The 526976-nt window shown below is 42.1% G+C and overlaps 151 protein-coding genes and 2 non-coding genes across 153 annotated transcripts in view; 70 read left to right on the top strand and 83 right to left on the bottom strand.

The window, feature by feature from the left end:
* Nucleotides 1-586, top strand: part of BCR41DRAFT_333940 (hypothetical protein) — a 1191-nt gene extending 605 nt beyond the window's left edge. The window contains exon 1 of the mRNA XM_022021911.1: nucleotides 1-586. This exon is cut by the window's left edge and continues 605 nt beyond it. Coding sequence (XP_021883738.1) covers nucleotides 1-99 — 99 coding nt within the window. The 3' untranslated portion in view covers nucleotides 100-586.
* A 201-nt stretch (nucleotides 587-787) lies between these two features.
* Nucleotides 788-2452, top strand: BCR41DRAFT_319997 (aquaporin-like protein). Its single transcript, XM_022021374.1, has 3 exons — nucleotides 788-1230; nucleotides 1375-1539; nucleotides 1785-2452. Exons 1-3 carry the CDS (start codon nucleotides 1120-1122, stop codon nucleotides 2349-2351), a joined length of 843 nt encoding a protein of 280 aa, XP_021883737.1. The 5' UTR covers nucleotides 788-1119; the 3' UTR covers nucleotides 2352-2452.
* A 1360-nt stretch (nucleotides 2453-3812) lies between these two features.
* BCR41DRAFT_349451 (tRNA synthetases class I, catalytic domain-domain-containing protein) lies at nucleotides 3813-6896 on the top strand. The gene is made up of 6 exons (XM_022023468.1): nucleotides 3813-3880; nucleotides 4001-4115; nucleotides 4219-4312; nucleotides 4437-4742; nucleotides 5005-5573; nucleotides 5718-6896. The coding sequence occupies exons 1-6, from the start codon at nucleotides 3835-3837 to the stop codon at nucleotides 6775-6777; spliced, it is 2190 nt and encodes a 729-aa protein (XP_021883736.1). The 5' UTR covers nucleotides 3813-3834; the 3' UTR covers nucleotides 6778-6896.
* A 2855-nt stretch (nucleotides 6897-9751) lies between these two features.
* On the top strand, nucleotides 9752-10492 carry BCR41DRAFT_394237 (hypothetical protein; the record flags this gene model as incomplete). The annotated part of the gene is made up of 3 exons (XM_022028627.1): nucleotides 9752-9958; nucleotides 10043-10189; nucleotides 10325-10492. The coding sequence occupies 3 exons, from the start codon at nucleotides 9752-9754 to the stop codon at nucleotides 10490-10492; spliced, it is 522 nt and encodes a 173-aa protein (XP_021883735.1).
* Nucleotides 10493-10985: 493 nt separating this feature from the next.
* BCR41DRAFT_369019 (hypothetical protein) lies at nucleotides 10986-12401 on the bottom strand (the record flags this gene model as incomplete). Its single annotated transcript, XM_022026426.1, has 2 exons — nucleotides 10986-11182; nucleotides 11669-12401. 2 exons carry the CDS (start codon nucleotides 12399-12401, stop codon nucleotides 10986-10988), a joined length of 930 nt encoding a protein of 309 aa, XP_021883734.1.
* A 4371-nt stretch (nucleotides 12402-16772) lies between these two features.
* On the bottom strand, nucleotides 16773-18954 carry BCR41DRAFT_295137 (kinase-like domain-containing protein; the record flags this gene model as incomplete). The annotated part of the gene is made up of 4 exons (XM_022020412.1): nucleotides 16773-16855; nucleotides 16963-17103; nucleotides 17296-17784; nucleotides 18879-18954. Coding segments are annotated over 4 exons (789 nt in total), but the record flags the coding sequence as incomplete, so codon positions are not given.
* A 3071-nt stretch (nucleotides 18955-22025) lies between these two features.
* BCR41DRAFT_384983 (hypothetical protein) lies at nucleotides 22026-25180 on the top strand (the record flags this gene model as incomplete). Its single annotated transcript, XM_022027627.1, has 5 exons — nucleotides 22026-22214; nucleotides 22591-22826; nucleotides 22920-23269; nucleotides 23385-24516; nucleotides 25160-25180. Exons 1-5 carry the CDS (start codon nucleotides 22124-22126, stop codon nucleotides 25178-25180), a joined length of 1830 nt encoding a protein of 609 aa, XP_021883732.1. The 5' UTR covers nucleotides 22026-22123.
* Nucleotides 25181-30275: 5095 nt separating this feature from the next.
* BCR41DRAFT_249174 (hypothetical protein) lies at nucleotides 30276-31130 on the top strand. The gene is made up of 2 exons (XM_022020170.1): nucleotides 30276-30875; nucleotides 30986-31130. The coding sequence occupies exons 1-2, from the start codon at nucleotides 30413-30415 to the stop codon at nucleotides 31042-31044; spliced, it is 522 nt and encodes a 173-aa protein (XP_021883731.1). The 5' UTR covers nucleotides 30276-30412; the 3' UTR covers nucleotides 31045-31130.
* Nucleotides 31131-31972: 842 nt separating this feature from the next.
* Nucleotides 31973-32396, bottom strand: BCR41DRAFT_349446 (hypothetical protein). Its single transcript, XM_022023467.1, has one exon. It carries the CDS (start codon nucleotides 32340-32342, stop codon nucleotides 32160-32162), a length of 183 nt encoding a protein of 60 aa, XP_021883730.1. The 5' UTR covers nucleotides 32343-32396; the 3' UTR covers nucleotides 31973-32159.
* A 9970-nt stretch (nucleotides 32397-42366) lies between these two features.
* Nucleotides 42367-43062, bottom strand: BCR41DRAFT_296274 (hypothetical protein; the record flags this gene model as incomplete). Its single annotated transcript, XM_022020431.1, has 1 exon — nucleotides 42367-43062. A coding segment is annotated over one exon (696 nt), but the record flags the coding sequence as incomplete, so codon positions are not given.
* A 6063-nt stretch (nucleotides 43063-49125) lies between these two features.
* On the bottom strand, nucleotides 49126-49507 carry BCR41DRAFT_394227 (hypothetical protein; the record flags this gene model as incomplete). Its single annotated transcript, XM_022028626.1, has 2 exons — nucleotides 49126-49162; nucleotides 49257-49507. The coding sequence occupies 2 exons, from the start codon at nucleotides 49505-49507 to the stop codon at nucleotides 49126-49128; spliced, it is 288 nt and encodes a 95-aa protein (XP_021883728.1).
* Nucleotides 49508-55159: 5652 nt separating this feature from the next.
* Nucleotides 55160-56657, bottom strand: BCR41DRAFT_249067 (hypothetical protein). Its single transcript, XM_022020168.1, has 3 exons — nucleotides 56458-56657; nucleotides 56043-56344; nucleotides 55160-55908 (listed from the first exon to the last, which is right to left on the bottom strand). Exons 1-3 carry the CDS (start codon nucleotides 56595-56597, stop codon nucleotides 55262-55264), a joined length of 1089 nt encoding a protein of 362 aa, XP_021883727.1. The 5' UTR covers nucleotides 56598-56657; the 3' UTR covers nucleotides 55160-55261.
* A 274-nt stretch (nucleotides 56658-56931) lies between these two features.
* On the bottom strand, nucleotides 56932-58471 carry BCR41DRAFT_249077 (hypothetical protein). The gene is made up of 6 exons (XM_022020169.1): nucleotides 58317-58471; nucleotides 58011-58098; nucleotides 57869-57920; nucleotides 57722-57767; nucleotides 57398-57588; nucleotides 56932-57280 (listed from the first exon to the last, which is right to left on the bottom strand). Exons 1-6 carry the CDS (start codon nucleotides 58325-58327, stop codon nucleotides 57174-57176), a joined length of 495 nt encoding a protein of 164 aa, XP_021883726.1. The 5' UTR covers nucleotides 58328-58471; the 3' UTR covers nucleotides 56932-57173.
* Nucleotides 58472-58600: 129 nt separating this feature from the next.
* BCR41DRAFT_349420 (acyl-CoA N-acyltransferase) lies at nucleotides 58601-59640 on the bottom strand. The gene has a single exon (XM_022023466.1). It carries the CDS (start codon nucleotides 59474-59476, stop codon nucleotides 58799-58801), a length of 678 nt encoding a protein of 225 aa, XP_021883725.1. The 5' UTR covers nucleotides 59477-59640; the 3' UTR covers nucleotides 58601-58798.
* Nucleotides 59641-60044: 404 nt separating this feature from the next.
* Nucleotides 60045-61498, bottom strand: BCR41DRAFT_384979 (hypothetical protein). Its single transcript, XM_022027626.1, has 4 exons — nucleotides 61313-61498; nucleotides 60962-61065; nucleotides 60253-60677; nucleotides 60045-60153 (listed from the first exon to the last, which is right to left on the bottom strand). Exons 1-4 carry the CDS (start codon nucleotides 61440-61442, stop codon nucleotides 60099-60101), a joined length of 714 nt encoding a protein of 237 aa, XP_021883724.1. The 5' UTR covers nucleotides 61443-61498; the 3' UTR covers nucleotides 60045-60098.
* Nucleotides 61499-62138: 640 nt separating this feature from the next.
* BCR41DRAFT_420439 (hypothetical protein) lies at nucleotides 62139-63686 on the top strand. Its single transcript, XM_022029899.1, has 2 exons — nucleotides 62139-63098; nucleotides 63209-63686. Exons 1-2 carry the CDS (start codon nucleotides 62306-62308, stop codon nucleotides 63628-63630), a joined length of 1215 nt encoding a protein of 404 aa, XP_021883723.1. The 5' UTR covers nucleotides 62139-62305; the 3' UTR covers nucleotides 63631-63686.
* A 304-nt stretch (nucleotides 63687-63990) lies between these two features.
* Nucleotides 63991-65702, bottom strand: BCR41DRAFT_302195 (hypothetical protein; the record flags this gene model as incomplete). The annotated part of the gene is made up of 3 exons (XM_022020658.1): nucleotides 63991-64431; nucleotides 64580-65069; nucleotides 65173-65702. 3 exons carry the CDS (start codon nucleotides 65700-65702, stop codon nucleotides 63991-63993), a joined length of 1461 nt encoding a protein of 486 aa, XP_021883722.1.
* Nucleotides 65703-66637: 935 nt separating this feature from the next.
* On the bottom strand, nucleotides 66638-68721 carry BCR41DRAFT_349415 (cyclophilin-like domain-containing protein). The gene is made up of 8 exons (XM_022023465.1): nucleotides 68573-68721; nucleotides 68404-68471; nucleotides 68241-68304; nucleotides 68102-68133; nucleotides 67880-67972; nucleotides 67672-67755; nucleotides 66854-67566; nucleotides 66638-66738 (listed from the first exon to the last, which is right to left on the bottom strand). The coding sequence occupies exons 1-8, from the start codon at nucleotides 68626-68628 to the stop codon at nucleotides 66715-66717; spliced, it is 1134 nt and encodes a 377-aa protein (XP_021883721.1). The 5' UTR covers nucleotides 68629-68721; the 3' UTR covers nucleotides 66638-66714.
* Nucleotides 68722-68797: 76 nt separating this feature from the next.
* Nucleotides 68798-69428, top strand: BCR41DRAFT_349414 (hypothetical protein). The gene is made up of 3 exons (XM_022023464.1): nucleotides 68798-68939; nucleotides 69060-69151; nucleotides 69285-69428. The coding sequence occupies exons 1-3, from the start codon at nucleotides 68827-68829 to the stop codon at nucleotides 69413-69415; spliced, it is 336 nt and encodes a 111-aa protein (XP_021883720.1). The 5' UTR covers nucleotides 68798-68826; the 3' UTR covers nucleotides 69416-69428.
* A 6-nt stretch (nucleotides 69429-69434) lies between these two features.
* BCR41DRAFT_349413 (S-adenosyl-L-methionine-dependent methyltransferase) lies at nucleotides 69435-71738 on the bottom strand (the record flags this gene model as incomplete). Its single annotated transcript, XM_022023463.1, has 4 exons — nucleotides 71579-71738; nucleotides 70958-71473; nucleotides 70225-70848; nucleotides 69435-70112 (listed from the first exon to the last, which is right to left on the bottom strand). The coding sequence occupies exons 1-4, from the start codon at nucleotides 71705-71707 to the stop codon at nucleotides 69438-69440; spliced, it is 1944 nt and encodes a 647-aa protein (XP_021883719.1). The 5' UTR covers nucleotides 71708-71738.
* Nucleotides 71739-71901: 163 nt separating this feature from the next.
* Nucleotides 71902-73115, top strand: BCR41DRAFT_349412 (acyl-CoA N-acyltransferase). The gene is made up of 3 exons (XM_022023462.1): nucleotides 71902-72169; nucleotides 72396-72425; nucleotides 72524-73115. Exons 1-3 carry the CDS (start codon nucleotides 72031-72033, stop codon nucleotides 72991-72993), a joined length of 639 nt encoding a protein of 212 aa, XP_021883718.1. The 5' UTR covers nucleotides 71902-72030; the 3' UTR covers nucleotides 72994-73115.
* A 722-nt stretch (nucleotides 73116-73837) lies between these two features.
* Nucleotides 73838-76826, top strand: BCR41DRAFT_420433 (hypothetical protein; the record flags this gene model as incomplete). The annotated part of the gene is made up of 2 exons (XM_022029898.1): nucleotides 73838-75849; nucleotides 75947-76826. 2 exons carry the CDS (start codon nucleotides 73838-73840, stop codon nucleotides 76824-76826), a joined length of 2892 nt encoding a protein of 963 aa, XP_021883717.1.
* Nucleotides 76827-78082: 1256 nt separating this feature from the next.
* On the bottom strand, nucleotides 78083-79185 carry BCR41DRAFT_380386 (iron sulfur cluster assembly protein 1). Its single transcript, XM_022027258.1, has 3 exons — nucleotides 79006-79185; nucleotides 78590-78896; nucleotides 78083-78389 (listed from the first exon to the last, which is right to left on the bottom strand). The coding sequence occupies exons 1-3, from the start codon at nucleotides 79090-79092 to the stop codon at nucleotides 78286-78288; spliced, it is 498 nt and encodes a 165-aa protein (XP_021883716.1). The 5' UTR covers nucleotides 79093-79185; the 3' UTR covers nucleotides 78083-78285.
* A 147-nt stretch (nucleotides 79186-79332) lies between these two features.
* BCR41DRAFT_349409 (hypothetical protein) lies at nucleotides 79333-80971 on the top strand. Its single transcript, XM_022023461.1, has 4 exons — nucleotides 79333-79598; nucleotides 79746-79832; nucleotides 79991-80129; nucleotides 80654-80971. The coding sequence occupies exons 1-4, from the start codon at nucleotides 79543-79545 to the stop codon at nucleotides 80912-80914; spliced, it is 543 nt and encodes a 180-aa protein (XP_021883715.1). The 5' UTR covers nucleotides 79333-79542; the 3' UTR covers nucleotides 80915-80971.
* Nucleotides 80972-81066: 95 nt separating this feature from the next.
* Nucleotides 81067-82932, bottom strand: BCR41DRAFT_302164 (major facilitator superfamily domain-containing protein; the record flags this gene model as incomplete). The annotated part of the gene is made up of 3 exons (XM_022020656.1): nucleotides 81067-81752; nucleotides 81907-82702; nucleotides 82807-82932. 3 exons carry the CDS (start codon nucleotides 82930-82932, stop codon nucleotides 81067-81069), a joined length of 1608 nt encoding a protein of 535 aa, XP_021883714.1.
* A 1085-nt stretch (nucleotides 82933-84017) lies between these two features.
* On the bottom strand, nucleotides 84018-85242 carry BCR41DRAFT_349408 (hypothetical protein). Its single transcript, XM_022023460.1, has 2 exons — nucleotides 84846-85242; nucleotides 84018-84640 (listed from the first exon to the last, which is right to left on the bottom strand). The coding sequence occupies exons 1-2, from the start codon at nucleotides 85023-85025 to the stop codon at nucleotides 84185-84187; spliced, it is 636 nt and encodes a 211-aa protein (XP_021883713.1). The 5' UTR covers nucleotides 85026-85242; the 3' UTR covers nucleotides 84018-84184.
* Nucleotides 85243-85408: 166 nt separating this feature from the next.
* On the bottom strand, nucleotides 85409-87056 carry BCR41DRAFT_302385 (hypothetical protein; the record flags this gene model as incomplete). The annotated part of the gene is made up of 5 exons (XM_022020669.1): nucleotides 85409-85880; nucleotides 86025-86264; nucleotides 86426-86553; nucleotides 86646-86863; nucleotides 86951-87056. The coding sequence occupies 5 exons, from the start codon at nucleotides 87054-87056 to the stop codon at nucleotides 85409-85411; spliced, it is 1164 nt and encodes a 387-aa protein (XP_021883712.1).
* A 1243-nt stretch (nucleotides 87057-88299) lies between these two features.
* Nucleotides 88300-88940, bottom strand: BCR41DRAFT_349406 (histone H3). The gene has a single exon (XM_022023459.1). It carries the CDS (start codon nucleotides 88852-88854, stop codon nucleotides 88444-88446), a length of 411 nt encoding a protein of 136 aa, XP_021883711.1. The 5' UTR covers nucleotides 88855-88940; the 3' UTR covers nucleotides 88300-88443.
* A 546-nt stretch (nucleotides 88941-89486) lies between these two features.
* On the top strand, nucleotides 89487-90240 carry BCR41DRAFT_349405 (histone-fold-containing protein). Its single transcript, XM_022023458.1, has one exon. The coding sequence runs from the start codon at nucleotides 89652-89654 to the stop codon at nucleotides 89961-89963; it is 312 nt and encodes a 103-aa protein (XP_021883710.1). The 5' UTR covers nucleotides 89487-89651; the 3' UTR covers nucleotides 89964-90240.
* Nucleotides 90241-90253: 13 nt separating this feature from the next.
* Nucleotides 90254-93757, bottom strand: BCR41DRAFT_384966 (hypothetical protein). The gene is made up of 6 exons (XM_022027625.1): nucleotides 93326-93757; nucleotides 92282-93181; nucleotides 92129-92188; nucleotides 91892-92006; nucleotides 91618-91802; nucleotides 90254-91504 (listed from the first exon to the last, which is right to left on the bottom strand). The coding sequence occupies exons 1-6, from the start codon at nucleotides 93620-93622 to the stop codon at nucleotides 90302-90304; spliced, it is 2760 nt and encodes a 919-aa protein (XP_021883709.1). The 5' UTR covers nucleotides 93623-93757; the 3' UTR covers nucleotides 90254-90301.
* A 78-nt stretch (nucleotides 93758-93835) lies between these two features.
* BCR41DRAFT_349403 (histone H2B) lies at nucleotides 93836-94745 on the bottom strand. Its single transcript, XM_022023457.1, has one exon. It carries the CDS (start codon nucleotides 94552-94554, stop codon nucleotides 94144-94146), a length of 411 nt encoding a protein of 136 aa, XP_021883708.1. The 5' UTR covers nucleotides 94555-94745; the 3' UTR covers nucleotides 93836-94143.
* Nucleotides 94746-95002: 257 nt separating this feature from the next.
* BCR41DRAFT_349402 (histone-fold-containing protein) lies at nucleotides 95003-95846 on the top strand. The gene has a single exon (XM_022023456.1). It carries the CDS (start codon nucleotides 95153-95155, stop codon nucleotides 95552-95554), a length of 402 nt encoding a protein of 133 aa, XP_021883707.1. The 5' UTR covers nucleotides 95003-95152; the 3' UTR covers nucleotides 95555-95846.
* Nucleotides 95847-95990: 144 nt separating this feature from the next.
* Nucleotides 95991-98218, bottom strand: BCR41DRAFT_319953 (histidyl-tRNA synthetase). Its single transcript, XM_022021373.1, has 5 exons — nucleotides 97947-98218; nucleotides 97436-97783; nucleotides 97034-97334; nucleotides 96725-96940; nucleotides 95991-96597 (listed from the first exon to the last, which is right to left on the bottom strand). Exons 1-5 carry the CDS (start codon nucleotides 98181-98183, stop codon nucleotides 96038-96040), a joined length of 1662 nt encoding a protein of 553 aa, XP_021883706.1. The 5' UTR covers nucleotides 98184-98218; the 3' UTR covers nucleotides 95991-96037.
* Nucleotides 98219-98270: 52 nt separating this feature from the next.
* BCR41DRAFT_384962 (hypothetical protein) lies at nucleotides 98271-100045 on the bottom strand. The gene is made up of 3 exons (XM_022027624.1): nucleotides 99001-100045; nucleotides 98571-98897; nucleotides 98271-98419 (listed from the first exon to the last, which is right to left on the bottom strand). Exons 1-3 carry the CDS (start codon nucleotides 100021-100023, stop codon nucleotides 98321-98323), a joined length of 1449 nt encoding a protein of 482 aa, XP_021883705.1. The 5' UTR covers nucleotides 100024-100045; the 3' UTR covers nucleotides 98271-98320.
* A 123-nt stretch (nucleotides 100046-100168) lies between these two features.
* On the top strand, nucleotides 100169-101281 carry BCR41DRAFT_420423 (Longin-like domain-containing protein). The gene is made up of 3 exons (XM_022029897.1): nucleotides 100169-100674; nucleotides 100804-100881; nucleotides 101046-101281. The coding sequence occupies exons 1-3, from the start codon at nucleotides 100367-100369 to the stop codon at nucleotides 101191-101193; spliced, it is 534 nt and encodes a 177-aa protein (XP_021883704.1). The 5' UTR covers nucleotides 100169-100366; the 3' UTR covers nucleotides 101194-101281.
* Nucleotides 101282-101529: 248 nt separating this feature from the next.
* On the top strand, nucleotides 101530-102468 carry BCR41DRAFT_281230 (proteolipid subunit-like protein; the record flags this gene model as incomplete). Its single annotated transcript, XM_022020234.1, has 4 exons — nucleotides 101530-101681; nucleotides 101847-101924; nucleotides 102064-102179; nucleotides 102278-102468. Coding segments are annotated over 4 exons (537 nt in total), but the record flags the coding sequence as incomplete, so codon positions are not given.
* A 271-nt stretch (nucleotides 102469-102739) lies between these two features.
* BCR41DRAFT_349394 (hypothetical protein) lies at nucleotides 102740-106502 on the bottom strand. Its single transcript, XM_022023455.1, has 11 exons — nucleotides 106365-106502; nucleotides 106060-106273; nucleotides 105653-105924; nucleotides 105394-105567; nucleotides 105121-105250; nucleotides 104982-105021; nucleotides 104743-104877; nucleotides 104496-104640; nucleotides 104139-104381; nucleotides 103662-104040; nucleotides 102740-103557 (listed from the first exon to the last, which is right to left on the bottom strand). Exons 1-11 carry the CDS (start codon nucleotides 106461-106463, stop codon nucleotides 102839-102841), a joined length of 2550 nt encoding a protein of 849 aa, XP_021883702.1. The 5' UTR covers nucleotides 106464-106502; the 3' UTR covers nucleotides 102740-102838.
* A 390-nt stretch (nucleotides 106503-106892) lies between these two features.
* BCR41DRAFT_394203 (hypothetical protein) lies at nucleotides 106893-107885 on the bottom strand (the record flags this gene model as incomplete). Its single annotated transcript, XM_022028625.1, has 1 exon — nucleotides 106893-107885. One exon carries the CDS (start codon nucleotides 107883-107885, stop codon nucleotides 106893-106895), a length of 993 nt encoding a protein of 330 aa, XP_021883701.1.
* Nucleotides 107886-108834: 949 nt separating this feature from the next.
* BCR41DRAFT_319943 (hypothetical protein) lies at nucleotides 108835-109827 on the top strand. Its single transcript, XM_022021372.1, has 4 exons — nucleotides 108835-109005; nucleotides 109187-109217; nucleotides 109390-109448; nucleotides 109563-109827. The coding sequence occupies exons 1-4, from the start codon at nucleotides 108931-108933 to the stop codon at nucleotides 109806-109808; spliced, it is 411 nt and encodes a 136-aa protein (XP_021883700.1). The 5' UTR covers nucleotides 108835-108930; the 3' UTR covers nucleotides 109809-109827.
* Nucleotides 109828-109967: 140 nt separating this feature from the next.
* BCR41DRAFT_384957 (WD40-repeat-containing domain protein) lies at nucleotides 109968-112489 on the bottom strand. The gene is made up of 7 exons (XM_022027623.1): nucleotides 112282-112489; nucleotides 111931-112061; nucleotides 111632-111808; nucleotides 111422-111531; nucleotides 110289-111294; nucleotides 110111-110178; nucleotides 109968-109987 (listed from the first exon to the last, which is right to left on the bottom strand). The coding sequence occupies exons 1-7, from the start codon at nucleotides 112416-112418 to the stop codon at nucleotides 109976-109978; spliced, it is 1641 nt and encodes a 546-aa protein (XP_021883699.1). The 5' UTR covers nucleotides 112419-112489; the 3' UTR covers nucleotides 109968-109975.
* A 292-nt stretch (nucleotides 112490-112781) lies between these two features.
* Nucleotides 112782-113534, bottom strand: BCR41DRAFT_302032 (hypothetical protein; the record flags this gene model as incomplete). The annotated part of the gene is made up of 1 exon (XM_022020652.1): nucleotides 112782-113534. The coding sequence occupies one exon, from the start codon at nucleotides 113532-113534 to the stop codon at nucleotides 112782-112784; it is 753 nt and encodes a 250-aa protein (XP_021883698.1).
* A 2958-nt stretch (nucleotides 113535-116492) lies between these two features.
* On the bottom strand, nucleotides 116493-118140 carry BCR41DRAFT_416925 (peptidase S8/S53 domain-containing protein). Its single transcript, XM_022029530.1, has 5 exons — nucleotides 117970-118140; nucleotides 117725-117804; nucleotides 117436-117560; nucleotides 116857-117322; nucleotides 116493-116757 (listed from the first exon to the last, which is right to left on the bottom strand). The coding sequence occupies exons 1-5, from the start codon at nucleotides 118129-118131 to the stop codon at nucleotides 116523-116525; spliced, it is 1068 nt and encodes a 355-aa protein (XP_021883697.1). The 5' UTR covers nucleotides 118132-118140; the 3' UTR covers nucleotides 116493-116522.
* Nucleotides 118141-119287: 1147 nt separating this feature from the next.
* BCR41DRAFT_377131 (Rho GTPase activation protein) lies at nucleotides 119288-122836 on the bottom strand (the record flags this gene model as incomplete). Its single annotated transcript, XM_022027087.1, has 9 exons — nucleotides 119288-119383; nucleotides 119491-119617; nucleotides 119752-120569; nucleotides 120801-120956; nucleotides 121085-121237; nucleotides 121393-121827; nucleotides 121967-122212; nucleotides 122364-122497; nucleotides 122659-122836. The coding sequence occupies 9 exons, from the start codon at nucleotides 122834-122836 to the stop codon at nucleotides 119288-119290; spliced, it is 2343 nt and encodes a 780-aa protein (XP_021883696.1).
* Nucleotides 122837-127666: 4830 nt separating this feature from the next.
* BCR41DRAFT_319938 (Manganese/iron superoxide dismutase) lies at nucleotides 127667-129125 on the top strand. Its single transcript, XM_022021371.1, has 4 exons — nucleotides 127667-127752; nucleotides 127915-128092; nucleotides 128357-128481; nucleotides 128617-129125. Exons 1-4 carry the CDS (start codon nucleotides 127723-127725, stop codon nucleotides 129088-129090), a joined length of 807 nt encoding a protein of 268 aa, XP_021883695.1. The 5' UTR covers nucleotides 127667-127722; the 3' UTR covers nucleotides 129091-129125.
* Nucleotides 129126-129493: 368 nt separating this feature from the next.
* BCR41DRAFT_394196 (transcription elongation factor Elf1 like-domain-containing protein) lies at nucleotides 129494-130159 on the top strand (the record flags this gene model as incomplete). The annotated part of the gene is made up of 3 exons (XM_022028624.1): nucleotides 129494-129615; nucleotides 129804-129874; nucleotides 130062-130159. 3 exons carry the CDS (start codon nucleotides 129494-129496, stop codon nucleotides 130157-130159), a joined length of 291 nt encoding a protein of 96 aa, XP_021883694.1.
* Nucleotides 130160-130637: 478 nt separating this feature from the next.
* On the bottom strand, nucleotides 130638-133896 carry BCR41DRAFT_420415 (hypothetical protein). Its single transcript, XM_022029896.1, has 4 exons — nucleotides 133142-133896; nucleotides 132663-132990; nucleotides 132239-132371; nucleotides 130638-132124 (listed from the first exon to the last, which is right to left on the bottom strand). The coding sequence occupies exons 1-4, from the start codon at nucleotides 133797-133799 to the stop codon at nucleotides 130772-130774; spliced, it is 2472 nt and encodes an 823-aa protein (XP_021883693.1). The 5' UTR covers nucleotides 133800-133896; the 3' UTR covers nucleotides 130638-130771.
* A 2064-nt stretch (nucleotides 133897-135960) lies between these two features.
* On the bottom strand, nucleotides 135961-139195 carry BCR41DRAFT_319937 (ABC transporter transmembrane region 2-domain-containing protein). Its single transcript, XM_022021370.1, has 9 exons — nucleotides 138688-139195; nucleotides 138345-138487; nucleotides 137971-138213; nucleotides 137680-137825; nucleotides 137441-137595; nucleotides 137012-137312; nucleotides 136793-136849; nucleotides 136394-136690; nucleotides 135961-136265 (listed from the first exon to the last, which is right to left on the bottom strand). Exons 1-9 carry the CDS (start codon nucleotides 139162-139164, stop codon nucleotides 135967-135969), a joined length of 2118 nt encoding a protein of 705 aa, XP_021883692.1. The 5' UTR covers nucleotides 139165-139195; the 3' UTR covers nucleotides 135961-135966.
* Nucleotides 139196-139464: 269 nt separating this feature from the next.
* BCR41DRAFT_349385 (hypothetical protein) lies at nucleotides 139465-143307 on the bottom strand. The gene is made up of 7 exons (XM_022023454.1): nucleotides 142603-143307; nucleotides 142307-142420; nucleotides 142094-142196; nucleotides 141753-141977; nucleotides 141341-141632; nucleotides 140068-141210; nucleotides 139465-139953 (listed from the first exon to the last, which is right to left on the bottom strand). The coding sequence occupies exons 1-7, from the start codon at nucleotides 143045-143047 to the stop codon at nucleotides 139900-139902; spliced, it is 2376 nt and encodes a 791-aa protein (XP_021883691.1). The 5' UTR covers nucleotides 143048-143307; the 3' UTR covers nucleotides 139465-139899.
* Nucleotides 143308-145568: 2261 nt separating this feature from the next.
* On the top strand, nucleotides 145569-146566 carry BCR41DRAFT_349384 (hypothetical protein). The gene is made up of 4 exons (XM_022023453.1): nucleotides 145569-145773; nucleotides 145993-146110; nucleotides 146202-146265; nucleotides 146363-146566. Exons 1-4 carry the CDS (start codon nucleotides 145660-145662, stop codon nucleotides 146493-146495), a joined length of 429 nt encoding a protein of 142 aa, XP_021883690.1. The 5' UTR covers nucleotides 145569-145659; the 3' UTR covers nucleotides 146496-146566.
* Nucleotides 146567-146619: 53 nt separating this feature from the next.
* Nucleotides 146620-147213, top strand: BCR41DRAFT_349383 (hypothetical protein). The gene has a single exon (XM_022023452.1). The coding sequence runs from the start codon at nucleotides 146705-146707 to the stop codon at nucleotides 146915-146917; it is 213 nt and encodes a 70-aa protein (XP_021883689.1). The 5' UTR covers nucleotides 146620-146704; the 3' UTR covers nucleotides 146918-147213.
* Nucleotides 147214-156043: 8830 nt separating this feature from the next.
* Nucleotides 156044-157871, top strand: BCR41DRAFT_420410 (hypothetical protein). The gene is made up of 2 exons (XM_022029895.1): nucleotides 156044-157320; nucleotides 157408-157871. The coding sequence occupies exons 1-2, from the start codon at nucleotides 156100-156102 to the stop codon at nucleotides 157828-157830; spliced, it is 1644 nt and encodes a 547-aa protein (XP_021883688.1). The 5' UTR covers nucleotides 156044-156099; the 3' UTR covers nucleotides 157831-157871.
* A 1310-nt stretch (nucleotides 157872-159181) lies between these two features.
* Nucleotides 159182-166661, top strand: BCR41DRAFT_384948 (hypothetical protein). Its single transcript, XM_022027622.1, has 18 exons — nucleotides 159182-159509; nucleotides 159653-159787; nucleotides 159895-159924; nucleotides 160024-160088; nucleotides 160203-160456; nucleotides 160576-160627; nucleotides 160730-160856; nucleotides 160958-161210; nucleotides 161303-161706; nucleotides 161820-162036; nucleotides 162151-162218; nucleotides 162297-162366; nucleotides 162473-162591; nucleotides 162689-163105; nucleotides 163215-163413; nucleotides 163536-163702; nucleotides 163827-164107; nucleotides 164212-166661. The coding sequence occupies exons 1-18, from the start codon at nucleotides 159477-159479 to the stop codon at nucleotides 166361-166363; spliced, it is 5043 nt and encodes a 1680-aa protein (XP_021883687.1). The 5' UTR covers nucleotides 159182-159476; the 3' UTR covers nucleotides 166364-166661.
* A 169-nt stretch (nucleotides 166662-166830) lies between these two features.
* BCR41DRAFT_293440 (armadillo-type protein) lies at nucleotides 166831-168626 on the top strand (the record flags this gene model as incomplete). The annotated part of the gene is made up of 5 exons (XM_022020384.1): nucleotides 166831-166918; nucleotides 167024-167137; nucleotides 167224-167349; nucleotides 167436-168185; nucleotides 168274-168626. Coding segments are annotated over 5 exons (1431 nt in total), but the record flags the coding sequence as incomplete, so codon positions are not given.
* Nucleotides 168627-169282: 656 nt separating this feature from the next.
* Nucleotides 169283-170105, bottom strand: BCR41DRAFT_349338 (S-adenosyl-L-methionine-dependent methyltransferase). The gene is made up of 2 exons (XM_022023451.1): nucleotides 169918-170105; nucleotides 169283-169775 (listed from the first exon to the last, which is right to left on the bottom strand). The coding sequence occupies exons 1-2, from the start codon at nucleotides 170025-170027 to the stop codon at nucleotides 169322-169324; spliced, it is 564 nt and encodes a 187-aa protein (XP_021883685.1). The 5' UTR covers nucleotides 170028-170105; the 3' UTR covers nucleotides 169283-169321.
* On the top strand, nucleotides 169926-171141 carry BCR41DRAFT_248392 (hypothetical protein). Its single transcript, XM_022020167.1, has 5 exons — nucleotides 169926-170105; nucleotides 170271-170568; nucleotides 170667-170759; nucleotides 170836-170873; nucleotides 170999-171141. Exons 2-5 carry the CDS (start codon nucleotides 170316-170318, stop codon nucleotides 171035-171037), a joined length of 423 nt encoding a protein of 140 aa, XP_021883684.1. The 5' UTR covers nucleotides 169926-170105; nucleotides 170271-170315; the 3' UTR covers nucleotides 171038-171141.
* On the top strand, nucleotides 170959-172766 carry BCR41DRAFT_416918 (hypothetical protein; the record flags this gene model as incomplete). Its single annotated transcript, XM_022029529.1, has 8 exons — nucleotides 170959-171080; nucleotides 171271-171446; nucleotides 171519-171583; nucleotides 171665-171728; nucleotides 171827-171930; nucleotides 172034-172153; nucleotides 172281-172420; nucleotides 172517-172766. Exons 1-8 carry the CDS (start codon nucleotides 171040-171042, stop codon nucleotides 172764-172766), a joined length of 960 nt encoding a protein of 319 aa, XP_021883683.1. The 5' UTR covers nucleotides 170959-171039.
* A 410-nt stretch (nucleotides 172767-173176) lies between these two features.
* On the bottom strand, nucleotides 173177-174873 carry BCR41DRAFT_368975 (hypothetical protein; the record flags this gene model as incomplete). The annotated part of the gene is made up of 4 exons (XM_022026425.1): nucleotides 173177-173209; nucleotides 173377-173474; nucleotides 173571-173934; nucleotides 174679-174873. The coding sequence occupies 4 exons, from the start codon at nucleotides 174871-174873 to the stop codon at nucleotides 173177-173179; spliced, it is 690 nt and encodes a 229-aa protein (XP_021883682.1).
* Nucleotides 174874-179447: 4574 nt separating this feature from the next.
* BCR41DRAFT_349327 (hypothetical protein) lies at nucleotides 179448-179935 on the top strand. The gene has a single exon (XM_022023450.1). The coding sequence runs from the start codon at nucleotides 179480-179482 to the stop codon at nucleotides 179651-179653; it is 174 nt and encodes a 57-aa protein (XP_021883681.1). The 5' UTR covers nucleotides 179448-179479; the 3' UTR covers nucleotides 179654-179935.
* Nucleotides 179936-180411: 476 nt separating this feature from the next.
* BCR41DRAFT_349326 (hypothetical protein) lies at nucleotides 180412-183923 on the bottom strand. The gene is made up of 2 exons (XM_022023449.1): nucleotides 183229-183923; nucleotides 180412-183136 (listed from the first exon to the last, which is right to left on the bottom strand). Exons 1-2 carry the CDS (start codon nucleotides 183795-183797, stop codon nucleotides 180517-180519), a joined length of 3189 nt encoding a protein of 1062 aa, XP_021883680.1. The 5' UTR covers nucleotides 183798-183923; the 3' UTR covers nucleotides 180412-180516.
* Nucleotides 183924-185761: 1838 nt separating this feature from the next.
* On the top strand, nucleotides 185762-186875 carry BCR41DRAFT_368973 (LIM-domain binding protein-domain-containing protein; the record flags this gene model as incomplete). The annotated part of the gene is made up of 4 exons (XM_022026424.1): nucleotides 185762-185814; nucleotides 185919-186199; nucleotides 186307-186473; nucleotides 186588-186875. The coding sequence occupies 4 exons, from the start codon at nucleotides 185762-185764 to the stop codon at nucleotides 186873-186875; spliced, it is 789 nt and encodes a 262-aa protein (XP_021883679.1).
* A 4498-nt stretch (nucleotides 186876-191373) lies between these two features.
* On the top strand, nucleotides 191374-193536 carry BCR41DRAFT_368972 (hypothetical protein; the record flags this gene model as incomplete). Its single annotated transcript, XM_022026423.1, has 1 exon — nucleotides 191374-193536. One exon carries the CDS (start codon nucleotides 191374-191376, stop codon nucleotides 193534-193536), a length of 2163 nt encoding a protein of 720 aa, XP_021883678.1.
* A 956-nt stretch (nucleotides 193537-194492) lies between these two features.
* BCR41DRAFT_368971 (hypothetical protein) lies at nucleotides 194493-195392 on the bottom strand (the record flags this gene model as incomplete). The annotated part of the gene is made up of 4 exons (XM_022026422.1): nucleotides 194493-194750; nucleotides 194875-194978; nucleotides 195099-195192; nucleotides 195303-195392. 4 exons carry the CDS (start codon nucleotides 195390-195392, stop codon nucleotides 194493-194495), a joined length of 546 nt encoding a protein of 181 aa, XP_021883677.1.
* Nucleotides 195393-195519: 127 nt separating this feature from the next.
* BCR41DRAFT_349320 (centromere protein Chl4/mis15/CENP-N) lies at nucleotides 195520-197191 on the top strand. The gene is made up of 5 exons (XM_022023448.1): nucleotides 195520-195926; nucleotides 196018-196097; nucleotides 196204-196380; nucleotides 196481-196661; nucleotides 196764-197191. The coding sequence occupies exons 1-5, from the start codon at nucleotides 195536-195538 to the stop codon at nucleotides 197147-197149; spliced, it is 1215 nt and encodes a 404-aa protein (XP_021883676.1). The 5' UTR covers nucleotides 195520-195535; the 3' UTR covers nucleotides 197150-197191.
* Nucleotides 197192-197279: 88 nt separating this feature from the next.
* Nucleotides 197280-203242, top strand: BCR41DRAFT_349319 (hypothetical protein). The gene is made up of 5 exons (XM_022023447.1): nucleotides 197280-198090; nucleotides 198195-198850; nucleotides 198963-199140; nucleotides 199235-200475; nucleotides 200550-203242. The coding sequence occupies exons 1-5, from the start codon at nucleotides 197396-197398 to the stop codon at nucleotides 202868-202870; spliced, it is 5091 nt and encodes a 1696-aa protein (XP_021883675.1). The 5' UTR covers nucleotides 197280-197395; the 3' UTR covers nucleotides 202871-203242.
* On the bottom strand, nucleotides 203033-205822 carry BCR41DRAFT_349318 (hypothetical protein). The gene is made up of 4 exons (XM_022023446.1): nucleotides 204131-205822; nucleotides 203884-204013; nucleotides 203465-203763; nucleotides 203033-203251 (listed from the first exon to the last, which is right to left on the bottom strand). The coding sequence occupies exons 1-4, from the start codon at nucleotides 205762-205764 to the stop codon at nucleotides 203116-203118; spliced, it is 2199 nt and encodes a 732-aa protein (XP_021883674.1). The 5' UTR covers nucleotides 205765-205822; the 3' UTR covers nucleotides 203033-203115.
* Nucleotides 205823-205923: 101 nt separating this feature from the next.
* Nucleotides 205924-206629, top strand: BCR41DRAFT_349317 (hypothetical protein). Its single transcript, XM_022023445.1, has one exon. It carries the CDS (start codon nucleotides 205963-205965, stop codon nucleotides 206206-206208), a length of 246 nt encoding a protein of 81 aa, XP_021883673.1. The 5' UTR covers nucleotides 205924-205962; the 3' UTR covers nucleotides 206209-206629.
* On the top strand, nucleotides 206101-206729 carry BCR41DRAFT_248178 (hypothetical protein). The gene has a single exon (XM_022020166.1). The coding sequence runs from the start codon at nucleotides 206315-206317 to the stop codon at nucleotides 206660-206662; it is 348 nt and encodes a 115-aa protein (XP_021883672.1). The 5' UTR covers nucleotides 206101-206314; the 3' UTR covers nucleotides 206663-206729.
* A 67-nt stretch (nucleotides 206730-206796) lies between these two features.
* On the bottom strand, nucleotides 206797-208443 carry BCR41DRAFT_420398 (enoyl-CoA hydratase/isomerase family protein; the record flags this gene model as incomplete). Its single annotated transcript, XM_022029894.1, has 6 exons — nucleotides 206797-207091; nucleotides 207178-207402; nucleotides 207814-207901; nucleotides 207999-208022; nucleotides 208139-208166; nucleotides 208282-208443. 6 exons carry the CDS (start codon nucleotides 208441-208443, stop codon nucleotides 206797-206799), a joined length of 822 nt encoding a protein of 273 aa, XP_021883671.1.
* Nucleotides 208444-208694: 251 nt separating this feature from the next.
* Nucleotides 208695-209498, top strand: BCR41DRAFT_394173 (hypothetical protein; the record flags this gene model as incomplete). Its single annotated transcript, XM_022028623.1, has 2 exons — nucleotides 208695-209008; nucleotides 209213-209498. 2 exons carry the CDS (start codon nucleotides 208695-208697, stop codon nucleotides 209496-209498), a joined length of 600 nt encoding a protein of 199 aa, XP_021883670.1.
* A 920-nt stretch (nucleotides 209499-210418) lies between these two features.
* BCR41DRAFT_349314 (Noc2p family-domain-containing protein) lies at nucleotides 210419-213255 on the bottom strand. Its single transcript, XM_022023444.1, has 4 exons — nucleotides 212980-213255; nucleotides 212423-212837; nucleotides 211808-212323; nucleotides 210419-211661 (listed from the first exon to the last, which is right to left on the bottom strand). The coding sequence occupies exons 1-4, from the start codon at nucleotides 213225-213227 to the stop codon at nucleotides 210474-210476; spliced, it is 2367 nt and encodes a 788-aa protein (XP_021883669.1). The 5' UTR covers nucleotides 213228-213255; the 3' UTR covers nucleotides 210419-210473.
* Nucleotides 213256-213506: 251 nt separating this feature from the next.
* BCR41DRAFT_333873 (WD40-repeat-containing domain protein) lies at nucleotides 213507-215221 on the top strand. The gene is made up of 3 exons (XM_022021910.1): nucleotides 213507-213609; nucleotides 213697-214550; nucleotides 214659-215221. Exons 1-3 carry the CDS (start codon nucleotides 213607-213609, stop codon nucleotides 215143-215145), a joined length of 1344 nt encoding a protein of 447 aa, XP_021883668.1. The 5' UTR covers nucleotides 213507-213606; the 3' UTR covers nucleotides 215146-215221.
* Nucleotides 215222-215252: 31 nt separating this feature from the next.
* Nucleotides 215253-224245, bottom strand: BCR41DRAFT_384936 (hypothetical protein). Its single transcript, XM_022027621.1, has 7 exons — nucleotides 222159-224245; nucleotides 221730-222047; nucleotides 221259-221613; nucleotides 218707-221136; nucleotides 216184-218603; nucleotides 215790-216059; nucleotides 215253-215692 (listed from the first exon to the last, which is right to left on the bottom strand). The coding sequence occupies exons 1-7, from the start codon at nucleotides 223926-223928 to the stop codon at nucleotides 215300-215302; spliced, it is 7956 nt and encodes a 2651-aa protein (XP_021883667.1). The 5' UTR covers nucleotides 223929-224245; the 3' UTR covers nucleotides 215253-215299.
* Nucleotides 224246-224859: 614 nt separating this feature from the next.
* BCR41DRAFT_319917 (Aspartate/glutamate/uridylate kinase) lies at nucleotides 224860-228073 on the bottom strand. The gene is made up of 3 exons (XM_022021369.1): nucleotides 227691-228073; nucleotides 226837-227505; nucleotides 224860-226751 (listed from the first exon to the last, which is right to left on the bottom strand). The coding sequence occupies exons 1-3, from the start codon at nucleotides 227871-227873 to the stop codon at nucleotides 225003-225005; spliced, it is 2601 nt and encodes an 866-aa protein (XP_021883666.1). The 5' UTR covers nucleotides 227874-228073; the 3' UTR covers nucleotides 224860-225002.
* A 230-nt stretch (nucleotides 228074-228303) lies between these two features.
* BCR41DRAFT_377125 (HECT-domain-containing protein) lies at nucleotides 228304-229777 on the bottom strand (the record flags this gene model as incomplete). Its single annotated transcript, XM_022027086.1, has 3 exons — nucleotides 228304-228875; nucleotides 228962-229396; nucleotides 229504-229777. The coding sequence occupies 3 exons, from the start codon at nucleotides 229775-229777 to the stop codon at nucleotides 228304-228306; spliced, it is 1281 nt and encodes a 426-aa protein (XP_021883665.1).
* Nucleotides 229778-229811: 34 nt separating this feature from the next.
* Nucleotides 229812-232407, bottom strand: BCR41DRAFT_248053 (hypothetical protein). Its single transcript, XM_022020165.1, has 7 exons — nucleotides 232100-232407; nucleotides 231846-232015; nucleotides 231666-231752; nucleotides 231395-231557; nucleotides 230244-231294; nucleotides 230023-230156; nucleotides 229812-229922 (listed from the first exon to the last, which is right to left on the bottom strand). Exons 1-6 carry the CDS (start codon nucleotides 232250-232252, stop codon nucleotides 230128-230130), a joined length of 1653 nt encoding a protein of 550 aa, XP_021883664.1. The 5' UTR covers nucleotides 232253-232407; the 3' UTR covers nucleotides 229812-229922; nucleotides 230023-230127.
* A 1063-nt stretch (nucleotides 232408-233470) lies between these two features.
* Nucleotides 233471-234605, bottom strand: BCR41DRAFT_302441 (Cilia/flagella-associated protein 20/WDR90/C3orf67; the record flags this gene model as incomplete). Its single annotated transcript, XM_022020671.1, has 5 exons — nucleotides 233471-233713; nucleotides 233977-234210; nucleotides 234325-234355; nucleotides 234441-234472; nucleotides 234585-234605. The coding sequence occupies 5 exons, from the start codon at nucleotides 234603-234605 to the stop codon at nucleotides 233471-233473; spliced, it is 561 nt and encodes a 186-aa protein (XP_021883663.1).
* Nucleotides 234606-237651: 3046 nt separating this feature from the next.
* Nucleotides 237652-239193, top strand: BCR41DRAFT_349303 (hypothetical protein; the record flags this gene model as incomplete). Its single annotated transcript, XM_022023443.1, has 3 exons — nucleotides 237652-237939; nucleotides 238604-238851; nucleotides 239068-239193. Coding segments are annotated over 2 exons (267 nt in total), but the record flags the coding sequence as incomplete, so codon positions are not given.
* Nucleotides 239194-239238: 45 nt separating this feature from the next.
* BCR41DRAFT_349299 (hypothetical protein) lies at nucleotides 239239-239886 on the top strand. Its single transcript, XM_022023442.1, has 2 exons — nucleotides 239239-239626; nucleotides 239814-239886. Exons 1-2 carry the CDS (start codon nucleotides 239378-239380, stop codon nucleotides 239865-239867), a joined length of 303 nt encoding a protein of 100 aa, XP_021883661.1. The 5' UTR covers nucleotides 239239-239377; the 3' UTR covers nucleotides 239868-239886.
* A 1145-nt stretch (nucleotides 239887-241031) lies between these two features.
* Nucleotides 241032-241628, bottom strand: BCR41DRAFT_349297 (hypothetical protein). The gene is made up of 2 exons (XM_022023441.1): nucleotides 241289-241628; nucleotides 241032-241125 (listed from the first exon to the last, which is right to left on the bottom strand). The coding sequence occupies exons 1-2, from the start codon at nucleotides 241453-241455 to the stop codon at nucleotides 241053-241055; spliced, it is 240 nt and encodes a 79-aa protein (XP_021883660.1). The 5' UTR covers nucleotides 241456-241628; the 3' UTR covers nucleotides 241032-241052.
* A 261-nt stretch (nucleotides 241629-241889) lies between these two features.
* Nucleotides 241890-242402, bottom strand: BCR41DRAFT_349296 (hypothetical protein; the record flags this gene model as incomplete). Its single annotated transcript, XM_022023440.1, has 1 exon — nucleotides 241890-242402. A coding segment is annotated over exon 1 (297 nt), but the record flags the coding sequence as incomplete, so codon positions are not given.
* Nucleotides 242403-249813: 7411 nt separating this feature from the next.
* On the bottom strand, nucleotides 249814-251196 carry BCR41DRAFT_368961 (translation elongation factor; the record flags this gene model as incomplete). Its single annotated transcript, XM_022026421.1, has 1 exon — nucleotides 249814-251196. One exon carries the CDS (start codon nucleotides 251194-251196, stop codon nucleotides 249814-249816), a length of 1383 nt encoding a protein of 460 aa, XP_021883658.1.
* A 680-nt stretch (nucleotides 251197-251876) lies between these two features.
* On the bottom strand, nucleotides 251877-253285 carry BCR41DRAFT_349285 (hypothetical protein). Its single transcript, XM_022023439.1, has 7 exons — nucleotides 253124-253285; nucleotides 252877-252899; nucleotides 252720-252774; nucleotides 252569-252617; nucleotides 252442-252464; nucleotides 252279-252335; nucleotides 251877-252179 (listed from the first exon to the last, which is right to left on the bottom strand). The coding sequence occupies exons 1-7, from the start codon at nucleotides 253174-253176 to the stop codon at nucleotides 252008-252010; spliced, it is 432 nt and encodes a 143-aa protein (XP_021883657.1). The 5' UTR covers nucleotides 253177-253285; the 3' UTR covers nucleotides 251877-252007.
* A 174-nt stretch (nucleotides 253286-253459) lies between these two features.
* Nucleotides 253460-256277, bottom strand: BCR41DRAFT_420390 (hypothetical protein; the record flags this gene model as incomplete). Its single annotated transcript, XM_022029893.1, has 5 exons — nucleotides 253460-253821; nucleotides 254228-254572; nucleotides 254766-254975; nucleotides 255173-255417; nucleotides 256208-256277. The coding sequence occupies 5 exons, from the start codon at nucleotides 256275-256277 to the stop codon at nucleotides 253600-253602; spliced, it is 1092 nt and encodes a 363-aa protein (XP_021883656.1). The 3' UTR covers nucleotides 253460-253599.
* Nucleotides 256278-257291: 1014 nt separating this feature from the next.
* BCR41DRAFT_420389 (hypothetical protein) lies at nucleotides 257292-258633 on the bottom strand (the record flags this gene model as incomplete). The annotated part of the gene is made up of 5 exons (XM_022029892.1): nucleotides 257292-257570; nucleotides 257666-257722; nucleotides 257940-258305; nucleotides 258415-258474; nucleotides 258625-258633. 5 exons carry the CDS (start codon nucleotides 258631-258633, stop codon nucleotides 257349-257351), a joined length of 714 nt encoding a protein of 237 aa, XP_021883655.1. The 3' UTR covers nucleotides 257292-257348.
* A 2902-nt stretch (nucleotides 258634-261535) lies between these two features.
* Nucleotides 261536-263731, top strand: BCR41DRAFT_368960 (kinase-like domain-containing protein; the record flags this gene model as incomplete). The annotated part of the gene is made up of 5 exons (XM_022026420.1): nucleotides 261536-261627; nucleotides 261744-261956; nucleotides 262055-262753; nucleotides 262871-263196; nucleotides 263283-263731. 5 exons carry the CDS (start codon nucleotides 261536-261538, stop codon nucleotides 263729-263731), a joined length of 1779 nt encoding a protein of 592 aa, XP_021883654.1.
* Nucleotides 263732-264845: 1114 nt separating this feature from the next.
* On the top strand, nucleotides 264846-266798 carry BCR41DRAFT_380368 (stearoyl-CoA desaturase). Its single transcript, XM_022027257.1, has 2 exons — nucleotides 264846-265334; nucleotides 265536-266798. Exons 1-2 carry the CDS (start codon nucleotides 265064-265066, stop codon nucleotides 266600-266602), a joined length of 1338 nt encoding a protein of 445 aa, XP_021883653.1. The 5' UTR covers nucleotides 264846-265063; the 3' UTR covers nucleotides 266603-266798.
* Nucleotides 266799-267958: 1160 nt separating this feature from the next.
* Nucleotides 267959-269335, top strand: BCR41DRAFT_349275 (glutamine amidotransferase class-I). Its single transcript, XM_022023438.1, has 4 exons — nucleotides 267959-268387; nucleotides 268507-268673; nucleotides 268783-268845; nucleotides 268955-269335. The coding sequence occupies exons 1-4, from the start codon at nucleotides 268135-268137 to the stop codon at nucleotides 269243-269245; spliced, it is 774 nt and encodes a 257-aa protein (XP_021883652.1). The 5' UTR covers nucleotides 267959-268134; the 3' UTR covers nucleotides 269246-269335.
* A 26-nt stretch (nucleotides 269336-269361) lies between these two features.
* BCR41DRAFT_349271 (60S ribosomal protein L16) lies at nucleotides 269362-271001 on the top strand. The gene is made up of 3 exons (XM_022023437.1): nucleotides 269362-269398; nucleotides 269966-270104; nucleotides 270450-271001. Exons 1-3 carry the CDS (start codon nucleotides 269381-269383, stop codon nucleotides 270899-270901), a joined length of 609 nt encoding a protein of 202 aa, XP_021883651.1. The 5' UTR covers nucleotides 269362-269380; the 3' UTR covers nucleotides 270902-271001.
* Nucleotides 271002-271788: 787 nt separating this feature from the next.
* BCR41DRAFT_349269 (hypothetical protein) lies at nucleotides 271789-272099 on the top strand (the record flags this gene model as incomplete). Its single annotated transcript, XM_022023436.1, has 1 exon — nucleotides 271789-272099. One exon carries the CDS (start codon nucleotides 271792-271794, stop codon nucleotides 272095-272097), a length of 306 nt encoding a protein of 101 aa, XP_021883650.1.
* On the top strand, nucleotides 271934-273012 carry BCR41DRAFT_247593 (hypothetical protein). Its single transcript, XM_022020164.1, has 4 exons — nucleotides 271934-272421; nucleotides 272508-272564; nucleotides 272685-272795; nucleotides 272886-273012. The coding sequence occupies exons 1-4, from the start codon at nucleotides 272199-272201 to the stop codon at nucleotides 272912-272914; spliced, it is 420 nt and encodes a 139-aa protein (XP_021883649.1). The 5' UTR covers nucleotides 271934-272198; the 3' UTR covers nucleotides 272915-273012.
* Nucleotides 273013-273087: 75 nt separating this feature from the next.
* On the top strand, nucleotides 273088-277478 carry BCR41DRAFT_349264 (Endonuclease/exonuclease/phosphatase). The gene is made up of 11 exons (XM_022023435.1): nucleotides 273088-273289; nucleotides 273410-273514; nucleotides 273634-273742; nucleotides 273829-273945; nucleotides 274044-274276; nucleotides 274375-274593; nucleotides 274713-274863; nucleotides 274957-275233; nucleotides 275328-275899; nucleotides 276011-276839; nucleotides 276963-277478. The coding sequence occupies exons 1-11, from the start codon at nucleotides 273111-273113 to the stop codon at nucleotides 277250-277252; spliced, it is 3081 nt and encodes a 1026-aa protein (XP_021883648.1). The 5' UTR covers nucleotides 273088-273110; the 3' UTR covers nucleotides 277253-277478.
* Nucleotides 277479-277833: 355 nt separating this feature from the next.
* On the bottom strand, nucleotides 277834-279316 carry BCR41DRAFT_349261 (GTP-binding protein YchF). The gene is made up of 3 exons (XM_022023434.1): nucleotides 279194-279316; nucleotides 278326-279049; nucleotides 277834-278234 (listed from the first exon to the last, which is right to left on the bottom strand). The coding sequence occupies exons 1-3, from the start codon at nucleotides 279286-279288 to the stop codon at nucleotides 277854-277856; spliced, it is 1200 nt and encodes a 399-aa protein (XP_021883647.1). The 5' UTR covers nucleotides 279289-279316; the 3' UTR covers nucleotides 277834-277853.
* Nucleotides 279317-280133: 817 nt separating this feature from the next.
* On the bottom strand, nucleotides 280134-284223 carry BCR41DRAFT_349258 (armadillo-type protein). The gene is made up of 8 exons (XM_022023433.1): nucleotides 284112-284223; nucleotides 283854-283943; nucleotides 283489-283610; nucleotides 282027-283380; nucleotides 281354-281934; nucleotides 281186-281259; nucleotides 280670-281105; nucleotides 280134-280594 (listed from the first exon to the last, which is right to left on the bottom strand). The coding sequence occupies exons 1-8, from the start codon at nucleotides 284187-284189 to the stop codon at nucleotides 280189-280191; spliced, it is 3141 nt and encodes a 1046-aa protein (XP_021883646.1). The 5' UTR covers nucleotides 284190-284223; the 3' UTR covers nucleotides 280134-280188.
* Nucleotides 284224-284390: 167 nt separating this feature from the next.
* On the bottom strand, nucleotides 284391-285387 carry BCR41DRAFT_377117 (WLM domain-domain-containing protein; the record flags this gene model as incomplete). The annotated part of the gene is made up of 3 exons (XM_022027085.1): nucleotides 284391-284717; nucleotides 284810-285130; nucleotides 285265-285387. The coding sequence occupies 3 exons, from the start codon at nucleotides 285385-285387 to the stop codon at nucleotides 284391-284393; spliced, it is 771 nt and encodes a 256-aa protein (XP_021883645.1).
* Nucleotides 285388-287124: 1737 nt separating this feature from the next.
* Nucleotides 287125-291415, top strand: BCR41DRAFT_368954 (AAA domain-domain-containing protein; the record flags this gene model as incomplete). Its single annotated transcript, XM_022026419.1, has 12 exons — nucleotides 287125-287514; nucleotides 287607-287718; nucleotides 287867-288200; nucleotides 288293-288398; nucleotides 288502-288640; nucleotides 288741-288872; nucleotides 288970-289045; nucleotides 289461-289594; nucleotides 289683-289783; nucleotides 289874-289977; nucleotides 290073-290152; nucleotides 290265-291415. 12 exons carry the CDS (start codon nucleotides 287125-287127, stop codon nucleotides 291413-291415), a joined length of 2859 nt encoding a protein of 952 aa, XP_021883644.1.
* A 1561-nt stretch (nucleotides 291416-292976) lies between these two features.
* Nucleotides 292977-296690, top strand: BCR41DRAFT_247264 (hypothetical protein). Its single transcript, XM_022020163.1, has 3 exons — nucleotides 292977-293199; nucleotides 293322-293412; nucleotides 293545-296690. Exons 1-3 carry the CDS (start codon nucleotides 293150-293152, stop codon nucleotides 296557-296559), a joined length of 3156 nt encoding a protein of 1051 aa, XP_021883643.1. The 5' UTR covers nucleotides 292977-293149; the 3' UTR covers nucleotides 296560-296690.
* A 2866-nt stretch (nucleotides 296691-299556) lies between these two features.
* BCR41DRAFT_349252 (hypothetical protein) lies at nucleotides 299557-300771 on the bottom strand. Its single transcript, XM_022023432.1, has one exon. It carries the CDS (start codon nucleotides 300633-300635, stop codon nucleotides 299943-299945), a length of 693 nt encoding a protein of 230 aa, XP_021883642.1. The 5' UTR covers nucleotides 300636-300771; the 3' UTR covers nucleotides 299557-299942.
* A 2551-nt stretch (nucleotides 300772-303322) lies between these two features.
* BCR41DRAFT_420379 (hypothetical protein) lies at nucleotides 303323-309770 on the top strand. Its single transcript, XM_022029891.1, has 9 exons — nucleotides 303323-304121; nucleotides 304220-304840; nucleotides 304941-305123; nucleotides 305210-305443; nucleotides 305532-305819; nucleotides 305904-306282; nucleotides 306424-306530; nucleotides 306613-309127; nucleotides 309206-309770. The coding sequence occupies exons 1-9, from the start codon at nucleotides 303399-303401 to the stop codon at nucleotides 309688-309690; spliced, it is 5535 nt and encodes a 1844-aa protein (XP_021883641.1). The 5' UTR covers nucleotides 303323-303398; the 3' UTR covers nucleotides 309691-309770.
* Nucleotides 309764-313735, bottom strand: BCR41DRAFT_349250 (hypothetical protein). The gene is made up of 9 exons (XM_022023431.1): nucleotides 313565-313735; nucleotides 313427-313471; nucleotides 313094-313260; nucleotides 312955-313022; nucleotides 312708-312830; nucleotides 311754-312611; nucleotides 310274-311656; nucleotides 310056-310171; nucleotides 309764-309930 (listed from the first exon to the last, which is right to left on the bottom strand). The coding sequence occupies exons 1-9, from the start codon at nucleotides 313648-313650 to the stop codon at nucleotides 309816-309818; spliced, it is 2961 nt and encodes a 986-aa protein (XP_021883640.1). The 5' UTR covers nucleotides 313651-313735; the 3' UTR covers nucleotides 309764-309815.
* A 3090-nt stretch (nucleotides 313736-316825) lies between these two features.
* BCR41DRAFT_302358 (insulin-induced protein-domain-containing protein) lies at nucleotides 316826-317929 on the top strand (the record flags this gene model as incomplete). The annotated part of the gene is made up of 3 exons (XM_022020667.1): nucleotides 316826-317211; nucleotides 317416-317622; nucleotides 317770-317929. The coding sequence occupies 3 exons, from the start codon at nucleotides 316826-316828 to the stop codon at nucleotides 317927-317929; spliced, it is 753 nt and encodes a 250-aa protein (XP_021883639.1).
* A 569-nt stretch (nucleotides 317930-318498) lies between these two features.
* Nucleotides 318499-325803, bottom strand: BCR41DRAFT_302141 (hypothetical protein; the record flags this gene model as incomplete). The annotated part of the gene is made up of 7 exons (XM_022020655.1): nucleotides 318499-318627; nucleotides 318717-319984; nucleotides 320068-320213; nucleotides 320302-322067; nucleotides 322168-322443; nucleotides 322551-325033; nucleotides 325380-325803. 7 exons carry the CDS (start codon nucleotides 325801-325803, stop codon nucleotides 318499-318501), a joined length of 6492 nt encoding a protein of 2163 aa, XP_021883638.1.
* A 5316-nt stretch (nucleotides 325804-331119) lies between these two features.
* Nucleotides 331120-334899, top strand: BCR41DRAFT_420375 (HSF-type DNA-binding-domain-containing protein; the record flags this gene model as incomplete). Its single annotated transcript, XM_022029890.1, has 7 exons — nucleotides 331120-331227; nucleotides 331368-331387; nucleotides 331479-331689; nucleotides 331795-331857; nucleotides 331935-332154; nucleotides 332283-333424; nucleotides 333539-334899. The coding sequence occupies 7 exons, from the start codon at nucleotides 331120-331122 to the stop codon at nucleotides 334754-334756; spliced, it is 2982 nt and encodes a 993-aa protein (XP_021883637.1). The 3' UTR covers nucleotides 334757-334899.
* A 6736-nt stretch (nucleotides 334900-341635) lies between these two features.
* On the top strand, nucleotides 341636-344019 carry BCR41DRAFT_302263 (Alg9-like mannosyltransferase family-domain-containing protein; the record flags this gene model as incomplete). Its single annotated transcript, XM_022020662.1, has 7 exons — nucleotides 341636-341911; nucleotides 342233-342340; nucleotides 342422-342567; nucleotides 342598-342750; nucleotides 342862-343515; nucleotides 343642-343834; nucleotides 343936-344019. The coding sequence occupies 7 exons, from the start codon at nucleotides 341636-341638 to the stop codon at nucleotides 344017-344019; spliced, it is 1614 nt and encodes a 537-aa protein (XP_021883636.1).
* A 451-nt stretch (nucleotides 344020-344470) lies between these two features.
* BCR41DRAFT_384916 (WD40-repeat-containing domain protein) lies at nucleotides 344471-347521 on the bottom strand (the record flags this gene model as incomplete). The annotated part of the gene is made up of 8 exons (XM_022027620.1): nucleotides 347080-347521; nucleotides 346902-346980; nucleotides 346504-346746; nucleotides 346088-346379; nucleotides 345694-345953; nucleotides 345470-345604; nucleotides 345190-345383; nucleotides 344471-345090 (listed from the first exon to the last, which is right to left on the bottom strand). The coding sequence occupies exons 1-8, from the start codon at nucleotides 347509-347511 to the stop codon at nucleotides 344473-344475; spliced, it is 2253 nt and encodes a 750-aa protein (XP_021883635.1). The 5' UTR covers nucleotides 347512-347521.
* A 2116-nt stretch (nucleotides 347522-349637) lies between these two features.
* BCR41DRAFT_302296 (protein-tyrosine phosphatase) lies at nucleotides 349638-350899 on the top strand (the record flags this gene model as incomplete). The annotated part of the gene is made up of 4 exons (XM_022020664.1): nucleotides 349638-349795; nucleotides 349939-350032; nucleotides 350300-350315; nucleotides 350601-350899. The coding sequence occupies 4 exons, from the start codon at nucleotides 349638-349640 to the stop codon at nucleotides 350897-350899; spliced, it is 567 nt and encodes a 188-aa protein (XP_021883634.1).
* Nucleotides 350900-351194: 295 nt separating this feature from the next.
* Nucleotides 351195-354047, bottom strand: BCR41DRAFT_384915 (hypothetical protein). The gene is made up of 3 exons (XM_022027619.1): nucleotides 352659-354047; nucleotides 352385-352482; nucleotides 351195-352253 (listed from the first exon to the last, which is right to left on the bottom strand). Exons 1-3 carry the CDS (start codon nucleotides 354018-354020, stop codon nucleotides 351266-351268), a joined length of 2448 nt encoding a protein of 815 aa, XP_021883633.1. The 5' UTR covers nucleotides 354021-354047; the 3' UTR covers nucleotides 351195-351265.
* A 2053-nt stretch (nucleotides 354048-356100) lies between these two features.
* BCR41DRAFT_302364 (carboxyl transferase) lies at nucleotides 356101-358047 on the bottom strand (the record flags this gene model as incomplete). The annotated part of the gene is made up of 5 exons (XM_022020668.1): nucleotides 356101-357105; nucleotides 357208-357307; nucleotides 357459-357532; nucleotides 357660-357798; nucleotides 357938-358047. Coding segments are annotated over 5 exons (1428 nt in total), but the record flags the coding sequence as incomplete, so codon positions are not given.
* A 931-nt stretch (nucleotides 358048-358978) lies between these two features.
* BCR41DRAFT_349222 (ClpP/crotonase-like domain-containing protein) lies at nucleotides 358979-359943 on the top strand. Its single transcript, XM_022023430.1, has one exon. It carries the CDS (start codon nucleotides 359047-359049, stop codon nucleotides 359857-359859), a length of 813 nt encoding a protein of 270 aa, XP_021883631.1. The 5' UTR covers nucleotides 358979-359046; the 3' UTR covers nucleotides 359860-359943.
* A 456-nt stretch (nucleotides 359944-360399) lies between these two features.
* Nucleotides 360400-361262, bottom strand: BCR41DRAFT_420367 (hypothetical protein). The gene is made up of 3 exons (XM_022029889.1): nucleotides 361229-361262; nucleotides 360812-361142; nucleotides 360400-360656 (listed from the first exon to the last, which is right to left on the bottom strand). The coding sequence occupies exons 1-3, from the start codon at nucleotides 361241-361243 to the stop codon at nucleotides 360472-360474; spliced, it is 531 nt and encodes a 176-aa protein (XP_021883630.1). The 5' UTR covers nucleotides 361244-361262; the 3' UTR covers nucleotides 360400-360471.
* Nucleotides 361263-361705: 443 nt separating this feature from the next.
* BCR41DRAFT_420366 (hypothetical protein) lies at nucleotides 361706-363029 on the top strand. The gene is made up of 2 exons (XM_022029888.1): nucleotides 361706-362282; nucleotides 362392-363029. The coding sequence occupies exons 1-2, from the start codon at nucleotides 361881-361883 to the stop codon at nucleotides 362908-362910; spliced, it is 921 nt and encodes a 306-aa protein (XP_021883629.1). The 5' UTR covers nucleotides 361706-361880; the 3' UTR covers nucleotides 362911-363029.
* Nucleotides 363030-363354: 325 nt separating this feature from the next.
* Nucleotides 363355-364539, bottom strand: BCR41DRAFT_394139 (regulator of volume decrease after cellular swelling-domain-containing protein; the record flags this gene model as incomplete). Its single annotated transcript, XM_022028622.1, has 3 exons — nucleotides 363355-363917; nucleotides 364035-364297; nucleotides 364403-364539. The coding sequence occupies 3 exons, from the start codon at nucleotides 364537-364539 to the stop codon at nucleotides 363355-363357; spliced, it is 963 nt and encodes a 320-aa protein (XP_021883628.1).
* A 176-nt stretch (nucleotides 364540-364715) lies between these two features.
* On the bottom strand, nucleotides 364716-367129 carry BCR41DRAFT_384911 (transferase family-domain-containing protein). The gene is made up of 2 exons (XM_022027618.1): nucleotides 365345-367129; nucleotides 364716-365233 (listed from the first exon to the last, which is right to left on the bottom strand). The coding sequence occupies exons 1-2, from the start codon at nucleotides 367084-367086 to the stop codon at nucleotides 364723-364725; spliced, it is 2253 nt and encodes a 750-aa protein (XP_021883627.1). The 5' UTR covers nucleotides 367087-367129; the 3' UTR covers nucleotides 364716-364722.
* Nucleotides 367130-367530: 401 nt separating this feature from the next.
* BCR41DRAFT_349216 (WD40-repeat-containing domain protein) lies at nucleotides 367531-370608 on the bottom strand. The gene is made up of 9 exons (XM_022023429.1): nucleotides 369816-370608; nucleotides 369563-369654; nucleotides 369298-369421; nucleotides 369118-369180; nucleotides 368535-369031; nucleotides 368232-368448; nucleotides 368014-368123; nucleotides 367810-367923; nucleotides 367531-367713 (listed from the first exon to the last, which is right to left on the bottom strand). The coding sequence occupies exons 1-9, from the start codon at nucleotides 370507-370509 to the stop codon at nucleotides 367582-367584; spliced, it is 2043 nt and encodes a 680-aa protein (XP_021883626.1). The 5' UTR covers nucleotides 370510-370608; the 3' UTR covers nucleotides 367531-367581.
* A 142-nt stretch (nucleotides 370609-370750) lies between these two features.
* BCR41DRAFT_333802 (hypothetical protein) lies at nucleotides 370751-374613 on the bottom strand. Its single transcript, XM_022021909.1, has 6 exons — nucleotides 374005-374613; nucleotides 372069-373917; nucleotides 371857-371958; nucleotides 371602-371774; nucleotides 371378-371508; nucleotides 370751-371281 (listed from the first exon to the last, which is right to left on the bottom strand). Exons 1-6 carry the CDS (start codon nucleotides 374405-374407, stop codon nucleotides 370853-370855), a joined length of 3087 nt encoding a protein of 1028 aa, XP_021883625.1. The 5' UTR covers nucleotides 374408-374613; the 3' UTR covers nucleotides 370751-370852.
* BCR41DRAFT_246679 (hypothetical protein) lies at nucleotides 374545-376006 on the bottom strand. The gene is made up of 3 exons (XM_022020161.1): nucleotides 375971-376006; nucleotides 375449-375826; nucleotides 374545-375326 (listed from the first exon to the last, which is right to left on the bottom strand). The coding sequence occupies exons 2-3, from the start codon at nucleotides 375771-375773 to the stop codon at nucleotides 374683-374685; spliced, it is 969 nt and encodes a 322-aa protein (XP_021883624.1). The 5' UTR covers nucleotides 375774-375826; nucleotides 375971-376006; the 3' UTR covers nucleotides 374545-374682.
* A 1806-nt stretch (nucleotides 376007-377812) lies between these two features.
* On the top strand, nucleotides 377813-378796 carry BCR41DRAFT_420361 (hypothetical protein). Its single transcript, XM_022029887.1, has 2 exons — nucleotides 377813-378320; nucleotides 378408-378796. The coding sequence occupies exons 1-2, from the start codon at nucleotides 377817-377819 to the stop codon at nucleotides 378462-378464; spliced, it is 561 nt and encodes a 186-aa protein (XP_021883623.1). The 5' UTR covers nucleotides 377813-377816; the 3' UTR covers nucleotides 378465-378796.
* Nucleotides 378797-378852: 56 nt separating this feature from the next.
* Nucleotides 378853-381421, top strand: BCR41DRAFT_333798 (hypothetical protein). The gene is made up of 8 exons (XM_022021908.1): nucleotides 378853-379400; nucleotides 379500-379575; nucleotides 379669-379826; nucleotides 379914-379989; nucleotides 380088-380199; nucleotides 380323-380678; nucleotides 380784-381126; nucleotides 381230-381421. The coding sequence occupies exons 1-8, from the start codon at nucleotides 378953-378955 to the stop codon at nucleotides 381305-381307; spliced, it is 1647 nt and encodes a 548-aa protein (XP_021883622.1). The 5' UTR covers nucleotides 378853-378952; the 3' UTR covers nucleotides 381308-381421.
* A 108-nt stretch (nucleotides 381422-381529) lies between these two features.
* Nucleotides 381530-384567, bottom strand: BCR41DRAFT_394133 (hypothetical protein; the record flags this gene model as incomplete). Its single annotated transcript, XM_022028621.1, has 2 exons — nucleotides 381530-382961; nucleotides 383114-384567. The coding sequence occupies 2 exons, from the start codon at nucleotides 384565-384567 to the stop codon at nucleotides 381530-381532; spliced, it is 2886 nt and encodes a 961-aa protein (XP_021883621.1).
* An 868-nt stretch (nucleotides 384568-385435) lies between these two features.
* On the bottom strand, nucleotides 385436-387757 carry BCR41DRAFT_394132 (hypothetical protein; the record flags this gene model as incomplete). Its single annotated transcript, XM_022028620.1, has 1 exon — nucleotides 385436-387757. One exon carries the CDS (start codon nucleotides 387755-387757, stop codon nucleotides 385436-385438), a length of 2322 nt encoding a protein of 773 aa, XP_021883620.1.
* Nucleotides 387758-395698: 7941 nt separating this feature from the next.
* On the top strand, nucleotides 395699-395770 carry BCR41DRAFT_t43. Its single transcript has one exon. It is a non-coding gene; the product is annotated as a tRNA-His (tRNA).
* Nucleotides 395771-399892: 4122 nt separating this feature from the next.
* BCR41DRAFT_246636 (hypothetical protein) lies at nucleotides 399893-401576 on the top strand. The gene is made up of 2 exons (XM_022020160.1): nucleotides 399893-400099; nucleotides 400337-401576. Exon 2 carries the CDS (start codon nucleotides 400353-400355, stop codon nucleotides 401499-401501), a length of 1149 nt encoding a protein of 382 aa, XP_021883619.1. The 5' UTR covers nucleotides 399893-400099; nucleotides 400337-400352; the 3' UTR covers nucleotides 401502-401576.
* A 1406-nt stretch (nucleotides 401577-402982) lies between these two features.
* On the top strand, nucleotides 402983-407716 carry BCR41DRAFT_394128 (hypothetical protein; the record flags this gene model as incomplete). Its single annotated transcript, XM_022028619.1, has 5 exons — nucleotides 402983-403240; nucleotides 403343-405043; nucleotides 405151-405325; nucleotides 405420-406763; nucleotides 406875-407716. The coding sequence occupies 5 exons, from the start codon at nucleotides 402983-402985 to the stop codon at nucleotides 407714-407716; spliced, it is 4320 nt and encodes a 1439-aa protein (XP_021883618.1).
* Nucleotides 407717-407943: 227 nt separating this feature from the next.
* Nucleotides 407944-409631, bottom strand: BCR41DRAFT_349203 (zinc-binding ribosomal protein). Its single transcript, XM_022023428.1, has 4 exons — nucleotides 409609-409631; nucleotides 408671-408782; nucleotides 408208-408393; nucleotides 407944-408089 (listed from the first exon to the last, which is right to left on the bottom strand). The coding sequence occupies exons 1-4, from the start codon at nucleotides 409609-409611 to the stop codon at nucleotides 408070-408072; spliced, it is 321 nt and encodes a 106-aa protein (XP_021883617.1). The 5' UTR covers nucleotides 409612-409631; the 3' UTR covers nucleotides 407944-408069.
* A 435-nt stretch (nucleotides 409632-410066) lies between these two features.
* On the top strand, nucleotides 410067-412069 carry BCR41DRAFT_319839 (hypothetical protein). The gene is made up of 5 exons (XM_022021368.1): nucleotides 410067-410356; nucleotides 410453-410502; nucleotides 410606-410721; nucleotides 410817-411016; nucleotides 411202-412069. Exons 1-5 carry the CDS (start codon nucleotides 410219-410221, stop codon nucleotides 412048-412050), a joined length of 1353 nt encoding a protein of 450 aa, XP_021883616.1. The 5' UTR covers nucleotides 410067-410218; the 3' UTR covers nucleotides 412051-412069.
* A 228-nt stretch (nucleotides 412070-412297) lies between these two features.
* Nucleotides 412298-414809, bottom strand: BCR41DRAFT_394125 (Alpha/Beta hydrolase protein; the record flags this gene model as incomplete). Its single annotated transcript, XM_022028618.1, has 5 exons — nucleotides 412298-413319; nucleotides 413492-413692; nucleotides 413793-414154; nucleotides 414280-414426; nucleotides 414577-414809. The coding sequence occupies 5 exons, from the start codon at nucleotides 414807-414809 to the stop codon at nucleotides 412298-412300; spliced, it is 1965 nt and encodes a 654-aa protein (XP_021883615.1).
* A 1369-nt stretch (nucleotides 414810-416178) lies between these two features.
* On the top strand, nucleotides 416179-418081 carry BCR41DRAFT_302328 (P-loop containing nucleoside triphosphate hydrolase protein; the record flags this gene model as incomplete). Its single annotated transcript, XM_022020666.1, has 3 exons — nucleotides 416179-416391; nucleotides 416511-416582; nucleotides 416753-418081. 3 exons carry the CDS (start codon nucleotides 416179-416181, stop codon nucleotides 418079-418081), a joined length of 1614 nt encoding a protein of 537 aa, XP_021883614.1.
* Nucleotides 418082-418352: 271 nt separating this feature from the next.
* On the bottom strand, nucleotides 418353-418860 carry BCR41DRAFT_302202 (phosphatidylinositol N-acetylglucosaminyltransferase subunit Y-domain-containing protein; the record flags this gene model as incomplete). The annotated part of the gene is made up of 2 exons (XM_022020659.1): nucleotides 418353-418472; nucleotides 418615-418860. The coding sequence occupies 2 exons, from the start codon at nucleotides 418858-418860 to the stop codon at nucleotides 418353-418355; spliced, it is 366 nt and encodes a 121-aa protein (XP_021883613.1).
* A 742-nt stretch (nucleotides 418861-419602) lies between these two features.
* BCR41DRAFT_349200 (hypothetical protein) lies at nucleotides 419603-422558 on the top strand. The gene has a single exon (XM_022023427.1). The coding sequence runs from the start codon at nucleotides 419661-419663 to the stop codon at nucleotides 422523-422525; it is 2865 nt and encodes a 954-aa protein (XP_021883612.1). The 5' UTR covers nucleotides 419603-419660; the 3' UTR covers nucleotides 422526-422558.
* Nucleotides 422559-426527: 3969 nt separating this feature from the next.
* Nucleotides 426528-428873, bottom strand: BCR41DRAFT_420352 (mitochondrial carrier domain-containing protein). Its single transcript, XM_022029886.1, has 3 exons — nucleotides 428331-428873; nucleotides 427664-428197; nucleotides 426528-427561 (listed from the first exon to the last, which is right to left on the bottom strand). The coding sequence occupies exons 1-3, from the start codon at nucleotides 428652-428654 to the stop codon at nucleotides 426704-426706; spliced, it is 1716 nt and encodes a 571-aa protein (XP_021883611.1). The 5' UTR covers nucleotides 428655-428873; the 3' UTR covers nucleotides 426528-426703.
* A 515-nt stretch (nucleotides 428874-429388) lies between these two features.
* On the bottom strand, nucleotides 429389-432140 carry BCR41DRAFT_333786 (major facilitator superfamily domain-containing protein; the record flags this gene model as incomplete). Its single annotated transcript, XM_022021907.1, has 8 exons — nucleotides 429389-429861; nucleotides 430546-430761; nucleotides 430885-430891; nucleotides 431003-431103; nucleotides 431227-431412; nucleotides 431508-431563; nucleotides 431731-431735; nucleotides 432021-432140. 8 exons carry the CDS (start codon nucleotides 432138-432140, stop codon nucleotides 429389-429391), a joined length of 1164 nt encoding a protein of 387 aa, XP_021883610.1.
* A 1357-nt stretch (nucleotides 432141-433497) lies between these two features.
* BCR41DRAFT_349196 (ACT domain-domain-containing protein) lies at nucleotides 433498-435917 on the top strand. The gene is made up of 5 exons (XM_022023426.1): nucleotides 433498-433736; nucleotides 433886-434037; nucleotides 434198-434258; nucleotides 434838-435257; nucleotides 435361-435917. The coding sequence occupies exons 1-5, from the start codon at nucleotides 433507-433509 to the stop codon at nucleotides 435905-435907; spliced, it is 1410 nt and encodes a 469-aa protein (XP_021883609.1). The 5' UTR covers nucleotides 433498-433506; the 3' UTR covers nucleotides 435908-435917.
* Nucleotides 435918-437226: 1309 nt separating this feature from the next.
* On the bottom strand, nucleotides 437227-440644 carry BCR41DRAFT_246476 (hypothetical protein). Its single transcript, XM_022020159.1, has 5 exons — nucleotides 440595-440644; nucleotides 440423-440471; nucleotides 439193-439522; nucleotides 437688-439052; nucleotides 437227-437561 (listed from the first exon to the last, which is right to left on the bottom strand). Exons 2-5 carry the CDS (start codon nucleotides 440447-440449, stop codon nucleotides 437481-437483), a joined length of 1803 nt encoding a protein of 600 aa, XP_021883608.1. The 5' UTR covers nucleotides 440450-440471; nucleotides 440595-440644; the 3' UTR covers nucleotides 437227-437480.
* A 2525-nt stretch (nucleotides 440645-443169) lies between these two features.
* BCR41DRAFT_246385 (transforming acidic coiled-coil) lies at nucleotides 443170-444296 on the bottom strand. The gene is made up of 4 exons (XM_022020158.1): nucleotides 444137-444296; nucleotides 443898-444030; nucleotides 443642-443781; nucleotides 443170-443536 (listed from the first exon to the last, which is right to left on the bottom strand). The coding sequence occupies exons 1-4, from the start codon at nucleotides 444206-444208 to the stop codon at nucleotides 443249-443251; spliced, it is 633 nt and encodes a 210-aa protein (XP_021883607.1). The 5' UTR covers nucleotides 444209-444296; the 3' UTR covers nucleotides 443170-443248.
* Nucleotides 444297-447684: 3388 nt separating this feature from the next.
* Nucleotides 447685-449039, bottom strand: BCR41DRAFT_349189 (hypothetical protein). The gene has a single exon (XM_022023425.1). It carries the CDS (start codon nucleotides 449012-449014, stop codon nucleotides 447785-447787), a length of 1230 nt encoding a protein of 409 aa, XP_021883606.1. The 5' UTR covers nucleotides 449015-449039; the 3' UTR covers nucleotides 447685-447784.
* A 1028-nt stretch (nucleotides 449040-450067) lies between these two features.
* On the top strand, nucleotides 450068-450595 carry BCR41DRAFT_349188 (hypothetical protein; the record flags this gene model as incomplete). The annotated part of the gene is made up of 1 exon (XM_022023424.1): nucleotides 450068-450595. A coding segment is annotated over exon 1 (242 nt), but the record flags the coding sequence as incomplete, so codon positions are not given.
* Nucleotides 450596-451316: 721 nt separating this feature from the next.
* On the top strand, nucleotides 451317-452825 carry BCR41DRAFT_246351 (hypothetical protein). Its single transcript, XM_022020157.1, has 4 exons — nucleotides 451317-452044; nucleotides 452132-452227; nucleotides 452327-452429; nucleotides 452537-452825. Exons 1-4 carry the CDS (start codon nucleotides 451483-451485, stop codon nucleotides 452700-452702), a joined length of 927 nt encoding a protein of 308 aa, XP_021883604.1. The 5' UTR covers nucleotides 451317-451482; the 3' UTR covers nucleotides 452703-452825.
* BCR41DRAFT_420345 (hypothetical protein) lies at nucleotides 452796-453327 on the bottom strand. Its single transcript, XM_022029885.1, has 2 exons — nucleotides 453232-453327; nucleotides 452796-453125 (listed from the first exon to the last, which is right to left on the bottom strand). Exons 1-2 carry the CDS (start codon nucleotides 453283-453285, stop codon nucleotides 452895-452897), a joined length of 285 nt encoding a protein of 94 aa, XP_021883603.1. The 5' UTR covers nucleotides 453286-453327; the 3' UTR covers nucleotides 452796-452894.
* Nucleotides 453328-454089: 762 nt separating this feature from the next.
* On the bottom strand, nucleotides 454090-454630 carry BCR41DRAFT_349183 (hypothetical protein). Its single transcript, XM_022023423.1, has one exon. It carries the CDS (start codon nucleotides 454519-454521, stop codon nucleotides 454105-454107), a length of 417 nt encoding a protein of 138 aa, XP_021883602.1. The 5' UTR covers nucleotides 454522-454630; the 3' UTR covers nucleotides 454090-454104.
* A 3683-nt stretch (nucleotides 454631-458313) lies between these two features.
* On the bottom strand, nucleotides 458314-459002 carry BCR41DRAFT_333782 (hypothetical protein). The gene is made up of 2 exons (XM_022021906.1): nucleotides 458882-459002; nucleotides 458314-458611 (listed from the first exon to the last, which is right to left on the bottom strand). Exons 1-2 carry the CDS (start codon nucleotides 458994-458996, stop codon nucleotides 458355-458357), a joined length of 372 nt encoding a protein of 123 aa, XP_021883601.1. The 5' UTR covers nucleotides 458997-459002; the 3' UTR covers nucleotides 458314-458354.
* Nucleotides 458944-459469, bottom strand: BCR41DRAFT_349180 (hypothetical protein). Its single transcript, XM_022023422.1, has 2 exons — nucleotides 459320-459469; nucleotides 458944-459214 (listed from the first exon to the last, which is right to left on the bottom strand). The coding sequence occupies exons 1-2, from the start codon at nucleotides 459449-459451 to the stop codon at nucleotides 459110-459112; spliced, it is 237 nt and encodes a 78-aa protein (XP_021883600.1). The 5' UTR covers nucleotides 459452-459469; the 3' UTR covers nucleotides 458944-459109.
* Nucleotides 459470-460451: 982 nt separating this feature from the next.
* On the top strand, nucleotides 460452-461079 carry BCR41DRAFT_349177 (mitochondrial ribosomal protein L28-domain-containing protein). Its single transcript, XM_022023421.1, has one exon. It carries the CDS (start codon nucleotides 460513-460515, stop codon nucleotides 460960-460962), a length of 450 nt encoding a protein of 149 aa, XP_021883599.1. The 5' UTR covers nucleotides 460452-460512; the 3' UTR covers nucleotides 460963-461079.
* A 221-nt stretch (nucleotides 461080-461300) lies between these two features.
* Nucleotides 461301-463766, bottom strand: BCR41DRAFT_302225 (acyl transferase/acyl hydrolase/lysophospholipase; the record flags this gene model as incomplete). The annotated part of the gene is made up of 6 exons (XM_022020661.1): nucleotides 461301-461839; nucleotides 461932-462181; nucleotides 462277-462473; nucleotides 462578-463185; nucleotides 463299-463442; nucleotides 463576-463766. The coding sequence occupies 6 exons, from the start codon at nucleotides 463764-463766 to the stop codon at nucleotides 461301-461303; spliced, it is 1929 nt and encodes a 642-aa protein (XP_021883598.1).
* An 873-nt stretch (nucleotides 463767-464639) lies between these two features.
* On the top strand, nucleotides 464640-469994 carry BCR41DRAFT_349175 (hypothetical protein). Its single transcript, XM_022023420.1, has 7 exons — nucleotides 464640-465155; nucleotides 465642-465868; nucleotides 465987-466130; nucleotides 466227-466665; nucleotides 466761-467890; nucleotides 467986-469405; nucleotides 469488-469994. Exons 1-7 carry the CDS (start codon nucleotides 464762-464764, stop codon nucleotides 469985-469987), a joined length of 4254 nt encoding a protein of 1417 aa, XP_021883597.1. The 5' UTR covers nucleotides 464640-464761; the 3' UTR covers nucleotides 469988-469994.
* A 113-nt stretch (nucleotides 469995-470107) lies between these two features.
* BCR41DRAFT_349174 (hypothetical protein) lies at nucleotides 470108-471079 on the bottom strand. Its single transcript, XM_022023419.1, has one exon. The coding sequence runs from the start codon at nucleotides 470969-470971 to the stop codon at nucleotides 470165-470167; it is 807 nt and encodes a 268-aa protein (XP_021883596.1). The 5' UTR covers nucleotides 470972-471079; the 3' UTR covers nucleotides 470108-470164.
* Nucleotides 471080-474274: 3195 nt separating this feature from the next.
* Nucleotides 474275-475711, top strand: BCR41DRAFT_394105 (hypothetical protein; the record flags this gene model as incomplete). The annotated part of the gene is made up of 1 exon (XM_022028617.1): nucleotides 474275-475711. One exon carries the CDS (start codon nucleotides 474275-474277, stop codon nucleotides 475709-475711), a length of 1437 nt encoding a protein of 478 aa, XP_021883595.1.
* A 119-nt stretch (nucleotides 475712-475830) lies between these two features.
* BCR41DRAFT_420338 (actin-related protein ARPC5) lies at nucleotides 475831-477007 on the bottom strand. The gene is made up of 4 exons (XM_022029884.1): nucleotides 476743-477007; nucleotides 476529-476601; nucleotides 476203-476376; nucleotides 475831-475958 (listed from the first exon to the last, which is right to left on the bottom strand). The coding sequence occupies exons 1-4, from the start codon at nucleotides 476895-476897 to the stop codon at nucleotides 475896-475898; spliced, it is 465 nt and encodes a 154-aa protein (XP_021883594.1). The 5' UTR covers nucleotides 476898-477007; the 3' UTR covers nucleotides 475831-475895.
* A 290-nt stretch (nucleotides 477008-477297) lies between these two features.
* On the bottom strand, nucleotides 477298-479945 carry BCR41DRAFT_349172 (hypothetical protein). The gene is made up of 3 exons (XM_022023418.1): nucleotides 479636-479945; nucleotides 478053-478521; nucleotides 477298-477952 (listed from the first exon to the last, which is right to left on the bottom strand). Exons 1-3 carry the CDS (start codon nucleotides 479849-479851, stop codon nucleotides 477441-477443), a joined length of 1197 nt encoding a protein of 398 aa, XP_021883593.1. The 5' UTR covers nucleotides 479852-479945; the 3' UTR covers nucleotides 477298-477440.
* A 4552-nt stretch (nucleotides 479946-484497) lies between these two features.
* On the top strand, nucleotides 484498-486254 carry BCR41DRAFT_349171 (hypothetical protein). The gene has a single exon (XM_022023417.1). It carries the CDS (start codon nucleotides 484633-484635, stop codon nucleotides 486163-486165), a length of 1533 nt encoding a protein of 510 aa, XP_021883592.1. The 5' UTR covers nucleotides 484498-484632; the 3' UTR covers nucleotides 486166-486254.
* A 72-nt stretch (nucleotides 486255-486326) lies between these two features.
* On the bottom strand, nucleotides 486327-488144 carry BCR41DRAFT_349170 (hypothetical protein). The gene is made up of 5 exons (XM_022023416.1): nucleotides 487921-488144; nucleotides 487713-487819; nucleotides 487444-487570; nucleotides 486991-487265; nucleotides 486327-486845 (listed from the first exon to the last, which is right to left on the bottom strand). The coding sequence occupies exons 1-5, from the start codon at nucleotides 487958-487960 to the stop codon at nucleotides 486417-486419; spliced, it is 978 nt and encodes a 325-aa protein (XP_021883591.1). The 5' UTR covers nucleotides 487961-488144; the 3' UTR covers nucleotides 486327-486416.
* Nucleotides 488145-488430: 286 nt separating this feature from the next.
* BCR41DRAFT_333767 (Ribokinase-like protein) lies at nucleotides 488431-490367 on the bottom strand (the record flags this gene model as incomplete). Its single annotated transcript, XM_022021905.1, has 3 exons — nucleotides 489978-490367; nucleotides 488848-489333; nucleotides 488431-488701 (listed from the first exon to the last, which is right to left on the bottom strand). Exons 1-3 carry the CDS (start codon nucleotides 490340-490342, stop codon nucleotides 488431-488433), a joined length of 1122 nt encoding a protein of 373 aa, XP_021883590.1. The 5' UTR covers nucleotides 490343-490367.
* Nucleotides 490368-494127: 3760 nt separating this feature from the next.
* Nucleotides 494128-494805, top strand: BCR41DRAFT_349168 (hypothetical protein). The gene has a single exon (XM_022023415.1). It carries the CDS (start codon nucleotides 494160-494162, stop codon nucleotides 494757-494759), a length of 600 nt encoding a protein of 199 aa, XP_021883589.1. The 5' UTR covers nucleotides 494128-494159; the 3' UTR covers nucleotides 494760-494805.
* A 24606-nt stretch (nucleotides 494806-519411) lies between these two features.
* BCR41DRAFT_394088 (hypothetical protein) lies at nucleotides 519412-521088 on the top strand (the record flags this gene model as incomplete). The annotated part of the gene is made up of 1 exon (XM_022028616.1): nucleotides 519412-521088. The coding sequence occupies one exon, from the start codon at nucleotides 519412-519414 to the stop codon at nucleotides 521086-521088; it is 1677 nt and encodes a 558-aa protein (XP_021883588.1).
* Nucleotides 521089-526868: 5780 nt separating this feature from the next.
* Nucleotides 526869-526941, top strand: BCR41DRAFT_t44. The gene has a single exon. It is a non-coding gene; the product is annotated as a tRNA-Ile (tRNA).
* The last annotated feature ends 35 nt before the right edge of the window (nucleotides 526942-526976 follow it).

Below are 526976 nucleotides of genomic sequence, written 5' to 3'. Positions count from 1 at the left end.
CGTCATCTTATCCAAACCCTCTGTCATTCGATCCACAGATCTCGTATCCAAAACCTCCAAAAAGCACGCGGTATGTTCTTTTTGTTCACAATGATTTAATCTCAAACACAGATTACCATGATTGTCTGTGCTCAAATGTTCGTCTGTTAGTGTTGTTAGTGTTATTAGTTAATATTGTTGTGTGAGAGTGTTAGGGGAGGCGGGGAGGCTTGTTCTGGTTTCCTTTTTTGGACGGATCCAAGTGGAGTTCTTGTAACTGTGGGCTAACCAAAAAAGGAAGCAACAATATTCACATCACATTTCTGCACAAAAAAAAGTTCGCATACGTCTCCTTGCACCTGCATGGCACCGCATGCAGTTGAGGCTTCTCTTTCATCCTTGCTTTCCTATCCTTGTCTTCTTTCCATTCTTGTCTTCTTTCTCCTTTCATGATGTCCCTTTTTTCTTTTATTTTCTTTTTCTTCGCTATGTTATTTATCTTCTGTTTGCATCTAGATGATCATTCATCTAGATTACAGACAAGCATTAGTACTATTCGTTAGATCCACAGTCATTTTTTATTTTCATCCTTTCCCGCGGAATGGCTTTTTTTTTTTTTTTTTTTTTTTTTTTTTTCAACGCTATTTGCGTAAGCCAATGCAATGCCTTGTGACGATGAAAAGGAAAAAAAAAAAAAAAAAAAGAGAGCAAAATCCTAGCCTCTCCACTCAATTGCTCTCATTTTTTTTTTTTTACTTTGGTACAGTAACAATTCATGTAAAGTGTGAGATTCAAAGCCCCATTGCAACAATAGTTTATTTGATTCTTCCCGCCCTGAACGAGTTCTGAAAGCGGGTTTTTTTTTCACTTTCTTTCGGTTGTTTTTTTTTCTCTGTATGGCCCAAAGAAGAAGAACGTGCATAGATGAGAGAGATGAGATATATTCGCCACTGTTTACCATCTTACCATTGGCGATGAGAAATTCTTCATGTCCTTAACCTCTTTTTTTTTCTTTTTTGCCTCTTCTTTCTTTTCTTTTCTCTTTTCTCTTTTCTTTTCTCCTCTTCACCTTCTCCTCCATCCTCCATCCTCCCCCACAAACCACGACTCCTATTTTTTTATTTTTCATCTCCTTCAGCCATGCCTCACCACGAGACTGATCCTCTTATCGAGCGCGTTGAACGCGGCCTTGGATTGAACAGGGAACATCTATATGAACCTCGCAGCAAGTGGGCTGGCGTTCGCCACAAGGTAAAAAATAAAAAAAAATAAAAAAGACGTTACAGAAAAGCAAGTGTTTTTCGCGTTTTTATGTTTTTTTTTTTTTTTTTTTTTTTTAAATACGGTTTCCTCATTGACACTCCTCCTTTATCTCCTTTTATTAATGCTGATTAGTTCAGAAAGGCTTTTGCAGAGTTTTTCGGAACTCTTCTCTTGATTGCCTTTGGTTCCGGAGCTGTTGCTCAGTTGATCTTCTCAAACAACAGTTCGTGGTTCGCCATGTGCTTTGGATGGGGTCTTGGATTGGTTGTTGCTATTTATGTTGCTGGAGGTGTCTCGGTAAGTTTTTTTTTTTTTTTTTTTTTTTTTTTTTATTATAAAAAAAAAAATAGCAATTCTTATAAATATACATACAAAAGAAATGAGAACATTGCAAGGAGCATTGGATTGGAAAAGCAAAACTCCCGATCGCATCAGGATGAAAGAAAGAAAAAAAAAAAAAAAATATCGTACAAGCAAAATATCTTAATCCTTTTTCTCATACTTTTTTTTTTTTTTTTTATATTTATTTGTTTATTTTACAGGGCGCTCACTTGAACCCTGCTGTCACCCTTACTCAAGCTGTCTTCCGCGGATTTTCGTGGGCTGAGGTTCCTATCTACTGGGCTGCTCAATTCCTTGGTGCCTTTGTTGGTGCTCTCATTGTCTACATCGCCAACTACTCTAGCTTCAAGGGACTCGATAACGATGCAACCATTGGTATCTTCATTACTGGACCTCAAAAGTATGTCAGCACTGGAACTGCATTCTTTGTAGAGTTCGTTGGCACTGCTCTCTTGCTCATCGCTATTCTTGCCACATCGGACAAGGGCAACCTTCCTGCTGGCAACTTCCAGCCTTTGGTCCTTGGCTTGGTCTTGGTCCTGATTGGTGATTCGTTCGGTCACCAGACTGGATTCGCCCTCAACCCTGCCCGTGACTTGGCCCCTCGTCTGTTCACTGCCTTGTTTGGCTGGGGCTTTGGTGCTTTCAGCCGTCAGGGATGGTACTTCTGGGTCCCCATTGTCGCACCCTTCACTGGCGCTCTCGGTGGTGCCTTCATCTACGATCTCCTCATTTATTCCAGCGGTCCTAGCCCCTTGAACAACTAAGTGTTGGATCGTTTTTGCTCTAACAGAGGATGGTAGATGTTGTATATAAAGATGAATAATATATATATCGACGCGTTGAATAAAAAAAATAAAATGCATGTATAAAAAAAAAGTGTTTATAGTATGACTATTTACCCTTCAAGATTCCTTGATCATATTATTCATATTAATCAGTCGTTTAAATGTCTGCTATAAGATCGGCCATCAACACAGTTGGATTAGAGGGGTCTACATGGGTTCTTTGTGCTTTTTCTTTTTCTTTTTCTTTTTTATAACCATCACCAGTGGCATTTTTTGATCATAATGTGATTTTTATAATCTTCACTGGGTCTTCATGTTTATATGGCCAATCTCCGTTCGTGGTCTGTAGTTTGTGATTACTAGCCTCATCTATAAAAGGCCACTGAGGTATCAACAAAGGCATTTATTTACTTTAAAACCATAGTATACTTCCAATTATTTCCAACTATTCTAGGTACTTGATCTCTTACCACTTCTACCATTCACGAGAACATGATGACTCCTCTACGAAAGGCGATACTTTTCTCGCTCTCGATGACAGTCTTGGCTACAATCGCATGTCATGTTGCGTACTCTATTCCAGTGAGTAAAGGCATTACAGAGACTCCCGGTACACAGCTACTAGAAGGAGATCGTGGCGACTATGTAATCATGCCATATCCGTATCCACTCCCCTATCAGAAGTCATATTACAGCACACATCCTGATGTGAACTTTGTTAAGCGTGGAGATGATGACTATGATGATGACGATGACGATGACGATGACGATGATGATGGCGACGATGACGAAAACGATGATTATGATGGCCATAACGACCTTGGTTACCGCCGGTGCCACTGTCGGGTTCATGAAAAGGTCAAACTTGTTCCCATACCGAAGCCTTTTCCAGTACCGAATCCAGTTCCTGCACCTATCCCCGTGCCTGCACCTGTACCTGTGCCTGCCACAGCTCCCTTCCCTTTTGGCGGAGCTACAGGAGGAGGGGGGTTCGGGCCGTTCGCGGGGCCAATGGGTGCTGGTCCCGGCGTTGATGGGCCGATCATAGGAGGGCCGATGATGGGTATGGGTTTAGGAGGACCGTTCTAGTATCCAGACTTCATATGCTTGTATCTCCCTGTTTTGAATCAATTAAAAAAAAAATAACTCTTCTAGACTAGTAGAAGTAATAGAGTGAGGAAAAGACAAGTTGATAACTGAGTGTCAAGTGGATGATCATCCTATAATATAGATAGAGTCATGTATGATTCATACACATGTCTCCTTGTTGGATCCAACGGAGCAAGTTCTGAACTACTAAAATGAAAGGAGGCTGAATGACCCAAGTTGAGTCTTGAAAAAAAAAAGTGTCGCAGTCACTTAAAGGGTAGACTCAGCCTCCTCTTTGTTTTTACTTTTTAAGGTGTCTTTTAGATTCTTTTTTCTTCTTTTCATTGCTCACACATTCATACATTCATACAACATGGTCACTGTTGTAGTCGCTCAAAAGGCTTCTAGCTTTCCTTATGGTACCTAATCAAACAAAGCAGCTACACTTATCTCGGCAATAGTAAACACTAAATAAGGATAATGGCTATGTTTTGACTAACCAGGCGCGTTTATTGACTTTGTTTTTTCGGGGTATGTAGCACCTTTGGTGCTTGCTGCTGCTTTGAACAACCCCGCGGTTGTTAAGATCGAGTACAAGAATATCTCTACTCTTGCTGAGCATAACAACGCTGCTATTGCCTTGAGCGCCGATGGGTAAAAATAATAATAATAATAATAATAAAAGTTGTTAGTTAAAAGCGTATAAAGGATATTGAAGAGAAGACTCACGTCATGACGTCTTGTATAATCTTATTAGAGTCACATTGACTACTGTCAGCGCCATCCTCCGTTATATCGTCCGCTCACACAAGAACACTCTCTATGGCACTGATCCTGCCTCCACCAGCTTGGTACTTTAATAGAAATGAATATTACGATCAAGTGGACATTCACCTTTTCGTTGATAGCAATAATAACATCCTTTTTATTTATTTATTTATTTTTTATTTTTCATATATATATTCCTAAACACAGATTGACGACTTTATCGACAAGAGTCAGGATATTATCAACACATCCGATTTCAAGTCACTCGATGTGATCTTTCAGCAATTGAACCATCATTTGACTCTTCGCAGTTACTTTGTTGGGTACAAGGTTTCTGTGGCTGATATTGCTATTTGGGGTGCTCTGAAGGCCAACGCCATTTTCGCTCGTCAACTCAAGACAGGAAAGGATCTGGGTGTGTATCTGGCTCGTTGGTTTAACCATATCTCTGCTCAAGCCTATGTGGACGTTGCTTTGAATGAACTTGCTCATGCGAACGAGAGCACTAAAGTCGTAAGTGCTCTTGATTTTGTTGCTACTACTTCTACTACTACTATTCATTCCCCCGTCCGCAGCTTGTGTGAATCAATCGTTGGTCAAGGACTAAAGCATTTGTTGATTGCTGAAGACATGAATTCATCACTGGAAGGAAATAAAAGACAAAGGCAACAAATTTGACTCATGAAATACAACTCTTGTCTCTCTCTTCTTTTCCTCCTCGTTTTCTTTTTGATGACTGTGGTCGATGGATGGATGGATATTAAATGAATAATAGGCAAAGGCAGATCAGGGATCATTTGATATTAACCTGATCGATGCAGAGATGGGCAAAGTTGTGACCCGTTTCCCACCCGAGCCTTCTGGTTACCTTCACATTGGACATGCCAAGGCCGCTTTGTTGAACAAGTACTTTGCAGATCAATACCAGGGACGACTCATTGTTCGCTTTGACGACACAAACCCTACGAAAGAGAAGCTTGAGTACGAGCATTCTATCAAGGAAGATTTACTCTTGATTGGTATTGATTCTTCAGTGGTTTCCTACACATCCGATTACTTTGATCAAATCTACCAGTATGCTCTTCAATTGATCAAGGATGGAAAGGCTTATTGCGATGATACGAGTCAGGAGCAGATGCGTGCAGAGCGTATGGACGGTATTGCATCCAAGTGTCGTGATCTCTCTGTGGAAGAGAACTTGCGTCGGTTCGATGAGATGAAGAACGCGACTGAGTTTGGATTGTCATGCTGTCTTCGTGCAAAGATCTCGGTTGATAACCCTAACAAGGCCCTTCGTGATCCTGTCATCTACCGCTGCAATCTCACCCCTCATGCTCGTACTGGGTAAGTAGTGAGGTTGAAAATGAAATGCTTATAATAGAATATATAGCCCTGTTGTTCATCTCCCCTCATCATCCGCTTCAGCTTCTCACTTCACTAACTATGCAATCACATCTGTTTTTAAAACCTGTTTTCATCATGAAATAGTGACAAGTGGAAAATGTATCCTCTTTATGATCTTGCATGCCCTATTGTCGACTCTCTCGAGGGTGTTACACATGCTCTCCGTACAGATGAGTATCACGACCGCAACCCACAATACCAATGGTTCCTCGATAACCTCGGTCTCCGTCAGGTTCACATTTGGGAGTACAGTCGTCTCAACTTTGTCTACACACTGTTGTCGAAGCGCAAGTTGACCTGGTTTGTAGATCAAGGACGTGTCTATGGTTGGGATGATCCTCGTTTCCCTACGGTCCGAGGTATCCGTCGTCGTGGTTTGACCATGGAAGCTCTCAAGACCTACATTTTGATGCAAGGAGCCTCTACCAACTATATTACACTAGAGTGGGATAAGCTCTGGGCCGTGAATCGTAAACAGATTGACCCGATTGCTCCTCGTCACACTGCCATTGAGAGTCTGAACAAGGTTAAGGTATCAGTGGCAGGAGCGGATCCTTACAACTTTAAGGAGGTGCCTCGTCACAAGAAGAATGAGGCTTTGGGTAACAAGAGAACTGCCTATGGTCCCACCATCTGGCTGGATCAGGCGGATGCCAAGGGACTGGAGATCAATGAGGAGATCACGTTGATGGACTGGGGCAATGCTTTCATTCGAAGCGTTGAGAAGAACTCTGAGGGTGTCGTCACAGCCGTTCAACTTGAGCTTCACTTGGAGGGAGACTTTAAGAAGACCAAGAAGAAGTTGACCTGGTTGGCTGATGGTCCAGAGTTGGTCAAGGTTGAGTTGATGGATTACGATTACTTGATCACAAAGAAGAAGATTGAGGAAGAGGATAACCTGATGGATTTCCTTACACCCGTCACTGAGTTCAAGACAGAGGCCATTGCAGATGGTAATGTAGCAGAGTTGAACAAGGGAGACATTATTCAGTTTGAGCGCAAAGGCTTTTATATTGTGGACTCGGTTGCAGAGGGTGACAAGCCTGCACGTTTGATCTTGATCCCCGATGGTAAGGTCGCGTCCATGGCGTCGAAGGCCGCACCCGTCTCTCAGACAGCGAGTAAGGACTCGAAGAAGAAGTAGTTGTAGGAAGGAATAAAAATAATAACGAACCGAAGACCGTGGCTTCGTCACAGTCGGCTCTTATCTCGTCAGAGAATTTATTGCTTTGCTTCGTGAGGACAAAATAAAAAGAAATTGGGTCTGCAACAGCACACGACTACAAAACATTTATATTATTGTCCAGGGACTGGGATAATAAATACTTAAGACATGAAAGTTGATTTCAGCGTTTTTTACTACTGCGAACCAGTGCTCCTATTCGAACCATTCGCGTTATTCGAATCGATTTGTTCGAATCGATTTGTTCGAATCGAATAGGAGCACTGGATGCGAGCCCTCGGACTTGGAATCATATGTGATATGCAATATGGGAACCCCCACCCCTCCTTCCAAACTGCCGGCCATGCTTCTAAGGCACCGGATTCCGATAGAATGTGGGATGTATAAAACACAAAAGAAGAGTATACAGTGGAATCTCGATAATTGTACACTTTTGTACAATTTTCGAATTTGCTATATTTCTCGGTTATTGATTGGCTAAGAAGCCCACAATTCATGAAAAACTATTCTAAAAATCCTCTGCTGATTCCCCTACTCCAGTTGAGTGTGGGTTTTTTAGAATACTTTTTTTTAAAAGAGTAAGGCTCTTAGCCAACCAATGGCCTAGAAATATATCAAATTTGAAATTTGTACAAAAGTGTACAATTATCGAGATTCCACTGTACCATTTATAGGGAGAAGACGTAGAAGTGAAAATTTTGAGTTTGCAAATGCATCGTTTACGCTATATGAGTCTAAATAGTGCAAGCAGTTGTAGCGACATTTTGTTTAAGTTAATCATTATATTTCTATTGTATTTACGAGATTACAAGCTTAGGGCAAGCATTAATCCATCTATGGTTCCCTTAAGAGTGTTCGATTCTTGTCCGAAATAGCTTTTGATAAGATATTGGCCATATCTTGTAATATGCCGTCTGCTTCTGTGGAATTGGAGACATTTAGCTCTCCGTTTATAAAGAGTTCGGACAGCTTTGCATTGCACTCTCCAATCCGGGCTCCTCCTATGTCGGGCTCATCAATATCGGTTATCTTCAAAATTACCCCCTGTGGGTTCTTTTCTAAGGACCGAATGTAGAGCTGGTGGAAGACTTTAGTCCCGGAAATGCTCCAGTTATGCAATGTGAAAAGCGTTACTGACATCTTAGACAAGTCATCGAATCCTTCTACTGTGGCCCGTCTTGTAGTGTAGGTAACAGGATTCTCAAACGCTGTCCTGACTTGCGCCAATCCAAGAACCGTACCATCTATCAGAGACTCGTCCTGCCTCTTCGTGGATATTAGAAGGCGAGTGTGCTCTGAAACCTTGTATGCCTCACATCTGGCTGGACCAACGTTGAACCCGCTTCCACCTCTGGACACTGTTACAAGGTAGTTTCCTAACCTTGTTCCAACGACCAGATGCGGATTGTTAAACCAGTCCGGCATGGCGGTAATTTTAATCCGCAACAGATATTGAGTACTCGACTCTATCTGAGATGCTAGTGTGGAGATGCCTCAGGGATTCAGCATGCGGATGCTGTTGGTCGGCCCGGAGATAATGTACAACGCAGATAATCGTCACTGCGTTCTCACCAGTAGCGATAATGGCGCCTACAAGCCGCTCCACCCCGGCTTTCCCCTCTCGAGTCAGGACATCGATGTGGTCCTGATTCATTGCATCCTCATATTCATCTGGCACTGTTGGATGATCTGCAAGGTCACTCGACCTGCAAAGGGGGTACAGGCATATAGAGTGGCCTTCTAGCAGGGCAAAACGATGATGTATTTTGGCGTCAGTGATCAAAATCAGTGCTCCTAATCGAATCAAACATATCGAACTCGAATGGTTCAAATGCACTCGAATCGAAAACGAAACATGGTAATGGTAAGTTCGAGTGGGTTCGAATAAGTCCTTACCTGGATCGATTCGAACGACGACCTTAAGTTAGAGTACTGTGGATAGTTGGAGTCGTTCTATTACTTCGAGCATCATGAGAGGCAAGAAAGGAACTTTTTTTTTTTTTTTTTTTTTTTTTTTTGGATAACTAGGAAGAAAGGAGATGAGACATTATGAAACGAAGCATTGCCACGCGTAGCGTAAGCGCGGTCCACATGTCATTATTATACCCAATCAAAAAAAAAAAAAAAAAAAAATCATCAATGATCCTTTCGAATGGTTCGAATAGGTCTACAACATTTTCTTCATCAGTCCATCAGTCACATATCGGACTCGCTCGTATCTGCAAACTACTCCATCTTATGCCCTCTAAAACTTTTGGACGAAGGGGATTTGATCCCTACTTCAGTTTCGGCTCTTGGTCATACGGCCGGACCGATCTATCAGCTTTTGAAGATCGTCATTGATCTTTTGGCCAGGCCAAATGACTCTATGGCCTTGAGTCTCATGACATTTACGACATTCTATCGTAACCTTTTGCCCATAATTATGCATAAAAAGGAGACACGATCCGTCACAAAAATGTTCTTCACCGAGCCATCTCACCCATTGTCTCTTCACTGCTCCCCATCTCATATCCACATGTCCACATATCCGCATGTGCCAGTCTAGCCTGGGAAAGGTCATCCTGCCTCACCTGCCCAGGTCCTTGCCGCCTAAACATGCTCGATATGTGCCTTTCTACTCAAAGAATGCACGCTATTCCCTGTCGTCTCACGAGCTAGGCAAACCGCGCCTAAAAGATGTAATCCACGTCAATGAGGATACATCCTGAGGTGCCATACCGGCGTCCATGGTTATCCTACGCTGGACGATTATGGGACGTACTTGAGGCGTAGAGTGTTGTCGCTGATGGTAAGGGGTTGCATTGTTTTCATTCCTAGCCATACTTGACTAAGAGACGCGATAAATAGCGCAGACTTTATATGCCATTTAGACTGTTTTGTTGACAAGCGACGTCTTATTCTTTTCAAACCTGTAGCGAATTCATTTGATGAAATGTCATCTCCTCGGCGTGCTCGTTACGCACGTCAATCCAAACGAGAGGACCCTGACATGACCAGTTATTGGCAGGAGTGCCCCATAACTATTCTATCGGCCTATCCAATGGGCCTTAAATGTACCGTCATTGAATTGAGGCGACTCAACGATAATGATATTCAGCCTCAGTGCCCAGCCTGCAAATCAGTCTTCTCAACCAAGGCTGTCATATTCAAACACTTGAGCCCGCAATGCTCCCGCCCTACGCGCACCACGACGACTGCCACAACGCAACCCTCTATGCCTTAGCCAGAGTATGACACCACACTACTCCAAGCCAGCCAAGGCTTAGAAGGCTTGGAGCAAAGAAGGGCAGCGCTGTTGGTGCTTTTAAACCAAGGCGGTTTCCCCCCGGTCTTACTGCTTGGTGAGGACGGGAATATTATTGATGCAATGGTATCGTCTCACCAGGTTGCAGGCCAAGCCCACGGCCCATGGGATACAGTGGCGAATCTCCCGGGCCCCACCAAGCGTAAGTGGGAAGCCCATTCGCCCTGTCAGAATTGCACGCCTCTGCCGCTCTTGGAGTAGAAGATACTTGGTCTAAAACACAACACCAAGGATGCGAAGAATAAGAAGCAGAAGAGTCCTACTGCTCCTGCTGAGGATGCATGTAGGGCAGCAGCTACTCCTGATTCACCAGGCAAGGAAGCCAAGGCGGCTACTCATGCAGCTGCTCAGAAGCCTGCATCTTCTTGAACCAGCTCTGGTCCAATGTCTGATGAGATCATAGAGTTGGAGGCCAAGATTGAGGTCCAGGATATAAAGGACCGTCAGTTGAAGACGGAAAAGGCCAATGCTGACCAAGTCAAGGCAACTGTGAATGGAGTTATTGGAACTCAAGAAGCAATTGTTTATACGTATTGGGAACATTTTTTTAAAAAAAAGCCAACATAAAAAGTAGCAAAAAACTATTTTCTTTGGGAAGCATTTTTAATATACAGTTAAGTTGAACTAGAAAAAGAAAAAAAAAAAAAAAAATAAAGGAACTAGACTAGATTTTGAAACTGGAAACAAATTTAAGCGAAGCAAGTGAAAGATAATTAGAGAATCATGAATGAAGATGGTTTGAAATGATAATGATGACAAAGTAATGGTAACAGTAATGGTAATAGTGATAATAGTAAATAAGAAAAAAAAAAAAAAAAAAAAAAAGAAAGAGAGAGAATGAATTACAGTCAAAGTATTTTTTTTACTCCTCCTCTTCCTGGATGGCAGCCGGCGCAGCACCAGGACGTTTTCCCATAGCAGTGGCCATACTCTGGCGACGATTTGAGTAAGAGTCTCGTTTGACAGCTCCACCCAAAGATGCATCAAAGTCATTATTCATCCCTTGATGAGCCCCACCTCCTATGCTCATTCCATTGCTTAATGAGGACACATTATTGCCTAAAGAAACACCTCCATATTCTCGTTTCGGAAAGTGAGATCCTGCACGAGGACGTGGATTGATCTTCATGGCCGCGGTCGCTTCATATCCTGCATTAGGCTGGTAAGTATGAAATTGCTGTTGCTGCTGCTGTTGCTGCTGCTGTTGCTGGATCTTGAGCAATTGTTCACGTTGAAGTTGTTGGAAAGCCTGCTGCTGTTGCAATGACATGTTGGCCATTGAACCCGTACTGTTTCTGTAACCACGACGACGTCCTGCAAACGCGTTGGGGGGCCCTGTATTTGATGAGAAGGACGAGGATTGATAAGGAGACGGATGGGTCACAATCAAGTTATTCGATGATGATGGCAATGAAGGGGATGATGGCGTATCGTTCGCCCCACCACTCAAGGATAGATGTTGATTTTGTTGTTGTTGTTGAGAGGGCACACCTGGTTTCGAAAGTCGTTTCGCTGCAAGAGGTTGAAATCCTGTGACGATCTTACGAGGCGTAGTGCTACTATCTCTATCCCTATCTCGTTCCCTGTAATCCTTAACCTTGGCCTGGTTCGAAAAGTGTTGATCAAATGAGACTAGAGGTCGAGAGGACAAGGGAGAAGGGGGTGAAGTTCCATGGAGCTGTGAAGAACTTAATCTTCCTCCCAACAAGGAGGACGAAGAGAGTAATGTCGTTTTTGAGTCAGCCACGGCTGACTTCTTCCCTCTTTCTTCTTCCTCTTCTTCCTCTTCTTCTTCATCTTCCTCTGGAATCGATGTTCTTGAAGGACGAGGAGGTGGGTAACTGGTAGAGAGCAATGACACCTTGGGCTCCTCCAACAGGCTAGTATTAATACTAGCGCTCTTAACACTTATATGTCCTATATCCTGTGAGGGTCGACGAGTATTAATCACAATGGCAATAGGGGCTTTTGTAGCTATTGTTGTTGTTGTTGTTGTTGTCGGCGTAGACATAGATGTAGCTACCGACGTTGCTGCTGCTGGCAAAGAGCCTGATCCAGAAGCTGAGCCTGATCCAGGTCTAGATCCAGACCTTGACGATCGAATGGAGTCAGTACGGATGGGACCGGGCGATGGGGGAGGCGAAGGGATCAAACTACAGCCATCTGTAAAGTCTACTCGAGGTGAATCTGAGTTGAATGATGTATCTTCATCCTCGTGTGCCAAAGTAGACGTAGGAATGGTAGTACCAATAGAGCTTTCAGTGACAGTAGAGGTCATTGTGTTCAAAATAGATGACACATCCCCTACAGCTGTCTTATCGCTGGAACGTCTACGATCACTCTCGCCTGCGGCTTCAACTCTGCTCAAGGACGGAAACGCAGATGAAGACGGTGAAATCGCTGCGGAAGTAATGGTGCTAGGCCCTACCACGCTTTCTGTTATGCTCGACGAGTTATAGGTGGATGGCCGAATCCTACGACCACTGCCAGTGCTGCTACTATGGCGAAGTTCACTCGTCACTTTGGTCTCCTTTGTCTCTTGAGTTGCTCCTGATCCCGATCGAGAATGTTGTCGCGCCAACTGCTGCTGTTGCTGTTGTTCCTGTGTCCTATCAAACGACATAGAGTCTCTACGAGACATACCGAACTCTGCCCTGTATCGGTCTTCTAGTGTGGGAGTTGTAGTAAAGGAGGTTGATGTCCTTGGACTGGCAGTTGCAATACCTTCATCCTGGCTAGGTCGTGAATAATGCCCATACATGCTACTACGATCTGCTTCTCCACGACGAGAGGCCGGAGAGCCTGCAGGCGATTGGAAGGTTGTCTTGCTCAAGGATGTTCTCGACAGATTCAAAGATGATTTCCTAGACCCCGAGCCTGAGCCTGAGCCTGAGCCTGTTCCTGTTCCTGTTCCTGTTCCTGTTCCGGATCCAGATCCAATTCCAGTGCTGTCTAATGTCAGTCCATAGATGTTACGATCTCTCATACTACTACTGCTACTTCTTCGACTGCTCAAACTTCCAAGGCTGGTTCGCTTGGACGTCTGTTGCTGTTGAATAGGAGAGGTAGGAGTCGAATTCATGTTCGTATATGGGCTCCCGGGTTCAGAGTGGGTGCGATGGTGATCAACGCTGGATGCCACAGATTCACTCGATTGCCTCCCTAGGGACGCTGCTGTGATGCTTGTTCGACTCGTCGTACGTTTCTTGGGTCGAGCAGCTTCCTCTTGAACCACAATTCCATCGCCAAATACTCTGGATGAAGTTGGAGAAGTTGAGCTTCCTGGACCTGTGTAATCATCTATTGGTAATGGTGGTACAGGTATCGCTTCTTTTGCTCCCCTGACCTGCGAGAGTGATGAACGAGCAGCGGCAGCAGTTGCAGCAGCAGTAGTTGCAATAGTAGTAGCTGTAGTTATAGTAGTGGTAGTAGTCGTTGTGGTTGTTGTATTGGTGATGGTGGCGGTATTAGCTGAGGTAGAGGTTGGGGACTTTGCGACAGAAGATCTTGAACTACTAGAGGTACTAGAGGCGGCTGACATCATCCTAGAGAGATTTGACGGTTCATCGAATCGGCCATGGTTGTTATTGTTATTGCTGTAAATGACCGAGTTCGTGTTACTATTGCTTTGATTGCTATAACTGGTATTGCTGCTACTGCTGTTTCGGTAACTTTCCTTGGAGGACCTAATCAAACTGGATCTCTTTGAATCAGTCGATGATGGTGGAGTTGTTGTCGTTGGAGAATCATTATAACCGTTGCTAAAGAACGAGCTAGTGGATAGGACCTTAGGTGAGGAAGGGGTCGATCTAGACGGTTTGAACGATGAAAATGCAGTCATCAAAGATGGCATCGATGCCTTGGACGCCTTGATGGATGGTTTCTTTGAATTATCATCCTTTCCAGACGACGTGGATGACGACGACAATGGAGGCGAGGAAGGATCTTTGGTTGGAGTTGAGGGGCCTCCTACAAGATAAGGTGAAGGTGAAGGGATCTGCAGAGTCGAGAGCTGTTGCTGTTGCTGCTGCTGCTTTTGTTGCTTCTGCTGCTTCTGTTCTTTCTTCTTCCGGGAATGACTCTCGTTTGATGTGGATGAGGTTATTGAGCTCGTCTCAGTCATGTCAGAAACACCACTAGTCGACATCGTTGCAGTACTACCGCTACCACTGCCACTATTTTTACTGGATTTGCTGGACTTCTCTGAACTCTTGGTCTTTTTAGAGCTAGAACTGTTTAGACTCATGTTCTTCTTTCGAGACCCACTCGATTTGAGATTCGCACTCGCGGTTGCAGCTACAGCTGCCGCCACAATGTCGTTGATCTCGCTCTGGTGTTGCTGCTGCTGGCCAGTCTTTGTTTGGGCTGATGAGAGTGCCGCAAACCCAGGACCACTCGGGCCTCGAGGTGAGGAAGGCGGTGTAGGTGAGTGTGCACGTTCTGGGACAGTTGGCTGAGCCACAAGGGCCGCGGCGGCTGCGGCTGCCGCAGCAGCACGTTGTCGCTCCTCAGGCGTAATTTTTGCAGATGACGACGATGAAAACGAGGCAAGTCGTTGGCGGATGCTCATCGTTGTAGAAGCGGTGGGGGCAGAGGTCGCCAAAGACGATATGGAAGATCCTGTGGGCGGAAGTGTAGATGCAGAGGAGGATGTAGAAGGTCCATGAGCAGTGCTGCTGCTAGTACTGTTGTTGTTGCTGTTGTTGCTAGGAGACTTCCAAATAGGTTGAAAAAAGCTAGCGGGGATAGCAGGTATCTGAGGTCTAGCTTCTTCTGACGATGGCGACGTTGGCGATCTTGTAGGCGTGGTCGAAATGGGAATTGCCTCGGTTGTGGAGAAAGATCGATGGTTGATACGTTTTGGTACCTTTGCTGCACTCTGAGTGACAGGAGATTTGTTGAGTACAGTCCCTGTCGCACTCTCAGTGATCCATGCCACAAATCCTTTGCTCTTTTGAGGTGTAACTGGTACTGCATCGTGATCGTCCTGCTGATCCGCTAAAACCAATTGTTCTGTTGAGGCAGCTGCCGGTCGAGGACTCGAGGAGGAACTCGTGGTCGTTGCATGGCCGGTTTCTATGGCCAGTGAGCTTGTACTGGCAGATTTAAAGGACATAGTTTTTAGAGGCGACAATGTGGTGCTTTGGTGTTGTTGCTGTTGCTGCTGCTGCTGCTGCTGCTGTTGCAAGAACGGAGGATATGGATGTGCAGGAGGCGCAGGTAAAGGTTTAGGCGTTGTGCTCATAACAAAAGTCGTTGCAGAGGAAGCGGACGATGAGGCCGACGTTGTTGGTCCTGCAAGATGCTTGGGTGGTATGGGTGAAGGTGGATGAGGTGATTGGGCTCCAGAATGATGATGATCCAAATCACCCGTACTAAAGAACCTATCTTTTAATGAATGCAGAATTCCTTTGCTCTTCCGACGAGGTCGTACTGTTGGCACGGGCGCGGGTGTCTCTCGTTCCGTCAACTCCCATGATGAATGAGGTGTGGAAGACGTCGAAGCTGAGGCGCCACTATCCTGTACTGGACGATCTGGTTTTGAAGTAGTGGGGGTTGTTACGGCTGGAATTGGACTTTGTTGTGAAGAGATGGGTGGCAATGCCTTGGTGTCCAGAGAGTGGAGCCTATTTGCTGTTGACTCATCGGCAAGCTTTTTCTCCTTCTGTAGATGTTCTTTCTCCACCTTAAGCAGCTCTGCTTCAAGCTTGTGCTTGTCTAGCTGTAGCTTGAGGTCAACAATCTGTTGCTGAAGGGCCTCATTCTCCTGCTGCTGTTGTTGCTGTTGTTGCTGTTGTTGCTGTTGTTGCTGTTGATTCTGTTGCCCCTGTTGTTGTTTTTGCTGTTCCTGCTGCTGCAACTGGTGTTGTTGATGTAGACTTGCAAGAGGTAAAAGAAGGTTTGTTTGACTAGAAGTAGGGCTAGGATCTGACATGGGACGTGGAGACTTCTTGCCAGTTTCCGCTGTCGATAAGGGTCCATAGGGGTGATTACTAACTGAGCTAGAGCTCATGAGCGGGACTGTGTCCATGAGCGCGATGCTTTGCTCCCATTCTACTGTCGTCCCATTTTCAACAGACCGTTGTCGGACCTGATCTACCAGCAAACACCAGAGACCATATCCTGGGTCGCAAGATTGTGCAGGAATGCCCTTTGTGAAGACCTCTTGATCAAAGCCGATTCTGCCCAGTGCATGCAATAACCGTTGCTCAAATCCGTTCGCTGGAAATGCTCCTGTCGATGCAGATCTTCCTGGTATAGAGCCCTCTGCGGTCCCAAAGTCATATCGTGAAAAGCTTTTATTGACCAAGGGGGATGGGGAGGGCAACGGTGAAGACAAGGGGGATGGCATTGCAGAGCCTCCATGGAAAGAAGCTTTGAGACTGTTTTCGCCAGAGAGGTTGAAGGTAAAGGGTGACTGACCTCCCCAGGCACCCAGGGGGTATTGAGCGAGGGGTGAGGCAAGCTGTGGTGATCCTGAAGCAGAAAAGGGCTCTGGTGGTCTCTGTATTGACAACACTGGGTGAATCTCTCGTTTGGTCAATGAACCTTGACGTCCGTGGTGTGCTCCTGTAATATAAAAATCTTGATCTGCTGTATCCCCATCCTGGCCCTCTGCGCCTTCATCATCTTCTGATCGAGGTGTCCACCAACTATGATTCAAGATTTGCTCGATCGAAAGTCGTTCCTTGGGATCCTCTTTCAAAATGCCTTTGACGAGATCCTGTGCCTCTGTAGAGATGGGGATTTAAGAAGTGAAAGAAAATAGTTTGTTTGCGTTAAATATTGCCACCAAAGTAATTTTGTCCGCCATGTTTGAAAATATTTTGAATCTTTACCTTTACAAAACAGCTCTGGGGGCATTTCATAATCTAGGTCGACAATCTTGTCCTGTACAACTGCTTCATTATCATCATCAAAAGGTAAATACCCTGCCAGAAGCGTATACAAGATGACTCCTAATGACCAAATGTCGGCCTCTACGAAAATGAAGGTTTTTTTTTTTTTTTTTTTTTTTTTTTTTATGTGAAGGAGTATATATTTTTTTGCCATCATGTTAGTCATCGATAGGAAGAAAAAAAAAAAAAAAAAAAAAAAAAAAAGGCTTTTCTTAACAAAGCGGGAACAACTGAAGATTACTGATAAAAGTCAGTCAAAGGTTACAAGGTTACCTGGCCCAGAATATTTTTTTCCGACAATGATTTCGGGTGCAGTGTACGCAGCAGAACCACAGTAGGATTCGAGCAACTTTTTTGATTCACATTCCCGTGTGAAGCCAAAGTCGATGAGCTTGATATTATTTTGACTATCAAGGAGGATGTTTTCGAGCTTGAGATCTCGATGGACGATCTTGCGAGCATGACAATATTGGATCGCTAGACAGATCTGACGGAACCAACGTTTTGCCAGAGAGGGTTTACACCGCCCATCACGGATCAAAGCCTCCAATAACTCACCGTTGGCACAGTACTCTGTCACCAAATAAATCTTGGATTCGGTCGTGAGAACTTCATAGAGATGAGCAATATTGGGATGAGATAGACAACGCCAATGATAGATCTCACGGGTGATGATGGCAGCGTGGGATTTTGCAACGATCTTGACAGCGACCTGTTGACCAGTGAGTGCGTGTGTGGCCAATTTGACCTTGCCATAGGTACCTAAGAATTACATTGGATTGGTTATTGGATAAAGTTTTTTTCTATTGGTCAGTTATGATTCTTTACGCTCTTTTTTTGGCATGATTCTGCCATAAACATTGCAACAACATGCACCCATGCGCTAATGTGCTCGTCAACTGTTGTTTGGAGTCTGATAGGTCCGTTGACGGTAGCACAAACATATTGTACGCAACTCGTTAGGTTGCATGATGAGAACAAAAAAAAGAAAACCACATCGTGTGTGTGCTTTTTCGTTCTAAAATAGTATCCATCATTTAGAAGGATGAGAGGTGCAAAGTATCATCATTGAGACTTGATGTTGTTGTAATATAATGACAATAATAATAGTGACAGTAGTAAATAATAACGGTATTAACGGTTATCATAGTAACATGTGTGTTTGCATTGATATGCTCAATCAAATGACAAAGACATAAAAAAAAACAGAGAGAAAGCACCCCAGTATTTCTTCATCATTCCACAATGTTGTAAAAAAGAAAGAAAAAAAGGCGCGCTCATTTTTTTTTTCTTTCTACTGCATGAGTAAATGTGGGCTCTCTCTGATCCATGTTCTCGTCCACAAACCCATCAGACACAAAAAACAACAAAATAAAATGCAACGGGCATGTGTTTGTGTCCATGATCCGATTGACATGACATTGCAGTGTGTACAGTTGGTAAAAACGAAAGGCTCTATGAATCCGTTGTCCCTGTTCCTCTAATCCCCTAGTTCTCCCTTAATCCTTGCTCTCTGTGATGTTGTTTCTCTGTTTCTCCTCAATATTAATACACACATGCGCACGAACACACGCAACAACAATGCACATATCATTATAATATTACAATAGTAATACTATAGTGAATAAAGAATAAAGAATAAAGAATAGAAAAAAAAGACATTGCTTTGAAAGGTTTGATAGGTTTGATAGGGACTATTATGCGCGTCTTCTTTTTTTTTCTATTTCTCTTCCCATGTTTATCGATGATATCTGTATCAACCATCAATGCATGCTAGACCGAATAGACTCCAACGCGGGGGTTTTTTTTTATAGGATGCATGAAGTTCAAAGTTCATGCGTGTAAATTTGGCTTACCCTGTCCAATGACTTGTCCAAGATGATAGTTCCCTACGACCTTGACTTGATTCGACTGCAGATCTTTGAACAGATCATTCAAATCTGCAGCAAGCTATTTTAATTTTTTTTTTTTATTTTAGCATGGAAAATTAATATTAATGTTTTTTTTTAATGTTAAGATTATTTATTATACATTCATTACACATGACAAAAAAGAATAATCATGTTCACAACAACAGTAATAATAATTGTAATAATAAAAAAAGGAGACCATAGAACAAAGAAAGGCATGTAAAAAAAAAAAAAAAAAAAAAGAGCCATAGGAGGGAATTCCTGCTGCAAGTACCCGAAAGATCAAAAAGAAAAAGAAAAAGATAGATCGAGAGCATCAACTGCCAAGTAGCAGAAACAGAAACAGAAGCAGAGGCAGAAGCACAGGCAGAAGCAGCAAGGAACAGAAGCAAGGAACAGAAGTGAAAAAGAGCAACCACACAGACACACACCCATGCGTGCTCTTTCACAAAAAACTTTTACAAGATTATTATAATGATCATCAACGGGATTGGCCCCAAGAGAGAGAAAAGGAGGCACTCAATGGACACGTTCAATGTCTGACATATTCCTGGATTGAGACCAACCCTCTTCATTTGAAAGGAAAAGGGGTGGGGGGGGGAAGAAAGGGAGGCATAGACAGTTAAAGGCAACACCAGACTGGAAAAGACAAACATAGAGCCAAAAAAAAAAAAAAAAAAAAAGTGATGAGAGCGAGGAAGGGGAACCATCACGACTACTATCACTAATCACCATCATTTGAGCCATCAATTAGACCAAAAAGAGGAGTACATGAAGCATCTCCCTTCCTCAAACAAAGAAGTGAAAAAAAAAAAAAAAAAAAAAAAAAAATAGAGCTCAAGAGTTGTAAAGAAAGAGTAAAGGGATCAGCTCAAGAGAAATATGAGCGCGTCCATTATTAATTGCTAGGCTTTTTTGTGTGTGTGAAAGATGTAGAGTTGAGAATGTTGAATGTAGACTTGGAAGCAAGTTTAGGGGGCAAATGGATGTTTACAAACACGAAATTCAACATTGGAATTAAAGACAGATGGGAAACTTGGTACAAAGTTGTACACGCAATCTTCTGGAGCAATTGAAGCCAATATTTTGCCATTGACAAAGATGTATGAACTTGAATGCAATCCATATTGATCCTGATCTTAAATTCTCGTTATCACTGCTGCCTCGCTTTCTCTTTTCCTGAAAACTATCAGCACAAAGATTACAGGGGGCATTTTAGGAGATCAGCATTACCTTTGCTCTTTGGTTACGGGCCGCTGGTCGGCTGGAACTCATTCCGCTTCAAGGCGAAAAGAAGAAGAAAAGGAAAGGAAGGAAAGTGATGGAGTAAGTGTAAAGAGAATATGAAGGGATTAGAGAGATTGATGGATTGATAGAAAGATAAGAGATGATAGAGGGTGAGCGTAAGTAAGGGTGAGAAGTGAGAGTGCGAGTGAATGTTTGGGAGTGTGAGTGATTGTTCGAGAGTGAGTTGTTTGTAATGTTTGTAATGTGAATGGGTGAAGAGTGAAGGAAGTTTTGGAATGAGAGTTGAGTGTAAAAAGTTTTTTTTAATGATTCAATGAAGAATGGGGTGAGATTGGGGTGTGAGGAGAGAAGAGTGGAGGAATGTCATGAAGAATGGATACATTGACACAATCCCATAATACTCAAGCTACACACACAACACACACAATACACACAGACAGTTTTTTTTTTTTGATGTCAATGAGAAAGATTGGTGATTCTGTTAGGGGAATGATGTGTTTGTAGTTGTGTGATTAACGACAAAGAGAATCAGCAATTGACAAGGAAGGGGTCGTGACAAGATGAATAAAAAGGGGAGGGAGAGAAAGAGAAAGAGAAAGAGAAAGAGAAAGGGAAGGAGAAAGAGAGAATGGGGCTGATTATTATTTTGCTCAGATTGGTGGCTAAAGATTAGAGTTGATTAACATGATGGCAATGAGTGAATGAGAATGAGAATGAGAGTGAGAGTGAATGAGAGTCAACTCGGTCTAAACAAATTTGTACATGTGTGTATAAATGTGTATAAATGAATATTTGTGTGTGTGCATGTGTGTGCTGCATAAATGTAGGATGGTGATTGATAAAATTAGATGGAATCACCCAACTGCATTTCATTTTTATCGTTCTCACACCCACACACATTCAAAAAGGATGTTTTTTTATTCTTTCTTACCCATTTCTTTGCAAATGATGAACGGTTCAATGGTTCAATGGTCCAATGCCTCAATGCTTTGATTCATTAGAAGGACGTTTTCACCAACGAAAGGGTCTCTTTATCTACAGCATTCAGGTGTTTGCAATGCCAATCTCCCAGTATTTTTTTTACGTGTTATTTCTGTGCAACCACACGTACAAACTGCATGTACACACACCTAGCACGTCGTCCATTTAGACTTCAAACAAACGCAGCTTACAATTGCCCTGTTTGAACCTTTGTTAAAGTAAAGGGTCGCCACCATCTCGCGTTTGTCCGTTATCCATGGTGTGATCTGTCCTTGTCCCCTTGACCGTTGACGATACTTTACCATGTCTCTTTTATGCACATGTTACATCTAGCAGGAGATATTAAAGTGTTTTTGATTCAAAATAGGGCAAATAATCATAATCATAAACATCCCCTTTGAGAAAAAAAAAAAAAAAAAAAAAAAAAAGAGATAAAGTCCCTCCCCCTCCCCTACAGCCCAAAAAGAAATGGAATGTGATTGATGGTGTAATTGATGTCATGGAGTTGTTCCATTGCAACATGGAAATGAACATCCTTGGCACTGACTTTACCCTTTCTGTGTATTGCAATTGATTTTTAAGCAAATAAACAAAAAGCTTTCCTCTGCTTTGTTGCTCTGTTCCTTCATTCACATCACCCCCTCAATTGGCTTCAGCTGTCCTTCGCCTTCTGCCCACGCCTCTTCAGCTCTCTCTTTCTTTCCTTTTTCTTCTTCTTTTCTCATTCTTCCTTCCTTTTTTGCTTCTCATTGTCAACCTCTTTATTTACTTTTTTCTTCTTCTTCTTCTTCTTCTTCTTCTTCTTCTTCTTCTTCTTCTTCTTACTCATTACTTACTCTTGCTTTTTTTTTTTTTTTTTTTTTTTGATGTCATTGCATTGATTCCCCCCGATTACTGTGAAATAAAAAGAAAGAAAGAAAAAGAAACTACCTGTTGCCTTTTACTTGTTTCAACTATTCACCATGAAGAAACCAACCATTACCCTGGAGAACGATACTGACGCTGATGGAAAGCCTGTTATCCACCATTACATGCCTGGAGACACTATTTCAGGTACGAAACAGGGCAAACCCAAAAAAGATCAACAGCGCAAAAGGGCCATTCCACTTGCGGTATCCGATACAACATGAAGCACCTTTTTTTTATTTTAACCCCTAATGCTTCTTACGCCCTACCCATATTACTCTTTGCCACTCTGTCTTTTCTTTTCTTTATTTTATTTTATTTTATTTTATTTTATTTTTTTTGGTTTGTGTGATGAATTATAAAAAGAATGGCACTGCTTTATCTGTCCAATCGAACCATTGAAAACTAATGGGCTGTTCCATGAGAAAAGGCGCTAAAGAAGGATAAGGATCGCCATTAATCAACCTTGTCTGTTTAATTCTTTCTATTTTTTCCTCCTCCGCACAATTGTGCATTACACTAGGCCACCTCGGATTCAAAAACTCGAGCAACCTCAAATACACCTGCATCAAAATTCGCTTCGTAGGCCTCATCTCGACCAAGGTCGCTAAAACTTCAGAGGAAATCTACGTTCTCAATCAACAGGTCGTCATCCATGGCAATGCCAACAACACTGAAGTCTTTGTTCTTCAACAAGGCAAACATGATTGGCCATTTGAATTCTTGATTCCACTGCAGCATATTCCATCCTCCGGAAAGGTACAAAGAGAAATAAAAATTATTCAAAAAAAGCTATTCCTTCCTCTTCTCACTAGCCATAACTAACTATCAACTGTTTCTTCATCTTTTTAGTATCGACATGGCACTGTCAAGTACACTCTCACCGCCACCATCACTTCAAAGTCCTTTCTCGGAAACATGCAGGAAACCAAAACAAATTACATTGTCCATGTCAAAGACCTCATCAACTGTCTTGTAGAACCATATTCTACCCCAATATCTATTGTAGGCTCCAGCAACACCAAACCAGATACCAACCAACCTGAAAATCTGGCCATTGCCACGGTTCAGCTCTCTCGATCAGCCTTCTTAAAAGGCGAAACCCTCAGCGTTGAAATTGATCTGTCTCACCCAAAAAAATTACAACGCGATCCGGGCTGCTGGGTTCAACTCATACGCAATGAAAAATATCATGCTGGAGAGTATGTCAATCATGAGGAAACCAAAAAAAAAAAAAAAAAAAAACATACATGAATATATCTGGAATGTTTGTCGTTCTAAAAAAAAAAAAAAAAAAATTCTCTTGCTGTGCACTAGGCAAACAAAAGAATACAGCCATGTCATCGCGTCTTCGACTCACGCCATCAGCCTAGAACGCGACAAGACTGGCAAAATCTTGGCAGAGTTGATTATTCCAGACGACACCCCTCCAACAATGTCCACTTCAAAGATTATGTCCATCCAATACCTCGTCTTTATTCTGCTAGATATGCGCCCAAAGACTGGGTTCTTGGAGAGAAAGAACCGTCGCAACGCCAACAAAGCCTTGAGAACCAAACTTTTGGCTGCACCTGGTGGATTCGATCTTAAAATCCCTATTCATATTGGCACCCTTGCTGATGCACAACACATCTCGTCCAAGCAAGAGTGCTTGGAGAACCAAGTTTACAACAGTGACCTTAATGGATCCTCTCCAGATATGGATGGGCGAGTTGCTTCTCTCATGATCGCAACCTCTCGGCTTTCCTTTTCCAACACATCCAACAGTGCTGCTGCCTCGCCTGTAGTCTCCAGAGTCACCGCCATATCCAGATCTTCTTCTGATTCTCCTTTACTCAGAGAGCAAAGTGCTCCTACCTCGACAACAATACAGTATTCACAACCACCCTTCCCGCCACAGACACAGATACAGACTCAGACACAAGTACTCCCCCCTTCATTGCGTGCATCTACTTTTATACCGCAAACACAGTACAGACCAGGCCTCTCCTCTCGCTCTTCCACACCAACAATGACCGGAGCATCATCAGTTAATGATCCCCTCTCACCGTCAGGCACTCCTGCAGTCACTAACAAAGCCCTTCCAGCGGTCCCAAATCTTTTCGCACAATCCCAGCCCTCGCCTCAAATGTCCATTACAACTCCGGCATCGACTCCAATAATGAGAACCACCGCAACCACAGCAACACATGCTTCATGGAGTTCATATATCCCTCATTCACCACAGACCTTCCGATCCGACCCCGAGATCCCCTCACTTTCCTCCGGGCCGATACCTGCTTATACACCCTACTCGAGAGACTCATTCGTTGTGGCTAACCCATCGGCTGTACCATTCAGCTCTGTTCCTGTTTCTGCCTCTGTTTCTTCTACTCCAACTACGCCGTCAATCTCATCAGCACAACCCTCGGGCTCTGGTATCGGATCGTATGGATATCCGGCTGAGAAGGTCGCATTTCACCAACAGTCCGCTCCATCCTTAGACATGCCCACGCCAATGATGTCTCCAGCCAGTTGGAGGACACCAGGGACTACACAGAGGCACATTTCTGGGCCGCATATGAACGGGGGAACAGTAGATGTAGTAGAGGAGTACTTTACATATCCATTGCCTCAATCGGGGGCAGATGGACTAGATAATATGACCTCTCCTATTTCAAGCTCCATATTATACACGTCCTCACCAGCTAGTTCACCTATGATGCCCGGTTACTACCAGCCGCCACCCTTGCATCCAAACTCACCTGTATCTTTTCAGAGTCTTAATAGGACTAATATAATGCCCATGTCGATGAACACAAATCCTCACTTTCACCAGATGGGACCGTCCCCTACTGCTATTTCGAACCAGCATCAATATTACCAATATAATTATTATCCTGATCATGCTCAAGGGAATGGGACCTATACCCCTCCTCCTCATCCTCATCCTCCTCAGTCTGTTCGCCAAGTGTCAGCACCTCGAAATCCTCAGCAATGGCATGCCACAGATCCTTCAGAGTACGCTTCAATATCCAGCCATGTTCAGGCCTGAGACTTTTTTTTATCTTATTATTATTATTATTATTATTATTATTATTATTTTAATTTAGTTTAAGCCCCAATGTTGTTGATTGCCATTTTAGTTTAAATAAACCCTTATGCTCAATGCCTTCAACACAATGGATCCTTTGTGGAGGATGTAAATTTTTAAAGTTTAAAGTAGAAGGCGTTGATTTTTTCAAAAGTTTGATACTCCGGAAAGTGGCCATAAGAAATGATTGTAAAAAAAAAAAAGAAAAAAGGTTTCGCGCGAGCTCTTATTCTTTATCGGATTGTCGGATATTTCATTTACATTCTAGAAGTGAATGTACTATTTACTAATTGTAATTACGATAGATAATCTTCTCGCTCATTAATTATCCACATTTAGCATGTTCACGAATCGCTCGTTCGGTCTTCTGGTGATAAATGATGGATATGAATAAAGGTACTCCAACGAGCCTGCCTTGGACTGAGTTTATCCATGGTATCGAGGGATTTCAATCAATCGCACACTCTGCACTGTATCTTGCTATTCATAGACCACCCCTCATTACTCTTTAATACCATATCTCTTGTCTTAGTAGCTCTACTTCGATCCTGGGATGTCGAATGATGGTAACTTTGAAAAGACCCTTGGCTCTGGATCAGTTGGTTAGTACAGTCGAATCTCAATATTAAACAAACGCTCACGCCCAGTCTAATGCAGGCAAGATTGGGTTTAAGAAAAAGCATCTCTTCAATGGCTCTTAACCCCACTATAGTTACATCACAGATTCTAGCGAGTATTCGAATGAGCAAGGTCGCGCCTTGGGACATTTCTCTGAGTACATCGTCCAGTGATCTCCATTGGTAGGGCCTTGTGGTTTCTGCTATGGTGTACTATTATTATTGCCTCATTATTATTATCGCTTCATTATTATTATTATCTCCTCTTCCTTGTATTGATCTTTCCCTCGTTTTTATTCTAATATCTAAATTCAAGCAATATCCATTAGAGGATCATTTCCATGGCGATCAAATTGAATAAAGGAAAAATGCACCCCCCCGTCAAATTGAATTTTGACCCCCGGTTGAAAATTTCTAAAACACCCCCGCGAGCACCCCCTCTATTCGGAATTCTAAGCCCCGTCCCCCCGTCAGAATTCCGTTACCCCCCCGTCAACATTTTTATTGCTGCAAATTCTCACGCCCCCGCCAACATTTAGGGCTCTTTTTTTTTTTTTTTTTTTTTTTTTTTTTACAGATGATTATTCTGCGGGGTCTACATCTCTTTCTCTTAGAGAGGTTCATCACTGACACTATTAGAATGAGTGTTAAACCTATCCTTCTTGGAAAGATGACACCACGCCCATGCAACATGTCATAGAAGACAATAATATGCACCAGTAAAAAAAGAATGAAAAGAATCCTTTCAATATTTATCGAAACAGCGGCAAAGTTGAGTAATTCTAAAGACCATGCCATGCATACTTAGAGCATGAATGGCTCCTGCTATAGTGCTGGAAGGCAGGTGCTCCCAGGTGGCAATAGAGGAACTTATCGGCTTTGATTTAAATCAACTACCAAGAGAATCCGTTCTGAATCCATGAAGTAGTACCTGTAAATATTATTTCAAGCACCAAAAAAAGCTATTTTTAACACACTCAATGGGCCGTAACCACCGGAACCTCGAGAGACAGAGTCTAGCCAAAGTAGAGTATTGCACGTCTAGGCAATAGCTATGCTATAAGCTTCGTTTGTCGACATTTCATCCAGTGGTTCTTGAGTAATGGCCCTTGAATATCGAAAAATCTCTATTTCTCGCGACCAAGTCGCTTTTACTTAAAGTAAGCTGATTTTTCTGGCTATATAACCGGTGGTGATTTTACCACCGTTGGATCCGCAATTGAAAAGTACATATAACCTGAAAGTCTTGAAGATTTCAAGTGTATCTTTATTGTGCTTCGTCGTTTTTACCAAGTTCTGCAAAACTAATTTTGAAATGGCGTCTAGATTGGTCAGGTACTCTATCTTGTTGCACTTGGCACATTACTACGGGTATTTACTTTCGTTAAAAAATGCAAAACTATATATTGAAAGTTGCGCTCCGGTGCCAGCTATCGGCCCCAGGTCGAAGCAATCCAATTGGGTCTGAAATGAGCGACTTTACCTATAGCACCATGGATATCTACATGGCTTTTTTTTTTAAAAATATCTACAGGGTTTTTTGTACAAAAAAACAATTGTTGTCATGTGATTAGATGTCATTTGTCTGCTTAATAGGGCGTATTTCATGAAGATAAATATATTTATATTTGTCGGAAAAGTATGTAGATATCCATGGCGCTATAGGTAAAGTCGCTCATTTCAGACCCAATTGGATTGCTTCGACCTGGGGCCGATTGCTGGCACCGGAGCGCAACTTTCAATATATAGTTTTGCATTTTTTAACGAAAGTAAATACCCGTAGTAATGTGCCAAGTGCAACAAGATAGAGTACCTGACCAATCTAGACGCCATTTCAAAATTAGTTTTGCAGAACTTGGTAAAAACGACGAAGCACAATAAAGATACACTTGAAATCTTCAAGACTTTCAGGTTATATGTACTTTTCAATTGCGGATCCAACGGTGGTAAAATCACCACCGGTTATATAGCCAGAAAAATCAGCTTACTTTAAGTAAAAGCGACTTGGTCGCGAGAAATAGAGATTTTTCGATATTCAAGGGCCATTACTCAAGAACCACTGGATGAAATGTCGACAAACAACATTCATATCATAAATGTTGGCAACTTGAACCACTCTCTGCTTTGGCTAGGCTCTACCTCTCAAGATCCCGGCGTAATAGCCCGTTGAGTGTGTCAAATTGGCATAAATTTGGTTTTTTCTGGCTTTATACAGGTGCTACTACATAGATACTGAGTGAGTCCTCTTAAGAGTCACTTTAAACCGAAGATAATAAGCTTCTCTATTGGCCATTCCAGTGGTGCCTGCTTCCTAGCACTCCAGCAAGATGCATTCATGCCAGTAGGCTGTAAAGTCCTTAAAAGCACCCAACTTTGTTACAATTTTAGACGCTATCTCAATAAATACTGAACGGATTCTTTTCATTCTTTTTTTATTTGGTGCATTTTGTCATCTTCTACCGTACATTTGATAGGTATGGTACCATCTTTCTTTGAAGGATAGTAACAAGCACTTCTTTAACACTGGTGATGACAGCGTGTGAAATACCGAACCTTATTTTTCGGCTGTTCCAAAAGGACACTTGTTCCAAAAATAAAATGATGACGCAAGGCATGCGTGGCTTGCCTTTTTTTGTTTTTTTTCCTGCCCACTTCTTTCAATCACTTCTCTCAATCATCTCTCTCTCTCCCACTCTCCCACCACTCTCGTTCATTCTCTCATTAGGTATGTACGGTGATGGCTTTATCTCAAACATTGAACATTGATTACATCTTTAATTATGGAGTATTTACTGGATGGTCGTGTTTGGTGATCTTTGCTTATCTTGGATCTATTCGTAGGTCTCTTTCCTTCTAGAACACATTATGTGAAACGCAATTTTTTTCATGTCCTTTCTCAGAACCCACCCCTTAATATATTCCACCGCCTGTTGTACTTTCTTGGGTTTGACTACACTGTCCTCAATCACGCGCGTTGGGTGTTAATCATTCAACACCATGAGGATTCGTTACGCTAGAGTCCGGTAGTGGTAGCCTGCTTTGAGGCTTTGGAGTGTTCATAACGCTCGAGCAGAGCCTTCTTGAACCGTGTTGAAGCTCAATCCTGCTATTCCATCACGCTGTTGATCAGGTTATACCTGGTTCAACACCACTCGAAGATTCGCTATGCTAGAGTCTAAAGGTGGTTGCCTGCTTGGAGACCCAGGATAGTCAATAACGCTTTAGCAAGCCTTCTTTGACTGTGAGCGTACCCATTCACATTGTTTCCTTCAAAAACTGCAATAGACTGCCTGTCATCATGCGCCGCTCTGAGTCAAAGAGGGGCAAGTGGAAAGGACTGGTGAAGGGATTTCACACAAAGGCATTTGTTCAAACCTGCAGACGTCTTACCGATGTCAAGTACCAAGATTTCTTCAAACGTTGTTGGATATACAAAAATACAGGCGCATAATGACTGGCAAGAGATAATTGCTAGCTTTCTTAACAGTGAACACGAAGGAGCAATAAACTACGGAGTAGGACTAGAACGAGCGTGGGCAAAAAAAGCTTACGTTGATATCGACGAGGAACGCTGGGACGAAAATGGAGGTACTGTTATTATTATTATTATTATTATTATTAATTTTACTATTTTCTTAATATCATATATAAGGTTCATTTCTAAAAAAATTTTATTACACCGGTTCCACCAGATCCAAGGCCCATAGAAGATGACGATGATGATGACGATGACGATGACGATCTTCAGCCGATACCCGTCGAGTCGCCATTTGGTGATCTGATTGCTCAGCTTTATCGGCTAGTAAGTTTTATTTTATTTCACAGTTACCAAGGTATTTCTTCAGTGCTCTTACGTTAGTTGTTCTATTGTGTAGTACAACCATAATGTTCGGGCCGTTTCTGTTGTGCCTTCGTCAGCCTTGTCAGCCCTGTCCGGAACCACCAAAGAATTACGCGACTATGCATCTACAAATATTTCTCGCTGGCGGGCAATTTCCGAACTAGAAAGAAAGTCGACAATGTATGTTAGTGTAATGATAGCTCTTGATATACTCTATTAATATAGCTTCGTTCTGATATGGCTTTTATTAATTTCCCTTAATTAGGGTGGCACTTTCAGGGATCTTGAATACAATGGATAATGAGATGCGGCATTTTAAAGAATTTGAGGCGGCAAAAAAAGCTTGCTTCGAAGAAGATTTTACATTGCCATCCGATGACACAAAATCCTTGATAAATGATCTCCTTAACGCAATGGGGCCCGATCGAGATTACAAGAAGCTAAAGGTGTACTGTGCAGACCAGTTCAAGGAGTTTATTGTCACCAATGACGAAAATAGTGAGCGTTCCAGATGTATTGATGTGATCCTTTACCTGTAAGTACATCCATCCATCCATCCATCCCTATTATCCATCCATTTTTTTTTCATTCTTTTTAGTCATATCAAATCTAATCAATATTAATTATCTCTCATCGTACCCCGCTTACAATACAGGTGTAAAATAATTTATAATTGTATGTGGACAAGGGAACTTTTAGAAGACCAATATGTAGGCGTTTGGGAGAGCATTTTTCACCTTTTGTTCGGTGAGAAAGACGTTGGGATATGAACGTACGTATGTTGGAGATGGAATGAAACAGTTCATGTGGATACATGTTTTATTTGGTGCTGACTTCATTATTTTTACTCAGGGGTGAGCCAGGTCTCATTGAGAGCAAGCAGGACAGGCAGAAAGCTGAGTGGGATTTTGCTTTAAATGACTATAACTTGAGAGGCAGGGAAGTTGACCTCTTATTCCAATGCAAGACGACAGTTCTAAGGAGGAAAGAATGTCGGCATAACCTCGCTGTATTCGAAGCCAAGCCATCAGCCGCAAATGACAACACGCTTTCCATCCAGACACTGAAAGCAACTCGCTTAAATAAATCCATTATGAGTGCTTTGCATCAACAATACGGTGTGGATACATCTTCCGTTCTTCTAACTTTGCATGGCTTTGTTGGCTATACTTATACAGTCAAGAGATTTAACGGTTATTATGCTGCTGGAAAGGTGACCGAGATCCCCATTGTATTACCAACCTCAGAAAATGAAATGTACTCGTTCATTGCAGAAGGTGGGTTTGCAACTCTCATCAATACGAAGGTATGACCTTGTGCCGTGTGGTCATTTGTCGCAAAGTGTCGTATGAATGATGCTAATTCTAACTGTAACTGTCAATTATAGAGGAGGATGCAAGTGTTTTCTCAGGTTGTCTTCAACAAAGTATATGCTTGTCAGCTTAAGGAAAAGACGAAAGAAAACGCAGTCAACGACGACATGGCAACATTTTGGACCCCAACAAAAAAAAAAAACAAATTAAATTATAACAATTATCACAGGCGGTCAAGCGATGTGTGAACCCCCTTGCCAAAAAGTTATTTAGTACTGTACGAAGACAGAAATTCATATATATACTTTGAATAAAATGATGCCATGGCCACCAATTCAATCGTCGTTTTTGATTAAAAATACTAGAATTTGCTGGGAATGGACAACCTCATCCTCATTGCCAACCCACTTTACTCACATCCCTGAAGCGGTAGATCTTACGCCAGATACTGTGGGCATGTTTGGTGTGAAAGAAGATAACAAGTTTTGGGGGGACAACAGAAAAACCTTAAAATTTTGAGTTTGTACATGTTTCAAAAATAGAAGTATTCTATTCAATTGAAAAGCCTGAAAAATATAAAAATATATCCAGTTTATGACTAGACGAAGTACAGCTTCCAGGGGCCGACCAAAATCAACCACAAGGATAAAATGTCAAACAACCACATTGAAAGCGGCTAACTTACGTGATGCCGGGAACAGATTAAATAAGGGATGATAATGACAAAAAATCGTCTTTCTTTTTTTAGTTTTATTCGTGTGACAAATACCTTTATTCCTGCAGTTGGCGTCGTCGTAAACAAAAGAAAAACGCGAGTGGACGGACTGTTTGCAGAATGGCGCAATGGGCTGTAGGGGTGAAATGCCATAGAGGGTTAGTGCGGCGCAGTGGGGCGGCGCCATGTTATGAGGCCATGACAAGGCGGTGTAGTGGGGTACCGCGTTATGAGGCCATGACAAGGAACATTGTTAGAGTAATATCTTTGATAAATAACCCATGGACATCGTTGGGGATTATATCTCTTTCTTACTTTTCAAAAGCTTTTCAACACTTGCTCACCTCAATATCTACAGTAAACCTTCCTTCTCACTCTTCTACTTTCCAGCATGTCTAGCGAACCTTCCCACGCCTCACTAACTGATTCTCTTGTCATGTCACCTACTGATGTCCCTTTCTTTTTTGGCCAAGACTGGTGTAGTCAGATGACTTGCAAAGATTTGCTGGCTTGGCAACCTAGTCTTCCGAAATTCAGTTCTGATCCGCTGCATCTGACCGACAATGAGCCCGAAACAATTTTGCCGCCTTCAAAGTTCTTTCTCCTAAGCTGTATCCCGACTCAAGGTGAATTCGACAGAATAAAAAAAAACATGGATGCGAAAAAGACTCCGTGCTGGGTCTTGATTGACAATGCTGGTCTAGACTATTCCACATTCCTGCTAATATCACAAGTCATTGGAGTGGTGGAATTTATCAATAAGCTCCATCGTATGGTAGAATGGCTCGAAAAAGAAGTACGCACAGCCAACCCCGTGTTTGAGGCATCGTTCATGCCGCGACTTAGCTCATGCACATGGATGCACCACTTCACTCTCTCGGGAGTATCAGTTTCCATACATGACATCCTCCCATTCGCTGGCACTCAGTGGCTAAACGATGGAAGTTTGGACGGCATCCTGGGGATGTTCCAGTCCGTCTATGAAGAGTTCCTTTTTATTCCATCATATCAAACATTATGTTTGGGAAACCAGGAGCTCAGAGCAACCAATGGCGGAGGCTGGAAGCAAGCGGAAATTAAGTCCGGCAAGTATAAAAAAGCATACGCCATTATACATATGAAAAACCACTGGGGTGTACTTTCTATCGATTTCAAACGCCATGAGATAGCTTTTGGGGACTCCTTGAGTTATCCTACGCCTCAAGAAACAATCAATGGCGTCCGCCGATGGCTAATAAAGTGCTTCGATGGCAGAGGAGCACAAGCATGGAATAAGCCTGTTAGGAAGTTGCTTGTAGAGCCACAGATAGATGGTGGTTCATGTGGCATTTATGCAGCGAATGCAGTCGAGCATGATGTCCATAAGACTCTTCAAGGCGAAACGTCCAACATTTGGAAGCTTGAATCTGCAGATCAAGTGTTGTTCCACCGTATCCGGTAATTAGCTCTCTTAGTAGGCATGCCTGAGGTAACAGCAGTAACCGTCGCTTGAAGATGCGACTATACAGACAAAATGACTAAAACAGTGGCTATTATTGTTCGTATTAGATTGAATCCAATGCCGATGAACTCTCATCCGTATCCAGCGACTGTCAAGGACTGACAGGACGATTGCAAGAGAAAGTAAGTGATTTAGGAACAAGAATGAACTTAGGAGATTCAAGAATAGTTTTATTGCAGACTGAGGTTTACTATGTTACAAGTCTATCATATTTATACTTGTTTGACTGAAGCGGAGACGCGCTTCAAGAACTCTAAATAAAGCTTACTCAAATATTTCCTAAGGACTTTTACCATATGCGGAACTCCAAGTGTTGAGTTAACTTAATACACAGGATCCGAGGAAGATATCTGGTGCAATCTTATTTCAAGGTTCCTTGGAACTATAAATCTTGGTTATTGCTTTATAGCTCTTCTAGAATCCTTGGAGCTATTCACGGAGCTAGAAAACTAGGAGACGCGACTTGGCTTGACAGGCAAACTATGCATGGAGGAATGAGTGAAGGAAATGAGCGGAACAAATTAATCAAGCACACGTGATCTTTTTCAGATTCGAATCAGACAAAAGTCATTCATCAATTCATGAGCTAGACATTGCTTGCTGTTCGTGACAATCCCTCCTCTTATGAGCGATCTCCTGATCGCGGCGAATACCCAGGTGGCCGAGGTAAGTGTGGGTAACGTTCATGGAAGTCATGAACAAGGTCTTGACTATTCTCGAGATTTTTAGGAGGTTCTTTGGTAGGCTCATCATAACCAATCCACTTGACTAGGTAACGGAAGCGTCGATTCTTAAATTCTGATGACAAGATTTCTTCGACCTCGTATTCGTCTTCGCCATCGATCTCAACCGCAGGAGGCGGTGGAGCGACACGACCCGGGATGGAATTAGCATGGTAGGGCTCAAGCAGAGAGACATGGAAAACAGGGTGAAGTCGTGAAAGTTCTTTTGGCAGTTTAAGTCGGAACGAGCGCGTTCCAACGGCTTCAACTATCTCGAAAGGCCCAAGTCGTTTAGCGTCGAGTTTATCGGAGGGCCTGGTAGTCTTTATATTGGTTCTTGACAACCACACCATGTCGCCAGGTGAGAATGATGACTGTGGCTGAGCATGTTGGTTGTAATTACGCTCTTGCGATTCTTGGGCTTCACGAATATAAAACTGAAGGTCTTCTTGAACGTCTTTCAAAACTTGTAGACGATTTTTAGCACTAGGACTACTGGCAGCAACCCTCGGGATTACGAAACTGAATTTTGGGTGATACCCTTGATGCGCGAAGAATGGCGTCTGGTTGGTGGATGAGTGGACAGTGTTGTTGTAACAGAATTCTGCCATAGGGAGCAGACCAACCCAGTTGTCCTGCTGATAATTCAGAAAGCAACGTAGATGTTGTTCCAGAGTAGCATTTGTTCTTTCGGTTTGACCATCAGTCTGTTGATGGAATGCTGTAGCAAGATTCTGAGTCACACCTAGGCCTTGAAGGAAGTCTCGAGTGAATTGTGCGGTGAACAGGGATCCACGGTCAGTGATGATATCATCAGGGAGACCATGGACAGCTACGATACGATGTAGGAACAAAGTGGCTAATCCTGCGGCGTCGATATTGTCTGTTGATGGGATAAAGTGCGCCATCTTGGTGAATCTGTCTACGACAACTAGGATAGCAGTCTTGTCCTCAGAGGGTGGCAGTTGAGTGATAAAGTCCATGGAAATGGAGGACCATGGTGTCTCGGGTACAGGCAAGGATTGCAACAAGCCATATGGCTTATGGTGAGTGGTCTTATTGCGCCGACAAATGTCACATGTAAGGATAAACTTCTTGACGAACTGACGCAACTTTGGCCAATGATAGGTGCGTGCTACAAGCTCGAAGGTCTTATGAACTCCAAAGTGACCCGTGATGATGGTGTCATGACAGTGACGAAGGATATCCAGCTTGATGCGGTCATTGGCGGGCACGACGATGCGGCCCTTATGGTATAGTAGACCATCCTCGATAGCATGCTCTGGGTAGGACTCTGGCTTTTGGTGTAGGCTGTGGAATATAGCAGCTGTTGTTTCGTCTTGAAGGTAGGATTCTTTGATTCTTGCAGTGATGTCGTTACTGCTTGATTCTTGATGTGTGGCTACGGCTAATAATTTTGTGTCCCATGGTTCTAGTTTGGGCAGGATCGCGTCATAGACAGCGTCTTCCCCCCCTTCAGGAGGGTGCATGCGAGAGAGGGCATCAGCAGCACCATTGAGAATGCCAGGGCGATAGACCACGCGGAACTTGAACTTGGATAGACGTTCGGCGTAGCGTACTTGACGAGAACTTAGGGAACGTTTTTCAGAAAAGTACTCGAGGTTCTTATGATCAGTTAGGATGGTGGCAGGGAACTGAGAGTACGCGAAGTAGTGGCGGAATTGTTCCAGACCCTCTACAGCGGCTAGGAGTTCAGTATCATGGACATGGTAGTTTCGCTCAGGGGGTGTCAGAGAGCGAGAATAGTAAGCAAGAGGCCGCAACACTCCTTTGTCGTCCGCCTGGCTACAGACAGCGCCCAAAGCGTGCTTAGAAGCATCGGGCTCGAGAAAGCATGGTTTTTCTGGGTTGTAGTGAGACAGGACTGGCTCGGTTGTGAAAACCCTTCGAAGCTCGTCAAAAGCCTTTTGAGCAGGAGGACCCCAGACAAAGGGCACATCTTTTTTAAGGAGGCTTGTGATAGGCGAAACTACATTGGAGAAATTCTTGATGAAGCGACGATAGAAGTTGGCAAAGCCCAAGAACACTTGGATGTCGCGCACAGATGCAGGGGTAGGCCATGATGTGATAGCCTTAACCTTGGCAGGGTCCATGGAGATGCCAGTAGGAGAGATCACGTAACCGAGAAACTCAACGGTGGTAACATGGAACTGGCATTTTTCCAAATTGACTTGGAGGTCAGCATCCATAAGTAATTGCAAGACCTTACGCACATGGTGGACGTGTTCCTCCTCGTTGTTGGAATAAATCAGGATATCGTCCAAATAGATGACGACGAAGGTATCAAGGCAGCTACGAAGGACCTCGTTGAGAAAGGCTTGAAAGGTGGCTGGGGCATTGGTGAGCCCGAAAGGCATCACAAGGTACTCGAAATGGCCATATCGAGTGCGAAAGGCGGTTTTCCATTCGTCACCCTTAGCTATACGAACAAGATTGTACGCGCCCTTGAGGTCTAACTTGGTGAAAATGAGTGCTAACCGTAGTCGGTCCAAGGTCTCTGATATTAAGGGTAGGGGGCAGCGGTTCTTGATTGTTATTTTGTTGAGGGCTCGATAATCTACACAAAGTCTGAGTTTGCCATCTTTTTTTGGAACAAATAGGACAGGAGCGCCGGCAGGGGATTCTGACCTTCGGATAAATCCTCTTTTCAGATTATCATCAAGGTATTCTTTAAGGGCTTCGAGTTCAGTATGTGACAAAGTATACAAGGGGCCAAATGGAATTTTGGAATCAGGTTCAAGAGAGATAGCATGGTCAAAGGGTCTATGAGGAGGCAGAGTTCCAAGTTCTTTTTCTTTGAAAAGTGGTGCGAACTCAGAATAGGTTGGGGGCAAAGATTCAGAGAGTGTTACAGGGCAAGGTTCAGAGGTGCTGGAATTCAGGGATAGAGAAAAACAAGAGAGGTCAGGAACAGAGATCAAGGACTGGGTAGGACATAGGTCCTCAAGATATTCTGAGAGTAATTGACAGAGATAATACTCATTAACAGATATATTATTTTCAAGATCAAGACTAGGAGCAAGACTAGGGACGAAACTAGAAGCAAGAAAGCTAGACAAGATTGTTTCACAAGACACGACAGGATACTGTTCAAAACAGGTTTTATTGCAGAAGTCATCGGAGAAAGAAACTAGTCGCCTTTTCCAGTTTATGGCAGGGTTGTGCTTTTCAAGCCAATCGATACCAAGGATGACTGGGTGCTGGATACTAGTGACGTTCAATGACAAATTTTCACGATGATTTTCTATGGCTAGGGAGACAGGGGCATGATGGGTGACAAGGCCGTGAAGGCTGGCCTGACCATCAGCCATGTTGAGACGAAGGGGAGTGGACAAGGGGACAGTGATGAGGTTATGTTTCGTGACGAGGCTCACATCGATGAAAGAAGCTTGCGCCCCAGAGTCGATGAGAGCTTTGGTTTGGACAGGGGGTTGACTAGGCAGGGACAAGGTTATATTAACTAGGAGGCAGATTCTAGGTCTTGAGGGCGAGGAAGTAGTGAGCATATTTCCTAGGATCCATTCCTCGTCGGAGCCTAGGCAGAGTCGTTTCCCGATTCGGCTTCAACAACCGAAGCATGGATGGTTTTCTTGGTAGGGCAATTCAGGGCAATGTGGTTAGCGCCCCCACAGTACAGGCAAAGACCCATATCTCTGCGGCGCTTCTTTTCTTCGGGTGTGAGGCGCCGAGCGCGCATAGCATCTACATCCATTGCCATAGATGGAGCTGAGGAGGAGGTTGTTGTAGCAGAAGTAGTCGCTGGGGGAGGGCGACGAGCAGGTTGATGTTGAGACTTGAAGTAATCAAAACGAGGTCGCTGACGACGATGCGAGGACAGATTTCTATACGCATCGATCGCAGCGGTCTGTACCTCGTGCACAGTCTTAAACTTGGACCATTGGGGTAACAGGAGGCCATGGATTTCGCTCGACAGACCTTTCTTGAAGCGAGCTTTGAGAGCTCGGTCATTCCAACCACTGCGGGCAGCAAGGCGGCGGAACTCTGTCACGTACTCGATCATGGAACCTGACTGGCGGATACAGGAGAGCTGGTGCTCGACGTCTTCTTGTTCAAGATGATCACCAAAGAATTCTTCAAGGGTTTCGATGAATACTTCATACGAAGTCAAGACACCAGAGACATCCTCAAGTTCTCCATTGATGTATGGAGCGAAGTGCCGAGATGCGTCGCCATCTAGGCACTGGAGGGAATAATTGATTTTGTCCTCATCGCTGGACAAGGCATCGGGGAAGCGGGCAAAAACAACTTGGAGGCGGGCACGGAAGTCGGAAAGAGACAGCTCCTCACTGTTGCCCTTGAATTTAGAGGCGATAGGCTGTGGAACAGCAGTTCGTACAGCGGGGGCGGTGGCCCGGTTGGCAAGGCGATTTAAGATGGACTGCATGTCCCGTTCAAAGGTGCGCTGCATGCTCCTTTGTTCTTGGTGTTGTGCTGCAAGAGCTTCAATGGCACTACGGAGGGTGATTAGCCCTGCAGGATCAGGATTGCTATTTAGTTGTGCATGTTGTTGATTCATTATGCCTTGGATATTCTGGATTTGCTGTTGCATGCCGCTAACGGCCTCAGCGTGGGATTGTAGGTGTGCTAGAACTTGGCGAGGATCCACGTTAGGGTCTTGAGCAAGCTCTTCGAGGGCTCGCGGAGTATAGATCTCTGGATGGGGGTTCTGTGACATGGTGGAACAGGTAAGGGACAAGGAAAGGTGTAGTTAAACAGTGGACAAGAAAAAGGAAATATTTTTATTGAGAACTAGGGGGAGACAAGACAAGGATTGTGTAGAGTCTGCAATGTCAAGGACTGACAGGACGAGTGCAAGAGAAGGTAAGTGATTTAGGAACAAGAATGAACTTAGGAGATTCAAGAATAGTTTTATTGCAGACTGAGGTTTACTATGTTACAAATCTATCATATTTATACTTGTTTGACTGAAGCGGAGACGCGCTTCAAGAACTCTAAATAAAGCTTACTCAAATATTTCCTAAGGACTTTTACCATATGCGGAACTCCAAGTGTTGAGTTAACTTAATACACAGGATCCGAGGAAGATATCTGGTGCAATCTTATTTCAAGGTTCCTTGGAACTATAAATCTTGGTTATTGCTTTATAGCTCTTCTAGAATCCTTGGAGCTATTCACGGAGCTAGAAAACTAGGAGACGCGACTTGGCTTGACAGGCAAACTATGCATGGAGGAATGAGTGAAGGAAATGAGCGGAACAAATTAATCAAGCACACGTGATCTTTTTCAGATTCGAATCAGACAAAAGTCATTCATCAATTCATGAGCTAGACATTGCTTGCTGTTCGTGACAGGCGTCCAAAGTGTTGGTCTTCTGATATCCATGACGAGATAAGACGAGTCACTGATTGATGGTGCGGCTCTTGGCTTGACATGACATTCAGGGATCCGGCCACTTGGGTAAAACCCCAGCAACGTTGTTCACTTTGTATAGTTGGATCATTTTGAGGATATTGGGCATTGATGAGCCCTCCGAAGAACTTACAAAGCCGTGACTTTTTATGGATCATGGCTTGAATGTCGAGAAGACTTCAAAGGCTGATGTTATTCTGCGAGCCATGGCGAACCTTTTCTCTAAAGTTTTTTCTAACGTGAAGCATGTGTTCGCAGAGAGTATTGGAAAAAAATAAATAGAAAATATCGCCTGCAACCGACACTATTACTGCTCATTACTATGGGCGACAATCAATGTTGAAAAATATTTAGACAGTAGTTATCAGAAGCTAAGATAAGTGAGAATAAGATGTGGGTCCACACACCACATCCATGGGGTATTTATTCATTTTCTGGTAGAGAGACTCGTACCAAGTAACTACATATCTATCTAGAAGCGACATGGGATTATTCAGGAACCATGTCGGTGTTTTGTCGCGTCTCTAGTGACGCGTTATTATTATTATACTTTTCTTAGCGTATTAATTTTAGGAATTCCCCTAGTGTGTTCCTAGTGCGTTTTTAGTATTTTTCTTAATCTTATAGCTGGGCCGTTATTATCTTGTATATTGAAATATACAACAAATGTCGCCCTTTGTCATCAGAGAGCTTGCTGTACGCCTTCTTTGAGATATGGAGGTAAGGCGGGCATCCGTATTGGTTATCCCCACCTGTTTCTTCAAATAATGCAGGTAAAGTTATCTTTTCTTAAAAGAGACTAAAACACATCATTCCTTGCCTGTAGCCATTGTTTTATACAAAGCATCACGAAGCAAACTGTGACGGCACTGCAAATTTTACACCATTAAGCTTTCTGTCAAAAATAACTCTGGAGAAAGCTTGCTTGACAGGCTCAAAAGGCAGCTGATGGATTGCATTTCATTCTTTCATCCTTCTCAATATTCTTTCCACCGTTCTTCCTTGTCACCATGCCTTCTCAATCTTCTTTGTCTGGCTCCTTGCACCCTCTTTGCTTTGATATTTGTGACTCAGGTTGGAATGTAATGAGTCATTGTTCATTACATCATTGCCAAAAGAATGACTCTTTGTGTTTTTTTTTTTTTTTTTTTTTTTTTCTTCTTCTTCTTCTTCCTTTTACTTTTCTTTGCCCTAATGCTGCTCCAGTATCCTTATTAATGCACTCTATACAGCCCTTGTAAATCCTCAGGTGCGATGTTGTCCATGTCTCTTGATTTCGGTCCCAAGGCTTCTTTATTGTTCTTCGGCTTGTCTGGATTGTGGTCTTTGCTGATTTTTTTTTTTAAAAATAAATCTTAACGATAGCTCGCCTCATTACCATGAATGTTGGCTGCATGGTATCCTTTGATCTTGGTAGAAGGACTGCTAGCCTAGGAGGATATGGTCTATCCCCGTTATTATGGTATTGGTAAGAAAAGTATACCTAGTCATGTACTCAGTTCTGGAAGTGCAAGCCGAACAAAACAAACTATTGCTTTCTATCAGTCCTGGCCCGCCTATATAAAAGCTCATGCTCCATAACAGTACTCCTATTCGAAATGAAACTTTGTCAATTGATATATATTTTTTTAATCTGAATATCATCCGTTCATAACTGACACAGTTTCATCGAATAGGAGCACTGCTATGGAGCATGAGCTTTTATATAGGCGGGACAGGACTGATAGAAAGCAATAGTTTGTTTTGTTCGGCTTGCACTTCCAGAACTGAGTACATGACTAGGTATACTTTTCTTACCAATACCATAATAACGGGGATAGACCATATCCTCCTAGGCTAGCAATCCTTCTACCAAGATCAAAGGATACCATGCAGTCAACATCCATGGTAACCATGGTAATGAGACAAGTTCTTGCTAAAATTTATTTTTTTTTTAAAAAAAAAAAAAAAAAAAAAAAAAAAAAGATTACAACATTCATTCAGGTTTGCATGTCAGTGTACATGTATGTCCATACCTTTCCTATTAAGGAGACCCTCGGGAAGTGTTTACTGGCTATTCCGTGGAAGCAGTCTATGGTTTTTTGGTCGTACCCAGTGCTCCCATTCGAACTGAAATATTGTCAATTATGATGTTTCAGATTAAAAAAATAAATTTCAATTGACAAAATTTCAGTTCGAATGGGAGCACTGGTCGTACCCAGGGCAGCCTTCACAATGTCAATCCTGTCGTCTTTGTCCCAGTAATTCCCATCCAAAGGGTTTAGCTCCACTCAGGACCTTTATACTGCATATATAGTTAAAGGCTATACTACTCAGCATCGATCGCGTTTGGATATACATTTGTGCACATGGGTGCACGCATACCATCTCCCAATGCCATGATCCTATCGCCATATCATGTGATGCATTATGAATTGCCGAGGAGGCATGTGTAGCCCTGGTTAACCGTGGTGAGCATGTGCATTGTTCAAACGTTAGTAGAAGGAATACGCAACTCAAAAGAAGTGGGGGCAAAGAACAGGATGTACATGGATATCTTTAAAAGAGAATTTATTAAAATACGTTATGAGAAACGTCAGTATAATGACGTGCAGGTATATGGCGGCGCGATGGGAACCGTGGAATGCATGTAATGAGACAGTGGGTGAGCTATTGTTTGAGACAATCCTCATCCTTGGGATTTTGGCGCTTGGCAGGATCACTGGATCTGATGAGCTTGGTAGACCTTTCAAACTGTACATGCGCATCCTTCTCGTCACTCGTATTTGGTCCAAATGCCTGCTGGCTGATAAAGCAAGCTACCTTCTGGTTGGCAATTGTAATCGAGGGCATAAGCAATTTCGCGATTTTCTCCAAAGGCTTATTCAAGTTCATATTTCCCAAAATTGGCACCGAATCCAATCCAGGCGTAAAGAGCTCAAGGATGGCGTCAAAGTGCGAAATCATCTCACTTTCCTCTTTGCAGTAGCCTCGGTACCGCTCAGTAACATTACGCGGAAGGACTAAAGTAGGCGAACGTTTAGCCCTGTAGAAAAGCATTGCGTCGCCAAGGAAGCGAAACAAGGCGGCTCCTGCATAAGCGCACCCACTCGAGCCAACCATCTTGTCAAATATGGTGAAGACAGTATATGGCATGAATGGGTGCAGGTTTGTAAGAGGACCTGATGCTCTGCAGAACATAAACGTGGACGCCTCGTGAAACTTGGTCCTTAGTTGACGAAGCTGGTACACGATGGCACTCTCTTGCACACCCCAACTGTCGGTGTTCAGTGCTAGGGCCCTGGCTGCTTCAATGCTTTCTTCATCCAGATAGATCCTAATTGCTTGGGAATCCTTCACACTGCTGATTACAAAGGATGCTGTTATCCCTCCTACAGAACAAGCACTTCCTACATTCTTATTATCAAGCCGTAAAGAGGATGTCACAAGGAGGTTTGCAAATGAAGCCCCGATCACAAGCTGGCAACCATCACCACTGTTCATCGTAATAGGCCGGAATCCTTTATATCGATCCTTGCCCTTGACGCCTGGCAGTGAGGTCTCCAATGCAATTCCCTTCGAGGTCTTGAGAGGCTCATGGTGTGCGTCCAGCCAAAGGGTTCTTGCATAGGCCTCTACTGTGTTGACTATGACAGCTTCACCATTGTTGGTGTTCAATAATATTGCGCCTGAAAATAGCCGCGCCAGCACAAATATCATTTGAGGATTTAACGTCCAATCCTTATCGACGAGGAGATGAGTGTCATTTGTCATTTCCGCAAACGACCTGCCACACAGGACCCGATATTGTGTTTTGGACCAGATATCTTCTAGTCCGAGGGCGGGAAGAGGCGTACAATTCTGACAGGGCGAATCGCTTCCCCACTTACGCTTGGAGGGGCTTGGTAGATTAGCCACTGTGTGCCATGGGCCGTTAGCTTGGCCAGCAACCTGATGAGACGGTATAATCGCATCAATAACTTTCCCGTCCTCACTGTCAAGGACTGACAAAGGGTTTGCAAGGAAAGGTAAGTGAATGAATAACAAGAATGATAATGAGCTGAGAACTAGAATGGATTCACGAATAGTTTTATTGCAGACTGAGGTTTACTATGTTACAAATCTATCATATTTATACTTGTTTGACTGAAGCGGAGACGCGCTTCAAGAACTCTAAATAAAGCTTACTCAAATATTTCCTAAGGACTTTTACCATATGCGGAACTCCAAGTGTTGAGTTAACTTAATACACAGGATCCGAGGAAGATATCTGGTGCAATCTTATTTCAAGGTTCCTTGGCACTATAAGCCTTGGTTATTGGTTTATAGCTCTTCTAGAATCCTTGGAGCTATTCACGGAGCTAGAAAACTAGGAGACGCGACTTGGCTTGACAGGCAAACTATGCATGGAGGAATGAGTGAAGGAAATGAGCGGAACAAATTAATCAAGCACACGTGATCTTTTTCAGATTCGAATCAGACAAAAGTCATTCATCAATTCATGAGCTAGACATTGCTTGCTGTTCGTGACACTCACCAAGCAGTGAGGCCGGGCGGAAACCACCTTTGCAAGCGAAATCACTATAATAATTTTGTGCAACATAGTATTTCGCCCATATTTCTAGAGCATTCCTTGCAACAGGATATTAACTAGTATAAATAGGTCTACTTTTCTATCTAGTTCTGTAGCATAGTTCCCCCTGAATAAAGATACCTTCATTGCACCCTTAGATCCCCCTAGAACACTACCTTGACTTTTGCATTGGTAGCAAAGGAAACCACGACTACACCCAGAGAACTACAATTACCATTGAATTTCACCCCTCGCCATGGAACACTTGAATAACGCCCTTTCGTCCATCGATCTTCCTCTGAACATTCGCGAAGCCATAGCTACTGCTTTTAATCAGGCCCTCTCTACTGCTAAAGCCAACGAAGCCGCTGAGAATGACCTAGCCAGAACCCTCGCCACGGTCCTAAAGCCACAGAAGCCTACGCCTTACGAAGGAGCTATTAACGCTGTTGCAGCCTTAAACTTTGTCGACAGCCTGGAGGAGTATTACACTATTGTCACACTCACGCCATCCAAATGGGTTCGATACGCTGTCCTCAGTCTCAATGGCGAAGCCAAGGCATGGTGGAGAGATTCCGGGTTGAATCTCGATACACCTTGGGCTGACTTCCGTAAAGCATTCCTCCGTCAGTTCACCCCTCCAGATTCTGCGAATGCAGCTCGCCGAGCGTTGGATAAACTTCGTCAGGGAAGGATGAGTGTGGCAGAATATACGAGCAAGTTTAGAAGCCACCTACGTCTGGCTACAAATCTCGACAAAGACTCTGCTTTGCAAAAATACATGCTAGGCCTTGAGCCCGAAACAAGCAAGCAGGTAAGACTTAGACAGCCAGAGACGTTGGACGATGCCATTGAGCAGGCGACCATTGTCCACAGTATTCTACATCCCATCGATGCCACCCCTGTATCCGCTACCCCGAACGCCTTATCACCCCATCATGAGAATAATTCTGGCCCTACACCAATGGATCTCGATAGCATGAGAATGTTGGTTGCCAACCTGTACACCTCTCTCCATCAGCAACGACCAAACAGAAACCACTCCAAGCCAAGCTCGCTACCCAAGCTCACAGCAGCTGAACGAGAACGTTGCGTTCGTGAGGGGCGTTGTTTCAGATGCCGGAACCGAGGTCATAGAGCCGAACAATGCCAACGCACCTCTGTCTTTAATATAGAAAACAATGACCATACGCTTTCTGAGTCGGGAAAAGAGGAGGGCGAGCAGTAAACCAGGCCTGCCTCGCCCCCTCTAGCCCCAGCCTTCAAGCCCTGGATAATAGAGGGCATGGTCAGTTACAGTTGATGACTACAAATAAAAATCCTTTGTGCACAAATATAACATCCATGCCCCTTTCTGATCACTCTATTGCTCCCACTGCATCTACTTCCTTACATCTACTCGCTAAGTATTCACCTCATCCTGATCCCCATTCCCCTACTCATTCCTCATTGCTAAAAAACAATCCCCTCTCCGACCCTATTTTCCCCTCCACTGATCCTTTCACTGTTTCCACTTCACTCACTTCCACTCATTCATCTACCCCTAGTTCATCCAATCGCCACTCCCATTGTCGTAACGAAATTCGCCTTCAATCCTTCAGCCTTACCTATGACAAACATAAAAACTCTCGCCGACTTCTTACTTTCATTGGAGCAGTGAATGGTCGACCTGCGCGCATTCTTGTAGATGGAGGGGCCGAAGGCAATGTCATAAGTTCCTCTTTCTGCGAGAACACACATGTTCCGCTAATTGAGGGTAGACCCATTCCTGTCATTCTTCCCAACGGTACCGAGACAATTGCTCAGCACACAGCCACGTTCACCCTCGCCCGCAACGCGTATCAGGATAAAATCAACGCCATTGTTTATCCTCTATCCAAATACGACCTAATTTTGGGTAAACCATGGCTGACGGATATCAACCCTCGCATCAATTGGCGAACAAATGATCTGCATTTTGAATACCAAGGTACCCCGGTCTTGTGGCCTTGCACTGGCATCGACAGGAAGCCTAGACAGCGATCTTCCGTCATATCTGCTCTTAACTTCCTTACCGTTGCCTCGGAACCTGATGCCTCGGTATTCCTCGCCCAAGTTCGAGTTCCAGTACCTGTCTCTAGCAGTAGTTCTGAACTACCGGACTCTATCAAGCAAATCGTTCAAGTCGAATTCCCTGATGTCTTTCCTACAACACTTCCCGATGGCCTTCCCCCTGACAGAGGTGATAGCATGCGTATAGAGACTGACCCTTATGCTGACCCACCTGTCCGACCTGTCATCAGATTGTCGATCGCTGAGCTTGATGAACTGAAGAAGCAGCTAACTGATCTTTTACAAAAAGGATTAATCTCACCGAGCACCTCACCATACGGTGCTCCAGTCCTCTTTGTGAAGAAAAAGGATGGCTCGCTTCGAATGTGTGTTGATTATCGGGGCCTGAACAAGATCACAAAGAAAAACAGGTACCCCTTACCACGGATCGATGAATTGATCGACAGATTCAGAACAGCTAAATGTTTTACCAAGCTGGATCTACTCTCGGGCTATCATCAAATGCGTGTCCATCCTGATGATAAACACAAGACCGCGTTCCGAACTCGCTATGGCCACTACGAGTTTAACGTCGTACCTTTCGGTCTTACAAATGCACCAGCAGCGTTCTCGACTATGATGCGTAACGTACTTGATCCACTTCTTGATAAATGTGTTGTTGTGTATCTCGATGATATTTTAATTTACTCCGATAACGAGAAAGATCACTTAGAGCACATCCGACAAGTACTCTCCCTCTTGCGTCAAGCTGGGCTTTATTGTAAATTATCCAAGTGTTCCTTCATGCAGGAAGAGACTGAGTTCCTAGGCCATGTCATCTCCAAGGATGGACTCAAGACGAATGGCGGACTTGTCAAGGCAATAAGGGAATGGCCAGTACCAACAACCCAACGACATGTGATGCAATTCCTTGGTTTGACTAATTTTTACCATCAGTACATTTCTCATTACGCTGATATTGCTCTTCCCCTCACACAATTGTTAGGCTCCAATAAGGAATTCCACTGGGGAAAATCTCAACAAGACGCCTTTGAGACTTTGAAAAGAGCAGTGAGCTCAGCACCAGTTCTTAGGATATTCGATCCTGCCCTCTCTACAGCAGTCGAAACAGACGCTTCAGGCTTTGCAATTGGTGCTGTCCTGTTCCAGACGGACCAAAATGGTGAATCACGACCAGTAGCTTTTACTTCACGCAAGCTCAACCCAGCGGAACGCAACTATCCTACACACGAACAAGAACTGCTGGCTGTGGTGCATGCTCTGAAGACATGGCGATACTACCTTGATGGTTCTCACTTTGTCGTTTATACCGACCATGCCACTCTACAACATTTTCCTAGCCAGCCGAACTTGACTCGCAGACAAGCAAGATGGATGGAGTTGCTTCAAGAGTATGATTTCGTATTCAAGTATAAACCTGGTAAAGATAACGTCGTCCCTGATGCTCTTTCACGAAGACCGGACCTCAAGGACTTGGAGGCTACACCTACTACTTTGAACTCCTTGGATATCAATCTAGACCCTGGCATTCGAAAACAACTAGCCAGTTGCTACCTACACGATCCAATTCTAGGTCCCCTCGTGCATCAGTATAAGGATGCCTCTACCTCGGATCGTTACTTCGTGGTGGATGGTCTACTCTGGATCAACGCTGGACAAGGCCCTCGCCTCTGCATACCCAAGGACGACGGACTCCGTTCACAACTCTTGCATGACGCTCACGACGCTCCTATATCAGGCCACTTGGGATTCGATAAAACGTACAGTAGCATGCGACGAACATATTTTTGGCCACGCATGGCGAGGGATATAAAAAAATACATTGCTTCCTGTGAGCAATGCCAGCGTAACAAGCCTTCACTAAAGCCTCCTGCAGGGCTTTTCCAACCTTTGGCAATTCCAAGCCAACGATGGGATACTGTAACAATGGACTTCATTGTCAAGCTTCCGAAGACAGCCAGAGGTTTTGACGCGATTACGGTCTTTGTGGACAAACTGTCCAAGCAAGTTCATTTCTGCGCTAGCCGAACTACCGACACTGCCTCTGATGTTGCACGACTCTTTTTCGACAATGTTTTTAGACTGCACGGCATGCCTCGGACAATTGTGTCAGATAGAGATTCACGTTTCACCGGCAAGTTCTGGACAACGTTGATGAAGCTCATGGGCACCAAACTTAACATGTCTACTGCCTTCCATCCACAATCAGACGGACAAACAGAGCGCGCCAACAGAACATTAGAAGAAATGCTCCGCTCTTACATATCGTACAAGCAAAACGACTGGGATCTTTTACTGCCTATGATGGAGTTCGCATACAACAACTCTGTCAATCCTACGACAGGCTTCTCCCCATTCTTTCTGAACTATGGTCACCATCCACTAGTCCCTGGATCTCTTTTAAAGCCACCTGATACCAATGTTCCGGCTGTCAGTGATTTTGTTCGAACCCAGTCGATGAATTTGGCGCTAGCTCAGGATGCCATCATCGAAGCGCAGAATAGGCAAAAGGCCCAAGCGGACAAAACTCGCAGGCCTGCTACGTTTGCTGTGGGCGACATGGTGCTCTTAAGCTCGGAAAACATCTCTGTCGCGGGACATAAAAATAGGCCGTCGCAGAAACTGGAACCTGAGTACATAGGCCCTTACAAGATCATTTCGAAGGTCAATGAAAATGCCTACAAGCTGGAACTACCGCCTGACATGCATCAGCATCCAGTCTTTAATGCCGATCTGCTTCGCCCCTATATTGAGTCACCTCGTGAATTCGGCGACCGCTTACCACCACGCCCTGCCCCCGAGCTTGTAGATGGAGAAGAGGAGTATGAAGTCGACAAAATCATTGACTTCAAAATGTTTGGCAAAACTCCTAAGTGGCTCGTTCTTTGGAAAGGCTATCCATTAGATGAAGCCACTTGGGAAACAAAATCTTCGCTCACAAACGCTAAAGAGGCGCTTGCCGTCTTTGAGGCTTCAAGAAAAACAAGATAATAGGTTTCTTCATGACGGGAAGGATGCAAGCGAAATCACTATAATAATTTTGTGCAACATAGTATTTCGCCCATATTTCTAGAGCATTCCTTGCAACAGGATATTAACTAGTATAAATAGGTCTACTTTTCTATCTAGTTCTGTAGCATAGTTCCCCCTGAATAAAGATACCTTCATTGCACCCTTAGATCCCCCTAGAACACTACCTTGACTTTTGCAACCTTGCTTTAACAGCACCAACAGTGCTGCCCTGCTTGGCTCTGAGCTTTCTAAGCCTTGGCAGGCTCGGAGTAGCGCGGTGTCGTACTCCGGCCAAGGCATAGGGGGTTGCGTAGTATCGCTTGTCGTGGTGGGGCGGGAGGAGGAGGATTCTAAAGACTCAATACATGGTAACGCGGACCTCAAATGTTTGAACACCGCAGACTTAGTGGAGAATCCCGATTCGCAGACAGGGCATTGAAAATGGTTATCATAGTTGTCGAGCCGTCTCAACTCGATGACAGTGCCCTCAGAAAGAGTTATAGCGCATTCCTGCTTATGGTGATCATTCCAGTGATACTTTGCCTGTACTGGTGTCGGGAACGAGCGTTCGCAATCCGGGCAGCCATGAGCAGTGGCGTTTTCCATTGATTCACCTGAATTTTGCGACATGATTATATAAAGTGGTAATGTAAGTACGAGTGAGGGTAAGATAAATATAAATGAGCGTGGCTATCGTATAAATAAAGCGGCAGGTCGAAATGGATAAAAGAAAATTAACGATGGATTGGTTCGAAAGGAAGCTGAGAGAAAGATGGTCCTTTTACAATCTGGAAGAGACAAAATTTTAAATAAGAAAATAAAGTCTGCGCCTCCGCTTGCCGACTCCCCTTTATGGAAAGATCAGAATAGAGACAGGAAGCATTCGTCAGTGGCAAATTAACGTGACTTCCATATGATCTTATCGCCTCACTTACCACAGCTTTCTTTTCGCAAACGCGCTCACGATCATTGTAATACATTGAAGCAATATCAGGGTGCATGTTGGTGGCGGTGTTTGGTGAGGATTGAGGGAGTTTAACTGTGGCAAGGTACAAATAATTATTAAAACAAGAGCTTAAGGCTATATACTGTTACAACAGTCCTCCAAAAAAGTGTGAGCATGTATGTCGCTTTTCTGGCTTTTCTCTTCAATCTCTTCCATGTTACCTGCGTTTGCCCTGAAGTTAAATGTATATAATCTGGTATATCACTAGAGCCTGTAGCGGGCTTCAGCTTTAAGTAAAGGCGGTTTAGGCTGCTTTTAGAAACTTATAAAATTGCGCCATCCATTATAACACCTTTTTAGAAAAATGACATCTCGAACTTTATTTCTCATATTTTCCACTTTAATAGTCTAAAAAGCCTCCTTTGTTGTCATAGAGCTTCTTTATCCTACTGGGCACGCTTTCATCCAGTCCCTGAATTCCTTGTATGTCTGTAACAGTATATTGTCTTAAGCCTATAAAAAGGTTTGTTTTAATTATTGTAATGAAATCACCTTTTGACTTCCCCTATTACAAAATTATTACAGTAACTTCGCTTGCAAAAAGGCTTGAAAAGACAACAAAATTAAGATGACCTTTCATGCTCAGGACCGGTTACATGAAAACTGGCATGGCGAATGAAATGTGAATGAATTCAGGCACAGCGAGTGAAATGTGAGTGAAATCAGCCACAGCGAGTGAAATGTGAGTGAAATCAGGCACAGCGAGTGAAAATGTGAGTGAAATCAGGCACAGCGAGTGAAATGTGAGTGAAATCAGGCACAGCGAGTGAAATGTGAGTGAAATCAGACACAGCGAGTGAAATGTGAGTGAAATCAGACACAGCGAGTGAAAATGTGAGTGAAATCAGCCACAGCGAGTGAAAATGTGAGTGAAATCAGCCACAGCAAGTGAAAATGCAAGTGAAACCTGGCAGAGCGAGTGAAAATGTGAGTGAAATCAGGCACAGCGAGTGAAATGTGAGTGAAATCAGGCACAGCGAGTGAAATGTGAGTGAAATCAGCCACAGCGAGTGAAATGTGAGTGAAATCAGCCACAGCGAGTGAAAATGTGAGTGAAATCAGCCACAGCGAGTGAAAATGCAAGTGAAACCTGGCAGAGCGAGTGAAATGTGAGTGAAATCAGGCACAGCGAGTGAAATGTGAGTGAAATCAGGCACAGCGAGTGAAATGTGAGTGAAATCAGCCACAGCGAGTGAAATGTGAGTGAAATCAGACACAGCGAGTGAAAATGTGAGTGAAATCAGACACAGCGAGTGAAATGTGAGTGAAATCAGGCACAGCGAGTGAAAATGTGAGTGAAATCAGCCACAGCGAGTGAAAATGCAAGTGAAACCTGGCAGAGCGAGTGAAATGTGAGTGAAATCAGGCACAGCGAGTGAAATGTGAGTGAAATCAGACACAGCGAGTGAAAATGTGAGTGAAATCAGGCACAGCGAGTGAAATGTGAGTGAAATCAGACACAGCGAGTGAAAATGTGAGTGAAATCAGACACAGCGAGTGAAAATGTGAGTGAAATCAGACACAGCGAGTGAAAATGTGAGTGAAATCAGACACAGCGAGTGAAAATGTGAGTGAAATCAGCCACAGCGAGTGAAATGTGAGTGAAATCAGACACAGCGAGTGAAAATGTGAGTGAAATCAGCCACAGCGAGTGAAAATGTGAGTGAAATCAGGCACAGCGAGTGAAATGTGAGTGAAATCAGGCACAGCGAGTGAAAATGTGAGTGAAATCAGGCACAGCGAGTGAAATGTGAGTGAAATCAGCCACAGCGAGTGAAAATGTGAGTGAAATCAGCCACAGCGAGTGAAAATGCAAGTGAAACCTGGCAGAGCGAGTGAAATGTGAGTGAAATCAGGCACAGCGAGTGAAATGTGAGTGAAATCAGACACAGCGAGTGAAATGTGAGTGAAATCAGGCACAGCGAGTGAAATGTGAGTGAAATCAGGCACAGCGAGTGAAATGTGAGTGAAATCAGCCACAGCGAGTGAAATGTGAGTGAAATCAGGCGCAGCGGCCACAGCGAGTGAAATTGCAAGTGAAACCTGGCATGACGAGTGAAATGAGCCGCAGCGTGCGAAAATGGGGTGTCCCCTTTGATGCTCGAGTTTGCCTTGTTTGCAACACCCTTCCATTAAAAATAGTGGATGTTTCCATTAAGTCATGTGGGCTATGTGGGTCATGTGAGCCAAAATATGTGTGGAAGTTTACTCTGACTTGTCTTAGTATTCAAACTGAAATTTTGTCAATTGATATTTATTTTTTTAATCTGAAACATCATAATTCAATTCGAATAGGAGCACTGCTGGTACCGTGCGGCAATTTGATCCGCAGTGAGATCCTGCTTCTTTCGCTTGACATATTCTTTCAAGCTCTCTTGTGCAAGGTAATTTCGGACGCTCTCTACGTGAATCTGTACTCCGTCAGTCGATTTGATGAAACGCTGGCCTTCCTTTAAGGTTACAATTTTCCCAATATCAAAGTAACGAGCAAGTAAGGTCTTCGTCCTCCTGGTAACTTTCGTAGGGCGACCCATTTTAGGGCGTGGGATGTTTGCTTTGCCTCTTTGATAAATCTTAGAAACTGAAAAAGTAGAGATATGGAGAGTTCTGGATATTTCACGGACAGATTTTCCTTGTCGAAGCATGGCCATAGCATCCTTGACTGTTTGTGATGGTAATGGCCCTCATGGTGTCTTGAGAATAATGGGATTATAAGAGAGAGGAGACGGCGTTACGTCCTGAGGCTAGGGAGTGTACCCAAATGGAGCACTCCCCTTTTTATTCATAGATCAGAGCAATTAGTGACGGTTATGTTGGAGCCTATATAAGGCTCCGACCTAGCTAAAATAATAAACAACTTTTTTGATCTCCTTGACTTCGGACTCGCCATAAAATATCTCAGACGGGGCAATTGAGTGGTATGCTTAATAGTGGATAAGGCTCAAAGGCAGCCTTAGTAGAGAGGAAGAAGCTGAAATTTATAGCTTTTCGAAAAAGTGTTAGAATGGACCGGTCAACTTTCATGAGCCTTCCCGCCATATCCATAAGGCAGAGAGAGCTAGAAATTTCTAGAAGGCAACCTATAATACCGGAGATTATGCGATACTTATAAGGGCACAATGCAACGCTACGGTATGGAGATTACGAAGAATAAAGTAAAATTATTGAAACATGCCAACACTTTTTTGGAGGACTGTAGTTATACTTGAATATCTGAAGCAGAGACGCGTTCAATGAACGTTAATTAAAGCTTTCTTAAAATACTTTTACCATTCGCGGAACTCCAAGTGCTGGGCTAAGTTATTACAAGGGATCGAAGGCGCAATCTTGTTTCAAGATTCCTTGATATCATGAGCCATCATTGGTCTATATCTTTTTCAGGACTCTAGAAGCTATCCACGGAGCTTGAAAACTATCAGACGCGACTTGGCTTGACAGACAAAACTTGCATCAAAGAATGAGGGAGCAGGGGAGGAAAAAAAGCACGGAACAATTAATCAAGCATTCCAAACAGAAGTGAAAGGACAGTATCATCCAGTACCATATACATCCAAGAAGGCCAGTGCAATGTTTTAAAGAATCATAGAACTAAACTTCAGTAGGTTAAAGAGAGGGCCAATACTGCTGCAAGATATTGTGGAAAATAATAAAAATTGGATGTGGATCACAGCGCCACAATTTCTGGATATTTATTACTTCATTTTTCTACATAAAAACTAAGATCTCCTATTTAAGTGGGGCTGGAGGCATCTCGGTTTTGATAAAGCCTATAAAATGCTCTCTGCCGCAATGTATTCTAGCCAAGGATTATTCATCAATGTCCAAACCTGTAGCGAAAACAGCTATGTGCATTAAATTAATGTTCTCTTTTTTTTTTTTTTTTTTTTTTTTTTTTTTGGAATGGTCTTTAAAAGAGAGGATATCCCAGAGTGGGGGTTAAAGTTATGTAATTGGGATGCAGTGATGTATGAAAGCAAGAATGATTGAAATCAATCCAAGGATGCAACATGCTCAACTGTGCTGTGCCCTCACTGGCGCCTCTAGTTTTTTAACCTTTTTTTTCAAACGACATTGGATAGCGACAAATGGCACTTGCTAGTATTGTTGCACTTCATCATATTCTTGCTCTGTCATTATGGTTCCTCCTTATCCTTTGTCCAACCCTTGTGAACTTTTCTCGTTATCGTCACTAAAGATTCAAGCATGTAATTGTAATTTATTTCAAGGATGAAATTTCATTTGTAATTTAAAACAAGCTGAGGTCAGAGATCTAATAAGAGCTTAATGAAGAGGAGAACCAATGCATTGAATGTTGAATGGCATCTAAAAAAGAAAGTTGATGAGAAAAGGATGGAGCGTGAGAACTGCGAGTCAAGTTTGGGAATAGAGTGCGTGGTAACATAATGCTGGATATAATACACACATTGCATCAGGAGTGTTCTTGGTGAATACTATGCCTCGATCAGTTCTCTTCTACTTTAACTTTTGGATCCTCCTTAGAATCCACCCATCTGTAACCATTGCCCTCTGAGCCAAACCTTTTTATCTTTATTGCAGCGGACCCAAGGAGGAGGCTCTTGTCATCTTCAGTAAGATGCTGATGTGCCTCAAGTCGAGCTTCCTTGCGACGTGCTTTCAACAGTGGCTCGTCCTTGACCCTTTTGGCCATCATTCCGATATCACGAAGGGCCCGTCTAATTGTGCCGGTGGAGATTGTGTCTTTATGGCCACTATTTAACAACTCTGCTGCCTCAGTGACCGTGTCAATATGTCCTCTCTTGAAAAGAAGTCGTAAATAGGAAGCGTTTTGATGTGACAACTTCCTTGGTCGACCTCCTTTGATCTTTTTACGGATGTGGGGAAGTTTTTTGGACATTTGGTGAACGGTTGACTTGGGAAGATTGAGTTCTTTTGCCACTTGACGGATAGATTTGTCTTGTGCAAGAAGATCAAGGACCTGTTGAACAGTACTAGGTTTGTGTGCTCTCATCTCCAATATGTTGATTTTTATTTTTGATGAAAAAAAAAAAAAAAAAAAAAAAAAAAAAAAAAATGCTATCCGAACGTCTTATAAATTCTGTGTTGTACGAAGTTCTAATCCAAAACAAAAAAAAAAAAAAAAAGAGAGATTTTGGAAGCTGGTGTATGGGGCTCCTCAATCTTAACCAGACTTGATATAAATTCGCGTAGGATCATTATAAGCATCTAATCTTTAGTCGTCTGTCGAAAAATGGCTATCGGACTTAAAAGACACTCAAACATTCGGGACAGTTTTAGAACCCGATTTGCACGACGCAGTAGCTCCACAATCAACCAATACATCGAGTTTGTATCCTTCAGTATGACCAGCAGCATATATTATTTATTCGTTTATAAGATTATCTACGCCGATGCCTTTCATATCTCTGTCTGGATCTGGATCTGGATCTGGATCTTGCATTCATTGGTGAGCGAGAGCGAGATCGAGAGCGGGAGCGGGTCCGTTCTCGCGTGAAACTTCTTGATCGCCTTCTGGCTCGATCTCTTGACCGACTACGAGGACGGCGATCTCGACTCGTGCTTACCCTCCGACGCTTGTATTGACTTCTTCCATTACGCTCTCTACTGTAGCTCCTACTACGACCACGTCGCTGTTTACGATCTCTACTACGGCTTTTGTCACGATTACTTCTTTGTCTGGAGCGGCTACGGTTTTGACGCGACCGCTGGTGTGTGGTTGCACGATCATTATCTTTGCCAGGAGGACTTGGGCTCCTCTTTCTACCTCTACTTCTACTCCTGCTTCTATCTTTACTCTTGTTCATGTCCCTGCCGCTGCTCCTGCTCCTGCTCCTGCTCCTGCTCTTGTTTTCACTCTTGCTAAGACTATTACTTTGATCTATTGAATGATCATGCCTGGAATAATCCAATGAATGTGGTAATAAGATACCGTCCTGATCTGCAATTACACCTTCTCCTTTCTGGCGCGCTTGGGACAATTCCTGCTCCCGCTCTTTGGCTTGACGTTTAATCTCATTGGAACGAACTGCAAAGAAATAAGGAATAAAAAAAAAAAAAAAAAAAAAAAAAGAGAGAACAAAAATAAATAAATAAATAATAAATAAGCAATATGCCATCCTCCTTTGACCATCATGTTCCTAAAAAGACAGACGAACTTACTGGATTGATCCAACCCTTGTCGCATCCTTTGCTTAAGCTTTTCAGCAAGGCTCATCTTGGTAGGTGCAATAGAGACAGATGCTCCAGAGGTACTTGAATTGACGCCAAGGGTGCCTAAACGAGAGCGGTTTGCTGTACCAGTCTCCTTAGATGGCGTTAACCTTGACCTGTAAGACGATGTGCTCTCCAAGTCCATTCCATATCCAGGTGAATCGCCTCCACCTTCGCTTTTCCCGCCCTCAAACTCCATAATGAATTCTACATTTTCAGACTTTGGTGATTCAGAATCTGAGCGAGAAGGGCTAAAAAAATAAAATAAAATAAAAAAAAAAAAGTACGAAAGTCGTCCGTCATATTAGTCGCAACATTACTCTTTTTTTTTTTTTTTCAAAAAAAAAAAAGTAAAATCATTAACCTTCTTCGGAATGGCTCATATGAAGGGCTTGAGCGCCGATAAGTACGGTATGATGGTGACATTGAGCGATCACGACGTCTTCTACGTCTTGATCTGTTTGATGAGTTGTTACTCTTGTCTTGACCACCCACGTTGCTCATTGCCTCAATTTCAGATGCTTTTAATGGTTTCTTTCCAGCAAGTACCCTTTCTAGATTCTAAAATAAGAGAAAAAAAAAAAATTATTCAGTATCTTTGGTATCTGTAGAATGTATAGTCATAGTCATTATAAAGTAGCTCTGGGGTGTTACCACAGCTGTGACTTTGAGTTGCAAAACCCTAGCATCTTCTTCCTGCTTGGCAACTCGTAGTAATCTGTAATAGTCTTGGATATGATATTCTGCACCCAAGGCATCCAGAGTGTTTCGCTCACGCGCTGTCAATTCATCCAAATGGTCCAGTATATTTTCTTCCTCCAATGTAGTGAGCTCACGATCGGCCAATTTTCCAATATCATTATCATTCTGTACAGCAGCATCTGTGCCTGCGCTTGTGCCTGTACCTGCACCTGTACTGGCTCCTGTGCCATAATCAAATGCAAAGCTGGAAGTGGCTGCAGGTGTTTCATTGGATTCTTGCTTCCTAACATTTCATTCAAGTTTTCCAGGATGCAACGGCAGTCTCCTTGTTTTTAGTAGAGTGAGACTAAACGGAATCCGGAGATATATACCGTTAGCTCAAGAATATACATACTTTTCAGAGACTTTTCCAATCAATGCATGATGCCTAGCTACAAGGTCGTTCCACTCTTCCTCGTTGTTCCTAATACATTGTTCCTCAGACACTAAAAGAAAAAAATTAAAGAGTTAAAATCCAATTATTGACTATTGATATATATAACTGACTTTCCATGTCACTACATTTTTATTTTTTGTTACCATTATCACTGTTGCTTTATTACCTCCTAAACGAATCTTATCAACTAGATCATGCCAGCGTTGGAATCGAAGTTCATTTCCAATCCCATCTTCATCCTTGTCTGGCTTCAGACCAGATTCAATCATGGCTTGTGTTGCTGTAGGTATAAAATCCAGCAATGCCCTTCCATCAAACCGATCAATTTTCACAGATGGATCGCTCGCCCATGGCATTCTAATACGAGTATTACAAGATAAATAAAAGAAGAAGAAAAAATATAGTTTTAGTTTCATCAATCTCGGTTAAACCACTGCTGCCTACTACTACTTGTAACAGACACTTTAAAGGTCGATCCCTAAACACTTACAAGTTTTTCATGTCCTCATTGAATGTATAGATCTCAGGATTGGTAACTGTAGGAGTTAAAAAGGTTAAAAATGTAAACTGTAAGCTCCCATTGCAAATAAATGAAGAAAAGAAAAAAAAAGGCTTTCTATTTTATTTTATTTTTTACCAAGCTGAACCGCAGTTCCGGAGACACGCAGAAGCTGCATAGGGTCACCAAGCTATTCAGTTGTAAAAAGTATTAGGATAAACGTTCATGTAAATTTAAATCAACCCCCCCACTAGCCAATTCAACTTGGGATTTTTTTTACCTTGGAATCGTAATACGCCCTTCTTCTCTGGGCTCGACGTCTAGCGTTGCCAAGTAACTCTTTAACCCGCTTTTCTTCCTTATTCACACTTTTTTTTTTTTTTTTTTTTTTTTTTTTTTTTTTAAAAAAAAAAAAAAAAGAGGAAAGAATAAAGAGATAAAAAAAAAAAAAAAAAAAAAAAAGTTATTCAATCCATTGGTTTGCGAATCCCGAAAACAGAGGTTGGTAACGAAGACGCCATTGATTCATTTTCTCTTTTATTTTATTTTATTTTTTTTTTTTTGCATGTTGGTTTGCTGTGCATACGCTTTCCACATTGCATTGATTAGACTGATGAAAGTTATTGTCAAAAGAATAAGGTCTGTGTGTTTTTTAAAAGAAACTCGATGGAGACATGGATCGTCACAGTCACAAAAACTGCAGAATTAATTGGACTCCATACACGACGCGTGGCTAAATGCCGCGGTTTATCCGTTCATAGTATGTATGATAGTTTATTCACAGCAATCAAAGGAAACCAAGCAATCGCTAGGCTTTTTTTTTTTTTTTTTTTTTTTTGCTTTAAATAGTATAGGAACATGAAATAATGACCCAACTTTTCTCCACCACGTTGGTATGACTGCTTTGCCTCAGGACTCTGGATCGACAGTGTCCCTTTGATCAAGTTAGATGGTGGAGATAACCAATATGAAGAATCCTCTGTGTGCCTGCCAGGCAAGCTCTGATATTTGTCTTGTGTCCAAAGTTTTGTGAGGTTGTAATGCATAGACATTGCATTTTATTTGCTTTTAGTAGTCATAGTTCTCTTTAATGATCCCTCTTGTGGCTTCGTCTCTATGAGACGCATAGCAGCATACATCTCTGAACACTCCAAGCTTCGGAATCAGAATCGACTTTTTCTCTAATTCAATTGTCATCCCAGCCTTTTCAGCGACCTTTCTTGAGGGAAGGTTCTCAACATAGGACACAGCTCTTACGATGTCACAGTCCATTTCCTTCTGTGCAATCTCTTGGACCAAAAACTTGCCCACCTTCGCTGCATATCCCTTCCCCGTGTGCTCAGGGCTTAACCAGTATCCAATATCAGCTACCTTCAATGGCTTTCCAGTGGTAGGATGTACCGGTTGAGGGTGCTTATCATCGTAATGTTCGAAGTGCAGATGGGCCCACCCAATCAAAGGACCAGAGGGCGACAAACGCATGGCCCAATGAGTGTTGATCCCAGTAGCGGCAATATGGTCATAGGCAAGCTGGATCCGTTCTCGAGCATGGGACTCGAGATATGGATACTGAAAAAGTGCAGAACCGTTGTATACATCCCGGTTGAGATTGAGAATTCGGACCATCTCTGGCATATCTGAGAACTCGACTGCAGAGAGGTAAAGAGGTGGATCTTTTGCAATTGTATATGGTCCCATGCAAAGGGCAGACTCGCGAGGAAAGGATCGGGCTGTGCTGATAGTCATTGCTCTTCTTTTTGGGGGGACAGGAGTAACCCAAGGAGGAAAAGGAATGGAGAAGATTATGAGGGTGACCAAGTGAATGGAGACAATTTTTAAAGGAATGAACTATAATGAGGAGCAAGATCGGCCGTTTGGGTAGTATAAATATGGAAACGTTTGTTTTTTTGAGCCACTCTTTGTTAAACTGAAAAAAAAAAAAAAAAAAAAAAAAAAAAAACTCTTTCAGGAACGCCGAGATATGACATGGAAATTAAGGTGTGTTGGAAATGGTCAGGTTTATTACTATTGCTTTATTGCTTTGTTACTTCACGCAGTAGACGAAAGCCTTTTGCTTTCGCATAATACACCTCGTCTCATGTTGCATGTGCCTGGTGGCAAATCCATATTCAAAACCACTGATCAGTCATGAAATCATTTCAATCGAGGTTTTAAATAAAATAGATGGGTTTACTGAATACAAAGATATGCAAGATGGGTGTTTCATCGCATGCCGTGAAAGGAAAAAGTCGCTTGATTGAGAGTTTTCTTTTTTTTTTTTTCTTTCTTTTTTTCTTTCTTTCTTTCTTTCTTTCTTTCTTTCTTTCTTTCTTTCTTTCTTTCTTTCTTTCTTTCTTTCTTTTTTTCTTCAAGCCTTTCTCCTGAGGCTCAAATATTCGTTTTCTAGTTTACGCCATTGTTTCCTAATCCAAGAAAGAAATAAGCTTATTGCGTTAAGGTTTTGATCATCAAAGGAAGGACAGGGCAAAGAATTTTTTTGGATGTGATAATTGATTGCTTACATGGGCATGACGCGGACAGAGTTGTTACGAGCAAGAATCTTACTAGACATTTCCGAGCTAAGCTCTTTGGTTGCAAACTCAACATAGCAGAAGCCCTGGAAGAACCGTGTTGGTTTGTAACCATATGGCCGAATAATGGTTTGATGGTTAAGCCGTTGTTGCTGATCCAACGTTGATTCGCCATCCTGTTCTTGTCTATCACCTTCATTATTGTCATTGTTATTATTATTACTGTTGTTGGTATCTTCATCTGTCGGCGAGTCGGAAGTCATATTTGGATATGGAAGGAGCAGTTGTTCAAAGACTTCTGTTGGATCGCTCTCAAATCCTCCAATATCGATATCATCCACAAACAACATCCGATCTACTGCTTCGTCTTCTGAAAAGGGGCGACATCTGCGGACCATGTCCAATTCCGGGTGCAGCTAAACATGATGAACCAAAAAAGGGTTGTCAGAAACTTTAAAAATATCAAAGATGAAAGGAAAAGAACAAAAGAATAAAGAGGGAGGAAGAAATGAAGAGAAATAAAAAAAAAAAAAAAAAAAAAAAAAAAAAAAACAAAATAGATGATGATGACAGTAATGATGTGCCTGGACTTAATCTTTAGATTTATATAGGAGAAAGATGCAAGATGTAGATCCTTCCCCTACATTCCTCCTTCCCCACAATTCACAATTTATTATCATCATTCGACATAGACACTGACCTCGAGCACGCCTTTGGCATCGTACTTGATGGCACGTCGCAATTGAGCTGGTGACAGGTCTGTGAGTGCTGGAATGGCGCCTTGAAGATAGTCAAAGTCAACGTCTGATACAGATGTTCATTTGTTTGTTTGTTTATTTGTTTTGTTTGTTTGTAATTTTGTGTGATGGATGTTGATGGTATTGAGTTTTTTTTTTTTTTTTTTTTTTTTTTAAATGAAAAGAAGACAAAAAAAAAAAAAAGATCCAAGTTGATGTGAGCATTGATATGACAACAAATCAAAAAAAAAAAAAGTATTATAGATGTTAATGCATGCATGCAGTGGAGAGAAGGAAGGGGGGTTTAAGCCTACACTGAGTTCCGTCCGGTCCAACGGTCGTAGCCAGGTCCTTGTCAAAGATGAGCTGCAAGTCCGAGAGATGATGCTGGATAAGCCGTGCACAGAGTTTGAGACGTTGGCGTCCAGAAGGTATGTCAGGCATGGTATATCTTTTGTATTTTTTTTTTATTAATATGAATGGAATGGAATGAAAAAAAGAAATGGAATTTGAAAAAAAAAAAAAAAAAAAAAGAATGCGAATTCCCTTTCAGGAAGAGGGAATGTGTTGCCAGAGTAAGAAAGGGTAAGAAGAAAAGAACAAGAAACAGGTTTAAATAAAAAAGATTGATCAACGTAATCAATGAAGCGCGTGCGTTTCTTGAGGATGTTTTAAAAATTAAAAAAAAGTAAAACGGGGTAGAAGAAAGAGATGGTTGGGAAGATAAAGAAGAAGACGAAGGGGAAAGAGAGGAAGAAGAAGAGAAGGAGGATGGAGGGAAAGGAGGAGAAAGGAAAGGGATGAGGATGAGGTGGAGAGGATTAAAGTGTGGAGACATATTAACGAGTATTAACAGTATTAACATTGAATGTGCAAGGTCTTTTGATCTCAACAATTTTTGCCATGTTTGCCCTTTGGCCGCATTGGAGGCGTGTGAGCTTGTGCGAGTGTGTGTGAGAGTGTGTGAAAAATGTTTGATTAATTATTTTTTTTTTTTATTTTTCTAAATGGTAAAAGCCTGTCCAGGCGAATCTTTCTTTCAAGGGAAACTCTACTCGGACAAAAAAAAAAAAGCAAAGTCACAAACCTGTCCTTTTGTCTCGTGTCCTTTGCCTTGCTTGCTTCCTCATGCTCGTTTTTCTCATTTTTACAACACCCGGACAGACTCATTGTCTCAATCCGTCTCGATTCTGTCCATCTTCATTCTTTTATTCTTTTTTATCTGCAATCTTTTATTCATTAACAACTGAACTATCGAGCAAGCGGACAGAGTTTCTACTCAGATACAAAGATATTACCTTTTCATCATGTCTTCCGCAACAACACACGGTCTAACCAGGCGTAGAGGCTCCCATATCCGACACCCTAGCCAAACCCACTTGGAGCCCGACTCTGAGCTACTACCTCATCAACCGCAACAACAGCGCCAACAACAACACCAGGAACTAGACCTAGGGACGGAGCCTTCTTGTTGTAACAAACTCTTCCTCTTAATCGCTATTGTAACGTTTGTCACGTTCCTCACTTCTTCTGCACCAACCATCTTCTCGGCTCAACAACCTCAGGAACCTTCTTCACGTCCTCAACAGACTCAGAGCTCACGCAAAGGCTTAGTGGCCGTAATTCATCCTCAGGATAAACGCGTGGGTGTAGTCACCAAGGTCGACTCTCAGTCTGCAGCCCTCTTTCCAACAACCCATTTAGGGAATAACAATGACAAATTCAACCCCGATGATCCCTTACCTATCCATCCAACACCCCCTCTCTCTTTCTCTCCTTCTTCATCTTCTCAAACAAAGGCAACGGAGAGTTGGCAAGCGCAAAGGCAAGAACAGGACCATGCTCAGATGGTCTATTCTCCAGTCCAGGGTCTCACAATCATGCCTCTTGTTCTCCAGCTTGCAAAGAAGGGCTTCGATGTGAAGCTCTGGCTAATTAAAAAAGCTTATCGATCCGTCGCCTTTGTAGTTGCAAAACCAGTACGCATCACCGTTGACATAGTAGAGACTCCCTTCACCGTCACTCGTGACATCTGGAATGCATTCTTGCCTCTGTATTCATTTTTCACAATTGCTGCCTTGATTGGAATTGTCATAGGAGGTAGGCACCCACTTTTTTTTTTTTTTTTTTTTTTTTTTTTTGGATAATTAGACGTTTATTTAGTTTTTTTTTTTTTTTTTTTTTTTTGCTTTTCTATTTATTTCATGTAGGGATCGCGGTTTGGATCGCCCATGCATTGATCTCTGCTGTTGGAGCAGACCAAGACCCTCAGACCCAAATCATCCACATCCGGTCCAAGGGACCACCACGTCTGGGCTCTCTGGATCAAGAATTGACCTATAGGAGCAAAAGACCATCCCGTCCCAAGCTACATACCTCTCCTTCATCTTCTTTTTCTTCAGCGACAGAATCAACCATCTTGTCCTCAACTGCGCCCTCCCCACAGCCACAGGCTAGTTCCAATCTCTCTCCCGTTCCTGATAAGCTTCATTCAACCCGTCATCGATCAAAGTCTAAACCGGCACGTTCTGGATGGACACACATTACCAATTCTTCCAAGGCCCGTGCGATCCTAACCGATAATGATGATGACGACGATGATGATGAAGATGCCACTTGGGACCATGTCTAAAGAACCCTCTTTCTCTCTCTCTCTCTCTCTCTCTCTCTCTCTCTCTCTCTCTCTCTCTCTCTTTCTTTCTTTCTCTCTTTCTTTTTCTCTCTCTTTATTTCACTTGTATATACATTTTTTTTTTTTATAAAAAAAAAAAAAAAAAAAAAAAAAAAAAAAGGATGATTATCATCCCCTCGAGACTATCTGTGTCCTCTATTGAGAATAAAGTGTAGCGTATGCAGATTAATTCTCCACAATGTGAATATGTAGATCTTGTATTAGACACCACGCGTCTTTTATCTTTTTTTTTTTTTTTTTTTTTTTTGTTTTTATTATTAAAAAAAAAATAATTAATGGATGACAAACTACTTTCAAATTTTACAATTTTTCAGGTTCAACTCGGAATTCCCATCGTCCCTCTGCAAGACCTTTAGCTGTATCCTCCAGGACGACTTCACGGCGGATTCCAACATACACCGTCTTGTCAAGAACTTGTTGTCTCAACTCTGCAATCTTTTCCTTCTCAATTGGCTTCTCCAGCAATTCACTCAGTGCTTCTACAGCCACCTCAAGATCACGCTGGTTATCTTCAAACAATTCTGTCATATTATTCTTGGCAAGATAGAATGCAAATGCATACGTCCACTGAAGCGTCGTGCGGCACGTTGTAAGCACATCCACCGCTTTCTTGAGGAATTGAACTTCAATCCATGATAAGTCGCTCGTCCGCTGCATCTCCTCCATTTTTTTCTCTGTTTTCGTGTACAAATCTCGGTCCAATTTTGCGGATTGCTCATGATTCGCAAAACGATTATAATACTATCACCAAAATAACATTATTTAAAAATAGAAATATTAGTTACACAGACACATCACAAGAGGAGGCACAGTGCACAGTGCACAGTGCACTGAAAAAAAAAATAAAAAATAAAGAAATAAAAATAAAAATAATAAAAATAATACATACATGAAGATATCTTTCGAGAGAGGCACGAGACTTTGCTTGCTGATCGCGAGCATCAGTACTGCTAGATTCGTCAAATCGATTACAATTATACCAATTTGTCCCGTGCTCGGTCCAAGGGCCCATGCATACCCAGCAGAATTCGTATTTACATTTACGGCACGTCATGTGGTTGCAACCTCCATTCTTCTCAATTGTCGATTGGCATTTGCTACACTCTTTTGTATTAGCAGATATCCAATTGGCTGTCTCAGAGTCGTCAGCGCACTTTTTAAGCCAAAGCTTAACCAAGGAGCATTGGGCTGGCTGATGATCGCCCAGACCACATCCAAAACAGAACTTGCTTCCGCATGCGCATGCAACAGTCGGTACAATAATCGAGAAGGATGAATGAGAAAGACGACACTCGACCGCATTCTCGCAATTCGGTGCAGGGCACCACCGTAGAGTATCCACATCAGCCACATATGCTTTGTCCTGAAGCTTTCGATATCTAGTCATTTTTTTTAAAAAAAAAAAAAAAAAAAAAATTAGTTAAGAGCAACACAAAAGGAAAAAATCATCACCAAATAATAGACTATAAATGATTGACTTACTTCTTTACAATTGGTTCCTCAATCACTTTAAGGATCGTCGGTTCGTCTACAACAACACTGCAACCTGATTCTGGGCACAAAATTCTTCGGCATTCACCCTCTTCTGCAACCTTTTGTGTCAGATACTGCTCATAGCAGGGTTGACAAAAGAAGTGGCCACATTTGAGTCCAACCGCAGAACCATTGTCATCGTCATCAAAGCAGATTGTACAGACAAATCCCTTTGGACGCTTTTGAATTGATGTGTGGTTATCACTCAAGTCTAAGCCAGCTTGTTCTAAAATCTCTTCAGGTGTTTCCATATATCGCTCAATGAGACGCTCTTTGTTCCACTTGAAGGTCCTCAGGAGTGCAGCTGCCTGATCTTGTGTGACCCCGAGGATGCCTGCTACTTGATTCGATGAGTTTGACTGTGTGGCAACAATCTCTGACAGAGGCAGCACCGTAAAGTCAACCTCATATGCCTTTTTTTGCTGCTTTTCACTAATCGTATCCGCAAAGTCAAGGTCCTCAGCTTGCTCATACTCCATATCTACAAGGATATAACCACATATCATGTTATTGGTTAGTAAAATAATAAAAGTTCGGCCTGCCCCTGTATTTGATCTGAGTCTAGAATTTTCCCGGCCACATACCATAGTTATCATCTTCGGACTCGTAGTTGTCGAAATCAGAGTCTTTTTTTTTTTTTTTTTTTTTTTTTTTTTTTTTAAAAAAAAAAATGGTTGACGAATGATAAAGGTTGAGCATCAACAGTGATAGTCAATAGTCAAAAACTGTTAAAGAACTCTCCTCAGCACAAACATACCAGCAAAATCGTCCTCGCTGATGCTTCCTGTGCTCATTTTTAGTAACGTTTATTCCGCTGTGTTAAACTTGGTAGGATACAGGATATTTAATATGTAGTAGGAAAAAAAAAAAAAAAAGGTTTTTGTAGTGATGCGTTTGAAAGGAGCTTGGTATGGCAAAAAGGACAAAAGGGCACAAATGCGAAATGAATGCAGTTAGATTGTATTTTTTTTTTTACAAGAAGGATGTGAAGTAATGATGAGTGATGTCGCTTTGGCAAGACGGAAGTGAAGGGGGTAAGGAGGGATGATAAAAAAAAGAAGAGAAAAGAAAGGGAACAGGTGGCGGAGTGTGGCCAATGCTGCGCTTCCTTTTATACCTGCCACTTTGGACTCACCACGTGATGTGGCGAAGAGAATCATCAAAGCTGGATGGTGGCAACAAGTGGGGAGGAAAGAATTCGTCTGTTCCATCAAAAATCCCGCCGACCACATTAGGATTTTAACATTTGAGCATCGTCCCGCGGGCGCAGTCGAAAAAAGAAAACAGACAAACAACATAAAAAAAATACAAAAAAAGAATAAAAAAGAGGGCTGAGGGGGCACAGCATAAGCTAAGCATCATGCAGCAGTGTTTCCAATTGATGTCTCCTATTTTTTTTTTTTTTTTTAATCAAGTGCGCTGTCATAGATATTTATTATGACATGATCCAAGGAGGCTGCGGCAAATAATCTGTTTCAATCGATGACATGTCTACCGATATTTTTCGCGGTATTTCTAATCCAATGTGAAAAGCAACGCAGAAAAATAATAGAGCATTTAAGGTTAGATGGTAATTTCTTGAAGTGGCACAGTAACCCATTTTCCTTCCAATTTTCCTTCCTTTGCATACCATCAATCCTCGTCCTTTATACTTGACTTCAGGTGAGCGCGAGCGTGTTCTTGGATGTGGACGCACAGCCTCATGTCGACGTTCAGAATAGCGAGCATCGTCATTGGCATTATTGGTTTGACGATTTTCAGGTTCAGCCCTCGATTCTTGCTTGCGCACTTCGTTTTTTAAGCGGGGCGATCTAGAGCCAGAGCGGGAACGACGCCTGGTGTGACGACTATTGCGGCTGCGACTAGGACTACGGCTGTCACTACGACTGCGAGTCCTTCGAGACGAACGCTCATGCTTCCTCCTGTGTCTGGAAGAACGATCTCTTCGACGAGAGCTATGTCTATCGGAGTTAGACTCACTGCTGCTCCTTGACTTTGAGCGGTTGTGGCGGCTTCGGCGTCTCTGTCGGCGTTTTCGAGATACAGAATGACTATCACTGTCGCTGTCGCTATTGCTGTCACTATCACTATCGCTGTCGTTGTCGCTACCACGACTTCTGTCATCTTTAGAAGTACTTCCTTGCGTTTTCTCTGCTGCTGCCGCTACCTGCTGTTGTCGTTGCTGTTCTAGTAGCTTTGGTGGTATCCTTAGTTCAAGCTCGCCGCAATTGGAGATCATGACGATGCTCAGCGGTCTATCGTTTCTTTCATCCGTGGGCGTGTTTTCAATTTTCTCGACCACGTCATAACCTTTTACAACACGTCCGAAAACAACATGCTTCCCTATTCATGAAGGGGGCGAAAACATGTTTAGAAATTAATCCACTGAGACTAGGCCACGATAAACTATATGGTTCATATACAGAACCGAAAGCCGCTCAAACATACCATCTAAATGAGGAGTTGGTCGAGTGGTCAAGAAAAATTGAGAGGTGGAGGAATTGGGTCCTTTGTTTGCCATCGATAAGAGTCCTACACAATTTAAAAAAAAAAAAAAAAAAAAAAAAAGCATTATAAAGAATTAGTGATAATTACATCGAGTTCTCGCTTACTGCAAACAACACATGGCGAAATATTTGATTGTTGTGCAACATACCTTCAATATCATGCTTTCGCTTGAAGCCTCCTTCATCTGGCATTGGCCCACCATAAATACTCTCGCCTCCTGATCCATCCCTCCTGATAAAGTCTGTTGTTAATTGAGCATGAATGAATAGTATAGTATAGTAAGTAATCCATATCCATGGCGATCATACAAACAGTGGGCTAATGTTGAAGCTGACTTGTAAAGGCGTCCCAATTCAATGGTCTCACTTGCCTCCTCCTTGAACCATAAAGCCCTTGATAACACTACAATGGTCAAACAAGACAATGGTAGTAAGAATATGAACTTTTTTAACCAAGTTAATAATCATCATTATTCACTCACTTGTTTCACAAACTTGAGTGCTTCGTACCGATGAAAGATAGAACCTCGGTAGTGTAGGGGTACGCTGCTAGTTTTACTTACACCTTTTTCACCTAAAATTGAAAATAAAAGTGTGGATACACAGTTAGCTGATCATTGTTTGGATACTTCCTTGATCACTGCATAACGAACTAAATCCTTTGACTTCTTACCAGTGCAAAGTGCACGGAAATTCTCTGCAGTACGTGGCACCTCATCCGCAAACAACTCCATGACGATCCTAGAAGAATGAGGAAAAGTAAAGTTGAGAGAGTGTCAATATGCCTATAAAATACGACAAGTTGTTGCAATGTCAGTTCTAAATCAAAGGCAGTAACATGCCTTCCAATCCGGTGACCATCGATGTCGATGTCAAAAAAGACACGAGGATTGACCATGGTGGATGGTGCTGATGATTTGAGAAGTCGATGTGTCGATGGACAATAGAAAGAGGCTATTGATTGCCGCAGATTAACAGAATGGAAGCAAATTGAACAGAAAAGAATATTAAAATTTGAGGGGTTCGGCCAAATTAAAAGGAAGGTGTCTCAAAGCATTGTCTTCATTCACTTGCTCACGCATACGTCTCCAACATCATGTCTTCTAAAGGGAAAGCATCCGCATCCGCCACAGCACAGCAAACGCCATTCAGCTCATCCGACTCGTCGTCGTCGACACCAGTGCGCTCAACCTCCCCAGCCGTGTCTACGTAACCTTCCAACCATTTTTACTATTGCTATTTCTACAGTAAAAAAAAAAATAGAGATCTGCAAGATGTTGCAAGCATTAACTCAACTGATATCTTCATTTTACCTCAATCTATATCTAGGTCGACCCTTGTTAAGCTCGCCTTCTTCACCGTAGCCATGATTTTTTTTCCTATAGGAACTTACTTTATCAGTGTGGACCGGTACTTTGATGGTATGTTTGGTAGCCTTTTGGCGTGTGCTATAAAAAAAATAAAAAAAAAAAAAAACCAATTTCAAAAACTGGCCTGTCCATCTTCCCTAAACATCAGATCATTTTAAACTACAATATGTTGAAATAACTTTAGGCAACACGACGTATGCTGGTATCAGTGCTGCAGTGATGGCCAATGTGGTCCTTTTTGCATATGTAGTCGCCGCTGTTTTGGAAGATTCTCAAAGCTCTCGACCCCCGATTAACGTTAAAAAACAGCAATAAAACTTTTTTTTTTACGTGTCTTTTATTGATAATCTACAGGCCTAGCCTCTGGTAGCGCAAACACAAGGCATCGCTCAGAGTCTTGCTTGTCCCTAAATGATTCTACAAAACGTAAAAACTTGAATAATTCCCGGACACGTTGGCCCATTCCACTGCCAATTTCTAGGATGACGTGCGCTCCATCGGCCATAACACGGCGCTCAGCAGGAGTGCAAAGGTTGCGGAACAAGCTTGCAGCCAATAGTTCATATGCTCCATAGCCTTCACTACTTGCAAATAGGGCTATTGGTGGTTCATGCTCCGTGCCATCAAATAGTTTCTTCAGCTTTTCTGCTTTACTGCTATCCAAGTAAGGTGGGTTACACACAAGGAGATCAAATGATTTGAAAAGACTAGGAGTGCTATCCAGCTGTCCAAGATCCCCTATCTCGAATAAAGCTCGATTTGTCAGGCCATGCATTTGACAGTTGATTTGGGCTATTTCGAGTGCCTCTTGGCTGATATCTATACCAACTCCAATAGATGTAGGAAGGTTCTTTAGCAAAGCCAATAGCAAACAGCCGCTTCCTGTCCCCACATCAAGGATTTTGATCGATCGATCCTTTGCAAGTGAGATGGCAGTATGAACAAGTGTTTCTGTGCTGGCGCGGGGGATTAACGTCGATGGTGATACTTTGAACCGCATATCACAAAAATCCTGTTTGCAAGCATCATTAACATTGAGTAAATGTGTAATGTGTAAAAGTCAGCGAGGCATCACAAGAAAACACTCATCTGTAGATCAGATCAAAAATTAAAAGTGAACCGACCTTCTCGCCCACCAGATATGCGATAGGTAACTCGGAAGCACGACTATATGTTTGTGTAAGTTCCAAACCCCCTTTTTTGAGTTCCGCCAGGTCATTCGCCTGACGACGTAGACACGCCTTTTGCTCACGTATCCTCAGCTGCTCAAATTTGACTGGCTCCTCCAAATGGACAGTGATGGGAATGTTGAGATTAGGATGGATAAATTCTACCTTGGCAAGGCATGATAGCAGGCCTTTGTTGCGATTTGCTTTGAGAGGTTTTGTATTGCCGCTGTCTCCTATAACAGGATGGTGTGCGGACATGAGGTACCGACGTACATTGACACCCAAAAATGGCGACCGTAGCACGACATCCAGAGTAGAGAGACTTCCTGCTTCGTTGGATGGAGTCACTTTAACAACACGTATAGACTCTATACACTTTGCATCTAAAAATCCAGGATTCACAGGAATCATACTTCCTTCATCATAAACGAGAGGATGCTGCATATCATTTTCTATTTCCTGAGCCCCATCTCGTGACCAACCTCCATGACATATGACCCTGAAAGTTCTGGTGATTTTGCCGCTGTTGTGCATCTGCATAAGCGTTGAGCGCATCTCTGCAGTCTTTGCAATAAGAACCTATATCGGCATAACAAAAAGTAGAGTCAACAACAAAGCTTTAGTCCCAAAGAGGAAACACTTCTTTGGAGCGCTTAAAAAAACATAAATTCACTATGAGCACACTTACAAGTCCGTTTGAAGCCTTTTCAACCCCATGGATTGCACATGGGAGGCAATTCTGTTGCCCAAGAGTTGGCGAAATGTTGGAAGGTACATCAAATGCAGCGAACTCGTCGCTATCATCATCACTAAGCTCATTCTCTTGTCCGAGATCATGCTCCGGAGAAGTCCACTCATCTTCATTTGAGGTTGGAGATGTGCCTTGCTTGTCAAGTTCAAGCAGTACTGTCGAAGTTGCGTCCATCTTGAGCTGGCTTTTATTTTCATCCATCTTCTCCTCTCCATTTCCTGGCTCAGCATTAATACTCGGAGTGAGTGAGAAGGGCAACATAAATCCCACAGCAACCATTGTTTTTCCCGAGGGCTTGATGATTACTGCGAGATCATTATCTTCATAGCAGATCTCAAGTTTTTCTTTCCCATAGACGGACTCATGTGCAGCCTGAGCATCAAATTTGATTTGGACCAGATCGCCTGTTACAAGGATCCTAGTTACTTCCGCAACTACGCCATTGACAGACACCTAGCCAGCATCAATAATATTATAGAGTACAATGTGAATTATCTTAGCTCACTTTTTGTTTGTGGACAGAAGAGAGAACGGAGTCACAGTGATAAGATCATGTACCTCGCCTCGTTTAAAGCATCGACGCATCTGTTCTCGAGACTTGACAACGGTCTTCCATTGTGCGAGCACGAATTTCCAGACTCGGGTCCCATTGTCCTCCTGCTTGACTTGTGCCTGGAATGACCTCATGGGATCCGATGCAAAAAACTAAGGAATGCATTTTATGCATTGAGAGGCCAAAAGTTTTTTTTTTCTGTTCAGGGACCAATAAAAGTGGCTTCGTGACAGTTATTACTCATGGCTGAGTTTCCCACGATCTCATCACGAGATATAACCCAAGTGATCCTGGTAGAACGGGCTTCTTTTTAGTACCTCCCTCAATAAAGTTGCCCTCAGCGGTCACTGTCTGGGCCTTGGGGGAAATAAAATCTATCCTTTCCTTCTTTAGTATTCTCTTCTCCTTTCTTGACTTTTCCTCACTCCGTATTTGTATATTTTACATTTCATCCCTCATGACTTCTTCTCCTTCGGCTTCTTCACATTCATCTCGTCCAGAGAAGAAGACCACAGTCACTGTCCGTCGAGCCATTGCTGAAGACATCAGTCAAATCGACCTCATTCATTCTGTCATCAACCGCGCATACAGATCAGGTGAATAAAAAAAAGCTCATCAGCTTCAAACCAGCTATAGCAATGACAGTTAATAGCGGCCTTGTAGCATGACCAAACTTTCCGTTAGTGTGCATCACAGCTGTCAATTAAACTGCTCTGTCAGCTTGTGAGCGACATTGTTCTGGGGATCAAACACTATGCACCTTTGGTGAGATACTAAATGATCTTCTTTTTATACGTAAATGTAAAAATACAATCTTTCTAGAGGGCGGATGGACGACAGAGGCACATTTGAGTAAGTGATCCGTTATAATGCTTTTTTTTATTTATTTATTTATTTTGTTTTCTTTTTGATTCCCTAAATTTTTTTCTTTGCATATTTCATATTTTTAGTCCGTGACGAGCGTATCCCGATTGATGAACTGAAAGAAGTCCTTGTTGATAAGATCAACCCATTATTTCTCGCTTTCGATTCCGAATCAGGTCAACCTCTCGGAACTATTCAACTCGAAGCTGTGGAGCATTTTCCTGATTTTGGCGTGTACACCAAGGATGGCTACGTGTCGCCCTATACTGAAAGATTACCCAAAGAACAACAAGTTTTCCTCGGACTTTTTTCTGTTGATCCTACACAGCAATCTCGAGGTATCGGTCGAAAACTAGTCGAGACCTCATTGAAATATGCAAAAGAGCAAATGAATCGTACCCAATGTGTGGTATATGTTCTTTACATGCGCGAGGAATTGATCAGGTGGTATAAGAAGCTTGGGTTCGTGGATTATGGTGAGAGAGTCCCATTCCCTGATAATAGCCGTACCAAGCAGGAGGACACGTATTTTTCTGTGCTTCGCCTCGCTTTGTAAAGATGACTTAAGGAGCAATGTTGTTTGCAGGTCCTATCGCTTTTGAAGAGAGAATAAATATCCTAAGCGAGCTACAGTTAGAACTAAGTTTAGAAAATAAAAAGAAAAAGACCTCTAAAGACAACTGACAAGTCGCTAGGATATTTGTGTGTTGCCGTGTGAATAAATGAGCTCTACAGCAACTGTTGTAAAAAAAAATTCTGAGAGACATGATTCCAGATGTAATCCTTTTGTTTCTTAAAAATGTCTCAGTGATACTACATCCATAAACGACTATCACAGCATGTTTATGACTAATAGATCGGTCCAAACCAGAGGGTCAAGCTTGTCGCTCTTTTTGGTTAGTCCTTTTTCAATTATAAGGATTTTGTTAAGTAAACCATTTATATTTGAAAGAGTCTAGCCAAAAAGAGCCCTCTGGTCCAAACTAAAAGGTCCAATTAATCCAAAAGAAGAAACAATGGCTGCCGCAGTTTCTTCTTACATTGGGTCAACAGTGAGGGCGCAGCCGTTAGCACCATGATAGTTAACCTATGCGCATCAAATCAAAGCGATGTAACACAAGTTTAAAACACGCGAGGCAAAGGGCTTTGCAAGGACCCTTCTCGCTCGTCTGTGGCAACACTCAAATGAGTATCAGCACCCTGGCGCGATTAACCGCGCCTCCAAGCAACTCTTTAGAAAAAACAAAACCACCTCCCTTTAAGGATCTTTTTTTTTTTTCTGCTCCTTCTTTCTTCTTCATTCTACTTTCTCTCTTGCACACACTCTCCTTCTTTCTCACTTTCACTCTCATTATTCTTATTCTTATCTCCTTTTTTTTTTTTTTTAACTCTTCCACTTCATGTCGACACACACTGATACCTGTTCTCATCAAGAGATGACCATTACATTGAATGCGCCACCAATATCCGTCGACAGCATTTCTACATCATATTCACCAAAATTACCGCTGGAATGCATTCAGTGCGTCATCTCCCATCTGGATGGCGATATCTTTACGCTTTTCCATTTATTAACTGTCCATAGCTCCTTCTTCAAAGCAACACTTCCTATCCTCTACCGTGACCCTTATAGAGCATTAGAAAAACAGATCCAACGACGAAATCTATTGCATTATCGCAAATCAAAATCAATTTTCGCATATTCTACGGCAGCCAAGAAATTACTCTACACATTACTTCTCTCTTGTCGTCGTTCCGATGATCTCGTTCCATTCCTCACTCCCGATTGGCGGGATCCTATATCGCCTTTTGTCACTGCTGACCAACCATTGATGGCCTGCTATGTCGATTACCTTGGGGATCTTGATTATGATCGCTGGGCTCATACACTTAAATCCATAGCACCAGACAGTGACAATGGAGTAGGAGCACTCCTCATGAGGCTGCTACGTATCATCTTTTTGGATCACCATGCAGAGCGCGTCCAGACCCTTTTAATTCCAGTTACGCATCTTGCACCCTATAAACCGCTTCTTCCTCGGCTTAAGAACCTTCGGTGGATCTCATTTTATGAAGATGGGCTCGATGGCACACACGATCAAGCTGAGGATCAGAATGAACAAGAGCAACAGGCCGAAGATAATACTCAAAGGAGAAATGGCAATGAAGGCGTCGATGGAAACAACATTCAAGAACAGCATCAAGATCAGCCTCACAACAACCAAGGACAGGAGCAAGCAGAAGCAGAGGCAGCACAGGCACAGAACGAAGCTGAACAAACTAATCAAGAAGTGGTAGCAGATCAAATTGTAGAGGTTCCACCGCCTGGTGTGAATGAAATTATAGTAGCGGCAGGGAATGAGCCCATTGATCCCCAGCCTGGCACTTCTCCTTCTTCTCCTGTTCCTGCTTCAGACCCTGCATCACGAGGAGCAGCTTTTTTGAAGTTACATCGCGAGCTATTCGGCTCTAAAAACAACGTTAACCATTCCTCTCCTTCAGACCATCACCAACCGGGATCTGGGCTACAAGGAGTTACAGCTCCCCGAGGCTGGAATAGCTCAGATGACGCACGCTACCTTGGGCTTTTAAAAGCATTGCAGTCTCCTGCGAATATCGACTTTCAGGACTGGAGACACCCCCCTACCCTGAGCGACATCCCTCTCAATGGTATTAAGCGCATTCGCTCTTTCAATGTGCCTGCATTGATGGAGGCAACGTGGAGCCAGGGAGAGCTGCTACAACAATGCCGAAGCTTGGAACGCTTCTGTGGCCAGATTAAGAGCTCACCATCAGCGTTTGCTTGGGCTGTGAAAGAACATGAGGAACGTACCCTCTTTGAGAACCTCGTCCTTAAAGGTTGCGCTTCTGTTGCATCACAGAATGCAGGCCTTAGACTACTAGGGCCTGTACCGGATCCCGTGCCGCTTCGTAAGATCCATTTGGGGGACAGGGAGGCTAATGACCCCATCATCCCTGTATTACGAGATGTCTGTTTAGCTTTCAGCAGCACGCTAGTTTCAGTCCAAGTGCGGATTCGTTTTACAGTATGTGAGGTTCCCTTGGGTCTTATTCATGACATGCCTCACCTGACCCGACTGGAAATCTTTATCAACTCGCCAGCCTACTTCACTTGCAACGTTGGATTCCTGAAGGGGTGCTCTACATTAGAGCACATTCATTTGGAGAGTGGGAACGAAGGGTCCCCTACATCGCCGTCTTATGACGAGTTAGGGTCACTCCAAGAGCCGTGGTATCTACCCAAGCTAAAACATCTCAGGATTATTGGACCAGTTTGCACAATTTTCAACTATGAAACATTCATAAATACGCCCAATGTGCGTAGCATTCACCTCGACCATGTCCTCCATAAAGACTACCTCAGCACTCTGTCTCAGCCTTCCTGGTCATGGTGAGTTATTGCATCTGACTGGCTGGATAAAAGATTTTAATTAGGAAAGTTGAGACTTAATTTGATATGATTTTTTGTCCTATTCTCATATCGCCAGGAACTGGAACATGTCCGCACTTGGCTCATTGTGGCTAAAGGGCCATGCAGCACATTTATTCCAGTTATCATTCCTGGAGAGATGCCCCAATTTGAAAAGGCTACATCTAGATCTGGATCGGGCTCCACGCGTTGTATCCGAGTCTCGAGATGCTCCATTGCTTGCTGCTCCTCGCTTTGAATCTCCAGTCCACTCGCTTACACTAACAGGTCGATGGGAGTTCATGCATTGTGATTCAAATATATTCCTTTGGTTCATGCGGACATGGTTCAGCAATGTTCGTTATTTAAAGATGGGCGTGCCACGAATTCCGAGCAACAGATGGCTGATGGAGGGCCTGTTATCACTAAAGCATCTCCGGAAATCCAACATTCGAGGCTGTCGCTTGTCAGGGTATGAGCTTTGGGAATTTGGGCTGAAGGAAGCTGCACCCAAAGCGCCTCATGACTGGGATCAAAAATCTCGTGTTCAGTTCATAGAGGCAGAGGCTCGTAGACGTCGAGAGCTTTTTCGTATTAGTGAACGACAGCTAGAACATCAAGAGCAACGGAGAGAACAGAGGCGATGTAAGAATTTCGATCCATGGGAGGAAACTATCGCTCCGGCCTTTTCTTCTGGACTCTTTGATTTCCCAGAGGAAGACACCGACGCAAAAGTTGATGAAGATGGATATTTGATGGAGAGGAAACAACAACAGCTGAAAGAGAGAGCAGAAGGTGAGGCAGAACTAGAAATGCTGAAGAAAAAGCGCGAAAAGGAGGCACAAGAAGATCAAGGGTTCGTGAAGGCGGAGGTTCATGACAGGTTGCGATGCATTTATGTTTTCAAAGGCAAACGATACCAAGTTTACTCCAACAAGATTTTAGTAGATTGTTCTTAACTATGATTCAATTACTTAAAGAATATTGTCTAATCATAAACAAATCTTTGTTAAATAAGAAGGCAGGCGAAGATTGTCAAAGAAGACTTAAAATCATCGGTTCTGAAAACTTGTAATTTTCATCCATGGCAATGGGGAATTGAGGCGGTAGCCAATCTATGTCCACTGTTGATCTTCCTCAGTCCTATCAATACCTTGAAGTATATAAAAAGCAATGCTCAACATGGTCTGTTCCCGCCAATTGACATTATTGAGACTACCATTGTTCCACTGATGCTGGTCTCCCCTATCTGTCCATATCAATCATCCAGGCCCAAGCCCGTTTCAGAATGAGAGAGAGATGCCATGCAAAGTAGAAAACAAAAAACCGATATACAGCATCTTTCAGTGTCAACTCAACCATTAGGAACCTGTTATCTTATTCTGGAGCAGGCACAGAAGCTCTTCATGGATAGCAATTTATGATGACATTCTCAAATAGGCATGTTCAAAGCATGTTTCACAATACTTATTGAATTGGTGGTTAAAACCAATGTGTTTTATTCTTTCATCTGTGCACCACCCTAAATTCTACGAAGGAGGATGTTTGTCCAAAGATCCCGATTACAAGATGTGGCGAAACTTCTCAAGAGCTAGCCCTGAATGAGAAGGTACCTATATCACCCAGGCCAGTAAAGATCTTTTTTCAATAAAGATGGTGAGAACACATAATTTTTCCGACAGAAAAAAAAAAGTTTAACGTGAGATGGATCAGTTAGGAAAGCTACTTCGTCCGTTGAATCAATAAGAGTAAGTAAGAAATATAATCACTAGTGAGATGCACAATGCCTTGTTACAACAATAGAGATGGCATTCTTCAACATTATAAATACTGCTAGATGAGTTTTTTCATTCCGAACTTATCAGTACTTTCTACATGAATGTTAATCATTTATTGTCACACGGAGCAATCACTGATGACACAAAAAATCCTTTGATTGATGAAAGATATCTTGAGAGCACTACATGTTGTTTATTTACAAAGTAGGAAGAGTTGGGCCGTATACTACATGATAATACGTATGATACTGGCTTTATTCTTCTCTACTCCAAGCATTGTGAGAGAATAAGCAAACAGACTATCCCAAGGACAATCTACAGTGTGTTTGCTGAGTTGTGTTGTCAATGACGAGTCGCTGAAATAGTGCTGTCGAATACTTTCCAAGATATTATATCTGAGCTGATAAAGTAGTTTTTTTTTTTTTTTTTTTTTTTTTGTGCGTGGCATTGGCGCTGTAAAATACATTGAATGAGATGAGCTGAGAGGTTCGCCATGCTGATGTTATAAAAAGCCGGCTGATAATGTTTTGGCGTTCTGGTTATTCATATTTCAAATAGTTTGTGTAGAAGGGAAAAAATGGCGTTGGAGTGTGGAGAAATGGGGGAAGTTGTCGGACGAGTCCGGTTGCTCACGATTTTTTTAAGCCGAAGCACTGGCAGTTGCACCAGTTGCTGTTCCAGTGGCAGCAGCACGCTTGCGCTTATAATCGTTAATAGCTGACTTGATGGCATCTTCAGCAAGCACTAGAAAAGTTAACAGTAATGAGATGAAAAAGAGGTGCGTTAAGCGTTGAGGTTATGAGCTTCAAAAAAAAAAAAAAAAAAAAAAAAAAAAAGACAATCTTTCTGCATTATATTGGCTGGATGCGGGGGATGCGGGCAAATATCAACGCTGCGCAACTAAAACTCAGGGTCCAAACTCCTTAATCTCGTAAACTACTTACTGGAGCAGTGCAGTTTGACAGGAGGCAAACACAACTCCTTGGCCACTTCTGTGTTCTTGATGGCGCCAGCATCCTCGAGTGTCATTCCACGGACACGTTCAGTCATATATGAAGAGGAAGCGATGGCAGAACCACAACCAAATGTCTTGAATTTAACATCGACAATTTTTCCTGTGGCCTCATCGACCTTGATCTGCAACTTCATGACATCACCACAGGCAGGAGCACCCACAAGACCAGTTCCGACAAACGGATCTGACTTGTTGAGTGAACCGACATTGCGAGGACGCTCATAATGGTCAATCACCTTTTAAAAAAGAAAGTTTAAGAATATTTGTCGCTATTAGTCATATGTATATAGTATGGAAAAAGGCTCAGATAAAGCTTTCAGTGCGATTTTTTGCTTGTTTTCTTACCTTGGGGTGATAAAAGCGAGCAGCAACGACAGTTGAAGGCTTTGCGAAAAGCGAGCGGGAGGCAGTGAAAATGGTTGAACGAAGCATTATGTGATAAAAGTTGTTTGAATGAAATTGAATAATTGAATGGAAGAGAAAGAGCTGACAATAAAGCAACACTCCAAAAAAGGCGAATTAAAGAATGCGTCGAGACAGTTTTAGTCTCTTTAGTCCCGCAGAAATTCTTATCATATGAGCGTAGCAGTCACATGTTTGATGTGGCTTAGAAAAACAAATGCTTACTTTTTTCATGAAGTAAAAAAAAAAAAAAAAAAAATGCCTTTTAATATTTATTTAGCCCATTTATAAAAAACAAAGCCATAGAAAATATTCAGTCAGAAAGCAGGGTTCATTCACAGTTCTCATCTCAACTCTTGTCATCATCCAACTTTGCTGTTCAACTTCTGTTCTCTGCTATAAAAGAATATATATATATATATATAAAGTGGGATATCCTTAAGATAAAACTTAATTTATCAATCCTTTTCATTTTGCACCATGAGACCTTTGACTGAGCAGGAAACGAAGACATTTTTCGAAAAGTTGGCCAAATAGTAAGCAGGAAAAAAGAAAAGCACTTAGTCAATTATTGGAAGGATCGCATTTTTTTTTTCTTCTCTCCTGGTTACCAAAAGCAACTCCTGATCTGCTACTGACTTTACCCTATTTCTTTGCCCACATATTACCTTTTCCTCCCCTAGCATTGGACGCAACATTACGCATCTAATTGACAGAGGTGATGAAACATACTGCTTCCGACTTCATCGTGATCGAGTATACTATGTCAGGTAAGTAATGTGGACTTAGATTCGGTTTCTTAGTGTATAGGGCCTATTGTATGATACATTACCTGGCTTTGTCTATGGTACATTTGCATGGATCAACAATTTCAATTGCTCATCCTCTTCTTTTCTTTATTTATTTATTTATTTTTTATGTGAGATAGTGAAGCTGTAATGAGAAAGGCTACAAGTGTTGGGCGTGATCAGTTGATCTCGCTTGGTATTTGCTTCGGGAAATTCACAAAGACTGGAAAGTTCCGTATGCATGTCACTTGTTTGGATTATATCGCTCAGTATGCCAAGGTAAATATACTCTAATGATTTCACAGTGGCGGCATATCTCAGCATAGTCTTAGCTTTCCTAGGTTTCCGGAGATCATATCAACAAAAGCATCACTCTGAATTTGTATCGCCTACGAATTGACATGAACAGGAAATACGACAAACAGAAAAAAAAAAAAAAAAAAAAAAAAAGAGGAAGCGCTAAGATGAGAGACAAGGATTTGTTGCTTGCTACATCATAAGTGTCATTGGAAATACAGTATTTAGAAAAGATCCTCTAGTCAACTTTATGGGTATTTATTGTATCCACGTACCTTCTCGGCCTTGGATTTCCATACTATAGTCTATGCGCATTATCAAGGACGTTGATATCTATAAATGACTGCTTATAGCAGGAACAACAGGATATATACACGGCTATGCTTGTCTATGGAAAGGATTTCGCTGGCAGGCCCTCCAATCTTACGTAATGCTGATATGGATATTCCTTACTCTTTTTTTTCTCTCTCTTTCTCCCTCTTCCCCTCCCTTGCCAATATCCACAGCACAAGGTCTGGATCAAGCCCAACGGCGAGATGCCCTTTTTGTATGGAAACCACGTAGTGAAAGCTCATATCGGCCGTGTTACAGAAGATACTCCAGAGCATCAGGGAGTCATTGTCTATTCCATGACAGATGTCCCCCTTGGCTTTGGAGTAACAGCTCGATCAACATCTGACACTCGCAAGCTGGAGCCCACAGCCATTGTAGTCTTCCATCAAGCCGATATTGGAGAGTATCTTCGCCAGGAAGATACCTTGTTTTAAAAAAAACAAAAAAAAACCCATTCATTCATCATTGTCATCACCAGCATTAAATGAAAAGAAAAAGTAAAAAAAAAAAAAAAAAAAAAAAAAAGATGTCGTGTAATATTTTGCTATTGATGTATCTTGCAGTCTTTATTAATTTGAAGATTTAACTATTCCATGCGTGCTGTTTTCAGTATCTCCTCTCTTGTACCACCACCTCGGCTCATACCGATAAGCCCACTACCACCACCCCCAATGCCTCTCTCTTCAAATGACTGCTTCCCAATTAATGCATTCTCGCCTGGCGATAGCTTGATATCCAGACTTTGTTCATCCTCCATTCTTTTTTCTTCTCCATTCATGTTTGTGAACTCAAAGCTGTACCTGGAGCTTTTCACATTATGATGTAGCTGGTTATTTCTTTTCTCTTGATCCTCTTTGTACTTTGCTATATCCTTTCTCTTTTCCTCCGCTCCACCTAAACAGATGATCCCCACTGGGATGGCCGAGCCGAGAAATCCAGCCATGGTCAATGCTAAAGGCGTGAATCCAAAATGTTCATAGACCATGCCACAGGCAACTGGACCAACTATAATACCAAGCGAAAATGCCATATTAAACATTGCATAGGCTCTTGCGAACCCATCTCCTGCGCCTGTCATCCGCACAACAGCTGATAGTTCTCCAAGCACTGGCGTTAAAACCGCTGTTCCTGTGAAGCCGACAACAATGAAGACGACAACCGCCATTGCAAGAGAACCCTTGAAGACCAGGCCTCCTAATACAATCGAGCCTGTACATAGGAACAGTGAGATCACACAGATGATCTTGGCGCCAAATTTATCCGATAATGCGCCTTATTCAACGATATCCGCCCCATAATAATAATAATAATAATAATAATAATAATGACAAAAGACTAACATGTTAATATTGAAACTGCCCCCATCTACTGCAACAAACGTATATATATATATAAAGATACGTATAAACATCATGATTTTACTCACCTGCCAAAGGAGCCGTAAGTGTTGGAAGAGAAAAAGCCATAAAAATTAGTCCAATACGCTCTGAAGTCAAATCGAAATTGCTGGCAAGGTATAAAGGGAGCGTTGGTTCTGCGCCCGCAAATGCACTCGCAGTGCAGGCAGTGAGAATGATAGAGCCTAGCAGTCGTTTCTCTTTGATCAGCTTCCAGAAACTGGTCCTTTGTTCCATTCGTTCTTGTTTTCGGAGCGCTGCCACCTCTGCTTCCTCCTCATTTGCTTCAGCCTGCATTCCTTGTTCTCGAAGAGCCTTCACAATCTCTTCTCGTTCCTCCACAATCAAGGCACGGCAGATGAAGTCAATTAGAGTGATCAAACTACAAAACAGAAAGGGCGCTCGGTACCCCGCCTGTTGATATAGAAACCCACCCAGAGGTGGTCCCATCATCATACCTAGAGTGTAACCGATCAATACTTTGCCCATCTGGAGACCCAGTGTTTCTGCGGGGAATACATCAGTGATCAACGCTAATCCCAGGGTCCAGACAGATCCTCCTGCAACCCCTTGAAGAAGTCGAGCTCCCAAGAACACATAGAAATTGGTTGACACCATAAATAAGATTGTCGACAAGAACATTCCAACTAGACCGATCAGCATAGGCGTTCGACGTGATACGAAGTGATCACCAAGGACACCAAATATAGGTGAAGACAGCAAGACTCCAATTGCATATATTGCTAACAGTAAACCTGCGTCTGTTGCTCCTCCATGAGTCTTTTCTTTCACAATAAATGGGAGAATCGGTACAATGATTCCATACTATATATAAGCCATATCCATTAATATAGTGTCAATGACGAAGCTGTATAAATGGTAAGCGAACCGTACAAAAAAAAAAAAAAAAGAAAGAAAGAAAAATTTACCGTTGCCATATCCACAAAGAGTGCAAGAAAAATTGTGAACAAGATAAAATTGGGTGATCTTCGGAGTCGCCCAAAGCATCCTCTTTTCTTGATAGGAAGACTGATATTGCTAGTGGTTCGCTTCATGTGATGATCCTTTGCACGCATCGCGGCTTCCATTTCATTATATTCATCGCCTTCTAGCCTTTCGTCTACTGTGACACCAAAAGATTGAGACCGTTGTCGCCGTAATTGTTCCACATGGATAGGAGGAGGATGTACACGGAAATGACGGGTGGATCGCACAGATATGGTAGATTGTGCTGGGCTCACCTCTATCTCCACTGGAGGAAGAAGAATGCTTCTAGGACTAGGTTCTTGTGAAGTAGCCACAGTGGCCTGGGTTGATGGACTGTGTTGAGTACTATGGGTGCTGGACGCCATCGCTCTGCTCTGTATAAATAAATAAAGATAAAAAATAATAAAAATAATAAAAAAAAAAAAAGGAAGTCGGAACAAGAGGAATACAACGCGTCTTTTGTTTCCAAAGTATAAAGGATTTGAAGACAAGGCAGGGATAGAGGGATAGAAATAGTAAAGCTTAAGTTGGAATTATATCCACACAGGATTGATCGGTTTAAGATGCATAGGAATTGCTGCTGCTAGAGAAATGGATAATCAATAAACCACCAGTTGATGTATGAGAATCGATGGAAGGATAGGTAAGAGAGAGGGGAAAAGAGAGAAGGAGAAAGAGCAAGACATGGGAAGTAGAAAGTGATTCCGAGTCCTCTCCTTTTTCTTCTTCATTATCCCCCTTTCATCTTGTAATTTCGCATCGCTCTGAGTTCCGGTATGCCCTTGCATGAGGGTTGGAACGAACGACTTATTGTGATCCATTGCCACAAACACCTTGATATTGGGTTGTATAGATTTGTCTGCTTGTAGAAATTGGCTCAAGAGAAGAAGAGGCTCGACGCCCTAATCTCAAAGAGACCCAACAACAGGCAAAAGTAGGAATGTAGAACTCACCTTTGTTTTTTAATGATCGTGTGCTTCGACAATGTAAATCGACATATCATTATTTAGTTCCTTATTTTAGTCTCTCCAGCATACAAAGCATCGGGCAAATCCAAACACGACAGTTTCTTATCAGCATTCAAGGAGACTACAGACATTATATACTCTCAAACGTCATATCATAGATGGGTCTACAGCGTAATATATAGTCTTTTCTTTCCTTTATCTGTCCCCAAATCCAGTTATTATGTAGTCTGTAGCTTTAATAGGCACTTGGTAACCCGTTTTATGGCAATGCATCGTGAGACAACTATTCTACCCTTCATTATCGAATAGGACCCTTAACGCCATCCTGTCAGGCTCATGAGAAGGTTGAGCACTATGAATTGAGCATAGAAGGAGACAGAGATAGGTTTTGGTGCGATTGTGGAAGCGAATATGGAAGCATAGGGTGGTGAAGATGAGGTTGAGGCTGAGGATGAGGCTGAGGTTGGGATTGAGACTGGGGCTGGGACTGAAGCTGAGACTGTAGTTGTGGAGGATGAGAGGACCCTTGTTGGTTCCCCTGTAGTTTTTTCTGTTCAACGTATGACCGATGAGCCCGATTAGACTTGAGATGCACTTCAAAATTTTGTAAGGTACCGTCGGGACCTGCGTTATAGAGTTTCCCTGGTGGACAATCCAAACATCGGACGCGATAGTCTGCTATTGAGACCTCGCCAGTGTTTATAGCACCTTCTGAAGCACTACCAACCCGGACACGAATTTCAAAATGATCTGATGGGTATAATTGATGAAGACGAGCTTTGTCTTGAGCAAGACTTTCGGGCAAGTTCTATTGCATGCAAAATCCCAGCGTCAAAAAAAAAAAAAAAAAAAAAAAATTAGTCGATGGGGTTTTTTACAGCCCGTTGTTCGTTAAAAATAAAATAAAATAAAAAAAAAAAAAAAAAAAAAAAAAAAAAAGAGAAACAATGCTATAGTGACCGTGTGCATGCCAAATGTCTATCTATCGTTTGTTTTCAATCTACTCAGTTTACCTCCACCACTACAAACTTAACCTGAGCGGCAGTGTCCACAGAACTAGAGCTAGAGTTAGACGCAGTCATTGCGGGCCGTCGATTGTGCGCAAGGGTTGGTTGTGAATACTGTAGGCTTGGGTCCGGGACAGTTGAATATCCTAACCTACTTATCTGTTGCTGCGGTACCCGCAGTTCCATGGGCGACAGATGACTAGCTGTTGATATGTGTATGTATAATATATTTTGCCAAATGATTGCCCACAGGAACAGATTATATTAAATCGGATTAGGCGGTACAATTAGAAGTGCAAGCTATATCATCTTGACCTTCTCATATACCCTTTGTTGTCAAAACACCGTTCTATCGTCGGATCATCCACACGCGCGCACTCTTAGGTCACCCGCTCGTCTGTCCGATCGCTCAATCTCGTGCTTTTTTTTTTTTTTTTTTTTTTTTCTTTTTCTTTTCTTTTCTTTTCTTTTCATTTCTATCGCTGTTGTTTCTTTCTCGTCCTTTCTTTCTTTCGTTGTTTCTTTTATTCCTTTTTTTCTTCTTCTTCATTATATTAGCAGGATGGGGATTATTCACCTTCTTTACTGCTTTGAACTGGCGTAGTCTCTCGCATTGGTGAGTGTATAAGTTGTTCCCGGCTACCACCGGTGAGTTTATCCTTTGATCCATGAAGCGAATCTCTAGAGTAGGATTGCATGATACCTCCTGAACCTGGTACTCCTAGGTGGTGGACAGACAGATCAGACCCCGAGCCTCTTAATTTCCGAGTTACGCGGTAATGGGATGGTAAACCCTGGCCAGCCAGGGATGAAGCCGGTGCAGTAGCCAAGCCAACAGGCAAGTGATCGTGTGCCATGGTCGTTCTCCTCGTTGTTGGACCTAGTCTATTAATCTGAGCTGGATCATATTGCTGAAGGTCCAAGAGAGGATCTATTGTCTCAGGTGTGTGTCTTTGATGCAATAATGTCCTTTTTGTCTTTGTTGGTTCTCTATCAGGCAAAATAACTCCTCTCCGACCACGAGTCTGTCTACGCTTCCGTCTAGAAAGGAAAATTATAATAATTATAATGAAAAAAAAAAAGTGCCATCGCATCATTGAATGATAAGTATCAAGGCAAGTGTTGAGTATTTGGTAAACAATCCTTTGTTCTTCGTTGAAATTCATTTTTTTTTTTGTCTTGTACCTTTTATCACGTTCACGATCTCTTTCGAGCTTATCCATTTCTGGTTCAGTAAGTTTTTCAAGTATGGGCGTAAATTGCTCAACTGCCTCTTCCTCGCGTAAGATACTGGTAATTTTTGGCAAAAAGCTGCCTCGAAGATCTTCATCATGGACTGAGCTTCCGTCGTAGTTGTATCCAATCAAGTTAAGACACTTTGTATGCGTTTGAACTTGTTCCCGGATTGAGTGTGCAATTGCCGTCCTGTTTCGAAAGTTGTGGTAATATATAGAATGTCGTATTAATGGCCAAGAAAGCTCGGTTTTTGTTAGTCCCATGTCATTATGATAATAGGTCCGAAGCTTTTTATTCTTTAAGAGGAAGAAAGAAAAAAAAAAAAGAAGATTGCATATAAACTATCTTACCTGAATTCACCACCCAATCCCAATTCTGCTGCAAGCACCTCTGCAAAGTGTTCCGGGTCGTTATTAGGACATGAGATATCCCATTCAAACTGGTCCACCAGTGATACATTCTCTACCGTTATGTCAATCTAGGAAAGAAAGAAAGAAAAAAGTCATTGCAATGTTCTTTAAAAAAAAAAAAAAAAAAAAAAAAAAAAAGGAAGAAAGAAAGAAAGCATACCTTGATTAAAATTCGAAGTTCTTGAGCAGGCCTAGATTCTTCTGTAGCCACTTTGTCGTTCTCACCCGTCGAGTCCTCAACCACGCTCAATGCTGGCAAATGATAATCCTGGATCTGATCACGAATCGCTCTTGATACTTGAGGTGCAAATTGTTGAACAGGAAACTGTAGATCCTCACACAAGACTTCAGCAAAGTGTTCTGGTGTGATCAATGTCTCTAAAAAAAAGAAAAAAGAAAAAAGAGCTGATGAATATGACCGAGTTATTTTAAAAAACATTGATAGAACATTGAGTAAAGTATTACCGTGTAAGTTCCATGTAAAAGTGTCTCGTAATACAAGTCCATCCACATCAATCTCAAGTCGAATCGGTACCAGAACATCCTCCTTGGCAGCTTGCTCCTCGATCATGGCTTTAGTGCTGTGATGAGCAAATAAGTTTGATAGCAGTAGGACGATATTATACGTTGCATTAGCCAGATTTCTAAACACTCTTTTTGTTCCCTTTTTTTTTTTTTTCTTTCATTCTTTCTTTTCTCTTTTTTTTTTTTTTTTTTTTTTTTTGGAGTCTTGATGAGCTGTGCTGAGGTGGTGAAGGTCCAAACATAATTGTGGTCTTGAGGTCTTTTGAACAGGCGGCTGAAGAATTTTTTTTATTTTTTATTTTTTTTCGCACTTACAACGTAAACTCCTTGGATTTCCTGACCCGCCTCCGTTGTGAAGGATAGACGATTTGAAGTGCATTTGTAGACGCGCCAATGATACCGTGTCCGTTTCGATAAGCAGGATGGTATCCAGGTCCAAAAATATCCACCCCAGCTTGTGCTGCCTGAACGATCTCGAGTTGTTTTTCATTCAGTAAATCAACTTGATGTTGTCTTTGACGTTCAAATGCAGACACGAAAATATTATCTCGTCGCATGTATCCTTCGAGTTCTGATCGCTGCAAATCTGTCAAGGGTGGCGCCGGACCGACCAGAACTGTTGTTGTTGTTGCTGTTGTTGGTGTAGTTGTTGCCGCTGCCGTTGCTGAACTTTGTTGTGACAACACTGAGGATCCTATTCCTCCTACTGCCGGGACCATTGGACCATTTGGCAAGGTTGCATCAGGCATTGTGGTCATTTTTTTTTTTTAATCTTTTTTATTACAGAAATGGGCGTCGAGGAGATATAATTCAGACCAATATCGGATCAGGATGGGGATTGTTTTCTTTATGTTGACTAGTTCAATCCAAGCTTATATTAAAAAAGAGCAAATGAAACGCGGTTGCTGTGGTGAGAAATTACAGACGCTGTTTCTTAAAAAGTCTGAAGAAAGTCATGAGCGTACACAGACGCTGGTGTTAAAAAAAAACAGCTGAATGTAAAAAAACAAGATAAGATACAGAGATGATGAAAGTAAATAGAACAAAAAAATAAAAAAAAAAAGCTTCATGTAACAAGAAAGGATTTTATTTTATTTTTTTATTTTTCTTGAATGCGATGAAATGATGATGGGATATTACTTCACTACAATGTTGGCACATAGCTGTCACGTGACTATAATATATGTATTGATAACCAATATCATTCATTATTTTATTTTTTTTTTTATTTTATTCAGTTTTTGCTGTACAAGTGGTATGTTTGCTCGGATCCAAGCAACAATCAAAATAAAAGAAAAAAAAAAAATAACTTCTATGAAGTAATACAAATTGAATTAATGTTACAAAAAAGATTTGGGAGAAAAAAAAAATCTTTGCTATTCAGGATTATGATGGCAGAATAGAGGAAAAAAAGCGACAAGACAATTTTTTTTTTAAGTGCGTTCGCCACGGAGTCTGCGAGCCAAGTGGATATCCTTGGGTTGGATAGTGACACGCTTGGCGTGAATGGCGGCCAAGTTGGTATCTTCAAAGAGAGAGACAAGGTAAGCCTCAGATGCCTCCTGAAGGGCACCGATGGCAGAGGATTGGAAACGAAGATCGGTCTTGAAGTCCTGAGCGATTTCACGGACGAGACGTTGGAAAGGGAGTTTGCGAATCAAGAGTTCAGTCGACTTTTGGTAACGACGAATCTCACGAAGAGCGACGGTACCGGGGCGATAACGATGAGGCTTCTTGACACCTCCAGTGGCGGGGGCAGACTTGCGAGCTGCCTTGGTGGCGAGCTGCTTACGAGGAGCCTTTCCTCCTGTGGACTTGCGAGCAGTCTGCTTAGTACGAGCCATTGTTGTTTATTATGAAAGGTAGTTTAGATCGAGGTTATAATTTTTTTTTTTTTTGAAATGAGAAAACGGAATGAGAGGAGAAAAAAGGAAGGGGGGGAAAAAATGATTGAGTAAAGAACGGTCTTTTATAGCTACAGTACTCTTTGGATGTATGAAAATGTTAACCTCGTACCACATTCTTTGAGGCTGAGCAAGTGCATCATTGACGTTTTTATTTTATTTTTTTTTAAAAAAAAAAAAAAAAAAGAAAAAGAAAAAGTAACCACGCGCAACGCGTTATTTTGAATTTCTTTTTTTGTTTTTAATAGCAAAATAAATCTACAAATGCAAGATACCCTGGAAAGTGACACGTGCTTAAAGGGGAAGGAATTGTAAAAAGCCTTTTCATAGTGACCTTGCAATTAGAGATCAAACAGAGCCTCTTTTTTTAACTAGAACTCTAAAATATTCTGCAAAAATTAAAATTTTAAATTTTGGGCATTTAAAAATTGAAATTTGGAATTTTAAGAGTTTTTTTTGAATTTTTTATTTTGTCATACACGAACACAAGACGTGTTCTTTTTTGGGGGTGACATTATTTTTTTTTTTTTTTTTTTTTTGAAACCAAGTGGCTGTCAATTAGCTTTTTTGCCCCCTCTCTTTAATTTAAATACAGCCCCCACTCCTCTGACTTTTCTTCTTCTCTTCACCCGACTCTACTTTTTTGACTTCCACTTGTCTCATTATCTCACGGAAGCCATCTTCTCATCAAAAACTCATCCCTAACGTCACTCACACTTTAAAACGCAAACACAAACATGTCTGGACGCGGCAAAGGAGGAAAGGGTCTTGGAAAGGGTGGTGCCAAGCGCCATCGCAAGATTCTTCGTGATAACATCCAGGGTATCACCAAGCCCGCTATCCGTCGTCTCGCCCGTCGTGGTGGTGTCAAGCGTATCTCCGGTCTCATCTATGAGGAGACCCGTTCCGTCCTCAAGGTCTTCCTCGAGAACGTCATCCGTGATGCTGTCACCTACACTGAGCACGCCAAGCGCAAGACCGTCACCTCGCTCGATGTCGTCTATGCCCTCAAGCGCCAGGGTCGCACCCTCTATGGTTTCGGCGGATAAATTATTCGCCTGGCATGTCCACAGCAAGTCGTTTAGAGACGGCCTGTTGCTCTGCTCTGTGTCTTTTACTGTACTTCGTCAGGAAGGGCCTGGGCCGAGTCTCTTCTAGGTTCCTCATATTCCCTTCAAGAACTTGTTCTTTGTATTCCTGCTCATTGTATAGAACCACTGCACTTTATCTCGCCCCCATCAAATCTCCTTTCATCTCTAATCGTCCTCATTTAGGCTCTCTTGTAAAATAAAATAAAATCCAATTGTGTTTTTTTATAAAAAAAAAAAAAAAAAAGTTTGTACATGTAATGATGTAGATTGGTAATAATATTACACTTCAGTTATTTCTATTCTATATTTGAATGTGAATGTCGCGGAAGAGGACTAAACCCTGACTGAGAAGAACGCTTGATTCTGGCTTTTGCTTGAATATCTCGAACACTCGCAAAGCGTGGTCCAAACGATATCCTTGGCCATTCTTTACGAACGCTTGAAGTTGTCGCTACCTCGTTATCTACAGCTGTATCTTTTGCAATACGCTCTTGTAGAGTTTGGGCCACGTCACTTGTTGTGCTTGCTATAGCCTTTGGACTGTTTGTCTTGTTACGCAAGTGTTCACCTAATACTTCTGTAGCTTGATCATTCTTTGAAAGATCCATGTCAACTTCAGATACAGCTCTTTTGTCGTTCATCCCTGCTGGTGCCAACTGTACCCTTCCTGACTCCATCTCCTCCTCCTCAGTTTCTTGCGTTAGATCTATCATCTCTGATGACGGATCCATAGCTTTCGTCGTTATATCCATTTCAGTCGCTGATTCCAGCACTTCTGATCGGTTTGAGGTCTCATCCTCAAGCAATATGATCTGACTGGAAAAGGGAGAGTTATAGTTGTCAAGATTTGAATTGTTCCTTTGCAACAAACTATGGGATTTAGAATTTGATCCGAATATGCTCAATGAAGGAACAGCGCTTCTCCCTGTGGCCATATCGTTTGAAAAGGCATCATAATTATCAGAACCTAGATCGGCATCTAGACTTTCATCCATACTCAATCTTTGCAGCGAGGACTGTGACGATGCGGATATTGATGATAACGACTTGAATAGTGGTTTTGATGGTGAGGACGTGGGAAGGATCGGTTTCTGAGATTTGATAGAGGTGAGAGACAGATTGTTCTCCTGTCCAGACTTATTCTCGTTCAAGATGGGCCGGTTCACTTTTAAGCTATTGACTATACTATTAGAAGCGTCATTGCTATCCTTTTGCGATATTAATTTTTGCTGTGAATCAAAGGGCGACACGTCATCCATAGTCTGCTGGTTTGTATCAAAGCCTAATGTCGTGATCAAGGCTTCGTCTGTAGAAAAGGTCTTGAGGCTTGGCCCAGGATTGTAACCTTTTGATTGCAAATTCACTGAGCCTGGAGATGCTTGAGATTGCGGTCGTCGATGTAGAGACTGAACTTGTGGGATTACCACGGCCTCGACAACTTCCTTTCTCCGCCTATGTAGATGAGGTTCGCCACGCCGATGCCTTGAATCAGATTCCAGCTTGTAAAGTTAAGGAAATTTAGCGGTTATGTAAAGTTCGACGTTGGTGAAGGATGCCTGTGATAAATTTTAATAAAAATGCCAGCATCATCTATATCGGAGAAGCTCTATACCTTTTTTAAAACTTCGGTAGGGGAAGTCATGATCATTGCTGATTGCTGCGGCTCCCTAATTTGATGTTGATCACTCTCAGCCGATACTCGCGTATTTAGTTCGGTATTGAAGTGGGAGCACAAAATCGTTTGCCAATCAGGCGGAAATCCTTCTTTAAAAGCATCCACAATATTCCCTGGAAAGCCTTTAAAAATCAAGCGTAAATTCGGTCTGGCATGAGTATATGAAGAAAAACTGTAGGGTTCTCAATAATCATTCTGCATATAGACATACCGTTGCGTACCATGCCGTCTACATCAATGGATCCTTTTAATCTATAGTACGATTTTGATATGGTAGCGACAAGAGTTGGCTTTAAAGCCTCTATGATAAATGAGGTACGCCATGCCTATCAGGAGGTAATACAAATCACAATATTAATATCAGGAGAAAAAATAATAATAATAATAATAATAATAATAAAAGTCTTGATCTTCAATTCGAGATACTTCACGAAACATGGTATGTTACCATAATGTCCTTTTCAGGAAGTTGACCACGTAGTATGATCCATTTGTAACATCCATTAATCTACAGAAGGGTACGGTCAAGAAATACACATGTTAAAACTTGGAACATGCTTGCGGCTGTCATTAATTTGCATTAAGGCGCTATGGTTTTTACCTGTTCCTGTAAAGGCTTTACTTCTAACCACCAGTTATAAAGTTCTGGCGCCTTGATCTGAGAAGATTGAATATGAGACAGTGGTTGTGGCCCCTCGATCTGAGGAAGTTGAATGTGAAAGTGTGTTTGTGGTTGTAGCGGTGGCGATTTATGCAGCTGTGCTGAAGCTTTCGACTTAGTATCCCTTGCAAGTGGTTTTCCTTGATGTTTATCCCATACCGGAATCAAAACACATTCGAACCTCCTAAAGACTGTACCAAAACCACGACGTGCCGCATACTTTGACGATGACATTTTGGCAACATGTACATTTGGTGGCGATCCTTCCTGTGCCTTCTCGCCTCGATTGTGTGGTGACTCTCTCCTTCGCTTTAGCTGTTGTTTTGTGGGTAGATGAATAGATATGGTGGAACCGGCCACTGACTGTATCTCATCGAATTTGCTGCCATGAAGATTATCCTTTCCTAGTTCACGTTGCTGTTCATGCAGTTTGCTACGTATCATCCGCGTCGCTCCTGATCGAGACCCTGCAGATACGCGAGATGATGTAGTGGACGTTCCTGATGGAATATAATCAGAATCTTGGGACGATGCCCGTGATCGTGCTCGAGAAGGTGGTCGTACACGGGTTCTGGCGGGGATCCTAGTGGAAGTCCTGGATACGGAAGATTCCCGACTACTTGCCAGGTCTCCTTTGTACTGTGTATGTGCTGTGCGACGAGCAAGGTGACCTTGTTTCAATCCAATTAAGGATGATATGATATGTTTGGGTTTGAGTTGATGTAGCCTCTTATGCATCTTTTGCCCCCAAGCATGTTCTGGATATTTTAGGGTATAGAATTCTTCCGCAGGTGATGGTGGGTTGTCCTGATTGTTCGGCTGGTTTGATTGTTGTGCATTCTAATCGCAGTCATTATCAGTGTAAAAAAAAAAAAAAAAAAAAAAAAAGCCGTAGGGTTAGCAAAATTGAAGCCTTTTAAAAAACACCAAATGTGTACCATTCATCGCATAATCGGACAGCGCAAATGAATGAATAAAACAAACCATTACTGATGACACACTGTCGTAATGTTTTTCTTTGTTGTTGTCCATAGTTTGAGTTTGTCCAATGGTAGGAAAGCTAATTACAGTGTGTCTTCTGACCATTGGAGGTTCATCCTGCGTCTGAAGTAATTCCCATTGAGGAATGAGTGAACTTGTTGAGGTTTCAAGTAAATTGAGACCTTGTTGATGGTATTCATCTCTTTCACTTCCTACATCAGATGAGTTGAGCCTAACAGAGGGCATAGATGTACTCCTTAGTCGCTGACGGGCATCGTCATTATCCTCAGAGTCCAGCATGTGAAATTGGAGTGGCAATCAATGAATCCCTTCTCATACAATAATTCCTTGGAATTCTAAAGTTGAGAGGTTGCTGTTTTGTTATAAAATGTTTAATGGTAAGCGGTGGAATTCAAGCAATGAAACATAATGAATGGAGAATCAAAGAAAAACAAAATAAAAAAAAAATCAAAAGTGACGCACTTTGTCACAACCACAAGTCCTTAAATAATAAGCATTTTTTGTTATTTGTTTTAATGTGTTTCTACAAAAAAAACAGGGCTATGATGTACAATAGTTGATTGATAGAGAAAAAGAAAAAAAGACTGGTGGTCTACGGCTCTTGAACGTCATGAATGACTTGAACTTATTAAACAAACGAGAGTCAGTTGGATTGGTTGAGAAATTATAAAACAGGTTATCGTTCGAGTGCTGAGACCAAAGGAGAGCGAGTAATGGAGATTGGAAATGAACTAGGAATAGGTGTACTAATCCATGTCCGTGCTCCACCTATGTCATCCCGTTTTTTCCCCACTGTTTTTTTACTTGGAGGAAGTGTACTTAGTAACAGCCTTGGTACCCTCAGAGACGGCGTGCTTGGCAAGTTCACCGGGAAGGATGAGGCGAACAGCGGTCTGAATCTCGCGCGAAGAGATAGTGGAGCGCTTGTTGTAGGCAGCAAGCTTGGAAGCCTCACCGGCAATGCGCTCAAAGATATCGTTGACGAACGAGTTGAGAATGGACATAGCCTTGTTGGAGATACCGGTATCGGGGTGGACCTGCTTCAAGACCTTGTAGATGTAAGAAGAGTAAGTCTCAGAGCGGGACTTCTTGCGTCCCTTTCCACCCTCGGCCTTGGGCTTGCGCTCCTTCTTCTCAGAGGAAGCAGCAGTCTTGGCAGGAGCCTTGCCTCCAGTGGAAGGCTTCTTTTCAGCAACGGCTTTTGGTGGCATGTTGAGTGATTATTCCGAGTCGTTTGGTGGGGGGAAAAAATGTGTTTTTTTGGCGTGAATGAAAGAATGTATGAAAGAGAAAGGGAAGAGATTAGAAAGAAAAAAAAAGGAAAAAAAGTTAAAAAAATGGAGGAGAGAGGAAGTTCTTATATAATTTGAAAGATCATTATTAAAACAAGGAATCAAAAAAAAATAAAAAATAGTGCGCGGCAAGGAAGAAAGAGAAGAAAGACGCGGCGAAAAATATTTTTTTTTTTTTTTTAGCTTTTTTGAATTTTTCTTTTTAGACACCCCTAAATATTTCGAATTAAATTTGTTCCCTAAGTGCACGCATCTCAAATTTTTGGCCATTCGCACAAAAAAAAAAATTTAGACGCGTCCTAAAATGCTTTTTTAGGGAAACAGTCCCATTATTTCTTCCATTCATGTGCTCTGAAGTGCCTCATATAAATACTTGAGCTACTGTTCTGTTTTACTCTAGTAATTCTCTCTTTCCTCTCTTTCACAAAAAAACTCACTTTTGGTTCATCAATTGAAACCAGCTTCACAACTCATTTCACTTTTTTTTAAACTTCATCATCACAAAAAACTAATTACAATGTCTGGCGGCAAATCTGGTGGCAAGTCTGCTTCTGCTCCTAAGAACTCGACCTCTCGCTCTTCCAAGGCCGGTCTTCAGTTCCCTGTCGGTCGTATCCACCGTCATCTCCGCAAGGGTAACTATGCTCAGCGTGTTGGTGCTGGTGCTCCCGTCTACTTGGCTGCTGTTCTTGAGTACCTTGCCGCTGAAATTCTTGAGTTGGCTGGTAACGCTGCTCGCGATAACAAGAAGTCCCGTATCATTCCCCGCCACTTGCAGCTCGCCATCCGTAACGACGAGGAATTGAACAAGTTGCTCGGACACGTTACCATCGCTCAGGGTGGTGTCTTGCCCAACATCCACGACTCTCTCTTGCCCAAGAAGAGCAAGAAGGGCGGTGCTCCCTCCCAGGAGATGTAATGCAAAGGAGGATAAAGAAAGTCAACCGGAATCCAGTGCAATCATTGACCATTGGGATAGTTTCAGTTTCGGCACCCATTTTCCTCTTTTTATTTCGCACAGTCTCTTGTATTTCATACATACCTCGCAAACGTCCATCAACTTCCAAGTTCCATTTGATTCAATTTTCTCTTCAGGATTCTTTATCAAGGAGTGGAGCTAGAATGTCGAGCAATTGCCTTTGCGTTCATTATTTTTGTACATAATAATAAACTTTCGACAATAGAAACAAGCCATGGATTGTTCTAATTTGGATTGAAAACTGAAGCATTTGAAGCACTTGAAGCATTAGACTTTTTAAATTTCTTTTTTCTATAACGTGCTAACTGAACCTGACCAAGCCAATACAAGGCATTATTAAGAAAAAAAAAAAAAAAAAAAAAAAAAAAAAAAAAAAGCTCGATACGCCTGCTTCAACATTTATTGACGATTATTTTCTAGAGTTTATAATTCTGCAAGGCGTTTCTTCAACTCTGAAACCATCTCAGTGCGAGGATATTCAATACCACCCTTCTGTGTTTCGTCTTTTGCGCGCATATCCTTGATCTTGATCAGACCCTTTTCAATTTCTTCTCCACCAACAATAACAGCAAATGGAATCATGTCACGGTCGCAAGCATCCCATTGATTTTGGGTCCTGGGCTTGAGCTTGTAAGCAAACTCGGCTTTGATACCTGCATCCCAGAGCTCGGTACAGATCTTCATACGTTCCTCTACCGAGACTCCACCGAGACCCACGACATAGACTTCAGTTTCGTTGCTTTTAATCTGCTCCTTCTTTTGCTTCTGCATCAGGATCGAGAACACACGTTCCACTCCGATAGAGACGCCAACACAAGGGATTACCAAATTAGGCTGGCCCTTTTTGTTGACGCCAGAGAACATTCCAACCAAATTATCGTAGCGTCCACCGGCTGATATAGAACCAACACCAACAGTATTCTCATCCAACTCATCCGTGCCCTCCCTGACAGTGGCACGTGCTTTTTCACCATTAGCAAGAGCTACACGTTAAAATGATCAGAGAGTATCAGATTGTTAAATAAATGCTTCAAGATAATTCATGCCTTAAGCGAAAGAGGAATGTTTTTTTTTTATTTTTTATTTTAAATTCTGTTTGTATTAACTTACTGGGAGGAGCAGATCCTTCAAGTACGGCCTCATAAATCAAACCAGTATAGTAGTCCAATCCACGTGCAAGCGACAAATCGAATGATGTGTAGCGAGTAACATTGAAAACGTTTAGGTATTTGAAAAGCAAGGTCATGTCATCCAAGCCTTCCTTTGCACGAGCATTAGCGCCAAGCTTAGCATCGTTATAGAGCCGCTCCAGCAACTCTTCACCACCTAATGATGGCCCATTCGATTAAACAATTGATCAGATGGCAATCAAGATGAAATAAACAACAGTAAAACAAGACTTTCAGTAAGTATATTTACCCTTTAGTTGCACGTATTCGCCAATGAGGTCAGCAGCCTTCGGGTCCAATCCTTTATCTTCTGTCATCTCTTTACGAACATCTGCCCAAGGCAACTTATCCAACTTATCAACCGCAGACGAAATAGTGCGAATCTTGTCTTCAGGAACGCCGCACACTTCGAAAATTCCATCCAGGATCTTTCGGTGATTGATTTTTATCGTAAAGTCACCAAGATCTAATGCAGTTAAGCACTCGGTTAAAATTCTCAGGACCTCGCTATCTGGAATCATAGGATCATATGTTCCGGCTATATCAAAATCCTATATATATAAATAAAGCAAGGTTATTTCCAAGCCTTCAGAACCTGATAAACTGACAAACTAGCGTTTCTTTTTTTATACAAATATCATCAATGACTTACGCATTGATAAAACTCTCTCATGCGACCTTTGGTCATTGCAGGCTGATCACGACGATAGACTTTTGCAATGTGGTAGCGCTTAATGTTCTGATATTCCTTGCCATTCATAGCGAGGAAACGAGCAAAAGGAACTGTCAGGTCATAACGTAAAGAACACATTTCGCCTCCCTGATCCTGAAGATCATAGATCAATTTACTGTCCTCGCCATATTTGCCTGCAAGGATCTCTTTAAGCTCAAATACTGGTGTGTCAATGGTGATGCCTCCGTGCTTCTTGAAAACGGAGATGATCGTCGAGAAGATCTTTTCACGCACAGCCATTTCTTGTGGTGTATAATCTTTGGTGCCCTATGAATGAGCATGGTTTAAAAGAAAAGAAAAGAAAAAAGACATCAACAAATAACGTAAAATTAAGTCTCAAAATCTTATATTTCGGGTTTAAAAAAAAAAAAAAAAAAAAAGGAAAAAAGACTGATCCACGGCTCAATTGAAAATAAAACCAAGACAATACCTTGGCATTCTTGAGCGTGAAGCTGGATTTAGCTTTTTTATCGTCGTTCTTGGGTGCTGTAGACTTTGGAGCTGTAGTGGAAATAAGGTTGTCCTTAGGGTTCAGATCCTCTCTCTCTGCCTTCAGGGCTTTCAAAGTCTCTACTTCGGCAGCAATTTGAGCTTTATCGGCCTTGGATGCTTTGAGAGATCTCACAAGATCTCCCTGTTCGCTAATGCGCTTGTCAAGGGCCTCCATTTCAGCAATGTTCAATTAATGGATTGGTGAAGAAATAATTGTTGGAATGTAATCCTCTAACAACTCCTTTTGTAAGATTTAAAAAGTGGCTTATTCTTTATTCTATTCCTTTTTGTGTGACTCAACATGATTTCATGTTACAGTTGGTTTAACTTCTTACGATCAGAATAAAACTCAAGTTGTTCAGCTGTTCGTGTTACAACATCCTTTTTCGTTGGTGAATAGGTGTTAAGAAGCTAGAAGTATTAAAAAAAAAAAAAAAAAAAAAAAAAAAGTAAAGAAAAAAGCATGGTTTAGAATGTAAGCACTATCTTTGATCATATACCGATCTCAATATTATTAATTAAAAAAAAAAAAAAAAAAAAAAAAAAAAAAAAGGAAACATACAATTAGAAAATCACGACGTGAAGCCTCGTAATCCAGAAGGTTTAAATAGCGATCCAATCGCTGTTCTATTTCATTGAGCTGTCCAGGATATCGCACTACATATTGTGCAATATACGCCAGCTTTTCACGGTCTGACCGTGCCTTTTTCAGAACCTTATACAAGTCAACTGGTTTTGTCTGTGTATGTGGATCATCATCATTTGAAGCAATGTCATCTGATGGGAAAGGCGATGAACCATCCATATCACGTTTAGTCCATGTCGAAAAATCAACAGAAGTTGGATATGTTCTTTCCGGTAAAGGACATGGCTTTTGTAGAGTTTTGCCCTACAATTGAGACAATGAAACGTTTACATGAACGTGATATAAGTTTTTTTTTTTTTATCATTTTTATTTTTTTTAAAAAAAAATATAGTAGAATACAACTTACTTTTCGTTTTCGAAGACGAATCCATCGACGCCGACGAGCAAAAGATCGAAAAACTTCATAATTCCCATGCCATGATGACCCATGAAATGCCATTGCATACTCCCAACCATCCTCATCTACATCGCCAGTCATGTCGACCAGCCAACTTTTGTGAACCCATTCCCAGCTAGGATCTGGTACCACATAATTAGAGATATTCATTGCAGATATTTCAAACTTTTCATTCGTCCATTCATCCGGATCGATAGGTAATAATGACTTGGAGCTGAACTTGGGCGTTCCCAAGAAGAAAGCGCCCCTCTGATGCTGGTATAAAAAATCATATTCGAAATCCTTCTCTGGCTTTGGATCACCAGGGCATTGGAAATAGCGACGATCACCCGGTTCTGTTTGAGCATCGATAAGCTTAGGTGCCTCTATCTCAATCAATGCGGGATCTTTGTTTGCTTTCTTGCTCTTTTGCTTTCCTTTCAGTTGGCTGGTCTCTGTTATAGATGAAACATTTTCAACGCTGAGATCGTCTATGTTAGGTATTGATCTACGTTGTTCCTGACCCAAATCAAGTTTACTACTGAATGTTTGCTCAATTGAAATATTTCCCTGCTCATTCGAAGACAATTCTGGTAGCTCTGTCTGTGAATCCTGAGAAGAATAAGGTTGCTGAGGCATGCGGTCTTCATTTTGGGGGGCCTGAGTTTTATTCTTATGAAGCATGGGCATGGCCCGTAATTTTTGCTTGATCTTTTCAGCAGCACGTTCCTCTTCTTTTAAAGCTTCATCCCCCACAACTTTCTGGATGAATGATAATGGCTCATAGGAAGATGCCAAGGACGCCTGGCTGTTACTGCTGCCGCTCTTTTGTGTCCTGGTAGTGCTGAGTTGGTTATCTTTTTGGGCAGCCTCTTGGTCTGGTTTTTGACGAGTGAGTAGACCTGTCTCTGGCAGTGAAGTTTTTGGGCATGCCAGTTCTGGTTCAGACTTGACTTTGATGGGCAGAGCAGTGGGTGAATCGGTTGTGGACATGTTGACAGGAAAGAAGAATAAGTATTAAAAAAGAATGAACACCTGAACGAAAAAAAAAAAAAAAAAAAAAAAAGAATGTGAGCATGTGACGTTGAATTAGAAACTCAGTTTCCTATATCCCGCCACGAATGCAGCTCTCATCATCCTGCACAATAGTGGAATAGGCACGCACCTTTTCATCTTCACCATCTTCCTTCTCATTCTAACGGGAACACACAACGACAGGGGACACATTGGACACACTGCAGCAGCACTGTAACGGCTTGAACTAGTTGACCCATATATATTCATCAATACATAAGCATACCAGTCAGATCCGCTCATTTCGTAGCTCATATACATCATGGTCAACCTTACGCTATACACAGTCAAAGCCGTTATTATGCTTGATAGCGAGGGAGGACGCGTGCTCGCAAAGTACTTTGGCCCTGACTACGCCTCTGCGAAGGACCAGAAGGCCTTCGAGAAAGGTCTTTACGACAAGACCAAACGGGCACCTCATGGCGAGATTCTCTTGTTTGACAATCAGGTTGTACTTTACCGCTTCCATGAGGACGTGTTCTTTTATATTGTCGGCATGCCTGAAGAGAACGAAGCAATGCTTTTAGTTATCCTTAATGCCTTCTCCGATGCTGTCTCGATGTTGCTAAGGTGAGCTATCATGCAATTAAGGCATATGCACTCTACTTTCAAATGCTCGCTGGAGATGTGTTTGAGAATATCAAAATGATTATACTAATCTTAATGCATGATATATTAAACTACATACAACCTTGCTAGACATCAAATTTCAAAGAGAGTAATTCTGGAAAATCTGGACCTTGTTGTCCTGGCATTGGACGAGACGATTGACGAAGGGTAAGGATTATTGATCTAGGACAAGAAATTAAGCGGAAGGCTTTTCGGACAAAAGGGGGCAAACATAATGTACAATGTTCAGCACCTTCTCTTTGGTTTATATTCTGTAATGCCAACATGATAATGATTTTTTTTTTTTTTTTTTTTTTTTTTTCTCTCGACAGTATTGTTCTGGAGACGGATCCATCAGCAATTGTGGCCAGAGTCTCAAAACCAAGAGAGAACCTGTCTGATGTTCCATTGTCAGAGCAGACTTTGATCCAGGCGTATCAGACAGCGAAGGAGAAGTTTGGAACAGCATTGTTAAAATAGATAACGCTTTAATAGGGAATAACATAGGATGTATCTCCCCCAACTTGAATAAAAAAAATGTAAAGAGAGGTCTTTAGGATGAAAAGACACGTCACTAACGTGATTTTTTAATCTCCTTTGTAATTTTCTCAGCTCACTCCCACTCTTTATTGTACCTTACACCATCCCCATTTACCATCGCTCTTTCCCCCTTCATTTCAATAGCTTTTCCCCTGTTTGCCGTTCCATTGCTTTTTACTTTATCTTCTTATTTTTGACTACTATAAAATGGGCATCTACTCTGCGCGCGAGAATGGTGGCCCTTCGACCCTGGCTCTTTACTTGTATCTTTCGCTCTCGGGCTTGTCGCTAGTGGGCTTGTACATGCTCCTGACTGGCTCAGGAGAGTCCTTCAATGTCGGCGACTTTCTGATGAGTATTTCGCCACATCAATGGTCTTTACTGGGCATTGCTCTCTGCGTGGGTCTGAGTGTCGGCGGAGCTGCATGGTAAAGAGACAGTTGGCTTTTTTTTTTTTTTTTTTTTTTGCTAGTTAGTTGGCTCATCAATTACTTTCTTGTCCTCCTGATCAACTCCTCGAGTTGACTTGTCTATGTTCTCTATAATAATGCCCCTAAACGTTTATAATTCTGCCATACTCTATTCTTTATTAGGGGAATCTTTATTACAGGAGCAAGTTTAGTCGGAGGAGGTGTTCGTGTCCCAAGGATTGTCACTAAAAACTTGATCAGGTATCACTTTGAGCATAGAGCCAGTCTGTACACATCTGATTATCTCCCCCTCCCCCTTTTTTTTTTCTACCCGCTAATAACAATCTGTCAACTGACCTTGAGTGACGTGGTGTATGTATGTGTGATCAATCTATCTCAGTATTATCTTTTGCGAGGTTGTTGCTATTTACGGTCTCATCATGGCAATCGTCTTTACAGGCAAGCTTAACGACGTGCAGGACGCGACTATTACCTCTTCAGAGACGTATTATAAAGGTAAAAAAAAAAAAAAAAAAAAAAAAAAAAAAGTAATTTACAAAATTACCAATTTACATTGAAGGTCTGGTATTTACACCCGTTGGATATATGAATAGGATTTGCTTTGTTCTGGGCTGGATTGACGACCGGACTGTGCAACTTGGTTTGTGGCGTTTCTGTGGGTATTACTGGAAGCAGCGCTGCCTTGGCGGACGCTCATGATGGACAGCTCTTTGTCAAAGTATTGGTCATTGAAATTTTCGGAAGTATCGTTGGTCTCTTTGGTTTGATTGTTGGTTTATTGGTCGTAAGTATCACTTCTCTTTCATTCAAATAATTTGATAGTTTCAAAAGGGTGCTTTCACTCATTTACGCTAATAATATTACTTGTTTTTTTTTTTTTTTTTTTTTTTTTTTTCTCTTGTTGTATTGTCATAGAGCGGCAAAGTTGCTTAGATGCAGGGAAATGGAGGGGAAACAGGAGAAGGAAACAAAATATGATAGCGTTGCAGCTGCATCATCTGTTCATACATCACCATGTGCCATAAAGTTATATTTCAAGGAATACTTTTTTATTGTGCATAATTGAATATTCAGGACAAACGGAACATTGAATCGAACAATTTGTGTAATAGGCTTGCTTAAAAAAAAATGGTATATCTCCTATATTTCCTGTATCAACCTTCAACATGAGCGTCTTTCCACCATCCAAAGACTTCTTCCTCTACCTGTTCCCATGTTAACATCGTCCCAATCTCTGGCATACATCTAACAAGATGTGTACTCAGTCCGTCACCGGGCCATAGAAGGACATGCCACATACATCTTCTAGCCAGCTTTGTCCCTGCAGAACCTGAGTACGAGGATGATTTTGTCAATTCCCTCCAGTAGTCCAGCAATCTTGAACAAAGTTTCTTGTCCTGTTGGCAGTCGACAATGGTGATGAACACTGAAATAATATCGATTAATGGGTCACTTTCAAAGACTGCATCCCCAAAGTCAATCAAGGACGTTGGTCTGAATAATGGGGCCCGTCCATAGGCCTGGGCCTCATGTTCTTTCACCTCGTCTGGTTCATCCCTATCTCGAACCTCATCTTCATCCTCATTTCCATCTTCGTCCAGATAACCCAAAATGTTACTTGGATTGATATCGCCGTGAATTAATGTAGCTGTAATATGACCATATGTGATAGGATCAAACACCTCGGCTGCATCTTTAGGCAAATACTTTGGAAGGAGTTCCAAAAGATGTTTTGGGAAGACTCTCCAGCGCAGGTGGTTCAAAGTAGCTGATTCTAAACAATTAGCCAAATAACTTGTCGACCTTCGAGTGCTATCATAAGGTTGGAGATCAGGCAGCTTCTCCAACAATGCTCTGTCTAACGTGTGGAGGTCTATCAGAAATGCAAAGTGTGAATAAAAAATGAGAAAAAAAAAAAGGCGTCCACATGAAAGATATGGGAAAAGGACTTGATATCTTGTGAAAGATTTCACTTACATCTCAATGAGTTTAAAATTGGTGATAATAGAATTTCGTAACCGGATTCATCTTCTGGCATAAAGTCACTTGCTGACACCAATGATGCTGCAGGTGTAGATTTAAGTGGTACCGCGGAAGGAATATTGGTCTTTGAAGGATTTTCAACCTCCGTGATGATATATGGCCACCGCCAGTCTGATATCTTAACTTGTTGAGCGTCTAGAAAGTAGCCATATTTCAGCATCCTTGGTATCGAAAGGAGATAAGCACAATCCTGAACCTTTTGTTCTGCCGAAGCAAGGAGGATCTGGTTTGCTTTGACTTCTGAAACGAAGCTAGTGTGGCCGTCATGGGATGGCATGAAAAACTTTACAAACCCAACCTTGGACAAGAAGCACTATAATCGGGAATGATACCATTGTGCAATTTGATTAACAAGATATATAGGATATAAAATCTGATAAGACTAGAAAAGAAAAGAAAAATTAAACATACCATATTTTGTCCAGCGTGGATTTGAGTAATGTTTCCTAGATCAGAACCGTCTGCAAATGGAGTAAAAACTTGTTTTGCACGTTGTTGCCATTCAAGTGAAAGCTCAGCCGCATTTGGGTCAATCCAACTTGACTGCTGTTGAAGTTTGGCTAGTAGAAGTTCGTCAGGGGAGGCTACCATAACAGGGGTAAGATCTGGCCATCGCTTTGGGATTTCGCGCGTTAAAACCTCCCATCGGTGGAGCTAAAAAAAAAAAAAAAAAAAAAAAAAAAAAAAAAAAAAAAAAGCCATATTGCTGGTTATACATTTATTGCCAAAGACAACTGGAAAGTCAATAGAGTATTTTATATTTTTTACCTGTGTAGTCTCGCTCTTGTCAGCAAGCAATGCATGTTTCACTTCCATAATGTTAGTCTCGTCCGCAAAATTTTGGGTGACAGCGACAGTATCGTCCATATTGAGGACCAAATGCCACCAACCTGAAGGAACATAGATAGTTTGCCTTTTTTTTTTTTTTCAAATTAAAAAAAAAAAAAAAAAAAAAAAAAGATGAGCAAGGCATGGTATGGTGGTGTTGTAAATGACATAAAGGTTCTCGAATTACCCTGGATGTTGAACAATTTCCAAAGGTCGCATGTCGGGATGCAGAAAAGGGTAGATATCAAGGTACCACTCCACAGAAGTCATGCGCTTTGGGGATGTGGGGTCATGGCCTGGAGGTATCATATAGGGAGGGTATCTAACATAGTGATATAAATATTACGAAAGTCAATAAGTTTAGAATCGACATAAAAAAAAATAAAAATAAAAAAACGTCGAGCTTAAACACAGTCGTAAATTTACAAAGCCCAACGCTTGTGACCTGAGAGTAGAGTATTCCAAGCTAATTTCAATGTACAAAAGAAAAAGTATTGGGTATTAGATTCATACATTCGGACACAACAGCAAAACAAATTGAAAACAACAATGACAAAAAAGTTACCTGAAGTTCCTGAAGGATCTATATGCCAAGAAGCTCCAGTTCGTTGCGGTCCAATAAGGATCCATCGATAGGGTGGTCGATCATCTTCTTCCAACACTGAGAAAAAATCAGTTTCGAAATACTTGGGTACCTTTTCTCATAATGATTATGCGTAATATGCGTAAATAGGTTATTTAAAATGCTTTTTTTTTTTTTTTTTTTTTTTTTTTCAAAGTTTTACATCTTGCATTACTTTCGAGAGCTGCGAAAGATACTTTTTAAATATAAACATACTTTGTACGCTGTTGCCATCTCTGGGACAGTGTCCGCGAAACGCGGATCAAATAAGTAGAGTGGATCTTGATCCTTATTATACTTCAGATAATGTAGGAAATCCTTGAAGCTGAGCTCGAATGAAGGCTCCACATCACTGTCAATGTTCGCCACTCGGAATAGTGTATCTCCATACTGCGTATGTGAGAATAGGCATAGTCATTGTTAGGCAAATGTCTCATATTTATGTTCTCAATAATAATAATAATAAAACACTGACCTTTGCTGTGAGAGAATCCAGAGTCCAGTCTTTCCATGCAGGCCATGATTCTACTCCCGAGTTTCGGAACATTACAGGTTTTTTTGGATAAGCGTATTTTTGGTAAAAGGTTGTTAGGTCCAAGCTCTGGTAATCTTCAACAGGGATGGTGAGGTTGACAGGTCGTTTTTGACTTATGGTATGCACTGGAGGCAGGGAAGGTGGAGGATAGAAATGGCCAAAGAACATAGTGCTCCTGACCCACTGACGATGGAGGTAATCCGACATGACGCCTATGAACAGGAATTGAGAGGAAGAAGAGATGTTGTAAAGAAACTATTATACTTCAAACATAATAAGCATATCCCTAACCAACTTAGAGAGCATATTTCTCATTATAAAAGAGAATAGCCATTGCAGCTCTATACCTTGAACTTGGGCGGGCTGAGTGACGAGAGGATGAGCAGCGCATGCTGCGTCATGCTCAGGATCCGGAAACAAGTAGGTAAGGAGCCAATTGCCACGATAGACAATTCTCGTCTTCTTGCGATTTCGGTCCGCAAAGAATAATCTACGCCATAAAAGGTCATTTCTGGAAAAAACGTGGAGAAATCGTGATACTTGAGATAGTTTGCAAAGGTCCTAAAAGTTTAGGATGTTGGGTTACTTAAACTAAGAACTGTATATGATAATATAACATGGTCATGGGTGCAGTGCAGTAAAAGGCACTTACCTTGGATGCTAGGTACGAAAGGATATATTCTATTATCAACTCATCAGGTAAGACGCCGAAGGCCCCTAAGCTGGTTTCCCTAAGACAGGATTGAGTCATGATGGTGAAGATTATTTCAAGAAAAAAGTGATGGGAGTGAGATGCAGCAGGAACAAGAGTGCTTAACGACTTTAATTAAATATAAATAACTGGACTTTTGGAATTGAACTGTAATGCACAGCCACCCGAAAGCAATTTTATTTATTTGTCCATTACATGAAATCCTCGCTACCGCCTTTTCAAATTATTTTACAAACATACTGTGGTGAGGGCCACTATTTCTCATTACGTATTATTGTATGATTTTATTTGCACTATTTACAAGAGTAGTAGTAATAATAGTAGTAATAATAGTAGTAATAATAAGAATGATGAATTCAATATGACAGATATGTGCATAAGCAAGAAAAGAGACAGAAATTGCGAAAAAAAATAAAAAAAAAAAAAAAAAAAAACGCAAGTAAAAAGCTTAAACTGTTGTTTCAATTCCTATGAGGCCCCTTGGCCCCAAGGCTGACTAGAGTATGTTGCAGGTGATTCCATATTATGGTTGGACATTGAACGGTGATCAAGCGACAGGCCATGATGGATGTGTCCTCCTATTGCTGCTGGTACAGCCCCAACTGCAGCCCCTATAACCCCCGGACCAGCGTGGGTAGGAGGAGGAGGAGGAGGAGGGGGGGGTGCATACCCTCCTGGCATATGTCCATGTACTGCTGGTGGTATCGCTGCCGATTCTTCTTTGGGTCTATCAACAACGGAGAGCTTTCCCAACCATTGGTCCATAAAAGGCTCCACATCGTCGGTCACAAGGCGTGCCTGTTCGCAGGAAATCCTTAGCGCTCGCGCCTTTTCATCAATCGTTGATCCATCACCTGTCAATGCTAGATATCGTATCTCTGCGATCCGATCCAGTTCAAAGACCTTTGGTTCCATCGACTGAGCACACAGGCACTGCTCACGCCAGAATCTGATTGCTTCCTTCATTTCGCCTGCTAAGAACAATAGTCGATTGTTATTAAACATGCTGCCCCCTGACGCCCTGGTCCCAACGCCATGCCCCTGGTCGTGGTGGCCGTTTAGATTGGAGTGATTTCTTAGCCCATTGGGTCCTGTTCTACAAGGAGACATTCCTCCTGCAAGAGGCGATCCGGAGGCAAGAGGCATGGTACCTCTAGCAAGTAAGATGTCGACCTGATTTAATAAGGATGTCCCTATGCGATCAACGATCTGGAATGACTGAAGCGCATGGTCACGAATATGTAGCACTAGACTGGCCAGCCTGTCCGTTCTATCGAATTGCCAAAAAAATGATGGATAGTCCTGATCGACGTACCACTTGCACAGCGCAAGACACCGACGAATATAGCGAAATAGTGCTGTCCGATAACTGTTATGATCCATAATAAGCTTCGTGAGTCTCTGATCTAGCTGTTCCTGATCAATAGTTGCGCCTGAAGGCGTCCTACCGTCCACGGACATTGTAAATTCAACTTGGAAGACGCGAATTTTTTTTTTTTTTTTTTTAAGATAGAAAAAAGAAGGAACCTTTAGTAAAAAGGCTGCCTTATTAGTTGTTGAAAGCCTTTTTTTTTTTTTTTTTCCTTTTCCCTTTCTCAAGCAGTAATTCTACTGTCTTAAGGAACCGGGATCAGAAGCAGGCTTTTTTTTTTTTTTTTTTTTTTTTTTTCACAATCATATTAATCCACAAGTGTTGTTTTTGGTTGTAATAATGTATCGTTGTGGAATTTGAGCAGTTTGTTGATGCAAAAAACCAACAAGGGTGAATTACGATAAAGCAAGAGCTTTTTTTTTTTTTTTTTTTTCTTTTTTTTTTTCCGGCAACTGTAATATTGACTTTTCATTATTGACAGAGTCGTTGTTATACTTCTCTCACGTTCTCCCCAGTCCTTCCTTAAGCTGAAGCTGAAATGCATAAACTACATTTCCTGCTAAAGCAGATCCGAGGAAGGTGGTGGTGTAGAGCTTTTTTTTTTTTTTTTTTTTTTTTCCTTGGTTACAATTCAAATCTACTAGCCCTGTTTTTTTTTTTAAAGAGGCTGTTCTGTTCCTGTTCTAATGTAACGTAGTTCAAAAAGAATGATTGTTTTAATGTACCTGTTTCTAATTTTTTATTTTACTTTTTTATTCTTTTTTTTTTTTAATTTTTTTGGTCGTTTTTTTCTTTCTTGAGAGGGGAGTGAGGAAAGAGAAGAGAAAGAGAATGGTAGTGGTAGTGAGTAGGGTGTGTGTGAGATGTTGGAGGAGTCTCCCATTCAATGTCGACCAAACAAGGTAAATGCAGGAAAAAAAAAAAAAAAAAAAAAAAAAGACTGGATTAAGGGGTGTCTTTTCCCTTTTCCACACAGCCGCATTTCACACACAAACTTCTTGTTACACTCTTTGGGATTTTCTTTTTTCGTGTATCCATAAACTTTTTACTTTACTTTTCACTTCTCCTTCCCACTCCCTCTCTTTTCCTCTCTCTCTTTCTCTCTCTGATTTACACTTTAACGCATTTATAATCATGCCTCTGGTCACTCCACCTACACTGGTCGATGAGGATGGTGCATTAACTCAAGAATGTGAAGATGCACTCGTGGTATGTTCTTAGTCATTTACAACCATGTTCGGATTCAAAAAAAAAAAAAAAAAAAAAAAAATTACTCTCCACACTCCGACACTCATCATGAATGACTTTTTCTTTATTTTTTATTTTCCTACTTTGCTTTTTGACTCGTCCATGTATTTTTTCCGTAAACCCTGTCGCGGACATATTTTAGGCTATTTTCAAAAAATATGACTCGGACAAAGGTAACAAGACAAGTAAAAAGATCTACCAATCTAATCTGGTCGGTCATACAAGTGTCTCTTTTTTGTATGTGTATTTTTGGAAATATCGCCTTACCTTGTCTAAAACACAGAGCTTTTTTTTTTTTTTTTTTTTTTTTTTTTTTTTTTCATGTGATGCCTACCATCATATTAGATGGCGCATTGAGTAACAAAGAGCTGGACGCGTTTGCCAAGGACACTAATGGTGATGTGGTGAGTATAAACTGTTACCTTTTGATGTTTATAATTTTTATTTTTATATCCAGTGACAAGGATCTTGTGTTTTTTTTTTTTTTTAAATCCCTATCCTAAATCCTCTCCTTCTAGTTTGACGAAGACACTCGCACTGAGATCAAAGAATTTCTTGATTTGGATGATAAGGGCCAGTTGACACTCAAAGGATTTTTACAAATGTACAATCTTCAGACATCCAGTGAGCCTCAGGAGACATGGAAAGATCTCCAGAAACATGGATACGATACAAAGCTTAAATTGGTTGCATCCCGGCGTGAGGACAATGAGGAAAAGATCAAACCAACTCAGAATAGCATTGCTACTCCTTTGAAAAACTAGTCAGAAAGGAATCCAAGTCAATTACTCTTTTTTTTTTTTTTTTTTTTTTTTGTAGACAGACTTGAGGTTTTTTTTATTTATTTTATTTTATTTATTTTTATTATTATTTTTTTTTTTTTTTTTTTTTTTTTTTTGTTTTTTTTTTTTTTTTTCAGCTTCCAGCAAATTTATCGCCAGATCTAGCAAGAGAGAAAGAGAAAGAATGAATGAAATGTCATGGATGAGTGATTAGAAAGTAAAAGTGATACCCATAAAGATTTTTTTTTTTTGTTTTTTTTTTTTTTAAAAAAAATCTTTTATACCTTGATCGTGCGATCTGCACACCCTGTTACAAGGCAATCCTCCGCGAGAGCCATTCCATGCACGAAACCTAGAGAAAGAGGAGAATAGTACTAATCAACAAAATTGGTTTCCAAACAGCCTTTTTTTTTTTTTCTTTTTTCTTTTCATTTCTCAAGTTGTTTGCTCTTGCTCTCTTACTCTTATGACCCTTCAATGTGAGATCGCATTGGAACCGACGTGGATCCCATCGCTTGATAGTATGATCAAAACTACCACTGAACAAATGCCCCTGTCCATACTCGAGTTGCCAAACTTCCCAATTATGTCCACTCAATGTTCCTAGTTCTTTTGTCTCATTCAAATCATACACATGAATTACTGCATCATAGGTGCTTCCAAACAACATCCCATCCCCTACTGCCACATCCAACACCTCGCTTGTTCCACGACGGACAGTCTTTAAACACGTTCCTGTCGTCACATCCCATAACTTGATGGTCTTGTCAGATGATCCCGTGACCAGTTGATTCGCACTCGCCTCCGTCAATGCTGCTAAACTATTCACCCCTCCAGTATGGCCCTGGAACGTTGCCAGGCATTCAAGTGTCTCTGTATCCCAGACCTTGACTGTCTTGTCTGAAGAAGCCGAATAGAGTCGTCCTTGATAGATCACTAGACCATAGATCTTGGCATGATGATCGGGTATAGTTCGAACGAGACAGGACTCTTCATCCTCCTTGAGCCAATCCCAAACCTTGATCGTCCCATCAGACCCTGCACTAAAGTAACGATCACCCGATGGCATCACTGCTAAACCCCATACAGACATCGTGTGTCCTTTGCTGTCCTTCAAAAGCTGGCCCGTGTTGATGTCGAATACTTTTGTGCTACCATCATGTGCTCCTGCAAACACTCTGTCATGATTGACTGCTACACTTGTCACACCACAGGGATGACTCGCAATTGTTCTGTGGCAAGTAATTTCATCATGAGGAAACGTAGAGACAATAGTTCGTCTTGTATCACCCAGAGTTGAACCTGAAGAGGAACCGCGTCTGTGGATTCCATCTGTGCCTTCGGTGATTAATGATGAAGATGATGAAGGCGATAATGAACTGTCTTTTGTATTGTTCTCTGAAGCAAAAGCAGTGCCTTTTCCTGTTCTGATGATCCGCTGAAGCTTTTCAATATCCCTTGCCTGGTTCTATTAAAAAAATAATAATAATAATAATAAAATAATAATAAGCTTTTGCGACAATAATGATGATGGAAATGCCACATGTATACTCCATAAGAAGCTAAAAAAAATCCCTTCAAAAAAATTACAATACCGCTATTAACGATTCAAGCTTCTCAAAACGTTTGTTTGTCGATTCAATGTATCCTTTAAAACGCTCGTAAACACAATTTTGTAAATGATCTCTAGCATCGCGCATTGTTCCTAAGTTTGATTTGAGAAACAAGAGATTAGTAAAGGAAAGGAACATAAAAATATAAAAAATATAAATAAAAAAAAAAAAAAAAAAAAAAAAACTACTCACCTTTATATGGACATCCTAGAGCTTTATTAGGACAGACAGAAGGTGCATAGGAGCAATAGAGAACATGTCCGTGAAGTGCGTCCTGACGAACAATCTGAGGACACCCATACTTTTTATTGGTACAATAGACAAGAAGTTCAGAAATCAATCCAGCCAAAGCGAGATTTGGGTGCAAATCTGAAGAGGAAAATTTACAAAAAAAAAAAAAAAAAAAAAAAAAAAAAATATTATGAACATGAATCATTTTCTATTCCTTTTTTTTTTTTTTTTTTTTTGGGGGGTTTTTTTTCTTTTTTTACCTTCAATCTTGATACGAGACCGGCAAAGCGGACAAAATGGTTCGATTTCAATGCTGTGATAGATACATGATGCACAGTAAGAGTGATTACATCCATTGGTAATCACTGGCTCTCGACAAACCTCATGGCAACTAAAGCAAAAAAAAAAATAAAAAATAAAAAAAAATAATGACCACGTTAACGTCGACCTATCAACCTGTCAACCTGTCAACCTGTCAATCTAATAACACTGTCATTCTGTCAGCCTGTCTTTATTTTCACTGAAATTGGACATTCGATTCTCCTTTTTTATTTTTTTATTTTTTTTTTTATTATTATTATTTTTTATTTTTTATTTTTTTCCCTGCTTACACTGGACAGAGAATTGAGGGAGAAGGCGTATGCAGAAACTCGACTTCGGCCTCCTCATCATTATCTTGTTTATCTTCTATGGATAGACCGTTCGGTGGACTCTGGACAATTGGTTCTGGCGACGAACGGGTAGACATTATAAGATAGAATAAAATAAAATAAAAGCTATCTTCAGTAAAGTTGATAAAAAGTAAAAAAAAGAAAAAAAAAAAAAAAAAGACAAAACTCTACTGAGGTAAGGGATCGAAACACTCGAAATGAAACAGTGGATGTGACAATGAAAATGGGTCGAGCTGATCTTGACAAAGAATTGACATCATGTTAACGCCTTCCATTAGACAATATTATTGTATATATATATTGTATTATATAATATTATATCATAAAAAAGCTGAGTGGCTTTGTCAATAGGAAGAGTGGGACGAATAGAATGAATAGAATACATTTTATTGACACTACATGAATGCTTGACGAAATTCTAGGCAATAAGCAGATGGGATTTATTGCCCATGATAAAACGATGGTTTTACAGCGAGGGAATATATGGATCCTATACCTGGCTCAGATGGATATGCATGAGTCAACTGCGACGCTTGTGTATGTTGGATCTGTTGGTTTTGTTGTGAATGCTGAGCACTGTCCTGCATAAAATTTGTGTTGGGATGTAGCATGGTATCATCCATAACTGATCCTATACTAGATGGCTCTGCTGAGACACCTTTCTTGGGACTTGATTTCGCGGCCTTACCGCTCTTGACTACCTTTGCCTTTGGGCCTTTGCCCTCCAATTGCTTCTGAGCCTGTCTGTTCTGGCGCGCTACACTTCGAGAGTACCTCAAACCACATGCATTACACAGATCCTTCTTGCCGGATTGTCCCCTACGCCATTCAGGAGAGTTGGTGGTTCCGCAGCTTTCACATGACTTCTCCTCCTGTTGCACTCGCAAAACATGACTATTACCATGTCCTGATCGTGTTCCGGATTCAGCCGTGTCCGCTTCCTGATAGGACGTTGGTGGGGAGGAGGAGGATGCAGATGATGACTTTTTACGTATTGCAGCATCAAGTGCAGGGTGCCGAGGAGACGGAGGCAACTTTCGTAGCTTTCCATCCTTATCCTTACTCGATCCATACACTTCCGCTGGAGCTGAAAGACCCGATGTCTTTTGACGAGTCTGTGATAATCTGCTGTCTGGATTGTTGACTGTGCGCTGGAATGAAGGAGACGATGGGGCGAGGGCGTGACCAACCATTGCTGCAATGGCTGGATGCGGTGTAGAAGCGTGCCACATCGAATGTGGCGAGCCTTCTCTCAATCCCAGGGCTAATCGCTCTTCTGCTGATAAATCTCGACCTCGGTCAGAGTCGCCCACTTTATAATCGTTCAGAAAGCTAAGAGACTCCTGCATCGACTCTGGTAATGGCAAACTAGAAGGCGAGGACGAGGCCGAGGAATTGGTAGAAAGACCTGTGTTCCTGGAATAAGGGTGAAACGAAGAAGATTGATTGCTTGTTGAATTTTTGGAGTTCCTGATAGGCCCCGTCTGAGATGGACTAGACGCCACAGCATGTTTTAAAAATGGAGAAAGCGTTGGCAAAGATGGGATCACAAGTGGAGAATTCAGTGCAGATGGGGGCGATCCACTAGTGCTACTAAGCATAGCAGAGTTTGCGGTCCCTGGAGATGGTATCGTCCTGATGCTGGTAGGATGATCACTTGATCCTGTCACCTCATAACCTGATCCATATGTTCGTAGTCCTGGCGAGGTGGCTGTTGTATGAGATCCCTGATGTGTCATTGTGGAGGAAGTTGGTGAAGCTGTTGTCGTCCAAGTGTTGGGTGGAACAACGGGCGAAGTCTGAAAACAGGCAAAGATAATGTATCCATATGGGATAAAGACTGACTCTACTTGAAAGGCCGGCTCCTGATTAGAGGGGCCCAAGCTAGGAAGAGCATGCTTAGAGCAAAAGCGCTTTAAGCATGTTGTGTTTTCAAGAGCATCTGCAGGAATATGATGAGACTTTACAATTTGGGTATAGAGCTCGGGGCTATAAGTCAGAGCGCCTGTCTCAGTCAAATTCCCTGGTTCTGGCCATGTCAAGAGCAAGTTTCTGTTTTGTGCATCATAGATTTGAAAGATCCGTTTTGTCCCATTGTCGTTGTTTTGACGACGATGCCGACGTTCTGGTGAAGATGGATTTGCATTGGTCGATTTTTCAACTCCGTTCATGACACTCATAGAGTCCCGCAGGTGTCGTAAAATCTCTGGTGCCAAAGTCTATTGATTGCCAAATTTTATTCTCTGTTTAGCTTTATTTTATGCATGGAGTCAAGGTGGTCATAGCAGGTTGACAAAGAGCATTGCGCTGTATACGTACTGGCAACGATTCCTTGGATTCGCCGCAAATACCGTTGGACCAAAAGCCTTTGTAAAGTCCCTCTATGAGCAATTTAAAAAAAAAAAAAAAAAAAAAAAAAAACGTTAGGAACAAGAACAAAAAAGCGGTTCGACTGTATTGTGGGCTTTTTTTTTCACGTTACTTACGCCCATCTATATGAAAAAAGCCTAGAACAACTTCATCACTGACAACATTCATGACGACATCCAGAATCATGTAGTCATTCTCCTCGCCATTCTGAAATGCATCCTCGTAGTCCTTGCGACGGTCCTCTGATAGAAATCCATTGTGTGATGTTGATGCTCCATTTGACATGGTATTCGACTCATTATTATTCTCCAAGTGATTAACTCCAGGGTTTTCAGGCAATGTCTGCGCCATGATGTCCATGTCATTTGAGTACATATCCTTATTTGCGCCTTTGGACGAAGACTTTCGTGAGTGCTTTCTCTGTTCCCATTCTGGACAAACATTTTGGAAGCGACAGCTACGAAACAAATGGAAGGCGGAAGAAATTATTTCATCGTTTGATTAGCAAGCAAATATAATGATAAGGGCAATGGACATACTAAGAAAAAAAAGGAGGTTGGGCCAAAAAGAAGAATAGAAAATCAGCCTGGATCAAACTAAACATCCAATCCTCCTCCTCCTCTCCTCAAAAAAAGAAAAAAAAATTACGTATTCAAAGGTTGGGAGTGAACAATCTCTAGACAGAGGGTCTTGCAAGTTGGAAGGAAAAAAAAAAAAAAAAAAAAAAAAAAAAAGTAAGAAAATTACCGAGTAACACTGCCGTAGAGATTGTGGACGTCCATGAAGGCGTTGAGATCTTTTCGGGCTAGCTTGGCTTCATCAGGATGGATATAATCGAAGAAGGATTTACCAAGTAGTTGTTTGTATTTTGCAGAGACCGCACGTTGTACTGAAGAGGAAAGATAGATGAAGCGTAAGTCACCATAGGTCATCAAAGCCCAGAAGCAGTGAACAAGCTCGTTTGATTGTTGTTGCTGTTGCCCTTGTTGTCGTTCTTGTTGCTGTACTTGTGGTTGTGATTCTTGCTGTTCTTGTTGTTGAAACCGATAGTTCTCCATCGCAAGAGAAAAAAACTTAAAGTCAAAAGTAGTTTACAAAAGAAACTAGCCGCAGGAAAAAAAAAAAAAAAAAAAAGAAAAGAAAAGAAAAGAAAAGACTGCGGTATGCCGGTGTGTTATGCGTGAGTATATAAATAAAACTATGGTCGAACAGGTGTGTGTGGTGTGTAGGGAGGGGGTTTTTTTTTAAAAATAAAATAACAGTAAAAGAAGAGAGGAGGATAGGAAGGAAAGGAGAGGGAGGGAGAGAAAGAAAGAGAGAAAGAGTAAGTGAGGGTTGATTGGCTTTGCAATAGAAGGATGATGAGTGATGAGACTAGGTAAGGTCACAAGAGTTGGAGGAAAGAAAAGAATACTAATTACAAGAAACGAAAAGTGAGAGTGAAGAAAGGGAATGTAAAATAAAAATAAAGTTATAAAACTGAATCCGTTTGTGTTTGTTGATGCGCGTGAAGATTAGAGACAGTGGAGGGAGGATGGGATGGAAGTTGGAAAGAAAGTCTATTGTTCCAGTGAACCGTTTTTTTTTTTTTTATTATTTCATGCGTTCATTTATCATTTACGAGGGAACATGAAATGAATGTCGAGAGCGGAGAAGCCCACGTACAACATGTACATTAATATCTACAGCACGTGATGATGCTCAAAATTCCATAGGACAAACATCAAAAAAAAAAAAGACGCGTCTCAAAAGTGCTAGTCCCCATTTATTCAATCGTTTACCTCTCCTTTCCTATCCTCCCAATTCTGTCCCTAATGTTTGTTCTTCCTGCCTTTGCGCGCACCTTTGCGTGCACCCTTAACAACATCCTCCATCTTGTTATACAATAGGCTTTGAGTCGTCCTATCGTCAGCCCCAAACGGGCCTCTAATAATTTTTGGAGTGGCATAACGGAGTATATCCGCATATAAATCCTTGGCTTTCGTATACTTATTTCCTGAGCTCAAAAACAGCGCTGCCACACCTGCCACATGTGGCGCTGCCATACTACGTAACCAATACATAATGATAATAGTAAAAATAATAAGTTTCAGTCAACCATGAATTGGTAAAAAAAAAAAAAAAAAGAAAAAAAAGTTTTCATACCTAGTTCCATCCATAATTTTCGCAGATCCAGGGCGATTCCAGTCTGAAACGATGCCAGATCCGGGAGCAAAGATTTTGACACATGGACCTACACAACTGTACCATCCTATCTGATCAGTATTATCAGATCCCCCAACTGGAAAAGCCTCGGGTGCAGCCGCAGGCGAATACCGACATGCATCATCCCCAGTGTTGCCTGCAGCCACAAAGAAAGGGAGATTGTGTTCCAAAACCGCAGCACTAACAGCCTCATTCAGAGTCTTTGAATACGTTCCACCTAATGACATGTTGACGACCTTCTTACGGCTGGGATCCTTGCTCGCATGACGAACCATGTGGTTGATACCAGCAAGGACTTGAGACGTTGATCCTTGGCCTGAGGAATTAAGTACTTTGATCGCATAAATGTTTGCTGCCTTGGCTACTCCAAATTGACGGCCTGCAATAATTCCAGCAACATGTGTACCTTTACAGTATTAAAAATTAAATAAAATAAAATAAAATAAAATAAATCAGCTTTATGAGAATCAAGTCTTGCAACACCATTGTGACTGAGGGGCACATTACAAATATACATACCATGACCGCACGTATCAGTTTCTTCTTCACCAGCAACAAAGTTAGCAAGACTGGTGGCACGGCTCTCAAAATCTGAATGATCTTTGTAAACTCCAGAGTCAATGACATAAACATCTACGCCAGCACTGATGCAGCCAAAAGGAGTGACCCCAATTTAATTAAGCTTGTTGCTAATTAACTTTGTTGCCATCATCCTCCTCCCCCTCTTTTGTGACAAGGGCGAGAAGGGTGATATCATCACTCAATAATAATAATAATAATAATAATAATAAATAAAAATAAATCTTACCCAGCGGTTGAAGCGTAACTATAGTCCTTTTTCAGATCCAATATTCTCTGTGAGATCCTGGTGAGGCCCCAACTTGGTGCCTTGGCCGAAAGATATTTTAACCGCGGAGGAGCAGTAGCCTTAAAATTAGCTTCATTCTCGTGGCCAATGCTCAATTCAACCCTTGATTCATCAAGCAAGACCGAATCCGTCTCGTTCTTGCCTTTACTGCTTTGGCTCCCTCCTTGCTCCTGGCCTTGTTCAACCGACTCGCTCTCCATTCCCCATGCCCATACCATCGTGTCCTCCTCAATATACTCAACATCATTATGTGATTCAAGCTCTTTCAGCAAATCTAAAGAAAATTGTCCTGCATATCCTTTCCAACTCCCAAAGTCATACTCGTGATCAACCTGGTTAGGGATCATGTCCTGATTCTCATGTTGTTGACTATCTTGCTGTTTGGCCTCATGCTCATTGGGTTGAACTTTGATCGATCGATTACGTTCAGCGATCTTGGAACGGAGATTGACTAAAAAAAAAAATTTTTTTAGGAGGTTTCGGGAATCAGATGAGGGTGGTCAGGAATAGAAATAGCAAAATGTTTTCAAGGAGTGTACATTCTCGAGTTGAGCGCTGAACTAGAAGAAGGAGAGGAAAAGAATAGAGGAAAAAAAAGGGAGTGTGTGGGGGAGAGAGAGAGAGCCATAGTTTGAGAGCTCTACACTGAAAGATGTTGGAGTTTTACTTGCATTCTAAATGAAGAATGAAGATCAACAAACTGTTTTCTCTCTCCCCACGAATGAATTTCACTTGTTCTGAAAAACTATACAGGAGAAAACTTACCAGATGAAAAATCCGCCCCACTCTTCAGTCGCACAATGTACTTGTTGGGCAGAATTGCTCCACGCTGTCGACCGCGACGTCCGGCGCTAGATTTAATTTGGCCTTCGATTGTTGATGTCATCCCTGGACCAACATTGACGACTTCTTGTCGTCCATTCTCATCATATCCACGAGTAGATTTCTTTGATAAATCAAACACATAGCCCATTGATAGGTCTTCTTTTTTTGTCACTGCAGAGCCAATGCCTTCAATGTGAGGATACTCTACTTTATGTTGCTGTGGAGCCGTTGTCAGCGATCCCTGATCGCCTGAAGCCTTTGAAGGCTCACTTGCAAGCGCCATGGCCGCCATGGCAACATTGATAAGTAGTATCAAAGATCTCATTTGAATAAACCTCTGGCGTTACCAATAGTTTTCTTTTCTTTTCTTTCTTGCTTTCTTTTTTTTTTTTTTTTTTTTTTTTTTTTTTTTTTTTTAAGAGGATTCTAGCCAGTGAGTGTAAAAAGTGAAGGAAGAGGAAAGTATCTTTGAAAAATAGAAAGGAGAGAGGAAAGAAAACGGCTTATTTGAATGATTCTCCCTTTCACAAGGAACAGGAATAAATATAATGCTTATATGTCCCTGCCTGCTTTTGCACAGGACTGGCATTGGTTTATTAAGTGGTCTTTTCTTTTTTTTCTTCTTTTTTTTTTTTTTTTTTTTTTTCTCTGAAAAAGTACAAAATCACATTATCACAATTAGCGTTTGATAAATGTCTTTGTCAGCAATGCGAGGATCTTGTTAACGTTGAAATGAACATATTCAAGATCGAGCAGTTGGACTTGGTCTTGTTGCTATTTGGAAGATACATACAGAGCGACAAACACGGATTAGAATAAAGGAAGAAAAAAAAAAATGAGGCGTGATAAATAAAATTCAAATATCAAACATCTCCCTTTACCTTCTCTAATAAATCGTCCAGCTTCAAGTCCATCTCGAGTATAGCTTTATCTCGACCCTTATAATGGAGAGCAATGATGAACGTACCAGGAATAGGTGAGGTGATGTTGAAAAAGATATTACTCCGTCTAAATAATGGAACGGTTCAATAAAACGTACAAAACAGAGCCCAGGTTAGTATAACACGTTCAATAGAAGCTTCGTCAACAAAACAGTACTCTGACAAAAAAAAAAAAAAAAAAAAAATTAAAAAGGCTTATACCTATTTTCTGGTACGTTGCTCTCTGCAATCACACCATCCTTCTCCAACTGATGGTGCGTAAACTTGAATGGTCCAAGGACTTGTTGTTTACCCTTCTTGGCCTCTTTACCACCGACCGTGACTACACCGACACCGGAACCCTGGCCACCACCACCATTCTGCATACGCACATTTTGCAGATATGCCTTGTAGGAATCCAGTTGGCTCCGAAGATAATTGTTGTGATCGCCAATAGTCTTGTATACGCTCTCCAAACTTGCTGCCTCCTCATTGACCTTCTCTCGCAGATTTCCCAAATGCCTCAATTCCTCAGTGACCTCTTCCGTCATAAAAGTGAAGTGGTCATCCACCACATTTAATGTCTCGAGTTCAATCAGCATTTCCTTGACCTTGATGCCCTTACGTACAAGAATAGCGTCCTTTGTAGTTGCAGCCATCTCTGCAATCTTCATAAGATCTAATGGTCTCTTGTCAGCGATGCCGGGGATTGAACGGATCAGTTGCACGAGAATTGATTTTGTTTCCATGTACATGATATCGGCTTGAGTAATGTTGGTTTCCTGTAAAAAAGTTGAATGCAAGTCCTGAATAGGTGTTTCCCAGCGACTAAAGAGAGGCAGTACAATCGTCTTGTTTTCTTTGCGGGGTACTTGAGGGGGTGCAACACCCAGCTCGTTCAAGCAAACTCTCAAGTGGTGCTTTTCCTGAGGTGCCAAAGCATCACGGTGTTGAGCCAAGAGATGGTGGGTGTTGAACAACTCGTTAAGGGTAATATGCAGATTAATCTCCCTCTTTGACAACGCCATATATTGGTCCATCTAAGCATTCCAGGAGTGATCAAATAGGGATAATAAGAATAATTTACTTAATATGAAAGCTCGGCAAATAAACTCCAAGAATCCTTGGTGAAACTTTTTTTTTTTTTTTTTTTTTTTTTTTTTTTCAGAGGCAAGAGAGAAGAAGAAGAAGAAGAAGAAGAAGAAGAAGAAGAAAGAAAGGGAAAGTAGAGAAGAGGAAAAAAAAAAAAAAAAAAAAATCTTGCTCCTTACCTCCAAACTTTCGTAAAAATCGCCGACTTCGCACAGGTCATTCAAGAACTTGTTTATTCTCGCCTTGTTGTTTTCCACAAATGGGTTTAGTGTCATCATATAGGTTTCCTTTGCGTAAGATGGCTTGTTAGCCAAGTTTTGCAGCATTTTGGCAATCTATGAGTAAAATAGATAGTTAACAGGAATAAGGATGAAGTGTTGATTAGTCATCTGGTTATTAACAGTCAAGGGCAGTATAAATGATGATAACAACACAACAATATTAGAAAGAAAATGGCACTAACCAGAGTGAGGGTTCTTCTCGGGTGCTTGCTAGGCAATCCATCGACGAGCATGTAGGCCTGCGGTGTGACAATAGCCGGATTGATGAAGCGCAAAAAGAAGAAACCTCCAATCAGAGAACAAATTGAAAAGTCGGTGGCGTCTGGATATTTACGCTAAAACAGAAGAAAAGCAGCAGATGTGGGGGGGGGGGGAGGCCAGTAGAAATTAGTAAATATCTTTTTTTTTTAAAAAAAAAAAAAAAAAAAGTCATTGATAATAGACAACAGTGTGACAAGGTTCGCACGGACGTTAGATATTTTGTACATACCTTGGTCAAGCTACGGATTTGTTTACAGATCCAACGGATTCCGTAGGGCACCTGTTCGATTGATTCAAGGATGGTGTCGAGAAAAGAGTTTGCAATCTCCATCAACATGCTCAGACGGGGTGCAATGATGGCCTGGACATCTGCATTAGCTGCTGCGACCTCTGGAGGCACTCCACGGGGCAGATGTGGCGGCAACTCTCCGGCGTTTTCTTCGATCTGTGTGATCATCTGCTCATAGACTTTGAGTGGGTTCACTTCCAGGTTAAGCTCCTTGTGCTCGATCAGGTTGTTGATCTTTTCTGAAAGGACTGTCTTCAAGTAGCTCTGACCAGGTCCACGCCGGGTGTAGGTTGTCATCATGCGTGATACAGGTGTGTTGGCACGGAGGAGCGATCCAAACTCAGTAGCAGTCTCAAATTGAGCGGACAACACCGACTAAAAAAAAGAAAAAAAGTAAGAAATATTATGAAACAATTCTATTGGTCAACATTTTGAAAGGACATTTCCGTTCATTTGAGCCCTTGAAACACCAAAAGTATAAAAACTTTTTGTTTTTTTGTCTGTTGATGTATACCTGGAACATTGTCAAGAGTAAATGCTCTTCACGCGATTCATATTGATTTCCATAGAGGGTAAACATGACTGTCTGCAGTAGTGTATCAATCTCAGTCAAGGAGACCAGGCGACAGAGAGTTGCAATGTGTCGTGGTTCCGTTTGGAGCAAGAAGAAGAGGTTGCCGTATGATTGAAGCTTGCGGTCGTCTGGGAAGAGGCCATCTGATGAATCTGCTTCTTCAAGATGTTCTGCTACTTCACGTTGCTGTTTTCATACAAATAAATATTGAAGTCGTTCGTTACGAGTATAGAAAAAAGAGTGAAAAAAAAAAAAAAAAAAAAAAAAAAAATTAGATAGAGGTTAGCAAAAGAAAAGAAAAGAAAAGGTAAAAAGAAAGGACGTTAGAGAGACTTGCCTCTGCGATAGCCATCCTATTCTGAATCAAGAGCGCGATACGAGAGTCAAGATAACGGACATCTCGCTCGAGCACAAAGTTCTTTTTGGACTGAGTCGAGATTTTTGTCTTTAGTTCCCGAAGTCGCTTCTGGGCTGAAAGAGTCACAGACAAAGGGTAGGACAAAGAAACGGTTAGACGTTGCAGATGATGCTTACATGAACAATCAAATCAAGAGGTCAATGAGACTTTTTTTTTTTTTTTTTTTTTAAAAAAAAAAAAAAAAAAAAAAAAAAAAAGAAAGAAAAGAACATGCCTTTTGCAAGATCATCCTCAACTTCGACATCTTGTTCAGCAGCCATCGAGTAGAGTTGTGAGTAACGATGGCTGCTACGGGTAGTGGAGATGGAACCTTTTCGACCGGTGAGACCACCGCCAGGAGAGTTGGGGCCATTGCTGTCAGAGGCAGCAGCAGCGGCAACGGCTCTGGCCATGCCGGGTTGAGAAGGGTATCCATATGAGGCCAAGAGAGCGGATTTACGGGTAGTAGTGCCTGAGGGTGAGGGTACGGATGATGAATTGGATGCCATTATGAGCTATAGAAGTATAAGGAGGAAGAAAGGGGGGGGGGGGGGGGGGAGGGAAGGGAGGAAGAGCCGTTGACGCGGCAAGATGGGAAGGGTGTGATAAGCAAATAGATGGGAAAGGGATGGGCCAGATAAAGATGCAGCTCACACTAAAGTGCAGGAACGATATACTGCCGCAGGATATTCGTGACAATGTTAAGAGAGAGAGTTTAAAAGACAAGAGCAAATGAAAAGGGACGTGAAAGTATGATCGTTCTTGAGAAATAGAGTTGAAAAAGAAAAGACAAAGAAAATGATGAGGTTTGATGAGGAGACAAACGCAAAGGAAAAAAAAAAAAAAGAAAAAAAAAAAGTTAAGAGGAGTAAGAGAATGAAGAGAATGAAGAGAATGAAGAAAAGAGTATATTTATAAATATATGGAAAGGAGAGAGTGAGAGAGTAAGGGAGGAAGAGAGAAAGAGAGAAAGAGAGAAAGGAAAAGGATGCGTATAAAAGAGATGGAGAGAAAAGAGAATGATTAGAATGAAGTTACTGATGATGATAAAAAAAGAAAAGTAAATAAAGAAAAGAAGAGAATGAGAGACTGTTCAGTTACAGAAACATTTATTACAGGGACAAAACTCTAATGAAAGGAAGGTGAATAAAGTGTTTGTTTTCCACAGAGTCAGCGTACAGAGTAAGACCGTAAGAGGAATGGGAGGGGTGCGTGCGTGTTTATGAGCAAGATGATGAAAGGAGGTGGAAGGGGAAATGATCTCTCGAAGGAAATGACAGTTGGATGGATGAGGATGATGAGAAGAGAGAAAGAAGAAGAAAGAAAAGAGGTGACAAAGGAATGGGAAGAATAAACAGCTTTTTTTAGTGTGTGTTTAACAGAAAGTGTTTATGATAATTCACAGAACACAAACAGAATCAGTACGTTTACGAGTACATACACAGTCAGCTTAAAGAAAGCTTAGGTCTGAAATAAACACAATTATACACACATACTATACATGTACACATACTTCAACATCCTAACACACACACATTTATACAAAGAGCGCAAGATGAGGAAAAAGAAAAAAGAAAAGAAAAAAAAAAAAAAGCAGAAGGAATGAGATGAGAGCCCTTTTTTTATTTTGAGTTGTAACAGACCAATCCTGCAAATTCCAACAAGTTGATGGATGCGATGTGTGTATTATATAAATGTATGTACATATTCAGTCAGCAAAAAAAAAAAAAAAGAAAAGAAAAAAGAGAGAGAGCAAAACAAGACAGCGTACAAAAAAGAGAGAAAAGGGGAAAGAGAATGTCAAAAGAGCCCAGTTCAGTCTTGCTGTCCGTAGACAATTGAAGACAGACAAGACCGATTGAAGGACAGTCGAGGAGCTGATTCAATGGAGGGACTAGAGCTGAAAGAAAAACTAAAGGACCCTTGCTGATGATTGACTAATGAATGTTTTTGTTGCTGCTGCTGTTGTTGTTATTCGATATTATCATTTGTTATTATTATTATCATTACAATTAATTTATTTTTATTTTTATTTTTATTTATTTATTTACCCTGATTTATTTTTACTTTTATTTTTGACAGATCCAAAGTGGAAAAAAAAAAAAAAAAAAAAAAAAAACGGTGAAGCCTAAGCCTAAGCCTAAGCCTAAGCCTAAACATTTCTTTTTCTCTTTTTCTTTTTTTTTTTGTTTCTTGTGAGGATGAAACGAAAGCAAAAGAAAAAAAAAAAAGAAAAAGTAGAGATGTGAAAGAGAGAGATAGAGAGAGTAAAGAGTGAGAGCCAAGAGCTAAATGTCAGCATTATAAAAAGCATTGACAACAAACTCGTCAGCATACGCAGGGAATACTGCACCAGAGAGGAGTGTGTGTAATTGAGAGTGAGTGAGATTGAGTTGGTATATTATTAACTATTATTACGGCATCCATCCGTTGTCTTCAATTCATGTCTGCTCTTTTTTTTCCTGTTTGTGTTGTCAGCAAAAATATGGGCTGGAGTCAATTGCCCACACGAATTATTTTTATTATTATTATCGTTGTTTTGAAATCAAATCAAATCAAATCAAATCAAACCAAATCAAACCAAATCAAATAAAATAAAAAAAAATGGCGGGAAAATGTAAAAATACCCATCCAAAGGGCAGATGCAACACCCCTAATGCCTTTTTTTTTTTTTTTTTTTTTTTTTATATATATTTTGCTTACCAATAGTCTTTACCTCTTCAGCTCTTCATCTTTTTTTTTTTTATTTTTTATTTTTTATTTTTTTTTATTTTAAAACTGAGCTTTGTGTCATGAACAAGCTTGCCCAATCAATACAGTCGAATGGCTGTGCTTTTCCTACTAGAGGTGCATTGATACCAGATACATTACATAGACACCGGATTTAATCTTCTCTGCAGATCATCCACTCATTCACTCTCAAAAAACATACCACCAGGCTCCTGTCCAGACACTGTCAGATTAATTTAAAATGATGCTCTTTTATCCAGGATCCACATTAGTACCTTTCTTTTTTTTTTTTTTATTAAAAAAAAAAATAAAAAATAAAAAATAAAAAAAAAAAAAGGGCAGCTCCAGATTAGTAATGATATATATATATATTTATAACAAAGTAAACTCCATAAACACTCTTCCATTCCCATTCTTTAAAGTAAGGAAGAGCGGAGCATAATCTTTTCAGGCAAAGCTGTCGTCGTCCCTAATTGTTTCGAAATAAAATAAAATAAAATAAATAAAATAAAATAATATAATAATCTTGGCACAGGAATCGCATTCATTGCACAGATAAAAAATAAATAAATAAAATAAAAAATAAAAAATTATTACTCAATGCAATTATAACAAGCTTGCTCTTGATTACCAATCTTTTTGCTTTCGACATTGACATTGCGGAGAAGGTTCAAACTGCTACAACCTTTTATTCTATACTTTGATGGATCTTAAACATCTCTCTCTCCTCTAAACATTCTTCTTGATTTGGTTCGTACGGAATAACAATTAGGCAGCTTTGATCTGAAAAGGAGTTCCTTCATTACAATCCAATCTGTCTTTGCTAAACAACTTCAGGACCCCGGATTTATTACTCGCTATTGAAACAATGATACACAGTAAAATAAAAAAAATGAAAAAAATAAAATGAAAAAAATAAAATGAAAAAAATAAAATGAAAAAAATAAAATAAAATAAAATAAAATAAAATAAAAAGAAAAAAAAAAAAAAAAAGAGGAGTTTCCTCTCCAATAAACATTTATAGTCCAGAACCAATCTAGTTTTTCTTTAGACCATTATGACACTGCACTAACAAAGCTGTGTCCCTGGCGCCAAGTTGAATCCTTTACCAGAGGACACTTGGTACTAGCTTCCACTAGAGTCTATACTCACTCACCCTTTCCCTTTTCTCAGTCATCATCTGACATCTGTGGGCAATAAACTAATGGGCCTTATTCATCCTAGTAGACTTTAACATTCTAACCAGCTTGTTCTTGGCCCCCCTCATACACTAATCGTAATTAAAAGAATCCATGCATGTGCTTATCCCTGTTCTCGAGCCAAATACCTCTGAACCAATGTATATGAACCCTGTGTAGTTGGCTTCCCTTGAGCATTTTTGGCGCTCATGCACAGTTCATGACAAAATATAATAAAGCATTTCGCATTTTCACAGGAACTGTCGATTACTATTTACTAATAAATATGTTTATATATATATATTAACAAATGATATCGCATGCATGTTACACGGGCTCTAGCTGAGACAATGTTCGCGGCTCCACTGACAGGTTGTACCAATGGTTGTTTGCTGCGCCGCTCTCTAAGGCTCCTTTTTATTGGTACATATGATCACCCGTTTTAAATGCTCTTGGTATACATACATCTCCAACACCTGTTTGGCTCTGGTATGGGATGATTTTCTAGCCACAGGAAGGTAGGGAAAAAAAATAAAAATAACGACATCAATGTCAACCTCTTAACGATTCTGTTTCAGTTCCCTAGCCTCTCACCTTTCTCTAATCGTGCATTAACCCATACTTTTGCCAGTCTGACTATTCCAAAGAAGCAACTGCAACAATATGGAGCAGATTTCTAAGGGCAGAGGGGCCTTGATTGCACCAGACATTGAAAATGGAGCAAAGTTTAAAGGTTCACAGAACAATACGGTTCTGAAGATGAGGCAGGGGTTGTCGTGAAGTCATCAAAGTGACGGGCGTAATGTTAAAAGAACTATATATTAGTGTAGTTACAACCTTGCATCCTTTATTTTGACCTTCGTTCAGCTGACGTGTGGACGGCGAGGTGAACGGCAAGACCAAGACAGTCTTGACTCTATCGTCGTCATAACCTCTGTCCTCACCACTATCAACACTACCTATCCAGGTCAGCTCTACAGACCTTTAGGTCTTTCAATGCTTTCGACACTCACAATTTCATGCAAAAGTAGCATCCTAAAGCTTCTGTTTTCAATGGCGAACGGCTTCCGTTTTGGTCTCTGAAGAGCTAGCTACCTTGATTTATCTCAACTTGGCAAGTAAGCACATGCACAAACGTTAAAAAGCCATGCTCAATAGCCAATCCATGAACGCCCCCTCAAGTGCCGAGTAAGCACCAAGGGCACCAAGAGCACCAAGAGCAAAAGAGCAAACCAAAAGGGTAAAGATCGCACAGAACTTTGTTTCCCTTCCAAGCCACCATGTTGAGTAAACATCGGCGTAGCGGATAATTAACATTTTCCCCCCACTTCTCTCTCTCTCTCGACTGATCAGTTCCTGCATCTATTTCTTTCGCAAACATCTTTTCTACCATGCTGCGATCTGTTCTCCGTCTTCAAAAAGTAATCATAACATCCTTATTTACATAATATAAAAAGAAATTAAAATAAAATTAAAATAAAATAAAAAGAAACGCAAGTGAATAAAAAAAAGGCACTGACTTTTTTTTTTTTTTTTTTTTTTTTTCTTTTTTTTCTTTTTTTTTTCCTCCTGTACCTATCCAGGTTATCAGGTCGCCCGCGGTATCGTCCGTTAGAGCAACAGCAAGGCTGCATGCTGTTCCTAGCCTCCCCTACGAGGTTTCTGCTGGTGTGAAGCCTTTGCTATCGCCTGCTGCATTAAATATTATCTATACTGATCATCAGACTGGTCTTGTTAACCGTCTCAATGAGCTTATTGCAGGTACTAAGAAAAAAAAAAAAAAAAAAAAAAAAAAAAAAACAAAAACAAAAACAAAAACAAACAAACCTTCCAATCCTTTACTTCTACCTCACCTCACTTAAGAAACTGAATGTGCTTCAAGCTGCAACTATTAAGATAAAAATAGTAGAATCGTACTGAATTGAGTAAAGAAGACTGATCAATCCTTTTTACCCTTTTCCCCCTTCATCTATTGATCTTTCCATTTTCACAACAAAAAAAAAAAAAAAAAAAAAAAAAAAATAGGCACACCATATGAGGATAAACTCTTTTATGAAGTCTTAATGGATAGTGCACGGTCACTTAACGAGACACAGATCTTTAATAACGCGTCCCAGGCTTGGAACAATGACTTTTTTTTGCGATCCTTGGTATGAAAGAATGCTGATTGACGACTCTGCATTGGGGAAAAGAGAGACAACATTATACTTATTCTTTTATTATTGTTATTATTGTTATTATTATTATTATCATTATTATTATCATTACTATATATAAATACATAGAGTTCCACCCCCAGCCCAATGTCGGATGCCCTTTCTAAACGTATTGCAGCCTCATTCGGAAGTGTGGAGGTGTTCAAAAGAGAATTCACAACCAATGCCCTTGGTTTGTTTGGATCAGGATGGACTTGGTTGGTGGAGGACAAGGATGGTCGCTTGGTTTTGTTGAATACATACAATGCTGGATCCCCTCATCACCGTCGTAGGATGCAACGCAACGATGAAACTGCAACAGAACATGACTTTGCCTCACAGGCTCAGAACCCATACTCGGGTGTCTCCAAATTCTCGGCACCTGCTAAATTGAGAGCCAACAACAGCTACGTCCCTATTCTCTGCATCTCGATGTGGGAGCATGCCTACCTCACCGACTATGGGGTCACACGCGAGGGACGTCAACGATACTTGGACAACTTTTTCAAAACAGTAGACTGGAATGTTGTCGAGAGCAGAGTGTTCCGTGCTGGCGGCTTTTAGGAATAATAACTATAATAATAATAAAAAAAAGAGGGAAAAAAAAAAAAAAAAAAAAAAAAAAAGGCGAAACAAACGATTCAATCATCAAAATAAAAACAAGCAATACCAAATTATTTATAAAGCAATCGATATCGCTTCTTCACTGTGGCAAAGTAGATTAAAAGCAAATCAAGGATCTCATGACTGACGCCACCAACATCCTTCATCGAGCTTAATTTGCTCCGCCTTTTCGATTCCTTCTCTTCCCTTCTCTTTTCTCTTCCTCGTGCCTCATTTTTATCATCTGTCTTTGATCCATCTTTTACTTTTATTTTTTTTCCCGCTTTTCCACTTGTCTACACCTGCAAGCCTAATAAAAAAAAAATAAAAAAAAAAAAAAAAAAAGAAACAAAAAACTGACACTATGGCTAGGACTCGGCCCAAGAGGAGCCAATTTCGTCGTCGCGCTCGTGCTCCTACTTCACCAAGACTCGCAACCGTTTTCGAGTGCTTGGCATGTCATCTACACTCTGTCCGTTGTACAATGTATGTCACAAAAAAACAAAACAAAAAAAAAAAAAAAAAAAAAAAAGAAATGTATTAATATGTTGCTTTCATCCTAAGAAGCTTCATCTTTCAAAAGTGTGTTAACGTCAGGGTCAAATGATAATATTAATAATAAGCAACGTGATAATGATTTGTAATGTCCTAAACCATTTCTGAATATGGTCTAGCAATCGAGATACTCAAATCGGACAGTTGTCCTGTGAACGATGTGGGATCACCTTTGCATGTCCTATCAACCGTAAATTTGCCTAGCCTTTTTTTTTTTTTTTTTTTTTTTTTTTTTATTTATTTATTTTACGTTTTTTACTTTTTTTTTTTTTTTTTTTTTTCAACTGAAGGGATTATAAAATATATATATATATATATATATATATATATATATATATATAAAAAACAAGCTTAATTATTATTCAATTGATCATTAGATCTAAGTCATGCAGTAGATGTTTATCATGAGTGGATCGACACTTATGGACACCTCGATACAACCTCAACCTCAGCTTCAACCTCAAGTGCACACTAATCAAAAAAAAAAAAAAAAAAAAAAAAAAAAAAAAGAATGGAATATCTTCACCACTCACCACGATGTTTCGCAAAAAGCTCAAGCTCACAGCTGTGTTTGAGAGGGATTATTCATCAAGACAATCAATCATTCATGACTCTGATCTTAATCACCAAGGTTCAACAAGGGGGAAGCGCATACAATTGACTCAAAGAGGTTTGAAATGTAAAAAAAAAAAAAAAAAAAAAAAAAAAAAAAAGTATGGAAAAGGAGACTCAAGTAAATCTTGTGTAACTTGCTATCAACGGAAACAGTCTGATATTACAAACAATAAATCAATCTTTGCACACCATCAGACATCTGAAGGAGTTTCATGTCTCCTGTCTTCTTGTACATTTTTTTTTTTTTTAAAAAGAAAAAAAAAAAAAAAAAAAAAGGAAGGATATCATTCTAACATTTTTTATTATTAGTAAATGTAAATGTAAATGTAAATGTAAATGTAAATGTAAATGTAATGATAAAGGTAAATGTAAAGGTAAATGTAAACGTGAATAGAAAGGTAAATGGACTAAGGATTAGCAATGCTGAGACTGGGAGCGGAGGGAATAGGTAATAGGTAAAGTGTTGAATGAATCAATCGTAGCCATGTTCACTCATCGTACCACGTCGGTGTTGATCCTCAAAAGTCATGGAGTGTGAATGTGAAGGTCGGGAGGGCTGGTGATGGTATGGAATATCGTTAGGGTAAAAATCTGGCTGCTGCTGCTGCTGCTGCTGCTGCTGTTGTTGTTGTTGTTGGTGTTGGTGTTGCTGCATCTTTTGGGGATGATTAGGCGCAAAATCCTGAAGGGTGTGATGGCTATACCCATTTGTCTTATCATCAGACGTTACCCTTCCTTGGTTGCCTTTCCAGTAGTCTCCCGAGTTTGGCTGAGGGTAATGGTGTGGTGGTCCTGGCGGAGACTTCGGGGCGGAATAAGGAGTATAGTAAGGGGACTGCTGATTGTACGAATCCTGAGGATAATCACGATATGATGGTTGGGCATAGTAATGCTCTGTAGAGGGATGGTAGTGACCATTCGAGTTTGACTGTTGTGAAGGCTGAGGAGGCGGATGATAAGACCGCTGTTGCGAGACCCCTGGAGAGCGGGGAGGATGTGCTTGGCGTTGTTCCTGTAACATTGCCATCTCTCTGAAGCTGGTCATTGTCAATGCTGCTTCTTTAGTCATCCGCATCTCGTCGCTCTCCTCGTCATTCTCGCTCATCCTCTCAGGAGGCTTGGTTCTATCATCGTTGCGTCTATCGTGTCCGGTAGTGGTATGGTTTCTATAGTCATCCATGATTTCGTTTCGAGATACGTTTGCAGATTTGGTACCGTTGAACGACGGATGGCCTGTCTGTGCAGCAGAGGACTGTGTCATTGAGTGAGATGGTCGCTGAGGATTTGTTTGAGATGACCGCGACAAACTCGGATCTGCAAGCATGATTGATGATTTATGGTCAATAACGGGGTTGGCGATGCCTTTACGCGTTGAATTGCCAGTATTTTTGGCGCGCTCATTTGGTTTGGGAGACCCAGACTCTGAAGACATAAAAGAGGGACCAATGGAAGGATTTATCGATGGTGTCATTGGTTGAGGTGGAGTGGCAGCAGAGCCTTCCTTTGACACTTCTTGGGCTGTTGAAAAGGAAGATTGAAATTGGGCTTGAGACTGAGATTGAGATTGGGACTGAGAAGGTGTGTGGTGTTGAGATGGAGAGGATGAAGAAGAAGCCGAAGCTGAAGATGAGGATGAGGACGAGGACGAGGATGAGGGCGATGATTCTTGTGGGATAAAAAGAATCATGCCACTATGGGTTGTACGTTGGTGAGTGATTAATCGTGCGAGTTGGGTATAGGTGGCACCACAGCGGTTGTGGCGACAAACGTAGGGGCGTAAACCTTGGTCTGTGTGTACAACACGATGATGGGACAAGGACGAAGACTATGATGGAAAAATTTAAAACCAAAGTTTGTATCTGTCAGTTTTACAGTTTTCTTCGTCCGCCATGCCGTAAAAAAAAAAAAAAAAAAAAAAAAAAATGGTACCATGACATACAGTATGAAATGCCTTTTGACAATCCTTGTACCCGCACAAATAAGGCGGTTTTCCCGAGTGGATGCGATAGTGGGTGGTGAGGCGAGAGGCTACAGTGAACTCCTTTCCGCATCTAGGCCAGCTACAACGGAATCTATAGGATAAAATGATGAAAAATTGACAAGGCCATTAGCGACGTGTCCTTTTTCTTTGATCCTCGAACATTGCAGCGAGTGAGCGAAAAGAGATGACGCGCATTGAAAATCAATTCTGCAGCTCAGATGCACCCCCTTTCCATGATAAAAAAAAAAAAAAAAAAAAAAAAAAAAGGCTTTGCCTCTTCTAATTTCGCTCATATTGTAAATGAAACTAAAAGATAAGCTAAGATTGATTATTGGCGAAGGGAAGGATAATAAGATAAAAAAAAAAAAAAAAAGACACGTACTTTCCATCAGCATTCCTCTCAAAATCGGGTGTTGGGCTAGCCTGTGAAGACTCTTGATCGGCCACATCTTCCCCTTGAGAATCTTGTGAGGGAGATGGGACATTTACGTTGTGCGTCGATCCAGCTTTTTGACGTTTGTTATCCTGAATTTCCTTATCTGACATGACAAAACGAATCGGCTGAGGATCGGTCTCAGTATGAGGGGATGTGCGGCCACCTTTCTTGGTCGACTTTTTTTTAGTTCCTATTTCTGACTTTATATTCTGTATCTCTGAATGATTAGCTTGGAACGAGTCTTGGAAAGATGACGATTCCACGGTGCTGGAGCCTGAGCAGAAAAAATAAGGTTATCAGGTTAAGACTTGCAGCAATAAAAAGAACAATGAACTAAAGGAAAATAACAAACAAGCAAAAAACATCCCTGAGAGCATATTATGCATTTTTCTTTTTTTTTTTTTTTTTTTTTTTTTTCATTTTACCTTGGTAGCGAGCTTTTTTCTTTGAGAAAGATCCAGATGAAGACATATCCTGCGGTGTATTATGGCTCATAACCAACTCGGACAAGCTTCCTTCCAAAAGCGCTGCATTGGTGTTGTTTGACGCTGTGGTGGCCATGGCAGTAGCAGTCGTGGTAACTGTTGTTGGTGATGATGCGGTGATAGTGGAATGAACGGGAGCAGGTGAAGTTACCGAGATATCCGATGATGACGTTGATGACAAGGGTTTGTCCTTGAGGGATGGAGGGATGCTTGCTCGAAAAGTATGAGTACTATATCTGTTGCTGATCTCATTGGGCCTGATTTTCTGCTGGGCGCCACCGTGTCCATGATGGTTAGTCTTGTTATGTTGACCTGAGGTTGAGGGGAAGGAAGAGGTTTGTTCCTCGAGCTGTGCTATCGAGATTGAGTTGGCATGCTTTCTTGAAACAGTATCTGAGGCAGTCGTTCCTGTTGGTCCTGTAGAACCTGTGATGTGGACATGAGGTGATGCCGGGGTATCAAAGCGAAGGATGGTTGTAGCAGAGGTTAACGAGGGTGGAGGAGAAGAAGTCCTTCGGTGACGACGGGGGATAGGATTAGCTGAAGGAATTGGCGCTGTAGTGGCACTTGGTGGGTTGAGTATTTGAGAAAGATTCATGTTGGATTGTCACCAAATAGAATGAAAGATCAAGAAGAGAATCAGGAATAATAAAAAGAATGTTTGAATAATGAGGGCCGAAAGGGTCTACAAAACCAATTGAGCAAAGGTGGCCAATAATAATAGAAAGAAGGAAGGAAAAAAAAAAAAAAAAAAACAAAGGGGAAAAAAAAAAAAAAAAAAGAAAAAGGTGAAGGAAAGGGGGCTGGGAGGGGAAGGGACAGGGAGGGAACAGCAAAGTAAAGGTGCTTCAGTTGTACAGAGCAGAGTTATGTGAAATAATTGCAATGGTCTTTGCAATATGGATAACGAAGACAGGTCCAGACAACACAGACATTTATTGCAGAAGAAATCTTTAGAATAAAAAAGATAAAAAAGGGATACGGCTGAGAAATAGAAAAGAAGTCTATTTTGATATTTAACAGCACATGAATCAATGATGAAGGAATGAGAAGGAATGAGAAGGAATCAAGCGTCGAATGAAGAAATGAGTAAAAAAAAAAAAAAAAAAAGATGAAAAAGGAAAAGGATGGGGAAACAACAAAAAAAAAAAAAAAAGGAGAAAAAAAAAAAAAAGTTTGTGTTTATGATGTGCGCGTGGGTGTGTGAGAGTTTGTTACAAATGGCGTGTGAGGAAGTGCGAGAAAGAAACGAAAAGGAACAAAGAGAAAGAAGAAGAAGAAGAAGAAGAAGAAGGAGGAGGAGGAGGAGGAGGAGAAGAAAAAGAGAAAAGGAAGAAGAAGGAAAAAGGAAAAAGGAAAAAGGAAGAGGAAAGCAAGTAAAGGGATGTAGTCGACTTTTTTACACATAAACGGTCCAAAACTGATGACCGCAGACAATCGCCATCACCCTCATTGTTCCACCGACAATGCAGCCGAAAAGGGAAAATTGTGGCAACAAAAGAATTCTCAATCTCTGATTGTCTTACACATGAATCTGATCATGACTGATACGCTCGTATCATACACTCATTACGCTGGAAATGCTGGGGACATTTGGGATATACTGGACATACTGGATATGCTGGATATGGTGAACATACTGGATATGCTGAACATACTGGATATGCTGGATATGCTGGATGATACCTGCAGGTGCACACTTTCATTTTCATTCCCAAGTCTAATCTCATGATCTAAACCACAAGCTTTTTTTTAAAAAGACTTTCTGATGACAAAGTGAAACAGCTCTTATCAACTGTTAAATCGTTACTGCGTTGCACTATTCACTATGAGGTCCAATACGATGTTCCAATGTAAAAAAGTTTGTTTTTGCTTTCACTAGTCTCTATCAGCCCTTTCTGCCATTAGCGCAACTCAGTATCTGTAGCAGGCGTTTACTTTTCTAGATAGATATTGGCTACTAGTAAACGGGACTATAGTGTACATTGATGTATATAAATACATGAAAGAAGCAAAACAAAAAAAAAAAAAAACCAAAGACTGCGGTCAGCAACAGGTTTTTTTTTTTTTTTGTTTTTTAATCTAAAAAAACATTTTGTCTCCCCAATCTGGCACACAAAACTCTCTTTCAGTTTAATCGCCTGCTATTGGCTAACGACTGTCCCATGCTCATTTCTCCCACATTCATACACACAGACAGAACAGTCTTCTCTCCTCTTCTCTCTTTCTCTTTTTTCTCTTTTTCTCTTCTCTCCTTTTTTTTTTTTTTTTTTTTTTTTTTTTTTTTTGCACTTTCCGAGTGCTCTCCTTTATTTTATCTACAAGAGTAAATGACATTGTCTACAGATATCCTTGATTGAATACTTTGGGCTATAAAACAACAACTACATGTACAATGGAAGCAATTGGCCTGTTTGACTCCATTTCGAATGACCCATCTTTGATGTCATTGCCGATTTGTCAACAACCCCCTTACAAATGCATCTCCATTCATCACAACAACAACAACAACAACAACAACAACAAAAAGCAATCCCCCTTGAGACAGACAACTTTACAAATTTTCTTTTTCTTTCTTTTTCTGCATGAATGCCCTTTATTACCCATGTAACTGTTCCTGCATTTATTAGCAGCATGATTAACTATATCACAACAGAGACAATATTTCCTTTTTTAATCAAACAAAATTAGACTTTGTACATGTACACACAACTGCTCACCGTGATTTTTTTTTTTTTTTTTTTTTATTCTCTATTGGCCTTCAATCAAACTCCGCCTTCTCCAGGTTGCATCAGGTTTATACCCGGTCCTGACAATTGACTATGGATCGAATTATTATCAAAATGATTATTATTATTCTCTTCATTATCCTCGTCTTCCTGCTCTTGGATCTGGGCGAATGACCAGGCTCCTCCTCTTCCTTCCAGAATAATTTTTTGTTGATGGTATCGTTCCAGACTCTCACGATGGCAAACTGTAACACAGGTAATATTAAGTAACCGGCATTGCCTGAACATCTCCTTCTCAGAATCACTATCCATCGAACTCGTAGCTTCATCCAAGACTATACAAAAAAAAAAAAAAAAAAAAAAAAAAACGAGCTTTTAGTACTTTTATCTCATGAATATAAAATACGTTTTTTTTTTTTTTTTTTTTTTTTTGGATTGAGTTGAATGGAATTGAATTCCTTACTCGCAAAACTGGGTCGCGCATAAAAGAGACGTGCAAAAGCCAGCTTTTGTTGTTCGCCAGGTGAAAGCATCTTGCTCCAGTCCATTGAATACGGTGTATCAAAGTCATCAATGACGTCTACAATATGATCCAGCCGTGCAATCTTCAAAACCCTCATAATGTCTGCATCCGATACAGTCGATGCAGTCTCCTTGTGTGGATACACAAGCTGCTCACGTAGCGTCCCATATGTCAAGTAAGGGGTCTGTGGAAGGAAGATAACATTTCTTCGATACTTGTGTGGAAGTATAATTTGTCCTATTTTCCATTCAGGACTGGATTAGATTTTTTTTTTTTTTTTTTTGTTGATTTATGTATTGCTATTATAATTTTTTTTTTACTTTTTTATACCAATTTTACCTTTAGAAACTGGCCACAGCCCACCCATAGCGCGCAATAATGATGTTTTGCCAACACCTACAAGAACATATAATGCCAAATCAACCAATCAAAAGCAAATGAGTATAAATAAATAAATAATAAAAAAAATAAAATAAAATAAAATAAAATAAAATAAAATAAAAAAAAATTCCATTTCTTTATCAGCAAAGAATAGCTAGTGAAATATGCATCACTCACCGTTAGGGCCCACAATCATGGTATTAAGCCCGATTTCAAATCGGAACGTAAAGTTTGAGATGATAAGATCACCAGAAGGTGTGTTGAAAGAAACATTTTCGAATCGGATCGATGTATCGTGGGACATGACTTCTTCATGCGGAAAGTCAATCGCAATGTTCTCCAGTTCCATATTCAAACCATCTAATGCTTCCATGAGTTGACCCAATCGAGAAGTATATCCTGCAAGATCAGAAAAATCTGTACTACACTGAATGACTTTGGAGAATTGGAACGTAAGATACATGGACACAAATGATGTCTACATTTTTATATTAAAAAAAAAAAAAAAAAAAAAAAAAAAAAAGACAATACATCAGTCAAAGGATCGGCTTGACAGCTTCTGAACAAACTAATACAAGTAGATATGGTGGAACAACAAAGACTTGCCTTGCTGATGACAGCCGATATATCGGAAGGAGGTAAATCATCGTAGACGCCCCAGAAAATAGGAATAGCGATAATCACATAACTTAGGATCGACCCAAAATAGGATACACCCTGCTGTAAAACTTTATCGTAACCCCCCACCACAAAGGAAAAGACTGAATATCAGCTAATGTCAATCCTTGTACTTTTACTCTTGTCCGAAAAACAAATGGGAACAATTCTAGCAAAAGAAACCTTACATTTCAATGGTACCTCCTTGTAAACTACGTCTAGTTGGGTTTTGAGCAATACTTCCAGCAGCTCGTCTGCACTATCCTTTGCCTCTCCTTCGCCCCGACTGAAGGTGATCGATTCAGCATACTGTCTGAAACGCATGTGTAAATATCTGGTGGGGTACAGACAAAAATAAATAAATAAATAAAAGTCAAATGGACAAGATAAGAACTGCACGCGACCAAGATTCCAATCTGTGATGACTAAGCAATATAGAGGACAAAAAAAAAAAAAAAAAAAAAAAAAAAAGAAAGTACCTGAAATAACCTTCTGCAGATTCCTTGTAAAAGACTGCGTCCACAATGGGATTGATCAATAATCGACTGATAATAGTACTCAACAAAAAGAATCCATAAATACACACCGGTCCAATCCATCCAGTCATCATCCAGCATTGATATGTGTAAAAAACAATGAGCAAGGGAATAATTATCAAGTCCTCAACCATCTTCCGCATAGACTCTGACATCTTGTCAATGTCTTGCGTTATTCTCTGATCTCTACAAATAAATGTATGTATAGATATAAAAACAAGGAGTAAAAAAAAACATTGTGAATGTGAAAGGGAACATTAACCTACTTCATACAATAGCAACAATAAAAAAAAAAAAAAAAGCGCTTAACCACTTACGGATTATCTACTTCCTCCTCATGCATGTACAAGATCCTATAAAAGAGCTTTGGTCGAATATAGATCTTATGGAAATACAATGTTAACGTCCTACGGCTTTCTAAAGACAAAAGGCTACCAAGAAGGAAGATGACGCTCTTGCCCTGTAATAAAAAAGAAAAAAGTCATTGTAATGAATAATAAATAGTGAGACCAAATTTAACTATTTAGCACGAATGGGAGGGAGGTTGGGGTCTGTGCTGCATATTACACATGGCTGGGAGTTTCAAAATACGAGACGGAATAGCGGGAAGATAATGGAGAGGAGGAAAAAAGAGTTGGGGCTGGTTACCCAATGACTTACAAATGCAGCGAGGAAAACGGCCAATGTTGATGTGACCAGGAGCCACCAGAATGCAGACGGGTCCTTGTCACCCAATACTTTATAGTATCTCGAAGGAATAGTTCCAACATAATAGACAACGCTCTCGTTGATGCAGCAGAAGACTGTCATAATGATATATAGCCAGAGAACCTGGGAGCGTCGAGCAAATAAAAGTCGGAAGAACCTCCAGAGCCGTTTCACAAAGATAGCATCAATAAGGTATTTGTTCTTTTGCTTGGGTAATGTGAACCCAGCAGCAGGGGTGCCTGTGTTACCTGCTGCTGTGCCTGACTTGGGGCTCATGAGCGCCCTGAATTTATTTTTGATGGATTGCATTGGTCCCTTTTTTGTTGTGGATGAGCGGTCCTCTTCGAATCCACCTTGGTCTCGAAGAGAGCCACTGACGGTGCGATCCTCATCGCGAGTGTCTTCCTCAGTAGGGATCAGACGGTACATGACAAGAGAGCAGTAACTGATGGAATGGATTATTGTAATAAGGAAGAGGAAGCAAATGAACATGTGCGAGAGGGAAAAACGTTGTATTACTCACGTGAGACCATTGTTTACTAAAAAAAAAAAAAAAAAAAAAAAGTGTGGAGAGAAGGCTGCAAGGGTGGATGCACAGGGTAAGGAATGTTGCATGTGGAGATGCAGCACACAACCTTGCCACAGATCGTGGAGACCCAATGTAGCACAAGCAACTGAGGTTGAATTCACAAATATGTCAAATTTTTATTTTTAATTTTCATTTTTTACCTTTGAATAATGTATAGCCTGCATTTAGCCACATTGTGCCGCACGACGATCTCGTTAAGCAACATGCCAAGCAGTAAAAATGAATTGACTTTTTTTCTTATGTGTATAATTTCCTAGATGGTTGGCATTTTCAGAAGAACGATAGTTGGCCACCGATATGTTACAGGGAATGCGTGGGAAAAAAAAAATTGTGGTTCTGGGGCGTAATAAAACCTTAACTTTGTAAAGTACAAAATGAGCATCGGATTCACAAATAGTCTGTGCGGCTTTGCAGTCTATTAAATGTGAAATCTATGCAATGGAGCAATAAAAATAACTAATGTACGATGAAATAAAATAAAATAATAAAAAAGAACAATGAATGTAGAAGATCAAATACAGAAAAAAAACTACAAGCATCACATTTTTTTTAAAAGAAAAGGAAAAAAAAAAAAATTAAAGAGCATTAGGCACCCGCTTGCTGTTATTCTTGTTCTTTGAAAACTTGGGCTACAAGACAAAGATGGGAAAAAAAGACACGAACAAAGAATATTAGTCTAATCCACCCATTATAGAGTCGTGAATCAAAAGAATCAAAAGAGCTATACCACCTATGCTGTTTACCTTAACAAGATTTCGGACATCCTGCTCAAATTGAAACTTATTCTTGGGATTGGCTCCGATGGCCAACAAGCCTTTGTTCTTATTCTTGACTTTTTTCACTTTTCCACGATCATACTCGACATCATAGGCATCAGGTCGATGGTGTTTCGGCTTCAATGTACGCAAAATATCCTCACGAGCCTTAGTCAACTCTAAGCTGGGCTCGTCCCATGTCGAGATCTTACTTCCGAGCATGTGTTTTTGCTCACTTAGAATAGCCTCCTTAACTTCTGCACTCCTAAACTTGGACTCACGCTCAATCAGAGCCTGTAGTTTCTCTTTCTTCGAAACTGATGATTCATCATGAGACACCACAACGGCTTCCATAGCCGCCTTAGACTTGACTATCCAGCCATCCTGCTCCACCTCGTCTGCTGACTTGTCCCTGTCGTTGTTTAGATCGCTCTCCTTGTCTTCCTTCTTCTTTTGCTCATGAAGTTTCATCTGACGAAGCTCTTCCGCAACCGGAGACTTCATAGCCCCATCGGTGATCTTCCAGTCTGAATGGGGTTTGGTAGGGATAGAAATAGCTGTGGGCTTCAATGACGACTTGGCTGTTGATCCTTTGAAGATAGTGTCAAGATCAGCAAGAGGGCTTTGACTTCTGGAGGACCCAGCTCCATTGGCCATAGATACTCCAAATATTGTTTGAGATCCTGAAGGCAAGGGTGCTCCCATTGATGAAATTGCTTTAGAAGTTGAAGTAGATCCAGTCGACGTAGCGAGTTCGTAGTCATTCATCTCTGATTTTGACGCCATGAGTGTCTCCAGCTTTTTAGCTCTCTTACGCTCCTTTTTCGATCTCCTTCTTTCTTCTTTGGACTGTCCCTGTGGATCGCTTAATGGTGCTGATTCCATATATTTTACACGCTTCTCCTTTGGGGGTAATGTTGAACGATCCACCTTGTCTCCAAGATCATCTTCCTCTATCCGAGGCCTCTTCATTTGAACCAAACTGGTCTTGGTGTGTTTGACTGCTGGTCCATTGGGGCTCATACCGTTCACTGTAGTTGTAGCTACTCTGCTTGTAGCCTTCTTGTCTTGGGTATAGAAGAGCATATAGGCATTCTGGTTTAAGACACTTTGGAGGCTAACCACGCTCACCTGCAGATAAACAAGCCGAAACATATAGTCAGATAATCCATACAATTGGTAACCAACATACGCTGAATATTGATTAAAAATAAAAATAAAAAAAAAAAAATTTAAAAAAAAAAAAAAAAAAAAGACTTACATGAGAATCGTTCATAGAATACCATATACCATTGGAACTCTTCACGTAGCAATAATAATGACCACTATAGCATGATCCCCCTACATGGACAAGCACCGCATACAGACTGTAAGAGAGATCAGGGTGTTTCTTATTGGTGCTCATGACCGAATTGAGTTCCAAGTTCGTTTCAAAGCTGATGTGCCTGTTGATTTTTTGTCCTGTATATGTGAATCTCTTTAAATGGACACAAAGAATCTTTGGAGCGTCGTAAATGGTCATTTGCTTTCGTGCATCCACAAGTGTTTTACATCTAAAAAAGTATAAAATAAAATAAAACAAGTAAAATAATAAAAAGGGTTCCACGGTTAGTCTCTAATTAACCATTGTATTATCTAAAGCTTTTTTTTTTAAGAAAAAAAAAAAAACTTACTTGTCACATTTATATTGATTGCTCTTTGACAAAATTTCTGGCTTTGTATAATCACGAAGCGCCTTTTGTACACTTTCTGAGCCTCGAATATCCAAGCTAACATCAAGGTAGGTCTCAAAGGTATTGGATTCATAACCACATTTCAGACACTTGACCTGGCTCTGGAAATAACCGCCAAAGATTTGATGAATGATAGTTGTTTCCTTAACCCGATTGTCTAATTTACTTGATAATAATAATGATAATAGTAATAATAATAGCAATAAGTTGGCCTATCTGCATGGCTGAATAAATATTAACAATTGAAATCTTTACATTTTGTATAATTTTCATAAGAATACCTGTCATAGCCCACCAAGCAACTCTTTTGAAGTGCGTCAATCAAACATCTTGCAAATTCATGGGAATCCTCTTGACGTCCGATTCTGAACTGCTTTCCAATATCTATAGGCGGATCAAGAATGTATTATATCAGTCTTTCAATAATAGATTTATGGACCCCAGCCATGGATAATTTCCTGTTAAGTAAGTTTCATGTTAAGTCTGTAACTTACTCCTGAGACGTCCTACGATAACTTTTGGAGCAATCGCTTCGTTCATATTATGAGAGAAACAACGTGACACATGCTTCTCAAGCACACACATCATACAAAAATTGGTCGTTTTGCCTATTGCATTGCAGATGATCGTGATTCCAGGTACGGACTAGTCAGTAATGCGGAGGACTAACAGCTAAATCTAATTGGACTTAATTGGCACATAATATAATGGCCAAGTATGCAGTCAAAGTCACATTGAGAAACATGTAGATCAGACCCAGGTCTGAAAGATATTTCATTTCAAAACATACATGAGTCGCTATGCTGATTTGACAGCAGATAGTTGGCCAAAGGGGCAGTATAGGTCAGACACTGAAGGACCGAGTTGAGGAAGCAAGTGTTTCCGAGGTTATTCAATCCAGGCCCGATTGGTCGTGGTTGTGGCCAGGCCAGCTGAACTTTATCTTTGCTATAAAGGACCTTGGCAGGTAGTCTGAAGCCATTAGAGTCCTCTGTAGCAATACTTGATGCAGAGCCACCAGAGTAAGATACGGCAGTCGCAGCAGAAGCATCGCTGGAGGAAACAGTTTTGTTAACCGTAGGTTTGTCAGCAGGAGCATTGACAGGTCTATACTTCTTTTTCAAACGCTCTTGCTTAAGGTCTAGTCGCGTCGACTCCTTGAATTGAATACGTCTGGCATGGAATGTCGAATTGGCTTTGCGCAAAAGCTGAGAGTCTACAGCCAATGCAACCATATCGAAAAGTGAAAAGTATGAAAGAGAAGAAAAGTATGAAAGAGAAGAAAAGTATGAAAGAGAAGAAAAGTATAAGGGACGAAAAATTCGAAGACGAGATTCGTTTAAAAAAAAGGGAGGAAGGAAGGAAGGAAGGGAGAGAGGGAGGAAGGGAGCAGATAGAGAAGGATGCACTAAGATTAAGTGCTTTTGTGTGGATGGGTGTACTTGAATGTGGACAACCGAATGGACAGATGCATAGGAGTAAAGGAACAGCTAAGGTGCTGCGTAAAAAAAAAATTAAAATAAAAAAATAAAAAACAAAACAACGGACTGCCTTTTCTTAAATTTTTACTCCACTCCTTTGGAGTATTGCATTTTACCCATATTAAGGATTTCAAATTTTATTTTAAAACAGTGGAAGCGAAGCAGCTACGATTTTTGAGACAAGCTGGTTTGTGATTGAAGCGTGCGGGTTAAATTTTTCAGCGTGCTACTTCAATAATCCAACTTGCAGCCTGCTTGACCAAGTGCTCTGCTATGCACTGCCGATCCAGAAAAAGTTGATATGCCTCTCCTACCAAGAAAGAATAGGTTCGACATCGCGCGGAATATTGTTGATGAGAGACTCAAGAAGCTCCCTCATGAGCAAGAAGCATTCGAAGATATGCTTTTACTGCTCATAGCCTCCAATGGAGTGAGAGCAGCCTTTGAAATAGTCAATCCTTATTTCGATAATCCTGTGACAGCGACTTTGCAAGAAAGGATGGATCGACGGATTCGAGAGATGAGACGCGAAATCAAAAAGTATATTGCCTCCTATGACATTTACGCTGCCGTCACGACAGATTGCTGGACAAGCATCGATCAAAGGAAGTTCTTAGGGACTACATTGCAATTTTTCACGTAAAACTTCGAACCAATGTCTGATGTAATAGGAATGAAACAAGTCTATGGAGTGAAATCATCCGAAACTATTCACCGGAAGTTTGGTAAGTAAAATTCTGCCTCTTATCTTTTTATATTCATAGTTATTGCTGTATTAACGTACGTTTTTTTTTTCCGGTCTTGCGATTCATTTTCCAGTTGAGGTTGTTAATAGCATGGATATGAGAGAAAGACTCATTTGCATAACAACAGACCAAGGTGCTAATATCAAAAAAGCGATAGCTCTCAAGCTCTCTACTGATAAAATCATAAGGGGATGCACTGGTTGGTATTCGCCTCATATAAGACCCAGCTTTGCATCAATAAGACTTCAGAGGTATGCGAGTCCGCCCAGAGATTAAATGAACTAATGCCAAGAGATTTCATCTTTTTTCAGAAATAATGCCGCGGCGATGCTTGCTTTAGAGCAAGAACAAGGAGACAAACATCCCAAGTTGCTGGCAGGGAACATTGCAAGGTGGGACTCGCCATCGCATGGACTTCTCCGAGAAAAGGGAAAGCAAAGGAGTTAGAGCGACACCTACTCGATGATGAGGAGGTCAAAGTTCTCCGTGAAATCATTCATATGATGGTAGATGCAGCCAAATTCACTGAATGGTGAGCAGTGCCGATCATTCAGCACTGCCACAAACGTATGTGAAGATGAAAGAGTTGCTACCAGACTCTCGCCCATATGACACGGAGACGGCACAGGAGCTCTGGGAAACCTTAACAGGGCTATTAATACGATCTGGTCTGGGATGACGTTCCTGACGTTGTGCTCATATCACTATTCCTTAACCTGGCGACCTTGGGTATCATTAAAAACATGAAGACAGCCAATGGTGAATATTTCGGGAAGAAAGCTCAAGAAGTGACCAAAGAACCAGCAGTGATGTTTGCCATCGCCAAAGATTGAGCATGTTGGGATCAGCTTTCCCCTCTGGACCAAGAATATTACAAAGTGATGACTGATGTTAATGTGATACATTATTATGTGAGTGTTACAAGAACGTCGCTACCGGAAAACGGGTGTCATGCTTTTACCAACATGACAGAGGAATAGGAGGAATGGAATATTTTGCTCCATTTGCACGAGCATACCTTTGTGTCCAGGTCACGTCGAATGATTCTAAAAGGTTATTCAGCAGAGCTGAGTGGGTCCTATCTGCGCAAAGAAATCGAATAATCAATCACTTTATCTCTGCCCTGATCAGTTGTAACAAAGGATTTCTATGGCAACACTAAAATTGCTAAAGCAGATGCGGACCTCAACCAGGGTGTTTTTGCGAGGAAGCCATGAAGGGTGATTATGGCTGGTATCTTTTTTTAAGCATATACAAAACTGATAGGTGTTTGAATGTACATTATTCATTCTGTAGCTGTATGTAATCAATCTTTTATTGATGCTCGAAGAAGCAGTGCATGGCAGAGCACTTGGTCAAGCAGGCTGAAAATTTTAACAATACTGAGAAATGAATCAGCAAGTTGGGATTATCGGATTATCGCTGAAAAATTAACCTGCACGCTTCAATCACAAACCAGCACGTGCCTGTCTCAATTCCAGCTTAGATCACTGTATGCCTTAAACCTTACCGGGCAAAGCAGCGTGGGACAAGAACTGATCACCTCGGTCTTTACCATTTCTCTTTTTGTCATTATTAACTCCATCACCTTCTTTACAAATCAGAAAAGATTAGTTTGCTATGGCAGGTGTCAATAATAACCATGGGAAAGAACCTCTTCCTGAAATTCCAGTGCCGATTCTAAATGACCCGAGACCAGCCCCTGACAGAGACCAAGTTGTGTCTGCTTTCAAGGTAAAAGTGACAAATGTTGACAGCTGACTTTATCGGGATATGCAGACAGATAGGATCCATTTGTCTATGTGTCCATGTGACAATATTCCTTAAGCATTCATTAATACTGCCTCACAGTCAGTCCTTGCTTGATGATCATTTCTAATAAAGCACGGATCCTTGTGAGCATGTTCAGGGAATTACAGGAAATAATCTAATCTCAACAATACTGTTTATTAGACATTAGAACCTACACGCGATTTCTCTTCCATGAGGAAATCGCCTTGTGCAAAAGAATCATTTGTTGACGGAATAGCTGTGGGCTTTGGCGTCGGACTACTTAAAACCATGAAGTCTGGTTAGTCTACCATACTATGATTACGCTAGCTATACTCATTTTTGCTTCAGCTTATTTTAGATAACCTTACTTCTGGCTGTGTGATTGATAGGATTCGGAAAGAGTGCAGCTAATTGGGGATTTGGTGCCTTCGTACTTATGACTATTGGTACTTGGTAAGAAGCAAATGAGACCCAAAATCCCAATACCTTCCTGTCTTTTTATTCGATGTATTGATACTAGGAACATATCATTGTTATATACTTTTTGCAGGGAATATTGCCATTATAAGATTCATCAAAGAAGACAGCTGATGGCCACCGGTCAAATGCCTGTTGTAAGCACGGTTGATCTCGATGCAGCGAAACGACGCGAGGCTATCGCGGCACGACAGAAAGATGTATAGAACAATAGAGAGGAAGTGAAATAATACTAATAAACATAGCATTTGAGCTCATTACTCAAGGCACAATGTGGCAAATCGAGACGTGTTAAGCTTAAAGGAATCTTTGCGCAAAGCCTTTGTAGTCATAGGTGGGTCCGCCTCACCTAGAAACTACTGAGTATAAAAGCCAAAGAAACTTCCTTTTTAATAAAGTCTTCAGTTTTCCCCACATGTCTTATTCTTCACCTGCAGTTCATCTTGCCATTTATCTTTTTCCCCTTTTCACAACAAGCATTTGTCTTCCGGTAACTCAGTTTGTGAGCTCACCTATAAAGCTCCCATCTTTTCTTTTGACATTCTATGGCGCTGTTTGTAGTCAAGGTTATTTGACTCTATTTTCTCTTGTCAATCTTGTTGACACTCTTTGTCCTGCCTTTTCCTGATTGTGTCTATCTTTCTGTCCCTTAAGCAAAGATATTTTTTACAACAATGCCACCAAACCAATTTATTATGATTAAGATATGTGGGGTCTATATGTTGTCTAAATAGTCCTCCTCATAAAAAAACACCACCTAGACCAAGCATAGAAATAAAGAGATTAGTCAAGAAAGCACTGTCAAGCTAATACTTACAACTTTTTCAAGACGAAGGCCTTTCCCGACCTAGTCATGTTTGTAGTAGCTCATGAAAAATTTTAGACAGACAAATAGTAACCAGGGAGCAGAAGTGAGAATAGGATGTGGGTTCACACATCACATCCATGGGGCATTTATCCAAATTTGTATCAAAATAAAACTGCAAGTTTGTCTCGGGCACCACACCATGGGGCATAGAGCCGTTAGTATGTCTGTATTATAAATTTTCATGTAACACGTGTACTGTGAAATATGCAACTGATCATATCCTATTGTTGTTGCCGGATTGGTGTCTTTCCTCCCCATGGATTCAACGAAGACTATTTTGATATCTCGAGTTTTGACTCAACCTGTCAGTGAGCATTGGTGCAACGCATATAAGACACACAGGCTGTTGACGAGCCTACTTCTCACCTTCATCGTTTGACGCAGGTCAGGGTTGTGACGGTCTAGCGAAGAAAACGTAAGGGCATTAACAATACCAAGATCGCATTAGACGGTAGTTGTGGTATTTGCAGATGAAAATAGGGAAGAACTGCGCAAACCCAGCGGATCAAATAAAAGAAAAAGTGAGTCGACTCAAGCGGAGGACGACAAGTCCAATAGGCCAAGCAGGGATAAGGGACCAAGGAAAAAGTAGCGATCGTTTCTTTTACTTCTTTTTACTCGCCATTGTTTATGATAATGGTACAGACACAATTTTGTAATATAGCACTAATAGATAAATTAAAATATCGCTATTCAATAAACCTGAGCAAGGAGAAGTGAGCACACCAAGCGGATTGCCGCAGCTGCATCATCGGAATTTTCTCAAGCAAGTGGCAAGTTGTTTCTATGAGTGGCGGAATAGGAATCCTCTCTCAAATGAATTGCCATTTGACGATAGGCTCGTCACTAAGAGCGGACAATTTGCCTTGCAGCACGCTCATTCGCTGCAAGTGGCTTCGACCTCTGGTGACGAAGTTCATGTGCACATGCACGTACTGAAAGGCAAATCTGGCTTGCTCTTGCAGACACTTCTCTCTCAGGCTGGGACCAAACTTGACATTTTGGCTGGAGGTCTCTTTTTTAAATTTGAAAAAATTCCCGAGTCGAAGCATCTCCTGAAGCAACACCAGAGGTTAATAAGCCAAAAAAAGGTACAGCCATCTGATAAAGCCAACTCAAAAAATAGACGAATAACACGATCCAAGAGAATGGCATCATAACGCTCATAGAGAGTATCGCAGAGGTTTTTTACTCTGTCGTGGGACATTTTCCTCTGGCAAAAAATAATAATCTGCACGTTGAGGTTTATTTTTTCCTCACAGGTTTTGTTTTAATTTCCTGAGTGACAGAGATCATGTATAAACAATATCAATTAGGTTAAAACATTGCAGCACCACATTATCCGAGTATTTATTCATTTGTTTTCTATATATAAAGATCCTATTTATGTGGGCTGGAGAGCTGCAATTAAACGAAATATGCAACAGCGGTTATGACGGGCCCTCAATAAGTATGTGTGTAGGACCGATTTAAAAGCGCTATCGCCTTTGTCTAAAGGGTAAGTGGATAATGATGGCTTCATTCATAAAGAATGAACCATTGTAAAAATTTCTCAAGGAAGGGTATAATGCTTTTTTTTAAAAAAAGACAAATTTCATCCACTTGATTGGTATTCGATTTAATTCTCAGATTCGTACCGGCTGATCCTCCTGAATATGCAGCTTCGATGTCGATTTTTATGACACGCTGTCTTACATGTTTTAAGCATTTATATGCTTCTGGACGACCGTATTTCTGGTGGTAAGAAAGTTCTGAACTTTAAAACGTCATATACGTCTCCTGGCACCACAAAATAGAGGAAAATATATCACTTCCCTTCGACTTTGATTGGTCTCCTTCAGCAGGTCATAATACAATCAATTATCTCCTTGAATGGTGCTTGCTTGATCGGATGCTTCTCTGATACTGTGACCTGAAATAGCTCGTTGGGTCCCAATGCAAAATCAATGCACGGAAATTTAGAATGTTCTGGTACAAACAACTTGCCAGCTGCTTGAGTGAGCCCTGATAATTCCTCTGAAGTCCGGATAAACACCTCTTCTGGATTTGCTGGAAAATCAAGAAATCCTGTTTCGCCTGACTGGAGATCCCTAAAGGGAAATCTAATATCACCATGTCGAAATAAGCGATGAGCATAGATTTCAAACAGTGGGCCTTTATCTATATCCTCTCCGCCTATGACAAGTCTCGCCAACACATCGACCCAAGTGTTATCTTTTATTTTGTCCATAATCTGTGATTCGACCCAACGAGATGCCCATACCAGGTAGAAGTCGAGATGGTTAGAAGTGGGACTCTATGGAGTAAACGACTAAATCCACTCGCATCTTTTCCTCGTGCAAAGAGGCTTAGAAGATCTGCTGGTTTCTCGAGTGTACTAATGGCATCATTGACGCGAAATAACGCAACTTCTTTAGCACGCTCAGTATGTTTTTGATTATTGGATAGTACATCGGCTGGACACTGTAGAACCTGTCTTGGCACGCCCCCCAAGTAGTAAAAAAGCTCCTCCAAAAATGCTTCACTCACTACATGAAAAAACTTTACATTGGCTCTACATTCCTTAAGCTCATCCAGACTCCAGAGTGACATGTGATAGTAGCTATCTGGTGTATTTTCCTTGGTGCGTTCAACGAAATGCCCATAGAGAGTTCTTGGCGATGCTGAAAATATCGTCCTGGCTTTACCTGGTTGAGGATTTTCACCACTATCAACTAAATACCACGTTTCACGTTGGTCAAGGAAATCTTCGAACATCGTTATATTCCCTTTACGTAGGCAAGTTGTTCCTCCATAAACATAACAATTGGTATGCTGCTCCTCTTGGAAAATAATAATCGGTGGATTTTCCTCATCGTGTTCGGCAAGGAGGCGGATGGCAAAATAGACCAAAAAGGCTGACTTCCCAATTCCAGGCGTTCCAGTGATAAAGAGTCGGTTCAAACGAGGTACTTCATGACGGGTACTTAATTTGGATGTAATATGGTCATAAAGCTCTTTATATTCATCTCTGATATAAAGATGCCTTGTTCCGGCAACAGGGAAGATACGATCCTCAGAGGCAGTCAATATTTTGGAATCCTTGATACCACCAGAATTTCGGAGCTCGCGAGCCACGCTAATAATGCTGTAGTAAATACTATCTACTGATGACTTCCCCATGTACGAAAGCACCTTGACCCTCTCTTTCGAGTTTAGACGCGAGATGGCAGGTCTACCATTCACTATCCCTTTCGTTACAAGCCCTGCTTCTGTAATCGCATCCCTAAGAGCACCTCTGCTACTTATACTTGGACGAGCTTTTTTAGAGGGTGACTCTGATAAAGGAGATAGAGTGATCAAAGTCAATATTTTTGATTTATTACATATCACTCTAAAATGATCAATAACCAGATTCTCGGTCAAAAGCACTCACCAGAATCTCCATCTTGTTTTCTTTTCTGAGCTAAGTATCAAAAGCGAATAATGAGAAAGAACGTTGAGTTATCAAGACACAAACCAAATGGTGATATTATGCACATGGCCGTTTAAGATATAAACCAAGCTTCATCAGCTGGAAATATCAACAATCAGTCCATCAAGAGCTAAGGATATACCTCGCTGTGGTGGCTTGACAAAAACATGGATAGTTTTCCTTAAATATCTCCCAAAGCTCCATTGACGCGATTGTGAGAGCCTCTTTTGACTCGATTTCTGACTCAAAGATGACCTCGCCTTTGTCAGGGATGGAGACCTTGTAGAGGGTGAGCTGGTCAGCGTCAATATCCTTAAATGCTTTGGCTTTCTCTGCTTTGATGGCTTGCTTGAGCATCCCGACCGATTTATCGCAGAAAATCTCTACTGGGAACGACGTTGCTTCTCCCTCGACAACGCAGTTCAGCAGTAGCAGTGGGATGGCGCGCTTTTTTCGTTGTGGGTGCTGGTTTACTCTTTTTCGTTTATTGAGTGTGGAGGCATCCTCAGGCTTATTTGCAATCTTTTTTTTTTGTGCTTGGCTCTATGGAATCATTTGCAGCCATGTTTTTTTGTGTTGAGCTCCTTGTGGTGGCCATTGAAAATTAAGATGAGTGGGACTGAGTGTGGTTGAAATGCAGGGAGAATGATGGTTAAATAGGCGAAGGTATATTCTATACTCTTTCACCCGTGGTCACGGTATGGAAACAATAATGAAAAATGTGTAAGGCAAAAAAAAAAGAAGGAAAGGAAAAGAAAGGCAATAAATGAAGGCTTGGAATGAATAAAAGAGGTAAGTGGTGAAATATGAAAAAAGTGGCGAAAATGAAGTGGAGCAAAGGGTTGTATCTTCCCTGTTGCCGGAACAAGGCATCTTTATATCAGAGATGAATATAAAGAGCTTTATGACCATATTACATCCAAATTAAGTACCCGTCATGAAGTACCTCGTTTGAACCGACTCTTTATCACTGGAACAAAGCTGTGATCATTATGCGATCTTGTGTGCAAGAAAAGGCAGGATTTTGTGATACTATTATCAAAGAGTTTTGTAAAAACGGATAGAGATGAAGAATCCTGTGGAGAACCCAGTGAGAGTCTGATGATGAGACCCAAAAACATATTATTATCACCAGGACAGCTGGCATAGGAAATTATCCTTTCTCGTATGCTTTGTCATCTGGATGCTTGCCACTTGCGAAAGACCTATCAATTATCATCATCCAGGGCGCCAAAACGTTTACCGGGAGCTAGGATGACAGCTCCACTCTAAAGACATAAATGTCCCATGGTGCGCGTGCACGGGATGGCAACCTGTGGCCAATGAGATCATATTAGTTGTATGTTCGGCCAATTCAGTGTCAGTATGTGAAGGCGGCGCGTCTTGAATCTCTAGGCGTCCAGGGACATGGAATAAAAAAACATCAAGAATTTGGCCAAGGCTGCCACGCGCTTGACTGGTAAAATGTGATACAATATTGGATTGTGTCGTCAGTATATTAATAGTTCTCGGTATATTAATGCTACATGCTGTTGAGGGCATCAATCTCGCCAGAATCATCCCCTCTCACATCAATTCATGCTAGACGGATGAAAGATTAGGAGGAAAAGGTCCTTGATGTCTGGGATATCCACGCTTGTTTATAATCTCACCAAATGTTCTGTGTCTTGCGTTCATAGGCGGTTAATCGCAGTTTGGTTTTCGTATACCCCTTGAAGAACGTAAGCAAAAATGCCTTTATGTTTTATATTTGATACTCATCAATTTACCCTTTTTACTTGTCCGAAGGTAGAATGACGCCTAGCCAATGGATGCTATTGCAAGTGTGTCCACAGGTCCTTGGAGAAGTCCATTGAGGAGACTCGGTTCCATCCAGGACAGATTTATTCCTAGCGCTCTTCACAAAAGTAGCAGAATTACTTGGTGGAGTTGGCTTTAATTGCCTTGACAAGCTCCTGCAAGATTGGTTCGACAATCTAATCAGGGCCCTTTCGGAGCGGCATCAAAGCAACTCTATGTTTTTGGTTGTTTTGAACGAGGCGCAGGATATGGGGAGGGGAGGCTAAATACCAGTTTATTAATAACGACGACACTATGCGACCAATATTATCAGCATTCTTTCATGGATTGGAGGGCTTATCAGAGGATTTACCACGAATTTGCATAGTTCCTTGCGGGATAGGCTTTTGTATTTATGATCCTGCTTGGGTTAAGAGAACTGGCAAAGCTTCAAGGAATATCGAGAAGTTCTCGATGACTCGAGGTTCAAGAGTGCAGTATCGTTTCCTAGATGGGATAATCAAGCAAAAGTCCGGACATACTTCAAGACACTTGTGCGATATTTAGAGAAATATAGTTTCTCAAACTCTGCATCAAAGCGGAGAGGCCATTTTAATGATCAAGCAATCGAGATGCTATATGCTTGGTCCTGTGGTCGTCTCCGTCCAATGATACTATAATAGAGAACGTAATTGGACGTGCCGATGCAGGCCCTTGGAAGCAAGAAATCAAGGGCCTGGTGTGGTCGCTCACTGATCCAGGATATAAAGCATCTGGTAACCTATGCCATGAGTAATCTAGGATTCTGAAGCGTATTAACAAAGGGGATGCAGAAATTAAAACCACTGTCGACATCAGGGAAACCTTCGGTCGAGCCGTAAAGAATATGTTACTATATAGTAAAGACTTGATATTGGAGTACAATGAGCCTGTTCCGGTCGAGGCTTCGTTTGCTCGAACTGTCGTTAATCAAAGGAAGAAGGAGTTTACGATTATCGTTGAGCCAATAGCATTTAACATATTTGAAGTGGATGACCCTTGATTGGTTAAATTGGTTAATAGTGTGTTGCTAGACGCCCCTACGTCTGGCACAAAGGGCACACATTTTGAGTATTTCAGTCCCGCTTTGTTTAATTTCAATCTTCCAGAATTATAACAATGAACGAATTCTTAGATACTCACTGTAACAAAGACTCAATACATGAATCCAAGTTAATCTCGCTTTTTTTTTTGTTTTGTTTCCAAAAGAGAACCCATCTGGAACAGATATCGTCTTTGTACTAGAATTGGAGGGTAAATATTATCCTGGTTCCGTACAGTCAAAAATCGGCGATAAGGTCAAGAATTAAGGATGCCCATAATACAACTTGCCATAATTGCATCAAAGAACACCTCTCATCACCGTCTTCTCTCGGCTTTTGCTCGAATGGCATATCCTTGTTGCTGTTGTTTAGGCCTTACTTATCACGTTACCTTATCATGTTGTCTTATCACGAACAGGGTGATTATTCGCTAGCTAAAGTCAAAGAAGTTCCTACCATCAAAGACAAACGAATAGAAACGACGTACTCAATATTAGCTTGTTGAACTTTCTTGAAAGTGCAAGGGAGTCCCTCAAGAAGCCAGAATTGACTCGAGCTGTGGAGGATGAGGGAGAAGGAAGCAAGCCCAAAGAACCACAGGCAAGGAGGACATCAAAGAGAATTGCCGATAAAGCTCAAGCTATGGAGCATCGCCCTAGCTCATGGAATATGAGTCCAACGTTTTCAAGAAGTTTGGGGCTCCTCTTCCAGTTTATGTTTGCGTAGTCTTCATCTGTCAGGTCTTCACCGGCTGCCTTTAAAACACGCCGTGTTAAGGAACCCTTGTGAAAGTTTCAATCCCTGGCTGAGATCTTCTTCATCTACGTCAGACTGCTGCTGTCTCTTCGTCTGGATTGTGCCATAGGCAAGTGGATTCAGAACAAGGCCATTGGTAAAATCGTTCATTTGAGTTTGAACCGAGTTATACCTTTGTCTTGTGCCTGTAGGGGTACCTTGTCTCGATAGCCATGAAACATGCGATCTCCTTCAATGTCACAAAGAGAGCCTGTATCTAGACCTCTTTTGTTCCCTGTACACATTCAAACACTGCAGCCTTGGGAGGATTGTCGAGAGGATGTCAGTTAGGACGTGTTCAGACAGATACACATACCGAAGGGGGACGTAAGGAAGTCTGTTTTTTTTTTTTTTTTTTTTTTTCACTCCATTGTTCTCTGGCAAGAAAAGCTCATCGAACAATAAAAAAAATAGAGAGCTTTAATAGAGAGCAATCGACTGCAGAATATGCATGAGGATTCTCTACACAAAGTTATATCTTTGTGCTCCTGTGGTGAATACAGGGTAGATTTGACTCGGTCTGTAGGAACTGATTTGAAACAGGTGGCTACATCCTTGTCAAAGGTAACAACAAAAGAAAAAAAGTCTTCTTTCTTCTTTTTATCAGAGAATGGCTTCATATGATACTCTTTGCTCCAACAGCTCCAGCACTTTTGCGTTAAAGCAGAGATATTCGTTGGCTCTCGGGCTCCGGCATCATTGGTGGAGATAGGAGTGATGTAGTTGCATGCGCTTATTGCTTGTAGTAAGAACTATCTTAGTACCTTTCCTTACTAGACGACGCCCTGTTAATGGTGATATTGTGCAGCGCCTTGTGGAAGGAGGGAGAGCAGAAGCGAGATTAATACCGACGCGTTTGATCCTCTCCTAGAAGTATTTTTGATTATGGAGTGATCGCCAAAATAAAGTTTGTTCATTTCTTCTGGAGGCATCAATGGAAAAGGCTTGTGTTTTAGCAAAATGTGTTTGTGCATGCACAGAAACAAAAGAGATGCTTCAGCTGCTTATTCGTGCACACAGTGATTGACGAACAAAAAAGGAAAAAGATTTGCCAAATAAAAAAAAAAGCCCGCGATAAAAGAAGGCATATGCAGACAACTAATAAACACAGCAACTGTTTGCTCACACACATTTTTTTCACCGTTGTGTCTGTAACTCTTCTAAGCTTTCTGTCTGGCCGTTTAACACAAGGAACCCTCATAAAAAGAAATACCTCGCATGATTGGTGCCAGGTCTGAAAACAACAATAATGCAATACTGTACGTGGAAGATAGGGTCTAGAAGCTATACCATTGATCACAACTGCTACTCATGCTCTCTTGCCAAGGACTTGAACAGGCATACCAACCCCTTCTTCCTTGCTCTCATAACCGCTCACATCCTTTCGATGCATTCTTTCGCCGTTTATGTCCACTACATCTGAACCACACACAGTTCATCACTCACTCCAACAGAGATATTTGTATCACCTTGGGTATGATATGTTGCTGTGGTTCCCTCTGGGTTCAACAGGCCCAACAAACTCTATTAGCAGTGTATATCAACCCAAATACATCAAGGGAACGCAAGAAGACGAGTAAGCAAATGATGCGACAAATCAAGTCTCGTCGAGCTGTACAGAAAAAGATCAAGTTAGTCAGGCTGTAGAACGAATCAACTCAGATTGCCTCAATCATACGACGAATATTATCATCACTATATCACATCAATCAATCAATAAACGATACAATGAGGCCCCCCAAGCGGACAATGGAGTCATGCGAAAGTCTTCATGAGTATTATGGTCTAACCCAACAGTTCGAGAGGAAATAGTCCAATTGTTGGAACTAAACATGAGTACCAAGGGGGCTGCGGAGGACAAGATCCTTAACCACAAGGGGATATTGTTGCAGGAACTGTTTTCCTTGAAAGGATACAAGGACGTTGGACTGCAATCTGATGATGGTCCTAGAAGGAAACTACGGACATCGTTCTTTACAAACGGCCTTACCCTAACACTTCTTGCCTATGACACATCGAAGCAAAAAAGAGGTAGAGGTTCGCAAGCTGCCCAACCTTCGGATACTCAAAGATCTCAAGCAGTCCAGGCTTCTTCAAGTGCTCAGCAGGGATCCTCGTCTTCAGGCCATGGTGCAGGTGATGGTGGTGATGATGGAGACGACGACGGAAATGAAGATGACGATATCTTGCTGGGTATCAGCGATATTGACTTGCTGGAAGTTGATGAACCATTCTTAGATGGCGACGAGGGAGAAGAAGCAGCTGAAGAAGGTACATCGAGCACAAATCCACTGTCCCCGGTGAGTCCCAGTCCCCGGCGTGAGATCAACTGGAAGCAGAGATCCCGTCTCCTCGAGAATGTAGAAGTTAAATATGACACCCAGGCAGCATGCCCTCCCCCCGAAAGTACCATTATCATTGGGATCGATCCAGGCGAGAGGTACTCGATGACAATTGCAAAGTTGGATCCAAGGAAACCTAACGAACGTGAGATCCTCCGGATTTCTAGAGCGTACCTTTACAAACCATCCAAGAAGTTTCAGGGCGAGCTAGAGAGGCGAAAGCTTAGAAGAGGAATTACAGAGATTGAAAGCAATATTCCGTCATTCTCAAGGCCTACTTTAACACAGTATTTCGCTTATATGAGCTTGCCGCTAAATCAAGCTCCATCAAGTACTGGAGGTAGTTTCTCTGGTAGTGGGGTTGGGGCCAGTAGTAGCAGTGGAGCAGGGACCGGTAGTAGCAGTGGAGTTGAGGCCAGTAGTAGCAGTGGATCTGGGACCAGTGACGACAATAGGGAGACTATATATAGGGCGCTTGGCGATTTCTATAATGACGGGTGGTTTGTTCGGAATAGCTGGGATAATAGAAAAGCACAGAACGGATGCGTTGATTATGTGATCAAGGCAATTCTGAAGCTTGCGGGCGGAAGCAATGGAAGAAGAAGAGATGCCAATACGAATGCGGTGATCTGTATTGGACTAGGATCATTCAAGACAAACCGAGGACAAGTATCGAAGCATGGGATATTGATGAAGAAGCTTGTTGAAAAGGTAAAAAAAAAAAAAAAAAAAACCCTTGATCAATGACATTTAATTTTTGAGTCTCTTTTTAACGAGTATTAAATCTGGCTCGAACAGGCAAAATCTCTAGACTACCCCATTGCAGGTTGTCATGAATACTACACATCTGCCAAGTGTCCACGGCCTCACTGCGACAGTATATTGGAGAATGTTCCTTTTCGATCCAAGTACTGTCGAAATTGTAAAGCATACTTTGATCGAGATGCTGTTGGTGCTGAGGACATCGCAAGGGTCTGTGAGTCGCAGATAAGAGAGCAAAAACGACCTGCAAAATATATGCCGCCGGACGGAGGAACTCAAGGCCAAGCTTCTAGCGGTAGTGGCGGCGGTGGAGGTAGTGGTGGCAGTGATGGTAGTAGCAGAACCACAAAAAGGAAATTTTCAGATGTAGGAGGAGGAGGAGTAGAGGGATCAAGACCACCGAAAGGACCTTTGCTGGGTCCAGGAGGAGGGGGAGAGACAAGCCGGCAACAACAGTAGGACACAATCTACTACAAGCATGACTAGGTCCAGAAAGGCCTTCGTCTTAAAAAAAATTGTAAGTATTGGCTTGATAATACTTTTCTTTTTTTTTTTTTTTTTTTGGTTAATTTATTTACACTAGATGGAATGTCTCGTTTTTTAATGGGACGGACTATATGATTGTTTTTGTTATGGCCAACATGTGACAAGGAAAGCAATATAATTGATGCATCTCCAAATTATGGCGGGAACATCGTGATCACTTTCATTTATACTTTCTGGAATCTATCCGACATCATCATAAACAAGTCAGAGTGCATGTGTGCTCAATGGCAGAAAGGAATATCAAGGTATTTCAGCGCTTTGCTTGGTTCGTTATTGACATGTTGACATGTTAAATTTTTGATACCAAAAAACAAAAAACATTGTCGTAGTGACGAGTGTATGTATGCTGTTGAGGAAACAAGTTACTTCATTCAGCGCCCAGCTGTCCGTGTGACACTTTTTGATTTTCCCTCCAGAAGGGCTTTAAATAATTGCTATAGTCTTTACAAATATTTATATAATTCTGCTCTGTGCCTCATCATCATTCATAATCTATTTGTCTTTTTTTTTTTTTTTTTTTTTTTTTACAAAAGAGCAAAAGAGACCTGAACATGCTGACTGGTCTCTCACCCTTGACTAAGCTTGCCTTAGTCTTAAACTCTGGCTGAACCAGCTTGCAATATTATCGGAGGCTTGTAGGGGCCAGAACGGAACTATATAAGAAGGTTAGATCCATGATGACAATCGACCATCCTTTGCCATCTTATATAATATGTAAGCCTAAATCCTCCTATTTAGTCTAGTAGCCTTTTCAACACTACTCTGAACATGGTTGATTCTGCCCCTGAAAAACTAAACCATAAAACATTGAACTTGAAGCACAGGCACAGGCACAAGAAACTATTGAAGGTTTCCATTTGCAACATTCACACATTACAGACACTCTCAGCTGGTCGTTGTTGCTTTTCTGAGCCCATGACAACTTCATGTAGAGAGTATTTACAATCCTCCAACTGAGGAGTTGTTGTTCAAAGGATCTCGCCCACGCTCCCACCAATTGTCTATCTGCTGGTTTAGAAAAGATTATATTATATATACATGCCTGTATTCAAGTATTAAGAAAAAGTACAAACAAATAATTATCGCCTATACACGCGGTCCGCCTCTTTCCATATTTTTCTTTATTCTTATTTCTCGCTGGTTTTTTTTTTTTACCCCTTCTTTATTTCTCCCTTGTGCAATTTCGATTACTTTGTGTGTCCAAAGCACTTCCACACATTCACACACTTTGACTCTCTTTCCTCCCTTTTTTTTTTTTTTTTTTTTTTTTTTTCTCTCTTCGGCACATTCTCTTCCATCGCTTGCATTTCCATTTGCATTGTTATATTCATTCTAGTCCTCACCATTCACTTAGTCTTAACTAGAGCGATCGCACTTTCGTCTTGTTCACCTATAACTCTATCATTCATATGTACAGACTGGCGATTTCAATTTTTCTTAGACTGCTGTGACTTGAAAATTGCCCCTGCTCCAGACCACGCCCATACCCATCGCCACTGCACACAACGATATTCACCCTCAAATAGACACTACACTGATATCTCAACACTAAAACCAGCATGGCTTCTGGATCCAACCGAGTAGGCAATATTGTACGTCGCTCGATCGTATTATTTGCATAAGTGATAGAAATGCAAACAATACAATGCTGCAGCCTGGCAAAATTCTCCGAGCACCTGCGCAAATGGCTTATCAACCTACTTTTTCCCCTACTCCATCGATACCCCCAATTTAGGTGCTCGGAAACTGCATTGGAAAAGGTGCCTTTGGTTCCGTTTGGCGTGGATTGAATGTAGAAACAGCAACCACCGTCGCTGTTAAACAAATCAATCTTTCAGATATTCCTTCCGCAGAACTAGAAAACATCATGGTATGGCTCTTTCATCTGTCTCCTTCTCGTCAAATATTATATGACAAGCGGACTAGTGTCTTATTATTAAACAAGACACTACTCTATTCTTATATGATCACTAATAGATGGAGATAGATCTTTTAAAAAAATTGAATGTAAGTTCGTTGAGACAAATGTGATTCACTATTGATGGAAGATAGCCGTTTAATTTTATGAATTTTATGGCCGGTAAATGATATCTCCTCATTTATTAGCACCCAAATATTGTCAAGTACCATGGATTTGAAAAAACAAGCGACTATCTCAACATCATTCTAGAGTAAGTTATTGGCTATTAACAACACTACATACACACCTACTTACCACTCTCTCTTTCATCCGCAGTGCGTGATATACAGCTCTTTTATTGACATTTGAGCGTTATCATACATAGATTATGCGAGAACGGCTCATTACGAAGTCTATGTAAAAACTTTGGAAAATTACCAGAACACCTTGGCGCCATGTATATCACACAGGTCCTGGATGGACTCGTATATTTACACGATCAGGGTGTCATCCATCGGGACATTAAGGGTGCTAACATTCTTGCGACGAAGGATGGCTTAGTCAAGCTGGCAGATTTCGGGGTTGCGACATTATCGAATGATGTTGGAGATATGTCTGTCGCTGGAACGCCATATTGGAGTATGACTATTATTATATTCAAGAGTGTGGCGAATGTCGATGAATCGGACATTGGACTATTATGGCTTCTGTTTACTCACAAACCGCATCTTCCATCTTGCTCACTAACTCTTCAATAGTGGCACCAGAGATCATTGAGCTTTCAGGAGCAACCACCGCGTCAGATATCTGGTAGGCGAGTGTGATTGTACAAAAAATTGGTAATGCATCCTGTCAATGTCTTGTATTACGTCTATATTGACCCTCATTCCCTTTGTTACATTGATATAATAGGAGCGTAGGGTGTACAGTTATAGAGCTTCTGGATGGGGAGCCGCCTTACCATAATTTACCACCTATGGGGGCTCTTTATCGCATTGTTCAGGATGATCATCCTCCTATTCCGGATACCGTGTCAGCGGTATGAAAGCACTCGACGCATTGATTATTGGATAAAAGCGTAGAAAATTACACGCCATACCCAAATCTAACATGCTAATGCTGATCGAATGAAATCCGTAGATTGTTCAAGATTTCCTCATGCAGTGCTTTCAAAAAGATTGCAACTTCCGAGTATCGGCCAAAAAGCTTTCAAAACATCCATGGATTCAAATGTCAAGGAAAAAGGCATCAGGGAGTCAGCGCAGTCGAGAAAAGGCGATCCCAGCATATGAAGAGGCTGTTAAGAGCGTACAGCAATGGAATGAAGCTCTGAAGGGCTCAACGTCTCTGAATAGAACCTCGGGCAACAAACGGAGAAATCATAGCAATAGAGGTATATAGCTTTTATTTATTTAGGGATGCAATGTTCATGTTTAATTGTCATTTATAGGCTATAGCTGACTCAATTTTCATTGTAATAAACAGGTGGAAGGCCGGCAGAGCAAGGTATACCGGCAATAGCGAATATTTTTCATATGCCAAGCTCACAGGAAAAGGGAACAACTTCGACGTCTCCACCACTTGATCAAGCCACAGCATTAGCATTACCTCCAGTGACATTCCAGCTCAATGCATCAAAAGTTACAAACACTAGTAACTACGAACCTGAGGTTTCAACTGATAACTGGGATGATGACTTTGCGGATAGCATCCTGTCTTTCCAATTAGCTGCCCGTGAGTTTAAAGATCAGGAAGATGAGGTTTCTAAAACCATTCGCGCCATACCAAGGCAGTTGCAACAGGGTCAACCAACTGGCAATATAGATGACTGCCATTTTGAAGAGAATGAGCAAGAATTGCGAGTGAAAACGAAAGTCAAAGCTCTCGAGGTAAGAATAGCTCGATCAAAATGGAGGTATTAAAGCTGATTTCACATCATCCATCGAACAGTATTCAAATGAAATATCTTCCTGATATAAAATTTTGGTGCTTATTAATCAAGAAAAAACAGGCATCTAGACAACAAGAGGGCAATGTAAAACAAAATGGATCCTTGGCATCTCGGACTAAAGCTTCAGGACCCCATGTGCCGATTGATTTAGTTCGATCACGATCCGCGCCAGGACAGCTTGTACTCTCTCCTCCACTAGTAACTGATGAGTTTAAGAATTATCGAGAGGAAGAGGAAGATGATTTCTCAGACCTCTTTGATGAAGTCGGTGAGTTATATGGAAAAGGAAAAGCGTCAATAATTGTTTGCCATGATATCATCTGAGAGATTTAGTCTGTTTACCCTGTTCCCTGCCTCTGTTTACTTGAATTGATATTTCCAGAGTGTCAGAATGCAGTATACCACGACGAAGGGCTCACATTGCAGACAAGACTTTCCAATCATAGTTGGGTACGTGAGAATTGCCTTTCGTTAAATCATCACTGTATTCAGTGCTTGTTCTATGTCTAACAAAAATCTACTTTTCAGTTTGGAAATGATGCGGGTTCTGATGAGGAAGACCCATTTGCTGAGGTTGATGAAGGGTTCGACGAGATTGGTAGGAATCTATCTTGGCTTGTTTTTCTACACTGACACATAAGAAATGCGTACAATTTTTTATATTTTATTTATTGATTTTTATCTTTATATATCCATCTATATAGATCTGGAGGCCAACATTGCTAGAGAAAAATACGCCAGAATATATGCCAGCATAGCAAAAGAATTCCGGCTTCTAGAACTCCAACGACCGGAGAAACAACTTGATGTTTGTGATCGCTTGGTATGCTCTCATACTGACAGGATGACCTCTGCTTAGTAAATGCCATGTCGAATGTTTGGATTTTCCTAAGAATTTTTCTTCTTTCCTGGATGCTTAGATGGTCCTACTCACAGAGAATCCGGATATGCGAGGCGCCATGATCGCTAACCATGGGGTGATCCCGCTTTTGGACTTGATCGAGAATAGTGGCAATTATCAAAATCTAACCTTGAAGCTGCTCAATATACTCAACCTTGTGATAAGGAATGATTTTGCGCTACAGGAAAGCCTTTGTTTGGTTGGGGCAATTCCTGTGTTGATCGGATACACATCCAAGCGGTATAACAAGGACATTCAGCTGGCTGCTGCCATATTTATACAACAAATCTGCCATACAAACTCTCTCACATTGCAAATGTTCATTTCATGCCGTGGATTGAGAGTTTTCATCGATTTTCTGCAGCGTAATTACGCCACACAGAAGGAATTTGTTTGGATTGCGATCAGTGGCATCCACAACGTCTTTAATTTGCAGGTAAATGAAAAAGAGGGAAAAGTATGTAGATAATATTCCCAATTCTTTGATAGCTCATCAATAACATATTTTTTTCTTTTCTATGTCACATTTATCTTTTGTTCATTAGAGCTTGACACCAAGAAACGACTTTTGCCGTCTGCTGGCGAAGCAGGGATTGCTGGATCCTCTCTCATCAAAACTTTATGATACCATGCGCGATCCACAAGATAGTTCATATACAGAGAAAATTGTTCAGGTTCTATTGATTTTCTCACAGGGTGATTCTCCAGTTAAAGAGCTTTTAGCGACGAGACAAATTGTCCATCGTAAGTTGCCATCCATAGCGGCGTAAAGTTTAATGATGATTAACTTTATACATAACGTTTATCATTTTATGTAATTACTAACACAGTTGCAAATGGGTAAAAAAAAAAAAAAAAAAAAAAAGGCATGCTTACTTCGCTGCAGAGCCTCCCTCCCAGTCTATGTGTGATGATGCTCAAGTGCATCAAAAATATTTCTATGAACTCCAACACTTTGGATGTGCTGCAGAACGCCAGTGCCATCCACACGCTTGTTCAAGTTCTTGGTGAACGAACAGGATCAATCGCTACAGTATGCAAAAAAAAAAAAAAAAAAAAAAAAAAAAACGGAGTGGCTCAAAATATTTTATTGATAAAGGAGCCCTTTCTCACATTGCAAGTTCAGAGGAATTTAACTCTTTGCCTTTTTATTATAGGATGTCTGTAACCACGTACTCACGACGCTGTTCAATATGTGTCGAATTAATAAGTCGCGTCAGGAAGAAGCTGCCCAGGCTGGCATTATACCTCATCTACAGCAAATAGCGGAATCTAGCTCGCCACTGAAGCAGTTTGCACTACCAATCTTGTGTGACATGGCACATGCCGGCCGTGCATGTAGAAATATTTTATGGCATAATGACTGTTTACCAGTCTACCTTCGGCTATTCAAGGATCCATATTGGCAAGTAAATGCAATTGATGCCGTTCTCGTATGGTAAGTTATTCGATATAGAAATCGCTATTTTTTGCTTTCGAGATCATTTCTTCGGAATAATACGACTGAACTAGGTCCGTTACAAACTTGAATTTATTTCTTAGGCTGCAGGATGAAACTGTAGACGTCGAGCAAGTTTTGCTTCAACCCTCTTCGCTGAATCTTTTTGCACAAGCATTCTTGACAGCGAAAGCCAACTCTTTCGAAAACATCCTTGAGCCTCTGTACAAAATCATTCGTATCTCACCAGCGATTGCACGCGGCATTGCAGTCCCTGCACTTTTCCAGCGCCTTCTTGACAGACTGTCGCATCCAAAACCTGTGGTGCGATCCAATTTACTCCGCATTCTCAAAGCCATCTTTGATGCTCATCCAGAGCGCCTGCAGGTTGTCGCGCGCTATGGTATCACAAATGTAGTAGCCAAGATTGCAGAGGAAGACACGGCTGCCTTGGTCACAGGTTTGGCCAAGGAGATCTTAAGTGCGATCGAAGAGAGTGATTCGGAGGCAATGTTGAGTTGCGATGAGCGAGAAAGGGAAAATGGTAGCCTGAACACATACGAGGGCTCGTCAAACAAGAATAGTTTCTTCGATTTGGGACCACATAAAGGCCCCATATATAATTTGAAGGGTACACAAATGAGCAACAAAAATACACAACTTTCGATTAATGCTGACGAAGCTTTGGGTGACGAGCGAAACGATGTGGATGATCTATTTCAAAAAGAGGTGGATGACCTAGATGTGAAGACAAGCATGGATCCAAGACGATCTTCGCATCAACAGGAGTTTGGACTGGAGAAAAACAGTGAAGGAGTTGTAAGGCCGCATCTGAATATCTTGCGGCACTATTCATCATCTACCACTCAACCTGCTCGAAAAGATGAGGAAAGTGAAAGTAGTAGCTCGGAGGAAGATCATTTTGTGACAAGTCGGACTTGGTCAGATGATGAACAAAATGGCTCGCATATAGCCACTATTGCATATAAGCCTACAGAACGCACTCATATTAGGGTGAAGAGTATGCAGGAGCGAGATGAAACATTGAGGCCCAAGACAGCAACCCCTCTGCGGCAATTTGGTCATCAAAAGAGCAGAAGTTTGGGCGAGGCTCTCGAGACCTGTTTTAATGGAAACGTTGAAGTGGGGCAGGGAGCGCTTGAAGACGTTCACTCTGTAGGTTTATCCGAGAGCATGATTCTTCGAAACGAGCTACCAAAAATTCGGTTGGAACTCTTGGACTTGGACCGTTTTCCTGCTTGGGATCGCCGAAAGCTAGAGGCAGAATACGAGAATGATGATGATGGGGATAGTGGTAGTGAGGATGCTGCTAGAGCACTTAAATCTCCGGAGGCTTCAATATTAGGGGCATCTGGCCCAAGTATCTCCTGGGCGGAGAGGCTCTACATAGAGAGAGCTGACACCCCAAGAGCGACAAGACTAAGGAGTCTCTCCACCGTTGACGAAGCTTACGAAAGCGTGGAAGGCTTTGCTGAGCCAAGTAAGAGAAGAGGACCCTCAACTTTTAGTCGTCAGCTCCAGAACCGAGAGCGGTCTAGACGGAACAGCACTGGGACTAGTTCAGGAGAATCAACAGTTCGACTTCGAGGCACGGCCTTATCATCACCCATCTCACCTTTTGTTCAAAGGAACACCCATATAGAGCTTAAACCAACCCCAACACCCTCAGCAGTCAAAGAGACTATCATGTCAAAAAAGAGTTTTGATGAGGAGGATGACTTTTCTATTTCTGGGTTAGTTCTAGCTGAACGCCAAGAATATGGGTCAACACTTAACTTTAGTGGTGATGAAAATGACGACAGTGACAATGATGATATGAAAGAACCAGAAATGAGAAAAGATTACGACGGCGCTAAGGACGATAGGGATAATGACGATAACGACGATGATGATGCCTATAGCAGTGCGGAGGATGTTTTCGACGACAATGATGACCCTAACCATGACAATTTCTATGACAACGATGGTGGCAGCCATAATGATTATGATCCTAACGACCTAAAAGAAAACAAAGTACAGACATGGAATTGGGGTTCAATACAAGAAGATACCATTCTTGCAAACGGCAAGGCTAAAAATGATAAGAGTAGCTATTTGATGGAGGAGCAAGAGATAGATTGGGATCGTGAGGAAGTACGTCGGGTTTATGAGACTCCAGTGAGCCCAATTAGCCCAATTAGCCCAGTCACATCCACCCTACGCCGGCGCTCTTCACATCGCAAATCAGTTGAATGACAATCAGGGCGGGTGCAAACCAGACCTTTGGCTCCGATAGACAATATCAGCCATGGACTTGTCCTCCAGAATGAAATCGAAAAAGAAAATGATGTCCATGGAGCTTCCACTAGAATAACCAAGACAGTTAAAGACGAGACGACAATACGAGAGTCAGTTACACGCGGCAACTGCATCATCTCTTGAGGGCTTCATTGTGTTTATCAGATGTGGTGTGCATCCGCCATATTCCTTATATCCTATCCTTTATGAAAGCAACATGTATGGTATAAATTTATATTAAATAATGATTCTAAAGATTTCAATTTGATTGTGGCAACTGAATATTTTACCGTGTGGCTCACTTTTCAATCCCCATTGAATGTCTCGTCTTGTCTTTGTAGCGTCCTGTTAGCTCATCGACTTTATTATATTATCATATCAAAAGCAACATGTCACCGCCTACGATCTTAGAAGATGAGGAAACAATGCGAGCTTTCTCGTTACTGGTTCACTCGTCTAATGTTGACTTACAGCGCTCAGCAGCCATTGCTTTTTCGCAACTTACTCGTGAAGGTTTATCCTCATATCATAACTTCATTAAGATGATATTCTAATAATGAAGAAGTAATGTTCCATTTAACGTAAAATGCAATCTCTTTCTTGTTTCTGCCACGTAAGATTTTATCAAAGTAGAAGCAAAGGTCATTAAGTTAATAGTGAGTCTGCTCCAAACCAATGATTCCCAGACACTTAAAGCAGCATTGGATACTTTAATCAATCTAATGACTTCTGGTATGAAACATCAAGACCATCTGTAAAAACGGCTCAAGAGATATACCTAGTTAAACCTTTCGCACTTTTTTTATTCTTCGTAATAGTAGAGAACGTCTTATCATTTGTTCAATCGGGGGGACTAGAATGGATCAAACGCATAATAACAATGATGCAGGAAACTGAGATCGTTCTCAGTGCTGTTCGTTGCTTGTCTCATCTTGCCATTACAGGTACATGAAAGTCGCATATAAACCCAATCAGAAGTCATGAGTTTAACGAATAGCTCTCGCTAATGTGTTTTTTCCGATTCGAATAGAGTCTCTTAGTATTGCTGTCGCCGAAGCAGGATTGGTGATTCCGCTGGCACATCTCACTCAGTCGGAAGATGACAAAATAAAGGAGGACGTTGTGAGTATGCTGGCGAGACTGGCAAAAACTGGTGAAAATAAACAGCATTTGATCGACGGCGGTGCAATTCCAGCATTGATCAGAGTATTGAAATGCCATAATCCAGATGCTCAATCGTACGCCATCATGGCCATCGTCGAAATGGGTGCAAGTCCATTTGATGTCACGGCTTTAAATATGGCGTCCTCTGAGGTGCTCGGAATTTTTGTTTCACTTACAGGATCTACTAACGTGTTGCTCAAGACTATGGGAGTCACTGCTGTTCGAAAATGGCTGGAAGACAAGCATTGCAACATTGAATTCGTTCGAGCAGGGCTTTTGCAGTCTCTCTGTCCAGACCTTCAGTCAACAGATGCCGACGTTCTCCTTCGTTCTTTGACCTGTATCAACATGATATCAGAGTGTCTGGAGAATCAACCGCAGGTGCTAAATATGAAAATCGAGGGTCGTTTGATTGAGCTAATGGAAGATACAGAGAATGATTTCGCCCAGGGCTTAGCTATCTCTACTCTATTTAGAATATCACATAACAGTGAAAGAGGCAGACAAGTCCTATTTGATGCAGGAATTGTTCAACGCATGCGTCCAGTAGTTCTTCAAACAATCCCTAATAACCAAGCTCTGTTAGCGGCGATAGTGTCTACACTTTCTGATAGCGGTAAGGGGTATGGCAACTGTTATGATGGCACAAATGCATAGATGAGCTTAAGCACAAGTCTGAATTTATCTACTCATTACTTTTTTAGTTAATTTACGCCAGAAAATTTTACCACAAGGTGCGATCGAGATTTTTGTGTGTTGCACCACATCTTCATTTGATCGGGCACAGAGGTACGGCATGGACGCTCTCAATAAGCTTTTAATGAAATTGTCCGATCTCAAATATTATGTTGCAGCGTGGGACGTCCCTGCTGGTGGGATCCATGGCTGTTTGACACGATCACTTGGGGATACGGACATTGCAGCTCAGAAACGCGCTCTTATGATGATCACAGCACTCCTAAAAGGGAACAATGGAATCCTTATAAAGCGGCTCAAAAACTCTACTCAAATTAAAGCAGCAATCTCGCGTATCAGCACGACAAGCGGCACGGTCCCTATCCGTTCCGCAAGGGATATACATGATACAAAGTCAATGAATGCGCATATGGCGAAAAATATCTTGACGTGGATAAAATAGCATTCAATAAATTAAGACGCAAAAAACTAATTAGAAAATGCACAGCATACAACTATCAGCTGGCTAACGTAAATGCTCCTTAGTAACATCTATTAGAATAGCTTTAGGAAGAAGGATTGACTTGTTCAAAGCTCCTTCATAAGAGCGTGCGCTTTCATCCCTAAAAAGTCTAGTAGTGATGACTCAGAGTAACATCTTTGCACCACAAAGGCCACCTAATATTTGGAACTTAACGAGATAGGAAACCGTCTGACAATCTGTTTTTTTAGCATACATATTGGATGACACGTCTAGAGTGCGGAGAGAAGAGTATGGCCGGGTTGCCGACAGTATTTTGAGAGTGATAGGAGGGACTATTGGAGTCGAAATACCCAGAAATCAAAGTTGTCTCGGAAGAGTCACTTTTTGAACATGATAAGCAGTCATCGTATTCGCGTCTCATTTCGTCTTTCATTCTCTTAAGCGATGTCCTATCTGCGAAAAAAACCGTCGTTCAACCACGGCTTGTGCAATGCTATCCAGAGATGCTTCGAATGTTTAGAGAGAGTCTCGCTATTGCAGCCCATCGATGCATCGGGCAATTATTATTATTATTATTATTATTATTATTATTATTATAGACACTTTTCAAATCTTAAGAAATCAACTGCGATATCCTGTGACTTCTTCTTGTGGAAACTGTAGCTTTTATCCAGATTGTAGCGTAATTCTGCGACAACTTCACATTTGACACCCCACTCCTTTGCTTTTTTCAGAATATGTTCACGTGTCGAGGTCTTGTGGAGAGAATAAACAGCATGGTTGGCAAGATCGATACCTCTCTTAAGGAACACCATATCGATCCCTTTCTCTCTGGTTCCGAAGGGGGGATTCATAAGGATGGTATCCAGCTTGCCCTTCATCATTGTAAAAGAATCATGACTGCTAGTTGAATTGCCACTCGAGGACGGTAGAACCGCTGATTCTGAAAGATCTGCTAGAATAAAATCCATCTCGATCTCAAACTCCTCGCAGTTTCGCAGGGCAATTGCGATGGCATCAGGATCGATATCAAAGCCAACATTGTACCTATGTCACAAAGTGAGAGAGAATGCGTATATTGTTGTGTACAATTATAGGAGCACTTGCATTAAAAAACAGGGCCCTTCATATAAAATCACTTCTTCAGAGAAGGCAAAGGGACTAAGAATGCAATATATGGAGATCTTACGCTGATCCCATCATTGCGGCTGCGATGCTGAGGATACCACAACCACACCCAAAGTCTCCTACAGCTTTATTCTCAATGTCATCATAGGTCGTGTGAGCAGTGTACAGCATCCGTGCTGCTAAATGAGGCGTTGTTGGGTACTGCTCTAACTTAATCTTCGGCTCTTCGAAGACAGCGACATCTTGAAGGTATCCCTCAAGCTCTTTGAGCTTCATGGTGTTCAATGGCAAAGAACAAGACGATGAATTCAACAAAGCTTTTCTTTTTAGTTTAATTGTTTTTGGTCACTTCTATATGCTCAGCCACGCTCTTTTTTTTTAAACCATGACATCTTGTGGGGTATACATTCTTAGCTTTCGGCATTCAATTCATAATCAACGCAAATAACATTCTATTTGATGCGCTCATCAGTATCACCCGGGCCATCCAGCGCTAACAGCAATATGCCACCATTCAAGAAACGCAAACCAGATAGAATATCAAGCTTGATGACAAAGACTTTACAGGATCCAGCGTCTCCACCTACACCTGGCTCAACGCCGCCTAGCAATGCCTCTTTGAGCAAGACAAGGAACAGGAAAGGAAGGACAAGCAGGGTAAGGACAGCAGGGAAGAATAAGGAAGCTTCTGAGCCGCAGACAATTGAGTCCGGTAAACACTACTTCATTCCAGTTGCAAAGGACGTTATGATTTTTCATCTGAACTTTTTCTAATGCTTTTATATATATACACCCTGGAATCCAATGCAGCCGTAATCAAAGATAAGGAGTATTCGGATTTTTTGCAATGGCTCAAAGAAATGGGATGTCCAAAGACAAAGCTGACATTAGCAGAGTTTTCAAGTACGTTCTCTAGAGAGCTCTTATGTAATAAATACAAAGAATCAATTAACTAATAGGATTGTCGATTTGATTTTAGACACCGGTCGTGGCATGATGGCGACAAAAAATATCAAGGTCTCTATGAAGCGCTAAGAATTTTAGTGCAAACCAAGAAAGAATAATTGAGAATGCTACGCAAGCCCATCAAATTTCTCACGTCAAAATTTTTTTTTTTTTTTTTTTTTTTTTTTTCAAGGCAGGAGAAGTCATTGTTCAAGTACCAGAGCGGAACCTCGTGACCATGAAATCTCTACAGTCAGTTTATGGCGCTAGGATTGCAAGGTAAATGGCATTAATCGTACTTCTTTCTCGATTGCATGGTGTTGATTACGAAGCTCGAATATAGATTTTAAGTGGTATAACCCATAATCGATTATGAGGAGGGAAGAAGACTATTGTGTTTTCGCCTATGTGGGTGATGGCAACTGGGCTGAGCATTAAGTAACATGCTTTTTTGTACTATCACCCGAAGGTTCGGCAAGAAAGTTAACTCGCATATGATCATTGCACTTCACATCGCTCTGTTGCAACAAGCGCCTGAAAAATCGGGATGGCTACCTTACTTGAAAATGTTGCCAAAGAAGTTTGATACGATGCCTGTCCGATACCCACCAGAGCTTTATGAACTTCTGCCGCAGAATGCAATGGGTAATTTCCACTTTGTATGCAGGAATAACCTCTCTACATAACTTGAAACTGATTTAAATATTAATTCCGCAGCGCACGTCAATAGACAAAAAGCCAAGATCTTGGCGGATTACAATTGCGCTTTGGAATTTCTTCAGGTACGCATCGTCTTTCTGTTATTTTACTTTACATTGCTACTCTTAGCTTACCCTTTCTTTCTTAAATTTGCTCTCCCGCAGACAAATGCTGATCTTTTAACACGTCCGCTACAATATGAGGATTACGAATGGGCATGGCTTGTTGGTAACACCTAGTTGTTTTAGTCTCATCTGTGGTTGCAAGGGGCTGCTGTACTATTGTGATTGCCACTTACTCCGTTCCAACATTCATCAACCCGATAGTGAATACTCGCTGCATCTATCTCGATGCCAAAAAACAGATAGCAGCTGACAATATTGCGCTTGCGCCTATGCTCGATTTCCTCAACCATACTCATGATGCCAAGGTACTGTACCAACCGTCACTAAATATGACAGAATAATGGCTATTGTATTGATCTTTTTTTTCTGTTTCTTTTTTTTTTTCTTGTGGGGGGGAGGGGGCAATAGACCGAAGGCTTTTTCTGTACGAAAACAAAATCTTACAAAATAAGAACATTACTTCCGTATAAGAAGGGCGAACAAGTCTTCATCAACTATGGACCGCACGACAACTGTTTTATCCTTGTGGTGAGTTAAGAACATAATTCACTAATGTAGTTTTGCAAGTATATTTGTGAATTAAATAAATAAATAAACTATTGAATCTAACAGCAGTCGCTGTATTCTTTAACCCATCGTATTCTGCTGTCCATAGGAGTATGGTTTCGTTACGCCTAATAACCCTTTTAACTATGTGGTAGTTGATAACAACTTTTTGCAGCTTCCAATCCCTGGTGAAACAAGCGGTGCAAAAAAGGAAAAATTGGAGTTGTTGGATAGATCGGGATTCCTTGGGTAAGCAATCTTGATCGAATTAGCGCATCCTTATAGCGCAATGAAATTATTTAACAACTCTTTTCATCATCATTATTTACAACTCGAACATCGTAGCGATTATGTTTTCCATCGAAATGATGTCTCGTTCCGCCTGTTAGTGAGCTTGCGGTTAAGGCTCATCAATCCATTCCTCAAATCCTCTGTAGCGACTCAACTGGCGATAGCCCAATGGCACAATGTCGTTAATGGCAAGCTGGACCAAATCAATCTGGAAAATGAAAGAATGGTACCGGTGCTTCTTGAAAGGCTTTGTGATGAAATGCTTGTTCAAGCTAAATCGAATTTGAACATTTTGGTGAGTTGATCCAAATTTATGAATTTTTTAAGAAAAAGTACTGTCATATCTTTTAACTTATGGTATTACCGGTATATGTTCTATTGCGAATGCAGGCCAGGAAGAAGACAACATTTCCTGTGATGCACCTGCAACAGGTCTGGATCGAGGCTCGCGATATCATTCTTTCTATACTTGATAAGGTCCATAGAAAAGAAGAGTTATAACGTATAACTTTTTCCCTTCTTCATTAATATAATTTAATAATTTAATTGCAAAATTTACATTCAAGGAAGTCTTTCAAACTGCATAAAAGAATGTCATTCAAGGCCTGAGATACTCCTGTACATTGTGCTTTTTATTAGCCCATGTCGATTGATATTATTTACATTATTGACAACGAGATTAGTCTAAAGGCCAAAAAACAAATAAAAAGCTGTCTAATCGCTTTGCTCGACATCCATTTCTGATCCCTACGTAAATTTATTAAACCAAAAATAAGCATACAGTCAGTAAATCACAAGGTTTGTGCAACCATGATCAGCACATGTTCAACAATAATATTAAAATTAACAAGAGCACAAATAAAATGAACACAACCCATGTGAAAAACACTGCCCATTTTGCGCACAGGACTTACAGAGTCGTCCAAAGGGTCACCCAGATGTGCCTGGAGCTCACGCACCCTGCTCTTGAGCTCATTCTTTTGATTCAATAGTCGATGGATATAGTCGACAGCTAATATGAGATAAAGAAGGTACAAACAAAATCAATCCATGCGCTTGTCTTTTGCAACATCTGAAGCACATCGTTTCAGACAAAGGCAAAATTTACACTTCTGAAGAATAACAGCCTCACTCCGATGACAATCACTCAATGTAGGAACAATCTCCACAAGAGAATCAAACCCAATTCGGATGTTTTGTCGGCGCTTCTGCTCTGAGGCAATGTGATTTGCCTTCTTTTCGGCTTCAGTCAGCAGTTCATGATGGGGTTTCTTGCCTGAACGCGACTGTACTCCATTGGAGGAACTCTGAGATGGGATCGGCGAGCGTGCTGATTGTTGTTGCGATTGCTGCTGTGGTAATTGTTGTGCTGTTGACAAAGGGCTTGATCCGCGTTCAAGCCCCATACTGTTCTCCTCCGCTTTTTCATGCTGACCATCAAAACCCAAGTCAACTCCATCTGCTTCAATATTCTGTGAGCTCGACAAAGATACCATATTCTTGGCATTAATATCGCTTTTGGCTTTCCTACGCAGGCTTCCTTGAAGTGGATCGAATCCATCACGATTCGTACGATGTGGTGACTTGACAACAAGTCCAGAAGAGGCTGGCATTGTTGAATCAATTGAAAAGGGTTGCACTGACGATCCTTTCCGTCTATTTGGCCTCCTTGGTGATTGCGAAATTGAAATATTCTCGATGTCGCCCTCTTGCTTAATTCCCTGTGAGGAACTTTTATTTCCTTTGGAGGTATCTGTGGAAGATTGGTGATCACTTGCAATAACAGCTTGTTGAGCTACAGGGCTTGGAGAGCGAGGAGAGACAGATTCACTCATGGCTTCTATTCCATCAGTAGTTGAGAGACCATCAGTCTTTGACCTTCGTTTTGTCCCTAGTTTCCCTGACTGTTGAGTACCATGTAAGGTTACAATGTCGCTCGAAGGAGACAGAGGCTCTTGATGGGACGACAATGCCTGTTGCGTGTCCGAATATTGCGGCCGATGTTGCTGCTGTTGAGTGTGAAATACTGGCGCCATGCTGTTTACTTGTGGTTGATATGACTGCCCCTGTTGTTGCGATACTGGATTAAGTGAGTGAGAATGAGCATTATATTGAGACTGAAAGTGCTGCTGTTGCTGTTGTTGTTGTTGCTGCTGCTGCTGCTGCTGCTGTAGCTGGAGTTGCATCTGCTGTTGCTGTTGTTGTTGAGCGAGTACCATTGCTTGCGAGATAGCATTGGCCTGAGCCATTAGGAGAGGATTTTGTAGCATGGCTTGACTCATGGCATGTGGATTGATTATGCCTCCTGGTGCCAGTAGAGGATTAGAGGCGATCTGCTGGATCCAGTCGCGATGCTGCTGAGCAAGAGCTAACTGCTGAGCAGCCGCATCCAAAGACATTCCTGAAGGCATCAGGGGCGGCGGTGGAAGCCGAGACAGTCCCGTAGTTCCATTTGGAGCTTGCTGCTGCTGCTGTTGTTGCTGTTGCTGCTGTTGGTGTTGATACTGCAGTTGTCGAAGATGCAGGTGATGTTGAAGCTGAAGTTGAAGCTGCTGTTGCTGCTGCTGAGTAAGAGAAGGGTCTACCCCATTAGGACCCTGGCCTCCGTTAGGTTTTGGAAGATTGGTATCCTCTTGCGCAAGTTGATTCAGAAACTCGGAGAAGGCCCTCTGTTCATGATCAGAGAGCAAAGATGGAAAATTCATTGTTCTAAGTGGAATAGATGTTTGCCTATGTGCATCAGGATCCATCCATGATGTAGATGAAAAAGAATACAGAGCTACCGTAAAAGATAAAGGAAGTGAGAAACAAATGCTTACTACTCTGCAGAGGATGTGATGTTTATAGTTCCTGAATGTAAGTATAAAGAGGACGACAGACGTAGAGCAGGGATGAGATGATGTTGTAGAGATGAGATGGAGAAAAAAAAAAAAGAAAGAGAGAGAGAGAGAGAGAGAGAGAGAGAGAGAGAGAGAGAGAGAGAGAGAGAGAGAGAGAGAGAGAGAGAGAGAGAGAGAGAGAGAGAGAGAGAGAGAGAGAGAGAGAAAAAGAGCGAGAGATTAAGTGTAAGTTGGTGATGGAAAGGAGCTGGACAGTGTGTGGAGGGGAACAATTTAAAGTAGACTGGCCTAATAAACTTTTTATTTGTATTTTTTACAAATTTCCGGACAAATTTTTACTTGGTAGGCAAGTGTATGGTGATTGTTTCTCGCATTTCGACTGTAAGGACGTCTCAAGGGGAGGTGTAAAGTCCTTGAAGTTGGATCCGAAAAGCACTAAGGCCACGGGTGCATGAACCAGAATAGCCTGTGTATACACTGCTTCTTTGGCTCCAGGAATTCCATGTGAATATCATCGGTATACATATGTTATTAGGAGGTTCTATGGATAAATGACACAGAGTGAGGATCCTTATTGTGACCAGAACTGGTCATTTTCCCTTGATCAGTAGAGTCTCTACCTCGATAGCCATGAAGGCAAGAGCCATCAATCGATTTCACTTATAAACTTACGGTTGGCACAAGGGAGAGCCATGACTCTCTAATTACTGTTGACCTTGAATTTTATTGTTAATCCTGCTTGTTGCCGGTGGTGGGCTGTGCAAATAAGAAGCTGCTGGTATGATGGACTTGTCTTGTCAGATCCTTTTCGAAAGAGCGCATGGGCCAAGCAGACGTGAGCGATGTTTTCCGCTCCGACCACATCGCGATCGAAATAGACCTGGCATTTGCGGCACTATTTTGAACGTGGAAAATGACTTCGAGGAAGCTGCTGTGCTTTAACTACAACAGGAATGGAGGTAACACACACCAATGAAAAACCTACCACTTGGTCTTTGTAAGAATATAAAGTTTCCAATCTTCACTCACCGCACCAAGTGGAGCATAAGTATGTATATACATGCTTGCTTCTCGGACGTGCTTTCAAATGGTTCTAAGCCAGTTACACCTCTCTAGTCGGTAAGTTTCAGCAGTTGGCAAAAGGTGCCCTTTACTACCTTTCTATTGCACAATGTGACTCTTTCAAGTTCCAGAGTTCACTGAAGTGTCCATCCTTGGCTGCTTTCCCTACCTTCTCACTGTCTTTGTAATCTGCATGCCCTAAACCCAGATTACGTTGACGTTTCGGCCTTGTTGAGCGAATGCGCCATACACTGATGCCAGTCATATAACATAAGTTAAGCAGTTGGACGGTTGAGCGAAGTTGTTGTCGTTCCGCGTACTCATTTCTTCCACTTACTAGATCCTTGAGCTGTTTTATTAGTCTTTGAACTGTTAGGTATTGCTGTGAAAAGACCTAGTTCTTTCTTGGTGGATGTGGCACAATCATCGAGGCTTCCAGGCATTACTGCCGTATATTTGTTGACACTCTCAACAAAGACCTTTTGTGTTGATCCCTTACCTGCGAACATTGCAGTTATGGCATGCAAAAAGTCAAGCTATATCAATGTATGCATAGCAAAGACGATGAAGAAACTCTTACACCCATTATTCGTACCAGCGACCCTTCTCTGTCCTTTACACGGCTACCATTGAACTCAAAAAAAAAAAAAAAAAAAAAAAATAGATTAAGTGTAGCTCGAGGGAAAGTTGGCCATGTTTCGGATTTGGTTAATTCCATCATGTAAACAGGCTGTGGGGTGCTGTACTCGTTACAAGGGTCCTATTTCCTAACCAAATTTGCTATGATCTAGACCGATTTGTTCTTAAGAAGTCGCGTATTGCTCGTATCAATCGCGAAGGGACCCAATCTCTTCCACGCGTCCATCATTTCGTTATTATCCTGTCTAGACAAGCCTGCAGTTGCTTCCGCTCGCTCTATCCTTTTTCTTTCCTTCCCTTCGGCTCTCGCTGCCTGTAATTGTTGTAGCAAAGATGGTGAGAAGAACTCTTCGAGAGGCTGTTCAAGTTGGAGAATCAAATCTGATATAAATTGGCACTCTTAGATAAAAGGTAGCCATACAGTGCGTACAATTGGTAAGCGCTATTCGGCACAGGGAAGCCAAGTTACTGCAAGAAAATTTACTTGAGTCGCATTCCTGGCACGGTTATTATTATTATTATTATTATTATTGTTACTATTGTTATTATTGTTATTATCATTATTATTATTATTATTGTTGTTGTTGTTATTATTATTAATTGGCTTGAACATCCATTAACCTTCACCCGTTTACGGAACATAGTGAGCTGACGCGAGCCACGACTCAGCACGTATGCCCCTCAATAGATATAAGACTGTTTGCCATCCTACCTCGCGGGACACAGAAGAGGAGCCCCAACAAAGTTCTCGCAGACACCGACCTCGATATGCCATTAAGTATTGTGTTCTTGAAACCGAACACCTGGCTCCTGACGCCATGAAGTAGTACGCATGGAAGGGATACTAAGCCCAGTACTCCAACCTGAGAAGAAGGCGAAGAAAAAGAAGGAGGGGGGAAAGAAGGACATAGACGAGATGGGTAGAGGAGATCTAATCCGGGCAATGCGATGGGGTCACCACATTGTAACCCTCGGTGTTGGGACTATCGCTGTGGACGTTAAGGGAGCCTTGGAGGATGTAAAGTTAGCACTTGAGATGAAAAGATGTCTTGAGGAAGCGCTGCGAACGCCAAATGAACTTGTCAGAAAATTCTGGGTCGGTTTTTGGAGCAAATATTTCCTTCTTATGCCATTGGCAATGATGGCGGAGAGATCCTTGGTTGTATTTGTAAGCGCATAGCAATGAGCGAGATGAGCCAAGAAGAGGAGAAGGAGGAAGAAGAGGCATTGATACAAGACGATGACGAAGACGCTGATGACCAGCAATATGCTTTCAATAGGATGTTGATGCGGAGCCTTTATAGCGGCAAAGATCTTATCGAAAGGGCTAAAAAAAACCAACACCACCATGGTCAAGGGTTTCTCCAAAGTCTGCGATGGCATAATAGGCAAGATCGATAGGGGATCAATTAACAAGGAGGTGCCATATCCTGCGATAGCCCTACTGCGATCAGTTTCACTTCAGCTTTTCGTCGAGCTAAAGCGCATGTATAGAGGTGGTTGTAAGGAGCTCTTTGAAAAGGTATTGAATTTGTTGTGTCGTGAGTCCGTTGCAAATCTGCCTTATATTTTGTAAGTGACACTGACAGGACACTTTTTCTTAATAGCCTCAGCCATTTCTGCTATCGAAAACTTTGTCTACCTGAATCGACTCACTAAAAACAGCCGTAAAATGATTCCCTTCACACCAATGCAGCAACCTTTCGTCTCATTCTCAGAGGGTGAACTGCTCGCTATTTTTTTTTTTTTTTTTTTTTTTTTTGGAAAAGCAAGAACCTAATGCGAGAAATCAAGAGTTGGAATACAGAAGCCAAGTCGAAGGATTACGACCAATGTCTTTCACAGCTTTGCTGTGAAGCAAAAAGTAGCGTACTAGCTAACATTCAAGTTTTGGCGTTGGCTAGAAGAAAAGAAGAGTGCTGCGCCTGCAGGAGCCGATTCTATCAACGATCTGGAAAGCGGACTGCCGCCTCTACATGGTGAGGGCGCCAGTATTGAAAGATGTCTATCTGAACTAGAAAAGGTAGAGGATCAGCTCGAAGAATTTTATAACGGAGATTGGCTTGTTGCGAGGCACCAATGGGACTCCAGAAGGGCCAGGGGCGCTAAGTATAGTATCATTGCCGGCCGCCTTCTCAGCATGATCAGAAGGCCAATTGGTAGAACGAGAGGCAGGCGTAATAAGGCTGTAATTAGGGCTGGGCTTGGCAAGCTTGGAGCGAGGTGTCCCTACATGAATCACTTGCATCGTTTTTTATCTCCAAAGTAAGACGTTTATTTTATTTTGGATTGTTTACTTAATATCATGTTTATTGTTGGGCTCGCTCTAACTATTAATTCCATCCTGATCTTGTGTCTATCTTTTTGCCCCTTAATATTTACGGTGTGACGTAGTTTCAAATACAAATCTACGGATTCCAGTAAAAATAATAATAAATGAGGTTGATCGGAGATCTTTTTGTTCAAAACTTTCACCATGGTCAAGAAAATCGCACCCAAGAGCGGAGGCAATGCCTTTACAAACTTTATCCGTCAAGAAATCACTGCTCCCGAAAAGAGAGCTGGCAATACCTCCATTGCCATCTCACTTACTGTCTTCGGTCTTGCTGTCACCTTCCTTCGTAGCCTCGGTGATATGCTAGGTGTTTAAGATGGCCACCGAAGGATACATTCAAACTGTCGCCGTATACCGCAAACCTGTCATGAGAGATTAGAGGAGGGTTCGAAGAGGCAAGATGAAGGAGGCTATAGGTCAGGTGTTGATGAATACATTACGATGGTGACTTGCAAGGACCAAGTGGTTGATAACCTAGCTGACATTGAAGCAGGTGGTTTTCTAGTCGTCTCAAAAATCGACTAGATGCCCAAATAGTAAGGAAAGAGATATTCAATAAACATTAATGGCTTGGTTCTCTGCAATCTATCGATAAAAAAACATTATGCAGCAAAAATCTTTTCCAACTAGCGGTGATGCGATCGACCTACATGTCTTGAAGGTTTTCCGCACTTCTACGAACCAGTTTAAGACTTGAACTTAGTGGGCATTTGCTGAATTCTGAACTGAGTCAAGTACGTCGGAGTTATGTCGTCGGACACGCCTGGCGGTTGTGGGACCGGTTCTTACAATCATTTTAGAGGAACTAATTGAAATTGACACCTAGCTAACCCTATGATATCTAATGAGCACACCTATAGAGTAGACAGAAGTGAGTGTTGATCTTAATTTAGGCAAATATCTAACTTATGCCAATTATGAACTTTTTTCAGTCATGCTCATGGGCTAGGGGATATATACAGTGGCATCACAAAGACGAGTCTATGCTATCGACTTTTCCAAACGCAGCTCCACGCTGATGCTTAACTCCAGGATTAGGAAAATCGGTATGATATAAATCTGGGCGTCAGTGGAGCAAGAAGAGGGAGGGAAACGTGTATTAACGATCTTTCTATAAAACTTTCTAATTAATTGGTGGATTTGCCTGGCTAACAGTTAAGAGATAAAACTTTGCATCCTTATAGGGTTTCCAAATGCTTGGCTCCAATCCAGGGTCGCTGTGGATTGAAATTGTTGACCTCAAACATGACTTTGCTTCCCATACTAATATTCTGCGCTTCTAACGGGTCAGCTTTGACTACCGTTTGGAATCCCAGAAGGGTGGACATGACATTATATCCATCTTCAGTCAAGTTCAAGACCATACCCTCATACACACTTGATAATCCAGCCTCAGAGCGACGACGGAGCATCTCATATAGCCAAAACTTAACCGAGCGTGCCTCCAGCATACCGAGCATGCGTTCGCGATCACGGATATGGTTCGTTAAAGGAACAAGAGTGTCTAGATTGAATATTAACGATATGGATGGTATTGCTGCTGCTAGTGGTGCTGACAAAGACGAGTCATGTTTGCTCAAAAGCATCCCCTTCAGCTGCCAATGTGACACCATGTCTGTATATCTTCTGAGTGGTGAAGTCACCTTACAATACCCATCATGAATTCCCATTGACCAATGTTTTAGAGGCTGTGTTGAAATTTCTGCACCTGGGATGTAAGGCCTTAGTGGCAACATGTCCTTCAAGGCGAGCACCCCTGTTATGGGATCAGTTTTTTCTCGGATAACTTGCTCAAATAGAGGCCTGTATTTCTCAGCGGGTGCCTGTTGATTCCTATACATGTTTGGCAACCCGTTTTCTTGCGAAAATAGGGCTGCCACTCTTCCTGCGATGACCATGTACTCTGCTACCATGAGCCTTGAGGGCGATGCGAATGCTGGATCAGCTCGGCAGCTGATCTGAGGTTCTTTCCATTGCTCATAGTCGATCGGAGACTTCCAGTCAGCCTGGGCAACGGGTGGAAGCGGGTATGGAGTAAGCTCGATCATCGGCCGTCCAAGAGTAAAGTTAAATCCACCAAATTTGAGCCTGGAGTCTTGATGCCTTCCTGAAACGACTTGCAGTCCTCGCAGTTCATTCACCAGCTCCTTATCAGTCGTGTCAAGACTCCCTTTACTAGAGCGATAGTATTCACGTTCAATCATCATTTCCTCCGGTGTTCTCAACATAGAGTTTCGGACACGATCACCTGCTGCCTTACCACCATAGACCCGGTTCCAGGAGAGAATTTCGTCCACATCATCATAATTAAGAGTAACCAAATTTCTGACGATACCGGGTCGGACCTTGTACTCTAAGATTTTGCCATCATCATCGTCCAGCCTCGCTGAAAACGTCATGACTTTTTTAGGTTTGCCATCGTTCTTCAAGCTTAATGATTCTTCCGTCAGTGAACGGGGAAGCATAGGCCATGATCCTTCTGGAAGATAAATCGTCTGCACGCGGGCGGCAGCCAACCTGGATAATTCGTGAAATGGAGGTAGAATAGATGTTGGATCTGCCACGTGAACGTGAACCCACGTGGAAGGGGTCGGTGTCAGCGTTGTAATAGGAACCGGTTCGATACAAAAGGCATCATCAAGCTCAGAAGCCGAGGGATCATCAATGGCGTAAACTGGTTGATGTCCGAAATCATATCGTATAGAGTCGCATGGATCACGTACATATAGTTCGGTTGGGTCCTGTAATATTAAGGGGTTGATACGTCCTTGTTTAATAGTCTTTTGCTTGTTTTTAATATTTTGCTGAACTGTGATTATAGCATCCTGTTTTGAATATTTGATCTCCTTTTCAACGTCTTGATGAAGCACTTCAGGGTGTCGTTGCTCTATACGTTCCATGATTGCTTTCTCCTCTTCAAGGGTTTCTGAAGGAGTAACCGTTGAGCGATTGATCTCCATATTGTACCAGCTTGGCCAAATTCCAATTTCTTTCAAGAATAAAAATGCCGTGCTTGGATCAATGTCATCGTACGCTCCCAAAGGCCTTAGTAGCCTTGGAAGATAAGCAAGGTGAGGGGTCAGAAAGATGTCGTCATAACCATGAAAAGCACTTTGTCTCACAAACTCAATTAATGCTCGATCAGAATCTGAGAAAGCAACATCTCTCCAATTTCTCTTGTTGCCTGCACGGTAGCCTTGCACTAACATCTTGGCTTTATCTTGAAATTGTGTCAGCCGCGGATCATCTTTGCGCATCCAATCAATCACCGTTTCCGTCAGCTGTACCTCTGTAGGTGATCGTATAGAGAACTCACCAGTCCAGCGCACCGCTACAGAAGGGATGAACTTTAGCAAACTTGTATCTTGAGTCAAGAACATGTGCGTTGCATAAACCTCTTGTAATGTAAGAGGTACAGAACCCGGATCTTCCTTGTTAAAAACATATTTTGCTGCCTCTATGACTGTGAACGATGTCATTTTCCGCTGGTACCAAAAAGTGTTATACACTGTGTCGAATTTTGTGTAGTGAGTCCCCATGATGACTCTCGAATTCTCTGCAAACTCTGTAGCAGCTTTGGCGGCGCCTGGAGGTGCTGAATATGGGTCAGCATCTACATCCCACCGTCCAATTTCTGCTTGAACTTTGTCCATGAAGATATATCCTGGAACTCGGAATGTCACCTCGTTAGTTCTATGTTCCAGAATTGATCCTCCGAGCGAAACAGATGTGGATTTTAATCGCCCTTCAGCTGCATCGAAGTTTGAAATATAGATACCATGGATTGCCTTCCCTTGTCTATTTCAAAATACGATAATATGCCTGTTAACATGACGAAAATACGATCATATAAGAGGTTACATAAATGCATCTAAGATCAACAGGTTTACCTGCGGACTTCAACAAAATCACCAGGGAGGACCTCACGGTTCTGAACAGATTCTGGCCCAAAAAGGCTGCTAATATCACCATGAACAGCTTTCGCCAGTTGGCAGGTGTATACCGGTTCTGAAGTATCGTTTCTTGCCTTGACTGTTCGCACCGACAAGGTTTTTTTCCGCTCATTGCGCGCGGATATTTTTCGGGCATATGCCAGTGAGCTGTTTCGTTCTTGCATAAACTCTTCTGAAGGAGTCATTTTCGTGGACCTCGGTTCATGAACTGACATATGGCCAGATGAAGAGTGGGGGCGCAATATTGAATGTGTATTGGAAGCCCGACCATATAATTTGATCTTTGTAGTATCCTGGGATGCCGATCTGTGACCAGTTAGCTTGGACTTAGAGGTCGTAACACAGCGAGTTTTGGTCTCTGCGTCCCGAAAGCTCCCTTGAATATCATTTCCTACCCTGTACGAAGTCGGCATAGTTCTGAAATGGCAGAGTTTACCCAAGTATGGTCTCTGGCTAGCTAGCCTTAACCTTGACCAGATTTTCTGTGTTGTGAACATACTAAGCATGTTGTGATAATGTTTATGGGTTTGCTTTCTGGATAAGCTAGAGTCAGTATAGGCAAGACTAACAGAGTCCTGTTGAAGGTCGATTCTAAGTTTCCCTAATGGAATGACTTCCAAGGTACTGGAGAGAGAGAGTAAGAGAATGAGAAAATAACGATAAATACTAAAGATAATAAAGCAAAAACACTTACTCAGCCACTGCGTGACTGACTACTAAACCTGAACTTTAAACTATAAAAGTCCAGAAAATCTTTGGCCAAATAGAGTATGAGAAACCTTTCCCTCGAATTGACCCAAGCGCCTATCGAATCAAACACGCGTTCATGAAAACCTCTCTCACTTCCTCCTTTCATTTATGCTGAATAACACTTCAAGGTAGACTCCAATGGCCGCCATCTCATGGAAATAGAATTAAATGGGTTTTGCACTAAATGTACTTTATTTAACCATGGCTGCTACTACCTTCATCAGTCTCTACGACAGAGCCAGTCAGTATAATCATTAACACTGCTAAATACCAGTCCGCTCAAAATCAGGATTATCTCCCCGTGTTTACTACACTCAGCTGAAGACATCTCCAACATTACTTTCAGTAGGCTATTTAAAAGGATGAGACAACTGCGTCGATGCGCATAACTGAACCTTTATTTTAATTTATTCTATTTTTATTCTGTTCTATTTTATTTTTATTTTTTTTCTTACTCTTATTTTTATTCCTATTAGTTTCCTATTTTATTTTATTTTGATTTTTATTTCACTTTATTTCTTTCTTTATTTCCACTTTATTTTCAATTTCGTCTTTGTATCTATTGTCGTTATCTTCGTATTCCAAGATCAGAGCACATATCTCTGACCTTTAGGACATCTAGCAGTCCGAACGAAGCATGTTCGGGATCAACAGTCCTGTTACCTTACCATCAGCGAATAATAATCATCCACCAACACAGGGATATAGCCAGGCCCCAAGTGGCACTACACTCACGCCTGATGTCAATCAGGCTATGCGTAGAAATGCAGGGATGACAAGTCAGCCGAGTCAGCTCCACAGCTCAGTCACAGGAACTGACCCATCTGTTCTCCAATATCAAGCACGTCTGCATCATCTTCAGCAGCAGCATGCACAGCAACTACAAATACAGCAGGCACAGCAGCAGCATCTACAGCAACAAGAGCATCAGATGCAACCTCATGCTCCACCGCATTTGATATTGGCTCCTCAACATATGGCGTCCCCAAATACACGTCAGAATGTGGTACCCCAGCTTGTTAATCAGATCCAGATATCCTCGCTTGTCCAGCAAACGCAACTACAGCAACAACGATCTCAGCTACAATCACAACGGCCACAACAGCATCTACTATTCTTACAACAGCAACAGCAAGAGCAAATGCATCATCCACAGATGTTCCAACAACAACTTCAGTTTCAACCCAATTTTTCTGATCAACAGTTGGATAGGCTAGGTCAAAATCTTGCGTTGCCATTCAAAGCAGGCCAGCAGGACCATCTACAGGCATTATCCGGTCAGGTAACAGACGCTGGAACCAATGGTGGGCTTCAGCAATTGACGGCCTACCAACAGGCACAGTTAAATCAGCAGCAGCAGCAGCGACGCAACGAAGTCCAACATTTACAGCAACATGAAGCTCAAAGTGGACAGCCAGAACACCAGTTGCATGCTCATGAGCAAGTACAAGGGCAAGAACAGGCCAAGGATCCGCAACAAGAACGAATTCAAACACATAATGGGATAGAACTTCATGACAATCAAACACAAGGACAAGATCGTGAACGACAACAGGCACAGCAAACAGAGTATCAACAACAGAATCAATATCAACATCAACGTCAACAGCAGCATGAACAACAACAATCATTACAACAAAAACAGGACCATGAACATCAACTATCGCTTCCTCCATCACAATTGCAACAAAATCTACACCAACAGCAAGCGCTAGGAGCAATGTGTTCTCCAATGCAGCGCAATGTCATTCAGTCAGCATTACAGGCACCAAGGTACAATTTACAGAGCATGCATTGGCTCATGTATGTAATAAATGATACTGTCTGATCAATTCTAATTTTTAACATTTTCTGTAATATTGCCACCGTCATCTCAGCTCCTTAGATCCTATCATTACAGACGAACGGTCATCAAGGGCGCTTCTGCGCCTTATGGAATTTGGACGAGCAATTGGGTTGAATATTGAGGTAGGTTTATGGCGTGTAAACTCGCTATATCTCTTTGACATTTCATCACTGACGGCCCTTGTTTTGGTCTCGCTTTGTCAGCATCAAACAATTGACTTCTGGCAAGCTTTCGTAGCCAAATTCTTTGGCAATGCCGGCAAGTTGAGATACAAGCTTGTCAATCCAGTGACGAGCGAAAGCAAGGTCTTTGGTATGCACAAAGAAGACGAAATAAGATTTATGTGCGCGTTCGTAGTTTTTGGGGACAACGAAAACGCCATCTAAAACCCATTTTTCGTGGCTTATTTCATTTAATAGAATTGACGGCGCCATCATTGCCCCGATTTTACTTGGGAACTGTTGAATCAGGGATCAAACAATTACAACTTATTTTGGAGCAAGCATTAGGGCAGACTGCTCCCTTTCCTCTTATTGTCGAGTGCCCGAGAATCACTCTTGTTTCACATCATATAAATGGTTCTAAGGTATGTCATAATGATATTTTCCAAGCTTCAAGTCTTTTTTTTTTTTTTTTTTTTTTTTTTTTTTTCTTTTCTTATGTACTAATACTTGTTTATGGATTGTGATAATCATACTAGATTTTTGCAAAAGGGACTATCAAAGCAACGTTTGCAACTGATTTTAAATTTGATCTTCTGGAGTTGACTTCGTTAGGCTTCGAAGAGTTCATATCTCGACCTGTGGATGAAACATTGGGCAGTCCACTCCTAGAATCAAAGATTGAAGGCAAAAAGAAGGGAAACATGAAAAGAGCCTTGACCACATCTAAAAAGGCAACCCAGAGTATACCTGAAAGCATTGTGAATGAGTTTGGAATCACTCATAAAGCTATGCGACTGTTGGAGGTAGGCATAGCAAGCATTTAATTGAAGGGAAGATAGAACAATATCTCACATCCTGGATTACGTTCCCATACATCTGCTTCTTTCCTCTGGTAGTTGTCTGACGTATGCTCCAAAATGACCGAGTTAATCCAACACAGTGCTTATACGCGACGCGGGCCTGCCGGTAAGTATCAGACCGCTGCCGAAGATTGAATATAGAGGCATCGCTTATTCATGAACCGACACTATAATCACTAATATGGCCAATCTACCATAGAAACTCTTGCAATGTATTCTCAGCTACTGCGAGATAATAAACAAGTACTACTTAGAGCGGGACAGACAAGTGCTCAGTCCAACTCACCAAATCTCACCAACTCTTTTGCTACACCGGTACTTTCCCATATACCGACTCTACTCACTCATCAAAGCGGTGCATCAAGTACTGGTATCATAAGCAGCCAAACTCATTCTCGCGCATCGGCTTCACCCAGGTCTATGAAACGTAGGACATCTGTAGCCATGTCGCCGTGCGAATCTAGCCATGTGAGCTCACCTTCAGCTTCTCCAGCCGTAGAGGACACACAAGGTCATGGAGTCGTGAATGCTAGCACCCCTTCGATAAAGCATGCCATCATTAACAACATGGCCTCCGGCCCAACCTCAAACCAAACCGCAGGGACAGGACTTGGACTACGTCTTGTAGGATCGCCTCTCCAAACGCCTTCATCATCCATCACATCACCGGTTTTCTCACCGGTTGTAACAGGCAATATATTAACTGCGACCGGAATGTCACCTGTAAAGCCCACTAAGCGAGCACGTACGGCATCGATGACGCCTACGTTAACAACAGCTGGAGCGGCCGCTCAAAAAGGGTCAACGGGTGGTGCTATTGGTGGTAATAGCGGTAGCGTGAATGGGACTACGGTAGGACGAAATCGAAAGAACACTGGACGAAAGGATTCTGGCACTAAGAGAAAGGCGAGCATGACTGAAGAACTGAGGACCGACGTTAGGGCGTTAGCGGCTGGACCGCTAGAACCTAGTGCACATGCAACTGGCCCGTTGGAGGTTGGTTCACAAGCGGCGCTAAGCGCAGGGATGATGATGCTGATGTCCAGCAACCATCCTCTTCCTGGACCATCTCATGGTAGTCTTGCAGCTGATCAAGGGCTAGGTCAGGCCCAAGGGAGTCACGGGATGCATCTCTTTATGAATGCGACCACATTGCCAATGATGGCTCTAGGCAAACACCAGGATACCGGTACGTATGTCCCAGGAACAGCCCTCCAGCAAGCATCGATGCTTGGAATGCAAAATGGGCTGGATAATATGCGATCAACAATAATGGGGGTTGAATACACTGGAACAGACCAGGAAGGTCCATCGTCAACGCAAGGGTTGCTGACAATACATGACCAAAATCAAAGTATTGCACCAGCGCGGCCATAACACCAATTCATTTTGAGGAACTTGGGCACAGTAGTTTTTTTTTGTTAATTTTTTTTCTTCATGTGAAGGAACATTAATGTTTAATATTTTATGTTATTGACGCATTCACAGCTATCTTTTCTACCTTTATTTCTACATTCATTCGTTCAAATCCTTTATTTTCTGTATTTCTTTCAGAGTGGTGATCATCCAGATAATGCACTAAAGCATTAAATAAACAATACGATAATAATTATTATAATATTATTCATTACAAAATGTTGAAAAAAACGAACATGTGCTGTCAGACAACACATAATCTGTGGACGAAGTGTCCTGCAAATCGTCTTTTGGCGATCGTCTCCTAGGGTCATCTGATATTGGAGATCAAAGGCATAGAGAGCTCACCTGGACTCAAGGATGACCTTCTTGCCAACGTGTCCTACCTTTTGGATATTGCGACGAGAAAGGTTTAGATCAAAGTCAAAGACCATTTCCAGAAGTAATACCGAAAGATACAGCCACTGTTTTATTGGTCAATTACCTTGGTCGAGAGAGGTACTCATTCTGCTACGTCCAGAAGGCCATATGGCTATGGCTGTAGCTATGATTGCGGCTGAATGGCCTCTAGAAGACGATGACGATGATGCTAAATCTGTCGCTCTAATGGATTAAAATGAACTGCAGCTCGGGACTAAATTTGGTATTGAGCAGATATATTGCACGAAGTTCTTGGTGCTTGCTTTTGGCCCTTTCTAAATCTGTAATGGTTATCCGTAAGAGCATTTAAGCTAGTTAGTAGTACTCTCCTCCATAGTGACTCTGGACCCACCATTATCTGAAGCCTCAGGCGAGAGTGGTAATGAAGCAGCAGTTACAGCTACTAACTGAGAAAAGTGACGATTGAGGCCAGATTCAAGTTTATCAGAAATTTGACGCAAGAGGCTTTTTCAGAATTCGTCAGGAGAGAGAATCAAGGAGACATTTCTATGACTGAAATTATCGAACGATCCTGACATATTAATGCGCCTTGTGAAAATGTTGTGGCATTGGCAGTCAGACCTTGATCCGATCGTGGAAGGATATACCCAAGCTTGGAACTTGGGCCCCTTAAAGAGTGGAGGAGCTTAATGCATTTTACCGCTTTGCATACGCATCTTAAACCTAAATAGCAACCATCCATACACGATAATGATAGCTAAAAAAAATTCCGGGAACGAAGCTCTACCCTAGACAAATCGGCAGTACTTCTTCTAAACGGCTTAGTAATGTTGCTATGGTCTGCGCTATGATTTGCACTATGGTCTGAGGCAGCATATTCAGAGCTGCTGGACTATACAAAGTATGGAGCAAGCGCTGCATGTGGATTCATGCTGTCTCTCTTTGTGGCAGCGGTCCTCATATCGTCGAAGCGAAGACCTAAATGCATTAATAGAACTAAATAAAAAGGTTCATTTTGATTTAGGGTGCTTGTTTGCGAACATTCACGCAGAGAGACAGATAGGGAGGTGGATAGAAAAGAGAAAAGGAGTTGGGTTGTCGTTATCATTTGACTTTATCACTGTGTCCCAGTGATTCTCATCGCCTATTGAAACTGTGCGATGAAAAAGCATCACTATCAAAGCAAACAAACAAACTAATAACAATGGTAATGTAAAGTATTAGTGATGAATTCGAGTAGAGGAGTGGGAGACAATTAGACAAACGTCGTTCGTTTTCTTTCTTTCTTTTTGTCACGAACACACAAATACACACATAAAACAGTCGCCGTACTTCATGAGATGAAATGGGATCGACATCTTCTTGTATAAAACTGAATACCCTCTAATTCTTCTTTTCTGTTATTGTTTTACACTTACACCCACGGTTGACTTTCGTTAGACTCCTGAAGACGCGCTTGTTAGCAATGACCAAGTTGATCAAAGGGTTCATCTCTAGAATAGGTTACAATTTCATTTGAGCAATTGCTCAGGCACAGAGCAAACAGGATAGCATTTATTATCGTTATTACTGGTATCATACTTTACGTTTAGCACAACTGGTAAAGCGGGAGCATCCAAAGAGATACATGTACGCTCATCTGCAATGTCACACATACGCACAAAGAACTGGTCACTCATACGACTCATGCTTCAATATCTTCAATAAGCACTCATACACAGCCAGTATGATATAAAAACATAGCCACTAGCTCGGCAAATGAGCCAACACCATGGTATGCTCCATATTGAAACGGTATTGCCTCCCACACTTTGTCTACTTGTGAAAAAAATAAAAATAAAAATAAGAAAAACAACAGATGTCTCTCGGTAAGCTCGCACTACAAAACCATATGTATACTGTTGCTAATGTACTTCTTGTTTGCACACAATCCCTATTCATCCGAATTAAAGATCTCGGTGCCGATTCAGTTCTCCAAAAAAAAAAAAAAAAAAAAAAAAAAAATTCTTGATACAAAAGAGTTAAGTATTTCATACACGTGCACCAGGCTGCAATGAACCTCCTGTAAAAATATGATATGTAGACACGTATTATATTTCCTATGAATCACTAATACGCATTCCCGCGACTTACAACTGTCATATGCTCTTCTCTTGAAGCATGCAACCATGCCAATCGGTAACTTCATCATTCTTCATTATTTATGTTGCACCTCCTTGTTGTATTTTTAGGCCACATTAGGAAATGCAATTTTTGAAAGAAGCTCAAGGCAATGTTTTCTTGGTATGACTTGCACAATGGCAGCCAGTTTAGATAATGCGCTTCTATTTCTCAATGATGAATAGTCAAACTTTTTTTTTTTTTTTTTTTTTTTTTTCGTGCGTGTAGGCTGTGGCTGTCACAGCGATGGATATTAACGTGAAGCTTAATATTTGCCTCTTTCGCCTCGATATAGTTGATGGCACCATGCCGTATGCCATGGATTCGGAAAGGCCATTGATACCAAAAATGAGGATATTTGTATCAAACATGTTGTGTAACAAAAAAAAGCGCCCCCTCTTGACATTTTCCTTTCGTTGTGTCTTAATGTGGTCAATTTTGTCCGAGATTTCTCACACCATTTTTTGTGTCATGCTCTCCTTCAGCATAACCATTCCATTGCTACATGACTAAACATTGGGCAGGTAGACGCACTGTCCCCTTGTCTTCTGCCTCCACATATCAAGCTTCCGCCTCTTCGACCATCCTTATTCCTTTTTATTTTTCTTTGATTTTCTTCTCTCTCCTCCTTGTCTTTATCGACATTCCTCTCCCACCCCTTTCCATCCTTATTTCAGACAGCAACTACATATTCACACATACACCATATATCAGCGTCATTATGGCCACGTTTCACTCGCTTAATCCGCCCATGGGCACACACCTCAGGCGACAGGCGCCAGATATGCTCTCTGTTGAGCTCGAGTTATTACTTCCACAAGGCTACTTTCTTCCCGCGGAGGACATCCAGGCAGAGGTGTGGACAAACGTTTTGCACAAACTGAACCCCGATGGACCTGCAGTCTGGTCCGCTATCCCTATGAAGCTGTCGCACGTAATCCCTGGAACCAGCATTGCCGTCTTTGCAGCAAGATTTCAGCCGACAGGCCGAGGTGATTTTGGACTGACTGCGCGTTGGAAGTCACATAAAGATGTAACCAACTGGCAGTGGGTGCCTGCTGCAGAGGCGGAAGACACAGCCAATAGTAACAATTCCACGCTCGAAGGAAACAAGGATGTTTCTATTACTGTGCGAGTGCCACGCAATATTTCAAAGACTAGCTCTTGGACCATGGGTCCACAATCCGTCATGGTCTTTGGTCAGGATGGGCCCCGTGTCGAGGGCTATAACGCAGGAGGAGCAAGTGTCGGAGGCCCAGGTTTATATCTGGGCAACCACGCTGCCGCAACTCGTGCGAGGATTTCCGGATATGATTCCGTTTTATCGCTTGTGGGAGATATATTGGACTTTGATGAAAAGATCCCTGAGACTGACAAGGAGCTCAACAAGATCGCATGGATAGAGCAAGCCACGGCAAACACTCAACGTAAACGCTATTCTTCACTTTCTAGGTCGTCCTCGATCACTCCCTTGGGCACTTTGCCTTCTTTAGACTCGCATATGCCAGAAGAATATGGCTATCAGCCGTATCCATTAAAAGATACTTCGAGGCGTTCATCCGTACATGAGTTTATGCTCAACCACGAGCCTGGCTCCACCTCAGATGATCTCCTGCCCCTCGTTGTGGATATACCCGAGGAGCCAGAGCGCCTTACACACAGAAACTCGGTAACAGACATGATGGTCAAGCTTCCATCATCCATTAAGCAATCAAACCGTTCATTGACCTCCGTTGACCCGCCTAATCCCCTGGATAACATCAGACAGAATCAAGAGCAAGAAGCTGCTCCCGCCGATGCAGCCTTGACAGTTGCGGCTCCTAATATCGGTACAAAGCAAGCCGATGCTTCAGAAAACGTTGCAAACGCTCCAGCCTCACAAGAGAAATATACTCAGCAGTCAGCTTCAAGGAGCAGGAAGGCGAAAAAATCCTCCGGAAAAAACCAAGAGCAGCCAGGTTCGAACACACTATCACTTGAGCATCCATCTCCCACCATTGAGTCTCTCGAAATAACAACTGCGCCTGATGCAAACGCTCTTCCCCCGATAGCCTCTGCCAGAATTGGCGTCAATGGTAATAGCATGGCAGGCACGGCAGAGACAAGCGACTCGACCCATCCTCATACATTGTCACCTACCGCAACACAAGGAGGCAACACCTCTACTACACCAGCTTCTATCGATACGGCTCCCTCTTCGCTCAACGATAGCAACCCGCCTTCAAGTGCTAAAGTCATTTCGGGCCTTTCCAAGCAATTTTGGGAAAGCCAACCCTCGCGCCCATCCTCAGGATCAAATGGCAGCTTTGCGAATGGTCAGGAAAGACAAGCAAAGTGGCCTTTTCAGCACAAAGTCCTTACGATGTCTCCAGGCGCGCACAATGTGATTTCCGATGCAGTTCTGAAGGAGGCCGTTGAATTTCTGAGGAAGGAGATTGCGCAGGGCAAGAAAGTGTTGGTGCACTGCAGAGATGGTAACGGACGAAGTGGCAGCGTTGTGGTTGCATATATCGCCTCACAGATGCAGATCTATGCTAAAAGGGCAGGGCATAAGGACTCTGAAATAGAATCTTACTATGATGCGTCTTTGAAGGAAGTTTGGAAGTGGAAATGTGATGTATATCCACACAAAGGGCTGAAGCAAAGCATCGAGAGGATCCAATGGTGAATAGCAAACATCTTTCATTCCTCTTAAGCGGCAACATCAGCAATCAAGCGATAACCTTTATCATTTAAAACTCTGCTGTAATTCTAAATAATAAAACGGCAAAATCTCTAGGAAGCAGCGACGTAAAAACAAATTGTTCATTTATAGCTAAGCTAGTGCACTTGATAATGACAAGTCCAAGATGAAAGTCTCGTCTTTATTTGTGTTTTCTCTTTAATTGGCAATGATTCCCAATGCAATTAGTATAGGAGGTCTGGGGGCGATCGTGAATCTGATGGTGACACTACTGATGGGCCGGAATGATTGTATTGCTGCTGCTGGTGTCGCCAGTTCTGTCTAATATCTGGATCAAGCCTATATTCCCCATCCTTCTGCAAACGCTCGAGTTTTCGGACGCTAGCAGCAGCTTTAGTGTTCTCAAGTTGTTCTTTGAGCACTTCAATCTCATTGAGAGCATTCCTTACCGCCTGTTCTGAAGCCAGGACACTCTTTGTAAGCAACTATAAGTGATAAGTAAGAAAAGTCAGCATTAGAATTACCTGCACATAAAAAAAAAAAAAAAAAAAAAATAGCCCACCTTGGTTGTCTCAAAAGAATCTCTGAACATTGCTTCATGTCCATCTACTAAAGTTATTGTTGGAACGCTTCTGATCGTATTCATCATTCCATAACTGGAAGAGAATCTACAGATTATATACTATCAGTAAGAATACCCCACTTGGAAGCAAGTTCTGTCTTTTAACAACGTTTGTTTGTTTTAGTTACCCCGAAATCCCTGTCGCAAGGTTTGACTGAAAAGATTGATAATCCTCTTGCGGACTCTCAATCATGTTGGATATGTGCGCTGGTATCACCTTGAATGGACTAAACAGAAGATCAAACGCAGAGTCGCGTTAGTAAAGATATGGATTGCTTCGGAATAATCCTGCGAACCTCGGCATTTTTTTCCCTTCAACTCACGCTGTGCCATCCTCGATAGACCAAAAGGTGTAATCATAGTCATGTGTCGATCGGTTTTCGTTGGTCTTGGCAGTAAAGAGCGCAAATATGACTATGAATAACTGATCGTCCGATGGCGCAAATGGATTCGAAGGTTGGAGCGAAGCCCGTTTCTTTTCTAAATACATTTTCAGGTTGAGTGCTACAGCCTTATCACGTAAAGAAAGTTCATGTGTTTCTGTTCGCCTGTACTTAAGATAGCCAAGGATCGAAAGCTATCGTTTTCATATAAGAAATTACTCTAATCAGCGATGCCGTGTCAAAAGTAACTGTTAAGGACTACCAAGGCCATACGCGGCAAGGAATAAACTGATCTAGGACTATGTCTAGATTGTTTACATTCGATGGGATATTGTACTGCTCTAGAACTTGTTCGTTGATCGATCCTGAATGTCCATAAAACTTTGGCAAGGTGGGCTCGATTTTATATACACCTTGGACGACTAAATGGTGGTTTGGTAAAGAAGAAAAGGAGTTTTTTTTAGACCACGCTACGTAAAAAAGTGGCTACAAACTGTAAAATATTGATGGCCATGGGTTTAATACTGAAGAGAACACGTTACCAACGGTAGTGTAGACAGTTTTGACGCGCGCATCTGAGGCATCATCGATAACAGAGCGAGTCTTAGAGACGATAGTACCTAGAATAAGCCCTTCCTATTTAAAAGTTGAAAATATGGACACTGAATAGGTCAGGGGTCAAAAAGAGTTTCAAGCCTGCTTTTGCTGATGAAAAGACTTGGGATAGTGGCAGCAATGATGTTTACAAAATCGATTCTAGCATTGGCACATTCAAATAGCAACGTTGAGAGGAGAACACCGTTGAGTTGGATACGGAGAGACGGAGTTGTAACCATAGTAAATATAATATAGAAACTGAATGTTGGTTGTGTTGTCTTGGTTGGAGAAGCGATGCAAAGTCAAGCTCTTTGCATGAAAGTTTAAAGTGGCTGTGAATATCATTAATTCTTTTTTTTCCTAACTCACCATTTAAGAATTCATGGAGAGACGACTTTTTCCAGATTCGTCAGCGCTGAGACATATCACCAACCGCCATTCAAAGGATGCGCTCGTTGACATGGCTCTCCGTTGGATTCACATTCATCCCATTACTCGTCCTCATCGACAACCTGAAAAGGAGTTGTATGTAGACGAAGAAAGCTATGAAAAGAGGGAAATGGAGGATCACGAGTATAAAGCACAGGTCGAAAAACGATATTGGTGGATAAAAGAGAATGGCAACAGAAATACTGTCGTGGATAGGATGTTGAGAGTTGACTGGCGTACAGGACTGAACTCCACGCAAGTAGCTGATTTGGATCTAGCTTATTATTCACAACATGCCAACTTGAAAAACTGGAGAACACTTAGAATGAATTATGGTGACGAGAGTAAGGACAGTGAACGACTATCTCTAAGGAATTACACCGTTAATGACATATTACTGTATTGAATTACGCTAAAATCCTTCGTGTTCTATAGCCACCCTAAGAAAAAGATGGCTTGATCCCTCAAAGATTGAAAGGACACTTTCGCACCACCTTGCGCCTTTTCTGAAGCATGTAAGACGTTTAATCTATTGAAGCACCTTAACCCAACATTAAAGAGATAAATGGCTCGCTATTAAGTACTTATCGCGACGTGTTGTATCCATTTACTGGGTAATAGCATGTTCAAGTATTACAAGACAAAGAAAAGGTTTGGATCAGATTAAGCATCCATGACGGGTTGGCACCTCATACACTACCGCCTCCAACAGCCGTTATATACTTGATCTGGTTTATAAACTCGAAGTATCTTTTGTGCGGGACATTTAAAGCGGAATGGAGGGATTTCGTGATGCAGGTAAGAATTTGCAATGTCAACAGGTAAAAGATCATAGTCATGATAGGTACCGTTCCAACTAACCAGCATATGCAACGTGTCTGTATCCACTGACTGATAGGCAATATTACGGTTATTTAAAGCGGCTGAAATTGAAGAGTGGCCACTGGCAAGCAAGTCTCCAACGTCCCTTCAAGAGCTTTTGTTGCATAAAGATTCTCAGGGACCACATAGCCGGTACCGACTTGGTCAGCTGGATAATAACCCACTAGCGAACATCCCAAAGAAACGAAGACTAGAGGGTACTATTGAGTATTCGGGAAATGCGAATGTGGCGCTCTCTTTCCAAAATTGACTAATATTTCATCCCTAACAAATAATGGCATCCATGGCATCTTCTACAGATCCACTAGATAGATATACGAACGGATTGAGGGATATCTGTACTGAAGATCCAACCAAAATAATAGCACGTGATCGATCCATAGTCAGTGATTTTGGTCCTAATGCGCAACCTAGTCTTCATAGAGTGGATCTACAGCTTAATCTGCCATACACAAACAAAAGTAAAGACTTCGGACTTGGACGCTCGACAAAATTGCCATTTCCGATCAAAGTGGTCCTTGAAGGTGGCAATGTGATCGAGGGAATCAAGTCTCTAATACCTCTTGGTGTGGCACAAAACCCCATACCAAAGTTTCTAGCAGAATTACATTCGATGGCAAGTAACCGCCTAACTATAAACATGGATGAGGAAGGAGAGTCATTGCAACAAATATCACCAGGCTAAAAAACTAAATATTGCGATATCTGGCAATAAAATGGATGCGACGCCATTGTACATATTTGTTTAGGCATGTGGCAACAAGACAGTCCTGAGTGGATGAATACCTTTGCCCCCTTTTTTAGTGTGATTATCCTTTTTTTTCATGCTCCTCTAAATTCCTTATTCACATCCTCTTTCCTTTCATAATTCATTTTTTCACCAAGGCTACTTCTCATTCTCTCTCTCTCTCTCTCTCTCTCTCTCTCTCGCATGGAGCATGCTCAATTCACCAGCCAAAACCCAAATAATTCCTTTACCATCAATACATCTGAACAGACATCTTTTCAACAGCTAGACATATTAGAAAACTCATACAGCAATGCATCAATGGCAATAATGAACTCAGAGTCCGTAAATTCCTTAGACAATACTTTGACTGAACCTTCAAATACTTCAGCAATGCAACAGCCGGAACTAGCGTCGTCGCCGGTATCAATTCGCCCAATACAGTTGCCTCGCAATGCAGTCGGTGCTCGTAATGACGGTGAGGATAGGTCAAGAGCCAGAGCAAATACGGGGGAGCAAAATATCTCACCAGCGTTGGCGCCCAGATCTTTCTCAGAATCACAACAAGCGCGGCAAATGAATGAGTATTCGCCTACGCCTGCACGATCACTTGCCCAAGTGCTTCATTCTGCTGAAGAAGCAGAGAATACTAGAACTGATATCGGACAATGCGGATACGGCGAAGCTGACCGTGGTCAATTGAGTACATCTGGAGTACAATTTCAGACTCAGAACGATAATCCTAGTCGCCGTGGGCACCCTGAATCAGGTATTGGTTCGACAGGATGGATGGGTACCAGTATACCGGAGAGCCGCTTCAGTGGATTTGAGGTTGTTTATGACGACGGTGTCCGCAAGCAGAGAACGTTTAGTCTAACAACACAGGTTGATGATGAAGAGTATGTCTACAATAATGAATTTTTCTACCAGCTGAATCTTTCTGCGAAATTTGGAGAGTTTAACTCGTGCTTCATGTCTTTCTGAAAAACAAAATCGCGATTAGGGAGAGCAGTAGTGAGAACGATAGTGGTAGCGCATCTGAGAGCAGCCCGCTACTCAATTATCAGCAAACGGGGCCGTATTCGCGAAAATACACGGGCCATCAGCAAGGTGATGGCGGAAGAAGGCCTGTACATGGACTCGAGCATGCACAAGGCGATCCAGTCTCTTCTTGGCCTTACTCTGACTCACTCAATGACCGTCATCATTCATCTTCGTCTGGATATAACAACTACCCTTTCAAGTGCTTATTCAACAGCATCCTAGCCGTTTGGCTCTACATCACACAATTCACACTATCAATTCCAAATCGACGTATCCTCAAGGCATCCTTAGCGTATCTTTTTGCGTGTCTTATTTCATTCACTCCATTCTTTCTGCCATACATCGGGGTTTCAGGTCATTTGGCTGCGACATCAGCAGTGTTTTTCAATCCTGCAAAAACCTTGGGACGAATGGTGGATGCTGTCGTAGCTGGACTCTGTGCGATCGGATTTGGTTTTCTTGTCTCTATCGCCAGCATGGCTAGTGCAGTTTGGTTCAACAATAGGAGCCTTTATATCTGGGGTCATGTAGTCACTGTCGTCATCTTTGGTGGAGGGTCTACGTTCATCATTGCGTATGCAAAGGCGTACTACAATCGGCCTACGGTAAACGTAGGTAAGTTAGATATCCATATGCAACGATTATTCGAATGGCTTGCTCAAATATCTTCACATTGGTCTCATTAATTTATCATTTCCAACTTGTTCCTCTTGACGTCTAATCGTAGCTTGTACTCTGTCTCATATCATAATCCTTGTGACACTGACAAAGGAAGGTGCTCTTACTTTGATGGAGTTTAACATGACTCGAGTTCTCGCTATAACGACATCGATGCTTCTGGGAGTCTTTATTTCAACAGCGATCAGCATTATACTTTGGCCCGAAAGTGCACACGAGAAACTCCGGTTAGTTATTGAGTTGACTGTAAATGTGATAGACCTGCTGGATGTTATCAAATAAGAGCCTAATATATATATCTGCTCTTTATAACCGTTTCAGACAAGATATGGGCAAGTCTTTAAGCTCGTTTAGGCTTTTATTAAAGCTGTTGACCAAGACATTCCTCCTAGAAGATGATACAACGCCTTTTGGTTCTGAATCAGTGCAAAAAATGATAGAGTCGCAAGTCAAATCCTTTTCAGCGCTTGCGAAATCACTAGAGGAAGCACAGCTGGAGGACCCTGGAAAAGACATTAAAAAGTACGAGGACTGTGTCAAGTCCCTGAACACCTTAGCTCAGTATTTAAATGGTCTTCGGAGCTCGTGCGGCCTACAATATGACATGCTCAAGAAAGATGAGCAGCGCAAGGATGGTAGAACGTCGGTACATCCCAGCTCTAGCAGTACTGATATTAACGCCGCTTTCATTAGGCCTCAGGGTGAAGGGGAACACGGACTTGGGGTGGGAGGGCACATGTCGTCATTTAGTCTTATTGGGAGCTTGAGCCTAGACCAGGATCAGAGCGCAAGTGCGGATCTGATCGAGTTCTTGGATCACGTTGGCAAGCCAATGAAATCTCTCGCTCTTACATGCAAATTGACTACTAAGCACCTTCAAGATATTTTCACCGACGCTGATGTGAGTCGCGTATCTTCAGCTGTGCCGTCTCGATCTCGCTCAAGGACCATTCAGTCTCATTTGAACCAACATGGCTATGACAGCGCAGAAGCACACTCAGACTCTGCTTTTGAGGGTGGAAACAATTCACTTCATCCCGAACTTTCACGCCGATACTTTAAAAACAACCCAAGTCTCCAACTTATGCGATGTAATCTCGCGAAAGCGCTGGATATCTTTGAGGCGGCTAACTCAAAAGCACTAAAGCGTTTCTATACTCACCATTATAGACGACACTCAGTCACCATGAGAAGATCTAATGGAATGACTAAGCCCATGAGCGAGCCATCATTGCAGGGGCTTATGGCTAGCAGCAGAGCGGAAGCAGAATCGACTCCTCAGCCAAATGCAATGGGTGATTTTGTGATGGAGAAGGCACCTGTTGGCGAACAGATTTTTTTGGTGTATTTTTTCGTATTCAATCTTATGGAATTTTCCAGGGAACTCTCCCATCTTGTGAGCTGCGTGGAGAGATTGGTGGGTGGTGATGATGGTTTGCCGCTGTGGATTGAGAGAAATAGGCAGAGTTTGTGGCGTCGGATCTGGTTTCAGCTCACAGGCTATCCAAGGCGATTGCGACAGCAACCCACGAATAGGACCATTATCAATGATGCTACTTATGGTAAGAATATATCTAGAGAGCCGTAAATATCCAAGATGCATGCAATGACTAAAGTGACTGAACTTATCAAACAGATCCTGAGATAGGTTTGAATTCACCACCCAGCAACCAGAGCGCACGATTAATACATGAGCCTGCGGTACATGGTACTCCTGACTATCAGCAACATGGTGTCTATGACTCTATTGGCTTTCGTAGACGGCGCAAACAAAGACTGTTTCCAAAGCCCAATATCCACAACAAGGCAAACACACTTCAAACGCCTGTACCTTCAACATTTTCACAGCGTTGGTCGACTCGACTATGGAAGTTTCTGCATCTTTTTCGATCCTTTCAGATCAAGTATGCTGTCAAGGCAGCTATTAGTGCTACAATTATCTTAATACCAGCATTTGTTGACTGGACTAGGCCATATTTTGTCCAATACCGAGGCGAGTGGGCCTTAATCTCGATGCTTATAGTAATGGTGCCAACTGTAGGCGGCACCAACATAGTAGCGCTATACAGGATATTGGGTACGCTCGTAGGATGCTGCGTGGGCGTCGTCGTGTATTTGATCTTCCCTGCGCATGAGATCATGCTCCCAGTTTGCTGTTTTTTCTTTGCGCTGCCCAATTTTTATCTTGTGCTCTGTTCAAGTTACCCGAGAATTGGACAAGTAACGCTATTGGCTTTCAACCTGGTGCTTATCCAGACATACAATCGTAGAAATGGCGATGGTACTGTCCCTCCTGACGATGATGATGACGATGTTCTTTCTGGTGGCCACTTTTCGTTCTCTAAGTTCAGGAGCGTACCTGAAGCGCCGAAGCCTGAAATCCCTGATGATCCATCGCACGTTTCCACAGTTTGGACCATTGCCTTTCACCGTGCGGTGGCTGTCAGCATAGGAGTCATCATTGGTGTTTTAGTGACCAGCTATGTGTGGCCATATGAAGCGCGTGTAGAACTTCGTAAAGGACTAAGCGACCTGTTACTGAACATTAGTTGGCTGTATAACCGCCTGGTTTCTGTATATTCGATCAATCTCGATCGCGTCAGCATCATACCGACCGAAGGCCCCCACCAGAAGGATCAGTCAAAGTTTCGAGAGCTCGCCAGAAGATCAACTTTCCAGGAAATGTTCCAAACCTCTAATCAAGGGCAAGAAACCGCGCTTGTTGAGTCAGGCGAGATGCATATTGAAAAGATGAATAAGGAGTTCATGGCGATCGAACTTTCACTGCAACTGCAGCTCTTGGGACTGTACGCTCTGTTGGAGGAGACGCCGAATGAACCGCGTCTTAAGGGAAAGTTCCCCGTCGACACTTATAAGAACATGCTGGGAAGTTGCCAAAACATCCTGGATCGGTTCCTATCAATGCGCCTTGTCATTACCAAGGATGAATGGGTTGAGAGCGCAAGACGAGATTTTATCATCCCTGTGAACAGAGAACGACGAGAAATGGTCGGTAATGTGCTCCTGTATTTCTATACGATTGCATCGGCATTGCGACTCAAGACACCCCTGCCACCCTACCTTCCTCCGGCGAATAACGCTCGTTTAAGGTTGATCCAAAAGATTAGACAACTACCTGTGGTTCAGAAAAAGGTGGTTATGGCAGAAGATATCGATGAACGCTATATCTTTTACTACGCCTATGCCCTTGTCATGGAAGATATCATCCGTGAGCTGGAACGGCTTGGTCGCTGGTCCCAAGATCTATTCGGCGTAATTACGCCAGCCGCTGAGTTCGAAGCATGGTTCACGGATACGGGAGAAGCGCCACCTGCATTGCCACCTTCATATCTACCATCCTCTGCCACAAGAGAAGCACCCCTTTCACCTTACCGTGATGTCGATCAACCATACCAGTACCCAACGGTGGAATCGTATGAGCGAGCTGCAGCATCGTCACAAGCACGACATGTTCGCTCATTACCTCAATGCCAGAGCGGCGTTGCCAATTCTAGTATACCCCATCGCCATCCTGATGAGACAAGCGGAGTCATTGATTCTGAAGCACAGATTATCTCTGATTACCGCTCTCTTCAAAATTCAATCAACGAGCGTGATCACATATTTAATTTTGATCCTCAAGACCCTTTTCGAGATCAGCCAGTGGGGCCAGAATACAGAGTTACTAACCCTGGCCAGGGATTAGAAGCCATGATACCAGTGTTACATTCCCAAAGCGGCAGCAGTACTCCGTTGAGCTCCATAGCATCAACATTGCATGCCCAACAAATACAACAAGCAGCTAACAAGGGGGATCGAGTTAGCCATGATCTTAGGGCCTCGATTTCGCATGCTGCTAGTCAGTATGGCACGATCTCTAAACCTTCAGGAGAAAGTGGTGGAAACATGGTCGGAACGCGTCAAAAGAAGGTGGACACGAGCTCGTCTCAGTCATAATCATCTCGAGGTACAAGTCTCGTATGCGACGTAAAGGTCGCGCTAACTAACAGCAAATACTAGCTCCACTAACAGATCCTAAACATCGCTAACATTTTTCTCTGCTTCGCGTCTGGCAAGTGAACAAAGCATTAGTCAATTATAACATAGCAATATGACACTACTGTTTATTCCTCTACCCAAATAAGACATAATAGATCTATTACCATTACTACTCTAGTGCTACTAAAAGTATCAGACAATGGTCAAACAAGGGGTTTGAGAATCTTCTCCATCTCATACAACTCAAGCAAGTCTGGGTGACGAGAATTGACCCCATAATGGTCCCTGTAAAGTGTTATTGCAATCTGCACCTGCTTCATCGCTTCCTTGACTTGCATACTAAGGCATGGTAAAGAAAAAGGTGTCAGTCATAAGACACTTTTCATTTTCACATAGAAGATGCATATTGAAACACATTAGCCGTGCTCCATTCTCGATTATATGGCATTAGTTATGGACCCTGATTATGAATTTTGAGTGGTTCGATCTATAATCGATTATGAACATGGCTGCTATGGATGAATAACAAATGGATAGGTTTTTTTAACTTACTTGTTGAATAAAAGCCCTGCAAGTTTGAGTGTTTCCTGAGCAACTTCGATTGAGTTGTGTGCAAAGTGGACAACAACTGCTTTAAGTGCTTTTTTGCACCATCCAATTGACTTGTCTAAATCTCCTTTTTGCGCATACATCATAGCTAATTGATCGCAAGTATTGCCGTATAAAATGTAAGTGTCAACAAACATCTCGGACTGCACGCTCTCCAAAGTTTCGAGAAGTGCCAAGCGCTTGGATGGGATCAAAGACGGATCCTGAGTCTCTGTAAGAAGACGCTTAATCGCTTGTAGCATCTAAAGTACACCAAAAAAAAAAAAAAAAAAAAAAAAAAAAAGGAAGATGAGCAAGATAGATAAAATAAACACTTATACAAAACGAACTACAGGTTTAGGCATTTCGCTCAGCACATGTACTTTTTGTCGCTTCTTGATGTCGATCGGTGAACTACAAGTTGGACACCTTTTGTCCGTCTCGGTCATAGGTTGACATTCGTACCTATTCTTTTGACACAAATAAACCTTTTTCAAATCTGATTCTGCATCTCTACGCGGTTTTATATGATATATAATCAATAATTAATTGAACAGTATTTAACACAACAATTATAGAAGCATTTATACGTGGCTTTTTTTTTTTTTTTTCCTCACATCGTAAACTTACTGGTCATCACAAGCAGAACAATCGCATTCAAATAAATACGACTGTCGCAGATATTCCTTCCTCTCTTTGGTACTCATTCTTCCTGCCTGCGGCCCGTATGAAATCTTTATGAACACAGGAAGGTCAGAGTCGACTCTTAAGGCCTTACTTGTGATAACATTGATTAAACGGGGATCAGGCTCTTTGAAATCATCCTTAAGCCCTCCACCAACGCTCTTGTCTTGCAAAAGCTTTCCGTCTTTACCGAAAACAACCATGGCATTAGGCGTGCAGCTATGATTGAACATAGATGCCAAAGGATATAGAGCTGATCCAATAGTATATTCATTTCTCTCCGTTATATTCTTAGATCGATCCATAGAAGTCAGAAAATGAGCCTTGATGGCAAATGAGTTAAACTTTACAAGGGCCTGAAGATACGCCAACTCCACTGCTAAGTCCTCTGGAAGATCAATAAGCCATTGAAGGTAGTATCCTGTCATTAGGAACGCCAATTTTGTTACACGGTTGAGACGACCAAAATTGTGACAGAGCTGTGAAGGTAAGATATCGGATCCATTGGTATTTATGGAGCGTGGCGAATAGCAAAGTGAATTATTACTCATGTCAAGGCTGCTGCCGTCAGTATCGAGAGAAAGGTCTGCAACGGTATTTATGAGAGAAAATGCAGGGTCAGAGGTCGTGGGTGCTGGGGTTAATAGATCCAACAAAGAAGCCGTAATAAAGATGCCATGACGAACGTTTTGCCACAAAATCCTTAGAGCTAATCTAGTCAGTTGACTGTGTCCCATCAGTTGAGCTGAATACCCACATTCGTATCCATGCCATGCTCGCCATGCGCTTTGTAAACAACTCTGACTGCAAAAACGAGCTACCCCATCAGACTGCGGTATCTTTTGGTCTGTAAATCTTCCTTGGGATGTTGATGATGACAAAGAACTCCTATTGAATGTTATTTCGGCTGAACTCGCATTGGATCTAACCTTGGGACATGAAGGACATGCCACGACCTCACTATCCTTTGGCAGGCGTCTTAGACATTCTTCACAGAGTCTATCTTTCCAAACTTTTTCTATGACACTTGCATATGGCATCTCGTCATGCTCAAAGATATAGGTCCCTGATTCTACCCTTCTTCTTCCGTGTGCCTCAAGTCGATTACTATCGTTGCTCTTCCTGTCTATCTCCACAGCATGCCCATGTAGCTCTGAAAACCCCACCTTGAACCGTGGATCGAGACGTGTCCGGCCGTCAATTGGTGGAATTCCTGATAGTGTCACTGGTGTTGTTCTGACAGTGGCTGTTGTGGTTGTAGATGTTGTTGTCATAGCGACTACATTGGATATTGACTGTATATCTGGTAATGGATCAAAGCCTGCTGCTATTATTCTATCTATGATTGCTGCTCTATTAGGCATAGTACATGGTGGCATGAAGGCTTCTTTGATAGAGGCGATATCCAGAGTGGGCAGTGCCATAAGGTCTAACAACTTTTCATGGTTATAGCAATCGAGAACAGGCTTCTCAATGATAGTCTCAAGCGTCAAGGATCCTTCCTTGCATGCCGCTGTCAATTGAGCATGCACATAATCTTGAATGATGTCATTCTCATGGCTGACTGACGTTGTTGTCATTGGTGAGTTCAACACTCTGAATCAATTTTTTAATATCCCTTTTCAAGATGAGTTCAAAAAATAAATAAATAAATAAAATGAAATAATGCAAAACATAGTAAAATATAATGATTGAGTGAGATAAAAGAACAGGTTGGACCATGTGTCCACCCTCACTCACTTTCGCCAAAAATAATCGCATCCATTTTTAATGAAGGGATGACATACGCAGAGACTGTCCGTCGATTTGGCTTTCCGTACACTTCAGTAAGAAGTATCGCACAGACGTTTGAAGAGGAGGGAAGAATGGAACAAAAAGAAAGAGGCGGTAATCACCATTCAACCCTTCAAGACAAGCATATTGCATGGTTAAAAGGTCGGCTTGATGAAAACCCTGACCCAACTGTCATCAGTCTTCAAGTCCCCTCAATGAGGCTTTTCGCTTCGATCCGTCTATGTCCTTAACTGCCGTCAACAGAGCGGTTAGTAAACAAGCAGGCTACACGGTCAAATTATTGCGCTATGAACCTGAGGATTATAATAGCCCAAAGAGGATTACTGATCGTGTCCTATGGAGTTGTCGCCTCAGAAGTACGCTTGGATGCCTTCAATACTCAGACTTTCCAAGCCTTCCCGACCTCAAGAGTCATCATCATGGATAATGCGACTTTCCAAACATCACAGGATGTACAAGATGACATCAAATAAACACACTGACCTGCGGCTGCCTCCCTACACCCTTCAGCTAAATGCAGCCGAATGGGTCTTTGGAAAGATCAAGACGCATGTACGACCCCAAGATCTTCATGACTGGGAAACATTAACAGATCACATCAATAACAGCATTCTAAGTATTACATCCGGAATGTGTTGGTGGATCCGTGAGGCTGCAGAGGTAAACCCTTGGGTTGCTTTCTAGTCTACACCTACCAAACATCAAATAAAAAAAATCTACCACATGTTTATGAGATTGATAGAGGCACATTATGAAACCAAAACTTGTATTTTTGAAAAAGAAAAAAATTTTACGCATCTTGAAAAAGGATATTGATTTCAAAGTCGAGCTGTCTCTTTTTTGGCAAAGAACTGAGCAATCGACTGCATAAATTCGCCACTGGTCAATGACTCCATTCCCAGCTCAAACTCCTTAAGCATGGCCTCACGGATAGGACGTGAAAAATGAGTACTCAAACGGTCGCCGCGCATACATATTTGTGGATGCTTTGCTAGAGTTTCCGCTAACGCAACGGCCTGTTCTAAGGCATTTGTCTCACTAACAGTCTCGTACGAGGATGGATAGCACGTTGCAAGCTTGATTCTCAGTGCCTCTTGAGCTTTCACAGCACGACTATTCAGACAATTTTACCAACCAAATTAAGATTATCGTTCTTTTTTTTTTTTTTTTTTTTTTTTTTTTTTCCTGTCATTATTTACCCTGTAAGCATCAAATCCATTGCCACACCTCGCCCAACGACATCAGGTAGCCGTATAGTGCCGCCATCAATCAATGGCACACCTCGTAATCTGCAGAACACACCCAAGATCGCGGTTGTGTCCACTATGCGTATATCGCACCATAATGCGAGCTCCAATCCCCCAGCGACGGCAAATCCGGAAATGGCTGCAATTACAGGTTTCGAGAGGGTCATGCGTGTTGGTCTAGAAGAGGTACCAAAATACTGCGATGAGGAGGAAGGGAAAAAAAAAAAAAAAAAAAAAAAAAAGGCAAAACTACGCGCAGTCCAGCCCTCTCTTGCTCGGAAACATTTCACTTTTCCTTTTAGTCACACATCAGTTCAGGGAAGTGAATTTTGCTTATTTTTTAAACACAAGTCTAAAAAGGTTGTCGAGAGACGGATTTACACCTGAATGATCTGTATTCCTTTTTCCCAACGCTATTAATGTACTGCTTCTGTACAGCTCCTGCGTGCCTATAAAATTAAAATCTCTGTTTATGTCCACCTTTCCTCTGCTGATGTGTGATTTATAAAGAGACACTGATATGTTTGTAGTCACTCTTTAAGCAAGAGAGGTGGAGTCCACCTCGAAAAAAAAGATCATTCGATTTACCCCATGGGGCCAATAGGCCCAGGAAGTGTGTCTGGCCAATCAGAGGACAATGGATTGGCATCATCTTGATTTTGAATAGCAGCGAGATCTATTATAAGCATGCCTCTGCTTCATTAGTTGGAAATGCACAGATTGAAAGCATGACATGGAGCAATTTGTAAAAAAATGGAACATATCGCGGTTACCTGCTCCAGCACTAAAATTGCCGCCTTGATTATTGAGTAAATTTTAGAACAAAAAATGGTAATGTATTATACTGAATGTCCACATCTACATGAAAAATACAACGATATTTTTAAACACGAATCTACAAGGGAAAAGATACCTGCGCCAGTCAAGACCGCAACGGAAGCCTTTCATCCCAATGGAATGGCATAGCAGCGATGGAAAAGTTCTCGCGTAAGAGTATTGCAATATCTCCCTTTTTTTCTTACGTGAACAGAATATGCAGCACTAAAACATTAATACCGTGGAATCTGTTTCAAAATCCAAAAAGGCCTGGTAAAGAGCTCTTGCCGTTGGTCCATTTACGCAGTTCCGTTTATGAGGTCTGTTGATGGTGATAATACGAACTGACCCACGTGTCTCAATCAACACCAGTGTAGTGGGATCTTCATGTGTTATTGCCATTGAAAGCGTCGTGAAATGCTTTTTTGGTGGTTAAATAGGAAACAAAGGGATGAAAGAGCGAAATAAACAGCGAAATAGATGAATATTTAATTATATCTAACTTCACGCGACCCCCACCCGATCCGAAAACTTCAGCCGAGTACAGCACAACCTTGACTGAATCACGTCATTGAAATCTAGCAAGAAGCGTGGCTCAACTATCTGTCTCTGATGTGTGCAACACAAATGCTAACTATTTTGTTATCATAAAGATGGACATTGAGAGGATCATGCAGCTACCAGGGGCAGCAAGGTCGATGAAGAAGGCACTGGACAAAGCCTTGGATAGCACTGACTATTCCTTCTGTCTTGCCACCCTTCTTTTAAGCGGTCAAGGTGGGGTCTTAATACAGGCTCTCTTTTGTGACATTGGAGGAGATCGCATGGTTCATGGATATCGAGACAAAGTATCGCTGCAGTCACTAGACAAAGTTATAACTCGGTTCAAACTCGAAGGAACGATTTCTACCAACGGCCTTGTTCTGAATCTACTCGCCTATGACACAACCCAGACGAAGAGACAGCGGTAGTCTGACGCAGATGAAGATGACCCCAGCCAGGGATTGGAGCTTTCTCAAGGATTCCTCAACACGACGTGTTCAAAGGCAGCCGCTGAAGACATGACAGATGAAGACTACGCAAACATAAACTGGAGGAGGAGCTCCAAACTGCTTGAAAACGTTGAACTCACACTCAACAAACCGGGGTGATGCCCATCTGCAAATACCAGAACTACCGTCGGATGCGATTCTGATATTGTTAACGCCCTTGCGTTTTCCTCGATGGATCCTCACAACCCTAACTTGTGGCAAACGGTGAAGGTGAGAGGCAGGTTCTTGTACCTTCCCGTCCTCCGCTTCAATCACCCGTTGAACAAAAGGAACCGTGAAAAAGAAATGATTGAGATTGAGAGCGCCATCCCAGTAATTGAAAGGAATACGTACAACGAGTACTTTCAATGGGTGAATGAGGAGTCCCAGACACAGACAGGATCAACGAATTTGGATGTGCTTTAAGAGTTCTACAAGTCCAGATGACACCTATAAAAAAATGGGACTTACGAAAGGCTCAACGAGCTACGTTTGAATATGCGGTGCAGCGAGTATTGAAGATGCTCGGGGAAAAAGAAGTGCTTGCTGTCGGCCTAGGGCCCTTTAAAGTAGTAAAGGAGCTCGCAGCAAGCACACTGCTATAACGAGATACCTTGTCATACAGTTATAACTTTTTTTAAAAAAATAAGAATGCCTGAAAAGCCATAGAATCCTTGCTGATAAACAACTGCCATTTGAAATGCTTAGGTCAAAGCAACGAGGACACTTCGTGCAGGGGCGCACGAATTTTACACCAGTGCCCGCTATCCCTGACCCCCCTGCGATAACTTTTTGTACCCTCGCTCCAAATATTGCCGTGCATGTATAATATTCTTCGACCATGACGCAGCTGGAGCGGAAAACATCGCAAGAGTCGGTCTTACTCAAATTGAGAGACAAGAGAGACCTGCAAAGTACAAACCCACGGGAAGAGTCGCCTGCTCCGACTGCAAAGCGAGCATGACGCTAGACACAAGTATTTGGATGCCAGCACACAGAAAATTTGTAAGTTCTGTTTATTTCCGTCTCCTGTAATCCTTCCACTTAATCTTTTGTCCTTGAATTTCTAGTCACTTACAGATCAACAGATATAGCCATATCTTATAATGTTTTTGAATAAATACCTCTAGGTATGGTGTGTGAACCAAACTTACTTTCCTAACTATGAACTTGTCTAGCTCCAAGACTTCCCAAGGATTTGGGTGTTTCTAGTAAAGAGGCATTACATGCAGTTAGAATGACTAAATTACTCGTGGTTGCCGACTCCAGATAAGAATTACATGGTACTTTCAAACATCGTATTACAGTGAGGTCGATAAAATTTATAATCGAATTTATATGATATGCGCATGAATGTGATGTATGCTTAAAAAAATCGTATATAGTATGAGCAAACAGCTTTTAGTCACTGTAGTCGTCCTCGTCACCCACTTCCTCTAAATCATCTTCATCCATCGACTGGTCTTCATCTTCGTCACCATCATCCGAATCATCCTTGCTAGTCCTTGATGAACTACTCGTTGTCTTATCCTCTCGTTCTACTCGGTCTTTGCGTGCCTCCTCTATCATCTTCCTTTTTGCCATCACGCTCCGTTTGACGCCCTTCCAATAGCTTCCCAATGGGGTTTTCTCCTTGTCTTGGTACTTCAAGAATGCAGAAACGCCCGTCGCATCGTTAGGCGAGAAATCTCCCTTGTTACGCTCGGCTTCTACATATCTAGAGTTTTGCTCCAACTTGTCAACCAAACCAGCAAATTGTTTAGTCAACTTGACCAAACTGGATTTCTTGATGAACCGTTTGAGCTGAATGATAGCAGGAATAGCTAATTCGGGGAATGAAATGGATGTACTGAAGAGAGCATAATACTCTGTCATCAGCTCATACACCTGCTCTCCTACACCGTCCTGATAAACGCGGGAGCCTTTGTAGTCCTTACTGCATTTGAAGCCTAGGTCCCATTCCACTGGCTTCAACGTCCCTTTGCGGCCAGGACGCTTCATCTCGCCGCTTTCAAGGACCTCGAACAGGAATGGCGCCAAAGGAATAAACGTCCCTGTATTCTCAATTAACTGAAGCAGGTTGCGGATAATCTGGAAACGGAGAGGATAGTACGTCGAAGTCGGAATCAACCTCAATGCACCCAATGAAACCTGGACCAATGGAAAGACTAATGCATGTAAAGATGTAGGCTGTCCTGCATTATTCAAGGCATGAGTTGAGATTACTTGGGACCAAAGACTCAGACAATGAAGGTATTGCCAGTTATAAACTGCCTTGAACGATTCCTTGGTTTTGACCAAGACGGCATTGCGGAGATGAATAGCGAGCTGACGGATATAAACAAATCCATGCTGGTAAGATCTACCCAAGTCGAGTCCATAGAGTTGTGCGACGCAATTTTGCATCAGATGCAGGTTGGGCAATGTGTGCATGGTAGTTGTCTTGGCATAGCGCACAAACGTAAGATAGACGCCTTTCAACCCTAAGTCCAAGTAAGTGGATCCTAGTTGCAAACACATGGTGCGAATCGTCAAGAATGAAATGATACGTACACGGTCTGATGCAGTCGACCATAAGAACAACAAGTGCTATGATGGCCAGTGATGGAAATGAGACATTAGCGGTGATTTCTTTTGGAATATTTATATAACGTTAGAAAAAAGAAAAAAGAAAAAGAAAAAACACGACCTTAAAAACAAACGAAATCATCAAAGAAAGTATAAAAACCCCATACCTTCAATAAGTCCTTAGCGACCTTGGGGAATCCAACAAGATAGCGAATAGCCTTCTCTGATTCTCGGATTACAAAATAGATCATCTCCTGATCTGTTAGCTCCTTGAGCAAGAATAGAGTGTTTTGAAGAAACGACTTAATCAATGGTTGAAGGACTATATACTTGGAGCCAGAGTTAACAGGCTTCGGCTTTCCTCCGGCTGTCGTCTGAATAGGAAGATGGTAGTTCAGAGTTGGGATAACATACTTCAGACAGGTAACAACCAGCTTGTTAAAAACGACAGGACTGTTGATCCTGTAGGCATAGACACGTTGATCGTCTGCATCGTGTAGGTGAGCTCCAGCACGGAAGGCGAGCAAGAGGCGACGCAAAGCACGAAGAGAGTGCTTTTCAACAAGGGCTGTTTGCCATGCAGCCACCATGTCCTTAGTCACAAGTGGAATACCATCCATACTTTCATCCTCCTGTTCTCCTTCGTCCCCTCTTATTTCTGCTTCTTTCTTACCCTTGCGTTCCTATTGTAAGAAACAAGAGCAACAAGCAGGATGATGCAAATTAGAAAATGAACTAAATGATCATGAGAACAAATATAATGAGTCGTAGCAAGAGTATACCTTCCCCTTGGCCTCCTTCATTTCTTCGTCGCTTTCTTCCATTTCTTCATTTCTCTCGCCTTCTTCGTCATCATCTTCATCTTCATCTTCGCTAATCAAATCCTCCATTTCGCCATCAAATTCCAAGAGCTCTTTATCGTTCTCCTGTAAGTACTTGTAGAATTGAGGATCCTTCTCCTTTAAAGCTTCCAAATTGATCTTACGAGCAGCCTCTTCCTTAGCAGCCTGTTTTGCCTTTTGATCAGCAGTCAGCTTCTTAGTTATAGGTGTTTCCATGTCCGAATCATCATTTTCCTCAATAATAGTATCAATGCCGGTAAAATCCTCATTACCAGACTCAGGCTCCTCTTCATTATCACTACCATCAGATTCCAGACCGTTGTTAAAGAACTCATCCACGCTCATACTCTTTGTCCTAAAACATGATGAGAACCATTCACACAAAACAAACAAAAAAGTAAACGAGTATTCTCATTAGAAGTATTGATGATATATTTAGGCATGATACCTGACATTAGACTCAAAGTGGGTATCTGAATCAAGATTAAACAACATACTTGTCATTTTCTTGCTCTTCTTTGTCGTTGTCATCGCTCTCGGCGTTTTCATCCTGGTGTCCGCCGTCTCGGTTTTGACCTTCACTGCTTCCACCTGCAGATCCTTCGGCAATGGTACCTCGCCCAAACTTCTTTGGATTGCGCTTTTTATACAATTGAGTAGCTTTCTGCTTTTTCCTGCGCTTCTCAATAGCAGACTTCAGATGCTTCTTCTGAAATTTGATAGTTGCTTTTGTTGCTTTTGCCATATTAAAGATATAGCAGTAAAAAAAAAAAAAAAAAAAAAATACAAGTGAAGGGAAGAAATAGAAGATGGAAGGAGAAATATAAATCGCAGCAGAATCTCAAGATCAATGTAGACAATGCAGAATAGGCAAGGGAAGCAATGTCGGTCGCAAGAACCAAGAACAAAATGTTTGTTTGTGGCCTTAAAAAAAAAAAAAAAAAAAAAAAAAAGAAAAGCCACATGTGTATTTTGTTTTTTACAGGTCACTTCTCACTTATTACCAGTGTTGTGTTGAGACAAAGTAAAACTTCCTTCTCTTCCTCATTCACAAACACACATACGCAAACCAAACCTTCTCTCTTTCGCCCACACGTACTCTTTTTGCATGAAATAAGAACACTATGGTAAATATTAAAAAAGTCTTCAAAGCCTTGGACCAGACCTCAACTGAAGCGAATAGATAATTTACTTTCTTTTCCGCATCGTCATAGAAAGTCAAAGTTCTCTCACGCAGTACAGAAGAGTTTACTCGCCAACGCTCGAATGATATCCATAAAATCCAACGTAACCTTGACCCAACATTGCATCCATTTGAAAAGGCCCGTGAATATACTCGCGCTCTGAATGCTACCAAAGTCGAGCGAATGTTTGCAAAACCTTTCATCGGTGCTCTTTCGGGCCATGTGGATGGTGTTTATTGTATGGCCAAGCACCCTAAGCAGTTAGACTGGCTCGTCTCAGGCGGCGGAGATGGCGATCTTAGAATGTGGAGCCTTTCTGAACAAAAGACCCTCTGGAGCACCATTGGACACAAGGCCATGATCACAGGCGTTTCCAGTTTCCTCGAAGGCAGTCGGTTCCTCTCTTGCTCAAACGATCGTACGGTCAAGATTTGGGACCCTACAATAGACCGCGGAGATAGTACAGTTATAGCTCCTGTGGAAACATATCCGGGAAAAAATGCCTTCACTGGGATTTCACACCATCGATCTGACAATATTTTTGCTACGTCTGGATCAGAGATCAGCATTTGGGATCATAACAGAACGGAGCCGGTGCAGAACTTGAACTGGGGCGTCGATACAATCAACACTGTCAAATTCAATCAGACCGAAACTAGTGTTATTGCATCAACTGGCTCAGACAGGACCATCATTCTGTATGATCTCAGGACATCCCAGCCAGTGACCAAGCTGATTCTTGCTATGAGGACAAATGCAATTGCTTGGAACCCAATGGAAGCCTTTAACTTCATGGCGGCTAACGAGGATCATAATATCTATGCTTTTGATATGCGCAAGATGGACAAGGCTCAAAACATCCTCAAGGATCACGTCTCTGCAGTGTACGTATAAAATCGCATTCATATGTATGAAAAAATAACGCCAGGGACATGATAAATTTAGCTAGGAACTGATCTTTTTTCTATGGGTTTGAATGTTTGCATATGTAGAATGTCAGTCGATTATTCACCGACAGGAGAGGAAATTGTTACAGGAGGATACGATCGTACTGTTCGTTTGTTCAACGCTCGCCAAGGACATTCTCGAGATATCTATCATACCAACCGTATGCAGCGTGTCTTCACTGTGCTTTATACAATGGACAATAAATACGTGCTTTCTGGATCAGATGATGGTAATGTCCGTCTTTGGAAGGCTCGTGCGTCAGAAAAGATGGGTCCGCGCGACTACCGTGAGAGAGCTCATTTGGAATATTCAGAGAAGCTCAAAGAGAAATTCGCACATGTACCAGAGATCCGCAGGATTAATCGTCATCGTAACGTACCAAAGGCCATCAAGACAGCTACTAAGAAGAAGTCCATCATGATTAATGCACGCAAAGTGAAAGAGGAAAATGTCAGGAAACACACCAAAACTGAAAACCTGAAGGAGAGGATACCGGAGCGCAAAAAACCTATTGTTGCTGTCAAGAAGTAAAAAAAAAAAAAAATCCATCCAAATCTGTTCATTTTTGTATTCATTCCCCGCATGCAATACTACATAATACATATTCAATAGTAAGATAAACAAAAGCTATCAATGCACCTTGTTTAAATTTTTACTTGTTTGTTTTGTTTGTTTTTATATTCGCTTAAATTCCTTCTACTGCTGCCCGCAAAAATTCTGGCGGAATTAGTTTATCTTTCTCGGGAGCAAGGTTCCTAAAGCAACCCATCAGTGTGGCACTCACAACACCAACTGCAAGTGCCACATCTTTGGGTTCCTTTTTGATCCACCCTTTATCTTGCATAATGCTAGGATGGTTCTGAGAAGTTTGGCATTGACATCCGAGACACTTGTAACGCTGACAGTTGGCCATCCTACGAGCATCATTCCATGCAAAGATGCAGAGATATATCGCTGCCGCTCCAACAGAAGACGGACACTTGCCTGATGTAAGATTCAAAGTGTTGGCTATACTAAAAACATGGACAGCTGCCCGACACACCAATGGAGACAATGACAACGATTCACACCAACGTGTCTAAACAATAGGATGTCAAATAAAATTCTTAGCAATCTTTTTTACTTCTTGAAGAAAAAGGTGATCAAAATGCATTAGAAGAATATTTTTGTTTTACCATGAAAGCTTCAGCATCTGTATCCCGGGCACTGGCAGTTGCATTCTTCGAAGGTTCCAAGATTTTGAGCATCAATCGATAGTAGGCACCAACGTCTCCGCGCTTAACACCAGATGCAGTACAGATCTCGGAAAATGTCCTAGGAGACCCTTGATCACGACAGACAATGTACAAAATTGCAGCTAAAATGGCATCTCTCTTCCGGACTGGTTGCCGGTTCTTGAGCTCCTTCAAGCGCTTGACTCTTTCGTAGGTCTTGTAGGACTCCTCCTATTCACATGTTAAGCGAAAGAAAATGAAGCAGAATGCGACAAATGTTATTACCATTATGGTTTCTCTATCTCACAGGACAAGAGTAGAATGGCTCATGCATTTCATTGCTCGCTTTGCCTACCCATGCAGATTCGGGCATTTGCAATCGATTTACCCAGTCGCGCCCTTGCTTTTGGATATCGTCCGGCATCTCTATACTTTCTTCTCCTTTTCCCGAGGCGCCACTGTTGCTAGTACCTGCCTTCATAACACCAGATGGCTCTGTAGAACGCTTATTCTCTTGCTCTGGTTCACAGTCATCTTCCATCTCAGTCTCAGAACATGATGACTCCTTGTCGGTCTCTTCGATACCAAACATATGAGGACATTCAATGTCATCCTCCATAGGTAGGTATTCAATGTCCGTCTCTAGTTCCCCTTGCTTCTTGCCGCTCTTCTCTTTACGAGGGCGGCCAGGTCTCCCACGTCCAGCAGGCGATGGACGAAGACTTGGATCCTCGCCCTCCTCTGGTTCTCCATCCTTCTTAATCAAGGCTTTTGAACCACTAAGGTTCTTGGAGCCTTCGGATGCGGAAACAGTACTTAATGCAGATGAAGGAATAGCAGGGACATCCTTACATTTTTCTTTGGTCTTCTTAGTTGGACTTGCTCCCGGTGGGTTATTGCCAGACTTGCGTTTTACATATTTGCGCACACTGTCCCCAGTAGATCCACGACTCTGACTTGAAGCACCACCACCAGCGCTAGGACCATTGCCAGCGCCAGCGCCACCACCAGTACCACCAGTACCACCATCACCACTATTACCGCCACCATTCATATTTTTGTCTTCCGTCCCTTCATCATCTTCATCAGGCGAACGTCGCTTGTTTCCTTCACCATGATCACGTTCACCCTCCTCTAGTACCTCGTCCTCCATGTCGCCTGGCGTGTTATCCTCGCCTTCACCAACACCGCCTCCGCCACTATTCTGCTTGATGCTTCTTATGTCCCAGCTTGAGCTGTAAACCTCATTATCAACGAGAACGCTAGGCTTCTTGTCGGATTCACCCGTTTCTGTAAGGGATGATGACCTTTGAACTTGTCTTACATCCTTTTCTTCGATTTTGATCCGCTTAGGCTTCCGCTTATCACTCTCATTGAGAACCAAGGAGGGAAGAGGAAGTCGTCTTCTCGTTCCTATAGCATCAGCTAGTTTGCTTAAATGCGTACCTGCAATGGTACTAGTGGTAGCAGCAATAGCTTCGCCATTAGTCATGGAATCATTAACAGTGGTCCTGTCAGCTGTCATCCATGGAAGTATCGGGCTCTTTAAAAGACAATCACTTCGCTCGATATCAACTTCCAACCCTTCTGAACCAGCTATTCCTTTCCGTAGTCTATTAATGCCTTTGCCCCGAGAAACTGCCTGGGGGACCGGAGGGTATGGAGATAGAGGGGATTTTGGCTCCTCCTTGAAGGACTGTGTATGGTGTGGCAGCTCTATGACATTATGGCCCATCTCCTTTATATTCGACTCATGTTCCTGAACTGCGTTTGTCCTTTTCTTTTTGTTAGAATTGCTAGGCACTGCTGTTGCAGACGCAATCATAGTTGATGAAGTCGACTCGGTTGCCAAAGGAGGACCTCGTGTGACTCGGGTCGATAACTGGGATGGGGGAAACTGTTTTGATGCTTCAGTAGAATATGATCTTCCATCAGGAAGGTTCTTAACCAAGATCATACCTACCCCAAACAGCATTTTATCATGTGTTGTAGACTTGCTTATTTGTGAAGTACCGCCAGGCACTAAGCCACCGTCCTGAGATTGCATAAAGTCAGCCTGATCTTCTTTACTCTCAAGCTGGCGACGAGACCCTGTATGGCAGATATTGGTGTCCATAGATTGATCCAAATGCATCTCTAGGTCTCTAGCCCCATCAGGTTCATAGGCAGAGTACTGATGATGAGGATTCTGATAAACTGATGACTGAGTTAGGTTCTTGTTTTTAGTCTTATCTCGCTCAGATTTTATACACATCCTCTCAACCGATGCTGGTTTTTGACCTATAGACATCACATCTCCATTCGATTGAGAAGCGACACTCGGCAAAGGAGAGCAGCGTTGATGTGGATCATTATCGGTGTCATCAACCCTTTCCATTTCTGAAGGTATTCTTGATAAAGATTTTGGCTTGACTTTGCCCTTAACAGGCTTTGGCTTTGATGAAAGCGCTGTGCCAGCGGCAGAGCCATTCTCTTTAACCCTTTGCTCGGAATCAACCAACATCATAGTAGCATCCAAACCCATGCTTTCCTGGCGATAGCTGGATGAATGACTACTACCTGGCGGATGCTGATGATAATAAGGGGCCCCCTTCGAAGAGTAATGCTGAAGATGAGGCACCTGCGCTTGTTGATGCTCATTGTATGCAATATTTGGAAATCCCTTTCTACCGTATGTAGACAAATCTTGATGCCATCGATCGGCTTCTTCTTCTGATGGGATACTAGCTTGCGTTTTTGGTCCATCTTCAGATAAGGATTCTTGTTGATGCCCATCTATGTTTAATATTCAAAAGAATATACCTTAAATGATGAGTATAATATTGGGGTATAATGGATAGAAAGCCACAACTCCGCATATTTCACCGTATGGCCGTACCTGCTTTATAGTTGCTCGTATCGCGCAAGTGATCATGGTCCTCATTATTAGTCTCATCACTCTCCTTGAGTTCATGCAACAAGGAAGACTCCATAGATGTACCAAGTGTTGAGTGACGTGTCCTGTTTTTTTTATCTTCTAATTTCACATCAGAATATCCCTGCGCGCTCCTATAAGAACCACGAGACAGAAGCTGCTGTCCTGATGGGGAGTATTGAGAATGCTGGAAATAGCGCTGCTCCTCTAGCAGTGGCCGTTGCTGCGATCTTTGGTCATAGCTCGCTTGGGCTCTATCATATTGAGACGACTCCAACGGGGTATGTCCATTCTGATCAGGGTCAGTAGGTTGCGAATATGCTCCTTGATGCTCACGAAGAGTCATTTCGCTATGAGGGGAAGTTGATCGTCGAGTGTAGCTTGCAGATAATTCAGGAATATGTTGATGATGACCAGGATGCTGCGGCTCCAATTGTCGCTGGGCGTGAAGAGTAGAGCCCAGATGTTCGAATCTTTCAGCTTCTTGTTGAGCCATTTGGCGATGGTTCATCATACCTTGTAGGATAATAGCTGTCTCTTGTTCGTCCTGAGCCAGGTCTGGACGAATATTTGTGGCAGGTTGAGTACTGGACTCCGCTATAGGCTTATTTCCATCCACACCTATAGAGACGGGACGACGATGGACGTGGTGATATTTAAGATGATCATTATCATCAACAAAATTATCTACAGGGCGGCCTTGCGATCCCTGAATGTGCCGCTTGTGATCCGTTCCAGGATTTGCTGCCGTCTCAGGAGGCTGAAATTGGTTGTTGTGCTGGATATCAACTAAGGCACTAGCCACTGCTGCTTCAAGATGATGTACTATCCCAGAGGCTTTGCCAGCAGCTATTGGGTTGGGTGTATCTAACACAACTTTGTTAGCATCTGCTTGGCGTTCATCATAATCAGGGACTGGTCTAGACGTTTCCAGACTGTGATGGAGTGAAGACTCTTGAACGCTAAACTGAGATGCTCGATGGGACGAAGAGGGCTGTGAATAGTGGATGGTGTGTTGTTGCTGTTGTTTTGATTGCTTTGTCTGCTTTGGTTGTTTTGATTGTTGTTGTTGCTGTTGCTGTTGCTGTTGCTGTTGCTGCTGCTGTTGTTGTTGTTGTTGTTGTTGTTGTTGTTGTTGTTGTTGTTGTTGTTGTTGTTGTTGTTGTTGTTGTTGTTGCCGCTGCATTTGCTCTTGTTGTTGCTCTTGCTGTGACTGCAGCTGCTGACGATCATACTCTCCAACCACTCCTCCTGGAGCGTGTTGGCGATGTATAGAGGAAGGTCCAGATTGCGTGGACATCTGGCGCTGATGGTTTAATGTTTTCCCTGCAGATACCCGGGCCCCTTCAAGGTGCTCTGGTATTTGCCTTTCTGCTGGAGACAAAGCTCTCTCTTCATCACTTTTTAATCGAATAGATGGTTTGTACTCTGTCCGATCTTCCATCTTCTTTTGGTCCATGCTTGGCTGTGCCCTGTTCCAAACATCTGCCGGTTGGATACTACCATCAAATTCTGATATCTCTGTATAGTCATTTGATAATCTGTGAGTTTCAGGTGTGATCACATTCCAGGGACGATGGATGGCCTCCTTTCTATCCAGTTCACGATCAGATTCTGACTTTGGCCGTCTACCTCTTCGCTTAGTCGGTGTTTGTGGTTCTGATGTAGAGTCAGCAACTATAGTAGGTGTCTGAGCGCCAGAAGATATACCATCAAATGACATGCTTAGTTCAGATGGGCCTCCATGCTCGAGCACCAGCCTTCCTTTCGGCTTCCGTCCCCGCTTTTTCCGATCCGATTGAGAATTTTTTTGCAAGTTGTCGGGTGAGAGCGAACGCGCTGACTCTGGAGGACTATCTGTTGTGATGCCTGCCGCTTTTGACGATAGATCTGGTCGGCCAGTCATATCGGCCCCTGGTATAATTGAAGGATGAATTATTTGTCCTGACGCGGCGACCTTATGATTATGCATGACCAGACTGCTTTGAGCTAAAGATTCATGATCGAGTCGATTTAGATTTTGGTTTGGAATTGAGCCGCGATTTCCAGTTGTAAGCCCTATATCGTGGCCTTGCAAATCCCCAGCTGTCCGATGTACTGTAGCGGGATTGTACTGCTCCTGGTATCTCGGTTCTGCTGCATTCCAGCCTTCGCGTGCTAACGTTGACTCATTATGATGTCGCTCTTGCAGAGGAGCAGGATGGGGGTATGACCCGTCTCCTCTTTGCTGCTCATCAGAATTAAAACCATTAGGATTATGATAAACCTCGAGCTCTTGTCCCTGCGGTTGATGTGTACTATGCACTCGTTGTTTCCGATCATCTAACTGCTGTAGAGCTCCATCAGTCATGTGTCCCGGATGCTGCTGTAACTTCTGGATGGATAAACTCCCAGCTATTTCAGAATACAGAAAGTCGTTGATAAAGATGTTAAAGACGTAGGATGACGAGAGTTTGATAAACCAATGTTTAGTTGCTAAGCCCTGGCAGATAAACCTCTATAACTGTAATCCCTACCATGTACTGCTTCAGAACGATATTGCCCGTGGACCTCAGAAGCACTACCCGGTGCAGACAGGCCTGAAGTGTTGACGTCTGATCTATTATGAGATAAATAGGGTAAGTGCATTTGGTGTGGATGTTTCAAGTGAGTTATGTGATCATCATGACCGACATAAGAAGTATGGTTTGTGCCGTGCTCAGCAGGGTCTGACTGAGAATATTGCTTCAAATCCTGCTGAGGCTTTCTCAGTCCTCCGTCTGATAGTCCTGAAGAACGTTGATTGGACGATGGAGGTCGCGATTCATTATGGTCATTGTGGTCATGTTGCTGACGATAAAAGGATTGTCTTCCTTCCTGGGGGTGCTGTTGCTACATGTTGATCCATATTTAAAGAGGAAGAAGCATATGAATAAAAATTATGTCTGTACTCAGATAGATGCAAAACAAGTCGCTCAGGAATATATAAACTTGATGAAAATACCCACCACTCGCATTTGTAGTTCGTCATATGGGTTCGATGGGGCAGAAGCATGACGGTGATGGATATAACGTGTATCAGGGCCTGGAATACTTTGATATCCCGTCTGCGGATTTAGGGGTGCATCTCCCGGTGGTATAGGTTGATAATCAGAAAGGGTAGTGGACCACTTTTCCCCAAATGGTCTTTCCTCTGAAGAATGATCGTGGCCTCGCCCAGGATGAAGACCCTGCCCCGAGGGCAGGCGATCCACCGAGCCAGAAGCTGTATTATCCTTACCGCGTCTGTGCTGCACAAGTCGCTCTTCCACGTGCACAGCTGGGCTCTATGGATGTCCATCAGCATGCAACGTATTTTGTTAGTCACGCTCATGCATTGATTAATCTTTCCTAATTTAGTAATCACAGCCACTAAAATCTAAAGCATATGGACTTACGCGCACATCATGTCCAAGAGTGTAGGGACCGATCGAACCATGCGGATGTATATGGACTTGGTCGCGCGAGAACTGCCGTACAATTTGCGTTTGATTCGTTATGGTTTCTTGCTGTCGTGCATCTGAGGAACTCATATCCTCGGTGTGATGAGTTGGAACAACTGAAACACTTGGGCCAGCCATACGATACTGTCCTGGGTTAGATCCAGGTGGGGTTGGTGTTGGTCCATAGTTTTGACTAGATGGAGGCCTTTCACGATGCTCATACTCTACTTGCACACGGTCCTCATAAGATTTTGCTTCTAAATGGCCAGATAATGACCTTTCGTGATATGAACTTCTCCCAGAGTTATGGAGGCCTGACTCCACTCCATGATACACAGCGCTACCACTTTGATTCTGAGCTCGGGCTGCAGTAGGTATGGGGCGGCCTACAAGAGGAAATGGAGTTGCTCGAAGATGAGTATAACGCGCTCCTAACCCCTGGTCATAATCATCCGCAGAGCCGGTAGAAGACAAGGATGTACCATGCTGATGAGCCATTAGCGCCTGATTTTGTTGCTGCTGCTGCTGCGATTGTTGTTGTGGCGGCACTGGCTGTTGTTGCTGCGGTTGTTGCTGCTGTTGTTGTTGCTGCTGCTGTTGTTGTTGCTGCTGCTGTTGTTGCTGCTGCTGTTGTTGTTGTTGCTGTTGTTGCTGATGCTGATGATACTGTTGTGAGTGCAGGCGGGAGCCGGAGGAAAGCGGAGGAGCATACATGTGCTCAAGCGTTTGATTAAGGTGCTGTGGCGGGTCCACTCTGGTAGGGTGACCATTCATCGACGTCTGGGATAGAGTAGATGGTTGGAGAGGTGGAGAAGCATAGCGTTGAACACGATGTTCCTTGGCAGCTATTAAGGATTGGCGTTGTTGAATAGACGTCTCCGAAGAAGTGGGACCATTTGGTGATTCAATATAGGGGTATGAGTGTCTATGTGCACTTTGCTGCTGCTGCTGGTGTTGTTGATATTGTTGGTGCTGCTGATGTTGGTGTTGAGAGTGCTGCCGTTGATGTTGGGATTGCTGGCGTTGGTGTTGAGGCTGCTGGCGTTGTTTTTGCTGTTGCTGTTGCTGTTGCTGTTGTTGCTGTTGCTGTTGCTGCTGTTGCTGCTGTTGCTGCTGTTGTAGCGGTGGTGGCAGTGGATGCTGTTGGTGTGAGTGCTTGTAGAAAGGAGGCTGTTGGTGGCCCAACAGTTCTTGTTCAAAATGTAGGGGGTTCGCATGTTGAGAACGACCATGAGGATGATGTGTGAAATAAGAGTCATTAGAGTCATATGGTCTTTGGGTGGTCATGACAACTGAAGACGCCGACGAAATGCTAATGGCACCAGTAGATAACGATGGCTCATGCTTCCGTCCTCTTCCCGGAGAAGAGGGGCTGTGCACGCGCTCTGTTGGCGTGTGCGGATGTGCAGGAGGCGAGAGCATGCCTGGGGTTGTAATAAAGAGAGGCGGGGTCATGACCGAGGTATGGCTTTGACTGCTGCCACTGGCATGGTGATGAGGTGAATAGAGTGGAGGAGTGGAGACTGGCAGGCGAGAAGTCTGATCAGGATATTGGAATGAACGAGAAAGATGCTGTTGAGATTGGTTCGGGTATGGATGTTGTTGCTGTTGCTGGTGTTGTTGCTGGTTCTGTTGCTGGTGTTGTTGTTGTTGATGCTGTGGGCGCTGCTGGTCACCCATAAACTGTATGATGGGAGGCAGTGTGAAACCCGGCTTTGAGGGCATTTGTCGACGAGATGGCTCTGTTTCTGTCAAACAGTCTAGTGTACAACTTCTTATGGCTGAATTGAGTTTCAATAGTATTTACGAAATGAATGACAGAAGAAACATGAACTACAGGAAGAGGTGAAGGTGAAGGTAGATTTGTAGCCCAAAAACCCGTTACTTGAACAACAAAATACAGAAAATGCTGCAAGAAGGACTTTGGATCCAATTTGAAGGAAGGCCAACTTGAAATACGCTCACTCACTCCACACTTCAAAAGAGAAAAGGAATGTGTAAGGCTTGAGTGTATGGAAATGAGTGTGAATAAAAAAAGGAAGGAAAGTGAAGAAACATGAGCAAAAAAAAATACATACAAAGATTACAATAATAAACAAAAAAACAACTATGGCGCAGGGTTTTGGAAGGGTGTAATTGTCCAGTTAAAATATCACTATCATTTCATGCAGGAAAAGAACGAAAAAAGGAACGGTATATATTAGACATGGAGGATTTGATTGCAAACAAAGTGATTGCGACTCAATCTCTTTTTTTTTGTCCCAGCATGAAATGCTTTTTACATTTAAGTTTATGATCAATAGCTATACCCGTTTTTTTACAGGGGACATGCTTGTGTTCGGTTTCAACTTCCAGTCACCTCTTCCGCTTGAAAGAAGGTTGGATTGGATATTAGAAATACTGAAAATGAAGGCGATGTTAGAAAAAAACGGCACACTTTTTTTGTTCCTGGTGATGTTGTTCTAAAAGTCCGTGGAAAATGAATGAAATAGACAGGTTGCTTTTGAAGTAAATAAAAAAAAGGGGTGAGTGGGGCGTGTCCTCTTCCTTGCATGCAGTGAACACCCTCGCGTTGTGATATGGTTGGCATTTTTGCTTGTAGCTGCATTTGTAGAGCAACCTCTCACTGGTAACAGGCCAGATGAGATACTACTGTCCACGCGCAGTGTTCTTTATTTAAATTATCATAAATTACACTACAGAGCTCCTTCTCTGGCTAGCTTATACTGGAGCCACCCCCAACGAACATTTATATTTAACATTTTATCATATTAAAAAACTTTATTTCTGTGATCAATCTCAATCCAAAGGAATGCCTGTGTATTCACCCAAACCAAGCGCGAGATTCAGATTCTGAACAGCTTGGGTAGCAGCACCTTTCAACAGGTTGTCGATCGTAGCCACAACGACCACCCTCTTCCCGCTTGAATGAACACCAAACCCACCAATTCGTGCAAAATGCTTCCCAGAGTTCTCTTTCACCCATGGTACACCTTTGATCACATGCACCAACTTCTCATCACCATATGCGACCTCATACAGCTCTCGAATGTCGCCTGCAGTCATAGTTTTGTTCAATGGCATATTAACTGTCAAGGAAATACCTTGGAAGAATGGTGCAACATGAGGCATGAAGTTGACATCATACCCTAAGTGGTGAGAGACCTCACGTTCATGAATGTGGTTGGTCAATGAGTATGGGATCAAGTTATCTGTAAGGTTATTCAAGTCATTGTTGGGGGAAGGCTTCGTCCCTGCACCTGAATAGCCAGAAACGCCAAAAATCGAAGGAGCTCCTCCAAGGTGACTAAGTAATGGGCGGATGGCTAACTGAGAGCCCGTTGCATAGCATCCTGGATTAGAAATACGTGTTGCGCCAGGGATTTTGGCACGATTGAACTCAGGAAGGCCATAGGTCCATGAGTCTGTGAAACGGAAATCGGCACTGAGATCACACAACACCATCTTCCTGCCTTCCTCAATACTCTCAACGGCTTCTACAAAGGGCTTGCATACACCATTAGGCAAAGCAAGGATCCATGCATCGACTTCGCCAGACTTGGTCTTTTCTTTGACCTGCTCGGCAGAAAGATTGACATAATTAATAGAGCTCTTGGTGTAGCCTTCCAAAGGCTTTCCCTCCAGCTCACGAGATGACACAAACGAAATTTCAAGAGATGGGTGATTATTAACTAAACGAATCAACTCCTGTCCAGTATAGCCGCGAGCTCCAATGAGACCGATCTTCTTGACATCACGCTGAGATGATGTAGAAGTCGAGAACATGCGGCGGCTACCCACGGCCAACGATCTGGAAGCCTGCTTCATAGTTGAGAACGAGCGACGCTGTCCCGCAGCAAATGATCCTCCTGACGTGGCAGCATTTACAGCCCTCTTGCTCTGGGAATCCAAAAAGTTAGATACGACCTTTTCGATCGTACCGATGTCACTCAATCCTTTCCAGAACAGAGTCTTACCACCCTTGGTAAAGCTTCCTTCAGCCTTATCAAAGTGCCAACCTTTGTTGGCGTCATTCTCATCCACCTCCCAAGTTAATGCAGGATAATCCTTAGAGAGCAGAGCCCAGACATTGTCCGTAACATTATTAAGAACCGCGGCCTTAGTGGCAATGAACTTGTCCAGTTTTGGCACACCTGAGCCTGCCTCGTCATTGTTTCTGACAACTGCGAGCACTTCGTAAGGCTCATCACCATAGGCTTTGAACCCTTCCTTGGAATTCTCGAGTTGATGTAGGTAAGAAGACACGCTAATTTGGCCAGACTTGACTGTAGGGTCTTCTCGCTCCATGATCTTTCGGAAACGGTCCTTATCCAATTGCTGAAGCGAATTATGGTGGAACAACTTAAATCCGCGGCGTATGAGCGTACCAGCACCAGAGTCTGTAAACAGCTCTTTGTGTAAGTGCCCAGCAGAAATGATGGCCACGGATGAGCTCCGAGGCAGATGGTCCAAAAGCTCCTTAATCTCTTTAATTTTCAGCTTCGTACCATACTTCACCCAAGGTTGCTTAAGTAAATCCTCATATTCCTGAAAAAAAAAAAAAAAAATTTAATCTTCGTGATCACAAGAGTCTTAATCACATTCGTTTTGGAGAATAATTATGGGCATGTACCTCATCAAGATTGATAACATCAATCTTTTTGCCAGTCTCTCCATTGTATAAACCGTTCTTCTCATTCAGATATACAATTTTAAGCGGCTCTAGCACGCGAGCGAGCTCCCCAGCAGCGACATCAGCGTTGACATTTAAAATCTGTCCAGAAGGTGTTTCTGCTAAACTTGTGAGAATGGGCAGTGCGCCAGCCCGAATAGAAGCCTCAATCACTTCCTTATTCACGCCCGTAATCTTGCCAACAAAACCATATCTCTCTTTATCGAGGTATTGGGCCGTAAATACGCCGCCAGGCAAGGGCCGAGCTCGAGTCCCCATTTTTTCTAGCGATTCGACAAGCTTGAGGTTCTCCGCCATAAATACCTTGCGGGCAATCTCGAGGGTCTTCTCATCTGTGATGCGGATCCCATCATGGTAGTCGGGCACCACGCCAGCCTTTTCAAGGAGATTGTTTAACTGAGGACCAGCGCCATGAAGGACGATGGGATAAAGCCCCACGCGGTTGAGAAAAGTAATAGCGGAAGTGAGGGTATCGAGCTCGTCCGTTAAAACGGCCCCTCCCACCTTGATAACAGCAAACTTTTGGGACTCGACTGAGGAGAAATGACGCAAGTATTGTTCAACTTCCTTTCGTGAACCAATGTTATATAACAACTTTGTGATTGTTTCCTAGCATTACCAGAAATGAAAAGCAACAGAATGCGTCAAGATATCGCTGAAGTAAAAAAAAATCCCCTCATTTCTGATTAAATGAAAGTATAATAATCAAATCTTTCTGGGGACTGATCATCTTCATCACCCGATAATTAAAAAAATTATTCAAAACAAAAACTAAAATGAAGCTTTTCTATTACCTTCTCAGACTGAGCAGCAGAGGTACTGCCTGAGTAGCTGCGTTGCTGTGTTTCACATGATGATCCTCTCGAATTGATAAAGCAGCGAACAGCTGTGCGTGAAACACAAGAAGGATAGGCAAACGAGGCGCGCAGGGTGGTAGAGCGGGCCAAGTGAGCTGCGATAATTGTGCGTGGAATCATTCCGTCAGTTCGATACAAGTTAATGAGATCAGGTGGGATCTACTAAGGCTGACTGCTAACTGTTCAAAAGTATGGCGTCGAATGGGGAGGAATGAGTGATGGAATGAGAGGAAGAAGAAAAGCGAGAAGTGAAAGGTGAGAGAGGTAAGAGTGGGGAGAGGGGAAAAGTAAAAGGAGGAAGAGAAAAGTCAAAATGCTTGCTGCCATCTTTCTATCAAAGTGCCCCTCTTTTTATATGCCTGCGTTTTATCACACATGGAGCGATCCGGTCGTTGCCCAGGCACACCTCACAGACCACGTTAATTGAAGAAAAAAAAAAGTGACTGTCAGTTCTAAGTGAAAGACTTAGTCATCGGCCATCATCCAAACTCAAATATGTGTAATTTTGTTCAAATTAACAATAGTTTATAATCTGTAGAGAACACAAAATCTATGACAGATCAAACCCTGCCTCTGAGTGAATAGCGTACAGCAGCTTCTCTTTCAGACGTTGCCGAGTGGTGAATGCTGGTAGTTTCAGCAGATTCATGCATGTACTACTTGTTGGCAGTCTGTCTTCCTCATTCCCTGCATTTCGGATACACAACTTCGGGTTCAACTCTGCAAACCCTAGAAGAGGCGGCCGTGCGCAGGATGTTACAAACTTGACAAGCAGCCGCCGATCCTCCTCGCTCATCTCCCAAACTACTGACCAGAAATACTCGATTGTAGGGTCTGTCCGCTCAAAATTAGAGTATACCACGTTCTGTTCCAAATCTGTCAGAGAGATCGGAGTTTGCACTCCTCCTAACATGACCTGAAGCTCTTGCTGATTGAACATCCACAACCATTTCGGATCGACGAGGTCTGAGAGGCCATGAAAGAAAGCCCTGCATTGACGGTCAATCTGCGTATTGAGTCGGTAGTGTGCTGTAAGATAGATGTAACGGATTCTGTTCTCACGGGTGACTAGCGTGTTGCTGCCGTTTTCAATCAAATCACGCGTTATTGTCCGACCCATTTCTATTTATTATTTAAGGAAAAAGTTAGTACGTGAAACGTTCTTACTCTGGAAAACTGTCTTGTTTCAGAGGTTTCTAAGGCCTTGCCTTCATCATCGACAGTGAAATAAAGTGATAGATCCTCAACATTTCCATCGTAATTCTTTAGGAACATTAAACCTCGATAAAGCTCTGGATCTAATGATGGTAAATCATCCAAATAATTGACTTGGCCCAGGCATTTAGCCAAAAAGAAACCTGCAAAGGCAGCATCAACTAAAATCCCTTCGTATAGAGCCTTGCCCAGGATTCGGCCTAAGAATTCGTAGTGTTTCAGTTGAGTCCTTTCCTGCGCGAACCGGTGTGGATTAGGGTATAGTAGCTGGTCTGATGTGCTCATAAACAAGCCATAATTTGTGTCAAATGCTTCATGCACAAGCGATGTCAGAAACTCTTTAAAAACGCCGCCACCATCAATACCAGCTTCAGGTACCCCGAACTGATCAATAAAACTGATTGAAATTCGGTCCTTGAGCCGTGAGCCTATACAATGACCATTTTGATTTTTTGAGTTATTGACTTCACAGTAAAACATTATCTCATTGGAAAATTAGTCTTTTGATAACTAGAAACTATAGATAATGCCTTACCAAGGTCATTGAGTTGGTCAAAGCCATCCTCAAACACATGGCCACGACGGATTCGCGCTTGACCAATAGGGTGAAGAGGAAAAAGCGATGCATGAGGCCTCCTTTGGCGATCTGCTTCGACAAATTCTCGGAAAATAGCCACACGATCTTCGAAGCGAATGACAAACGGAATGCTGCTTAAAAGAGCAAGCCTCGGGCTGAAACGTGCTAATTGGGAGCGCTTGAGCTGCTTTTTGGGGCTTTGCTCAAGCAAATCCAAGTGAGCGCTAGTCATTCGGATATCTTCCTCAGGTATATCACGGTTAGCTAGATGAAGACGGAGATTTTCATCATCCTGTATTACCGCTCTTTTAAACGCTGCCATATCCAAGGGCATCGAGAGCAGCCAGTGATCCTTTGGACAAAATGATTTTCGTGAGCTACAAATTCATTTGAGCCAACCATATTATTAACATGATTATTTAGTCATATAATTCTTTCACAGCTCAACTAAACAAGTAAGCAACCACTCATACGTACTCTCGTGCATGCAATTGTCTTGTGAGTTTCGTAGTAATGTCACGCAAGTAACCGATCTTGAGGTTAGTTGGATTCTGCAGATTCGACCCCATATCGAAGGCATTGTCATTCCACCATAGCAAGAAAGCTATATCCTATTCACAATTTGAGCTCTCAGGTCAAGGTTCTTTTTCTCCAGACAGAAAATAGGATGAAACATTGGTCATTGTTACTTTCCATACTTACTCTAACCACAGATGATAGAGCGACCACACTTGAAAGGCTGATAGGGTTCCTGGTTTCATCATGGAACTCATCATCACCCATGGTGATTAAAATCTGACAGTAAAGCTCCGAGACAAAGGCTAGTAGGCTCCAAGCCTTTTCATGTCCAGAGTCTAATGCCAATTGGAACTTCTGTAATGAATCTTGTTGCATTGGTTGAGCCAGCTGAGCATATAGGGCTGTGGATGTAAAAGCATCCAGAAAAATCCTTATGATAGAAATCCCAAAAAATCTGCCACTGCCAGCGCTGCGCGCTTGTTTTGGCTTGCTGCCAAATCGAAAGTATATTAGGTTGTTCAGAATGTTGATTTTTTGTGACGGAAAGAGAGTTATAAGGTTGAGAAGCAACTGTGTAATTTGACCTATAGACTCCGAGGAGAAAACTTCTTGAGTTCTATCTGTTGTTACCGTTCCAATCGAGGGCTCTACTGAACCGAGGATGTCATTTAGATGATTGCTATTGTAAGCCAGTGAAAGCCACTTCACGATTCTGGGATCTAGCCTAGCTGCCGATGCCTGCATATCCGTAGCAGATGAGGGACCTAGCGACTCGTCCACTTCCCAGTCCATGCCATCTTCACCTTCATCATCATCCACTGCGCGCTCCTTTGCGACTGAATCTACTAAGGACTGTGGAATCATTCCAATCAGCATCGTGAGTACCCGGAGGTAAGCATTTGAAACTGTAGGCGCCATGTTTGCCACACGCTGATACGCAAAGGCAAGAATGTTGGCAACAAGAGGAAAGACCTTGGATTGCGGTAGCTTCGCGATAGTAGAACATGAATTTGCTGATAAATGTAGTAGGATTGGATCCAGAGGCAGACGTGACGTAAACGAAGTGAGTGTCTCCGTCGATATACGGTTTGGCAAAAGAGGAATAGCAAGGATTTGAGTGATAAATTGATCCAAAACAGAGTATTCCTGCGTGTTCTCATTTGTACTGCATATGCGAATGGAGAGTAGCAGTGCTTTAGCCACGGACTGTCGATCTTCTTCATATAATGACTGTAAGTAAAGAGAGAAATATAGCTCAGAACAATGGATCAAGAGAACTATCCGCCATTCATCATCTATAGAAAAGGTCTACAGTTCTTGTCGTACTTACAGTCCGATCCACAAATTCTGCAATAAATAAAAATGCTTCAGATCTTGATAGGGTTTCTAACAACTCAAGAACAATCTTCTCAGAGTCTTGTACTGATTGAAAGGAATCTTTGAGTGTAAGCATATCGAGAAGTGCTATAACGGTTGCTGAATCGCTTTCAATCCTATTAAAATATAAATAATAGTCATGTGGGTTGGTATTAACCCGCATTTATCTATGGCAAACTTGCTTATGAAAATAGAAAACACATATAGGATTGTATGTGCCATACCATGTTGGATATTCTCCTAGATGTTTCAGAAGCACTGGCAATAGTCGTGCCAAAAGGATACGCCACCCATTGTGCTGGTCAGAAGAGCTACGGAAAGAAGCAATAGCAAGGGATATGCCTGTATCGGCTTCATTCGTCATCAGAATATTACAAAGTCGTACGAGTCGAGAATGGTCATACTGCGGTCGAAAGAAAATCAAAAACCGTTGGACTAAAGACTCTGATATATCACAAAGCTGATCGAGGGCTACATCTGACAACTTTTGCTCAAGCGTTTCTGTTTCTTTATCCCAGCTCGTTCGAATATCCTGTCGCAATTTAATGGCAACAGTTCTCCCGCGGTACCATGACTTAAAATAAAGAAAAAACGATAAGACTTTGACCAATCTAGCCAAGATATCATACCATACACGTAAAAAGATTAGACCTTTTACCTGGATGCGTTCAGCTGCTCTGAGCCGCGTCCTTTCTACTTCTCGGATTCTGCGCTCTTCCTGAGCTTGTCGTAGTAGCTTTTGCTTGTCAACCTGTTGCCTGTTGCCCCCGAGGTTAATGTTTCTTCTGGACTTGTAGCTGCCGTCAAACATTGCTATATTGCTCTTTAACTCTGATATTGATTGAGATTTTATTTAAAGCTGAGATAAATCAAATGGTGATAATGTACAATATGGAAATGAAGGAAATGGAAAGAATGAGAAAAATGTACAAGACTCAAACTTGAGAGGATGTCAGCGCCAACGCGCGTCCCTTCTTTTCTTCAAGCATCCTTTGCATGCCAGAAATTAACCACAACTCTGTGGAGACCAGTCACACCTTGATTCACGTGTTAGGGGAGTGCATGCCAATAGACGCGGAAATGGCCTGTGCCCGCATCTGAAGGGCAGTAGTCGTTTCCTTACTTGTCGAACTTGCCAGTTCTTGCTCTCGTATTCTTCACCTTTGCGGCGGCAATCGTACTGTTTTACGGACTTGTCGGTTTCGTCCTTTTTGTCTTGCATATTATCATGGTATACGTTGTCCGTATGTGCGTATCCTTTATCTTGAGAAATGAAGTCGGCATCAATATCCTTCTGGCCCCGCTTTTCTTATTAATTAAAATACGCGGCATTAATGAGAAACATCGTCCAATCTTATTTTTTTTGGAATATTGAGGATGCGAGACGTCAAAGATACGCAGACCAAATAACAGTGCCTTTGACATAGTCTCCTGAATATTTTTAATAGACTCCTTCAAATTTGAGTTACTTTTCCTTACGTCAGTATCATCAACGCCAATAGAAATGGCACCATCATTGCTGATACTAGTGGTGCCAATTGACTCTATCTCCACACTACCTCTTAATACTCTTGATTCTGAGCAGACTTGAATATTCAACTATCAAAGACGCTGAGCTGATCAGCATATTTCTATGCCAGGCAAGTAACCTACAGAGACTTTTAAACATTTTTTTTTTCATTCTATTAAGGAATGTCAATGAATCGACTGAATCCAAGGGCCGCCTAGCATAATGATATGGTGATATATCAATTTTCTAAAGAGTCTCTATCGAGACAATGAAGCTCTACGAAAATCTAGCTGACTAGCTGCTTTAACCTCTAATGCCTGCAATGAGAAGCTTTAACACAAAAACCAAGGTCCAAGCTGGTTTAAAACTTGCAACTATTGTTTGACAACCCAGCTAACATAATGTTTATTTAGCTGATCAATGTTCAAGCACTCCTTTTCGTTAATAACTGGGATTTAAGCAATAAAATAAAGATTCTTTTAGAAATGTAGAGGGCTTACACTGAATGAGAGTTCATGGTCACTTCACTACAGGTAAGTATAGCTTGAATTCAGCTGGAAGATCACTCTCTTGAACCAATCGATCTGAAAAATAAATTCTGCGTATTCTACAACTGGCGTTGACTGTGATCCTTTGTGTTTCTACATACGCTGTTCCGTACGCACGCTTAGTGTAGTCTGCAAGATTGAGTTGAATCTGATTCCATCCTGGATCCATCCGCAATGGCATAGTGGTGATATGCGGCTTGACACGTGTTGAAGTCTAAACAAACACGCCAAATAACAGAGAATAAGGGATGTTGAAATGTGTAAAGATAATGAAAATATAAATCGTATTGTTAGTCATTAAAATGTTCGTATATGTTGTGCTTGTGTAAGTTCTAATGGTCCAGCTATTGCATGCACAAGAAGTATGAAGTAGGGATAACATTTCATCCAAAGCTGAGGTCATCATAGAGAAAGTTAACTTGATTCGTCATCCTTGAATTTCACAATGGTAAGCCAATGTTTGTGTTTGTTCCCGACCTGGAAATTAGATGCTCGGAACCTTCGTTTCTCTCCGCGGTCATCCAAAACAGTAACCTCAAAGCTCCAGTACTTCCCAATGTTCTTCGTCAGAAATACAAGGATCGGTAGTCTGATCCCTAATGTTCTTGTAATCAGGGGCGGGGTCGTAATGAAAGTTGAAGAAAGGTTGGTTGAGAGCAACTCCAAAACCTGAGAGTTGAGGATATTATCGACAACAAATTCAATATGCGACTCTGATTGTGAAAGTGGTGTAGTAGCTTGTGTTGTATTTGAATCATTGGATGAAGCTATTGCGGACGACGGTGTCGCGTTTACTTTGGGAGAAGTTGAAGATGGTGGTCCGACGCATTTTGCCCAGAGTTGTAATGGATCCGATCTTATTTAATAGAAATATAGTCATTTCAGTTAATATCATGGTAAAATACATTCGGTTGTATTAAATTGAGTTCAAATGTACTCACCCAAGACTATAAAATATAGACAAGAAGCCTGACTGTATGCATGATAACATATTTCGGTGAAGAATTAACATTAAGAACAAAGTTGCTGATCACAGACATGACAAGATTTAACTTGATCTAGTAAGTATATGCAGCTCAACTTACTTGGAATGTATTTTTAAACATGATGCTTGTTTACTCTTTATGAATAATTTTCTCAATCCCATGTGTTTGCTGATCGGCTCGCTGATGTTTATGCACGTGAGACAGTGTCCAAGGAATATTGACTGTGGCTGAAACCCACTTTGCAAAACAATTTTAGCCCTCTATTACTCTCACAGCATAACACTCAGACTCCTACAAGTGCCGTAAGGTCATTGTTGTCTTTAGACAAAATGTGCACTTTTAGATAAAACGATAAGGCTCTCAGAACATATTGAATAGACAATTATAGATATCCGCAAGCTTTCCGCGGCAGTTGATACTGTTTAATAGTGCTCGTCATCTAATTAAGCTTCATTGGTAAGCAGGCAACTGCCATTATTACAGAAAAAATGAATCTCTGTCTTCTCTTCTCTTTCTAGATATAACAGCTCCGTATCGACTCTCTTATGTAAAAACTATCGAAACTAAGAGTTAATATGAGTTATTATACTTCTCAATAACACAGCAGTGCCTCCAGTAAAGACACCAATGGACGTTAGATGATGAATCCTACTGTTTCTTCCTTCTGAACACCGGATGTTAGTTATGTTGTAGAGATGATATTTGTCCAGTCTCGACTAAACAGGAGACTCGTTGAGCTACGTGTCATTATGTGCAACCGTCAAAGATAATCATGTTAGGGGAATGGGTCCGAGCGATCTAGCGTGTTTTTTCAAAGAAAGTCTGATACACCAATTATACTTTGGAAACAACAATGGAATCAATAATAGGGCCTTACAGATGTCCATTTCTATTTATTATCCTTTTTCGAGATGTGTTCGTAGACTTCATAAATAGGAGCTATGGTTTCGTAATGTGCCTCTATCAATTTCATAAATATGTGGTATCAAATTCGTAAATTTTATTTATTTGAGATGCTTAGGTGTAGAAGCGACCCATGCACGCCAGGGAAAAATCCCGGTTAGCCTCGTGGATCCATCTACAACACATTTCGGATGTAATGCTGCTATTGATATGATCTGTTAATGTTTCCCGGTCATGAAGACCTTGGAGTCGTACTTTTTTTTTTTTTTGAAATTTACGAGTTTGACACCACACATTTATGAAATGGATAGAGGCATACTAGGCTCGAATCCAGTCAGAGAGGGAAGCTTGCATCTAACATGTAAATTTTATGCCCATATTGAATAAATTCTGCTCTGCTACCAAGTGGATCCGTATCTTGATAGTGAGCCAGTACATGAAGAAAGAAAAGCAAGAATGAGAGAGAAAAGGGGGGAGGGGGATATATATGGTCCCGGCTCTCGTATAATAAGCCTAAGTCGTTATATTATTCAACTTGGCCAGCTAAAAAGGATTGAGCAAAAAAGTCAGGGTCCAAAGACAGCAGTGTTCAGCGCTCCGCTCTTTCCGCTTTCTTTGCGGACCGTATGAAGCCCCAGGTTGTAATGAGCCTGCTCTTCATTAGATAGTGATACTATCGAGTTTGTAAATCGAATTCTCATCTCCATATTTTCTTCTATGATCATGTGCTGTGAAAAACTACAAGACTTCATAATTATTGACAGGAGAATAGAGGACGAGAACGAACAAAGACTAGCATCTGTGAGACAAAACTTCAGATGGGAAAACAGGTCTGCCAAGTAGACATCCTTGAATAGCGATATCTTCTTTGAAAAACTTTGAGATACTGTACTCGTAGTTACTTTGATACTTGTGATGTATACGCTCAATTCAGGGCCTGGTAGAATGAATATAAGCAGTGTATCGTACTGATGTACTAAGCATACCAACATGAGTTTTCTTTTTTTTCTGAAATAGAGAAATGAAAATGTTGACATGATAGTAAAAAACTATATCCGTCTCATGTATATCACTGCAAGGAATATCTTGCCTCAAACGAAGATGCTCACCATACAATGGACCACTTCATTTCGTAGATCACCTGTAAGAGAAAAATACAGCTTTGGTTGTTTCCGTGTTTCACATGTTTATTGTCGTTCACACTTTCTGAACATGGATGTCAACGTTGTTATATGGATACTCCACAAACCATAACAGTTGCCATCTCTTCCAATACCACAAGAGTGTTAACATTCTGAACATTTCCTGTTGAACAAGAGGAGGCCCAAGTCAAAAGATTCGTGTTATGGGGATGACAACTTGATGATCTTAGAGCCATAAAGGCCCCCATTTCAAAAACAATCAGCGCCGAGAATCTAGAACTATTGAAAAAGAGCATATGCCAACAATCTTCTGTTAAAGAACTGCATGAAGATCGTACCCATTATGGCCAATAAAAGATCGTACCCATTATGGCCAATAAAAGATCTAAAATAATAAATTTACTTTTTCTCATGACACCACACTGGGCGGAAAGTCATTTCAGCAGAAGAGGGATTGGTGGTGTTTTAACTCCGTCGTAGGCGAAGGTTTGCCTTTCTTGTATGTCCTCTCATCAAAGACGCCTCTCTTCGGGTATAATAATATTCATCTAAGAGATGCCTCGTTCACAAGATAAAAGAAAACAAGAACAAACATCAGGCACCAAAAGCAGAAGTCTGCAAGAAATGAGGCCTGAATCAAGAACACTTCATTATAGTAGAAACATTAAATCTCTATTTATGATACCATTAATTATACGGTAGCGGCAGGTCTTGTTTACATCCTCATTGTTATAAAGATAATAGTAGTAAAAAGATATGAAAGAATAATTAGTGCAAGTGCTGGATTGCTCCCATGAAGCAACATGTAAATCAGGTATCAATCAAATAATAATAGCACATTCACAGATATAATTATACTCTTGCCTTTTTTTCACGAGTGTTCGAAAGCGAGAGTGTCCAAATGTTCTGGAGACGCGCCTTTGATACAGGGTCGGACATCCAATGGTGTAGTCTTTCTTGCTTTTTTGTCCTGTCCCGCACTTTATTAGCCTTTTCTGCTACTTCTCTTCTTCGTTAGTACTTTCGTTTACTTTTTCTTTGCATTTCGTTATTTGGTGTTTTCTTTTCTTACTTTTACTTTCATTGACTTCTTGGTACTTACCTTACTTACCTGAGACTGTCCACCCTACCACCCTATACAGTCCCTTACCCTTGAGGAAGAAAAAAATATATATAAAAAAAACTTCTTTCCGGTATTCGCTTTCTTTCCTGTATTTTCATTTGCTTTCACTTCCTTGCTATACTTCCGTTTGTTTTTCTTTCTACTTTCTTGCCATGCTTTCGTTTGTATTCCTTTAACACTTGTTATCTTTTGACTCATTCTCCTTTGCTGGTACACTTTCTTGTTATCCTATGATGGGTTCACTTTCTTATTATCCTTTGAAGGTTTACTTTCTTATTATCCTTTGATGCTTTACTTACTGGTTATCCTTTGATGCTTCACTATCTTGTACTTTCATTTACTTCTTGATAATTGCCTTGTTTACTTGAGACTGTCCACCCTACCACCCTATACAGTCCCTTACCCTTGAAGAAAAAAAAATATAAAGAAAAAAACTTCTTTCCGGTATTTGCTTTCTTTCCTGTATTTTCATTTGCTTTCACTTGTTTTTCTTTCTACTTGTCATGCTTTCGTTTGTGTTCCTTTAACACTTATTATATTTTTTCCTTTACTGGTTCTCTCTCTTGTTATCCTTTGATGGTTTACTTTCTTGCTATCCTTTGCTAGTTCGTTTCCTTGTTATTCTTTGCTGGTTCACTTTCTTGCTATCCTTTGCTGGTTCACTTTCTTGCTATCCTTTGCCGGTCTACTTTCTTGCTATCCTTTGATACTTCCTTTTTTATTATTCTTTGCTGCTTCACTTTCTTGCTGCGCTTTGATGGTTCATTTCCTTGTTATCCTCTGATGATTCATTTCCCTGTTATCCTTTGGTGCTTCACTTGTTATTCTTTGCTGGTTCATTTCCTGTTATCTTTTGATGGTTACTTTTTGTTATCCTTTGGTGCTTCACTCTCTTGTTAGCCTTTGATGGTTCACTTCCTTTTTACGCTTCCATATTTTATCCTTCAGTGCCTCACTTGATTGCTACGCTTTCATTTCTTTCTTCCATGCTTGACTTTCCTGTTATGCTTTCATCTCTTTTTCGGTACTTCACTTTTGTTATTCTTTTCTATGTTATCCTGGGCGCATCTCTTTCGTGTTATGTTCTATTACGCTTTCCTTCATTGCTTCGCTTTCTTGTTATTTTTTCATTTGCTTTTCTCGACACTTCACCTTTTTACTATCTATTCTTTGTTTTTCTTCCCTGCTTCACTTCCTTGTTATGCTTTCTTTCTTGCTGCTTCACTTCCTTGTTATGCTTTCTTTTTTGCTGCTTCACTTCCTCATTTGTTTTCCTTGGCTCGTCACTTTTTAAATATACTTTCATGTGCTTCTCTTCGACGCTTCACTTTCGAGTTATCCTTTCCTTTGTTTCCCTTCGATGCTTCGCTTTCTTACGTTGTTTTCATTTGTTTTCTCCCTTTTCTTATTATAGCTTCCTTTTCTTATTGTAGCTTCCTTTGTTTCTCTTTGTGTGTGCGTGTATGTGTGTGTTTGGTTTTCCTTGTTATACTTTCGTTTGTTTCCCTTCTGTGCTTCTCTTTCTTATTATGCTTTCATTTGTGCCTCCATTTCTTTTTTGTTTTCTTTTTTTTTCTTTTCTTTTCTTCAGTGCTTCCCGTCCTTGCCATATCTTACATTTTTTTCCCTTTTGCTTTTCTTTCTTATCATATTTTCATTTATAGGTGTCGACATTTCTTACATATATTTTTGTTTGTTCTTTTCCCTCGCTTTACTTCTTTGCTATGCTTCCGTTTGTTCTTTCTCGACTTTCCCTTCCCCTTTCTTTCTCTCTCTTTTTTTTTTCTTATTTGCTTTCGCTTACTCTTCCTATGTGCTTCTCTTCCTTAGTTTATTTTCATTCGCTCTTTCTCGGTGTTCCTTTCTCTTTCTTATTTCTCTTTCTTTTGTTGGTTGCTTGCCGCTTCCCTTCCTTACCTTACTTTCTCTTACCTCGTTTCCTCGCTGTTTACCGCTCTTGGGGGTTATTTTGCCTTTGGTATAGTACGGAGACAAAAAGTATGTAGTTTAGTATAAAGTAGTGACGGCAAGAAAAGGCAACGCTCGCGTCTGAGCGAGAGTTGGTGATGACATAAAGAGGCACAGGGAGAGACAGAAGAAGTGTGTGCGTGTGTGCTTGTGTGTGAATGTATTTGACAAAGGACTGCGATCGAGACTTACTTTTCAAGAGGTGGGGAGGTGGAGAGGTGGAGAGATAAAGAGGTGGAGAAGTGAAGAGGCGGAGAAGTGAAGAGGGAAAAAAAAGGAAAAAAAAAAAAAAAAAAAAGAAAGAAAGAGCGAGCTTAAAATGAGAGAAAAGCGTCATTCTCCCAATCTCACTCGTCGCCACCATTTCTCCTTATCTTTGTTGAAAGCGGACATAATTATCCGAATATAGGCAAAATGAAAGTGATTGGACGCCATTTTGAAACAGCGTGAAATTCAAAGAAAGGGTGGATGGAAAACTGTCGGCTTGGACAGCCCGGAAGCGATCCCGTTGCCTTTCGTTGCGACATCTTTCGCATTTGTTGACGTAATAAGCGAAAGCGATACGACACTGAGAAGAACGAACCAAAAAGCATCGAAAGTATTAAACTTAATGACTATGAGTAGACACTACTCACACCACGACTTTTGACTCCAGACTTACACATCATATGCTTTTTTGCGATCGCATTTTCTTAAGAAACAAAAAAAAATTGATAGAGAAAGATGCATTAATTTTTCATGCATCTTTGGGAGTAGCCACGCTTTTCATTACATTTCGCTCTTCTCTCTCTTTTATCGCTTCTAAAAGTATAATAGACAAGGATCAAGGCTTGTCATAGACTCTAGTGCCTTCTAGTTTCTGATTGAAAGTAATAGAGTGTGTTCAGGTCTGCTACAGTATCTGGTAGATGCTTTTCATGGAGCCCATCACCTTTCTGACCCATGTCCCAAAGGTAAGCCTGCCTTATTTTTTGTTATGACCATCTTGTTTAGCGAGCAACAACAAGCAGCACGTAAAAAGTATGTAACGTGTGTGTCGAGGAAAATATTATATCCAAGCTCTGCAGGGCCTTCAGGGTCTTCAATACTTTTGATTCAACACCTTCATTACTATTGTATCTAATTCTTCGCATTAAAATTATTTATCCCTCTTTCAATGCTTTCCCTACCTTCACGTACATTATTCCTTTTGCTTCATGTGACAATGTAATGACATCAACCCTCCCTGTGGACGGAAGATGCTTTTGCTTTTAAAGCAACTGACTATTGCCATATTCGGATAATTATGTCCGCTTTCAACAAAGATAAGGAGAAATGGTGGCGACGAGTGAGATTGGGAGAATGACGCTTTTCTCTCATTTTAAGCTCGCTCTTTCTTTCTTTTTTTTTTTTTTTTTTTCCTTTTTTTTCCCTCTTCACTTCTCCGCCTCTTCACTTCTCCACCTCTTTATCTCTCCACCTCTCCACCTCCCCACCTCTTGAAAAGTAAGTCTCGATCGCAGTCCTTTGTCAAATACATTCACACACAAGCACACACGCACACACTTCTTCTGTCTCTCCCTGTGCCTCTTTATGTCATCACCAACTCTCGCTCAGACGCGAGCGTTGCCTTTTCTTGCCGTCACTACTTTATACTAAACTACATACTTTTTGTCTCCGTACTATACCAAAGGCAAAATAACCCCCAAGAGCGGTAAACAGCGAGGAAACGAGGTAAGAGAAAGTAAGGTAAGGAAGGGAAGCGGCAAGCAACCAACAAAAGAAAGAGAAATAAGAAAGAGAAAGGAACACCGAGAAAGAGCGAATGAAAATAAACTAAGGAAGAGAAGCACATAGGAAGAGTAAGCGAAAGCAAATAAGAAAAAAAAAAGAGAGAGAAAGAAAGGGGAAGGGAAAGTCGAGAAAGAACAAACGGAAGCATAGCAAAGAAGTAAAGCGAGGGAAAAGAACAAACAAAAATATATGTAAGAAATGTCGACACCTATAAATGAAAATATGATAAGAAAGAAAAGCAAAAGGGAAAAAAATGTAAGATATGGCAAGGACGGGAAGCACTGAAGAAAAGAAAAGAAAAAAAAAGAAAACAAAAAAGAAATGGAGGCACAAATGAAAGCATAATAAGAAAGAGAAGCACAGAAGGGAAACAAACGAAAGTATAACAAGGAAAACCAAACACACACATACACGCACACACAAAGAGAAACAAAGGAAGCTACAATAAGAAAAGGAAGCTATAATAAGAAAAGGGAGAAAACAAATGAAAACAACGTAAGAAAGCGAAGCATCGAAGGGAAACAAAGGAAAGGATAACTCGAAAGTGAAGCGTCGAAGAGAAGCACATGAAAGTATATTTAAAAAGTGACGAGCCAAGGAAAACAAATGAGGAAGTGAAGCAGCAAAAAAGAAAGCATAACAAGGAAGTGAAGCAGCAAGAAAGAAAGCATAACAAGGAAGTGAAGCAGGGAAGAAAAACAAAGAATAGATAGTAAAAAGGTGAAGTGTCGAGAAAAGCAAATGAAAAAATAACAAGAAAGCGAAGCAATGAAGGAAAGCGTAATAGAACATAACACGAAAGAGATGCGCCCAGGATAACATAGAAAAGAATAACAAAAGTGAAGTACCGAAAAAGAGATGAAAGCATAACAGGAAAGTCAAGCATGGAAGAAAGAAATGAAAGCGTAGCAATCAAGTGAGGCACTGAAGGATAAAATATGGAAGCGTAAAAAGGAAGTGAACCATCAAAGGCTAACAAGAGAGTGAAGCACCAAAGGATAACAAAAAGTAACCATCAAAAGATAACAGGAAATGAACCAGCAAAGAATAACAAGTGAAGCACCAAAGGATAACAGGGAAATGAATCATCAGAGGATAACAAGGAAATGAACCATCAAAGCGCAGCAAGAAAGTGAAGCAGCAAAGAATAATAAAAAAGGAAGTATCAAAGGATAGCAAGAAAGTAGACCGGCAAAGGATAGCAAGAAAGTGAACCAGCAAAGGATAGCAAGAAAGTGAACCAGCAAAGAATAACAAGGAAACGAACTAGCAAAGGATAGCAAGAAAGTAAACCATCAAAGGATAACAAGAGAGAGAACCAGTAAAGGAAAAAATATAATAAGTGTTAAAGGAACACAAACGAAAGCATGACAAGTAGAAAGAAAAACAAGTGAAAGCAAATGAAAATACAGGAAAGAAAGCAAATACCGGAAAGAAGTTTTTTTCTTTATATTTTTTTTTCTTCAAGGGTAAGGGACTGTATAGGGTGGTAGGGTGGACAGTCTCAAGTAAACAAGGCAATTATCAAGAAGTAAATGAAAGTACAAGATAGTGAAGCATCAAAGGATAACCAGTAAGTAAAGCATCAAAGGATAATAAGAAAGTAAACCTTCAAAGGATAATAAGAAAGTGAACCCATCATAGGATAACAAGAAAGTGTACCAGCAAAGGAGAATGAGTCAAAAGATAACAAGTGTTAAAGGAATACAAACGAAAGCATGGCAAGAAAGTAGAAAGAAAAACAAACGGAAGTATAGCAAGGAAGTGAAAGCAAATGAAAATACAGGAAAGAAAGCGAATACCGGAAAGAAGTTTTTTTTATATATATTTTTTTCTTCCTCAAGGGTAAGGGACTGTATAGGGTGGTAGGGTGGACAGTCTCAGGTAAGTAAGGTAAGTACCAAGAAGTCAATGAAAGTAAAAGTAAGAAAAGAAAACACCAAATAACGAAATGCAAAGAAAAAGTAAACGAAAGTACTAACGAAGAAGAGAAGTAGCAGAAAAGGCTAATAAAGTGCGGGACAGGACAAAAAAGCAAGAAAGACTACACCATTGGATGTCCGACCCTGTATCAAAGGCGCGTCTCCAGAACATTTGGACACTCTCGCTTTCGAACACTCGTGAAAAAAAGGCAAGAGTATAATTATATCTGTGAATGTGCTATTATTATTTGATTGATACCTGATTTACATGTTGCTTCATGGGAGCAATCCAGCACTTGCACTAATTATTCTTTCATATCTTTTTACTACTATTATCTTTATAACAATGAGGATGTAAACAAGACCTGCCGCTACCGTATAATTAATGGTATCATAAATAGAGATTTAATGTTTCTACTATAATGAAGTGTTCTTGATTCAGGCCTCATTTCTTGCAGACTTCTGCTTTTGGTGCCTGATGTTTGTTCTTGTTTTCTTTTATCTTGTGAACGAGGCATCTCTTAGATGAATATTATTATACCCGAAGAGAGGCGTCTTTGATGAGAGGACATACAAGAAAGGCAAACCTTCGCCTACGACGGAGTTAAAACACCACCAATCCCTCTTCTGCTGAAATGACTTTCCGCCCAGTGTGGTGTCATGAGAAAAAGTAAATTTATTATTTTAGATCTTTTATTGGCCATAATGGGTACGATCTTTTATTGGCCATAATGGGTACGATCTTCATGCAGTTCTTTAACAGAAGATTGTTGGCATATGCTCTTTTTCAATAGTTCTAGATTCTCGGCGCTGATTGTTTTTGAAATGGGGGCCTTTATGGCTCTAAGATCATCAAGTTGTCATCCCCATAACACGAATCTTTTGACTTGGGCCTCCTCTTGTTCAACAGGAAATGTTCAGAATGTTAACACTCTTGTGGTATTGGAAGAGATGGCAACTGTTATGGTTTGTGGAGTATCCATATAACAACGTTGACATCCATGTTCAGAAAGTGTGAACGACAATAAACATGTGAAACACGGAAACAACCAAAGCTGTATTTTTCTCTTACAGGTGATCTACGAAATGAAGTGGTCCATTGTATGGTGAGCATCTTCGTTTGAGGCAAGATATTCCTTGCAGTGATATACATGAGACGGATATAGTTTTTTACTATCATGTCAACATTTTCATTTCTCTATTTCAGAAAAAAAAGAAAACTCATGTTGGTATGCTTAGTACATCAGTACGATACACTGCTTATATTCATTCTACCAGGCCCTGAATTGAGCGTATACATCACAAGTATCAAAGTAACTACGAGTACAGTATCTCAAAGTTTTTCAAAGAAGATATCGCTATTCAAGGATGTCTACTTGGCAGACCTGTTTTCCCATCTGAAGTTTTGTCTCACAGATGCTAGTCTTTGTTCGTTCTCGTCCTCTATTCTCCTGTCAATAATTATGAAGTCTTGTAGTTTTTCACAGCACATGATCATAGAAGAAAATATGGAGATGAGAATTCGATTTACAAACTCGATAGTATCACTATCTAATGAAGAGCAGGCTCATTACAACCTGGGGCTTCATACGGTCCGCAAAGAAAGCGGAAAGAGCGGAGCGCTGAACACTGCTGTCTTTGGACCCTGACTTTTTTGCTCAATCCTTTTTAGCTGGCCAAGTTGAATAATATAACGACTTAGGCTTATTATACGAGAGCCGGGACCATATATATCCCCCTCCCCCCTTTTCTCTCTCATTCTTGCTTTTCTTTCTTCATGTACTGGCTCACTATCAAGATACGGATCCACTTGGTAGCATTACTGTCATTGGATCGTAGCTGGCCATCGCGATCAAAAAGCTTGGTGAACCTTTCTTTGTTGGATGTCAACAAGTTCAACAGAAGCCCCTGTGCTTCTCATCAACACAAGATTGTCCTCAGTAAACGAGATACGGGAGTTTTTATAAATAAAACAAGAAATAGAGGCCAAATAACACTAGGTAGATTGCCAAGCAAACCATGTGGGTGTTCTTCGACAGCTAGGCTATCAGAACATATTTGCACGAGCCCGTGCATCCATTTACGAACTCATCTTGGAAAAGGGATACTATTCAGCAAGGATTAATCTATTTGGCAGCCTATTTTTGGGGGCAGCCAGCTTACTTCACACACTTAGATGGCAGCTGGGCTGCCAAATAATGTTTTGCAAAACTAATTTGAAAAGGTTAATTGGCCACACACTACGTCTTGTTGCACTCATCATGTAATTACAAATATTAGTGTTTGTCAGAAAGAGTAAAACCCATATGAATAAGTTGCGCTTCGATGCCTGTTAGCGGCTTCGGATGGAGCGACGACAATTGGACTTGAAATGAGTGACTTTGCTTATAGCACCAAGGTATCAACATGTCCATAAAGAAACACTCCGTTATAGTTTTTTTTTTTTATTTCCACGGGAGGAGCAGTGTAAATAAGGTGTGTACGGGATCGTGCAAAAACTTTTTTTTATGAGGGTGCTATTTGGCAGCTGGGCTGCCAAAGAGAGTTTTCAAAACTGATCATATTTGGTAATTGGATTAATCTAGGCTCGTTCCCAGCCCCTTCACTTTAGGTGACTCAAAAAGGAAATGGAATTTCCTGTCACCTTTATAAAGTGAAGAGGGATGGGAACGAGCCTAGGCTGCCAAATAGATTAATCCAAAAAATAATTTGCCCCGAAGGGCTATCCACTCAAGATATACGTGTCATCCTTGTGCAGGGGCCATGCTAATCTTCTCTGTATCGTTCCATTTTTAGAATATGTAGCGCATAAGCGACTACAACAGCTAGTGCACTATTTGTTCTATTATATAGTCTATGAATTTCGAAGAAATAATTTATGGGACTAAACGTGTTTCCTTTACCAAAATTTAAGAACAAAAGATCACAGTAGTCACAAATACAGCCAAAGTGAGAATTACCCTGACGCTCTAAATTATATCCTTATGATTCTATTAGTCACCTCTTACTGATGATGGGGCGACTCAAGCCATAGTCTTTGACAAGAAAATAACTTCGCTTCAACTTTTTTTTTTTTTTTTTTTTTTTTTTTATTTTATTTTTTTTGTTTTTATCTTTCTCAACCGTAATTGCAAATCGCCAGAAGAGGGCCACAAGATACCTTGGTTCGATGGAAGATTTACATGGCTATAGGCTCGAGGTCAGCTATCTTGATAGAGCAAAAGACAACGGATTGCCCAAGGAAGAACGCTCTTAAAGAGATAGGTGCTGGCCAGAAATGGAGGCAGTAGAGAAGGAAATAAGTAAATTAAAGGAGGCGATTGAAGACAATGACCAAGGGATAGGAGCATAAGAGAAGGAAATACACGACCGGAAGTACAAAATCGGAAGGATGGAGAGTTAGCAGAGGAAGACAATCAAAGCCTTCAAGCCGAGTCGGAAAAACGCTTGCGTGCCTCCCAAATCTAGCAATAAAGCTCCATGTAGGCAAATGTGAAAGGCAAAAAACTCACACCTTAGCGAAGGAGAGCAACCCCTCATTGCCTCGAGCTACGTAAGCTTGAAAAAGCCTCAGGCAGAAGTCGTCTCGACTAGAGATTCAGCCCTGAGGAGAACTGTTTATTCGGGTGTAAGTCCACACACCATCAGGGACGCATATGCAGGCAATGTTCGGAAGATTTGCGAGGCAAACATTCTCGACACAGCTCATTGATTGAGGCTATTTACTTCAGACCTTCGCCAAGATGTCGCCGTCAAGAACCTTAGTGGCGCTGCTGTCACAATTGACTGCCTCCACGAGAAAATCCGAGAGCCATAGCCAAAGAAATATCATATTTCTAGTAAAGAGACGATCCATAAAATCATTTTCAATTTGAGGATACATCAAAAAACGAGTAACTTGGCACAGATCAGGTGTGATTACATTAAGTAGTGGTGCTCGGAAGAATCCAAGGACGTAATGTTAGTATGTCTTGATACATACGAAATCAAAAATGCTGTGGAAGAAACTAATTCTTTTTAATCCACTCCTTCATAAATTTACCCTTAGCACAATTACAACGCTTACTCCCATTTAAATGGGAGTCGTAGGTGTATCCCCACTTCTTGAAAAAACAGATATTGTGTTCTTATCCGTAATTTAGCTTTTGGACTTCTGACAACAAGTTTGTGACAAGGGATTATAATGCTCCAGAACTAATTCAAAAACCTGTACCGATTTCTAGTACGAAGAAGCGAAGAACTAATTTCAGATGAAGATGGTACAAACAAGATACAAAAGATTGTTGATCAAGGGAAACCGAAAAAAGCGGAAGGGTGGTTCAAATAACGAGTACAAAGAAGGTTTTGCGAAATAGTGCTTCTGGAATATTAAGTCAACAGCAAGATGTGGGAGGCCAGAGTGCTGGGAACACCGGAAGCAAGAAGGGGCACAAAAGGATCCTTGAAAATATAGTCGCAAACGTGGTAAATAAGAATTTTAAGATTGTTATTTTTAATAGAGGCAGACTTCATGTCTCCAAGGTGGACTAAATAACAACTACACCGATGGAACTTGTGTCGAGGAGCTTATCAAATTACCATCCATGGAATGACGAAACTCAATACGGATTGATAGTATGTGGAGCCATGGTGACATTCAACCACTGTCATGTTCGATCATCCATCTGTCATGCTAGAATCGGATATCAATTCGTAGCAAAAGAAGTTTAAGATATTGAGGAAGATAATAACTCGTTTTTCTCGGTTTATGTAAAAAGGCTCTACACCGGGACCGAAAGCGAAACAAGTAATGCCTGGGATCTGGGTGTTGAATAGGATGAACAAGTAGCTGCATCGTTCAGACTTGCCACAAACAAAAAAATCAGATATTATAAGGACAGATTAAAGACTACGCGCAATGTGAGGTTCCAGCCTATTCTCAAATCCTTGCAGACATGGTCAGATGCTACATTCGGGCATTCGTTTCCGATCTTAAGAATAGGGTATGTTATTAGTTTACGCTCTAACGAAATCATTGCATAACTTAATACTCACGTAGCAAAAACTCCATTTTCCCTTGGGCCATAAAACACGCAAATTTGCATATTTAGCTTTCATCAACTCATAGGCAGGTCAGATCTAGTTCCTATGCTTCCTACTAGCAGAAAACAACTGACCATTGACTTCTGATCACCTACACGAAGCCATAATTATGGTACATGGAAGCAATGCCAGTGTCCCGACCCCACAACCCAACATAGTACAATAAAAAGAATCAAGATACTCCATCCACATCCCAAACAAGTCCTCCTGACTATTCCATAAAGTCCGAACTGAAGTCCCTTCAAACCCTAATTCCTGGTGAGAGATATCTGTCACAAGAGTTTCCGGACCAATCTAGCCATGTCGTCCTTGCCATCAACCCCGGCATTTAGAGCAACTCAACTGCTGTCATTGTAGACATCCTCCTGCCTCAAGCGCTGATACAAAATCTGCCATATTCCAAAAGTTATCACAGTTGGAACGGCCAATGACAGACCATGATATTAAGACACCAAATGAAGCTCAAACAATTTGAGAAGGTTGAGAGTATGATAAGCATCATTGACATATAAGAAAAGCCCTCCCATAGACCGCGACAAGCTAAAGGGCTAGCAATAAAAGATCCCCAGACAATCCTACAAAGACCATCCAATCTCCGTTATCTTCCTTGAAGAACGTTCAAGATCATTTTATGGCTTGCCATAGTCAAGAATTGAAGATATAGAAAGGAACAAGGAGAGAAGGCTGAAGCTAGATGAGCAAAGGGTAAATGTTGAGAAGTGAAAGTCAATAAGAGAAGGCCCATGGTTGTCATCGGCGATGGTAATTTCAAGGGTAGGAAAGATGTGGATGAAGACTACAAAGTTTACCTCGACCCGAAAAAACCAAGCAACGTATTTCGATATTTTTCTGCATTGAATAACTTCTATACGTTGGCCGCGGGCAAGGGAATTATGTCAGTCGTGTTGACGGATCAGGACCTCGATAAATATTTTGTTGCATGAGACAAAAAGGTCGATCTGTCATTTGCCCAAATTGTACGTCCACGGCATGATAAAAAAAGGCTTTCAGTGCGATCGTGACCACAATACTGGTCAGAACATGGTCAGAACAGTCTTTTAGTGGATAAAAGGATTTCAGTGATCTATCGCGTTAGATAGAGGGCTTGCTAAAGCAAGAAGCGCTCTCTGTAAAAAAATATAGTTCTGAGGTTCATGACAAACAAAACATTTCCAGAGCTAAAAGAAGGTTGTGGGATATTCCATAGTTGCAAACCTCATAAGAACCGCGGAATAGACCGCAAATTTGCATTTATAGAATATCATCAGTGCCTGAAAGTACCTGAAAATTGAAACATCCTTCAATAGACTCCGTAGGAGCAAAATTCACTTTAAAAAAACAGATTTATTGAAACAAAAGTTACTCTTTTGGAGATGATTTTCATATGGAACACTGAAGTAATACTTTGACGCAATTTACTTCTTGCCGCCAGCCTTCTGAGCAGCCTTGGTAACCTTGCCACCCTTACCATCAGTCTTCTCAACAGACTTGATGACACCGACAGCGACGGTCTGACGCATATCACGGACGGCGAAACGTCCAAGAGGAGGGTACTCCTGGAAAGTCTCAACACAGAGAGGCTTAGAGGGAACCATCTTGACGATGGCAGCATCACCAGACTTGATGAACTTGGGGAACTCCTCAGTGGCCTTACCGGTACGGCGATCAATCTTCTCAAGAATCTCGGAGAACTTGCAAGCAATGTGGGCAGTGTGGCAGTCCAAAACGGGAGCATATCCGTTCGAGATCTGACCAGGGTGGTTCAAGACGATAACCTGAGCGTTGAAGGAAGCAGCCTCCTTGGCGGGGTCGTTCTTGGAGTCAGAGCAGACGTTACCACGGCGAATATCCTTGACAGAGACGTTCTTGACGTTGAATCCGACGTTATCACCGGGAATACCCTCAGTAAGGACTTCGTGGTGCATTTCGACGGACTTGACTTCAGTGGTGACATTGGTGGGAGCGAAGGTGACAACCATACCGGCCTTAATGATACCGGTCTCAACACGACCGACTGGGACTGTTCCGATACCACCGATCTTGTAGACATCCTGAAGAGGAAGACGAAGAGGCTTATCGGTAGGGCGAGCTGGAGGCTCAATGGCATCGATAGCGTCCAAAAGAGTCCTACCCTTGACTTCACCACCCTTGGTCTCCTTGACCCATCCCTTGTACCAGGGCATGTTGACGGACTCCTCCAACATGTTGTCTCCGTGCCAGCCAGAAATGGGGACGAAGGCAACAGCCTTGGGGTTGTAACCGACCTTCTTGACGAAGGTAGAGACTTCCTTGACGATTTCCTCGAAACGCTCCTTGTTCCATTTGGTGGAGTCCATCTTGTTGATGGCAACAATAAGCTGCTTGACACCAAGGGTGAAGGCAAGGAGAGCGTGCTCACGGGTCTGACCTTCCTTGGAAATACCAGCCTCGAACTCACCGGTACCAGCGGCAATAATGAGAATGGCGCAGTCAGCCTGAGAGGTACCAGTAATCATGTTCTTGATGAAGTCACGATGTCCGGGAGCGTCAATGACGGTAACGTAGTATTTGGGGGTCTCGAACTTCCAGAGGGCAATATCGATGGTAATACCACGCTCACGCTCAGCCTTGAGCTTGTCAAGAACCCAGGCGTACTTGAAGGAACCCTTTCCAAGCTCGGCGGCTTCCTTCTCGAACTTCTCAATGGTACGCTTGTCGATACCACCGCACTTGTAGATCAAATGACCTGTGGTGGTGGACTTGCCAGAATCGACGTGTCCAATAACGACGACGTTAACGTGAGTCTTCTCTTTTCCCATTCTAGTGAAAGAGAAAAAATCATGTTAGAAAATGTTGTCTAGTTTTTCAATAAGAGTATATGCTCGAAGGTTATAGAAGACTAAAGAAATTCAATGAAGCTGAGAGCAAAGCCGCAGTTAAAAAAAAAAAAAAAAAAAAAAAAAGAATCGCCTGCGCGGGGCAACGAAAAACACTGACAATTGCTGCCGTCGTCAGCGTCAGCAGAGAGTGTCTACCCTCTTCGTGCAAGTTCAGAAATCCTGGATATTAAGTGGGGTTACAAGACTTTGAACAGACTAAGTTGGTCAGTTGCCAACTACCATAAAGTCAAACTTTTAGAGTAGTTGTAACTTGAGAGGATGATTCTGACAAGCAGAACACAGAAATGGGTGTGGATTGATGGATAGAATCAACGGATGGATGGATGGATGGATGGGATGTAGCAGAGCAAGGGCGATGGATGCATGGGATGTGCCTCCATCCATCAATATCTTTTATACAAACAGACTTACTTGTATAAAAAGTTTCAAGTGAAAGGGTGGAAATCAAATCCTGGCCAGCGAGAGAATATTTAATAGTGTCGAGCCCCTTAATACAGCAAATTGATATCTTGGAGCATGATTTTACAGGCCAGACACGCTAAAGGGCACCAACAATATGATCACAGCATGCAGGTATCTTTTGCTGTGTTATCTCTATTCTGTCAAAAGCTGATGTTTTTATTTTTACTTTTACAAACATACGTCTAGCATCCCAGAGCAGCGATGGAGACATTAGTGAGCACCACTGGATAAGAAGTAATATTATTTGTTTGTTTACTCTAAGGAAATCCTATACGATGGTGGACACACCGGTGCCTCCTGTAATGGTGCTAGAGGCGGGAGTTTGATGGCGGAGAGCGGCAATAGTATAAGAGACAGCTCCACCAGTCAAGAGCAGCGCAGAGACGATCTGAAGAGTACGTCCACCAATGCCGAAAGCGAGCCACATGATAATAGCAAATCTGAATGATAGGAACATGAATAAAAGATGATCACAAAGCAAGTTTACATGTTGGTGTAACTTAAACCAAGGCTCTCGTTGAAACGTCAACTCCACTTACACAACATAGCCTGCTGCTCGAAAGTACGAGTTCTGGAATTGAGTCAAGAAATTGTCACTACATCAACAAGAAGACAGAAACAAAAAAAGATGTTACAAGTGGGTTTTTAACTCCACAGTTATCAAGTATTCCAAACGTGTCCATTTATCACTGAATGACCTACAACTTGGCACTAGTGGGACAGCACTAAGGTAAAAGGATATGTTAAAAAAATAAAAGGTATCAGTCCCACTTTTATTCAATCTGAAGTGCAACAGCAATCATAGTTAAACAAAATTTTGCTCTCTCACCTTAAGACAAAAAGGGATTTCAATGAAGACAAGTAGGAAGGCCATGATCCTGGTTGCCAATAGTGATGTGAACAAGATGTGGTTTCAATCAGAGAAAAACAAACATTTAGGGACAAATTTGGCCACTCCCCACTCATTACATATGACTTACCATCCCAAGATGGACCATAGGATGTGGAAACTTAAAAAGCTGAAAAGAATGAGCGCTATTGGAGAGCAGATAGTTGTGATAGATTAGTTCTATTCTATTGAGATTAATGTAAAATATCCTTTTATCAATTGTGGTTAGCTATGCTTGTTCAGCTTACAAACGATTGAGAAGAGGCCAAACCTAGAGTATCAAATGAAGTGGCGTGCCAACGGTTAGTAAAGGTATTATAAAGAGACTCAGTGGTATTTACAAACCTAAATTTGCTAGCCCCCTTCCTCTCATCAGGAGATGCGACTATGTACATAAAGTTCACGCTGACAATGTCCTTGAGTTGAAACCGTTGTTAAAATGACCTTTTACACGACAGAATTCATTTAATACGATTCAGGGGTTTGTCAACTTGCCATTGCCCATAGAGAGAAAAGTTTCCTGAGCGGAATTCGTCAACAAGACCCATTTTTTAGTGTTCCGTTAATGAATAATGAGAGAAAACTTGTAATTAGAGAGCGAAAATGAGAAGAGAGCGGGTAGGAGAAAGAAAGAGAAACAAAAAAAAGTTTCCACGCTGCGGCGATGAGAGTGGGCGTGGTTGCTGGTTTTTTAGCGTATTGTGAGCAAGTGCAGCACAATCTTGACCCTATTACGTCACCGAGGGGGTAATTAGGCAACCGCGCTGCATCTAAATTAGTGTGCTTGCAAACACAAATGGCTATCTAACTATTTAACCAACTTCTTGCACCCCCCTCTTTGATCCGCCTTTTGCTATGATACAAAGATGCCACGGCCCGACGTTGTGCTCTGACCTAAACTCGACTCTGCGCCTGTGCTTGTGCTTGTCGCTGGTGGCGCCTTTCGTTACATCCAGAGATACTGTCCATTCTCATCCACAGGCTAAAGATAGAGTGGTCATTGTTGTCTCCCCAGTCTCCATCTTCCTACGCTTCCCTTTGTCCTCCTTAGCGGTGTTTTTGGTTCCGCTCTCCTTCATCCTCGCCTTTTCTTTGTCTTTCTTGGTGGCAGCCTTAGACTTGGTCTCGACTCCCCTACGCTTCCCTCCGCCCTTTTCAGCGTCGCTGTAAGAGTTTTGGGAGACTTCATTAAACTAGGTGAGTGGAAATTTTTTATTGACAAGAGTTGACTCTTCTTCCTATCTAGGGTTTCCTACATTTATACTGTAATGAAAGATAATCGTAGAAATATCTAGAAATGTATATGGAAGTTGTCTAGAAGGTATAGGCGAAGTATGGCCTTGTCAATGGACGTCATTCTTTCAAGATAGAACCCATGACAGTCGCTCTCGGTGGCCCTCTCTCTCTCTTCCTTCCTTTCCCTTTGTGCTTTTTACTCTTCTTGGGCCTCCTATTCTTCCTCTTCTTTTTTGCCCTGCCTTTTTTTTATGTTTCATCCTCTTGTTCATCTTCTTCTTCCTTCTCCTGTTCCTCTTTTTACTCTTTTGCTTCATCTTTTCCCTCTTATGTCGATTCTTCTCTCGCTTTACAAGGTCGTACTCTTCTGGCAACAACGCACATGCACCAACGACCAACGACGTATGCTTGGCCAAGGTCCAGGCCTAGGATCTTGATCCGGTTGGCATCGCATCCCCAAAGGTCGACCACGTCCTGTATAGTCTTGACGACGTTTCGGACCTCAGTGAGGTAATAGTCTGTACCGCCTACTGTGCTCGTGATGCCATTTGGTAGCCATTTACTAGCAAGCCTCCTGTACTTGACGCAGTTAAACTCCTTCATTTTGAACGCCAGCAACTGAAGTGTGTGACCGTCGATCCGAATACTGCCGCGTAGCACGTATCCACTTTCGTTGTAAACTTTTGGGTCGAAGTCCTCGCTTGAAAACTGATATCAGTGCGTTTTCATTTCTCCCATGTTCATCAACCACGCCTTGTGCCTGAACCCTCTGCGACCATGGTTTGGCCCATTCCTTCCAATATCTGATATCAGCACCGTGGCCAATGTCCCTGGTGCCTCATCCTCCGAACAAAGCGGCGATATCGGTTAGTGCGGATATCGCAGTTTCTTTACGATATACTCCATCAAACCCTGCTTGTGCCACAGGAGCTAAAAGGGCCTCCTCTGAGATAGTTATGAAGCCATCTCTAAGTCGACTAAGTGGCATTATGGTACGGCCACTTCTCGTGATACTGTTCAATCGTATAAAGTTTTCAATAGCACTTCTGCCCTCATCGATGTCAACCAATGACAAAAGGGGAAGGATACCCTTGTTTCTAAGGACCTTGGTCTATATAAATATTGTATACAGACTAGCTTAGTAGGGTGTAGGAAGTTGGCAATATGTGCAAGCCTTTAACGTTTGAAGCATCTTTACTTTCTTTGAAGCTCAACGCAACCATGCCGAAAAGGCCTTTTGATTTCGGAGCAAAGTTGACTGGGTGCTGACCAAACTAAAGGCATGCTCGAGAGCGGCCTCTAATCGACTGTGCTGGTATAGATTGGGCTGTCAGGGGTCAAATTAAGGGCATTCAACTTCTGGGTAAACTTGCTCAGCAATCGACCATTTGCGGTCTTTTGGCTGAACGTTCTGCTGTACAAGTAGCGCAGGAACATTGCTATAAATCCGACCTGGCCGAGCCGTGGTGTTTCGCCACCATCCTCGCCAACGTCTTGAAATTCTTCTGAAGCGTCCTCCTCTTGAGCTTCTTCGCCGGCAAACGTCGTAGCTTCTTATACCGAAATGCGAGGGCAGATACAGTCCAAGATTTCTCGATCCGCATCGGCCACAGGACCCGAGGTAACTGCTTCTACAGTCCTCCAAAAAACTGTTAGCATGTTTCAGTAATTTTTGGTTTCCCCTCAATATCTTCATACCTTGCCATTTTACTGAGGCTATGTTACTACCGTATATTCTCGGGTATTATATGTAGTCTTCCAGAAAATTCTAGGTCTCGCTGATTTATTGTTATGGCTGGAAGGCTCTAGAAAGTTGACAAGTCCATTATAGCACTTTTTCGAAAAAATATAAATGCTATCCTCATCCGCTCTATAAGAGCTATTCCAAAGCTATATTCATCATCAAACATACCACACAACTGTTAAGGCTCCTACCTCTCACCATATAGCCTTTAACTGAGCATGAAGACATTATCATCTCAGACAGTCAAGGATGCGATGACCATGCTGAGACAAGGGAAATCCGTCCGCGAAGTGTCCCGTGCTCTCCATATCTCTACTTTTTCCGCATCCAAAATCGCTCAAAGGGACAAAGCAAGTATTTCACGCTCCAAAAGAGGTCGTCCTTCGAATGTTACCAAGAGAACAAAGACCTTACTAGCTCGTTATTTTGACATAGGAAAACATTTAACCTTAAGGAACGGACAGCACTCCCTCAAATCGACACAGGGGGTATAGGTTCATACAGAGAGCGGCTGAGATTACCTTGCACAGGGGAGCTTGAAAGAATATGTGAAGCGAAAGAAGCATGATCTCACTGCGGATCAAATTGCCGCGCGGTACCAGTTCGCAAAAGAGCACTTGAACTGGTCCGTCGAAGACTGGATAACGTGATGTTCTCTGATGAGGTCATTATCAGCAGGATAGGGCCCCTTGGAAGGCAATATTGCTTCAAGAGACCCAGAAGCAAGCGAATATTGGCACACCAGGTCCAAAAGAAAAAGCAAGGTGGCGGCGGCAAGATTATGATCTGGGGTTGTGTGACCTTTTATGGCCTAGGCGATGCAAGCTGGCTCCAAGGAGGGCTAGACTCAGTAGCATACCTCGTTGTCCTAAAAGACTATGTATTCCGATCATGGGACTGGTATAACATAGATCCAGCTAAGTATATTTCAACAAGACAACGCTAGGGTCCACACGGCCCACACCGCGATGAGATATATGAAGAAGCCAAGATGAAAGTGCTGAAATGGCCTGCAAATTCTTCTGATTTCAACGTAATAGAAAACATCTGGGCGCATGTCAAGAGAGAACTAGAAGGCTATCCAACAGCGCCGAAATCACTCGAAGAACTATGGGACCGCTTCTAAGACATATAGTCCAATATTGATGTAGAAGAGGTCCAAGGGCTGTATGAAAGCATGACCAGGAGGATAAGGAACCTCTACGGCAACAAGGGAGGTTACATAGACTATTGAGGAGGAAATATAGTTTTATGGGGGTGCTTTCAAAAAAGTGTTAGGAGCAACGCTTAGTTGCGGCTTAGATTAGTCACGGGCCCGGGTGATATATCAGATTATATTCAGGCGAAATGGAAGAGATAACAGAGAAAAACTTAAAAACTGACAAACATGCTAACACTTTTTTGGAGAACTGTATATACTGCCCAAGCAGTTGCTGGCCCGTCCTTTTTATTATTGCAGCGAGGCCCACAACGTGACGAACTTGCTCTAGTACGCTAGCTTCACTCCAACGCTTTGCCCTTCAAGTGTACGACTGACGTTGGCGTTTAGAGAACCGGCTGTCAGTGCCACCTAAGGGTGTTCGAACTGCATCTTCCTAACAAGGTCTTTCTTTTTCATGCTATCGATCCTCTCGACAGAAGTCAATTTTGCGATTTTCTTTTTTTTTTTTTTTTGGGCTTAGGGGCAGAGGGCAAAGGAGGAGGTTCCACTTTCCACTTTTTCCATGTATACTTCTTCATCTATTCTGGCGACGCGTGCTTGATAATACGCTCGCGCGTCTTGAACGAATACCGTGGTCGCTGTGTTCGGGGCTCCGTAGCCTGGAAACGGTTGTAAGCTTGCTTGGGATGGCCCCGGAACCTGGATTGATGGTCCCCAGAGCCAGCTGAGCCCGCTCCAGCACTGGCCTTAACCCTTTGCTGACGAAGCTCCTTGTTCTTTTCGAACATGGCACGAAGTTTCTGGAATCGATCAAGCAGACTAACCAGTTCTTGGTCATATCATTGAGACTCTTGGAACGGGACTGTTGATGGAGTTGCGACCTGCCCGCGAACACCTTCAGTGGGACTGCATAGGTGCGCACACCCTTATTTCGACGCATGATACTGCTATCCTGTTTATACAGATTGACAAGATGACGTACAGATCCTTTTTTTTTTAAAAAAAAAAAAAAAAAAAAAAAATTAGTATATCACACTATCATAAATGTAGATAAAGAAAAGAGACTATACAGATTAATAATTACCAAGTGTGCCATCGAGCCCTTTCAGGGTGCTCAGATTAGCCTTGCATGTCAACGATGGGTTGTCATGCTATTCGTTTCGCGTGACAACCCCCAAGGCCGTGAGCTGTGCTCTGGAGGGCTCGAGATGCTTGAGTATATCATCCAAATCATATTCAAGGATGTTATAGCTCGAAATTGTCCTCCAAATGGTCTTAACACTCTTGTATGCAAGCAGATCACTGTCTGTCGTGACGACGATGTCACCTTCTTGGCATTTTCTTGCGATCTGCAATTCCGGCTCAGTTAGGGAACGAACGACGGTCCAACCATTCGAATCCACGTAAGTGGCAAACGCAGCCTTGTCTTCTTCCCTCCAATGAAAGGCCCCCAAGAGATTCTTGTCTATGCTCTTGAAGAGGGCTTTTCGGGTAGCTTGCTTCCTTTTGACCCTCACTTCGAACTGCCCGATGAACTTGGTCGCTTGAGCCAAAGCTTTCGCGCACAACTCTTGTCTTTTGTCATTAGTTGCCTGCTTTCTAGGCAGGATTCCCCATCGAGATAAAGGACGAAGCTTGCTTTACAAGCAATCCCGAGATCCTCCGTTCTAGGATGGTATGGGCCGTGTCGCGCAAGTGTGAGGTCTAGGCAGAGCAAATGGTGATGAAGAAAACTGCCTGGACGTCAACTCTTTGCTTATTCAGATCAAGTGCAAGCAAACGAGAAGCAATATTCGAGCGGCTGATGAAAATTGGATCGTATCCTTTCTCCTCTAAAAGCGGCCATAGTCCTACGATTCCCATGTTGAAGATTTTGATAGTTGGATAATAATATGGAAAGTGTGGAAATGTCAGAAAAAAAAACAGTGGATAAAGTTGAAGGTTTGAATGAAAAAAAAGATAAAAATATCGAAATCACAAAGGCCTTTTTATACAGTGAATGACAAGCAAGAAAGATGGTAACAGGCGCGAAGCAGTTGAGCCGATCTGATGACTGTTCTCATCTGCTGTTTGTAGAACAAATATTGTGCTTTGTTCTTTTTAATCAATTATGTGGATCTGCTTAATCCAACTCCCCCTACGATGTATATTCACAATATTATAAGGTGCGAGTCCTCCCTCTGCACTATCTTCCTCAAATCTTCCTCAACTCTTCTCTCCATGTTGTAGATCAACCACGAGATGGTGATTGGTTATTTGGTGAAACTCCTAACCACCTAATATTTTAAGCTTCTGTCTTAGCGTAGACGCGTCACTTCCTTTACACATTCCTGTAGTTAATTTTAATTTTTTCAACATCTCATACATACCCATTTACCCTTCTCTCCTACTTGATTCAAAGAATCCAAATGGTTGACTCTGTCAGTATATTGATTGTGGGTAGATAAATGTGCACTCATACATATAGAGTCAAGTTATCACTTTTTATGACTCTGAAGTTGGTAATCGAAGCTATGTAACATTAGGCGAACCCATGTAAAAAAGAAGGGCACAGCTGCAACCGTCTTGAACAGATGAGAAGATCTTCATCCTCCAATAAGGATGCTGGTGGGGCGGCCTTTTTGGTCTACTCGGCTGTTACTTCTGCACTTTGTGGATCTTTTCTCTATTTTGTACCACACCACGTTAAGTACTAATGGCACTTGTGATTCTTCTATTCGCTTTGAACGAAATTCTATGGATGTTTCTCTTTGTTGTAGAATTTGCACATGAGCACTCTTTGTTGATACCTCCACCTCCACATAAAAAGCACCACTATTTTATATATTATACTTCTGTGCGGGACGGAGGGAAGTTTTGTGTGCTGAAAAAACACCCGAATTTTTTGACCTTTGGTTTCCTCTCGTTACACACAGATATTTTCGTATACTGGCGTGTCTTTTGTTTCGACCGGTTTTTCCAGATGTGGTGATACAAGCTAAATTTACAGAACGGTGCAAAATAACCACCAAGGACAGCAAGTATTAGTTTCTTCTATGGGAATACACCTCCGTCTCATCCCTTCATTCCTTTGTATCGACTCGTTCGGAAGGGGCTGAGAAGGTATCATATGCTATTTCATCTTCGCTATATCCTCAGATGAAAATATATATAAAACCGTTCGTGGTAGCGCTGAGGATATGACCACAAGCTGAGATATTTTCTGAAGCCTGGTAAGTTAAGGAGATCAAGAGTTGTTTATTATGGTTACTAGGCGAGAGCCTTTTATTAGATCCCGCCATGGCCGTCATTAATTAATCTGGTATTAGCCTTTTGGGTGCACCTCCAAGCCCCAGGACGTAACAAAAGAATATAGCCTGGAGGGAATATGAATATCAGCTAGAAGCACTTCTTAAAGCCATCCCTCTATGTGCGCGTGGAATTACCAACACATGGAAACCGATAAATTCTTGGAGTTGTGGGGCCAGAACTTTAAAGAAGCTTGTTCGGGATAACAAAAAAGCCACGCCAGTCGATTGTGTCTTTAAAACGTGCCTTTGAGCGTGCAACTCTTTCATGTCAAGGAAGGTGCACGGCTTACTCTCTGACAATACGAAAAGGATAGAAAAGCGGAGACTTTGGCACTCAATTTAAATGCCGCAAAAGCATGTAGTTTACCAACTAAGGTTTATGAGCGATGCTCTAACGATTGCTAACCCTTCAGTTTATAGTCAAATCGTTTTCTACACTAAGATAAGAGTACTCTGTTGATGTGGACAAAGGTGGCAATGTCCTTCTTTCTTGTTTACGCCCTAACTATGACAGGAATAAAATGCCTTGCAAGCGCATATACATATGTGGTGTCAAGGATCTATGACGACTTTGATGTTCAACACGGCATTAGTCTCCCCGCGCGTTGAATCCGACTCGGGGAACCCTCTCGAAAGGATTATCTCGCCAGCTATACTGCATCAACTGAACCAAAGAGGGAAAGGAAAGAAGAGAGAGAGAAGAGGTCACCGCTTGAGCGTTGTGTTCGAAGAGCATGAAGAAGGATTTAAGACCTGTGGAAGGGGTTGGGCGATATAGCATATAATAGGCAAAAAAGAAGGTGCACATCGAAGGATATGCAAGACTCAGTAGCAGATCTGAGTAATGTAATCAATACACTGATAGCAGGAGGCGTTCAAGAGTGAATAAACTGTGCGAAAAGACAGAAAGAGCAATAAATCAGTTGACCTCTTTGTTTTTGGGCCTAGATTGTGCGACCCCGTTTTTAGCTTATTACGCGTTGCCAAAAGAGTGGGAATTAACGTCATTGTCCTCAGCAGTCACGATAAACATTTTATTTTATTTTTCGATTGACAAGTGTTTGTTGAATGGACTTCCTCTCATCTTTGCCACTTCTGTGCCAACATTTCATCCATAGCTTCCATTCAAACGGTCAACCCTTCTTTGCTTACATCTTCTGAATACCTGCTTTATAAATCTGACGCTCGATGGACAAGCGACGACAAGGTAACATGGAATGGCCCGAGGAGTCTACGGCAACAGTGAACACACACCACAACAGAGGAAAAGGCTTTCCTGAGATGGGACACAGTGCTCTTTGTGGACCTACATAAAAGCTCGGGCACTGATGTGCTCGCCATTCTCATATATAATCATAGCCGTGCTCAACGCCAAAAAGACAACGGCACAAAAGAAGAAGAATGCCCCGCGAAAGACCCTGAATACAAATAATCACATGTCGACGAATACAACAGGGCCACAGACTACGATAAAGATGTCGCCAACTCAAAACATCCCCGCTGCTTTTGATGACGAAGCCATGCCTATATCGAATGGGAATGCGGCTCTTCTCGATACTTCTGCGCTGTAAGTTATTCGATTGTGGTCAGGAAGCTCCAAGATCCGTGCTTAACTGACTGATCTAGTCGCTAGAATTCTCATCTTGTCATTTCATATCTTATCTCCTGTTTTGTTAATCATAGGCCTCAGCAATCCAAGCAGCCATCAGCCCAGGAGCATGAGCAAGACGACAAATTTTCACTTTATTCTGACGAGGAAGAAGACATGGAAGACTATAAAAGAGGAGGTTACCATTACATCTCAGTTGGAGATGTGTTTCATGAAGGGCGTTATGTGACTCTCCGTAAGCTCGGATGGGGCCATTTTTCCACTGTCTGGCTAGCAAGGGACACAGTGTAGGTTATGGAGCTCCTCGAAGTGGTTCCTAGACACGGTGTCCATATTTGTACTAGTCATTAATCTATTATGATGAGTACTGTTCATAAACGCTTAGTGAAAACCGCCATGTTGCACTTAAGGTTGTCAAGTCAGCATCTCACTACACAGAGACGGCAATTGATGAGATCAAGCTTCTCGAGCGTGTCGTTCAGGCGAATCCTGACTCTCCAGGCAGAAAATATGTTGTGGAGTTATTGGATCATTTTATGCATCGTGGACCTAATGGTCTACATGTTTGCATGGTGTTTGAGGTATTGGGCGAAAATTTGTTGAGTGTGATTAAGCGCTATCGCCATCGAGGCATCCCAATCCATCTTGTCCGACAAATTATTCACCAGGTGCTGATGGGTCTCGATTATATGCACAGAGAATGTGGCATTATTCACACTGATTTGAAGCCAGAGAATGTCCTTGTTTGCGTCGAAGATGTGGAGCAAGTAGTTAAAGGGCTCATTGGAGATATGGACTATTCGGATCCTACAGCAATTGGCAAGGCAAGCCGCTCGGGCAAAGCTAAGATAGTGGAAAGCAAACCATTGATGCATAGCGTTCGAAGTCCTCAAGGAAACAGTACTGGCTCCCGTACGACTGCTCCAGGAACAGCCCTGTCCACACCTTACAACACTTTGACAAAAAACCAAAAAAAGAAATTACGTCAAAAGCTGAACAAACAAGGTGGTCAACTAACGAGTGCTGAAGAGACTGAGGAGACTGAGGAGACTGAGGAAAACGGCACAGACAAGCCTATGGCAACGTGAGTAATCTTAGCGGATAAAGTTTTTTCTGAGTACTTACTGTCACTTCTAATTTACATAAGCGCCGTATTGACGACTATCAGCTAACATTTGGTCCTCGCGCCTCTTTATCTTAGAACGAATCTAGAAAGAACCATGAGTGATATCAAGTTGGACACAAAAGCGGATATAGATAGCTATTCAAAAGATTGTAGTTCCACGGAGGTAGTGACACCTAGGACTATCAATGTCAAGATTGCGGATTTGGGTAACGCATGCTGGGAAGATCATCATTTTACAAATGACATTCAGACACGGCAATATCGGTCACCAGAGGTCATTCTTGGCGCCAAATGGGGCCCAAGTACGGATGTTTGGAGCGTGGCATGCATGGCATTTGAGCTAATCACGAGCGATTATCTTTTTGATCCTCAAAGTGGTAGCTCATATAATAAGGATGATGGTAAGGTTACATCCCCCCTTTTTTTCCCTTCATTTTTGCGTGATATTTTATAATCTAATATCTGTACTTGCTTTACTCATGAACAGATCATATGGCTCAAATTATCGAGCTAATGGGTAACTTTCCCAAGAAACTGGCTTTAAGCGGAAAATATTCGCAAGAACTCTTCAATCGTAAGGGAGAGCTTCGTCACATTCATAAGCTGCGCATGTGGCCGTTACAGGATGTACTGCATGAAAAGTACCTTATGCCCAGACCCGAGGCCGATTTTTTGGCAGATTTCCTTTGCAAGATGCTGTCCTTGGATCCTATGCAGCGTGCATCAGCTCAGGAGATGACACAGCATCCATGGCTGTTTGTGAAGGACGATATCATGGGCGACGAAGTCGCAAATGATACCACCAACTCGACGGAGGACCAGGGTAAGCAATATCTTGAACGGTCGGCTAAACTGGAGGCAGCGATGGACGCAGACGAGGCGATTGAGCAGAGTGTATTTGGTGATGGCGATGGCATGGATGAGGCTGAGAATTGAAAGCATGGAGGATATTGAATAATAAAAAGTGATCAAGAAGATAGAGAATGGGATAACTATTCATGGGTATCCTCTTATGTCATGCACAGCAGCCAACGAATGCATCTATCATATACACAGCATATTCACGCGCAGATCGATTATACAGATATATATTTTACGTATTGGCCTTGAATTACTAAAAGTAGGAAAATTTAGTGGGTGACTAAACGTCCCAAAAATAATTATTCATCATAAATTCTCCAAACCCCAAAAATTTTGTGGTTGCACAATAACCTTGACAAAGCATAAATGGAATCCCCAGGTCCTGTGAATTGTGCGGAGATAATTGTTGTCAAACAAGACAAATTAGGGCACCTGTAATATTTATAATATCTATACTGAGGGTGGGGTGTCCAGATGTCCTTAACAGCCTCAAGATGCATCCATCGCCGAAGATCAACCCAGCACTATGCATGGAACTATATTTAATTGATTTATTATTCTTTTATTATTATATTCATTTATAACATTTTATTGGTCCTATGCACTGTATGAGAGGTTTATTGAATATTGTCAGCGATATAACGTAGGAAGATGATGCTTCGTAAAGATGTCTTCTGTTTTACACAGGTATGCAAATAAAAATGAATAAGACTCCGCGATCCATTAAAGAAAAGGGTGACAGGATATTAGAATATAGTGCTTATTATCTGTTCTAGAGAGGGATAAGGTGGGCGATTCAGCGATTGAGGAGTTGATCACTGACAAAATGTTCTCAAGAACTCAGGATAAGACAGCGGATAGCAATATATGATATATTTATTCATAGCGTAAAGTGGAAGCTTTGTGTGTAAGAAGAAACACGAGTCAGTTTAATTGTGCTGAACAAGCACGAAACAATCCCCACGCTCACACATCGGAACCACATCATAGTTCGCTTTCCTGTCAAAAGGCCAAGACAAATGGTTAGATTAAAGAACTGTAGTGACTATTGACATTATATACCGTCCTAAAGTTGCGCAACTATTTCACTGCAACAAATGGATCATCGATCCAACAGTTTTTTTTATGGGGCGCAATCACCACAAAGATAAAAAAAAAAAAGCGTATATAAGCCAAAGTGAACATCCCTCGTCTCTTCCTATCTTTATTCACTTCTTTCATCTTCTCATCCTTCTCTGTTGGAAACACCCTGTCTCGGTTTCAAGCTCTCTGCTTATTTGTCAACTCTACTACTAAGAATACGCCAAAAACCCTCAGAGTCTTACTGCTATCCCATCCCCGCCTACTTATCTACACAAATACACATTACGTACAGTTAGCCAAATCTGCTATTAATAATATCTAGCCATGGCGACTCCCCTTCCACCCGCCTTTTTTATTCCAGCAACACAGACTGAAAGCCGCAGAGATCCATTGAAGCATGAGGAGCTTCCTCCCCTGTTCCCTGAGAAAATCACCATCTTCAACGTCTGGAAGTATCTCGATTACAAGCACGTCATCGGTCTAGGTTTGACGCCCTTGATTGCCCTATATGGTCTCTTGACCACTGAGATCCAGCGAAAGACATTGGTTTGGTCCATCATCTACTATTATGCCACAGGCCTTGGTATCACAGCAGGCAAGTTCATGTATACATCTTTCATTTAAAGGCTTTCGAAATGTTGAAATTGAGTTCAAATCTGTTGGGGGTCTGAGCACATCTTCGCTTAGATAATTTTTTTTGCCTCTATTAATCAACTTTTTTTTTTTTTTTTTTTTTTTTCTTCTGATCCCTTGCATAAAACTAATAAACAATCACTGGACATTCAAACACCAACAGGATACCATCGATTATGGGCGCACCGTGCATACAACGCAGGACCGGCTATGAGCTTTGTGCTCGCTTTACTTGGCGCTGGCGCGGTCGAGGGATCCATTCAGTGGTGGTCGCGTGGACATCGTGCTCACCATAGATGGACTGACACCGAGAAGGATCCGTACAGTGCTCACCGTGGTCTCTTCTTCTCACATATTGGCTGGATGTTGATCAAGCGTCCAGGATGGAAGATCGGCCACGCTGATGTCGATGATCTTAAGAAAAACAAATTGGTTCAATGGCAGCATAAAAACTATATTCCTCTTGTCTTGTTTATGGGTATCATTTTCCCCACTGCCGTTGCAGGACTCGGTTGGGGTGACTGGCGTGGAGGCTACTTCTTTGCTGCTATCTTACGTCTTGTCTTTGTCCACCATGCTACCTTCTGTGTTAACTCACTCGCCCACTGGCTTGGTGAAGGACCCTTTGATGATCGTCACTCACCTCGCGATCACTTCATCACAGCCTTTGTCACACTCGGTGAAGGGTATCACAATTTCCATCACCAGTTCCCTCAGGATTACCGCAATGCCATCCGCTTTTACCAGTACGACCCTACCAAATGGGTTATTGCTATCTGCGCCTTTCTAGGTCTTGCTTCACACCTCAAGACATTCCCTGAGAATGAGGTTCAGAAGGGCAAGCTTCATATGATTGAGAAGAAGGTCCAGGAAAAGAAGAGCAAGCTGCAGTGGGGCACTCCTATTTCTGAGCTTCCTGTTATGAGCTTTGAGGACTTCCAGGATGTCTGCAAGAATGGAGGCAAGAAATGGATCTTGCTCGAGGGCGTTGTCTACGATGTCGCCGACTTTATTTCTGAACACCCTGGCGGCCCTAAGTACTTGAATATGGCAATCGGCAAGGACATGACGGCTGCATTCAATGGCGGCATGTATGATCATAGCAATGCTGCTCGTAACCTGCTTAGTTTGATGCGAGTTGCTGTTGTCGAATATGGCGGCGAGGTTGAAGCCCAGAAGAAGAACCCATCAATGCCTATCTATGGTAGTGACCATATCAAGGCAGAGTAAATTGTCTCCAATATTGATTTTTCTCCTTTTTTCTTAACACTATACCTTACTTTTCTCTCTTTTTTTTTCTTTTAAGAAAAGAGCTCCTTGACGCTATCCATAAGTGCGTTATGCAATTTTGTACATCATAACTATTCCTATATACACACGCATCTGTTTAATAAAAAACATTGCTACGTTGAAGCAACTCAAACCTACTTTTGTTTACGACACTGATAATATGAAAAATTATAAATGGACGTGGCAGGCAGCAGCCCTCCTGGAGGCGCAGAGCCATTAAAGGATGGGTGAGGCTTAACTTTTTCGAAAGTAAGATAGCAGATCGGCAATCATTATTGTCGTAGTAACAAGAAGAGATCGTCGTGTTGTGACTCGATGCTGATGTGAGCGATGCCTTGCAATGTAGATGCTATTGCTTCCTGCAAGATCCTATCATAAGATGAGCGTGTGTCCACCTAACGCTGGCGATAGTGACCCATTCGTGAAGACATACAAAACAAAAGATACAGATAGTCAAGATGGCCTAAATACAAGGGAGTAAAGGGTGTTTGGGAATGGAATAAGGAACTTTCAGTTAGGTACAAATAGGATGATAGTGGTTTTATATGAGTAGATGCGTTGTCGTGCCTCGTTTGTACTGCTGTCACGGCTTATTCTGGCTTCCTGTCGACATCATGTAACGTTTTGACTTTGACGACAGGTTATTCTTCTATAGAAACAAGACCACGTCAGTTCTACTATGCTCGGCTTCTCTAGACGAATGTGGATTATGTTTGTCTCTGAATCCAACAATGACTACACGGGCAACACCAGGGGGCCGTGGGTTTGCAACGAATATAATCTAGGTCTCGCTCTCTTTGTCAGACAGCAATGCTTCCTTATAAAGTACTGCAACCAGCTCTGGAGCGATGGGCATCTTCCTCTGGACAAGATAATGCTGCATCCAAATCGTTCTAAGCAGGCCACGGATATATGAAGAAACTACAACCGCAATTATGAAAATGACATTCTTTTTAAAACAGAAATACCAGATGCCATACTGCAGCTTCTACAAGTGGCTCTGTTTTGATATCCATGCTGTTCTCGTCCGCTTCTGTCATCTCTTCTGACTCTGCGAGCATGATATATTAACTCAAGGAAATGATGTCAAGACTTGAGTACAATCACCATGAATGACAACTTTTCTAGCCCACACATGATCTATAGCCCCGCACAACCCGGATTGTGAGTACTCTGCGTGGCTGTAAAGCCTGGAGTCTAATTTAAGTGCTATGACTCCAGAGGATTCTTAACTGGCCCTTAACGTTGTAGCTACACTTTTAACAGCGTTTATTTGTTTTGTCTTATTACATTGAATGAAAATGAGGAGTATAATCTCGGATCTATCATTACAAATCACGTAAATTTTTATTACTCAGTAATGGTCAGGAAGAAGGAGCATTTGTTTGTTCACTATTTTCTCATTCCATCTTATTCATTAAGTATTCAATCAGTCTTATTGCTCGACATTCCAGTCTTTATAAGCTCTCAGGATGGTCCCACAAAGCAGGTCAGTCATTCGGGTCGCACTTCTTGTCTGTGGTACGCCTATCCCTCCAGTAGCGGAGGCTTTTGGAGGGTATCCTGTCATTTTCAGACAGCTACTGCAACAGGGATTGGACGAACTCAAGAGTCAGGATAGGATTAACCAGGATGTAGAGCTTATTCTCGAGGGATTCGACGTCCGTGAAGATAGCTATCCTGAGGATCTTCATGATTGGGATGCGATCATGATATCTGGGAGTGGTAGGCTACTAATTTGTGAAGCATTCTTTTATCTTTATTATAACTCCAGGATATCGTTCCATTAATCATTGTTAGCCACACTAAAAAAAAAATACTGTTCGAGAACGTTTTTTATGTAGCCTCAAATGCCTATGATGATATTTCATGGATCAACAAATTGGTAGAGTATGTACAAAAACTCCATAAAGAAGGCGAAGGGCTGAAGATGGTCGGTATCTGTTTTGGCCACCAGATTATTGGACGAGCGTTTGGCGCTAAAGTCAGCAAAAGTCCTGACGGCTGGGAGGTATATACTTTGATCAAGTAACCGTTAACAAAGGCGTGGCTGAAAAATACTATTCCTATTAGGCCATTAGGATTGATAGAATTCTATATTTGCTAATGTTCCCTTGTAGCTTGGGTGGACATCGACAGATCTTACCAAGGAAGGACAGGCATTTTGGAAGGGTACAGTCATGGTACGAGAAGTCTCATATTGCTCATTTTTAAAATATGTTCGGATAAATACAGGCTTATCAACTTCTTTCTTCCATTCCGGCTCGTAATATCGTCTGTTTGGTATTGTAGAGGATCCAGGAGCTTCACCAAGATTTTGTACATAGTATTCCAGATGGATTTACACTTTTGGCTACTTCTCCGCACACTACAAACCAGTCCATGGTTTCGAACGACCATAGAATTGTTTCTATTCAAGGTCACCCAGAGTTCACTGGCCCTATTATGAAAGAATTTATTAAGTTCCGCACTGCAAACGGTACTTTTAGCAAAGAGCTTTCGGAGGCTTCGATGAAAGTGATAGACAATCCCTTGGATAGTGTCAAGGTTGCTGCGCAGATCCTTCAATTCATTTTCGCATAATTCGTACGTGATACGTATTGTGGCTTGTTCACGTGATATTATACAAGTTAGATCCATGACAGTAAACAGTAAAATCATTGGCCACTTGGGGAATCCATTTTTTTCTTCCTCTTTTTTGCCGCATATTTTTCTAACATGAGCTCGTTCGAGAAAGTAATGACAAAAAAAAAATACGCTGCTACAAAAACAATAACATAGGGGGGGAGAAAGTAGACAAGTCAGTGCAGGATGAAGAATCAGGACTGACAGACTAGAATCGTGGAGCAAATGTCTATGACGAGCATCATGACATCAGATTCTGTACTTATTATTAAATGGATTCGCACCTTTTCGCTGGATCTGAATCCAAAAGTGACATTCGTGATCATAATAGTGCCTGCACAGGGCAAGAAAGTTTTTGAGCGATGAGTTTTCCACATTTACTTCAAGGAACATACATCACATAATCTTAGATCATTCGTAATTGGTTAATTGGTCAATCGTATTTGATGATGCCCAGTGACTGATTTTTTACTCACCAAAGATCATTTCAGGATTAGAAGAATTTTCAATTTCGCCATTGTGTATGAAGCAAATATTAAGGACTAAGCATCGGATAATCAGGATCTATCCTAGATTTAGATGATTGAGGATTCGACCTAATTCCTGATTAGAATCTTGCGTATGACCAGGATATTAAATACGCTATTTTTCATTCCTTTTTGTGCTGTGCTATATTAGGTGGTTGTCATCGACGGTAAGGGCCATCTTTTAGGTCGCCTTGCCTCCATTGTTGCTAAGCAGGCTCTCAGCGGTCAGCGCGTTGTTGTCGTTCGCTGCGAGGAGTTGAACGTTTCTGGTTCTTTCTTCCGAAATAAGTGTAAGTTATTCATAATCAGCTTTATTCAATCATCTGATAGGATTATTGGCTTTTCTGGAATTACGGATATGGTCCTTGATGCTGCAGGATACATGGGCCAATGCTAAATACTGATTGCAACCAATATATGAAGCAGCCATTATGGAGCATGGATAGTACATCATTAACCGGTGGAGAAAGCACTCAATAATATGTGCTTGAAGCGGCGGGATTTTAAAGTGTTCATTTATTTCTATCATCATCAAGCTCAACAATTCAAACAAGCTTTTCACTTCCATGGATTTCCAGTCGTATATGCATTTTCTAAAGATCGTCTTTTTTATCTCTTCGCTGATGATACTATAGTGAAATACCACGCTTTCCTCCGCAAACGTTGCGTTGTCAACCCCGCCCGTGGTGCTTTCCACTTCCGCGCCCCCTCCCGCATCTTTTACCGTGCCATCCGTGGCATGATCCCCCACAAGACTGCCCGTGGTGCTGCTGCTCTTGACCGCATCAAGCTCTTTGAAGGTGTTCCCCCACCATATGACCGTATGAAGCGCATGGTCGTCCCCTCAGCCCTTCGCGTCCTCAAGCTTAAGCCTGGTCGTAAGTACTGCACTGTCAAGCGTGTCTCTCACGAGGTGGGCTGGAAGTACAACGATGTTGTTGCCAACCTCGAGGAGAAACGCAAGGTCAAGTCCAAGGCCTTCTACGAGCGCAAGAAGGCTATTGCCAACGTTCGCGCCAAGGCTGCTGCCTCCAAGTCTTCCGAGTTAACTGCTGTTCAGGAGAAGATCGCTGCTCTTGGTTACTAAATTTCTGTAGAAGGCTATTGCATCCAAACACCCTCCTCCAGCTGTACAGCTTTTTACTGAAATAAGAACCAGAACACAAGAAAAACAACTATCAAGAAGCTTAATTTGTTGCTTTATTTTGAAAACTTATTCAAGAACTTGTTCTTGAGATCAAAAAAATTGAAAATAACTTCGTTTATGTTTATGCTTATAACAAAATTAACAAAGGCAGAAGTTATTGCTTTCATTATCAAGGAGTGTGCCTCGTCGTCTGTAATCAAACTACCGTGCACAGCAACACTAGCTATTTCCCTCATTGATTGTGATTATACCAAATCGCCTGTGGCAGTTACTTTGAACTGGAATGTGAATATCCGTCAATGAAATTCTTCAATATTGCTATCCCTCACAGAGGCTGGAGAGTTCATAGGTCCATGAATGTTATTGAGCATTTATAAATCCAAAATATTATACGAGTTTGTCTTTTCTAGAGACCGGGGATATTATCTCTTGAATGCAGCCCAAAAGCTTATCAATCTTAGTGTCTAGGCACACGCATAGGTCAATCTCCTTGTGTAAGATTAAAGCTCGCACCCATGTAGGCACGTGTTTCATTAAATTTCCTTGTTAATGCTTCACATCATCACACTGTCCTTCTCATTATCGATTCTATTCTTGGGGTGCCACAGAACCCAGTAGTTATTATAAATACCGAGTACGCTTTTATGTGTCACGGGTCTATAGAAGTGACAACGTGAGGGAGGGTCCATTTTACATTTCTTTTTCATCTACCATTTCAGTCATTTCACCATTGTATTTACCAAGAAGCAGCACTCCGAACAAAAATAGAAAATTATCACCAAGACACGGAGGATTCTGAATACAGCAGCAATAGCATACCAAGCCAAGCAATGACTAACGAAGAAAGCCAGGCCATAACAAGACTATTGCTACGACCAACAGAGACATGTCAATTCATATCATTACTCGTGTCTTTTTCTACTCACTCGACGGTGCTTTTTGTACAATTGTCATTCGTTGACATGCATTTTATCTTGCTGCTACTATTGCTATTGTTTCTGTTGCTGTTGTTGTTACAATTGCTATTTGCCATTTTACATCCATTTATGTATTCAAGACAATACACTGTGATATCCTTAACTCTGCATATGCAAATACCTTATCTGTTCTATCGCCCGTCAATCTTTTATCTTTGAACCAAATACTCTGCTCAAGTGGCATGTTTAGGAGCTCAAGGAATACTCGAGGATAGAATCTTGGCGATAATTGTCAATACCCAAGCAGGCGTTGAGGAAGCATGGTATATTATGGAAGAAACATTTGTATATATAAAGCGGCATTTCTACTTCACATAACTATTGGAAGGCTATTTTTTTTACTCAACTATCACACTAAAAGAGTCTATTGCATTTTGGATCTTGCTTTTATTACCAGCGTCTTTATCGTGAAGAGGACGGGTCAGATGGCAGGCGCAATCAAGACAGTGTTGCCAGTATATTTTGATTTTCGGATCTCTGTTGGTAAATAGGAATAGCCCTCTGGAACATGATAAATTGGACTTGGCTTCCTGTGATCAGTATTAATATATATTTTTTTTGTTAATTAGCTCAAACGAAGGCCGTTGAAAAAGACGATAAGCAATCGATCCAAGAGTCGAAAAATGGTGAAAGAAACGTTCAGATAGCGACTAGTAATGCCTTTTCTCATTATAGAATGAGAATTTTATTTTATTCTTTTGTGACTCATCTTATTTTACTTCCTAAATTGTTGGGTGCCTACATAGATTTTACCCTCAAATTATACTGCGACCAGACAGAAATCAGTGTACAAACGGATGATCTAGAGACTCTTCAAGGATTGCTAAAGGAATTGAGGAGAAGCCATCTGATCGCTCGTAAGAAATGGAATATAATAGCTGCATCAAGGAAATTAATTTCTCATTTGTTAATAGTCTCAAGTGTCTATGCTGTAACATTGAATAGAGGACGACAACTTTTATGCAGGCGGCAGTAGTCATCGTTGGATCCAGTATTACACCATTGAAGAGCATGAAAAGGCTTCAGGTAAATGACACACGACGACACCAGAGAATACGCAACCATATCCAAGCCATCAAATGAAGTTTAAGTGACCTATGGCACAAATGCTAGAAATTATTGTGGCCTCTTCTTTTCCTTGAAACTTAGAATTGACTGAATCAGCTTCATCGATGGATGAATTTATTGCCTCGACCAAAAACCCACTATCGAAATATTTTCTTCAGCCAGAGGAAAGTCACCCGTACCTTTCTTCAGTAGCGCGATTGGATTTGGACTCCGTCAAAGGACAATGGATCGATAAAGAGATGCGAGCCAGAGAAAACTCTTTTACAGAATATAGCTTTATGCAGTTAGGTGACCTTTGCGGAAATGAATTATGCAGCAAAAAATACTACAAGGTTGTGGTGCTATATTACTTTCTGGAGTACTACAGGCTTGCTAAAATAAGCCTTCTATGAAATATATTTAGTGCGTTTGTAGGGACTTGGAACGTTAATGGTCGAAATGCCCCTGAAAATGTTGATGCGTGGCTAAAAGTAGAGGGTGAAATCCAACCTGACATTTATGTCTTATGGTAACTGAGTGTTTGAATCAGAAAAGAAATGATATTGCATCTGAATATAGGCTTATCGTTTCTGATGGGAAACAGAAAGAGGTATATATAATTGATGTACGTTTATTCTATCAAAATAGTTTTCAGGAGTTAGATTTGAGCGCGGAGGCGTATATTGTTCTGGATGGATCAAGAGAAGAAGAATGGATGCGCGCAATCGCCAATTCTCTTGGAAGTGGATATCAAAAGGTAGAATAAGTGTATTGTAATAAACAGGAAAAGCTAGACCTCACGAGGACGATTTTATGAAATTTATTTTCTATCTCATGGAATAGGTCGTGTCTAAGCAGCTCGTAGGGCTGTTGATTATCATGTATGCAGCAAAAGGACATGCCAAAGATATCAGCGAAGTCACTGCTCACTCAGCGGGAGTTGGGATCATGGGAATGCTTGTAAGTGATGATCAGCATTGTATAGAGGAGCAGCATGATAGATTGGGTAAAAACAAACATTAACAACTGACATCTTTTTTACTGGTGACTGTTATTAGGGTAACAAAGGAGGCGTGTCGATCCGCATCCGATACAAGGACTCTTACTTGTGCTTTATTGGATCGCATCTTGCGCATGACACCAGTCAAGTTGAACGGAGGAACCAGGACTATCAAGAAATCTGCCGTAGACTTGCATTTCCTTCCATTAGTCCCTATGATATTACCAAAAGCCCTGCTGCAAATGCTGCTATCGGAGCTGGAAACAAGATGGTATCCATTTTTGAATGCGAGTAAGTCTATGATTGTGCCTTGATCATGGAAAGACTTTTCTTGAAGGAATTGAAAATAATGTTGATGACACTCATTCAATGTGTTATATCGGCTTTAGCCATACAATTTGGGCAGGAGATCTAAATTATCGTATTGCGCTCCCTGAAGATCGAGTAAAACACCATCTAAAGACAAATGATTACGCTATTCTTCTCAAGCACGATCAGCTTCTCACGCAGCGGACGCTTCTGAAAGCATTTTCAGAATTTGAAGAGTATCCAATTAACTTTCAGCCCACGTACAAATACGATATCGGAACCAACGTATGGGACTCGAGGTATCGCTAGTACATAGACGTTATATTTACACATATGCAGATATACTGCAAAGAAGACAACAAGCATCTGCACCAAATGTACTTATTGATGTTCTGGCTTCATTGCATAAAATGAATAGCGAGAAGCGTCGGGTGCCGTCGTACACGGATCGCATCTTGTGGAGATGCAGAGATACTGCAAAGGACAATGTCGAGGTTTCTTTCTATAAGTCGCACATGGAGTTGACACTTAGCGATCACAAGCCTGTCAGTGCATTTTTTAAGCTCAAGGTTAGTGGCACTTTTATGGCATCCATGTCACAGACACTTGCTAATATGGATAACCGAGAACGAACCGCGTCTGATGGATACTTTGGGATATAGATCAAAACATTGCTGCATGATAAGCAAGCTGAGGTGCATCAGTCAATCGTCAGAGAGCTAGACAAGTATGAAAACGAGTGTATGCCTGATGCTACCATTTCATCGTCCAACGTGGTCTTCGAGGAGGTTAGATATCTCGAGCCTAAAAAATCTGTTATCACCATCAAGAACACTGGGCAGTTCCCAGCACAGTATCGGTTTAAACCTAAACTGCAAGATGAGCGCTTTTGTAAGCCATGGATCTGGCCTAACCCGCCTATTGCGATGATCATGCCTGGTAAGAATTTATACATACTATATAGTCCACCTTATATGATATAAATTCTTGCAACAGGCAAGAAGCTAAACGACTACTTCATATGATATCTTAGGTGAAAGTACCAAGATTCACATAACGGTGATGGTGGATAACGAGTCTGCTCCCATGCTCAATACAGGTAGAGAGAGGCTGGAGGATATTCTTATCTTGCATTTGGAGCATGGAAAGGATTGTTTCATCACAGTTTCTGGAACTTATGTGCGGACATGCTTCGGAAACTCATTGGAGTGGCTGTCACGATTGGACCGGCCTATCAGATTATGGAATCCAGAAGAAAATGAGGACAATGATGACGACGAAACCTCTATGCTCTCTGACCCATATAGCGTTATTGGGGCAAAGTCCTCGATAGGTAGTATAAAGGACACTGCTGTCAACTCTGGCCCGCGCGATCCTGCCAATAAGGATGCTATGAGACAAATCAAGAGTTCAAAGTCTTTGGATTCTCTCTCTGGGATTGATCCATTAGACCGCAAGAGTAATATCGCAGGTATATCTAGCGCACAGTTGGATGAGAAATTTACGCCTCCACTAGTGAAGAAGCAAAAGCCTGCTCGGCAACTGAGCCTGCCAAAGGACTTGTGGCGGATTGTAGACTTCATTTACAAGTATGGCTTCTCGGTGGTAAGTTTTTCTTTTTTTTTTTTCTTTTTTTTTTTTTTCCTTGGATTCAGTCGACATTAATCTGATTATGGAATGCTGGTGCTTATTTCTTTGTATATTCGTGTATATTAGGATAATTTGTTTTTGCTGTCTGGAGATCAATCCACCATGTCTTATATTCGTGAATGCCTCGATACTGGTGAAGAGTTCTGCTTAAGACGACTCTTAGATAAAACGACCCAGCTAGATGATTACAATATGACTTCGCAGAATTCTAGCTCAGCTAGCACATACAAGCAGCAAAGGAGACCAAACAAGAATGAAGAAACATTCAAAAATGAACAAGGAAGTGACGATAAATCAGAAAATAGGATTGATCAAACGCTAGCCTCCCAATCATCACCACCAACTTTATTAGCCCGCGGGGCAGGATCAACTCCTGATCTTAAGCCTCAGATCGCACGTCCGGTTTCGATTTTGAATGGTATCCCACCCAAAGCAGCGACGTTCGGCCTGGGTGAAAATCGTGGGATTCATTCGATGGCAGAGGTTTTGTTGCGATTCCTGGAATCACTGCGTGAGCCTGTGGTCCCAACGAGGATGTATTATCAGGCCCTCGAGGTTGCCGGCCATCAGCAGGCGGCTTACGGACTACTTGATCTGATGCCTCCAGTACATGTGAACGTGTTTGTATATATCACAAGCTTTCTACGTGAATTGATCCTTGTCGGTGGAAGTCATTCAACAGGATCAGGAGTCACGGGTCATGGTGGAAAGGATGGGCATGGCGCTACTGGCACTACTCCGACTGTCACGACTGGGAACAACCCGAGTAATACAAATAATCGTATACTGCAGAGTGGCTCTAGCGCATCTACCCATCACGGGGTTGATTCTACAAGTACTAGTGGTGGCAGTCGCATTAGACGGGAAGATGAGGACTATCGTGCTTCCAAGCTTGGTACTTTATTTTTATTTTTATTTTTATTTTTATTTTTATTTCTTTGCAAACTTTGTTTCCGTCACTTTCCTACGATAGCAGTATCTGGTTCTCATTGTTACTTTTTCTTGATTGTTTCTGTAGCTGGAGTATTCTCTTCTGTGATGCTTCGCCCTCCACCTGGAGCAGAACGCCTCTCCGAAGTGGAGGCCCTCAAGCGAAAATCGTTCCTAATGCAATTCTTGCAGGAACCAGCAGAAGAGGAAGGGTTTGGATTAGGAACATCGTTCGGAGGCCCTCTTCTAACAAGCTCCTCAGCGACAACAGGCGTCGTACCATCGTCAGCCTCCTCTATAGCTACCTTAACCAGGGGAACGACGACAGCATCCGTGAATGAAGGGAATACGATAGAAAAATCAAGTATTGAGCAATAGATAGAAAGACAGAAAGTTAAAAAGCCTTTAACATTGACATGACCTACATTATTTGTAAAGCATGTTAACTTGAGTTTACATATTTTAACTTTGTTTCGTATATCATGACATCGGCATTAGGATCATGAATCAACCATTAATTTTAGCGAGAATCCTATACGTTTCCCTTCAAAATATCTCTCTTCATTTTATTAAGTAACACTTGAAGTATTAGACCATAGACGGTTTTAGTCTAGGGAAGCGGTTATATTCACGTGCTTGCATAATATTGCTGGCCTGCTCGTCCTTAGTTTATTGCACCATGGGCTTTGTGCTGTGCTTCACTTATTTGTATTGATCCATGTATTATTCATATTTGATTCCTTGTGGTGTCATATTTCATTAAAAGAAAAAGAAAAAGAAAAAGAAAAAAAAAAAAGCATACAACTTACTAAAACTCCTATATCGTAAAGAATCGTTCCGATTAATTATCTTAGCGTTAGGTTTTCGAATTAGAGTTGTTATAGTGCCATCATCTATCGTTTCACTCACTTCCCTAGAGTCATTTTTTTCATTCTTATTTGAAGACAACGAACGGATACATGGAAAAGCTCATTTATTTTTACTTTTTCTTGGGAGGAGCAGTAACATTGAACTTGAAGTGAATGATATCGCCATCCTGAACAACATAGTCACGGCCCTTCTGCATATACTTTCCAGCAGCCTTGACAGCAGCTTCACTGCCGAGTTCCTTGAGATCATCGTAGCGCATGACCTCAGCCATGATGAAACCACGTTCAAAATCTGTGTGAATGACACCTGCTGCTTGTGGAGCCTTGGTTCCTTTACGGACAGTCCAGCACCTCGATTCCATGGGGCCGGCAGTAAAGTAGTAGATCAAGTTCAAAGCAGAATAGCCAGAGACAATGATCTTGGGCAATGCTGAAGTCGTACCTAGCTTCCTGAGTTCCTCCTCACGAGCAGCTTCATCCATCTCGGAGATCTGAAGTCATGACAAAATATAAGAAAGCCTTTGAGTTCTGATTGTTCCTAAAGACAATCCATACAAATAACAAAGCTACAAAACAACCTACCCTGCTCTCGAGAACACCAGAAAAAGGAATAAGGACATCGCCAGGATTATTTTCTTGAATCCATGCATGAATTTTAGCGAGCCATTTATTCTTCTTACGGATGTAATCAGCTTCACTCAAATTGACAAGGTAGATGACGGGTTTAGCAGTCAACAGCCTGAGGGGATTAATGATCTCCACCTCCTTATTGCTCCAATCACCACAGCGGACATCTTTCTTGTCTTCCGAGACGTACTTTAGCACCTTCTCAAGAATTGCCAGTTGTTCCTGACGAGCACGCTCTGGAGCCGTGTTGTTAGAGCCAAGGCGGCCCATAGTCTTTTTCAGATCAGCAATCGCACTATTGATGAATTCTTCATCTTTGACACGAAGCTCGTGATGAATGGTTTCGAGATCTTTGATAGGGTTGACCTCACCATCAACGTGAATAACATCTACCTCTTCGAAAGCACGGCAAACGTGAAAGATGGCATCCACAGCTTGGACGTGTGATAAGAATGCATTGCCGAGACCCTCTCCGGCTGAGGCGCCTTTGACCAATCCTGCGATATCGATAACAGTCAACCAGGCAGGAATCTTGTTTGTCGACTTGAATTTATCCATCAAAACATCCATACGAGCATCTGGAACAGCCACTCGAGATTCTTCAGGGTCAATTGTGCAGAAAGGAAAGTTCTCAGCAGGAACCGAACTGTTGGTGATGGCATTGAAGAAGGTGGACTTTCTATTAATGAGAAAGTATATCGCAGTAAGAAGAAATTATGTGAGGAATCATTAGTCAAGCCAGCTGTCTTTAAAGATGTTATTTTGTTATCCTGTTGATGCGTTTTTGCCAGAGCCCAATTGCTAAAAACAAGTAGAGGCATACCCAACGTTGGGGAGACCAACGACACCAATCTTCAAGTTGTTGGATGGACGACCCAAAAGGATCTTTTCTTCGGTAACGGCCTTCTTTGGTGGCATAATGGAAGGTTGATGGAGTAAGGGCGGAAGAATCGTTAATAGAGGAAAAAATTTTGATTCTTGTTACCTTGAAGTGGCTTATCCTAGATATGTAATCGAATTCATAGTGGAATTTGATCCCACCAAAAAGTGATGAACAAATATATATTTAAAATATTCACTTTGAATTAGAAAATTTACGTACAAAGGGAATACATTGAATGAACTGGAAGCAGTAGCCACCAAATCAGCTCAATCATTTTTGATTAGAAAATATAATCGAGCGAATCGGATAGGTCATTCAGATCATTCGAATCATTCTCAATCATCTATTCATCCCAACCTCGTTTCGCCCTCCAAGTATACAGTAAAATGTCCTCCGTCGACTCTGATATCAATAACCTACTCTCCTACAATGGCCTGAGTGGCTGGTATAGTGAAGGAATTATCAATCAACCGTGAAGGATAGCGGAGTGTCTTGTTGACAATTAAAATTTTGAGTTTGTACGTTGTTATGTTGTGTCTAGAAAAGGAAGTAATCTATCCATTTTAAAAACCTGATAAATATATTTGTTCATGACTTTATGGCGAGGACTCTATAAGTGAATGGACTTTGCAGTGAAGATAGAAATATAAGCTCAATCAGTCTATGGCCGATGGAAAAAAATGGTGCCCTAAACATTCAGTAAGCCATGAGATAATTGCCAAAGTAAACAAGCGAGTAAGGCAACTTCTTGGACTACAAACAGATTGAATGCTTGCTGTACATACCATGGGCGCCAATGGGAATACATCGCTGAGGGCATGTGGCTATCTAAGAACGGTGGAACGGTGGTGATCCATGCCTTCATAATACATGCAGCGATCACCGTGCTTTATTTGTTTTACTATAAGAGGAACATTGTAACATCTGGGAAAACTCTACAGATAAGCGCTCAAAGACGTGCTGCCAATGTTCAGAGCTGGGAATTGCTGATTCAGACTCTTGATGATGTCAATCATCTCCTGGCGTCTATGCGGTTTGAGTTCGTCCTCTTTAGACAATACTTCCGTGAAGATTTGGAGTAACCGGGGCAAGTTGTTTCCGACCCATGAATTCTGTGTACGGATTAAAGAGAACAACAGCTGGTACACAGGCTCATTCTCCTCAAAATCACGCTTCAGTGGCAGAGCTTGAACAAAAACAGGAAGCACTTGATCCAAAGGAACTGCTTCGGGATGCCTCATGATCATTCGAGCGACAGCTCCGCAAGCATTGTCTGTGACATTAGGAAGAGCTTGCCCTTGGAACAGCGGATACAGGGCAGTCAAAAGAGTAGGATATTGGCTAAAAAGAGAAATAAATGAGTGAACAATCTTGACATAGTTTCGGACAGTCAAGTATAGGGCTATAGTCACTTACGATGACAAGTCGATGGTGGTATTTTGACAGAGTGCACCAATCGCAAAAGCTCCGTTGCTACGAACTTCATCCTCCTCATCACTAAGGGCTTTGACAAATAGAGGGAAAAGCTGTTCGGTAAATTCGGTAATACCGCTGCCCATGCCATTGGCAATCTCTCCAAGCGAGCCAATCGCCATGGAACGCTCACTGCTAGGCTTTGATTTCTTGTAATATTTGGCAATATGAGGAATAAAGACTTGAGCATAGGGAACAAAGCTGGTTCCAAGCGCTGCAGACAGAACACCACTCAAATCTGAAGCAGCTGAAATTAAGAGGGCATCAAACTCTGCTTGCTCATCCTCGTCCAATAGTCCTTCATCATCAGCCAGCTCCTGTTGGCAATAGGCTTTCTTTTCGAAAATCAACTTCAATTGCTCAGCAATTTCACCAATATCTATTATAGAAACGTTAGATATCAGTACACATGAAATAAAGAAAAGGTTTCCAGTACCTTAATAATACATCGTCACCTACGGTCAGCAATAATCCCTGGGCCACAAAGTTTGATGGCTTCAGCCATCTCCTGACAGATCTGGACAACCACCATTCTAATGGGCAGCATATCTATGTTAGAATACGAGAGATATTTCAAAAATAATCAGAGCGCCCAAGATGTTAAATTGTACTACAACCCCTACTCACTTTTCATCTTCGTCTTGCCAAATGCCAAGAACCGCGGGCATTACCAACGAATTCAGCTGCACAACATTATCGTGGAGAGGAATAGGAGCAGGAAGACCGGCTTTCCATTCCTGGGCATTCGAAAGACTGTAGAAAGTGCGCAGGAAGGCAAAGAGGGCGGCACATGATGCTTTGCGGACACCATCTGCCATATGTGTGGTGAGTTCGGTCAACTCCTTCACAGTTGACTCAACATATGGTAAGAAAGCCGAACGCGTATGCTGGAAAAGTTCTCCGATAGTATCAGCGGCAACTTCCTTTTCATCCGCAATTGCAGACTTGAAGACATAATTAACATCTTCCTCTGTTTCATCTGCATCCAGATCTTCCAGGTCTTCAGTTTCGTTTTCGACTCGAGTAGTGTTTTCATCAAGCTGGCAAGATTGAATCAGGTGAGGAATGATGGCCGCCAAGTAAGGGGAAAATTCATCTTCAAAGACCTGAGCGATCCCTGCAAAGAAATAATATACACATTCACGAATTCGAGTGTTGTTCAACTGCAATCCTTCGAGCGCCAAGTTCATTTGATCATTTAGATATGGCTATTCTCGCATTGCAAAAAAGGTCATTAGTTACTATCCCGAAGCCTTACTTCCAATGGCACCACATTAAACCAGCTTTTTGCTTTTCTTACTCTAAAAGCGTCTTTGCCAACAGCCTGTGCAACAGCGCCAAGGGCGTCTGTCGCGACGGCCCGAAGCATGAGCTCATCTTCATTTGCACGAAGCGTAGTCAGATGATGGAGGCGCTTGGTCACTTCATGAAAGTAAGGCGTGAATTCCCCTCCTGACGCATGAGCAGCACTGCCAATGGCGGCGACAACGATAGCCCGTGTCTCGCCTTGTGCGTGATCCAGCATTTGGAGCAGTTTTTGCATCAATTCAGGTAGATATTGTAGAATGTTGTCACCCAAATCTTCTAAAATAGAATCTAAAGCATTGCACGCCTGTCTGGTGATATCAGGAGAAGGCTCGTTCATTAAATTGAAGACCAGGGGCAGGAGAGTAGCGTGATTCTCTGCAATCTCCTGATCAAAATCCTCAGCAAGGGATGTCAGAGCCATACACGCAGCACGACGGACAATGGCTTCGGGATCCTGGAGGCCTGTGCAGACAATCAGGAGGAGATCCTGGAACCTGGGGCGAATAAAATCAACAGCACCCTCGACCAACACAGCCAAGGTGACCATCGAGGCCTTGCGATACAAGGGATTAGGGTTTTGCATATAAGCGATAATACCTTCGGACGCGATGGGAAAGACTTGTTGAGGAGGGAGATTTGTACCTAATGTGTTGATGACCTTGAAGGCCAAGCGAGCAGGAGAGTCCTCATCCATATCATCGGGTTCTTCCTCAGCTCCAATCGGCATTAGTGCCTGGATCATAGGGCTGACTAGCTTGAGGCGTTGGATCTTGGTCTTTTTGTATACAACGGCCCACATCAAGAACGACAGAGCTTGGACACGCATCAACGGTTCATACGATCGGTTGGCACCGACAGTTAAAAAGAACTCGATCAGACTCTGAACGTGCTTCGATAATACAGGGATTTCAAGCAACAGAAGAGTGTCAAAAACATCAAAGCACTTGGCTGCAGATTCTTCATCACTATTGTCAAGACATTGTTTGAGGACGTGAACCATATGAGGGACAAGTTCCGTCAACATGTCAATCTCCTGCTTTTGATCGTCATCAATAAAGTCAGCCATCTTGCCAAGGGCTTGGACAGTGGTAGTGCGAACAACTTGAGATTCTGGATCAACAATAGTGCGACTGAATAGCTCCAAAAGTTGACGCAAATTGTCAGCAAATGCGTCAGTGACCTCAAAAATGGCGTAAATGATATACACTCCAACCTCACGATGTCCAGGAGTCGTACTGGAGCAGCACTGGAACAAAAAGTCGATAAGTTCTGGCCAAGCATTGATTGGAATCTCAATCCGCCCAATAGTCGCAATGACACGTGCGGCCGAGTGACGAGGAAGAGACCTATGGGGCCACAAAAAAAAAAAAAAAAAAAAAAAAGGATTGATATCATAAACAAAGAGGTCAAATTGTAGCAAGTTTCACACATAAGGAGCAGTGCATTGCACCTACTCTTGTTCGTTCAAGATCAAGCGTAAGAGCTGTGCCTTGGTGTTGGTCTTGACACCATCTTCCAATTTTGGCCACCAGTTAGCTACTTGCTTACGAAGCTCAACAGCGGACAATTGACGGACCTAGTCCACGAAAAAGTGGTCGTGATAATCAGCATTCGTTTTGTAGAGCAATAGAAGGTCAGCTGTTATGCAGGAAGCTTCGTAGTTCCTTTTCCCCCTTGATCCTCTCTCCATATTTAAAGTAGGAAGAAATGCATCTGCCACATGAAGATTCTTTTGTGAATCACAGCTCTCATATTGCCATTCCTCATTTCGCTTTCTTAGGTTGTGATGCGTCAAACCAGGTCAGGCTATCAGGTTTACCTCTTTCTGGGGTGAGTTCTCAACAATGTGAGTCAAAGCAGGAACACATGTCGCGTCTGTGAAGTATTGAGAGCTCAATGCCTTGGTTGCCTAGAGAGAAAAAAAAAAAAAAAAAGTTAATTGGCTTCAAGGAGTTCAACTCTTTCATTCTCCTTCTTTATGTTTTAGATTCTGCAACGGTAATTTGGCATAAGGATGGTGTGGAATCTCATTCCTCAATTTTAGATGTTGACAGATTCATTGTCCTTAATGTCCTACCTCTTTGATCTGATTACTGTCATTTGAAAATAAAACCTGTTGCAGGGTCTGCTCAAGGCTAGCAACATACTGCTCCATGTTGCCTGTGTGGAAGAGAAAAGAGAGAGTGGTTAATGGAGTTTTTTTTAAAAAAAAAAAAAAAAAAAAAAAAAAAAAGGCACAAAATGCCAATCTATTTCAATCAGATGGCTTGTAGGTCCAAAGGCAAAGCTATTGTTTATTAGTGTCATAAATCCATTAATCCAATTAAGCTACTTGCTACTTCTACAGACGTCTAGATTACTTAGACCCACACATTTCATCTTCATCTCTTTCGGAAGCAATCTGCCTTAACTGCGCAGCTCTGGCTGCTAGCTCTTGCGTAGTTAAGGATGAATTGGCACTAGAATGACCACTCCCTAGGACATATGATCCCCCTTGCCATGATGGCAAATCTGCCCCATGCTCCTCAAGATCGTCGCGATATCCAGTAAGACCATGAGCAGGATCAAAAAAGACATCCTTTGATATACTATTCCCTCCATTTGCTGTCCAGTCTAGCTGCTGTACCTCTTTGTTCAACTGTCGATTGAGAGCGTGAAAGTTATCGTCATGCTCGGTCCAAACCTGTTGTAAACGACATAGCATGGAAGAAAAAACGGTTAATTACGGTTTTTAGAACAGCCGGTATCAGAATACTTCTCATATAAATGACTTACATTGTGAGCTAGCTCGTGCAAAAGCACTTTGCGTATTGCATCATAATGTCGGAAACCTTCTAGATCATCCGTCCTTAACCTCAATGCAATCAGTTCGCCCTTGTTTCTATTATACCCAAGGAGAGTCTTATCTGCGGGCGATAGCTCGATAAGAGATCCAACCCTCCATTTGTGCAATTTCATGATCCCAACAATTCCTTTATCCTGTTTAAGCCGTTCTAGCAACGCTCTAGCTCGGCCCTGTTGAGTGAACTGTGGAAGCACTTCTATAGCCCCAAACGTGCATTTGTCATCATCTAGGCTCCGCACCGGCTGCGATCGCTAATACGAATATGAAAAAGAAAGAAGGAGAATAATATTGGATATATACTTTCCTCTCTTTATACTTCAATAATTTAATCCGATGAAAATATTAATAGATAAATTAATCAAAAAAGAAGCAGTATAAGGACTACCTTCGCTGAAGGGGATGGACGAAAAAGTTTTCGTTCGTTGATGTGTTTGTCCATTGATTGAACCTTGGCGATATCCTGTTCTGTAGAGCCGAGTACAAAGAGTTTAGACCCGGAATCGGCCATAACAGGGTATTCTTGAAGTAAAACATCTGACCCTCCTGCCATTTTCGGTCTCAGGACTTTGCCTTTGAACATAACCTTTAGTCCAGCGATCGGGACATGCGTCTGATCCGATATTGCTTCTAAAAGAGTCTCGATGGTAGTCGAAGCGGATATCTCGAGGTTGTGCTTCGTTCCTTTAAATGTGTACTGTAAGGATGTCATTAGTGAGTAGTGGAGGCGAGGATTTTGAATAAGTGGTGGTGAATTCGTTTTAGTGAGGGATCAGAATTGAAAAAGTGAAAGAGAGAATGAACAAGTGAAATATGGAAAGATGTCAAAATGGTCCCTGAAGTTGGGGTTCGTAAGCATTCGCCCATACCCAAGAACAAAAAACGTAGTCACAATTATTAATTGAATATTCGAAATAGCACAGCCTCCAGTATTAAGAAAGTCTCAATCCAACCCACCTATTCATTACATTTCAACATGGGACCAGCGCCTGTGAACCCTTACTCGGAATTCACCTGTCTCTATACAAGTCAGAAGCAAAAGAAAGCTAAGACCTGGCAAGATGGTAATTAAACAATGAAGTCTGTCACCCGTCAGCGCCACTAAAACAAGTAGAATAAATAAATATTAACACTTACGTCCTTTAGGCCATCTACGCTATTTTCACAACAACTCAAAGGTAGGTAAAGCTTGCTCCAGGGTTGCTTTGCTAATGTACAGCCATCTAAAATATTATAATCTTGGCTTCTTAGGTCATACTCTATGATACAAAGTTCAGTGTTTTGGACAGGTATTTGTCTGCTCAAGAAAGATGGGAGTTGACCATAAAAGATAGAAATGCTTAATATCAAACTGACTCCATGATCCGAGTTTGAATCCTTTTATCTACCCCTTAGCATGTTTCATAGGGGTGACACAATCACAGTTGGTGATGACATGGACATGGAGAAACATTTAATCACCATAGAAGAATTGACAATTGCATATGCCGCTAACACCACAGATCAGAGGATTGATTTTAATCCAGGTCCAGTGGCGACTATAGAGAAAAGCAAAACCTTTACTAAGGCCTCAGATGTACCAATTCTATCTTCTGCATCAAGAATTGAGACATCGGCATCAGACACGGTCAGACTTCTAAACTCTGGATTGGATCCTTTGTCTTCAACATCAAAAGCACAGTTAATGTCCGTGCAGCAGCCATCAAAGAACAATCAGGCAGCCCCCGATAGCCTACGGCAGCCTGAGGTAAAGCGGAGGAAATGGCGTCCGCCTGTACCGACGGCTGTGTCCTCGCCTAACAATACATCACACAATGACAGTGACTGGGGAAGTGTTCATCGGGACCAATTGCAAGCGACATCATCCAGTTCCATAGAGCCCATGCCCTCCCCAGGCCCCAGTAATAGCAATATACCGGTGAAGGCAGCACTCCAGGCCGGAGTAACAGCCACAGCGATAACCACTTCAAATACGGACATCACCGTACCACAACCTGCACCCAAGAGGCGAAAAGTTGGACTTTCCAAATCAAGTCCATCCACAGCCAGCGGACAGTTCTATACGGCATCTCCTTACCGACCACCTTCAAAGCAACTTGAGTTCCCAACCGCAGCGCGTTGTACAAACTTTATGGGGAAAAATACGAGTCAGCTGCTACGACGCTCCATGACGCTAGGCTCTCGATTCGCGTCGACCACCCAATACGTGGATGGTATGGCACTTCTTATCTACGAGCACCTACAAATCATGGTTATTGAGATTGCAATTACAATGTGGGGTTTAAAATCGAGGGCAACTATGCGTGAAAACGAGGCTTTGGATGCGTTTTACAGAAGTCGCGGTATTCATATGCATGCTGACTCGCATATTAGGAGACGAGGCGACGTATACCCTGGATTTCCGCTCTATAGTGACAGAACCATAAAAGGGATAGGTGAGACATCGACTGTAAATGTTGCTACAATACCTCAGACATTATCGCAACAAGGAGTCTCCCTGTCAATATCCAATAAGGAGCATCACTCCAAATACTCAAAGGATGATCTTTGGGTAGTATCGACTACGCCTCAATTCGATGCTACCTCAACATTTTTTGCAAGATCTGTATTCTATGGGCCATCAGGAAATGATATCGAGGTAGCGCCATTGAGGCTGAGATGGCTAATATAACGATGTCTAGTATACTATCTAAAAAGTAAATTGGACTAACCATACCATGTGAAAACTAGTTGATGTGTTTATCATCCAAGGATTCCAGCATTGCTAGGGACATATGCGTGAATTCCACTACCGTCTGCGCAATAAAACTCTTTAACGCCATGTCAGAATTCATGATGCTTGGTAAGCATGATTAAATAATGCCAACAGTATCCATGCATTTTCGACTATCCAGATTAAGCTCCTCTCCTTTATTTCACTTTATTTTATTTCCTATATATGTAATGTTATTGTTTTTTGCTTTATTTTGTTTTCTGATTTATCGATATAGACAACCTCGAGAACAGTTTGACTAGGACGCCACTATTGCCTGTTTTGCTTAACTATGTGCCTCCAGAACTTGTTAAAGCATCCAAGACTTCGGTTTTTAAGGTACCTTCGCGTGTCCCAGAGCGGTCAGGGTGTATTGTATTAACGGAAGAGGACGGTATAGACGTAGAAGTGGAGATTCAGGATGCAGTTGAACGCTTTCGATTAAATCATGAACAGGCTGCTGTTCTCCGGGCATTTGCGCAAACTGTTGTCCGAGCCCCTAGATGGGTACAGAAGCCACCAGATACACCACCTATTCTCTTAGTACACGGCGTCTATGGCGCTGGGAAAAGGTGAGGATATGGTCGAAGCCACATTAAGACAATGCAGCATGTCAATATTTACCAATGGTATTGATACTTCCTTTTAATTACTTGGCGAATAGCTTTCTTATTGCCGTGCTGATTGTTTTCATTGACACCATCATGAACAAGGCCCGTCCATTACCAAAGGAGCAGAGATCCTGTCGGTTTTTGGTATCTTCCATGACAGTATGTCTATATCTTAATTGATGTCGCATATTCTATCGATCGTACTACGCTGGACAGGTCAAAATATGTATTTTGGCTAAAAATCCCTTGATTAATTCAATAGAATGTTGCGGTGGACAGGGTTTTGATAGCGCTCTTAAACCTCAATTACACCAAATTTGTTCGAGTTGGTAGTCTGAAAAAAGTGGCTAAGCGAATACTTCCGTTCACTGCGCAGTCAACATCTGCCCGAGCTGGAGAAGGTATTTTTACTAATCTATTGGTGTATCCATAGAGCCGTTGTATCTTTCTTTTTTTTATTAGTTGTGTTTGCTGATCCTTGATATCTCTCTACTTCCATAGATATCAAAGAGCTGCAAGCGATCCTAGATGATGATAGTCTATCAGCTAGTGAACGCCGTTATGTTAAGGAAGCCATGAAGAAATTTCAAAAGTTCGAGAATCGAGGGCTTGTTGAGGGTGCAAATGTCGTAGGTAAGTGTCAAAGCCTTTTAACGTATGGCCCCATTCGTCTTAGTATGTAATAGCTTTTTCTTACTCTCTAATGCCTTCAAATGTTAAACGTAAAAAGGCACTACCTGCATTGCATCCACGTTCGAAGTATTGGACGATGTTTCGTTTCCTATTGTCATTTTGGACGAAGCAAGGTACACTCCAAAGATATTGCTTCTGGAAATGTAAAGAGAGCTATTCTTAAATGTTTTAACCCGAGCTCCTCACTAGTCAGCTACTAGAAGCAATGTCTTTGATTCCTATATGTCGAGCTGCTGCAGAGAAACTTATACTAGTAGGTGACCCATTACAACTCCCTCCACCAATCAGTACCAGCGAAGGTACCAAAGATACAATCGGGGTATCAAAAGGTCTATCACGCACGCTCTTTGATCGATCAACAGAGATGGGACTCAAGCCTATCATGCTTAGGACTCAATACCGTTGCCACCGCCGGATCGCACAAATCAGCAACACCCTATTTTATTCTAGTACACTCCAGACTGGCGCGAGTGACGAAGATCGCGCACCACTAATACAAGGTTTACCAACGTTGACATTTATCGACAGCCCTGGACAAGAAGTACAAAATACAAAGACAAAGTCCTTCACAAACCCAGCAGAAGTCAAGTTGATTGTTGCGTTTCTTCGGAGCTTGTTGAGCCTTAATATTCCTGAAGCGAGCATAGGCGTAATATCACTCTGTAAGTAGATTTATTTGAAGAAAAAACAAAAGAAAAAGAAAAAAAAAAAAAAAAAGAGAATGCATAAGTAGCTAATGATCTTGTGCAGATAAATCGCAGGCAGACAGTATCCAAGCAGAGCTAAATGAGCAGTTGAAAGCTTCGGGCCTTAAAGGAGGTGTACAGATTTCCACCGTAGACGCGTTTCAAGTAAGACGATTTCACCTTTGTACTTGATCTCGTACGTGTTGTATCCAGCCTATTAAAACCATGCTTGCATCTAACACTTTTCTCACGTAGGGGTCTGAAAAGGATCTCATTATTGTATCGACAGTTCGGACAGGTTCGATAGGGTTCATTGACAATGATCATCGTGTCAACGTTGCTCTGACTCGTAGCAAACGGTGAGTAATCCACAATAAGCTTACTGTTGTGCTCGATTTACATATATTTCTTAATACAACTACTAATACTATTGTATGAATCTCTCTACACATAGCCACCTTTTCATCGTTGGTAATTTGCAACTATTGAGCTCAAACAGGATTTGGGGCCCAGTTATTAAGGGGCACTGCAGCGGTATGTAGAGTGCTTTTCACATGTTTCGCTAATGGCGATTCGTTTTCCAGTAGGGTCAATATCTGACAACCATACTTTATATCATCATTATTATCATTGTTGCTATTATTAGTTGATATGAATGGCATCATGCAAGGCGAGCAGTTTGCTCAAAGACTGAGGTCTTTAATACCGCTTCCGCAACAAAATATACTAGAGCCGACAGCCGTGATAGAATCAGAGGATGACAACGAGAATGAAGCCATGGGTAGACATTATGATGACTACGAAGATGAAGACGGGTTAAGACATGACCAAAACGAAATGGATTATGACGGCTATGAGCGGTCAGTCGAGCATTTTAATGAACGATCTGTTTCTTCACGAATATATACGCTGTACGAGACTGATGAAGATAGTGACGAAGAGAGTAATGACGAGCGCAATCAACCTCGGGACCGCAGGCAGATGTCAGGCCACAATAGCACAGCCCCTAAATCTTACATCCGAAGCTTTGCTCAAACAAATGTGGGCGACGATGACTATATTGCCGTAGATCCAAGATCCCTTAGCAATCTCGAGACGGCCCCGGATACTGCGACAAGTAGCTCGAGTTTTGAGCCCAAAAATTCTAGGAAGTATGTATTAGGTATTTTTGAGGAACAAAATCAAGCTGTTCCTACTGAATCAGCTCTGCAGGATAGGAATATTCTTCAGTCGTCAGGAGAGGCGCGACAGATGAAGCACGTGTCCAAAAATGGTTTTAGCAGAAAGGCACGCGCTTCATTGATGGTTTGGCCATCTATGGCTAAGTCGTTGCCATCAATCATAAATGAGCATCCACAGCCAGCCGGATACCTAGAAGATCAGGTGTTATGGGAGGTTGGCGAAGAGGATGAAGAAAAGGTAGAATGCGATGAAAGAGACGACAAGATGACCAATAGCCGTTTCAAAAGTATTTTTAATGGAAATACTCCAGTTGAGAATGTAGTCCTGAGCCGGAGACAAAGCCAAGAGAGGGCCAGATCAGTGGATCAATTCAAACAGGATTGGGATATACAGGAGCCTTTGACGTATGGCAGTCAGCGGATTGAAGATCTAGATGTCGATTGGACGCAAGCAGAGTCTAGCGGCCATTCACAGAAACATATTGCCCATGCAGCCAGCCTGCCACCTAGGCCAGTAAGCGAAATGAAGGACAGGTTGTATTTTGACGAGGGCAACGGGAACGAAGACGAGGATGACATTGGATACTTGGAAATAAGTGATGCAGATATGTTATGAGTCGGATACATTGTCTGCAGAGCTCTGAAGCTTTGAATAAGCTCCAGGGAACAATTAAAATATTTTGATTCAGAATGTAAATGTACGTGTATATAAATATATATTATATAAATATAATATATCTATATATGTATATATAAATATTTATATTTATTCTCTTTTTTTTTTTTTTTTTTTTTTTTTGAGCCACATGCATCTCATAAAAGCGGCCTCGGGAGATTCAAGAATAGAGCAACCGCACGTGCGGGGTTTTTTTCTCTCCCACATGAAAAAGAAAAATGATGGAAGAAGGCATATTTTGGGCGTGGAGAGACAGAAGTTGCTTGTACTGCATGCTGTTATTTTGTAATCTATACCCTTTTTTTTTCTTTTCTTTCCCAAGTGTGAATGGAAAACAACAGACGGAAAAGAAATGAGTTTACTGTAGTCTTGATTGTCCCCAACAAGAGGCAACAAACAGAAAAATATATATTGTTCTTTTTCTGCGGGAGAGAAAATGGTACGTTTTTACTGTCCATCCATCTCATCTCTCTTTCCAAGCGCTTTTTTATCTCTGCTGATAATGCACATGGACGTAAAGAATTGCGTGAAAACAGGAAGGAACGGGAGTAATGCTTACCCTTCCCAGCTCAAACACTCTGTTTTTTTCCGCCAAGGATCATTAACGTAGTCTAAAGTCTAAAAAAATCCATCATCACTACAATTAACAATAGGAAAGAAGAAAATAACAACGAAAGGTGAGTCTCGAGACCATGCGCAAGATTGCACATCAAGCCGATCACCGCTTTAACTGGCAGATGCATGTGCTTTTGGTTCGACGTGTGATGTGATAAGATGAAAAGTATTAAACATATTTATTGTCAGGGTGTTTGCTTTGGATTGGAAAATAAAATGTTCAGTTGACATTCTTTTGTCAGGCACGCGTGCGCGTGTCTGTTTGTCTGTGTTTGTTGGGATTCTTTGGCCCTTTTGCTTCACACATACTCTCTCTTCTTTTCGTGTCAGGTCCAGGTTCTCTTCTCCTCCCCGTATCTCCTTTTCTCCTCTCTCCCTCTTTGCCATCGTTTCTTCCGTCAGATTCCTTTCTCGACGTCTCCTCTTGCTTCGCAATGGCAGCTCCTATTGCAACCCAGAGTGTCCATGATACACTTCCAACTCACTCCCTATCACTTTCTCACTCTCATGACTCTTCTCTAGATTATGAGCCAGATACCCCAGTGCCCTCTGCTTATACCCAATCTCTTATTCTTCCAGATATTAACAGCAATAATAGCACTAACAATAACAATACCCTCACCACCCCTGCCATTGGCGACAATGATCGTCTCTTACATGCTGTCAACTCGACGCTTTGTGTTACTTCATCTACTAATGTATGTACTTTTTGACATTATAACATTATAAAAGATTGTTACATGCGAAATCAAAAAAAAAAAAAAAAAAGCATTGTTTTTTTAATGCTGTTAGGCATACACGCATATACAGTTACTGCCTTTGTCGAGTCTTTTTTTTTTTTTTGTGGAATTCAAAGGTTAAAAAATTTACTCAACAAATAGGGTCATATGCTGGAATAAATCAAAGAGCCTTTATTCTGGGAAATTGAATGATATGGATTAGCTGGGAATGATAGATTTGTGGTCAGTCAAAACATACCAATTGACAAGCTATTTCCTTTTTACACTTGCAATCTAGCTGAGTCAAGTGCAGAGCCTTACGTCGTCGTTAAACAAGATCATGACCGAACAATCATTTGCTATAAGTGATCTCAAGGCCCAGTTGAACGAGTGAGTAGCAGATTCCTCATTTTTTTTATTTTTTTTTTAAATGTAATACTCGTGCTTAATACTTTTTTTTTTTTTTTTTTTTTTTTTTTTTTTTTTTAAAAAAAACACCTCTGCTGAATTAGAATTCAAGATGCTTTGAGCCGAGTGAGTTCTAAGCAAGATAACATGACAGCAGAGGAGAGACAGATTCTACAGTATGCACAAATGATGAAGGTTCGTTCTCTTCTCGCTGTCAAGCCTTATCGTCGCAATTGCTCCTGGTTCTGATCTTGCGTGTTTTCATAATGAAATGGTATTCATACTGACAGAAGCATTTGCTTTTTTTTTTTTTTTTTTTTTTCTCAGAATCTTGCCGAAGAAGTCATCATCATCAATCATGCCACTGAATCCCGAAGAAATATGGATACCCAGAGCACACAATCATTAACCAATGATACACGGACAAAGCTGCTGTCTCTCACAATACCCACCTCTGCTACACCTTCCCATGTCATCGAACCTACAGAAACACCTCCCCCCACTGCTTCCACACCCTCCACAGCATTTACCTTCCAAGTTGGTAACCTTCGACACCGCTCCTCGACTGCCTCCTTCACCTCTTCCAGCAATTCGGATCGACAATATACCCAGGATAGCGAGGAGAGATTATCTAGACCATGCTCTGCTGCATCCTCGTACCGCCACCGCCAAAAGTCAAAATCTCGTCATTCTCTCCGTCAACTAGAATCTTTTAGCGATGGCAAAAACAGTTGTCAAGGAGCAGAGTCGAGTGATGCTTTTGACAGAATATGCTCTCTTTTAACAGAGCTTATCACCGATGCCTCTACTGCCGTTAGCACAGCCCCTGATGGATCCCAACAGCCAACTGATATACCTTTACCACATTTTTCACCGCTTGTCCAAAGTGAATCTGAATTGTCAATAGATAGCGCTAGTGACGAAGAAGAAGTGAATGATACCAATAGCATTGGGGAAGAGCCCGAAGATATACCCAGCATTGCCGCTAAAGAGCCTGAAGATCCATTCTTAAGGCGATTACATGGACCAAAAGGCATTCAACTCAATGATGGCGGCGGTGTAGAGGTTGAATTGGAGCCTGTAGATCGGTACAGAACTGGCTTTAGATCTCACGTTGACAAAACGCATAAACGACTCTCAAGCTTATTCATGGAGCTCCAGAGCACACAAACCATTCAGGATGCAACACCCAAAGCATTCAAAGGTCATCGTAGAATATCGTCCGAAGTTGATTTAATGGAAAAGGACAAGCTGCCAAGACGTCCTCGCCGCTCGATCTCATCATCACTTCCAGTATCTTCAGTACACTCATCACGCCCTGGTAGTGTGTGCTGGCCAACCGAGAAAATCGCAGGGAAGAGTGAATCGACAACTTCAAGCATCAGCCCTCCAGAACCTCAATTGAGCACTCGAAAACCGAGACAACGTGCCAGTATTTCGACTTTCCGTCCAGAATATCTTCAGAAACAGCTTGTAGAACATGATAACCAGCAGATCGATGCAGAATTGGATCATACAGTGAAGGCTATTGATGGATTAATGAAAGACTTGGTCGCTGTGGCAACCCATCAGAACTGGATACAGATGAGACTCCAAAAAACTCTCCAATTCCAGAAGGAGCAAATACAACAGATTGAACGCACCCACTTAACGTCAGATGTGGCATCCTTGGCTGGTGACCAGAGCACATTATCCTGTATAGCAGACGACATCTCATCCGAGGATCTTGGACTACACCCACTAGCGGAGCTATTAAAGAGCCTCAAGCAAGTGACGATCAACGTAGGAAAGGTACTGGCGAGCAGTGCATCAAATCCTACGACCAGCCGCAAGCAATCTATTTCTGGACATCACGCACAAATAGATTTTACTGAAAAACAGCACAAGAATAGGCTTGCAGGAAAGGGTTTTTCTCGTTATTTCCAAGAGCTGGAGAAAATTGCAGTCATTGGAAGCAGGATTGGATTTGTTAGAGGAGATATGGAAGGGGCTGCTAACATAAACCAGAATAATAAGGTGCGGGATCAGTCCTCGAAGATATCGTGCTTCAAATCAGTTTCGAGAGATGCTTCTTGCAACAGAAATTCTACAGCCACATTGATTGAAGAAGAATTTGCGCCAATCCCTGACGGACTTAAATTCAATCAACGTGTTGACAGCGATGTGGAATCAATCAAAGGAGAACACTCTTGGCCTCAACTGCACAGAGAAAGCACTCCTGAAACACCACCAGAACTAGAAGACTTTGCATCTCAATGTCGCCTGCTAACCCGAGCGCTCATTCTTCCATTTATTCAGCTAACTCACCATGCCATGAGCAGTCAAGACTCTACCCTAGCACTGACCCCTCGCTCCAGCAAGTTTTCTGATACTACCCAGGATTTGGATTCAACTCTGGAAATTGTTCAAAGTTTGGAAAAGAGCCAAAGTCCAGGAGATTTTTCAGCCAAGCCGCATGCATCTTCGGTGACGGGCACCTCCAAGTTATCCTCTAGTAACCAAAAGAAATCGAGGGATTCTTTATCATCGACTAACTGGGCCCCACCCATATCATTTTCTGGTCGTAACCCGGATTCAATTTTGGAAAACTACAATGAACTACCGCCAGATGCGATCGTCAAGGTGAAAGCAGTTATTTCGACGGGCTTGTACCTTCTTCATTTGCTATACTGGACTATCCTCTTTATCATCGGTACGGTTATTTTAGATCCCTGGCTTGCTGAGACCGCTGGTCAACAGATAGTTAGAGTTGTGGATCAGGTCCGGGAAGTGATCGTCAAGGATAAGCAATCTTCGGGACATATAGTAATTCATGCCATTGACCAGCAGCAGCAGCACCAGCAGCAAAACTTACACCATAAGAAAATCGAAGGACATGATCAGAAGACAGACCTGGCATCAACTGATCCTCTTGCTCTAGATCAAGATGAGCAGTTTGATATATGCCTGGATCAGAGCCGCCTGCAGGCTCATGAAGATCGGGCGATCGAGATTGCGGTTGGCTTTGAGTCGTTAAAGCAGCGCCTTTCCAATATGAGCTTTAGTCAGCTGAATAGTCGACCACTTGGAGGTCAGTGGAGCAATCAGGCCGACTTTGGCTCTATTGCTGCGGCACTATCATCAACAACTACCATGCTCGACAATATCCTCCCAAATTCGAAAGAGATGGAGAAGGGTTCATCTCCACTTTCATCAACTACATCTTCGTCGACATGTCTTTCTGGACTTGTTTCAATGAATGTTGGTTCGGCCAAGTCTGTGTCGCAATACTCTGTCAAACAGCTACCTCTGATCTTACCGCCACCCGCAGAGTCTATGGAGGTTCGACGCAAATCATTCTAGTCAATAAGAGGGATAGTTGGTTTATGCGAGAGTTGCTCGACATAACTATACCAGTGTGCGTATTATGTAAAAGATGCGAATAAACACGCATCAAACATATTGTTTATACTAAGCTTGCTTATAATTAAGTTTTTCAAACCCATTTATTGTTTCCCACATTCATACTCCCATACTCGTGTCTGCCATTGCCAACTGGTGTTTCTATTCCAGCAAAGAGAGTATTTGCCCAAGGCGATTGGGCAGGCAAAAATACCCGTTAACTTTATTTCAGGCCACCTTTCCCATTAAGATCTGGGGTGCTAAATAAACAGAATGCACATGCTCGTTTGAGACTGATATTTCCAATACAAATTACTGCGCCCATTAACACATCTGTCTTTGTAATGACTAAATGACTCAAAATTCATGGTGTAGGAACAAGCGGCGCTGCCACCAAAAGAGACAAGTGTCAAAGATGTATATAGCAAAAAGCTATCTTGAATGGGCTCTTCTATTTTGGCCAGTCTAGACAAATATTAAATACCAGCAGGAACGATTACTACAAATAGGATCTAGTGTGAACCTATAGCTAGGAAGGAATCATCCACTATTGGCTATCGGATACGAGATACAGGCGATAGTGGCTCTAAGCACCTTCAATCAGGTTGACCTAAACGTTCTTATCGGCGGAATAGACCCTAGAGATGGCCAATGCGGCCATGGTCATTCGCCTTACTTTGAATAATGAATGGTCGAGAAATAACCTTGGCATCTTAAGACGCGTGCTATAGCAACCACTCATGAGGCGACGGAAGCTATACAACAAACTGGAGCGCTTTTTTTAAGACAACAATTAGCCATCATGCTAGTCTTCGTCCTCTGTCCCCAATTAGCCGCACTGCTTCTCTCTGAACGCAAGAACAAAACCGACACCAGCTCCAAAGTCCATAAATAGATATGCCAAGGCGATCTTTTCTCTACAATTGAAGACTCATTTATCTATTATTTCAGAGATGTGATGCTTTAAAGAACAAACTGCATCATATTTTCTTTTTTCTGATCATTGAAGTCCCCTCGAGAACCTCAGGGCATGAGATGATAGTAATACTATAGAAAATAAAATGCGTTTTTTGCTTTCATATGAAGATTTGCACGAATTACAGGCGATAGAATATATAAAGAGATGCTGTTTCTGCTCTTGACCGCCTTTCACCCACGAAAGAATGTTTCAATCGCTGCCTAAGCTCCAAGCTTAGGAGTTCATCAGATTTCTCATAGAAAATTGTAACTTGTATGTCGTTTAAAGAACCTCCACTGGTACAAGAGATTTTCCCTGGTTAGCAAAATTCACCTACCAAAAATGTTTTCGAGGCTATACTTCGGTAGTAACAATGGATGCCAAATTTTACTCAATGCTTCTGGAATGCAGACCCACTATTGTAAAAAAAAAAAAAAAAAAAAAAAAATTGACCCAATGTGGTGTAATTTAACAGACTTTTGTGAGGAGCGACTGAGGTTCAGAGTTTGACTTGGATGTAATTTTAACAAGTGATCACGAGATATAAGTGGCTCTGATATTGTATGTGCCATCAGGACACACCCTTTTCTCTGATAGTGGCAACGGACTTACCGGCTCTATCGTCTTGCCATATTTTTTTCTTTGTTTTCTACGCCACGCCACAATGGTGCCAAACCGAAGTCTTTAGAAAAAAAAAAAAAAAAAAAAAAAAAAACGATTTTTTGTCTTACTAACGCGTTTTCTCGTGAATGTGAATGGAAGAGAGAAATATTAAGTGTGGTTAGCGAAGACACTCTGATTTTTTTGATAAGTGTGTGGTATTGACATCGTTTTGAGGTGGCGGGTCTTGATGCCACATTTACCCTTCCAAGAAATACTCGCTCACGATAACATGATAGCTAGAGCTTGAGGACAAGCAAAATGGTATAAAAAACCACATGCATAGCAAACTCCCGTGGAGACAAATATGTTATGCCCTTGTCTCCTTTTCCCGAGTATATCGCTTTTTCTTTGTCAATTCCGGAAGACTATGGGGGTCTTTAATTCTAACCGTGCACACTGCATTGTGTCATGGAAACAATGACGAAAAAGAAAAAAATTTTGCAGCTCTATGTGTGTATAATAGATATTTTTTCAATTTGGAAGATCACCGATTAGTTGACCGCAGTATATGCCTTGTAAAAGAAAAAAAAACTGACCGACCTCTTAATCTCCTTTGTTTGTGTCAATAAAACGTTGATGATGATCATGATGGCTCGGTTTCATGTCCTGTAACTTTGACTGTGTGCTGGAATATTTGTTACATTTTCATGCACTTTGAGTTCTTTGTTGCTTTGGATCAATGCGCTTCAATGCACCATTGGTCCGTTCTCTTCCCTTTTCCCCCTTCCCTTTTCCCCCTTCCCCTTTCTCCTCTCTCCTTTCTTTCAATTGTGTGGTCTTTTTTATTTTGAAGTTGCATTGATGATCAACTGACAGGGTCTGAGGAATGTTATTCTTCCTCTGTGGAAATAGTCAAAGATAAAACCAAACCAAACCAAACCAAACCAAACCAAATCAAACCAACCAAACCATAACTAAACTACCCCGATCCAAACCAAACAATAGTCAAGCCTAGGCGCATGATGGCCCTCGCCCTTTGCACTGACCAGGTTGCTCACGGAGACAGGCAAAGCAATTTATAAAATTTAGATGCCAGAATTTTTTGCTCTTTCGTAGTGATAACATGCAGACTAATAAAAAAAATAATAGTATAATACAATAATATATACTAAAATGTGGTTTTCCTATAATTAATAATATTCAGTAACCGGCTTTTTTTTTTTGGGATCATCACCCCAGAAACCCTCAGAATAATGTTACTGAAGGAAGAGGATTTTCATGACCTTAATGAATATTTTTTTGTGTGCGTGTATCGAAATAATGACATACAGAAATTCTTTGAAAATACACCACTTTTTGATCTTTTTATTGTCATTTGGAATGGTTCCGAGCAAACTGTTGTGAGCACACTCAGATGTTGTGCAAGAAAAAGGGATTTTTTATTTAATAAGAGAAGGAAGTTGGAAAACGCTATGACGCTAAAGACCGAATATATGCAAATAAACCGTATTGATTTCTTTTGTTTGTTTGTTGGTACACAAATGAACACAATGAAGACCCTCTGAGATGAATAAAAAAAAAGAGAGTAGACTATATACAGAATAAAGAAAGGGGGGAAAAAATTATACTAATCAAATAAACGCATGAATGAAAGCCAACGCCTAAACAACCAGTGAGTATCATTAATTGTAAAGACATCTTAGCCTTCTTGTTGGAAGAGTAATATAAAAAAGTATGTATATAAAAGAAATGAATGAGCTGGTGCAATCGCCAGTTACTTGTTCTATTGGCGACGCTGCTTCTTGAGCGCAGCCACCTTTTTAGATTTAGCAATATGCTCAGCTAACCAATTCGGTTCTAGGAACACGATCTTGAGACCATACATACTATCATTGACCTGGTTGTGCATTGTGTTAGGCAGTGTTAATTGCTTCGCAGTTCCATTAACAGACGTGCGCTGCCTCTCGGACAGCGCAATTGCATCGCAGAGATGCCACAAGGGGTTGAATTCCTCAGAGTCGGATCCCAACTCGGAGGATGGGGAAGGCGAACGAGATGACATGGATCGATTTGTCGGAGATGAAGAGAGATCAGGGAGAGCGGCGGTGGTTGGGATTGTTGCGGACGAGCAAACAGTGGAAAAGGATGCAGATGACGACCAGGATGAAGTCGAGGCCACAGAACAGTTAGATTCTTGGCGCTGGCGAGTACTGGGGAAAGCAATAACACCATGGTTATGGCTTTGATTAAACATCAAACGCTTGGGTGCATGAGATTCATCCTTGTTCTGCAGTGGGAAATCAAAGTCGTGTGCTTTCCTCTTCTTGGTCATCATGGATGAATTCATGGAGTTGTATGCTTGCAGAGAGGATGCAGAGAGAGGAGCAATGCATGTGTTTGAATAAGTGTAATCTGAAGGAGACTCGAAGGAAGTGAAGGACTCACGGAAGTGAGGAAGTGAAGTGGCATATTCCATGATGTCTTTATATCTGCTGTATGTTTTTGATGTTTGTTAATAATCTGTGTGCTTTTTTTTAAAAAGAGAGAGTGGGGATGAAGAGAAAGAAAGAAAAACGTTGGTTTTTTACAGAGTAGCGAAATGTAAACGTTGGCGTAAAAAAAAAAAAAGAAAAAAAAAAAGAAAAAAGAAAATAGAAGGAGGATAAGAGTGTGCATGGATTGTACATGTTTTGATTCGTGTGTTGGTAAAAAAAACTCGAGCTGAATGCCAGGGAAGCAAGGGAAAGGGAGGAAATGAAGGCTTCGCCTGTGCTTATGTGATTGATATATTACAGAAGTATATGCAATATACTTGTATACTTTTAAACATGTATTCGCACCACTGTATAACATTAACTAAATGGCGCAGAAAAGGGAGGCGAAGCTTTTGTTTTGTTTTTTTATTTCATTGGACAAGAAATACAGGATGGAAGGATATGTCGAGCGCGGAATTGTGGAGAAGATCTGAAGACGGTATTTTATACCGCCTTGGATCCTTCTTTTCCTTTTTTTTTTTTTTTTTTTTTTAAGAAAAAAAAAAAAAAAAAAAAAAGAATTGGACGACGATTGTACCATCATTGTCTATATAAACTATTGTCAGTTAAAACAGGCAGCAATAAGCAACAATGTTAAAGGACAGGCGACATTGCAAAGCTAACTGGAACAGGAGCAGAAAGACCACCCAATAGAATAAAGTGATCAAATAGATCAATTAGGGATGTAAAAGGAGGAAAGGAAGGAGGTTGGGACGCGTCTTTATTATTGATACTGTTGTTAATCGTTGGATTCTAACCAGGGTATACTGACTGTATCTATTCAGTCAGTACTTGTTCTATTCCCTCCTTGAGTAATAGACATCACAAATGATAATTTGGTACACAGACAGACACAAGTTGGGATAGATGGGAACCTGGAAGCCTAGCCTTGCATGCAAGTGCATGCGTGTGATGCATGTGCATTGTGTCTTTTTCGCAATGATGAGGGCAAAGCTAAAGGTTGAGGCAAAGACAGGACCATATGCCTTCTCATCATTTCCAACAATCCAAACCCATCCACACACAAACTTCCACACAATAACAATAACACGGTCCACACCATAGCCCAAGGGAGTCATCTCTTGTTAAGATGACTAGAAAAACAGTTTGCATGAAATGAATCCAAGATTCGTTTTTTTCCTCGACCGCATAGTCCTTCTTAAACAAAACGTAACAGGATCATGAGGGAAGTGTTTTCTTACACAAAGGTGTATAGATTTTATTATATGATCTTCACATCCGTTCATGATGAAAATCTAATGTTGACGGAAATATATATTAGTATAGTTAAGTGTGATGAACATTTTTTCCTTTGCTTGATCAAGCAAGAACGATCTTCCTAGAGTATAGCGGGAGATTTGTTCGGTAATGGAGATAAAAACACTTCAGTAACTGGGAGTTGAGGACGGGCAGGCAAAGCAGCAAGGAGATTTCGGGCGCAGCTTACTGCAACTGGGAAAAAAATCGCATTTACGCGACGTGCAACATTCCCAGTGCGTGGATGTCAACGTCATGTGGAGGGGAGAGCTGTCTCTCCTCAGCCAATTGCTTTTTATTTATCCTCCAATACTTCCAAGCACAGAAGCTAACATTGACACGAACTTTAATGTTCCTACAAACACATCCAAAAGAGTTTATTATGCATTGGAGCATATCAATAATAGAGCAGACCGAAAAGTACATCTAGCACAGAACCGACTTTGGTTGTTCCCCATCTTATTTTATGAAGATCCATATGAGATGCAGTGTCCTTGTATATTTCCTTCTTTGTTCTCGTTATTTTTAATAATAAATTGCACCCAACATGCTGAGGTCATTGGTTCTCTACCCAGATCAGACGCATGGTTCACCAAATTGTCAATATCTCCCTCCCTCTGTCCTTCTCCTATAAACACCTACTTAAAATCACGAACAACGACTCGAAACGAGTCTAACGACAGAGTGAGAGAGAGAGTTACGATAAGACACATAAAAAACATGTGCATGAATAGCACTTTTGCTGATGTTATTCCACTATCATCCTTCTCCTTTTACCCCTTTTCTAAATAAAAGAGGCCTCATGGCTCAGAGCTCTTCAGATGTCGGATAAAAAAAGGGAGAACAGAAGTGGTTATTTTTTGATGTATATACATCAACGTTAGGAATGCAAAAAAAAAGGCTCAATGCTCGACACGTAAAACCACATATATCTGGTGGCCTCGGTCTTTCTGCTTTTACTGAGACTCGAGGAATGAGTTGAATACTTGGACTTGGGCATAAAAAGGATATGGATGACTCTGGATAACATGGAATTCGACTGTGATCCAAGGTTTATAGGAATGTGACTTTGGCCGAGCGTTTCCCTAGGAGTAAAAAGGGTTCTTGTCAAAGAAAACACGGGGTACCGGTGCGTCGTCATTTCACGCAAGTGCACATAATTATATCTTGGTAGTTGAGCTTATCAACTTTGCATGCTAGCTGCAGAAAATATTATTGTAATGTTGTGCATGGCTTCCTCTGGCAACCAGGCTCGTTTTATTACAAGAGGGAGACAGAACCAGCAGTGTGACCACCAATCTCATGCAGGGCGGATTGTGAAGGTAAAATAACCTTTTCGCCACCAACCTCAGTTTATTTCGTATACCCCATTCTTTTTCGCAGCGGGATCTCCGTGCCAGGGTTTTGTATGCTGCAGAGTTGTCACCAATAGAGCAACTGATCAAGCTATGACTAATTTGAGCTCATATAACAGCAATTTCCCCCATCCTGACGACCATCCCGACGACCATCCCGACGATTTAGCTACTTGCCTCATCAACATAAAACACAATGCAGTGAAAGATGAAAATGAACCCAATAACCGTTTGCTAAATGTGCCATCAATACTTCCCATGAAGCGCAAATTTTCAAGAACTGAACTCGAATCAAATTGTAAAGTTCATTTACGTCGACAATCAAATAATTTCTTAAATTTGAACGGTAAATATTATAGTGGAAAGGGAGGAGCAATGGCAGCAACCACCACACCAACACCACTCTCAAACAAAGCTCAGTCTTCGCTTGATCATGAGCTCAACACTTTTGCCTTGCCCGCCCTGGTTCTTGCGCCGTTCGAGCCTCCACCTTGGCTTGAATTTGGCAAGGTTGTTGTGGGTACGAAAAAGACAGCTACTCTGATAGTACTGAACCCAACCGACCAAGCTGAGAGGTTGACCCTGGATCCTACCTGCAGGATGGAAGAGAAAGGTTTTAATATCACCGAACTGGACCCTCTTCAGACAAAAGCGAATAACAGTGCTAGTGAGGCATTGGTCTTGTCACCGCGAAGCAAAATGGAGATTAGCATCTGCTGGACACCACTCACTACAGGAAGCATTCGTACCAGTGCTATCCTCAAATCCAATTCAAGACGATTCATTGTGAATCTTCGCGGGTGCGGTGAGGTTCCGGTATGTTTTGTGTTAGATATTGAAGGATGTTATTCATTTATGTAGATTGAAGTATTACTTTCCAATTTAATTTAATTCAGTCTTTATATTATTGTCAGATTGCTGAATACCAAAGCTTCGGTAGCTCACGGCGGTCATCAGCTACTAGTTCACGCAATATTAAACAAAGTGTTGTCCCGAAATTCAACGGAAAGAGCAGCATCATAAGACAGAGCATGATCCGACACAGCTCAACTAAATCTGGCCTCGAAATTCCTGTGAAATCAGCAGGAGAATATAGTACACTGCCTTATGTGATTACCAATGATATGTATGACGAGAAGTGGATTGACAAGCAGGAGCGCTCTTTTTCTCAATGGCTTAATCACGAGTTTAATGTCGCTTTGGATTCATTCTCGGCCAAAGATCCGTCATCATGGAGCTACTACTCTCATAAACTTGAGTTTGAACATACACGAGCGGCTGCATGCAAAATATATCAATCGGATACTTTTCGGATCGTATTGCGCAAAGTAGAAGAGTCTATAGGCAAAGACCGACTTCAACTTCGGCCGGACATTAGCCTGGCTGGCGACATAGGGGCAAGGCGAGAAATCATCGACCTTTTCTTCTCATTCGATATCCGATGGCTGGTCCTTGGACTCGAAACAGTAACTGGGAAGGCGACAGCAATTAACCCCAATTTTGATAGAAGCGTTATTTCAGGATTCATCAATAAGGTATTTATATCAACTATCGCTTAAATTATAATCTCGTGTAAATCGCCCACCATTCCTCACGTCATACTTTCTTTCTTTCTTTCTTTTTTTTGTCTAACAGGCTATTTTTCATGATAAGCAACTTGAAGATGAATTCGAACCAGATCGCATCTTATCCAATCGTCCAAAATTCAATCAGGCAATGAATAAGCTGATTTTGAAACGGATTTTCATGCTCATCTTGTTTCTGGATAAAGCTAAAATAGCACGGCTTATACCTTCGGACCCGTGTCTCTTCAACAAGGTATGCTTTCTTGTATTGGTTTCGCAACAGTATATTTTCAGTTTACACAGAGTCCTAGACCCTCACACTCAATATATCGGATGCAGGGTTCTGAAGTCAAATCGTGCCGAACGCTGCTCTTGACTATATCCAAAAACTATCTCTTAGGTGAAGGAGACATCATTCGACACCTTCTGTTTATGGGTTATTCAGTGCTCCATATTCAAGCACCAATCGACGAATTCGACTATACAGTTAAGAACCTGGCAGTAGACTTGAGAGACGGTGTTCGTCTGTGTCGACTTATTGATTTACATTGCCCAGAGTTAAATCTCTGTCTGGTATGCATGCTTCTGTATAATATGACTGATTGCAAAGCATTATGCACGTTTATGAATATTTATTGATATTATCCTGTTTTCCCTTTAGAAAATGAAATTCCCAACACTCTCAAAGGCCCACATGCAGCAGAATGTTAGTCTAGCCCTAAACGCGCTGGTAAAACAAGGAATATCTTTGGAAGGCACTCGAGGGGGCGTTGTCACTCCTCGAGATATAGTTGAGGGACATCGAGAAAAGACATTTGGATTGCTGTGGAAATTGATCCTCAACTGGAAAGTTGCCGTCCTACTTGATCTCGGTTTGCTCCAGGCAGAAATCGATGCCTTAAAGAAAGAGTACAGAAGGATATATGGCAGAGAACAGCCCGACAGAGTCGTAAGTTAGACGTTGTTGAGGGACAAATAACAACCTTATATAGTACATATTTCTAATATTGTATTTTTTTGTGACGCTTCTTAGGACACCGTATACTTCACTTCCAATCAGCTGTCAGCTTTACTGCAGTGGTGCCAAGCAATTGGATCCTTCTATAATCTTTCTATCAATAACTTTACTACCTCATTTTCGGATGGCCGTGCTTTCGGGGCGTTACTGAGCTACTATCATCCTGCATTGCTTGACATGGATGAGATGAAGGACTCGGCCAAGTTTTTGGAGGAGTACAAACAGGGCCTCCATCAGCCCGAGCCGGAGCTACCAGAAGGCAATGATGGAAAGGGTTGGTTCATAGACACCAGAGATATCAAGGATCCCATCACTCAAGCGAAAGAGATGGATCGATTTAATTACCGGTTGCTGCACAACAAAGTACAGGCGCTAGGTGGCGTCCCTATTACTTGTAGGTGGAAAAGCCCTTCTCCTTGCCTCTTTAGAATTTTAGCTGTCCTTGACTAGATTACGGGCTTCTCTAACTACCAATATCACTTCTTTTTTTTTTTTTTTTTTTTTTTTTTTTTTTGTTTTGTTTTGTTTTAAATAGTGCGCCATTCAGACATGGCAAACGTAGGAGTACCGGATGAGAAGGCGGTTATTCTCTTTGTTACTTATCTATGCGCGAGGATCATGCACCTAAATAAGGATATCAGGGTACTTTCAGCAATTATCCTTTCATGTAGTTGTGTATAACTAGGACCAGATATTGATTTTATTTAACATTCCTTATGCATAGGCTGCCAAAACAATTCAGCGTATCTGGCGTAAAAATCACTATGGTCGGAAGGAAGAGAAGAGGATCAATGCCACCCTTGTGATGCAGAAGTACATCCGCAAGTTCCTATCACGAAGGCGCCTACAAACCCTTATGCAACAGCGGAATAGTGCTGCTTTGCTCATTCAGACAAGCTGTCGCATGTATTTGGCGCAGACCCGTGCTATCCGCAAGTTGGAGAATGTGATTAGACTTCAAGCTTATTTCAGGACTTTCATGGCGAGGAAAAGATTTGTGGAGCTTCAGTGGGCAGCATTGACTACTCAACGATATCGCCGTGGACATGCCGCTCGACAATACTATGGCATGGTTGTGGGGATCCATCGAGCTGTGTGTATGATTCAAATGCAAGCTCGCGGGTATCTGGTTCGTAAGCAGTTTCTATTACTGCGACTGGCGGTTGAAGTGGTTCAGTCACGGCGACAGGCTTTAATAGAGGGCCGGAGAGTTCAAAGTCTTTACATGCGGTTTGTGAACGCATCAATCATCATTCAGCGAAGATGGAGGGCATTTGTCGCTGGGAGGAGTGTCCGACAAACTTATTTGTGGCAGAAGAATTGGGTTATCCGTATTCAAGCCCTTATTCGAGCGAAGTTGGCGCAGCAGACTATTTTAGAGATGCAGCAGGCAGCTATTATCATTCAACGTCAGATACGTGGATACAACATGACCAGAACACTGCGCTATAGGTTTCTAGAGAAACGCTGGGCTGCATATGTTATACAGACACGTTGGCGCGCCTGCATCGCCGGCAGTGAGGTCAAGCACGAGTACCAAATGCTTCGCAGGGCGACTATATTCATTCAGAGTATTATTCGCGGGAATATTGTGCGGCGTCGGTATAATGAGCTTCGTACTGCCGCATTAGCAGTTCAACAGCGCCGCAGGGCATTTATCGAGGGACGCAGGCAAGAATTCCAGTTCCTACAAGTGCGCTATGCTACGCGAGTTATCCAAAACCGATGGAGAGCGTTGCAGTTAGGCCGTGAAACAAGAGCACAATATGCGGAGTCGCGCACGAATATTATCAATATACAGGCTACAATCCGCGGCTATCTACTTCGTCAACGGTTGATCAAAGTTATGCGAGAGAATCGAGCCTGCATGACAATGCAAGCCACATGGCGAGGCTACGTTCAGCGTCAAAAATATGTGCGTCTCAGGAACGCAGCAATTGTGATTCAAAATAGATGGAGGGCAGTGCAACAAGGACGTCGGGATCAGCGCGCATTCAAGGAGTATCAGTGGAGCGCAGCTGTTATTCAACAATTTTGGCGCGCATGCAGCATTGGCCGAATTGTCCGATTCAAATATCAGCGACTACGGCATGCTGTCATTACTATTCAATCAATTTATCGTGGTCATGTTGCAAGACGAAAGGTCATGGCTCTCCATGTGATCGTTGGTATCCAGGCAACAATACGCATGAGATATGTACGCTGGCAATTTATCCGGCTGCAAATGGCAGCGAAAATTATTCAACGACGATGGCGAGCACATCAACTAGGTACTGAGCAACGTATGATATACGAACATCAACGTTTCGCAGCAATCAACATTCAACGTAGATGGCGTGCGGTGTTGGAAGGTAGAAAGGTGCAACAAGCCTATCAGGTGACTCGTACTTCTGTGATTGCCAGTCAAGCTCACATAAGAGGTATATTGGTCCGTGATGCTTTTCAGGAACTGCGATGGGCAGCGATTGTTTTTCAAAGGAGGTGGCGCACTCGTGTGGAAGGGCTGGCTCAAAGACAGGCGTTTTTGGAACAATGGTCGGCTGTTAGGAAAATTCAAGCTGCATGGAGAGCTTGCCAGCTTGCACAGAGGCAACGGCATGCTTATCTTGATCTTCGATGGGCTTCAATCGCGATTCAGCGGCGCTGGAGACATATTCTTCATACCCGAGCGATGGCTAAGGAGGCTGAGAACGAGCGTAACGTAGCAGCAACGATGATTCAGACCGCCATTCGAGGTTATCTTGTTCGCGATAGGGTTTGTCAGCATCTAGAAGAACGGAGCCGCATTATAATGCGCTGGGTTGAGCTGTCATCGATTTCGTTCTCTGCCATTGTGATCCAACGTTGTTGGCGGAGGTACAGAGGCAGGAAACTTGCGAGATTACATGAAGCTTCGGCTCTGGCAATCCAGCGATGGTGGCGTCGAGCTGTGAAAGTACGACAGACGTATCGATTGGTTGTGCTAGTGTATAGGATGCAAACTCAGATTCGAGGTGTTCTGGCCCGTCAAAAGTTTCATCATCAACAAGCTGCCGTCCTTAAAGTGCAATCGTGGTGGCGTGGCCACCTTGTTCGCAGGGATTGCAATGCCAAGATTAAAGCAGCCCGAAAGAGGATTGAGTATGCAAACGCAACGGCAGAGGAACACATGAAACTTGGAAATCGGACAACCATGGCCTTGGAAATCCTGCTCAGTAGTGGGCAGCTATCTGCAGTCCTTAAAGCCTGCTATCATTTGGGTAAGGAGGAAGATATATTTTTGAAGCTATTGTCTCCAATTGTTTTCACGGCGCTAATTTTATATAAAATGATAATAGATGTGGTCACACGACTATCCAAGAACAGCTGCTTGCGCCTTGTGGAGCATAATGTCGTCAATATCATCTTCCAATTGATCAAGTCTTGTAATCGTAGTCAGCCTCACATGGAGGTTCTGAAACATGGCCTTAATATCATTGAAAACCTTTCGCGTGATCGTGACACAATAGATTCTGTCTTTTGGGCACCTGGGGGAATCGAGATCCTGGTAGACAGTGCGCAGGCCTACCGTGAGAATGAGATGGTGTTTGAATCTGTTGTGACAATTCTACTGATCCATCTAGAACAGGATGAGAGCCGAAGAAGGATTGTGAGGGCCATGGTACCGGAAGTTAAGAAGCTGAAGGGCGTCCTGACAGTCATGGAGCGTAAAGTGGAGCGAGAGCAACGGAGCAAGAGTCTATATACTGCTCCTAACAAGTCACTACGCCTCTTATTGGCTTCTGTTGGAAAACTTCGTAGAGTTGTTGAGTTTTTGCGGTAATGATGTCCTTGTAAAATTTATCCGCAGGTCTTCAAGATACCAATAATTTTTTAGAATGTATTTAATAATTAAAGTTGGAGTGTTATTTTTATTATTTGGTTTTGTTGCTTATTGAAAGGGTCATATTACACGACTCGACCTGTCATCTTTTGGCCTACAGGGAGCAATGTAAATCGAGCAGACAAAGGCGCCATTGCAAAGACATGAGGCGACTTTTCGACAAAGGTTGTCCTACGTTTACTACATAGGCACAAGGAAAGAGAATAAAAATAAAAAAAAAAAATTAATGAAAAAAGTAGTGCCTTTAAACTAAATATTCTGTTGGACAGATCTTTTTATATCTATAAACATCCAAATATAAATACCTTTCTATTGGATTCAACTGGACGAGAAGCCCTAATAAGACAGCGACACGACCATATTGGCGATCTGCATTGGTTTCTAGAGCCTTTTCGAACGCTGCCAAATTAATCGGATCAATCTATTTGATGAATTTGAAACGAGAAAAAGTACAAAGTCAATCACTGCCTACAAGCAAACAAAAAAAAAAAAAAAAAAAAAAAAAAAGCCAAGGAAACTTTACATGTCCACGGATTCGATCCAAAACGGATCTTGTCAATTGCAGCAGATCATTATCTCTGTCTAAACTTGACTGAAAAACTAAACTGATGAACTTGACATCAAAAAGCATTTGCATTGCGCCTTTCTCAGTCAAAACGGTTGTTGCAGTTACATCAGTCCGCGGGGCATTAACATGTGAAACCGATGGTGCTTGCGTATTTGCTGGGTCAGAAACAACATTGTCCAAGAATTGGTTCAACCCCTGCAAAATGAGCCTTCCCAGCCTGACTGTCACGATCTGTAGCAATTCAGGCTTCATAAACCCTGTTCCTGCTCGATGCATCTCTTGAACAACATGATGCAATGATGAGATAAGACGTGTGGATCCATGAAATGGGAGCAGTGTCGTTGTATCATCGATTCCTGTACTTGCTGGGTCCTTATTAGGCACAGAAACAACAGACGGCCCTCGTGAGGAAGCAGACGTAGTTGTAGAGTTTGAGCTAGAGATAGGCTCCCATGCAAGTGTCGTAAGGTCCGTCCATGACGACTCTCCCAAGTAATGCTTGATATCCCTTCTTAATAACCATTCCATGTGCTCGATCCACGCCTCGTATGAGATCAAATACACCTTATTTAATCCCGCAATCAAGCTTTGAGCCTGTGACTCTACATTGACTTTAGTGGCGCGCGCTCGTACAAAATCGGAGGCATTACGAGGGGGCATCAAAGCCTTATGTAGAACCCAATCCATGGATGCGATTCCTGATGCGACTCTCCCAATGGTCATTGCCCGATCTATCGCTGAGATGGTGTTCCTGGCCTTTTCTGGTTTTTGAACTGCTTCATGAACTAGCTTCTCCAGCCCCCGAGTATAAGATTTGATGCACTCGATGCAAAATCGTTGGTAGCAGTCAATTAGTTCTTCTGTGTCCGCTCTACCTCCAAAGAGATCTAAATTTTCGTACCGGGCTTCATCGTCATCATCGGCCTCATCCTCATCCGCGACATCGTCGCTCATGGACCCAATCCTTGGAGATACTAGAGCTTGTTCTTGATCTGTTCTGATAGCCATTAGAGTCTCCTCAAATGCACGGATGACTTGCGCTATAAGATCTGTTTTTCCTGCCACAGATTCATTGATTTTTCGGACCAATGGTTGCGTGGCCTTGGAAGGTGCAGAGCCCTTTCCAATATTCACACTATTCCAGACAAACCTCCCAATGTCATGATTAGGATCACTTTCTTCATCTAATTCCCCAAGTCGTGGGCGTATCAGTTTCTCGGGCTGGTGTGAGAGCTCATCCAAAGCAAAAAGAATATTGTTTTGGAAAGCCTTTGCAAACCCAGATCGAAGGACAGTGCTCCATATGCTAACTGCCTCACCAAGTAACGTCCTGCAGACCTAATGAAATGAGAGAAATGGAGAAAGTATAGTGAGGAGCCTACAATGATATCTCCAACCTAACTTAGACCTTTTTGTCAAGCATATATATTTATACCTCATTGAATTGACTCTTTCTAGTTGTTGACAATAAAGCAAATTCATCTACACTTAAAGCTTTCCAGATTTTAGATCGAATTGATACCAGCGCTGTATTGCTTTGCACTTGATGCAGAAGCGCCTCAAATCCATTATTAAGGACGGCCTTGATGTGCTCCACCCACCGCTGAACCTCTACAAGCATTTCTTGCTGTGTAAAAGCCGCTTTGGGCCCCTCTGGATTAATGGATGGTGTAAAATTCTGGATTGCCTCAGGAAGATGTCGAACAAGTAGATGGATGTTTGGCGTTGTTGGATATAATTTTGGGATTATGGATGCTGTTGAACTTGAAGAGGTCAAATGTGGAAGCTTTGATGGCGCTAAAGCCTTGTCCTTTTGTTGTGAAGACAACAGAGCCCCATGGAGAGTACCTACTGTTGTGGATGATGATATGTTCGGTGACGATGATGCAGATGAAAATGTTTGTTGAATATTTTTAAGGTGTCTTTCCAACAATGATGATTTCGGCTTCGTATTATCATTAGCTAACGTTTGATCAGACTCTGAAAAGACGTGTTCAATGTGGAACAGTGTCTTTTGAAGTACTCTTATGGCTTTCACGATCTGAGCCCCAATATCACGTCCCTCAACCCTTGGTTCTAGAGCCTCTCGTATTGCTGCTTCTCGCTGAATGAGAAAGAGTTGAAGCATATCCTTGATTGTCACATCATCTAGTAGCATGATGGCGCATATCGTTTCGATAACATCCAAGTCTGTCTCTTCGGCAGATTTAAGATGCAATTGGCTCTTTTGGAGGATCTGAACCTTGAAATGACTGACAGCATCCCACTGTCGGCCCACTACGGGGAATGTCTCCTAAAAAACGAATGTCCGATAGAAGGGGAGGTTGTAATCTGTAAGCTACAAAGATCAGTAGCATATTCTTGTGCTGTGGAAAGGATTCTCCCATACCATAATCTTGACTGATTCATGATCATCATCTATTCTTGCACTCAGGTTTCCGTAGATAGCCTTGCTGATAAGGTAGAGTCGACTAGCTGTTAAATAATTACTATTTTCTATATTACGCCAGATCTAGATTTGATAGCAAAAATATATAAATAATGCTATAGAAACTCCAGGCTACAGCAAGAATTGAAAAGGGCAATAATTGCTACGATTGATCTTTACACAAATAGAGGTGGGTTCCTTGCATTACCTGTTCAGGTACATCAGCTAATAGCTTAATTTGCGCAGCGGAGGCATAAAGCGATTTTTTCATGTCGTCTGTATGAAAGAAAAAAAAAATTAATCAAGTGAGAAAAAGAATTGCGGGGAAGATCTTGTAGCTTCCTTACCCATCGCGTTGTATTGCGTTTTTGATGTTCTTGCTGCAACGGATCGCTTGAGGGTATGGATATCGCAGGTGTTTCGCATTTGTGCAATGTTGCCCTGGACTTCCAGTGCAGTCTCTCTCATTCTTACTATACAATCTGCTGCGCCAATTAAGTCTCGATACCTCTCTCTATGATTCCGCCAAATGAAGATAATTAAAATACTCAGTTTAACAAGCCCTCATTCCTACGAGAAGTTCTCAATTCAACATACGGGTTTGCGTACTTGATAGGTACCGTAGGTCCAATTGCTTCACTCTTTATCCTTTCCACACATATAAGTACGCAATGACTTACCCCACCATCATCCTGAGCTCTTGCTTCTTATTCTCGATGTCTTGTCTAGCAATTGAAAAATGGGTGTATCAATAATAATAATGACTTCTGTGCCCAAATAGAGCAAAGGCCGGTAGATACAATAGAATACATAGGTACCTTGTCCTGCGTTCATATGCATTGAGCTCAGGCACGCTGAGTCTCATAAACAGATCATCCACATTGACTGCTGCTTCTGTTGTCATTGATTTGTACTGCTAATTTCACTCCAGGCAAGATGTTCAATGATTTCCTTTGACTCTTTTTCCTTCAAGATGTTCAAGATGATAATTGGCAAGTCAGCATGAAAAAAAAAAAAAAAAAAAAAAAAAAAATGCGTGACGCAAATTCAACTTCGCTAAATCCTACGTTAGAGCATAGAATGACAATCTATTCAACGCGTCGTTTGAGACCTCCACACAAGGGGGTATCTCACATTTCTATTTATCGGTTATCGGTTGGGGACACAATAGCCACTGTTAATAGAGTTGCTGACCTTAAGCAATGTTGCAAATCTCGCTCTCGGCCACAACAATACGTTCTGAACCTGATTTGGCCAAAACTTGGAGATCCCTTAGAGGGATAATACTCGCTGGCTCCGACTACTATACATCTAAGACTCTACAGACGATTAAAATTACAGGAGTGCCTCGGCTTCACAGAGCAGCCATGGGGATTTGTATGCAAACTGCTGTACTTCCTCTGCAACAAGGTTACCAAGGGCAGCAGTGATAACTATTATATTGGATGGATCTCATCATCTTTAGAAGGCTGTCTGCAATCCCCCATTATTCTTCCTACACTTGTTTCTCATATTCCAGCGATTCCTCTCAAAAATCGCCTTTGCCTTATAAAATTGATTCATCTGATCAAGATGACTAGGATGGTCCACAAAGCTCAATCCCCCCAGCAATGGAAGCCCGCTCTTGACGTTTGTGCTGTTTTATTGTTGGTTACTTTTTCGTTCTTTTGATTTTTGCTCAGTCTATATATTTAAATATTGACTAATCAACTGCTTTTTGCTTAACCGACAGACTCCGAAACCTGGTACCTTTCAGTATAGATGATGTTACGATGGTTGGTTCCTATTCACCGCTTCGCAATACACGTATTTCAGTTATGCAGTTTTGGCTCGAATAATGCCTAGGATTTGTGTAAGGTGCTTTCGAACGAGTCTTCTCGCCAGTGCAAAGCTATTTCAATGGTGACGGGCTTGGCGCTCTTATACTCCTTTATCCTACTATTACTATTGACCATTACTACGGCTATATCTATTAGTTTGATAGGATCCAGATCTGAGGGCTGCGCAGGTCAGTACAAAGCCTCTTATTGACTTCCATCATATTAATCTACTCCAGATATGCCTTGGTGACCTTAGTTGTGTACTTGAAACCAAGAGCATGCTGAAAGTTGAAATCGTCCTTGTCAAGCCCGTTTGGATAGCAAGTATAGACTCGATTAAAATGTGAAATATGATAAAAGCATATGGGCTCCAGGCTTGAGTCAAGTCGAATCACTTCTAGGCACTAAAAAACGTGTCAAGGTCGCTAATGAGGAAGTCCGGGATCTAATCATCAAACAAAAGACATTTCTACTTCCTTTGTTCAAATCTCGTCGAGCGGTAAGATAGTATAAGAAAAACTTCTCGATATTGATCCAGGATGTTGGTATCTTGGAGCAACCAATCCTACCATAACGTGGTATGTCAGACGAGATGACTATATCTTTTCTAAAACTCCTGAATGTCTCACAACTACAGCTGATCAACAATACAATTCATCATTTGGAATCGAAGGAGCTCTGAGGCTTCAAGAAGCGTGAAGAGCGGAATATGTGCAGACTATAGCAGTAATCCTGGAGATGCATTCCAAAGCAATGCCCTGTTTGCTGTCAATCTTTGTGATTTGAGCGAACTCTTATCTTACCTCGCTAAACAGCACTCTTAAAACGAAGCTGGTGTCTAGGCTATATGATAGAAGACTTAATTTGACGTGCTTCCCAAAAGTACCCTTAAAAGCTGAAACAAGCCTGCGAATTAAATAACCTTGTAACCGTGAGTACCTTACCAAGCTCTAAAGATCGTTGTTTTTCCAGTCCCAGGGCCCTCAGAATAGGGATTGTACCTGTGATCCATCCTATGTTACTTTACGTAATCCAGCTGTCTTGCTTTCCTTTAGTGTATATTTAGATAGTCCTTGATGCACTTGGCACGAAGCTTCACCCTTTAAATATTCAGAAAAAATAAACAGACCGTAATTACCCCGTATTTCCTTCTGGCCAAAACATGGAGATAAAAGTGAACACAAGAGGTCAGATGAATATGGTACTTGGGATGTGGTTTTGACTGTGGGGAATGAGTGAAGACAGACAATAATCCATCTTTCCTGTTCCCCTGACTTACCTTGTTTTTTTTTTGTGAGATTGTTCATAAAAGTATTCATTTACAAATGTACATAGAGTTCTCGCCAAAATGTCATCGACAAATATATTTTTAAAATATTGTTTTTGAATCAAAAATGAGGATTGAATTGATTTGGTGGCTGATTGTCTGAAATGGATATTTTATTCAATTTAATAATCCTGAAAATATATTCGCCGACGAGTTTCTAACGAGAACTAGTAGTATATTTTAGTCCGAGAGCTTTTAAACAAACCAAGTTGTGGAGAAGAGAAAAGCGCTTTTTGCTCAGCCGACAATTTGTTGAAAGTGTTTACTTCTTGTGCAACCATGCAAATGGGCGGCAAAAATAAAACCACATTAAATAATCAAAAAGAAGGATGTCTTTGATTGCTTACTCGCACCACTGTCATATGACTATTTTCTGATTGGATAAGGTGCTCAAACAATTTAAGCATTGAGGGAGTCTTTCCTTCTTTCCTTTCCTTCTTTCCTCTTTCCTTCATTGTTTCCTCCATTGTTTCCTCCATTGTTTCCTTCATTCTTTCCTTCTCTCTATTTTCCCACACTTCTCTTCCACCTTCTCTAGTCTTATAACCTGGAATATATATTTTTTTATCAGAAAGTAGTGAATGTCAAATCATCTCCACCTGTCTTATTCGTCTCTCTCAGTTTTGAAATACAACAACAATATGGAACATGATCTTGATCTCGATATTGGTTTGGACCCCGGTATTACTAAGGATGACTTCCTTTGCTCAACCTTGTCACCGTCCTCATCTTCAACATCTCTCTATCAATTACAGGGCTCCTACGCTCATCACCGTCGAGAACCAACTTCTTCAGCTTATACTACTACTACCACAACCACTATCATTACAACCACAACTACCACAACCACCACAGCAATAGCCACGTCTACTTCTTCCACAGCATCTGCAGATTCTATAATGTCAGAAAAACCATCACTAGCGTCAACACTAATGCCAGTACCGAGTTACCAAGAGGATTATCATCAACTTTACAATGACAATGGCGAGCTGTCAATTTTCCCAAGCCTTCGCCTTGCTTCCGAAGGCCCCTACCTGTTCCTATTTGATTACTCAATTTCACTGTATTTCCCTATTCGAATGTTGATCTTATTTGTTTTGGGTTTCGCATTCTCACTTGTGGTTGATCATCTCCAGACTCAACACAACCTGACCACTTATCCGAACAATATCCATCAACTCTGGGCCACTGCTTCCTGGTTACCTCCAATCTGTGGGGTTTCTGCAGTCCTAATTGGGTCGATCTACCCGCTTGGCGATTATTTATGGTGGGGACGACGCGTGGTTCGAGACGGTCGCGACTGGTCTAGTGTTATGAGGTAAAAAAAAGCATATGTCGGAGCATAGAGTATATATAATGACATCAAGAAACTCTTCCCCAGTTCACTCTATGGCCACATGACAAGGTCTCACGCTTATTTCGGGATGACAAAATTGGGCTCATACACCAATGATAAAAAAAACTCTCAGGGCTATACAAAGTGGAAAATGTCCTGACAAGATCAATCAATGTCATTCCATAGGTGCTTCGGAGGACTTATCGGTGTTAATTATGCAGCATCCAAACTTGCGTGGACAAGCAGCCTACAGATCACTTGTACATTGGCCCTTATCTCGGTTGGTCTATGGTTCTGGTTCGATTATACCTTCCATGGTTTCATGATCTCGCTTACAGCCGCCTCCCTTGGCACTATGGTCGCCTATATCCTCGTATTGAATGGATGGTATAGGTAATAATAATTAAAGAAAAAAAATCTGCTCATCCATTAAGTAGTAGGACTAAAGGTCAATGTTTTTTTTTTTTTTTTTTTTTTAAAAAAAAAAAAAAGAAAAAAGAAGAAAAAACTTAACGATATCTCTTGCTCACGAATAAATAGTTTTACAAGGACGGATTTTTTCGGTATTGGGTCGTGGATTCCTTGCATCCTATACTCTTCTTCAGTATGCTTTGGTAGCATTGGACGGCAGCTTGATATTGTCCCAGCAACATGGTATGATGGTCCAAACACAATCAAAACGCAACTCAAGATAGAATAAAGAAATGGCTTCCCAAGAATACCTCATTATTCTTTTAGATATAGCGTTCCAATCTGCTTACAAAACAATATACCCCATTTTTAATAAAATTAATTAACATTAATAGTGCATATTAGCTTTCTCTTGTATGATCTCTGTGGTTTCCAAATGTAGTTTCATTTTATATTCATCAAAACTTAAATTAGGACAAATGAAGACAGAATGAACGAGATAGGGTCAATGTTGTTATTTAGCAGGAGCAATGGACGCATTGGATCTTTGTACCGAATCCCCTATTCCGCATGACCGAGCGGGCACCCTCTGTCTCTTACAATTAGTGTGACATTCAAAAAGAAAAAGAGGAGCAAAACAAAGCTAGAGCCATTGAATCGCAGCAATAACAATGGTCAATTGCAGATTCTTCAAGTCTGGCTATCGCAGCGCGTGGTTTCATTTACTTATATACCAATTTTCAGTCATGTAAATTTATCATTAATATTTACTATTTCTGGTTACTAGTTTTACATATAAGTACTACAGAGGACAATACTACAAACTATGTTAGAATCAACACTTGCTTTCATGCGGTATTAAAAGCCTGTGCGCGGGTATTCGTAATATGGATCGTGCTGCGCCAGATCCGGGCAATTTTTGGGTGGAAATTTGTTGATGGTTGCAATCAATTCATTCGTGCGTAAAGGCTTTGTAACATATTCGTCCTGGAAAAAGACATGTTGGTCAGTAACTTAAAAAAAAAAAAACGCGACTTTGTCCTTTCAATGATCAATAGGTATCACTTTTTGCTTACCATGCCAGCAGCTAAACACTTCTCGCGATCTCCAATCATGGCATGCGCAGTAAGAGCAATAATAGGCAGATGGTCCTTTCCACCTCGTAGCATCTCCAACTTTCTAATTTCTTGTGTGGCCTCAAACCCACCCATGATCGGCATCTGTACATCCATCAAAATTAAATCAAAATGCATGCTACTGAAGATCTCCACAGCTGTCTTTCCATTTGCCACGATCGTAACCTTATGTCCAAACTTCTCCAAGATACGAACTGCTAACTTTTGGTTCACCACGTTGTCCTCCGCAAGCAAGATATGCAATGGGGTTGCATGTTCTGCATCTGAGGGCAATGCTGATGCAGACTCAAATGCGGGAAGGAGTGCATTCATAAGATCGGGAAGTTGAACTGGAGGGTTAAAATAGCTGGCGATGCCAAGGTCCTGACAGACCTTCATCGAGATATAAGGTGTCGTCACAGACAATAGCACAATCGGCAGGAACCTCAACATGGGAATTTCTTTGACCTTGCGGATGTCTTTCACATGGTCAACGATAATAACGTCAAATAAGGATTTTTCTGTCGATGAAGAGCTAGAGCCAGGCGTAGGAACTAATTCTGCGGCCTCCTCGAGAGAAGTGATATGGGTTGCTTTGAACTTGAGCTCCTCCAATGTGCGTATCACAGAATTAGAAATGGCCTCGTCGCGCATAGTGCCCAGATATAATATGTGCCGTCCGACATATGGTTTTGTCTTGAGATTGATTTGATCAATCGACATTGTACCTGTGTTGAAGCGTACAGTAAAGAAAAACTGCGAACCTTTACCGAACGTGCTATTGACCCAGAGATCACCCCCCATTAATGCCACCAGACGCTTGGAAATTGAGAGGCCAAGTCCTGTGCCACCATACTTGCGTGTCGTGGAACCGTCTGCTTGACAGAATGTGTCGAATACTACTTCAATCTTGTCACTCTGAATACCAATGCCAGTATCAGAGACACAAAATTGGAGCTCGACGCCGTTATCAGTCTTGTTCTTGCAGACACAGTCAAGAACAACGCTGCCCTCGGTTGTGAATTTGATAGCGTTTCCGATTAAGTTTGTAATAACTTGGCGCAAGCGCAGGGGGTCACCAATAAGCTGATCTGGGAAGTCATTATGGACGTTGTAAATTAAATCAAGTTTCTTCTGATGCGCCTTTACAGCGAGGGTCTTGAGAACACCGAATGTTTGAGTGCGTAGAGAGAATGGGGCTTGCTCAATGGTCATTTTACCAGCCTCAACTATACATATAAAAAAAAAGTCAGCTCATGAAATAAACGAAGGAACCTCAAACACTTAGTATCATCAATTAGCATCATCATACTCTTGGAGATATCAAGAATGTCATCGATAATCGTCAACAACGAGTGTGCTAAATGACTGACGATCACCAAATTTTCGCGCTGTTGACGGGTGAGCTCTGTCTCCAGGGTCAAGCTGGTCATTCCAATGATACCATTCATGGGAGTTCTATAGTAAGAGCATGTAATGATAAAGTTAATATCAAGCACAGAGCAAATACGCTAACACCCATGAAACAGTGGCACGTATAATTTACCTAATTTCATGTGACATATTTGCCAAGAATTCAGATTTGGAGCGATTAGCAAGCTCAGCAGCTTCACGAGCGGCCGTGTTCTTCTGAATACTCTCGCGAAGATTATAAACCATCTGGTTGATCTTGGTCTTGAGGGAATCCATCTCACCCGAGGCCTCAACAGTGATGAATTGAGTAAAATCACCATCGGTGGCGGCAGTTGAAATAGAGGCAAAAGCGCGTACCTGAGCTGTCAAGTTGCTAGCCATCGTATTGACATTTGAGGTGATTTCTTTCCAAGCACCCCGTACATCCATTACTTGCGCTTGCACCCCAAGCTTGCCTTCAGTTCCAACCTCGCGTGCCACTCGAGTCACTTCATTGGCGAACATGGAGAGCTGATCCACCATCGAATTGATAGTGTTCTTTAAATCCAAAATCTCTCCTCGAGCTTCCACATCAATAGTCTTGCTGAGATCACCACAGGCTACAGCTGTTGTAACCTCGGCAATAGATCGAACTTGAGTCGTCAGGTTTGCAGCCATGGTATTGACATTGTCTGTAAGCTCTTTCCATGTCCCACTCACATCCTTGACAACAGCTTGACCACCTAGATTACCTTCTGTTCCAACTTCGAGACTGACACGAGACACTTCAGTAGCGAACTCCTGTAATTGATCGACCATGGTATTAATGGTATTCTTGAGATCCATCATCTCACCTTCAACTTCGACAGAAATCTTCTTGGACAAGTCACCTCTAGCAACCGCCTTACTTACGCTTGCAATATCACGCACCTGTGCAGTAAGGTTTGCAGCCATTGTATTGACGTTATCGGTGAGTTCCTTCCACGTCCCATCTACGTCCTTTACATGAGCCTGTCCGCCTAATTTCCCTTCTGTACCGACTTCACGTGCAACACGTGTTACTTCTGCAGCAAATGTCCTCAATTGCTCGACCATTGAATTGACCGTCAATTTCAGCTCTGAGATCTCTCCCTGGGCTTGAACATCAATCTTTTTGCTCAAGTCTCCACATGCGACAGCTGTTGTAACCTCGGCAATAGATCGAACTTGAGTCGTCAGGTTTGCAGCCATGGTATTGACATTGTCTGTAAGTTCTTTCCATGTTCCGCTCACATCCTTGACAACAGCTTGACCACCGAGCTTCCCTTCTGTTCCAACTTCGAGACTGACACGTGTCACTTCAGTAGCAAACTCCTGAAGTTGGTCGACCATGGTATTGATGGTATGCTTGAGATCCATCATCTCTCCTTTGACTTCGACAGAAATCTTCTTGGACAAGTCACCTTTGGCTACTGCCTTGCTTACGCTTGCAATATCACGCACCTGTGCAGTAAGGTTTGCAGCCATTGTATTGACGTTATCGGTAAGCTCCTTCCACGTTCCATCAACGCCTCTCACTTCAGCCTGCCCACCAAGTCGTCCTTCTGTGCCGACTTCACGAGCAACACGTGTTACTTCTGCAGCAAATGTCCTCAATTGCTCGACCATTGAATTGACCGTCAATTTCAGCTCTGAAATCTCTCCCTGGGCTTGAACATCAATCTTTTTGCTCAAGTCTCCACATGCAACAGCTGTTGTAACCTCAGCAATAGATCGAACTTGAGTCGTCAGGTTTGAAGCCATGGTATTGACATTGTCTGTAAGCTCTTTCCATGTCCCACTCACATCCTTGACAACAGCTTGACCACCGAGCTTTCCTTCTGTTCCAACTTCACGTGCGACACGAGTAACCTCTGCAGAGAAAGTTGAGAGTTGATCCACCTTAAAACAAGAATTAAAGAACATATGAACCTTTAGGTTTTTTTTTTACATTTATAAAGACAACCAGAGTTAATTAGCGCAGACGGAATTAAAGCTTTACCATGATATTAATAGTATTCTTCAGATCAAGGATTTCACCCTTAGCATCCACAGAAATCTTTTGAGTCAGATCTCCCCTGGCGACGGCCTTGCTTACAGCGGCAATGTCACGTACTTGCGCTGTAAGGTTGGAAGCCATAGTGTTTACATTATCTGTCAGCTCCTTCCAGGTGCCATCAACTTCCTCGACTTCGGCTTGGCCGCCAAGGTTACCTTCTGTCCCAACCTCCCGGGCCACGCGGGTCACTTCAGCGGCAAAAGTAGAAAGCTGGTCCACCTATGATCGAAAAAAAGCATATAGTAGTTGACAATCATCATACTACTTGAGATTTATATTCAAGTCTTACATAATGAGTAGACAATAATTCAGGGGATAGAACTTACCATTGAGTTAATAGTGTTCTTCAGATCAAGAATCTCTCCTTTGACATTAACAGTAACCTTCTTAGTAAGATCTCCCTTGGCGACCGCCTTGCTGACATCCGCAATATCGCGCACTTGAGTCGTCAAGTTCGATGCCATCGTGTTGACATTATCAGTGAGTTCCTTCCAAGTGCCGCCAACATCTTTGACTTCAGCTTGACCTCCTAGACGGCCTTCTGTACCGACTTCACGTGCAACACGTGTTACTTCTGCAGCAAATGTCCTCAATTGCTCGACCATTGAATTGACCGTCAATTTCAGCTCTGAGATCTCTCCCTGGGCTTGGACATCAATAGTCTTGCTTAAGTCCCCACATGCGACAGCTGTTGTAACCTCGGCAATAGATCGAACTTGAGTCGTCAGGTTTGAAGCCATGGTATTGACATTGTCTGTAAGTTCTTTCCACGTCCCACTCACATCCTTGACAACAGCTTGACCACCGAGCTTTCCTTCTGTTCCAACTTCGAGACTGACACGAGATACCTCAGTAGCGAACTCCTGTAATTGATCAACCATGATGTTGATGGTATGCTTGAGATCCATCATCTCTCCTTTGACTTCGACAGAAATCTTCTTGGACAAGTCACCTTTGGCTACTGCCTTGCTTACGCTTGCAATATCACGCACCTGTGCAGTAAGGTTTGCAGCCATTGTATTGACGTTATCGGTAAGCTCCTTCCACGTTCCATCAACGCCTCTCACTTCAGCCTGCCCACCAAGTCGTCCTTCTGTGCCGACTTCACGAGCAACACGTGTTACTTCTGCAGCAAATGTCCTCAATTGCTCGACCATTGAATTGACCGTCAATTTCAGCTCTGAAATCTCTCCCTGGGCTTGAACATCAATCTTTTTGCTCAAGTCTCCACATGCAACAGCTGTTGTAACCTCAGCAATAGATCGAACTTGAGTCGTCAGGTTTGAAGCCATGGTATTGACATTGTCTGTAAGCTCTTTCCATGTCCCACTCACATCCTTGACAACAGCTTGACCACCTAGATTACCTTCTGTTCCAACTTCGAGACTGACACGAGACACTTCAGTAGCGAACTCCTGTAATTGATCGACCATGGTATTAATGGTATTCTTGAGATCCATCATCTCACCTTCAACTTCGACAGAAATCTTCTTGGACAAGTCACCTCTAGCAACCGCCTTACTTACGCTTGCAATATCACGCACCTGTGCAGTAAGGTTTGCAGCCATTGTATTGACGTTATCGGTGAGTTCCTTCCACGTCCCATCTACGTCCTTTACATGAGCCTGTCCGCCTAATTTCCCTTCTGTACCGACTTCACGTGCAACACGTGTTACTTCTGCAGCAAATGTCCTCAATTGCTCGACCATTGAATTGACCGTCAATTTCAGCTCTGAGATCTCTCCCTGGGCTTGAACATCAATCTTTTTGCTCAAGTCTCCACATGCGACAGCTGTTGTAACCTCGGCAATAGATCGAACTTGAGTCGTCAGGTTTGAAGCCATGGTATTGACATTGTCTGTAAGCTCTTTCCATGTCCCACTCACATCCTTGACAACAGCTTGACCACCGAGCTTTCCTTCTGTTCCAACTTCGAGACTGACACGAGATACCTCAGTAGCGAACTCCTGTAATTGATCGACCATGATGTTGATGGTATGCTTGAGATCCATCATTTCTCCTTCAACTTCGACAGAAATCTTCTTGGACAAGTCACCTTTGGCTACTGCCTTGCTTACGCTTGCAATATCACGCACCTGTGCAGTAAGGTTTGCAGCCATTGTATTGACGTTATCGGTGAGCTCCTTCCATGTTCCATCGACGCCCTCGACTTCAGCCTGCCCACCCAGCTTTCCTTCTGTTCCAACTTCACGAGCAACACGAGTAACCTCGGCGGCAAATGTTCTGAGCTGATCAACCATAGTATTCATTGTTTCCTTCAGCTCTAAAATTTCCCCTTGGACAGGCACGCTGACTTTTTTTGTTAAGTCTCCGCAGGCTACTGCCTTACAAACTGTGGCAATATCGCGCATCTGACCTGTGAGGTTGGAGGCCATCAAGTTGACGTTGTCTGTAAGTTCTTTCCATGTTCCACTAACATCCTTGACAACAGCTTGACCACCAAGTTTTCCTTCCGTCCCAACTTCAAGACTAACGCGAGACACTTCAGTAGCGAACTGCTGCAGTTGATCCACCATAGTGTTAATGGTATTTTTAAGATCCATCATCTCTCCTTTGACTTCAACAGAAATCTTCTTGGACAAGTCACCTTTGGCGACAGCTTGGGTAACATCGGCAATATCACGTACTTGCGCTGTCAAATTCGCAGCCATAGTGTTGACATTATCTGTAAGTTCCTTCCAAGTGCCATCCACACCTTTAACATGCGCCTGACCACCCAATCTTCCTTCTGTTCCTACTTCATGTGCCACTCGAGTGACTTCAGATGAGAATGATCGTAGTTGATCAACTATTTGTGGAGTGATTGCCATGAAAGAGCAGTTTTATCCATATTAGTTTCCATCCGGAAAATTGAATTATTTGAGTCAAATGATCAACACAAAGACGGTCCCACACAGGGTAAGACGAAATGTCAATCAGAATGACATAAACACACATTGCAAACAAATGAACGTCAGGGAGCGGTAAGAATAATTCAGATTTGATTTGTTGCGTTGTTAGTTTAGTATTTTTGTCATTCTTTACAACCCAAACAATGGATGGATATGCCGACAGGTTCATTGTAATCGGAAATCAATACCTGAGAAAACCAGCAGGAGAATATGATGAAAATGAAGCAGAAGAAAAAGACTTACCCATAGTGTTGATAGTGTTTTTCAAGACAAGAGTCTCGCCCTTGACGGAGACTGTTATTTTTTGGCTCAAATCGCCATGGGCGACTGCTGTACAAACAGAAGCAATATCTCGCACCTGCTCTGAGTAGCCAACAGTCATAGTGTTAAGATGGCTAACAAATTCATTCCAGATGCCTTGTTGATCTTCTAATCTTGCTTGGACGCCCAGTTTGCCTTTGACACCCTGGGCAGCAACCTGGATGACTTCCTCTGTAAAGGTAGAAAGCTTGCTGACCATCTGGTTGATAGATATTGTCAAAGCAGAGTTATTGCAAGCCTCGTTTTCACAGATTATCCGGTCGCGCAAATCACCGCGAACAACAGAAGCGGCAATGAGAGCACATTTGCTGATACAAGCGGCACAGGGGCTCTCATGGGAAGTCATTGCAGGCGCAGGTATTGTACCCGCCAGCTTGAATCGGTCATGTTGGTTCGTTGTTTGAAGTATTGCCTCTCTTGACAAGATGCCAGAGTTGTCAAAAGGGATAGTGGAATATGCAGAGCGAAAGGATTCAGTGGGAGAGGAGGGCATGGAAGAAGCAAGGTCTACGAGAAGGAAACTTCCCAGACTGGCTGTTGCGTCTGTGGATGAGGATCCTATATTGGAGGCAGGTAATGAGGTGATAGAAGAGGTTGGTGTTGAGACGCTGATGGCTGTAGATGGTTCAGTATGAGAGGTGTGATCATGCAAGGAGGAAGGAGAGGAGGTGAAGGAAAGAAGGGAGGAAGAAGAGACGACGTGGTCCATGGATTGGCCAGGTTTGTTGTGCTCATTGTTGGCACTCTTATTGCTTTTGGATATTTGGTTGTTTGCAGAGTGTGTGACAAATTCTGAAAGAGTCTGGACCGAAGAAAGGGGCAGGTGCTTCTCTTGGGGCGAACAGGGACTGGATGGCAGTACCCTGGGAGTGGGGGTGGAGTGGTCTACAGCTTGATCAAGGAACCCCCAAGTGGATGAACGAGTGCTCCATTGTGAGGTATTAGGCACAAATATGGGTGGTGACAATGAATCGCCAGGCATTAGGATAGGTGGAGTAACGGCGGGCTGTGTATAGCAATGGTGACTATTCTTGGTAGTCAAGGAAATATTACATTCTGAACGGTGATGTGCCAGTTTGTACTCCAACATGAACATCTTTTGAACGACCCGTTGCAGAGCAGCATCGACCTTCTGAATTATCGGAGAGGCCTCAGTATCGATGAACTCAAAGGGTGGGGTGGCAGAGGAGGGAGAGTCGAAGGAAGGAGATATAGGATCAACGGTTCTTTCCTGGACGAGCATATCCAGGACATTACCCAGATGATCCATATAAGCATCTATGAGAATAACCATGGAGTAATATATGATTGTCTGTCTGTTTCGATGTATCAATCTCTCTGTTTGTGATGTACTGAATGTAGGAGGAAGTGTAGTTTTATGAAATTGTAAGTTGATTATGTTTGTGCTAGCCCAAGTTGTAAAATGAAAGGTGGCAAGTAATGAGAGATTTACAAATGAATGAGTTTACAACTTGGGAATGAGAAGTTTGAAAGAAAGAGATTTGTTTTTTTCTTTGGACAGAAGAAGGACTATGTCTATTGGTTTGTTTGTCAATATTTTAATTACCATATCGTTTCTGGCTCCTTCTTCTTCTTTCCTTTTATTTTTCTGTTGTAATGGATAGAACGAAGCAAGACATGACAACAAAAAAAGAAACCAACAAATACGCATTTCCGCATACTCGGGCAGTTTAGCTCGCTTAATTTTCTTTTTTTTGCTTTTTTGCTTTTTTGCCATGGTGAAGGGGCAGAATCCCCTGATATGTAAAAAAAATATTGTTTGCAGCTCGGGAGTCATCGATAATAAGGGCGCAATCATTTAGCCTGGGATCAAAAGAAGATCGGATTCTCTTCCTTTTATTGTCTTGGTCATCTTTCGCCAAACCATGACCATGTTTAAGAAAAAGAGAGTTTCTCAGTTACGATCAAGTTGTTCCATGCATATGGCTCTACACGGTTTAACCCAAAAATCCGGTGAAAGGAGGCTGTGTGTGATGTGTATGCTTCTTTTAGCATTTGTCTTCCCGCCATTTCGAATATTAGTTTGTTTTTTTTTAGCCTTAATCAAGGCACAATGTCCAACAATATGTCTGTAGATACTTTTCTAACCACCAAAACCGGTACATAAAACTATCAACTCTCAAGAGATCATCAGACGACTACGCTGACAAAGCTATTGTTATGCAAACCCTTAGATCACAGATTTAACACATTGCGTGGCAATTTTTTTTTCCTTTCTCATTATGGCTACTTTCGATGTTGATGTTTCAAGTGGTGGATTCATTATTTGACTAAAAATGCCTTGTTGCCTCTTTTATCAAAGGGACAGAAGTCAGTAATATTTTCCTACTAGATCATAAAAAGGGACCAATCATGCTTTCCAGTTCACGTTCATTAGTAAACGCTTGCTCAGTGCATACATCTTCATCTGCTTTACTTCTTGTGATAAATAAACCCTTTTACGGCATGAGCTTTTTGAAGATTGCAATGAACAAACTCTTTCCGGCTTTTTCTTCCGAGTTTTTGTGATCGCTCATATCCATTTCGTCATACCCGCTGCCAAAATGGGTTTATATGTCACATGTGCCATTAGACGTCGCTGGTATGGTTCCTGATTTTAATGATTTGATTGTGTCTGATGTCATGTATAATATTCGTGGAATATTCAGGGAACAAAAAAAAAAAAATAGCAATGTTAACGGCCCAGTGACCCATGAAAAGATCGCGACCTGCCTTCGTTTTAAAAAGAAAAGGATTATCAGAAGAACTTTACAGTCATAGTTAACATTAAATCCATCAAATCATCAAATCTTTAAGATAATTGAATTGTGATGAGCCTGAATTACTGACCGCACGAGACGAGCTTTATAGGCTATTGAGGATACAGTGATCATCATCAGCAAGATCGTATCAAATAGCTCTTTGCATTTCTTCTACATGATAGGCACGACGGTTTAGGGCATGATAGTTGTAATAGAGTTTGGCAACAGTTAATTTTTGACCCCAGGCCTGCATGTTCCGGCCACGGTAAATCAGTCTTAATATCCTATTTCATGAAAAAATAGAACACCTGTGTTCCTTGGCATTAGTGTGATGTTTCACAAGGCAAAATTCTCGCCGTTTCATGTCAAAGCTATACTAAAAATTAGACTGTTGGTAGGTTTAAGAATTGTTGCGCTCTTGTAATCTTGTAAACATCAATCTTATTCTGGAAAGAACGTCAAATACGCCAAGGTCGATACAACAAACAGAGCGAAAAAGGAAAGGGGGAAGGCTCATCTGGCTGCAGCAGGCTAGTTGTCCGTGAGCATGGGACCAACTTGTGATGGAGGCAGTAGGGCATGAAATAAAATATCATGAAAAATAAAAAAGAGAGAGTACAGAGTGGACATGTGCTGAGACTTTACTTACATAAATGAAGTCTCATTGAAAGTATCTAATTATTGATCATTCGCGTATGGGATAAGATTTTAGAAAGGCCCCAAGAAAAACAACGAGGGTTCCAGAGAAGAGGATTTAGAGGTAGTCATGTGGACAAACGCGACCTCCTGCCTGATGTGTTGATGAGAGGGGGATGTCAATGTGAGCCAGGGACATACATATAAACCACCAATGTGTAAAACAAGAGCCTTTTTTTTTTTTTTTTTTTTTTGTTGAGGGGATTATTCAGTAGCAGAAGTTGCTCTTCCCATCTAATGCGAAGGATATCTCTTTTGCAGGATAACACAGATGCACCAATCACAAACGTGTCTTTCCTTGAACATGTAGTTCAATGACACCTGAGCGGTACATGGTTACCAGTAACATTTGCAGTATAAATGTATACGGTCGTCTTTTCTATCTTTTTCACTTGATTAATGTTTTAGGCCCTGTTTCTCTGACGAACCTAGTAAGGCCCTTGATGCTTATTATCCACTCTTTATTGTTTAGAATGAATAACTAATACATATCAAAGAAAGAGCAAAAAGTATGTTAGACCTAGAGACCTACACGCTATCAATATTTCATTTCTTAAAATAAGAGAGCAGTCTGTATTCCATGTCATGTATACAACAGAAAAACTGAATTTGTAAGGAGAAATTCTGTGTCTCCACATGAGATGGAGCATAAGGGTTTAATGATGAAGGTCGATTGTCTTCTGTACATGTCATCTTACCAAAGAGGGTCTCTAAAGATTAGAAAAATCCATTCTTTTGAATGTTTTGTACATCCCAGTGATGTCTTTCATAGACCTGTAAAAACACGTAACGAGATGAGATGGGCGCTTTTCTTTTTCTTTTTTTTTAAAAGAGTTCCAGGGAACTACTACTGCAAAATTTTCTTGGTTTGATTTTTTGCAGAGGAATAGTTGCCGAGTGGCGCATGCATTGGAATTAGCAGGCATGAGCATTTGCGTTTGTGTCGGTGTTGAGCGCTATAATTGTTACTTTTGTCACCATTCGTAAAAAAACTCCTTTCCAATCAACCAGCGTAAGATCGTACTCGACACACAGCAACTGCAATCTGAAAAGCTCCACAACCAAAAGCAAATTATTTCAAAATTAACAGGGTCTCACGGAAAGCCCAGTCAGAATCCGTAAAAAAAAATGAATACGATCAAATATCCATGACCATGTTGGGTATTACTTTTAGAAGTGGATTTGTTTTTATTAGCTACAACACACATCAGTAGAAGCAATCAAGACCAAAAGACGGGCAGAGGCAGACAAGCAATCTGGCGGTCTGGCAACAAACGAATTATTAAAATTTTTTTAGCCTTTTTCTCTCACACATATTCACACTGTCAGAACATCCTAACTGCTCTCTCTTAATCTTATTTTTTCGCTCCCCCTTTGTCCCAACTATCGTCCATTTTTTTTTTTTTTTGTTTTCTTTCTCTTTCTCATTCTCTTTCTCTTCTTCAACTCTTCATTCTTCCTTCCTTCCTTCCTATGACTCTTGCATATTAACGGCTTGTTGCATTTTACATAAAAGATTACTCTTCATTTCCGCATATTTTCACACCTTCACACGATACCTTCATACACATATCCATATGCAACACCATTAACATTGTCACATAACGTTCCTCTCAATCCCACCTTCTTTTATTTTTAACTGTTTTAAGGTATTACCCCACCTACAACAAAAACAAATACTCCAACGATGACCATTTTGCATTGCAACATTCCAACATGCATGCTAGTTGATGAACCCAGGATGATTAATGTCTCACCAGGGGAGGTGGTGGTGGGTTTATTTTCTTTCTTGTCGATCTTTTAATTATCTTGGTAGCGATAAGCAAACAAAACAACAAGAACAAGAGCAGCAACGACAGCATCAGCAATGACTACAATAGCAACAAAATGCTTCACAGCAATCATAAGAGATTAAAGATAATGTGTACACCAAATTTTTCTTGCTAACTTAAACATCTGCCTTCTTTTGGATCACACCTCTCTTTGTTCTTTTTACTGGTCAAAAAGACATTTGTAGCAGTTATTCCATCCAACTCAAACATCCCTGCTTGCCCATCCTGACGACCCACGACAAAAAACGGACCAAGAGGCGCTCTCTGGCCGAGCATCAACTGTCCAAATCTTCTCAAAAGCTCATTGGGACGTCAGACACTGCACCTGCTATCTTAACTCCCGTTACCTTCACAACAGATACGGATATCGTTATGACTGCAGCCAGCACACCACCAGTAGAAGAACCACCCCAAGATGTTGCTGCTGCTCCTACATCAGGCAATGGAGTGCCAGACTTTGTCAAGAAGCTCTATAGGCAAGTTTTTTTTATGGTTTGCTATTACCATGCGCTCGCTGCCCTTAGTTCAAAGAGATGAAGCCATCAAGACCAACCAGCTACACCATGGTCCTATTCATTTCCTTCCATGCATATATCTCCTCATTCTTTTTATTCTGTTAGAATTACAGTCATCATTATCCGTACCACCATTACCATCATCATTATCATCATTGCCATCATTATTATCATTTTTTTTTTGTACTTATTTTTATTTTTATTTTTACACAATAGGATGCTAGAAGAAAAAGAGCATGATCCCATTGTTTCTTGGGGGAGGACTGGAGAGACTTTTGTTGTGAAAGAGCCGAATGAATTTGCAAAAATCATCTTGCCAAAGCATTTCAAACACAATAACTTCGCTAGCTTTGTTCGTCAACTCAACAAGTACGACTTTCACAAGATCAAGACTACTGAAGATGCAGAAAAACCTTATGGCGATCAGGTACAGAAATAAGCTGACTTACCAAGGCTCTAATTTTTAATTTTTTTATGAATATTGGTATAGCATTTCATAACAATTATTGACTCACAATATATTTGTCTTTAGGCATGGGAATTTCAGCACCCAAAGTTTCAAGTTGACAAGCGAGACTTGCTGGAAAACATCAAGGTACAAATATTATTCTCTTTAATAATTGAAGGTACCTCACTCAGGAAGACTGATCTCATTTAATTATCTTTTTAAAGCGTAAAACACCTAGTAACAAGAAGCTTGCCCCTCCAACAACGTCTAATGTCATGTCGGATAGTTTGTCAACAATACCAGAGGAATACCAATCGCAGATTAATCAGCTGCTTAAAAACCAGGCAAAGTTACAAGGAGATTTGGCAGTGTGTGAGAACAAGATAGAGATGCAAGAGAGACTTATCCAACGGCTACTTTCCCTTCTCGGTTACACATGTACAGGTAATTAGGCAAACAAAAGGCACGGTTGTAAAAAAAAAAAAAAAAAAAAAAAGAAAGGGTTCAGCTGTGTTTCTATTCATGACATTCGGCTTTGATCCCTGACCTCTGTTCTTTTCTGGATTCTTTAGACGACGGTGCGTTGGTCAAATCAGAGCTAACGGGAACGCATGATGTATCAGATGTGCTGCAAAGCGAGTCTTCATCGCTATCTAGAAAGTCAGTCTCCAGTTCGCAGCAATATCAACCAGAACAGCCGCAATCACAACAAAGCCGACCTAATATTTCAGGACAGGAGCCAGCTCCTCAACATAATAAAAATCATATGCAAAGCACCTCTACCGCCTCTACTTCCTTTAACTCGTCCCCGCCTCTATCATCTTCATCTTCGTCCGCATCTTCATCTTCACCACCAGAAATCCACTCTTCTTTACACTTGGGAATTCCTCCCCTAACATCGTCATCTGCATCTACATCCAGCTCTATAACCCCGATCCATCTCGCCAACAATCAATCTTCCGCATCAAACCCCCTATCTTCAGATCCCTCAGTAATGAGGTCAGCATTGGTATCGGTCTCTGATAATATTTACTTTGAGTCTAAATCATCGTCATATGGAAGCCAGGATGCCTACCAGCACTCCCTGATGTGCCAAGATCCTAACCTGGGAGTTACTAATATCACACTGAGCCATCTGACAACCCAGAGACAGCAACAGGATGATTTATCAGGAAACTTTACATCTGGCAAGCCCACTGCTAATAGATCTAATAGTAAGCAGCAGCGTAGTGTGATTGCGAAGCAGAAACAACAGCGACAGAAAGATCACCAGCAACAACAACAACAACAACAACAACAACAACAACAACAACAACAACAACAACAACAACAACAACAACAACAGCAACAGCAACAGCAACAGCAACAGCAACAGCAACAGCAACAACAACAACAACAACAACAACAACAGCAACAACAACAACAGCAACAACAACAACAACAACAACAACAACAACAGCAGCAGCAGCAGCAGCAGCAACAATTCATATCCGACATAGGCTCAAATGACCCTAATATTACAGCTCAACGACCTAACATGGTAATCCCAAGCTGGGCTATGCCGCCAAAAGTCTTGCTGGTTGAGGATGATGATACGTGTCGACGACTTAGTTCACGCCTGCTGCAGATCTTTGGCTGCCCATTCGATGTTGCGGAAGATGGCATGGCTGCAGTCGGAAAGATGAGTCATCAGAAATATGATATTGTTTTGATGGTAGGTAGACTTGGGAATGCTGCTGCGGTTCAGCCTGATGCAATGTCGGCGTTTTTTTTTTTTTTTTCTTACGTTTTATTTTTTTTCTGAACAAAAACAAATTCAATTTGATAGGATATCGTAATGCCGAAGCTTGATGGCGTCTCCGCGACAACGCAGATTCGACGGTTTGACGCCATGACACCTATTATTAGTATGACATCCAACATTACAACTAACGACATCCTAACTTATTTTGCCAATGGTATGAATGACATCCTGCCAAAACCCTTTTCTAAGGTTGGATTGCTCAACATGCTAGAAAAGCATTGTCAGCACCTTCGGTATATCAAACTCAGCCCCAGTGGTCTCATATCCGCCACCACAGTTAATGGTGCAAGTGCTAGCTGTGGTCAGGATACTAATCGGTTACAAATTCTGTATCGAGGCATCAGCGGTGTTGGTCCTGATATGAGCAACGAAAGTGGCATTGTCAACGTCAATGTTAATGGGGATAGGCAAAATGGTGGAAGCATCATGGAACTTCCGCTGGCCGGATTCCAGAATGGATCATCTCCCTCGCACAAGGCTCTCCAACTTGTAAATACTGAAAAAAGGAGGCTTAATAGCACAGGCAACGGTTTAGGCAACGGAAGCGGGATTAGCAATGGCGATCAGGACGAGTCTCAAAGAGATGGGATGAATGCAGCATTGGATCTAGGGCTACAATTGGGTATAGGAGGTATGTTGATAGTGAGCGGTATGGATTCTGCGACTGCCGACGGTTCGATGTTGTCCTCGAACATACAACAACAGCAGCACTCGCAACAGCAGCAGCACCATATTCAAATGATAAATCCTCATCATCACAGTAGTCTGTCCTCAACAACTTCAGGATCTAGACCGCATACATCAATACCTTTGTCCTTGCCAGGCTCAGTTGCTGCACCTTCTTCAGGGCTTATGTCCCCGATCGGCAGTAGGACTCCATTCTCATCCTCAATGATGACATATCCCATTGTATCAGCAAGCGTGTCTCCCATCTCTCAGCAGCATCCTTCTCATTTGTCACATCCACCATCGTTCCAGCACTCTATGCATCCTCCATCACATCAGCCGTATCAACAACAAGGGCCCACCATGACTCTGCTTTCGATCAGGCCTGAAGGTCCGATCATGATGACTGCTGGTGGAGCTATCGGAGATCATGGTGGGATAGATCTAAGCAATTCTACCGAGCTTGGTGACACTATGGGACTGAGATTTGCTGCATTTGGAGGTATGGGAGCCGATTTGACTGGAACTGAGGGGCTACGCGGCCGAAAGCGTGCTAAAATCGAGGCGATCGAGTAACCTTTAATATTTTTTACATTGTTTTATTTATTTTTTTTGTTTCTATTTCTATACACTCTATTTTGTATTTTATTTTATTTTATTTTTTTTTTGTCTTGCTTTTGCATATTATGTTTCCTTGTAATGTTATTAAACGAAAGCGCATATTTTCATTCATACATGGTAAAGATAAAAAATATATTTTTACAAGAGATGTTTGTACTGCCATTAATGTGTAGAATATATACAGAGGGGAAAAAAGAATTCCCTCGTCATGCACTCTATGATGGAGATTTTATTGGGAGCCAAAACGAGTCTGTCTCGTTATAATGGATTGGGTTTCAAAATCGAGTGAAATATAAACCTAGAACGAGGGGCGGAATTGCTGTTGCTGCTGCTGCTGCTGCTGCTGTTGTTGATGCATCTCTTTAAACATGGCTTTGGTCGCCATCTTGGCAGGGACTCGTCGCATCTTGTGAACAAGACCTGTCCCACCCGATAGAGATGTAGTAACAGGGGTAGAGGCTGTTGACGTTGATGTACATGGTAAATTCGAAGATGTGGAACGCAACCGATCAACTTGCTGCTGCTCTTCTTCCTTAACCTCCTTCAATCCCATCTCCTCTCTATCCTTCTCCAATTTGACTGGCAGGGTATCTGTTGATGGGCTTGTTTCTTCCATGCTTTCAGAAGGCCCTTCATCCTCATACCCAATATCCAACATAATCGTCATCATACTTTCAGCAAGCTGTGAATAATCCCGCCGGATCACCTCCAAAACCTCTTCCAGTCGAATAAAATACAGTTCACATCCAAGAAACTTTTGCTTTTCATGTTCCTTGAGCCGACTCATTGCGTTTGACGCTGTTGTCCAGTTTGAGAACTGACATTCTACAACAGGCATAGGAAGGACCTCAAAGTTCAACTTTACAGCTGCTGCACACCGATCTGATACCATTGATGACAAGGGTGACCAAAGACGTGCCTTTTCCTGCTTGCTGATCAGACGACGATGTCGATGAAGATGTGGATACCGTGAAAAGAGTGCCTCTGGCGACAATCCCAAGAGCAATTGAATCTGTCGATCAACAACACAGAAATGCTGAAAAGACGGAAGACCATTGCTTTGAAGGGTAGCATCTTGATCTGCGCTCCCAGATGAAAGCTGGACGGTATACAAGGGCAAGTAACGCTGTGCATCCTGAATTGACCTTTGAGATGGGCTACAAATCTCGAACGGCTCCTCTTTCTTTACTACATCATGAGTAGCCGATAATGGTACAGATCTGGTCTTATCTCCTAGTTCAGTCACTGTAGACGCATTCGATGCCAAGGTCTCATTTGCCGACACAAGCTCCACAGCGGATGGCTTTGCGCCATTTAAATGCTCTGTTACAACATCAGTCGCTTCAGAAAAACTAGTTTTAGCTTTCTTCCTGGATACATCTGCATCACCTATCGTCATCACATCAGAAGGCATATCCATGTTATTGGATCCAGTAAGTGCTGTTGCCTGCACGCCAAAATTCACTGATAAACGTGAAGTTGAAGCCGAGCTTATGCTTCGCTGTCGATGATGCTGGGAAGTTGCACTACCAAATTTAAGATCTTCGGCAAACTTCTGATACCCGCTTGTTGAAGCAAACGTTTGACTGCTGCGCTTTCGATTCTTTTGACTTTCCTGCTCTTGTGTTGCAGATGGTGGTAGGGCAGTCGAGGACGGAGGAGGTGAAGACGATGCCTCAGTCAGGGGTGGTGAGATCGATGCAATTGTAGATCCGGACGCCATTCCCAATGCAGACATTGGCCTTGAAAAGAATAGTGACGGTTTTGAGGCATGACGGCTAGGTTTACTAGTAGCGCTGGAGTTATTGGCGTCTTTTGAAAAGGATGGCAATGAAGCTACTCTTCGCAAGTCTTCTACTTTGTTATTTGAAAAACTCGGCGTCCTAAAGTTTTGGCCGTCATCCTCACGCTCCTTCTTGATCTTGACTTTACCGCCATATCCATCATTATGCCGGTCAGATTCTCGCCGCTTTTTGCTGGACGACCCTGTGGATGATAATGCTTTCATCTCTACATCTTCACTCCCTTCTTGAATACTTGAGCTCGTTCCGGACGAGGACATGCGGCGGGAGTGAGGTTTTTGCTTTTTGAGAGGTATTGATGGGTGCTCGTCGGTTAATTCTGAATTATTGTGCTTCCAGGAAGTATTTGCTACAGAAGTCCCCATAGCTGAGGTCGTTGCTTTTGCTGCGGCTGGTGATACCACTGCAGAGGCATCAGAGGTTGAAGATGTAGGTGCAAGCGTTGATTGCGAAGCATTCATTATTGGCATGGATATTGATTTAATAACCCCCGATCCAGAGTCACTCCTGGAATGCTGCTGCTGCTGCTGCTGCTGCTGGCGCTTCTCGTCGACATCTTTCCATTCAGAGTCCTTGATCTTCGACTTTACAGATTCATCACTATCGCTATGGCGACTTGTTTTCCGCTCCTTATGCTTTGGAGATCCACGAGCTGGAGTAAATAAATAAAAGAAAGGAAAGAAATTAGTAAGTTGCTCAAAATATTGAATGATGTTGAGACTTCAATTTAAACTTTTTTTGATAGAGCACTCACATTCAATTGATTGGGAGAGTCGCTTCTTGCTTTTCTCTTTTGTTTTCAACTCTGCCTGATCCATTGATGATTTAATAAGTGAACGGATCTCAGTATCTTTTGGCGATACAAGCTCCAAGCAAGTGCGTTTCTTTGAATCTCGGAGATTCACAAGTGCATTGTTTTGTAGCAACAACTTCACAGCTTCAACATGACGATTTCGCACAGCTTCATGCAGCGCAGTTGTTTTGTCCTGGTCCTGAGCGTTGACATTGCAGCCATAGGCAAGCAATAGGACTAAAACATCGATGTTACCAGTCTTTGCAGCAAGATGCAATGGGGTCATGCCTTCATGATCCTTTGGATCCCGTTCTGCTCCACCCTCTAAAAGAGTCCCAACCATCTCAATGTCGCCTGTCTCTGCCCATTGATGAAGTTGTGTCCGACCCAATGCGTCTTTATACCGATGATCGATGCGAAATCGGTCTCCAGCTGAACGTTGTACAGATCTTCTAGACTGCCTTGATTTTGTTGGTTCTGAATCTGATTCATCTCTTTCTTCTGATCGGGAGGATCGTCGTTTTGAGACTCCCTTAATTTTAGTAAGAGACTTACTCGACAGAGATCTCTGTTTGGAATGATGTGACTTGGAAGAGGCTTGCTTCCATTCTGACGATGTGGATGTTGAGTTGGATGAGCGTGATGGCTTTCTATTGTGGCCGCCATCATTATCATCATCAGATACCATTTTCGATGTCTTCTTCTTGGCCTTCTTACGTTCTTCCATCTGCTCTTGCATACGGATTGTTGAAAGCAACTGCTGCATTTTGCGCTCATCTCTAGATAGTTGTGTCGGTCTTTCTTCACTCGCGCTCTTACCTTCATCACTCATACTAATATCCGCGCTGCCTTCTTTGTGCCGCTTTGCTTTACCATCATTGGAAGACCCGACATTGGCTAGGATAGACGTATGAGTGAGGTGCGCTGATCTTTTGGAAGACTGTAAGGAAGATGAAGATAATGACGAGCTCAGAGAAATCATAGATCCAGTAGACTTTGGAATTGGTTTCTTGGTTCCTCTGGCCCCTGTCCTTAATAGCTCCAAGATGTTTTCATCTTCAGTTACATCACAAGGCCGTTCACCCTTTAAGTTTTTATAATCTGGATCGGCGCCGTATTCTAGCAACAGCCGAACGACATCTTCGTGTTCATTTTGTGCTGAATCGTGCAATGCAGTATCGTCACCATGGCCACGAGCGTTCGGGTCTGCTCCTTTTGATAACAGCAGTTCCACAATTTCGGTATGGCCTTCGAGTGATGCTTCATGTAAAGGGGTCCAGTTTGCATTGTCTTTAGCGTTGATGTCAGCGCCCTGATTGAGGAGCTCGACCACATTGTTGTACGAGCCTGAACTACATGATCGATGAAGGAGGGTCTGTCCGGCTTGGTTCCGTCCAGTTAGCATATTTACAAGCGCTTGTCGCCGCTGCAGAAGGTCAATCACTTCTTTATCGTCAGTGACGTCAAGTGGAATAACACCCTTTGCGTTTTTGGCCATCACATTTGCACCATGCGCTAGCAGCAACTTGACAACTTCAACATGTCCATTCTGAGCAGCATCATGTAATGGTGTGTCCATATGGCCCCCTCGCGCATTCACATCTGCATGATGCTCAATTAATAGCTTTGCAACTTTCTCATGCCCTGTTACACATGCTTCGTGCAATGGGGTCCACTCTGCATAGTCACGATCATTGACTTCAGCTCCAGCCTCGATGAGCTTTCGACATGTCTCCAAGTCGCCCATTGCCGTGTACTTGAATAACTGCGTCCTTCCTGACCGATCTCGTTTTCCAATATTTACAAAGTCAGGTTGTTTGGTCTTCCTCTTGGATTGATATCCGCCGCTTGTTTGTTGGTGAGCAGGCTCTGTTGGAGTAAAATTTAAGGTATTCTGGCCATCCTGATCATCCTGACCTGGACTTTTGGGTAATGTGGAGGAGACAGGGGATGACGGCGAGAGTGTTGTTCTTGGTCTGACAGGATGTTTCTTCAATTTAGGTGGCCGACCTGGCTTTCTTTTAGGTACTTCAAGAGGCGCTCGTTCGCCGTCAGAGCTGTCAGACTCTATCCGGCGAATATGTTTTGAACGGAGTTTCTTTGATGTTGGTCTTTTGATACGCCTAGGTGTTGAACGTGAATCCGAGTCATCTTCATCCTCGTCATCGTCTTTGCTTCCTGAGCTGACATTGTCGTCAGCATTCGAGTCCTCCATGTCTTCTGAACCGGATTCATGATCAGTTCCGCTTGGGCTAGAGGCACTGCTAAGATCAGAAAGGTCTGATCCGTCAAAGTCGCTAAGTGCACCGTCAATAAGATCTATTGTAGAGCTTGTCGGTTTGGATTGGGCGACAGGGATTGACTTTGTGGATATAATCTGAGGTTCTTTAGAACTATTTGCGCCAGTTTTCCCTGTTGACTTGCTTTCTGAGGTCAAGGATGGATGACTAAGTGACATACTGTTCATGATAGGTTTCGAGGCTTCTGGATTCTCTATAAAGCTTTTTTGGCGTATTCCTGATTCCTCTGAATTTGACTTTTGTGAAGTTAAAATTGAATCCCCTGCAGATTCCTTGCCTGACAATAACGCCTCAGACCCTTTGAGTATTGGATCCGAATCTGAATCCAGATATGAAAAGACTGATCCCGATATTTTGTTCCCGTTAGTCATTAGAATAGGTAAATAATGACGTGAGGTTTGTTCGATACCAGTCGTGGAGTTTAGACGGGAAATGGTCCCATTTTCCATGTTGAATTGAGTCCTATATTGTGAGAGCCTAATGATTTAACAATGAGAGTTGAGACAGCGAGAAAAAGAGGAAATAAAAAAAATAAATTTTCGATATTAACATACTTTGATCAGAAGAGTTCTCGATATATAGGCGGAGCTTTAGGCGATAAGGATAAGGGAGCCAAGAGCTTGCCAGGAAAGTCTATTTATTGATGATGAAACAGATAGAGATTAATTCAAATGATTTGATTGATATTCCTTAATCCTGGGTGATATGATGATTGTTCTTTTTACAATGAAATAATCACAAGCAAGAAAAAACAAGGCGGTAGTAAGAGAAATGAGAGCAGAATCTGAACATGGGTCTTCAGTGTGATTTCGATAGTGTGGAATATTTTGCATGTGCAGACACGACATCATGCGATATTTCGTTGAGACTGCACAGACGGGAAACCAAAAGAGAAAGAGGATAGAGTACAGAAGAGCGAAAATAATAATAAATAAAGGTTGTGTTGCCATTCTCATATCGACCTGCCTTTCCATGTGTATCCATCATTAGATAGAGATAGAGAAAGTTGATGCTTGTGCTAGTAGTGTGGTGTCATTTTACAGAGTATCTTTCCAGTAACTCTTGTGACAGCCTCAAAACATACCTCGACAAATGTTGGAGTGGTGGATTTGCACTATATTTCCTGCCAGGCTTGTAATAAATGTTATGGGAAAGGAACAATAATGGTAATAAAAAAAAGTCAGCCCCTATTGGTCAAAGTCTAGGCAAAGAAGAATGAGAAGAAAAAAAAAAAAAAAAAAAAAAAAAAGCATCAGGTCATTAGGACACATTGACCATGAAAAAAAAAATAAACATATTTTTTTATAGCATGAACACCATACCCAAAAACGCTGAATCCACAGGATGTGAGGGGGAAAAAATAAAATAAGGACAGAAAGGATAGACAGGACAAAACAGTAGAGGGGTGGAATTCAAACTTGGGATAACATGCGAAATGAATGAATGCAGAATGTGAGAGTGAGAGAAAGAAAGAGAGAAAGAGAAAAAGAAAGAGAGAAAAAGAGGTAAAGAGACAAACTGTACAAAAGGGCTTTGAGGACGGGAAGACGGGAAAGAGGCGAGTAACAGAAAGAGAGAAAGAGAAAAGAAAAAAAGTGTGGTGTGGAGTGTGAAGAGTGTATAAGAAAAAAAAAAAAAAGCATGAAACAAGTACACACAAAAAATGAGAATTGGTTTTATCACTGTCAAAAAAGATATGTTGTACATGTACATATTTTTTTTTTTTTCTTGTTGCAAATGAGGAGAGAAGGGGTGCCATCTAAGCCACAGCATATCCCCCCCTTTTAAATCTTGTACGTGCAACGCAACACACAACCTTTTTCCTTTTTTTTTTTTATTTTATTTGAATGCAACTCCAGAAAAAGCCTGGGCCAACTCAACTCTTTTTCTCTCGCAAAGTCTCTCTTACGCCCTTATTCACATTCACAATCCCGGGCGCATGTCACAAAAGAATCTACAGTTGCATCGCCTGAGCGATTCTACTCTTTTGACAGGTCTAATCCTCTTTCGTGCTCTGAACGCTTGTCTTGTCCAGACTTATTTTAGTCCTGACGAATATTGGCAGGCACTCGAAGTTGGCCATAAGATCGCATTTGGCTCTGGTTACTTGACTTGGGAATGGGATGTAGGATTGCGCTCAGTTCTCCACCCGGTCCTCTTTGCTGCCCTATACAAAACCCTTGCTGTTCTAGGTCTTGATGATGGACCCTTGATTGTAATGAATTGATCCACGATAATATTAATAATCTTTTTATTTAATCCATCCAGCCCATTCATTAACTACAACATTTTTTATTTAAATATCTTGTGCCTCATGTGTATATTGATCTACCATTCCTTACCTTGCTATCCTAAATTACTCAATTGAAGTTAGGAACCTGAGCTCCTTCCTTTATTTGGTTGTCTCAAGTCAATTACAAGAATCTTGTAAAGTAAAAAAAAAAACTTTTAATTGACTCGAATCTATCCAAATAAAGGAAAGCAGCTCAAGTTCCTAATCGACTAATTTCTTTCTTCTTCTTCTTCTTCCATATAGATGTATGCTCCACGACTATTACAGTCGATCTTTGCAGCCATCGCTGACTTTTACGCGTATCGATTTGCAGATCGTCTGTTTCAGAACCAAGTGACTGCTAACTGGACGGTACATTTTTTTTTTTCTTCTCTTCTTTCCTCAACAGATATTTATTTATTTATTTATTTATTTTTCTTATCATTGATTTAGCTTTTCTTGTCCATAGCGAGCTGGTGGAATTTCTTTTGTTCAACCAGAACATTAGCCAACTCCATGGAGGCTGCACTGACGATTGTAGCCCTCTATTACTGGCCTTTTGCTACATTCTCAGCTGAATCTACGATTCATTCTTTTGGGTATGAACGCTCATCAACACCACAGCAGAGACTATCGCTAATGCTTGCCTTCTTAACTTGCATCTTTCGCCCGACAGCCGCCATCATCTGGGTTTTCTTGGGCGTATCTTTGCTCATTGGATATATCAAGAAGAAGGATTGGTCATCCGTATTTACTACTATGGTGAATGTCATCATGATCGGGTATAAGGCTTTGCAACAGAAAGAAACATCTTATAGTTTATACCATTCAAACTTTCTTAAGCTAGGAAGGACTCCAAACTTACAAATGTCTCTTTTGTTACATCTCTACAGGGGAACGGCAATGTTAGCATCTGCGATTTTGGATTCTACGCTTTTATACCACCAATGGATCTTAACGCCACTCAACTTCTTACGAGTTAACGTGCTCGAGGGGATATCACTTTTTTACGGATCTTCACCTTGGCATTGGTATCTCTCGCAAGGTCTTCCATTGCTGTTCGGTATATATGTCCCTTTTGTGGCCGTCGGATCATGGCGCGCCTGGATTGCCACCACTGGACACAATGCTTCATTAAAACGACAAGTACTTGGTCTCAGCCTTTGGACGCTAGTCATTTACAGCAGTCTACAGCACAAAGAATGGCGGTTTCTATATCCGATCCTATATCCCCTCCTTCCCTTTGCTGCTGACACTCTCTATCGGTTATCCCAATCAGCCCATGGGTGGAGACGATCCAAGCCCACGGTTGCGATTATAATTGCCTTAGTAACCGTGAATGTCATCATGGCATGGTATACAACACTTGTACACCAACGCGGTGTAATCGATGTTATGGAATGGATCCGACAAGAAGCAAAAAGTCAGCAGATCGGACAGATAGGCTTCATTATGCCGTGCCACTCAACACCTTGGCAAAACAGCGTTCATCGTCAGAGCTCTGGACCATTAAATATGTGGTTCATCACTTGTGACCCACCGCTCGGGTAAGTGTACAGGTGTTCAACTCTATTAGCTCCTTGATCGCTAGATTTGACAATAGTATTTTAAGACAGATTCGAGATGTCAATACTTTTTATTTTTTACCTTTCTTTCTTCCTTCCTTGCTGTAGTAACGCCGATATTACCAATTATAAGGACGAATCTGATGTTTTTTATGCAGACCCAGTCACATTCATGAACGAACGAATCCCAAAGTTATGCAAGGGAAAAATGGATGAGAACACTCATCTTGTACTCTTTGAAGATCTTGTCAATTCATGGCCTGGAATATTAAGTTGGCTTCAAATACATGGATATCATGAGGTAAACTCTCTTTTTTTTTTTTCTTTTTTTTCTGGACGACCAACAACGAACTTATTCTTTTATTATTTTTTTTTCCCTTTTTCTTTTTTTCTTTCCCATAGTGTGCAAGATTCTTTAACTCACATTTTCATGACGATAGTAGGCGGCGCGGGGATGTCCTGGTCTATTGTAGGGTTTTTAAATAGGATTATAATCTCTTGAGTTCGATAGCATGGATCAGTTAAAGACAATGTTAGTAAGGCATTTTATTTGAAAGTTGTTCAAGTACTGTTTGAACCTATTCTGGTACAGGCAAGACAAACATCTAAAGACCATTGATCTACCACCGATATATTTAAAAGAACCCGTGAATATGGTTATTATGTTGACCTTGGCAGTGAGGAAAGATCTAAGGATAGCTCCAAGTCTATTTAGAATGACAGGTTGATCAACGTTCATGTAATATTTATAATAAAGGAGCGCACTAAAACCTTTCTGCCCTTTTATACTATTAAACATTCAAAATATTTATTACTGTTATTTACATATTGTAATGCACTACCTTTTTTTTTTTTTTTTTTTTTTTTTTTTTTTTATTATTAGAATTATCATTCTTCGACCAAAAAAAAAAAAAAAAAAAAAAAAAAAAAAAAATTGCATTAATTGGAGCCTGCAAACGCTCCTACAGCCAAACACAAGTTTCTCTTTGTAAATTGAACCTTGTAGACTGGCGTCCGCTTGGTCGGAAATGTTGCCAAGAGGTCCTCAGACTCCAATGGACTAGAGAGCAGAGCCTTCTTTTGTAGTCTATCTAAAGCGGGTGAATGTGAACGGCCATAGGTTACTGTAGGAGATGATATCGCAGATGCACTCGCTGGGCCATTTATACTTGTCACACCATCACGGCCATCGTGCAGAATACGATGCTGTGATGACGAAGTATCCTTTTTAATATCCCAAGTCCTAACTGTTGAATCTGCACTACCGGAGACCAACAGACTCCCATCTTGGCTAAATGCGAGAGAATAAACGAGACCCTGGTGTCCTGTCATCTTTTTCATACGCTTCCCTGAGCCAAGATCCCATAATTGAATCGATTTGTCTACTCCTGCAGAAGCCATCATACGACCATCAGGTGACATAGCAATTGCCTGAACAGCGCCCATGTGTCCTGTAAATACGCGCACACAGGTTCCTCGTTGAATGTCCCACAACCTTGCAGTCTTGTCACTTGATCCTGTCACAATATATTTTGAATTTGGATGAAATTTCACTGCCTAAACACCATTAGAAAGTTAGGAAACGTATTTTTACTGTTCTCACTTCCCCCTCTCCTCTTCCTCCAAAAAAAAAAAAAAAAAAAAAAAAAAGCTTACATCCACGTCTGAAAGATGTCCAGCGAAAATACGTAATGGGTAGATATGATCACAACTCCAAAGACGAGCAGTTCTATCATGTGAAGCAGTAGCGAAATAGAATCCTTGGGGTCCAAAATCCACATCCCATACTGGATAATTATGCCCCTTATAGCACACAAGATTGGTCAGTGTGTTGGTGCTCCAGAGGCGTGCTATATTTTGCATTGCCATTTCGTTAGAAGCTCACATTGATGAAAGAATATTCAATAACGCCCTTATAAAAAGCTTCTCGACATACCAGTCTTATCTTCGGAGCATGTAATGAGATATTTGTTGTCTGGACTAAAGCTGGCCCCAAAGACAGGTCCTGCATGTCCAATTAATTTTTTTGAGTCTGAGCCATTCTTCTCTCGGACCCTGTTCAGGTCATTAGCTATGATAAAGGACAAAGATGAAGAAGTTAGCCTTTATCCAGATTAGCGTGGAAACATAAAAATGAACAAAATAAAATAAAAAGCTTACAGTCGTTAATATGTGCCGGGTTGAAATTACTCTTGAATCCCCGTAGCTTTTCACCATTCAAACTCCAGAGTTTGACAAAAGACTCTGAAAATCCTGCCGCCATTAATGTTGCATCCTCGGAGACTGCCACACAGTTAATATTCTCATGCGCGTTATGAAAAGTGTACATGCATATTGAAGGAAGACTAGTAGGCCCTAAAGCCGCACGTTTTCGAGAATCACGAAGCGCTTCAACTTCTGCCTGAATGTCGCTGCCCTTGCTATTTCGAAACATATCGCCATTGAGATGATAAAGTACCCATGTTAGCAAATAAATCTTCAAATCCTCTGAAACACATATCATTCAATGATCGTTAATTAACACAAATATATATACATATATATGAGTACGTACAAAGGTGGCAAAGGAACATCATCCCGTGATGGTGAGTCAACGCCCGCCTCTGTCTTCACTTTTCTGTACTCTTCCATGAGGGATGTCGGGGCTTCGCTACCCATAACTGCATCACCACTCGCTGCTGCTTGGAGTTCCTCTTCCTTCAAGCTTTGTTCTACCTGTTCCCGTAGTCCGGCATCCGGAGGCATAGGTCCCAATGTAACGCTCTGTTGGTTAAAAGTTGACAGCTGATGTGTCCCATGCCCAACAATGCCGATGACATCATCCTCATTTGCGTTTGCTGCTCCAACTAGGGTAGAGAGAAAATAACATCAAAATCTCCTTGAGTACCATGAGTAAATCCTACTGTTTCAAACATTTTTGCTCCAATATTCTTTTTTTTTTTTTTTTTTTTTTTTTTCCTTCATCCTTACCATGGATATCTAGATGCTGGTTTACAATTCTGAGTAACACAATGAATTTGTTGTCTTCCAAAAACGCGATAAGGAGCTCAAATGAAACAGGAGCCATGCGTAGATGATATTTGTTAGTTTTATACATCTGTGCTAATTCATTCTCCGCCACGTGTTGTGCATCCGTGATAGTGGCCAGCCGAGCTATATCCTGTGGATGCATTTCCAAATGATCGGCGCGAAAGTTGTTCATGAATGTACTTGCTATCATCACATTAAACAATAATGACAATAGTAGCAATAAAAACTAATTTCCATTAGTCTCCCTGCTTGTGCCTTTTAAAATAAAATAAGAGTATGTATCTTTTTTTTTTTTTTTTTTTTTTTTTTTTTATTTCATAAAGAATTCATTTTGTTACCTTGGTCTTTCAATCCTCGGCTCACAAGATTCAAGTAACTATGCACGAATAATGGAAACAAGATCGAAATAAGCTCTGGCTATAAATCAGATCATAACATTCAGGGAAATTAATCAGTTAGTTACAGGATCGAATAAACAACGGGACCACTTTTCAAATTAGCAAGACTACATCTGACCTTGTATAAATCCAATGAGCTCTCAACCCATCGTCTGAGGGATGAGTATGCTTGTTCATAAGCGTCTGGGCTTGCCAAATCGTCCTTATCATGTTTCTTGGGTTGAGTGGCTGTAGCGGTCCTAGATGCGCCTGCATTAAAAGTGCCCTCTTGTTCTACTCCCGAGGCAAATGACGCCTCCAGTTCCTCAAGAGTCATGAGATTTGCCTCCCGCTTAAGTGCGATCTCTGCTTGCCTATAGCCCTTCTGATTCAAGTAATTCAAAACGATCCTGTCTACGTCCTGCTGCGTCTGTGGCGTTTGAGATGGTGCTGTAGTCTGTTGTTGCTGCTGTGGCTGCGGGGGCAGATTGGTTGTGCTAGCTGTGGTCTGTGCTGGAGCTGAAGAATTAGCTCCAGTGCCGTTCGCGCCATCGACAGCAGAGTCGGACATGATGTGTAGAATGGGTTAGTTGGGAATCGCATTTTGCTGCGATTATTGACAATGACAACCTGTCTCAAACCCCTTAAGTTGCTCTTTATAGTCACATAAAATTGAAATTCTTCAAGATGTGAAATTTAAAGTCAAATATTGGCGCACATCACACATCAACTTTATGCTCCCTTTTGGCAGTATTCGGAAGGTCATTACATCGTTTGAATTCCTTCAAGTTCGTGTTTGGAAGAGAGGAAAGGGGGACAGGCCTCAGTTTTTTGACTCGTGCCTTCACCTCAATCGGGAACGACTGGCGTCTTTTGTTAACAACCTTTTTGATCCTTGTGTTAATTGTTTGAATGGAGTGAGGACACGTGTTTTGTTTATTTGTATCCATGAATGCCAATATTGTTATGACCAATTTCACTATGAATTTGATCGTAAAAACCACTTTTGCAGAGCAGCATGGGCGAGGCTGCCCTTAAAGGGGGAGACAATTCATATATTGCCAGTCTTGAATATGTCAAGTCAAAGGGTAGAAAATGGTTAAAGAGATATAGATGGCCCATTGTTGTGAGGAATGTACGATAAGTCAGAGAAACCAAATGGTTCCTGGGGAAATTAGAGCCATGGAAGGATTTAAACTGTTTATTTGAAAAAATGAATTGTGACTTTTGTCCACGGCATGGGCGTGCTTTCATTTCACTTGCTTCTTCTGAGTGAATGGGAATTGCTCGCTTCGCCCTTCACGATCGTGCCTGGACTTTAGTCATTGGACTTGAGAGTGTTCAAACGCTGTCAAACATTAATTGAGAAAGAGAGAGAAAAAATAATATATTTATAAAGCCATAATCTGGAATGGAACCTGCCAAGACTCATGCGAACGATGACGCACACAACTCTTCGCCTCACAACAATTCAGAAGCTGCTCAGTCATATAAGGAGAATACGCTAATGGTTCCCGATATTCAACCTGTTGACAACGCCATCTCGACCGACTCTCGAGAATCAGGATCGGATAGTACAGCAACAACCAGAGAAGGTAAAAGATGCCCGGAAAAAATGATCAATTATTCAATCAAGCAAAACTATCTAGTTCAGATACAATCCAGTCTGGATCAAGAAAGAAAACACTATGCAAACGCCCTTAAAAGATCTATGCAAATGACATGAAAGGCATCTTAGAGTGGATTCGGGGCTAAAGGAGGAGTGTTGAGAATGGACTATCTGAAAACATTGTACCCTAAAGTTTCGGACCAATACCAGCAATTTGTTAATGGCAAGATAGCCAGAAGTAAAGCAATCGAATACTATCTTCTTGGAGCTGAACAAGGCCAGGAAAATAGCAATGGACATGGCTTGGACGCGTCACTTCTATACCCGCTACAGCTTTTATGGCCGCGCAAACCTCTTTATTAAATTCATTTCAGCAAGCACAACTTGATTATTTCCGGTCTGTTATATCTTCAACAGAACAGGAACGCATGCAGCTGCAGTTGCACGAGCAAATAAACAAACAAACGGAGCCATAATCAAAGTTGTTTTTCAATCGCAAGAGGCGACAGTTCAACAGATTCATCGAGAGCAGGATCTATCTAAATTACAACTTCCTCCTCCAATTGGCCTGTATATCAGCCAACACTCTTCCTGAGGAATGGCACATGCGCCAATTAAAGCATCTGCTTCGCTAAAAAGATCGTTTCAATCATTGCCAAGCGCAGCTCCGTAACCACTGCACCTTCGTTCACTACAAATACAGGGTTGGAATCGTTTTTATTTTTTATTTATTTATTTATTTTTATTTTTTTTTTTTTTTTGTTCCCCTAGTCTACTGCTGTTCACGACTGCTCTACCTTACTATTTATCGCTATAGATGCTTTCCCTTCCTTTCTTTTTTTCTTCCACTAAAACATCTTTGATCCTAACCTTACCGTTTACTTCTTACCGTCGTAGAAAGCATGACATCTGTCTTAAATCCCATAAAGGTTACAGATACTCTCGGAACCCCAGATTCAGTTAACAGCAATAGCTATATGGGTAGTAGCAACCCTAATAATAGTGATAATGGTGTCACGAATAATAATCAGCCAAGTCTTCCAAATCATCCTCCTATGATCCCAAGTATATCCATTCCAAAACCTATGATGACAGATAACCTGGATATAGCCGAGTCTCTCTCATACCCAGAGGATCTCTGTCCTCCTGATAACTTTAATATGGTCTCCACATGGATCTATCGGAGCAGTTTCCCAAAGAAGAAAAACTTTTCCTTCTTGAAAAAGTTGGGATTGAAAAGTATCCTGTAAGTAGATCGACCTACCACCCGCACATTCACAAAAAGAAAGAAGAAGTAAAGAGAAGAAGAAGAAGAGGAAAAAAAAAAAAAAAAATCGATGTTTTTTTTTTTCCTTGGCTTTAACTTTGGCAGGACCTCCTTCACTATAGCACTCTCATCTTGGAGGATTATCCTGATCAGAATATGAAATTTCTGAAAGAAAACGATATAACTCTCTTTCAGTTCGGCATTGCTGGAAACAAGGTAAATACTGCATTTCCTTTTTTTTTTTTTTTTTTTTTTTTTTAAGAAAAATTGGATTACTTGTAAATGTGAACTTCAAGGCTGCTCCACCATCTAGAGTTTTATCAAGAGAGTTCACCAATTTTTTTTTTCTTTTTTCTTTTTTCTTTCGTACAATCGAACATTAATCGATCATTTGGCTCGTCGGTGGTTCCCCTTGTCGTCCAATGGTTTCTCGGGTGTACCTATTTTTTTTTTTTCTTGCATATGGCTTGTCATTATCTCTAGGAACCTTTCGTTCAAAGTAAGCTATACTACAACAACAACAACAACAACAAAAAAAATAGTAATCCAGCACTTACACCCACTCTTTTTTTATACCCTATAAGACCGCATGCCCTTTTATCATTACTACTAATTGTTTTTTATTTTTTATCATTATTATTATTATTATTATTATTATTATTATTATTATTATTATTGTTATTATTATTATTATTATTATTATTATTTTATCCAATCTGCAATGCTAATGGAGAGGAGTATCTGATAATAATGACTTTTTTTTTTTGAAAAAAAAAAAAAATAGTTCCTGACGACAAGATCTGTGCCGCATTAGCCGTCCTTCTCGATCGACGTAATCATCCCATTCTGATCCATTGTAATAAGGGCAAACATCGCACTGGATGCCTAATTGGCTGTCTCCGGAAACTCCAGCAATGGAGCCACACATCCATTTTTGATGAGTACCGCCGCTTCTCCCATCCAAAGTCTCGGTCTATGGATCAGCAATTTATCGAGCTGTTTGATAGTCGTGAAGCTTGGAAGGTCATTGATCCAAAATGGATTCCAGACTGGAAGACATTAGGCCACCACGCAGGGATATAGATCGTTCTTTCTTTTTCTTTTTTTTTTTATTTTGTTTTGTTTTTGGCCACAGCAATGAACTTATATATATATATTATTATATACAACATGCCTTCTACACACCATAAATATAATTATTAATGATCATCAATTATTTTTGAATCAATTTAAAGTAGAAATAGAAAATAGATGTGGGGTATAGATTTTTATTCATGATATTGTTCAAAAAGATTATATGGTGCTTTGATGTCTCTATAAGAGGCAACGTCTATTGTTTTGTTCATCCGTACCTTTTTTTTTTTTTTTTTTTTTTTTTCAGATTAGGTCAACAATAAGAAAGTTTGTCTTCTGGACAAAACTGGGGCCATACGAAGGAATTAAACCCTCTCAGTCCATGGGCTCTGCCTTGATATATACCTCTATAGGCTCTTCCTTAATAGAGCTCAAAGGCATGGACTGCTGACTAAGCAACGCTTCTGAAGCTGCCTGAGCAGCTGCAGCCGCTGCGCTCGAACGTTTGAGGACCCTGGAATTATATGTACGTCTGATCTTGCCTTGCGCATCAACGCGGCTAGATCGAATACGACGGGTGATCTTGTTCTGGGGCGAATCGGCTATGGTGTTGGTAGGGGTCGGTGCAGCCACTTTGGAGGATGCCAGACTAGTGGTAGAGTTATCAAAGACACTGAAGGGAATGATGGGGAAGCGGATCACCTGCTCATGATCTTCCAAGCCCTTGCCACTGACCACACGGGACGACGTGACTTCGACATCCAGACGAAGATATCTCTGTTCGGATCCGTTCTCTGCAGTGTTTGAGTTGGGCATCCACGGTGGCAATTGATCCTTTTTAGCGTCGGTAGTAGATCCAATGACTCCATCAAGAGGCGAGATGATCGACATGCGAGGACGACGGATCTCACCATTCGTAGCCTGGGCTGGACCACCGGTCTTGGACACACTTGAGGAACGGAGCGAGTACAGTAGATTGGAACAGTACAACCAGGCATCACGATCAGGCTCGTTCATTTCCTGATGGATATGGGGCGGGGTCCAAGGTAATTGGTCATGGTTTTGTGCCAAGAAACCAACACTTTTTGTATCTAAATCAACAACTGGGACAGGCTCATTGATGGCCTCCTTATTGATCACTGGGCTTGATGTGATGGGCAAAGATGAATCGGATGCTCCAGTCGCAACGTCAGAGGGGACGGTGACGGGTTGATGTCCAAGCCAAGTCTGCAAAGCGCGATTATCGGAAAATACGACCAAGTCAGTCATGTTTTGGAGCTCTTGTGTGCTGGCGGGGGGAGCACGGACCTGTCCAGAGATTGTAGGGTTCTTGTTGTATGAACCAAGAGCTCTTCCAACAATACTAAATAAAGCAAACGATGAGGAGTTTTTTTTTTTTTTTTTTTTTTAAGAATATGAATGAATAAAATGAAGGGAGCTATACTGGATTTTCATATCCTATTACAAACAAATGCAGTGGATTTGCAAGCTTACCTTGAGCCGATTCTTGCGCGGTCTAAAGATCCGCCGACCATGAGCGTTTCAAGTTTACCGCCTGGCAAATTGAATAATGCGAATGAAAAGAGAATGATCTAAAGTGACGAGAAGGGGTGGAATTTTGATATTTTATCAGTATAAAGGAGATGGATACTATGACGATTCACGGAGGGATTGACAATAATTATAATAATAATAATCGTAATAACGACAAGTTTAGATACATTTGTATATATAAAAATTATTAGGGCCATAAAGAAGGATGACCTACCATGAAGACAACACCAGTGGCCTTTGAGTTGAGTCCACGATCTGTATCGACGGAGGTGCGGATGTTACGTTCCAGATCCATGTCCATATGAAAGGCGTCAGTCTGTGGTTGATGATGAGTAAGGACTTTAATTTGGCGCTGGAGTGATTCACATTCTTTCCTCGCAGAGTCACGCTCCTCACGGGCGGTATCGCGCTCGGTCGTCAACACTCTGACGTTCTCTTCAAGCTCGGAGACGCGTTCGGTCAATTCCTGGTTCGTGGTCTTGAGAAGATCGGTATGGGTCTCAAGTAAGTTGATATGCTCGCGCTTGCGTTTGCGGGAGAGTAGAGCGGCGGCGCGGTTTTTAATAAGACGCTCCTGTCGCTTGGCCTGTGCAGTCAAAGCCGCCTCCGATTGTGGTTTCTCCTCAGGGATGAGAGTCGACTTTACGAGCACAGGATTGGATCGGGTGCCGTTTTGGGCTGGTGCGGGGATGATGGATGGTCTGCGGAGAGCATTGGTGTTGTTGGATGCAGGTGGTGGGGGAGGGGCAGCGATGATACGGGGAGAGAGTGAGGGCGACTTTTTAATAAAGACTTCGTTGGGTGGAGAGAGTGGTGCGGGATTGGGGGCTATCTGGGCTAGGGAGCCTAAGGGCATGAGAGGCTTTAGAGGGGCAAGGGGCGCTAGTACGGGCTGAGGGGGAGCAGAGTGCTTCTTGGCTCTTTTTGTTCTCTTCTCTGTCTTGACGGAGGAGGCAGGGGAAGGTGGAGTGTTGGTGTTGGTACGGTTATTAACAGGGTTCGAAGTATCGATAGTGGGGTTGATAATGGCTGGGCTATTAGGATGAAGAGGACTGTTTGAGTTGAGAAGAGCGTCCGTTGGGAATGCAAGGACCGATGGCTGTAATAAAGATCCATCAACGTTGGATAGGATTGGCCAAGCACCGGGCTGCTGTTGCTGTTGCTGTTGAGAAGTGTCTGTCAGGAGGGGGAAGGTCGAGTTGGGGGTGAGGTCAGAATAAATGTATTGCCAGTACTCGAGTGAGGTGCTGTCCATTGGTACGTCTGAAGTTGAGCCTTCGTCGCACGAGTCCATGTTGGAGTGCTGAGGAGAGCCGGAGGATTCGGAGAAGGTGCCAACAGAGGTCGGTGGAGAGGGAGGGTGTAGGAGATCTTGGTACTTTAGAGTGTTGTCATTGTCAGTTGGGAGCGTGTCAAAGAACTGTTGATCGAAATCAGAAGGATGGGTTGTTTGGGATTCAAGAAAGTCTGTGGTAAGGAAAGACAGGATTGATTCCTCGGGCGTGGAGATGTGGGATGAGTCTTCCATATTGGCATCAACTGCGTTGGCAGTGGAGGTTGTGTTGATGGCAGCCATTAAGGATGGGAAAGAGAAGAAGTAAAAAAAAAAAAAAAAAAAAAAAAAAAAAAATTAAAAGTAAAGCAAAAGCAAAAGCAAGAGCAATTGAGGAAAGAAGAAAATAGAAAAATAGAAGAAAAGAAAAGAAAAGAAAAGAAAAAGCCCAAAATCCTTTTTTAGTCTCTTTGTCTCCTTCTATCGATCTTTTTCTTTCGGACTAGAGCTTTTAGTTCTCTGGTTTCTCAATGCATACAGACAGGGTGTAGAGAAAGGAAAGAGAAAAAAAAAGGAGGGGGAGGAGGAGGAGGAGGAGGAAGAGAAAAAAATAATAAAAAATATAAAATAAAAAATAAAAAATAAAAAATAAATGTATTCAAAGGGGTCAAGTAGCTTTTAAAATGGGGGAGAAAGAGGGATAAGCGTTAATGCCTTAATGGAAAAAGGAAGGATGGGATGAGATGGAATGGAATGGAATAGCGGAATGGCGTAGGATGTGGATGGGAAAGAAAAGTAAAGTGAAAAGAAAGAAAAGTGGAAAAGTGGAGCGAAAGACAAAGAAAGACAACATCACCTGTGGGAGATTATACATATACGTATATGTATATGTATATAATACAAATATTGTAAATATGTATACAATAGCATTTAGTAAACAAGATATATATATATATTCATGTACATGTATTTTTATAAACATGTCGAGTGTATTCAGAGTGGAATGATCAGTGCTCGAATTGACTTTATCGATCCAAACCAAATCCATTTTCCCTCTCCGTCAAATTACAATTATTCACACGTTGTATAGGAAAAAAAGATTCGGGTGTGGATGTGGATGTTGAATATCCTCCTTTTCCTTTCCCCCCCCCCCCCCCCTCAGCACCAAAGCAACAGGCTGAAAGTGCATTCGTTGTGATAATCCCAGCACATCCCGTGCATGCGTTATTTTGCCTCTTGCTTTTTGCTTGCCTCTATTTATCTTTTGTCTTGCTTGAACTGATTATTATAAAGATCGTCCTGATCGATGGATTGCAAGTTGAATCAAGAAAAAAGAAAAACCTTTTGGATAAACCAAGTCCCACCGTCGACCTGAACCAATTAGTCTAATGGCAATAATATGTACATGTACACAAACAAACATGTTTACATCCACAAGTCCTCAGTCCGTGGACAAATGCATCGTACAAATGTAAGGTGTATTCAGCTCTATACAAATAACACAAAATATCAAGAAACGCATGTGCTTGCATTAGATTGTGCCACGTATTCCATTTATTTCATTCTGCTCTTATCACTCTCTGTTTAAAGTCAAGGCAATGTCTTTGCTCATCTCCCCTGTTTGAAAGTGACTAATCAATATCCTCCTAAACAAAACTTTTTTAAAATTTAAATCCATCTTTACTGCCATTGCATCCCTTACCCGCTTCTTGCAGACTGTTCTTCAATCACAGCCTCAGCTCAAAATAAACCAGAACTGCCACAATCTTACACAAACTCATAAACTCACCTCACTATCATGGCCGTAACTGCCTCTACAACGATCACGAATCAGAAACACCTTTTGACTCCCCCCCCCAATAGTTTCTTTTCACTACCCACTAAGGGGGGCCCTCGACTCTGGAAATAATGAACTTCGACTCTGGCAATGCTTTTTTTTTTTTCTTTTTTTTCTTTTTCCTTTTTCCTTTTTCCTTTTTCTTTTTTTGTAACCTAGACCCTGTTTGTCTTTATCTTTTTTTTTTTTTTTTTTTTTTTTTTAAAAAAAAAAAATTAAGAACAACGGCACTACTTGTGCGGCAGTGCAGAATTTGAAAACTCTTGACAGACGCCGTCTTTTTTCTTTCCTTTCGGAATTGGAAAAAATTCAACACTGTGCACCAGCCACGATAAACCTCGACTTTGACATCCTTTGTCCAATTAATAAATCCTCAATGTCTTGGTAAACCAGTCCTCTTTCAACATCAAAGCAAAGCAAAGCAAAGCAAAGCATGGCATAGCATGGCATAGCTTTTTCCCTTTTCCTTTTCTACAACTTTATTTTATGTCTTGTTCTGGACTAGAAATCCTCAATCAGAGATACAAAAGCTCAAACTTCAAAAAATTACATACGCGAGACTCCGTAGAGGTTGCCACCCTTGACCTCAGTGTTGTAGCACACCGATAAACAGAAGCCTAGAATGGTGCGTGTCTCTCGTGGATCGATGACACCATCATCAATACATCTTGAGCTGGTCCAGTATACATCCGATTCGTTTTCAACCATCTCCTGGAACATCGCCATCGAGGCCTTGGCCATCTCTTCATCAATCGCCTTCCCCTTCTTCTTGGCCGAGTCGCGCATCACAATATCGAGCACTCCCGTCAACTGTTCTGCTCCCATCACAGAGCATCTGCTGTTTGGCCACGAGAACAAAAACCGTGGGTTATATGCACGTCCAGCCATGGCATAGTTGCCCGCACCATAACTAGCTCCCATCACAATCGTAATACAAGGCACTTGCGAATTCGATACCGCATTAATGAATCGTGATCCAGCCTTGATGATACCCTCTTCCTCATACTTCTTCCCGACCATAAAACCAGTGATATTATGAAGATACAGGATCGGTGTATCACGCATGTTACACAGCTGGATGAACTGTGTTGCCTTGTTGGCCTCTGGTGGGAAAATAACATTGTTGTTGGCAAGAATACCGACAGGGATACCGTGGATCGTAGCCCAACCACAGATCAAGTTCGGTCCATACAAAGGCTTGAACTGCGTAAAACGAGAGCCGTCGACCAAACGAATGATAACTTCGAGTGCATCAAAGGGAATACGGATGTTGGCACTAACAATACCCAAAATCTCGTCAGGGTCGTACAAAGGCTGATCAAAGAGCCCCTTCAAGTGGCGGATGGGTAACTGGCCCTGCTTAGTCCAGTTGAGCCCAGACACGAATTCTCGGGCCATGGCAATTGCGTGATACTCATCCATGGCCAGTTGATCTGACACTCCAGACTTACGGCTGTGCATATCGGCCCCTCCGAGCGACTCGGCATCAGTAATCTCTCCTGTGGCCATCTTGACCAGTGGAGGTCCACCCAAAAAGACTTGAGCTTTACCCTGTTCACATCATGAATACACATTTAGAACCCAAGCATTTAAGCCCGCTCCAAGTAACAAGAAAACAATAAAATAGAATAACAATGCCGTCTCGATTATTACCTTGACCATAATGCTATAGTCACTCATCCCTGGGATGTAAGCGCCACCAGCAGTGGAGTTTCCAAACACAACAGCGACTGAGGGTAAGCCGGCCTTGGATCTATGAAGAAAAAAAATATATTTATATAAAAAAATAAAAAATAAAAAATAAAAAAAAAAAAAAAGAGAATTAAAAAAAGAGAATTAAAACAGAGAGCGCGTGGAACGTGTACGACATTGTCTGAAATGCTGTTGATTGAGACTCAGCTTACCTCTCTGCTAAATGGCGGAAGACAGCACCGCCTGGGTGAAATACGCGGGACTGCTGGGCCAAGTTTGCACCAGCCTATTTCGCACAAGGATTATAGCCAACGACGCGTAACAGCGAGAGGTAGTACAAAATATGAAAATTTGAACCACTGTAGTTTAAACATGCCTGGAGCACTTTTCAATACATTGATGCATTCACTTACTGATTGGACCAATTGGATATGTGGAAGACGGTTTTCCCAGGCAATACGGCCAAGACGCTCGCCACGAGCCAACGTCGTGGCATTGGAAGCGCCTCCTTGGAGAGTTGGAATATTAGCGGACACCATACACTCAACGCCGCTATCAGAGCACACGTTAAGTAACGAAAATGAATGAAAATGTAATGTTAGAAAATGTAATACTTTTTTTTTTCTTTTTTTTTTTTTTTTTTTTTTTTTTTTTGGGTATATAACTTGTTCAATTGTAAATATGATCTTACCAAACAAGACCAATACCGGCGACTTGAGAACCTCCAACGGTCATGTCGTCTTGACCATATCCAGCCAGAGGACAGAGCTCAAGGAATGGAGAGTCATCATCCAAGAGTAAATCTAAACGATCTCGGGCTATAAAAAAAATAAAAAAAAAAAAAAAAAAAAAAAGTCAGAGGCACATCTCGGATCAAACATGGATAAAATGCAATTGTCAAGGATTGCAATGAAAAATATACCAAGGAGATATCCGCGCTTGTGGTGCAAAGCCAGGAGGCGGTCCTCGCCTTGAAAAGTAGCTTCCTGAAGACGCTCATTGAGCTGGTCGACCAGCGCGAGCATCTCCTTATAGTTGGCGATGTATTCAGGAGACTTTGTGTTGATTTTGGTCTTTACAGCTTTGGTGTAGTGACCAAGGTGAGGGGCAACACTAGGCTGCTTCGAGCTGAACTCGTCCCCATTGGTTCTCCTGTTGGGAGGGGGGTTTCTGTGAGAAGGGTCAATGATGTGGCTCATTATGCCGAGTGATGGGGAATAATGAGAGGAAAGAAGAGAGGAGAGAGTAGAGGAGAGAAGGAAAAGAATGAATGGGGAAAGACAAAAAAAAAAAAAAAAAAAAAAGATTTATAAATGGTACAAAGTGACAAAGTGATCTCATGGGGAAGAACCCTGCAGACTTTCTCTGGCCTAAACCGCGCGTGTCATTCTACAAATATCCTATGTGTTCAAGGGTTCAAGTTCTGTTCGATTCGGGTTGTTGCCAAAGACTTTTGGATCTTTAGATATTATTCAGAGATAATGCGTTTTTTTTTTTTATTTCACTTTCTTCTCTTCCTGGACTGTCCGTCGGTGTTTCTATCTCTTTTGACTATTAAAAGTGTCCACCGATCCATTACTGTTACTCCACATTGTAATTCTGACAACCAAGAGAGAGCCGAAGTGAACACAGGGCCGAAAAATGTGGAGAAAAAAAGGATGATGTCACGTGGCGCGAAGGGTTGTCTAAAGTGTCTTCTCCCATTCACCTCCCCTCTTCCCCTCATTTCATCCTTTACAACTCATTCGCTTCCTCATTCGCCATTAAGTTATAAAGAAAAAGAAAAGAAAAAAAAAAAAAATGTCTGAAAAAGAGGTTCTCTATGCACGGCAAGGAGCTGTTGGTACTATCACTCTGAACCGTCCAAAGCGTGGAAACGCCTTGTCGGGTCCAATGGTCAACCAATTCGTTGATATCCTCAATGCAGCCATTGACGACCCTGCTGTCCGCGTGATCGTTGTCACTGGCAACGGCAAGTACTTTTGCACAGGAATGGACTTGACTCCTCAGGACGATACTCCCTCAGCTTCGGATCCTGTCGCAGTCACACAGACAATGTTTACCACATTGGCCAAATCACCTAAACCAACGATTGCACGTGTGAACGGACCAGCCCTTGGAGGAGGGGTCGGCATTGTCTTTGCTTGCAACTTTAGGATCGTTCACCCCTCTGCATACTTCAGTATGCCAGAGGTCCACCGTGGATTGATCCCAGCCTTGATCTCCGAGGTGATCGTCCCCCAACTGGGAGCCTTCCGATCCAAGCAATACATGCTTTCTGGAGAACGCGTCTCGGCTCAGGAGAGCTACCGTGTCGGATTCGTCACAGCTGTAGTTGAAGATGAAGAGTCGCTCGATAAGAAAGTCAAGGAGTATGTGGATTTGTTACTACAGAGTGGACCCGGAGCCATGAGAGACGTCAAGCTCTTGATTGACGCGGTGGATCTGCGCGGTGGAGACCAAAAGGTAGTCGCAAGCTATGTCCGCGAAGCTTTTGGCAAAATGATTACTTCAGAGGAGGCTGCACACGGCATTGGTGCATTTGCCAGTCGTGAGAAACCCAATTGGGATGAATTTGGCCTTGGTTCAAAACAATTGAAGCCCAAGCTTTAAATGTAAAATAAATTAGGAAGATTGAGTTAATTTGGTGGCAAAGAAGGATCACGTAAATATTCAGGCTCAAAAGATATTCTCAACCGCAAGGGCTTTTAAACAAGCAAAAAAAAAAAAAAAAAAAAAAAAAATCAACCGCAATGGGGGCCTTTCCCTTGACCCAGTATATTTAAGATTATAAATGTAACCTCTACCTCTCCCTTCAAGGACAGTTTTGCTTAAGCTGCTTTGCATGTTGTTGAATAAACCTAGGGACTCTCTTGAATGACAAAATTATCGTACATCACTGTTAGATCCGTTAATTTGTTTATGGCTGCTTTATTACAGATCGCACGGCAGCCGCGTTGTCAATTTGCAATAAAACGCAACTCCAGGGTAGGATTGACAAATACGAGGTGACAATCTGGCTAGCAAATAGATCAACTCTTATATTTACTAAGGGACAGTTTCTTATAGTTGGGTGGTCGGGATTATGGTAGAAAAACAATTCTAAGAAGACCTCTAGACCTTAGACTTTTTTTTTTTTTTTTTTTTTTTTTTGGAAGGTGGTGGGGGGCTAAATGTTCTGCATTCTACGATCTTACATAATTGTTTTACACGGCTGAGTGTAAGCTATTTATTCTTGAAGGCTCGCTTACGGATAGCAGCCTTGAATGCTGGTAGCAAGAGGCCGATATTCTCAATCCACCATTGTCGGTTATAATTCATTTGTCGCTCATATGCCTTATCCAGAAAGTCTTTATAGAAGATAGATAACTCTTCTGTCGTCACAGGTTGGTTGCCATTTTGTGCACGAACTAGAACGTGAGATCGAAGGGGGTTATAAATATAAGGACAGTATCCGAATCAATACCACCAAAAAAAAAAAAAAAAAAAAAAAGGAGAGCGCACTAAAATGATGGTCATAAAAGAAGAAGTTCTAAAAAAAAAAAAAAAAAAAAAAAAAACTTACTCTTCTCTTCGTAATTCGCCTTGGCTTTATTGAACATTGCATTATTGTTGACCCAAAAATTTTGGTTGAACGCATCAACACGCTCACATCTTTCTCGGAAAGCACGGTCTTCTTGGGACTCATTCTCGGGAACAGGATATTTGATGGGACGAAGATTAGAAACTGGGTGAGGGGTCCCTACTAGGTACTTGTCAGTATGAAGTGCTGGATCAAGGCTCTCCCGCTTCCTGGAAGCGGTTAGCGTTGACATGTAGACTGTAGAGAGAGCCAATTTATTAACTGAGATATAAGCATGCTGTCTGCTGATACCTAAGGAACGTGCTGTAGATTTCTAGGCCACAATGGAAGCATGAAAATAAAATCAGAAACAATGAATTCGAATCAACAAAGGAAAAAATCGGAATCTCGGGTCAATACCTGGAGTAGGCTCATAGTAGAGATTCAGGTGAGGTGATGCCCAGCATGCTCTGGATGTCTTTGAAGTAGAATGTTATTCGCGGATTGTATCACGTGCTGTGGCTCACTCAGTTACAGATAATTACCTAATTGACGACGACAATCCTCGGGCGAAGCTCCAGATATGTCGACATGCAGACGCGTTTTGATTCGCTAAATTAAAAGACAAAACAAAAAACATGTCAACAGATGGGACATGATATTTATTTATTTGGCACTTCTTGAAGGAGAAAAGAGAGATGGACATTTCAAAGTATATTGATGAACGAAAGGACTTTTACCAGGAAGGGCATAGAAAGAGTTCAGTTAGAGTAACTGTCTGTGCATAGTTGCTCAACATGAACTGTGTTCTGGCACAACTTTTTTATTTTTTTGTTCACTCCGTCTGTTCCTTTTGTGCGCGCACAAATGCATGCACAAGCTTTTTTTTTTTTTTTTTTTTGATATTTTCCTACTTTCCTCATTCCTTAACTTTCTTCCATTTCAGATTCATTGTTCACATTCAACCCCTCTCAAGTCTGTTTTACGGAACTCGAATAGTTCAAAACACGTTTATCATCCCATCCTCTCTCCTTCCTTTTCCTCCGTTTTCCTTGCCTCTTGGATCATCACTATGCCGATATTACGATCCCTACCTTTGAATTACACTCTTCGTCAACCTGCAATAGAAACACGGGAAGTACCAGTAATAGAGCAACAGCTTTCCGCTTCTGAACAAGCTCAAGAGGCTGAACGTGGTCATGCTGTCCGTTTGGAAGAGCAGGACCTAGGTGAATACTCTCTTGAACTCTTTCAGCTGCGCCTGCAGGCCTTACAAGATCATATTACTCAACATTATCCTCCGACCTTCGTTTATATTGGCTCGTTGGTGTCAATTCTGGTGATCCTGTTGGTCTTTCTGACCACCCTCCTAACTCTTCATGTCGAGGATGGTAAACCATGGGTGTTGGGATTGATCGTTATTCTTATCCTCTTGTTCGTCGCCAAGATGTTGTTTCTTTCGAGGATCGAGCAGGTAACACTACTCTTTGCATATTTGGTATTCGTGATGGAAGGCAAAGTAAGATGTATGGAACACTCTGATTGATCCTTTTGTTTTCTTTTTTAAACATTTATTATATAAGGCTCATAAACATATAACTACGTTCCTGCAGTCCTTTAATGATCAGGACATGTCTCATTACGGCGTACTCTACCGTATCCGACCTAGCAGCATTCAATATCCCTCATCATCCTCTCGTTGGATTATCCGACTTGTATACCGTCTCAACCTTGGCCTTCCTTTATGGACAATAGATTTGATAACCTTTGATCACATTGATCAGTATTCCTTTCAGGATCATCCTGCACAAAATCCACATGCTTCAATTGAAGAAATTTTGGCTAGAGAAAATGAGCTTCCTTCTTATCGCTCCAAAGCCAACGAAGGTATCATCTCCGCGCATCAACAATCACATCTGGAAATTGTCCTGAGTGAGGCTCAACCTCCTCAGTATAATGAAGTTGTTTTGGAAGTGGAAACGCCTCCAGTGTCATTACCGGCATTGACATCAACATCAACATCAACATCAACATCAACATCAACATCAACATCAGCATCAGTATCGGTATCGGCACCTGGTGCATCAGCTAGATCAGCTTGAGCTCTTCAGCACCCCCTTGACTTGACCTGGCTAATTTTTGTATATACCCAACACAACAGCTCATATCGAGTAATGGATTCGTTAAAAACACAATATGTAAACTATAGTAAATAAATCTTTCGCCTTGATTCCTTTATCATTATTATTACTACTACTATTATTATTATTATTATTGTTGTTGTTGTTGTTGTTGCTGATGTTATATCTTATGACTTGTCTTCATTTGCATCTTCGAATGCATCACAATTATCAACAATAGGGACGAGTCCATGAGGATCTTGGATCAAGCTCTCCATTTTTGCCAAAACAGCCTACTCCAAAAAAAAAAAAAAAAAAAAAAAGTAAGATAGAGTCTTTTGACAAAGAGATTCTTTTATTATTACGATTTGTTGTTTTTGAAAATGACACTGTAAGAAGTTGCGGATGTGTTTTTTTTTCTATTCATTAATGAATGCGCCACATCTTCGACCGTGCTTCTTGTGATTCTTCCTCTGTATACTCTTTTGCGTCTTCATTCTCTCCTTCTCCCACTGGATCCATATCCTGATCATTTCCACCTTCAGCCTCCTCCCGTACACGCTTTCCTGGTATTGCTACGGCCGTTTTGCCAGACACATTCTCCTGTTGTTGGTGTTCTTTTTCATTCTGACGCCATTGATTGACTATTACCTGGCCTTGTTCACTCAGCTCGAACTTGGCATCGACCTCGGGATTACCTGTGTACCACTCTCCATTCTGCAGATCTACAGCTGGAATTGACTCTACTATTTGATCGTCAGTTGGCTCTGACGCTATTGCGGCTGCGCTTGTGGACGATGGCGTAACTTCAGTAACTGTAGGGCCATTTGGCTTTGGAACATAACCCCCTTGAATATCTGCATCCGCATAGAGCCCGTCGTGATCATTCTCATCGTCGTACATTTCATCCTCATCCATGTTGTAGTCCTCAGCGTCCTCATCCTGATGAAGCGAAGCACAATACGATAGGCTTTCATAGATCGTGTCCACTATTAAAATACATGCATCATAAATGAAACCACATTCAATTAGAACATGATACGCTTCAAGTCAGCATCGGAAAAGCTAAAAGAAAAAAGAAAATCGAATATAAAAAAAAAAATTACATGTAGACACATCAGCTGGTGCAAAGCTAAGTTCTAGGACAGGATCCTCCTCATCGTCTTCCTCCTCACCATCCCCAGTCGTGGAGTTATTGTTAGTGTGGCCATTCCCATTTAAGGACGGCCCAGACGATGCCAGAGAACCCTCAAGCTGACAATAAATACTTGGTCCAACATGTGACTCACGCGCGATAGCGTGGATAATAATGGATGGATAGGGGATCGAGAATCCAGTATTAGATTCAGTAGAGAAGAAAGAAAGACATCTTTATGACACGGTTGAGGACCAAAAATTAAAATAAAAGTTAGAGAAAGCTTTGCTTGAAGATCAAGAGGATCGCCCTTAATACTCTTGCAGGTTATTCACATACTCATCAGCAATATAAAGAGTGCCAGGATTCTGGATCAGTGTTGATGGCGGGGTAACATGGAGCGAAATGTTTTGCTGGGTATAGCGGATACGTGTCTCACCAATGGACGGTGCCTGACGGATAATTGTGATGGTCATGGTTGATCAGATTGATGTTGAAAAAATGAATTTTCTCTCTCTCTCTCTCTCTCTCTCTCTCTCTTTCTTTCTTTTTTTTTAATGTGACTGTTTATGCAATCGCATTGTCATGACAAAGTGGCTGTGCGATTATTGAGTGTTGGACAGATTGACAGAGCCTTTTTCTTTTTTTATTACTCGTCGTCAGTATACTACTTCCCAACCATTACCACTACTCCCGCCATCAGGCTCCAACAGACCTTCCATGAATCCTCTATGGATTTTTTCGAAATCTTGTAAATGTTCATCCTGCAGACCGAGATAAACATCAACCCCCGTTTCACTAATGGCCTGTGACTGGCTACTTCCCATATCCCTTCCCATGGCTGTAGAAGGTTCGCTACCCATGATAACACACATGCCTTCACCACCCCCGAAGCCCCCTCGTCCAATCCGGACCTTGCAAGGACGTCCCTGTCCAAAATCTGGTGAATACATATCGAGTTTGCGGAACGACCAAACCATAAAATCATGTCCAAAAGGGTTGTTACTATCTGTCTCAATCAGCTGTGGATTATCCTGCTTTTGAATCCAATTAATGGCCGACTGTATTTGCTCCGGTGTTTGTAGTAAAAGTTCATCGCGCAGCAGTCGCGACGGCAATGACAGTGGTGTCGTCAGCAGCGAATGCACGGGCATTTGTACAAAAATCGATCTGCAAAATCGAAACATTACACAGAAATGTGAGAAAATACATAATTTTGTACCACAATTAAAAAAAAAAAAAAAAAAAAAAAAAAAAAAGAGAGAGAGAAAAAACACCTACAGAATAGCATTGCCAATAAATCCTTCTGGGATGGCAGGTACGACTCGGTTTCGAATATCCATAACAACACCACACATCAGCTTACAATCTGGCTCCATCCTTCGTGCGATCGTCGACATCTTCCACAGATATGCTATTAGAGAGTCACCTGTCGAGACCCACTTATCATTAATTTCTTTGTCATCTGCCGCACAAGCTGCCGCTGCAATATTTTGTTCAGACGCCAATTTTTTGATTCGCTCCAATTGTTCCGGCGAGAAATGGAAGAGGCGGAAACTGGAGCCTTCACGATCAGTAGACGCTGCCTCTGATATATCTTCGATCGGTACCTTGGGTTGCTGTTGCTGTAGATGTGGCTCTTGATTTTCAGCATGATCAATCTTAAAGGTTGGGATGCCTAGGGTACCATTACTAGGATGTAAATGCAACGATTGCATCCGTTGCTGTACTCGCTCGAGAGCTGCAGGATCCCTAGGCATGCCTCCCTTGCTTTCATCTGTCAGATCGTTATATTGCTCAATATCTCTATCATGCTCTTCATCATCCTCATCGGCATTGTCATCATCGTCTTCTGAGTGTAAATCTGAGTCCCCCAGACCTTTATCAATAAGATCGCTGTTACCCAGATTGTTATCAAACAAGATAGGTGGTGGCGGAGAGTTGTTGATTCGCTGATGTCGATAGACACCTCCGCTACCTGTATGCTCCTCTCCGTACTTTTCCAGAAACGCGCGATCCAAAATAGGATACGGTGAGAAATCCTTCCCCTGAGTAATATTTGACCATGCGTCCATGAATGAAACTAATGAGGTGGCATCCATAATGGAGGAATCCATTGCTACGCCCATAATCAACGAGTGATCTGAAGTGTAGGTAAGCTGGATGCCCAATAGAGGAGGATCTCGCAGTGAAGCAGGATACAATCCCACGGGGAAGAGTTGAGGGGGTAAAACAGTATCCTGATAACCTCCTTGACGGATCTGCATCATAGTGACAGTGGTATCGGCTACTGCAAAAAGGACACCGCGGTCATTGCATTCGATGTACTGCCCCTTGCTTGTGCTTTTATTGTTGTTAACTGATGCGGCCGATGATGTCGAGATGGATGGTTGGTCGTTGCTGTTGTTGTAGAGTCGTCCTGCCAATGGAAAGAAATCATTCAGGACCAAAGCCAAGGAGGCTTGCAGTAGCATGGGATCCATGAAAGGTGACTGATGATAATGGTAGTGATGGCGACCTTTGAAGTCTCCCTTCTTTTGGGAACCTACAGGCGAAGAGAATATCTGCGGGGAAGGCGGGGAAGATAAACCTGATGCTATTCCTTCCTCTCGTCCTAAAGCAAAGGACGATGCTGAGGGTAAAAGATCACTCTGCTTGTTTATGTCGAAAAAGTACAGTAAACGGGTATAGATACGTGGTTTCGCAAGATCAAGACTCGATAGTTGCACACGTGGATATTGCATGGTGACGGGCGACACATTGGCGTCATCAGAGGCATGCTCGCCTATCTTTGCTTCGCCTTCTGTGTTTACCAGCTCAGGCTCTGTTGGAGTGATAGGCTGGACTAACTGACGGTATCGAAGCCTAGTGACTGAGGTTGGCCGGGTTGAATGCAACGAAGACGAGGACGGTGACCTACTAGTCATAAAGGTTGCAGTACCCACTGTAGAAGGACTTGAGGCAGAATCAAGAGACCTTGTGCCATTTTTCTCAGCCTCTTGTCGCATGTGTTCCAACGTCATGAAAATAGTATTTATGAATAAAAAAAGAAAAAAAAGAAAAAAAAAAAAGTAAGAGAGAAAGAAAGAAAGAGATAAAGATATAGTGTGTACGATATTGTTATATGAATGTGTTTTTCTAAGAGGGAGAAAGAAAGAGAGGAGGACAGACAGAAAGAGGGATGGATGAATGGATGGATGGATGGTTGGATGGATGGTTGGATGGTTGGAATGGGATGAGATCAAGAAAATGAAGCCAGGAGATTCAAAACATTTTTCTAATGCACAATGCTTCGACATTCCAACTCTCCAACTCTTGACTCTGTCAGTGTTGTCAGCTCCGAAATGATGTTGATGCTCCTATTTTGTTACTCCTTTTTTTTTTTTTTTTTTTTTTTTTTTTAAATGGGTAATACTAACTCTCTATTCAGTGCTCATTCTATTCATAAGTATTGCCTCCCTAGGTATTGGTATATTATTTTTATTATTTATCGTGTTTTATTCACCATTGATCATTGATCATTGACTCCATAACCGAACTGTCGAGTCCTGTCCGCCAGATGCCAGCACTGAGTCACTAAACCGTACGCAATTCACTGCATTCGTGTGTCCCGTATAGTACGAGTGCTGTTGTGCAACACGGTCGTAAATCTATTACATCGAGTGATATCCATCTTCATTAGTAAATATCTCAATGATATCAGAATGTACTCCATATTAGCTCAATAATGACACCAAACTCCTTACCTTAAGGCTCTTTCCAGAGGCGGCAACTATCTTAGACATGTCAAACTGTAAACTGTTGACAGAATCCTCGTACTGCAAAATCTCCTGTGTACCTCCGGTTCTGAGATCCCATAACTAATAATAAATCAATCAAACTTTAGCAAATCGACAACGCCAGAGACTATTTCATAATGGCAAACAGAATCAAAAGCTGCAACTTTATACCCTAATACTCTTGTCCATGCTGGCACTAACAACATGATATTCATCAAACTGCAATGAGGTTACAGGCCCCGTGTGACCAATAAGCGTGCGATGCGATTGGCCAGTGCGGACTAAATTAAAAAATAAAATAAAACAAAACTGACATTTCAGTACACTCTACTTTGCTCATAGTCCTTATAATATATACTTTTTTTTTTTTTTTTTTTTTTTTGACTTACGATCCCACATACGAAGACCACCATCAATCGTGCCGCTACAAAGCGCATATTGCCAGAACTGCAGACTTCCCACAAAGTTGTGATTCTGAAGGTCATAATCCATCCAATCTGCCCGCGAGTTGGAAGACCCCATTGCCCAGAGCAAGTCCATTGTTAATACACATTGTCCAGTTGTCAAATCCCATTCCTTAATTGTTTTATCATTGGATCCAGAAAGCTATTGGATTGGGAGGGGAAAAGAAAGTTAAAGGCAGTCAAAACAGCATGAGACAAGGCCAAATCCGATTTTAACGGGACTATTACCAGTTTATTATCTTCGAAATATAAGCAGCTCACTGGCCCAGTATGTCCACTAATTGTGTTTGTCCAGCAATCGTTCAATACCACTAATGCGCCCATTGGTGGACTGGAATGCTCTCCGGCAATAATAGATGAGGCCCCATTAGTTTTGTCGGATCGATAGTTAGTTTCGGACGACAATGCAGACCTGTCTTGAACCACCTGTGTATGGTGAATATCGGTAAGATCCCATATTTTGATAGTATTATCTCTGGAACCTGTTACAAGTGTATTCTGGACGAGTTGCATGCATTGAACATAGTCTTCATGACCTGGTAATTGACCCAAGCACTTCAAAGTGGAGAGATCCCAAATGCGCGTCGTATTGTCCTTCGATGCAGTTACCAATGTACTATAGGGGCCATTCAAATCCAAAGATGTGATGATCCCGTCATGTCCATAAAATACGTGCATGCATGTCCCAGAGTCGTGACACTCCCCTCTATACTCCAATTCCAAAGCTATATCAAGACATAGACTTCATTGATAAGTATACATGAAGCTCTCGACAAGTTAATTCCGCAAGCATAATCCACCATTGGCTTACGTCCAACATTCTGTGCATTTGTCCTCTCTGAAATCGAAGCCAGCGTCCCATTCAAATCTTCCACTACACAACAAAAAAAAAAAAAAAGAAAAGAAAAGAAAAAAAAATTATGGTCACAATTTAAGTATTAAAAGCCAAATGTACTTCTAAAATGGTGAAGATAGTCTGGCGGCTACTTACAGGTGTCAGCCAAATCATCTTCACGCTCTGTTAATTTACTAAGTTTGTACTCAAGGTTGGTTTGCTTAGCCATCAGTGTCTTGATAGATGCAGTCACTTGTGCTAGTTCTGACTGAACGAGAGCCTAACAAACATTAATCCAAAAGAGAAAGAGATAAGTCCTTTCATTAATTCTTATGCTTTCATTTCATCACTTATAAACTGATTAAACCGTGTTGGTTCCTGAAAAATAGACATGTCTGTATATCTCTATATCTCAAGACACCTTTTGGGTCTGCAATTTGACCTGCTCTTTGATCGTTCGCTCTCGTTCGTTCAACAATGACGAAAACGCTTTGCTCGGATCATCCTCGTCCACTATTGGACGCGACATCAACAATGGATGCAGAGATATCAGCAACCATGACAATAGCAGAAAGAGCGGCAACCAACAAGGATTAGCCACTAGCAACTAAGCATTCTACCCTGCTTCGATATTCCAAAAAATAAAAAATAAAAATAAAAAATAAGTCTCGTACCTTCCCCAAAACCATTTTTTCTTCCTCTGTGTTGACTATTGCCCTTCTTTCGATCCTTCGAATATGGTTGATGATGTCTTGGATATGTCGCTTTGAACCCTTGGAACAAGGATACCCTCGATGCTGAATCTGGAATTTCCTCTTTCAGTAGTTGCTCTGCAGGGATGAGTGTTGCCTGACGTGATCCTGTAAGGGCTAATGCCTGAGCATTGGCGGTAGCACGTCGTAAATATTGTGTTGCCATCAAATGTGGTGCCATACTTGACAGACCTGTCAGGGATGCAATTCCTGTCAAGTCCCCTTTTACCGCCTGTGCAGTCAGAGGAGAAAAAACTATATCGCTAGTAGTGGAGAATGTGTTACGAGCAGACGAAACAAAGCCAGAGGCGTCAAATGTATGAAGCAATTCCATGATTCTATGTCGAGGTCTCTGTAGCCCTGAAGAGACTATAGAGGAGAGTGATCTTCCTGTGGATGAGATTCCAGAAATGGTATGAAAAATCACTGAGGAAGACTGTTGTTGCTGTCGCTGCTGCTGCTGTTGCATGGGTATTTCAGTAATGGATCCTGAGGGTGCCATGGAGTCTATCCTTGCCAGAGAAAAGTCCGTTGCCGATGTTTTGTGATGAGGGGCTGAATTACGAGAAGTCGTAGCCGAAGTTGATGAAGAAGAGGGGGAGGCCGAATGATGCATAGTTCGCTCTGCATCAGAAGGAAGGCTGGAAACAAATGGCCTTCTGGTGGACACGGCGGATCCAGTAGAATGCCGAAGGGGACAACCAACGCAGGTGACACAGATACTTTTAGTTAATGTAATGTTCCCTTACACCTCTTCCTTTATGAATGCATTTCATTCAAAATAATGCTCCACATGCAAACATTCATTTGTGGATATGCAACTCATCCCCTTCACGCATACTGATTTGTAAATTCATGCATGATAGACGAACTGTAATGCGTCTTTAGCTCTTTAACTCCATTAGTCCCTTTTGTAGTTTAATTATTATCATCGCCATTTAACTTATATCGTGAGGTGCTCAAGAATCCAGAATTGGTGCTCTACGGCGCGTATTCCTCTCTCTCCGTGGACGAGTTGCCAAACTATTGCTTGCCTTCCATTCCGCTGGCAGTTGAAATCTAAAGCTTGGATTCAGGACTTCCGGTGGGAATTTCCAGTATTTCTGCTGATATTTAAGGACTTGATGGAGAGACGACACAGCCATAGAGTTTGGCTTGACGCTATTTAATGTCCCCTGGAATGATGCGAATGGGAATGCACGCGTTGAAGCAGTTGCGGGCAGTAAAGAATGAGGAAGTAACTCCTCCAGACACGCGGTTGCTGACAAGGCCAAAGGCTCAAATTCATAGCCACCCTCCAATGACAATATGACGCGACCTCCCGCTAGCGTCTGGACTAGACGTGTCAGCATCGCAAATCCCTGTGGCGAGACTGTGTATCCACCAATCTAAAGTGATTTCATTCCATTATCCAGTCAATTAAGTAAAGACGTGCGAAAAATCTATGATTTTATCACTCAAAAGAGAGCGCATCTAATACTTACATTGGCAGCATGTCCGTCAGCTGCATCAAATCCTGCAGACACAAAAACAAGGTCTGGCTGGAACTGCCTTGCTATTGGTAAGAGAACATACCAAAACGCAGCAATATACTCGACGTCGCCCATTGCTTGTCCTACACGAAGTCAAAAAGTTAATTACAAATTAACAGCCATGACACCACATAATAAGCTAATGAGTATGTGTCCATGATCTAAAAACCTGTTACCTCGACCATATGAAGACCAAGCAATATTCACATTTGTGCCCTCCCCTGCCTCCTCGCCACATTCATCGGGGGCTCCTGTAAAGGGATAAAAGTGTCCATTATCCCACCGATGAAGTGAAATATACAGGACATTGGGATTTTCGTAAAAGATTTGCTGTGTGCCATTCCCATGGCTTTTAAAAAAGAAGCACAAATGGTGAGGATCTCATTTAAAGAAAGAAAGAAAGAAAGTATTACAATGGCTAAATCCCTTACTGAACATCCCAATCGATAATCAAGATCTTTTGAATAGTTAGCGGGTATCTTGATAACGTTAAGTTGACAGCAACGCCAACATTATTAAAAAAGCAGAACCCCCTATAGTTTCAACAACATAGATAATCAGTTACTTCAGTATGAGCTTACGAAACAATTCAAATGAAAGTGGAAACAAAAAAAAGAAGAAGAAAAAAGAAAAGGCCACATACATAGCCTCGTCCTCCTCAGCATGATGCCCTGGGGGTCGGATGATCGCAAACCCATTTTTGCACCGTCCGGTCACAACTTGGTCCACTAGGTTGATTAAACAGCCTGCAGCAACCTTGGCTGCAGTGCTTGAATGGAATGGATTCCATGTCGTGTCAACGGCAATACCCAGCTGTCCACAACTCATGGTAAATGTTAGCCCTGGTGGTTTAATGATCGAAGTCTCATTCGTAGGCTCAGGTGCAGGCGACAAAGCCTGATGCCCTTTCTTCTTCGTTGGCGACTTGGTTGCTCCAGGATCCTTTTGAGTTTTGTCGAATTTTTCGAGTTCATCATATTTCTTATCCTTGCTCTTATCGATGGATATAGACTTTAGACCTCCTTCAGCCTGCGACTCTGGATCCTGGTTATCCTGGCCCCTTAAGGCAACTACATTCGGGACAGCTGATACCCCCGATTGCCCTTGCATACTCCTCGATGCTCTCCTTTCGCCTACAGTAAGATTCGCAGTTGAAATACCAGACGGAAAGCGCGCTTTTTCAATGGTTTCGTCATTCACACTCTTTGTCATTGAAACGTTCCTCTCTTGTTCACGCACAGTGCCCTCGGCAGCCCTCAAACTTAAAGGAGAGATATGCTTATCGTCACCCTCAAGTTTGGACATTATACGCGGCGAACCTGAAAGTTGACCCGCAAGAGTTGGGTCCATTCCACCAGCTACAGCAAGAGCCGCCTCGCTGGGGGCAGGACCAGGCTGGACTGGTTTATCATCATCATCATCATCATCATCGTCGTCGACCACCAAAGCGGCCTTCTCTGCATCATCAGGGGCCATATCCTCTTCTTTTTGTGCAAATAATGTCGAAGACATGCTGACCAGAGATGACATCCTGATAGCTGAGCCTCGCATACTTGAGCGCCGCCTTCCAAGAGCTGGTGAATGTACATCCACTTCCATAGGATCTCTGATGATCTCGGAGGGTGTCTGCACTATTTCCTTGTCACCCGTCCCCACAACTACTGGTGAGATTTCAGATGCCTCAGAAAGCATAGTGGGATTTAAATCAGCTCCAACTGTTGGGACAAGAATACTGCCTCGATGGCTTTTTCTCGGACGGCCACGCCGCACGGGTGTTTTGGCTGCAGTGGCCTCTTTATCATCTCCATCGTCCCCCTCTCCTTCGTCTGCCTCATCCTCTTCATCCTCTATATCGTCTTCAGTTTGCAATTCTGGGTCCTCGATTCCATTTTCGAGTGCATACTTCTTGTTCTGAGCTGCTGTGCAGCAATAGTTACGCACATGCGTATCCGTATGCGCCGCCACCAATTCCCCGATAGTGGCCTCTCTTCCTTGGATCCATTTGACGAGGCTGAGCATCCCGTGTTTCTGGAATTGGCATAAAATTTCGACCAACCTTTCAGGTTGCTCTGGGTGGTGTCTTTCCTCTGGGTTTGTGCCGCATTGGCATTTATGCAAAAGCATGCGGCGGTCATATGCAAGTCCTGTGTGTCGTCGGGCTATCCGGCCAAGGTCAGAGTAGTAGAACTTTTCATAAGCGATCCAGTTCTCGGGGGGCTCATGACCATTAGGCCCGTATCTTAAGAAGCTACTGCCAGTAGAACAGGCACGAAGTTGACTGGGTTTAACCCATTCATCATGATGTGGTGAAAATCCCTCAAAGTGAATAAGGACGGATTTAGGGTTGATGTGGTCGTGCGGATCGTCTTCAAGATCAAGAACACGCCCTGCAAACCACGTTCCGTTTGTGTCAGATTTCATGGATTCCACTAATTCCCCGATTTTGAAAGGCCGTTCAGTCTTTGTCCGTGATTTTTTAGAACGATCCATTCCTAAAATAAGCAACAGCGTTATAAGCATAAATAGAATGCAAATAACATTTACAGAATATAATAGTATATCGAACGTGTCAACTGTACCTGGCGATTTTGACTTTTGCAAGTTTAAGTCTTGCAGCCCATTCCTGACATCAAAATGATCGTCATCCAGTGAATCGTCATCATCATCATAAAAGTTCTGACCCTCTAAAGATCCATGAGAAGATGTCCTTGACATCTGATGACCCAATCCCGCATGTGACGAGCTTAGAGCAGAACCGGGTAACAAAGATTTTTTGCCGCCACTTGCTTTAGTAGGTCGTCGCCTGCGTTTATGACTGCCACTTGAAGAAGCACTAGCGTTGCCATCACTATCCTCAGCAGAAGTATGTCGTAAGGCTGAAATATTCGAGTTCGCAAAACGCGGCCTATCTAAGAAGCTAGGACTCATGGCTCTATTGTGATAAAGGTGTTGGTGTTGGTATTGATGCTGAGGTGAAAACATGGCGTGAGATTGGTATGGTCCTGACCCATGTGGATCAGAGGTATATTCCTAAATGAAATAGACAAATATCAACAATATACTTTTTAGTCGTGAAAATGTACCCAAAAGGGGAAACAAGGGGTTTGAAATAGTGCGTTCGGCAGAAGTGACAACAAATGAAAAGACATCCAACAGAAAGGATTGGTTCATTTAAAAATGCAACTACTTCGTACAAAGGAAAGCATGAGCTGTGTACGTGACGATGTGTCAAGAAAAATGCATGGATTCAGTCAAGATCAAGGATAAAGCCTTACCTGCTGCCGGCTGAAAAGTTGATCCTGTCCATTGTTAGTACTGCTGGTGCTAGGATAGTAGTGGGTATGAGGATATGATTGCTGGTACTGATATTGAGATGGATGGTTGGAATAGCCATGTTGGGAGGGTGGTGAATAGGGGGAACTATATCCTTGATGATGCTGTTGCTGGTATGATCCAGAGCCATGATATTGCGAGGATGATCCATCATAACCCTGTGAAAGATTAAGCGGAGCATCAGGTGGATATACGTAAGCGTGCCTTTCGGATCCTGACTGCCGTACATCAGATTTCTGGCTTCCATGCTCCATATGCTGTGCCGGCTCAATCCTTGGAGAAGGAGCACTCGCTGTGTGATGAATAATGGGAGATGATGGTGCGGACCCGTTCTTGATTGATGGTGCCTCGCCCATCAGGTAGCCTCTGTTTGCTCGTTCCATAGCCTCCCTTTCACGGTCTCTTTTTTCCATTAGCAGAAAACTGTAAGAAGAAAGATTAAGTCCCGAAGGTGGCGGGACAACAGGGGGAGGGGCGCGGTGGGTGGGAGCAAAGTACTGTTGGGACTGCGGCGCTTCTCCAGGCAAGGGCGTCGCGGCAGAGGCCGACAAGATAGGTGACGCCGCGGCTAAAAGGGTAGGCAAGGCAAATTACATGTTTCAGTACAAAGGCATGGATTTGCAGTGGCACACAAAATGACCTACAGATTTCAAGGTGAGCAACTATAACTTGATTCATCGCGTCACTTACGTTGAGGTGAATAGTGTCCTTGGCATGTGTTATAAGGGGGCTGTAGTTGTTGCTGGACATGAGGCCGATTCTGTGGTCCGGCGTGCTCAAGGTAAGGTTCATGAGATTGGGCATGATGCTGCTGGGGATATGGCTCTTGTTGACGGTGATACTGATGTTCTTCGTGCTGAGATGGCTGCTCGAACGGACGTTCCCTAGAGTGATATTGCCAGTTGGGCATATCTCTTTCGTTCGTCGCGTGCTCTTCGCGATCAATACCCTGAGTGGACGCTCTATCGGGGTCAGGATCCTTTTGTGCGGGAGACAGCAGGAGTTTCAGGTCCATGAGGCAATTTGTAAAAAAAAAACGAATGGGATTCTCTGATGACAATGATTTCTCTGTCGCGTAAAAAAAAAAAAAAAAAAAAAAAAAAAAGATACAATTATTAGATAATAACAATATAATGGTAAAAGGGAATGAGGGATGACGCGAGGGAGTAATGGAAAGGGAATGGAGACAAAGAAGGAGGGAATGACAATTACCAATCCATGTAGCCAAGGCGAAGGCGAAAAAAAAAAAAAAAAAAAAAAAAAAAAAGTGAGAGAAAAGAAAGTTTTAGGATGTGAGTGTGTGATGTATAATGACGACCAAGACACCATAGACTAGGTCTGAACATCCAAGACTACAACCTGGCTTATTAAGATCAAGATTTGTTGCTCCGTTCCATAATTGTTTTCAAAGGAAAAAGAGATCTTTTTATGTCATTGACGTAAAATAGAACTATGGATGCAGAGAGGATTCCATGACATGGATGTGAACATGGATACCTTTCTATTGCTAATAACACAGACCATCATCCAAAAAAAAAAAAAAAAAGGGCACATCGCTGTGCTTCTAGACATTGATACAAAGGCCATTTGTATGTTGAACGATCCATTGCCGTAGACAAACAGTTCATGCGTCGCCTTCATACTTTCTTTTCATCACATTCGAACTAAAGAATCCATTGAGATATCATCTAGGTAATGGAAGCGACTAAGTTCTTCTTATTCACCTATAGTGTCGAAGCTCCCGGTTGGAGTATACTCTAACTATGCTGTACTGAATCCATTGCTCAGTCCAAATCGAAATGCGAGGTATTGATCTTCATTTAGCAGGCTCGATAGTGCCACCTGTTGAGATCGAAACTTCCCGCCTCTTAGTCTTCTCCGTAGTTCGTCGATAGACGTGAATTGGTGTGTAAAGGACAAGTTTGAAAGGGTTTGCCATTTTCTAAAGAAGCATGATCATGCCTATTTTTGCAGAACTACCCCTCACAATTGTATCAGAGCACTCTCGTCTTCAGGTCATGCAACCAAATTCACCTCTAGTTCATTGGCTGTCAGAAAATTGGATGCGTTCTGTCGCTGATTGTTGGTAATGTGTGGGGGTTTTGAGGATTAAGGTTTGTATGTGACCCACTACCTTGGACATGAACGTCCTTGCCTGACTGAGTACGTGGCCTGTATTAGGGATGTGGGTTGCAGCCCTATTCGCTTGTTACGAGACGGCAGAGGCTACAGCTTAAAATGCTGCACCAAAGAGATTCTTGGATTCCATGGTTTTAATCTCTTTTTATTATTACCGGAACCGCACCTCTTGCTTTCTCCTCATGAGCCTTTCCCTTTGGTAGAGGATGCCAGAGTCTTCTAACGTTTGGAGCAAATCCACGGCCAGGTAGTGGATGTACGCCTCCGAGAAGAGTATTGTGACACTTCACAAATTCCGAAACAATATCTATTTTGTGGTCGCTTCCAGCGTGTAGCCTTGGCCTGTCGCAGGTTCAGCGATTTCTATAGACGAAACAGCATTGCATTGAATATTATCATAACCTAGATGTGGCATGTAAAAAGTGCGCTTTCAATCTCGCATGAGTATTTATTTTTATTGAGGAAATCTCTTTCATTATTGTTATTCAATGTAATGACACCAGTTGCGTACAAAGTTACAAACCTCACATAGGCAGTTTTACGGTGTAGTTCCACCAAGCCTATTTTCTTTCAGGGGTTCTAGAGGTTTACCCATTTTTACGGGTCTGAAGAAAACTGGACAAACTATAAAAACAAGCTATTGTTCAACAGCCTATTAATGCGCTCATCTTAGTTGAGATCTATACGGCAGTTCTTCGACAAGATGCTCTGCTACATATTTACGAGAGGGGCAGATCTGTTAGAGGTGATGTTAGTGTCAAGCCATACTCCTTAAAAATGGGGCCCCAAGATCACGAACATGGGCAAGCTAACCTGTATTGATTAATGGAAAAGAAATCAGAAATAGGCACGTGTGTGTATGATAAAAACCAGTGGACTAGATTGGTGGCGCCTTCACAATAAAAGAAAGGAATCATTGATGGATTTCAAGAATTACAGTGGAAATGATGAGGGCACACACTCTGTGCATCAACAATCAATTATGTTTTCGGGGGAATGGATGACTTTTCCGACAATGAGTGTGCCTGTCGGAAACGATAAAAATAAAAACGGTGAAAGAAGCTCTAGCAACAAAGAACATGGACCCTCAGACAGTCTCCAAGTCAAGCAAACGTCTATAAATGATAGTGATCGACGTCTACACCTTGATAATATGCGATCTTTACTTCATCCAATAACCCAATTAACATCAATGAATCCATGTTCGCAATCTATTGATGGTAATGCCAATGTCAATGGCTATCCACCGGTCAGCATACAGGACGCGAAGCTTTTCATCGACTTTTATGACATCTGCTTTCCTACCCTATCACAGGTTAGTAATGATCGACGTCTCTTGCCACAACTCAAGCAGGAAATGGGGGTCCAGATGCTTGAAGATTTTGGGGGACAGCTGCTTTCCCTGCAGACGATAGATCCGACCGTGAGTATTATATTATAATAACTAAATTGACTAGGAAAACGCAATTTAAACTGAATAATGAGCTTTCCACTTTCTTCTACGTAATAGCATACGGAGCATTTGCGAAAGACTATCCAGCGATGGAGCTATAGTTCTGTTGAATAAATTGGATATGTTTCTATCGCATGAAACATCAAATAGCTGGGTTCGCACTGTCTTTGATTGAATATCTCTCTTTTTTTTTAGGAGAAAATTATATTTGCGTTTCTTCCTTGGAACTGTTGAAAGTTGACCTTGAAATACATGAGCAGCTTTCTGAAAAAGCAAAGCATAGCGGAAGTAATGGCAATGAAAAAAAGGAAACGAATGATGAAAGTCGATGCCCATTGAATGAGGGACACGGGCCATCTCTTTTCAAATGTGATTTCAAACCGCAATTGCAATTCACAGCAATTCACAGCAATTCACAGCCAACCGTCGCTCAGTCCGTGTCCGTGTCCTTTTTTTTTTTTTTTATTTTTTTTTTTTTTTATTTTTTTCTTCTTTCCATTCTTTTTTCCTTTCTGCTTCTTTGCCTTTTCTTGATCACTGTCATCATTTATCAACTAGTTAGTTTGTGCTTTTGTTCAAAGTAGTGTAACTCTCCTTAGCTCATGACAATCCATAATACAAATATCCCAAACAGGGATAGTGGCGATACCAATGGTCAGCCGCAAAGGAATAATATGAAAAACACATCAATGTCGGAGGCAACTTTCGCAAACGCTGCTCTTACCTCTAATCCTCAAGATAGCAAAGAAGCATCGACAACCAAATCCTCGTTTCCAATGACCTTATCCTCTTCCTATTCTTCTTTATCTTCTGACCCCCTATCATCTTCAATTGGATCACCCTTCTCTAACCGATCGCGAAAACTTCCTAGACACGACGATCGGGCCAATTGGGTCAATGGCAAGCGTCCTAAAGGCTATCGTACTCCTGAGGGCAGAGAAGCAGCAGAAAAATCTAAAAAGTTCAAGTCTGGCACAACCATCCCTCACCTTGTTTACTCTTGCAATACCTATGAAGGAGTACTCAAACATGCGCTATTGGGTGCAATCCGTATGTCTCTCTTTTTTTTTTTTTGCTCTAAGAATGAGTTTTATCTATCAAATTAGGTGTAGTATTAATATGTCTCGAGGTGGTCGTCCATTATATTAGGCTCTGGAGGTGTGTCATATGGAGCCAAGGCTTTGGTAAACCTCTGCTTGGGCATGTTGAAAGTGATGAATGGAAAGTAAGGGACAAACTTTATATTTTTATCTGGCAATTTTTTGTTTTGTTTTTGCTTTTGTTTTTTGACTGACAATAAATGGTATTTAAATATCAGGACTTCTTTCGCCAAAGTATTCAAAGATGCGTTCGTTGGCGCTGATGCCATGCGTTTTGGGGCCTTCTTCGGCGCGTTTTCTTTCTTGTGGAAATTCGTAAATAACGGCTTAAAGCTGTATCGTGGCACGGATGACAGGATCAATGGCGCTATTGCTGGTAAAGTCTTTTTTCTTGTTTAAAAGCTAAAAGGAAAAAGAAAAAAGCTTGAATGCTTTATTAAACACATTGTGAACCTTTCCACAGGTGCAATTGCTGGTCTTGCTATCCTGATTGAGAACCACGAAAGACGGGTGACTTTTGCACAACAGATGTTTATGAGGTAAAGTTTAATGCACTAGTAGAGAAGCAGGTGAAAAAAATCATTCATGCAAGTAGATCGGCAATAAATTTTTTTTTTTTTTTTGCGCAAACAAACAGATCTATCCAAGGGATCTACAATGCTGGGAAGCATAGGGGTCAACTATCATTGCGCCATGGAGATGCTCTTCTGTTCGCCATCGGATCTGCACAGATCATGTATGCTTACACGGTAAGGAACGCGACAAGAGCAATTCAAAAATTGGACATGATAAGAATAGTGATGTGTCTAGGAAACTATCTATTACTGGATATCCCATTTGACGACTTGGACGTATTTCCTATGTAAACGTAGATGCATCCCGATACGATCCCGAAAGAGTTCCTGGGCTTCATGATTAAGACCGCTCGTGTACCAGCAGAATCCCTAGCCTTCAATCGTCTTAATGTCCGTGGCTTTCCTTTAGATTTGAAACAGGCTCGTGCTCTCATAGACCGGCACAGGCCAACAGCGCGAGCCATTCAAACAATGTCTACAATGACAGAGAATGTGAGTGTGATTCCTTGTGAGCTTCTTCACCCTTGGGTCGATTCTTGCAAACAAACAAACACGGAGCGCTTCGCCCAGGTGACAAAAGAAATCTTTCCAGTCTATGCGACCCTAAACTTTGTGCCGCTCTTGGTCCTGAGGATGAAAAGATTGCTCAAAGAGTAAGTTATGTGTTTGCATAGGCTTCTTAATGCAATCCTATTGTAACATCCTAATTTTCTTTTTTTTTTTTTTTAAAAAAAAAAAAAAAAAACGTATACACATAGTCCTGCTAAAGTAATATCAAAAACCACATTCAACGCTCTCCGCTCGTCTGTCTTTCTGGCTATCTTCGTCGCAGGCTACCAAACACAAATTTGTACACACCGTAATCTCTTGAAAGCCGGGTGGCCTTTAGGCAATAGCAAGTACCTTTATTGGCTCTTTGGTCTGGTATGTGCGGGTGTCTCTATCATGGTAGAACAAGAGAGTCGCCGTTCAGAGTTAGCTATGTATGTACTTCCGAAGGCTGCTACAAGTCTCTACAAGATACTATATCGAAAGAATTGGGTGAAAGGCGTCAAGTACTGGGAAGTCATGACGTTCTCCTTTGCTATGTCACTCATTATGGTAATCGGCCTAAAACGATGCTACTTTCCCGTATTTGAGTGTATTCTATATGACTTGAGTTCACTAACGTTAATATTATACCGAATTGCCCGTTTCATAATAGTCGTTTTATCAGCAGGAGGAACAAGTCTTATCGCCATTTGTAACAAGATTGATCTATCATGTTCTCGGTCGGAGCTAAATACCCGAGAAATGCTCTTATGTACTCTCTTTGTTCACCCATACCCTTATTGCCCTCAGCATATTTTTTTTTTTATTTTTATTCCTCATAAAAATAAAGAAAGGTGTTCACCCTAAAACGTAAATGAGTATCCTAGGGATACCCTGTTTGGGGGGGGGGGGGGTTATATGTACAGAGTTGGTCTTGAAGCCCTTACTAATGAATGCGTCTGACTCAAAGATCTTACTGTCTCTCATCCTCAGAACAAAAATCCATGACAGATGAAAGCTCACTTCCTGAAGTTGAAACCGCAGTTATGACAGCACCTTGATCAGATTCCTCAGCCCCCTGACCCTCTTCATGCGCCTCGATGGTCTCCATAGCTGTATGCGAGGATGCCAACAGGGGCCCGCTCTCTTTAGCTTGGTTCGCCATCTGGCTGTTCTTACTTTTGGAACTATCAGAGGACGTCTTGGGATGAATATGTTCGCTATATTTGCTTCTATTCATCGATTCTTCCTCTGACATAAGCGTTGGTGTGTGAGTAGAGGAGGGCATGTCCGACGACGAAATAGTGGTATAAGGTGTAAAAGCCATGGCGGGTGTTGTAGTTGCTTCATGCCTGTATGGCAGCGGAAGAAGGGGTGAGGAGTGAAGCATTGTGACAGGAGAATACGTCTCAGGCGCATGAAAATCGCCATGGTAGTGGTTACCATCAGAAAAATTATTACGAAAGGAGCACTCTAGTCCCGGAAAGCGCGGCCTATGCTCATAAGTATCCTGGTAACGCGAATGAAGCTCTCCATTGGGTCCTTGATATTCCTGAGCTTGAGGCAAAGCTAATTGCAGCTGGGATGATGAAAAGCCATCTTGCTGCGAAAATTGGTAGGGCTCAGGGTTGTAGCTGTTCTCGTGAAACCTGCTGTCACTACTTTTTTGTACATTCTGCTCATGATATAGGGCTGCTTGTTCCAGCAGCTCTGACTGGGATTGTTGGCTCATTGGCTGCTGCCCCCCATAATGTGAAGCATACCATTCAATGCCCATAGCACTTGTTGAAATAGCATCCATGCCCAACCGGGGGCTAAAACCTAATCCTTCTTCGGGGACTGATTCTTGGACGTCTGACCTATATGTGCCTGAGAAAGCTGATGGAAGTGATGAAGTCCCTTCAATTGCTTTCGTCGTAGCAGCTGCTTTGCGCCTCCCTCTATCAGTTTTGGCTATCGTAATGGCTCTAGGGGATTGACCTAGGTCAGGATCAACGCGGTGGGCTCTCGATCTTGCTGGTCGTTCCAGTTGCTGATGCGTATGGGTATGCGTATGAGACATTGGCCCCTCGCAGCTGAAGTTACTAAGTTGGCCCTGATGACCCTTATGGATCCTAGATGCTCTACTTCGGCTACCAGCAGCAACTGGTCGCGACCGCGAGTGCGGCCCACCAGATTCTTCAGCAATATCCGATGAACTGGACGAGGCAGCTGGACCAGATGAGTGCCTGGAGACCAGACTACAACTTAAGCAAATCGTCTTATTTTCTGGGTCCTTTTTCCAAGTAGATGCCTTGGTGGTCCCGCATACCACGCATGGATCGTGTTCAGGCAAAGTACGGTGGATCTTGATGGTTCCATCACGAGCCTTGAAAAAAGGCCGAGGTCTGTTGTGAAGTTTTTGACTGAATGTAGTGAAAAATGTAATGATGTTGTAGAGTCATAAATAGAATATGGGAGTAATGACCGCATCGATATCCAAGGTATAGTTCTGGAAGCTCAACGCCATAGAAAAAAATAAAAAACAAAATCAAATAAAAAATAAAAAACCACTTACTAAAGCCCACATGCATTGCAAAGCAAGATACGGCCTTGAGGACATCGTCTCCAGCTAGGAGTTGCCATTGTCTTGCAGTTATCGCAAAACTTAGGGTCGGGATCCATGGCATGGAGTAAATGCTTGCTTAAAGGGCGGCGGCTTGGCTGCTTTGTTGACTGCAGTTCAGACCTCTGGACTTGCGAAGGCGGCCCTTGCCCATGTAGCAACGGAGATGGCATAGACGATGTCTCTTTAAGAAAGGACTGGGAATGCTCTAATAAAGGTAATGACTCCTTATCTGTAGCCATCGGGCGCGCTGACAATCGGCTGAAAGAAGGACCGGTGTCGGGAGCAGCAAGAACGCTAGTCGCCCATGGCATATTACTACTTAGATGAAATGAAGCATCATAGCACGCAGGAATGTTACTGTATGTATCAGGACTAATGAATCTATAATCAGGAGAAGCACTGATGGCGCACTGGTTGCTGCTATTGCATGCACACTGACGATCCAAAACAACAGAGCTATCGACCATAGATGCCCTCGTCGATGGCTGCTGTCGCATCACTTCAGCAAAGCTGCTTTCTTGCGGCTGGAAGTAGGATGTAAGCCCTGGTGGAGGAAGACTTAATGCATATGGGTCAGACGCCGGAGCAGCCATTCCGAAAGGGTAGTGTGAGTATGCTGAATGTGCGTGGCTTAGTTTCCACATATTGGGGGGATACTCAGTAGCAGATGGTGTAGAGTCACTCCCAATAGTGTGCTCATTGGCATTGCCAGAAGCTGGGGGGTTTGCAACATTAGACTTCTGATAATGAAATGAATTCCGAACTCTCATTGGCACTAGGGAAGGTAAAATTGTAGGCTGCGGTTGGCTGGCGCTCAAATGAGGCAAACTTGTGGACAAAATAACTGGAGGCGACTTGAGATTCCAGATGGAGAGGCAATTGGAAGTGCTGTCGCTTGAGGACTGGCCAGTTTGCCAGCTGTTAGCATACACTGCAGACGAATAGACGTCAGAAAGGGCTTTTGTGAGAGTAAATGTGTTCGTTTTCCCATCTTCGGGTGGATTTTCCAACTTATCTCTTGATAGAACCTCGGTAGCCGAGGACGGGGCAGAAGACAGCGGCCGTGGGGAAGCGGGCATTCGCTCTTCGGGTAGGGGGCCAGTGGTGAGCAGTGTCAGCCCGTTAGAGTGCTCTGTAGACCGCACCTCGCCTGACTGACGATCAGAACCGAGCGGCATCAACGGTAGGCTTCCATTGGCGCCTCCACCGTCCTCGCCATCGCTTGGTGGTTTCGCGTCGCGATGGCTGTGGTTGTTGTCATCAACGTGAATTTGATAGGTAGGGTCGCCCCCATTCCCAAGGCGTGGGTTGCTCGAATGACCAGGCCAATTGTCCTCGTGCTGCCACGATGGCGTATGGTGCCAAGGCGTGTCGGCATCGGACTGTCCGTGCATTGGGCCCATGACTAAATGTTTTATGCGTTTTCTTCTCTCTAATATTTGAATACGGGTATAAAGGATTTGTGAGGAAATCAAAGAAACGGATTAAAGGCGAGCTCGCGGAGCGGATTGGAAGGGAAGAACAAGGTCGGTGGTGATGAGGGGAGCAAGCAAGGTTTTTTATACTGGCTTGCTTGCACTGCGTCTAAGCTGCTTTTGTTGATGTATTTTTCAGCTTTTTTATTTTTTTTATTTAACCAAGATGTATTCTAATACGCAGACTTTATTTTAGCTACTTAATTGCGTCCTTTTATTATCTTCAGATTTCGATTGATGGTTCTGTTTTTACAGTACCCAATACGAAAGGAATCAACCGCAAGGCCTCCCTGGCTATGCGTCACGCCTGTTCAATTTCTCTTGGTTAGTGATCATTTTACAATGGCCATCGCTAATACTTAGAGGGCTTCTTTATTCCCTTCCATATAATCTGCATAATAATAACTTTTCTCCTGCTTATAAATACCGTCACCCACACTCATATCGAGGTATGGGCCATAGTCTAAGCTCAGCACTGGTAGCGCTCAACCTTGAGCATACCTGAAACTATTAGCATTTTTACTCCATCTGACTAGGCACTCGTCTTGTAGGAATATATGTATTTATTATTTCCGTCGGTATAGATGAAAACTTCGGCGCGCTTGGTATAAGGAACAGAATTTGATAAAGTCTAGAGACTGATGTGGTTAACTACCATTGGCGACATTGAGCAGCTATATTAAGGCCGCCAAAGATAATGATGTATGGCTCTTTCTGGCTTACGCATGTGTGAATGGTAGGGGAAGAAGCGGCCGAGCGGTATATAGCACCCTATTTTTATTTTCTTTTATTCATGCTATTCATGATAATACCAAGCCTCGTCCTGGAAAGTCACTCGCAACCAGCTCAGCTCCGGGTCTGCTCCACTCCCTGCCCATTCCAAATTTTCGTGCGCTAAAAATTGAATTGTTGCTAAGGAAAGCCTTTGCCAAGGCCCTTGATCTATCATGTCATCACATTCCTCTAGCCCATGCCGCCCTGGGGACAGGCTAAAAAGTTCACTCATCCTCGCCTGGGCTTCATTGGGCGATAACCCTTGATGACTAAGCAGCCCGGACTCGAACCTGTATTCTTGCTCTAAATGAAGACGACGGGACATTGCGATTTCATCAATATCATGGTCCAAATCGACGGGAGTACTTCGCCATTCCCCCTCACGCCATGCGCCGACGCCCCATGGGCTACCTCTCCGTAAAAGCGCTACAATTGACAGGGGACTGGATGATTCGCCCGGCAGATAAAAATCTCGGATTTTGAACAAACCGCACGCCATATGACAAATAGATAACAGCTCTTCTTTGACTAGTCTATCTCGGCGAATACGTTCCTTCATCATAAACCGTTTCCGTGTAAACGCTTGATCATGTGCTTCGTGCACCCGCTGATTAAGTTGCTTCTCTCGGCTTTTCATTCTCTGTTCTATACCTGAAGGACATGCACTCGAGGAGGATTGGCATGCCGATACACCCGCTGTTCCGCTGAATACAAATATATCCTCTAACTCCTGGTATCTTCGCAATGCACTGTAGCTTGTGTTTAAAAGTGAATCTGAATATGTTCTTAAATTGAGAACAGAAGGGCGAGTGTGTAGCTCTTGGATAAAATTATACAAGCGGATAAGGTTACTAATACAGCCATGCCATAACATTTGCTTGAAGCAATTGTTCAATTTTGGCGATGGCAATATTAACGTCTCCTTCGTCATAGTCATAGTCTCAGGTGGGACTGCAACTGCTGGAGCCCCGCCTTGCGGCGCAAGCATCTCCAGGCGTAATCCAGTGGCTGCCTTGGTGGCTGTTGTAACTGAAAGTAATGTCGTGGGGTCGATGGGCAAGCGGCCCTCGATTGTCCTCCCAAAAACTGACTCAATTGCTGCTGCGGTATACCGTGCGCAATTGATAATGGCTCTACGCCGGTCGAGTCGTACTAGGTTGGCGTCGAAAATGACATTGACCATGGATTGAAATCGCTGAAGTGGGAGAGGTGGTGGGTTTAGATGCGAATCTAGCACTGCCTTCCTGATCAGCTGTATATGCGTTAAAGGCATGGCAGCGTTCAGGCCCTTGGCCGCCACATGATTGTTCTCATTAGTGCCTTGGCTATTGATTCCTCCAACGATATCATTCTCTTCTATCACGGGGCCCTCGCCCTGGGCTGTTTCTTCCTCGGTTTTGAAGCCAGTATTCGGGAGAACGGCGCTTGGTAGGGTTCTATGGTGCTCTGGTGACTTACCGTATGGCATCTCCTCCGTCAAAGTGATCATCAGGAGTTCGCTTTGAGCCTCCCAGTACTGGCCCCGTACCTGGCCTCGATTTGGCTGTGTATCTGGGAAATCGGCGTAGCCTGGCCCAAATACTGGGCTTGGAAGTGACTCTCCTTCTAGCGAAGGCTCCGGAGGGGGCGGCGGGATAGGTAGATGTAAGCGTGATCGAAATGTCGCCCAATAGTTGTCCATAATGCTCTCAAACTGCATCACATGCGCCACTCGAAGCCATTCGGACGGTGTGTACCAATTTTCTTGACGCAGGACCCGGACAATCTCAAACTCAATTCTCTTAGGCGCTGACATGTAACTCAACACTGCAGTTCGCATATCTCTGGACACCTCACACAGCCTCCACAGATCACCAGGGGCCAGGAACTGTAGGAAATGAACAAACACGTCGGTGGGTAGTTTTGTGGGTGAGAAGCAGGCGACAAAATAAGGTAGTAGAGGAAGGACAGGCTCATAGCGCTTAGGCATACATAACTCTAGCTTATAGGGGCCATGGTTACTTGTGATACAGAGTTGGCTATTGCAAGTTAACATTTGCCTTTGCAGTTGCGCCTGAGTGGTCAGATGGTAGTTTTGATCAACATTGCTGCGTGCGTCATGCTGAGGGTTATGACCATCGATGCTATCGCTCATCACGCTCCCGCTGCCATCTATATCACCTAGGGTCTCCTTCTCCAGAGCTTTGTCGCTGGTGGTGATGCGCTCATTCGTCTGGATACTTTTTTTATGCTGTAGGTTATAACTCCTAGACCCGCTGAAGGCCACACAGGCGCATCCCTCGAAAATGAATCGCTCAATCTGACTGTGTCGGCGACATGTCTTGATGATTTTTCGGCACGACATACTTTACCTTAGCCTTTGTGCTTCTTGTTACAAAGTGAGAGGGACTTTAAATGAAAAGTGATGTTTGACTCGGCGAAAAAAAAGAAAAAAAAAAAAAAGGTGCAGCGAGAAGAGACCTGTTAAGAGACTGTAAGGCACCTCAATGGCATATACAGGAGGTGTGGTAACTAAAACGGCTTTGCCTGCATTCAATATCAGAGGTGCACAGCGCCAGCAGCTATTATCAAAAAAAGAGAGTTTAATAATCCTTTAATCCGCATAGAATATTGTAATCCAAGACCACAACGGATAGCTCCTCGTTGAACTTTGACAGGGCTGTAAACAACATAACTCTCTTGTGGCCCTTATAATGTATTCCTTTGCATATCTTTGTTTAGGGAAGTGTGGGCAATAGCCGTGTGATGGCCTCTGTCCCTATCTAAACCATCCTAATATTTTTTCTCCTCTTTTAGGTGCATGACCACACTTCTTTGCTCCATCTATGGCTCTTTAATGTAAAATAACAGAATGACCACTGGATATTTCCCAGTGCAGTTGTTTATGAACTCACATAACATGAATACTAAATAAAAGATGAGCGCCAACCGCAATAGTTTCCAGCAAAAAAGCCCCGAAAGGGCCGCGAAGCGAAGATGACTTGACGTCCGTGCTGACTACACCATGTACTGTTATGCCTATCTTTGCGCGTGTGAGGTCCTTTCTCTGCCAAGCCATCTTCTTCAACTTCTTAGAGCCGTAAAAACAGATCGGCCTGCATTGAACAGAGTGATAGCAAGGAACCTTTCTTGTAAGAGTTAAGAGATTGGTGCTAAGAACAGCTTAATGTCTGAAATTAAGCGTAGTCCAAAGCTCGATATCGACTACGGCTGTTCGCCTTACCTGACCCTGACTCCGGGCGCCACAGCTCCACTAACCCCCACTCGCTATCGTCTTGTCCTTCGTTCACTCCTAAGTGAGCCGACAAGGCAACACAGGCGAATAGAAGGCAGCTATTCTGATGTACATGTTCGCGATCTGGCTCAGTCCATAGATCCCCTTGCTACAGAAAGAGGTGAAGACGGTTTCCTCGGGAACGATACAGCCTATGATAGCTGCCACTAAACGCTTCCTTACTCGGCATTTTATATGATTGCCTGTTGGCTATATCTTTCAAGCCAACCCTTGCCGTCCTGGACACATTATTTTTACATAACAGTATCCCCGCTTTTACCTTACTACGCGTTTCGCGTCAAATGCGTCTTTATGCTAAATACCTTCCAGAATGTCTTAAAACTTCTTTTTTCTATAAAAAAAAAAAAAAAAAAAAAAAAAAAAGAAGGATGAAGTTACTTGCACGGGCCCGTACACCTTATTCATACGGCTCCCGTACAATAAATTTTTACTTAAAAAGAAATTGCCCGTACGCATCTTATTTACACTGCACCCCATGCAAATAAAAAAATCAATTGCATGGGAGTTTTTTATGTCGTTACCCTTAGTTCTATAGGCAAAGTCACTCATTTCAAACCTAATTGGCCCCGCTTCACCTGGGCTGCTAGCAGGTGCTGAAGCGCAACTTATTCAAGTATATTTTACGCTTTCTGACGAATGCTAATTGTTGTAATTATGTGATGATTTCAACACCTGGCTGGGTATTGTACCGTTCCCTTTGGCGTTGAATTTTCTCCTCGGTATTGGCACTAATGATAACTCCATTTGTGTCCTTGGCTAGGCCTCTGTTGACTTCAGGGATCACTTTTAGGCACGGCGTCTCGTTGGAATCCAGGTCGACTTTTGCTCTCCTTAGCAGAGCTTGCTCGCTCAGACCCTCATATCTCCTTGTGTTCTGGGTCCGGCGTCTCCTCGCTTCTTCGCGGGCTCGCATGCGTTCACCATGCCTTCGCTCTCGGTCCTGGTGGCGTTCTGCTCTTCTGACTATGGTATCTAACTTTGCTCTTTGTCGCCTAAGATTATGTTCTCTGGTTGCTCTGCGCGCCTCTTTCATAACAGCTTCTCGTCTCTTTTTCCGCTCCTTCTGTTGATCCAGAATCCACTTCATTCCAATTGGTGGCTCAACAGCTTGATTAGCCGGTGATACTGTCAAGGTTCTGTTCGCTGCCTCATCCTTTATGAATTGGTTGAGTGCATGAATCGCTTCTCGATCTTCGTCTTCCGTATCCCCGTCTACCGAGCTGACATAACTACTGTCGCTGTTGCTGTCATCATCACTGACGTCTAAGAGTGCCAGTTTCCTCCTGTTCCATTCTCTTGCATGCCTACCCACATAATCATTGTCGAAGCAAAAATTTTGAAGTTGGTTGAACCAGAATGGCGAAACTTTAGGCCCTCCGTAACGGGTCCTGAATGCGTGCCATGAGATCATGTCCTCCTTATCATCCGTAAGTATTTGATCCACAAAGTATACCATACGCTTGGTGAGCGCCTTCCATACGTGTGGTAATTCTCCGTTTAGCCATTTCCATGTCGAGAGAGCGTTGTGTGGGAGACCAAATTCGGCTGCGATCGATAGGTCGAAAGTAATGTTACGATTCTTCATTTCTTCACAAACATTCGATATAAAGTTGTGGCGATACTTTTTGACACGATGTGGCTCCAAAGTTGGCGAGACTTCCATCTTATTCCTGTGCTGCAGCATCAGTACTCGTGTCCGACATATCCGTCCCATTACATTGCTGTCATTAAGTCGAAGCGCCAGGGTAGATATTTGTTCTTCCGCTTGAGCGTTCGCCAAGTCTTTAATGGCATACAATCTATTGTGGTTCATAATGCTGTTTGGCGTAGTTGATGGCATACGTGCTTTCCGCTTACACAGTGACATATACTTACCAGTCATCTTCTGTAGGAACGTTGGTGGCAACATTTAGGCCGAAATCCTATACAGCACCTTTGGGATGAGCACATTGTTGACAATATACGTTGTCTGCCGATCTGTCAGGGCTTTGGACCGGAGAATGTTACAGGTCGTTTCTATTTCCTGCTCCACTATTTGCTGTGTTGCTGTTGGATTTCCTGTTGCTGTGGCCCAAACACCAAGAATCCGTACCGATTCATTCTTTTCCACTGGTCGGATCTCTTCTGTAGGTGTCCCAAATTTCAGCGTGCTCCTCCTATCCTGCTTGCTGTTGATACAGATGACCTGCGTTTTCTTGGCGTTCACTTCCACCCCGTTAAGAATGAAGAATGTCGTTGCAATGTCAAGTATCTCCTGCATATGTGCTTTGGAGTCTGATATCCATGTAGTATCATCCACGAAAGCAAGGCCAGCAACTGATGGTGTCCCTCTTGGTCCCTCTAGACTATATCCAGTGCTATTGTCCATAATTTCACACAGGAGTGCATCATATGCTATTCTCCATAAAAGCGGACATTCTACTCCACCTTGATCCAAACCGCACTCTGGATGATACTCGTCCGTTGGTCCGTACTCAGTAATCACCCTGTTCACTTTGGAAATGGCGATGTTTTCACATAGGCGTATGAACTGTTCAGGGACCTGGAGCCGTCTTAGTCCGCGAGAAAGCATCCCATCGGGCGCGCAGTTGACAGAGTCGAAACACCGTTTCATGTCTTGAAACACAATCCACTGTTCTTTCTTGAACTCTCTTGCGTCTTCCATTGCCGCTTGCAGGATATGGATCGGATCCTTAGTGGTAGTGCCTTTAAGAACAGAGAAGTTTGGTCCTCGTAAAATATCGTGCCTGGCCATGATCGCGCTTAACCTATTTGTTATTACTGCAAACATTATTTTTCGTGCGTGCTCCAACAGGCTATCGGCCTTACCTCTGCCATGTTTCCTGACCATTCTGGAGCTTTTGGTATGCAATAGAGGAGCCCCGTCTTCCAATCCTTGGGGACATCTTCTTGCACGATAGTGGCACTTATGATTTGGAAGAGGATAAAGAGCCCCTGCGGTCCTTGGTGTTGAATCATTTCGTTCGTAATGCCTGACACACCAGCTGCCTTGTTTTTGGGTGCATCCAGGACCACAGCTGAAAACTCATTTCTGCTTGGTGGATCCATCAGGTCGTCGTACCATTCACTCTTGATCCACCTCTGAGGTCTATATTGCCTCTGCCATCTCGAACCCGGCTCTAGTGGTTTTGACGGCCTAGGTCCGTGCCACTTGTCGAACCATGCCCGTACCTTCTCTTTAACTTGCTGTGGCTCTAGAATATTCACTGTGACACCACCTTCGTCGTCCTGAATCCGGTCTATTGTCACTTTACCGCCACCACGTCCCAGCACTTTGTCTATCATTTTCCCTGTTGCCGACTTCAACTCTCCACAGCGTTTCTCTATCAGGTCATTCATCGTCCTTGCCTTTTCCAGCTTCCTTGTCGCCTGTAAGAATGATATTGACTCTGTCCATCTGTGCTGCTTTACTCCTCTTACCCAATCTTTCCATACATTGTCGCTATCTTTCGTGTCCGGTATAGTAGTGAGGCCTTCGATCTCCCCTTGTCCTTGCAGCCTCAACCACTCAGCATTCTTATTGAATTTTTTCCGCTGCTCTACCAGTGTTGTCCATCTTGCGTCTCTTTGTACTGTTGATAATCCTCTGCGGATTTGATTTGCCAATTTTTTAATTTTAGCGAGATCACGTATGAGGTAGCGGAGACACAATTCTTGTTCTGGCTTCACTCCAGACCGACCAACCACTCTTCCTGGCAAGTTTTCTTTGGCGCTTTCTATGAGCAGCTTTGAATACCATTTCCATGCAAGGTCAATGTCGATTCTTTGAAGGTCTTCTGGCGTCAAGAGATCCTTTTCATCGTCGTTCTGGGCTCTCCGTAGGCCCATTGTAGAAGATTCACTGCCGTCTCCAATTCTTATATTCACACCGTTCTCAAAATTCTCCCAATCGTCGTTGCTGGCATCGCGAAGTAAGAATTTGTAGCCCTTGGTTTTTTTGTAAATGATGTGATGAAGTGGTTGTTGAATAAGGCGGTGCAGTGTCATTTCTAGAGTGACCATTTTGTGGTCTGACGCCACAATACCATCCAATGATTTGTGTTTGACCCTGAGAAGCCTATCCGTGAATACACTAGATACAAAGATCATGTCTATACGGCTCGTATTCTGGCAGGTATAGTCTTCACGAAGAGGATGTTGAACGCGGAAAACACCATGAAGTGGCTGCGTCTCCATCCATTGAAGTAGTGCCGATTCTGGTCTTATACTCGTTGCGTTCTCTCGTCGTCGATCGAGCCGGGGGTTCCTAGTAGCATTGAAATCCCCAAGAATGATTATACCCCTCCCTTCTTCTCTCGCGTCGTTATATTCTTTTTGTATCCATTTAGTAATTACCTCTGCTTCATCTTCCCTTCCGCTTGGTAGGTAGCAGTTAATTACTCTGATTTTAAATCCCCCAGGAAAGTTGAAATCTCTCGCTTGGCCTCTGCTCCCACAAGATGAAGTTCTCGCAGCGTACTGGAACCAATGCTGAGCGATCAAAAGCCCAACCCCTGTTCCCTGTGTTGCACCTTCTTTACCACTCACCCACCACATTTTATATTTAGTTTGTTTCAAATTTCTTGCCATTTTACTCCCTCCAACATGCATGTTGGTTTCTTGGAGTGCTATCATATCTAAATCTTTCATATCACCATATTCACATAACGCTTCTATTTTCCCAGCTTCTAACGCACCCCGTATGTTAAATGATCCAAATTTAATAGCACTGCTATTAGATCTAGTACTGTCCTGTCTATTTTGAGTGCTTGCATTACTCATTATGGACTAGTGGTTTTGGCGGCAATCCACTTGAGGTTGATTTCTCTTCTTTTCTACTTTTTTCCTTACTACCTGCTCCGTTTGCTATGAGAGCCATAATCCCTGCTAGGGACTCGTTAGTAGGAGGCATGCCTGGAAAAGCAGCTGACTTACCTTTGTTTTTGGGCACGTTCCTGTGGAACTCTCCACTCAGTCCTGCTGCCTTCAGGTGCTCGGCTGCGAAGTCCATTCCAAGATGTTGGCTCATCATTCCTATTAACATTTGGATTAGTAGACTGTTTTGAGCACGTAGTTGTTGTTGCTCTTCCTGTAGGCGTTCCACTGTATCTACCAGTTGCTGGATTTTCTTATCGACTGCACCAGTGTTGCTGTTCTTTCCTATGACGTTTGTTTGACCAGAACTTTAAGTATTGGTTTTTTCTTCCTGTGCCTTCTGTTGGTTGCTTTGAGTAACACTTCCACTCTTTCCCGTGGCGGCTTTGGCGTATGAGAGTTGTGGTACAACTTTCAGTGCTCCTCCCTTTTGGTATCCCTTGACAGCTTTGATGTGCTGCTTTGTCTCCTGGAGTGCAATGATTTTGGCACTTTGTCCATTTATGAAATTATCTTTTGGCACTTCGTCCAACTTTTTATTATCATTTTGTTCATTTTCTGTCAATCTTTGGGATCATTGATAGATCTTTCCACGTCAGCTTGTCGTAGAGCATCTACTAGTGATCTCTGGAAACTAGTAGGTAATGATGAAAAATGAAGAATTGGGCAAGAGCCTCGTGGTTTTGGGATACGATAGTGATCCTAAGTAATGCTTTGAATGATTTTGAGGAGGAGTATGAGGTTTGTCATTGGATCTTGGTGCCTTGTCTAAGAGTCTCTTTGCGTGCCAGTTATGAGATTCTGTGCGACAAACATCTAGGACTTCATTCCAGGTCGTGGCGTTCTCTTTCTGAAGCTTGCGCTGGAGCCATAAATCTGCGACTCGACGGAAGTTCCATACTTTTTCTCCTTCGGGAATTTTATCACGAAGTGGATAGTATGCTGCCTCGAACTCACGGACGAATTCCATAACATCTGAGTTCGGTTTCATGGATAAATTGTCGTACTTGTAACGTAGCTCGAACTCATCATCCGCCTTGGCAAATTGTTCCTTAAAATCTTGAGCGAATTTTTTCCAAGTGAGGATATTCTTAGTCTCAAGATCGTCAATGTGTCTAAGACTCCAATCACGTGCGATCTTTTCCATATGTAGAGCAACACGAACTGTAAAGAAGTTATCATTGACGTTGGAAATTTTGTACAAAGCGTCCATAGCGCGTAACCAGGATGAAACATCCGTCTTGCTATCGAATCGTTCAATTCCTGCAAGATTAAAATGCTGATTGGTTGTAGTTTCCATATTTACATCACCATCGGTGTCAAGAAAGGAATTGGAGGATGTGGTCGTGGTAGAGGAGCTTGCGGTGCTTTGAACGTTGATATTGGATGGGGGTTTCATTGTTGATAAATAAAAGGTCTTTGTTTGAAAAAAAGGGCAAATAAGGGGATGAATAAATAAAAATGTGTGTAAACAAGTAAAAAGGTAACAAATAAGGAAAGAGATAAATGAAACGGAAAAAGAAAGCTAATTTTTTTTTTTTTTTTAAAAAAATATGCGCGAAAAATAAAAGTGTGTGGTGAAGGTAAAGAATTTGGTTGAGGAAAAGCAAAAAGTTTGTAATATGATCACAACAAAAGGATGAATATGTACAATCAAAAAGTGTCAAGAAGAATAATAATGGAGTAGTAACTAGGTCGCGTTAGAGGTTAAAAGAACCTTTGCTACCATTTGTCGTAGAGCATCTACTAGTGATCTCTGGAAACTAGTAGGTAATGATGAAAAATGAAGAATTGGGCAAGAGCCTCGTGGTTTTGGGATACGATAGTGATCCTAAGTAATGCTTTGAATGATTTTGAGGATGCTGCAAAAGGAAGAGAGATCTTTAATAACTGCTAATTTTCTGAGAATTCATAATGAGAATAATGAAGATAAACTCACCTGCAAAAGGGCATCGATAATAAGAAGAGAGATGCCGTTTTTGCAGTGAAGGAAAAAGCTACTTAAATACTATTTAAAAATGGTAGAAAATAGGATGATAGGAAATAAATAAATTGAAAGGAAATACATATTTAGGTAAATGAATAGGTGTCATTTACGACACTGCGGACGTTTCCGCCATTGTAGTATAATGGTTAGTATATCTCGTTGTGGCCGAGACGATCCTGGTTCGATTCCAGGCAATGGCATAATTTTGGTACGCGTTGGGTAGTTTAACGTGCAAGGATTGATGAGGACGACGCTTTTTTTTTATGGAAAAAGGACTAATCTTAGGTTCGGAATAAGGATTAATCTATGGATTAATCTATTTGGCAGCCTAGTTGCTAAATATTATTTGGCAGCCCATTGCCAAATATAATCAACTTTCAAGACTCTCTTTGGCAGCCCAGTTGCCAAATAACATTCATTATTTACTTGGCAGCCTACCCAGCGTTATTTGGCCTCTAACTATTTTTTTTTTTTTTTTTTTTTTTTTTCATTCCTAGGAACCGTATATGTGTATAACGCTCATACTTTAAATTAATAAAGCTCCCATCTTCTACGTCATGGTTATGTGTAGTGACATTGTCTTGTCTCATTGAAAACTAATGACTTTTTTTTTCAAGTAGGTCGCTCATACAGTTTTGGAGGTGCCATTTGGAGATCAATGCCTATGAGAGGTTTTCGCTCGGAGCAAACGCGTCTCACCTGCTACCTAGACGTCTTCAATAAATCATTCCTTAACCGTGTACATTGAAGGCTGTTTTGTGAAGATGTCATCGCCGCTGCCCTTAGTACCTCCGGTGGCGTTAGCTGTGCAAGGCAATGTATCCACAGAACGCTGCCTGTTTTATCACTGATGTTATGACCCTGTTATCAAAAAAAAAAAAAAAAAAAAAAAAGTAATGTATTTGGCAGCCCAGCTGCCACCCAAGAGTGCGAAGTTAAGTGGCAGCCCCCAGAAGTAGGCTGCCAAATAGAGGCAAAAATTACTATAATTGGTATGGGCTGCCAAATAGATTAGTCCTTAATCTATTGAACACTCTTTTTGGCAGCCCAGCTGTCAAGAAACACCCTCACGATTTGCTTGGCAACTTGCTTAGTGTTATTTGGCCTATTTCTTGCTTTATCTGTAAAAAACTCTCGTATCTCGTTTACTGAGGACAATCCTGTGTTGATGAGAAGCGCAGGAGCTTCTGTTGAACTTGTTGACATCCAACAAAAAAAGGCTCACCGCTGTAGATCAATGTACCTTTTTGGCCGTGACATGCAGCTATAATCCAGCGACAGTAATGGGTAGAGACCATCTACGTATTTATGTGATCCTAATGCTTCTTCTCTATTGACGTTTTTATTGAGAGGAAGTCCACCAATTAAAGGCGGGTTTTAATTGAAAAGCTAAAATAATAACTCCCCTGCAAACAACTTCATTATTTGGCAGCCCAGTTGCTACCCCAAGTGTGTGAAGTTCAGTGGCTGCCCCAAAAAATAGGCTGCCAAATAATATTTGGCACCTGGGTTACCAATTAGATCCATGGAAAAAATTATTTGTACTGAATCTTTATTTTGGTTTTAGATACCACTACCAGGAAGCCTTCCACGACATAAGCTCGAATCTAGAGCCGATATCCAAGCATCAAATACTGAAGGGAATATCTATGTTATCAGGGTCTTACGTAGTCCAGAGTAGATGTTGATATCCTTTATACAACTCTGGACTAAATAAAGAAGTGGACGAAGCAGCAAAACATGGGCATTATGGCGAGCTATGGGATATCAACATAACAGAGCATAATGACATGTACTGCCATGCAAAGTTCAACGGTGTACCGGCGGAAGATGACTTAAGGCAGATCCTTAAGTTACAGTCAACAACTCGTACACATCACACGTGGATCGCTCAGAACAGGACGCAGGAGCATGTTAAGGATTGGACAAAAATTGATTGGCGAGCTACTATGAACATTGTTCATGGTAGCAACCTACCAAAAGGACTCTTCACCAGCCCAGCGGACTGCCAAAAGCGAGCGCACAGGATCAAGAAACTTCATGGAATGCTGCCTACACAATCATATATGGGACACTGGAGACCGGACCTTTATGACGACGTCAACTGCAGAGTGTGTGGGACAGAGGAAGAAGACACATCGCACATCTAGAGATATCTGCTGGACTGTTTAAGACATGTATCACAGTTTGGCACTGAAGGAACTGATAAAAATGGAAAACGATCTTCAGAGGTACGGCGTGCTTTGCAGATAGGATATCATATGGTGAAAATATCCCGATGGGGCCAGGATTGATAACCAAAAATTAGCAATAGGGGAACCCATATATAGACCTTATGGGTTCGAGTTGTCAAAAAAAAAAAAAAAAAAAAAAAAGTATAAATGACGCGTTTAATTAGATGTCGTGGTTTCAACAGAGTTGAAGTCTATGCAAATTGTGTTCTATTGGCTTATCCATATCTGTCGAAATGAAAAAAGTACAATGCCGCGGACTTATGCCCAAATCAATCGCTTAGGAAAGTCGATTTCGAGTCAGCAACAGGAGCAGTTATGTTCATGGTATGATGTTTCATCATGGCCATAGAGAAATTCGACCGTACAAAAATCTGGAACAAATGGTGTGAAATCATTCAAATGGTGGGGTCGCTGCTTTGTGCAAATGCGCTAGAAGACGCAACTGTGTTGGAAAGCACAGACGTAATAGCGATTGTTTCCTTGTCCTTCCCCTGAGATAATGACAGAAACTGAATATGAGAGAAATGCATTCAAGATAGTGGATGACCGAGTCCGGGACAACCATCTTGGGAATTGTAAACTAGACGTGATGGAACGACTTGGTGGAATAAAGTTTTTGATGGCCATGGATAGCGGATAATATCTCGCGTTATCCAATAGGCCACGTCGGAAAGATGGACTTTGAGTACTAACCACGGTGGTCAGGCTTTAAGAAGCCATGGATACTACGGTTCTCGCCGAATGTGCAGCAATAACTGTTTATTGACTACAGTGTCTGAAGTATTTTGTTTATAAAGTTGTAGATAATAAACTCCATGGCCTGAGGATCCTTGTTATTAAAAAAAAAAAAAAAAAAAAAAAAAAAAAAACATTTATGGGATGAAAAGTGTTGCATAGTCTCTACCATTGGCGACTGTTCGATGCTTGTTGGTTTTCCAAATCTGCTCTGATTTCACCGTAATTTAGCTACAATCCAAATGGGCTACTTTTAAACAACACAATAAAACTTGACTGAAAGTCTGCTAATCCTCAAACCATGAGGCAAATAATGCCTCTGAACGCTTCAATAGGATTATGCCGTGCTTTTGGGGTGTAGAAAAGACAACATTGTCTCTTTTGAGCAATGAAGGATATAAGATTTGTTCCTTGGGGCAAACGTTGAAGCCACGCTTGTTGCTAGTAAAAACACAAATGGTTCCCGTTTTCCTCATACTTTCAGTGCTTCCACAATCCAAGGGCTGTGAAGTAGCCATTAAATGTTACATATTTGTCTAAGCCTTGCTAAAGTTCAGATGTATGCTAAGAATATTGTTTAAGAAACGTAGAGTAGTCAATGACATGTGGTAGTGTTCAGGTGTTTATACAGTTTATATGGAGTCCGAACAGTCCATTATTCCCTTCTCTGCATGGTATGCTCGGTGCTATTAAAAGGAGATGTGTCAATAATATAAAATGTAGCTTACTTGAGGGTATTTATTTTAGACTATGTTCGGTCCTCTCCTGTTCGCTGTCCAATTGCCTCATTCCCTGTTTAATATCGACAACATCTAATATTAGGACGTCGTGCTAGACTACCTTGAGTGTTTAATGAAGAGATCCTAAGCTGCCTCCCTCCCATTTTCCCCTTTCCAACTTCTTTCTGCTTCTTGGTCCCTGTGGCTGTTTCGTCCAATATCCCTTCCAACTGGTTCTCAGTTCTCTTTATCTTGACGACAATCCCTCTTCCTTCCTTTACTCACATCTTCATCTTCGTGTGAAGACGCCTTTCTCGTGACCCTTCCATTTTATTCACCGCGGTCCATGTCTTGACACTCTTGACTCTTCACTTCACTCGTCAGTCTTCATTCTTTACTCCTCATTTCCCGCCATTTAGAATTTAGCATTTAGCATTTAGCATTTAGCATTTGATATTCACAATTCACCAGGTGTGTACTCTATTTTCAAAATATAATAGTCCGAGATTTAATTTGGTCGTACCATGTTTGGAAACCCAAATACTTACACTTTTTGTTTAGACGTCTTTTGCCCCGAAAAAAGTGGCGGGTTCACGGGTTTACCTTATTTCTTTTTAGTGATTGCAGCCATCTATTTCCTTACTTCCTTTCATTCACACACACTCGTCGTTTTATACTGAAGCATATTTCCCGGCCGAAAACTTCTTTGTTCAATACAAATTTCTCTCCTGAACACTTTCCTCTTGTTTCTTCCTAATTTCTCTACTGCCTTTTCAACCCTACCTGAACCTTCGCTTCTTTTTCTCCCACAATATCTAGTCTACCAGCATTATCTTCAAAGGTAAATAGTAGTCTTATTTGGTCACCAACAATACTATTTGTTCATGTTTGATTAGCTTATCTGTCTAGTCTAGTGGGGATCCGATCCAAACTCTCTTCCTGTACTAAATCATTCAGGAACACTAATTATTATTTTAATTTCACCTCCTATTTTTCTCCATGCCATCCTTATTTTTCTGTCTATTGACTACCGATAACCATTTGTATGTGCTCTTCGTCCATATCACTTGTTAATTAGATTATACACATTCAATATGAGATATAGCCGATACCGTACCTCAGCAACTACTACACTGATAATTCTCGCACTATCACTCTTATCCACCATCACAAGGGCCCTGCCTACTGTACAGATTCAAGAGCGCAATGTACTCCAACTCGCAGCACCTCCGCCCACCCATGCTCCAACCCAACCGGCCGCACCTGTGAACCCAAAACCTTCTGTGCCCTCCCCTAATCCTCTTCCTACTAAAGACCCAGAACCCACTCAAACCCAACAGCCAGACCCAGAACCTACTGAAGAGCTGCCAGCTCAACCTCCTTCTTCGCCTTCTGTCTCCGAGCCATCTTCACCACATCCTTCAGTGCCACCTGCACCCAAACCTTCCAATCCCAATTCTCCACCACAACATTCTGCAAATCCTCCACTAGCGAAGCCTTCTGCTACAAACGCTATCACTGAATCGGCTGTAAGCTCTGTTGATCCTGTTGTTGTCTTGGGCACAGCTCCTAATGCAGTACCAACAACCTCAGCTTCACCAGATGATGGGTCTGGTGTGCCCACGAAGGTATCTCAAAGAGTTCTTATTGGTATTGGCACAGCTCTTGGGACAGTGGTTATTGCACTCGGAGGGCTCGCATTCTACCGCAATCGGAAAAAGAAGAAACTAGCAACAGCGCTCCTTGAACAAACCGCGCAGTTTAATCACAACGATCCATATGCTAGATTCTCAGAAAATACGAAGTCTGTCAAGGAAGGAGTACCTATGACTCCAACCAAACCCTTGGGAACATACACTGTAGCAGTAGCTTATATTCCTGCGCTGGCAGATGAGATTGAGCTTGGTGAAGGTGACTCAATAACGATTCTTCAGGAGTATGATGATGGATGGTGCCTCGGCATCAATAATTCGAGAAACGGTATTAAGGGGGTTTTCCCAGGACGTCTCTTAGAAGATTATTATAATACGCAATATACTGGGCACGACGGACTAAGCCCTTATCCGCAAGATCATGGCTTCAGGGCTATAACTAGCAAACGCATTAGCTCAATGCCTACGGCTGGATGGAATAATCCAGTGGTGTACAGTGGCGGCTATAGTGGCTGTCTCCCCAATCCTCATTCCCATGCACACTATAGCAATGGTCAAGGTTACTATAATAATAATTATAGTGGACACTAGCCCACAGAGAATGATCAATATTTTAGTATGGTTGTTCCTGTATCTTATAGCATGTCATAGTCAATAGCATTACACATAATAATAATGATTCTCGCATTTCCTTCATGTTTTAAGTTACCAAATGATGCGTGTTGTACAAAACTATGATCAGGGTCCAGGAGAACAATGAATTGTACTTGTCTGTAATTTAGTGATGTGTATGAAACACCTCCTTTGACTTTATATTTGTTGTTCATTTGCAGCTTTCTATTTTCTGCAGTGGAGATGGAGGTTGGAGGAAGGGGCGAAGTAAAGAATATGTATCTATATTATATAATATATACACATATATATTCAGTTTGTCCTTATTATCATCAGGCTCCGTCAATAGAGTATGGGCATTCTTTCAACGCATGCTATAGAGAGTCATCGGCTAATGCGAATATCCTTTTGTCATGCTCTGCTTTTTATTTGGGCTTGGTTGTTCCAAGCTTGAGCATTACATTCATGTGTAGGGAAACCCATTTTTAGAGCTGGTTCTAATAGGAGAAGATTTTTGTATTACATTTGGACGCCTCTCGCCTGTGGTCCTTTTCAAATTGTTTGTGTTCAATTGGTCACTTGGATGTAATATGAGAGACAAGACAGAAGCAGTAACGGAGCGCAGCATCCTAAGAATGTGTGGGATGGCAAACATGAGATGACATTGCACATGGCAGTAGAATGGGCAGTGTATTGCTTTTCTCTTTTCTTTTTTGCTTGCCCAGTCAGTCATCTTTTTTTTTTTTTTTTTTTTTTTTAAAAAAGATTAATGTCCATCAGTCTCCTCCCTGTCATTAAATCTCTTTCTACTCAGTCCAAGGCTAATCTCATACTCTAATTACTAATATCCTTCGGCGCTCGTTACTCGCACTCGCTTGTAAATACCAGTGCTTATGTCTCTACAAGGAGCCCCATTGCCACGACAGCACTCACATAGTCATATCCACATTTCACACTCACTGTCGTTGTCTTTACTTTTTTTTCTTGGTGCATTTTGATGCGTATTGTCAAACCATATCCAATATTTCTCAACTCCGGAGCTTCTGATTCGCTCTTTCATTTTGACGCCTATTTCACATTTATCCTTTCTTTATTCGAGACCAATACAAAACACATACTCAATCTTTCTTCCTTCAGTTGCGGCTTTTTGTCCTTTTCTTGCCCTTAGCACGGACACCGAAGTAAAACGTTGTGCTGTCGACCACCTGGGATCCGCAGTGTGTGTAAGTGTGTGCAAGTTTGTGTGAAGTAAAGAAAAATAAAAAAAGTTCTACGACCACAACGTAGCGGCACCATCCTAGCTACCTGCAGCGAATGATCTAACAGCAGCAGCCTCTGCATCAACAAGTGCATTCATACTATTAGACAAGCAATATTGATTTTGGTAGTCAACAGTCGAGGAATATTAGTATCTGACAGCTACGTACAAGCATTTCATTCTCATGCGCATTTATCCTTCCATGCCTGATCCTGTTGCCTTTACAGCACGACCAATAATAGAGCAAATGAGCAAGACTACAAGTGGATTACCTGCTCCATCCATGTCAGTGCACCGCCACTCTACCTGCCAACCACCGCTGTTGCCCTTGAAAGAGAGTCCTATGGTACCTAAACTGAATCCTCTACCTAAGTTGGACTTGAGCTTATCTGGCTTTCCTGGAAAAACTCGCAAGCGACATAAGGTGGCTACTTCGTGCAATCGCTGTCGTCAGAACAAGGTACAAAAAAATTCACAAACGGAATGATTTCTATCCAGTGAAGAAAAACTGTTTTTTCAAAATTCTTAAGCAACGAACATGTTTTCTTGTATCTTTTATCAGCGTAAGTGTGACAGTGGTATACCATGCTCAAACTGCAAGAGAAACAAGGCGGACTGTCTTTATACGGATGCTCAACAATCACGCTCAACTTGGGGTGATTCACCATTAAGTAAAGAAAAAATCATTGGCGTATCAACAGCAGATCTTGACCCAGATTCACCACCATCAACACCAGCTGCTGAATCAGCCGGAAAATCATCGCCGCCACCGATGGAATCCACAAAACCATCAAAGTCCTCTCCTTCAACCAGGAAGCCAGCGGCACGTAAAAATTCGACACTAGATTCAACAACGCCAATCCCATCCACTTCCTTTAGTCAGAGTGGGTCACCTTTGCCTAGAGCCTCATTATTCAATCCAGGACAAGAGGAGAAAGACTCATTGGACAGAAGGAAAAAGATAATTGAGATTCAATCTAGACAGATAGCAAAGACAATTCGTATTACAAATCCGGGACCACAGTTTGATCTCTCAGAGCTAATGCCAAACAGAGTCAGTTCAGCAGGCATAACCAATGATGCGCATAAACCATTTACTCACGGTCATAGCGGCAGTTCTACTGACTCATTGTTCTCTAACGCAAATTCACCCGATGTGACCGCCAGTTCAGCAACTTACCCCCTGCATTTCCAGCCCACATCAAATTCAGCATGGCAATATGAGTCCAGGATGAAGCAATTGCCCTCTTCAGCGATGGTATCACACAGGATACCGGGAACTGGCTTTCAGATCCAGCAAGGAGCTCAGACGAGTTTGGATACAGAAATTATTGTAACTAGCTCACCATCCTCCTTTTCGCGATTAACGCCCACGTTCTGCAATAATTCAAAGAGATACCAGCTCCCGGTATCTGAAGCTCCTAATGAAAATCAAATCCCACTCACGCTATCAAGCCAGCCTGGAAATTTGGCTACGCCTGCGCCCCAGGATCTCTCCATTTCATACCCAATTGTTGAAACATCCGACCTCAGAAGTCTCTCTTCCGTTTCTCCATGGTTTTCAGCCGACAACCCAAACATACGTGATTTTACTCAGGAAACCCAGACCCCAGCCATCCAAAGCCAGCGAATCATATCTGAGGATTTAAACAGCGCGGTTCGAGATGGTGGCTTGACTAAGCAGCAATCAATATACATTCAGCAGCACCACCCACCTCGTCACATCTTCTCACCAATACACGAAGCCCAACAACAAACCAGCGCTACTACTTGGAATCCGAACGCGAGTTTATCGACCTATCCGCAGAAGCAACATTCTCAATTGCCCTTAACAGACGTAGCGCAAAACATTGGTCTTAATGATGCCGTTGCATCGGCCGCGCCAGTTTCTTTTGGTGTATCAAGCAACTTAACGCCCTCCACCTCAATGAATATACCCTCGGCTTGTCAGAAGAAAGGCCAGAAAAGTAGTAGCAATACGTGCTTACCATCGATGCGACTTGACCAACAGAGTTTACAACAAATCTCGCAACTCGAGGTATTACACCAGGGTATAGCCACAGTAGACACCGACTCCATACGAATGCGAAAGATTGCTAAAGATATGCTGGACTGTAGGCGGTACGACTATAGTATCCTTCTCCCCCGACATATTTCGCAGGACTATGATGAGTTATGGGCAGCACCACAGCCAGTAAAATCCAATAGTCTTGATGGGATCCCTCGTCAGCTCTTGATGATCCCTAAGGATGCGAACTTTTTGGTAGACGTATTTTTTGAGGTTGGTATGAAAAAAGGTTGTCTCTTTGGTAATGAAAGGTTATTTGATTGCGCTTGTTTAGATGCTAGGCATTAACCTTTCACCGACAGCACGCATACTTTTACTATCCAATTGTCAACCGTGCCATGGTTGAGATGGAGCTTATGGCGCCAGAGACGCCTCAGGCGTTATTTCTTTTAAATATCGTCTTTATGGCAGCATGCAAGCATCTGGCGAGGCAAACCGATATTAAGCGCGCCATCCAGTTTCGAGAGCGCGCACGTGGTATGTTGGATGAGATGCTATTTCACAGTTAAGTCGCGTTTTGCTGTTGTCCGGTGGTATTCATTTTTTTTCTTCTCTCTGTCTATAACCATAGAAATACAACATTACATTGATGAGAGGGCACGAATCACACGATTGTTTGCTCATTTGTTAGGGGCGCAGGTCATCTACGGAGTCTTTGTCGTAACTATAGGGTTTGCTCAACTCTGTGGAACACATCAACCTCTACCGTTGATAGCTGATAGTGATGCCAATGAGCGTGAGTCCATAATTGACCTGGCTACTGAGGACCAATCTCTTATGATGGATAAGGGCCTCATTCCCGAGGCAGCCTATCAGCAGCGACTTTGGGCGTTTTGGGGATATTATACGCGTGACTCTATGTCGAGACTTTACTTTGGATGGCCGCATGGAATCGATAATTTGGCTGTGGCATCAGAGTTGCCCAAGATCAAGGGCTTTGTTGGGCTTGGCGGCACTAGAATCCTCAAGGGCCAAAATTCGCTTTCAGGAAAACGACGAGGATCGGCTCTGAGGAAGGGGCAAGCTCACCGTGAGAAGAAGCACATTAAAGCTGAGACTGTTGCACCTCAATCTGACCGAGATATATATCATGCGATACCCTCTACATCGGATGAAGACTATGATAATGATGATAATGATGATAATGATGACGATGATAGGATTGGTGAAGGCGGAGATGAAAGTGAATTTGATCAGGATGAGCTTTTAGCTGGTAGTACCACCATAGGGAATCGCCGAGGTATTTCTGAATCTGTGGGAAAAAATAGGTGGTCCAAGCATCAAGAGAGAATAGGAAAACCACAGGACATGGTAGCCAATTCAAAATCAGCTACGAGCAGCTTGTCGGGATCCTCCCATACTCAGGAAAGGAAGACACTGACCTTTGGGCTCTCTAGGTATTTACTTGAGAGGCAAAGTCGAGGTGAGGATATATCTCATCCTGTGGAAGATTCCAAAATAAGTTCAGGAGTTCATTCTGCGGAAGTAAAACGTCATTTGGAGCGAATGAAGATACTTCTGGATGCGGAGAATGATATTACAGATGGAGGATCATATGCTAGAATATTGTTTCTAGAGGAGATCAAGTTGTGGATGATTGGCCGCCGGGTCGGGCTTTATTTACAGAAACGCAACACCTCGCTGTCTGTCAGCTCAGTAGCCACAACGACTATGGGGATTTCTTCACCGTACGATAAACAAAGCTCTGTATCAGAAGCGAGCGACCTATTCCTATCGCCATTCTCTGCGACAATAGAGGCCAGCCGTTGCTCAGAACGCGCATGGCTGGAGGACAAGGAGCTGCAAGGCCTGCAAGCTGATTTAATTGCTTGGGAACAAGCTTTACCGCCAATCTTTAAGTTCCGCTCGAACGCTGACGAGCCGGACATTAATCACAAAATCAATGGCAGACTTGGTAATGCAAGGTTACAAAATAAAATCAATGCCACGGCGTCTTGCTAATCTAACGATTCATGGTATTAATTAGGCTTTTTTTTTTTTTTTTTTTTTTTTTTTTTTGAAATAGGTATCCTCACTATGTACTATTATACGATCACAATTATGCTTCAGTCTTCATATCTTCCAATTCCTCAGTATCTCTTATCATCCTCACGATCGTCTGTTATCAAGTCACCAGAAAGTATTAATCGGGAGTTTGACGGATTGTTTAGCAGAGCGACTTCCACGGCAGCATCGGACGACAGCGGAATGCGGATCAAAATTGAAGCAGAGGAACACTTTTATACAGGACGATCGCTTCAGCCAAGCTACAATGGGTACTTCAATACTGCACACCAGATCTGCACCCAACTATCTAATGTTCTCTACCATCATGTAGAGGTTCTACTGGATTCTTATCCCAATTGGTGCTCTATCCAATGTAAGCTGAATCACAGTCTTACAGCAGCACTTCGCGTTTCATGTTTGAATGCTCGACTGAGCAGCAACTCCAAAGCAATTCGAGATGAGGCCAAAGCAGGCTTCAAGATGGGATCTGATCTATTCAAGCGACAAGCCGTTCTTCCAGAGCCACTTACGGTCCGAGACTGGCCAGCTGAGGAGGATGTCCAAGTGATGCTGGATCTTGAGGAAGAATTTAGAGAGATGATGACAAATCAAGACGAAGAGCTGGCAATGGCAGAGGCGCGCAGTAGAAGCCAGACAAGAGAGACCAGTGAAGGATTTGCAATGTATGAAGATCCAGGAGACCATCTGTTGTACTCACCAGACCCTCAAGATGCATCGAGGGCAAGTCCCATGCACTCGGTTGGCGCGATTACACAGCCACAATATGATTACTTGCGTGCTGAGCATGTCTTTGGACTGAGTGGCGAAGGCTTTCAATTTGACTACACCATTAATGTGTAAACCAAAGATAACAAGCCTTGAGGTTGGCTTCTGAGTCGTATCCTTTTTTTTTTCTTGCTTTAGTTTCCCATGCCCATTCTTTCTTGTGCTTTATAATTATAGTAAAAATCAAAAATAAAATCTTGATAACGCTCGGCCGTTGCGTCTTTTTTTTTTTTTTTTTTTTCTTCATAAATCAAAAAAGCATTGGACAAAAATATCAATGCCAATGAGTTTGTTGATACAATCAGATATTTATCATTAAGTAGGTTTGCTGATAGTTGTCCGTTGATAAGAAAATTATGTCTCAATCCAGGTTTTATTGCGTGAAAAAATACAGAATGCACACATGGGGCAATGATACTTTCGATAGCTTAGAAAGTAAGAGCCTGGCCTAGAATATCAGGATGCAAAATGCTGGATGTAAGAAAATGTTCCAAAATAATAATAATAGTAATAATAATAATAATAATAATAATAATAATAATAGTGATAATACTCATAGAGCTTACCCTTCTGCTTCTTATCACCACCAAGCTCAAAGTGCTTGCAGCGTTTCAAGGCAATCTGGTGCTTGTACTTGCAGACCTGGCACTCCAAACGGAGGACAACCTTCTTGGTAGTCTTGGCCTTCTTGTGGAAGACGGGTTTGGTCTGACCACCATAACCGGACTGCTTTCTATCGTAACGACGCTTTCCTGTTGAGAAAAAAAAAGCCGAGAAAAAAAAAAAAAAAAAAAAAGAGTCGTAATTTGTTTTTATCGATCCCCGATATTCCAAAGTTCCATTTCAATGTCCAAAACCCATGAATCCCATCAAGATTAACGGCATGAAAACCAAAAGAGAAAGAGAAAGAGGAGAGGAGGGAGTCGTCAGTTCTAATCTCGGGCCTTAATTGATCATGTTAACATTTTAACCGGTTGCTGAACAACCAAATATTAACTACAAATTATGGGAAAAAAAAAGTTCCATTACCCTGAGCGAAGAGCGAAGCTTTGCCGGTCTTGTACTGCGAGACCTTGTGGGCGGTGTGCTTCTTGCAGGTCTTGCCCTTGCAGTAGGTGTTTCTGGTCTTGGGAACGTTAACCTAGCCAAGTTCCACCCCCCATAAGTGTAAGTTTTTTTTTTTTCTTAGCGAACGAAGCACTGGAGGAAGAGACATTCCAATGATATCTCGTTTTTTTTTTTTTTTTTTTTTTTTTTTTTTTTTTAAAAAAAAAAATCCTGATCGCAAGAAAGTAAACTGCGGATTTTGCAGGGAGCTCAAATCATTATCAACACTTTGCAACAAAGAAAAAAAAAAAACTCTCCTCGAGTTTTATTTTCTTTTCGTTACAAACGTGTGAATAACCACAGCAGCCTCCCTACATGCCTCAGTCTTCCAAGTTTGCTCATGTGTTCCTGTTTTCCGACATGTTTTTTTTTTTTTTTTTTTTTTTTGCTTTCTTTGTATATTTGGGCATAATTCCTGGATTGTTGGTTAAAGAGCTTCATGTTCCTCAACTCGATTATGCATGGTTGAAAGGTAAGAAAAAAGAGGCGATTCAAACCACTACAGCGATTCTGTAGGGGCCGTTTTTGTTTTTGATATTGATCTGCTTCCTTTCATCATCAAGACTATTGATCCAGAATCCAATCATTAGAAGATTGTCGGAATGAGGGTGGGGAAGAGGTAGGGCAATCCTGCAGTGGTATATCCTCCAAGATATGGATTCCTTGTGAACTTTCTGTTTGATTACATATCAATAACGTGGCATCTCTGAGCACTGTGATAATATAGTCGGTGCGATGATAGCGCTGATTGTTGATAGATTGATGGATGCTTAGTAGGTAGACAGAAGTTGGGATACGATGCTCTTCCTCATTTTTTCCCCTTTAGTGACAAGTGTCCTGTCCTTTAAATTTAGTAGTACCATCTTAGAAAATGATAAAGAGGATGATCCAGTCTCAGCTCTAAGCACTCTTTTTGTGTTGTGTGGTCGGACAGAAATTTGGACGCTACCCTTAAGTAAATCATGCTAAAAATTTATATCGTTCTTTAATAGTGTTGATCAAGTCAAAATTATTTGTACCACTTTTTTTTTTTTTTTTTAATAAAAAAAAAAAGGAAAAAAAAAGTATGGCAGATTCCTTATGGTCGCGTTGTATAAAAACATACTCTTGTTTGAAGGAAGAACCGTTCATCAAGTTTTGTAGCCTTAAGGGAATGAAGACGCGTCGTTGTCTGTGAGTAAACGTGTCAAAAAAATAAAGATATTGGGCGATAAATAAAATGATCACGGAGAGCCAATCATCGACTTCCGCGTCTATAGGAGTTGTGTCTCTTGATCTAAATGGATAAATGAATCAACGAAATATAAACCCTTTTCAACGCACACCACAACCAACTCTCTCCACAACGTTCCCTCTCCTTTCTCTCTTTCTCTTTCTTCCTCTTCCTCTCCTCTCCCTCCACCCCTTTCCCGTACTTTGTCTCTTTTTCTCGCTTTCTCTGTCTGTTCCTCATTCCCATTGTCAAAACTCATGAAGTACAGTCTGTCATCCATTGCTCTTGGGGCGTTATTGCTCTCACAGTCCGCCTTTGGAGGTCTTTATTCTGCAAAGGATCATGTTGTCGATGTCACCGCTCAGACCTTCCAAGCTGAAGTCATGGACACCAACGTAACGTTGATACAAACGAATAGACGTGTATTCTCCAACAACATACCTATATAATTTTAACACTTGTTTATCTTTGATTTATTATATCGCATGTAGCAATTGGTGATGGTCGAATTTTATGCCCCTTGGTGTGGACATTGCAAAAAGTATGTAGGGAAATGTCATTTTCCTCAACCCACAGACGCAATGAGAGTTTCAGACTGATTAAGAAATGATCCTGATCGTCTTGCTTTTGTCTTTCGTATTTAGTTTGGCTCCACAATATAAGGCTGCAGCTCAAAACCTTCATGGGATTGCTAAATTGGCAGCAGTCGATTGCGATAATGAAAAAAACAGACCTGTTTGTGCCCAATATGATATCAAAGGTACCTAAAAGACACTGTACACAACACCACACTCAGAGCATCAGACAATTTGATGAACAGGTTCTAACTGATTTTTATTATTTATTTTCAAAAAGGTTTCCCCACGATTAAGGTTTTTAAAGCTAATAGGTTTGCAAAAAAGGGTGTGAAGTATCCTCAGGATTACATGGGTGAACGATCTGCTAAGGCTATTGTGGATCATCTAGTAAAGATGCTCCCCGATGACATTAAACTTGTCTCCAGCAACCCTTCCAGCGAAAAGATTACCAATATTGACGAGTTTGCAGCCAAGGAAGTACGACAACCAAAAAAAAAAAAAAAAAAAAAGAATTGGATATCATTTTTGATCTGATTGCAGACATTTGTACGAAATGAGATAAAAAAAAAAAAAAAAAAAAGAAAAAACCCCCGGAATCTAACTTCTTTTTCCTTCTATATCTCTGGTGTAAAAAAAAACTTTTATTTATTTATTTTTTATAGAATGAGGCTCGCGCATTGTTGTTTACCAAGAAGTTAACATCTAGCAATATGTACAAAGGCTTGGCAACAGAGATGTTGGACAGAATGATCGTTGCAGAGATGCGTGCGCCCAACGACGAGGTGCTGAAAAAATATAAGATTGACAGTCTTCCTGCTTTGGTGGTTTTCCCCAAAGGTCATCAGGAGCCAGTGGCTTATACAGGGGAATTGAAGCGTGATCCGATCTTTGAGTTCCTGAACCAGTATGCAGAGCCAGCCAAGAAGAGTAACTCATCAAAGAATAACTCGCAATCCTCAAAGTCCGAGCCATCGGCCCCTGCTCCATCACCACCTGTAGTAGAATTTGACCCCAATATCAATCAGATCCAGGACCAGGCTCAACTCAAGGAGGAGTGTTTGAGCAAGCCACGTGGTTCATGTCTGATTGCTTTCCTGATTGTCGAACCTGAGTTCCCTGAGTCTGTTCAGATGCATGAGGAAAATCTAGAGCTGTTGCGCACAGTCAAAAAAACGGCCCATGACACAGGCAAACCTTTACATGTTATGTGGATGGATGCATTGGACAAGCGAGTAGTTGATTTCAAGGACAAGTTCCAAGTCTCGAGCGATATCCCTGGCTTACTGTTGTTGAACCCTCGTAAGAAGGCATTCGCACCATTCGTGGGACAGTTTGATGTTCATGGTATTCAGGGATGGATATCTGATACGAGCAAAGGACGTGCCAGGGCTTTCCCTTACACATTCGACGTTGAGCTCCCAGAGCCCAAGACCAAGGAGCCAAAGACTGAGAAGGGGGGGTCCGCAGAGGAAAAGGCAGAGCCCGTGGTCAATGTCAAAGATGAACTCTGAAAGCCAACTTTTGACCACCATTGAAAAATAAAATTGTATTATAATTTATAATCTATAATTTATTTTTATTCTTTGTATCATTAAGAATCTATGAGGAAAAAGGGCTTCAACGTGACATCCTCTAAATTTTTCATTGTGGTGGGCACTGTTGACGTGTCACCAATCCCTAATGATGTACTCTGACGGCGCTTCCACTCGTATTATCGTTCAAATGACTTTTATAGTTTTATCTCTGAACCCTTTATATTCAGTTCAGAGGTTCAGAGTTGTAGATTGCTTCCGATGCTATCGGTTCAGATGCCTTGAATATATTCGTATCAGTTTCAAAGGATCCCTCCTTAACCAAGTCTTGGTCCATGACGTTGACTACTGTCTCTTCTTGTGGATAGGCTTGCGCCGTGTGCTTTACGCAACTCTCTGCAATCCCATTTTCTTCCTCGCCTTCTTTCTCCTCCCTGGATAGCCCACCCGACTTTATCTCGTCTGCGTATTCTTTGTCTATTCCCTTCTCATATGTGTCCTTATCCCGTTCTTTTTCAGGTACGTTAATGCTTCCCTCTACAGGCTTTTCCATAATGCACTGAATCCTGACCCCTGCTTTTTCCGGGCCCGCCTCAGCAACATGAGCTGTGCTATCATCAGTAGATACATCTTTTACCACTGCTGATAGTGGATCGGTAACTTCTGACTCAAGTCCATACTCTTGTTGTTTCCGTTGAGCCCTTTCGAATTCCAGCTGCTTCTGATGAAGAAGGTCGTTTAGACACTGAATCGCTTCAGGTTCTTCTTCAGATGGTTTATGAATAGTGTTTGTTGCTACTGTTGCTTTTATTGGTTTATCTTCATTCGAAGACATGAGAGGCTCATGTCGCTGCTGCTGCTGCTGATCAGATATTTTCTTCCCTTTTTCATTTAACCCTTTCTTTTCAGCCTTTGCTAATTTTTTTGCCTTTTTGTCATTCTTTTTCTCTTTTGACTTTCCATCTTCCCCCTTCTCTGTAGTGTTGGCATTAATGTCGCAGTTGGTCTTGCTATTATTGTTACTGGAGTCTTTCGATTTCCCCTTTGTGTTTGCATCCGTTGGATCTCTGCGCTTCTTTGAGCTACTGATGATATTACTTTCAGCTTTTTTGGCTTGGCGAACTGATTTGATACTATCAAAGTGAACCATGCTTGGTTGGAGCGGCACACCTTTGAAATATTTCGAGAGCTTGTGGATCCAGGTGATAATCTCATTTTTAACCACCGTGGCATCGATATCCCAATGAGCTATTTATTATTTTTATTTTGGTAAGACCATATGGAGCATGTATCATTAATAGAAAAAAAAAAAAAAAAAAAAAAAAAAAAAGTCAGTTATTACTTGAAGACCTGACGGATATATAAAAGTTTTTTTTTTTTTTTTTTTCTTTTTTTTTCTTCACATGTTGAAGTAACATACGGTCGTGCCTATTGCCTTTCAATGACTTAAACTTGATGTAGTATGGATGAAGCTCTGAGAGTCGAGTATATAAGGCTACTGTGGCAGTATACGAACATATAGGATCGTCTGTTCCATGCAAGAGTAACATCGGTAATGGTGCTGGAAATTTTTTCCAGCGCTTCATCAAAGCTTTGTCGCCTTGATAAACCATATCACCCACTTGATTTTTAAAGAAATAAAGAAGGATTCGATCAATACATATTATCAATGAGGCTAGTGCACTTGATGGGTTTAATCACCATGTCTCCCTCATCCTTACAGCACTGTAAAGAGATTGAGTCTCTAATAAGCCCATCGCCTTGATATCGTTCCTGTTCTGAATGGTCCCTTGTCAGTTCCTGAGGCGAGATCTCAAATCGAACGCTGATGTTGGGGTACCATTTCCCTAGTCGGTTGTAGACATTCGGAAACTTGGCGCCTACACCTTTAAGTACGGGCTTCAAGTAAGGCGAGGATACGATGATGCCCGCTAGAGATGTGATCCGTTGTCCGAGTCCACAGACATAGTTGAGGACAAGAGCACCACCCATGCCGTGGCCGTATAAGAAAAGCGGTTTTGTTGGATGGCAGGACGAGGCTCTGTCAATTGCATTATCAATCTCTTTGAGTAATATGCCGTATCTATGAAACAAAAAAAAAGAAGTTACTTTTTCTATATATAAGAATACAAAGAAGAAGAAGAAGAAGAAAAAGAAAAAAAAAAAAAAAAAAACGCACTTCAAAAGCAGAGATAATAAATACTTTACCCGCCAGTTATGCCGAGCGCATTAGCTCTTGCGCCCGTCTCTCCAAGGCCAGGCAAGTCAAATGCCTGGACTTCAATACCTTTACCCGCAAAGTAACTAAAAAGGGGCTGGTATCTTTCGCAGTGCTCAACGACGTCATGAATGAATCTATTTAACCATAGTGTAGAGTTAGACAAATTAAAAAGTGATCTACACGATCCATTTGAGCAGATATCGATGGTGCCGGTTGGAATTATGACAACGACAATAGTAACGGCAATAACAACTAGATAAATAAATAAATTAAGTCCTGCTTACATTGCGACTGAGTGTGTAGGGACGACGAGGGGCTGCCATGTTTTTGTGAAGATGTGGATGGAATTGTTTGTACTTTTGACCCAATCATTTTTGACCCTGAACACTGGCTCTTGTTCTGTCTTATCTTTTACTTTTTGATTAATACCGCCTCCAGAGTCATTATTGCTATTATGAAGTGTGCTGTTGATGCCGTTAGTATTTAAGGGGACTCCTCTTGGTTGGATGAATGGCATTTTTTTTTTATAGAAAAAAAAAAAAGAAAAAAAAAAGGAAGATGAAAAAAGGAAGGTATGAGAAAGAGAGAGAGAGAGAGAAAGAAAGAGCAACGCGTTTATGATTAAATGGTGGCAAGTGGAAAGAAGGATAAGAAATAAAGATTTTATTAAAAAGGATGGTTCAAGAAAGTAATGCTCATCATGGATGTCTTCCCTGTGCGTTTCTTGTGTCTAGCATTATAGCCAGTTACAAGTTACAGTTAAAATAAAGGGTTAAAAAATAAAAATTAAAGAAAAAAGTTGATGGATGCCAACGTATGAAATGTTACAACAAAGGAAAAAAAAAAAAAAAAAAAAAAAAAAAAAATTGAAGATCAGGTTGATCAAGGATGAGGAAGAGTCAGTGCATTATGTCATGGATTTATGGAACAAGACCAGCTCGTTTTCTGGGGATATAAAAGGATGAGATAAGGAGGATTTCTTCACAGCAATTTTTTATTTTTATTTTTTTATGCCCGAGCCGTTTTCCGTTCATCAGTAAATGCCTCCTTTGCCTATCCTACTCTTTTATTTGAAGCGCGTGAATCTATAGGAAAGCCATGGCTATTTACATATTATTACCAAGTGAAAGAAAATAGCAATAGTAATAGTAATACTATGGTTCTAAGCTAGTGCTATGACTGAAGATGACAAGGAAAGTGAGGCGCGTGATGATGGTTCAGATTGGAATGTCAAGTGGATCCAGTCTGCAGGAGCCAGACACGTTCTTCTTTCTCTTTTACCTTCCACTCTTTTTTAATACATTTATCTCCTCTTTATACACTTGGTCTTTTCATATTCAACAATTAACTGCCTTTCAATACACCTTTTTCTCCAACTCCCCGCTTTTTTATTATAAGAAGAAATAAGAAGAAAGTGACAGTTTTTTCCACTATATCTCTTCCCAAGCAACTGTACAAATAAGAAGCAGCCAGACTTTTTTTTTTTTTTTTTTTATTTATTTATTTATTTATAAAAAAGAGGTATCATCAGTATCATCATGGGCTTCGCACAAGACATGAAAAAAAAGACAGAGTCTATCAGGACCGGTGGCTTCAAATCAGGGTTCAGCGCCCCTAATTCTCCAGTGGGTGGTATGGTTACTGTTAGTGGGTCTTCAGATGAGTACGGATATTCAAATCGCCCCATATACAGCGAGGATTGCAATAATACCCTAAATAGTATTAATAGTCCAGTTCTCTCAATGCGATCCTCAAAGACAGGAAGGCCATATTACCAAGAGCATAGAAAAAATAAACTCAGCAAAAGCGAAAATGGAACTCAAGCTCATGCTCATACTCTATCACCGTTATCGGCGCATGTCCCGACAACGGGTGCCACAGTTTCTATGACATATCATGGCATAGCAGGAGGCGGATCATTCATAAATCTAATCCATGATGATTATCGTCCATTGATGGATGAACTTAAGGAGACATATCGCAGAAAGATCAAGCCGTTGGAGACGACCTATAACTTTGAAGGCTTTCATTCTGCACCTCTATCCGACAGTGATATCGAGGCAAAGCCTATAGTTCTTCTCATTGGCCAATATAGTACAGTATGTTTATTCTTTTTTTTTTTTTTTTTTTTTTTTTTTTTTCTATTCTCAGAGTCATTTCCAGAACAGGAAAAAAGATAGGGTTTCTTATTCGCATTTTAACCAAAATAAACTCATAGGGCAAGACCACGTTCATCAAGCATCTTACGGAGTGCGACTATCCTGGGTCTCACATCGGAGTTGAGCCAACGGTATTTTTTTTTTTTTTTTTTTTTTTTTTCTGTTCCTGAATATTTCTGTGCAACATTCAGACGCGAAACTCTAATTTCTCGTGTTACATAAACTCCGATGCAAATTCCGCGCATTGACTCATCTCCTGACCGTTTTTTTTTATTTTATTTTTTTATATTGCTGGAAATAGACGGATCGGTTTGTAGCAGTGATGAATGGTGTCGAGTCGCGTGTTATTCCTGGAAATGCAGCTGCAATGACTTCAGACATGCCCTTTCGTGGCCTTAACAAATTTGGTCAAGCATTTTTAACGCGGTTTCAGGTGTCTCAGTGTCCTGCGCCTTTATTGGAGAACATGACGCTGATCGACACCCCAGGTATTCTCGCGGGCAATAAGCAGCGAATTGAACGTGGATATGATTTTACAAAGATTATAGAATGGTTCGCAGAACGTGCAGACCTGATCCTATTGTTCTTTGATTCTCACAAACTCGATATCTCGGATGAATTCAAAGCCTCAATTCATTCACTCAAGGGTCAAGAAGAGAAAGTACGCGTGATCTTGAATAAGTGCGATATGGTGAGCCAGCAGCAACTGATGCGTGTTTACGGTGCTTTAATGTGGTCCCTCGGGAAAGTCATCCACACGCCCGAGGTCATGCGTGTCTACTTGGGCTCATTCTGGATTCATCGACCACCCAATGTATTCGAGGATTGCCGTGGCCTGTTGGATGCGGAGCAGGCAGATCTGATTCGGGATTTACGTGAGCTACCTAGGAATGCTGCTATACGTAAGGTGAACGAAATTGTGAAGAGGGCACGACAGGCTAAGGTGCATGCATACATTATTGGACATCTCAAAAAAGAAATGCCAGCAGTCTTTGGCAAGACCTCACGACAACAAGAACTTATCCGTGATCTCGACAAAGAGTTCCTCAAGGTTCAACAGAGCTATGGTATCCCAGATGGAGATTTCCCCAATGTTGAGAAACTTCGTCAGTCTTTAAGGGCCTACAAGTTTGAAAGCTTTTCAAAACTTAAGGAGCCGATTCTAGCGGCTGTAGAGGAGGCACTTTCGGTTGATTTGCCCAAATTGATGCGTCGGTTCCCTCAGGGCAACCCATTGTTGGAGCAAGCTCAGCGGAATCCCTTTTTAATCCCAGAACCAAATGTGAATATGGGTATTAGTGGCGGTAGTAGTAGCATCAACGGTAGTGAGATCCCTCCGAGTTACTGGCATTTTTCTTCAATCGACAAAGCAAGTTCTACGCCTGTCTTCAAGTCACTTCATCCGGTAGAAGGCCGAGTTAATGGCTCAACTACGAAACCTTATTTGTTGAGTACAGGTCTTTCGACCGAGATTCTGGCCAAAGTATGGGCATTGGCAGATTGGGATGCAAATGGCTATTTGGACGAAAACGAGTTTGCAGTGGTGATGCATCTGATTCGGGCAGTGGAACATGGAGGTGAAGGAGTTTTACCCACTACATTGCCTCGCACCATGATTCCATACGCGTAATAAAATAGGATGTATGAATCTGAGAAAAAAAAAAAAAAAAAAAAAAAAAAAAGGAGGGGGGAATGCTAATTTATTTTTAAAAGTACATCAGAAGAAAGCAGTATTTCACTAAGTATTATTTGAGACAAAGAAAGTAAGGAAATGGTATACTGCCAGTGGCGGATCTATGAGTTGACACCAAAGTCTGCAAGATGGTTTCTATATTATATATATAAGGTCAGAAAAGGATTTTAAAACGGGAAAAAGTATTAAAAAAAAAAAAAAAGTATGTTCAATTGTGCCGGAACAGCTTCATTCCCAGCCAGTTGAACAAGACAGCAAGTACAGTTACTGGAATAGTCACAGGAAGTAGCATGCAATAGTGGCTATCTTGTTTGATCCAGTCAAGAGTCTAAACAAAGATATATATAAATCAAAGAGTTAGGCACAATAGAGCGGACTTCATGTTACATCGCAAAAATACTCTTCAACGCATCAATGTTAGCATAATTTTTTTTTTTTTTTTTTTTTTTTTGACTTTACCGCCTTTTTACCTTATTGCCAGTCATGGGCATGTAATTAGATGCCACAAGAGCGTACATACTGGTTGTAAAGCCAATCATTGTCGAAAAGAACAGCAGATAGCCCCACAAGTAGGTTGTATCTGGTTCTTGATCTGAAATTAATGTTGTAAATCGACGAGTATGATGTGGCGTGTTAAGGGCTTTTGACCGCAAGGTTGAAGATGATCCGAGGCGCTTTGATGAGCTGGATGCAGTAGAGAGTCTCCTGCGACGCATTAAACCATCTGGATTCCTTGATGATAAGGAGGGTCGACGATGAGTTTGATGCTGCTGTTGCTGGTATTGGTAGTGTTGTGCTTGATTTTGGTACTGTGGGTTTGGATGCGAGTGTTGTATACTTGAGTAGGATAGAGTATTTGATCGGTGATGGGGCAGGGAGTTCGGTTGGTAATCATCATAGGACGCATGGTTGGTATGAATGTCGAGGTATGAAGACAAGGACGACGACGGTGGATGTGGTAAGCTAGGAAAAGTATCGCGTCGCTGTTCAAGATAATTTGCGGATAGAGTATTTGTCGAGGCTAGGCTCGCATTGTTTCCATGACTGCTGCTTTTAATGGAGAGAGGAAATCCAAATGATAGTGAAGATGGGTCCTGTCGTGCCTGTCTTTTGAGCGGTGATGATGTGGAATTGTCAAAAGAATGAGATGCTCCAGCAGACGTTCCAGATGCAGCATTAATCCTTGCGTTCGCAGCCAAAGTTGTACCACTATATCCATTGACGAGGGATGGAGTCATGTCGCCTGTTCTTTCCTTTCTTGAGTCCGGCATGGGAATGCAATTCGACAAGGAGAAGGAGCATGATAAGACCATCCACTCCATCAAGTGCATGCCAACAATGAGAGCCAAGAAAAGGAATGGTCCCAAAAAGGCAATGCCTCTTAACAAGCCACATCAAGTAAACAAGATCAAAAGGCCGACACACATCTTGACTCTCATTTCCTTCTCTTTCATAATACCTGAACAAACAGACGAAAAGGCTCAGAAGGAAAAGAGCGAGAATTTAGCTGTGCTATATGCATGCGTTTAAGCCCGGTCGACTAGCGCAGGGCAGACATGCAGGTCCTCATTCCTGGGACAGCCAGCTTGCGACGCTGATGCTACGCCTGTTCTGTAACCAACACCTTCCTGTTCATAGACCTTCGTTCACCTACACAAGAATACCCCCCCATTCCAATGGTTTCCTTTCCAACCGTGCATACCACTCTATTGATGGGATGTCTATAAACCAGAACACGTTGCTGGATGCTTCATCACATGTATCTCAGACGTCTCAGGCACCATCCAAGCAACAACCGACCATCACTGCTTTTCTTGCACCTCCTGGCACTGAAAGGCATTATAACCCACAGGAGACAATTGCAGATAGTTTCAAGCCGATAGGGAAGCGCAGCGATAATCATAACCAACCGGACTCATCTGTGCAGAACAGTGCAAAATCGGATCCAATCTCACCGTTTCGGTTAATCACGGAGGCTATCGAAACTAGAAATGCTCATCAGGTCTGGCACACATACAGCCGTCTTACCAGCAGGAGATTCGACGATGGGAGGGCGCCTTTCACAGCTTCGACATACTTCAAGATACTGCATTCTTTTCAGGCAACCAGGACAAAACAATCGGCTAAAAGAGCTATGATCGTCTATGAAGACATGAAGAAGTATCACCAACCTAAAATTGCAACTCTAAACAGAATGCTCGATATCTTGGTACGGCACGAAGATGTCAACTGGGCTATCCAGTTTTTCCAAGAGGACGTGGAGCGGTTCGGTCGCACTCTGAATATTTACAGTTACAATATCATGATTCGAGCACTGGCGGCAGACGGGCAGATCTTGGCAGCAAAAAAGATTTATGATGATCTACGGACTGGTGGGCTTGGTAGTCAGCCTGATATTTCGACTTACTCCACACTTATGAGCCACTACAGCAAAAATGGTATGCAGGAGGAAATGGATAAGGTCCTTGATGAGATGCTCCAAGATGGAGTTAAGCCCAACATGCATATTTTCAACCTGATTGTCAAACGGTTTGTCAAGAAGAGCGATTATGTGGGCGCTCGGAGGGTCCTGACACTTTTGAAAGAGAATGGCTTGAAGCCGGATGTCATCACCTATTCGACTTTGATCGATGGCTACGCGAGGAATGGGGATGAAGAGGCGATTGCGCAGATCCAGAAGGAGATGGCGGAGAACAGGGTCTATGCCAATGCTCAGACTGTCACCAATACTATCAAGGTTTTTGCTCGTGGATTCCTTGACTCGGATGTTAACGATATTCTTGAGGATCTCTTGAAATCGATGCCTCCGCAGGAGATGAATGATATTACATTTGGGGTCCTGATGAACGTTTATGGAAAGCGTAAAGATCTGGATGCAGCTATGGGAGTCTACAATCACCTCATAGCGAAGGGCCGTGCTGTCAATGATGTGATTTTATGTTCACTTCTAGATGGCCACGTACGTGCTGGCGAGGTTTCAACAGCGAATAGGATCTTCCATGAGCATTTCACAGCCCGTAACATCCGACCGACGACCGCATGGAGTTATAGTATTATGATTGTAGGCTGCTGCAAGCAGGGTAATCTGCAGGACGCTTTGCACTATTATCATGGGATGAACAGCTCCCATATTGCGCCAAATGCCATCGTTTGCAGTCGGTTGATCCAACTCTATCTCCAGCACCACCAAGTAGATAATGCTCGACAGATGGTACGGCTTATGCGGAATACAAAGTTGACTATCTCGTTGCACACATATACGATGTTGATAAATTATCTTTCCAATACCAAGGACTTCCGGGGAGCTCTCCGCTATTACCAAGAAATGCTCGACTCTGGAGTCCAACCGGATGTTTACTGCTATACGGTTTTGATCAACAACCACATTCGAGCTAAAAATTATGCGGCATGTGACAATACTTTTGAGCAAATGACAAAGTCGGGGATTCAACCAACGACAGAGGCTTTCACTTCGATTATCCATGCCCATTCATTGCAGGGCAACGTTGAGCGGGTGAAGGGCTATTGGATAGCTATGACTAACATGGGACTTTTACCGGACCTCAAGTCCTTCACTTTGTTAATACAGACCTATAGTCAGCAGATGAATGTTGAGATGGTGGAGTTTATCTTCAAGGACGTTTGCCAAAAGGGGTTCAAGCTCGACAGCATATTGCTGACAACACTGATTGGTCTCTACCGTAAGCTGCCGCGGTTGAATGTGAAGAAGGTTGATGAAATCACGGCTATGATGGAGGAGTTTGAGCTAGAACCTTTGCCAGAGTTCTTCCGACAGCTTTTGGATGCATATGGTGAGCATGGTATGCCTGATCGTGTGATCAGGACGTGGCGTCAACTACAGAGCCTGGACAAGCCATTGAACTGGGGATTGAGCACAAGTAACTTTCTGCATTTGATTGAAGCATGTCGAGACCGAGGGTACATTGACACACTCCATTCTGTATGGCATAGTGCCACGATGGGAACCAGAGCATCTCTAAGGGCTAGATCAGCCCAAGGGGTCCAAGGAGATGTAGGTGACGCGTCCTTGGTAGGGCCAAAGAATTCAGAGTTTCCACAGGTCAATTCCTATGTAGGGTTTGGGCACTATGTAAGGCCAGATCCCGAGGTGTTTACAGCGTACTTGAACGCGCTCTTGACTCACAATCGGTTTAATGAGATTGAAGCGCTGTTGGATGAGGAGTGCCAGAAAATTGGAATAAATCCACGGACGGAGGATTTTGAGCTCCTCTTTGGTGGATTGGCACAATATGACTTTTTGAAGAAAGAGCTTGTAAACATCCGGGAGATTGTGGTTCGGAGATGGCCCAAGACTGAATCTATTGTGGACAATATTGTTTTGAATACGAGAAGGATATGATCTGTGGTTTTTTTTTTTTTTATTAGACATGAACCGGCCAGTCAGCAAGCGATTCAAGACAGATAGAGCCCTTTCTTAAAGATATAAAAAAACTTTTTCATCGCCTGTTCCTGTATAGTATATGTCACTTGTGTTACAATCAAGCTGCTGGAATTCGTCATGCATATGTTTATTTATTTATTTTTTTAGAGTAAGGAATAAATTTATCTTGTTGTGTGCCACTCTTTCTTCTTCTTCCTTCGCCTCCTCCCCCCCCCCTTTTTTTTTCTTTTTTTTTTTTTTTTTTTTTTTTGCTATTACTGTTGTTGCCATAGTGTTTGCCGTCGTTATTGCTGTTGTACTTGTTGCTTAATGTTGATGCTAATTCTTAAGCGTTTTTTTTTTTTTTTTTTCTCTTGTGCCTGGGTGTGATTGTGCCTAGATAGATCGTGTGGCTGCTTTTCAGAGTCTAAATTTCCACACGTTTGTCGCTGTGAGATGAGTAAGGGTCCAAAAGGACACATCTTGAGATGTTGGGAAAAAAAAAAAAAAAAAAAAAGGCCCTGTTTACAGTTCTGAAGGATATTTATTTAATATGTGATACATTATTATATATACACATTTATATTGTCATTGTCATTGTCACTGTCAATGTCATTGTCAGTACCATTGGCCATTGAAACAGTATTTGTTTGTTGTACATCCACATCTCGTTCAGCCATGGAAATCTGTTTAATCAACGACATCAATTATAACGACAAAAAAGACAAAAAGTAAAGTGATTGTAATAAAAAAAATTTCTTATCCTCTCTTCCTCCTCTTCTCTTTTCTCTCTTTCTTCTCTCTTCTCCGCTCTTTTCTCTTTCTCTTTTTTCATTCGTCTCTGTTCTTTCCTTCTCCTCCCTCTTGTTTACCTCTCTCTCTTCTCTCTCTCTCTCTCTTTTTTTTTTTTTTTTTTTCTTTTTTTTTTTTCTCCTCCGCTCCATATTTTGTCTATTCCACACCGCTGGAAACAGACCCATTACATCTTTTTACACACCAAACGCTCTTCTTTTGCTCACAAAGAAAAAAAAAAAATCACAACAATAACAAAAAGTAAACAAAGTAATCCATCGTATATATATATATTCAGATATTCGACTTTTATCAAAACTGCACACCTGCACATCTTTGCTCCATTTACGTCTCGAAAACACTCTTTCGGAACACTTTGACACAGCCCCGATCTGCTTTAGTATCACACAAACCGTTCGTCAACCTCATCCCCCTTGTTTCCTTTTTTTTTTTTTTTTTTTTTTTTTGTCATCTATTTCTACTTTTTCTTTTTCTTTTCCTCTTCTCCTTCTTCTTCTTTTCTCACTCAAATCGCTCAAATCATATCCATCTCACTTTTTCTTTTTTTATCCTTTACCAGATCATCGCCTCTTTTTTTTCTTTTTTCTTTTTTTTTTTCCTTGCTCATCAACCCCCACCCCATCCCCCCCCCCCTTTTTTTTTTTTTTTTTTTTTTTTTTTGCTTTTTGTTATTTTATTTATTCTTTCACAACAATCACAACAATGTCACGACTTCAGGAACGCGTCTTTGATTTAGTCATCAGTCATCAACAGTTGACGACATTTGATCCCGCGTCATCTCACATCTACCCTGATGGCGGTGATCATAGCCATGCATCCGATAGTTTTAGCATGTCCTCGGACATTCGATCCAGTGTTTACAAGATTGATGGATTTGGCCATGCAGACGGCTATGACGCGCAAGGCTCTCTCGAAGGCCATGAGGACGGACTGTGCGAGAAATGCATGTCGTACAAGCCCGAAGAATTATGTGCAAATTGTGCTTACTGCCGTGCTTGTTGCGGATGCAAGAAAAAGTAATCTGCATTGTTATAATAAGCAAGGCAAGGCAAGGCGAGGCAAAGCAAGGCAAGGCAAAGTAAAGCAAAGCCAAAGTCAAAGCCAAGCCAAAGTCAAAGCCAAAGCCAAAGCCAAAACCAAGCCAAAACCAAACCAAGTCAAGCCAAGTCCAGTCAAGCAAGCAACATTGGATCCACATGTGAAGAATTTTTTTTTTTTTTTTTTTTTTCTACAAAAAAAAAAATTTTTTTTTCTTCAGTACGCCATGGGGGACAAGCTTCTTTTTGCCACCGTTTTTTTTTTTTTTTTTTTTCTGTTTCTCTTTCTCACTAATAATATATCTTTCTGTACAATGTACTCTTTATTGTTACTATTGTTATTCCTTTTTTACTTTTTCTTTTCCTTTTTCTTTTAATTTTTTTTTTCTCCTAATTCTTTCTTTCTTTTCATGTCCTTTGCATTGTCAAATAACAACAATATCATCATTATTATCAGTAAGAAATAACAACCTTAAAAAAAGCCGAGCATGAAATTTCATCCACAGATTTTGAAAGCAAGGCAAAAAAAAAAAACGCCGTCATCATCTTTATTATTATTTTTTTTTTTCTTTTCTTTTCTTTTTACCTATTGGTGGTGTCAGCCTCGGTATGATTACCGTTTGTGAATACAAGAATACAAGCGATGTTGTACCTTCTTCCTATTACCATTTTATTTTTTTTTCTTATTCCGCTTCAAAGCCTCCGCATCCTCTTTCTTTTTTATATATATATATTTTTTTAGTTTTTATTCTTTTTTTTTTTTATTGGCTCTATTACAAATAATCATTTTTAAAGTGTCCACGTTTTTTTTTTTTTTTTTTTTTTTTTTTTTCTTTTCTTTTCCCATTTTGTTCACACATCCACTCATTGTAGTTTTACCATCATTCTGAATAAAGATCGATTTATATATATACAGTTCCAATAAACCCAATATATAGTCATCATAAACAAACCCACTTTTTTATTTTTTTTTTCTTTTATTAATTGATTAATCTCATTAATTACAATATTACAATACACTTTTAGTATCTACTTTATTTATTTATTTATTAGTGTCATTATTACTCAATCTTGGAACATTAAGCAATATTGCACACACAAAAAAAAAAAAAAAAAAAAAAACAGATCGAAACAGATCGGGAAAAAAAAAAAAAAAGAAAGAAAGAAAAGAGAAAAAGTGGAGAGCAGACAAAACATGTTCAATGGAAAGAAAAAGTAAGAAGAAGAGAAAGTGTGCGAACAAGATGTGTAGCGAAAAGCATTAGGAAAAAATAAAATAAACACATGCACACATGCACAAGTGCCTCATAATGTGTATCTTATTCATTTGATCCGCAATAAGGTGACAATATTTAAAGTAACTGAATCTTCTTCAACTTGAAAGAAAGAAAAAAATTCTTCCCGCACCTCAGAAAAAAAAAAAAAAAAAAAAAAAAACCAGCTGAGACAGAATAGATCAGAAAGAGACAGGGAAAGAGGAGAGGGAGGGGAAGGATAGTTGACTGGACCTTGTTTCTTTCCGTCCATTTTGAAAAAGAAAAAAAAAAAAAAAAAAAAAAAAAAGATTAATGAGCGCGTCGTGTTTATGTTTGTATATGTGTCACAACAGAACACAAGATATTACAAAAATCAACATTAGCACATTATTACGAAGCACCACTTCTCACGCCTCTTCCAGTTCACATACATCTATTATACATGCACATGAAGTCAATCCATCTTTCCGTCCTTTTTTTTTTTTTTTTTTTTTTTTTTTTTTTCTTCCTTGAGATGATGATCTCTTCCTTTGCTACATCTAGCCCCCTCCCCCCCCCCCTTTTTTTTTATCTTTATTTTATCTTTTTTTTTTTTTTTTTTTTTTTTTTTTCTATAGATGTACAGGACTGTATACAGTATACATATAACTTCGTAGAAAACACCATCTCCTTTTGGTCATTTATCCTAATGCAACCATGAAACCCAATTATTTGGGTTATTGTTGCCTTGTTGACGTATTCTTCCTTCCTATTTATTTTTTTATTTTTTCCCCCTTCTTGTCATATCAACAGAAGTTTATTAGTATATACATGTTATATGCTGTAGCTAGATCATGTTCAATTGAACCTTATACATAAAGTAATACAACAGAAATCTCTATCCTATGCGTGTTCCTGATAGAAAGTTTAAGGGGGCTAGTATGCTTTGTTGTTGAATGTGTGTGTGTCTATGTGTATGTGCGTAATGTTTAAACATAATACATCTATATACATCTATATATATAAATAAATAAATATAATGCGTGAAATCTGTTCAGGTTCATCAAAAAGTCTAAATGGCGGCAATTTCTTGTTTCTCATAGTCACGCTCCCTTGATGCTTCATACCCCGGTTCTGATTCCAGTCGCTGTTGCTCCATCGCTGCCTCTCGTTCTGCCCTCCTCTCTTTCTCACGCTCCATCATCATCTTATCCAAATACAAGGCCATCTCTCGATCTTCCGATTCATACCGTCGTGCGTCCAACTTCCGTTTCATCACCTCGAACACTAAAAACCCTACACTGGCCGCTGGAACCGCCCGGATGGCCGTTGTTGCGAAATTCGAATAGAGAAACCGACGCCATCCGCCCACCCGACTCGCCTGACCTTTACACTCCTCCCACGTCCTCTGATAAAGCTCTGATGAGATCGACGTCCCTGAACGCATCGACGATGAGTTCAAGTGCTGAGAATGTGGACTCTGTGGATTCCGGTTCTTCTCCGCTTGAAGTTCCGTCTCCTTTGCGAAAAATATATTCTTGATCTGCTCCATAGGATAGTCCACAACTTGATAAGCAACTGCTGCTGCCGCGCCTGCAAGCAGAACAAATGCTGGCTCAAGCAAAAAATAAGGTCTCCTGGATGCATCTACAGCACTAGAGGCGATAGCAGTGGTAGCATTGGTAGCATTGGCAGCATTGGTAGTGGTAGTGCTACTGGTAGTTGGCAATGATATTGTTGAACTGAAATCCCTCGCATTCACGTTACTATTATCGCCATTGCTCGTGAGTGCGTCGTAGTCTGCATTCGCCTTTGCTTTGAGAGCATCCAGATCCTCACGTATTCCATAAAGTTCATCAATGAAATAGTAGTATCCCTGCTGTTTCACCCACTCGAACACTCCAAAAAACAATCCACATGCCAAAGAATCCTAAAACAAGTGTTAAAAAAAAAAATACAGAGCTTTAGTTATGCCTAGCATTAAAAATAAAAAAAATAAAAAAAAAAACCTTTTTCTTCTTCTTAAACGAACCTTAATGAGTGTAAGAGCATATCCCCTGTATACAGTCTTGAGTCCCATCTCCTTTAATGTCGTAATCGCAAATGATGCCATGTTCTTATGCTTGCCTCCATAAGCAAGGTCCTGTACCTGAAATTTGACTTTGAGTGAATCTATGGGCGCTGCAATTAGAGATTGTGCTGCACCTGCCAAGGCCCCTGCCATGAACACAGCTGGGAAAGGTGGTGGTGGGAATGTTCGCGATTTTTGAAAAGTAAATGCTGGATGGAAGATAGGAAGGGTGAAAATATAAGTGGTATAGAGAACCGATCCAATGAAGGAGTTCAACAGTAACGGTGGCAACACTTGACGGTACACAAATCCTGCCCCTTGTGTTTGAATCGCATGTGTCAACATTCCAATGGAAGTCGCCCGAAAGAACTGTGATCCCTTGGAGTTACTAAGAACCTTTTGGGCATGAACAAGACGATCTTGTGGTGGTGGAATCAGTCCCATGGTTGCTGCACGAGCCATCACAAGGTAGTCAACGCGCATGGGTCTGAAGAGCTTTTTTTTTTTTTTTTTTTTTTTAAAAAAAAAAAAAAGGTAGACTCGATTAGTTGCAATGACATTTTCTACTCCCTAGAAACTAAGCTCGAGGAGGAAGGAAAAAAAAAAAAAAAAAAAAACAATCATGTACCTTAATAGGAACCCTGTACCAAAACTGTAGTCCCTGTAGAAGCATTGAGCGTGCCACTGCAGTAGGCACACCAACGGAAGCAGACTCTCGAACATTGTCCTTGCTTTCGCCCCCCTCTACTACAGCATAAGCAACAACCGTTGGCTGTGGGCGAATTACAGGAGTATGGGTGATCTGATCAGCAAGGTCGCTGTCATATTTGGTGAGAAGAGGAATCCATGAAGAATTACTCCCTGTAGAATAAGACACTGATCCGAGAGCAGAAATGCCCAATGGGATTGTGTTGGAAAAGGATTCAGAAGGAATGGTGGACAATGTGGGCATGCTCAAGAGGGTCAAGAGGTCGACATGAATCAATTTTTTATCTTGATTCGCAAGCAAAAGAAGAGAATGAATGGAATGAATGGAGAGAGAGAGATGTTCCAACTTTTGCTCAAGGGATACAAAGGCAGGTATTAATGTGAAAAAGTAGACAATTGAGAAATGAGAAATGAGAAATGAGCAATGAAAAAATGAGAAATGGGTGATCAATGAATAATGTCAGGGACGAAGCCATGACAAAAATGGTAATTTCTTTCCCCAAGATTAACATATTTGCGTGCATGAAGGGACCGTGTCGGTATCGCATACTCACAATTCACAATATACATTACACAAGACAAGATCAATTGTGAGAATAAGAAAACATCTACACTTTATTTTCTCCCGAGTTCGCGTGGGATAGAGAGGCTATGGAAAAACCCTAGGATGGCAATGGTAGCCATAAGGAAGAACACAAAAAAGTAATTAAAGGGAAAATCCAGCTTGTTGGAAAGAGACCAGGCCCAGAGAACACCGCCAAGAGCAGGGCCAAACGCACGCATCAAAGAAGCTGAAGTTTGACCGATACCATTGACGGTCCCAAGCAGATAAGCTGGTGAGGAGTTGGTGACCTATTAGTGAAAATAAAAACAAGAATAATCCCGATGCCGGGGGTCATTCAATTATATATTATATACGTTGTTTAAAGTACACAGAGGTATCAGACATGGGCTTGTTTTTCTTCACAAGTAATCGTATTAACTTACCATGACCATCACGGATGTGTACGAAAATACAGAGCATGTATATTTGATCGTTAGGGCAACTAGAATCAAGTAGCGTACTCGTGGGGTTTGCCCTGCTGTCGGTCCATCGTTCTCATCCACAGCAAAGGCGCGAATCAATGGGAACACAATGTAAGCACAACCATAGATCAACTGCCCAAATTGGAAGATGGACACTGCAGAAAACCGTCGCTCGAATTGCGGATAGATGATGAACTGCAAAACCAATTGAGCGAGACCCATGCTGGCTAAGCTACCCGAGAGTTGAATTGCGCTCCAACCGAGTCCGTGCGACCTTAAGGGTGTCACTGCGAAAAGCGTATACACTTCTTCAAATACGATTGAATGCAAGGCCAACATGGCATAAGCAATAATGGTTGTGATAGAGACCGGAGGGAGCCCAGTCCCGGACTGTATAACGACAACCTGCATCGGTTGCTGGGTATCTTTGTCCTGAGGATCGGAAGTAAGCACGTACATCTGAGAGGGTGCCGCCGACAAACGACTTACTCTACCCGATCCGAGAGCCTCCATACCCCTGCTGATATTCTGGTATGGGTTTCCGTCTTGGTCACAACATCTTATAGGGGCAACATTCATAGGCTCATCACTAGCCCGTGGTGACCTAGAGGCAGAAGAATCAGCTAATGAAAATAGGCTGCCTAAGGACATTGGGCGAGACCCATAGAATTGGTGCTTCCCAGCACTGCTTGGTAATTCAAAATAGCTGTTGCTGACACCCAGGGCACCGGATACAGATCCACCTCTCTGATGCCACAGCACGTCTGGCCTAACGAAGCCGGATCGCCTTGAGAGCGTTGATCGAGCAGACACAGATAAAGTATTGGGGATATACAACGGTATATGATGGCCTCCATCATCTTGGGCTAATGTCATCATGGATCCATATCGTATTGACCTACCCATACCTTGGTTCATAAACTTTACCTGGTTGAATTGAGAATCGTTCGGATGGGCCATGAGGGGTTGTCGTTCAAGGTCGACATTCATCGGTGGACCTGATCTTAAGGTGAAGGCAGGTATTCCAGTGGATTTGGCCGAGTGAAGGGTCTCAGCTTCATCATTGTAAGCATCTGGTCGCTCTGAGTCATTGTGGAAGTTGACAGGACAGCTTGCATTATTCTGCATCAGGTCATGTGTATGTGTCTTTGCTCGTCTATTTGTCTCTTCAAGGAAAAAATATCCAATTATAAACCCGATGAGACTACCAATGGCCGCGACAAAACAAGGGAGGAAGTATGGGTACTCGATGAAGAACTGCAATTCACCAAATATCTCGGGAAAGTTCTTTGCAGGATCAGCGAGGTATCCACCAAGGACAGGCCCTATATCAGAATATAATAACAGTAATAATAATAATAAATAACTCTTCAGTCGTTACGCGCAGATGTACAAGCAGAAGATGAGTTATTCCACGGCGCAGCTTCCGATCAGCTTTAAATACATACCAACAATCTATGGTACAAATCAGAAAGCAAAGGTGTTTGCAATGTTTGGTTAAGAGTCTCAATTGATCAATGTCTTTATGAAACCTCACAAACCAGAGTAACTACTGACACTCATTACCATTCCAATACCCCAGGCAAACCCAAAGACACCGAAAGCCTGTGATTGATTTGATTTATCTGCAATCTCACCTAGCATTGATTTGGCAACACCCACGTTCCCTATCATATATCCGTAAATTGAGAGGATTTTTCAAGTTGAGCTGCATTACATAGTATGAATGATGGGCAATATTGTTATTAGAAACTGCATAGTCTCTTAGACTTGAGCCTTTGTGCCCTTACCGTTTAAAAGTCCACACATCGAGCGACTGATGATTGCCCAGGGCAAGCTTTTACTGAGTCCAAATGAAGTACAAGCAATGGCCGTACCACAAAGCCCAATGAGTAGAATCGGTCGGCGGCCATAGCGGTCCGACATGAAGCCCCAGAAGATTGAGGTGCAGAACTGGGCAAAGAAAAAAGATGACGCTATATGCGGAAGTTTGACCCAAAGAGATTGAGGGTTTAGGACTTTTTTATTGCTCGTTTTCTCAGTTCTCTTCAGCGTATTAAGCATATCTTACCAATCAACCCACAGAAAAACCCAATCTCATCCTCGCTCTCCGTTATGTGGAAATCACTAAAACATAATAGTTAAGAGCACGCGACCCAGTAGATGAAAAGGAGGATATTTATACAACCGATGTTAGTTCGGAAGACTTGCATTATGGCAAACCGATTAAGATGGTAGGAAACTGCACAAGCACAAGCACAAGCACAAGCATTTGGCGAAGGCAGGATTCTCACCGGACCTATATTGCAAAGGAAACACAAAAAAGAATGAGTTGCATTGCACCAATCTGCGCCTTAGATAGTCATTTGGTCTTACTCCTCAATAAAAAAAAAAAAAAGGGGGGGGGGTGAGGGATACGAATGTAACGGCATGGGTCTAGTTCATTTTGATCATACATATTTGGGAGTGTGGAAAAAAAAAAAAAAAAAAAAAAAAAAAAAAAGATGCTCAGTAGCAAATATCACTTCCATTTCAAGGTAGCTTTTCGCTTTTTTTTTTTTTTTTTTTTTTTTTGTGCACGTACCATGAAATAAACGAAGGGGAAAAGGATCGTGGATGTCAGGGGTTCAGAAAAAATGACAATGCTTAAAACAAAGAGAGGGACTTTAGGCAACGGTGTGGGCGTTTGTGGGCTTAGCGACATGTCATCTTGATCATCCTCTCCAATATGGCAATCTTCAAGATCAGCATAGTTAAAAGAATTATTGCTACTGTTAAGTCCTGTTTCCGGATTCAGACCATAGTTTGTAGCCTCATTTAAATTACAGTCATCATTATCTTCCAAGTGCCCAATATGCTCATGTTCATTGGAAATGGATGTTCTGTAATTGTCACATGGGCCTTCTGGTGCGTGCAGCGAAGATTCTCTTGAAAACTGTGGATGTATGGGTTGCTCACTAGGCCTAACGAAGGACGATCCAGTCTGGGTCTCATGCAAGTTGCCTAAGGTAGGGAGAGGCTGATCGTTGTTTATCGTCGCGGACTCAGTGCCGACCACAAACGAGAGCTCATTAGAGTCAAGATAGCCAGGAACACTATTTGATGTATGGTATCGACGGTGCGAGGTACGGGATAAAGGGATCATGTTTTCATTTGAATTTTGAAAGCTATCGCAGTTTGATTGAAGATGAATCTGTGCGATTGTAGGCATAGATGTTGGGTGCATATGGGGCCATGCATACACGCTCGCACTTTTAGGCCGCTGTTGCTGCTGCCTGGGTGTGCTATAGGGCCTACCGAGGAACTGGCTACGCGGCTGCTGTTGTGATGTTGATTGGGAAAGAGAATAAAATTCTTGCAGAGTAGGGTCCATTGTGAAGATGATGGAAGATGGAGTGAGAAGAAGGCTGGATATGAAGAGCAAAGTCAAAGGGCAGAGAGTGGAATATAGAAGAGCGTTGCTTTATGAGTTGGTCTCTTGAGGGGTGACAATGATGACTCAACCTAACTATACCGCGATTTATAGAAGTAAAGAGGTAAGATAAAAGTATGAAAAGACCAATCATTGAATGGTGGGCACGCTTTTTTTTATTTATTTTTTTTTTATTTTTATTTTTATTTTTTCTTAATCGCGTCGCGTCTCAAGAACTGTTACATATGACGAGCATAACTTGGTTTATTCCATGACCATGTGTTTGCTTTTTTAATTTTGTTGGGGAACGATTGCTTTTATTGGAAGCATTGCCAGAAAGTATAAAGATATGTTATTGAATTCTCTTAGGATGAACAGCTGGTTCTGGCATATTGGTGGCGTTTATGCTTAGCCACAAAGGACTGTTTATTTAAACAAGATGAGGCCTTTGGGTCTGGTTTTAGTTTCGGGGACAAGGCGCCATTGAGCATTCCATGGAAATAGTTTATTATTTTGCTTTGAGCAAGACAAGGCAAATTAAAAGTGGACTCGATCGCTAAAAAAAAAAAAAAAAAAAAAAAGACATGAGTCAAGGGCGATGAGCAAGCATGGCCTTAGAGCCTTTTTTTTTTTTTTTTTTTTTTGTTTATTTAATTTGATGAAAGTGATCCACGCTTTCTCATTCTTCATCTTGTCTTCTCATTCTGAATACTCACAGAGATCAAAACTCATTCGATTGGAATCACATTACATCCTTCATTACACTACATTCTTTTCTGCAATGATTATTAACATTCTCCCCTTTCGACTTCACCTGGCCTCGCTGGAGAAGAAAGACATTCCGCGATGCACACACCAGCTCATGAAGTTGATCCTCTTCCCCACTGGGTAAATCGAGCGTTCCCTTTTGCTTAACGTTTTAACATAGGAAACAGCCACAGGACTGAATTCATTTTCACAACTATACTTCCCCACTCTCTTCTTGTAATCAGGCTCATTGACTCATTTTTTTTTTCCCTACTGTGAATAATATATAGCTCGCGATATTTTTTCTCATACACAGAGACAGACAAGGAGGTGTCTCTAATCCTCGATAAATCCCATCTCGATGGATTCCCTAAGGGTGCATTGAACACCTACAACGTTGTATGGAGAGCTGTGCAGATTGAACCAGGCGAGTCTGGTCTAGGTACCACTTCCTCCTCTGGGCTATCTCTGTTTTTTTGTTACCTTTTTTTTTTTTTTATATATAATATTTTATTTTTTTATTTATCTTTTTTAACTCTCTCGAAGCGTCTTTTTTTTTCACTATTATCATTATTATTATTATTAATATTGTCAATAACTAGGCGCCGAAGATGTTATTTCTCAAGTGTCTAGACCACTTGCTGAAAGCAACATCTCAATCATGTAAGTTCTTTTTTTTTCTATTTTTTTCTTTAATGGGATGGCCAGTGCCAAAAAAAAAAAAAAAAAAAAAAAAAAAAATGGAGGGAAAATTGAACAGAGGAGCGTGCCATGCAGCATGATAGTGTGTGTTCCTTGTGCAACAAAATAAATGAGCAAACAACAAAAACTTTAATTTTAAGAGTCAGAATGCAGTAGCATGCACGATGCGATAATGCAGCAATGCTTCTTGCTACACCAAGAAACTAAAAGCTATAAACCAAAAAATCAAAAGACTAAAAACCATACTTTGCCATGCCATGCCATGCCATGCCATGCTATGCAAGTTATGGCTATGCCATGCATATTTTATTGTTATGATTATTCTTAAAAAAAAAAAAAAAAAAAAAAAAAAATTATTATTCTTAATGTATATAATTCGGAGTGTGAAGCAGAATGTCGTAACACTACATCTAAAATACCCCACTTATTGCTTACTCAATTCTTTACATGCATTTGCATTTCCCCAAAACATGCGAAAACCAAAACTAAAACCGTTACAAACACCATATATATATATACTACATACTACATACTACATAGGCAAATTTCGACATACGATGCAGACTTTACATTGATACCAGAATATGACTTAGAGCGAGCATTGGAGTGTCTTTCCAACGTATTCACAATTAGTAACAACCCTCTCGAAGATCTAGGATTACAGCCGAGTGACCTCGAATCATGGCGGACGTCCTATCCATTGAACCCAGGCGGCGATGTCAAGTCAATACAAGATACTCTTTTATTAGAAACAGACGTCAGTGACAAGCTCAATATCTCTTCATTGTCATCGAATCAGTCTGTAAATCACACAACTCTCAATCATGGTCTAAAGTCCATCAAGGCAAGACACCCATTTAATGCCAATTACTCCTGTCGACTACATATCACTAGCATGGAACAAAGCCTTATGGGCATGCTAGCTATTCGGCTGCTTGAATCTATCTTTTTTGACAGCAGGTGTGTGATTTTTTTTTTATTTTTATTTTTATTTTTATTTTTTATTTTTTATTTTTTATTTTAAAAAAACCATTTTCATTATTAATATATATATATATATTAGGATGGAGCGTTTTTTCTCCTTTACACAAACAGATACAACCATGAGCATCATTATGGACGACGCCACCATGAGCCTATTCCCAGAACATACACTGAACACACATGCAGGTGACTGGCGACTGATTGCTATTGGGGATGGTCCTCTAGGGTTTGATGAATGTGGGGTCGTAAGCGAATATTCAAGGCCATTGAGTGAGAACGGGATTGGTCTCTTCTATATGAGCACCTTTCGCTCAGATTATATCATGGTGAATGACCATGATTTTGAACGAGCAGTCTCACATTTACATAAAATCGCCAAAGAAATATCCCCTCCCGTCATGGATTCACAGCAAGATGAAGAGGAAGGGGAAGAAAACAATCAAGCAATGATGACGCACTTTTCCTCAGACTCAGATTCGGTCTCGGTCTCAGATTCAGACTCAAGCTCAGATGCAGATTCAGCGTCAGAGGTCGATCCTGATGAACATGATATGAATGCAAAGCATGGATATGACCACGATGATGATCTCGAGATTGTGTTTGTGGACGAAAGTATACCAACTTGAAAAAAAAAAAAAAAAATATATATATATGTATTTTTGTATTTTCCTTTTTAGCATTAAAACAATATTTTCATACAAAAAAAAAAAAAGGTCTTGACATAAAGCTAAATATCTCATAATCAAGATTCCACGTTACTGTTGCTGCTATTAATACATACTTTAATCTCTACATGTTAATTAAAGTTGAAATACTTTTTTTTTTTTTTTTTTTTTCGTCTTTTGTACATGAATAAGGCAGTGAAGATTACTTAGTTTCTGCCTCGTGAATAACTCTGGAACATAATCGGCCTAGTCTCGTACCGCGCCACAACACGGTTCTCTGTCGGGTGAATCAACTCAAACTTGAACACAAAGCCCGGGTCACGCAGATCTGATTGCTGCTGCCGCTGGGCTTTCCGCTCTGCATGTCTTGCACGTTCACGCTGGACTAAATGGTGGAGGCTTGAGCAGTTCACCTTCGCCTTGACTTCACATACTCCTTCCCGCAAACCTACTACCCCTGGATTATTCATCGAAGAAGCTGCCTGGGATGTATCAACGGTGCTGGGGTTATATGATGATGAGGCTCCACCGGGGACGTTAAATTGCAAAATGGGATATACTGATGGATCGGCCATTGATCGCCTTGAGGGCGACAACTTCTTGTGTTCATGCAAGAACTTTGAACAAGCTTGACAAGAGCCCGCTAGAGCAATGCCATCGCCCTGGCCAACCTCATGTGTCTGCTCAGTAAGCGTAGACGCCTCGATCCTGGTATTGCCGAGCTCGATTGTTGTTTTCAGGATGTACGTCATATCTGTCAAGATAACAGCTGGACGACCGCTGACGCGTTTAACCATCTCATGCGGGAACTTGATACCAATATATTCAGAAGGAAGGGACACCTGGTCCTCACCTGGCAAGGTGGAAAGACGGATCTCAATAGCGAACGAATCTCCTGTTCTGAAGAGTTCCAGCGGTGTGAATGAGCTAGGGACCGGGAGCGTTGTAGTAGATGCACGGTTCGCAGGAGTCAGCTTCTTAAACAAAACTTCCATCTGGACACCATCACTGGGTAACGTAGTCTGATGCAGCCTATTCAAGCGCTCTTGAACCTCAGAGCAGATACCAGTGTGATAGCCTGACTCAGGGTTCACGTTCATGTACAGTTCAGCTCCTTGCCCGCTTGCTGGGGCTAACTCACTTCCCTTGATGACCTGAGTATTAATAGTGACGCTTCCATCAGTCTCGACCGTTCTCATTGGTGGCAAGGCTTGTTGGTCTAATGGAGGTATTTCACGATTGATACGCACATTTTGGATCGTATTTTCTAATGTCGTTATCAAGTCTCTTTCAGGGTTTTGTGAAGACGGGAAGTGACGCTCATCAGCTGCAACTCTAAGCTCGGAAGTATTTACTGCCACAGGGCGCAGGGATGATGAATAGACAAACTCTTGACTTTGACTACCATCCAAATTAATAGAGTTAGTCCATTCCTCGCTCTCTTCTTCGTCTTCTCCTTCCTCCATTATGTCCATAGCAAAGATGGACTGCGCTCCCGAGTGACGAGGGCAACTAACAGATAGGAAGCGCAACATCATCGGTGTTGGCTCAACCTCACGGGGTAAGCTTTCATAAAACTCTTCGGGGGTTCGTGCGCCCGATGTCGTTGCTCCAGCTAAAGATGGAGATAAAAAAGTAAAAAAAAAAAAAAAAAAAAACCCTAATGTTAGAACTACTAAAAAAAAAAAGAATATTTACACAAGATTTCCATCAGTCGAGGTTGCGCTGTAAGCTCACCAACGATGAGGCTTCTGGCAATGAGTTCGTTTCCTTTGAATACGGCATACATGAGCGGAGTCATGCCATAATCATCCTGGCTCTCAATATCGCAGCCTTCCTCGATGAGGCGGATGGCCAAGCGGTGGAGTCCCATGAGAATCGCGAGATGCAATAGATTACTTCCGTCTTCTAACTGAATGGAGATATCCATATCTTTTGGAATGTGATTCAATATCTCCAAAATACTGTCTTCTACCTCGCTTAGCGAGAGTAATGGCTCTGAAGAGTCCATCATCAAGGCACCATTGGACCGAGGTGCGTTTGATAATCCAGGAATACTCCTCATAATCTCATCGACATTGCCCTTCTGACCAGTAGCTTGTGTATGTAGATACTCCAGCGCACGGTGTGCCAGTCGGAGTTGTAATTGAAGTATTAATAGCTCAGTCTCACCGTCATCTGTGTAGGTGAACTGTCCTAGGTCCCCATAGCTGTTATTCATGCTATCTACGATGGTAATTGGCACAGTTCCTGGCATTGAGCTTTCGGGGACTTTACAGATAATCAAGCCAGAGGTCTCAACAATGATATCTTGAGCAGGAAATACACCAAAGTAAGGAACCATGCCCTCGCGGAAGAATAGCCCTCTGAGCACCACATCTGTCCTTTTACGGATGGGTCCATTATCTGGCCGAACTTCCAAGATTCGAGGGTGCTGAGATATGGGATGCTGTTCCATTTCAGACGCGGACTGAGAGGTAAGTGATTGGTTATTGATATTGGCACGAGGCTCTCCGTTAGTGGGGTCCGTGTAAGCACTCACTAACGGAAGCTGGGATAGATGCTCAGGTAGATAATTGATAGTGGATGGGAATCCATTGTTACTACCTATAGGTCCATTGAGGTTGAGATTGTCAACGTTCTCCGCGTCGATTAGCGCCCCTTGTGGTGGCCATGCAATATTGGGTGCACTTTTGTGTCGCTTGATGGTTTTTATCTTTGGGGTTGGACCTGCTTTAGTAACCTTGGAGGGTCGTTGATGTGGGTAAGCGGTGCGTTTGGCCTTGTGATGCCCCGAGCACATAATGGGATGAGTGAAGAAAGTGGAGAGGATTTCCCCATCTTCATCTGTTGCATCGGATGGCGCTGGTGAGGCCGAGGAGCTGGTAGCTATTGTGGTAGACATGGAGCTTGTGCGCTTTAGCCTGAAATCAAAGATATACCGGTCCTTATTACCACGTTCACCATGGTCAGTTGAGGAACAGATGACTTTGGCCAACATAGTGATAGATCCAGTAGTTGTATCCACATGCGCATATGCCGCTGGATCAGTAACAGAAGGTGAGAGTTGATCCAGGAGGACAAGAATTGGTGATGAAGGCCCATACTATGTGAAAGATTGCAAACGAACCATTTGGAATCAAAAGTTAATATGATAATAAACTTAAATTTTGCAAAGACATGCATTTATTTTTAAAGTTTAATAAAGTATAATTGAAATTTCGCGACTTGTATTTTAAGGATTACCTTATGACAGCACTTAGCACAAGCTCCTTTCCTGACTGAACCGCTCTTGGCTAAACGGATACCGATTTCAAGCGTCAATGGTTCGGCTTCAAATCTAGGCTCGCCTGCTGCGTTAATGGCCTCTCGGCGACCAACACGCAGAGATGGGTATCTTAGGCTTTGATTAGGTCCTTTTCGAGAGAGATGTAGCTTGATCAAGAACTGTTGACCAGTGCGTACTTCTTCAACAATAGGTGTGGAGATGACTGTGCCTGTAGCAGAGAGTTCTTCGAGCTGGTCTTTCTTTTGGAGGATACGCGCCTCTAAAGAATAATTGGACATTGGATCGTTCTGTGAAGAGAGTGGAGAACCCCAATAAATATTAACAACAAAAAATAAAATAAAAATAATTAAACAAAATAAAAATAATTAAATAAAATAAGAATAAAATAAGAATTAAATAAAAATAAAATAAATATAAAATAAAATAATAAAAAATAAAGAATGCTGATCACTTTTAGTCATACAACTCAGTAAAGACAAAAACAAATAATTGCTGAGGAAGCAAAAAAAAAAAGAAAAAAGAAAAAAGAAAAAAAAAAGAAAAAAAAGGATAAAGATATATTTAAAAAGATAACATAGAGTGATATGGGAAAATAGTAGATGAAGAAAAAGATACATCTGTTGCCGATCAGGAGAAAGACCTGCCACCATAGAATCGTAGAATACAGACACGTCAGGCAAATAAAATGACATGTTTGTTCCCAGGCCAATAATTGAACAGGCACCCAACGAATACTAAATATAAAATAAAATATTCAATAGGGACAGGAACATTGAAATTGGGTATTCATTTCAAATAAAGTGACAACAAAAACGCCCAGTCGCAAAATCGCAAAATAAAAAAAAAAAAACCGATTGTCTGTCTTTGTCTGATCTTTTTACATGCCAGCTACGCAATTGGGACAGCTGAAAGCAACAGGAGAATTAAAGTTATCAGGACAAAGTGTGCTTGGGCTGGAGTGCTTGGTAATAAGCCCAAAAGCGCATATCCACTCGCTCAAGTCGCGCTTTGGCGGCATCAATTGCATAATTGCAATAAATATAATCCATTCGATCCAATGCCATATTCTTCTCCAATAACATGAAAATAACATTCACAACGTTCAATAGCCCAAAATTATATAGAATAAATAAATAAATAAATAAATAAAGAATCAAAAAGAAAAATGAACATAAATAACAACATACCTCATCTACCATTCCTGTAGTGCTCATGGCATAGATATCGCTTCCTACGCTTGAATAAGAGAATCGGCGGATTATTTCGCTCGCTATAAATATCAAATGGGATAAGAAGTATGAAAGCAATGGGAGATAAGGATTTAAAGTGAAAGTGGCCCGAGCAGCGCATGAATAGTACCGAGAAAGAAAGGAAAGCAGCAGTGCACCAGGAGGAATTGAGCAATTGGGTGATTATAGCGAAAAGAAGTGAGCGGACAAAAAAAAAAAAAAAAAAAAAAAAAAAATGCGAGAGTGCGAGTTTAAGGGATTGGTTAATTTTCGCAATTTTAATAATCATTAGAAAGGATTACGATGGAAGCCTCACTTTTTTTGAACTGTGTCGCAGGCTGTCGCAGAATTCTGTCGCACATTTCCCATGGTATTTCGCATCACACCATTCTTGCTTGTTGCTTATCGCAAAAAAAAATAAGAGCTTACCTGATTCGCCTAAGTGGACACTTGCACCAGGCACATCTAACAGTCGATGATTATTAAGAGTGTTCTCCGTTTTAATCCATGACACTCCACTTGGACTGCTACTAGTGCTGCTGCCAATACTGGCGGCAACATCCGAAGCAGCTGTGGAAACTGGTATGTCTTGTCCATCTAGTGATGGAAGCCCCGATGATGATATAGAACCACGTTGTAGTGACGAAGCTTGTGGCTGTGACGCTTCTGATCGCACCGAAGCTCCGGAATATGATGCCTGTGCTGCTGGTTGCTGTGCTGGTAAATAATTTGATGAGAGACGAGAGACATTTAATGACGGCTGCAGCTGTAGCTGTTGTCGCTCCTCTAAGAGATGGATATGATCTGCTGCTTGGTCAGGGTTAGAAAGAGGGCTGTGTCGACTGGAATGCAAGTGACCGTCCTGTACTGGCTTTTGTAGTTGTTGTTGCGAATTGAAGGAGGATGATTGAATTGGATGAGGCGCAGAAGTATACGAATTAAGGGAATGAAGAGAGAGAGGAGGCATGGCCAGGACGCCCATTGATGATATAGATTCTGTAAGAGCGTTTATATTAACGGAAGAATTGGCAAGTACAGATGCTGGCGAGTTTGAAGAGGAGAAAGAAACTGTGGAGAATGATCCTGGATGGTATTCCTGTTGTAGTTGCTGCTGCTGTTCTTGGTGAGATAAAGGATGAAGATATTGCAGAGGATGAAGAGGGTGAAGAGGATGAGAAGAGGATGATGAAACAGTTGTAGATAAAGGTGTACTAGCCGAGAATGAGGAATATGGCTGCTGCTGCTGTTGATATGAATTAGAGAGAAGACCCTGTTGAGATGATTGAAGTAGAGGAGAAAAAGGAGAGGAAGAAGTAGGTCCAGAGAATGAATAATGGCGAGGAGGTGCAAACTGTTTCCGCTGATCGATTGAGTGAAATCGCTGCTCTTGCTGGTGTTTTCGCTGGTGCAACTGAAGACGTTGGGCTTGGATCAGAGCCTGGCAATGTTGGCGCTGGAGCGCAAGTCGCTGTTGTTGAAAAGGATCTTCTGGTGGCTGCTGATATGATTGCTGCTCTAGCTGTGGCTGATGAAGCGGTGATGATGAATGAATGTTGTCTTGTACAAAACTTGACTGTGCTTGGGCCCGATCCATATCAGGGCCTAGGGTTTGAATCGTATCAGTACCAATGTCATCGAACGCGCTTAGGAAGGAGGTACCAGGTAGGCTTGTGACTGCCAGACTCTGATTACTATTAAAGTCGCTTAGTATCCTAGCCTTGTTGCTGAAGCTATTCCCGTTCAATGGTGGAGACGTGGAGGAAGCCCTACCGAGCAGTTCTGACTTGGATATAGGAGTATGAGGACTCATTGATGTTTCTCTTATTTCGTGATGAATGATTCTGTTTTTGTTTAGATGGTGAACTCAAGATGCGATTTATACTGATTCGCTGAATTCTGAAAGGGCAGAAGGAGACAGAGATAAAGACAAGAAGTAAAAGAAGAAGAAAATAAATAAATTCAAGGTTTCTATCGCATTGCTTCATGAATGAAATCTTGACAGGACGGGATATGCTTGGTATCGTACGTATATATGAGCTTGCTTGACCCGGAAAAAGTTGTCGCAACTCAGCTTTTTAAATACTTTCTGCTTTTTATTACTGTTATTGTTATTGATATATATCACTACTATTAATGTTATTATTATCTACGGAAGTGACGAATGCACAAATGGCTGATAACTATAGTCGATCTTGTTCTTTCTTTGTTTGTCAATTGTTTCAATAAATCATATTTCTGAAATAGTATTGAAAAATTGTAAGGTTATCGCGAAATGGCCCCCCACCTGTTTATTTTCTTCTGAGCGGGACAGAAAGAATGGAAGAAACTAAGGGTTGGATGGAAGAGGATCGGGATAGGAAGGATTGTGCATACGATACAACTATACCCATTCACCCCTATTGAGCATCAAGCCAACACACTATCTACTAAATACGTGATAGGAATGAACGAAGAGCACTGCTATTTTGAACATTTCATTTGCTCCGATGGTTAACACTTTATAAAAATACAGATAGTTCCACAAGGTCTCGCCTCATTCCCCCCGCACACTCTGTTTCCCAGATAAAACCAGCTTATTTACTTTATTGCAACTCCTTCTTTTTCCCGCCACGATCCTCATGCGAAGCATAAAAAATGCATTCATTCATGTGGTTTTTTCTTTTCTTTTCTTTTTCTTTTTCTTTTTGGAAAGCAAACAGGATCATCACAATTGTAAAATACATATTTAATAACATTTAATAAATATTCTATTTCGATTGGATAGAATACTACATAAGATCGCGATCAGCTTAGCTTTGCAATCAACTCTTCCGAAAACAAAATCAGGTCTTCGTTCTCTTTGTTTTTGATCTCTAGCGCTTGTTCTAACGTTCGCATCTGCATCTCTTGCCGATTGAGTTGAGCCTTAAGCATTGCAATCTCATTTTCATATACGATCCTGGCTTGCTCCATCTCCTTGCTCGCCTGTAGTAACTTGGCATCCGCATGCTCTTTCAGGCTCTCATACCGGCTGTCGCTTGTCTCAAAGTCCTGCTTGAGTGTTTCGATAGCTTTGCGTAGAATACCCTCATTCTAATAACCAGTTTTTATAAATGCATGAGTATCAAATAAAGTCATCATCATGAATTATACTATCATACTTTCTTCATATTTTCGTATTATTTCCTTTTGTCTTACCTCGACATGCTTGGCATTAAGGCCCTTTAGTTCATCGTACCGTGTTTTTAAGAGTATGAAGGCTTCCTCAGTTTCCTCATTAGTTTCAGTCAACTTCTTGTTTTCCTCCTTAATGGTTTGAATTTCCGCTGCCGTACTCACTTGAAAGCAGGGACAAATTCAGGGGAAAGGAAGAAAAAACAGCGGCAAAATAGATTGATTTAGAGTTTGCTGATCTGCATATGTTTATTCTCAAATTCCAGTCGCAGTTTCTTACCTGCAATATCAGCAAGGCTAGACTCAAATTCATCTAGTACGTTCTTGAGCTGTTGTTTTTCGTGTTTCTCTTTCTCTAGTGCTAGTTTGAGCTCCTCAATCTCATGTTGGTATATTGCCGCCTCTTGCTCAGCCTAGAAGTACATAGCACCATCGAATGAATGAAGCCAAATTAGGTATGTCACCTGAGGGTTTTCAAGCAATAGTCAATGACAATAGCATAAGAAAAGAGTTTCTTACAGAACGCTCATATTCTTCTCTGATCTCGTTAGTGATTTCAATGCGCAGGTCCATTCTGACATTCTTTTTCATATCCTAGATTGTAGAGATGTGATTTGAGTTACAAAAAAGAACAAAAAAGCGATGGGTAAGCTCAATCCCTGCATTCTGTATAATAAAAAAAAAAACTATACATAGAGAAGAAGCGAGTTACCTCCATTTCCCTAATGCTGTATCTTGGTGCGTCCAAATTAGTCGAGTCACGGATCCTGGACGACAGCATAACCCCGCTTGCTCGACGGACAAGCCCTGACCCTTTTTTATCAGAAGCACTGCCATTTGTGGAGCTACCTGCAGCAACATTCCCAATCTCTTCAATTCCTACGTCCCCATCCAGTTCATCCTCGTAGTTTTCCATAACTTTGACCTCGTCTACTCCTTTGAAGGTCACAGAGTGTCCAGTTGAAGACCCAGTCCCGGATTCTACTGACTCACTTGGGGAAGCCTCAGTGGCCGAGTTTGAGGCAGATGACGCCGTTATGGCCTTTTCCTTCTCTACAGAGACCGACAAAAGTTGACTTGCCTCAGTCTTGTGCTTGGTACGCTCTCTAGCCTTAGTAAGGAGATCTTCCAGCAGCGTTGATCGCTTTTCCAGTAGTGTTGTTCGTTTACTTGCATTAGGAGAAGTAGCGACAGGTGAAGTAGAAGCAGCTTCGGGTGAAGATTGCACTGGTGAATACGAGGAAGTGAGAACATGGGCAATACCAGGACCCGAAGTTAAAAGTGATGTTCCCTGAGGTGTAAGCGTGAGCTCAGGCTTTGATGCAGGTGTTGAAGTTAGAACACCGCCAAGCAACGAAGATGGTTGATGGATTCCTACGGCACTAGGCGAACTTAATTCTAGTCGTGATATTTCTCCGCTACTTGACATCCACTCTGCAAACGACTGTGCATGACTCTCATGAAGTTCAAGTGACTCATGAAAGTTCATCTCCTCATTCGCAAGAACCTCAACTGTAGACTGATTGAAATGAATATCATCTGTATCATCACCATCATTATCTAAATCAGGGTAGTGAGCGTTCTTGATGTCGCTTTCCTCTGAGCCACCGTTATCCCTGGAAGGATCGTCGTGGACATTTTGAACCACGATGTTCACCTCGACATGCTCAATTTCATTATAATCCCGTTCCTTGATGTCATCATGTCCCTCATGGTCTGTATTTGACGCTCCTGCAGCTGCTGTCGAATTTAAGATTGATGACATTGTCTGAGAGGGAGCGACGCTATCGGGATTAATTTCATCATGATTCTTTGTCAAGTCCCTCTCGAGTGCTGCCACAAGAGGAAGCTTATTATCATAAAGATTCATGTTCTGAGACGTCGAAGCAGAAGGTTGTGGATCTTTGCTAGATTCTGAAGTGTACTGTGCATCAATCACTCCATCAAATTCGTTGTTGTTTCTTAAAATCTGATCCAGTGATAGCGGTGCACCCGCATTGTCCTGTACGCTAACTATCATACTGTCACCATGCTGCCGTGGTGATGTCCGAGCAACAGCCCTGGCTAACGGGCTTGAAGGTGTACGTGTTCCTGTTCGTGAGGTCCTGGATTTAGAATTAAGCTCCCTATCCGATAATGCATCATCTGTTGATTCTAATAAGGATTCATCTCCAATTCCGCCGCTACTATTCTCTGCCTGTCTCTGTCGCCTGGTTTTAAAAGCTGGCGATTGTACTCGAGATGTGTTCCTGATCGATCCGAATGGCGAGGTTTGCTGCATCAGATTACTAAGATATGCATCTCTATCAGGATCAATAGCACTCATACTGGGGCTAAAAGGATCTTCAATCTCGCCTTCAAGAATCCGTATTTGCTCCGGGTCAGAGACCACAAATGATACATGCCCAGAGCGATTGAGATCATCGTCGTACATGTCCTCCGTGTCAATCATATTGTTGAACGAAACTAGGCTATCTGATGAGAGCTGACGGGAGTGGTACCGGCCATTAGAGACACGGGAGCCAGGCCGCGATGTAGGGCGGGACGTTGGGCGAGATGTGGGTCGAGATGTAGGTCGAGAAGAGGAAGGAGTCGAGTAAACTGCAAGATCGTTTCCAACGTTGAGAGAATTGGAACTCACGTTAATGGGACTGCTGGCACGTGAAGGCGAACTGGCTGTTGCCTCAAGACGAGGTCCGTTCCCCACAGGAGATGTAACGCGATTAAGAGGCGCGTGACGCGGGGGTCTTGATTGTCTTCCACTGCCGATGGATGATGCTGGTGAGGCGGCGCCATCAAGACTATTCAATGTCGCTTTCTTGTCTTCAAGAAAGTAATCGTCTTTATCAACTCCTATTATTGCTGCGTCGCCTGAGAATGTATCATTGGTGTTGTGAAGACGACTATGGTCAATTTCATGAATATCTGTTTCATCTGCAGCAGGAGTTTCTATAATGACTGGCTCCAGATCAGTTCTCTTTGGCGCAGAGAATTTGTTAAGCGTATTTTTCAGCGTCGAGACTCGTTTGCGTGCTGCGGTGGATGTTAATGGTTTCCTTGGTACGGGCTGTGGACGCTCTGGAGACGAGATCGGAAACTCATCCTCACCAGTCATTGACGCTGGGTAGGGTGAATTGTTTATAGATGATGTGCTTGAAGTGTTGAAGGAAGCTTGAAAAGACGATGGACTAGATGAGGCGAATGGATTTGAGTTGAACGAGGTTTTTGAAGGAGGAGGCGGAATGGCAAACTATTGATGGGATGGCACAGTGTTGATTAGCTCCCAGACATTGACAAGAGCAATATGCTGTAGGTCTTTTTGTGAAGGAAAAGAGGATGGTGAACGAGATATACCTCGGCATTCTCAGCCGCAGCCAGGATGGCATCGAGATCATAAGTGCCTCTCTTCAATGGAGGGAGTTCCTAGAGAGGCAATGGCCAAAGCGGATTAGCAACACATTTGTCAAACCATGGTAAGGAGAGCCTGATTGCATGTGTTTCCATGTGTTTGACAGACAATTTGTGTCCTACAGGTGAGTCTTCAGGATCCATAGCTAGAGACAATGAGTAGGTTTTGCCAAGAATAATGGGTCAAGGAGGTAAGAAATTCAGGAAGGGGAAAAGGGACAGAAAGAGAAGAGCGGAAGGAGACTGAGTTGAGCTGAACAGGGCCGAGCAACAACAAAATAAAAATTGGTGAAGACATGAATAGTTGTGAACGTCACTTTTGCTGGCAAGTCCATGTGGTTAAACTGCACTATGCTTGTTTTAGCGTTTACAGGGCATTGGCAGGATGGAAGAAAATATGCTTTTGGCAAAGTGAGACAATGCGTGTCAAAAAAAAAAAAAAAAAAAAAAAAAAAAATTGCATTCCTATCGCTATCACGCGCTTTGGTTATGAGAAAGGATCAAGGAAAGAAAGGGGTAGATCAGAAACGAGTGAAAGAGCAAGGAGAGTCAGAAGTGTTTCTCGTTGAAATGGATCCTAGAAACACAGATTCTAAAGCTTTAATTCGCAAGAGCCCAAGGCCTTTACCTAGTCATTTTCAAGCTAGTCTTCATTCCACGTTCTTCCTTTTTATTTTACATGATAAATTATTGCATGAATGCACCTACATATTTGCACAATGGCAGGTGCAATCGTGTATATTGTAATTATTCTTTTCTCTATAAGATTCCACGAGTACTGTGAGTACAAGTTCTATGATGGTGACCTAGTTTCCTGACCAACACGCTTGTCGAATCTCGAACCTTGACAACCTGAAGAACTTGGCTCATCTTGCCCTCCAACCATCGCCGAAACAGACTGCGACTAGCACGTCGTGGATCCAAAAAATTGATGCTGCATTCAAAACGCACCGCATGCAGATATCGGGGACCCTTAGATGCACTCTTCATACTACTGTTGTTGTTGCTGTCACCGTTGATGCTACTGTCTCTCCTTGAAGATTGTGGACCACCATATCGCTGTGTTATATGCTGAGGTAAAGCGGGAAGAGCAGCAATGGCTGTGGATGTAGCTATGGTGGTAGTAGTGACAGTGGAACGGGCAATGTAGTCGTCACTTCTGTAATCAGGTTTATCGTCAACGGTATAATGTAATGTCCATGGGTAATCGTGACCGAATGAATGTTGTGCCCCACTGAGTAACCGTGGACCTGTCCGTTTGACATCAAGTGGGCAAACTCTGTCCAGATAGTCGAGCGATGCAAGTCTGTTATCAAGGAAACGAAGTGTAGGACCTAAACGCCTAGCAACTGCTTTACTAGATATTGTTGTAATTCTCGACTGGTCATCATTACTGTCGCCAATAACCGTTCCTGTTGTCCGATCTAGTAATACTGGCCTTCGTTTGTCGTCCTTGCGCCTCACCTTATAAATACCATCATTTGAGCAATATGCCTGCCAGGACTGAAAGCGGGTCCCTCTTGATTTCACTGATATCTCCTCCAATTGTGGTCGTTGTATGGTCATGCCTATTCGGAATGCAATGACAGCAGAAGATGCAGGTGCCTGAGGTCTGAAAACCACTTTGTCATGAGCCAGATCAAAATGGTCAAAGATAAAACTGATACCGGTCCTGCAGACATACTCCTGATAGAAATACAAGCAAACAGAGTTAGAGGCGATAGCTTGAATAAGGAATGGTGCTACAATCGATCTTAGGGTGGTTGAGGTATTATAAAAGTTGAAGAGATCGAGTGTAGAAAGATATTGGATGATACAGGTCCAGATCTCAGGTGGAAATTGTTGATGGGATCCAAGACTGAGCTTATTTGTTGATGCTGGTTCTGAAAACCCTGAACTGGACTTAATTCTCAAGTAGGATTTGGAAGATCGGAGCATAGTGGAGACAGGCAATAGCACTGTAGAATTCCCCTTGCGTCCGTGTTCCATCGCGCGATAAAGTGAGGAAGAGAAGGGAAAAAAGAAAAAAGAAAAAAGGAAAAAGGGAAAAAAAAAAAAAAAAAAAGGACAATTCGGAACAAAGAAGGGGGGAATGGGTGGACACTAATTGGCCAATTGGTGACACGGAGAGTTCAAAGCGTGTGCATTTGCAACAGCAATATTGGATTATCTAGAAGGATCTTTATTGATGCCTCTCCAAGAGCATTGTCACTTAGCCTGTTAACAACCAAACCACCCTGAGTTGTTAGACTATGGCTGTATTTGGACCAAAAATGATCATTAGGACATTTCTGTTCCTACATGTTTGGAAATACATGTGCATGCACGGTTTTGTAAGCTCAATGTTCGTTGCTATTTCCCGTTGTTGTTTACTGAATATTGTTCCGTTTCCTCCTTGTCTGAACAGGTGGATGAAGATAAAAGTAGCTCATCAAAAGTCTTGTAGACAATCCATGGTGAAGACTACCCACGCATCAATATTGAGAACCCTGTTTTCACCCATGTAATAGTGGGCGTACTCTGTTCCTGAAACCAGAGCTTATTAATGAAAATAGCTGGACAATTACACATGCCTGGAGGCATTCTTAAAGCCCAATGTTTCCCTAAATTTTTTGTTTGTTGTGACAGCAGAAGGGGTATGAAAATGATTTGTTTGGTGGGCCTTCCAACCCCTGGCAACAGTCCCAACCACAACGGCTGTCCTATCATTTGCTTTTATTTTTATTTTTCTTAGTCAAAATATGACGGAAAGAAACAGGGGAGAATGCAAATTGGGTTTACTTCTTTCTGGCATAAATAAAAAAAGGCCGACGGTTGATTATTGCAGCTGGGAAGGCCTTTAGGGCCAACGTTGCAAAGGATTTCTGATCTGCAATATCGGGGTGTTGCTTACTTACTTACTTACACAACTACGAACTGCATGCATGAATCAATTATGTGTATAGCAAGACATGGAGGAAAAAGAGAAAAGAGTGGATATCCCAATAGCTCAATAGTCCGCTGCCTGTCCTGTTCTCAAACCAACTCTTTTTTTAGCTCGACTTCATCTTTTTTTACCCACACAAATACACATTTATACTCTTTCCTTGACTCTTCCTGTTCCTTTCCTCCTTTCTTCTTTATTTTTCAAACAACCTAGGCAAGCCAGCAACTTAAAAGGCAAGCAAGTAATCTAACAAGCATCCAAGTAAAAGTATTCCAGTGTTGAGCACTTCATCTCTCTCTTCAGGAAACAAACGAACGAACAAACAAAGGTCATCTTCATTCTCATGTCTACCCCAAACATCACGGCCGCAGCACGCGTCGGCGCAATCGCATTGATTGGCGTCCTGGTATATTGGTACTGGGCAACTCCACCAAAGTCAGCCAAAACAGAGAAAATAGCCAAAGACGCTATTACTACAATCACCGCGGCTAAAAGCACTTCAACTACAGACACTGATGCCGATATACGATCAAATGACGACAAAAAAAAGTTTCCTCAGGAACCAATTTCCTCACAGGACAATGATGAAAAGACTGCTTCTGCCGTCACTGCCGTTATTGAGGCTAGCACCACTACTGATGCTGATGATAAGGAATCCTCTATACAAGAGGATGAGCAAGAGACAATCACCGTTGTCGATAGATCGAGTAAGTATCAGAAAACAAGGGTTAATAAAAAAAAAACCTCCTTCAATGAAAATCATGTTAATTATGCCTCTGTTTGGGTTTGGCGAAGCAAATCTTTTTCTTGTCATCGCAAGGCATGGAATGAATTGACAAAAAAAAAAAAAAAAAAAAAAAAAAAAAAGATCCGATGACGATCGTGGTTTCTTTAGGGGAAGGATCAGCCCGCCATAAGTGGATGAATTGTCATTCAATTCGTGAGCTAACGGAAGATTTATCAAACGGAATGGAAAAAAAAAAAAAAAAAAAAAAAAAAAAGGCAAAGTCACACAGGCATGCCAAGGGGACGAAGGAATGCCTCGAGGAAGTGGGTCAAACAATGATTAACATGGGCTGTTTTTTGGTCTCAATTATTGCCTAGTCACTGAAGTTGTAAGCGATGTCAAAGTTAGTGAATTTGCTGTCACTGCCGAAGATCTGGTAAGTGGGATCGTGCACTTGTTTTTCATTGTTTAATGCCTTTTCTTTTTTCCCGAGGGTTGGATTTTTTAAACTTATCCGACTAATGACGCATAAGGTTGCGCTTGCCTCCTTCCCGCTTCCCCCATCCTGCCATTTAAAAAGAAAGTGCCGCTTCTGCATGTTGATACTTAATAGTATTCCGACTGTTTCCTTTTTCTAATCATATCCTATAGGACCACAATCAAACAAAGATTATTACAGAACCAGAGCAAGCACCAGAGCCTATTGATACTGTAGCTGTTGCTGCAATTGTTGTACCAGAGCCCGAAGTCGAAGCCACACCAACAGAGCATGAAGAGATCATTACTGATAGAGCTGAGACTGAAATGCAGCCCGAAGAGGATGAATGCGCTGTCGCTAGAACCATCGTCCTTGAAGAGTCTGTCGATTCTACATCTGTGTTTGTCACTGTAGAGGACAAGGAGGAGACCACCATCATCACTTCCACTACTGCAGACGTTACTGTTGATGAACTTTCTGCTGTTGATATTATTTCAACGGTCACAGAGTCTACAGTGGAAGTCCAGACCGATGAACAGTCTTCGTATGAGGAGATCCAGGATGTAGGAACTAACCAAGATGAAGTGACCGTTATTCCAGAAACTGTGGTAGAGACTGAGGAAGAACGAGAGATAGAGGAAGTAGAAGAGGAAGAAGAGGAAGAAGAGCAAGAAGAGGAGCTTCCGTCAGAATTTGATAGAGAGGAGATCTTGGAGCTGGTGTTTGAACGACAGATCCCTGTCAGGAGACAGATGATTCGCACATCCACAATGACAGAAGATTCTGAGGAAGTCGACCAAGCAGATACACCCACAACCTTGGTTGGAGAGGAACTAGAGCTCACAAAGGATACCTTGCAGACCCTTCAGGAGGTGTCGCGTGTTGCAAGTATGTGATACTATAAAGCAGTGGTTTGGTTATTAACAAGATGGTCCAAATAATATGATGTTTTAACTTTTTTATCAACACCTTTAGAACACTCTGAGTTGAATGCTCGTGCTCAAGAGTTTAAGCCCAGTTGGCTCAACTCCTCACAGCAAGCGCCCGTTAGCCGCACTGCTCCATCACCAAGTAAGAAATTTATTCAGCACAATCCAATCACAATGTATTTCTGCTTATTCTTGCAAAATTGACATTAATCATAATTCATATTTTAATGGTGTCAAACAGCACCAACAAAGCAGCAGGCTGCCAAGATCATGAGTCGATGTAATTACTGGCCCAACTGCACTAACAAGGCATGCAAGTACACACATCCATCCCAGCCTTGCCGGTACGTCATAAATATTTCTGCATTTTATCCATGGAAAGAGGAAGGAACTGATTATGTCCACTCCACTCTAACTTAATATTTTAACATGAATGATAAACAAACAATAGTGATGCAGACAACTGCAGATTCGGTGACCGATGCGTGTTTATTCATCCCAAAGATCTTACACCTCGCAGCAAGAAGAGCAAGAATCAACAGACTGGTCATGGGGGACGTCCCTCACTTACAACCATGAGCTCAGCATCGTCTATTGAGTCTTGGGCAAAGGCATAGAAAGAAACAACTTTACTATAGTAGTAGTTGATTGATGTTTTCTTTTTTGTTCATGTAGATTTACGTTTTACTTTTTTAGGAATAAAGTGATCACGGCTTTATTTTTTTTTACAAAAAATATTTACAAAGCTTGCAATAACATGTGCATGCCGTTATTAACAAATGTTTGCTCAGATGAAGCATATAATCCATTTAGAGATTGCGCTGAGCATCTCCCTTGGCTGCGTTGCCATGTCCCTTTGTACGGAGCCATTCATCGCCCGCAACACTGCCAGCAAGTTTCTGGGCACCTCCCTTGATGTTGTTGGCGGTACCATGAGCGCAGCTTTCGGCATCGGCTGCCTGCTGCTTGCTTTGAGCTTCTGCCTTTTCAGCGGCACCTGAGCTAGCAAGATTGTGCTTTCCAGTAGCATCGCCGACAGACTATAAACCGCATTTTTTTTTTTTTTTTTTTTTTTTTTAAAAAAAAAAAAAGATTATTTTCAGCCCACAAAATACTTCATAATTTTTTTTTTTTTTTTTTTTTTACCTGCTTGGCGGAACCAACGGCAGATTGATAAGTGTTGGAGAGTTTTTCAGACATGATTATAAATTTGAAATGGTGTGTAAAGTTTGTTATGGATCGATGTAAGAAATTAAGATAAAAAATGGAAAAGTAGGCGGACAACTAAGGACTATTTATACTCTTTTTTTTTTTTTTTTTTTTTTTTTTTTTTTTTAAAAAAAAAAAAAGAATAATATCATAAATCTTGGAACATTTTTGTTCTATGAAAGAAGAATGACTCCGCTTGAAAAAAAAAAAAAAAAAAAAAAAAAAAAAAAACGTAAAGTGGTCAAAGCACACTTTATACATGACATGATGATGATCCCGTTCTTGTTTTGGGAAAACCTAGACGCGTCTTTACTCAGAAGACAATATAATGCCAAGGCTTTTTTTTTTTTTTTTTTTAAACATGATTGGTATTAGGACTATGACTAAGAACCGCGCCCATCGAACAATTTTCAACAGCACAAGCATGTGTAAAGCGATCAAGATAATCATCATGTCCTCATACCCCCGTGCAGCAGACAGAGAAAGAACCGGAAGTCTTTGTTTTACTTGCAATGCGGCTAAATGTTAAACAGTAAAGCCAGGGACTGGTTCAAAGGCGGCGCAATCTACGCAAGGGTATTATTTTAACAACCTATCTTTCTTCGGGGGTACGCGTTTGCAAAATTTCTGCTCAAAGTATATTGTATTAAGGATATAACTGATGCAATGAAGCAGTATTGGCTTTTTTTTTTTTTTTTTTTTTGATGATGATGATGATGATGATAATGAGGTATTTTCAAAAAATGAAGCTATCGAGAATAAAATGCTTTATGAAATGAGAACATTTTCTATCTGTCTAATCTTGGGATATTATTCACGTAGTTCGCGTAAAAAATGATCATCGTGTCCACTGTAGTCTTGTGAGGTGTACGGATGCGCAATTGGATGACCGCCTTGAGCACCCGATCCATGTACGTGACCTCCAATAATTGCATCATGTACACCTGAATCATACGCGCCGCTTCCATTTACTTGGTGGTTACTCAACACAGGGGTCGGTGAAGCTTGAGCATATCGGTACTGACCGTAATCGGGTACAGTCGCTCCAGAACTAGACATGCTCATATGCTGCGCTTGATCGAATATTGCCCGGTCGTATATTGTTTGATCGTACATTGTCTGATCATACATTGCCTGATCATATGGGTGGTACTGCTGATGTGGAAGAGGAGGTGATGATCCTGCTATCGATGCTCCAGCTCCTGTTGCAGTTCCTGGACTCATCATGGATGACGCAGCGAGTGCAGAATCATGAACTATTGGCCGGAAAATGTCAGTGTAGTTGTCTTCCACAACATCACCACTAGGAGAAGATCCTACCGTTGCGCTACCAATGCCGCCCGGTCCTGAAGTTCTAATCTTAGTCTTGAACTGTCTAGATGGCTATTTACACAAGTATTGATAAAAGCGGAGAATGTCAATGAATGCCCTCAAATAGTGAAAACATCTTTCAAAAAAAAAAAAAAAAAAAAAAAAAACATACCGTGAGTTTCCATTTGCGGAAGATCCAGACGCCGATACCACCAGCAACAACGATGCCGCCAATAACTGCTCCAATCGTTATAGCAGTTTTATTACTTGAAGAACTACTTCCAGAGGATGCTCCATCTGAAGGTGTGGCTGAAACATCTGAGGACGTTGCTGAAGGCTCGCTAGGCAACTTTCCACCACTATTTCCTCCATCACTAGATTTGGTATTTGTGGGTCGAGGTGGCCGAGTGGCAGGAAGAGATGGATTTGAGGATGGGCTGGAGGGCGGATTAGTAGGGGGACTGATGGGTGGAATGGTAGGTGGAATGGTGGGTGGTGTTGTTGGTGGCTCAGTCACTGGAGGGACAGTTGTGGTCGTCTCATCCGTTGTCGAAATAGGGGGGTCGGTGGTGACGGTGGTCACCGTTGGTTCTACCGGAGTAGTGGCTGTTGACGGGGCCTCAGTTGTTGATTCAGGCGGAGGAACTAAATTAGATGTCGGTTCGACTGTTGTTTGTGGTACAGAAGAGGAGGAATAAGAAAGAGAAGGAGTAATATCTAGTATGTAAGTAGAAGAATTCCAGGCACATTAAATATAAAATAAAATAAAATATAGTAAAAATAATAATGTATGGTTAGATGATAGAATCGGATAATGACAAGGGGGCAGCATGCGACGATCCAATAGTATTTAGTAATTACTGTTAGTGCTACTGAAGATTGAGGTTGTAGGATTGTCAGCAGTCGTTGATGTAGGGGCTGTCACCTCAGTTGCTGTGGAAGTAGGACCTGGACCAGAAGAAAGAACTGTTTATGGCAGTTATTTATGGACAGAATGGCGATTATGAGGATGAGGTTGGATTGATAAAAATAACAAAGGCAAACAAAGGTGAGTTTGTGTGCAGATGTAAATAAATGAACACGTAAACAACAAACTGTAGGAAGACGCGTTCCCTGGATTTGTTTATTTGTTGTGTGGCAGGGCTCTTTTCTAGGGATTTGCAGATGATGAGGCGGAAAAGATTCGCTCATTCTTTCGTGTTTGGGAGTACAAACTTACAACACACATCTGATCTCCGATCTGGTCACTGATCAAGAAAACCCATGCCAGGGACGTGGAAAATCTAATTTGTGTGAAGCCACCACGATCAAAGGCCATGGTGTTTCAAATGAGATGGGGGGATATTTATGCAAAGAGTGAACACTATGCATACGGCGAATACGTGTGCTCCCATTTTAGGGAGTCAATGTCCTTTCATTCATTAAATAAAAAAAAAGGGGGGAGGGGAAGACGAGGGGAGTGTGTAGAATTGTACATAATAAGGTTACAGCTAACGGCATGTCATCTCAAACGGACCCGAAGTACAGCGCTGCAGATATATTGCTTTTTTTATTGTGTGTGTATGTGTGCAAATGTGTGAATGTGGGGAATGTTTAAATGGAAATAGAGATGATGTTACCACCTCAACAATCCTCAACCAACAAATATGTAATTTTTTACTTTCAACAATTTTAATGCTGCAGATGCACTAAAGCTGTTTGTGTGTGTTTACATGTTATACGACCGATGAATGTTGACCAAAAAAAAAAAAATTACAAAGGTCATACGTCAAAGGAAATGAAGGCGAAATAGCACTTCATCGACTTTTTAATCATGCTTTTGTCTACTACCCTACCAACTTACTAACGTTTCTTCTCCATTCTCTCTCTCTTATTTTTTGGGAGGGGGGGGGGGGGGGGAGAGGGGCTAGGGATAGATATGGCCGATAATGACAAGCTATAGTTTCACAGTTTTCAGTACTCCGACTGAAAAGAAGAGAGAAAAAAAGAAAAAAAAAAAGGGAAAAAAAAAAAGAAATGTCGAACAAATGGCTTACCTTCAGTAGCTGTAGGAGTGGTGGTTTCATCGCGGCCATGGTCCAGGCCTCGCTTCTCGTTTACGATCACAGGAAACCGTTGGATGTTATAGCGATCGTCATGGGTATGGGGATTAGACCACCTCCGGCGATGAAGGAAGAGTCGAGGCCGTATCTGTGGTGCCTGTGGCGTCTGTGCCTGCGCTTTAATATGATGTTGAGCGTGACAAAGTAGGGGAATAAAAGCGATTGTTGCTGCCACAACGACAGACAGCGTCACAATGGATGAAGTTTTCATTATTATGTTATTGATCAATCAATGGTGAGGAGTGTAGAAAAAAAAAAAAAAAAAAAAAAAAGAAAATACAAATATAAGGGAAAGAGCTTGTTCCTGAAAAAAAAAAAATAAAATAAAATAAAATAAAAAAAAAATAAATTCAAACTTGAATTTGAATTGTTTGCATGCAAGCAATTAGTGTGTATGAATGAGCATGGGTATGAGTAAAGGAATGAGACAGAGAATGTAGGGATGCTGTATGAGGAAGTAAAGACAAGATAGAAAGACAGAAAGACAAGACTTTTAAACTTTTTTTGAATAAATGTTTGAGAAGTGAAGCAACACAGGGGTCAGGTACAATGATGTGTAAACACATGTACATGTATGTACATGGATAATATAAAATGGTAGGTGTATTGCATTACATGTCATCCTTAGTCTCTCTTGGTCTTTTTTTTTTTAAAAAAAAAAATTATGAATCATGATGCTCTTTCTCTCTAATCCTAATCTGTCAACTGTAGCTCCCAAAACACATTAGATCACTCGATATTCTGTGGTGCGGATCTGACAAGATGACTGGACAGTCTTCTAAACATCACGGCCCCGCCACAACAAGGATTGCACATTTCCTGCACACACTATGCCTGCAAAGGAATCATAGACATCCACTCACTGCATACATCGAAGCCTTTTAATTTACACATCAACGAACTACCCCATATTCTTTATTGACATTTTGATTCAACAAAAATAAGTTTGAATGATGAACCAGCTTATTCTTTCTCTAACCAACAAATCTCCATAAATAATACCCTTCAACCTACCTGATATCCTCGTTTTCATTTCCCCTTCCCTTTTCTTTCCTCTCTCACTCTTTTATAGGTAAAGTAGCAAAGCCGGTCTAATGTCTATTCTGATTTATCATCTGGGCTTATAGGCTGTGATGCTCGTATCCTTAAAGATCATTACCCTACCCAATAACAATATACCTCAGATAAAGCTCATACACAAGCCTTTTCTTCTCTTCTGTGTCATAGATACTTAAAAAGCAGAGGAGGGTCGAAATTGTCATTTAGAGATGTATTTTCTCAGCTGCTGCGATGGCATTCACAGTTGGTACAAAACAAAGTGTAGACGAATTTGAACATTAAGGTCGATCGTTGATGAGACGAAGCGAAAGTTGCATGATTATCCTAGTATCCAAGATTTGACGTTTTCGAAATACTATGGTCGGTTCTTTATCCGTTGTTTATTCTGTCAATTGAAAAGAAATGAGTCATTTGATTGGATGCTTGGATTGCTCTGTTGGAGTTGCTGTAAAGTGGCCCTCCAGTTCATGAAACTGTATACAACTAAAATTTCTTTTTCTTTTTCTTTTTTAGACTTTTTTTTTTTTTTTTTTTTTTTTTTTTTTTGGCCGGCATTTGGTTTTGCATGGTCGAAGAGGGCTCACTTGGTCACTCAGTCAAAGTAGGAAGTAGGAAGTAGGAAGAAAAAAAAACACGGAAATCGTGATGAGGCACCAACAAGACCCATCGTTGTTTTAATGTCACAGATTTAGTAGCGATCATATCTTTCATCGTAGCGTGGACGACGTTCATAACCACGATCGTACATGGCCCTATCATCATAGCCACGTCCACCCATGTCATAGGGAGTGGGTCTATAGTCGCGAGGAGGGCGATCCTCATATCTTGGGCGACCTCCCATCCATCTATAAATAATATAAAAAAAAATAAAAAAAAAAAACAAACAAACACTCCGTGAGTCCACAGGCGCAAAGGAAAATGGCGTATTTAAACATGCAACACACAAACCAAAAGACATTAGGGAAGCACTGCGATATGATAGTTCAAATGATGAAAGAGCCCTGGCAAGGTACCAAGAGCATGTGGGCAAAACAACAGCTAAGAAGATCATGGCTTTGATTTCTATTTCTGTCAATCTGCCCCCAAGCCTTTGACAAATTGTTCGGATACCCTACCTATCATAACGATCGCCTCGATCATATCGGTCATACCTGTCATAAGGAGCAGGGCGAGCATACTCGCGTGCAGGACCACCTCTATATTCCCTTGGATCAGGCCCGCGAGGGACATAACGAGGATCGAACCTATCACCACGGCGCTCTATAGAATGCAAGCAAAAAGAAGCCTCATAGTTAAACAAATTAGCGTTCGCAATAAAGGCGAGAGCGTTTCGCCATCATCTCTCAAGAAGTGATACCATAGGGATGGGGCATACCCATGCCCCTCTCACGTTTAGGAGGTCCGCGATATTGGCCTGGAGTAGGGGTTCTAGCACGACCACGGCGAGCCTAATGGATATGGGTAATAATATTTGTTTGATTAGATGTATCTAAGTAATAACCTGGTTCAGTTTCTCATCTTAAGAATAAATTCATATGAATACATGCTCTTACCATACTAACAGACATGGCACGACCATGAAGCTCGAATCCACTCAATACCTGCATTGCTGCCTCAGCATCTTCAGAGCGGACCATAGTAACAAAGGCGAAACCACGAGATTCCCGAGTGTGTGGATCATACATGATTTGAACTTTTTCGACCTAACCCAGTAAGTGCCCAATAAAATGTAATACGACAACCTGTTCAAAAACTGTTTCTCAGAATGACCACGATTGCCTTTGTGTAGCTAAGGGTATAGCAACTATTGATATTGATGTTGTTGATCCCCTCTCAAAGCAGTTAATCACATTCCATAATCAACAGAAATTTAGGAGACGACTATTTTTTTTTTCTTTCTAAATTTTCTTGCCAACTAATGACGAAATGGACGGGTCGACCAAAACAAGCCAGTCGATCTGCTGTTTTCAAAACCTGTCCACTGAAAGCGTCGTTGTCAAGTAGGTGCGGTTGTAAAAGAGGATAGATGCTCACCTTGCCGTATTTTCCAAACAAATCTTCTAGATCCGCTTGATCAGTCTTGTTGGAGAGACCATTGACAAAGAGGTTGTTTCCTGGATTGACTGAATCGTCATTGTCGGCAGCATTTCTGATATTCGAAGTAAAGAAAGGGGGGTTGAGATAAGTAAGGAGCCGCTCAGCTGCCGAAAAATTGGTGACAACGATACATGTTGATTAAATAGATGGTACATCCATGGCAATGTCGATGAAGTTCCAGGAGGTTTGTCATGGATTTATAAAAATGAATGAATGCTGCTGTGATCGTACGGATCGCTCACGCAAGACAGTGACCTCCTTAGTCTATGTGCGAATCATAATCAGGGTAGCTGGGAGAAGACTGGATAAAGAAACATACGTGGCGCGGGCAGGCGAGCGACTCCTTGGACGAGGTGATCTCGATCTTGAGCTAGCGGGGCTATCGGCACGACCGCGATGTTCAGAATCAGTGTAGGCTTGTTCGCTCATATTGTGGTGATGAGAATAAAAGGATTTAGGATGAAGAAGGTTGAAATCTGAGAAATCTGAGCGATGTGGAACTAAAAAAAAAAAAAGGCGTTCACGTGCAAGACCCTTAACACAAAATAAGTAAACAAAGTTCTGTTTTCTGTTGCCATACTTTCCTTCCACAACTCCAGTTCGCACTTTCCCTACTCACACCAGCAACTCATACAGTCCTTTTCAAGCCATGTCATCGCCATTCGCCCGTGCAGCTGTCGCTGCTAACAGCAGTATTATGCGCGCTGCTGGCCGTCCTGGTGGGAAGAAGGGAAATTCCACTTCACTCAACGGCGATGCCAGGAATGATCTCATCAAGAAGGTCCTTTTTGATGTTCCTCCTAGACCACCTGTCCGCATGTCGCCCGAGGACCTTGAACGCCACGAGACGATCGAACGTGCATGGAAGTTAGTCCGTCAGCAGCGAAAGCAGGAACAGGAGAAGGGGCTCGCTAGAAAGTTTGAAATGATGCGTAAGGCCAATGCTGAACTCGAAGCCATTAGCCCTGCACTCTTCAAGCACTCACAGACTAAGGAAAGAAATGCTGTCTTCCCAAGGCAACTCAGAACTCTCACGGATACCCCTCCAAAACAGATCTGGAACTACCGTCAGACAGTAAATACTGCTCCGAAGGCATGATGGATTGTTATCAAGAGGAACAAGGGAAAGCAGGAAGGGTGGAAATGCAAGCTTTAGGTGGCTGATGGCAAATCATTGCCGTCAGCCGTACTCAAAAAAAAAAAAAAAAAAAAAAAAAAAATGCATAGAAGGAGTATATAATTTGCTAGAGGAAGAGGTTTACGGTCGTTAGTCAATTTTAGATCATCATTCACCACATTGTACAGCAGGATAAAATTACAAATTTTTTAACATCATTAGCATGAATATTTGATGAATGTTTAGAACCGAGCTCTGGTAAATCAAGCTACGGCCCGAACGGGATGTAGAAAGAATGATGTTCGAAGTTGTTAGGCGATTTAATTTTTTGGGGTTTCAGAAACTGAATCCGTATGGTGATGTCTACGACTTTTTTTCTCTTGCTTTTCGTGCTCCAACCTCTCAGCTTTCTTGCGAAGCCATGTTTCTTTCATGATTTTCTTAATATCCTCCAGGCCTTTGTAGAAATTTGTCTCTCCAAGGCCAGCCAAAAGAGTAACCTCATCTTGCTTGACTTCAAAATTGAATGTTGAGCAAAAAGGAATTAGAGCAGGATTAAAATCACCTTGGTACTCTTCATTAGGAATTAATGGAAAGTAAACCAGAGTAATAGGATGCACGTTGATATTCTGGTTGGAAGAAGTATCCTTGGATGAGGAACGCGACGGACCTTGCGTTGGTGATCCATCCTCGTTTGGTACGACATGATCAGCATCACGATTCTCTGCTACAATGCCGTGGAAGATCTCCACATGTTTCATTTTTCTGGGGGAGCCTTCTTCCTGCTTTGCCAGTTGTTCCGCCCTTGTCTTGGAAATGGGTGGCCAACGTTCAATGCCTCGCCTCTTCACATACTCATCTATATCGCATCAAACAACAAAATAAAATATGTTTGAGATTCTTCTGACAATTTCTTTTTCCACTCTTTCAATCGAGCCACAGAATCCTTACCGGCCTTCTCAAACCATGGAACACTTTCAATATCAGCACTGCTATCAAATGCCAAAACAATATCAACGTTCCGGCCTGGGCGTAATAATGGATAAAGTGGCAGGTTGTTATCCATCCCAGCATCGTTCAAGTAGATGTTTTCTCTTTGTGAAAAAGCCTCTGCCTCGATCTCAGGGTCTGGGAGTTTGTAAATCGGGTTTGGAAAGCAGGACGGTGATAGTGGATGGATTTGTGACATGTTGTCCAAATACTAATATCATCAGTAGCAAGAGTGCTGGTTGAATTCTTTAGTAGGCTTATTCTGAGATGATACTTTATCCTTTAAAATATGCGCATCTTGCTGACCTCATTGATATAGGAGTCCATAGAGTCGGAGATGGTCTTGTTCAAGAGTGGCCGCACCTCCTTGTAATAATCAGCCATTGTGGCAGTAAAAGCAGATCCGAAAGTTCCCAAAAGAATAGCAAGGCTAGTCTCTGGAAGCCTTTCGATACTCTTCCCAGCAACGAAGCGACGGCCGAAGGACCAAGTAGGGATCCAGGCTAGGGAGCATGGGATGAGAAAAATGAGCGTCATCACAAACATATCACAATCACCATAGAGTCTGTAGAAAATGGTGAATAGAATTCAAAAAAGGGACGCTTACCACAGGTTTCTTCGCTGCCAAACTCATAGGGAGTCACTTCAAACCATTGGTAGTAGTGTGTCTCTGTATCTTTATCAATATCATCGTCGACAATAATGTCTCCTTCTCCGAGACGTTCAGGCATAGAGCTTGGGAGAACATGGGATACAACAGTATATATAGGTAAGGGTTGATCACCATAATTGGTCCAGCGACTCTGTTGTGAAAGCTTAAAATCCAGTGGGTCAACCCACTCGCCATTATCTCCATCTCTTTCGCGATGGATCAGGAGTCGCGATGCAAGTACCGTGCCAAAGGCATCCACCAATGTGAGGTTGCGGCCATTGCTATATTTTTGAACGATACCTTCTAGAATCAACTGAGCCGCTCCTGGATTGCTGAGCAAGGTGTGAATAAAGGATGGATAGTGATCGATTGGGATGTTGAGTGACTGTTTGAAATGCTCGAGTGTCTTTGTGAATGACCGTTGTCCCAATGTCATGTATTGTGCAATCATCCAACAACTTCCCGAGACGCCAGCCATGTACATGGCACAATCAAAGAGTCCGGTTTTCTTTGCTGCAGTCATATAGCCTAATGACGATATCATAGCTCGATACCCACCGCCGCTAAACCCAGGGAAAAGGTTGGTAAGACTAAGGAAGCATACAAATGAACGTGTTTGATCATATACCAAACCTGCAGATCATGGAAGCAGGATGGCTTTCAATATAAGCTATACCTTCCAGCGAGTGCCACTACAGGAATGTCGTTCTCATGAACCTCAGATTCTTTGACGCCGATGAACTTTGCAAATGCCTTCCTCATTTTTCTCCTTCGAGCAGCCATGAACGCGACTTCCTGTGGACAAAGATCATTTCCTTGCCTGATTTTATTTTTAAAGTATTACTTAAGTAAACCGTTCACTTTCTAAGGAATTACATGTCTTTTGGACTCATGATGTAGTTTTGATTATTATTATTATTATTATTTTTTTTCATGCTCCGCGTTTTACTGACCTTACGGTCGCATCAAGCTGGATTTCCGGGTTCTTGCTGCTATCCTGCATGTTAGTAACGATTGTCTGATAGAGCGAACCATCTCCGAGCTGAAGCTCTGTTCTGATAGCATCGATGGCTGCAAAGTAATCTGCCAGGGTAGGGACGCGTCCAATGATCTCTTCACCAATCTTCTCACCCAGATCTTGCATCCTATCCATGAGGTTATGCAGTGAGAGATGAGGTAACTCTGGCATCTTGGGAATAGAGATGGAAGGAAGTGATCCGGGCAAGTTGATTTTGATATCCCCTTCCTCCTTATCTTTATCTTCACCTTTACCCTCACTATCTGCATCTTTTTTACTCTTTAACGGATTATCTTTAAGCTCCAAAATGGGAGCCTTGGTATTTTTTGCTTCTTCACAAGACACGGCCTTTTTGGGCATCAAATAAGCAGAACAGACACCAACAAGCACCATGACAGAGGATTTTATATCATTCCAGCGCGTTTCTAGTTGGTTTGGCATATGATTTTGATTTTTTAATTAGATCATTGAATTAACGCTAAAAAAAAAAAAAAAAAAAAAGTTTTATCCACCCACGGCTATGAATCACGTATTGAAACGAGTTTTCTCGGAAATGTACACTTAAACCCATGCATAGTATCTACAAGAAGGAACTGACCATTCAGGGGGACTTTGGACGCACCATTATCCCTGTCACTATTTTTGCCACTGTTATTGAACGCGGAAGAAGAAAAACAATGGCGCTGGGAAGTGTCCACAAGGGGAAGGAGAAGTCGTGGTTTCAGGGTGGGAATAGGTTTGAGGAAGGTAGTGCGGTATCGTGTATATCCATAACTCCATGTGTGGGAGCTTGGGCGGATGACCTTTGCGCGAAGCAGTTGTGACATTGTTGGTTCAAAAGTTAATGCAGAATGAAAAAAAAAAAAAAAAAAAAAAAAAAAAAAGTCAGTTAAATATATTGGTTGGGCTCTGTCACGTGGATCTACTAAAAAGGCTAGTTTATTGAAATGAAACCTTTTTTTTTACTGCCTTTTACCACCTTCCTTCAAGTCTTTCTCTCTTTCTTTTCCCAGCGTTTTGCACCTGTTCTATTTCAATTACCCTAACGCTTTATTATTCTTTGTTGTGTGCTCTACCCTTCTGTTTCCACTATTGTTCTATCCTCCACCCACCGTTCGTGAATGAGAAATACTAGCCCAACCTCTAATCATGAACTCGACACTAATAACAACAATAATAAGATCAACAGCTCAAGTGCCAGCGTGAGCAGCAAAGGAGGCGCACACCATGGAGGATCCGCACACCATGGAGGATCCGCAGTCCGCAGCGGTCTCAGCAGCAATCCCATCGAGGATAGTACCTCTGCAAGTGGCACCAAGGGTCGCTCCTCCTCCTTCAGTGCAGACTACACTTCGGCCGCAGCCATGCTCTCTCATAGAGTTGCTCATGAATCCGACGGCGAGAATGATCACATTGACGATGATCAGGACGACAGTGATCGCACAGAGGGTGAAATAACCCCAGCAGCAATCAAGACTCTGTCTAAAGCCAAATCAATGCGCATTCCAACTCATGGTTCGTTCTCATTCGCCCAGTCACACTCTTTCGCCTCTACTGTAGTTACTATCCTGCCTTCCTCTCTTTTTTCCTACCTATTTTTTTTTTAAAAAAAAAAAAATGGTTTGGAGCTGATCTCATTGAACTACCAGTGCGGTGGTTTCAAGTGCTGATCTGGAATGGTTTGGAATGAAGTCATCCTGTTTTTTCTGAGTTCATATAAAGCTTGGTCGGGACCTGTTTTTTTTTTTTTTTTTGAGCCCTCGGGGTTTTGATCCTCCTTCAGAGCTCCAAAGAAAGTGTGTTTAGGCCACAGCAAGGAGTATGGCATTAAGTAGTCTTTTCGGAAAAGAGGAGATTGTGGAGATTTCGACTGGGTGCATGGGCTTTTTTTATGTGTGTGGATCTGCAAAATACAACTCTGAAGTGCTCACTATGTCAACTGTACTATTACTGCTTTTCACAATTGATTCTAAGCGTTTTTAAAATCTTCTACTTTCTTAGATATTAGGAATGATCGCTGCCAGCAGCACGTCCATCTCGAAGAAGAAGATGTGGAATTGATCTTTATTGGGTATAAATTCCAGAGAGTACGCATATATTTATATTACCTGTTGTGTTTCCTCTCGGCAGGGATAATTTTCTTGCTTGGACGGTGGATGCCCCGACGATACATTAATTTTGTGGCCAAAAAGTGTGACATGAGCAAAGCAGAATGTATCGTGGTTCAGGTAATTGGCACCTCATTGCATTTTATACATGAAGGGGCCAACAAGAGTTATTGTTAGAGGGTCTATAATATCCCGATCTCACTCTTTGATACATTCCCTCTCACTTTATGCACAACAGAATGAATGGGGCCAGGTTTCAATGGAACACATCTTTACGAAGTACTATGGTGGTTCAGTTGACTCAGTATTTAGTCCTGAGCAGATGGAAAAGCCCGAAAATGACAATAATGCCAATGATGACAATAGTATTGACGAGATAGTGGTAGGTCTTTGGCATGCGCTCTTTTTGCTCGTTAGTGCTTATAGTTAATGTTTGGATTGATGTATAATAATGGTGTGGAATGACATGATCTTTTAGACATCCGGCATGTTGCACGATATGCGCTATTTTGACTATCAATACATCCGGTTTATCTACAACCCGACCGTACAGCTTTTTATGCAAAATTCATACTGGAAAGACCCTGGGTGGACAAGTGTGGCCAATTGTGAGCGAGGCATTGGTAGAGAGACGCATCAGGAACGTACCATGGTATTTGGACAGAACATCATTGATGTTCAAGAAAAGACAGTTGGACAACTACTTGTGCAAGAGGTCCTTCATCCGTTCTACGTATTTCAAGTATTTTCAATGATTCTTTGGTTCTTGGATGATTATTACTACTATGCTGCTTGCATTTTTGTCATCTCAACCGTCTCAGTTGTGACAGAGTTGGTAGAAACCAAGAAGACTATGCATAGGATGCGTAATATGTCTCGCTTTACCTGTAACACTAAAGTCTTTCGATCTGGACGATGTAAGGAGCCATCCGTTTATTCCCTGGAATGTCTTGACCCAATCTATTACTCTGTTGTATTAATTAGGCTATATACGTTACATTCTCTGTTGCAGGGCGTTATATTGGGTCTGAGGATCTTGCTCCTGGCGATGTTTTTGATGTGACTGACTCCGAGCTTGCAGTGTTTCCTTGTGATGCTATTTTATTGACTGGAGATTGTATTGTAAATGAGAGTATGCTGACAGGAGAGTCTGTACCAGTTTCCAAGATACCTGTCACAGTAGCGGCTCTTCAGCATCTAGATTTGTCACTCTCAAACATTCCTGCAGAAATTGCTCGCCACTTCTTGTTTTCAGGTACAAAGATTATTCGTGCCAGGCCAGGAGCGCCACGGGACTCCGAGAATACACATGGACAAGATGACGTTGACATGGACCCTCAAGCTCGAGGTTTAGCCATGGTAGTCAGGATTGGATTCAACACAACTAAAGGAACTTTGATCCGGTCAATGCTCTTCCCTAAACCCAATGACTTCCAGTTTTATCGTGACTCTTTCCGATTTATCGGCATTTTAGCCATCATTGCCTGCTTGGGATTCCTCATTTCGACTATAAACTTTGTAAAAATGGGTGTTCCATTCAAGATGATGATTGTCAAGGCTTTGGACCTAATCACCATCGTTGTCCCGCCTGCACTACCAGCGACCATGTCCATTGGCACCAGCTTTGCAATCGCACGCTTGAAACGCTTGAATATTTTCTGCATCAGTCCGACAAGGGTTAACATTGGCGGCAAAATCGATTGCATGTGTTTTGATAAGACTGGTACGCTTACTGAAGATGGTCTTGACATTTTGGGCATTCAATGTGGTGACAGCGCAACTGGGGAATTCGCAGAAATGCTCTCTAGCGTAGAGGAGATGCAAAAAGCGCCAAAATCGATCCTGGAAAAGACCATGCCTATGTTGTTTGCTATGACTACCTGCCATTCTGTCAAGTCTGTTAATGGTGAACTCATTGGTGACCCTCTGGATCTCAAGATGTTTGAGTTCACACAGTGGATTTTGGAGGAAGGTGGATTGGGCGCCAGGACTGCAAATATCCCTGAATCATCGCAAGGCGCCGCGAAAGGAGACGTGGGTGGTGTCGTTTCAACTGTTGTTCGGCCTCCTGGAGGAAAGCAATTTAATTTGGAGGAAGTCATCGCCAAACATAATAACGCCGATAAGGATATAAGCAATTCAGTAATTTTTTTTTACAGTTCAAGATGTATGAATTGTGCCAAAGAAAGTCTATTGTTCCTCATATTTTATTCTAATATATCTGTTTTTATTACTAGCCTACCTTCTTAGAATTAGGCATCATCCGCTGCTTTGAATTTGTTTCTTCCTTACGTCGCATGAGCGTGATTGTGAAACGCCTGCATAACCCTGGCATGGACGTTTTCGTAAAGGGAGCGCCGGAAGTTATGACTGATATTTGTCAAAAGGATTCATTACCTTCGGATTATGCCAAGCGTCTTGCCTATTACACGCATCACGGATATCGGGTCATTGCTTGCGCGTACAAGGCAATGCCAACGTTGAATTTCGTCCGTGCCCAAAGAATTAAACGTGATCAAATCGAGTCCGATTTAACATTTCTGGGATTCATTATCTTTGAGAACAAACTCAAGCCAACCACCGCGCCTATCGTGGCCACCCTGGGAAATGCTCGCATTCGCCAGGTGATGTGCACAGGAGACAATGTTCTCACGGCTATTAGTGTCTCGAGGGAATGTGGGTTGATCAACAGAGCACGCGAGGTATATACACCTAGATTTGTTTCTGGTGACTCTACTACAGAAAACTCGGAGATTATTTGGGAAAATACGGAAAACGAGCATATGAGGTTGGACTCGGTCACACTGAAGCCCAATAATAATTGGTCGGACGACTTTAGCAACGGACCTGAATTCCCTCGATACAGCCAAATGATGAACGATTACGCTCTTGCTGTGACTGGAGACTGCTTTCGATGGATGGTTGATTATGCTCCAACATCGACCCTAAACAGGATGCTTGTCAAGGGACAGATTTTTGCTCGTATGTCTCCGGATGAGAAGCATGAGCTTGTTGAACATCTTCAGGGCATTGGCTACTGTGTGGGCTTCTGCGGAGATGGTGCAAATGACTGTGGAGCTCTCAAAGCCGCAGATGTTGGCATCAGTTTAAGCGAAGCTGAAGCATCCGTTGCAGCGCCATTCACGAGTCGATCGAATGATATTACATGCGTCGTTAAGGTTATTCAGGAGGGTCGTGCTGCTTTGGTGACGAGCTTCAGTTGCTTCAAGTATATGGCCTTGTATAGTATCATTCAGTTTACGACTGTCAGCTTCCTATATGCATTTGCATCAAATTTGGGTGACTTTCAGTTCTTGTACATCGATCTAGTGCTTATTTTGCCAATTGCAGTTGTCATGGGCCGTACAGAGGCATACCCTATCTTAAGCCCCAAGCGCCCGACTGCTAATTTGGTTTCAAAGAAGGTGCTCACGTCTTTGATTGGACAGATCATGATCCAATCCCTATTTCAAGGATTGATGTTTATACTTGTACGACATCAGCCTTGGTACACTCCTCCCGAGTATGATAGTGAAGAGAAGAACATCGAGTGTTATGAGAACACAGTCCTGTTCTTGCTTTCATGCTTCCAATATCTACTCGTAGCCATTGTCTTTAGTGTTGGACCTCCATACCGTAAACCGATGTCCTCTAATCGTAAGTATCTTTTGTTTCTTCGTCATCTTTTCTAGAATGTTTTCATTAATTTTGGATATTTTTTTTATTTAAATTTCTCCAGGGCCGTTCGTTATTATAACGATTACTTTAATCCTTACTTCGACGGTCATGGTTATGTTCACTATCGGCTGGCTCGCGGACTTTATGCAGTTAGTGTATATACCAATCAGTTTCAGAATTGGAATTATGATCATGGCGGGCTTGAATTTGGGCGTGTCTTTACTATGCGAGCATTTTGTGTTCCCAATCATTTCCCGCTGGATCGGACAGTGGTTGAACGCATGGAAGGCCCGCCGTGAGGTGCGTCATGCACAGCAACAGCAAGTCGCTGCACCACCATCTCATGAACGGCAGAACATTGGGGCAGGATATGGAAGTCAATCTGTTACTGGTCCATCAATTGTGGTTGTGCAGCAGCAAGGAACTATGGATGATGGCCATGGTGAATATACTGAGGAATATCTAAATGGCAGCAGTCAAGCTGGGACGAAGAAAGCGCGAAGCAAGAAAACTTCGCTGAAGGTTTATAAGATGGTAGAGAAGGAGATGATGGAACCATGATAGAGAAATTTTTTTTAAAAAAAAAAAAAAAAAAAAAAAAATACATACATACACATTTATAAATAAATTAAATAAAATAAACAGGTCTTCTTTAAGTTTTTAGTTTTTAATTTTTAAGGTAGGGCGTCGAGAGTCAATATATATAATACTACATTACAAAAAAACATGAAAGAATACTCAGAAGATGGATGCCGCGATGGAAAGGAAGGTGCTCAAGAGGAGAGCGAACAAGATTCCACCTGCTGCCTTATGATTTCCATTGGCTCCACTCTTTCCATTAGAAGAGGTTGAAGGGTCGTTGGGAGTAGGAGCAGCGCCATTAGTAAAGTCAGCTCCACACTTTCGTTGAACCTCTGTCTGAATCACGTTGGCCCAAGTGAGGGCCGCGGGTTTCAATGTGTTTTTGTTCTGAGCAACATAGTTGACAAGAGGATTGATCATGGCCTTATTGCAAGGGGTGCAAAGAATTTCAGAAGGCATGCTGTCGACATATTGCTTCAAAACGGCTGGATCGGTAAAGCCCTTGGGGGATGGATTCTTCTTTAAGTATGTTGTCAGGGTTTCTGTCAGGACTGTGGCACAGAAAGTGCCATTCTGGGGTGAGACTCTTTGACAGACTCCTTCCTTGGCGGGTGGATAGAGACTAGCAACACTATAGACCAAGTCTGCTGTGGTGGGATCCGAAGCATTGACGCAATTCTGAGTGACCGTGTTCTGGACCAATGTAAGGGAGGCAGCAGGACAGACAGGATAGGAGCAGAAGGTTGTGGCGGTGCTGTTGACAAGAGCTGGGGTGATGACGGGCTCTGTCACGAGCTGAGAGAGCTCCTGCAAGGGCAGACAAGAGTTGAGGCCTGGGTCTGAAAGGAGTGTAGCAAGAGAGAGCTTGCACTGGTCAATCACTGCAGCCTCTGTAGACGAGGGAAGCAAGGACGAACCGAGAGCAATGACTGCTACTGCGGATGAGAAGAATGTAGACTTCATGTTAAAAGTATTTTTTTCAATGAGTCGAATGAGTGAATGGCAGAGTATAGAAAAAAGAGAAAGCGAATAATGAATAGGTCAGAGACGAGAGGCGATGTAAGAGTGAAGATAAAAAAAAAAAAAAGAAAGAGGAAAAGATGAAAGAATCAAGAGTATATATATTCTACTTTTCATCACTTCACACTTCAGTGAATGGAGGGCTCACATCGTACGATGTGAAAGCCTGTGTAAAGTAAAATAAAAAGTGTAAATGAAGCCCCGATACTGGGTTGTTAAGCAACACAAAGCCTCGGAGCAAAAGCCCTTCATTTCATGTCTCCACATGCCCTTGATCCTCTTGTGTCGTGCAATGGCCATTATGTTTAACATGCTTATATCTCCACATGGATGCCCAGCCTCCGACAAAAAAACAAATTGCCTTTTTGTTTTTCAGCTTTTTACATTCGCCTATTCCTTGTACCTGAGGACCCTGTCCTGATTGGCTTATTTTCTCCATATCACAGTGCTAATTAAATGAGGTGTCACAAATGTATTCCACAAAGCTTAATCAGGACAAAAAAGAGATTATGGACATCAGGGCCGATGCTGCTTCTTATTTGCTTCTTTATGACCATGATAAATGCGATGACCAATGCAAGCTAAAGAATATTAAGCATTTGTTGATCTCACCATATGCACCCTTTTTTTTTTTTTTTTTTTTTTTTAAAAAAAAAAAAAAAAAAAAAAAAAGTAAACAAACAAAAAGCATATTAGCCCTTTACACAAGTTGCACTTTAGACTTTAATTGCAATCAGATGCGCTTTAAAATTAAGCATGGTAAACTTACACAATAATCTCCTAGAAGCAAACATTGGATATCATTAACAACATACCATTTCCGTCACTCTTGTCAAAAACGGTATGTATATCATATTGTCATTGCGAATAATTAGCATCGTTGCACATTATTGATAATCTTTCAAAGCTTTTCATTAACTTGCTTTTCCCCTGAGTAATCAGAAAAGAAAAAAGAAAAACTAGTACTCATATGAATATGATGTGAGCTGAAAGACAATACGCGCGAAATTACATGTAATTAATCTTTGTACTATACATACATCTAGAATGGACATCACCTTTAGCATTGGGTGGTTCTGTTTTGATGAAAATCTCGCTCGAGTCCTCTCCTGGTCATATCCAGAAAAATTTGTTCCATTGATATTGATTAGCAGTAAGGTAGCAAGGCTTTGCCTGAACTAACGCGGCTTCGAATAATATTGTATAGACAATATCTAACAAGAATATCTTGATGACAGTACGTTTTGCAAGTCCATGTAAATTCTTTACAAGCCGAACATTTTGTCAACATAAAGGATTCAACAACATTGATGGCAATATAAGCCTATATATCACGTTTTTTGCCGTTGAACAACCGAACAATGATACTAATAAAAGCTTAAGCTACCCAAAAAAAAAAAAAAAAAAAAAAAAAGGACAGATAAAGACTCTATGACGCATAGACTTACCCGCTAACAATCATACCATTTCCTCCTTTCCCCTTTGGGTCAAACACCCCACCGATCATTCTTAAAAGTCGGTTGGCGGTTTGTCTGGATTCCTGATCTTTTTCACATCTGACATCCTACACATTTCCCTTGGTGACTATCTTAGCATTGTAAGACTGGACTGCCCCTGCACTTGATCTAGGCCATGGTACACTTTTTGAAGTTCGATCAATTGCTGAAACGTTGGCTTCAGCATCATTTAAACTCAAGCTGCCGTGCAGAGTGCCCAGAGCATTGGCATCACATAGGATCACTGGACTGTGATCATGGGGTTTATTGCTCTGCACTTGTAGCTACCGTCGGTGCTTGAGAGCTGGCTAGTAGGCGTATTTCTACTTCACAGCCGAATTATAAAACATGAAGGGACGACTGCCCGAGGTGGCCTTGGCCATGACAATCTTCGGGCAATTGTGGAGCAACACGCCTATCTCAATTACGCACGCTTAGCCAAAGCCCAACCCTAATATCCTAATCTGTTCGGACTCGCATTCTCAAAAGCCTTCGGTGCCCTCCTTGCTTCTCAAGATGTCCCTACTCTTTAGCAGATTAAAATCTATTTTGCTGGCCAATAACTAAGGAAATGCTCGAAGAGAGCTGCTTTAAAGTAACTGACTTATAATCGACTAAATACAACTCCTTGAAAGCAATGTTGAGCAGATGAAATAAAAAGCACAGACCACTATTTCCTTTTACTTTAAACTCTAATTGACTGTGGCTTCAAAACATTGACCATGAGAGAGCCATACGCACGGACTACTTGTTGCGAGGACAAAATAAAGAATCCCAGGTTGTCTACTTGAACAACAAGCCTGGCAGCCTATCTGCTCAACTATCAACATATGTCTGGGAAACAAAGTTGAAAACCACTCCACTTGATATTACTTCTACTGAAACAGGCCAAAGCAATGTGTAGTTCTATCCTCCTTACTTTTGATGATGGCTATTATGGTTCACATAGGCGGTTGTCCGAATCCTGTATGGATTTAAGTGCCTAAGCATATTTTATATCTGTCAATCATTCTTTTTAAAAACAAATAGAGTTTCGATAAAGCATGCTGCGGCAACCATAGATATAATATCTAAAATAAGAGATCCTGAATCATAGTTATGGCAATTGAACTTTAGTATCTTGGCTTGGATGTGGAAGTGGAGTGAGCCATGTACCGCCATTCTCGAGCTACCTGTCCAACTATATTGGATCAACGTGTTTAAAACTACAAGATCAACCCCCTCACTATCTCAAACTGCATACTTTTTTAAATATATTTCAAAGATGTTTCCATCGATATCAATGCGCCTTTCGCCAACTTCTGGATATTGCTCAATTCTTTGGATCTTGGGTGACTACTTGGATTCGGATGACCGCCATATGCTTCAAAAGAGCACTTTCAGGTAAAATCATCCATCTATGGGGAAGTCTTGGTACTTAACTGGCACTGATATGAACCGTGGCTGCCTTCTCACTTGTACATGCTCGGATTGTGGCTTCGACTAAAGTCTGCAAGCACATGTACTTCGTTATTAGGATTTATAGTAGTGCCCAGGCCCACTATGGTTCAGCAATAACGCCTGCCCTTTAGCCAGGGCAAATTGAAGTAGTCCACAATGACCTACTTAACCTTTCATTTAAGGGTGTTACCCTTCTGCAGTCATCCCTTTCACTACAAGCCGCAAGAGTTAAAGAGGAAAAAAAACATGAGAACATAAAATGACGCGTTGGCAGAAAAAGCAGTCTTGTCTTTGGCCGCAGTAACCCAATATGAGGCTCAATGTCATTTTGGTTTTGATTCATGAATCACATTTTTTAGTTACTTCGCCAAACATCACGACAGTCTCCATGCCCTACGAAGAAAATTACACGTTACAAAGGATCGAAAGCCTCGGCTACCATAATATCCACATCTCACAGATTTTCTACGCAATTACGCATGAAGTCAGAGATCTGCAATACCCAGTCTTTCGTGGACCGCCCAGAAAAGAACATTGGGATAATGCTCTCTATCTCTTCAAAGAATATCTTGCACCAGTCATCCTTTCTTCTCAAAGGGCTGCTGCCGCTGCTGCTGCTGCTGCTCCTGGCCCTTCAACTATTACATCTGTATGCACTAATCAAGACCCTAACAGTAACTTTTCAGAAAGATCGGAAAGGCCAGAAAGGTCGGAAAGGGTCATGGATTTTGAAAAGAATCAGCAAGATCAATATGTCAAGCAGCTCTCTCCTACTGATGTCGGCTATGCACAGCGCACTATTTCTTGCATGGTCCGATATGCACCTACTCCAGACGAAGCGAGGCGTATCTATGGATTTTATCTCATGGACTGCCTACCTCCTGTGAGGAACGATGAGACCACTGACAATTGCCTTATCTCGTTAATCTACCAATATGGGCTCGTGAGAAACGATAATATACAGAGCGAAGGACTGGAGTTGATCAGGATTGCACTATCTCGTGGTATTGGTCTGCCAGATTTCAAAGTTAGGAAAAGTCAATTTAGTAGAAATGAGAATACTGGGAAATCAGATAAAATATTGGCCAATGTCAGCAAAAAAATTTTGTCTCGAGCAGGTCTCCAGATCTCAAACGACGGCCTTGAGTTGGTGTTGGTGAAACCCTCGTCTGCTTATCGTAGGCCACAGCGAATTACAACTCAGTTTCCTCAAGCGAAAACAACGCAACCACAGTTACAGACAAATCACTGGACTTCAGAACAACCTCAGTCGCCACCATACCAGCAACAACATGAGCAAAAACATCAACATCAGCACCAAGAACAACGTCAGGAACAACGTCGGGAACAACGTCACGAACAACGTCGGGAACAACATCAGGAACAACATCAGGAACAACATCAGGAACAACACCAGCAACACTATCAACAACATCAGCAGCAGCAGCAGCAGCAGCAGCAACAACAACGTCAGCAACCACATCAGCAACCACATCAGCAAGAACGCCGGCAGCACCACCAGCGCCAGCATCACCATCAGCAACAGCAAAGCCAGAAACGGCAGCAACATCAGCAACAACGGGGATCATCAGTTGATCAACTTAATATTAATCAACAGCGAACCCAGCCATCAAATGAGCAGTTCGAGGCGCAAACAATGAGCTCACGAGGTCAGTCAAACCGAGGTGGTCGACAGAGGTATCGTCACTCCCATGTGCCTTTGAGCCCGTCTTTGTCAAATGTGTAGACAGGTTCCACATGAAACCACAAGGCTCTTATCATAGCAATAATGCGTTGACCAAGGTCAGGAGTGCATGGTGATCTACGCGTGTTTATAGTTTGTAGCAATAGCTTATATGTATTTCCAAGCAAAGTGTTTATTATTTTTCATCCTTTATTGGGCATCGACCTTTTTACTTCTGTGTAAAAACCTACACAGTCCTCCTGTCAGTAATAACACGAACAATGCATCCTTGCCCAGCAACCTCTGTGAGCTATTTGGCAGAAAAATCAGAAAAGCAAGAGCAAGAATGAATTTTTTTTTTTTTTGTTGGTTCATTGCAACGCGTTCCATATCTGTATCTCCTTCTCTCCATCCTAAAGCCTTTTTTTTTTTTTTTTTTTTTTTTTTTTTTTGCTTTTTGCTTTTTGCTTTTTGCTTTTTGCTTCTGTTAAAAAGCTCTTGGTCTATCCAGGTTTAAGTAATTGTTATGAGATCCACTATAAAAAAAAAATTACCTTCTCGTGCCAGGTCAAAAGCACACCCGAGTTGTTCTGTTCTGGAGCAGCCATTCCCGCATAAAGATATTTCATCAATACATCCTGCTCTTCAGAAGAAAGGTTCTTGACCAGCTGATCTGCACTCTTAAGCGCATAGGTGAGGACCTCCATTACGGTCTGTGTGTTCCTGGCCTGAAATTAAATGAAATAACGCGTCAAGTTTAAAATAATAAAGAATAGCACCGGATTACGAACGACGAAATATTTTTCTTTCCGTAGTCTAAGACTGTAGATCATTGTATCCAAAAAAAAAAAAAAAAAAAAAAAAAGCCTCTTAATGTTACCTTGGCGGTCTCGAGGCCACTACCATATGGAGGATTTTGAAGTGATGTGGAAAGAGCACCAGCAGCATCACCGCTATCGGAAACAATACACAACCAAAAAGTAAAAAGAATGTCAGTTGTCGTTTTTTTTTCTTCTTCTTCTTCTTTTTAGCTTCGTAGTATACACAACTACATATTATTCTTATACAATTCCGCCACGCTTGATAACGCTTACCGCTGAAGCAAGATCCTGACTTCCTGAGCACGGTTATTGACCTGTGCCTCGACCTCTTGTTGAGGAGGTACCTCACCAATTTCCTGAAAGTCAAGCTCTTCCTGTCTGAATGCGTCCTCCTCTAAAGCATCAATGTCAATTTTACGGAACGCCATGATTATATGTAGCGTTTAAGGGAGAGAAAGAGGGGGAGAGGAGGATAAAGAGGATTGATGTTTAACTGAATTGTAGAAAGCGATGAAGCTGTGGATGATGAATGGACAACACCGTTGGTTGGGCGTTTGTACGCATCACAAACATAAATAGGAAATAAAGCTAACCTTGTCTGGAAATAGAGGCCTCTTACGACCTTCATATCCAGTATACCATTGGACAGAAACAGAACAAATTCATACAAATGCTAAATTATGTTTCCAAGGCTGGCAGTCGTGGTGCTAAAAAGGATGTAATCGAAGTATCTCTGAAATGGGGACAAGTTTCGAGGGGACGTTGGAGGTTTTAGCCAAATCTGAGCAGATTGCAATAAAGGCATGTATGAAGGATATATTATTATTTTGATGATTGGTTGTTACTAATGTAAAAATATATGACTATGAAGCATGATGAATGAAGAGAATAATTAAATAGAGATAGAGGGGAAATGCATGGAAAAGGAGATCTAGTTGGTAGATGAGAGGCTAAACTACCTTTCTATTGATCTATCGTCTTTGAGGATCTTCACGGATCCTGGAGAGTGTCATAGGGATCTCATCTTCATCCTTATTATGTCTCCAGCGGTTGCTTGCATCAATCGTGTCCTGAGATTCTGCGTCAACTTCCCAGTGGCGGTAGGGGTTGATCTTTTGGTCAGATAGGCCAAAGTCATAAAAGTTGGAGTTGGGTCGTTCATTTGAGTTGTAATGCACAGGAACAGGATCGGGCAGGGCGGAAGGCATGCGCATAGTCAAGGACCAAGGCTGGTGGTTACTAGGTTCATGTATACGATTAGCCTTGGCTGCAGCAATACCATCTGCATAGCTGACTGTAGAGTGCTCATAATCAGTTGCGGTACCGCGTTGGCTCGAGTTCTGTCCATGGCTTCGACTGTTACTCTGCTTGGAGGCACTGTTACTCGTGACAGCGCGCTTTTTGAACACATTCTTGGTATCCTCAACAATGAAGACGACTAAAGTGGCCTGGATAAAGTTGACTAAACTATAAGTCAAGAACACTAAAATAAAGAAAAGAGCAAATGAAGAAAGAAGCGGTTAGATCGGATTACTCTGGAAGAAACCAAAAAAAAAAAAAAAAAAAAAAGCAGGACAGCTTACAGTAGCCAGTCAAGTAGACAGTGACCTGTCCAACGAGGATCTCAAAGAGAATGACCAAAAAGGTGATACCAGCGTTGATGAGAGCAAGGCGACGCCATTGGTTATGGTTGCTGTCGGCCTCCATGCCGCGGGAACTGCGATGCAAGGCGATGACGCGCTCGAGGAAGAAGACTAGAATGATGACTTCAGTCGCGATCTTGATATACTGCATGATTGCTGAGAGATTGTAGTCCATTGAGGTGTCACAAATATAACCGGCTTGGTTGTCTTCTGCCTTGATGGTCGTAACAAGCCAGAGACAGAGACCGAAACGAACAATCCAGGTAGGGATGGTAAGGTAAGTGACGGCTCTAGGGTATCGAGTAAAGGACCTGCAGCGGATCAACATGGCGCACTCAGCTGAGATAGCAAATAGCTGGTAGATCACTCCACCAATGACGGCAACCCATTGGCATGGGATTGGGAAACCCTATTATCAAAAAGACAATATAAGAAATTGACGTGCATAAGTTGAATAAGTGAGCACAGTATTCTGGATCCAGTCAATGCATGTCATATCAAGGTCTAAAGCACATGTATGAAGAAATGACCAGCAAGTTCCAAATTTCTCATGACTAAGTTCTTAATGCTTCTGAATGTGCGGGTTAGAAGAGAGAGCGTCTCATTAAATGACAATCACGAAACAACCATAATTCCCGCGGGAATGAAAGAGCCTTGATTTATTTTTTGTTAATTGTGTGAATTGTTGACTTGTTTTGTCACCCTCTGTCTAGTCTGTGTAATGTTTCAATGCCATGCGAGAACCATGAAGCAGCTTTGTCTGCCTAGAGATCTTTGATTATGCTCAATATTTCGTTTTCCGCCCAATAGCTTGTTATATATCATCCCCTCTCTCTTCTTGATTCTACCCACTTTCCATGGCTCTCAAATATCGTCACTTTCTTTCACTCGCTCTCATCTTCAACTCAGTCGGCGCACATTTTGAGCACTCTCACACGCACACACATTGAAAAAATCGGGATCACCGCCGGAGGGGAAAAAAAGTACAATTGATGACACGCTTTTTTTTAAAAAAGAGAACACCAGGCTGGCGTAGAACCTACTATCCATTATTTAGGCATCGAAGCACCATCAATACTTAATTTTTTTTAAGGCACAAGCTGAAGTATTGACACGTTGGTTAAAAAAGATATGATGAAAAAAATAAAGTTCGTGCCACATGTATTGAATATCCTGGATCAACTGGTCGCCAGGGATAAATAATTTTTTTACAACGTTTAGTAAATTGTTGCTTAATGGGTAAAGTCGCAAAATGAATGGATGTGCATCGGAGCACAAAGGAACCCATTGTTTGCAAGTATATCCATCATGATATCCCCACTCTTTCATTTTTGTTTATCGCCTTAACCCAATCCCATTGTCTCTTCACGAGAATTCCCACCCCGCATTTCCTTCTAGACCCGCCTTTTTCTTCATAACAGATCCATAAATAAAAATAAAAAAATAAAATAAAATAAAAAGATACCCAGGTGGATTATATCTTAAAGATTGTTGGGTTAGAATGTAACAAAAAAAAGACGTACCGAAGACAACATCATGGTAGATAAATTTCGGAGTGTTACAAAGAACAATTGCAGCGTCATGGCGATACTGAATGGCTTTCTGTATTTGTACACTTTGGCATCAATGGAGCGGACAAACAGTAGCGATAACCAAGCTACAGTCATTGTGACGACCACGACGTTGGTAAGATATTTGGTGAACTCATCCGCGCTCTCCACTCCAACTTGAAAAGGCATATTGTTGAGAATAATAATAAAGTCGTCAGGTTGCAACAGTTAATGCTGAGAAGGTTGTTGTTTCTTAACGTCTTTTTTTAAGAAAAAAAAAAAAAAAAAAATCGAGACGTCAACAACAAACGTGGAATACAATAGGATTGAAGTAGAGCCAAAGTTGGGAAGGTTGGGCTCTAAGGATTAAGGTGTCGATTATTTTCAGGGGAAATGAGTAAAAAAATAAAAGTCTTGGGCTTTGCTGTTTTGAGTGAATTGAATGGTGAAATATTGAGTTGGAATGAGGAAAAAAGTCATAGAGATTTGATCAGCTTCTTGTCTGGTGCTTTTAGTTGACTGATGACTATGATGATTGAATGTGTTAATCAGGATGAAGCCGTGAAAGGAAGCGAGGAGTAATAGAGATGATGGGGAGAGAGAGAGGGAGAGAGAAACCGTATGGTTGTGAGGAGGGATATCAGCAACTGAAAGATTTGGGAAAGGATCCGAAGAAGAAAAGAAAAAAAATGAAAGCAAAGAGTGGGAGTTAAAAAAGAAAAAGAGAAGCAAGCAGCATGCAGGGTTGTATAAAATGTAATGCTCTGTAAGCTTCCCTTTACAAAGTATGAACTTTTGTATCCCAATTGTGCGCGATTTTCTGGTATCCAATCCCCGGTTCATTATTTTCTAATTCATTTTCAACTCAACTCCAGTCATGGCTTTCTGATACAAATATATCACAGATGTCATGAAGCTTTATCGCGAGCTCTCATGATAATTCCCATTCTATGCAGCACGTCTTCTATTTCCTCATGTCATTCGATGTTTTCCTTGATTCTAATCATTCCCCCCTCCCCTCCTCATGATTTCTCGAGAGAGACTGATTGATGATCATGGTCCCCAATTGGACAACGTTTCGTGTACGCAGTATTGCAAACATCGCTGTCTGTAATATTAAAGTTATATCAAATTAATGTGCTCGTCCTACCTTGAATGCATTGTCTATTGGCAAAGATCCGACCCGTATACCCTTCAAATCCTCTTGCTCCCTGTATCTTATAAGGGTTGCACCCCCTCCCCCATGTAAACAACGATAAACAAGTTTCTGTTCTGCACTTCCATTCCGCTCTGAACCTTGGTTCCACTAAACAAACCACCAAAGACAGATGACCAAGCAACACTTGATCCAAAGGATATAAGAATACCACGAGGGGATGATAGAAAATAAAAGAGCTTTCCAAAATAAAAGGGCATTTGACAGGCTTGGATCAGCTGTATTGGGCTGTGTGAGTATATCGATTAAATGTCAACAGAACATTCATCATGCGCTCTGCTGGTGCTCGTACTTTTTTTTTTTTTTTTTTTTTTTTTTTATTTTATTTTTATAAATATGTGTATAAAATGTTATGAAGGATACAAATATATACTACGCTGGCATGCCCTCTCTCTCTCTCTCTTCTATTCCAAAGGCTTTTATTAACAGTCAGCATTATACCGAGCGATTAATTTTTACGTCCTTATATAATTGAATCTTGTTGAGATGATAAAAAAACAGTTCATTAATGTTTAATCTAAGACTGCCAAGTGGAGTTAAATGGACATCATTGTCTGCGGCGCGTATGCTTCTTTGCTCTCTATCAAAACTTTACCCCTTTCATTTTACATCCTCTTTCAGTTAAGCGACAATCTCCGCCTTTTTTCTTTTTCTTTTTCTTTTTTTTTTTTTTTATAACTCCAAAAAAAAAAAAAAAAAAAAAAAAATTGATCTACTTCATCGCCAATAATGTCTGAATGGATTGAATCGCTCTCCCCCCTGTCTCCATCGGAACACAAACACAAGAATCGTCCTTATTGGAGGGGCTCTTTTATTTATCAAATATTAAGTGCACATCTTCACATCGATAATCAAATAGGCACGCAAAAAAAGTTATCATAAACATGCTATCACGCGTCTTATATAATAGGGCAATATCCTTGTAGACATTCGTCAAATAATAAATATTTGTATTATATATTTATAATGTTTATGTTTATGTTTATTGTGGACTCATACATGTATTGTGCATGCTGCAAAAAAAAAAAAAAAAAAAAAAAAAAACTGTATTCACAACAACAACAATAAAAACGAGTTTGCTTTTTTTTTTTTTCTCGTATTCACTTTTCTCAGGTAATGGAACATCGGCAGCTTATTACCTGTTCTCAGTACATCTTGGTTACTGAAAAGGACTATTTCTCATTAAGGATGATAGAGAAATAAGTTTGAAGCAACTCTCACATGTTATTAGTATTGAAATTGGAAGTATAGGGAAGGCATTAAGGATGAATAAACATCATATTTTGTCCCAAATGTATATGTATACATTTTTTTGTTATTAGTTTCGCAGTGATATCTATATCTTTTAACATTATCGTGTCATCACGCCTCTTCACTTTTCATTAAAAAAAAAAGGTTCATGAGTATGTAGCGAAATAAAAATAAAACGCTGACTTTGCTATTAATTCCTTTCGTTTCCCGAACAATGGATGCCCATTTTTTATTTTTTATTTTTTTATTTTTTTTTTTCTAAATCCGTAGCGTTCAGCGTATAAAAGAATTGACCTTTTTGCTTTCTGAGTTGCTTCTTGTCAACTTTAATTTTAATTTTACACGAAAAGCGAAATACGAAATACGAAATACAACACAGAACATGCACACGTGAATGACTCTGGTAGCTGGCTGTTTACAGACATGTATTAATACATGTGTGTACAAATATGTATACAATAACGCAGACGCCAGTTATTAGACCGTTTGATAAACAATCTGAGTTATATACTTCATGAACCCTCTTTTAACTTTTACACGCTTCCGCACCAGAAAAAAAAAATAAAAAAAAATAAATCATCAATTCTATCTCAGTCTGTTTCACGCCATGAAGTTTGTATAAATATACTAGTCTCATGAACAACTTTTCGAGAAGAGAAAAAAAAAAAAAAAGTGCAGTATATTCATATATACAAATATATTATAAGGATGAGAGAGTGAAGACAGGAAGAGAAAGCATGAAAGTGCTGTGCGAAAAATGAACTCCCATTTTATATGCAGACAAGCTTGCAGAGGCTCAAGGTGGCACAAGCTGGATAAATTGATTTCTAGACAGTGCTTTCTCATCACAACCAGAAAAAAAGTGTACAGCAGTTCCTACACCTTCTCATGAGGAAAAATGAATAATGTTCAGACATCTAAATCAATTTTATTCCCTCACTTAGTCTTATCCCTATCACTACCCCCTTGTCCTTGTCCTTGCCCTTGCCTTTGTCCTACATACTTTTAGGATGATCGTTAACAGGGACCAGTTGGATTGTTCTGCTCTACTGATCAATTGAGTTCACGAGTGCTCGAGCTGCGTACTCTCATCATTTTTTAATTCTCTGTTAGTGCTCATTGCGTAGACATTTAAACGTAAACCTTTTGAAGTTCTAATTGCAATTGGTATCCAAAGATAGTAGAAACGATCAGATAAGCATATATATATATACATGAACCTCAGAAACCCATCCCATGGTCAAATTTTTTTTAAAAAAATAGGTTCAACATCTTGAATTTGTGATCAACGAAATTGTGCCAGAAATGAACAAGACCTCTCTATTTTTTTTCTTCTTTTTGTAAAGATGCAATATTTCGGGTTATAGCGTAACGATATCCAGTTTTCGGGAGCGAATCAGGAAGGAGAGCTGAAGGAGCGAAGAGGAATGATGGTCGATGATGAACTCAGTGGTCCCCACCGGTTATATGATGGGAGCTCTCCATACACATACATGTACATGTACTTTGTATGCCTGATTCGATCCAATCGCGAAAGTGGATTGTGTAGAAACCGTTTGTATCACATTGGTACACTTAGAGTAGTGAGAGAGCCATTTTTCTCTCGATAACAACTTGCTTGTGAGCATTCCCCAATTGTCTACATATTCAGCGTTGTACAGTCCACAGCATTTGACTGTTCAAATCTTTCATCCAACGAATTCTTCCCGTTTCATAATTAATAAAAATCTTGTCTTCAGAAGAGAGCAGAAGGAAGAAATTGTGGATGAACCTGTATGCGCCAAATATTCCAAGAGGAAACACAATCCGACTCGCGCCTGACGACAGCAGTCGAGGGCTCAGCTATGGAAGAAGATGGTTCTGAGCAACTATTTGCCTCACTGCGCTTCAAGGAAAAAAAGAAAGAAAAAAGGTTTCTTTTCTGCTGTATCGTTGTTCTTTCACCATTGCTAATGAGAAATGGAAATAAGGAAATAAAGAAATAAAAAGGAAAAAGAAAAAAAAAAAAAAAAAAAAAAAAAATTAGCAGCATGGAGAGGTACAGGATAAAGTACAGAAATATGAAGCGGGAGAATGACTATTGCTATTTTCTTTCTTTAAACATTCATTGAGCCCTGCAACAAACTGCAGCAAGTAGCAAAGCAGGAGTGGGGACATGCCTGGCTGTACTTGAAGTTGCGATGCGGGCAGCCCTGTTTTTGAAAGATGTACTTTGACAATCGTATTGTCTTTCAATGTTTTCAAACTCTTTTATCATCATTGGTCGTTCACGGGCTTTTTTTTTTTTGTCCCCCAGATATTTCAGTTCTTCATTGTTTTCTTTTCTTTTCTTTTCTTTTTTCTTTTTTTTTTTTTTTTTTTTTCTTCAGTTCAGAACTCCTCTCACTTCCACCCCATTTCAAGAGTCCTCCTCCCACATACACGTCCACATTTCTTAATCCTTTCCATTTTTCCCATTTCCCTTCCCAAGTTCACTATTTTTCTCTCGCCAATCATTATCAATATGAAAGTCTCCTTCTGCATCCTCTCCATTGTTGCTGCTGCTGCTTCCTTTGCTGCTGCTGCCGATCCTGACCAGATCCAAAAGAGCTATAGCTCGATTGTCTTCCCTAAGGATTCTGTTCAGATCCAACTTCGTCAACAAAAGGATCAGAGCTCTTATTTTAATGCCCTCAAGACCTTCAACAAATTGATCAGCCCTCTTGAGTTCCCTGAGCATGCACTCCCCGCTGCCATTATCACCCCTCTTAGAGCCAACAACAATGGCCTGGGAAAGATTGTCAAGGTTTCAAGGGAGCTTGGTCTCCGTGTTTCGGCCCGTTCTGGTGGATACCAATCTGGCTACTCCTCCAATATGGCTGCTGTTGATAGCAACAGAGAGGGCTTTGTTTTATTGGATCTATCCAAGCTCAACAAGATCACCATCAATGCCAAGGCCCGTACTGCCACTGCTGAGCCTGGTGTCACTGGTTTGGAACTCTACAACGAGACTATCAAGTACGGTCTTCATTTTGCTGGCCCCCATACTGCCCGTGTAACCATCGGAGGCTTCTTGCTCCACGGTGGCATGGGTATCGGATCGCGCCTTCACGGTTCTGGCGTTGACAACGTCATTGGCTTTGATATCATCACCGCTGATGGCCGCACTGTTTATGCTGACGCCAAGCATAATAAGGATCTCTTCTATGCTGTCCGGGGAGGTGGACAGTTCTTTGGTGTTGTCACAAAGTTCTACCTGCGCTTGGTTCCTATGGTCAAGGAGCCCACTTTGGTCCCCACATATAATGCTGAAGACGTCAAGATCGATCAAGTGTTCGCCATTTTTGATCGTCCTCAGGGCAAGGATCTTTTGGATTTCTATGGCAAGTACGACCCTGAGGCTCCCAAGGCCCTTGAGAACAAGATTATCTTTGTCGCTGATCCAAAGACCAACGATAAACAGTATCTCTTCGCTTCCGTCTCAGCTGCCCCTTTCAACAGCTCCATGGCCGTCACCGAGTCCCAGGGTGAGATCACTCGATGGTACAAGTCTCTTCCTACCAACTTTGCTACTTCAGATCCTACTACCTACAGCGGTGTTATCCACGGCTCTGATGCCAGCTGGGCTGATGACGACTTGTCGTACTATGCAGAGGACCTCTGGTTCCCCGTTCCCTTGCCTCGTGGTCTTCAGGAGACTTTGATCAAGCAATGGGACAAGGTCCCCTCAGCTCTGTCCTCTATGGCTCTTAACACCGGTACCTGGGACGCCCTTACTAAGAATGCTTTAGGCTATGACCGATCTTACTCTCTTTGCATCTACTCAACCTGGAAGCGTAACGGTACAGCTTCTTGGGACCAGGCTAACAAGGTTTGGTTGGACGAGACTGTCAAAGCTCTCAAGCCCTGGACTCTGGGTTATTATGCAAATGAGTTGCGTCCAAAGGAGCTCGAGGACCGAAACTACTGGCGCAAGTGCTACGAGAAGAAGACTTACAAAACCTTGCAGACCACTAAGAACCGCTGGGATCCTGAGAACATCTTCAAGAGCTTGTAAAAAGATATGAGAACATATATAAAAAAAAAAAATCTCTTCCCTTTACCGCATACTCATACAGACCTAATGACACATAATCATATCCTGGAATAATAATAAATAAAATAAAATAAAATAAAATAAAATATAGATATGTACCAACATACTCTGTCATTCCTAAACAACTAAGAAGTCTTTATAGTTACACGGCGAATAACATAAATGAATGGTAATACACTACACTACTCTAAACCCTTTATTCCCCCTTAGTCTTAAACAATCTGAGCGACGGCTGGATCAATATATTTGGTAGTCAAGTTTTTCTGAACATCCTGCTCTTGATCTTTTTGGATTACACCTGCTTCAAGCAATATCCTTGCACAGGTGATAAGGGATTCTCGTTGAATGATCGAGCAGCCTTCTTTGGGATATCTTACGCCACTGAACCAGTCCTGTACATCCTTTCGATTGTATGACATCTTGTCTTGAACAAATTGGATAGATTCTTCATAATTCTCTGGGTCCACAAAGTGCGTTGTTGCATTAGAGAGGGCTCGGAGGAAGCAGGCCAAAGCGGATGTTTGTCTCGTAGAATCTGCAGACGATGACGATAAATGGCGGGTCGATGCCGCAATCATAAATGCTGGCCAAGGTGGGGTGATTGTGTCTACCATGCGAACTTCATTTGAATCATGGTATGGCTACATAAAAAAAAAAATAAATAAATAAATAAAAAAAAAAAGAGATGTATAAGATCGGATGGGCGAAGCTCTGATTGGTGTGCACAGACAAAAATTCCAGATTTAAATATATCTATGAAAACTTTTTTTTTATTATTATTATTACCTTGGTTGTGAATCTTTCCCAAAGAAATGCATCCGAAGAGCCGTCATTTACAGAATCTCTCATCTGTTGAAATGTGTTCAAGACTTTGAAATCAAATGGCGGCTGTGTCTTGGATTCATTGGCTTGTGATGATTGCAAAAGCCAACCTTCCTGTTCTGCAAGGACGTACGGAATAATGTGACTTCCACTGCCGAGCCGTGAAATGCCGATAACGCCATCTCTCAACGATTGACGATCCACATGTCGTGACTCCTGTCCCACTGAAATTGCCCAGCCTAACAGATGTACAATTCAATGCAGTATGATAATCTTGAGTGGACGGTTTTTTTTTTTTTTTTTTTTTTTTTTTTTTTCTTTTCTTTCCTTTGTTTGTTTAATACATGACAGGTTGATGATTTGATTTATGATTATAAATATTATAAAAAAATAAAAATAAAAAAAAAAGTGACTTACAAAGTGGAGACTTGACATAGGTACCAATGATTTTGTAAGCATCATGACCTTTTGCGATTCCAGCCACAAGTCCTTCCGTAAGAGCGATAGCTACATCTAGTGATCCTTCGATGAGTTTTGATGTCATCTATAGTGTTTAAAGAAGTTTATCCTTTTGACGTTAGTGCATTGGAGTGGTCTCGATCCAACAGTGCTAAGACGAAATAACGAAACGAAACGAAACGAAAGAAATCGAGAGAAAGAATTCGTTGTCTTGTTTTCTTTATTACCTCGCCTGTTCCGCTTGGACAGCAAACTCTTTCGACAGTTATACCCTCCTTCTCAAAGAAACCGAGTTCAACAGCCAGGTGAAGTGGAGATGAGAAATGCTCTGGCACTAGAGGTTTCAAACACAATATTTTTTTAATATATGCGATATTATTTCATATCACAGGTCCAGATCAAACACAACACTTGATTTATTTTATTTTATTTTACCAAAGCCAACTCGGAGGACAATGTTCGTTGAGGAGACCATTATTTAATAAGATTGTAATGCGATTGAATCAATGAATTAATGACTGAGTGGAGTGAGTGAAAATGAAAAGAAAAGAAAAGAAAATATATATGAATGAATGAATGAATGAATGAATGAATGTGCGTGAATGGATGGATGAATGAATGTGAGTGAATGGATGTGAATGAAGAATGAAGAATGAAGAATGAAGAGAAGCAAGAGTGAAAGAGGTTTTTGGTATTCTCTTTTTAAATTGTTGGATCAGAACTCCTAGTCAACTTGTGGACCAACCAAATTTGCAACAAGACATAGTCCCCTTGTGCCTTTCTCTCTCCGAGGGCACGTTACCACGTTCGATTCATTTGCTAAAACGTGCCCAATGTCGTTAAAGCACAACAAGATGCATATATTAAAAAGGAAGAAATAGGGAAGATTCATAAAACAGACAAATCGGAGTTGCTGTATTTTATATTAAGAGTCATCTTTGATCTCTACAAGTCTGGGGGTATTGATTTCAGCAAATGTGAAAAGCCATACTGAGCACACTTTTGCGACGCAAGCTCACATGCAAATTGTAGACCACGTCCAATATCGTATCCGCGCACTCCAAGTGCCAAAATAATCCCTGCAATGAACGTATCGCCTGCTCCTACTGGATCAACCACTCGGTCCACTGTGCCAGCACTTGAACTGAACCTCGTGCCTGTCTCCAGATGAAGACCCACTGCGCCCATTGCTCCCCAACAACAAAATAACGTAGCCCTATACGCCACAGCATTTTTTTTTTTTTTTTTTTTTTTAATATATACAATATACAAATCATTAGTATCCATTCATATCCATGTCTTTTTTTTTTTTTTTTTTTCTTTCTTTCTTTTTTTTAAAAAAAAAAAAAAAAAAAGGCTTACGTTGGTTTGCAAAACTCCTTGATACTTGCTAAGAAATCCTCTGGCCGATCGAATCCAAGTGTCTGTGCATAGAGTTTAGAAAAGAAGCAAACATCGGCCTGCTTCAAGAGATATGGAATCCCCGGTCGATCTCCCTTCTCGAACTCTACAGAGATAGTCAGTTTCTGTCGCCAACGTTGCTTGATATAAATAGATTCTACATAGTTGATCATCTTGTACACATCTGGGCCTCGACCCTCAAAATGAATCCAATTGAACGGACAACTCATGTCAACAATATCAGGAACAGCTCTCATGCGAGCAGCATCGAATCTTTTGATAAACTCTTCTAAAGTGAGGTCTGGCAGTGTAGAATGACTGATGACTGTACGCGATCCTGTGTCTTTAGCAGATATGATGTAGGCCTGTGGGGCCGTAAGTTGTGCTGAATGAAAGACACATGCCTCCGTCTTCACATTATTTCTTTCTAACGCTGTCAACAAGATCCTGTCATAAGAGAAAAAGAGCGAATTAGGTTTTTTTGTTTATGGAGATCATCTCGTTCAAGCACAGGCATCCAACTGACATGAGAGCAAAAGTCAAAAGGAGAGACAAAGAGCCAACATTAATTTATAGCAAAAAAAAAAAAAAAAAAAAAAAAAAAATTAGAGTACATGTACATTGTTAAGAGTTTACTAAACATGAGATGTGAGTGATTTTTAAAGATGGATGGAAGGGGAAAGACATGAATGGCATGAAAAAAGAATATGAAAACTAAGGACATCCAAAGTCCAGAAGCAAATAAAATAGCCGTTCATTTCGGCTAAAATAGGCAAAGCTTTTCAGATTCAGGCACGCACATGGCTCATGCAACTGTTGATTCATAATAATTCACAATAACCTTATCCATCTCACTTTAAACTTTTTTTTTTTTTTTTTTTTTTTAAATAATAACGAGTGCATGCGAGTAAATGGGATAAAAGACAGACATGAATTGACAATTGCAAGAAGGTGGGATGGATACAAGGACAAAAGAAAAAAAAAAAAAAAATAGCGATGATAGCAATAGTAGCGGTCATACCAATAGTTGTAGTAAGGTTAACAAAAACAGAGAGTAAATTAAAGCTTTTTTTTTTCTTTTCTTTTCTTACTTGGCTGCTGCAGGTGCTGGCATGCTACTCATGTACCAGACCTTTGCCCTTGGGTCCTGTCCCAAGATCTCGGCCGTGTTTGCAGCATTGCCACCACGTCGTTGCTCGAACCTCTCAGATCTTTGCTTCATGTCTTCATGAGGAAATGAATTGACGTGCATGATCGTGTCGAGGTAAGTGGCGCCAACTAGAAAGATCCCGATCTTAGGACTGGGATTGCTATTCCCATTATAAGTGGCAGTGCTAACATGGGAAGCATGGGTTGTACTTGTACTGCTACCTTCACCTGAGGATGACCCACTGAAAGAAGTCTGGGAGGATGTGGCAGACGAGCCTTTAGATTGTAAGCGAAATAACTTTTGCATTGTTTTGAAAAAGAATGAACTCGGGATGAAATGAGGCTCAATGCAAAAAAAAAAAAAAAAAAAAAAAAAGTTGCTGACGAGATGGGATTCAGTTTTATTGAGTCTTTGAAAAAGCACAATGAGAGAGCGTGGTAAGCGTTCAAAGATGAGTTGAGAACAAAGCTGCAAAAGAAAGTCGAAGGTCTATCCTCTCAACCTGCACAATGGTATTATTGTAAAAGAGTAAAAGAAAAGAAAGGTAAAAGTACAATAAAGAAGAGGAATGAACTGACGAGGAATGAGAAACAAGTCGAGAGATGAACCAGAAAGACAATAATGAAAAGAGAGACAACACAAGAGGACAAAACGTGCAAATTGATGATTAAACTGTCTTTTTCGCCCATATGTCAGGCCCATGCATGTCATGTCCCAACCTTGGTAATCATTTGCCTCTATTAAACAAAGTTTTTTTTTTTTTTTTTTTTTTTTGGTGCTTGAAGGAGAATGAGAGCCAGACGATTACGATGGTTTGAATAGTTTGGACAGATGGCCTGCGGTAAATTACGAGCGCCGAGAGAGATAGGAAGCAAAAATCATACACAGCATATTCACACATCTGGATTAAAACAGGGACCACAACAAAGACATCAAGAGACATCGATGGAGCGTGCACCAGGAACCCGGTTTGAACATAAATTCACACAAACACATTTACAAATAAACCATACTGACGGAAACAATTGTGTTTGGTTCGTGAACAATGCATTTTGACCATTCGAATTCACCCACGGGGAAGGAAACAGAGGGAGTTTTGCGCTGCTCACTTTTTGCTCTTTGATCTCACTTGTTTTTGTGCTATCCTTTACGAGTACAGCATCAAAGTATATATAATCCATTATTCATAATCCCAGCAGCATCCACATGCTTGCTCCGGCTATGGCTGACTAACACAGTACTATCCCTTTCTTGTGTTCCTTGTGCGATTTAGATGAATAATGAGATATATATATATATATATCAACTTTTTATATCAACCTTGTTCCTTCTCCGTGTCCAACCACATGGCCAACGCCGCATACATTTAACTAGTTTAGTCTGCTCGTAATTAACTACAAATATGGATTGAAGGAGTCCAATGCAGGAATATGTGTATGTTTTTTTTTTCTTTGTTTTCAGACAAGCGGAGTGCGTTGTAACCCAATTGCAAAAGAAATACGCGGATATATAGAACGCTGCATTTAGAGGTCTGTTGCACTTAAAGAACAATACTAAAGACAATTTCAACAAACAAGGTTCTATTGCTCCCCCCATATCCATCGAACACACCATGTTAATGGCCCGAGTGAAGTAAAGTCGTGCTGGTATAACGAATAAACCTTACTCAACAGTCTTAATTACCGATAATGACATCACATTCCCACATTCCCAAGGACTTCGCCCAAATTCTATACATTCTTTTATTGTCTCCTCTTCGCGCCTTAGCTTCCTAAAGCTCCCTCGCTAGGCACACGCGTTTGGAATTTGCAGCTTCTTATGTGTGCTAATGACAGAGGTGTTTATTTAATACTATTTTCCTCAGAAGAAGGATGCTTTAGAGCTATTGTCATCAAAAATTGTATTCCATTTGCCGCTCCATCATAATTAGTTTAGTCTTTTAAAGATAACTCTTTCGCATTCGATGTCTGTCACCGTCCCAGGATGATGAGGATAAGGAAACCAATTCTACTACGTCTGTGCTTCCCAACACAGTTGCGTTCTTTGCCACATTTGCTCATAGCAATGACTCTACGAGCCTTTCCTCATTCGACGGCGACTTAACACCACCTGTTCTAGATCTCTGTACGATCAATTTCCTCCATGGCTTTGATGAAACGTCATAACATATTCGTAGCTCACCCTAAAGCTTTTGTCCTCTTAAGGGCTCTTCATTTGGCTGTTTGTTGTTAGCGTTTTTGTTGTTCATAGTCGTTTAAAGGGCATTCACGTATTCATCTATCTACTTATTTTCAGAAAGTCTTGTTTTTGTCTTTATGATGGTCTCGCTGCAGCTATCATTAAAGTGCATCATTTCCAATTATTCATTCTGGCCTACACCATATAGACCCATATAGCGTATACGATGATTTAATATACCACTCACGTGGGGCAGACGATATCTTATAGTATATAAGATGTCGTCTGTCCAGAAATAAAGACCCCTCTCTTTGTCCTATTGAACTTTGGTTCCATATACATAGTAAGCTATATCAATTAGGTTAAAACATTGCATGGCCCACAAAAATTTATCTAAAAAAAGAGGTGCAAACCAGCTGGAATGCACTTCGCAAATTTGTCACTGTCTGTGCGTTCAGCACAGACTGAGGAGCACACAGTGCTCTTTACCCCACACCCCACACCCCTCCACAACCACCTTCACTGTCAAGTATGACAGAAAGATTCACCTCATCTCTGACCTGGTGGAGGCCATTAGCCTGATTATCCCCAACGATGAACAGGACCGCGTGAAATTTTTTTCAGTTCATTTTTAATCTTTATTTCTGTCACAGTGCAAATGTACTTGCTAAAGCGACACATTTTACGCGCTGACCGACAGAACTCTCGGAAATTCTCATTGGACTCAAAGTGCCGTAGAGCCCGCTGAATCTCCTCCATGGACCTTTCGTAATCGCGGAGAAGCTCATGGTAGTATTTTTTATCATCCAAGGATAGCGGCCGTTGACCATAGAGGGGTCTACGGGTCCTCGTCGTGCACCGCTGGAGATCGCGGCGATCCTCCTTTGACTCAGGAGACTCATCAGGCGACTCCGAGGGTCCCTTACAGGACAAGGGTGGATTATCCCTCTTCCTTGAAACAGCAGGAGAAAAGAACTCTGCACTGGAACCGGAAGTGTCAGGCTCGACTGGCACAGGGGAAGGATCTTTGGGCTTGGTAGAGACACCTCCGAAGCTTACACTGTGACGAAGAGCAGACATGATTGTTGTTGCGGCTGTAGTGTATAGACAGGAGCTTGGAAAAGAAAAGGCAAAGGTTGCAATGAGTTGAGGAATGAGGAATGAGGAATGCAGCAGGGATGGAGCTACAATTTATGTCTTTTCCATTCTCATGCTGGCATCGCCATTTACACGCTCGCCTCCGACTCATTCTTCCTGCTGATCAGATCATGTCTTCATGTATCATTCTGATTGGTTCAGGGACAGGCCTGGCAAACATTGCCTGTAAAAAGATTTCAGGAAAATAAATGACATACTGTATGAGAGATAGAAATGGAGATGGAGATGTGGAAATGAGGACATGGCGAAAATGATGGTGATTAGCGAGGGAGGATGTCATTTTCAACTTGATCTTTTTTCATCTTTCCTTGCCTCTTTTGGTTGCGTCTTTCTTTACAGAGAACAGTCGACCTGATTCAGTGCTCCTATTCGAACTGAAACTTTGTCAATTATGATGTTTCAGATTAAAAAAATAAATATCAAAATGACAGAGTTTCAGTTCGAATAGGAGCACTGGACGAACGATTTCGATAGCAAATCGTTCGGGAAAAAATTAGGTTATACTGAATTGAGCAGTATTCTAAACTTTACCAAATATTTGTTCAGGTGGTGACATTGCACAGTCGAATCTGAGTCGCATTCAAATTTTTTTTTTGTGAATTGTGAATTGTGAAATGAAATCTATTGGCTTTGAAATGACCAATAATCTGCCACAACTGGGTCCATTTCACAATTCAATTTTTCATCAAAAAGTTATAAAATTGATTTGTGAAATGACTCATTTGGTCCAATGACCTTTGAAAGTGATTTTCTCTTTTTTTATTCTCTCCCCTTTTCCTTTGATAAAATGCCTACTATTCGCACTCGAAACCAACGCTTGACAGATGCAATTGAGCAAAGATTCTTGAGGGCTGTGGAGGAAGTAAGGCGGCACGTCGAGAATGGAGACGACGCTGACTTATTCCAACTGGAAACTTATGCCAACGTCCTGTCTTTTATGTACAGGAACAGATATCTGCGTCCTCGCTGTCGAAAACCATATTCGATAGAATTACGAGACAGAGTCCTCGATGCATACAACGCAGAGGACTATTCTGGTATCATACGTTTGACGCCGGAACAATTCCAAGAGCTGGCCGAGATCCTTGGCAGGGATCCTCTGTTTCGGCTCCGAAAAACCGGCGATCCTTTAGCCAATATCAAGATCCAGCTAAAGGTTACCCTATTTCGCCTTGGAACAAAAGGGATATCGATCAAGAAGGTTGCTTGGATTTTTGGTTGCAGTGTCGGCACTGTTCACTCTTACACCTGGAGGTGTATCAAAGCCATTAATAATCTCGTAGAACAGTTCGTGGTGTGGCCTGACAGAGAGGAAAAACTTGAGATTTTGAAATGGTTTAAAGAAAACAAAGGCTTCCCACATATGCTTGTGCAAAAGTCAAGGTAGTGTTCTAGGGGGATCTAAGGGTGCAATAAAGGTATCTTTATTCAGGGGGAACTATGCTACAGAACTAGATAGAAAAGTAGACCTATTTATACTAGTTAATGTCCTGTTGCAAGGAATGCTCTAGAAATATGGGCGAAATACTATGTTGCACAAAATTATTATAGTGATTTCGCTTGCATCCTTCCCGTCATGAAGAAACCTATTATCTTGTTTTTCTTGAAGCCTCAAAGACGGCAAGCGCCTCTTTAGCGTTTGCGAGCGAAGATTTTGTTTCCCAAGTAGCTTCATCTAATGGATAGCCTTTCCAAAGAACGAGCCACTTAGGAGTTTTGCCAAACATTTTGAAGTCAATGATTTTGTCGACTTCATACTCCTCTTCTCCATATACCAGCTCGGGGGCAGGGCGTGGTAGTGAGCGGTCGCCGAATTCACGAGGTGACTCAATATAGGGGCGAAGCAGATCGGCATTAAAGACTGGATGCTGATGCATGTCAGGCGGTAGTTCCAGCTTGTAGGCATTTTTATTGACCTTCGAAATGATCTTGTAAGGGCCTATGTACTCAGGTTCCAGTTTCTGCGACGGCCTATTTTTATGTCCCGCGACAGAGATGTTTTCCGAGCTTAAGAGCACCATGTCACCCACAGCAAACGTAGCAGGCCTGCGAGTTTTGTCCGCTTGGGCCTTTTGCCTATTCTGCGCTTCGATGATGGCATCCTGAGCTAGCGCCAAATTCATCGACTGGGTTCGAACAAAATCACTGACAGCCGGAACATTGGTATCAGGTGGCTTTAAAAGAGATCCAGGGACTAGTGGATGGTGACCATAGTTCAGAAAGAATGGGGAGAAGCCTGTCGTAGGATTGACAGAGTTGTTGTATGCGAACTCCATCATAGGCAGTAAAAGATCCCAGTCGTTTTGCTTGTACGATATGTAAGAGCGGAGCATTTCTTCTAATGTTCTGTTGGCGCGCTCTGTTTGTCCGTCTGATTGTGGATGGAAGGCAGTAGACATGTTAAGTTTAGTGCCCATGAGCTTCATCAACGTTGTCCAGAACTTGCCGGTGAAACGTGAATCTCTGTCTGACACAATTGTCCGAGGCATGCCGTGCAGTCTAAAAACATTGTCGAAAAAGAGTCGTGCAACATCAGAGGCAGTGTCGGTAGTTCGGCTAGCGCAGAAATGAACTTGCTTGGACAGTTTGTCCACAAAGACCGTGATCGCGTCAAAACCTCTGGCTGTCTTCGGAAGCTTGACAATGAAGTCCATTGTTACAGTATCCCATCGTTGGCTTGGAATTGCCAAAGGTTGGAAAAGCCCTGCAGGAGGCTTTAGTGAAGGCTTGTTACGCTGGCATTGCTCACAGGAAGCAATGTATTTTTTTATATCCCTCGCCATGCGTGGCCAAAAATATGTTCGTCGCATGCTACTGTACGTTTTATCGAATCCCAAGTGGCCTGATATAGGAGCGTCGTGAGCGTCATGCAAGAGTTGTGAACGGAGTCCGTCGTCCTTGGGTATGCAGAGGCGAGGGCCTTGTCCAGCGTTGATCCAGAGTAGACCATCAACCACGAAGTAACGATCCGAGGTGGAGGCATCGTTATACTGATGCACGAGGGGACCTAGAATTGGATCGTGTAGGTAGCAACTGGCTAGTTGTTTTCGAATACCAGGGTCTAGATTGATATCCAAGGAGTTCAAAGTAGTAGGTGTAGCCTCCAAGTCCTTGAGGTCCGGTCTTCGCGAAAGAGCATCAGGGACGACGTTATCTTTACCAGGTTTATACTTGAATACGAAATCATACTCTTGAAGCAACTCCATCCATCTTGCTTGTCTGCGCGTCAAGTTCGGCTGGCTAGGAAAATGTTGTAGAGTGGCATGGTCGGTATAAACGACAAAGTGAGAACCGTCAAGGTACATAGTATCGCCATGTCTTCAGAGCATGCACCACAGCCAGCAGTTCTTGTTCGTGTGTAGGATAGTTGCGTTCCGCTGGGTTGAGCTTGCGTGAAGTACATGTAAAAGCTACTGGTCGTGATTCACCATTTTGGTCCGTCTGGAACAGGACAGCACCAATTGCAAAGCCTGAAGCGTCTGTTTCGACTGCTGTAGAGAGGGCAGGATCGAATATCCTAAGAACTGGTGCTGAGCTCACTGCTCTTTTCAAAGTCTCAAAGGCGTCTTGTTGAGATTTTCCCCAGTGGAATTCCTTATTGGAGCCTAACAATTGTGTGAGGGGAAGAGCAATATCAGCGTAATGAGAAATGTACTGATGGTAAAAATTAGTCAAACCAAGGAATTGCATCACATGTCGTTGGGTTGTTGGTACTGGCCATTCCCTTATTGCCTTGACAAGTCCGCCATTCGTCTTGAGTCCATCCTTGGATATGACATGGCCTAGGAACTCAGTCTCTTCCTGCATGAAGGAACACTTGGATAATTTACAATAAAGCCCAGCTTGACGCAAGAGGGAGAGTACTTGTCGGATGTGCTCTAAGTGATCTTTCTCGTTATCGGAGTAAATTAAAATATCATCGAGATACACAACAACACATTTATCAAGAAGTGGATCAAGTACGTTACGCATCATAGTCGAGAACGCTGCAGGTGCATTTGTAAGACCGAAAGGTACGACGTTAAACTCGTAGTGACCATAGCGAGTTCGGAACGCGGTCTTGTGTTTATCATCAGGATGGACACGCATTTGATGATAGCCCGAGAGTAGATCCAGCTTGGTAAAACATTTACAGTGGCTTCCAAAATTGTCCACATGTTTCACGCCCATGTTTTCCATCTTGATTAGAATAATAGCGATGGTTGCTTGCACTTTTATTTATATCAGAATAAACAAGTATGCCAATGTTAAGTGTACTGGTCCAGTTAAAATATCTCTAGTCTCATTCATCATGGTTTTTAATTGACAAAAGTATTTAATGTCATTTGGACAATTATACACTATCATGCAAAACTGATTCAATAATTCATTCCCATGTGCATTTCTTTTTTTCATTCCTAGAAACTGTATATGCATACACCACTCATACTTTGGTTTAATAAAGCTCCCGTCTTCTTCTACGTCATAGTGATGCGTTGTGACATTAGCTTGTCTCATTTGAATAGCTAATGACTTTTTTGTTCATGCAGGTCATTGAATCAGTTTCACATGTGGTCTAAAATGTTGCCCATGACAACTGCTGGACGTCATTTAATGCCAGTAAAAAAAGGACTTTTCTCTCTTTCCTTTATGAACACTTGCTTCACTCTCTCTTAACTATATCTTCACAGAATATGAGACCCACTCCACAAAGGAAAGTCAACGAAGCCAGGAGGTTAATGATGGGAGGCATGTCTACTAGAGAAACTGCTGCTAGTGTTGGTATATCAATAGCGACGGCCACCAGGATCTATGCACATAATAAGGAGTACATGCCAGTCAATAAAGGCGGTCGACCAAGGAAAGTACCTAGAGGTATCATGCAGTATCTTAAGGTGAACATGAAACGAGGTACACTCAAGTCTGCAGTTGAGGCCACCGTCAGAGCCAACCAGCTCATACCAGCGGCTGTTTCTGAGACCACCGTTAGACGACGGCTCAAGGAGTTAGGATTGACAGCAAAGAGGCGTGTACATAAGCCAGCTTTACGTCGACGGCATATTAAAGCCCGTTTGCATTTTCTCAACAAGTATAAGGAATGGACTCTGGAAGATTGGAAAAAGGTTATTTGGTCAGATGAATCGTAAATAAACCGAATCTGCTCTGATGGCGTGCAGTGGATCTGGGACGACAATCCGGGACGCCTCACTCGCAGGTCGGTGCAAGGCACTGTCAAGTTTGGGGGTGGTAACGTTAAAGTGTGGTCATGCTTCTCATGGTACGGACCTGGATACATTGCAAAGATTGACAATAATATGGACGCACAACTTTACATCAAACTACTGCAGGAGGATCTACAGATGTCGCTTGATGACTGGGGCCTAACTAAAAGCGATATCGTCTTTCAGCACGACAATGACTCGAAGCACACGGCGAAGATTGTTAGGAAGTATTTGGAGTCAGTACATCTGACAGAAGAGGAAGGTACACTTCTAGAGTGGCCAGCACAATCCCCTGACCTCAACCCTATTGAACACATGTGGGCAGAATTGGATAGGCGGCTCTCTAGGTATCCGGAGCGAGCTAAGAGCTGTGATGAACTATGGGAGCGAATATCGGTTGAATGGTACAGGATCCCAGTGGACTTCTGCCGCAAACTCATCATAGGTATCCATAAGAGACTCCAAGCTGTCAGTGATGCCCATGGTTGGAATACTATCTATTGATGTAAGGTTATGCCTCACAAAAGAATAAAGATCTTCGGCCACCGAATGGGCACATGTGAAACTGATTCAATGACCTGCATGAACAAAAAAGTCATTAGCTATTCAAATGAGACAAGCTAATGTCACAACGCATCACTATGACGTAGAAGAAGACGGGAGCTTTATTAAACCAAAGTATGAGTGGTGTATGCATATACGGTTTCTAGGAATGAAAAAAAGAAATGCACATGGGAATGAATTATTGAATCAGTTTTGCATGATAGTGTATAACCATCACTTATTTTACGCACCTTTGCTGAATTTTTTTCAAATTATCTCCCACACACTTGAGTAGATACTCTTCACTTACACTTTTTTGAGAGCCTACGTTACTTATCCTAAGCACTCCAAAGATGAAGCCAATCAAAGCATCCGTTGTTGAGGATGCTCTCCGTTTACTTGAGCAGCACAAGTCCGTCCGTCAGATTGCCACAAAAGTAAGTATATCCAAATCCTCAGTCCATAATATCTCCAAGACATTACGGCCTGCCAGGAGTAGAAGTAGAGCTGGTCGGCCACGGAAGTTCGATTACCGGAATGCATATTATATTCGATTGTTGCTTCACCGTGGTATAATCTCATCAGCTGTCCATGCTACCAGACTCTATAACGATGAGAACGAAGATCCGGTGTCAGCTAATACGGTGCGTCGGGCGCTGAGAGATATAGGCCTGGAAGCTAAAAAAGCCGTCAAGAAGCCTAGGCTAACAAAACGTCTAAAGAAAGCTCGACTGGACTTTGCTCTCCAGCACAAAGACTGGACCGAAGATGATTGGAAGCGAGTAATTTGGCACGATGAGCCCAAAATTTGTAGGATATCTTCTGATGGCATGCGCTATGTTTGGGTGGAAACAAATAAAGAACCAAAGGTGAAAGCGGCCGATATTGACCCAAAGTTAGTTTCGCCCACAGTCAAACATGGTGGTGGTTCGATCATGGTTTGGGGCTGCATGACGTGGGATGGGCCAGGCTACTTGGCCAAGATCGACTCCACGCTGGACTCCGAGCTGTATATTCGTATCCTCCAGGACGAGCTATTGAATACTGTGGATTGGTACAACATTGATCCAGAGCAATTTATCTTCCAACAAGACAATGATTCTAAGCATACGGCTAAGAGAGTCACAATGTCACGAACAGCAAGCAATGTCTAGCTCATGAATTGATGAATGACTTTTGTCTGATTCGAATCTGAAAAAGATCACGTGTGCTTGATTAATTTGTTCCGCTCATTTCCTTCACTCATTCCCAGTGCTCCTAATCGGTACATTCGATTCAATACACCTTCGAACCGAAATCGAATTGACCAAGGTAAGGTTCATATCGAATCGAAACCGAATGAATATATATTGTCGAAACCGAATCGAATGTATTGAATATTCGATGCATTCGGTAAACCGAATCATTCGGTGCCTCGATTGTACCGATTCAATTCATTTGATATACCGATTAAAATTTTTATAAATTTTTTCTCACGGCACTCTTAATCAAAATGTGGATTTAAATCGTGGATTAAGAAAAATATTACCATGAAGATAAGGTTAAAACACATGTTTATAGAAAATAAAGCCTAACAACGAGTGCGAGATATCTGGTGCGTTATACTTAAATACTCAACTGCGGCATCAGGACAACAAATGTGTTTGCATTCGCTTCATTTCGCCTCATTTCCTTTCCTTTTCCTTTTTTTTTTTTTTTTTTTTTTTCTCTCTTTTCCTTTTCATGCATTATCTCAATTCAGCCCAAAACATCTCTTAAAATGAGTAAACGAAGTCGTCGAATTATCGAGGAGGAAGAAGAAGAAGTATATATTGATTACATTTGCCATATTACTTTGTATTAAGAAAAGAAGGAAAAAACTTAACCTTAATGTTTAAATTAATACCTCCATTGCAATTTTATCATACATGAACTTAAGGTTTATGACGTTGGTAGCACTTCTATGTCTGCCAGCTTTGACGCACCTGACAACGATATGGATATGGAGAGCGTGATGAGCGGCAGCGTGATGAATGAGAGCTTAGTGACGAGGAGCGTGGGAAGCTCCAGCGTGGCAAGCTCCAGCGTGGCAAGCAGCACGGCGATCAACCGAAGCTGGGCGTGGTCACTGAAGAACAAGTGGGCCGAGCGTGTTAAAACTAAGAGTGGCTCTGGTATGCGCTGCTGTTACCCTAGCTGCGGGAAAACCTTTGTTCATCGAATATGTCAACTTCAGGGGTCATCCAGCATCTGTGGCGAGTACATCGCATCACTAAAGATAGCAATGCCAATGATGGCAGTCTCTCCAAGCAAGGCCCGATGGACAAGATGCTTAATTCATTTTCTCAGCCAAAAGTATTTGACCCTACGAGATTTGACGAATTGCTTGTCCGATTCGTTATCACAACAAAGCAGCCATTTACGATTGTCAAAAGCACTGCTCTCCAGGAGCTTCTAGTCCATGCTACAATGGCTACAGCATCTCAAGTAAAGCTACCGTCTGATGACACCATGGCAACCAAGGTAAAACTATTATTACTATGATTATGATTATTATTATTACTATTATTACTCTTCAATTATTATTTTTTTTTATAACAAACATCAACCAAACACTGACAAAAAGATGGATTAAAAATAGGCTAAGCTAAAATACCAATACATGGAGCATCAAGTCATAAGCTTATTTGAGGATATTAACAAGGTATCACTGACCGTTGATGGCTGGACAAGCCCTTTCCAAGACAACTTCCTGGGGGTAACAGCTCACTGGATTGATCATGACTGGCGCCAACAAGAGCTGGTCATTGGATTTGAGCCATTGTATGGAGCGCATACAGGTGAGAACTTAGCGGAATCTCTGGCTAAGGTCATCGATCGATTTAAAATTGGTGACAAGCTTCTAAGTATCACCACCGACAATGCGTCAAATATGTCCAAAATGATCCGAGAGCTTGAAAAGCATCCCAAGGCAGTAGAATGGTAATTCTCAGTCACTTTCAATAATGCTAGCGCATCTAGTAATGAGTTATCTCTAACGCTTCTCTTAAAAAAAATAAAAATAAATAAAAATAAAAAACATTAAGTCGCTCAAGGATGGCTTATACCATGTGCCATGCCTCGGACACATCATTAATCTGGCAGTTCAGGCGATTTTGGGTCCAAGTGGTTTGAATGACTTGGCTCCTGAAAATGACAGTCTCTACGTGAACAACAATGAGTGTGAGGATGCGGTTGGGTTAACGCTTGTAACGCTGAGTACATTACAGAAACTCAGAAAAGGCATTGTTAAGATCAGGTCAGTATTACTATATAATCTTGACTGCAAATATAAACTTGAATCATAAAACTTAACTATAAAATACCTTTTATATCGACTTATACATAGAGCTTCGCCACAAAGAATTGACAAGTTTGGTCAGGTCTGCGCTATCCTGAAATGCCCAAACCTTGAACTGAAAAGGGATAACTGCACACGTTGGAACTCTACTTTCATCATGGTGGATAGGGCAATAACGTTAAGGCTAGCCTACCAGAGCATGTGCCAGAACGAACCGTTTTTATCGGTCTTCTCCCTGAAAGACGAAGAATGGGGTTACCTGAAGAAGCTCCATATTTTGCTTAGCCAGTTTAATGATATCACAGCGACGGTGTCTTCTAGCCTAGGATACCCGACAATCAACAGAGCCATGTCTGCTTACAACAACATGATCGACCACCTAGAAGATTATATTGAAAAAGAAGAGGATCCTCCACTAAAAAACGCAGCAGGTCAAGGGTTAAAGAAGCTTTTGCGTTATTATTCTAAAACTGATTCCTCAGCGGTCTATGCCGTCGCCACTGCTATGGACCCGAGGATGCGGTTTAACTGGTGGGAAGCTAACGAATGGGGTGAATATATTCAAAGCAGCCAAGACATGGTAACGAAGGTCTGGGAAGATGAATATAAGGGCAAAGAAGGCCCAAGTCAGCTTCCAGCTGAAGAAGAAGTGGAGATGAGACGCTATGGTATCAAGAAAAAAGGTGGAGAGCTTGAATTATACGTTCGAGAAGGAAGTTCTCTAGTTGCTAGTAAACATGAGCCTCCAGAGTTAGTGTACTGGCGATCACAAAAGGAGCGCTTGCCCAATTTGGCGAATATGGCAAAGGACTATCTTGCAGTCCCTGTGACATCAACCCCGGCAGAAAGATGCTTTTCGCAAGCCAAGTTCTTCCTGCCACCTAAAAGAAATAGCCTTAGCCCTACGACGATCCAGCGCTTGGTCATCCTGGACTCTTGGATGAATGTTCTCCCATAAATTAGTTGCTATAGTTCTGTATACATTCGTTATAAGTGATAAGTCAAAATTTAAATATATTTCCAAAATTTGAACGTTAGTCGAATGTACCGTGGCGCATCAAATTGTGTAAGCCCATTCTAACCTGTCAAGTTTTTTATTCAAATAGCCGATATAGTCGTATTAAATAGTGCATAGATACATTCGATGCGCTTAAAAAATCGGTTTCGATGCATTCGGTAAATCGGTTTCGATACATTCGGTAAACGGTTTCGATACATTCGGTAAACGGTTTCGATACATTCGATGCATTCGATATAATCATACGACCCATGCTACACATTAGGGATATCATTCAACACATTCGATTCATTCGATTCGATACAGGAATGGAGCATTCAATTTCGGTACAAACTTACCCTGAGCCGAAACCGAATCGAATGCATTCAATCCCATTCAATTTCGGTTGTATCGAATCGATTAGGAGCACTGATGTAAAACAGAAGCAGCCTGATCTGACGAAGAAGCAAATCTATGCTCGATATAATTTTGCAAAGGATCACTTGGACTGGACTCTAGAAGACTGGAAGAACGTCATGTTCTCAGATGAGACCATCTTTAGCAGAGTTGGGTCCTGCGGAAGAAAGTACTACTACAAGCATCGATGGGATAAAACTCTACGAGCACATCATATCAAAAAGACAAGGCAAGGCGGTGGAGGCAAAATGATGTTCTGGGGTTGTATAACTTACTACGGACCAGGCGATGGCTGCTGGCTCCAAGAGAAGGTGGATTCGGTAACATACGTCGACGTTCTCAAGGATTATATCTTTAAGTCCAGGGATTACTACTTGATGGATAAGGACAAATTTATATTTCAGCAGGACAATGCTAGGATTCATACCGGAAGAATAGCAATGACCTATATCCAAAAGTCTAAGATACCTCTCATGGAATGGCCAGCAAACTCTCCTGACATCAACCCAATAGAAAACATATGGGCATACATGAAGGTGCAGTTGGATCATTATCCAGACAAGCCAAAGAATATGGAGGATCTCTGGGAGAGAGTCCAAGACGTATGGACACATATCCCTCCTGAATTCTTACACAAACTATACTGCGGTATGCCGAAGAGGATGAGGGAGTTATATAAGGCTAAAGGAGGGAACATCGTTAGGGGAAAGGAGAAGTAACAGGAATAAATAAAAACAAGAAGTTGTTAATTGCCATAATAGATGCAATGAGATGCTGAAAGCAAATTGCAATTAAATGCTAATTAGGCCACTGATGGCGATGACGATGAGACTCCATGGAGGTGAGACAAATGAGAATGAGAAACGGTGGTGGCAGGGAAGATCATAAAGAGGAAGAAGGAGAATGAGGAATGAATGTTGAAAAATGCAATTTATTGCATCAGTTTTGGCACGCACTATAGTAGCGCCATGTTTTGAGTGCATGTACGACAGCTAGCAGCTCCTGTTCGTGTGTTGGGTAGTTCTTCTCGGCAGGGCTAAGTTTCTTGGATGTAAACGCTACGGGCCGGGACTCACCGTGTTCATCTGTTTGAAACAACACAGCTCCTATGGCGAATCCTGAGGCGTCTGTTTCTACTGCTGTGGGCAGGTCAGGGTCGAATATCCTAAGCACCGGGGCCTTGGTGATGGCGCTCTTCAAGGCAGCGAATGCGCGCTCTTTTTCCTCATCCCAAGAGAACGCCACACCATCACCCAAGAGAGCTGTCAAGGGTAGGGCAATAGTAGCGAAGTCATGGATGTACTGCTGATAGAACTGAGCGAGGCCAATGAACTGTTGGATATCCCTTTGTTTGGTGGGTCGAGGCCATTCTTTGATAGCCTTGACATGACCCGCGCTTGTCTTGATGCCGTCTTTACAAACAACATGTCCTAGAAATTCAGTTTCTTCTTGCATAAACGAGCACTTGCTTAGTTTAGCATAGAGACGGTTCTTCCGGAGGAGGGAGAGTACGCTGCGAAGATGGGCCAGGTGTTCATTCTTATTCTTGGAGTAAATCAGGATGTCATCCAGGTAAAGTACTACACATTTATCCAACAATGGACTCAAAGCTTGTGACATCATGGTGGAGAACGAAGCAGGGGCATTAATTAGACCAAATGGAACAACATTAAATTCATAGTGGCCATATCTGCAACGAAATGCTGTCTTATGAGTGTGTGCATCAAAAATCCGTTGTTGATGGTAACCTGACATCAAGTCTAGTTTCGAGAAATATTTAGCATTCCGAAAGCGGTCGATAAGCTCGTCGATGCGCGGAAGTGGATGACGGTTCTTTCGTGTGATTCTGTTCAAACCACGGTAATCGACACACATACGAAGTGACCCGTCTTTCTTTTTGACGAAAAGGACGGGAGCGCCATAAGGTGATGTGCTAGGCTTAATAAATCCTTTAGCTAAGATGTCACGAACAGCAAGCAATGTCTAGCTCATGAATTGATGAATGACTTTTGTCTGATTCGAATCTGAAAAAGATCACGTGTGCTTGATTAATTTGTTCCGCTCATTTCCTTCACTCATTCCTCCATGCATAGTTTGCCTGTCAAGCCAAGTCGCGTCTCCTAGTTTTCTAGCTCCGTGAATAGCTCCAAGGATTCTAGAAGAGCTATAAACCAATAACCAAGGCTTATAGTGCCAAGGAACCTTGAAATAAGATTGCACCAGATATCTTCCTCGGATCCTGTGTATTAAGTTAACTCAACACTTGAAGTTCCGCATATGGTAAAAGTCCTTAGGAAATATTTGAGTAAGCTTTATTTAGAGTTCTTGAAGCGCGTCTCCGCTTCAGTCAAACAAGTATAAATATGATAGATTTGTAACATAGTAAACCTCAGTCTGCAATAAAAACTATTCGTGAATCCATTCTAGTTCTCAGCTCATTATCATTCTTGTTATTCATCCACTTACCTTTCCTTGCAAACCCTTTGTCAGTCCTTGACATAAGAGCTCATCCAACTGTTTACGCAGCTCGTCGAGTTCAGCGATGGAGAGACGGATCACAGGGCGAACAGGTGGATCTGCGTTGGGGTCTGTTTCAATCTTCATAGAGTCACCACGATCTGGCGGAAGACCTGCAGGAAGTGAGTCAGGAAAGACGTCAGGGAATTCAACTTGGATAATAGAAGCAATATCAGGGTGCATGTTGGTGGCGGTGTTTGGTGAGGATTGAGGGAGTTTAACTGTGGCAAGATAAATCTCACTGCCCGGCTGTGCTGCGACAGTTTGGAAATGCATGTGGCTCATAAGTAATCCACGAGACTTAGCTGTAATAGAGTTAGCTTGGAATCCTCTACATGACCAGCGCACGGTATTGCCATGTGAAGTAAAGTGAAGATCATTGGTGCGCCAGTCAATGCAAGGGTTGATAGCGGTGAGCCAGGGCTTGCCAAGAATAAGGTCGTAGTGCTTGAGTGGATAGACGAGTGGATCAAGGGTGTCGGAGTAAGTGTCACGCTCAAGAGTGATGGAAGCAGTGTGTTGGGAGATGGAGTGGTCGCCGTTAGGAAGAATGATTGGAATGGATGAACAGAACTGTAGAGGAATGGAGTGCTGCTTTTGGAATGAGGAGCTAATGACATTGCCCTCGGCACCGCCATCAATTAAGATTCTGGCAGGGCGACCATTGACAGCACCAAGGAATGTAAGTAGGGTGTGAGCTGCAATGTCCACTGTGAAAGACTGTAGTCGAACAGTCTTCTTACGTGAGCGGCGTAGTTGACTCTTGGTGGGCAGAGAGGGTGCTAGAATAGAGCGAGGCCCGAGTAGGTCCAGGTCCACTGTCTCGAACATTCTAGGCACCATTGGGGGGGAAGATGACAGTGTGGACGTGTGATCATTGGAATGTGGGTGAGATTTTAGATTAAAGTTATCTGTGGCACATGGTTCATTTTTAACATTTTTAGCGTTTTCCGTTGTTGAGCAATTTAAGGTTTCAGGCGAATCACCAGTAATAGGGAGTGTGTGCATGCCAGAATTATTGAGTTTACTAGATTTATTATGCTCATTGGCAAAACTTAACTCTGACTTGCTAGTACTCCCTCTGTCCAGAAGAGAGGGAGAAGTTGCTGCAGCGACCAAGCCCTGGACTAAGCCTGGCCGCTGGAGGCTTTTCCCGACGGAAGGTCTAGAACATCGCCTGCAGATGTGGATAAGTTATTAAAGTTGCGAGAACGTCGACCAGGACACTCATTGGCCCGGTGGCCATCTTGTCGGCACTTAAAGCAAGCGCCTCGTTTAATCAGCTCAGATCTTTCATTGGGAGTGAGAGGGGAGAGGAAGCCTCGGCCATGAAACTGCTTCCTCAAAGCATTGAGTTCCATCCGCAGGTTATCCACCTCCATAGCCATGGGGTCCCGAGCGGACTGGAGTTGAGCTGCAACCGCAGAAGACTGGGTGTTCGGGGCAGCGCGGGCCTGGGATATACCGTCCGGCTGAAATTGGTAGACTCTATCGTACTGTTCCGCAGCCGCAAAGAGTTGGTAGACTGTCAGGGTTTGTGTGACCTGGAAGGCACGCAAGAGTTGGTTCAAGGCAGGTGGACACCCTTGTACGAAGCAGATGAAAGCAAAGTCTTCGATTGCCTTGCGTCCTCCTGCCGAAGGCTCATCAGCTAAGAGTGTCGTGAGGAGTTCGCGGGCTTCGGCAACGTAATCGGTGACAGTAGTACTCATCTTAAGGGAGGACAGGCGAAATTGGATGAGTTGAGAGAAATCATTGGGGAAGAACGCATCCCGGAACCCTTTTTCAAAGGTGTCGAACGATGCATCGTCAGAGATACCTGCGCCGTTAAACCGTCGGGCCGCGTCAGGCCCGAGGAAGGCTATGGCTACAACCGTCTGTGCCGAAGCAGGAACAGAGGCACCAACGAAGAAACGACGCATAGAGCGCAACCAGGTGTTGGCTGAGAAGCCATCGCGCTTTCCCTCGAACTTGTCGGGCTGGGGGTACTTGAAAGCGGGGGTCATCACAGGGTTGTCGGTAGTGAGCGTCATGGAATCAAGGATTAGGGCTAAATCTTCCACAGAGAGCAGGTTGAAAGTAAAATCGAGGAGGTAGGGTGGTGCGGCAGGGGACAGGGGGACAGGGAAACCAGGGGCAGGGGGGCAGGGGACAGGGATGAAGGTCGGGGATCAGAGTAGCTTTGCTACCATGTAATAATTAAGAGAGACAAAAGATAATTTTGTTATAATTATTAAAACAAGCCTTTTTATAGGCTTAAGGCTATATACTGTCACAAAGAGCTATAAACCAATAACCAAGACTTATAGTGCCAAGGAACCTTGAAATAAGATTGCACCAGATATCTTCCTCGGATCCTGTGTATTAAGTTAACTCAACACTTGGAGTTCCGCATATGGTAAAAGTCCTTAGGAAATATTTGAGTAAGCTTTATTTAGAGTTCTTGAAGCGCGTCTCCGCTTCAGTCAAACAAGTATAAATATGATAGACTTGTAACATAGTAAACCTCAGTCTGCAATAAAACTATTCTTGAATCTCCTAAGTTCATTCTTGTTCCTAAATCACTTACCTTCTCTTGCAATCATCCTGTCAGTCCTTGACACACAACCTACCTTTCCTCTATTGGATTGACAAGAGCGTCAGGTAGAATACTAACATGGCCTGCCAATTTACCAGATCTGAACCCTATAGAGCACTTGTGGGATCACTTAAAAAAAAAATTCGCGAACATGGGACCATTCCAGAAGGCATGCTGGAACTCTGGGAAAGAGTGAGCCAGATATGGGAGGAGGAGACACCGAAGGAGGTCTGCCCGCAATTTGATAAGAAGTATGCCTGAGCGGATGCTAGCAGTCATTAGGGCGAAAGGGGGCAATACGAGGTTTTGATAGGTGAAAAAAAAAGATGGTTAAAAAATTGTCCAAATGAGAGGAAATTTCAAAGTATTGAAAAGCTATCAGAAACAAGTGTGACATATCAGTCACATGTAAGTAGTAATTTCACTTATTAATTATTAGTTGTCAATTAGAGATTGTCCTTCACCCTATTTATATCAGTAGGAGGTGATCAATAAAGAGATGAACGTTTCTCATTCACTTTCCAATCCATATTATTCATATTGATCACCCATACTCCTCAACAAGCAGGAGCGCTAATAGGTTTTGAGCAAATAAAGTATGTCTTCCAGGTTGCTCCCATCTAGGATCCAAGGGCACAAGCGCTGCTCACTGTTGAACACTTATACAGTGGTCATCAAAAGTCATTCAATGAATTAGGAATTTCGACATTCTCATTCCTTTCTCCAATTTGATCTTGCTTGTCGCTAATGAAACTTACGTAGCGAGTTTGACCATCGACAACGTCACTCCTACTACAATGTCAATGAGCTCCTGTTGCTAATTGAAAATTTAGATGAATGCCAATTATTGGCATCTCATTGAATGACATTTGAAGAAAATCAGCAGCTTTGCTTTATTTGTTTTTTTTTTCTGTTCTTCAGCAATGTGTACGAGATCCTTTCATGCGATGTAGCTCCTCTACCCTTCGTGGCATACTTTCATATAGCTCATCAAGGAAGTCAGGTGGAATAGATGTCCAGATATCCTGTAGTCTTTCCCATAGTTCATCCGGATCCTTTGGTACCTTCTCATATCCCTTGAGCCGATGATCCATGTAGGCCCATACATTCTCGATAGGGTTGAGGTCAGGAGAATTTGGAGGCCACTCCAAAGTGGTAATGTGTGACTTAATTAAGAACTCTTTAACCATCCTACTCGTATGAACACTTGCATTGTCCTGCTGAAAAATTAACTTTTCAGGGTCCTGGCCATACCACTTCCATGAGCCGAGGACATAATCTTGTAGAACATCAACATATAAAGAGGAATCAACTGTGACAGGGATCCTGCAACCATCGCCTACACCATGATAAGTGATACAGCCCCACCACATAAGTTTATTATGTGCTCCCCTTGATCTCTCTCTAACATCTCGATCTTCTAAAGTCCTGTGGCCGGGTCGCCTATATTGTGTTCTTCCTCCTAAGGACCCTAGCCTTTCAAAAAGCTTTTCGTCCGAGAACATCACTCGCTTCCAGTCATCAACAGTCCAGTCAAGGTGGTTGAGGGCAAAATTCTTCCTTTTCGCAATCTGCATTTTTGTCAGCCTAGGCTTGAATGGGCGGACATAGTTTTTCAAACCCTCTGATTTTACATAGCGTCGGGCAGTCTCTACACTGACATGCACTCCATGGCTCGATCTGATGTATTCTTGAACTGCCAGAATGGATCTAAGTTTCCCCGTATCAACCTCGCGTGCAATAACCCTCTTGGTAGCAGGGGAAACCAATGAGGGTCTGCCCATTCTGGGTTTAGGAATATTGTCCTTGACGTCCCTCCTGATCCTTATTGCCGATGAAATAGAGATACCAAGTTGCCTTGCCACTTCGCTTGTAGACTTCCCTTGTCGAAGTAAGGCCTGAGCATTTTGTACCTTTTCCATAGAAAGCGTCCTCATAATAAATACTAAACGATGTGGAATGTTAATTGTAAGTAGAGGTGTATGAAGATATAGCTGAAGGTAATCTTGGTAGAAAAAAGAGAAGTGAAAAAGTTTTTTTTGCAATCAACATTGAAATTCAGCAGAAGTCATTCAATAGGCAGGTCAAATTGAAATTGGTTTTATTTCACAATGAAGTCATAATTAGGAATGAGACATGAAAGTAATCATGAGGTGTGGGGAACAAATGCACTACCCCAAATATACTAGCCACATGCTAGATGAGAATGAAGAAAAGGAATGAGAATGTTAAAAATTCAAAATCATTGAATGACTTTTGATGACCACTGTAGTTTTCCTTTGGAAAAATGAAACACTTGGACAATATTGGAAGCCACTGTATGTCGAGAACCTAGGCTTAGGGCAAGGCAGAATGACCTTTTCCAGACTAGGCAGGTGGGTATGTAAGAGAGTAGGAGATATGTGAACAGGAACAAGGGTCAAGGAAAGCTTAGGAGTTTTATTCAAGATATCAGGTAAGGAACTAAACTAGGTGGGGAATGCGTCTCTATTTATATGTTATTCATGGGCTATGCTTATCAGTGAGTCATAGGGCTGCACCTATCGATGACTCATGGGCTATGCTTATCGATGGGCTATGTTTATCAATGAGTCATAGGCTATGCTTATCAATGAGTCATAGGCTATGCTTTCATATGCTATGACTCAGACCTGAACCGAGCCGATGTGAGCCGAGCCGTGGTGGCGTTAGTTCGTGACTTGCTTGGCCTCGAATCACGTGACGAGCTTCTGACTTGGTGGCTGGTATACGACATATACTGAGATGCCCTTAAAAACCGCAACGAGACGCAAATACATAGAACACACTGAAGTGTTGTACCAAGATAAAGGTCTTTATTAGTTTATGATACATATAATACTATACAAGTAACTAGTGCTGAGATGAATGAGGTTGCATACCTGAAGTGTTGTACCAAGATAAAGGTAAGGAACACTTCAGGGACGGAGAGTCCACTATTTATTATAGCGGGGAGGATCGGGTGGCTGAGCTCACGTCCAGGCAGGACGGGGTGGGTTTGAGGGTACCACTATAGGTATACCTCTGGTCCTACCTACCATGACGTCACTTGTTATAGGACGTGAGCTTAAGTTGCCTCGATTTAGGACAAAACCTCCATCGGAGGCTCGTTTAGCTTAGTCGGTAGAGCACTTGCGGGCACCTGAGGACTCGGGGACAGCAAAATAAAGGTCTCATCAGCACCGACAGAGGAGATCTCATCAGGGATCTCAATCGCAGAGAGGTTGGATGAATCCGTATGCCACAGAGGCAAAGTCTCTTCACTCTTCACCTGCGATAGAGCAGGCGAGGAGTGTCTGGTGGCAGCACCAGAAGACGAGGAAGCAAAAGACCCAACAACAGGCAGGGAAGACTCCGCACCGGCACTGGTCGTGTCAGAGCTAACTGACTCAGGAGAAGGCTCCCTACACTTGACGGAGGCACCTCCGAAGCTAACACTACGACGAAGAGAGGCAGACATGGTTGTTGTTATAGTTGTGGTGGAGGTGGAGGAAGGTGCAGACAGGAAACTTGAAGCGAAAAGGCAAAGGTTGCAATGAGTTGAGGAATGAGGAATGGAGCAGAGATGGAGCTGCAATTTATGTGTTTTTCCGTCTCATGCTGCCATCGCCATTCACAGGCTCGCCTCTGACTCATTCTTCCAGCTGATCAGATGGTGTGCTCATGCATCATTCTGATTGGTCCAGGCGCAGGCTTGGCAAACATTGCCTATAAAAAGATTTCAGGAAAATAAGGAACATGGAGATGGAGATGGAGATGGAGATGAGATGAGAAGAGACGAGGAGGAAATGAGGACATGGCGGAAATGATGGTGATGAGCGGAGGAAGATGTCATTTTCAAGTTGATCTTCTTTTCTTTCCTTTTTCCCTTTTCTCCCTTTTGGTGGCGTCTCTGGCCTTTCTCCTTTCCTTATTTGCTTCGCCTTTTTATATTTTTATATTTTATATTTTTATTTTTATTTTTTATTATTTTATTATTTTTATTACTTTTATTATTTTATTTTCACCTCTCCCCCTTGTACACTATTCCCTATACCCTTTCTTTCATGGATCCACTCGGCGGTACTGCATTAGGTTCGGTCGGTGGCCTTCCACAATATTTCAACGATAGTCATTTTTCAGCTCATGCCCATGGCGCTTTTTTTTCCGTAGTATAGAATATGAACTAGAGTAGAAAGTCACGTGGAAGAATACCGGCGTGAATCGTAGGAACGACCCGGCTCCAGAAATAAAAACCTGTCCTAAATCGAGGCAACTTAAGCTCACGTCCTATAACAAGTGACGTCATGGTAGGTAGGACCAGAGGTATACCTATAGTGGTACCCTCAAACCCACCCCGTCCTGCCTGGACGTGAGCTCAGCCACCCGATCCTCCCCGCTATAATAAATAGTGGACTCTCCGTCCCTGAAGTGTTCCTTACCTTTATCTTGGTACAACACTTCAGGTATGCAACCTCATTCATCTCAGCACTAGTTACTTGTATAGTATTATATGTATCATAAACTAATAAAGACCTTTATCTTGGTACAACACTTCAGTGTGTTCTATGTATTTGCGTCTCGTTGCGGTTTTTAAGGGCATCTCAGTATAACCCCCCGGTTCTTAAGACAGTGATTTTTTCAATGGTAGCAAAGGCACCACGGTCTTAACGAGCCCAATAATCAACGATCAGTCCACAGTTTTTTTTTGGTCGCACAGTTTTTATTTGTCAACAGTTTTATTTGTCCACAGTTATTTGTCCGTAATTCGGTTACACAGTTTACAAATAGTTTATGGTGGTTTTTAGCCCACCAAGTGATACAGAATCGGAATCAAGTTATACCACGGCAGAAATGGATGCAGCAGAGATATTTGCACAGCGTCAGCAACAGTTGCAGCAGGCCTCGAGTGAGGAGCTCGCGCGAAGAGTCGAGGAGCTCACTAGGCAGCTCGAGTTCGCCAATAATCAATTGGCCTCAGCACCAGCGCCCCCGGCAGTAAGCCGATGGCTGGACCCTCACAGGCCAGCCCCGCAGTTTGCCGCTCAGACCTCTACTTTCTCGGGGCACGAAGTCGCCTTCGACCTTGATGCTTGGCTCAAGTTCATCGAGCTGCAGTTCCGGAGTCAGACGTGGCCGGACAACAAGAAAGTTCCCAGTTTTGTCACCATCCTCAAGGGAGGTGCTCTGTCGTGGGCCCTCCAATATATCGATGACAAGGGCGAAGACATCGGTTGGGATGCGTTCAAGGAAGACTTCGTTAAGAGATGGACGCAGACCCATCTTTCACAGAACCTGAGGGCCCAGTTAGACGGGCTAAAGATGGAGAAAGACGAGGCCCTAATCAGCTTCATGAGCAGATACGTAGCGTTAGCCAACAAAATCCATGACAAGTCTACAATGGACAAGAAGTTGGAGTTAGCCAGAAAACTCCCACAATATATCCGAAACAAACTTGTTGATATCATGAGGCCTGAGGATTCGCTCGAGACCTTCACTCACAAGATTGCCTTGAAGGATCAAGACCTGTCGGCCTTCAGATCCCTCACCAGTGGCCATGCGGGGGGAAACCCAGTCCATGGCAGTCGTAACCTTGGGTTTAGGTCGCAGTCCCTCGCTAGTACTAATGCCGGCGTCCCCAGGTCCAGTGTGCCAAGTGCGCCAGACATGTCCATGGATTTGGACCATGTCCGGCAGCGTTTCACGGAGGAAGAGCTTGAGGTTGCGGCCATGCAGACTCGCCAGCATAGTGAGGGTCGAAAGTGCTTCCACTGCGGCAAGAACGGCCATATCAAGGCAAACTGTCCAGATAGAAGTAAGCCGCGATGCTACGGCTGTGGGATCCCTGGACATAGAATAGAGTACTGCCCTGGCAATAAAGGTCGCAATTCTTCATCGTATATTTTACAGTCCTATCACCTAAAGAATGGCAATACCCCAGAAAATTATAAAGAGTTGAACCGGCCGGTGCACGAAGTACGCGCAAAGGTCGGAACCTTAGGGGCACGCGTGCTGATCGACTCCGGTGCTTCCGGTAACTTCGTCTGCTCTGAATTCATAAGGGATCTCAAGAAGGAAGACTACCGTTTACTACCCTTACCTAAACCAGTCAGGATCCTGATGGCCCGTGGCCAAAGCTCTGTCTCGTCAACCACGGCTACTCTTGCTCTCAGTATGGGCGACGAGGTAATGAGAGAAACGGGAGTCGTCGTTGATAATTTGAGATACGATATCATCCTAGGGCAACCCTGGCTGCGAAAGTGGAACCCGCAGGTAAATTGGCGTACTGGAATATACAAATGGCAAGGTCGAAAAGGTTGGCAGGCGATACGCAGCGTAAGGGAGGAAAATAATGGCCAGCTGGCTTCAAATATTGAATCTACCGGGGCGAGCGACAATAAGAGCGTTAAGGAAACTGCAGAAAGGACAATGGAAGGAGACGTCATAAAAAATGTCGCAGAGACAGTGGCAGGCACAGACGAATTGTGGAATACGACAGTAAGAGAGGGCGAGGAAGCAACAATGGGAAATGTGAAGAGCGATGGAATGGAGCAAGTAGAAATGGTGAAAGCAAATGAGGAGACAAAAAATGGGGAATCTACAGAAAAAGAAAAAGATCATCTGATCTCAACATCTGCAGAACATGAGGCCAAGAACCGTACAGACGTTCACCTCGTCGGAGTGAAGCATTTCAAGAAGATCCTGAATACTACAGAGGATTATGGAGTTTGCTTTATCAGTGGGGACGAAGTAGAGTTAGTGGTCAATTCCGTTGACGCCGCCGGTGAGGGAGCAGAAAAGGTCCCAGAGAGATACCGCGCGCTGATAGAGGAATTCGCAGACTCCGTCTTCGCCGACTTGAACAAACTTCCCCCACACCGTCACGTTGATCATCGCATCGAGACTGGCTCGGCCCTCCCTATCGCCATGCCGGTGCGGAGGATGTCGCCTGAGGAACTGGATGCATTAAAGGAGCAATTAGAAGAGCTGCAGAAGAAAGGCTTCATTCGGCCCAGTATTTCCCCTTGGTCAGCGCCCGTTGTATTCGCTAGGAAGAAAGACGGAAGCCTCCGTCTGTGTGTAGACTACCGCGCGCTCAATGCAATTACCGTCAAGAATAAGTACCCTCTGCCACTCATTGATGAATTCTTCGACCGACTCTCAGGTGCAACCGAGTTTTCTAAACTCGATTTGCAATCAGGCTTCAATCAGATTCGAGTTAACCCCAGCGACGTGGAAAAGACCGCTTTTGGTACCCGCTATGGTCACTTTGAATATTTGGTGATGCCTTTTGGTTTGACTAACGCACCTGCGTCCTTCCAGGGGATGATGAATGAAGTTCTGCAAGGCGGTCTAGATAAATTTTGTTTAGTCTTCATGGATGATATCCTAGTATTCAGTCGCAACCCTGAGGACCATAAGGAACATTTGCGTTGGGTACTTGAACGTCTGGCGAAATATCAACTCAAGGTCAAGATGTCCAAATGCGAATTCGGCAAGCCTGAACTCCTCTTCTTAGGCCACGTTGTGAGCGGTGAAGGCTTGAAAGTCGACCCCTCAAAGACAGAAAGCATCCAATCATTGACGGCGCCCACCAATGTTCAAGAGGTTCGTCGATTTTTAGGTATGGCTGGCTACTACCGCAAATTTATTAAAAATTATGCCTCTCGGGCCGCTCCCCTCACAGATCTCACAAAAGAAAAAGACAACAACAAAATCAAGACCAGACCTCTCCCCTCGCCGTGGGGCGAGAGAGAACAAGCTGCCTTCGACGACCTCAAGCAAGCCCTCGCCTCAGCTCCCGTTCTACGCCTTGCCGATTTTTCTCGCCCCTTTTTCATCGAGACTGATGCGTCCCTCACTGCCATTGGCGCCGTCCTGAGTCAGGACTTTGGTTCAAATGGCCTGAAGGAAATGCACCCTATCGCTTTCATGTCGAGGAAATTAGATGAGGGTCAGCAGAAATGGCCAACACATGAGCGCGAATTGTATGCAATTGTGCGCGCTTGCGACGAATGGCGTACTTATATCCAGGGCAGAACAGTCAACATCTTGACCGACAATCACAGTTTGGTGTTCTTAAAACGACAAAAAGGCATGAGCAGACGCATGGCGGGATGGAGCCAACACATGGAGCAACAAGATCATGTTATCATCTATCGTCCGGGCAAGGATAACCCTGTTGCCGATGCTCTTTCTAGGCCTAATGAGGAGAATACCAAGGACGTCACCTGCAACTTCATGGAACTCGCCAACGGGGAGCTCGGAATAAAAGAGAGTAACCACGACGCAGGTGTTGAGGCGTTCGAGGAGGCATTATTGATGGCCATGGAAGAGACAGAGTTTGACGAGACATTGGAAGATATGGATTGGCCTCTATTAATGGTCGAGTATAAGGAAACGGGCACCCTCGCTGACCCCGCACACCAGGACTTCCTAGGTTTAATGAGGGAGGAAGAGGATAATTTTGTGGTGGAAGACGGGAAAGTGTTTAGAGTGATGGGTGATACGCAAGTAGAATTTTTAAATTTCGCTCGGCGCGCAGATTACATGGCCAAAATGCATGAAAGTATGGGACACCCCGGTGCGCAAGGCTTATTTGAACGCATCCAGCCTAGATATTGGTGGCCTCGTATGCGTGAGAGCATTCAAGAAGCATGCCGTACTTGCAAGGAATGCCAGCTGACTCGCGGAGGAGCAACGGTCACCGAACCTCTCCACACTTTCTCGGTGGCTAAACCCTTCCAACGCTGGGGTATCGATTTCATCGGACGCTGTCCCAAGACTAAGAATGGAAACATGTGGATAATAGTCGCTGTAGATTACGCTACTAGCTGGACAATAGCCAAAGCTACGCCTGACGCCACTGCCGAGACAGTCTCAAATTTCATTTATGAGGAAATTGTCATGAACTTTGGTTGCCCCGCAGAGCTGATTTCCGATAGAGGCAGTCAGTTCATGTCAGAGGTCCTGCGAGAATATCTTAAGAAGATGAAAGTTAAACACCGGCTCACCTCCGCGTATCACCCGCGCACAAATGGCAAAACCGAACGCACCAATGGCATCCTCGGCGCCGCATTAACAAAATACGTCGGTGATAAGATGAAGCACAAGTGGGACCTCTTTCTAGATCAGGCACTTTTCGCCTGCCGCACCAGAATACATAGCGTATCTAAGAAGTCACCATTCTACCTAGTCTATGGAATCGAGCCCACGATACCTGGCGACCTCACTCGTCCTTATGTATTCGATGGAGCGGTTTTTACAGAGGTTCAAGCCGCGAGAGAGGCCGAGCTTGAAAGATTGAGACTTGAGAGGCTATCAAACGAGGAGCGGCAACAGGAAGCCGCAAGGCTCATGGAGGAAAGGTATAATGAGAGACATGACATCGACCCCGAAGCTCCGAGGCAAGTGTACGAGATTGGCGACTGGGTTTTAGTAAAAAACATAGCGAAAAGGAAATTTGAATACCCTTGGTATGGACCATTGCGTGTCGAGACGATTACCCCTTTTGGCGCCTACAAGCTTATCTGGCCCGATGGAAAAGCGAAAATGGACCTTGTGCATAAAGACCGTCTGAAGCCAGTGAATCTACCCGCGGGTAGTCCAGAACCGACGCGCGCATGGTATAAAACCCGCAACAGTCGCGATGAACTCACCATCCCCATGGAGACCATTCAAGAAGAAGACGAGCGAGGGCCTCAGTCGGAGCCAGAAGTAGGTACAGCAGTGCAACCCATACCCCTCGAAGGTTCATCGCGTACAACGGCCCCATCATCATCAGCAAGGCCCGCAGCTACCGCATCGCCCCCTCCTGCGCGACCACCACGTTCCCTCTCAAGGCCCAATCCAAAGATTGACGCCGCAGGGGCGGCTTGGATTTCTCGTGGGGAGTCTGTCCTAAATCGAGGCAACTTAAGCTCAAGTCCTATAACAAGTGACGTCATGGTAGGTAGGACCAGAGGTATACCTATAGTGGTACCCTCAAACCCACCCCGTCCTGCCTGGACGTGAGCTCAGCCACCCGATCCTCCCCGCTATAATAAATAGTGGACTCTCCGTCCCTGAAGTGTTCCTTACCTTTATCTTGGTACAACACTTCAGGTATGCAACCTCATTCATCTCAGCACTAGTTACTTGTATAGTATTATATGTATCATAAACTAATAAAGACCTTTATCTTGGTACAACACTTCAGTGTGTTCTATGTATTTGCGTCTCGTTGCGGTTTTTAAGGGCATCTCAGTATAACCCCCCGGTTCTTAAGACAGTGATTTTTTCAAACCTCCATCGGAGGCTCGTTTAGCTTAGTCGGTAGAGCACCTTTCCTTCCTACCATAAATTTTTTAATAAAATTGTGGTTGCCTTTTGCAAATAAAGAAATACTTAATTTACTCAGCCAATTCGCAACGGTCAGTCCAACGGATAGGCCTATTCTCTTACTTTTATCTCCCCCTTCCCCTTCATCTAATGGCGGATCGACTTCCACCGCCATCTCCCCCTCCGTCTTCCTCGAATGAGGTAGATGAGGGACACGATCCCCTGGCTCAGGCAGGGGATGTAGTAAAAAACAATAAAATTAAGCAGTCCCTGAGCTTTGCGGAGATGGCCCGCAAAAGCTTATCCAAGAAAGAAGTGCAGACCAGTTGGAATGCACTTCGTAAGAACGCAGTTGTCCGTGCGTTCAGCACAGAGGTTGAGGAGCACTCTGTGTTTTTCACCCCACACCACGCTCCCACCACCTTCGCTGTCAAGTATGACAGGAAGACTCACCTCGTCTCTGACGTGGTGGAGGCCATTCGCCTGGCTTTCCCCAAGGCAGTTGGTCTTGACCCTGTTGTCCCAGGGGTCGTAGTGGTTCTCGTGAGGACACAAAAAGAGGTGGACGAGGCCATTGCGTCTCCTCCTCTCCCCTGCAATCCTGCTCCTGTCAGAGCATACCATACGGTCCATTCCACAGGAAGCCGACTCAGGATTCGGGTTGACCGAATCACCCTCTCTACTCCGGAGGATCGTCTGGAGTATATCAAAAATATCTTTGGTAAATTTGGCCGTGTAATCCACACCAAGTTCCATTACGTCAAGGGATCGGAGACTCTTTTGCTCCCTTCCTTCGAATTTGTGTTAGAGCTCTCTGGGGACTCCCCTCGAGACCTCCTTATCCCCCGCGTGGCCCAAGCTGAGGGTATTAACACGCTTTTCCACTGGTATGGGCCCCAGTACTGCTACAAGTGTGGTGAGGAGAACCACGTCAAGCAGTCCTGCCCCCAACCACCCGAGTTCGATCTCCTCTCGGCCCCTAAAAGAGTCATTATGGCTCGCGCGTTCTTGCCTGCGAACGCGCCCGCAAGGGCCCCTCCTGCGGTCCCTCAAGCTCCCAAGGCTACCAAGGGTCCCAAGGCTACCAAGGGTCCCAAGGTCAATAAGGACACCCCATCCTCCGACAAGGAGGAATGGACAACTGTCACCTCCACCAAGAGGAAAAAGGCAGCAAAGAGGACTTCTTCGCGGAGCACAGGCTCAACTTCGGCATCGGAAAGTGATGTCCCAAGGAAGAAGATTACCGCTCGCAAACTCAACACCAAGGAGAGCACCTCTGCCCCCGCCCCCGTATCTTCCGGTCCCACACAACAGGAGCCAACTGTTTTGATAGAAGAGATCAAGGTAGCTGATGCTGCCGCTTCTCCTTCTTCCTCAACACAAGATGTCACCTCAGGTCCTGCAGATACACATGCGTCTGTGGATCAGTCTCCAGAGGCACCTAGTGCAGCTGAGACGGCGCCGCTGCCGGAGCCTCTTTCCGTCTCCTCAACTGATGCCATTGTTAGAGACGAAGAAATGGACTTGACTACCGAAAAGACCATAGAAGAACATCTTGACTCCTCCTCCTCCTCCTCCTCCTCCTCCCCTGCTCCTCCCCTCCCTGTCCCCTCGGCTATCCCCATTGTTGAGGACTCTGAGATGGATACCATGCAAGAAGAAGGATCAGAAACAGTACTGACGCCAACCAAGCCTCGCCAAGTCTCTGGCAAAGCAGTATCAGCGGTCTCGTCAAGGCTGAAGCGGACCTTCGTTGACCCTCTCACCGTCTCGAAGGCCTCGCGACCTTCGAGAACACCTACTGCAAAGAACAACGATGCTAGATAATTGCCCTGGGGAGCGGGCCAGGAAGTCACTCAGTCTTAAAAAAAAAAAAAAAAAAAAAAAAAAGACTCAAACTCCCTTTGCGTGCCTTGCTCCCCTCACAAGAACCGTATGCTTTCACTATTTTTTTAATCAATGATTGATTTTGAAAATCTAAAAGTATGCACACTCAACGTCTGTTCAATTTTCAACCAAGAAAAACGAAGGACGCTCTTCCAATGGCTCAAGACTCAGCCATACGATGTCATTGCTTTGCAGGAAACAGATACCCAGCATCCGCAATGGACAACAGTCAAAAATAATCAGTGGACAAGAGAATGGGGTGCAGGAAAAGCAGTGTTTACAAAGCATTGTGCGATCCTCATCAACAACCCTCGTCTCTTCTACACTCTAAAACAAGACTTTCTCAATGGACGTATTTTAGCGATCGATCTGTATGTCGATGACAACATGGATGAACGTCTTCGCATGATCAACATTTATGTCCCGAGTTCATATGTTTCGGATGTCTCCCTTTCAGAGTTTATTGAAGAATTTCCTGATGAACTCCTTACGCAAGATGACTACCCTCTCGTTGCCCTTGGTGACTTCAACTCTGTCACCAGCACTACACTAGACCGCAACCCTCCCACCAACGATGTTAGAGCCACCCGCTGGCCTCGCCTTGGTCCACTCTTTACAAGACTAGGTGTGATCGATGTTGCCCCTCCTCCTTCTAGAGATCCCGCTGGAGATATTGTCGAGACCCACTTCACTCATGTTTCGAGACTTAGATGGTGCACCATGACAAGGATTGACTATATTATGGTCTCTCATGCTCTCTTGCCCACTGTTTCTAGTTACAAGGTCTCTACTATGCCGATTATCAAGACTGATCACAGGATCGTTGAAGTTGTGATAAACACCTCCAAACGTCCAAACCCTCCGCCTCGACCCATGCCTGCCCTGCCTACTGGTAACGACGATGATGATGAGCCAACAGCAGCAGCAGCACGGAATCCGGCAGTGATCACAAAGCCAGTCCTCATCCTTGACACTCGAATCTTACGCGACCCTGCTTTCCAAACCGAGATCCGCTCCCTTATATCTCGCTGTCTGAGGAAACGCGCCTCTCATCCTACTCTTTTTCAGTCCGCTGGAGAGTTTTGGGATGACTGTAAGAAAAAGTGCTTGTTTGCAGGACTACGATATCGCAAAAAGAAGCGCTTCAATGACACTAGGGTAAGAATCGACCTCCAAAAGACTCTGAAAGAGGCTGATCTTGCCCTTGATAACCAGCCAAACGACCCTGACGCCATAAGCAATCTTTTCGAAGCGAGGGAGCAACTACGGAAACATGAAGCGTATCGCATGGAACGAGACATCACTCTGTCCAAGATCGAATGGATTGAAGAAGGTGAACGAGCCTCGCCGCAATTTACCAAAAAGCTCAAGAAAGGCTATGCAAAGCGCTCTATCTTGTCGCTCAAGGACAGTTCCGGCAACCGCACAACTCTGCAACAAGGAATGGAGGAAATAGCACGCTCCTTCTACGAGAAGCTATACACCTCTGGACACACTGACGAGGCCGCCCAGGATCTCTTGTTGGCTGAAATCACCGACAGGATTCCTCCCGCTCTCACCACTAGTCTTGATGCTGATATCTCTCTTCAGGAGATTGAAGCCTCTATAGACTCGATGGCTGATAGATCCTCGCCTGGTTCCGATGGTCTTCCTTACGAATTCTACAAGACCTTCAAGAGAGAATTGGCTCCTATATTGCTCGAAGTCGTTAACAGTGTTGATGTCGAAGGTGGTGACCTCCCAGTCTCTCACCGGAAAGCCTTGACAACGTTGATCTTCAAGAAGGGTGACAATGAACTGATGCAAAACTATCGTCCCATCTCTCTGACTCAATGTGATTACAAGATCTTCACCAAGGCTCTGACTAATCGCATCAATCCTGCAGCTAAACAGGTTATAGGTGAATGGCAAACTGGCTTTATTCCAGGACGACAAGGTCATGACAATGTCAGGTTGCTAGAACTAGTGGCTCTCTCTCTTCAGTCTGGAGATAAAGGAGATGCTGCTATTCTCTCCCTTGATCAAGAAAAAGCGTACGATCGTGTCGAGTGGTCATATATGCATCGAGTCCTAGAGGCCTTTGGCTTTGGCCCTCGCATTCGTTCCTGGGTGCGAAGCTGCTACTCTGATCTCTCTGCCACCATTGTCATGAACAGAAACCAATCGAATCCGTATCAGGCACGCAGAGGCTTGCGTCAAGGTGATCCTCTGGCTCCGCTCCTGTTCAACTTTGTCTTGGAACCTTTTCTTCTGTACTATGAGCATCACGCGACGGGCATTCCTACTGTTGGTATTCCTTTTAAAGTGGCTGCTTTTGCTGATGATACGACGCTTGGTGTTGCTCCAGGAGACGAACAGCATGTGTTGCGTGCTATCGAGCTGCATGAGTATGCGTCTGGTGCCAAGGTGAACAGACAAAAGACGGCTCTGATCCCGTTCACGGCGAATGCTACGATGGTGATCCACCTTAATGGCTTCATTGCTCGTCCCTTTAATGAACCTTTTGTTCATCTCGGCGTGGTTATCCAAGCTAAAGGTCGCGACCTGCCAGTCATTGAGCGAGCTCTCCTACAAACAATGCAGACGACGGTTAGCACCTGGCGCTTTCGACGTCTCTCCTTTCAAGGACGAGTGACGGTTGCCAACACTTACTTTCTTTCCAAGCTTTGGCACGTTGCTCCTTTCTACTCCTTTTCTCCAAACTTCTTCAAGTCGATTGACAGGTTGACAAAGAAGATTTTGTGGAATGATCAAGTTTCTCGAGTCTCGCTGGCATGGTATCGCCGACCCAAGAACAAGGGAGGCTGGAACCTAATTGACCCTAGGACCCAGTGCCAGGCACTCATGGCTAAATGGATGGCTCGATGGCAGCTACAGGATGCACGATGGAAGCCTATATTCACAGACATGGCCCAATCGTACTACAGAAAGACCTCTGTCCAACAGACAGAACAATTTTTGGAAGCTCCTCCTCTTGCCTCGACTGACATCCGCCATAGAACTGAAATCCAACGCGCAAGAACCTCGGTCTTTGAGGCTGTCAAGGCTTTTGCACAGCTGGACGTCAAAAGAAAGGTCACTCCTGCTGATCGTGTGCCTCCTGCACTTGCTCAAGCTCGAGGACTGACGACAGTCTTTGGCAAAGATGTCCCCATGGCTCTATTCACGGTCAAGAAGGCTCGTAAGTATATTGAATGCAATGCGCTGAAAGCTTGGATAGCTAAGCCTGTCTCTCGTAGCATTTACCTTCGCCCGCCAATCTACAAGCACATCAGGTTCATGGACCGCAAACCATGGCCGAATATCCAGCACACTCCTATTCCTGACAAACAGTGGGATCGCTTTTTCTCTGATCGGTTGCACAGCAAACACAGATATACAAATGAGCGACACCACCTGTACCTGGTTGCACACCATGTCTACCAGACGAATGGAATCAAGAGCAAGTACAAGTACAACACCCCGGTCTCTCCAGATTGTCGACGATGTGGAACAGATGGAGCACCAGCAGCCTTTGAGTCTCGAGGGCATGCCTTTCATGACTGTCCAGAAGTGCTAGAGTTGTGGAACGCATGTCGAGGATGGATAAAGGAATTAGTGCCTGAGCTAGATCTTCGTGATAATGCTGCACAAGACCAACTATGCTGGCCCGAGGTCAAGTCGCTGCCTGCAGTTGTCATTCACATACATGCAACTGTCACGCAAGTGATTTTCAAGACTTACTGCAAGTTGGGAGACAAGGAAACAGTGCCAGAAGGCGTCCTCAAGGCTAAAGCCATAGCAGCGCTGCGATACCGCATCAAACTGGAGTGGGAAAGAGCGCACTATAAGGATCAGGTCGAGCGAGAGCGACAGAAGAGTGGAGAGGTTGCTGACGACGACAGTGAGGATGAGGACAATGATGACAACAATGTTCAAAAGTTTCTGCAGGAATGGAACTATCCACCACACATCCGAGTGGAAGGAGAGGAGCTAATCTTTGGAGGGATAATGAATATTGCGACAGTAGCAGCGATGAACAGACCAGCGATAGAAGGAGCAGAGATGGAGGACGAGGTGATGGAAGAAGAAAGAGAAGTTGGTCAGGAAGAAGTTGCAAACAGAGAATTCACACCCTCTCTTTTTTAAAAAGAGGACAAGCGTGTGAATTTTTTTTCAGTTCATTTTTTTAAGGTTTCAGATCTTTTTTTTTTTTTTTTTTGCTGTTTAATTTTTTTCTTTATTTCTGTCTCAGTGCAAATGTACTAGCTACGGCGACACACTTTACGCGCTGTCCGACAGAACTCCCGGAATTTGATATCAGACTCAAGTTGCCGCAGAGTCTGATGGATCGCATCCTCGGACTTCTCATACCTAGAGAGAAGCCCAAGGTAGTAATTCCTACTTTCCTCGGAGACCTCCCTGTAATGGAGGATCCGACGGGCCCTCGACGTGTACCGGTAGAGGTCCGCAAGCTCCGACACCAGTACGGAATGGAGCTTGTCTTCCTCATCTGAGTCAACAGACTCTTCAAGCGACTCCGAGGATCGCTTGCGGGACAGGGGTGGGTTACCCCTATCCGACGAGGCAGCGGGAGGAAAGAAACGTTGACTTGCGGGCACCTGAGGACTCGGGGACAGCAAAATAAAGGTCTCATCAGCACCGACAGAGGAGATCTCATCAGGGATCTCAATCGCAGAGAGGTTGGATGAATCCGTATGCCACAGAGGCAAAGTCTCTTCACTCTTCACCTGCGATAGAGCAGGCGAGGAGTGTCTGGTGGCAGCACCAGAAGACGAGGAAGCAAAAGACCCAACAACAGGCAGGGAAGACTCCGCACCGGCACTGGTCGTGTCAGAGCTAACTGACTCAGGAGAAGGCTCCCTACACTTGACGGAGGCACCTCCGAAGCTAACACTACGACGAAGAGAGGCAGACATGGTTGTTGTTATAGTTGTGGTGGAGGTGGAGGAAGGTGCAGACAGGAAACTTGAAGCGAAAAGGCAAAGGTTGCAATGAGTTGAGGAATGAGGAATGGAGCAGAGATGGAGCTGCAATTTATGTGTTTTTCCGTCTCATGCTGCCATCGCCATTCCCAGGCTCGTCTCTGACTCATTCTTCCAGCTGATCAGATGGTGTGCTCATGCATCATTCTGATTGGTCCAGGCGCAGGCTTGGCAAACATTGCCTATAAAAAGATTTCAGGAAAATAAGGAACATGGAGATGGAGATGGAGATGGAGATGAGATGAGAAGAGACGAGGAGGAAATGAGGACATGGCGAAAATGATGGTGATGAGCGGAGGAAGATGTCATTTTCAAGTTGATCTTTTTTTCTTTCTTTCCTTTTTCCCTTTTCTCCCTTTTGGTGGCGTCTTGGTCTTCTCCCTTTTCCTTATTTGCTTCGCCTTTTTATATTTTTATTTTTTATTTTTTATTTTTTATTTTTATTTTTATTTTTTATTATTTTATTATTTTTATTATTTTTATTATTTTATTTTCACCTCTCCCCCTTGTACACTATTCCCTATACCCTTTCTTTCATGGATCCACTCGGCGGTACTGCATTAGGTTCGGTCGGTGGCCTTCCACAATATTTCCACGATAGTCATTTTTCAGCTCATGCCCATGGCGCTTTTTTTCGTAGTATAGAATATGAACTAGAGTAGAAAGTCACGTGGGAGAATACCGGCGCGAATCGTAGGAACGACCCGGCTCCAGAAATAAAAACCTCCATCGGAGGCTCGTTTAGCTTAGTCGGTAGAGCGTCGTGCTAATAACGCGAAGGTCGCAGGTTCGATCCCTGCAATGAGCATAGACACTTATTCATAAGTGTATTTTTTATCTTTT

The sequence above is a fragment of the Lobosporangium transversale genome (assembly GCF_002105155.1).
Source record: "Lobosporangium transversale strain NRRL 3116 chromosome Unknown BCR41scaffold_9, whole genome shotgun sequence".
NCBI classification, from domain to species: domain Eukaryota; kingdom Fungi; phylum Mortierellomycota; class Mortierellomycetes; order Mortierellales; family Mortierellaceae; genus Lobosporangium; species Lobosporangium transversale.
The sequence above is the reverse complement of the archived record's forward strand: the minus strand, read 5'-3'. Positions and strand labels throughout refer to the sequence as shown.

Coding starts and splice junctions, on each gene's coding strand:
- BCR41DRAFT_319997 (XM_022021374.1), top strand. CDS start 1,120: ATGCCTCACCACGAGACTGATCCTCTTATCGAGCGCGTTGAACGCGGC. Junction 1,231..1,374: donor GGGCTGGCGTTCGCCACAAG/GTAAAAAATAAA, acceptor AATGCTGATTAG/TTCAGAAAGGCTTTTGCAGA. Junction 1,540..1,784: donor ATGTTGCTGGAGGTGTCTCG/GTAAGTTTTTTT, acceptor TTTATTTTACAG/GGCGCTCACTTGAACCCTGC.
- BCR41DRAFT_349451 (XM_022023468.1), top strand. CDS start 3,835: ATGGTCACTGTTGTAGTCGCTCAAAAGGCTTCTAGCTTTCCTTATG. Junction 4,116..4,218: donor ATTGCCTTGAGCGCCGATGG/GTAAAAATAATA, acceptor TAATCTTATTAG/AGTCACATTGACTACTGTCA. Junction 4,313..4,436: donor ATCCTGCCTCCACCAGCTTG/GTACTTTAATAG, acceptor TCCTAAACACAG/ATTGACGACTTTATCGACAA.
- BCR41DRAFT_249174 (XM_022020170.1), top strand. CDS start 30,413: ATGTTTTATTTGGTGCTGACTTCATTATTTTTACTCAGGGGTGAGCCA. Junction 30,876..30,985: donor GTACTCGTTCATTGCAGAAG/GTGGGTTTGCAA, acceptor TGTCAATTATAG/AGGAGGATGCAAGTGTTTTC.
- BCR41DRAFT_349446 (XM_022023467.1), bottom strand. CDS start 32,342: ATGTGGAATAGTCTAGACCAGCATTGTCAATCAAGACCCAGCACGGAG.
- BCR41DRAFT_249067 (XM_022020168.1), bottom strand. CDS start 56,597: ATGAGCAACGTGGGTGGTCAAGACAAGAGTAACAACTCATCAAACAGA. Junction 56,345..56,457: donor TATGAGCCATTCCGAAGAAG/GTTAATGATTTT, acceptor TTATTTTTTTAG/CCCTTCTCGCTCAGATTCTG. Junction 55,909..56,042: donor ACAAGGGTTGGATCAATCCA/GTAAGTTCGTCT, acceptor ATTTCTTTGCAG/TTCGTTCCAATGAGATTAAA.
- BCR41DRAFT_249077 (XM_022020169.1), bottom strand. Junction 57,768..57,868: donor CGGAACTGCGGTTCAGCTTG/GTAAAAAATAAA, acceptor TAACTCCTACAG/TTACCAATCCTGAGATCTAT. Junction 57,281..57,397: donor TGATAAGATTCGTTTAGGAG/GTAATAAAGCAA, acceptor TTTTTCTTTTAG/TGTCTGAGGAACAATGTATT.
- BCR41DRAFT_349420 (XM_022023466.1), bottom strand. CDS start 59,476: ATGACTATCAGCACAGCCCGATCCTTTCCTCGCGAGTCTGCCCTTTGC.
- BCR41DRAFT_384979 (XM_022027626.1), bottom strand. CDS start 61,442: ATGCCTGACATACCTTCTGGACGCCAACGTCTCAAACTCTGTGCACGG. Junction 60,678..60,961: donor ATGCCAAAGGCGTGCTCGAG/GTCAGTGTCTAT, acceptor CATCATGTTTAG/CTGCACCCGGAATTGGACAT. Junction 60,154..60,252: donor TCTGTCCGCGTCATGCCCAT/GTAAGCAATCAA, acceptor TTCTTGGATTAG/GAAACAATGGCGTAAACTAG.
- BCR41DRAFT_420439 (XM_022029899.1), top strand. CDS start 62,306: ATGTCTTCCGCAACAACACACGGTCTAACCAGGCGTAGAGGCTCCCAT. Junction 63,099..63,208: donor GATTGGAATTGTCATAGGAG/GTAGGCACCCAC, acceptor TATTTCATGTAG/GGATCGCGGTTTGGATCGCC.
- BCR41DRAFT_349415 (XM_022023465.1), bottom strand. CDS start 68,628: ATGGTCAATCCTCGTGTCTTTTTTGACATCGACATCGATGGTCACCGG. Junction 67,973..68,101: donor CTTTATGGTTCAAGGAGGAG/GCAAGTGAGACC, acceptor AATTAACAACAG/ACTTTATCAGGAGGGATGGA. Junction 67,756..67,879: donor GCGAAAGCATGATATTGAAG/GTATGTTGCACA, acceptor TAAATTGTGTAG/GACTCTTATCGATGGCAAAC.
- BCR41DRAFT_349414 (XM_022023464.1), top strand. CDS start 68,827: ATGTCTTCTAAAGGGAAAGCATCCGCATCCGCCACAGCACAGCAAACG. Junction 68,940..69,059: donor ACCTCCCCAGCCGTGTCTAC/GTAACCTTCCAA, acceptor ATCTATATCTAG/GTCGACCCTTGTTAAGCTCG. Junction 69,152..69,284: donor TGTGGACCGGTACTTTGATG/GTATGTTTGGTA, acceptor AAATAACTTTAG/GCAACACGACGTATGCTGGT.
- BCR41DRAFT_349412 (XM_022023462.1), top strand. CDS start 72,031: ATGACTTCTTCTCCTTCGGCTTCTTCACATTCATCTCGTCCAGAGAAG. Junction 72,170..72,395: donor CAACCGCGCATACAGATCAG/GTGAATAAAAAA, acceptor CAATCTTTCTAG/AGGGCGGATGGACGACAGAG. Junction 72,426..72,523: donor GACGACAGAGGCACATTTGA/GTAAGTGATCCG, acceptor TCATATTTTTAG/TCCGTGACGAGCGTATCCCG.
- BCR41DRAFT_380386 (XM_022027258.1), bottom strand. CDS start 79,092: ATGCTTCGTTCAACCATTTTCACTGCCTCCCGCTCGCTTTTCGCAAAG. Junction 78,897..79,005: donor CTCGCTTTTATCACCCCAAG/GTAAGAAAACAA, acceptor CTTTTTTAAAAG/GTGATTGACCATTATGAGCG. Junction 78,390..78,589: donor TGTCAAACTGCACTGCTCCA/GTAAGTAGTTTA, acceptor TAACTTTTCTAG/TGCTTGCTGAAGATGCCATC.
- BCR41DRAFT_349409 (XM_022023461.1), top strand. CDS start 79,543: ATGAGACCTTTGACTGAGCAGGAAACGAAGACATTTTTCGAAAAGTTG. Junction 79,833..79,990: donor GATCGAGTATACTATGTCAG/GTAAGTAATGTG, acceptor TATGTGAGATAG/TGAAGCTGTAATGAGAAAGG. Junction 80,130..80,653: donor ATATCGCTCAGTATGCCAAG/GTAAATATACTC, acceptor CAATATCCACAG/CACAAGGTCTGGATCAAGCC.
- BCR41DRAFT_349408 (XM_022023460.1), bottom strand. CDS start 85,025: ATGGAACTGCGGGTACCGCAGCAACAGATAAGTAGGTTAGGATATTCA. Junction 84,641..84,845: donor TTAAGTTTGTAGTGGTGGAG/GTAAACTGAGTA, acceptor TGCATGCAATAG/AACTTGCCCGAAAGTCTTGC.
- BCR41DRAFT_349406 (XM_022023459.1), bottom strand. CDS start 88,854: ATGGCTCGTACTAAGCAGACTGCTCGCAAGTCCACAGGAGGAAAGGCT.
- BCR41DRAFT_349405 (XM_022023458.1), top strand. CDS start 89,652: ATGTCTGGACGCGGCAAAGGAGGAAAGGGTCTTGGAAAGGGTGGTGCC.
- BCR41DRAFT_384966 (XM_022027625.1), bottom strand. CDS start 93,622: ATGCTGGACTCTGAGGATAATGACGATGCCCGTCAGCGACTAAGGAGT. Junction 91,803..91,891: donor AGACGGCATGGTACGCAACG/GTATGTCTATAT, acceptor TGATTTTTAAAG/GCTTTCCAGGGAATATTGTG. Junction 91,505..91,617: donor CTACCGAAGTTTTAAAAAAG/GTATAGAGCTTC, acceptor TAACTTTACAAG/CTGGAATCTGATTCAAGGCA.
- BCR41DRAFT_349403 (XM_022023457.1), bottom strand. CDS start 94,554: ATGCCACCAAAAGCCGTTGCTGAAAAGAAGCCTTCCACTGGAGGCAAG.
- BCR41DRAFT_349402 (XM_022023456.1), top strand. CDS start 95,153: ATGTCTGGCGGCAAATCTGGTGGCAAGTCTGCTTCTGCTCCTAAGAAC.
- BCR41DRAFT_319953 (XM_022021373.1), bottom strand. CDS start 98,183: ATGGAGGCCCTTGACAAGCGCATTAGCGAACAGGGAGATCTTGTGAGA. Junction 97,784..97,946: donor TCACGCTCAAGAATGCCAAG/GTATTGTCTTGG, acceptor GCTCATTCATAG/GGCACCAAAGATTATACACC. Junction 96,941..97,033: donor CGAATACGTGCAACTAAAGG/GTAAATATACTT, acceptor GGCCATCATTAG/GTGGTGAAGAGTTGCTGGAG.
- BCR41DRAFT_384962 (XM_022027624.1), bottom strand. CDS start 100,023: ATGTCCACAACCGATTCACCCACTGCTCTGCCCATCAAAGTCAAGTCT. Junction 98,898..99,000: donor TTCGTCTTCGAAAACGAAAA/GTAAGTTGTATT, acceptor TCTCAATTGTAG/GGCAAAACTCTACAAAAGCC. Junction 98,420..98,570: donor CACGTCGTGATTTTCTAATT/GTATGTTTCCTT, acceptor TAATACTTCTAG/CTTCTTAACACCTATTCACC.
- BCR41DRAFT_420423 (XM_022029897.1), top strand. CDS start 100,367: ATGGTCAACCTTACGCTATACACAGTCAAAGCCGTTATTATGCTTGAT. Junction 100,675..100,803: donor GCTGTCTCGATGTTGCTAAG/GTGAGCTATCAT, acceptor CAACCTTGCTAG/ACATCAAATTTCAAAGAGAG. Junction 100,882..101,045: donor GACGAGACGATTGACGAAGG/GTAAGGATTATT, acceptor TTCTCTCGACAG/TATTGTTCTGGAGACGGATC.
- BCR41DRAFT_349394 (XM_022023455.1), bottom strand. CDS start 106,463: ATGACTCAATCCTGTCTTAGGGAAACCAGCTTAGGGGCCTTCGGCGTC. Junction 105,022..105,120: donor AGATCCTTCAGGAACTTCAG/GTAACTTTTTTG, acceptor CATTGAAATTAG/CTTGGAATACTCTACTCTCA. Junction 104,878..104,981: donor GGTCACAAGCGTTGGGCTTT/GTAAATTTACGA, acceptor TCACTATGTTAG/ATACCCTCCCTATATGATAC.
- BCR41DRAFT_319943 (XM_022021372.1), top strand. CDS start 108,931: ATGCCTCTGGTCACTCCACCTACACTGGTCGATGAGGATGGTGCATTA. Junction 109,006..109,186: donor AATGTGAAGATGCACTCGTG/GTATGTTCTTAG, acceptor GACATATTTTAG/GCTATTTTCAAAAAATATGA. Junction 109,218..109,389: donor AAAATATGACTCGGACAAAG/GTAACAAGACAA, acceptor CCATCATATTAG/ATGGCGCATTGAGTAACAAA.
- BCR41DRAFT_384957 (XM_022027623.1), bottom strand. CDS start 112,418: ATGTCTACCCGTTCGTCGCCAGAACCAATTGTCCAGAGTCCACCGAAC. Junction 111,809..111,930: donor GTCTCGTATCAAGATTGAAG/GTAAAAAAAGAA, acceptor TTTCCTCTTCAG/ATTTGCACCCAAATCTCGCT. Junction 111,295..111,421: donor AGCTTGAATCGTTAATAGCG/GTATTGTAATTT, acceptor TTTTTTTAATAG/AACCAGGCAAGGGATATTGA.
- BCR41DRAFT_416925 (XM_022029530.1), bottom strand. CDS start 118,131: ATGATCCCTAACCAGGTTGATCACGAGTATGACTTTGGGAGTTGGAAA. Junction 117,805..117,969: donor GGGGAATGGAGAGCGAGTCG/GTTGAACAAGGC, acceptor CTTTCGGCCAAG/GCACCAAGTTGGGGCCTCAC. Junction 117,323..117,435: donor AACTGATACGTGCGGTCATG/GTATGTATATTT, acceptor AATACTGTAAAG/GTACACATGTTGCTGGAATT.
- BCR41DRAFT_319938 (XM_022021371.1), top strand. CDS start 127,723: ATGCTGCGATCTGTTCTCCGTCTTCAAAAA. Junction 127,753..127,914: donor CTGTTCTCCGTCTTCAAAAA/GTAATCATAACA, acceptor GTACCTATCCAG/GTTATCAGGTCGCCCGCGGT. Junction 128,093..128,356: donor TCTCAATGAGCTTATTGCAG/GTACTAAGAAAA, acceptor AAAAAAAAATAG/GCACACCATATGAGGATAAA.
- BCR41DRAFT_420415 (XM_022029896.1), bottom strand. CDS start 133,799: ATGAATCTTTCTCAAATACTCAACCCACCAAGTGCCACTACAGCGCCA. Junction 132,372..132,662: donor GAGAGGAATGCTGATGGAAA/GTACGTGTCTTT, acceptor TTTATCCTATAG/ATTCCGTTGTAGCTGGCCTA. Junction 132,125..132,238: donor GTCAAAAGGCATTTCATACT/GTATGTCATGGT, acceptor TTTCCATCATAG/TCTTCGTCCTTGTCCCATCA.
- BCR41DRAFT_319937 (XM_022021370.1), bottom strand. CDS start 139,164: ATGTACCGTCTGATCCCTACTGAGGAAGACACTCGCGATGAGGATCGC. Junction 138,214..138,344: donor GAGGAGGAAGTAGATAATCC/GTAAGTGGTTAA, acceptor ATTTATTTGTAG/AGATCAGAGAATAACGCAAG. Junction 136,850..137,011: donor CATGATTGTGGGCCCTAACG/GTGAGTGATGCA, acceptor ATGTTCTTGTAG/GTGTTGGCAAAACATCATTA.
- BCR41DRAFT_349385 (XM_022023454.1), bottom strand. CDS start 143,047: ATGGTTGCATTGGCTGTAGACTCTCAGCTTTTGCGCAAAGCCAATTCG. Junction 142,421..142,602: donor AAATCAGCATAGCGACTCAT/GTATGTTTTGAA, acceptor GCAATGCAATAG/GCAAAACGACCAATTTTTGT. Junction 139,954..140,067: donor ATGTCCGAAATCTTGTTAAG/GTAAACAGCATA, acceptor TTTGTCTTGTAG/CCCAAGTTTTCAAAGAACAA.
- BCR41DRAFT_349384 (XM_022023453.1), top strand. CDS start 145,660: ATGGCAGGTGTCAATAATAACCATGGGAAAGAACCTCTTCCTGAAATT. Junction 146,111..146,201: donor ACTTAAAACCATGAAGTCTG/GTTAGTCTACCA, acceptor TGTGATTGATAG/GATTCGGAAAGAGTGCAGCT. Junction 146,266..146,362: donor CTTATGACTATTGGTACTTG/GTAAGAAGCAAA, acceptor TACTTTTTGCAG/GGAATATTGCCATTATAAGA.
- BCR41DRAFT_349383 (XM_022023452.1), top strand. CDS start 146,705: ATGTCTTATTCTTCACCTGCAGTTCATCTTGCCATTTATCTTTTTCCC.
- BCR41DRAFT_420410 (XM_022029895.1), top strand. CDS start 156,100: ATGAGTACCAAGGGGGCTGCGGAGGACAAGATCCTTAACCACAAGGGG. Junction 157,321..157,407: donor TGAAGAAGCTTGTTGAAAAG/GTAAAAAAAAAA, acceptor TGGCTCGAACAG/GCAAAATCTCTAGACTACCC.
- BCR41DRAFT_384948 (XM_022027622.1), top strand. CDS start 159,477: ATGGCTTCTGGATCCAACCGAGTAGGCAATATT. Junction 159,510..159,652: donor CCAACCGAGTAGGCAATATT/GTACGTCGCTCG, acceptor CCCCCAATTTAG/GTGCTCGGAAACTGCATTGG. Junction 162,367..162,472: donor TGAAGGGTTCGACGAGATTG/GTAGGAATCTAT, acceptor CCATCTATATAG/ATCTGGAGGCCAACATTGCT.
- BCR41DRAFT_349338 (XM_022023451.1), bottom strand. CDS start 170,027: ATGCTGTACACTGCTCACACGACCTATGATGACATTGAGAATAAAGCT. Junction 169,776..169,917: donor GCCGCAATGATGGGATCAGC/GTAAGATCTCCA, acceptor TTTGTGACATAG/GTACAATGTTGGCTTTGATA.
- BCR41DRAFT_248392 (XM_022020167.1), top strand. CDS start 170,316: ATGCGCTCATCAGTATCACCCGGGCCATCCAGCGCTAACAGCAATATG. Junction 170,569..170,666: donor GCCGCAGACAATTGAGTCCG/GTAAACACTACT, acceptor AATCCAATGCAG/CCGTAATCAAAGATAAGGAG. Junction 170,760..170,835: donor GACATTAGCAGAGTTTTCAA/GTACGTTCTCTA, acceptor ATTTGATTTTAG/ACACCGGTCGTGGCATGATG.
- BCR41DRAFT_349327 (XM_022023450.1), top strand. CDS start 179,480: ATGGTCAAGAAAATCGCACCCAAGAGCGGAGGCAATGCCTTTACAAAC.
- BCR41DRAFT_349326 (XM_022023449.1), bottom strand. CDS start 183,797: ATGCTTAGTATGTTCACAACACAGAAAATCTGGTCAAGGTTAAGGCTA. Junction 183,137..183,228: donor GATTTTGTTGAAGTCCGCAG/GTAAACCTGTTG, acceptor ATTTTGAAATAG/ACAAGGGAAGGCAATCCATG.
- BCR41DRAFT_349320 (XM_022023448.1), top strand. CDS start 195,536: ATGGAGAGACGACTTTTTCCAGATTCGTCAGCGCTGAGACATATCACC. Junction 196,098..196,203: donor TTGCGCCTTTTCTGAAGCAT/GTAAGACGTTTA, acceptor ACTGGGTAATAG/CATGTTCAAGTATTACAAGA. Junction 196,381..196,480: donor GGAGGGATTTCGTGATGCAG/GTAAGAATTTGC, acceptor ACTGACTGATAG/GCAATATTACGGTTATTTAA.
- BCR41DRAFT_349319 (XM_022023447.1), top strand. CDS start 197,396: ATGGAGCATGCTCAATTCACCAGCCAAAACCCAAATAATTCCTTTACC. Junction 198,091..198,194: donor ACACAGGTTGATGATGAAGA/GTATGTCTACAA, acceptor AATCGCGATTAG/GGAGAGCAGTAGTGAGAACG. Junction 200,476..200,549: donor TATCAATGATGCTACTTATG/GTAAGAATATAT, acceptor CTTATCAAACAG/ATCCTGAGATAGGTTTGAAT.
- BCR41DRAFT_349318 (XM_022023446.1), bottom strand. CDS start 205,764: ATGACAACAACGTCAGTCAGCCATGAGAATGACATCATTCAAGATTAT. Junction 204,014..204,130: donor TGTTCTGCTTGTGATGACCA/GTAAGTTTACGA, acceptor AAAACCGCGTAG/AGATGCAGAATCAGATTTGA. Junction 203,252..203,464: donor GCAGGGCTTTTATTCAACAA/GTAAGTTAAAAA, acceptor ACCATGCCTTAG/TATGCAAGTCAAGGAAGCGA.
- BCR41DRAFT_349317 (XM_022023445.1), top strand. CDS start 205,963: ATGACATACGCAGAGACTGTCCGTCGATTTGGCTTTCCGTACACTTCA.
- BCR41DRAFT_248178 (XM_022020166.1), top strand. CDS start 206,315: ATGGAGTTGTCGCCTCAGAAGTACGCTTGGATGCCTTCAATACTCAGA.
- BCR41DRAFT_349314 (XM_022023444.1), bottom strand. CDS start 213,227: ATGGCAAAAGCAACAAAAGCAACTATCAAATTTCAGAAGAAGCATCTG. Junction 212,838..212,979: donor GAAGAGCAAGAAAATGACAA/GTATGTTGTTTA, acceptor ATCATGTTTTAG/GACAAAGAGTATGAGCGTGG. Junction 212,324..212,422: donor TGAAGGAGGCCAAGGGGAAG/GTATACTCTTGC, acceptor TTCTTACAATAG/GAACGCAAGGGTAAGAAAGA.
- BCR41DRAFT_333873 (XM_022021910.1), top strand. Junction 214,551..214,658: donor AAGGATCACGTCTCTGCAGT/GTACGTATAAAA, acceptor TTGCATATGTAG/AATGTCAGTCGATTATTCAC.
- BCR41DRAFT_384936 (XM_022027621.1), bottom strand. CDS start 223,928: ATGCCCTCAAAGCCGGGTTTCACACTGCCTCCCATCATACAGTTTATG. Junction 222,048..222,158: donor CTCTTGGACATGATGTGCGC/GTAAGTCCATAT, acceptor GGACATCCATAG/AGCCCAGCTGTGCACGTGGA. Junction 221,137..221,258: donor TCGTTCTGAAGCAGTACATG/GTAGGGATTACA, acceptor ATTCTGAAATAG/CTGGGAGTTTATCCATCCAG.
- BCR41DRAFT_319917 (XM_022021369.1), bottom strand. CDS start 227,873: ATGATTCCACGCACAATTATCGCAGCTCACTTGGCCCGCTCTACCACC. Junction 227,506..227,690: donor CTGCTGCTCAGTCTGAGAAG/GTAATAGAAAAG, acceptor TGGTAATGCTAG/GAAACAATCACAAAGTTGTT. Junction 226,752..226,836: donor ATGTTATCAATCTTGATGAG/GTACATGCCCAT, acceptor TTTTTTTTTCAG/GAATATGAGGATTTACTTAA.
- BCR41DRAFT_248053 (XM_022020165.1), bottom strand. CDS start 232,252: ATGTTTGACGGCAGCTACAAGTCCAGAAGAAACATTAACCTCGGGGGC. Junction 232,016..232,099: donor GAGCAGCTGAACGCATCCAG/GTAAAAGGTCTA, acceptor CTTTATTTTAAG/TCATGGTACCGCGGGAGAAC. Junction 231,753..231,845: donor TTGATTTTCTTTCGACCGCA/GTATGACCATTC, acceptor TTCTTTCCGTAG/CTCTTCTGACCAGCACAATG.
- BCR41DRAFT_349299 (XM_022023442.1), top strand. CDS start 239,378: ATGCTTCCGTTTGTTCTTTCTCGACTTTCCCTTCCCCTTTCTTTCTCT. Junction 239,627..239,813: donor GCTCTTGGGGGTTATTTTGC/CTTTGGTATAGT, acceptor ATCGAGACTTAC/TTTTCAAGAGGTGGGGAGGT.
- BCR41DRAFT_349297 (XM_022023441.1), bottom strand. CDS start 241,455: ATGTGCTTCTCTTCCTTAGTTTATTTTCATTCGCTCTTTCTCGGTGTT. Junction 241,126..241,288: donor TGGGGGTTATTTTGCCTTTG/GTATAGTACGGA, acceptor TATTTGACAAAG/GACTGCGATCGAGACTTACT.
- BCR41DRAFT_349285 (XM_022023439.1), bottom strand. CDS start 253,176: ATGGGTCTTGTTGACGAATTCCGCTCAGGAAACTTTTCTCTCTATGGG. Junction 252,900..253,123: donor TTTTCTCTCTATGGGCAATG/GCAAGTTGACAA, acceptor TTGATACTCTAG/GTTTGGCCTCTTCTCAATCG. Junction 252,618..252,719: donor CTATGGTCCATCTTGGGATG/GTAAGTCATATG, acceptor ATTGGCAACCAG/GATCATGGCCTTCCTACTTG.
- BCR41DRAFT_380368 (XM_022027257.1), top strand. CDS start 265,064: ATGGCGACTCCCCTTCCACCCGCCTTTTTTATTCCAGCAACACAGACT. Junction 265,335..265,535: donor AGGCCTTGGTATCACAGCAG/GCAAGTTCATGT, acceptor AAACACCAACAG/GATACCATCGATTATGGGCG.
- BCR41DRAFT_349275 (XM_022023438.1), top strand. CDS start 268,135: ATGGTCCCACAAAGCAGGTCAGTCATTCGGGTCGCACTTCTTGTCTGT. Junction 268,388..268,506: donor GATCATGATATCTGGGAGTG/GTAGGCTACTAA, acceptor TTTTTTATGTAG/CCTCAAATGCCTATGATGAT. Junction 268,846..268,954: donor TTTGGAAGGGTACAGTCATG/GTACGAGAAGTC, acceptor TTGGTATTGTAG/AGGATCCAGGAGCTTCACCA.
- BCR41DRAFT_349271 (XM_022023437.1), top strand. Junction 270,105..270,449: donor TTCTTTCTTCCGAAATAAGT/GTAAGTTATTCA, acceptor ATGATACTATAG/TGAAATACCACGCTTTCCTC.
- BCR41DRAFT_247593 (XM_022020164.1), top strand. CDS start 272,199: ATGGTATATTATGGAAGAAACATTTGTATATATAAAGCGGCATTTCTA. Junction 272,565..272,684: donor GATCCAAGAGTCGAAAAATG/GTGAAAGAAACG, acceptor GTGCCTACATAG/ATTTTACCCTCAAATTATAC. Junction 272,796..272,885: donor GAGAAGCCATCTGATCGCTC/GTAAGAAATGGA, acceptor CATTGAATAGAG/GACGACAACTTTTATGCAGG.
- BCR41DRAFT_349264 (XM_022023435.1), top strand. CDS start 273,111: ATGGATGAATTTATTGCCTCGACCAAAAACCCACTATCGAAATATTTT. Junction 273,290..273,409: donor ACAGAATATAGCTTTATGCA/GTTAGGTGACCT, acceptor AAATATATTTAG/TGCGTTTGTAGGGACTTGGA. Junction 273,515..273,633: donor CCTGACATTTATGTCTTATG/GTAACTGAGTGT, acceptor CTATCAAAATAG/TTTTCAGGAGTTAGATTTGA.
- BCR41DRAFT_349261 (XM_022023434.1), bottom strand. CDS start 279,288: ATGCCACCAAAGAAGGCCGTTACCGAAGAAAAGATCCTTTTGGGTCGT. Junction 279,050..279,193: donor GTTGGTCTCCCCAACGTTGG/GTATGCCTCTAC, acceptor TCTCATTAATAG/AAAGTCCACCTTCTTCAATG. Junction 278,235..278,325: donor CTGGTGTTCTCGAGAGCAGG/GTAGGTTGTTTT, acceptor TCATGACTTCAG/ATCTCCGAGATGGATGAAGC.
- BCR41DRAFT_349258 (XM_022023433.1), bottom strand. CDS start 284,189: ATGGAGCAGTATGTTGCTAGCCTTGAGCAGACCCTGCAACAGGTTTTA. Junction 281,106..281,185: donor CCCAGGGATTATTGCTGACC/GTAGGTGACGAT, acceptor TTTCTATAATAG/ATATTGGTGAAATTGCTGAG. Junction 280,595..280,669: donor ACCACCATCGACTTGTCATC/GTAAGTGACTAT, acceptor TTCTCTTTTTAG/CCAATATCCTACTCTTTTGA.
- BCR41DRAFT_247264 (XM_022020163.1), top strand. CDS start 293,150: ATGACCGAACAATCATTTGCTATAAGTGATCTCAAGGCCCAGTTGAAC. Junction 293,200..293,321: donor CTCAAGGCCCAGTTGAACGA/GTGAGTAGCAGA, acceptor CTGCTGAATTAG/AATTCAAGATGCTTTGAGCC. Junction 293,413..293,544: donor AGTATGCACAAATGATGAAG/GTTCGTTCTCTT, acceptor TTTTTTTCTCAG/AATCTTGCCGAAGAAGTCAT.
- BCR41DRAFT_349252 (XM_022023432.1), bottom strand. CDS start 300,635: ATGGAATATGCCACTTCACTTCCTCACTTCCGTGAGTCCTTCACTTCC.
- BCR41DRAFT_420379 (XM_022029891.1), top strand. CDS start 303,399: ATGACTAATTTGAGCTCATATAACAGCAATTTCCCCCATCCTGACGAC. Junction 304,841..304,940: donor TTTCAGGATTCATCAATAAG/GTATTTATATCA, acceptor TTTGTCTAACAG/GCTATTTTTCATGATAAGCA. Junction 305,820..305,903: donor GAGAACAGCCCGACAGAGTC/GTAAGTTAGACG, acceptor GACGCTTCTTAG/GACACCGTATACTTCACTTC.
- BCR41DRAFT_349250 (XM_022023431.1), bottom strand. CDS start 313,650: ATGACAACAGAAGCAGCAGTCAATGTGGATGATCTGTTTATGAGACTC. Junction 312,831..312,954: donor TAGCTGATGTACCTGAACAG/GTAATGCAAGGA, acceptor TATCAAATCTAG/ATCTGGCGTAATATAGAAAA. Junction 312,612..312,707: donor ATGAATCAGTCAAGATTATG/GTATGGGAGAAT, acceptor TTCGTTTTTTAG/GAGACATTCCCCGTAGTGGG.
- BCR41DRAFT_384915 (XM_022027619.1), bottom strand. CDS start 354,020: ATGGCTGCCATCAACACAACCTCCACTGCCAACGCAGTTGATGCCAAT. Junction 352,483..352,658: donor CCACTGGTGTTGTCTTCATG/GTAGGTCATCCT, acceptor TCGTCACTTTAG/ATCATTCTCTTTTCATTCGC. Junction 352,254..352,384: donor CGCGCAAGAATCGGCTCAAG/GTAAGCTTGCAA, acceptor TGCTTTATTTAG/TATTGTTGGAAGAGCTCTTG.
- BCR41DRAFT_349222 (XM_022023430.1), top strand. CDS start 359,047: ATGTCTGAAAAAGAGGTTCTCTATGCACGGCAAGGAGCTGTTGGTACT.
- BCR41DRAFT_420367 (XM_022029889.1), bottom strand. Junction 360,657..360,811: donor GGCGAATTACGAAGAGAAGA/GTAAGTTTTTTT, acceptor CTCACGTTCTAG/TTCGTGCACAAAATGGCAAC.
- BCR41DRAFT_420366 (XM_022029888.1), top strand. CDS start 361,881: ATGCCGATATTACGATCCCTACCTTTGAATTACACTCTTCGTCAACCT. Junction 362,283..362,391: donor TTCTTTCGAGGATCGAGCAG/GTAACACTACTC, acceptor TTATTATATAAG/GCTCATAAACATATAACTAC.
- BCR41DRAFT_384911 (XM_022027618.1), bottom strand. CDS start 367,086: ATGACGTTGGAACACATGCGACAAGAGGCTGAGAAAAATGGCACAAGG. Junction 365,234..365,344: donor TTTATTGGCAATGCTATTCT/GTAGGTGTTTTT, acceptor TCGATTTTGCAG/ATCGATTTTTGTACAAATGC.
- BCR41DRAFT_349216 (XM_022023429.1), bottom strand. CDS start 370,509: ATGCATCATTCGGCCTCCCCCTCTTCTTCATCAACTTCGGCTACGACT. Junction 369,422..369,562: donor TCAAATTGCAGACCCAAAAG/GTGTCTTGAGAT, acceptor AATGTTTGTTAG/GCTCTCGTTCAGTCAGAACT. Junction 368,124..368,231: donor TGGTCTTCGTATGTGGGATC/GTAAGTCAAAAA, acceptor TTTTTAATTTAG/TCCGCACTGGCCAATCGCAT.
- BCR41DRAFT_333802 (XM_022021909.1), bottom strand. CDS start 374,407: ATGTTTTCACCTCAGCATCAATACCAACACCAACACCTTTATCACAAT. Junction 371,775..371,856: donor ATTATCGATTGGGATGTTCA/GTAAGGGATTTA, acceptor CTTTTTTAAAAG/CCATGGGAATGGCACACAGC. Junction 371,509..371,601: donor TTGGTCTTCATATGGTCGAG/GTAACAGGTTTT, acceptor GACTTCGTGTAG/GACAAGCAATGGGCGACGTC.
- BCR41DRAFT_246679 (XM_022020161.1), bottom strand. CDS start 375,773: ATGGACCTGAAACTCCTGCTGTCTCCCGCACAAAAGGATCCTGACCCC. Junction 375,327..375,448: donor AGGACACTATTCACCTCAAC/GTAAGTGACGCG, acceptor CTACCCTTTTAG/CCGCGGCGTCACCTATCTTG.
- BCR41DRAFT_420361 (XM_022029887.1), top strand. CDS start 377,817: ATGGATTTCAAGAATTACAGTGGAAATGATGAGGGCACACACTCTGTG. Junction 378,321..378,407: donor TGCAGACGATAGATCCGACC/GTGAGTATTATA, acceptor TCTACGTAATAG/CATACGGAGCATTTGCGAAA.
- BCR41DRAFT_333798 (XM_022021908.1), top strand. CDS start 378,953: ATGACAATCCATAATACAAATATCCCAAACAGGGATAGTGGCGATACC. Junction 379,401..379,499: donor TGCGCTATTGGGTGCAATCC/GTATGTCTCTCT, acceptor CCATTATATTAG/GCTCTGGAGGTGTGTCATAT. Junction 379,990..380,087: donor GCACAACAGATGTTTATGAG/GTAAAGTTTAAT, acceptor GCAAACAAACAG/ATCTATCCAAGGGATCTACA.
- BCR41DRAFT_246636 (XM_022020160.1), top strand. CDS start 400,353: ATGAGATATAGCCGATACCGTACCTCAGCAACTACTACACTGATAATT.
- BCR41DRAFT_349203 (XM_022023428.1), bottom strand. Junction 408,394..408,670: donor AGCTTCGCTCTTCGCTCAGG/GTAATGGAACTT, acceptor TTTTCTCAACAG/GAAAGCGTCGTTACGATAGA. Junction 408,090..408,207: donor TGGTGATAAGAAGCAGAAGG/GTAAGCTCTATG, acceptor CTGATATTCTAG/GCCAGGCTCTTACTTTCTAA.
- BCR41DRAFT_319839 (XM_022021368.1), top strand. CDS start 410,219: ATGAAGTACAGTCTGTCATCCATTGCTCTTGGGGCGTTATTGCTCTCA. Junction 410,357..410,452: donor CTGAAGTCATGGACACCAAC/GTAACGTTGATA, acceptor TATCGCATGTAG/CAATTGGTGATGGTCGAATT. Junction 410,722..410,816: donor TGCCCAATATGATATCAAAG/GTACCTAAAAGA, acceptor ATTTTCAAAAAG/GTTTCCCCACGATTAAGGTT.
- BCR41DRAFT_349200 (XM_022023427.1), top strand. CDS start 419,661: ATGCATGCGTTTAAGCCCGGTCGACTAGCGCAGGGCAGACATGCAGGT.
- BCR41DRAFT_420352 (XM_022029886.1), bottom strand. CDS start 428,654: ATGCCCACATTGTCCACCATTCCTTCTGAATCCTTTTCCAACACAATC. Junction 428,198..428,330: donor GGTACAGGGTTCCTATTAAG/GTACATGATTGT, acceptor AAAAAAAAAAAG/CTCTTCAGACCCATGCGCGT. Junction 427,562..427,663: donor ATGCTCTTACACTCATTAAG/GTTCGTTTAAGA, acceptor CACTTGTTTTAG/GATTCTTTGGCATGTGGATT.
- BCR41DRAFT_349196 (XM_022023426.1), top strand. CDS start 433,507: ATGAAAGTGATCCACGCTTTCTCATTCTTCATCTTGTCTTCTCATTCT. Junction 433,737..433,885: donor TTGATCCTCTTCCCCACTGG/GTAAATCGAGCG, acceptor AATAATATATAG/CTCGCGATATTTTTTCTCAT. Junction 434,038..434,197: donor ACCAGGCGAGTCTGGTCTAG/GTACCACTTCCT, acceptor GTCAATAACTAG/GCGCCGAAGATGTTATTTCT.
- BCR41DRAFT_246476 (XM_022020159.1), bottom strand. CDS start 440,449: ATGAGCACTACAGGAATGGTAGATGAG. Junction 439,523..440,422: donor CTACAGGAATGGTAGATGAG/GTATGTTGTTAT, acceptor CTCTCTTCACAG/AACGATCCAATGTCCAATTA. Junction 439,053..439,192: donor GTGCTAAGTGCTGTCATAAG/GTAATCCTTAAA, acceptor TCTTTCACATAG/TATGGGCCTTCATCACCAAT.
- BCR41DRAFT_246385 (XM_022020158.1), bottom strand. CDS start 444,208: ATGAAAAAGAATGTCAGAATGGACCTGCGCATTGAAATCACTAACGAG. Junction 443,782..443,897: donor TAGCCTTGCTGATATTGCAG/GTAAGAAACTGC, acceptor CCTGCTTTCAAG/TGAGTACGGCAGCGGAAATT. Junction 443,537..443,641: donor TTAATGCCAAGCATGTCGAG/GTAAGACAAAAG, acceptor ACTGGTTATTAG/AATGAGGGTATTCTACGCAA.
- BCR41DRAFT_349189 (XM_022023425.1), bottom strand. CDS start 449,014: ATGGAACACGGACGCAAGGGGAATTCTACAGTGCTATTGCCTGTCTCC.
- BCR41DRAFT_246351 (XM_022020157.1), top strand. CDS start 451,483: ATGCAGCCCGAAGAGGATGAATGCGCTGTCGCTAGAACCATCGTCCTT. Junction 452,045..452,131: donor GGAGGTGTCGCGTGTTGCAA/GTATGTGATACT, acceptor CAACACCTTTAG/AACACTCTGAGTTGAATGCT. Junction 452,228..452,326: donor CCGCACTGCTCCATCACCAA/GTAAGAAATTTA, acceptor GGTGTCAAACAG/CACCAACAAAGCAGCAGGCT.
- BCR41DRAFT_420345 (XM_022029885.1), bottom strand. CDS start 453,285: ATGTCTGAAAAACTCTCCAACACTTATCAATCTGCCGTTGGTTCCGCC. Junction 453,126..453,231: donor CCGTTGGTTCCGCCAAGCAG/GTAAAAAAAAAA, acceptor TGCGGTTTATAG/TCTGTCGGCGATGCTACTGG.
- BCR41DRAFT_349183 (XM_022023423.1), bottom strand. CDS start 454,521: ATGATGAGTCCAGGAACTGCAACAGGAGCTGGAGCATCGATAGCAGGA.
- BCR41DRAFT_333782 (XM_022021906.1), bottom strand. CDS start 458,996: ATGTCCCTCGCGGGCCTGATCCAAGGGAATATAGAGGTGGTCCTGCAC. Junction 458,612..458,881: donor CGAGGCGATCGTTATGATAG/GTAGGGTATCCG, acceptor TATTATTTATAG/ATGGATGGGAGGTCGCCCAA.
- BCR41DRAFT_349180 (XM_022023422.1), bottom strand. CDS start 459,451: ATGTATGATCCACACACTCGGGAATCTCGTGGTTTCGCCTTTGTTACT. Junction 459,215..459,319: donor GTGCCATGTCTGTTAGTATG/GTAAGAGCATGT, acceptor CATATCCATTAG/GCTCGCCGTGGTCGTGCTAG.
- BCR41DRAFT_349177 (XM_022023421.1), top strand. CDS start 460,513: ATGTCATCGCCATTCGCCCGTGCAGCTGTCGCTGCTAACAGCAGTATT.
- BCR41DRAFT_349175 (XM_022023420.1), top strand. CDS start 464,762: ATGAGAAATACTAGCCCAACCTCTAATCATGAACTCGACACTAATAAC. Junction 465,869..465,986: donor CAGAATGTATCGTGGTTCAG/GTAATTGGCACC, acceptor TATGCACAACAG/AATGAATGGGGCCAGGTTTC. Junction 466,666..466,760: donor AGTCTTTCGATCTGGACGAT/GTAAGGAGCCAT, acceptor TCTCTGTTGCAG/GGCGTTATATTGGGTCTGAG.
- BCR41DRAFT_349174 (XM_022023419.1), bottom strand. CDS start 470,971: ATGAAGTCTACATTCTTCTCATCCGCAGTAGCAGTCATTGCTCTCGGT.
- BCR41DRAFT_420338 (XM_022029884.1), bottom strand. CDS start 476,897: ATGGCGTTCCGTAAAATTGACATTGATGCTTTAGAGGAGGACGCATTC. Junction 476,602..476,742: donor GTCAGGATCTTGCTTCAGCG/GTAAGCGTTATC, acceptor TGTTTCCGATAG/CGGTGATGCTGCTGGTGCTC. Junction 475,959..476,202: donor TTTTGACCTGGCACGAGAAG/GTAATTTTTTTT, acceptor TCTGCCAAATAG/CTCACAGAGGTTGCTGGGCA.
- BCR41DRAFT_349172 (XM_022023418.1), bottom strand. CDS start 479,851: ATGCCTTTTCAAGTTGGAGTGGAGAGCGCGGATGAGTTCACCAAATAT. Junction 478,522..479,635: donor CTACCATGATGTTGTCTTCG/GTACGTCTTTTT, acceptor TTTTGATAATAG/GGTTTCCCAATCCCATGCCA. Junction 477,953..478,052: donor TGTCTACTTGACTGGCTACT/GTAAGCTGTCCT, acceptor TCTTTATTTTAG/TGTTCTTGACTTATAGTTTA.
- BCR41DRAFT_349171 (XM_022023417.1), top strand. CDS start 484,633: ATGAAAGTCTCCTTCTGCATCCTCTCCATTGTTGCTGCTGCTGCTTCC.
- BCR41DRAFT_349170 (XM_022023416.1), bottom strand. CDS start 487,960: ATGGTCTCCTCAACGAACATTGTCCTCCGAGTTGGCTTTG. Junction 487,266..487,443: donor CTATGTCAAGTCTCCACTTT/GTAAGTCACTTT, acceptor TACATCTGTTAG/GCTGGGCAATTTCAGTGGGA. Junction 486,846..486,990: donor GGGAAAGATTCACAACCAAG/GTAATAATAATA, acceptor TTTTTTATGTAG/CCATACCATGATTCAAATGA.
- BCR41DRAFT_349168 (XM_022023415.1), top strand. CDS start 494,160: ATGCCTACTATTCGCACTCGAAACCAACGCTTGACAGATGCAATTGAG.